Source organism: Biomphalaria glabrata, chromosome 5 (assembly GCF_947242115.1).
Source record: "Biomphalaria glabrata chromosome 5, xgBioGlab47.1, whole genome shotgun sequence".
NCBI lineage: Eukaryota > Metazoa > Mollusca > Gastropoda > Planorbidae > Biomphalaria > Biomphalaria glabrata.
The window spans coordinates 27,167,196-27,642,109 of record NC_074715.1 but is presented as its reverse complement, the minus strand read 5'-3'; the positions used below and the strand labels follow the sequence as shown (position 1 = coordinate 27,642,109).

The 474,914-nt window shown below is 35.2% G+C and overlaps 15 protein-coding genes and 5 long non-coding RNA genes across 53 annotated transcripts; 14 read left to right on the top strand and 6 right to left on the bottom strand.

The window, feature by feature from the left end:
- Window positions 1–3,717: 3,717 nt before the first annotated feature.
- Window positions 3,718–15,379, top strand: LOC106066752 (zinc finger Ran-binding domain-containing protein 2-like). 5 transcript variants are annotated; one of them, XR_008777923.1, is made up of 8 exons: window positions 3,718–3,944; window positions 5,023–5,075; window positions 9,964–10,069; window positions 10,260–10,422; window positions 10,630–10,794; window positions 10,888–11,318; window positions 11,583–11,690; window positions 12,072–15,379. XR_008777923.1 is itself a non-coding variant. In XM_013225836.2 (8 exons), the coding sequence occupies exons 1-8, from the start codon at window positions 3,886–3,888 to the stop codon at window positions 12,076–12,078; spliced, it is 1,023 nt and encodes a 340-aa protein (XP_013081290.2). In that variant the 5' UTR covers window positions 3,718–3,885; the 3' UTR covers window positions 12,079–15,379. The 5 variants fall into 5 exon arrangements, 3 of the variants coding, with proteins under 3 accessions (XP_013081290.2, XP_055885391.1, XP_013081284.2); XM_013225836.2 differs by having other exon boundaries at window positions 10,888–11,249; XR_001217622.2 differs by lacking the exon at window positions 11,583–11,690.
- Window positions 15,380–25,816: 10,437 nt separating this feature from the next.
- LOC106066746 (antistasin-like) lies at window positions 25,817–29,316 on the top strand. Its single transcript, XM_056031036.1, has 2 exons — window positions 25,817–26,129; window positions 28,601–29,316. The coding sequence occupies exons 1-2, from the start codon at window positions 26,072–26,074 to the stop codon at window positions 29,203–29,205; spliced, it is 663 nt and encodes a 220-aa protein (XP_055887011.1). The 5' UTR covers window positions 25,817–26,071; the 3' UTR covers window positions 29,206–29,316.
- A 5,337-nt stretch (window positions 29,317–34,653) lies between these two features.
- On the top strand, window positions 34,654–91,708 carry LOC106069763 (uncharacterized). Of its 5 annotated transcripts, none has more exons than XM_056028345.1 (5): window positions 68,722–68,895; window positions 75,864–76,006; window positions 84,308–84,919; window positions 86,671–86,820; window positions 88,648–91,708. In XM_056028345.1, exons 3-5 carry the CDS (start codon window positions 84,559–84,561, stop codon window positions 88,881–88,883), a joined length of 747 nt encoding a protein of 248 aa, XP_055884320.1. In that variant the 5' UTR covers window positions 68,722–68,895; window positions 75,864–76,006; window positions 84,308–84,558; the 3' UTR covers window positions 88,884–91,708. The 5 variants fall into 5 exon arrangements, with proteins under 5 accessions (XP_055884316.1, XP_055884320.1, XP_055884321.1 ...); XM_056028346.1 differs by having other exon boundaries at window positions 75,864–76,026; XM_056028341.1 differs by lacking the exons at window positions 68,722–68,895; window positions 75,864–76,006 and adding an exon at window positions 34,654–35,229.
- Window positions 91,709–93,986: 2,278 nt separating this feature from the next.
- On the bottom strand, window positions 93,987–110,130 carry LOC106069764 (serine/threonine-protein kinase 24-like). Of its 7 annotated transcripts, none has more exons than XM_056028332.1 (13): window positions 109,639–109,757; window positions 106,095–106,258; window positions 105,589–105,817; window positions 105,259–105,419; window positions 102,620–102,741; window positions 102,213–102,261; window positions 101,597–101,746; window positions 101,340–101,425; window positions 100,511–100,589; window positions 98,763–98,846; window positions 98,554–98,640; window positions 98,133–98,226; window positions 93,987–97,755 (listed from the first exon to the last, which is right to left on the bottom strand). In XM_056028332.1, the coding sequence occupies exons 3-13, from the start codon at window positions 105,737–105,739 to the stop codon at window positions 96,635–96,637; spliced, it is 2,184 nt and encodes a 727-aa protein (XP_055884307.1). In that variant the 5' UTR covers window positions 105,740–105,817; window positions 106,095–106,258; window positions 109,639–109,757; the 3' UTR covers window positions 93,987–96,634. The 7 variants fall into 7 exon arrangements, with proteins under 7 accessions (XP_055884307.1, XP_055884306.1, XP_055884309.1 ...); XM_056028331.1 differs by lacking the exon at window positions 109,639–109,757 and adding an exon at window positions 109,423–109,531; XM_056028334.1 differs by lacking the exon at window positions 109,639–109,757 and adding an exon at window positions 109,309–109,415.
- LOC106069762 (SET domain-containing protein 9-like) lies at window positions 109,572–127,662 on the top strand. Of its 7 annotated transcripts, none has more exons than XM_013229492.2 (8): window positions 109,572–109,629; window positions 110,424–110,621; window positions 112,370–112,481; window positions 116,536–116,698; window positions 117,026–117,149; window positions 119,478–119,593; window positions 120,011–120,134; window positions 121,311–127,662. In XM_013229492.2, exons 2-8 carry the CDS (start codon window positions 110,545–110,547, stop codon window positions 121,396–121,398), a joined length of 804 nt encoding a protein of 267 aa, XP_013084946.2. In that variant the 5' UTR covers window positions 109,572–109,629; window positions 110,424–110,544; the 3' UTR covers window positions 121,399–127,662. The 7 variants fall into 7 exon arrangements, with proteins under 7 accessions (XP_013084946.2, XP_013084952.2, XP_013084947.2 ...); XM_013229498.2 differs by having other exon boundaries at window positions 109,607–109,629; window positions 110,474–110,621; XM_013229493.2 differs by lacking the exon at window positions 109,572–109,629 and adding an exon at window positions 109,752–109,886.
- Window positions 125,064–160,780, bottom strand: LOC106080341 (uncharacterized). 3 transcript variants are annotated; one of them, XM_056028337.1, is made up of 11 exons: window positions 160,652–160,780; window positions 157,808–158,508; window positions 145,865–145,976; window positions 143,929–144,084; window positions 143,175–143,336; window positions 138,850–138,929; window positions 132,280–132,477; window positions 128,073–128,166; window positions 127,785–127,915; window positions 127,163–127,309; window positions 125,064–126,364 (listed from the first exon to the last, which is right to left on the bottom strand). In XM_056028337.1, exons 1-11 carry the CDS (start codon window positions 160,683–160,685, stop codon window positions 126,227–126,229), a joined length of 1,953 nt encoding a protein of 650 aa, XP_055884312.1. In that variant the 5' UTR covers window positions 160,686–160,780; the 3' UTR covers window positions 125,064–126,226. The 3 variants fall into 3 exon arrangements, with proteins under 3 accessions (XP_055884312.1, XP_055884313.1, XP_055884314.1); XM_056028338.1 differs by having other exon boundaries at window positions 127,168–127,309; XM_056028339.1 differs by lacking the exon at window positions 143,929–144,084.
- A 1,336-nt stretch (window positions 160,781–162,116) lies between these two features.
- On the top strand, window positions 162,117–169,963 carry LOC106069536 (uncharacterized). The gene is made up of 4 exons (XR_008778018.1): window positions 162,117–162,219; window positions 167,873–167,957; window positions 168,668–168,744; window positions 169,705–169,963. It is a non-coding gene; the product is annotated as an uncharacterized LOC106069536 (long non-coding RNA).
- LOC106069535 (uncharacterized) lies at window positions 166,704–191,663 on the bottom strand. Of its 3 annotated transcripts, XM_056029952.1 has the most exons (12): window positions 189,292–191,663; window positions 183,195–183,946; window positions 176,635–176,945; window positions 175,386–175,503; window positions 174,638–174,790; window positions 174,358–174,528; window positions 174,151–174,224; window positions 172,586–172,783; window positions 172,218–172,311; window positions 171,421–171,554; window positions 169,828–169,971; window positions 166,704–168,828 (listed from the first exon to the last, which is right to left on the bottom strand). In XM_056029952.1, exons 3-12 carry the CDS (start codon window positions 176,863–176,865, stop codon window positions 168,694–168,696), a joined length of 1,452 nt encoding a protein of 483 aa, XP_055885927.1. In that variant the 5' UTR covers window positions 176,866–176,945; window positions 183,195–183,946; window positions 189,292–191,663; the 3' UTR covers window positions 166,704–168,693. The 3 variants fall into 3 exon arrangements, with proteins under 3 accessions (XP_055885927.1, XP_055885928.1, XP_013084675.2); XM_056029953.1 differs by lacking the exons at window positions 183,195–183,946; window positions 189,292–191,663 and adding an exon at window positions 181,022–181,044; XM_013229221.2 differs by lacking the exons at window positions 183,195–183,946; window positions 189,292–191,663 and adding an exon at window positions 177,362–177,384.
- LOC106069534 (probable dolichyl pyrophosphate Man9GlcNAc2 alpha-1,3-glucosyltransferase) lies at window positions 182,393–212,884 on the top strand. 2 transcript variants are annotated; one of them, XM_013229219.2, is made up of 14 exons: window positions 182,393–182,414; window positions 195,663–195,747; window positions 195,848–195,937; window positions 199,097–199,182; window positions 199,948–200,036; window positions 203,533–203,597; window positions 203,707–203,889; window positions 204,423–204,558; window positions 204,661–204,746; window positions 204,890–204,974; window positions 205,080–205,150; window positions 206,100–206,168; window positions 207,159–207,285; window positions 209,054–212,884. In XM_013229219.2, the coding sequence occupies exons 1-14, from the start codon at window positions 182,411–182,413 to the stop codon at window positions 209,339–209,341; spliced, it is 1,464 nt and encodes a 487-aa protein (XP_013084673.2). In that variant the 5' UTR covers window positions 182,393–182,410; the 3' UTR covers window positions 209,342–212,884. The 2 variants fall into 2 exon arrangements, with proteins under 2 accessions (XP_013084673.2, XP_013084672.2); XM_013229218.2 differs by lacking the exon at window positions 182,393–182,414 and adding an exon at window positions 191,716–191,867.
- Window positions 212,885–216,934: 4,050 nt separating this feature from the next.
- On the bottom strand, window positions 216,935–221,853 carry LOC106069537 (proteasome subunit beta type-2-like). The gene is made up of 6 exons (XM_056029955.1): window positions 221,583–221,853; window positions 219,583–219,705; window positions 218,619–218,689; window positions 218,317–218,479; window positions 217,976–218,025; window positions 216,935–217,300 (listed from the first exon to the last, which is right to left on the bottom strand). Exons 1-6 carry the CDS (start codon window positions 221,671–221,673, stop codon window positions 217,190–217,192), a joined length of 609 nt encoding a protein of 202 aa, XP_055885930.1. The 5' UTR covers window positions 221,674–221,853; the 3' UTR covers window positions 216,935–217,189.
- Window positions 221,854–222,025: 172 nt separating this feature from the next.
- LOC106075886 (microtubule-associated protein RP/EB family member 1-like) lies at window positions 222,026–256,978 on the top strand. Of its 3 annotated transcripts, none has more exons than XM_013236763.2 (8): window positions 222,026–222,183; window positions 242,902–243,050; window positions 246,120–246,158; window positions 250,396–250,502; window positions 253,524–253,749; window positions 253,851–253,963; window positions 254,103–254,249; window positions 255,382–256,978. In XM_013236763.2, the coding sequence occupies exons 2-8, from the start codon at window positions 242,927–242,929 to the stop codon at window positions 255,442–255,444; spliced, it is 819 nt and encodes a 272-aa protein (XP_013092217.2). In that variant the 5' UTR covers window positions 222,026–222,183; window positions 242,902–242,926; the 3' UTR covers window positions 255,445–256,978. The 3 variants fall into 3 exon arrangements, with proteins under 3 accessions (XP_013092217.2, XP_013092218.2, XP_013092219.2); XM_013236764.2 differs by lacking the exon at window positions 250,396–250,502 and adding an exon at window positions 249,676–249,782; XM_013236765.2 differs by lacking the exon at window positions 255,382–256,978 and adding an exon at window positions 254,713–255,364.
- A 140-nt stretch (window positions 256,979–257,118) lies between these two features.
- Window positions 257,119–340,979, bottom strand: LOC106075885 (carboxylesterase 4A-like). The gene is made up of 12 exons (XM_056029951.1): window positions 340,661–340,979; window positions 299,184–299,488; window positions 286,242–286,403; window positions 277,819–277,996; window positions 272,198–272,383; window positions 271,437–271,639; window positions 268,650–268,794; window positions 268,165–268,272; window positions 265,566–265,639; window positions 263,468–263,588; window positions 261,316–261,451; window positions 257,119–259,821 (listed from the first exon to the last, which is right to left on the bottom strand). Exons 2-12 carry the CDS (start codon window positions 299,400–299,402, stop codon window positions 259,404–259,406), a joined length of 1,950 nt encoding a protein of 649 aa, XP_055885926.1. The 5' UTR covers window positions 299,403–299,488; window positions 340,661–340,979; the 3' UTR covers window positions 257,119–259,403.
- Window positions 315,159–315,980, top strand: LOC129926314 (protein artichoke-like). Its single transcript, XM_056029630.1, has one exon. The coding sequence runs from the start codon at window positions 315,159–315,161 to the stop codon at window positions 315,978–315,980; it is 822 nt and encodes a 273-aa protein (XP_055885605.1).
- On the top strand, window positions 315,999–317,771 carry LOC129926313 (protein artichoke-like). The gene has a single exon (XM_056029629.1). It carries the CDS (start codon window positions 315,999–316,001, stop codon window positions 317,769–317,771), a length of 1,773 nt encoding a protein of 590 aa, XP_055885604.1.
- Window positions 340,980–351,763: 10,784 nt separating the features above from the next.
- LOC129926376 (uncharacterized) lies at window positions 351,764–353,596 on the top strand. The gene is made up of 3 exons (XR_008778003.1): window positions 351,764–351,951; window positions 352,910–353,000; window positions 353,117–353,596. It is a non-coding gene; the product is annotated as an uncharacterized LOC129926376 (long non-coding RNA).
- A 100-nt stretch (window positions 353,597–353,696) lies between these two features.
- LOC129926377 (uncharacterized) lies at window positions 353,697–355,827 on the bottom strand. Its single transcript, XR_008778004.1, has 2 exons — window positions 355,631–355,827; window positions 353,697–354,140 (listed from the first exon to the last, which is right to left on the bottom strand). It is a non-coding gene; the product is annotated as an uncharacterized LOC129926377 (long non-coding RNA).
- Window positions 355,828–355,911: 84 nt separating this feature from the next.
- Window positions 355,912–382,596, top strand: LOC106053891 (endoplasmic reticulum metallopeptidase 1-like). Of its 6 annotated transcripts, none has more exons than XM_056029902.1 (16): window positions 355,912–356,063; window positions 357,225–357,847; window positions 360,106–360,242; window positions 360,372–360,477; window positions 362,572–362,718; window positions 363,806–363,898; window positions 364,904–365,113; window positions 368,778–369,001; window positions 370,212–370,389; window positions 370,962–371,137; window positions 373,570–373,725; window positions 373,891–374,096; window positions 376,598–376,710; window positions 377,812–377,999; window positions 378,995–379,072; window positions 379,247–382,596. In XM_056029902.1, the coding sequence occupies exons 2-16, from the start codon at window positions 357,235–357,237 to the stop codon at window positions 379,337–379,339; spliced, it is 2,718 nt and encodes a 905-aa protein (XP_055885877.1). In that variant the 5' UTR covers window positions 355,912–356,063; window positions 357,225–357,234; the 3' UTR covers window positions 379,340–382,596. The 6 variants fall into 6 exon arrangements, with proteins under 6 accessions (XP_055885877.1, XP_055885875.1, XP_055885876.1 ...); XM_056029900.1 differs by having other exon boundaries at window positions 357,199–357,847; XM_056029901.1 differs by having other exon boundaries at window positions 355,912–356,105.
- A 562-nt stretch (window positions 382,597–383,158) lies between these two features.
- On the top strand, window positions 383,159–434,475 carry LOC106053606 (ADP-ribosylation factor GTPase-activating protein 1-like). 2 transcript variants are annotated; one of them, XM_056030114.1, is made up of 11 exons: window positions 383,159–383,389; window positions 384,371–384,480; window positions 389,747–389,918; window positions 390,886–391,109; window positions 391,372–391,440; window positions 392,227–392,335; window positions 393,537–393,593; window positions 427,570–427,659; window positions 429,271–429,330; window positions 430,293–430,429; window positions 430,779–434,475. In XM_056030114.1, the coding sequence occupies exons 1-11, from the start codon at window positions 383,330–383,332 to the stop codon at window positions 431,332–431,334; spliced, it is 1,644 nt and encodes a 547-aa protein (XP_055886089.1). In that variant the 5' UTR covers window positions 383,159–383,329; the 3' UTR covers window positions 431,335–434,475. The 2 variants fall into 2 exon arrangements, with proteins under 2 accessions (XP_055886089.1, XP_055886091.1); XM_056030116.1 differs by lacking the exon at window positions 427,570–427,659.
- Window positions 434,476–441,838: 7,363 nt separating this feature from the next.
- Window positions 441,839–447,568, top strand: LOC106053887 (uncharacterized). The gene is made up of 3 exons (XR_008778069.1): window positions 441,839–442,030; window positions 442,491–445,492; window positions 446,738–447,568. It is a non-coding gene; the product is annotated as an uncharacterized LOC106053887 (long non-coding RNA).
- A 19,284-nt stretch (window positions 447,569–466,852) lies between these two features.
- Window positions 466,853–470,626, top strand: LOC129926411 (uncharacterized). Its single transcript, XR_008778070.1, has 2 exons — window positions 466,853–467,020; window positions 468,701–470,626. It is a non-coding gene; the product is annotated as an uncharacterized LOC129926411 (long non-coding RNA).
- Window positions 470,627–474,914: the final 4,288 nt, after the last annotated feature.

Genomic DNA, 474,914 nt, shown 5'->3' with positions numbered 1-474,914 from the left:
AGTTTCCATGAACGGGAACAATTTTTCACTACTGTTTTTAAAAATTGTTTTTAAAAAAATACTTTTTTTAGGAAAAAAAAACTTATAAGTGTAATTGTATCAATTAGTTTGGGTCAGTCAAGTAATTAAATTTGTAATAGATCTAGATCAACAGCAATAAATCTGTGTGATAAATATTTTCACCAATTGTTTTGTTTAGCGCTATTTCATGCTTCCAGCTTTCTCAGTACGCTACGATCCTATCACTTAATGTGGACCAGTTTGGAAAATTAATTGGTTAGTATATTTTTTTATTCTTGTCAGGTAAAAGAAATAATTCTGCAATGTTCAGCTTGATCCAAGAGAAATAAAGTGTAGAATCTTTTTAACAGGCAGACAGCGTGAGACATGGCAGGCGAGAATACTACCCAGGGGTATCTACAAACAAAAAAAAGTGGCCTCACAATAGACAAAATATATACGACGGTCAGCAACTTTACGTTTTTTTTTTTTTTTTTTGTTTTTTTTACATTCTTTTTCGCCCAGATGAGTCACTGGTTTTGGTTTCGTCTTGAGACAGGGCAGAACCTGGTGTGGCTAATCAAGCCAATTCTAGAGCGGCAGACTTTGCCACAATTCGTGCATGTGTATGCATCTGATTCAGGGCAGCTTTCATTTTTTTTTTCCTCTTGATTAAGGTCGCTTCATTTCTTTTGCTCTCAGCTAGGATCGTCCCAGCAAGCACAGTCTGTCTCCATGCACTCCGGTCTTTGGCTTAGTTTAAAACGACAAGTGAAGTAGGCTGGAAACTTGCACCAATCAACAAAAGAAGAAAAATGATAAAGAAAATCCCTGTCATATATGCGACTGGCCACATGGAATGTCAGGACAATGTGTCCTGGTCTCTATTGATGATCTTAGGCAGATTGACGACGCAAGGAAGACGGCAGTCATAAACAACGAGCTGAAAAAGCTACACATTGGCATATTATCGCAGCCCTGCAAGAAACCGGACTAACCGAAAATGGCATGCTCTGCGAGATTGACTACACTTTCTTTGGAAAGGGAAAGCACAGGATGAGACTCGAATACATGGTGTGGACTTTGCTGTCAAGAACTTAAAATCTAACAGTTGGATAAATTGGTTGCCCGATGCGGTACCTGACATTTTGCCGCGAGATGTTTTTTTGGCGCAGGGGACGTTTTGGCGCGAGATATAATTAGACGATAATTTAATAGCACCTATTATAGCTTTAATAACAATGTTTATATAACCTTACAATAATATTGTATGTATAGTATGTGATACCTAACCCGTCCCCTCTCTTCTGGACACATTTCACTCCTTGCACATACTCTGTCACGGGTAAGAGGATAATCTGTTTCTAGCACTTCACTTGGCTCCCTAGGTCTGAATTTATTCCGAGAGCGGCCCAAGGTCTACCCCTCTCTTTCATCCTCTTCGCCCCTAAGTTTTTATAAGCTCACTTAGTTTGGAACATTCACTAATCATTTGTCGAGCACGCTGACAGACTGGCAAAACTTTCGCCATTTCATTCTGTTATATTTTTTTTCTCTAAAAAACCTGGTGGCAGTCTATATAAACAATGAGAAAAGTCCAGTCGAAGCGAGGAAAAGAGAAACTGATAAGTCACATTGATTAATGGACATTGTTAAAGTTAACATAAAATAAATTTAGTTAGCAGCCATAAAAATAATTACTCAAATAACTTATTACAAATATAATGTACAAAAACTACTGTTTTACGCTTAAAAATGTGTTTACAAATGTATAATAAACAAGTTTTTTTTCACTATATGGTACCAATATAAACAAAGTATACATTCTCTCCCCCCCCCCCCAACACACACACACGAAAAAAATGTTTTAATAACTTTGACTATTTCATGCATGCATAATGTGAAGTATGAATGGCTGCCTGGTCTTGTAGAATGTTAGTACTTTAACAATAATTGAATAACAAACTTTGAAACCTAAAATAATGAACAAAAATATTTATTGTTCTGTACATTAAAAATATGTCTAAACCATGGGCGTAGCCAGGATTTTTTTTCGAGTTTATCCCCGAGTCCCCCCCACCCCCAGTCAGACAGAACGGTGTATGCGAGGTGAACGCCTACATCGTTCATTCAGGTCAGTACAAGGGAGCTCTTGTTTGCTATTGCTGGCCTTAGGGTTCCAAAGTGCTTTTGCAAAACTCTACAGGACTATTTTTAATGGATTAAAAGGAAAGGGTCGGGTAAAAAAAAAGGGGGGGGGGGCATTTGTTTCTAATCCTATAACCTCGAATTATGGTAGTATAAACACACACGCATATAAAATTAATTAAATTTCAGAACTACATTTTGGTTCCCCTCCTAGTTTTCACCCGCTACCAACCATGCAACCTCTTTCATTTAGATTTAGGCTACTAATGATTTAATTAGAGCAGTGGGCTGCAACGTAATGTACAAATGTGTTCAAATATCAATAATTAGCTTATTTTAATTAATTTTGTTCACAAATATGAATTCAGCATAAAAATTGATTCCCTCCCCCCCAAGCCCACTGGAATAGTTTTATATAGCCCACTAGGTTCTACATTATATGTATAAGAAAATATTCGTTGGATGTCTTGTGGATGACTTGTTCATTCTTGAGGTTCTGTACTTTGTGTATGTTGATGTTTCGCCTTTTTTTTTTTCGACTTATCTAGACACATCTCTCTCTCTCTTTCTCTCTACTATGCCTACTTTTAGATCTACATATCGCACAATAATCGTCTAAATGTGTTTTTTTTTTTTATTAGTGCCATTAAGTGTCGTAAGAGCATGGAGCGAATTGTATGAATTAGCAGCTAGGCGGCTAACTATAAATATGATGTATTATATAGGCCGGTTCTAGTGGCCTAGCTGTGGCTATAATATCTTCTTTACGGTACCTCTATCGCTATTCTTCAAGCCGTAACATCGAGGACCAAAAAGAAAATGGTGGTCATTTTAAGTTATTAGTTAAAAGATTAAAAAACATTTTAAAATAAAAGAGTGACATCGATCGACTTTTTTTTTTATGAAAGCGGGACATATATATATATAGGTCGTCGTCATGCCAATTAAGTCGGGTCGTCTGGTCATCCCTTATATAAAGTCTAGTAGATCTATATTATAGCCCACATCAAAATCTAACATTCATTAGTTATTAAGATAAACATAATAGCTCTATAGGTTGTATAAAGAAGATAAAATATATATTTTTTAAAGTAGCCTATAACAATATAATTCGCATTCATGCACTGCCCCCCCCCCCCAAAAAAAATATGGTTAAAATTTAAATAAGTAGTATTATATATTCTTATGAAATAATTTAAATTTTGTACATAAATTGTGTGATTTTTGTTTAAAATTTCGCGATCGCCTCTACTCCCCCCCCCCCCCCCATTCACCCAAATGGATCCGCTAGTGTGTAGCATAGAATCTATATAACTTAGATTATAGATACTAATGATTCTCGCATTAGAGGCCTACCACTTTGTCATTTGCAAATCAAAACAATTAATTACATATATTCACGTAAATCGTAAAGTTTCTTCTCACTTTATTAATTTTTTATGTACCGAAATTAATCAGAAATGTTTAAAAATATACTAACCATATCACATTTTTCTTTAAAAATGAAAGATTCTATCTAGTCTAGATGATTTATTATTTTTATTATTATTTTTTAACCTGCAATTCTCATCGATGTCCAGGACACACATTGAAAGAAGGCCGTATTCTATAAAATAGCAAACTCTACATATCTGTGGATTAATTAAATAATTAGATCTAGTCTAGATCTAGATCTTTTTACATCTAAATTTAATCTAGGAATCAAAATCCTATACTATAAAAATAAAGTCTACAACAATGTCATCGAAAGAACGCTTCAAACCGAATGAGGGAGACTGGATATGTCCTGATCCTAAGTAAATTTAATAAAAATTTATTCTTCATCTTGACTTGACGTGTAGCAGTAAGCAGTGACTGACAGTGTAAATCACAAATGACAAATCAAATGTAAATGAGTGTAGCCTGTACTAGCCTGTAGGTCTAGATTCAACTGACTTGATTGACTACGTCTACTGTAGTGTGTAGTTTAGAATATTTCGATCTATTCTATAGTCTGAGTATAGAGTGACACTGTTCACTATAAATATAGTCACTAGTCAGTTACCAGTATAATTCAGTATATTAATATTTTAATTAATTAATAGATCTACATATCATAATCATAGTCAAGTGAAAGTGTCATAGTCATACTTTTTAGAATTAGAATAATTAGATATATATTCTACCTTATATAATTATACTAGATCTAGTCATAGTCTTAGAATTAGATCTACAAGTACAATCAGTAACAATGTAACAATAAGTTGCAAGTAACATACTCAGCTCTGTAACTTACTTAAGACTTAAGTTAAGTACTGTCTTAAGGTTTATTCTTTTTATTATTTACTAATTATTTAGTCATTGCATTTCAGGGCCTACTTAGCCTCTCTACTTTAGTCCTAGACTCTAGATTTAGCTAGTCTCTGTCTACCAGATCTAGATTTAATAAAGTAATCGGTATCATGAACGTTAGCGTCATATCATACTCATGGCGTAATGGATAGCTGAAAATTTTGAAAAATAATTTTAAATACATTTAATAAATGTAAATTTAATAAGGTTTTTAATAGATTTGATTGTAAAAAAGAAAACCTTTATATCTTAAAATACTTTTTAAAAATGCCCTCCCCTAGCGACTTTTAAGATGATAAGCGCGCTGCCATCTTGAATCTTGTTGTCAATGACGTTTTTCAGTGTTATTGCCAACTTAAAGTTTTTTGTTTTTTTTAGCACTTTTTGGCACATTTTTTCTTTTAAGAAAAGCTGCTACCAGCTACATAATTACCAATTAATCTAAGTCTAGTATTACATAGTAAATCTAGAATTCTAGATTTAGTCTTAAGTCAACTACACTGTCACTTAAGAGCTTTTATTTATCTTAATGTAACATTTCAGGTGTGGTAATGTGAACTTTGCTAGAAGGCCAGAATGTAACAAATGTGGAAAAAGTAAGTTTTAATCAATGGACAGTTATACTCATCATACTGTATCAGTGTATCACCCTATAATGTATAGACTCATTTCAAAGAGTCATAGTATGACTATGTATAATACTCATTCTCATAGAGAGTTTCGTGTCAAATATTAAACACTTGATCTTTTAAAGATGTGACTGTTTGTCCTCTTTTATTAGATTTGTAGCATTTGTGATAATCAACAATCTTCTTTTCTGAAGTAACATCTATATTTTGAAAGACATAGATAATAAGATAAAATCTAGTTCAATGTTTTATGACTAGATCTATATATTATAATGTAATGACTATTTAATATATTTACATAAAATAAGCTTAGGCCTAATGTGAAGGCAAGGCCTCATTTAATTATAATATATAATATAATACAATGTTATTCAAGATATTTAAATGCCTTATATTATCCCCTTCATACACAGTGTGTACATATTACATGTATACATGACTTTAAAATGATTTTTTTTTCACATGAAAAGTTGTGGAAAAGCTTTTTAAACACAATAAATAAATTTATCTACCTCTTCTTTGTTTATTTTACACCGTATTTTACACAGAAAGGAAGCAAATATTTTAAAATTTCAACTTGAATCCAGTTTGTCAAATAGCACGATTTGGTAAGTAAATTCTTAGGTCTAATTTTCTTATTAAAACTATTCTCTTCGATATATAATTATAATTCATATTAAATATTGTAGTTAAGATTTACGTAATTAATATGTTACCATTTGAAATATAAAAAGATAAATATATTTTGCTAAATAATTTTTTGAAAAGTGATGTGTACAAATGTACATAGCATATATCACATGAGAAAAAAAAAAGCCATGATCAATAATTGGTGGTACGACTTTGTCCTTCTAGATCAGGGGTTCTCAACCTGTGGGTCGCGCCCCCCTTGGGGGTCAATTGACGATTTGCCAGGGGTTGCCTAAGACCATCGAAAATAGGATTGTTATTGTCTATTCTTCTATTACTGTGTGTGTGCGGGGGTCATGGAAGAGTGGGGGGTTGTAAAAAGGGTCGCCGAGCATAAAAGGTTGAGAACCGCTGTTCTAGATCTATAGAATTAAGATCTAAGTCTACTAGATTTTTACAAATAGTAACAATTCTACAAGTGTTTATTTGAAAATTTCGAAGCATCTAGATTATAGATTTATTAGATTTATTTCTAAAAATAGTCTAGATCTATAAATTGATCTAATCGATTTTTTGCATTTTAAATGCTAGGTCTATGACTTCATTTTCTTGTGTGTTTCTGTTTAGTTCTTCAAACTATTTTATTTTAGACTTATAGACTAGATCTAAAATCAACTAGATTTAATTAATGTATAATTTAATAGGCTAAAAAAAGTTAAGTCTAAATATAGTCTGTAGACTTAATTAATAGATTAAAATTTTTTCTGTGTCAATGGCAATGTTGAGAGAATATATTTGATGAATGATGTAGGCACTAATTGATCATTTTATACACATAATTTAAAATGTTAGATTATTAAATATAAGTTATAAACTTAAACATTACATCAGTTCATTTTTGTTTTGTTTTTATTTCAGAAAACACCCTTTATCTTACTGTTAAGGATGTGCTTCAACAGATCACTGCCTGACTCACTGCCTGGTTGTGGGATGATCATCTGTTCGAAACCTGCCTGGTTCCATCCCTGCTGTCCTTCAAGAGAGTTAGGCTTGGACGAAATATTACTACTTAATTATCTTCATGACTACACACAGTGACATCTAACTGTGAGGTCTTATTACAACAGATCGCTGCCTGGTCGTTTGGTTTCAAAATGCCATCATGATGGTCACCTTTTTTAATCCTGCCCAGTTCCACCCCCCTGCTGTCCTGCAGGGTTTTGTACTAAGATGTAATATTACTACTTAGAATACCATGTCTCCCCCTAGAGGCAATCTACTGTTGAGGACTTGTTACAACGGATCACTGCCTTCGTTCTGTATGGGCTTCGAACTGTCGTCTTATAGGTCACCTGTTCAAAACCTACCCACTTCTATCCCCTGTTGGCCTGCAGGAGGTTTGGGCTAGGATGTATTATTATTATTTAATAATTATCATCTCTACACCCAGAAGCATTCTACTGTTGAAGACTTGTTACAATGGCTCACTGCCTAATCATTTGGTATGGGTTTCGGTTTGTGCTAGGATATAATTATCATGTCTACACCCACAGACATTTTACTGTTGAGGACTTATTGTGAGTCACTTCATGGTCATTTGGTATGAGCTTCGGACTGTCTTCATGATGGTCATCTGTTTGAACCATGCATTTTTCCATCCCCTGGTCACTGAAACCTCAAACTTCATTTAAGCTTATTATGAATATTAGCACTTCTTAAGCTATCTAGATTATATACAATGTGAAAATATATTTATGTACTGTTGTGTTGTTAGAAAGAGAGATGCTATTCAAACATGGTCTTTTTCTTATTTCGCAGCCTTGGACTTCACAAGTGTTTGTTAACCCTGCTATAACTGTTTGTGAAAACACATGTGTGTGTGAATGTAGGCTTGCTTTAGGCTTCTTCTGAAGCATGAACCTGAAAAGTTGTAGCAGAATTAGGTCAAAGGTGTACAAATGGTAGGATGGGATACAATGGGCGAAGCTGAATACTCAAAATGCTATTTTTAAGTAGGCCTAGTACTAGTAAGAAAAATAGTGATTTTTAGAATGCCATTTCTTAATAAAATAAATTGATTTGATAAAAGTAAATAAATAATTGATTTATAATGGTTGTTTAATTATTTTTGTTAGAATTTTTCTCTATATAACTATGTTTAATTACATCCCATTTTACTGCATTGGTACACAGTGTGTACAAATGTACACATTGTGTAATTTGCTTTATTATTGACCGATGGACTAATATTTTGCTTGACATACTCCTGAGGTCCATTGCATAATAACCCACCCACAAAATAATTTTTTGGAACAAGAACAAAATAGTGACTTCGTGTACTAAGGGGATAAATCTAGATCTAGTCTCTTGATCTAGATCTACAAATTGAAAAAATACAATTCGGTTTCCTTGGTAGTTAGGAAAAGCTAGAATAAAAATACAAATTAGTAATTTATCAGGCATAATAATGAACACAAGTACATCCAAGTAGTGTTGAAAATTGCAGCTACCCCCCCCCCCCCCCCACACACACACACAATTTTACCCAAAAGTGATTAGACCAGAGCACACTGATCATGTAAGACATGATATATGTATATATACACAAAAGCAATAGTAATAACAATATATTTCAGTATTTTTTTAAAGGCCTCTGAAAGGGGAAAAGACGCTATTAGTTTTGTGTGGAATGTCTGTCCATCCGTCTGTCCCGTTTAGATCTCGTAAACTAGAAAAGGTAGTGAAAATCTGACACCATAATATTTTAGACCATTCAAAGTTCTGATGCAATGGCAACTTTCTTCTTTTCTGAAAGCGAAAAATCTAATTTTTTAAATCACTTATGCAAGCAGTTTTTTCATAAAATTACACCACTTTTACAACTATTCACTATTAATAGTAACAAACACGGGAGGCTCTTTCAAAGGAGAGATGTCAATTTACCATGTTTTTAACATATTTATGCAAATGGTTTTAGATTTTTGTCAAAAAAATGTTTTTATTACATTTGTATTGCTAATTTATGTAAGTTCTGTCATACACAAAAAAAAGTTTGTTTTTTTTTAAAGAAAAAAATCTATTTAGTATACATATAAGTTGGGCATAATTTAAAACAACAATTGCTAAGTAGTTTTTCATATTATCGCGTGAACTGCAGTGGTACTCACATGATATAATACACCTAACTAAAGGAATTTTTTTTACTGAAATGTTTTTTTCTTGAGGATTTGAATAAAAGATTGGCCCTTGATAAAACAATTAGATCAATTAGATATTCATTATAAGACATCAGTTAGGCCAGGTTCACATCTAACTTCACATTCACTTTCACCTATCCTTTGGTCTGCTGGACCGCTGGGGCACCACACAAGATCTGTCCACCTTCTTTCTCCATTCATCTCTGTTATTTGTCTTTGATTGAATTTTATTCTGATGTTCTTTCTGAAATATTGAAACCTGCCTTTTTACCTGCCTGGGTGGACCACTTCGGGGGCCGATTTTGAGTTCGTGTTTCCACACAAACTGTCTTTGTAACCTTGGGTTTTTTTTGGGTCCATGAAGTCTATAAATCCTGTTGCTCTTTCAAGCAGGTTACTCAAATGACCCAAGTGCACAGCAAATAGAAAAACTTGCTTCTAGTCTAATATTAATCTAATGTTAAATGTCAGGGTCATATTAAAGGTCATATATTAAAGACCTTAAAATCCTGTCATTTCATATTGCCTGTCTTTATAAGATATTTTCTAATCCTGTCATTAGCAAACCATTTGCCAAATGAAGTCAGATCATTAATAATTGTACCTCAAAATCCTGTTTTTCCATATGTTTCCTGTTTTTCTACTCAGATCATATCAAATTTTTGTCAAATGTTGTCATATCATTAATAAATACATTAAAATCCTGTTTCCTGACATAGTATCATCACCCTTATCTGTCCTCAATGAAGTCATAAAATTCCAGTAAAGTTTTTTTGTTGTTTTTTTTGCTTAAATTTCACTCATGCCTGTTATTTTCAGTGTCTGACTAATTGTTTCAAGAGCTCTTCTGTGTCTAAGGGCATCGCTGTTGCCTTACATCTATGTTTATAAGCTACTGAACTGTTGTTTTGTTTGTCAAATTTTGGTCTCTTTTTAAATAATCAGTTTTTATGCCCTTGCATGCTCTGTGTTATCTCCCACCTTGGCTAAGTTTGTGGTGTTCACATTTTTTAATTATTTTTTTATAGATCGTAAAGATGGAACAGTTTTTAAAAAAGGGGGAACAGAAATTGGAAAACAATTAGCAGAAAAAAGTAAGGGGCTGTTCAGCGCTGAAGATTGGCAGTGTAAAAGGTAATAGATAATGATTGTGTTCCCTTTCATTTTATTTGATATCTTTTTTTTATGAAAATAAGTTTTAAAAACTTCAACTAACAGCATAATTTTTTTTTAAAAAGCTTGTCTATACCAATTTAGCTTTATTAAAGGTAAAGGTTTTCTGCATATTATATTCTCATATATTCTTATGTTTGTCTAAACCTAGTTGTGGTAATGTCAACTGGGCTCGCAGAATGACATGTAATATGTGTAATGCACCCAAATATGGCAGGGTTGAACAACGTACTGGTTTTGGTGGAGGTTATATGGAAAGAGATGAAGTTGTGGAGTATAACAGGCGAGAAGAATCTGATGATGAATATGATGAGGTACTTTTTAAAGTTTCAGTTTACTATATGAAAATTTTGTTTTGCATATTAAGATCCTTCAAAATTTAAGATTTTTTATTCCTTCCTTTTAATGTCAACATTTTACATTTGATAATAAACAATCAATAAAATTCTTAGCTAAAAATTCAAGTATTAGATTGCTTTTTTATTTTTTGAGATTTCAAATAATACTCTGTTTTCATATAGTTTGGTAGAAAAAAGAAGAAATTCAGAAATTTAAGAAATAGTACAGAAGACCCAAGTAATGGGAGCCAACACTTGGTGCAAGATGAAAAGCAAAAAGATGTAGAGGATGATGAGGAGGATGAGGAAGATGATGGGGATATTTCCAAATACAAGCTGGACTCTGATGTAAGCAATATTTCTGTTGCTTGATACATAGCCTTTTTCTTTCATTTGAATAACTTAATCAACATATTAATATAATGTTTACTTTTGATCTAGGATGATGATGATGAAGAAGGAGATATCTCTAAATACAAACTAGACAGTGAAGGTGAAGATGATGAAAAGAAAAAACATTCCTCCAGCTCTTCCCCTGGCAAATATCGTTCATCTAGTTCTAGTTCTTCCAGTTCTAGCTCATCCTCTAGGTCAAGGTCCTCATCACTTTCAGATAGAAAGTCAAGATCTAGATCACAATCTGACTCAGACAGCAGGAAAAGGTCCAGGTCTCGTTCTGATAGTAGAAAAAGGTCACGGTCTGGTAGTAGGAGGCGCTCTCGATCTAATAGCAGGAGGCGTTCCCATTCTGATAGTGCAAAAAGAAATACTCATTCAGAGAGAAAGCATCTGTCCAGGTCCAGGTAAAAGCAGGGTAAATGGTAACAACTCTAGGTAACCAAATGGTAACAACTTTAGGTAACCCCTACAAGGTCAATATCAGTTTTTACTTTATTGTTTTATTTTTTTGGGAGGTTGTAGTTCTCTTGTATTGTTGTATACTATCTGTTTTTGTTTTGTTCTTTTGTTCCTCTATAGCATTTATGTGGGTTGTTAAGACTACATATCTTAAGAGATTACAAGCATTTTTTAATGTTTTTTATTTTATTGAATATTTTGTTTATTTATTATTTTTATTTTATAGGTGGTTAGAAGGCTGTATTGGTTATAAATTAATGCTTTTCTGTTTAACTTAGGTCTCGGGACAGAGACAGTAAAAGAGGACGCAGAGAAAAATCAAGTTCCTCAGGGTCAGGTTCTAGGTCCCGCTCGCCTCTGTCCCACTCGGATTCCAAACGGTTGAGGTTTGAAATAGGATTGAATGGCTTTTGTCTGCCATACTATCAATTATGTTTTTAATAATTTTTTCCAGGACTTTTCATTGGGAAATTCCATATGTAGATTAAACATAGAAGTTAAGTTTTTATTGGGAAATTCCATATGTAGTTTAAACATAAAATTTACCTAAGATATCAATTTTAGTCTTAACTTATTCTTTTAAAACATTTTACATTTTTTATTTCTAAATGATACATGTGGGATGATTTCATTCTGATTAGCCTAAGCTGCTTTTCACTAGACTTTATTCATGTTTATAAATAACTTTTATAAATTCATGATTTTAACACTTAATTTGCTTTGATGAAAAAAATCCTCTAATCTTTGCAAATTTTTTTTTCTTTCAGACATTAAAAGGTTGTTATCGGATACAAGTGATAAAGAAATATCCTTCAAGGCACGTTTTTCAGAATTACCCATGAGTTTTAATTTATTGCTACCTGGAATGTATTGTTGGAATTAGATAAGTATATTTCTGTAAGCTGTCAAAAATAATTTAAAAAGAAAAACATTTAATGGAAATTATTTGTTAGTACTTATATTTTACAAATGGCTCAGTTATTCTAAATGGGCCAAACGTTCATATATTTTTTAAAAAAAGTGATTGAAAAAAAGAAGTATTTGTTTTTGATAATATTGAATCTTCTATGAAATCTATAGTTATCCATTTGTAATTGTTTTTTCTTTGTTTTTCTGAATTTAAAAATGATGTAAGAGATTGAAGAGAAAACAAATCCTTGAAATTCAGTGACACAAATGATTGACTATAAACTTGTGTATTGAGTATATAAACCTTTCAAAACTAAAATCCAAATGATCAAATATTGAACTTAAAATGTCCTGGTATTGCTAATGCTCTCTTTACACCTTTGACCCAATGCTAAATCTACACAAGACTATCCACTGATTTGTTGGCCTTCTTACTTTCTCACCATTACTTGTGTTAGGATAGTCACTACCAACACAATGAAGTAGCCCTTGTTTATGTTTACATTTGTTTAAATGTTAACATTGTTGCTTTATAACTTTCAGCATTCAGATTTCTATGAATCATCTTCAATACATTTTTTTTTATTTCAATTAAGTTTTCAAAAAAAATTGAAAGTCATTTTTTGTTATACAGCAAACATTTTTCCATTTTTATCTTAGTAATTTATTTTTTGGTAACAGGGCATATTTTAGACTATAAAAATTCTCTAATTATTCAGATATTCTAATGGTACCAGTATAGTAATTTTTAGTTCAGCTTTCATATAAATCTGCTCTGCTGTTTAGATCTACAAGCTTTGTTTGTCTCAGTACATTACAGTGGAATCCAGATAATTCAAACTAGTGGACACTTTCCTAAATTTGAATTTTTTTTTCCTTTTTTGTCCATACTGTAAAAAGGTGGTTAATTCAGAGTCAGTTATGCTTATCACCTGATAATTCGACACTTTTCTATTTATTGTACACCTATAACTAGCCATCTGTCAATCCTTCATTATGCTGCAAATGAATTTATTTCCAGCATTACATTTTGTATAATTCCTAATGTATAGTTGTTGACTTGCCTAATCTGGTGGGTGTCCCTAGTGAGGTGTAAAGTCTGGTTGACTGACACATCTCCCATGCCTCTTTTCAGACAATAGGCTCTCTGTTGGTATTACTGTCTAGTAAGTTCTGATCAGAATGTCATTGTCAATTTCTTCAAGTGCAAATTCTTTGAAGAGAAAATATGTTTCTTACACTAGAAATGTCATCGCGGCAGGATGTAATTAAAAATTAAAAAAAAAAACATTACCAAAGAAAGCTGTTGCATTGAAATATGAACACTTTGCCAACAAATAACCATAAGCAAACATAAAATACCCTCTTTTTGTAGGATATTCTTAATATTTAGTTATTTCTATAAGTAGAATTCAAACTTATATTTTAAAAGTCCCTTTCTGTCCAACAGCACATTGAATTCAGTGGATCTCACTGTATTTGTAAAAAAAAAAAAAAAAAAATCCATTATGATTTCATAATATGAAATTGTTTTAAAAAGAATAAAAACAACAACTGAAGAATGGATTATCTGCTATTATAGGTGCTGAGTGAAACATTCAATGATAAGAATTATTAGCATTAATTTTGACAATTAAGTTTAATTTGGATGTCATACTTAGCTATATTAGGGAGAAATGTATTTGAACATGGAATTCTAAATGATAAAAATTGAGAGACCCCAATTTCTTGTTTTTGTTTTGTTTACAAGAGACTTTACTTGTATGATTAATGGGCCATATTTTTAGAATGGAATATATACATTGTTTATGGAAGTATATTTGTTGGATACTTTTTTTTTTACCCCGGTAAAGAATACCAAGTTTCAATTAAATTAGCAGTACAAAATAGAGAAACGTTGTTTTTTTTATTTCTAATGTTACTTTCATCTTTATATTTTTCTAAATGAGTAGAAATATGGTACTTTTTTTTGTTAGCATTAATTTAAAAAATCTTGACCCATCCATCATGCAACAGGGTGTAGAAAAATGTTTAGTTTACTGCAGCATCAACAAACCAGACTAGTATGATAGTATTTATAAGGTGATGATGTTCAGCAAGGAACACATTTGAACAAACATTGTTTTAATTTGAATCACAGTTGCATAAATCCAAAGAGTGAAAAAGTTAAAATTCTTGACAGTGAAGCAGCTTTGCTTTGAGTTTCATTTATCAGACTCTACTTCTGTGGCTGACTAAGTTTGTTTCTTTCCTCATTTTGAAAGTGCGCTTAAGAATCACACTTTGTTCCATTTAAAAAATTCCTGAGTGACTAGTCCATATTTCACAGCTTGTTAGCTGTCTTCTACCCAAGTTAAGCAATCTCACCCACATACATCAGAGGTAATATAGTGTCTGCTTGGGTGTTAGAGGAGGTAGGCTTTTCCCCTTTGGCTTGTCATCTTTGGTGGTTGAGATCATTGCTACGTCTGTAACTTGTCTTGTGCATTGTTCACATTTCACAGCTTGACTGCTAGTTATATACACGTTAAATGATTCGTGTACAAAGTGGCAGTGAGGATGAATTGTCCTGGAGTAGTTCATAGTGAAATTTAGTAAAATAATATTTTTATTTATAGCAGTGTCTAGTATGTGTTGTATAAGTATATCTGAGTAGCAAAAAATTTAGGGCATCATCAAGTAATTAGAAAGGAAGAGGGGGGCTAGTGTAGTAGATTCAAGGGAAAGAGATACAAGGAATAACACAAGTTGATAAGTTCAAATCGACAACCTCTTACGGTGAGCATATTTTTAAGCCAATTAGGAAATAGACTTTATCATGGAAAGACAAGACTTAAATTGCACTATTTCAAGGTGTTAACAAATTTCAATATTGAAGTATTGTGATGCTCACTGTATGAAGTATAGTGGTTGTACTTATGCATGTCATTTATTGTTCCTTTTATCTCTTTATCTTGTTCTTTTTACTACAATTTGTATTATTTTTATCTATTTATCACTTATTTTTTGACAGTTAATTCAGACATGTTTGTTTGTAGTCAGATGTATATGTGTAGACATAATGTGTGCTTGTGTGTAGCCCTGAAGTCCATGCACTTGTTCAACCTATATTTTTATCCTTTGAGTGTTTGTGTTTCATTCAAATAAAACCCAATGAACCAGTTTATCTTTAGTAGTTTCTGTTGTTTTTAACTTTTTTTTTTCAGCTTGGACATTGTTAGCATTTTTATCTGTATCAAAGTAACAAGTTCTAATATTTAAAAAATTAGATGATGGGTCTAAATCACAAAATATGAAACTCAAGAATTCCTGATTCTGTGGCCAGACTAACATCCATTTTTAAACTTATTTTTTGTATATATGGGTACACCATTTTCCAAGTGATATGTACACTGAATTATGTACAGCTAAGCTACATTAGATCTTCCTGTAAGATCTGTAATGTACCGTTACTCATCTCAGACCCTGTGATCTATAGGGCAGATGATGTAAATGTCATCTGTTTTCATGGCCAATTGTTAATGTGGGTGTCATGTGGCCAGTGCAATGGTCTAAACGTCTGACAAGGCATGGAAGCACAACCTTGTCCAGACTACAGTTAGCCACACCTACAGCACACACTCCTTTGTGCTAAAAATTAAAAGAGAGAAGAGCGCCCACCGTGTGAGTACTGTGAATCTTATCTCACCATGAAATATCCTACTTGATTGACCCAGATACCAGGATACTAGAGAGAAATATTTTGGAAAAACACTGTTTGATAATGTTGACCTTGGGAAAATACTGGGCTTTATCCAGAAGGTGGGGTTGACTACGAAGGTTTTATTTGTGATAGGGCAAAGTAATTGTGACTAATAAGATTTACAACAGATTTTTAATTGGATTATATAAATTTCTACCATCTGAGCTGTGAATGGACATTGTAATCACTTGGCTGTTAAACATTTAGCTCTTGAGCTATAAAGGGGGAATAACCCTTGAGGGATTATGGGCACGACATGGCCTAAATTGTGCCAATATCAGTGCAATGACAAACTATCTTTACTTTCCCCAACCAATGTCATATACTCATTGGAGTTGAATAAACAATGTTCTATTCCAGTCTTCGCCAAGATTTCAACCCGAGACCGTTTCAGCATTTAAAAAAAGTTCTAGGGTGAAAAATAGTACAGGATTTGTTTTGTATATCCTGTACTAAGAAGTGCTATTTGAGACAGTATTGAATAAATAGGATTGTACCTGGTAGTTGATTATTGAGTTGTTGCCATGAAGGTAATGAATTTAATAATAGCAAAGCATTGGATGAGGCGAATTGTCCTAATTTAGAGCAGTGAAGATATACATTTCCTCTAATCCAATTTTCAGCTAAGGTTTGAGAATATTCTGAATACCGTAATACCTCGGTGGATAATCAATCCATGTGATGATGCTATTGAAGAGACGGATGGAACATAACAAGAACTGCTCAGATTAAATACAAATGAATAACTAAAAACACAATTTTAGAAAAGGATATAAGCTCTTAGTCTGGCTTCAAAAAGATCAGCTACTACTTAACAGTTGTTAGTTTTTTTTCGATCTTCATATCTAATGGCATAAAGTTTCAACAAGGTTTTCAATCTTCTAATAAAACAAACTGGACATCACTAACCCATATTAAACATAACTAAATTGAAGCCCAATTTTTAAATTAGCAGACTCATAAAGTATAAACTCTTTAAAAACAAAATTATAGATAGATACAGAATAGATATATATGGGATCTAATATGAACCATTGATATGGCTGAGAATCTTATATGGACTACTGGACGATATTAGAAAATTAATAGGCTTAGCAAAAAGATGTCAATAAAAAGTTAATAACACGATTACTGTATGGAACATTCTTTCACAAAGTCATTAGTGGTCCTAAAGCTTCTGCTTCTTCATACAAGACATGAACACATTTAAGAAAAAAATGTGCGAAAACAGAAAATCACCTAGCTCATGAAATGTACCTTCGTTTTCTATGTACTCATTAGTGATGCCCAACCTAATTCGTTCTGCGGCCATTTTAATTTCTGATACTCGTGTCGCGGGCCACATCAACGAAAAGATACCAAAACATAAAATACAATTTAAAGCAGATTTATTAGAAACCCGTGGATCTAATGCTTACACTAATTATGGGATGTTGGAAGTTTATCCAAAAGCAACTTCTTAAGATTCCGCCGCATTGATGAGACACCCAAGTCGGAGCACTGAATGTAGATGTTCGTCTGGGGGGGGGGGGGGAGAGATTTCGTCACATTGGTTTCGCTCTTTTCCGATTTCTAAAAGAACAGTTCGTCAGCTATCACATGCAAATTTTGATGTTTTTTTCCCTGTAGTTGGGTGTTCTTCAAATGTGAGCAGTTCTGTAGGTTGTCCTTACCGTTAACTCATTTTCTTGTCCCATCTTAGTAAATATACTAGTCGACCGGCGGCGTAGCCTTAGGCCACTGCAACCTATGCGACCGCAGTGGACCCCGCACTTTCATAGGACCCGTGCTAATTCTAGGTGTAGGAATAAAAAACATTTTATAACTTATAACAGATTTCCCGAGGCCCCTATCGATTTACCAGGAGCTCCTGGAAATCTCCTGAAATTGCAAAATATACGAAAAAGTCCTGGAAATATCTGGAAATTATTAAAATCTTTTGAAAACTCATACAAATCTCCTAAAATATATAGACAAATATTGTCATTTTGTGGTGCCATTCAATATGGAAAACGCCAATCCTATGCGCGATAAATAAAAACGGCATTATGCATTAGCCGTAATTGTGTAATCTGGCGAAAGAAGCTTCTCGCGCCTCAAACTAATGAAGAATTACTTGAGGTCAACAATTCTCAAAGATAGATTGAAACATTTGGTAATTCTTGCTATTGAGCGTGATCTATGTAGGAAACATAATTATTATAATATACTTTGACTTTGCTACACACAAGGCAAAGTAATTCTGTACTTAGTAAAGGATGAATAAAATGCACAGACGATTTTTTTTTCTAATACAAACTCTTAATTTTCACTTATTATCCGTATCCCTACCCAAACTTGGCCCCGCGAAATCCGTTTCACATAGGGCCCCACAATGGTTAAGTCCGGCCCTGCTATTTAGTGACGGGTGAATTGTGTTTACTTGTGATTACTTGTTCTCTTTCCATGACTTCTTGGTCACAATGGTTAAGTCCGGCCCTGCTATTTAGTGTTTGTAAAATGTTTGTTTGTAAAATGTTGTACATGTTTCGGATGTTCCTTCCGCAGGAAGCGGGCAGGGTTTGATAAATCCAAACGACAGTCCAGCGCGCAAACCGCACGACCAGGCAGCCATCTGTAGTGACGGGTGAAAACTACTTGTTCTCCCCCCTCTTGTTTTTTCGTGGGATAACTCTATCCGCAGAAATAAAAGAGTGATCATTCCTTTACTTCTTCTTCTTCTTCTCGTCCAAACTCTTGAGCGAGAAGAGAAAAAAATATATAGATTCTCATCAATCCTACAATCTTACTTGAGTTAGCCATCTTTTCTTTGCAGTTTAAAGACGGCCGCCATATTTGTTGATGCATTTGATTTCATAATGTCATTTTACATTATGGTCTTTCAAAACAGCCACAAACGGCTTTACAAATCAAACAGCCACAAACAGCTTTACAAATCAAACATCCACAAACAGCTTTAAAAATCAAAACGCCTCAAACAGCTTTACAAATCAAACAGTCACAAACAGCTTTACAAATCGAACAGCCACAAACAGCTTTGCAAATCAAACAGCCACAGGCAGCTTTACAAATCAAACAGCCGCATACAGCTTTACAAATCAAACCGCCACAAACATCTTTACAAAACAAACAGCTTTACAAATCAAACAGCTTTACAAATCAAACAGACACAAACAGCTTTACAAATCAAATTCCAAATTCAAAAGTAAAGATCCTACCAAACTTTTCTTCAAAGTTTTTCTTCAACGTTTTTGTTTTATTCGGATCTCCAAAACTGTTGCACACTAGGTAAGGACATGACTAGCTCAAGACAGTAGCAGAATTTCATAAGTGTAGCCTAGATTCATGTCGCTTAAAAATTAATACATAAACCTGTTATTTCTTACAAAGTACAAAGAAAAGAATATTAGAATAGCATAGTATGAAATCAATAGCAAAAAGAGTGGGCAGGTATATTTTTGAAACTTTTTGGTGTGATTTTCTATATATTGTTCTAATGTTTCGGCGGGCCGGATAACACCACGTCTCGGGCCGGAACTTTGCCCGCGGGCCGTATTTTGGGCATCACTTGTATGTGAACCTAGTAAGGACAGTTACTGCTGCGTATTAAATATTTAGTTTTTGGCAATATAGCGTAGCTACCCTAAAATCGTGGTGGTCCATATTTGATCATGGTCCATAGTGCAAGCCTCTCCCCAAGATTATCAAAGCTTTGATCATGGTCCATAGTGCAAGCCTCTCCCCAAGATTATCAAAGCTTTGATCATGGTCCTTAGTGCAAGCCTCTCCCCAAGATTATCAAAGCTTTGATCATGGTCCATAGTGCAAGCCTCTCCCCAAGATTATCAAAGCTTTGATCATGGTCCATAGTGCAAGCCTCTCCCCAAGATTATCAAAGCAGCCAACAACTTTTTTTTTTGGTGAATTCGTGAAGCATTTTAATGAGTTTTCAGAAATGCAGTCAGTTAACAGGAGGTTTACCGAAAATGGAAAATCTTATCTTATATAATACAGACGTTACTTCAAAAAAGAAGATGATTACGTCCTGCCCGTCATGCATTTAGTCATGCATATTAACCAATGACTTAAATTCTGCCAAGTCACTGGTTTTCCTGGCTAGTTCAGGCAACCCATTCCATGCCCTAATAGCACTAGGGAAGAAGAAGTATTTGTACAAATTTGTCCTAGCATATTGGACGAGGAATGTGCCTTTATCTTTGTGTCTTTCAGAATATTTTATTAAATTTTGTTTTTGTATTTAAAGATTATGGTTCAGTGTTTTATGTATAATTGCTACTTTACTTTTGAGTCTTCTGTCCTGAAGGCTTTCTAAATTTAGTGATTTTACTAAAGGTGTTACTCTAGTCAAATGTGAATATTCGTTTGTTATGAATCTCTCTGCTCTATTTTGTGTCTGTTCCAGTTTCTTAATGTTTTCTTGAGTTGAGTGGTCCCAAACCGAGGATGCATATTCTATTATTGGCCTAACCAAGGTTAAATAACATTTTAGTTTTATGTTCTTATTTGATTTATAGAAATTTCTTTTAATAAACCCTAATGCTTTGTTGGATTTTTTGTTATAGTTTCATCAATATGTGGATTCCATGACAGTTTTTCATTTATTATAACACCTAGGTATTTTGCGTTTTTAGTGGAATTAATTGGTTTTAGTTTTTTTGTTACTCTTAACAACTGACATTTTTCTGGGTGAAAAGACATGCTCCAGTTTGATTCCCATTTCTGTAATTCATCTAATTCTCTTTGTAAAATATCTGTGTCTTGTGTTGTTTTTATTGTTCTATATTATTAAACATGGTAAGGGGTCTACAAAAAAAATAATTTTGGGAACCACTGGTCTAGATCTATTTGAAATTTAATTACATGACAGATTCAATCTAAATAACAAAATGACATTTAGTATAATAATAATAAATGTGTATTGATGGTAGATATCTTAATCTGTACGAGATGTAGGCCTACTTTGCCACACATTAAACTGATCAGATTTCGCGACTTTCCAGTTGTAGCATGCAGATCCATATTAAAGTTAAAGCCTGTGTTAGGCCTATATATTAGTAGGCCTATATATATATATATGTCAAAAGGTTCCCTTGTCACATTCTCATGTCGTAGGCCCTACTTCAAACATTTATAGAGTTTTTATACTGAGATTTACCTGTATTAGTTGACATGACAAACAATGGATTTTCTAAAAGTAACAATTGTTCAGTTCATTATGCTATTTTCAGTTGCTCTACTTTTATGAATAAAAAAACACTGTAACATAAGCCTTATGTAGACATTAGTGGTATAATGGTTTGGAATGCGTTTGTGTAATTTTTGACACCCTCCGCCCACTCTCCAGTCGAGATCCGTCAGTGCACTTTGTGAAAGGACAAATCGAGATCCGCCAGTGCACTTTGTGAAAGGACATGTCGAGATCCGCCAGTGCACTTTGTGAAAGGACATGTCGAGATCCGCCAGTGCACTTTGTGAAAGGACAAGTCAAGATCCGCCAGTGCACTTTGTGAAAGAACAAATCGAGATCCGCCAGTGCACTTTGTGAAAGGACATGTCGAGATCCGCCAGTGCACTTTGTGAAAGGACAAGTCAAGATCCGCCAGTGCACTTTGTGAAAGGACAAATCGAGATCCGTCAGTGCACTTTGTGAAAGGACAAATCGAGATCCGCCAGTGCACTTTGTGAAAGGACATGTCGAGATCCGCCAGTGCACTTTGTGAAAGGACAAGTCAAGATCCGCCAGTGCACTTTGTGAAAGGACAAATCGAGATCCGCCAGTGCACTTTGTGAAAGGACAAGTCAAGATCCGCCAGTGCACTTTGTGAAAGGACAAATCGAGATCCGCCAGTGCACTTTGTGAAAGGACAAGTCGAGATCCGCCAGTGCACTTTGTGAAAGGACAAATCAAGATCCGCCAGTGCACTTTGTGAAAGGACAAGTCGAGATCCGCCAGTGCACTTTGTGAAAGGACAAATCAAGATCCGCCAGTGCACTTTGTGAAAGGACAAATCGAGATCCGCCAGTGCACTTTGTGAAAGGACAAATCAAGATCCGCCAGTGCACTTTGTGAAAGGACAAGTCGAGATCAGCCAGTGCACTTTGTGAAAGGACAAATCGAGATCCGCCAGTGCACTTTGTGAAAGGACAAAGATGCAAACATAAATTTAATACTTTTTAGAGGTTCCTGAAAGAAGAAAAGACTCTATTAGTTTTGTGTGGTCGTTCCGTCCATCAGTCACACCTGTCACACGCCTGTCACACTCAAGTCTCAAAAACTTAAAAAGTTATTGAAAATCCGATCTCAAGATATTTTGCAGCTGGCAAAGTTGTGGTGCAACGGCTACTTAAAATAAACAAATAATGAATTAATATATAACAACAAAATTATCTAGTTATGTAAGGACACTAAGAATATCTTTCTATTTCTCATGGGAGAGTAGTTACTGCGTTTTATGTGTATAAAGCTGGACTAAAGAAAATTTCTGAAAAACTGTGATCGAAAAATAAATTAATGTGTCTTTAACTCTTCATAACTTTGTAATCATGATAGAAAGCAACTTGATATTTGGAACAGTTCTACTTTATTTTATGCTTTTTAAATTCATTGCTTTACGTTGCTTGCGATAAAACAATGTAGAGAATAAGACAATAAGGATTCGTGAAAAAAAAAAGAGATTGTTAAAAATCACCAATTATTAAATGAGATGTGTGGTCGAATTTAGAAATGCGCTTAATTTCAGTCATTACAATACCAAGGCGCTCCTCTAGAATGGGTCTTGAATTTTAAAAAACTGATTCAAATCGAATATTTTGGATTAAAAAAAAACTAACTAGAAAAGATATTGACAAGCTGATGTCTCCAATACGCCAAAAAAAAAAAAAAAAGTCATTGCAAATATTTGCAAATTTATGAAATAGCTCTATTAACTTTTTAACATTCAAGTATCCATGACGACTTGAGATTAAAATGGTTTGTCCCATTTGTATTATACGCTCTCCTTAGTTTAAAAAAATCATTTTAGATCTAAATGATCTGAAGGCAAAACTAGATCTACGTGACCAATTGAATAGGAAATAAAGATCTGTTATTCACCGATCCAAGCGCTCTGTGTTCAGAGTTGAGAATGGACCTCATTCACCAATCGTAAATAAACACATTTAGCCACGTCATAATATTGATAAAACAATGAAAAATATGTATCACGTGACAGCCTTTATGGATTACATAATTTGTATAGAAGATATAGAAAATAGAGTGGCTAAATGTTGTTTGTTTACGATTGGTGAATGAGGTCCATTCCAATGCCACCCAAGCAAGGAAGTTGTTGCCCGATACAGCTATATTTTTTTTTGTTTTTTTTTTTTTTGACTTTCATAGTCCTACAGTTGAAATCTCGAATTGATAGTCGTAAGATGTAATAATCTTTTTTTTTCTTTTTAAACTGGGTCTTTAATTTAAGATAGTAGGCCTATATATTTGTCAATTTGAGCTACAGAACTCATCTATTTCCTAACTAAAGTGTTCTGCATACTCTTAGATTCAGAGTGCGAGATTAATGCATGATTACACCAAACACAGACAGACATTTAGCAGATCTAACCAATCAGCATGGAGATCAAGTGACGAGACATGTAGAATTAAAAAAAAAGATGGAGGGCTTTGGAAGTAGCCATGTATTAATGTGTGAAAGTATGTGAATGTAACTAAGGACAAAGATATGGGTGCAACATAGATCTATGAAGTTTAAACTAATCAAATAACATAAAATAATTCAAAATCTCTATATATCGTCTGAATGTTCTAGACATTGAACGAACACAGTTCTACAATTTTATGTAGATTTTCTTGCACCACTCTTATGTTCTAGACTTCCATATGGGCTTCCTTGCACCATTCCAAAGTTTCATACTTCCACACTTGTGCTCTTGCACTACCGCAAAGTTCCACAATTTCATTGCGATTGCCTTATGCCACTCTAATCTGTTTAGTTCTAGATTTATTTCACTTCAAACTGGTATGTCCTTATGCCACTCTAATCTGTTTATTTCTAGATCTATTACACTTCAAACTGGTTGTTACTTTTTGTTATGTGAAGAGACTCTTTTAATAATACAACAACACAAAACGTCAACGTCATAGATTATAATTAATTTTATCTTCATGAACCATAGACATAAATAAATATAGACTGGCCGAAGGAAGTTACTTAATGTAACTTGAAAACATGTATATCTATTGTATTTGGATTTCCAAATTATGAAAAATGACATGATCTTCATTCTTAGAGATTAAAAAAAAACACTAGTGAAAATAATGTAAAACTTATATAGGCTATAGCTAAAAAAAAGATGAATAATTAACTTTTATACTGCTCATAAATGCTGTATAATAAAGTACACAAAATTGCAAGTCACAAATTTTCGTTTCATAAAACTCTTTAATCGGCCAGTCTATATTTATTTATGTCTATGTCATGAACACTAAAACCACCATTTAGTTTCTATTCCTCCATTTTGGTTCTCTCCTTTCAACTCGCATTCGCACCATTCCACATTTACACTAACATGCGCACGTAACACTGGTTTGTCCCTTATACCACTCTTATCTGTTTATTTCTAGTTCTATCTCACTTCAAACTGGCTTGTCCATAAGCCACTCTAATCTGTTTATTTCTAGTTCTATCTCACCTCAAACTGGCTTGTCCATAAGCCACTCTAATCTGTTTATTTCTAGTTCTATCTCAACTCAAACTGGCTTGTCCCTTATACCACTCTAATCTGTTTATTTCTAGTTCTATCTCACCTCAAACTGGCTTGTCCCTTATACCACTCTAATCTGTTTATTTCTAGTTCAATCTCACTTCAAACTGGCTCGTCCCTTATGCCACTCTAATCTGTTTATTTCTAGTTCTATCTCACTTCAAACTGATTTATCAATTAAAAAAAACATCTATCAGTTAATTTTCCAAAATAAAAAAGAAATAAAATTTTTATTAAACACACTTTAATCCCCACTAAATCATTCAATTACTTTAAATTGAGCCCAGATTATTTGCACACAACATCACTCCTAAATCTGACCCCTTATTATGAGAACATTTTTTTTTCATTTACAGACATTGAAGGTGAAATAGAGGATCTTAGTCTATTTTGTTGTGACGGAAGGACGCGCCGACTGCAGAGTCAATGGTAGAACAGTGTTTCCCAAACTTTTTCCTTAGCGGAACACTACGCACATTCTAAATATTTAGAAGGAACACTTTGCTTATTGTTTTTTTTTTTTTAGAAATGTTAATTTACGTGGTAGCCTTATAGTTAATTATTTCAATAGTTTGTGGAACACCTATTCAGGGTTCCGCGTAACACAGTTTGGGAAACACTGGTATAACACGATGTTTACGAATGTAAGAATCGAGATTACGGGAAGTGTTATATTTAGATTCTTAAAACGGAAGATCTCAAGAAGTCACTTAATCCTTGAAATTCATTTTTGTTGTTGTTGTATGATCGATTTAGATAGCTTATTAAAATGAGAGAATAAAGCAGATCACAATGGCATAATGTATTTCAATGTCTTGGAACTAACACTTATTGTATCAATATAAACAAATTGTAGTAGCACAAACAGACCACAGAGATTATTAAAAACGTCATGCCGACCACAAATCCAATTATCTCCATGCAAACATGAATCCCTGCACCTCTGGATACCATTAGTCATCTAAATGTAAATGTACTTGCTCTAACCTGAACTGAAGGATCAGCTCAACAAACAAAAGTTCATTGAGTCACGTGCAGCAATAGCTCTTGAAAATAACTATTGACATTGATTCTCCCTGTTCGGAAATAAACCAACCCATCAAAAGTGTCAATCACGTAAGTTTCGCTTCTAAATCTTCGCGGAAACTCGACACTCATTGGCCACAAAACACTATTTCCGTATTGGATCGGACCTAATAAATGTGCTCTGATCAGGTCTAAGCCCGACCCATTATCTCATACCAACAAACCAGGACAGTGAATAGACTACTGCCAAGACACTAACTGAAACAATTTTGTTGGGAGTCCTTAAATCAAGATTGCATATGAAATAAAATGGAAGCTGTCATAAAGTACATGCTGCTGTTTGGCTGTTGGGGCGTTTGTTGGACAAGTAAGTTATTGCAATGACATTATATTCAATCTACCTGTACATTTACTTGTAAAATAGGGCCTACTTTTGGCTTCAGTCCTGCATTTGTTTGCTTGTTTGACTATTTACACTCTCGGAGGCTTGTCTTCACACGAACACCGACCATACGAAAGTAACTTTTAATGTTAGACCACTAATAGTGTTTTTTTTTAATTGCACGCAATATAGAATCATAGTCAGGGTGTTTTAGCTTCGTTTTATTTCTGATTAAAATAATTATTGTCAAAATCTATAGTTAGTAAAAGCGGCCATTTGCCAGTGCTAATATTTGTACCCCGAGGATAGTAAATATCTTAACATTTTAAAGTATTTCTTATTTGTGTAAGCTTATTCTTTGAGTGTTCAGCTTGGTTAGCTCAGAAGTCTTGGATCTGAAAACTTTCAATTCAAAACGTTGAAAGAAACATTACATGTTCAAATGTAGATGGTTCCACTGCTTCAAGTGTCTCGCCTCAGAGCTATGAACGTACTGTTAGTCTGAACAACTCTAAAGGCTACCATATTAATTGATGACAGAAAAGACTATCAAAGCTTCTCTATTAATCGCTAACACCAAAATGAGTGAATAATTGTCACATGAAGTCAAAGCGACATTCAAGAATGATATATATTATACCACTTTAAAGATGTATACCTGTGGCGAGGTTTTTAATGTTTTAAAATGATTTTGGTTCGTTACTCTAGGGGAAGTAATTTTCAGTTTCCCGCTCACATAAGTAAATTTCGAACAGGCACACTACGAGCAACAATTAAAACAAATGAACTGACTATATGTTCAATAACAAAAACAATAATTTCACTTGACAACAACAATATCACTACTAGCTTGGGTAGTGTGTTAACAACGATTTTGGTGGATTCATTTCATCATATGAAGGAGTGGATAAGTGTTTCTATTTTTAGTTCTTATCTTTCTTCGCTGGTCGGTTGGCCGCTGGACTCCTCTGGTAGATGCAGGAGCTGAATCTTCTAGTAGATTCAGTAAAACTAAAATGTTATTTAACCTTGGTTAGGCCAATAATAGAATATGCATCCTCCGTTTGGGACCCCTCAACTCAAGAAAACATTAAGAAACTGGAACAGACACAAAATAGAGCAGTGAGATTCATAACAAACGAATATTCACATTTGACTAGAGTAACACCTTTAGTAAAATCACTAAATTTAGAAAGCCTTCAGGACAGAAGGCTCAAAAGTAAAGTAGCAATCATACATAAAACACTGAACCATAATCTTCAAATACAAAAACAAAATTTAATAAAATGCTCAGAAAGACACAAAGATAAAGGCACATTCCTCGTCCCATATGCTAGGACAAATTTGTACAAATACTCCTTCTTCCCTAGTGCTATTAGAGCATGGAATGGGTTGCCTGAACTAGCCAGGAAAACCAGTGACTTGGCAGAATTTAAGTCATTGGTAAATATGCATGACTAAATGCATGACGCGTAGGACGTAATCATCTTCTTTTTTGAAGTAACGTCTGTATTATATAAGATAAGATAAGAAGATTGTTATTCTTTTTATGGGCGGATGTGCCCATGCCTGAGGAGAATGGGACAGAGCAGATATTAATCTGGTTGCTCAGCTCGCTGGACACGGGGAGGGGGTAGTTGGTTGGACGAAGGTCACACTGGATGAGTTTTATCACTTTAATACACCTGGTCAAGTTGGTCAGAGGATGGCTAATAAAAAGAAAAAAAAATAAAATTCCAACAGCAAACTTTTCTCCCGAACGTTTTTTAAAGCACAAATGAAACTTTTATATGCAAGCGTTTACGTATCGTCACAATACCTTGCGAAACATATTGAAAGCTTATTCCAGGTTACGGTATAAATTTTACTTTACGTGTGAGATATGAAACACTATTTATTAATTGTTCTTTAAAATTATGTCTGACTTCTATGCATACAAAATAGATTTTGCTCTTTAAAAAATATTTTTTAAAAAATGTAAATAGCTGGTTTGACAGAAAGTACTAAATTAAGTAATAACAAAATTTTAAAAATATTTTTTGACAAAACATCTAAAACTGTTTGCATAAACATGTTAAAAATATGTTAACTAGTCAACTTCCTTACTAAATAGTCTCCGGTTTTTTTTTACTTATTAATAGTGAATAGTTATAAAAATTGTGTATTTTTATGAAAAAAAACAAAACAACAAACAACATGCTTGCATAGTTGATTATAACAAAAAATATTTTGTTTCGCTTTCAGAAAAGAAAAAAAAAGCCGGTACATCAGAACTTTAAAAGATGTAAATATCATGATATCAGATTTTCAATATATCTTTTCTAGTTTGAGATCTAAACGGGACGGACGGACTGACAGACCACACACAATTATAACGACTCTCAGGGGACGCTAAAAATATAGACTACTTATTTCGATATTTTTTAATATTTTTTTTTTACAAATTCCTTTAACAGATTCAATGCCGGGACCTATCTGTCCTCTAGTGGCCTGCTTTTGCCCTTTTGGTGAAGTGTACACAGTGAACAGTGGAGGGTGTCGTGTCTGCCAATGTAAGCCAGCCAGCAGATGCCCAGCGATTAGGTGTGCCAATAGCTGCCCGGTCGGGTACATCACAGACTCACTCGGATGTCAAACTTGCCAATGCAAGGCCACCCAGTGCCGAGCCGTTTCTTGCAATTGCCCATCGGGAACGGTATGGGGAACAGACAAAAATGGCTGCCAGACCTGCTCATGTAAATCCACCTCTCTCGACTGCCCTCTTGTCAGATGCGCCACTCAGTGCACCGGTGGCTTCGACGTTGACGCCAGAGGTTGCCCTACCTGTAGTTGCAAGAAGAGAGAGGCATTCAACTGCCCTGTTCTCAATTGTCTCAACACTTGCCCTAACGGTTACAAGGTGAAAAAGACTGGCTGCCAGTCCTGTGCCTGCAAGAAGGGAGACAAATCTCAAGAGTGCCCCAAAGTCAACTGCTTGAATACAAACTGCACATTCGGATATAAATATGACACTAAAGGTTGTCAGACTTGCGTCTGTGACACGCCAAGAATTCTCTCTTAAAAGAAACTCTTATACAACTGTGTTTCTAACATAGTCAATTAAAGTTTGGTCTGTATAGTTACCCGGTACTTTTATTATTGACTATTAACTAATAAAATGAATTGATTTAAAGTTGTGTCTCTAGTTAACTAGTTAAGTAATCTTCCTCTCAGTAATCTTCCTCGCAGTCACTCTTCTACATTAATCTACATTTTCAAGCAGAATTGCCGCTAAGAGGAGAAAAAAACAACGTTTAGTAGATTGAGTATTTCTGGACATCTGAAAGAGGCCGGCCTTAGGCATAGGCAAACTAGGCATCCGCCTAAGGCCTCCGATTGGTTGGGGCTTCGCATTGAACAAAAAAAAAATGGAGAAACAGAGAATTGAAATTTGGGTCAGATCTCAAACATAGTAAAGCACTAAGACTCTACACGTTTACTAGCCTGTGTCTCTACTATAACTCTGTGTTTACTAGTCTAACTCTGTCTCTAGTATAGTCATTGCGATATATGCAGTTCCATTATTTTCCGATTTAGACATAGACGGGCAGGTTTTTCATAAATTGCATAATTTCATTTTTCCCCATTTCTTTTTTATTTCATTTGGGGCAACCAAATTCACTTCTCCTAAGGCCTCCAATCATCCAAAGCCGGGACTGTCTGTAAGCAGGTATGAAATAGATATCTCATGATTGTAGTTTTAGGTTGGTGCGAAGGGTTGCCTAAATATCCGGCGATTATTGAAAAACTCTGTAGAAGAAGACAAACACAGGGTATTGACTTAATATTGGTATCACTGTGATATACACAACTAGCACCTCAGCCTTCACTTTATGCCCCCTCCGCTTCACAATCACATGGTTAGTATATTTCATCAAATATTGCCGTTACGAAAATACAGATCTAGCACGTAATCTCTCTCTCTCTCTCTCTCTCGCTCTCTCTCTCTCCCTCCCTCAGTCAGAGTTCAAGGGTCGGCGCGCCCACCCCACCCCACCCGTCCATCTCATGATGACAGTATTCAGTGAAAGCTGAAGGGCAGACTGGTCCAGTTGTCAAGTACAGAAACAATTTGGCCAAACTTTCTCCCCACATAATGGCCCGTGTATTGATCACCCCCTTCAAGCAATTTATAACCATCATCTTGTCAGGTTACAGAAAAAAAGACTTTAGCCTAGAATTATTGTCTTCAGAAGACTTTTACGACGCATAGTTCCCTAAGACTTAAACGAAGCATAGTTAGAGAAGACTTTAATAACTTATTATTGTCTCCAAAAGACTTTTACATTGTAAAACTGTCTTCAGAAGATTTTTAAATGGTACAATGGTCTCTAAAATAACCATTAGAAGCATTTGAATTTGAACAATGTAATATTGTCACCAAAAGACTCAAAGAATGTAAATACTATCTTCTGAATATATACATATATAATAATTTAGTCTTGAGAAGAACTTAAGAAAGTAGGCCTCTTGGTGTCTTTGTCATCTGGTTTAATTTTCAAGTTGCAATTACAGAGAATAAAAGATGAAATCAAATTTATTGTTTTAAATTTTTTTTTAGATTGTTTGGTTTAATTCACTAAGATTCTTTTTTGAAATATATTATAGAGATAACCAACAAATTGAATAGGGCTGGCCTTAGGCTGGCCTTAGGCATAGGCCAACTAGGCAGCCACCCAGTTCCCCTGATTGGTGCCTCGCACTTAAAGAAAACACTTTTTGTTTAGAGATGAAATAGCTAAACTGTTGGAGTCGTTGGTTTTTAATACATTGCGTACTTTTATTTTTCTATTTCATTTGGGGCCACCAAATTCACTTCGCCTAGGGCCTCCAATTATTTAAGGCCGGCCCTCTACATAGATAGATAGATAGATAGATAGATAGATAGATAGATAGATAGATAGATAGATAGATAGATAGTGCTGAAACGATTGACGACTGTATTAAGAATAGAATTGATTATTCAAACCTAAAACTTTTCGAATTTTGTCTGAGCATCTTTTTTTTGTTTTTATTTCACTTCTAGTATCTTTTAAAATGATTTCTCTGATCATGCAAAATGATCTACACCAAATGATGTTGGCCCACACACAGTTAAATTATTAAGTAAAGTGGTTCTCAAAATATGAGGGGAAATATTCTGCATACTAATGTGTCTCGAGAGACGAACTTCTTGTGTGACTAAAGAGGCAAATTCTTGATACACAGCTGCGGTCACAGGCTGGGCATATGTAATCACCAGGCCCCGTTGCATTTTCACCATTTTTTCTACTACTGTTGTGTATAGCATCTGTATTCAGGGAAGCTCTCTTTATGCTCACTCTCCATGTGACTCTATCCAGTGCCACTTTTCCCAGCTGCTAGTTTCGATTTTGAAGAGCTTCATTCGCGTTTGCATACATCAGTATACCGTAAAAGTGGACGACCAGCGGCTCTCCTGCCTCCTGTTAGATCACTATACAGAATGTCTTGTGGAAGTCGACCTTATAAACGTGGTCTAGCCAGCCAAGGCGACTGCTGCTGATAACACAGTGGATGTCCTGGCACCCTGCTCTTCGTAGCACTAAAGATCCGCCTTAGGCATCGGAGGTGGAACATCCCTTTTTTTCCTGCCATGAGTAGGTTGACCTTGTTTCACTTCCGTATAGCTAAGTGCTCATCACTCAGGTCTGGTAGACTAAGGCTTTGGTTTTGTTATTTAGCAAGGTATTGTCCCACACTCTTTTCTGCAACCGTGACCTGGTGCCAATTGCTTTGGCTATCCTGTTGTTAATGTCTTTATCCAGTAGAGCATCGTTGGATATGATGGAGCCAAGGTAGCAAAAATGGTCAACAATTTCCAATGGTTGGCTATTAACGGCTACGTGAGGTGCAGTTCTGTGTTCTGAACTAGTATCTTAATCTTGCTTTGACTAATGTTTAAGCCAAACATCTGGCAACCAGCAGATAGTTTGTCAACCAGGGTCTAAAGCAATAGCTGCACCATCAGCATAGAGGATTTCCCTGATGAGTACTTCCTTTGTTGTCTTTTTTGCCCGCAACCTTAATACATTAAAGAGTTTTCCAAAGGATCTTGTATGGAGAAATACACCTTCGTTGATGTCGCTGTAAGCATAATGTAGTAGGCCGAAGAAGTATATGCCAAACAGAGTAGGTGAGAGCACAATGGAGTCCAATCAGCACCTTTTGAGGTTAACAGTAGTGTCAAGCAGGGGAAATATTAAATGAGTGTAAAATACCTACTTAAAATAAAGGGTGAAAAAAATCTCTAATTAGCATCAGATACAAAACTTTAGAAATGCTGTGTTTACCAAGGTATATTTCGTATTCTGGGCCACAGACCTATATACAATACATATACTGTATATATATAAATAATGCGTTCTGAGCCAAGATTCTCCTTCAAAGTAAATAGATAAAACTCTTGCCAGAGTTCGTAGGAAATAAATCTTTAGGTACGCAACTAATGAAATGAATGCAGATTGTGCGAACCGTCACATCACTGGTGACAGCACACATACAAGAATAAAGTCCAAATACAATATAATATTAAACAATATTTGATAATGATAGTGAAGATATCAATGATTAAGTACACATACACATGCTGACTAACTTTGTCGCACGAAAAAAATCGAAAATAAAATAAATTCACAAGATTAGTGTTTAAATAAAGCAGTATTAGCGTCTTTTTACTTCAAAATGAAAATATAAACCATCAATGGCTCATAGTAAGTAAACCAAGAATTGTTAACACTGGACACTTAACGGCATCGAGGTCAGCATATTCTTTTTTAAATGCACAATGATTAAAAGAAATATTCAATAACGAAAAAGTATTATAATTGTAACATTCATTATTAACATTTTAATTTATAAAACTTATATGCTCAAATTTAGAATGTAACGTTCAAAGTGTGACATTCTATATGTGGTGGGTTTGGCACAGAAGACAACTAAATTCTAAATGATGAAAGGCAACTCGTAGGACGATTCCAAACTTTACTATACACTAAAGACCTGCCAAAGGCAAACATAAAACATAATTACAAATAAACATAAACTAAACATAATTAATAGGCCTAAATACTAGATCTAACGAAAAACAAAAAGAAAATCTTATGATGTGAACCAATCATCTCTTTTACAAACACAAGAGAGATATGGAACACCAAAAACATTATAAAAATAAATGACAACATAGTTCTCTAAAAATAAATCAACTAGTTCTACATAACACTAACATACATTGTTTGAAGAGTTTCGCTCTTTCCTTTCCTTACAAAAACTATAATTAAATATAACAAATCTATACACTCACAAATATATTGTTTCTTAAAAGCCAGTATCTAAACACTTGTTGTAAAAATACATTTACAAAATGGACAGTTCACATTCTATATAGAATACTACAGGTACGCATTTCAATAAATGAATTCATCTACATGCTGGCTTCTAAAAATAAGAATAGTCCAACATGAACAAAAACCGCGGTAGTGATATTCTATATAAACTACTACCGGTAATTAAATTTACAAGATAATATGAATAAGTAAAATGTGATTACCTGCAGCCATACGTGAACACATGGTGTAGAACCAAGCACAAAAGGGAGTGGAGACGACTTAGGTCCAGTAACATACGGACATTACAGCGACAAGAAATGCCGGTCGAATGGACAGTGCCCACGTTGGTCTGCCTCTTTATGCGCGGACACAAGGTGCTATCTAGAGGGAAAGGTCACGTGGATATCGGGGTGGTCGGTGTCTCCTGAAAAGGTATCCACTCCACTACATATACAATACACATTCATATTTTATTCCAATTTTCACATCCAATTGCAAGGATATCTTTGTATTTACAATGTAAAGGTCATATATGGCCATATTATGAGATCCCTATTATCAAAATTCATATTTTAACATTCAAACTTTAACATTCTATTGAATTCATATTTTAATGTTTAAAATTTCACTGTCCTTTTTAAGTTCACACTTTGATACTCCTATTTTAACAATGAGATTTTAGCGTTTCATCTTTTACATTCGTATTTTTCACTTCCAAATTGTAACAAGCCTACACTATGTTTGTTAACATTCCTCTATGTGGGTGATACTACTCTAGTGGTTACACATATTTTTATATTGTGTACGTAATAACAGATCTATATTGCAACCATTCGGTGATGGATGCGGGACTTGTCTCTACTGATAATCTGTCCAACTTGTATCTCACAAACTGAAGGCAGGTCACCTGAAATACGACAATGTATGTGTGTGCATGTATGATTATCGATGTGTCTGTGTCAAGCCGAGTGCGTGATTTCGATGAGTGACAAAAAAGTCAAGAGAGTGGGCAAAATAATGGGAGAGTGAGCAAAAGAGACGCGGAGATACAGATAGAAATAATAAGGACGAGGGGGAGAAGACAATTTCAAAGATAGACTCGAAGAGAGAAAGCTGAGGGGATTAGATCTTTATATTTGAAAAGTGAAGAGAGAGAGAGAGATAGAGAGAGAGTGAGAGAGATAGAGTGAGAGAGAGATAGAGAAAGGAGGGATAGAGAAATAGCGAGATAGAATGTCACACGAATGCCAAGTGACAGAGTGAACAGACTGCCTCTGACGCCCCTCCCTTTATCTCTCCTGTCACTTCGCCTTGGGAGCGACTCATTATCTGATCCAGCTATTAGCCGTCTGCCTCTTCTTTCCAAACGTGAGTCTTTCAAAGTAGGAGATTAAGTAGACCAACATTCCTTCTGGTTCATTACCCTCTTTAGGTGCCATGTAAATATCAACTCTATTTGTGAAGTCATTAAATATCAACTCTATTTGTGAAGTCATTAAATATCAACTCTATTTGTGAAGTCATTAAATATCAACTCTATTTGTGAAGTCATTAAATATCAATTGCCCAATAACATACTAGGATGTGACTTGTCTCTGTTATTGGTAATCTTGGTTTATTCTTTTCGCTGCTCTGGGATCTCAAACATTTGATTTGAACCGAAAAAATTGAATCTCTTTTTGAGTGACTTCAATTTGAAGGTAAAATTTTCTTTATAGACTTATTATTAGATTTGTATGTCACTTTGTAATTATCGTGGGTATGACCAGAATATATAATGCAAGCTGCTAAAACTAACAAAGTTTTACTTGATTAAAAAAAAAAACGACCCTAATTTAAACTTTTTAAAAAACTGTCTGTATTCCAATAACAGGTCTACAACATGTCTACTGCCCACCTTCCACTTTCTGATATTCTTACCTTCATTTTTGTGTCCTATTTAATAATCATTTCTACGCGAGAGCCACTATTTAGATTAACGTCGCCACATAATTTAACACTCAGCCAATCCTCTCAATTTATTTTTTTAAACGCACATTTAATCTACTAAAATGTTATCACAAAACGTATCTAGGCCTATAGTCTGTCTGTCTGTCTTTCTGTCTGTCTGGAAGGTAAAACAAAATGTACACGTTATTTCTTCCACAGCCAATCTCGGATTAAGCTGAAAGTTTGCAAACATTATTTCTTTTACCTCACAACACAAGAATCAATAAAAACAACAACCAATTAGTTAATTAATTATCGGTAATAAAATATTTTGTTTGGTATCTTGCACAAAGGAAAGAAATCGTACTTGACAGATCTGGTGGCAAAAGTTGAATTAGTCCCCTTGATGACTCTTGATCCCTGAGTGAATTTTTTTTAAACATTTAAAAAACGATCATGTAAACATTCCCCAAGATACCCCCTTCTTCCCTCCCCCTTTCACAACTGGCTCAGACAAGTGATAGGAACATAACGCACTGCGAAAGCTAAACAAAAACAATTGGTACAACTATTTCTAATCTCACATTTATTATGTCTTGGTTCATCCATGGTTATAATACAGGACTGATGACTTATTGATAGATACACTTACACTTAATATAAACTTATATTTTTCTTGTTTAAAACATAATTAAGACACATTTACTCTACACAAAACATTATTAAGACACATTTACTGAACACAAAACATTATTAAGACACATTTACTGAACACAAAACATTATTAAGACACATTTACTGAACACAAAACATTATTAAGACACATTTAATGTACACAATACGAAAGCTCTACTTTGAGTTCTGATAAATGAACAGATAACACTTGTACTTTTTTGGCACTATATCGAAGAGATGTCAGGGTCAAATGATGATCCGATTGACTTTTATGAAGTAGCAAGTTGCCCTGTGGCTACCACAGCATCACGTCCGGTCCTGGTATTTATTGTTAAAGTGTTCTTCTAGAGTGCTCTAGACTATTTCATTAACTTGGACCTTCTTCTAGAGTGCTCTAGACTATTTCATTACACTTGGAGCTTCTTCTAGAGTGCTCTAGACTATTTCATTACACTTGGACCTTCTTCTAGAGTGCTCTAGACTATTTCATTACACTTGTACCTTGATACAGACGTAGTCAAAGCACAAATGGCTACGTGAGTGTAACGTGCGTCGAAATACAACTTGTGTCTGTAACAGAGACCAATGACAACGTGTGTGTGTGTAACAGAGACCAATGACAACGTGTGTGTGTAAAGAGACCAATGACAACGTATGTGTGTAACAGAGACCAATGACAACGTGTGTGTGTGTAACAGAGACCAATGACAACGTGTGTGTGTAATAGAGAACAATGACAACGTCTGTGTGTAACAGAGACCAATGACAACGTGTGTGTGTAATAGAGACCAATGACAACGTGTGTGTGTGTAACAGAGAGACCAAGACAACGTGTGTGTGTAACATATACCAATGACAACGTGTGTGTGTGTGTAACAGAGAGACCAATGACAACGTATGTGTGTAACAGAGACCAATGGCAACGTATGAGTGTAACAGAGACCACTGACAACGTGTGAATGTAACAGAGAGACCAATGACAACATGTGTGTGTAACAGAGAGACCAATGACAACGTATGAGTGTAACAGAGACCACTGACAACGTGTGAATGTAACAGAGAGACCAATGGCAACGTATGAGTGTAACAGAGACCACTGACAACGTATGTGTGTAACAGAGACCAATGACAACGTGTGAATGTAACAGAGACCAATGACAACGTATGAGTGTAACAGAGACCAATGACAACATGTGTGTGTAACAGAGACCAATGACAACGTATGAGTGTAACAGAGACCAATGACAACATGTGTGTGTAACAGAGACCACTGACAACGTATGAGTGTAACAGAGACCAATGACAACGTATGAGTGTAACAGAGACCAATGACAACGTATGAGTGTAACAGAGACCAATGACAACGTATGAGTGTAACAGAGACCAATGACAACGTATGAATGTAACAGAGACCAATGACAACGTATGAGTGTAACAGAGACCACTGACAACGTATGTGTGTAACAGAGACCACTGACAACGTATGAATGTAACAGAGACCAATGACAACATGTGTGTGTAACAGAGACCACTGACAACGTATGAATGTAACAGAGACCAATGACAACGTATGAGTGTAACAGAGACCAATGACAACGTATGAGTGTAACAGAGACCAATGACAACGTATGAGTGTAACAGAGACCAATGACAACGTATGAGTGTAACAGAGACCAATGACAACGTATGAATGTAACAGAGACCAATGACAACGTATGAGTGTAACAGAGACCAATGACAACGTATGAGTGTAACAGAGACCAATGACAACGTATGAGTGTAACAGAGACCAATGACAACGTATGAGTGTAACAGAGACCAATGACAACGTATGAATGTAACAGAGACCAATGACAACGTATGAGTGTAACAGAGACCACTGACAACGTGTGAATGTAACAGAGACCAATGACAACGTATGAGTGTAACAGAGACCAATGACAACGTATGAGTGTAACAGAGACCAATGACAACGTATGAATGTAACAGAGACCAATGACAACGTATGAGTGTAACAGAGACCACTGACAACGTGTGAATGTAACAGAGACCAATGACAACGTATGAGTGTAACAGAGACCAATGACAACGTATGAGTGTAACAGAGACCAATGACAACGTATGAATGTAACAGAGGCCAATGACAACGTATGAGTGTAACAGAGACCACTGACAACGTGTGAATGTAACAGAGACCAATGACAACGTATGAGTGTAACAGAGACCAATGACAACGTATGTGTGTAACAGAGACCACTGACAACGTATGAATGTAACAGAGACCAATGACAACGTATGAGTGTAACAGAGACCAATGACAACGTGTGAATGTAACAGAGACCAATGACAACGTATGAGTGTAACAGAGACCAATGACAACGTATGAGTGTAACAGAGACCAATGACAACGTGTGAATGTAACAGAGACCAATGACAACGTATGAGTGTAACAGAGACCAATGACAATGTATGAGTGTAACAGAGACCAATGACAACGTATGAATGTAACAGAGACCAATGACAACGTATGAGTGTAACAGAGACCAATGACAACGTATGAATGTAACAGAGACCAATGACAACGTATGAGTGTAACAGAGACCAATGACAACGTATGAATGTAACAGAGACCAATGACAACGTATGAGTGTAACAGAGACCAATGACAACGTATGAGTGTAACAGAGACCAATGACAACGTGTGAATGTAACAGAGACCAATGACAACGTATGAGTGTAACAGAGACCAATGACAACGTATGAGTGTAACAGAGACCAATGACAACGTGTGAATGTAACAGAGACCAATGACAACGTATGAATGTAACAGAGACCACTGACAACGTGTGAATGTAACAGAGACCAATGGCAACGTATGAGTGTAACAGAGACCACTGACAACGTGTGAATGTAACAGAGAGACCAATGGCAACGTATGAGTGTAACAGAGACCACTGACAACGTGTGAATGTAACAGAGAGACCAATGACAACGTGTGAATGTAACAGAGAGATTAATGGCAACGTGTGAATGTAACAGAGACCAATGACAACGTGTGAATGTAACAGAGACCACTGACAACGTGTGAATGTAACAGAGAGACCAATGGCAACGTATGAGTGTAACAGAGACCACTGACAACGTGTGAATGTAACAGAGACCAATGGCAACGTATGAGTGTAACAGAGACCACTGACAACATGTGAATGTAACAGAGACCAATGGCAACGTATGAGTGTAACAGAGACCACTGACAACGTGTGAATGTAACAGAGACCAATGGCAACGTATGAGTGTAACAGAGACCACTGACAACGTGTGAATGTAAAAGAGACCAATGGCAACGTATGAGTGTAACAGAGACCACTGACAACGTGTGAATGTAACAGAGAGACCAATGACAACATGTGTGTGTAACAGAGACCAATGACAACGTATGAGTGTAACAGAGACCACTGACAACGTATGTGTGTGTAACAGAGAGACCAATGACAACATGTGTGTGTAACAGAGACCACTGACAACGTATGAATGTAACAGAGAGAGCAAGACAACGTATTGTGTAACAGAGAGACAAATGACAACATGTGTAAAAGAGAGACCAATGACAAAATGTGTGTGTAACAGAGACCAATGACAACGTGTGTGTGTAACAGAGAGACCAAGACAACGTGTGTGTGTAACAGAGAGACCAAGACAACGTATGTGTGTAACAGAGAGACCAAGACAACGTATGTGTGTAACAGAGACCAATGACAACGTGTGTGTGTGACAGAGAGACCAAGACAACGTGTGTGTGTAACAGAGAGACCAAGACAACGTGTGTGTGTAACAGAGAGACCAAGATAACGTATGTGTGTAACAGAGACCAATGACAACGTGTGTGTGTGACAGAGAGACCAAGACAACGTATGTGTGTAACAGAGACCAATGACAACGTGTGTGTGTGACAGAGAGACCAAGACAATGTATGTGTGTAACAGAGAGACCAATGACAACGTATGTGTGTAACAGAGAGACCAAGACAACGTATGTGTGTAACAGAGAGATCAAGACAACGTGTGTGTGTAACAGAGAGACCAAGACAACGTATGTGTGTAGCATAGAGACCAATGACAACGTATGTGTTTAACAGAGAGACCAATGACAACGTGTGTGTGTGTAACAGAGACCAATGACAACGTGTGTGTGTAATAGAGACCAATGACAACGTCTGTGTGTAACAGAGACCAATGACAACGTGTGTGTGTAATAGAGACCAATGACAACGTGTGTGTGTGTAACAGAGAGACCAAGACAAAGTGTGTGTGTAACATATACCAATGACAACGTGTGTGTGTGTGTAACAGAGAGACCAATGACAACGTATGTGTGTAACAGAGAGACCGATGACAACGTGTGAGTGTAACAGAGACCAATGACAACGTGTGTGTGTAACAGAGAGACCAATGACAACATGTGTGTGTAACAGAGAGATCAAGACAACGTATGTGTGTAACAGAGAGATCAAGACAACGTATTGTGTAACAGAGAGACCAAGACAACATGTGTGTGTAACAGAGAGACCAATGACAACGTATGTGTGTAACAGAGAGACCAGGACAACATGTGTGTGTAACAGAGAGACCAAGACAACGTGTGTGTGTAACAGAGAGACCAATGACAACGTATGTGTGTAACAGAGAGACCTATGACAACGTGTGTGTGTGACAGAGACCATTTTTATTTGTTCGGACCATACATTTACTTAGTAACAGCAAACATTTCCCTGATACAATCGTGTCTATCTGTGACAAGTCAAAAACTCGCTGTCAGAGTCACTCTAAATTATCACAGCATTAATTATTATTTTTCCTTATTTATTTATTTTATTTTAATTATTTGTCCATCCTACCCCTAAATCATTCACCCGCCACACCTTTTCCTCTCTACCAGGCTAGACTTAGTCCACCACCTTGGAGAAAATTAGGCCAGTCCTTTCATTTATCTGCCCTTGACCGGGGCAAAGATAGACACGTTCTCTTTAGTCTTATCCGCGGATGTCCGCCGCGATTGACCCCCCCCCCCTTTGGGTGGAATGTAGGTCACTCTTCCCCCCACGTCTCTCTTTGATCTAAGAGATTACACGGGTCAATGCACCGCGTGATACTCCAAGGTGCGGCTCAAGTCTACTTCACCCACGTGTAAGATAATGCTAAGCCTAGGACATTTCCGGTGTCCGCCCACACTTTCAGGCATATATATATAGTAAACCAACTCAAATCACCCTCTCTTTCGCATTCGAGCTGAGCTATCGAGTCTGGACTATATCACTCATTCTTTCTCCTAGAGGAATACCTGGTGGTAAGCCGAACTTAATCACAAGTTCCATCTCAATTACTTTGTGCTATTTCCATTGGATATTATCATGTGTGTTTTGCTTAGTTCATTTATATTTAATTAGTGCATTGTGTATTTCTCACTGGCGTAAGTAGAAAACATAAACAGGTCCTATGTATTTATTTATGTATTGCATTAATCTGTTAATGCTACGTTGCTCAATTGATCGTTGATGCAACCATGTATATATTTGTACATCTTATTTTATTTCCTGTATCTCGGTTAAACGCCTTGATAATTTTACTAGCGCACTGATACTGCGTCTAGTGAGGAAATATGAATTATCCCCCCCCTTTTCTTTGTGTATTGAATTATCTCCCCTTGTAGTCATTTCAATCTGACGAGAGTTGCGCCCACACCATTCAAGCGCGCTCCATTGTTCTCGACCCACGGTCATATGCAAACAAAGCGTCTCGGTCACTGACCACCGCCCAACTCACCCCCCCCCCCTTTTCTTTCTCTATCCACCTGTGGTGTTTATTTGAGATTATTATTTCCCCTGCTATGTACATTTTTATATCATTACTTTCCCTTTTATGTACATTTTTATATTGCTACTATCAGCTATCTATTATTCCAAACCCCATTTGTCATCTTCTCCCAATTATGCTCTAAAGCAATTTTACCAATCTGACGAATGCACCTCAGTCGAGGGCATCGATAAGATGCATGAGAGGCATGTCCTAACTTGTCTTTGTTTATCCGCAGCCTCCCTCAGGTGTCTGCCTATTTATCGGATTACTTACCTGCCTATTTGCCTATCACCTATTGCCTAGTTATTGGATCAACGATCTATTTACCGGCAGTTGTGCTTAGTGCTACTCAGCACTGTATTTGCTATCAAGAATCACCTATTGCCTATTTGCCTACTGGCCTATCTATGTGCTTAGTGCTAATCAGCGCTGCACTTGCCTAGTTGCTATCAAGAATCACCTATTGCCTAGTTACTGGATCAACGATCCATTTACCTGCAGTTGTGCTTAGTGCTATTCAGCGCTGCATTTGCCTGCTGAGATCTACCCAACTCTACTACTTGGCGCTATCGGCATTGCCCGCCTATTCGACAGCCCACCTGTCAAGCTATTAGGCGCGACGTCCCTATAGAGTCAGATCTGTGCGAGACGTCATAGCTACGCCAACCCTCTGCAACTCACTGGACATATCCTGTTACCCACACTGCCCACGGCAGATCAGCTCTGCCCGCAGTAACCTTGTGCCCACGGTATCCGGCCACCCGCCATACTGTGCCCACTACAGATACTAGAACTTGGGACTGAGACTCCACAAGAGCTATATCGCCGGCGTCCCTCTATCCGCTAGAGCGCCACCTCCAGCTGCAGAACCTCAAGCCAGGACCCAGCCAGCTGCGACATCAACAGGACAACCAGCTAAGTCAGAGGACAAAGTGACATACTCTCTTATTAGGTGCAAGAATGATGATTAAACATAGAATATACTAGAGATAGATGCAAACCCTCCCCCTTTTTATTCTTATATGTATATTTATGTAAATAAATATTCTTCATTTTAACTTTTGTATCTATCTTTCATTGCTTTGTCTCGTTGCGTGTCTGCTCCCGATTCATATGTTGATAAGTGGGGGTGTGATAGCATCAAAAATAATCATCCCCTAGACATAAAACGTGCCTAACACACGTCACATTTCCCCACCTGTCACACTATCTAGCATGCTGCTCTGTATAAGTCAAATAGTTTCTGTTTCACGCTACAGTGTGGTGTGCTCAGGTCTAGCTGTGGTATGTGAATCTTAGTAAGAATTAATGTTAAAACATATGAAGAGAAAATGATAGCCACATAGTCTTTGATTTCTAGAAGTTTATTTGTTAGGGTCGAACTAAAACTTGGCAAGTCATTTGAGATGTCTCTTATAGACGCAATATGTTTAGAGCAAGGATTAGACCATGAGATGGCATTATGTTACGAGGCTCAATAAAGTAATTATATATTTATAATTACACTCTTGCATGCAAAGACAAATATTATTTCATAGACATATATACTCGAAAAGTAGCTCATACAGAAAGAAAGATGTGCACTTTCACCCACAAAAGTACAAGCAGTCACTCTCTTTCTCTCTGTCACACACACATACACTAAAGTACAAGCAGTCACTCTCTTTCTCTCTGTCACACACACACATACACTAAAGTACAGACTACAGACATAAGCAGAGTCTTTTCTCTCTCCCATATACATATAATCATGACCATTACAAACACTTACACACAACTTACAATCTCATCAATATTCTCTCATTATTGTATTAATATCTAAACAGACACGTCCAATATCTTACACATCAACTGTCACAAACACACGATATTTTCTTTCACTAGTACACACACCCATTCTCACACACATTAACACACATTTTCTCTTTCCGAATCAAGACACACACTCTGTATTACACACAATCACCTTATTTTCTCACCAATAACACACTCTCTTTCTTTCTCTCTCTCTCTCTCTCTCTCTCTCTCTCTCTCTCATATCTATAAATCCACTTTAAAACACGTTCACAGACGTAGGCCTACTCCCAAACCCAGGCCAACTCACAGACACGTATAGAATCCTTGACTCTCACACACTCTATGTTGGGCTATTGCACCAGCAAACTCTCATTAAAGAATCACCCACTCTAACAGACAAACAGCCGGACTCAATCCCTCATGAATATTAATTAAGAAGATATACTCACTCTTTCAATATTAATTTTTAAAAATAGAATCGATTTAATAACGTAAGTTTATAATCAACAGTTTGCTTCAAGCATTGATATTTGTCGAAATGTCAAACATTGGGATTATCAATAATAATCTGTCACGTATTGAGGACATCGTTGATCAACTGTCATGGTGTTACGTATTGACCTGACAACCTGCAACGTGACTACGAGCTGTTGGTCTAAACTGCTCAGGTGGTTGCGACGTCGCAGGTCAGTGTTGAGGCAGGTCAGTGTTGAGGCAGGTCAGTGTTGAGGTCTTCTATAATGATTGGATTGAGTACATCCTTATCAACAACGTTACGTATCTTATCTTATCTTATATAATACAGACGTTACTTCAAAAAAGAAGATGATTACGTCCTGCGCGTCATGCATTTAGTCATGCATATAAACCAATGACTTAAATTCTGCCAAGTCACTGGTTTTCCTGGCTAGCTCAGGCAACCTATTCCATGCTCTAATAGCACTAGGGAAGAAGGAGTTTTTGTACAAATTTGTCCTAGCATATGGGACGAGGAATGTGCCTTTATCTTTGTATCTTTCAGAATATTTTATTAAATTTTGTTTTTGTATTTGAAGATTATGGTTCAGTGTTTTATGTATAATTGCTACTTTACTTTTGAGTCTTCTGTCCTGAAGGCTTTCTAAATTTAGTGATTTTACTAAAGGTGTTACTCTAGTCAAATGTGAATATACGTTTGTTATGAATCTCACTGCTCTATTTTGTGTTTGTTCTAGTTTCTTAATGTTTTCTTGAGTTGAGGGGTCCCAAACGGAGGATGCATATTCTATTATTGGCCTAACCAAGGTTAAATAACATTTTAGTTTTATGTTCTTATTTGATTTATATTCTTTTAATTAATCCTAATGCTTTGTTTGATTTTTTTTATAATTTCATCAATATTTGAATTCCATGACAGTTTTTCATTTATTATAACACTTAGGTATTTTGCGTTTTTAGTCTGTGTTACTGGTTTGCCATGAATAAGATAAGTGGAATTAATTTGTTTTAGTTTTTTTGTTACTCTTAACAACTGACATTTTTCCGGGTAGAAAGATATGCTCCAATTTGATTCCCATTTCTGTAATTCATCTAATTCTCTTTGTAAAATATCTGTGTCTTGTGTTGTTTTTATTGTTCTATATATTATGCAATCATCTGCAAATAATCTGACTTTTGTTCCTGAAGTAATGTAATTTGGTAAATCATTTATGTAAATTAAAAATAGTAGTGGACCCAAGACTGTTCCTTGAGGTATACCTGAGTTTACTGTTATCGTTGTTGATTTAGAGCCATTTATTATTACAGTTTGTTCTCTCCCTATCAGAAAATCTTTAATCCACTGATGCAGTGGACCATTAATGCCGAAATATTTTAATTTTTAAAGCAAACTATGGTGTTGAACTTTGTCAAAAGCCTTGGAAAAATCTAGTAAGATAGCATCTATTTGTTCACTATTATCTAAACCTTTTGAAAAATCATCAATTAGTCCTATTAGTTGTGTTTCACATGATCTATATTTCCTAAAACCATGTTGGTATGGGGTGAAGACATTATGTTTGTCTAAGTGGTTTATGATGTTGCTACATATTATGTGTTCTAGGATTTTACATGTGATGCTGGTAAGTGATACTGGTCTGTAGTTTCCTGGGTCAGATTTTTCTCCTTTTTTAAATAGGGGGGTGACATTAGCTTCTTTCCAGTCCTTTGGTACTCTGCCCTGGTTAAGCGATGCCTGAAAGAGTATTTTGAACACTGGGGCTAGCTCATTGCTTAGTTCTTGAGGATATCATTGATAAACTATCACTGTGCTACATATTATAGACATAAACTGCCTCCATAGCTCCAGTAATAGAATTAAGCCACGGGATAAATGATCAGGTTCTTCGTGAACTTTTAGAAAGATAACAAAGTCGTTTAGAGAATGGATGTATTTGGTCGTCTTGATCTACTTCCAGAACGACTTGAAAGAATTGAAACAACTGACAACCACTTCGTTGATCTATACACTTACTGAAACAACTGACAACCACTTCGTTGATCTATACACTTACTGAAACAACTGACAACCACACTTCGTTGATTTGAACACGTACTGAAACAACTGACAACCACACTTCGTTGAACTGTACACTTACTGAAACAACTGACAACCACACTTCGTTGAATTGTACACTTAATGAAACAGCTGACAACCACTTCGTTGATCAATACACTTACTGAAAAGGAAATACTGGAAAAATAAAATGTCAAATCGATAGTACAACTTGGGATGTGTATATATATATAGCAACTGAATGACCTTTGAACTCATAACTGCAAGCAAACGTGCCAACATACCATTGAACCAACCAAGAAGCAAGGCTTCTCTTGTGACGTCTGAAGTGGTGTCAACAGAACGCTCAAAACTAACTCATGGCTTCCACTCGAATTCGTATTGCTTCTAGACTCTAATTAAATTTTACTACAAACACCCAAGCAATTATTTAAATGAAAAACAACCTGACCTTGAACGATTTATGTAAGAAACTATCGGATAGAATAGGTTTACTTTAGGAATGAAAATTCTCAATTTGTAGTTTTAAAAAAATAATTGATAGCATAAAATATGGATAGAATATGGGACTTGTATGTAGAATATTTATCATAGAATTTGGATGCACAGATCAAGAATACGGGAAATGTGTTGTATTAAGAATATCATAATTGAAGAACAAAGTATTAGCGCAAGTTCAGAGAATTCTAAAAGCCATTTTTCTCCATATCGATTTAGATAGCATCTTAAAATGAACAATTTATTAACGGTACATTGCTTTGTGGAGGCGCGGTGGCTGAGCGGTAAAGCGCTTTGCTTCCGAACCGGGGACCGGTGTTCGAATCCTGGTGAAGACTGGGATTTTTAATTTCGGGATCTTCGGGCGCCTCTGAGTCCACCCAGCTCTAATGGGTACCTGACATTAGTTAAGGAAAAGTAAAGGCGGTTGGTCGTGCTGGCCACATGACACCCTTATTAACCGTAGCCCACAGAAACAGATGACCTTTACATCATCTGCCCTATAGACCACAAGGTCTGAAAGGGGAACTTTTTTTTTACATTGCTTTGTTACTCATATGGAACAAATTAAATGCTCTCATGTCAATGATTTTGATTTTGAATTAAAGATTATATTAGATATTATTTGAACACTGGGCAAAACAATTAAACATCTACAATGTACACGTCTGCTGATGATGAATCAATGAGTTTGCGTCTCATTCAGAACATTAATTTCTTTCCTATGTAATTAGATCTATTTCTACAATGTCTAAATACAAAGATGACATTAGTAATTTACTCATGAGTACACTAGACTTTTTATGATCCTCGTCTCAACATTTCTGTCTCGCTGACAGACAGGGATAAAGAAGAACAGACAACAAGAAAAAACAACAACAACAATGCTGAGTTGTTCAATCATTTTGCGCATTCTACAACTGATTGATCTTTTTAGTACTGTCTAAACATGTGCTAAAGTATAGAGGGAAGTCATTGACATACAGGAGTAGATCTGTTTGCAACAGGAGACTTTATGATCTATATGCATCAGGAGATCTAGACTTTATGTAGGAGAGGCTATTTATGCAGCAGGAGATCTAGACTTTATGTAGGGGAAGCCAACATAGATATGCTGTATTAGATCTAAATAGCCAACATTAATATGCTGTATTAGATCTAAATAGCCAACATTGACATGCTGTATTAGATCTAAATAGCCAACATTGACATGCTGTATTAGATCTAAATAGCCAACATTGACATGCTGTATTAGATCTAAATAGACAACATTGATATGCTGTATTAGATCTAAATAGCCAACATTGACATGCTGTATTAAATCTAAATAGCCAACATTGACATGTTGTATTAGAGCTAAATAGCCAACATTGACATGCTGTATTAGATCTAAATAGCCAACATTGACATGCTGTATTAGATCTAAATAGCCAACACCTTAGCTTTATATTTCATTTTATATTTAAAGTTTTCAATACAACCATTTCAAAAAAATGTCTTTCTCTTGTGCTATTACAAGGAGCGAAAGTAATTTATTTATTCTGTTTAAAACTACAATAGGCCTGCTCTTTAGTGCCATATCACCCTTTGGTAATCATTTAACCACAGTAAAGTTACCCTTAAGTCATCATCTAACAACAATGAAGTCATCCTTAGGTCATCATCTAGCATCAATAAAGTCATCCTAGGGTCAAAATCTAACCTAACACCCAAGTCATACAATTACTAAAGTTTTTGTGGAGCCACATTCATAGCCAAGCCTAGATATACTTTAATTTAATATTGAAGGATTGTTTTTCCTGATTCAAATGTTCATTTATGCCCAATATTGAAAGATTGTTTTCCTGATTAAAATGTTTATTTATGCCTAATATTGAAGGATTTTTTTCCCGATTAAAATGTTCATTTATGCCTTATATACACTAATACAATGATCCCCAAATGTCTGTCTTCATTAGAAACAACAAAAAAAGTTGTTTATGAGTTTCTGTCCTGCGTATTCAAATAAAAGGAGTGCTACAAATCCGAACGGCCGTGACATTAAGACATAGCTTCAAGAACGTCCGTTATAGACATTAAGACATAGCTTCAAGAACGGCCGTGACATTAAGACATAGCTTCAAGAACGTCCGTGATAGACATTAAGACATAGCTTCAAGAACGTCCGTGATAGACATTAAGACATAGCTTCAAGAACGTCCGTGATAGACATTAAGACATAGCTTCAAGAACGTCCGTGATAGACATTAAGACATAGCTTCAAGAACGTCCGTGATAGACATTAAGACATAGCTTCAAGAACGGCCGTGATAGACATTAAGACATAGCTTCAAGAACGGCCGTGATAGACATTAAGACATAGCTTCAAGAACGGCCGTGACATTAAGACATAGCTTCAAGAACGGCCGTGACATTAAGACATAGCTTCAAGAACGGCCGTGACATTAAGACATAGCTTCAAGAACGGCCGTGACATTAAGACATAGCTTCAAGAACGTCCGTGATAGACATTAAGACATAGCTTCAAGAACGGCCGTGACATTAAGACATAGCTTCAAGAACGGCCGTGACATTAAGACATAGCTTCAAGAACGGCCGTGACATTAAGACATAGCTTCAAGAACGACCGTGATAGACATTAAGACATAGCTTCAAGAACGGCCGTGACATTAAGACATAGCTTCAAGAACGTCCGTGATAGACATTAAGACATAGCTTCAAGAACGGCCGTGACATTAAGACATAGCTTCAAGAACGGCCGTGATAGACATTAAGACATAGCTTCAAGAACGGCCGTGACATTAAGACATAGCTTCAAGAACGGCCGTGACATTAAGACATAGCTTCAAGAACGGCCGTGACATTAAGACATAGCTTCAAGAACGGCCGTGACATTAAGACATAGCTTCAAGAACGTCCGTGATAGACATTAAGACATAGCTTCAAGAACGGCCGTGACATTAAGACATAGCTTCAAGAACGGCCGTGACATTAAGACATAGCTTCAAGAACGGCCGTGACATTAAGACATAGCTTCAAGAACGACCGTGATAGAGATTAAGACATAGCTTCAAGAACGGCCGTGACATTAAGACATAGCTTCAAGAAAATAGCCTACGCTTTGAAAGTAGTTCTATTCATCTAATGATCCGTGTTCCTTAAGAAATATTTAGAAAAATTGTGAAATAAAGGAAAAAGGAAAACAACTCAATGAGCTGACCGCTTTATTTTTTTTTACCAGTTATTATTATTTTTTTTTGAATAATTTTTCTATATTAATGCTCTTTCAAAGCTCTAAATGTCAAGAAAACGGCATTTAGATGTTCTTTTTTTAAAAATATAACTCTGTGCCTATAAATACTTTTAAAAATCACGATTATGTTAAGACACTTCATTAAAAAAAAGAAAAGAAAAATCAAAACGTTAACACTCTAAATGACACACACACACACACACACGCACGCACGCACGCACGCACACACACACACACATACATACATACACACATACATACATACATACATACATACATACATACATACATACATACATACATATACATACATAAAAACATATGAATGCTTATATCTGTTTTACTTGGGAACAATTAGTTTTCAAAAGATTTTTTCCCAGCTAGAACCTATCCAAAATAAAGCTTCTGCTGAAATAAGATGCCGTCTAGATGCTATATAGTGTTAAAAATAATGAACCTAATAAAAAAGGTTATCCCTTGAGCTTCGTAGTGAGAGCAATAGGATCATTTTCTAATTTGATTTTGTCTAAACTCGAGCTCAGAAGCAATGTGAGATGTTAGCTGCATAAACATACATATATATTGTTGTATGCCTATGTTTAGCTATATTATTTCACAATTTCTCCCGAAGTTAGAAATACAACTAGAATGACTGCAAATCATTGACGAGCTCCATGCACTCCTGGAGACTTTGGTCATCGTCTTGTATTTAGCAGCTTGAAACTGAACATTACACGTTTTCCTTCATTGTTTTTTTTTTTCCTTATTGATTCCGATAGCATATTGAACTAAACAAATAGAAATTGATTGATTGGCCAGATGTCTAGGACTTACACGTTACGTTCTCTTACAACAACAGGCTGACGAATTGCAATTTAAAAAAAGGTGAATTTTGAGGTCTGCATAAAGGTTTTTGTGAAAAATTGTAGTTGGCACTTTTCTCTAAAGGAAGCACAACACTATATGACAATACTAAAGACGGCTTACATTAAGTTGTTCGACGTCCAAGTATATCTGTCTGCCACGATACATGATTCGAGCAGACCCGCCCAGCTTTACTTTAGAATATCTCAGACAAAGAAGAAATGTTCTCCTAGCTATGATTAAACCTGTATATAACCACAAGGCAATAGAATTACATCCGTTTTCCTGATCGACTGGAGAGAGATATATTTAAAAAACAAACAGAAAGGAGGGAATAAACAGAGAAATAAAGAGAGAAGAAATAGAAAAAGAGAAGAAACATAGAGATAAGCAGGAGAGACAAAACTATGTAGAAGAGAACGACAAAGAAATCAAGAAGGGAAGTACCCATATGGTCTTGACTAAGCAATTCATCTTTAACTATCCCAGCCCAGCAATGCTTGAATGTGATATGTGTAACAGATTTTCTTTGAACAGTTTTGATATATAAAGATCTGTCCATGTCCTAGGTGGTAAAAAACGGCTCATCTATGACATGTCCTAGGTGGTAAAAAACGGCTCATCTATGACATGTCCTAGGTGGTAAAAACGCCTCATCTATGACATGTCCTAGATGGTAAAAACGCCTCATCTATGACATGTCCTAGGTGGTAAAAACGCCACATCTATAACTGGGTTTGAATCTTGCGATAAGAACTAATACATTTAATTGAAAACATAGTGAACAAAAGCGGTAAAGCCGGATAGTTACATTTTTTGGCTGATGTCTCTCGGACGCCAAAAGAAAGGAGGACACGCCCTCCTTTTGCCGGACGTCTGGTTGCTCTTTTAAAAATCCAAGTTCTTTGAAATACTAGATGTTCTGCACAATGGATTGTCACTCAGTCGAGATCGATGGAATAAATGAAAGTGAAATTATTTTCTTCTTACAGTAAAATGATCTCATTGATAATATCAATACAGCCTAGATTTAAAACGAATGTGTGAATTTCAATGTTTATGAACAGCCAGGAAAACCAAAGTCTTGGCAGAGTTTAAGTTATACTAGAATGACCTAATTACACATGTAGGAGCTAATTATCTTTTTTGAATCAGCGTCTGTATTTTAAAAGATAGGAAGAATAACTTAAGAAGGTCTAACAAAGATTTTACGGAAAGGATTTTTATGACCTTTCATCGCTTTTTCTGTCATGAGTAGTTCCTGTATCAAATCAGTTGAAGAAGCCACACCAATCTTACCCCCAGTATGGCAGTTGAAGAAGCCACACCAATCTTACCCCCCAGTATGGCAAAACATTGAGGACATTGGAAGTAGAATTCTTACCTATTTTCCAAAAAGATTGAAACTGAAGGCCCATGCAAAGTAAAATATTTCTTCTAGTGTTTAGGAATGAGAATATCGTTCTTTGTCGACCTCTCTAGATGATTATTCAATCACATTCGTTCCGGGGTCAAGTCTTTTAAAATCTCTCAGTGAGGAGCGGTGTATAGGATGCGTGCTAGACAAGCTTTCCTTATAAGGAAATTAAGTGCAATGTTAAAAACTTTCAAATGTAACTTAAGTCAATTTACACTAGCTACAAGGTCAATCTGTGGACCTTTCAATTTACACTAACTACAAGGTCAATGTGTGGACCTTCTTAGATTAATTAACATACATCGTAAGCGAACTAACTCGTATATATCTAATCACCAATTCAATAAAATATTAGAAACACACTATATTAATTTGATAAAGCCTAAATTCTAGTGATAAAGCCTAAATTCTAGTGCGCAAAGTTTGAAATATTTCTTACATCAATTCATTGCGAAAGATTTTCTTCACTATTTCGATACTGTCCCATGTTTGGCTGAATCAATCTTAGCTCGTAATAAAACTTCGTAGATGCCTTTCTGTTCCAATCCTTCGTCATTGTTCATCTCGCAACTTCCCACTACGTCACGAGACATGCAGAAATACAGAAAACTATTTTACAAAAGAACTGCATAACTGTTTCTATAACAGTGACAGAATTTGTAGATCTAGATGAGGTTGACAGTGACCTATTGACAGACAGATTACCTGCACAGAAAACGTTTTCAAATATAATCTATTTTTAGTAAGACCGACGTTACTAAACTAATCACTTTGTTTCTGGTAAGATTTATATAGGCGCTTGTCAAGATGGAAGTTCATGGAACAAATTCTTTTCAATCGTTATAAATGAAGACAATAAAACAACATTGACAACATCAATACAAGGAAACCCTTCAGAAAGTAATGACGAAAGCTTTGAGATCTAATTCAGTGAAGTCTTTCCCATTCGGTGTCCAAGAAGTCAATCTCTTGAAACTAGGAGATAGCTACAGACCGGCTACAGTGTAGTTTTCAGTTTGTCTTACTTCTACTTGAAATAGATTCCAATGTCTCTAAATCTAATTGTTTATTTTTGTTTAGAAAGCATTTTGTAATACTTTTAGTTAAGCTACAAAATATTCTGCAAATAGTTGAAGGTCTTAATTTCAAATAGAGCTAGACTATTGATCTACATTCAAAACAATTGGCCTGTAGAGTTGTTGGCTACAATTACTCCTGTACTTATTAGACAATCCCATGATGCGAATTATTTGTTAAGTACATGAAGCCTCATTGCTGTCTCATGTAAGTGAACTTTCCCAAGTGCTTCAGAAGACTTTTGAGATGGCATCTATTAGCTCAATAAAGTTACCTTTTGAAAAAACAGAACTTCTACGAAACTAGCTACATATCTGTATAGTCTAATGCCTTGTTGACGTAGGGTCAGAACAGCTTACCATTCCTTTGAATTCCGACAGCAATGGTTTGTGAGAGAGGGACAATAATACATTTAAAACAGATTAGCATTCCTTTCAGTCTCATCGCAATGATTGATTGGGGGGGGGGGACAATAATACATTTAAAACATTAGCATTCCTTTCAGTCTCATCGCAATGATTGATTGGGGGGGGGACGACAATAATACATTTAAAACAGATTAGCATTCCTTTCAGTCTCATCGCAATGATTGATTGGGGGGGGGGGGACAATAATACATTTAAAACAGATTAGCATTCCTTTCAGTCTCATCGCAATGATTGATTGGGGGGGGGGACAATAATACATTTAAAACAGATTAGCATTCCTTTCAGTCTCATCGCAATGATTGATTGGGGGGGGGGGACAATGATACATTTAAAACAGATTAGCATTCCTTTCAGTCTCATCGCAATGATTGATTGGGGGGGGGGGGACAATGATACATTTAAAACAGATTAGCATTCCTTTCAGTCTCATCGCAATGATTGATTGGGGGGGGGCAATGATACATTTAAAACAGATTAGCATTCCTTTCAGTCTCATCGCAATGATTGATTGGGGGGAGGGACAATAATACATTTAAAACAGATTAGCATTCCTTTCAGTCTCATCGCAATGATTGATTGGGGGGGGGACAATGATACATTTAAAACAGATTAGCATTCCTTTCAGTCTCATCGCAATGATTGATTGGGGGGGGGGGACAATAATACATTTAAAACAAAACAGATTAGCATTCCTTTCAGTCTCATCGCAATGATTGATTGGGGGGGGGGGACAATGATGCATCCTTATCTTTACGTCTAGGTCTCAAGAATACTTAAAACTAGAGAGACCCTAGTCCTTGATATATCATTTGCTTTATTTCGAAGATATGGAATACTGTATTTGCGCTAGAGATTAATGTACAAATATTTAATGTGAGCTAGGAGCAATATTTGATTAGACAGCAAGAAGATGCTGACTGCATTCACGTTACAGATGGAACTGAGAGATTTCTGGGATATGTAAAACTGTTGTTTTTTTTTTTAATTTTCTTTTTATACATAAAATATTAAAATATCTATTTTATCATGTCTGTGTGTTTATGCGTGCACATTTGAATGGGTGTGTAGATGCAAATATACCACGTGTGAACAGTGTGTTTGTGTCATATGTCTATCACAAGAAAACAAATGTTCCCAATTCATATGTTTTCTGTTTTTGCCCCACTAGAGAGAAGAATGTTTCAACAGGAAAAATATTTATTTATTTATCATGCTTAATTTAATTACTGAGCTGTAAAGTATTAAAATTCTCTGTCTAGCAAAAAAACTGGCTACACCAGCCTGAACAAGTTCACAGCAAACCTTTTTGTTCTACGGTACATTTTTTTTTGAAACATTTTTATCTTGAGAATTTCACAACTTTCACTACATTCACTACATTCGCTACATTCACTGCATTCACTACATTCACTATATTCACTACATTCACTACATTCGCTACATTCACTACATTCACTACATTCGCTACTTTCACAACATTCACTACATACGCTACATTCACTACATTCGCTACTTTCACTACATTCACTACATTCGCTACATTCACTACATTCGCTACATTCACTACATTCGCTACATTCACTACATTCGCTACATTCACTATATTCGCTACATTCACTACATTCGCTACATTCACTACATTCGCTACATTCACTACATTCACTACATTCGCTACATTCACTACATTCGCTACAAACTAATTCTAGGAATTTTTCGTTTTCATCCACAAGTCAATAAAAAACAATATAAACTAGTACAGACCCAAAACAGAAACGTGATGTTTATAACAACATAAATATTCACATTTTATTATAGTAACACCCTTAGTGAAGACACTCAGAACAGGAGGAGACTAGAAAGTAATTCAGCCATGGTACATATAAGACTAGACTATATTTTAAGAAATACGAAAATGTAACCTAGTTGAATTCTAAGAAAAATGTGAATGGACATTGATTATTTCATATCCAAGGGCCGATAATAAAATACTATTTCTTTCTTGGTGCTAATAGAACAAGGAGCGGGCTGACTGAATCAGCCATGAAAACCAATGACTTAGGTGTCTCAGCTTCATATATATAACTAGGCGAGCACTAGTTAACGAACTAATGGTGTTACTTGCGAAGCCTACATAGCGACACTAATGGTGTTACTTGTGAAGCCTACATAACGACACTAAATGTGTTACTTGTGAAGCCTACATAACGACACTAAAGGTGTTACTTGTGAAGCCTACATAACGACACTAAAGGTGTTACTTGTGAAGTCTACATAGCGACACTAATGGTGTTACTTGCGAAGCCTACATAGCGACACTAAAGGTGTTACTTGTGAAGCCTACATAACGACACTAAAGGTGTTACTTGTGAAGCCTACATAACGACACTAAAGGTGTTACTTGTGAAGCATACATAACGACAATAAAGGTGTTACTTGTGAAGCCTACATAACGACACTAATGGTGTTACTTGTGAAGCCTACATAACGACACTAAAGGTGTTACTTGTGAAGCCTACATAACGACACTAATGGTGATGCTTGTGAAGCCTACATAACGACACTAAAGGTGTTACTAGTGAAGCCTACATAACGACACTAAAGGTGTTACTTGTGAAGCATACATAACGACAATAAAGGTGTTACTTGTGAAGCCTACATAACGACACTAAGGGTGATGCTTGTGAAGTCTACATAACGACACTAAAGGTGTTACTTGTGAAGCCTACATAGCGACACTAAAGGTGTTACTTGTGAAGCCTACATAACGACACTAAAAATGTTACTTTGTGAAGCCTACATGACGACACTAAGGATGATGCTTGTGAAGCCTACATAACGACACTAAGGGTGTTACTTGTGAAGCCTACATAACGACACTAAAGGTGTTACTTGTGAAGCCTACATAACGACACTAAGGGGGATGCTTGTGAAGCCTACATAACGACACTAAGGGTGTTACTTGTGAAGCCTACATAACGACACTAAAGGTGTTACTTGTGAAGCCTACATAACGACACTAAGGGTGTTGCTTGTGAAGCCTAAATAACGACACTAAGGGTGATGCTTGTGAAGCATACATAACGACACTAAAGGTGTTATTTGTGAAGCCTACATAGCGACACTAAAGGTGTTACTTGTGAAGCCTACATATCGACACTAAAGGTGTTACTTGTGTAGCCTACATAGCGACACTAAAGGTGTTACTTGTGAAGCCTACATAGCGACACTAAAGGTGTTACTTGTGAAGCCTACATAACGACACTAAAGGTGTTACTTGTGAAGCCTACATAACGACACTAAAGGTGTTACTTGTGAAGTCTACATAACGACACTAAGGGTGATGCTTGTGAAGCCTACATAACGACACTAAGGGTGATGCTTGTGAAGCCTACATAACGACACTTAGGGTGATGCTTGTGAAGCCTACATAACGACACTAAAGGTGTTACTTGTGAAGCCTACATAACGACACTAAGGGTGATGCTTGTGAAGCCTACATAACGACACTAAGGGTGATGCTTGTGAAGCCTACATAACGACACTAAGGGTGTTGCTTGTGAAGCCTACATAGCGACACTAAAGGTGTTACTTGTGAAGCCTACATAGTGACACTAAAGGTGTTACTTGTGAAGACTACATAACGACACTAAAGGTGTTACTTGTGAAGCATACATAACGACACTAAGGGTGTTGCTTGTGAAGCCTACATAACGACACTAAGGGTGATGCTTGTGAAGCATACATAACGACACTAAAGGTGTTACTTGTGAAGCCTACATAGCGACACTAAAGGTGATGCTTGTGAAGCCTACATAACGACAATAAAGGTGTTACTTGTGAAGCCTACATAGCGACACTAAAGGTGTTACTTGTGAAGCCTACATAACGACACTAAGGGTGTTGCTTGTGAAGCCTACATAACGACACTAAAGGTGTTACTTGTGAAGCCTACATAACGACACTAAGGGTGTTGCTTGTGAAGACTACATAACGACACTAAGGGTGATGCGTGTGAAGCCTACATAACGACACAATAGGTGATGCGAAGCAGGACGTTTTGGCGACGCCGTTTTGGCGACGCCGTTTTGGCCCCGCGTTTTGGCGCGAGCCGTTTTGGCGACTGGACGTTTTGGCGCGAAATACATTATGTACGTTTATTGTATTATTTTTTTTAAAAGAATTATTCATATCTATGTTTTGCATGAGTGTTTGTGTTAAGACATATTTTTCAAGTACTAAATGTAAATGTGTGTTTGTTTTTCACATCATTTTCTTTAATAAACATTTTGGCTTGTGTATATGTGTTTATTAAGAGGCACCCTTTTTTTTTCCAAAATGTTTTTTAAGATACTACTTTAAAATAAAAAAAAAATGAAACGATGATAGACTAAAAATTGATGCAATTATTTGTTTACATTAACATTGGTTTATTTAATGACTGTATGGTATCTCCAGCTATACATACCAAACACTTGCTAATAATAAGTAAAAATATAATACATGTACCATGTTTCTCAAAATACTTTAAGTTAAGTATACATGGACACCATGGTTATTTGCCTAAGTCGCTGGAATTCAAGGGCTCATTAAAAAAAGCTACGTGCTTATTAAATTATCGTCAAATGATATCTCGCGCCAAAACGTCCCGTCGCCAAAACGGCGGGGCCAAAACGGCGGCGCCAAAACGTCACGTACCGAGGTGATGCCTGTGAAGGTAGAGAGCTTTTTTAAAGAGCTTGCTTAAGCTCATGTCATCTCCATGCTTCTGGTTGTGTTCATTCCTTTCGTTTGGTCCACCTGAATAGTCAAAGTAGTCCGTGACATTTTCTCTCTGTCAAACGAATAGATTTCTCCAAGGAGGTTACAGAGATAACACAACTGAACCTTAGCATGCATTATTGATGAGTTAGCAATTAAAATGTCTCTGCAGAGTGGATTGTGTTTCTAGAAATTCTATTCTCTCCCCTGCTACTTTTGTTTGAAGAGAAACGGCCAAGAAGTGTTTACGACATTATTCCTACATCTTAGCTTGAGTTCAAGAATCTACAATTTTCAATCAGCCATCCTTTGGAGATACAACCACTTCAGATGTATCATATTATTGTGTAAGAAAAAGTATATTCTAGAACAATATAAATTGTTATTTCTGCAGAGTAATTTTAAAAATATTTCAACATGATTACTGACACTATAAAACTAATAGTTGGAAATCTCTTTATGTCTGCTGTTAGTGCTCGGTCTTAATGTCGTTTAAAAGTGCTTTGCATTGTCTTGGTTTTAAAATATGCACAGTATAGTTAGGCGATAGTTCATAATGCATTGACTGTTACTATTGGGGGGGGGTTTACGTTTTACGGAGGCGCGAAGGCTGAGAGGTAAAAGCGCTTGGCTTCCGAAACGGGGGGTCAGGGTTTAAATCTTGGTGAATACTTTTTAATTTCGGAATCTTAAGGGCGCCTCTGAGTCCACCCAGCTCTAATGGGTATCTGACATTAGTTGGAAAAAGTAAAGGCGGTTGTGATGTCCACATGACACCCTCGTTAACCGTGGGCCAGAGAATCACAGAAACATCATCTGCCCTATAGATCGCAAGGTCTGAAAGTGGAAACTTTACTTTTGCTTTTTTTTTACGTTTTACTGTGAAATGGTGTGTGTGTGTGTGGGGTATCTACTTCAGTAATATACTCTTTCTGTACCAGTTTACGGACTGCCACCACGGTACTACTAGCTGGAGTCAACCGTTAGCCTTAGTCTACGTTCATTGCTTCAGTTTCTGTCTGTTTCTTTTTTATTTTATTTCTTTAAAAACATGTGTTTTTACAATCAAATGAGCCACAAAGTTGGAGATTGATAAGTAGTGTTGGTGAACTGCAAACATGAAATGGTATCTAGAAATGAAAGGAGCAGTGGACATGAAATAGATGTGCCGCGAGTTTCTTTGTCTGTACACTTTAGACACTCAACGCCATAGTCCGCTTGATGACAAGATTAATTTGTGAGATTTTAGTCCTCATGTCTTAAAGAACACAACATGTCATCCTGATCTCTGATAGAATGCAGATTTCATTAAGAAAATAAAAGAATGTGAGGAATGGCTTTAGATGTCGTGTGCGCGCCATTTAGAAAGGTGATAATGACATTGGCTCTTCCGCTACTTCAAAGTGATTGGCACGTCAAAAACAGATCAGACGAGAGCGCTTTTCATTTCCTCATTAGGTTTCCAACGAGTCAGGGCAGAACTATAACGACCTCGACCTTGAACGAGGGTAATTCTCATTGTATTCTCCCCTTACTGTCTATTTATAGGTTCAATAGAAAAACATGTCGTACGTGAATGCAACGAAAACCAGTTCATACTTTCTCATTGAGTCACAAACACACAACCTTGAGGACTGTGTAGGTGGTAGGCTCTCATTTCAAGAAAATAGTTAATGGATCAAAATTGAGAATTTTTTTTTTAGAATTTTAAAGGTCGACGATTTCTCGTGGTCCACTACAATTCTCCCCCCCCCCCAAACCAAAGCAATAATAGACCATGATGTATCGGCAGACTATCTGGTCTTTAAATACAATAATAATCAACTATTGTTTAGCTACATTGTCAACAGATATGTGGATTAGTTCTATGTCCACGTGGTCTAAGCATAATATATTCTCATAAAATAAAAATCTCAGACGTAATATGAAATATATGTAAGATCAAACGCTTCTATGAGATATGTGTTTAAAACAATCATGATTGTACAAATGTAATTTTATCTCTCTAGCATCATAGACATACACAAATTAAGTTGAAATCCGATCGTTTTATCTGTTTTGTTTTTTGGATTGTTTCTTTATTTTAAAAACTGTTTATGTTTTGAATCGTGTTCTCAATGACTAAGATAAAATAAAAAAAAAACCCTGAATGTAATGAATCAACAAGAAACACAAGAACATTACATCCATCCAACTAGGCCAGGGAGGAATCTGAGATGAAAAACAAAACAAACTAGAACAAAACTTCTTTCAGGTCAAAAAGAAATTATCCCGATGAAAACTTAAATCTATGACACCAAATCTGTCGGGCTTGAACGGTTGTTTTAATTCATTTGTGTCGTTCCAACGGTGACAACAAAAGAGTATCCACATATGATACAGGAGCCTCGAGTTGTAAAAGTGGTGATGTCTGGGATTTTGAATTGTGGGACTTTGATGATGTTCCAGAGTTCACGCAACTCACTAGTCACTGACATAAGAGAATAGTCTCTTTTCTCTGCAGACATTTGTACACAGCTTACAATAACTCACTCTGTTTTCTGTCTGTCTGGTACAAAATTCTGTACATGTTATTGCTCCCACTTCCCATTCTCGGATAAATTGAAACTTTGTACAATGGACCTCATTTACCAATCGTAAACAAACAACATTTAGCCACGTGATAATATTGATAAAACAATGAAAAAACAACTGTCACGTGACAGCCTGTGTGTATTACGTAATTTGTATTTAAGAGATAGAGAACCATGTGGCTAAATGGTGTTTGTCTTTTAACTTTTGGAAGTTCCTTCAGAAATGATTCATACATCCAAGCGTAAAACTCCTGCAGGACAGCGGGGCAGGGCAGCAAGTGGGGCTTGAACCCAAGACTATTGTGATGACCTACGCCATGATAGCTATCCATTGCTAGATCGCAGAAGCACTAATAAGAAACAGGAAAAAAATACTTAAAAAAACAACAAAGCTTCAAAGGTCTACAATTTCTCTAGCCACACTACAAAGCCCCCCCCTAAAATATTAAAACAACCAAAGGCAATCCTGTTACTGTTAGTCCAAGATGCGGGCTTTTTTTAAATACACGGACCAAGGTTTGGAACTCACTCCCCATTGATCTCAGATAGACAACATGCTTCACTAGATTCAAGAAGAACATTAAAACCTCTCTCTTTAAAACTTTTTTTAGATTAGTTTGTCATTTTAGCTCTCGTGTCTATGTTTGTTATGTTATCACAGCGCCCTGTAACCTACATTTTGTTTGTTAACAGCGCCCTGTAAATTTAATCATTTTTATTATTATTTAGTGTAATTGTATCAATTATTTTGGATAAGTCATGTAATTATATGTACGATTGACCTAGACTTAATAAATCTGTCCGATTAGAAATATTTTTACCAATTGTTTTTGTTAAGCTTTTAGCTTTCTCAACGCGCTATGATCCCATCACTTGACTGGACCAGTTGGGAAAGGGGGAGAGAATAGGAGGGGGGTATCTTGGGGAATGTTTACATGATCGTTTTTTGAAATGGATAAAAAATTTTTTTTACAAGGCTCGAAAGTCCTCAAGAGGACTAATTCAACTTTTACCACCACATCTGTCAAGTACGATTTCTTTCTCTTGTTCAAGATACCAAACAAAATTATTAATTACCAATATTTAATTAACTAATTGGTTATTTTTTTTTTTATTGATTCCTGTGCTTTTATGCAAACTTTCAGCTTAATCCGAGTTTGGGTGTAGGAGAAATAACGTGTACAAACTTTTTACCAGACATACAAACAAACAGAGTGAGTTGATATAAGCTTTGTGAAAAAAAAAGAATCAGAACCATCGATGCCACTAATGTCTGTTTTTTTTTTGTCAGCTTTGTAAAGGATGTATCTTTCTAGAGTCATATAGTTGTTTTGAAATATTTTTTTTTTGTGTTTTTTTTCCTTACAAAAGAAGTATTTATGATCTCTATGACAACAAATGACGTCAAAGATAACATTGCAGCCTGATGTTCTCTTTCAAATCTATATTTACTTCATCAGCTTATCTTACGCCCAAGCCTTAGGCAATAACACAAAAAATTAGGAAAAATTATAACGTTTGCGTGCTATAAAATAAGATCATTTTAGTCTGTGCGTGTCTGAGTTTAGATTGAGGAGAATATACAAAAAATTACGTTAGCTTTACTGGATGCTGGATCCAAACAACTTCTCCACTGAAATCAAACTAGTTTTTCCATTGCAATGAACCTATTTGATCTACAAAAATCAGGTTGCTTGATCCACTAAGATAAAACTACTTGGTCCAATGAAATCAGACTACTTGGCTCAGTGAAATCAAACTGCTTAATTCAGTGAAGTCAAACTACTTGGCTCAATGAAATCAAATTACTTGGACCAGTGAGATCAGACTTGGCCCAGTGAAATCAAATTGCTTGATCCAGTGAAGTCAAACTACTTTATCCAGTGAAATCAAACTACTTGATCCAGTGAAATCAAACTACTTGATTCAGTGAAATCAAACTACTTTATCCAGTGAAATCAAACTACTTGATCCAGTGAAATCAAACTACTTTATCCAGTGAAATCAAACTACTTGATTCAGTGAAATCAAACTACTTTATCCAGTGAAATCAAACTACTTGATCCAGTGAAATCAAACTACTTTATCCAGTGAAATCAAACTACTTTATCCAGTGAAATCAAACTACTTGATTCAGTGAAATCAAACTACTTTATCCAGTGAAATCAAACTACTTGATCCAGTGAAATCAGACCTAGCAGTGAAGTCAAACTACTTGATCCAGTGAAATCAGACTACTTTGCGGAGTGTAATCAAAGTACTTGGCCCAGTGAAGTCAAACTACTTGGTGCAGTGAAATCAAACTACTTGGCCTAGTAAAGTCAGACTTGGTCTATTGGAGTCAAACTACTTGGTGCAGTGAAATCAAACTACTTGGCCTAGTAATGTCAGACTTGGTCTATTGGAGTCAAACTACTTGGTGCAGTGAAATCAAACTACTTGGCCTAGTAAAGTCAGACTTGGTCTATTGGAGTCAAACTACTTGGTGCAGTGAAATCAAACTACTTAGCCCCGTGAAGTCACACTTGGCTATTGAAATCAAACTACTTGGCTGCTTGATCCACTGAGATCGTAAATGTAAAATACGTTTTTAAACCAATACCTTCAGTAACCAGCAGACTTCTGAAATTGAAAGTAAACTATTTGGTATCTACCCATTGATCAAATCACTTCTAATTTTTTTAGCGGCCCCCAAAAGGGGAATAGATGCTATTAGTTTTGTATGGTCTGTCCGTCCGCCCCGTTTAGATCTCGTAAACTAGAAAAGATATTGAAAATCCGACATCATGATATTTTAGACCATTCAAAGTTCTAATGCAACGACATCTTTTTCTTTTCTGAAAGTGAAAAATTTAATTTTTAAAATCAACTATGCAAGCAGTTTTTTTTCATAAAATTACACCATTTTTACAACTATTCACTATTAATAGTAATAAACTCGGGAGGCTATTTAGTAAAGAAGATAACAATCGACCATATTTTTAGCAAATTTATGCAAACGGTTTTAGATTTTTTGTCAACATTTTTTTTTTACAATTGTATTGCTAAGTACATTCTGTCATACTAACTTCTACAGGACCATGGAATACTGAACTACTACAGGACCATGGAATACTGAACTACTACAGGACCATGGAATACTGAACTACTACAGGACCATGGAATACTGAACTACTACAGGACCATGGAATACTGAACTACTACAGGACCATGGAATACTGAACTACTACAGGACCATGGAATACTGAACTACTACAGGACCATGGAATACTGAACTACTACAGGACCATGGAATACTGAACTACTACAGGACCATGGAATACTGAACTACTACAGGACCATGGAATACTGAACTACTACAGGACCATGGAATACTGAACTACTACAGGACCATGGAATACTGAACTACTACAGGACCATGGAATACTGAACTACTACAGGACCATGGAATACTGAACTACTACAGGACCATGGAATACTGAACTACTACAGGACCATGGAATACTGAACTACTACAGGACCATGGAATACTGAACTACTACAGGACCATGGAATACTGAACTACTACAGGATCATGGAATACTGAACTACTACAGGACCATGGAATACTGAACTACTACAGGACCATGGAATACTGAACTACTACAGGACCATGGAATACTGAACTACTACAGGATCATGGAATACTGAACTAAAGGAAGGGGAGAATTTTATTTTTTTAAATTTACGGAATGTTTTTTTCTTGAGGCTTTGAATAAGAGATTAACCCTTTGCAGAACAATTAGATCAATTAAGGACCTTAAGGACATAAATGAGCTTTTCATAGAAACTTTACACAACCTAAGTTTAGATCAAATCATTAAAAAGCCAACTAGATTAAACAACACATTAGATCTCTTCTTAACCAACAGACCTGGATTAGTAGTTGATTATGATATTATCCCTGGTCTATCAGACCATGAGATCATAAAAATACACAGTCAGATAAAAGCAGTAGCAAATACAAAACCCCAAAAGAAAAATCTTACTCTGGAATAAATGTAACCTAACACAACTACACCAAGCTGCATTAAACGTTCAACAAACATTCTTATTAGAAAAAGACATTAACCAACCAGTCGATGACCTCTGGAATTTTATTAAAAACCATCTTAAAAGCATTATAGAAAATCATATACCAACTAAATACATATCAGACAAAATAAATAAATGCTGGTTTAATAATAGACTAAAGAAGCTTTGTAAACAGAAGGAAAACCTATATAGAAAATTTAAAGAAACAAAGGCAGAAAGAGTTTACAAAAAGTATATAAAAATTAAACACCTAACCCAAAAAGTAAGCAGACAGCTGCAGAGTGAATACATAAACTATGTAATATCTAAAGATAACAACAAAAACCTATGGTCATACATAACTCTAAGAAAATGGAAACAACAGGCATAGCGCCATTAAAAGATGAACATAACAAAATACATAATGATAATGAAACTAAAGCAAACATCCTAAACAAATACTTTGCATCAGCATTCTCAGCCCCAGGAGACAAAGACATATTACTTAATTTGAACCAAGTAGACAACATAGAAGATTTAGTAGTACAAGAAAATGGAATTCAAAAACTATTAGCCAACACCAAACCAAATAAAGCGTATGTACGTGATGGTATTCCAGCTAGATTACTCAAAGAACTAAGCAATGAGCCATCCCCAGTGTTCAAAATACTCTTTCAGGCTTCACTTAACCAGGGCAGAGTACCAAAGGACTGGAAAGAAGCTAATGTCATCCCCCTATTTAAAAAAAGGAGAAAAATCTGACCCAGGAAACTACAGACCAGTATCACTTACCAGCATCACATGTAAAATCCTAGAACACATAATATGTAGCAACATCATAAACCACTTAGACAAACATAATGTCCTCACCCCATACCAACATGGCTTTAGGAAATATAGATCATGTGAAACACAACTAATAGGACTAATTGATGATTTTTCAAAAGGTTTAGATAATAGTGAACAAATAGATGCTATCTTACTAGATTTTTCCAAGGCTTTTGACAAAGTTCATCACCATAGTTTGCTTAAAAAATTAAAATATTTCGGCATTAATGGTCCACTGCATCAGTGGCTTAAAGATTTTCTGATAGGGAGAGAACAAACTGTAATAATAAATGGCTCTAAATCAATACCGATAACAGTAAACTCAGGTGTACCTCAAGGAACAGTCTTGGGTCCACTACTATTTTTAATTTACATAAATGATTTACCAAATTACAATACTTCAGGAACAAAAGTTAGATTATTTGCAGATGATTGCATAATATATAGAACAATAAAAACAACACAAGACACAGATATTTTACAAAGAGAATTAGATGAATTACAGAAATGGGAATCAAATTGGAGCATATCTTTCACCCAGAAAAATGTCAGTTGTTAAGAGTAACAAAAAAACTAAAACAAATTAATTCCACTTATCTTATTCATGGCAAACCAGTAACACAGACTAAAAACGCAAAATACCTAGGTGTTATAATAAATGAAAAACTGTCATGGAATCTACATATTGATGAAACTATAAAAAAAATCAAACAAAGCATTAGGATTTATTAAAAGAAATTTCTATAAATCAAATAAGAACATAAAACTAAAATGTTATTTAACCTTGGTTAGGCCAATAATAGAATATGCATCCTCCGTTTGGGACCCCTCAACTCAAGAAAACATTAAGAAACTAGAACAGACACAAAATAGAGCAGTGAGATTCATAACAAACGTATATTCACATTTGACTAGAGTAACACCTTTAGTAAAATCACTAAATTTAGAAAGCCTTCAGGACAGAAGACTCAAAAGTAAAGTAGCAATTATACATAAAACACTGAACCATAATCTTCAAATACAAAAACAAAATTTAATAAAATATTCTGAAAGACACAAAGATAAAGGCACATTCCTCGTCCCATATGCTAGGACAAATTTGTACAAATACTCCCTAGTGCTATTAGAGCATGGAATGGGTTGCCTGAGCTAGCCCGGAAAACCAGTGACTTGGCAGAATTTAAGTCATTGGTTAATATGCATGACTAAATGCATGACGCGCAGGACGTAATCATCTTCTTTTTTGAAGTTACGTCTGTATTATATAAGATAAGATAATTAGATAATTATTATATGACATCAGTTAGGCCAGGTTCACATCGAACTTCTCCTTCACTTTTAACTATCCCTTGGTCAGCTGGACCGCACCACACAAAATCTGTTAACCTTCTTTCTCTATTCTTCTCTGTCATTTGTTTTTGATAGAATTTCATTCTGATATTCTTTCTGAAAATATTGAAACCTGCCTTTTTACCTGCCTGGGTGGACAACTTCGGGGGCCGATTTTGAGCTTGTGTTCCCACACAAACTGTCTTTTTAACCTTGTTTTTCTTTCAATTTACCGTACAGTTTCGTGCAGAGATTTCATCACACTACCAAGCAGGTCGGTTTGTACCCTAGCCAGACCATAACAGACCAAGTTCTAATTTTACTTGTTTTAGGTAGTGGGGGGGGGGGTGTCTTTGTGTGTGTGTGTGTGGAGTGTGTTTTGTTGTTTTTGTGACTGCCATTAGATTGTCGTGTAATAAATGTCTCAGTTTACTCAGTAGCATACAGAGAACAAAAAAAAAAGGTTCGTTTATTTTTCTACTGTTCATTTTGGTTTTATTGGATTATTGGATGTAAACAAAACATCAACTATAAATTAAGATCAGGAGAGGATAAAATCTTTATTTAGATTTTAGAGGTTCAGAAAGAAATCTGTTTCATGTGTAAACTGTATCACACATACACATTATATTTAGAACTACTAGAAAATTTCTCGTCAGGTGCAAAAAAAAAAAGGTTTACATCAAGTATTTCCTTACAATGTGTACAAGCCTACAATGCTACTAACTTATTAGTATGTCATGACTCACACTACTAAATTATGTCATGACTCACACTTCTAGATTGTCATGACTCACACTACTAGATTATGTCATGACTCACACTACTAGATTATGTCATGACTCACACTACTAGATTATGTCATGACTCACACTACTAAAGCCTATCAGTCTGATTTTATTGTTGAGACATTATTCGAAGGGCAGTCAGTCAATTAAATTTTCGAACACAAATGTATTTTGACTCCATGTTGACAAGATGTCAGCAATTTTCTTTTTCGATATGGAAACGCCGATCCTTCAATTCTGTTTCCTGCATTCCTTAATGTCTTCTGCACCCGTCAATTTCTGCATGTCCATTTAATCTTTTTTCTTTAACCTGGTACTTTTCCTTGCAGAATGATCTTCGAAGGTAGTGAGAATCTTGTAGTATTGCATTAGGTTTTCTTTTGAATTTGTATTTTAGCTGTCTGGCTTCGACATATTACTCAGAAGAAACATGAGTGTCTTGTACGGGTGTATTTTTGTGCAATCCCGAACTAACAAAACAAAACTCTATCCCACGAACAAGCGATGAACTAAGTCCAGACCGTGGAATAACCTAAAGGAAGTTTAATACGTAAAGGCCACAGTCGAGTCTCTGTCACTTCAAGTCTTAACACCAACTCAATAATATTAACATAAAAAACCTCACTATTATTGACGTCACTAAATGTCGCGTTCAAGGTCTATTATCTATGGTGCGTCTCTATGCTAACTAAGTGCCTGTATGGTCATAGTAGGGTAAGTAGGCTGCCTTGTTATTTACTAATGTAATGTAATATATGTAAATTATTGCCCACATAAAGTCTACAGATCGTTTCATAAAAAAATATTGTTATGATTATTTGATCAGATCGATACAAAACCCTGCAAACGAGAACATAATGGTTTTCTCTCCTGGCTCTCCGTGTATAGAAACTGACATAAGAGTTGATGCTTGCAAAAAACAACGTTATCTCTTTATTTTTTTTTTTTTTTGTTGGAGCTGTCAACTCAGAGTTTGTTTAATAATAAACCAGTTGTCGATAACAAATACCGTGGAGAAAGGTTTGGTTTCGGACATGATTACATTAATTTTAATGGACACAATACGGACCATATTACATGTATTAGCTTTAGTTAAATATATGCTTCTTGTATCTTTAAAAAAAAAGTCTGCAATGTATAAGATAAGATAAGATCAAGTATGTCTACGTCTGCAGCAGCAGACCACAAAGTTATAAAGAGTAGATAGCTCGCTGTATACAATTTCTGTTAGCAGAAAAAAAAAATTGAATAAAATGTAGAACTTAATATTACATGCTTATGGAAAGATAATTCACTTAGCACTATGTATGGGCTAGTCAGAACCTAACGTAAAACAAATATTTAATTCATACAATAATTCAAGAAGTAATAGTTCTGACATTTAGATATAGCGATTCGTAGGATTAAATTAACCACAACTACATCTAGTTACTGTCCAAGATGTTAACATCTTGCATAGAAAAAAAAAGACAGCACAAACAGAAATGGCCTACTCCCCCCCCCCCTTTACGTACTTTGTTACAAAAGGAAGCTGCTGTAAAAAAAACTAAACGGTGGCGTAGCTAAGGTGGAGGAGGAGGGGGGGAGAATTTGAAAATCCCCCCGGGCCCCCCAAGCTAGTGTTTTTATATTAAATATTACGCAAAATGCAGGGCCACCAAAGAGGTCAAGCCTCCCGGGCATCCAAATGATAGAGAATTCCCAGCTACGCCCCTGAATATAAAAGTGACCGTTGAAACCGATGACGAAATCGGCTATTCTATTGTGCGTTGTAAGCTGCCAGATTGTAAATGATGGACTGACATCACAACACTAACTTAAAAGCACTATCCAGTCTTTATTAGGCTTTGTGAAAAAGAAACATTTCTTTTTTAAAAACTTTTTGATATTATCAAGAACATAGGTCATATTCCCTGCCGTATAGACAAAAAAAAATTTAAAAAAAAATCGGACATGACTCGTTTTGAACATATTTTGTAAATTGTAGACTACTACCTACATAAGGTCTTGTTTGAAGAAACGTATAGACCCTTTATGAATGCATAGACCCTTTATAATGTATCCTGACATGTTACGTACGTTTAACTTGAATTCATTTCCTGTTTAAAAGAGAGACATAAAAAGAGTTTTCATTGAATCCTGCCGTGATGTGGCTGGTCTTGGGTCGATGAACACGTAGTTTTAGTGGGGGAAGGGGGTGGGGGTTTGGCTTAAAAGGGAGATAATGGAGTATTTTCTTTCGTTGTTTGGCTTATCTGCTTCACATACACACAAAAAAAAAAAAACAATGAATAAAAAGAAAAAAAAACATTAAAAATATTTTAAAAACAAAAATCGAAGCTTATGCGAGGTAATATTTTATCAGTTAGCTTGGATCAGCCATGTAATGAAATCTGTAATAGCTCTAGACTCGAGACCAACAACAATCAATCTGTGTGATTAATAATATTTTTGCCAATTGTTTTTGTTTATCACCACTTAGTACTTTCACTTTCTTAAGACACATGGTCCTAGAATTGATCTAGACCAGTTGGGAACATGAGGAGGGGAGAAGGAAAGGGAGATCTGCGTGGATTTTACCGTCATTGGTTTTTAAAAGCATTTTAATAAAGGTGGTATTCGAACTCGTGACTCACGCCTCCCGGGCGACTTGCTAACCACTCTGCTAGTGAGGTACTAATGACTAGAGAAGATTGCATAGTTTTATGTTGTTCGTTTTAATTTAGGGGACTAATTTAGCTTATACCACCACTTCAGTCAAGTACAATTTCTTTCCCATGTTCGAGATATGATAATGAGTTCAAACTAATGAATGATCAATTTAACAATGGTTCAACCCTCTGCTACTTTTGATGTACACGTACATATGTATGGGAAGTACACAAATACAGTTTTCCCCCAGTACCCAATAACATCCCATATAATGATATAGAGGGGTATTAGGCAGGTTTTGGATTTATTTATGTTGTTCAATAGCTTACAAAATTAAGGTTCCGAGGTTCAACCTGACAAGAACATCATTCACACACAGTTGTGCATAGAGTAACCAACTATGTGGATGATTTAAATAACAAAATTATGAATTTAATTATATGATACTGGTATATGCATATTTACAATGAGAATGATAGAATGATAAATAAATAATATAATAAATATATAGGTAGATAAATATGTATTCAATCTCTACACATAAGCACCTTCCTACTACTACCAAATTGTCACCATGGTTTCATAGTAAACCAGACGCTGACCGACAGACGTCACAATACTGTCAACATCGGCAATGATAATTAGACCTCAACTGATCCCCAACTGGCACCAACTGCTGTGTAAGGGCCACTGACACTCAACGCCGTCAATAATCGACAATCTGACAAAGACACTCAAGACTGTAATAGATACTTCCGAGAAGATAAACGACGCCACCACTGGCAAAGAATCGAGTTCAGTAAATACAACTCCAACACTGGCACCCTAAAAAAGAAATAAACACAAAACTCAACTTCTACTTAAAACTAGAAATAGTGACAACCTCATACAACATACAATAAGAGATATCACAAACGAAGTAACTCACCCTATGCAGGGGTCCACAAATCCTACTGAAATAAGTCCAAGGAACTAGTACTTGTTTACACAGACTAATAATATTTTTACGGACCAACACACCGTCCGTTTCAACCAAATTTAGAGGGCGAACTGCCTCATGACAAAGAATGACCAATAACTGTCACCGGACTTTGTGACGTAGCAAACAATTCAAAACTAAACTACAAGGCACTCTCGCCCCGTACAGAGGAAACAAAACGTAACAGAGTTGGGGGACGGCAAAAGACACTTATCTAAACTACGTGACACCAAACAAAACGTAACAGAGTCACTTATCTAAACTACGTGACACCAAACAAAACGTAACAGAGTCACTTATCTAAACTACGTGACACCAAACAAAATAATTAATTACCAATAGTTATTTAACTAGTTGTTTAATTTTAAAAATTGATTCTTGTGATGTCAGGTAAAAGAAATAATTGTGCAAATTTTCAGCTTGATCTGAGATTGTGTCGGACAAATAACGTGTACAAACTTTTTACCAGGCAGATAGACAGACAGAGTGAGTTGATATAAGTTTCGTAAACCTACTGCCGGTCACATACACATATAGAAAGCTTTCTCACTAGACTTGGTGTTCAAGTCAATGTCACAACGGGCATTGGCTTCAATTCTAATACAAACGTTTCAATCGCAACAGACGAAAGGAATTTCCTATCAATTATTTCCGCACAGCCAATAAAGACTCGAGATACCAAACAGTTTGTTCTTTAGAATGCAAGGACTAATGGGAGAAAAGGGAATGCAGATGAAGAGTAGAGCAATGATTGATTGTAATGTATTTTATCGTCTAAAATGTACGAAGACAAGACTGGAGTCCAACAAGTTTTCAGTATAACTATTGATGTTAAGTTATTCGAGTTATAAATGGTCTCAGATAGTCTATTAGGCTTTAAAAACAACGTCATCATCTACAATACAGACCATGCGAGATGATTTCAAACATCTGAAAAGGTTGAGCACATAAAAACTATTAATGATCTTTTAAAGGTTCATTTGAAATATTTTTCTTTCTTCTTTGATGTTTTGTTACTTTGTTAAGGGAGCCGTCATTTTGTTTTTGTTCTTACTACCAAGACTTATAATTATTTCAATTATCTGAATAGTTTCTCAGAGTATCGATCTGGGCAGGGAATAAAATCATCTTGCCGCATGGATAATCTTCTGGTAGCATTAGTAGATTAGATTAAATGAGAATGACTTTAAAAACAAAGATTGAGAGAAACTGAAAGATAAATACACAGACATATAGAGATAGATAAGATTAGATTAAATAGATAGATAGATAGATAGATAGATAGATGCCACAATTTTCTATGGTAAAAAAAATCCATTGTTTTTAAGCAGTTAACATTTTGGATTTTTCCAGGGCCAGGCCATTTTCGGTCATAGTTCATTCCCGGTTATAGTTCATTCATATGTCAAATTATCTTATCTTCTTATCTTATATAATACAGTTATTACTTCAAGAAAAAAAAGATGATTACGTCCTACGCTTCATGCATTTAGTCATGCATATTAACCAATGACTTAAATTCTGCTAGATCACTGGTATTCCTGGCTAGCTTAGGCAACCCATTCCATGCTCTAATAGCACTAGGAAAGAAGGAGCATTTGTACAAATCTGTCCTAGCATATGGAACAAGGAATGTGCCTTTATTCTTGTGTCTTTCTGAGTATTTCATTAGATTTTGTTCTTGTATTTGAATATGATGGTTCAGTGTTTTATGTATAATTGCTACCTTACTTTTTTGAGTCTTCTATCCTGAAGGCTTTCTAAATTTAGTGATTTTACTAAAGGTGTTACTCTAGTCAAATATGAATATTCGTTTGTTATGAATCTCACTGCTCTATTTTGTGTCTATTTCAGTTTCTTAATTTTTTCTTGAATTGTGGGGTCCCAAACAGAGGATGCATATTCCATTATTGGCCTAACCAATGTTAAATAACATTTTAATTTTATGTTCTTATTTGATTTATAGAAATTTCTTTTAATAAACCCTAATTCTTTGTTTGATTTTTTGATAGTTTCATCAATATGGGGATTCCACGACAGTTTTTCATTAGTATTTTGCGTTTTTAGTCTGTGTTACTGGTTTACCATGAATAAGATAAGTGGAATTAAATTGTTTTAGTTTTTTTGTTACTCTTAATAACTGACATTTTTCAGGGTGGAAACACATGCTCCAATTTGATTCCCATTTCTGTAATTCATCTAATTCTCTTTGTAAAATTTCTGAATCTTGTGTTGTTTTTATTGTTTTATATATTATGCAATAGTGTGCGAATAATCTGACCTTTGTTCCTGAAGTAATGCGATTTGGTAAATCATTTATGTAAGTTAAAAATAGTAGTGGACCTAAGACTGTTCCTTGAGGTACACCTGAGTTTACTGTTATAGGTGTTGATTTAGAGTCATTTATTATTACAGTTTGTTCTCTCCCTATAAGATAATCCTTAACCCACTGATGCAATGGACCATCAATGCCAAAATATTTTAATTTTTTAAGCAAACTATGGTGGTGAACTTTGTCAAAAGCCTTGGAAAAATCTAATAAGATAGCATCTATTTGCTCACTATTATATAAACCTTTAGAAAAATCATCAATTAGTCCTTTTAGTTGTGTTTCACATGATCTATATTTCCTAAAGCTATGTTGGTATGGAGTAAGGACATTATGTTTGTCTAAGTGGTTTATGATGTTGCTACATATTATGTGTTCTAGGATTTTACATGTGATACTAGTCTGTAGTTTGCTGGGTCAGATCTTTCTCCTTTTTTAAATAGGGGGGGGGGATGACATTAGCTTTTTTCTCAGTCCCTTGGTATTCTGCCCTGGTTAAGAGATGTCTGAAAAAGTATTTTGAACACTGGTGCCAACTCTTTGCTTAGTTCTTTGAGTAATCTAGCTGGAATACAATCAGGTCCAGATGCTTTATTCGGTTTAATGTTTGCTAATAGTTCTATATCTCCTATGTCGTTTACTTGGTTCAAATTAAGTAATATGTCTTTGTCTCCTGGGGCTGAGAATGCTGAAGCAAAGTATTTATTTAGGATGTTAGCTTTAGTTTCATTATCATTATATGTTAAGTTATCTTCTCCTTTTAATTGTGCTATTACTGTTGTTTCCATTTTCTTAGACTTAGGGTATGACCATAAGTTTTTGTTGTTTTCCTTAGAAATTACATTGTTTATGTATTTGCTCTGCAGCTGTCTGCTTACCTTTCGGGTTAGGTGTTTCATTTTAATATACTTTTTATAAACTCTTTCTGCCTTAGTTTCTTTAAATTTTTTATATAGGTTTTCCTTCTGTTTACAGGCTTGTCTTGGGTTAGTGTCACCCGGTGCTCCCGTCATCAACTCTCACTCAAACATTTTACAATAAAAACTATACTTCATTTGTTAAGTCATATGTTACCGGCAAAGTGAGAAATGCAGGCATTCTATAGAATCCTGGGCGTTTTCAGACAAAGTAGCCTACGGTCTGATTTTTCATTCCCTACTTTTTATAGGGATTTTATAAAATGACTAGCTCTGCGTCAGTCAAAGTAAAAAATGTCTTATTTAGATGAATGTTTATACATTAAATATAAATGAGTGAAAAACAAAACACCAAGGATTTCTTAAGACTAAAAATACCTTTGTAGACCCATGTTTTTATACCCTATGCAAAGTGGAATTTCAATTTTTAAATAATCCAATTTTATAATCTACAAATCGAATTATAAAATAGTAATATACAATAGAAAACATACTATTCGTTAGTTTCTTCTAAGTAGACTAAAAGGATACATTAAAGACGTCGAAATATTGAGCTGGTAAAACTGTCTTCACACAACAGCAAAGGAGAATCAAAGTCATTCATAAACACTGAAATGCTTCTCTTATTTTGAAATATTTGTGTTTCTTATTTAATACAATTACAAAATAAATATAATGATGTTCTAATCAGTTATCTTAACTTATATAATGAAAGGATAATTTTAAATTATCTGCCGATAAAGCATATTCTATTTGTACGCGTTTTTATTCCAACTTCACCTTTGTTCTGATCAATTCTCTTAAGTTGAGACAAAACGCTTTAGACCCACTGAGATTTGCCAGACCAGTTCAAGCCCATAGGAGAATAATTAAAGAGAAGAAAATCTCACCAGGGAGGACAGAAACTAACAACAAGACAAAGTGAACGTTAACAACGAGGCTTTCAAAGTATGTCATGACAAATGTCAGTAAGTCCTTAGCTATATATTTTATACTAGCCATATATTGCCAGGTGCCCGCAGGTCTTAATTTGCGTATCACTAATATTGTCACTGATATAGTGTATTAGAAACAATTAAACAAAGCGAATGCATGAGTGTTATTCAAATTTAAATATATCTCAATGATTGCTCAAAGTCAGCATAAAAAGATAAATGTAAACATTGACCCGTTTTTTTCTCTTCAATAATAGGTCCAACATCTCTGTATGGGCCTTATGGTACGAATTCTTTTGTCTTTTAAATATCATGCTGGATTGATTTTAAAACAGATCAATAGCATTTTGAGTTAAAGTGTCAATATTTTCAAGGAGAACACGTACAAGCGCATCTGGCTTGGCTGCCACTTTTTCAAAAGTTAGTTTCAAGCTACTCTTGTGTATCGACATCTTCCAGTGTATTTGCCTTAAAGAAAGTGAGGCAAAGAAATATAAAATCACAGACAGTTGACAAAATTCTTGGCCTCAGTGGCCTATATTTTCAGCACTATGGCAAAAAGTAGCGACAAAGAGAACTAATACATGCATCCACATTTTCTTTCAAGGGTCTAATAGCAGCACGATGTGTGCTCCAGCGAGTGGACATTTTAATGTTTCTCTAATATATTTAATTTTAAAACAGCTCATATATGCCGGTAAAGAAAGAAAAACAAACTATAAAGGGTATCAAACAATGTTACACAAGAGACTGTTGTGCACATCCATTGAGAGAATAATCTATTACAAAAGGGGTCTTTTCAAAAGTGTCTGAACATCTCCATAATGTCTAGACATTGTTACATTATCATTTCCCTCGACACATCATCTAGTCTAGACAATCATTTCCAGTCATAGCTAGATAGTTGAACTGACCTCATCAGCTTTTTGTCTCCTTTAAAATGAAAAATACTTAAAACATTTCCTGCACTTCAACGCTGCCATCAATAATTTTAATCTTATTTTTTAATCTTATCTGATACATTCCGACATCAAATCGATTTTGGAAAATGTTTAATGGAATTTAGATAAAAATTATTTCGAAAAACAAATAATGTTAATGTCGTAATTTGTGTGGACTCTCGTTTAAAACATAATGGAACTGTTAATGTAATTAGTGTGGATTTTCTTTTAAATAGATAATTGAAATGTTAATGTCGTAATTTCTGTTGTCTCTCGTCTAATACATAATTGAAATATTAATGTCGTAATTTAGTGTGGACTCTCCTCTAATACATAGAAAACGAAAGTAGACACTTTTTGTTTGAGCTTTCAATATCTCTTGTGCCAGGTTTAGCTTACCAATAAAAACACAGAACTTCAGCCTAGCCGTAGACTGTCTATTTCTCTGTTTTTCTTTATTTACTGGGGGGGGGGAGTATTCTATTTTTACCTCCTTACCTGTTCTCTCGCTGTCCCTCTATCTCTTTCTCTCTCCTCTTAGTCCTTCTCTTTCTTCTTTCCTCTAAGTTCCTTTCAGAAGTCTGATTGTTTACCACGAGTATCCTCTTGTCAAATTGCTGCTGTAAATCCTTCTATCCATGACTATTGCCCGTCATTTGACTGGAGATGTCAAATCGACAGCACATCTTTCATTTGACTTTTTTTTGTGTTAATATGTTTAAAAAAAAAGGATTATTGACTTTTGGTTTAAATAAATCTCCATTTTTTGTTTGCGGTGAAATGAGGAATGGAGAGTGTGTCTTCATTTAGTCTATTAACAAGGAGTTTAGTAAGAAAGTCTGTGTATGTGTGTAGGAGACAAGGGTTAATGGTGAGATTTGAACTCTGGAGCACCGTGTCAATTATCCAAGCAAACAGTGTGATCCTTGCTTGCCTAGATTGATTAGTACAGGTAGACATCAAATACTTGGACATTGTAGCCTACAATATATGTTGTTTGGTTAGGGTAGTGCAGTGGAGTTCCATATCTCCCTAATCACTTGCCTACACAATCTAGATAGTTCATGTTCAAATGAAGAGCTGGTAACTTTTCTCATTTCAACTCTTCCTCTTATCTTCTAGTCCCTTTTCTCATTTCAACTCTTCCTCTTATCTTCTAGTCCCTTTTCTCATTTCAACTCTTCCTCTTATCTTCTAGTCCCTTTTCTCATTTCAACTCTTCCTCTTGTCCCTTTTCTCATTTCAACTCTTCATCTCCTCTTATCTTCTAGTCCCTTTTTTCATTTCAACTCTTCCTCTTATCTTATTTTCTAGTCCCTTTTCTCATTTCAACTCTTCCTCTTATCTTCTAGTCCCTTTTCTCATTTCAACTCTTCGTCTCCTCTTATCTTCTAGTCCCTTTTCTCATTTCAACTCTTCCTCTTATCTTCTAGTCCCTTTTCTCATTTCAACTCTTCCTCTTATCTTCTAGTCCCTTTTCTCATTTCAACTCTTCGTCTCCTCTTATCTTCTAGTCCCTTTTCTCATTTCAACTCTTCCTCTTATCTTCTAGTCCCTTTTCTCATTTCAACTCTTCGTCTTATCTTCTAGTCCCTTTTCTCATTTCAACTCTTCCTCTTATCTTCTAGTCCCTTTTCTCATTTCAACTCTTCCTCTTATCTTCTAGTCCCTTTTCTCATTTCAACTCTTCGTCTTATCTTCTAGTCCCTTTTCTCATTTCAACTCTTCCTCTTATCTTCTAGTCCCTTTTCTCATTTCAACTCTTCCTCTTATCTTCTAGTCCCTTTTCTCATTTCAACTCTTCGTCTTATCTTCTAGTCCCTTTTCTCATTCAACTCTTCCTCTTATCTTCTAGTCCCTTTTTCTCATTTCAACTCTTCGTCTTATCTTCTAGTCCCTTTTCTCATTCAACTCTTCCTCTTATCTTCTAGTCCCTTTTCTCATTTCAACTCTTCGTCTTATCTTCTAGTCCCTTTTTCTCATTTCAACTCTTCGTCTTATCTTCTAGTCCCTTTTTTTTTCCACTGTACATCTCAGCTCGATTTTTTTTCTTCCCGTCAGCAAACTGAGACAAGGGAGATTATTTTTATTTGCATCTTTTTCTGTTCGTTTATCGACCAGTTCCTTGCTTTTTTTTTTACTTTACAGGGGCTGGTATAAAATAGAATAGTGAAGTCAAATATGTGGCTTATTTTGTAACTCTTGGGCCACAAACGGCTTTTATGTACCACATTGCGGTCCACTAACAGAAAACTTATTTGGTTAGTTAACAGTAAATGTTACAGTTTAACTTAAAATGGGTGATTTAAATGCGAGTGTTTGATAGAAAATGTCAGTTAACCAATTTAAATCAATCAAAAAGTTTCACTCGTAGGGAGAGGAATGAAACGGAATAAACAAGTGAGTGCAGTTTTTAAATGCGATAATTTTTTCTTCTCTATATATATACCAGCATTTTCAGATCAAAATACTTTGAAGAACAAACACAAAGCCTATGTAAGGGAAGGAACCACTTACTGCAATTTATTTCCTCTTTGCTATATAAAACGAAATTAATTAATTACCACTAATTAATTTACTAATTGGTTAATTGTTTTTGTTTCTTGATTCATTTGTTGTCGTCGACAATGAATAATTGTGCGAAGTTTCCACTTGATCCGAGAACGGGTCAGACCAGATTGCAGTGAGTCATGTAAAGTTATTTCCATACATGTCAACGGTCAGACAAGAATTCCAGGGAGTAATCTTAAGTCTCTAGTTAGTTGTTTATTTCAAAGGAAGTTTCCTTTCATCGCCATGAAAAATACAATCAACACATTATATGTACCATGAATGATTAGATTTATAAATATGCCCCAATGCTGATTATATAGCTTTAAAGCAAAAAAACTTTTGGTGAACATCTGATAAAAATCAGGCTGAAACAAGACAGAGGTCTCTAGTTTAAAATTTATAAAGATCAATCAAAATTAAACTTGACAAGAATTGTTGTGATAAATCTTCTGAAATAGCAAATGTATATTTAGCTGAACCTGTTGATCTTGAAAACCTTTATTTTTTGTTCTGTCTCCTCTAAAACTCTTCCCATCATTCCTTAGTGTTTGAAGCAACTATTACATTTTTTTTACTTCTAATTATATCTTAATGATGTTTGTATGTTGTATGACGCAAATTAATCAACGATAATTAAAAACCATGTCATTTATTGGTAATTAAAAAGAGATTAGGTCTATTCTTCGTAGAATAGAAATAGAAAACACACACACACTAGAAATTGTTTTCTGGTCCATGCAGGAAAAGAAATGATACAAGCAAACCACGTGGTATTCCACTAGCTCATTATGAGATGATTGACACAAGTGTTTGTAAGGCCGTCCCTTACAATTAATGCAACATAGCTCTGCCTACGTATTACCTATATCATTCTGTCTACGTATCGACTTTGCTGTATTCTTCTGCATACGTATTGAATTGACTGTATCATTTGGCCTGCGTAGTGACTTTGATGAATCATTTTGACCATCTACTGACTGGGATGTATCTGTCTGCCTACTATTTACATTGTTCACGTACCAACGGGCTATTAGTCTAAACTGCCCACAGGGTTTAGGCCTTCAAATACGACTGGTCTCGATTGACTTTATTCCTGCATTCCGCCTACGCATTAGCTTTAAGCATTCTGCCTACGTATTAACTTTGATGTAGCATTCTGCCCGGGTATTAACTTTGATGTAGCATTCTGCCCGGGTATTAACTTTGATGTAGCATTCTGCCCGGGTATTAACTTTGATGTAGCATACTGCTTCTATCGAAGAAATATTGCCAGGAAAACTAGCAGAATATCTATAAAAAAAATGTAAGGGAATGAAGCAGACGAGTTTCAGTATCAACCATGTTTTTAAATGTCATTTTAGTGCCAAACAAAATCTTGTTTCTAAATAACTACAAACAATGAAAGCAATACAACAAGAACAATAGAAAAATCCCTTTATATATATATATATATATATATATATATATAAAGCTTATCTAAGGGAAAGAACTCCGCACGTACAACTAGATCTCTCAATAATATAGAAGTTTTTTCCTTATTCGAAATCAAAATAATTAATTACCAATACCAATCGACTAATTGGTTAATTTTACATTGATTAAAGTTTTGTTAGGAAGAATAAAATTGTCTAAAAAGTTTCAACTTGATTCTAGAATGGTTATGGGAGAAATAACGTGTGTTCAATTATCTAAGGGGACGAAATCCTACATATTTATTATGTGAATACTGAAGGATTAATTTCCCTTGCTGGTATAATAAATACTTAATTACCAATATATTTTAATTAACTAATTGTTTTTTTTAATCCATGTCTTGTCTATCCCAATGGGTAATTATGCAAGTTTCAACTTGAACCGACAGACAGACAGACAGAGAGAGTTGATATAAGCTTTGTAATAATAAAAATGGACTACAAAAAGTAAAGCTCTAGCAATGTTGGATACAGGAGTAACATAATTAACGCTGTTTTTTTTTTTTTAAAAAAAGGAACACTCATGCGGCATACATAAGCGACAAGAGCTTTTCTTCTTCTTCTTCGTTCTCATTTGACATGTCGCAGGGTTCAGATCAGTAATCCTATATCTGAGATGAACTGCGCAGTGGTTTCCAGATCAGGCAGTTCTTTGTATAGTTTTTGTTCTATAGGAAGGTTTTGATGGCCAGAGTCTTGTTCGGGCCTCTTGATATAGTATGCAGCTTTGAAGGACATGGTCAGCAATATCTGGTGATGCTCCACAAGGGCAGGTTTCGCTCGTCCCGACTTTATGCTTCCGGAACATATGTTGTGTCTGTTGTGTCCGGTTCTGAGTCGAAAAATTATGAGTTGGTCATGTCGAGATAGCTTATAATAGGCGTCCTTTTTCTTGTAAATGGGATGTGAGCTGGTCCAATTCTCATTTATTCTACACTCTATTATTTTCATCATTTCTTCTGAGTAGAGAGGGATCTTCATTTGTTTGTTCATTCTTCCCTCCTTGGCCAGTATGTCTACTTTTTCATTGCCTTCTATGTTAGCTGGGATCCATTAAAGAACAGTTTCCTTGCTGTAGATGTTAATGTTTACAAGAGCTGTCCTGAGTTGCTTTATATAGGAAGTATCCGAGTTTTTCAGGCTTTGAAGGGCTGTTTTAGCATCGGTCAGTTTGGCTGTTTGGTGTGCATGGGTAGTTTATTAGTGTGGTAGCTGCTAGTTCCAGTGCTTGCCTCTCTGCTCTATGTCTGTCTGAGAGATCGCCAGTTGCAACTGACTTTTCCAGTCTTCTTCCATTGGACCATTCAATTAGTAGGCCAGCACCTCCGTTTGTAGTGGATTTTTGGGAGGATCCGTCTGTGTAGACTCTGACCCATTGGTTGTTGGGGTAATGAGTTTGTAGAAAAGAGTGTCACTAATTCCTTGAGCTCGGGTTGTGATTGGATAGTTTGTTTATGCTTTCGATGCTGTCTCTTATAGGAGGGAGAGAACTCTAGTCCTGCTTATTTGACTCAATAGTGATATTTCCTAAGTGGTATTTGTTTTTAAGGTTCTGTGATTCCTGAACAAAATGAGTTCTTTTAAATCGGTTTTGATTGCCAGTCTTGTGGATTCTGGATTTGAGTGGGTGCCTGACTAAGGATTCTATTTTGGTGAATTGAGACAGGTTTTGTTTCTCTTCTTTCATCCAAAGAGACCAGGGCATCTATTTCCTCCATAGCTCTAATGGGTGTTGTTTTTATAGCCCCTGTCATAATCCTAAGGCCTATATTTTGTACCTCGACAAGAGTTGACTCTGTTCTATTTCTCAGAGTTACCTTACATTCGCTAAGAGTTACCTTACATTCATCCCGTTCTAGAGAACGTCATGTCGACAGTAATCTCTTGAAATCATTGTGTTAGTGGAAGCTCTTTGACAAATAAATAAAGGCGTGCTTCTAAGAAAGAAATCTGATACTCAAAAGAATGACAATGTCATAAATCAACAGTCTCTCAAAAGATTTGCCGCAAGGTTTTATCAACGCGTTTCGTATCCAAAGAATTAGGATTTGCAACAAATCGGAAGTAGATGGAATTATTAATATGTTCACATGTTCCGAAACAGCCAATGGTCACGAAGAAACAGCAGGAATAATGTTTTTGATTTTCGATTCTGAGTTTACATATTGACAATGAAATACCGCAACTAAGTTTCTCTCAATACCTGTTAACTATGCCATCCAGTTCTAAATTGAAGAAACTCAACTTCCAAAGTAATGTCGCCATTTTGTGTTGAGTTATCGATTAAATGTGCACAGCCTCTTGAAGCGTGTATACATAGCGACATTTCACTTCATGGAGGCGTCTGCAACTGTGCTGTCTGATCCATTGGATCTGTTGGACTCAATCGGGTTAAAAGAAATATTTACTGAAGTGTGTACTGCTCCGAGAATCAAGTTGTTTGTTTTTTTCACTACATTTTTTGTTTCATTCAGCCTGTTGGCTACTAAGAAATAACTACTTCCATTCTAGATCTATTGTGAGCCACGAATACATTTAAAGGACTGTTAGTGGTTAAAAAAAAAAAACTTGCTACTTAAACTTAAGGAAATTAATTGGTCTTTCTAATTGCAGCATTTCTTATATTTCTTATCAGTAGCTTTAATTATTATTTTATAATCTAATTTTAGTTTTAAAAGTCTCGAATAACTAATATTACGCAATGTAGATGATCCATTCAGAACAGATTAACAGATAGCTGCAATACACAATGATTAATTGTTAAGGCTTCCGCGCGGTGTTGATTCTTTGAAATATAACTAGTGTAGATCTACGTCTGACTGGAAGTAACACAGAACTCGAACTACTTCAGTAACACCGGCGAAAGGCTGAAACAATCAAAATATGTAGTCGACGCTGATGTTGTTCTACAAATATATTTAATAATCAAGAAGGGAATCGTCCGATGTCAGCTATGTCCGTAAATTCGTATATCTATTGTACTGCTCTACACGAAGCGTCTTGTTTTTAGCGTCACTTAGAGCGTTCTTGTTTTTTGACCAACTTTACGTCATCGTCGCTAAGTAAAATTTTACCATATTCCCGAAACAAATAACTAATTCCTTATCATGTCATAACATTTCTTATCAGTAGCTATAATTATTATTTTATAAGCTAATTTTAGTTTAAAAAGTCTCGAATAACTAATATTACGCAAAGCCAACTTTATTTCAGTTTAATATTCTCTTAAATCAGGAAGAGAGAGAGAGAGAGAGAGAGAGAGAGAGAGAGATAGTGTTTTAAATTTGTATAGGCTAGCTTTCAAATTTCTAATTATTATTAATTGTCAATGCTTTTTCTTGATTTCAGAACTGTCTGGGAGACAAAACTTTGCATTCTCCAGTATTTTCACTCAAGTGAAACAACATTTCATGTCTATATATGAACAAGAAATGGCAGTAAAATTCAGACGTTGTCGTTTTTATTGTTTGAGTTTCTCTATCAACTTAAACATCAACAGACGAAATGTAGAATCATTGTACAGAAACAACACATCAATCCAGCTTGAACTTGGTGCTCATTCAAAGGTTAATGCCGAGCTCTTGTTCTGCTGAAGCAGCATGAGACAAGGTAGACAGTCACGTGACATTTCTGAACTCGAAGAAATGGCGCGAAACACTTACAAGAAAAGTAAATACTCTCTAACCATGGACTCGGGGAACAATTCAATCCCACTAAAATCACTCCCGTCCAGGGGCGTATCAACATCGGAACCAGATGAGTGTGAGCACCCAGTCATATCTGGGACGGGGGCGGTTGCTACGTGTTTCTTTCTGATTGGTTTCTTGATGTTTCTGGTTGCCTTCGCGTCTAATGATTGGCTAGGTCTGGAAAAGGGAATAACTCTTAGTTTGTGGAGGAAGTGCACTAGAGACTTTGCATTGAATGTCTGGCATTGTCAGCCCTGGCAGAATGCACCAGGTAATTGGTTGTCAACTTCTTGTTTAATCAACTATATTATCATACTAATAACTATTGAAAATTCTCAATCTGACAATCCCCAAACACAATTGACAAATAAAATACACTTGTCATCGGGCTAGAAGTTTGTAAAAACTTGTTGTTGTTTTTTTTTTATAGATTCTACTTTAAGCCAAATATTTATTAAATGACTTTTAAACAAATTCACAAAATAATTTTGCAAATAAATCGTGGAACAGAGTCTTTCTAGTAGAGAAACAATTTATTTTCGATATGATATTTGATATTTTGATTTTTTTTTTTACCCATAGGCACAATTGAGGCTACGTCGTGCCAAAAACCCCTCCTAGCTCAGGATCTAACTGCTATACAGCTAAGTTATTACAAATAAGGTCCATTCCTAGTTCCGATTAGAACTCTGCATATTACACAAGAGATGCTTCATCGTTCACACAATAGCTAGTTAGATCGAGTGTGGAATCGTTTCTACAACCTTATATTGCCTTATATACGAACACTATAGTCTCCAAAAGATCTTAAAGAAATACTCAGAAAGACACAATAAAGAGGCAAATTTATTATTCTATACGCTTGAACAAATGCTCCTTCTTTCCTACTGCTATTGGAGAATGAAATGGGTTGCCTGAATCAGTCAGGAATACCAACGACTTAGGAGAGTTCAAGTCATTGATTAACACGCATGACTAGATTGACACTTGAAATGCGTAGGACGTAATTATCTTTTTTTTTAAAGTAACGTCTGTAATATATAAGATAAGATACGTAGATCTCGGCAACTGCCGAACGGATTCGAATAAAATTGTGCACATAGGTTCCTTTTACCTGTTAAGTGTTTGCTAAGAAACGGTTTTGACAGATTCACAGACTGGGGTAGTGGGAGGGATTCAAAAGTGGTGAAAGAAACAATTAAATTTAATGAAACCTAAGTGATATATCCTTAAAAAAACACAATGCCAAATTAAGTCTGGGGGACCGCAAAAAAAAAAGGGGGGGGGGGAGGGTTAAAACCAAAAACAATATATGGTCTGGAAACAAATCAGCGGGCTGATCCGGTTTCATTCATATTAATTTTTTTTACCATTGGCGCCCCTCCTACTTTAGCCAGCTGAGTGTCTGAAAGGACACTGTAATCTCCTACTGAGATTAGAGACAGGATTAGTTCAGCGATTGGACACCTAGATGGATCCCAAGATGACCTGCTAGAAACTGTCAATAAAACGCAAAATTAAACTCTATGACCATATCCCAAGGTTCTCAGGGCTCGCAAAAACTGTACTTTAGGGAATACTTTAGGGAATACTTTAGGGAATACTTTAGGGAATACTTTAGGGAATACTTTAGGGAATACTGCCAAGAAAAAGCAGCAGTCAGAGAAAGCAATGGGAAGACTAGAAGGTCCTGTCATTGAAAGGCAAAAGACAGAAAGAAAACGAGAAAGAAAACGAGAAAGAAAACGAGAAAGATACAGCATACAGATCTTGTGTGGTACCAGAAAGGTTCATCAGACAAATGGATAGGTGAAATTGACCATCTTCGTCCCCCTCAACTTGCCTGGCTTTCGCTCTTGGGGGCGCGCATAGACAATTTGAGAAAAGCTCCATTAACACTAGTAACCCCTAGTTCCTTCCTATTGTGTGATTTTTAGGTCATATTTATTGTCCACAACACAACTGTTTCTCCAATGTACAGAATACATTAGTTCCTTATCTTTTTAAAAAATCTACTTTCAGACTTTATTAGAGCAGTCCAAGGATTCTGTATAGTTGGATTGATCACTTACATTTTATCTGTAATGATTTTAATTGCCTACCTAACAATCCAGTATCTGCAAAGATTGAGGGGAGTCCTTATAGCCTTATGCTTACTTTTATTTACTTCCGGTAAGTAGATTTGATACTTTGTTGTATGCCCTAGGACCACTGAGACTTAGTTGTACTTTCGAGGTTAGCCACGTCTGTTAACTGTGTCACTGTCCAGTAGGCGGATAGAAAAGGTGACACAGAAATAGTTCTCTCACAATCCTCGATTGTATTGTCTCGTGCCAGTTATTGAGGCCTGAAATGTGATTCGCTTATCACGTCTATTTCATCTTTCTGCTTCATTTCTTCCGGTCAGCAGATGTCCCATATCCTAAAATGTCACGTATTAAAAACCATAAAAGAGTACAGATGATTCTTGAAATGTCAACTTAACTTCGTTGACCAGGTGAGACATCTGGGTAAAAAAATGTATCCGAAAACAACAAAATTGTTATCGATGTTTTGTTTAGCCATAGTTTCTAATTCTTTTGAAGTTTGTTTACTAACATATTGTTCCTAACATTCAGACATACACGGTGGTCGAATGGTTAAGGCTTCCGAACCTGAGGTCCTGGGTTCGAATCTCGGTGAAGACAGGGATTTTGAATTTCGGGATTTTTAGGGGGCCCCTGAGTCCACCCAACTCAAATGGGTACCTGACTTTAGTTGGTGAAAATAAAGGCGGTTGGTCTTTGTGCTGGTCACATAACACCCTGCTCGTTAACCGTTGGCCAAAAAAAAAAACAACAGATGACCTTAACATCATCTGCACCATAGATCGTAAGGTCTGAAAAGGGAAACTTTACTTTATGGTAAAGCGCTTGGCTTTCGAACCTGAGGTCCTGGGTTCGAATCTCGGTGAAGACTGGAATTTTGAATTTCGGGATTTTTTGGGGGCCCCTGAGTCCATCCAACTCTAATGGGTACCTGACTTTAGTTGCTGGCCACATAGCAGCCTGCTTGTTAACCGTTGGCCAAGGAAACAGATGACCTTAACATCATCTGCCCCATAGATCGCAGGGTCTGAAAGGGGAATCTTTACTTTACATACATACGCCTTACTTTATGCTTTATATATTAGATATATATCCACATATCTCATTAAGTAGCATTTATTCCCCTTATTTCGAAATCCCACAAAATAATTCATCATTATCATCATCATTCCTTTGAGTTCCTCATGGAACATAGGGCCTCGACATAAACACGCCACTCTCCACGGTCTCTTGCTAGCTTTTTGATGGTGTCCCAGCTCTTCCCGGTCTTCTCTGCTTCTTCAAGTACACTACGTCGCCATGTTCTTTTTGGTCTTCCTCTGCGTCTTGTTCCCTGGGGGTTCCACTCTATGGCCTGCCTAGCTCTGTTGCTGGTATCTTTTCTAAGGGTGTGACCAATCCATCTCCACTTCCTCTCTAAGATCTGCACTTCTATATTTTTCTGTCCACTCATCTCCCACAGTTTAGTGTTTTCTACTTTGTCATACCAGTGTATTTTTAGGATATTTCTCAGGCATCTGTTACTTAACTAATGGTTTAATTTTTTGGATTGATTCATGTCTTGTCAGGTTTAATGAGTAATTGTGGAACGTTTTAACTTGATCCGAGAATGGGAGAAACAAACATGTTCAAACATTTGACCTGACAGAGTGCTTGATATTAGATTTGTCAAAGAAAATCACTTTAGTGTTGCTACTCGTAGCCCACTAGCCACCGTGCAAGGTCACCATTTAGGACGAAACTGCCCAGGGAGAAAAAATGGCTAAGGAATCAACATTTTCCTCCTAAGTTGTGCCGTGACCTTATTAGAAAGTAATTTTGAGTAATCTTGAAGATAATTATTATTCTATAATTAATCATTGTTCTCTTTCGTTTTTACAATTTCTTCTTTTTTTTCTCAATCAACTTGTAGGCTGCATGACCTTAATGGCATTGGTCGTCATGGGAATCAAAGGTCACGATTACTTCAAATTGCTCCGGGCAGATGGTGGTGAATTAGCTCATCTCTCTTCTAAGGGTGTAGACACCTCAGGGGTCTTCTACGTGGGCTGGTCATTCGTTGTTGCCGTCATTTCCGCCTTCATTACACTGGCTAGCTTTCTCTTTTGTATGATTGAATTTGTCCATATAAACGAGGACGTTGACTAAAGGACAATTTAGTGTGAGAAAATGTCATCCAGTGTAATGTTCTGAATGCCATTGGAATCAAGGCCGATAATGACATGAAATATATTGATCTTTGTATTAGGCACAGAACTTATTACTCGTATTCAACTACAACACATGACTAATGATGCCTATTATTCATCTACAACACATGACTCATGCCTATTATTCAACTACAACTATACATGACGATGCCTATTGTAGCCTATTCAAATACAACTACAACTACCGGTACAACACATGACTGATGCCTATTATTCAACTACAACTATATATGACGATGCCTATGGTAGCCTATTCAACTACAACTACCTGTACAACACATGACTGATGCCTATTTCTTGATGATGTGATTTACCCATATTGCCCTAGGCGAAAACGTCACAGCAGCAGCAGAAGATAAGAAAGCATAATGACGAAGAGAGGAAACTAGAATGTTGATAAAAGACAAATGTTTTATCTTTATGGAATGAATTCTATTCACTGCATGTATTTTTTGTATCTGTTTTGAGAGTTGGTCTTAAAACACAGATAGGTCTAGGGTCTTCAACAAAAGACAGGTCTGTGGTCTTAAACTTAGACAGGTCTGTTCTCTTAAAATAAAGATACGTCTATGGTCTTAAACTAAGATAGGTCTGTGGTCTTCAACTAAATGTCACTGAATGTTAGAGTGTTTAAATGTGCAAAAGTATTTCTTAACTGTGCCAAACATTACAAGTCCAGCGATTTGTATTTTTTATCAGTTCAAGATTTTTGTATTGAATTGTTCATTTTTTTTTGTTTGAAAAAGTTATCTTTACAAAGTTGCTCCTTTGTGATTATTTTAAAGTACAATAATCCTTATGAATTGTTGCATGTGATTATATACAATAATCCTTACAATTTTGTTTCTTGGTGATGAGTACAGTAATCCTTACAAAGTTGTGACTATGTGATTAAGTACAAACACATATTTAACTTGTATTTAAACCTTAAAGATCTTACATCAAGACTTTTGTAATTTCAAATAAAGAAAATGTATGATCAATTGGCCATATTGTTGCACATATGCGTCAGTTGCAATTTTACTCAATTTACCAAATGAAAGAAGCCACAATGTTGACCTTCGCAGTTTTTTTGTTTTCTTAAAAATCTTTTATTGCTTCCTCGGATACCAATATCAGAGCGCCTCGGACCAAAAGTTAATTTTGAGTTGAATGTTTTTAGTGTTGATAATGGGCTGACGAAGGCACCGGAAAAACAACAACAACAACACGTTTTTTTCTACATATTCCTGTAGTACTCTTTTATAATTCAGAAGTGTGATCTAGATCTATGTTTCTTTATTTGCGACATACTTTATAAATCTACGTGCAGTAGCAAAAGTCTCTATTATTCAAACTTGCAATGTAAGTTTAGTAACCTGTAGCCTCTACAGAAGTTGTTTTTTGTTTTTTTTTAATTTTCAATAACAAATATGGCTGCCTTGTCGTGTGGTAAGAGTTCTAAACTGTTGTCCAGCTGGTCCAGAGTTCGAACAGCACCCACTGTCATCCTGAAGGAAGAAGATCTATGAGTTATGATTATAGATACATTGAGAATTAGATCATACAATATGCTACGTTTCTGAAGAAATGTCTGAAATGTAGAAAACAAAACAACAGGAAGTATCTACTGGTTTCTAACTACTGCGCATGCCTTTGCTTGCATAACAATACGTTGCACAAAACTTATTTCCGATAGCCTATACGGCACAGCTAAGAATCAAGTATTGAGATTATGATGTGTGGATTTGTGTAGATCTAGTATTCAAGTAATAATGACAACGAAATTATAAAGTAAAATCAACAAACAAACTCGACACTATTTTGTGAAGAGGAAACAATATTTATTCAATTACAGAAGAAAACAGAAAAGTTAATATTCACATCAGCGTTACATGGTGGAAATAAACTTCTAACGAGCGAGAGTCAACAGACCAACAACTTCAACCAACACAGATATGTACACAGTGACCAAGGCTAGCGTACACTTGATGCCGTGTACTGTGGGGGAGAAAGTGTGGTTGAAGCTAACATATGGAGTGGAAAGAATTTTTTGGGGGTGGGGATATGGGGAAAAAAAAGGGGGGGGGGTACACTACTAAGCTTGCCTGGTACAAAGAAATAGTAAAAAGGCATGACTATTTAGTAAGTTTAAAAAACACAACGGTATTCTCTGAATATAACTTGAGGGCCAGTGGTGGTGAGGGAAGAAGGGAGATAATGAGTGTTAAGTCTTGACTGCATTGCTAGCAATAGTTACCCTTGTATGTACTGCTCTCTAATTAGTGTAGACAGTCTTTCCTACAACTTTTTCCTCTGATAAGTTAAATCATGTTCATTGAAGGAACCAACTGTTCACAAAAGCTACACATTTGAGCTTTGAATAACAATATACATGTAAACAATCAGCTTTGACATGCAACTGTTCACAAAAGCTACACATTTGAGCTTTGAATAACAATATACATGTAAACAATCAGCTTTGACATGCAACTGTTCACAAAAGCTACACATTTGAGCTTTGAATAACAATATACATGTATACAATCAGCTTTGACATGCAACTGTTCACAAAAGCTACACATTTGAGCTTTGAATAACAATATGCATGTATACAATCAGCTTTGACATGCAACTGTTCACAAAAGCTACACATTTGAGCTTGGAATAAACAATATGCATGTATACAATCAGCTTTGACATGCAACTGTTCACAAAAGCTACACATTTGAGCTTTGAATAACAATATACATGTATACAATCAGCTTTGACATGCAACTGTTCCAATGGTATCCAAAAGCTGAATGTTACATTCTACAAGTTTTTCTCTTGATACCCATATGAAGTAAAAAGTAGCTTGTTTTGTAAGATACTTTCTTTTGGGAAGCTCTGTTCAACTGATCAATAAGGGAAGAGAAAGACTACACAGTCAGGTGGCAAATAAAATCTGTACATGAGATCATAACAAAAAAATGTTTAATGTCTGAAATTTCTTAAATTTTATTTTCTAATTGAATGAATTATACCATATGAGTTATCAGATATGTTAAGCAAATTTGTTTCAATTTTTTTTTTAATGCAGAAAAAAAAAGGAGAGAGAAAATATATAATAAATATATATCATGAATAAGTTTAGCAGGGTTTAAATATATTGTTACAAATTTTAAAAAAAATTGTCTATAAAAAAAATGGTCCCTTTTTTAAAAAAGGGACTTTTGATCATCAGATTTTCCATTATTATCAAAAACAATGGTGAACTTTCAACAACTGGCTAAAGACTGGTATTGTTGTATTTTTTGGTTTGACTTTTTGTAAATCAAAAGATATTAGCTTAAGCATTACAACTGTATAAAAAAAAATTACTAGTGAAAAGTTAATGACTTGTTAGCTACCAGTAGGAATACTTTGTAAAAAAAAAACAAAAAAAAACTAATCTCAATACAAAAATTAGAAAACAAAATGACACTAGAATTTTCATCCAATGAAATTCAATAACACAAATAGCAGAAATAAACATTTAAAAAATAAGATGAATTTAAACAAAAACTACAAAAAGCAACCAACATTTGTTTTAATAAAATTAAATACTGCATTGAGTTTTTCTATTTAAATTTTGATTTTTTTTTCTCTGTAAAAAAAACCAACAATAAATGCATGGCAGTAATGAAAACGAATTTTGCATTGCTCTAGTTTGTTGTGTATTACAACTTTTAAATAAAACAGTTTCTGGAAGCTTCACATTATCACAGGCAGTTAACAGAAAAACAAACAAACTGTGGCACTTGGACAATGCTCTTAAACTTTAGTCTTATCATGTTTTGTATAATTGGTTTTTTTTTAATGTACACTCTATTTTACATAGGAATAAATATAGTAATATAGTGGTTTAATGTAGCACAGTTCTAGATTCATGGTCTCATTCTAATAGGAAAGAAGACTTCTTTCACTTTTTAGTAAATCAAAACCACAAAACTATCTGCAGGTAAAAATTTGGTACTCAATAAACTCCACAAGAATTTTGTTTTTACTAAAGTTCAGCCCTAATGTTAAAGCTTTGTTTAAATATTAGACAGAAAAAACTTAAGTGGCAAACATTTTTAAAAAGTTGTTTTTATATAAAAAAAAAAGTAAAAAAAATATTTTGTAACAAACTTTTTGGGAGCAGATCTGTGAACATTTTCTGGAGATTGTTTTTCCTTTACATCCTGTTTTGTTAAAAAAGTGAAGTCTTAATTTTATAATCCTACTCAGCTTTCAAAAATAATTTTACTGAAAACAATTTATTCAAATATTTTACAAGAATTTCAAGATGGTTTTATTCAACCAACTGAAAAGTCAAGAAAAAAAATTCATGGAAAACTCTCATTAAAAAAAAAATATGCTAAGACTTGAAAAATGAAGATAGTGGATTAATGTTTATTTCTGTATTATTTTGCTAAATGTTTCATATCACTGAAATTGATTCATTATTTCAGACACAAAGAAACAAAAAATAGGCAATTGAAAACTCAAATATCATTTTTTTTAAAATATCTATTTGATAAACCTGGATAGAAGTAGAACTGATATGCTTGACTAATGATATGCAAGTCTCATGATATGCTTTGTACTACTGGCACTTAGGCTATTTGGGTAAATTCCACATTTATGGCAAGAATTGAGCCCAAGCTACTGCATTCAAACAATCCTACTCCTTTCCTTTTTTAAACTTTTGACAATTTGTTAAAGATTTTAAATCTACTTATGTTGTCAGTGTTTCAATCAATGTAACTGTGTCATGACACCAAATAATTCAGTCTTATGTGTTTAGAACTGCACTGAAAAAATATGAGAGTCCTTGTAGAGACTTGGCTAATAAGTCAGATGCTGAAACTGTCTTTGGCTGGCTGGCTATGTACAAAGATTTCAAAAAGAAAGTTATACTTGTGAGTGGGTGAATTTTTTCATAAAAAACAAAAATACATGAACATTACATATCGGTTCAGTTGATATTTGAGAGCTGCATCTAATAAATAGTAGTCGATTGAACAGCAACACACTCCATCTCTCACATAAGAAGATATCATGTTCAAATATTCTTTAATGTTTTTGTTTTCAGGCTTACAGATAAAAAAAAATGAATTCGTTTGGGCTACATGATGGCTAAATAAGAAAATAATAGTGTGTCATTGCTTTACATGTATATGAAATAACATATGATTGAAAAATACATTTTCTATTTAAAACAAAATCCAAAGTTTCATTGTACTGAACCATGAAAAAATAAACATTAGTATTTAAACAGCTAAACAGTATGTTATATGTGTAAGTAGTTGAAGTTAAATAATGTAGATGTTGGTTAATTTTTAAAGCACTGAAAATGTGACCATCAAATGAATGCTGGAGTTTCAATTTTTTTTTCTTGTGCTTTTAAAAATGAATTTTTGCCCCTGGTTACATCTCTATCCAACCTTTATTCCAAAATCTATCTACTGGTTGAACATTTTTTTTTCAATCTTAAGGGAGAAAAGTGTATTTTAAAAAAAAAAGAACCCAAATGTACAACTTGGCTAAGTTACTGCCACCATAACATTCTCTTAGACTGCCACACTAGATAAAAACAAACTTTATCCCACTTAGAAATACATTTCTTATAGTATCTTTGAATATATTCAATGATGGTGCACAAGTGACTCAATTATTTCAAAGTTAGGCACTCACAAAGTTAAACCTGATGACAGAATGTGCTTTTATTATGTATGTTTCAACGCATGACCAGGTACACACAAATGCAACAGAAATTCCAAATTCCTATATTTTGACATATCATTTGAAAAAAAAGTATAGGCTTATAATAATGATATTAGGTACGTTGTGGGTGAATAAATCTATGAAAAAAAAAACAACAAGATAAATTTCCTAGTTATACCGAACAGATACATGACCAGTGGTATTTCCAATCCAACAGTGCTGAGAAGTGTAGCCGATTGACAGACATACTGCAATTTCATTTGCTAAAGTCAGAATTTCAATAGAACTGGAAAGGGTAAGGCATTCTGTTGAAAACAACAACACAACAACTAGAAGTCTATGTTGGGACACCCGGGACATTCTTTACAGATTAGTACCAGCACCTAAAACTTAAAGGTGATCAATTAAAGACTCTTCAAATTGAAACTCATAAATACATAATTTTATTACTCTGATAATAAATATATTGGCTAATATAATAAATAATTTTAAAATATATTAATTTTTAAAGAAAAGAAATATATACACCGTATAATATAATTCTTTAGGGATCTGTACAATAGAAAAATGTGTACATCAATTAATTAGAAATAATTTTATATAAGACAAATATCACCTCAGTAGAAAATGTCTGAGTCAATGTGGAAAAGTTGATATGTGAAACATAAGTATGCAGGACTGATGCAAATGTGAAGGTTTAGACAATAATGCTGAATAAGACGAAAAATAACTGTCTGAACACAATCATTGAATAAACTAATACATGATTTGGGTGAGTTGAATTACAAAATGAAGCTAAACAAAAAATAATCAACAGCCCCATTAATACATTATACTGTAAAAAAAAAAAAGGACTAGAAGAAACAATAGCAAAAAACTGAAACTTACAAAATATCACTCAATTTATCAGTGAATTATTTGTTACTTTTCTTGATTTGAAGTGTAAATGCAGTGAGTCTGGGAACATTGACAAAATGTGTAAGGAACAAGCTGAGGTTAAATGCTGTTTATATCAAATTTAGTGTTATAGATAATGGCAATAAAGTTACATAAGAAGCAGATACATAAATACTGAATGATCTTATTGTGATTATTATAAGTTAGTATGTCCGAGGAATCAAGAAACAGGTCACAATTAGAATTTCTTTTGATCTTCACCAAAATAATAATAAATTTAGAATAGAAGTAAAAAGAAATTTCTTAAATAAAAAAAAAATAGTAAGTATATCTTCAAAGATTTACTTAAAATAGTCAAATTAGTAAATAGTAGGCAAAAACAAAATAGATAAAGATCATTGTTTTAAAACAATTGCACATTATACCATTAAAGTAGTCAATTCAAAGTCAATGCTACAAAGCTGGTAATATTACATAGGTAAGTTGTGTTTGGTATCAACAAAATACTGGCTTAAAGTCTTTGGAAATAAGTTTTGCTATCTGTACAGACTAACGTTATATACAGTTAGATTCAAATATAAGAAAATTTTTAAACAATTAGTTCTAATTATGACAGTGAACTAAAAATATACCATAATTAGTTAAATCATAAGGCTTAACAAATAATTGTGTGGTATTGAAGCATTCATTATGTAAATATACAAGCTGAAATAATTATCAAGTCTCTAGTGCAAAATTCAAATATATTCTTATTCTAAATGAATCTTTACGATAAGTAAAATAAATAATTTGATCAATTAAACTATAGTGACAAAACAAAATTTAGGCCAACAATATATTTGAAAAACACAATTTAGCAACAAACTTGGACACATGCAAAAACTAAGCATAATTAACAAGAACAAAGAGAAAACTAGAGCAATTGGAAAAAAAAAAAATTAAAAACAAACTACTTTAGTTATTTCAGACAGTGGTGTAACCATTAGTGTTTCTTCTCTTGTACACATTACCTTTTAGCTTGATGTTTGAAATAATTTTCCATTTCAGGTGACTGTTCTAACTGTTGAAGCAATATGCAGAGATCTAAAATTTAGTTATGATTAGATCCTGAGCCTCACCCATTGTCCCCAGACACTCTTTCACAGTGTCCAAGCTAAAGTGATTGGCTTCATAGCTCTTGCTGTCTATAGCAATGCATGGTTTACTCACATCCAACTCTCCTAGGCATTCTGAGCCTACTGGTACCACCTGGTCACTGAAGACCTCAGCACTTCGTTCATCAAGCTCTTCCAAATCTCCACAACTAACATAGCTCGATAGACTGCAGCAGCTGAGGCTTTCCCCGCAGCTACCAAAGTAACCAGCACCACTGGTTTCATCTTGGTCTAAGCTGCTGAAGCGACCCTCTCTACTAGTTTCCTCCCTGTCACTACTGACACTTTTAAAGGAGCCAGAGGTGATGCTGTTCCTTAAATGAACAACACAATCAGAGTAGACACTGTTCTCATTTAGATCATCTGTACTTTCTCCTAATCCATTCAGAAGCTGATCTTCCACACTTGATTCTCTTATCCTTGCAGTTTCTCGATTGCAGTAACCTTTTTTATCTAACTGACCTGAAGGATTTATTTTCAGACGCATTCTTCCAGTGCTGGACAATCCCATGGGGCTGAAAAAATCCAAACTTCCTAAGCTTCGAGTTCGACTGCAACCAAATCTAGCCCTTTTTTCAGAAGCAGGGGATGTGTTTCCTGAATCCTGGTGATCACTACTAGCAGTAAACCTTATCTTAGGATCCTCTTCTAGCTCCACTGCATCACTCCCATGGAGAGAGGCTTGATGAAGCTTCTCTGCTGCCTTGCGGAGCATAACAGGTGAGCAAGGAAGGGACTGACTTTCAGGTTTCATGAAAATATGACTGCCATTGCAGGATGATGACATCTGATCAGCTTGTCTTCCAAGTAACAGAGCAAGGCCATTGTTAAAGCTGCACTTGCGCTGTTTGGGAAACTCCAAAACTTTTCTGCCATCTTTAAACTTGCTGATGGAAGCAAATGGATTGGCATTAGCTGGGCAGTAATGAGGATCATCCTTGGTCATAGCTTGTGCAATTATTTGAGGAGTCATGAGAATCTCATCTCCAGCCATACTGTCACTACTTTGAATAATGTTATCTTCTGATCTTGATCTTTTGTGAAGTTTTCCTGAGGTACAGTAAGAGTTTGGATTAATAAATAGAAAAAAAAAACACAACACCAAAATAGAAAAGACCTGTCAATACCGATATTTCCATACTAAATTTGCTTATAAAATCTCTTGTGAGTTTAGTAATTAATTTACATTATCTGTTAAAAATTTTAAAGGCCATGGATATTTATTTACTGGAACTCTGCCAGGATCAAGCATTTATACATGTAGAATTACACCTTTTAGTATATTTTAAGTATTCAACATTTTAAGACTAAAAAAATATTTTTAGGGAAAGTAAAATGTGGCTTCAGCTAATACAGTTTTGGAACACACACTGATAAGTATAAGTATAATAATACATCTTTCTAAACATTATTGTGCCAATCAATACCTAAATTATTCTGTGAGTTACTGCGCAAGCTCTTGTACAGCTTTTCCAAGTTACTTATAATAACACTAGAGCTAGGCCGAAGTTCTGGTAAGATCTGTAATTAAAATATAAGAGCAAAATAATATATTGTCGATGATTTAAAAAAATAAATAAATAAATTAAAAAGAGCTAAGAATACAAAAATGTCTTTAAATAACAGTACATGTTTATCTCCATAAATTTAAAGAAAGAATCCTTTGAGAACAATCATTTTATTTTATTTTTTTTTAAAACTGATTTGTTAACTAGAAATAGTTTTACTTTTTGAATATTTTTAATTTAGTCAAACTGAAGTAAGATTTTAATTCTGATATACATTATTTCCAGATGGAGACTGGAAAATATAGGATTTAAAACCATAAAAAATGTTTCCACAAATTACTTGACAACACTTGAAAGCCAATTGAAGAAAATCCAAAGGGCAGTAGTCTACCATTTCACAAATTTTGATGTAGTCAACACCAAATTTCTGAAAGAATTTTAAGAAAATAGTTTCACACAAATATTATGTTCATTCCTTAAAGATGAAGCATTGACCAAAGTTAAAAAAAAATTTCATAAAAAAAAAATTGTGACGAGTCTTTTTCTAACCTTTGTTCTTGGCATTGTTTCAGGGTCAGCTTCAATACGTGCTGTTATTTCTAATAAGATGATGCCATAAGAAAACAAATCGGCCTGTAAATGGAAAACATTTATGCTAGAACATTTATGTGTGTAAATAAACAATAAATATAATTATAATGAAATACAAATTACAAGGCAATAGCTACTAAAGTTAACAAAAAAAAAGCACTAAAAGATTTTAATATTCAAATCTTGATCTGCAAGATAGAGGATTTTTAGAACCTTAGGAAAAGTACCTGGGAAAATTGAGAGAGAACAGTTAATGTCTACATTAAATATGCCTCATCTGGTTTGATGCACAAATGACCTCCTCAATTTACAATAACTTGACCACTTATTGTGCTTATCCGTGCTTTTACAATTTCTCTAATTTTCTCTATTCCTGCATCTTGTATTATAAATGTGTACATTTAACCCTCTTAAGACGACACGGCTGATATATCGGCCCAAGGCTATTTGTCGAAAAAGACGAGTCGGCCGATATATCGGCCGCAATGTTTCCAACCAAAGGATTGGCTTGTCAGTGTTTGTATCAGCCAATCAGATTAGTTCTTACTATTTTTACACATTAGTAGACTGTAATGGCGGCTTCCTTCGCTGTTTTAACGCGATAATTTTTTTAATTGATTTTTTGAAGTTAACTAGTGAGAGGTGAAAATTTTAACATGTCAGCCGTTGATATTGATGAAAACAATCTCACTGACTCTGATTTTATTTTAAATATGCTAGAATTAATAAAAATAAGAGCAGAATTGAGGAAAGCTTTAGATCTAAGGTTTGACTATGTCTATTCTTGGAAACATGGTTTAGAAGTAAGGGTGGGTAGCTGGATAGAGAAGACCCATTTGCTGGGGGGAAGGGGGGGGGGGTTAGAAAAGTAGTAAAATAATGTGATAAAAGTGTCTGAAGGGTCTGAATGTGCCTTGTTTCTCTAAACACATGTATTAGGGCTTATTCAAGCCTAAAACTTCTTAAAAAACTCTTACCTTTATAATTCTGTTCTGTTTTGAAAAAACTTTTTTGGAATTGTATGCGCATAAATTATGCAAATTAGCTTGGCTTATTTTAATAAATGTTAATATTTCAGATAAATTCCATAAGATTAAATTAGTTCATTCATTTCTCTTCAATAATATATATAGTTTTGTGTATGTAAAGTAATTAGTTTATTTGTTAGGAATTATTTTGTAAGAGAAGTGTTAAGGCTGGAAATAGTGCTCCGTCTTTTTGGACAAGACATGTTAAAATGCTCCGTCTTAAGAGGGTTAAAAAAAAAATTCATTGTACTGTATTTTCTCTGTACTAACAATTGGATGCAACATTTTTCTGAAATCACCTGTTTCTAGCAGTGTGTAATTTCTTTCAATGAATGGGTGATAAAGAAAAGGATAAATGCTCAATGAAACAGGTCATCAGAAGATGGAAGATTCAGTGAAATGGCTGCATTCTTGAAGGGGGTGCCCATGAAATGTGATGAGCCTTAGAACAACAGAATTGAAACAATTGAACAATGTTTTTGAGGTAAGGACCATTTTTCTCTTACAGTTTCTCTTTTCCCTCTAACATAAGCAGTATGAAAATAATTTGCTCTTTACCATTTGAGAACTGCAGTGTTGGCAAACTGTAATATTAAAGTATGGCTTTGATCATTTTATGTTTCTTCACCCAGAGAATGCTACAATAAGAAACCATCCAGTATAAGAAATAACACTTACCCTCTGATCATAATACTTTCCATGAATAACTTCAGGTGCCATCCACCAAGGACACCCAACAGATGGCAAAGGCTCTGTACTGTAAGAGTAAACAGCAGACTTCAACAAAACTTTTGTATCAAGCTTCCTTCCTACTTGCTCAATCTAATACTAACTAAGTGAAAATGTGAAACATTTCTTTTACAGAGTTTATCAATAGCTAAATGCAATTGTGGTGACAGATACAAGTCTTGTTATATAGTTCCCAAAAACTCTCCAAGGACTGAAACAAGACTTCCTGCAGCTCTTCAAAAGAAATTATACAAGTCTCGCTATATACAGTTCTCAAATATATCCTCAAGGACAGACACAGGTCTTGCTAAACATAGTTCTTAAATGTTTCTCATAGGAGTGAGAGGTATTGATGTAAACATTTAAATTTTGTTCCCCCTTGACTGAGAAATATTGATGTAGAAATGTTTCCACTGTATATGCACACAAAATTGTATATAAAGAAATACTAATGACTGTATTCACTTTTTTTTAAACTGACCTTTCAATGCTACTTACTTGTCCCCCCCCCCTCCTTTTCAGATCTTGCAATTTTATGGGGCAGATGATGTAAAGGTCATCTGTTTCTGTGGCCACAGTTAACGGGACTGTCAAATGGCCAGCAAAACTACCAACCACCTTCACTTATCCCCAACAATTGTCAGGTACACAATAAAGCTTAGTGGTCCGAGAGGTTCCTTAAAGATCCCAAAATTAAAAAATCAGAGGATTCAAACCCGCAACCCCCGGTTCAGAGGTCAAGCAATTTAGCACTCTGCCATCATACCTCAGTACTTACTTGGGTTCAGGAATTTTGGTAGCCAAACCAAAGTCTGCAATAACAGCTTGATAGTTTCTGTTTTCCCCTTTCTTAATAAGAACATTCTGTCAGTAAAACAAATATTCATCACTCAATGATACATATACATTTTACATAAAAAATAAAATAAACATTCATGTTTCAACAATGACAACTTTGTGAAGTTTTATAAAAAGGAAAAATAAAATTCTTAGCTGAGTGCGCACAAAATAAACCAAAATATCAATAAATCAAACCTTAGAAGTAAGATCTCTGTGAAAAACACCTTCTGCGTGTAAGTAATGCATTCCTTTAGCTATGTCAAGTGACAACTTTATCCTGAGAGTCCAAGGGAGTTCTTCATCTTTATTAGCTAGCAAGGTTTCTAAAGTACCTCCACTGATGTACTGTGTAACATTAACAGAATAGAAAGCACAAAAGAATAGCATAATGCTAAAAATATTTCTTAACAGCACCACAATCATATGACATAAATATGTTATTTAAATACTTTTCAGCATTGAAAAAGAGCATCCATCTTTTAATAAGTAAAATAAACAACAATGCCTACTAGATTAGATGCAACAATAGTATCTCATCAGCCAGTTCATCATTAGATATCAAAGGCCTTGGGACACACATTTAAGACCAAAAGGGAGCTACTACTGAAGACAACAGAACAAACTAATTTGACCCCCACAAGACAATGGCTTTGTGCTGGATGTAGCATAATATATTAAAACATTCCTGTCAGACCTTTCAAAAGATGGACTAATAAGTATCTCAATCTTCCAAAAGCAAGATATCAAAAAATCACAAATGTTCATATACTATGTTAATAACCTTTAACCTAGAGGACATAGAAAGACTTACTTCTGTCAATGCATGTAACTGACCTTCATGAACACACACACCTAAAAATCTGCGGACAAATATATTCGGAAGAACATTATGTAACACTTCACTTTTTAAAATATATTCAATGCATTTGATGGGTGACCCGACCCCTGCTAGAAATTCAATTAAATTGTATTTTCATCTTAGCTTTTTTTTTTTTTCGAGATGCATATATTTAAGTGGTTGCCAATATTAAAAGTCAAGACACCAGTGAAAAAAAAATAATCTGAAATGTCTTACAGCCCAATAAGTATAGGAAAATCTGAAGGTGAGGGAAACACTACTAAGTAGAATTTGATATTTATAAATAATTTTCTTCTAGGTCTAGAAAATACACTACCAGTATATAAATATAGTAAGAATATCTATCTGGACTGGTATACCTTAATATGTTAGGGTGAGATAGTTTATTCATGAGCTGAACTTCTCGTAATGCACTAGAGCGATTGGCAGAGTCTTTATTCACCTTCATCACCATTTCTTCATTAGTAACTTTGTGAGTAGCCTAAAATCATAGAGAAATTGTTCATAATGTAATACACACAAGCTGAAAATAACTATTGAAATAGTCATGATTTGTTGAAGTTTGATGCTAATTGAAATGATTTGTTGAAGTTTGATGCTAATTGAAATGAATTGTTGAAGTTTGATTCTAATTGAAATGAATTGTTGAAGTTTGATGCTAATTGAAATGATTTGTTGAAGTTTGATGCTAATTGAAATGAATTGTTGAAGTTTGATGTTAATTGAAATGAATTGTTGAAGTTTGATTCTAATTGAAATGAATTGTTGAAGTTTGATGCTAATTGAAATGAATTGTTGAAGTTTGATGCTAATTGAAATGATTTGTTGAAGTTTGATGCTAATTGAAATGAATTGTTGAAGTTTGATGCTAATTGAAATGATTTGTTGAAGTTTGATGCTAATTGAAATGAATTGTTGAAGTTTGATGCTAATTGAAATGATTTGTTGAAGTTTGATGCTAATTGAAATGACGTTGAAGTTAGAACTTTTTTTTTTCCTCTAGAGTGTTTGCTTGTTTAATGAGGGGTATGTATAACACACTTCCTGGTAAAGGTCAACTTAAAGTTGTAAACAAAAGTAATGGTTGTGGGTATATTCTTATGAAATTTAGAGGCCAATTAATATGAAAATAGATTGGCTGAATAAAGTCAGTGTAGAGCATAAATAAAACTATCATTTGATGTGAGTTTATAAAACCCAAAACAAAAGAGGAAACTTTAAATGCTACAAGAATTTAATCTTAAATCACATTTGAACCCAGCCAGAAAAAGATGCTTTCTATGCAAGACTTTAAAACAAACAAAATAAGGCAAAATATAAATCAAAGTATAATCAAAGTTTTAAAACAGAAAGCGAGCTTATAAAAAAAAAGTAAGAAAACTAGATGATAATTAAGGGAGTTTGTGTTCCTAAAAAAACAAAAAAGTCTGTGGCCCCTGTGGGACATTTAAATTTGCACATACTAGTACACAAAAAGTCACATAAAAATTATACTTCGCATTGATCATTAACACCAAATGTCTTTTAAATCTTGTTTTACACATTTACACAATGTCTACTTAGTTTAAAATACTAGTGAGCATCCTTTTGGAAGAACATTGCATCTATGAAAAAAAATTTGACATTGACAAAAAAATTAATTAAATTCATCTGAAGACAGCAACAATAAGTAAATATATGTTATGAAATAGTTTAAAATAGTTTAATCATTTTTCCTATGACTGCATCCCTTTAAGCACACTGGACAGTACTATATATACTTTGGCTCAAACTGTGTGGATATTCATTTAGAAAACCAAAAGCAGGTGTTGTAATTATTTTGAATAGGGCACAGGACATGGTGAAATCAGATTTTTTTATTGCATTTTTTGTTTTTTAGATCTAAATATCACAGATAACAAGAATAATTGGGGCTTTTCCCTTTACCCTAAAACAGAATATGCATACCCAATTCTTACTTTAAACAGCTACCAATAGCTCAAGCTTATAACCATTTTAAAAAATATATAAGTGTGTATAGCATTAGAAAGATACAACTATTTAGTCCTATAATTTAGGCTTAATGACACTAAAGTGACTATTCCAATGACAAACTTCTTTATTATTCCACTATAAATAGCCTAAGAAATATGAAAAGTGTGCAATTCAGAATGTTGATAGAAGTGACAAAGATATTCAGAGTGATTTGGTTTTTGTATTGGTCAAATTAGAAGTAAGAAACAAATGGTGAGAACTATGTTCATTTGAAGTATTGTTCTTATTTTGACACTTCAAAACAATTGTTTACAAATATTCTCAACATGTTTACTCAGTAAAGGCTAACAAGAGAGGATGTTTAAGTCTAGTGTCATGTGACAAACCAAGTACCACTTGACAATAAGTATCACTGCATACTCAACTCAAAAGTGTCAACAGTGATAAGTGCACTGACATTCCAAAAACCTTAAACAATTTCCATATGTTGCAACTTACAATGATAATATTTTTATTCGAAATACTAGAAAATATGTTATAGAGCAATTAAAGTACTTTTATCTAAGTGACAGTTTAACTATATTAGGATAATTCTTTTTTTTTAATCTGATTTTGCCCATCACAAAAACAAATTGATTAAAGTAAACAACAAACACACAGATATTAAAATGTTATTCTTTTTAATTATAGAATTTGTGTTTCTTTTTGTAATTAAAAAAATGTTTAAAAAAAGAAAAACAACTTAACAAATAATTAAATATCTTTGGAATTTAAGAATATGTGTGTGTGACTAATTTCCTTGTAAAATTTCTTTTTTAATTTTTAAATGTTAATAATATTTAATCTATTTTTAAGCATAATTTTTTTTTCAAATAGTTTAACTTTTACAGTTACAAAAATATGTAATAAAACAAAAAACAATTTTTAATATTACAGTTAAATTATATTTTAAAATACTACCGGTATGTAACAAATTTTTTTTTTACAACATGGGACACTTATTTGAACAAAAAACAATTCCTACCTTGTAAACATTAGCAAAAAATCCATCTCCTAGCTCTTCCAATATGAAATCATCTATTCTAGTAAGTGCTGAAACTGCATGTTTCAACGCTTGGCAAGATGATGTTGGTTGGGGAGTGGGAGATGGAGACCTGTGCCCTTCATAGGCATCAGTGAAACTTCCTAGATTGTTTTGAAAGAAAAAAGAAACAATAAAATTTAAACAAGAAATACATAAAGAAATACATTTTTTTTTAAAAAGACAATATAACCAAAACAAAAAAAAACAAAACAACTAAAGCTTTAGCTATTACAATAAATAGCACAAAATAAAAAAGCTAAATGTTTTTACCTTCATTTCTGGATTGGCCATTATTTGTCCCAAAGTGTGAGACATTGATTGTTTTACTTCGACGTAGATGTCTCAGAACTGGTTTGGCCACCTGACCTGTATCCACTTTATTATCTGACATTCTGATATATTTTTTTAAAGTAATTTTCATTTTGCATGGTCACCATGATGTTTCTACTACTGGTGACTCAAGGTAAAAAGATGAAACTCTTCTTCCAAGGATGTCAAACTAAAATGTAAATGTAGATCACTTTCATTGATTTGAGCAATATAAATTGTAAAAGATAATATATTATTAAAACACTTAACAATTCTTGGCAACAATTATGACCATAAAGGAGACCTATGTCATTTGTAGTTTGATTAATATCAAATGATTAGTATCAAATCCTACTACTGTAAAGTTAAATTAGATCTACAATGTCAACTACAAAATATTCAAGTCATTTTAACTATAGAGCTGATTGAAATTATATTATATATTATATGTTTAAAGTATTTTTTACTTTTGTCCTTGTCCTTGATGGCTACCTGGACAAATGGTTTGCGCGCTGGATTGTCATTAGGATTTATCGATGGTCCCGGGATCAAACCCTGCCTGCTCCCATCCCCTGTCGTCCTGCGGGAGGTTTGGACTAGGAGTAAATAATCTTCAACTCTGAAGGAACATCTGAAACACGTAAAACAAACATTCTTTCAAAACACTCATCTACTTTTGGCATCTTAACCCAAAGGCCTAAAACAACTACTTCCTTAAGAGAACTACAACCTTAAGCTTAAGAAAGACAAATAAAAAGCCAGGAGTTTGATTAATGAAGTAGCAAATGATTTTCACCAAACAATCATCATGACAAGAAGCCGTTTTTAGGTGGTAAATTTATTAAAAAGTGCTTGTCAGATATTAAATATTAGGTAAATACACAGTATGCAAAGAATGGCTATAGAAGCAATATAAAAAAATCAACTGCTGTAACATACGAATATACTCTATTGATCGCCAGGTACTAGGTCAAAATTAGGGTAGGCTACAAATTACAAATGGTTTGACCAATAGCATAGTGATGTGTAGACTAAAAGGAGAGAGAGTGATGTCTGATAAAAAAAAACATTGCTATGACATGATTCACAAACAGAGAGATACAGCGCATGGAAAGAATTATAAGAAATTGTTGTAATTAAGCTGGTGGAAAAGGAAAACAATCTATAGATATATTTAATAATATCATATATATATAATATAATATATGTACTAAATATAGATCTAGTAACATAATGATCATAATGTATGTCATTAAGGCTGATTAAGGCTTTTTAAAGGGGAATAGTTATAAATAATATATTTATATATTTTTTTTTATAACAATTATAGAATAATTGATAATGTTTACAATCAATTTAAATAAATAGATCCAGATCTATCAAACTATCATAGATGGATGAAATCTACTCAGTCTACTGACCTAGTCTACTCTAAACTCTAAATCTAAGACTAGAGTACTCACTACTAGAGTACTAGAATCAAAGTCATTCTAAGTAGTAGACACTATTATGACTATGACTATTATAGGCTAGCGATGCCAATAGTCTAGAGTAGAGTCTAGATATAATAGTACTACTACTACTACTAAGTCTACTACTAGTACTAGATCTAATAATAGAATAATAATAATAAGGCTTGTCTTCGAGTCCGAAGATTAGTGAGGAATACAGTATTTTCCGTGGCTGCGCAGCCCCAGCTGTGACCTACATATTTTGCCATATCCAAGGCAAGATTAGAATTAGATTATTAGATCTATAGTAGATTCTTATATAAGGCACACCATATTCGGGAACTAGGTCAAATTTTTATTTTATTTTTTTAATTGGTGACGAATTAACTTACAAAAAAACTGAAAGCAGATTCTTATTCTGCAACTAAAGGACTATAAAAATAGCTGTGTTTCTTTGAATTACCACTCATAGTCAAGATTTTATTTTAAAATAAATTAGGTCACTTCATGCTCCTATAATAAACGCAGTTTTTGTGCTTTCTCCTTTAGTGCATATGTATTTATAGTATATTGCCTCTCTCTCTCTCTCTCTCTCTCTCTCTCTCTATATATATATATATATATATATATATATATATATATTATATTGTTTATAGTTTACTTATTTATATATGCCTACCTATATAATCTATGTGTAGAAACAGACAGAAATAAATCTATATAAATTATAGATCTATAATTTAATTATTATAATTTCATAAACATGATATTTTCAACTAGGCTACATGTATTCTCTCTCTTTCTTTTAATTCCCATCCAAGGACCCTCTTCTTTTCATCTTTTCATAATTTGGATACAATGTTCGATTTGTTACACCTTAACATCCCCTCCCTCCCATAGATGCTTACAATTCTTTTCATGGCTCTCTCCCCCTTCCCCCCACTGCCTGTTTGATAGGTTGTGACACTACACGCTTAGTGTATACTTCTCCTCACCGCCAGCGCTCGCCTGGCGTGATCACCTGCAGTGGGCATGGTCTCTGGCTTCAAATTAGCAGCCCGCACTTTTTCTTTCATTCATAAATTATATATTCTAGATATCTCGATCTAGGTCACGTTTATTCATTGAAAAAATCATAGATTTATTAATCCCAATAATATTTCTTATTACGATTTTGCCTTGTGCACTATAGGAGAATGTGTTAAATTCATTATTATTCGTTGAAACACCTCCTTTTTTAATTTTATTTCTAACAGTATGAATGTGATTGGAATGTCTTTCTAAAGATGTTTGAAAGCTTATTTTGATATATCCATCAGCCTATGATCAAACAGGCTAATAATATAGCCTTCATCCCTTATATGGGTATGAATTGCCGGGGGAGGTTAAAACAATAGCTTTACATACATGGTTATCGAGAATCTAAAAAACTGCCATCTGCTTTGGAAAAGCAGAACAAAAATACAGGAACTTATCTAAAATTGGACATGCGCTGTCCTGAAACGTCATTTTTAGCTCCAAACATAAAAAAGTGACGCGTTTCTTAAAGGAGAGTTCGATGAGCTGTTCCTTATATAAGAAGCTACTAGATCTATATATATATATTTAAGTTAAAAAAGTATTTAGAATCTATATCTAATAATTAATAGATCTCTATATTATATTAATAGTAGTCTTGTCCTTGTCTCTACTCAAGATTTATAGATAGACTGACTAGATCTAGTCTAAGTCTAGTAGATGATTAGTTCAAACAATAAAAGGTAAATTAGTGACTTTTATACTATACTATTTATAATTTATAGTAACTAAGTAGTAGTAGTAGATGATCATGATGATTAATATAATATATATATATAATAATATTGATAGATTCTATAGATCTAGATTATTCTAGATCTAATTCTATCTAAAGACTAAAGAAGAGTAGCTCAGCCAGGCTCAGGTTGACAGTGACACTGACAACAGTAGTCGAGTAGATCTAGAGTCTAGAGTTTCTAGACTCTAGACCTAGACTCTATCTTACTAAACTAATTAATTATTTTTTTAAATCTTAGTCTTTAGTCTTTAACTTTAGTACTATTACTCACTGAGTATTAGTATCTATGTCTACTAGTCTAGATTTAGATTCTAGATCTATGATCTAGGTCTAGATCTATATATGTTCTATTAGCTAACTAAATTATTTCTAAATTTAATTTTAAATCATAAATTGATAAATAAATCTAATCACTTTTGATGAAACACTTTTTTTTTAGTTGCGACAGTTATTATAAATCAAGATCTCATCTAGATCTATAAATAATCCAATCCAAACTAGAATAGAATAGATCTGGACTCTACATACAATGTTTATGCATTGTTGGAAAATTGTTTACAAAACTTGATTTTTATCTTCTCTGAGCATAACTTGACCTAGGTTTACGATGCATATTTTTAACTTTCCTAAAATAAAACATACGAATTGCATAAATTACTAGCCCATTCAAAAGCAACGAAACAATAACCAATTATTTCGGTCATTCAACTTGCGATATGAGATATGAAATTTAAGGTATCTTACAGTTCCTCCAGCCCTGCACACAAACAATGAATTAGAATTTGAATGATTCTAGCTCCAACCTCTAACAATGATTGAATGAGTTGAATGTAGAGGTCTAGACTCTTGGCCTTGGAGTTGGCTTTTGACTCTTAAATTACTACTTAAGACTAAGACAAGATTAAGATCTACTGTCCTAAAGTGCCTAAACTACTTAAGACTTAAGTTAAAGAATAAAGTGTCTACACAGTACGAGTACACTACTAAACTAAGTAACTAGACTCTAGACTATAGTATAATAATATATAGATCTAGTTACTAGACCTCTACTCTAGGACTAGATCATCTAGTTAAATCTAATAGTCATGCATGTTAATCAATGACTTAATTAGACTTAAATTTAAACTCTTTGGTTTTCCTGGCTGAGTGGCTGATTTAGGCAACCTATTCCATTCTCTAATCCTAGGCCTACGGAAGAAGGAGCACTTGTACACATTTGTTCTAGCATATCACATGGAATAAGAAGTGAAAATGTGCCTCTATCCTTCTTTCTTTCTGAGTATTTTATTAGGTTTGGTTTTTCTATTTGTATTTTATTTTCCTTTTATTTTCTATTTGTAAGTTAAATGGTTTAGTGTTAATTTTATGTAATATAATATATTAATTATTATAGTTACTTTACTTTTTATTCTTCTCTCCTGAAGTGTTTTTAAATTTAGTGATTTTATTAAGGCCACTATGACTAATGGTGTTACTCAAATCAAATTAGATCAAGATCTAGATTATCTATTCTTAACACTTTTTTAAAGTCTTATCAGGTTATAGGACTAATAAGATCTGCAGATCCTGTCTATTGTAGACTGTTCACAAAGTGACAAATCAACACAACAAGGCAAGGGGTAACAAGGTCACAAGCTTCAAGCTATTACTATGAAAGAGTTAATTTTAAAATGGAAACAATACAAGTACAGATTTGTACCATGGTTAATTGTTAATTTTAAAAATAGGTAAGTTCATAATTAATCTCGAATCTAGTATCTCTATAGCTTTTTCTCCCCCCTCCAAAAAAAAAAAAAGAAATGGTTAGACTCTATATCAGTAATCCATATTTTGCTTATTAAATAAAAATAATAATTTAAAGATACAATTCTGACTAGTAGCTGCCTGGTCGTTGGTTTGTGCACTAGACTGTCCTTTGGATTTATCAATGGTCCTGGGTTCAAACCCTGCCCGCTCCCATCTCCCGTCGTCCTGTGGGAGGTTTTGACTAGGAAGTAAATTATCTTCAACTCTGAGGAACATCAGAAATTTGAAAAACATTTTAGAAACATTTTTTTTTAGCCAAACCCAAGCCTAGTATTAAGGTGGTACAGTGGCTGAGTGGTATAAAGTGCTTGGAAAAATGAAAACTGATCAAATGTGGACAAGTCATCAGAGATCTTTCACTAGCTCTAGATTCTAGACTAGATCTAGGAAATATATTATGATCCAAAGTAATACAAATGATTCTTTCACTATACTTATTCATAATTTCACCAAACCTTATAACTAACACATTTCAAAACACATAAAATGATTGCCTTGAGCCCATTATCCCATATCACTACCATCTGGAACATCAGACTAAAGTAAAATAGAACTTTTTAAGCCTTTACTCTTTATAAAGATCTTTCTCACTAAAAACACATTGAAAGAAGGAAAGTGTGGATTTTAGCAAGATACAATTTTAACATTTTGTGTGTGTGTGCTTTGCAGATACCTGAAGAATGCATTTCTGCCTCTCAGGAAAATTTCTTCAATTGAAATATAAATATTCTAGCACCCTTCTTTTTTTGGACTACTTGATTAGACGTTAACTTTGACAATTTAGTCAACTCTGCCACTAGTTTGTTCAACTCTTCTGCTTGTTATTCGCTATGATTTTATGAAGTGATTTATAAAAGGAAATACTGTACGTATGTGAAGTAGAGATCAGACCTTAGGAATATATATATAAATAATATATATATGACTGATTGACTGTTTGTAAAAAGTTTTTTTTTTTTGGAAAATGCTTTACATCTTTCGAATGTTCCTTCAGATTTTGAAGATAATTACATCCTAGTCTAAACCTCTTGAAGGATGACGTGTGGTAGCAGCTGACAAGTTTTTGAACTCAGGACCTTTGAGACCACCAAACGACAGTCTAGAGCACATACCACATGACCAGGCAGCCATTTTTATAGAATGCTAGAATCTTAAGTTAGAATCTCTATACAGGTTAGAAATTATTTGGAATTTCATTTGAGTCAGTCATTTTTTTTTCTTTCATAATTGACATTTTTATCAAAATCAGCACTGGTGGAAATTTACAAATTTGGACTGTAGCCAAACTATTCAGTTTTTTTTTTTTATTATTTTTTACTAAATGATGTGGTCAGAATTGATGTCTAGCACATGTTACATAAATTATAGTTTGTATATAGCACTACTGTCATGCTTATAGCATGCTCAGAGTGCTATGGTCCAATCTCGTTTGTGGACCTGTCAGGGGAGGGAGAAGGTTTTCCGTGCTGCGTTCAGGCTCTCAGTAAACACAACTCTGCTTGAGTCAGGCGTCGAACCTCAAGCCCCCTTCATATGTAGCCAAGCCAAGTTCAAGCCTACTTAGCCTCTCAACCACGCTTCCCATGTTGAAGGGAGTTAGTTCAATGTTTTGTTATTTAAGTCAGTAACTTTAAAAAAAAAATATTCAGTACATTTTTTTTCTCTATAGGAGCATTCAGTCAAATACAGAACTAGATTCCAGTTTTGTAGCTACTGAAAAACTTCAAGCAGATCTCTATACATTTTTATGTGGACTTCACAAACATTTTGAAAAGTTACAGGTAAAATCTGTTGACAAATGGCACACGCCTTTACAGATTACAAAGTCTCATACTATTACAAAGCTATAAAATTAAGTTTAATTATAAACATAGTTAATATATGGGCTAGGCTCATAGATGTGATAGATATTTAATTTGGTAAATGTTAAATCTTAAAAGTTACCTTAGAAGGTTTAGATTATATGAAAAAAAAAGCCTCACACATTAAATTTGTTTTTAAATTTTGTGATGAAGACCAAATGTTCTTTATTTATTTATATACATATGGCCTCCTTCAGTCCCCACTATGAATATCTCATGAAAATGACATGAATGTGTGGGCATATGCTATTGTCGGAATGATCTCGCCCACACAGCAGTTCTCCATGCAGCTGATGAATTCAAAGAAATGGCAAGTGCTGATACAGTTTGGGACCATGAGGCATTTCAGGCTCTGCCAGGCCATTCAATGACTTATACCTTTATACAAGAAAAATATTTAAAAAAATACTTTAAAAAAAAACAAAGCTTATGTTAAGGGTACTTGTATCAATTAGTTTTGATCAGTCATGTAATTGAATTTGTAATAGATCTAGACTAACAATAAAAAAGCATTTATAAAAATATTTTTAAAAAGGAGGAACGACCTGATTTCGAACTCATGTTTCAAATCTTCTCAAGCCAACACATTAACCACTAGTAGAGAGCCTATGAACATGGAAGATTGTATCATTATCTATTGTTTCTATAGTCTCGACCTATTTTCATGTGCTCAATAAGACTCAGACGAGGATGTATAATTCAGCTTATATCACCACTTCCATCAAGTACAAATTCTTTCCCTTATTTGAGATACCAAACAAAATAATTAATTTCCTATAATTAATTAACTAATGTTTAATTTTTGTTATTGATTCTTGTGGTATCAGGTTAAAGATATAATTGTGCAAAATTTCAGCTTGATCTGAGATTGGGTGTGGGATAAAGATTTTTCTGTCCTTTAGCAACTTTAAATAAAGGATTTTACAGATGATGTTACATTTACTTGCACTGTTATTTTTTTATTTGAAAAAATGTTTGCATTTAGGAATACCAAATAAAGATGTTCTAATATTGGTCTTCACCTTCACATATCTCTATCTGTTGGACCATTAGGCACCACACATGACCTGTTGGACCATTGGGGCAGCACACATGACCTGTTGGACCATTAGGCACCACACATGACCTGTTGGACCATAAGGCACCACACATGACCTGTTGGACCATTAGGCACCACACATGACCTGTTGGACCATTAGGCACCACACATGACCTGTTGGACCATTAGGCACCACACATGACCTGTTGGACCATTAGGCACCACACATGACCTGTTGGACCATTAGGCACCACACATGACCTGTTGGACCATTAGGCACCACACATGACCTGTTGGACCATTAGGCACCACACATGACCTGTTGGACCATTAGGCACCACACATGACCTGTTGGACCATTAGGCACCACACATGACCTTGTTGGACCATTGTGGCAGCACACATGACCTGTTGGACCATAAGGCACCACACATGACCTGTTGGACCATTAGGCACCACACATGACCTGTTGGACCATAAGGCACCACACATGACCTTGTTGGACCATTAGGCACCACACATGACCTGTTGGACCATAAGGCACCACACATGACCTGTTGGACCATTAGGCACCACACATGACCTGTTGGACCATTAGGCACCACACATAACCTGTTGAACCATTAGGCACCACACATGACCTGTTGGACCATTAGGCACCACACATGACCTGTTGGACCATTAGGCACCACACATGACCTGTTGGACCATTAGGCACCACACATGACCTGTTGGACCATTAGGCACCACACATGACCTGTTGGACCATTAGGCACCACACATGACCTGTTGGACCATTAGGCACCACACATGACCTGTTGGACCATTAGGCACCACACATAACCTGTTGGACCATTGGGGCACCACACATGACCTGTTGAACCATTAGGCACCACACATGACCTGTTGGACCATTAGGCACCACACATGACCTTGTTGGACCATTGGGGCAGCACACATGACCTGTTGGACCATAAGGCACCACACATGACCTGTTGGACCATTAGGGCACCACACATGACCTGTTGGACCATAAGGCACCACACATGACCTTGTTGGACCATTAGGCACCACACATGACCTGTTGGACCATAAGGCACCACACATGACCTGTTGGACCATTAGGCACCACACATGACCTGTTGGACCATTAGGCACCACACATAACCTGTTGAACCATTAGGCACCACACATGACCTGTTGGACCATTGGGGCACCACACATGACCTGTTGGACCATTGGGGCACCACACATGACCTGTTGGACCTTAAGGCACCACACATAACCTATTGGACCATTGGGGCACCACACATGACCTGTTGGACCATTAGGCACCACACATGACCTGTTGGACCATTAGGCACCACACATGACCTGTTGGACCATTAGGGCACCACACATGACCTGTTGGACCATTAGGCACCACACATGACCTATTGGACCATTAGGCACCACACATGACCTGTTGGACCATAAGGCACCACACATGACCTATTGGACCATTAGGTACCACACATGACTTGTTGGACCATTAGGCACCACACATAACCTATTGGACCATTGGGGCACAACACATGACCTGTTAGACCATTGGGACACCACACATGACCTATTGGACCATTAGGCACCACACATGACCTTTTGGACCATTAGGGCACCACACATGACCTATTGGACCATTAGGCACCACACATGATCTGTAGATCCTCTCTCAGTTCCTCTGTCATTTTTTCTTAATTAGAATATCTTTCAATGACAGTTGTAGTTATTGTTTTGTTTACAGTGGTCAGCAGGTCATAGTGTGGCCTAATTGCCATTGTGATCCTATTTTGAATTGTTTCATTTGTGGTAGGTCTATGTTGGTGATACCTAGAATCCTTCTATAGCATCATGATTCCATGGCAAGGCTCCTACTCTTTAATTCTTCAGTTAGCATCCAAGATTCTCAAATATACAAGAATGTTGTAATGACCAAGGAGCATATCAGTTTGATTTGAATACCAAGGGCTATGCCTTTGTCTTTTCAGATTGTGCTTCTGTGGACTAAGCAATTCTGCCCAGTAGTTAAGGTTTGGTTCCTTTGTCTGAAACGATAGCTCCAAGGTATTTGGAACATCTAACACTTGACAGTTTTTTGCCTCTAATACTAATGTCCCTTTTTCTGCATTGAAATGCATGCCATATGCACTTAACCAAATCAGCAAGCTCTTCCTTTGTTTCTACCAGACCATCTATGTCATCCACAAAGCGCAAGTTAGTCATTTTCTTCCTCCAATGATTACAGTACTTTCATTATTATTTGGCTGCTATCAATACTTGGCACTTTTGGGGGTAAATGACATTCACTGTATGTCATTCTTTTTGTAATATTCCATCATATTGTGTAATGCATACAATTAAAGTTATATTTTGGTAAAGGTTTAGGCTTTCAATTTTGAATATTCTGGCATTCCTGTGGTGACATCCTAACAGCACAGTATAAACTATTGACAGATAGATCTTGAAAGGAAAATTTGACATTTGTAAAAGAATGCATCATGTTTTTCATATTCTTTATGGAAGCAAGTGTTAAGGATAAAAACAAGTTTTATAACTGTTAGGAAAAAATGAGATTAACATTGAAAAATAAGTGGAAACACAATTTTAATTGAAGCTTTGTGTCATTTAGAGATGTTTAGTTGATTTGCACAACTTGTTAGTTTGCTATGCAGGATGGCAGGGGAGGATAGTGTGCAGGGTTGATACTCAGGACCACCAGTTGACAGTCTGAAGTGCATACCACTTGACCAGGACAAGATAGACATATCTTGACTTTCTGTAAGTTTAGTTTGCCTATTACAGGCTAATAGTAGTAATAATCTTTATTACCAATTAGTCTTTTGCATCAATCAATTAAACCCTTGCTCTTTATTTCTCTCTCTCAAATATTTTCAGCCCAAAACAGAAGAACACAAACATATTGCTGGACTTGATTTTATGAAAGAGTTTTCTGGTTTTACTGTTGAGCGATCAGCTAGCATTGTACCCAATTGTGGTCAGGGAGTTAAAGTTACATCTGGTACAGTTCAACCAGGATGTATAACAAGCCTATATCCTGGTAAAAGTAACCCTCCATTCAGTTTGTCTTGTATTCACAAATTTTTTACAATAAAATAAAAGAAGAGATTTAAATAGAAGGATTGCTGCTCATTCTGTTAGACAATATATTGACACACTATAAATAAACCTATAGAAACCAAGCTGAAGTTTCACAAAAGTTTCAAAATAGGGAGAAGACATTATAAAAACAAGAACAATATGTAAAGCAGCAACAGTATTCATAAAAATTCCTTTGAAAGGTATCAGAATTGGAAAAAAAAATAGGCTAGATGATAATGTAGAAAAACTAAATATTGACACAAAATATTTTCTTTTTTTAAAATAGGTTTGATATATGAACCTTATGAGCACATCTTCTTTCAAAGTCTTGGAAATCAGTTTATATTGAGATGTGCAGATGGTTTATTGATTGATGGCAATGACAAAGGGCTGTCCAAATCCTTGTATAAGTAAGAAAAGTTTGATTTTATTTATTCAGACTTAATAATTCTTAGATGTAAATAACTAAACAATAATTATCAATTAGCAGTTTCATTGTTGACAGACTTATTTACGATTACCCAATATTTTGTTATTACCTATTGATTATTGATAGATTTATATATCAGTGGAGGTGTTTTGACAGAGGTGAAGTGAAACAGATGACCTTTACATCATCTGCCCCATAGATCACAAGGTCTGAAATGGGAAACTTATATATATATATTAATACCTAATACATTGTGGTTTGTAATACACACTTGGTCATCTTTACAAATAATCATCTGATGTATGGTTCAATGTAAATGCTAAAATATAAAACTTTCTGTAATATAAAATCTCAATTTGCAAAGAATTCCTTCAATGACAACCAGTGGCATAGCAAGATCCAGTTTCAAGAATATGATGGTGGGACTTGTTCCCTAGATTGCGTATGACAAAAACAAATCTAGCCATGATGTATGCATCATTACATTTTGAAATAGGTATTCCTATGTAGATAGGAACAGGCTGTAAGTTTTCATCATGCTCTGGTTATAATTCAAAAAACAGAAATGGAAAAGTGGTTTGAGTGCTGGGACAAGTCCCAAAAAGCCAGTGGAGTCTGGGAGCGCATGAGGCGCCCTGATCGCACTTCCCCGTGGTGGAGGCTGTCCAGGCCTGAGCAAGCTATTATATCACAGTGCAGGTCAGGCCATTGTCCTGTTGGCTCATATTTCTCACGGCTATGGCCAAATTTCGATTCACAGTGCCCCCGCGTGGAGAGGAAGAGGAAACCGTGCCTCATATTGTGTTTGACTGCCCCAGACTTGCTGATCTCCGTCTCGACAGGTCTGGGAAACCAAAAATTCTCGACCTGTATGGCGACATTTATGCACTATGCAAGACAGCAGGGTTTCTGTCCAGGGCTTTTGCAAGAGAGGATTTGAGCCTCTCAAGCCTTCACTCAAATGGAGTTTGATGATGATGATGATGCTGATGTAGATAGGTCTAATACATTCTGGTAAAAATGCTGTTACAACATCTTATAGTAAGGCCTAAGAGTGTCACCACATTAAAAGCTAATATGAGTTCTTAAAATTTGTTTTAAAATTTCATTGTAAATGTTCTTACTACATACATTTTATATTGCAGTAACATTTATATGTGAGAACTGTTGTATACTGACAAAATATAACTCTTTGTGTCCAGCAATAGTTAATCTGTTGAGATAAAAAAAATAATTTTAATATTGGATAGCTTATCAGTAAACTAAAAAAACAAGTATCTATTACTAAATATATTTGTTTTTTAGATAGCTAAATGAGAAGAACACCAAAGGAATCCAGCCTGCTTTATATTTTAGAACTTCTTTATGTAATTTTGTATCAGTTGCAACTTTGAAGATGACCTATTTGCTGAACGCAATGCGCCTGGTAAAGTCAGAAATAACATGCATGCATCGACAATATTCTAAAAATACCTACACAACTTTTTTAACACCACTGACTGCATTTTTAAGTTGTTGTTTTCGATGTTAATATACTGTGCATATTGGTTGAAGTAATGCCTGAATGTCATTGTTCTGTCCACGTATGATAAAGGGGACATCATAGATAATTCATTACTAGGTGTATTTTTTTAACCAAGTCTGCAGACTTCTTGTACTCTAAGATATGTAATCTCAGAAATGACTCTTTGCTATTTATTTGTGTATTCTGCCAATGGAGATCACGAAACAATATCAGAAACTGGTATTATCTAATTCACATTTCTTTAATGTCTTTAATGCTTTCAAAAAATTAAAGGGAAAAGTTGAATTGTTTCTTCTTCTGATTTCTTTTTTTGTCATTTTTTTTGGCAACAACTACATTGCCCAATAAATCTTTGACATTTTTGGGGCAAAGTGGAATGTAGAATTTAAACTTCTCTGAATTGTTTGTTTGTGGCATATTGGCTAAATGAAGAATGCTTGTCTGAATCCTAAATTTGCCAATGTTGTGGCAATGAGACACCCTGATTCGATCAAAGAGAGATGCCACCAGATAATCTAGATCTAGACTTCTGACTAGATTATAAAACAGATGTGTAACACACATAACCTTATATATCATACACACTGTCCATGCTATTTTGTCATTATTGATTTTGTTGGCCAACCTTTTTTATAAATTTTTTTTTTTATTTTGCTTCTTCAGAACTTGATAGTGGATTGATGGTGAAGGCATGTACTTTTTTTAATGGCATTTGATCCTTCTTACTTTAAACAGTATCAGATAGTTTTATAATTGTTCTGTTCTAATATGTTTATCTAACAGATCCTGCAGAGGTCGTGACAGCTTTTGGCCATTGCCTGCTTGTGATGATAGTTGGCTTAATCTCCACAATGCATGTCCTTTGAATGTAGGACAATATGTCAACAATCATAATAAACGTAAGGGAATCTTTCACAACTTTCATGGAATATATACGTTGTTAAAACTGTGAGCTCATTTAATTAACATTTTTAATCTAGATGTAGCAGGAATTATGAAAGTTCATAGTAGCTTAATAGAGACTAAGCTTGCATATCTAAGGTCCTTTGTTTGACATCTGATGATAATAAAGATTATTGGTATTTTATTGGCTCAAATATATGGTATTATAAAAGACAAGAATAGTTCAAGAAAATGGTGAAGGTTCTTGGAAGTTTGATATAATTTTGAGTGTGCTATAGATAGTTTTACTTTAATTTTTAGATAATAGGACACAATATGTAGGCTTGAAAACATATTTATTTAGATATTTGAAGACAACTTTTGTTTTAAATTTGATTAGACCAAATGGTACATTCATGTTGTCTAAATTTCAGAATACCCTGCTAATGTTGCCTACCAAGAACTAGACATCAGTACAGACTTTCCTGCACATTTGAGACAGTACTTACCAAACAACTATTACTCTTCTGTCATTCATTCACCAAATGGAACAAATAGGTACAGCATCCTTGTTTATACTTACAATAGCTTTACTAGTCTGTCCACAGGGTTTTAAAGAAAAAATAAGTATGGAAAATGTTCATTGCTAAGGGAAGAACACTGGCTCTCAAAAGAAAAACATTATAAAATAAATCATTAAAAGTAGTCATCAACAGCCAATTTAGTGTTGGATGCTGTTGTATTCAGAGAGCTTTTGAACCTTTATACTGATACTATCATGAGGGAATTTCATAATGGCACATCTATAAATGTGCTATGCATTTAAAAAAAAAACATAAAATTATTTTTAGCCTTTTTGCAGAACATTTATCTTTCAATCTAGCAAGTTATGTTTTATTGCCACCAGAGTTCTCTTCTCTTTCTAACTCTAATTCTGTTAATAAAAAAATGTTTTCTGAATGTTACAAACACAGACCTATATAGATCTATATTATTTCTAGACTGGACATGGAGATCTTTTAACACTACAAAAAAATGTCTGAAAAACTTTTAAAAAAGATGAAACAAAGCGTTGTTTTGTAAAGTAATTACAAGTAGTAAAGTTTTTTTTTCAACCCTGACCTATGCAACATATAATTTAACGTTTAGCTCTAGATCTAATAATTGAACATTGAAAATAAGAGCACTCTCATCTCATTATTATTATTTTGCAATTTTTAGATACATAATCTAAAAAGATCTAAGTAATCAATTTATTTAAATGTACATAAGATGACTAATATGAATAGACATGAATTATTTCAATCTAGGATTTTCGATACATTACTTAATGGAAACTAACAGGAAATGGCTTTATTTCATGAATTTGTGTGAATATATAGTTCTGTGATTAATACATAGTAAATTATATATATATATATATATATATATATAAGTCTGTGTGTTGATCTATCGCGGATAAGACTTTGTTTCCGTTTTCCAGTCTAGATATAATATATATAGGTCTCTGATTACAAATCTTACAAATCAAACTCTAAACAAAGAGCTGGTTTCTGTGATCTACTTCATTTTGAATGTGCCCTAACACAATTTCATGATTCATTCAAGAAGAAACTATGAACTTATTTATTTTGTAGCAATGTTTACTGTTATTTGAGTATTTATGTAAATCTAAATAAATGACTTTACAATATATATTATTCTTAGGTTTAATTTTTTTACTTTATCCCACAGGTCATTGAGAGTTGTAGCTCTAGTTTCACTTCAAACGATCCATTGTAATGAAGAGATGTTTTCCTCATATTTCACAGTGGTTAGATAATATTAGCAGGATGGAAACTTGTACACCAGGAAGACATACAGGTCAAAACATGAACTTTTTTTTCCCAGCTGTGTCATATTTCTTCTTGCCAAAAAGTCAGCACAAATTATTTGGACTCAAACATATTGGACTTTCTATCTAAAAGATATCTGGCTTCAGTAACTGTCACAAGGAGCAGATTAAGAGCAGATGAAACATTAAAACACTTTTACAAATATATTGATGAAATGTACATTTAAATAATGGGATTGTCTTCAGCTGAATGTTAAGCTGTCACAATTATTTGTTTTTGAGTTCTTATCTTCTTATCTTATATAATACAGACGTTACTTCAAAAAAGAAGATGATTACGTCCTACGCGTCATGCATTTAGTCATGCATATTAACCAATGACTTAAATTCTGCCAAGTCACTGGTTTTCCTGGCTAGCTCAGGCAACCCATTCCATGCTCTAATAGCACTAGGGAAGAAGGAGTATTTGTACAAATTGGTCCTAGCATATGGGACGAGGAATGTGCCTTTATCTTTGTGTCTTTCAGAGTATTTTATTAAATTTTGTTTTTGTATTTGAAGATTATGGTTCAGTGTTTTATGTATTATTGCTACTTTACTTTTGAGCCTTCTGTCCTGAAGGCTTTCTAAATTTAGTGATTTTAATAAAGGTGTTACTCTAGTCAAATGTGAATATTCGTTTGTTATGAATCGCACTGCTCTATTTTGTGTCTGTTCTAGTTTCTTAATGTTTTCTTGAGTTGAGGGGTCCCAAACAGAGGATGCATATTCTATTATTGGCCTAACCAAGGTTAAATAACATTTTAGTTTTATGTTCTTATTTGATTTATAGAAATTTCTTTTAATAAATCCTAATGCTTTGTTTGATTTTTTTGTAGTTTCATCAATATGTGGATTCCATGACAGTTTTTCATTTATTATAACACCTAGGTATTTTGCGTTTTTAGTCTGTGTTACTGGTTTGCCATGAATAAGATAAGTGGAATTAATTTGTTTTAGTTTTTTTGTTACTCTTAACAACTGACATTTTTCTGGGTGGAAAGACATGCTCCAATTTGATTCCCATTTCTGTAATTCATCTAATTCTCTTTGTAAAATATCTGTGTCTTGTGTTGTTTTTATTGTTCTATATATTATGCAATCGTCTGCAAATAATCTGACTTTTGTTCCTGAAGTAGTAATGCAATTTGGTAAATCATTTATGTAAATTAAAAATAGTAGTGGACCCAAGACTGTTCCTTGAGGTACACCTGAGTTTACTGTTATCGGTGTTGATTTAGAGCCATTTATTATTACAGTTTGTTCTCTCCCTATCAGAAAGTCTTTAATCCACTGATGCAGTGGACCATTAATGCCGAAATATTTTAATTTTTTAAGCAAACTATGGTGGTGAACTTTGTCAAAAGCCTTAGAAAAATCTAGTAAGATAGCATCTATTTGTTCGCTATTATCTAAACCTTTTGAAAAATCATCAATTAGTCCTATTAGTTGTGTTTCACATGATCTATATTTCCTAAAGCCATGTTGGTATGGTTTGGCCTCAAGGGTCTTGAGTATAAAGTCCAATGGAAATAGTTCAAGTGGATGGTTGTGATATTGGTCTTAAATATGTTGTTGTTTTTTTTATCAAGTAACTGGACTTATATATAAATATATATTTCTGTAGATGCTCCTTGTTTCATGTTTCATTCAGTTCATGGTTGTAGCCCCGGGGGGGGGGGGGGTATATTGGGGTTCAAATTTCCACAGAAATATAATATTGTTGAATAATGTTTTCAATAAAATGCATTGAAACACTATCTGTTAAGAAATTTTATCTGGTCAGGAAAACATAACTTGGATCAGACTAAAGAGTTAAAAGAGAGTAGGTGTCCATCTGTACTGAGTAGTAGTAACTATGGCATGAAGTGGTTCATTGTGCTGGGCCAGTGACTGATAGGGGTGTCCAGGGCCCATTAAAAGATATTTATATATTTATTTTAAAGAGATGCACAGGCTTTGAGTGTCATAATATTATTACATGTAAGAAGTTGCAACTATCTTTTTCATTTGATTTTGGATTGCTCTAATGTAGTACTATACATATCAGTAAAGCTGACCACATTGTGTGTAATGAAGGAACTAAATGAGATTTCTTCAAAACTGCAATGTTATTATATTAACTCTTCCAATACTCCAAATTGTTTACATATAGAGAAAACTTTAAAGCTTAATTTGATTAGATGTTGGAAAAAGAATTAATAAAATAAACGAGGAATAATATTGAGCCTTTATGTGTAAAAAAAAAGTAAAGTTTCCCTTTCAGACCTTGCGATCTATGGGGTAGATGATGTTAAGGTCATCTCTTTCTATGGCCAAAGGTTAAGGAACTGTGTCAAGTGGTCAGCACAATGACCAACAGCCTTTACTTTCTCCAACTAAAGTCAGGTACCCATTTGAGTTGGGTGGACTCTGGGACACCCTTAAAATCATGAAATTTGAAATCCCAGTCTTCACTAAGATTCGAACCCAGGACTCCAGGTTCAGAAGCCAAGTGCTTAACCACTCAGCCACAACGCCTTGAGACTTTATGTTCTTGTCAAAAAAAAATAATTATATAAACAGTCTCACAAAACAAAATAAAAAAACTCATCATCTTTTTAGTCAACTCATAAATGAAAAACTGTCATGGAATCCCCATATTGATGAAACTATCAAAAAATCAAAGCATTAGGGTTTATTAAAAGAAATTTCTATAAATCAAACTAAAATGTTATTTAATCTTGGTTAGGCCAATAATAGAATATGTATCCTCCGTTTTGGACTCCTCAACTCAAGAAAACATTAAGAAACTGGAACAGACACAAAATAGAGCAGTGAATTTCATAACAAACGAATATTCACATTGGACTAGAGTAACACCTTTAGTAAAATCACTAAATTTAGAAAGCCTTCAGGACAGAAGACTCAAAAGTAAAGTAGCAATTATACATAAAACACTGAACCATAATCTTCAAATACAAAAACAAAATTTAATAAAATACTCTGAAAGACACAAAGATAAAGGCACATTCCTCGTCCCATATGCTAGGACAAATTTGTACAAATACTCCTTCTTCCCTAGTGCTATTAGAGCATTAAATGGGTTGCCTGAGCTAGCCAGGAAAACCAGTGACTTGGCAGTATTTAAGTCATTGGTTAATATACATGACTAAATGCATGACACATAGGACGTAATCATCTTCTTTTTTGAAGTAATGTCTGTATATATATAAGATAAGAAGATAAGATAATTCAACTTATATCACCACATCAGTCAAGTAAAATTTCTTTCCTTGTACAATACCAAACAAAATAGTTAAATTACAAATAATTAATTAACTAATTGTTTTTTTTTTTTTTGTTTTTTTTTTTATTGTGCAAAGTTTCAACTTGATCCAGAATGGGAAGTGGGAGAAATAATGTGTTCAAACTTTTTACCACACAGACAGAGTGAGTTAATGATATAAGCTTTGTAATAAAGATACCAAATAGCAATGTGAAAACTTATAAGTGCATAATGAAATCAAGTGTCATTGTTTGACTTTTTTAAGAACTGGAAATATAAAGGCTAAAGTAGTCTAAAAGAACTGGAGGGTTTTGTATGTACTCAACTCACACAACATTATCAGAAGTTTTTCTTATTTTGAAATGTCATTTCATGTTTTTACTTTTATGCTAACTTCTCTCCTAATCAGTGGTTTCTTATCCAGTGAAGCTTATTTATTGACAATTATTTCAGCATTTCTTTAGATATGTATAACATTAGGCTACAACTATTAACGCATACAAAATGAGACAACATGAAAGCCTTATATATGTCATAAGTTTAGTTTCTATGTCCCTTGTACAGTAATAACTACAGCTGTTTATTGTATATTTACTTTATACAGACATAGAACGACTATAGTTCATCTTATCATTATGTTTCTCACGTAAATGTAGAGTTCTATATTGGAGAGAGATTCCAGACATATATATATATTTATATATATATATTTATATATATATATATATATATATATACATATATATATATATATATATTGGTGTCACATATTTTTGTTATTTCGAGAGCTATACAATTCAGTTAAAAAGACAGTATCAGATTAATAATTAAGCATTCATTATAATGATTTCATGAAGAATGTAAGAGATACAATAAACGTAAATTTGTCCCCCAAAAATCAACACTCTTATTACGTTGTCTCACTAAGTTAACACTTTGATGAAATGTAAAAGTCTCACTAACACTTTGATGAAAGGTAAAAGTCTCACTAACACTTTGATGAAATGTAAAAGTCTCACTAACACTTTGATGAAAGGTAAAGTTAGTCTCACTAACACTTTGATGAAAGGTAAAGTTAGTCTCACTAACACTTTGATGAAATGTAAAGTTAGTCTCACTAACACTATGATGAAATGTAAAGTTAGTCTCACTAACAGTTTGATTAAATGTAAAGTTAGTCCACTAACACTTTGATGAAATGTAACGTTAGTCTCACTAACAGTTTGATGAAATGTAAAGTTAGTCTCACTAACACTTTGATGAAAGGTAACGTTAGTCTCACTAACACTTTGATGAAATGTAAAGTTAGTCTCACTAATACTTTGATGAAATGTAAAGTTAGTCTCACTAACACTTTGATGAAATGTAAAGTTTCTCTCTCTTGAAGGTTGATTTTAAGAACTAACACAAAATACAAAGGTTGCCATAAACCTGTTATAAAAAATGCCAAGACAGTCTTGAATGATAGTAGCATTAAAGAAGTTGACATTCATTTATCTTTCTATTGCACTACTGGTCACTTTGTTCAGCATTGATCGCGTTATTATCCTGCATAAACTTCAGGGAATACTTGCCACTTTTGTAGATCTCTTCAAGTTTGCTCTTACGTTTGTCATTGAGCATATATTGTAAAACCACACCAAGAATCTGGAACAGAACAGTGATTGGTGTTAATTTATAGAAAGGAGTCACTGGTTCTTTTATTTGCTAGAAGAGTTTTTTTAAAACTAGATCCAATTGCATTAGCTTAACTAAAGTATACGTTATAAGTCTGTAATGTTTTGGCTTTATGGTTGTGTTGTATGCGCTTTGTTGGACTGTCATTTGGTGATCTTAAAGTTCCCGGATTTGAACCCTGTCAGCTGGCTTCCCTTGTCATCCTGAGGATGGTTTGGACTATGATATAATTATCTTCAAATCTGAAGGAACATCCAAAACATGTCAAACATTTTTTAGGTGTGATTTGGATTCATGAAATTATTTTTCTTAGATTTAAGAATAAAAGTGCTGTGAATTTCTATTCCTCATTTATTTTATGTTTACTGAATTTGAAGTCAAGTGACTTTGAATGAAGCTAATTATAGTGTGACAAGTGAAAACATATTCTATTCAATTTGTTCAAAAACAAGTCAACTTGACAACTCCAGCAACTCAACTCGAGCCAGGAAATTGACTGATGAAATGCCTAGTCCAGATTCCTTTTCTTTATACAGCCTGCTTCATGCTGCAGTTTAGGCCACGGAAAAGTACCGTGTTGTTCTTCTCAGTTGTTTTTATAAAGAGTTAGTTCCCTTGAGCTAGTAGGATCTGTCTAATGTACATTTAAGTGGGACATTATTAGGGTACGTTTTCAAGAAGGGTTGATACCATCTCCAGTCTTTACATCATGTCCCAAAGTAACCCAGCCCCACCCCACCCAATGTTTTGTGATAAAATAAATTTCACCTTACGTTTACTGCATCCAAAGTCCTTGTAGTTTTTCTTGAGTATGGAAGAGAGACGAATGATGGGCTTTCCCGTAGTCATGTCCAACACGCACCCACCCTCCTGGAGGAAATTGGCTGCTGCCATCTGAAGCTGCTCATCTATGCACTTAACAAGGGAATTACACAAATAGGGTTCAATTTTTTATTGTTGGAAAAATGTATTTAAAAAAACACACACTAAAACGATATGATTATACCAAATTCTTCTGCATTTTTTATAATATGATTATACCACATTGTTTTGTATTTGTTATGATATGATTTATACCACATTGTTCTGTATTAGTTATGATTTGATTATACCACATTGCTCTGTATTTGTCATTATGTGATTAGACCACATTGTTTTGTATTTGTTATGATATGATTATACCACATTGTTTTGTATTAGTTATGGTATGATTATCTCACATTCTTCTGTATTTGTCATGGGATTTTTAATACATTATCATAACCGTGTCTTTTTCATTATTTTGTATTTGACTCTAAAAAATAGAACATTGCTTGCAAGAGAAAACATCTGTGCATGTGTTTCTAAACCGATACTTATCTACAGCTAGGCCACTAAAAATAAAACTTGCCTCTGGGGAGTAGATGCGTAGAGAAGGAGAATTTTGGGTTCCACGAACCAATGCAAAATGGATCAGAGGTTCTCTTTGCTTCAGCGCAGAGTTAAAGCGGGGATCTTTCTTACTAAAGTATTTTAGACAACCTATTAAGAAAAAAGAAAATGAAAGAGGACGAAGTAACAAAATGTCCCTATCATGCTTATTCTATTCCTTATTAAATTGATCATTCATTAGTGGCCAAAGTTGAAAGCATTAAGCAGGGGCCATGCAAAAACCAGACAATTTTACAATGGCGTTTACCTGAAATGTAAGATTTGTTCTTTAAGACGCCATATTCTAGATCGTTCAAGGAGTACATGTGTCTACCGATGAGATATTTAGTTTTTCTGAAAAACTTCAAACATATAAACAATGCACTAATCAATTAGTAATTCTAATACAATGAGGCAAGGGGTCGTCGACTGCAGAAACATTGGTAATAAGTCTGAAACAAATTATATGGACTGTATATTGTTTGGTACATTATCAGTCCATGTATGCCCAAAACTTTAAGCAAAAAAATGGCTGTACAGAAGAATGATGGCATCATGTAACTTGTTGTTTTAACTCCTTGATCAATTAGCGACTCAAACATGCTGATAATATTTTATAACCATTAAATCTGTCAATTAATTTAGAAACAATTATATTTTAACTTTCCCCAATCCTGTAGAGCAAAAACTGGATCAACATCCCAGATCGATCTTCTTCAGCAGCCTACACTGTCAAAGTCATTTCTAAAATGACTTACTAGATATCTTCTCTAGTTGTCTTTCTGGTCCATCTAAAGCTTGCAGCTCACTTTCCAACATTCTGGTCCATCTAAAGCTTGCAGCTCACTTTCCAATATTCTGGTCCATCTAAAGCTTGCAGCTCACTTTCCAATATTCTGGTCCATCTAAAGCTTGCAGCTCACTTTCCAACATTCTGGTCCATCTAAAGCTTGCAGCTCACTTTCCAATATTCTGGTCCATCTAAAGCTTGCAGCTCACTTTCCAACATTTTTTTGACACAACGTTGATTGCCTTTAACATTTTGTACTCGACAATAAGCAGAACATTTAGTAGAGAAAGATTCTAATTTTCCCGGAAGTGCTGCAGATTCCAGTTCTTTTTCCTTTGAGGAACACAAAGTAATTTGAATGAATAAATGAGTACATTCCATCGGTTTTTTCAAGAGTGCAACTACTTTTGTTCACTTTGGTGTCATCCCCAAGGGCTCATGTGGGCTCCAACTGGTCGAGTCATGGGCCCGAGCGCAATAAACCGCTTCGCGCCATGGTTGCTACGCCACAGTCTGTGTGCCTCTAATAGTCGTGGGCCCAGGTTAGGGTAACCAGACACGTGCGTGCCCAAAGAAGTACAAAAACAAAAAGTCAAAGTAAACTGGATATTCATTTGATTAACCATAAATCGTGGGCTATAATGCCACTTTATTTCTTATCATGTTTCTCAGAAGAAATGACTTTTTGCACTAGTAGAATCTACATCATTCGCGCTAACATACGCGAGATACTCTATGCAGGATAGTTTCTTCAATATTCACAGTTTGACAGAAGTCTTTCAGAGCCTCCGTACTTACAGTATACAAAGAAAAATAGTCTAATACTTTAGAACCATAGCTTCCGCATCTTCTGGCAGCAGATCTGTTCAACGTTGAATACATTTGTGAAGAGTGTGAGCTAGACGCCAACAAGTGGCTTCTTAAGCCCCGTTTTCAACTGTGAAACACATTCATAGTTTCCTGTTAATGCCTCCAAAGTTTCCATTTTCTCCTCTTTTTCCTGCGAACACAACACTATTGGATGACAAACTGTATTTCTCAAAGAGTGTTTCAGTTGCAGAAGAAGGCATGTTCTTACCATGTTACGGTGTTTTTAGCTGGTAGCATGACGTTCTAAACCAGTGCTGCCTTTGTTTGCAGTCGACACGTACGAATAACAAACGACACACATAGTTTCATTTTCTATGCGCCCATCACTAGAAACACGGGTACTTAGTCTTTCATTTAATCTGAGAATTTACATCCCCTTTTAATTTTTCTAACGTTAGTCAACATCTTAAATACAAATCCTAATTATTAACAGACAAAAGCGAGTACACAACATTGACTGGTTGATAGTTGATACTCTGTATTATTGCTTATTATCAAGTGCATTTATCATGGCACACATTATAAAGAAGTTGTACAACTCAGCACACAGTGAACACTCATCTTGCAGTGAAGCTTTACATCTTTGTTTATTAATGGAGTGTTTTTATTGAAACCAGAAGATATTAAGTAGGCTTATTAAATTCGATTCATAAATTGTAAGGCATGAAAAAAGTGAAAAAAAAAAAACCCAAACATTTTTACACTTTAGACATTACGTCACACCGTAGTCACACGTCCTAGTTAGACTAAAAAATGTCTTCTATACGAGCAGCTTCTCGAGGGTTCATAGACATTGGTGCACCGAGTGAGTACTTTTAGCATTTCATTTAAAGAATTAACTCCATATGACGTCAAAGGAAAAAAAATTCCATTACGTCACACGTCCTAGTTAGACTAAAAATGTCATCTTTACGAGCAGCTTCTCAGAGGGATCATAGACATTGGTGCACCGAGTTTGTTCTTTTAACATTTCATTTGATGGGCTAGTTAGACTTAATATATATATATATATATATATATATATATATATATATATATATTAAAGACGCTTTTTTTTGTTTCCAGATTAATCAAATGCCGTTAATTAAATTTGTGGGATGGTCTGTAATGAAAATTAGATGTACTATAGCCTTATGGAGATTTTTCAAACCATACTTTGGTGTTAGGAAGTTGTTTTCCTTAAAAATAGGAGCATAATATTAACGATAATTAGATTTTCTAATGTTTTAGCTAGAAAGTTAAATGTAGTGTAAGAGAGAAGTGCAATTTTACATAAATAGAGTTAAACTATTTTTCATGAAAAATCCGGAACAACCAATTTTCGTAAATGAGAAAATTATTTGTTGTATTTATTAGAAGAGGGATTTCAAACATTTATTAGCGTCATTAGATTTTTCATATAAAATTCGGATCATTTATGGCGACGATTTGTAAGAAAATTAAGGTAATTTCTTTTTCGAAACAAAATCCAGAACATTATTTACCGATTAAACAACTTTTATTATGTTTCGGCAAGAAAATTAACTGTAAAATAAATCTAAAAATTGATTTTCAATAATCGTTTCTAGTAAATTACTTTCTTATTTTAAAATCCTGAATAACCTATTGTCGATATTTTTGAAAAAAAAAATATTTGACATAAAGTTGTTTTAAATTAAAAATTCGGAACAATTGATATTGATAAATAAACTATAGTGACGTAGTGTCAAAGAATATAAGTGTAATATTAGTCAATTATGCGATTTCAAACAATCATTTGACATATTTTATTTTTTATAAAACAATATCCGGAACAAATTTATAGTTAATGAAATATAAATCGGTAGGCCTATAGATATTTTATTTAGCATTTATATGCTATTTACATTAAAAAAAACGGAACAATATATTAAAGATCATGTGTTTCTTGCAACGTTTAAGCATGGAAATAAAATCTAATATAAGTTAGAAGAGCAAACAAATTGGCATTAATTTGTTTTTCACAAAACATCCGGAACAATCTATTATAGATACTTAAAACTATTGCAATATTTCTGAATGAAAAATTAAAGGTTAAATCAGATTTACAATAGCCTCTAGTGTTATTTGTTAAACTAATCGTGACGGACAGACCACCCAACAGACAAATCGCACAAAAATAATCTTCTTCGATTCGGATGGGGGCACTAAACAAAAAATAAATAAAATCTGATTTTTAAAAAAAGTTTAAGGAATTGGTTTCGCGTCAGGTTATGTTGCGACGTTACGCTACTGCACGAAAGTCGCTGCATAAAAAGTCCATTTTAAAAAATGTGCGTGATATTTACATACAAAGTGCATTATTAGCCTTTATAAACAAACAGAAATGTTTTCTTTTAATTTTAGCAGCTAGTTGATCAGAAAAAAACATCTTTAACTATTATTTATATTTGTTGTAAACATTTCCTGTACATTTTATAAATATATTTGACTTAGTGATACTGAAAATACACACAATTTGTCCATCTTTGTTAGCATATTGTAACATTGCCTCCCTTACATTTACCTAATTGTTTTAGAATTGGTGTATTTTTATGAAAAAATCGCTTGCATAATTAATTTTATAAATTAAACGGTTTGCTTTTAGAAAACCAAAAGTAGCTGTTGCACCTAAACTTTTCAAGCGCATTTAATGATGAAATAATATTTTTCATATCTCTTTTAGTTTTCGAGATCTGAGTGTGACAGACGGACATTTTGCACAAACCTAATAGCGGCTTTTTCCCCTTACGGGGGCCGCTAAAAATTAAAGCAAAACAACATTCACAAAATTCAACTGCTTCTTTTAGAACATTACCATTTTTGTATCCCAACAGTTCAGTGGGAATCCTTTAACAATAAAGCCGTGAATAACCAAGGCATTATAGATGTTGATAAAAAAGGCAAGTTTCATGGGGCATGTCATGTCTTCTATATTCATAAAGATCAGTGCACCCATTGCCTGTGTGAACTGCAGGAACTCCTTGCTTTCTTCCATGCCTGTGTAGTCCACAATCTGCGTCAAATACATACAACTAGATCAAGAAACATTTTTTTTTCAAGGTCAGTAAAAAGTACTAATTAACTTAAGTGCACTTTAGAGAAAAAAAGGTGCAATGAAGATAATTGACTTTGAAATACTATTCCTTTTCGAAGACAATCCTCTATATTTCATTTAAATTCGGAATGAATTGCTTTTCAATTAAATTGCATTTAAAAAAGAGTCGACAAACTATAAGTTAAATGAGTTCGTATATAAACACGACCCTAAATGCAGAGTCTCAATCGAAAGTACACCACGACCCAAATCGTCACCAAGTAAGTTAAGAGTCTAGTAATCTAACATGACAGGACATCCGTGTAAATAAAGTAAAAGTGAATATTAACTTTTTATTTTTAAAAGGCCAGGTATTCTTTTCGTGTAACTATATCTTTTCTATCTATCTATCTATCTATCTATCTATCTATCTATCTATCTATCTATCTATCTATCTATCTATCTATCTATCTATCTATCTATTATCTATCTATCTATCTATCTATCTATCTATCTATCTATCTATCTATCTATCTATCTATCTATCTATCTAATTCTCTTCATGGCCCAACCATACTGTGCACCAGGATAAAGTCATGGAAAGATAGCTCTTTTATTTCTTCAAGTCGGAGTAGAGTTACCCCACGTAAATTTTTGAGGCGACAGAAAAAAAAAAGAGGGGAGGGGTGAGAACAAGTACTCTATCACTTTATACATTCTATATTTGACTACATTTATGTGTGCATTTGTTACACACGTCAATATCTGGTGTCACATGCATGTTTTTTTCTGTAGCTTTGTTTTGATTTTACCCTTTCGTATTGCCCTTCGTTTTCTAACCATGGACCCCGCTTCATACATATTTCGTGAGGTCAACTTTTAATGTAGTCGAAATTCCTGCATCAGGTAACTGTTTATTTCTATCAGTCGCATATTTCTGGGAAAATGTCATCGACGAAACTGTTGCTCTCGAACTTCGCAAGATGGCTGTAAGCTTTGTTTGCGAACATTGGGATAACTATGGCGACGCCCTGTCCGTTGTTCTTACTCAAGGAAGCACAGTCATAAACTGCTCGACACTACGCTGCCTACATAAATATTTCCGGCGTTTATGGTGGCGAGGCTGAAATTGTGGCGATGTCTCAAATACTTCCCGCTACTATCACTATTCACTTCCGAGAACGTCCGCATGACCCTCCTCGAGTTTACAATCCGGGTCAACGTCTAGCCATATCCCTGCCAGCTAGGTTTACTACAGAGTTGAGTTTTTCCTGTCTTACACGAGTATCTTGCGCAATAAGGCAGCACACCAGAAGAGCTGGGCACATGGCGAGATAGAAGGGAGAAATGAAAGTGTTCAAGTATTCACATGATATTTAAAATGATGGAAGAATATTGTGGATGTGTTGTTTGTAATTCGCAATTGCATGTAAGGCTCACGAATGGAGCATTAGTCCACCAGGGATTTGACTACTCTAAGGGTACATACCGATGTAGAGAAGATAGGGGCTTATTACAAAGTTTATATCAACTCACTCTGTCTGTCTGTCTAGTAAAAAGCTTGTACACGTTATTTCTCCGACACCCAATCTCGGATCAAGCAGACATATTTGCACAATTATTTCTTTACCTGACAACACAAGAATCAATATATAAAAAAAAACCAAACAAATTAGTTAATTAACTCAAGCAAAGAAACGAAATTGTACTTGACTGAAGAGGTAGTAATAGCTGTTATACCCCTTTAAATGTTGTCACTTTAAAGTAAGTTTGAATCAAACAAAAACTATCTTCTATTTTTTATTTTTCATAAGCACCTCACTAGCAGAGTGGTTAGTATATCGGCTTAAGGCATAAGTAGCAATTCCGGTAAAATCCACCCAGCTATCACTTTCTTCCCTTCCTCATCCCATTTTCCCCTCTGGTCAAGACATATGTGTTAGTATCATACGGTAGTGAGAACGCTAAAAGCAAGAAGTAGCCCTAAACAAAAACAATTGGTAAAAATACTTCTAATCGCACAGATGTATTGTTGTTGGTCTAGATCTAAAACACAGGAAAACATTTTTTCGATTTAAAAAAAATGCGAAACATGGATCAATGTTCAACTGGAGATCTGTGTCTACTGGCCTAGCTCTATAGCAGAGATCTGTGTCTACTGGCCTAGCTCTATAGCAGAGATGTGTGTCTACTGGCCTAGCTCTATAGCAGAGATGTGTGTCTACTGGCCTAGCTCTATAGCAGAGATGTGTGTCTACTGGCCTAGCTCTATAGCAGAGATCTGTGTCTACTGGCCTAGCTCTATAGCAGAGATCTGTGTCTACTGGCCTAGCTCTATAGCAGAGATGTGTGTCTACTGGCCTAGCTCTATAGCAGAGATGTGTGTCTACTGGCCTAGCTCTATAGCAGAGATCTGTGTCTACTGGCCTAGCTCTATAGCGGAGATGTGTGTCTACTGGCCTAGCTCTATAGCAGAGATGTGTGTCTACTGGCCTAGCTCTATAGCAGAGATGTGTGTCTACTGGCCTAGCTCTATAGCAGAGATCTGTGTCTACTGGCCTAGCTCTATAGCAGAGATCTGTGTCTACTGGCCTAGCTCTATAGCAGAGATCTGTGTCTACTGGCCTAGCTCTATAGCAGAGATCTGTGTCTACTGGCCTAGCTCTATAGCAGAGATCTGTGTCTACTGGCCTAGCTATATAGCAGAGATCTGTGTCAACTGGCCTAGCTCTATAGCAGAGATGTGTGTCTACTGGCCTAGCTCTATAGCAGAGATCTGTGTCTACTGGCCTAGCTCTATAGCAGAGATCTGTGTCTACTGGCCTAGCTCTATAGCAGAGATCTGTGTCTACTGGCCTAGCTCTATAGCAGAGATCTGTGTCTACTGGCCTAGCTCTATAGCAGAGATCTGTGTCTACTGGCCTAGCTCTATAGCAGAGATCTGTGTCTACTGGCCTAGCTCTATAGCAGAGATCTGTGTCTACTGGCCTAGCTCTATAGCAGAGATGTGTGACTACTGGCCTATCTCTATAGCAGAGATCTGTGTCTACTGGCCTAGCTCTAAGTCTCTTCTATAAACTCTATGGTCTAGCAGAGATCTGTGTCTACTGGCCTAGCTCTTAGTCTCTTCTATAAACTCTATGGTCTAGCAGAGATGTGTGTCTACTGGCCTAGCTCTAAGTCTCTTCTATAAACTCTATGGTCTAGCAGAGATGTGTGTCTACTGGCCTAGCTCTATAGCAGAGATGTGTGTCTACTGGCCTAGCTCTATAGCAGAGATCTGTGTCTACTGGCCTAGCTCTATAGCGGAGATGTGTGTCTACTGGCCTAGCTCTATAGCAGAGATGTGTGTCTACTGGCCTAGCTCTATAGCAGAGATGTGTGTCTACTGGCCTAGCTCTATAGCAGAGATCTGTGTCTACTGGCCTAGCTCTATAGCAGAGATCTGTGTCTACTGGCCTAGCTCTATAGCAGAGATCTGTGTCTACTGGCCTAGCTCTATAGCAGAGATCTGTGTCTACTGGCCTAGCTCTATAGCAGAGATCTGTGTCTACTGGCCTAGCTATATAGCAGAGATCTGTGTCAACTGGCCTAGCTCTATAGCAGAGATGTGTGTCTACTGGCCTAGCTCTATAGCAGAGATGTGTGACTACTGGCCTAGCTCTATAGCAGATATCTGTGTCTACTGGCCTAGCTCTATAGCAGAGATCTGTGTCTACTGGCCTAGCTCTATAGCAGAGATCTGTGTCTACTGGCCTAGCTCTATAGCAGAGATCTGTGTCTACTGGCCTAGCTCTATAGCAGAGATCTGTGTCTACTGGCCTAGCTCTATAGCAGAGATCTGTGTCTACTGGCCTAGCTCTATAGCAGAGATCTGTGTCTACTGGCCTAGCTCTATAGCAGAGATGTGTGACTACTGGCCTATCTCTATAGCAGAGATCTGTGTCTACTGGCCTAGCTCTAAGTCTCTTCTATAAACTCTATGGTCTAGCAGAGATCTGTGTCTACTGGCCTAGCTCTTAGTCTCTTCTATAAACTCTATGGTCTAGCAGAGATGTGTGTCTACTGGCCTAGCTCTAAGTCTCTTCTATAAACTCTATGGTCTAGCAGAGATGTGTGTCTACTGGCCTAGCTCTATAGCAGAGATGTGTGTCTACTGGCCTAGCTCTATAGCAGAGATCTGTGTCTACTGGCCTAGCTCTATAGCGGAGATGTGTGTCTACTGGCCTAGCTCTATAGCAGAGATGTGTGTCTACTGGCCTAGCTCTATAGCAGAGATGTGTGTCTACTGGCCTAGCTCTATAGCAGAGATCTGTGTCTACTGGCCTAGCTCTATAGCAGAGATCTGTGTCTACTGGCCTAGCTCCATAGCAGAGATCTGTGTCTACTGGCCTAGCTCTATAGCAGAGATCTGTGTCTACTGGCCTAGCTCTATAGCAGAGATCTGTGTCAACTGGCCTAGCTCTATAGCAGAGATGTGTGTCTACTGGCCTAGCTCTATAGCAGAGATGTGTGACTACTGGCCTAGCTCTATAGCAGATATCTGTGTCTACTGGCCTAGCTCTATAGCAGAGATCTGTGTCTACTGGCCTAGCTCTATAGCAGAGATCTGTGTCTACTGGCCTAGCTCTATAGCAGAGATCTGTGTCTACTGGCCTAGCTCTATAGCAGAGATCTGTGTCTACTGGCCTAGCTCTATAGCAGAGATCTGTGTCTACTGGCCTAGCTCTATAGCAGAGATGTGTGACTACTGGCCTAGCTCTATAGCAGAGATCTGTGTCTACTGGCCTAGCTCTATAGCAGAGATCTGTGTCTACTGGCCTAGCTCTATAGCAGAGATGTGTGTCTACTGGCCTAGCTCTATAGCAGAGATGTGTGTCTACTGGCCTAGCTCTAAGTCTCTTCTATAAACTCTATGGTCTAGCAGAGATGTGTGTCTACTGGCCTAGCTCTAAGTCTCTTCTATAAACTCTATGGTCTAGCAGAGATCTTTCTCTACTGGCCTAGCTCTATAGAAGAGATGTGTGTCTACTCGCCTAGCTCTATAGCAGAGATGTGTGTCTTCTGGCCTAGCTCTATAGCAGAGATGTGTGTCTACTGGCCTAGCTCTAAGTCTCTTCTATAAACTCTATGGTCTAGCAGAGATGTGTGTCTACTGGCCTAGCTCTAAGTCTCTTCTATAAACTCTATGGTCTAGCAGAGATCTTTCTCTACTGGCCTAGCTCTATAGAAGAGATGTGTGTCTACTCGCCTAGCTCTATAGCAGAGATGTGTGTCTTCTGGCCTAGCTCTATAGCAGAGATGTGTGTCTACTGGCCTAGCTCTAAGTCTCTTCTATAAACTCTATGGTCTAGCAGAGATCTGTGTCTACTGGCCTAGCTCTAAGTCTCTTCTATAAACTCTATGGTCTAGCAGAGATGTGTGTCTACTGGCCTAGCTCTAAGTCTCTTCTATAAACTCTATGGTCTAGCAGAGATCTTTCTCTACTGGCCTAGCTCTATAGAAGAGATGTGTGTCTACTCGCCTAGCTCTATAGCAGAGATGTGTGTCTTCTGGCCTAGCTCTATAGCAGAGATGTGTGTCTACTGGCCTAGCTCTAAGTCTCTTCTATAAACTCTATGGTCTAGCAGAGATGTGTGTCTACTGGCCTAGCTCTAAGTCTCTTCTATAAACTCTATGGTCTAGCAGAGATCTGTGTCTACTGGCCTAGCTCTAAGTCTCTTCTATAAACTCTATGGTTTATTCGTGAATATTGAGATCTACTTTTTCGACTACATATGTTACAAGACGAAGAACCTTCTCTATTCCTATTGGGGAATAAGTCAATACATTATTTCGAGTCTGATGCATCAACCGAAAAGCAGAGAATGCATTTTAACCAAACAATAGAAATTGCATTATTTTATTTTTATAGCGTTTATTTTTACTTTTCTATTTTTTTTGGGGGGTCTCCAAATTCACTTCGCCTAGGGCCACAGATTACCTAAGGCAGGCCTTGCTTGTAGTCTTGGTTTTTCTATGCTGGATAGTTGAAGAATAGACTAACTGTAGCTGATATTTATAAGTGCTGGTGTCTCTAGGGACCTACCTTTCCATTATGACTCAATACTTTGTGTATAGCTAAAGGATAAACTAACGGTAGCGGATGAGTGCTGGTGTCTCTAGGGACCTACCTTTCCATTATGACTCACATATTTTGTGTATAGCTAGAGGATAGACTAACGGTAGCGGATGAGTGCTGGTGTCTCTAGGGACCTACCTTTCCATTACGATTCACATACTTTGTGTAGGCCTATAGCTAGAGAATAGACTAACGATAGCTGATAAATGCAGGTGTCTCTAGGGACATACCTTTCCATTATGACTGACATACTTTGTGTATAGCTGGAGAATATTGAAACGAACATGTTCGATGACATTAAGGACTGTGTCTGGAAAGTAAAAGTTTCTGTATAAATATTGTTGCAAGTATAGATTTATTTTAGGTATAGATTTATTTTAAATATAGATTCATTTTAGGTATAGATTTATTTTAAGTAGGCCAATAGATTTATTTTAGGCATAGATTTCTTTATTTTCTCTTTAAGTACAAGACGCGATGGCGATTTAATACTATTTTAAGGCGATTTAAGACTATTTTAAGGCGATTTAAGACTATTTCTCATCTTAAATCGCCATCGCGTATTGTACTTAAAGAAAACAAATGGACTAAATGAACACAAAACATTTTAGAGTAGTTCCCAAACTGTGTTCTGTGAGACCTGTATAGGTGCGGTGTTACACGAACTAGTGGTGGAACTAACGGGTGTAGGCCCACACATGAGTTAGTTCATAACTAAAAGGAGAAAAGAAAAATTAATTTAATTATCTCTTCTCAGGTAACGGAAACAAATCTCTTTAACTACATCTCAGTGGACTTTGAACTGATCTAGATTCCACAAAATTAAAAATAAAAAAATAAATAAGGTGTTCCATTAAATTATCCGAATCTGCGAAGTGTTCGTTAAAATAAAATATCAGGCGACCGAGCCTCGCTCGGATGAATAATTTGTTAAGGAAGGATATATACCCGAAGTCATTTTGAGAATATTTTTGTACCAGGTGGCCGAACCTCGCTCTGTTAAATAATTTCGGAAGGTTATATACCCGAAGTCATTTTGGGAATATTCTTGTAATTACGAAAATGAACGATCGGATAAAGACTACTGAAGAGTTGTTTTAGTGTTCTGTTAGTTCTAATTGTAGGCCTAATTGAACACGTCGATTAAATTTAAAGTCTTTTAAGTCCTCCTACAGTCTAGACAAACTACAGCTCAAGTCCGTCTTAAAGTTTTGCAATCCATCTTTTGTGTAAAACTATTGTAGGCTTACTATTATTGGCTTGGAAGAAAGTCTTTGCAATGTAACTTCTCTACGTTATAGGGTAAAACATGCACTTAGTGACAAAGTAAAATGGCTCATTTTTTCTTATTAGACTTAAATCATTGCATTAGTTTTCTAAAGAAACGTTTCCGTAGGGCACCTCTGTTACGCCGAATAATATGCTCGTTACCCATACGGGATACGTGCCCTGCCCAGCCTGACTGTCGGACTATAAGAAGTTCATACCGGCTTTTGCCATCCATCCATTCCTGTGGAGGGAAAGGTCGCGTGTGCCTGCTCCTTTCGGAACAAAACAATCTCCCGTAAACTCCCCGATGGCTGCTCCATCTTTACGGCCGAATTGCACGCAATATTGCTTGCACTTATGGCCGTAAAAGCATCAGAAAGGAGTAAATTTATAATCTGCTCCGACTCCAAATCTGCATTGCAAGCTTTGGGGCGGATGAAGACTGACATCCCATTGGTACATAAGAGCCTGAAGCTGTTGGACCTAATAACAGCCGACCGTAGGGATGTCACCTTCATCTGGGTCCCCTCCCATGTTGGCATTGAGGGAAACGAAGCCGCAGACAGAGAAGCAAAGAGAGCCCTAAATCATGCGGTGTCAGGAACCCAAATTCCCTACTCGGACCTGAGACAAAGTATTGCCTCTGCCACCTATCGAGAGTGGCAGAACCGATGGGAGGCTGAGACTCACAGTAAACTCAGGCAGATTGTGGCGGATGTCAGGTGGCGGCCCACATCTAAGGGTCTGACAAGGCGTGGTAGCACAACCATGTCCAGACTTAGGATTGGCCACACCTACATCACGCACTCTTTTGTACTGAAGAGAGAGGAGCCCCCACTTTGCGAGTACTGTGACTCTCGCCTCACCGTGGAACATATCCTCGTTGATTGCCCCAGATACCAGGATGTGAGGGCGAAATATTTTAGAGCCACTAATCTAAAAACACTATTTAATAATGTCGACCCTGGGAAGGTACTGGGCTTTATTCGGGAAGTGGGGCTATCTACGAAGATCTGATTTCTGAATTTGTGAACATGCACTATTTACATTAGATTTTTACCAAATATTTAAATTTTTACTACCTTTACTATTTTAACTGTGAATAGACCTTGATTTTAATGATATGACTGTATAGAATCTGGCCCTTGTTGTTTAGAGAGAGAGTAGTCCTTAAGGGACTGCAGGCACGACATGGCCTAAATTGTGCCGATGTGCCTCAAATTCAAAAATCCAAATCCTGTGGTGCTATGACCTGCTTTTACACATCCCTCCATTCAGATCTCTCCTGGGCTTTCCGTCAACACGGCCTAACTCCAAGCTTTTTACCGAGGTTTATAGTTAAACCAAAAGAGACTGCAGCGTACGCAAACTCGTTGACCGCTAGATGGATATCATGTTTAGTGTAAGCAAGTAAGGCGTAGAGAAGCTGTGTTATGACCATTTCCCTTGTTTTGGTACAGGACAGTAGACACCGAAGCATGAACACATGGTAATAATTCACCAGCAAAATAATAATAATAATAAGGCTTGTCTTAGAGTCCGAAAATTAATGAGGATTGCAGCTGTGACCTACATATCTTGCCACATACAGGGCAAGCATAACCATTGTCCGCGGTGCTCGATTAAGATTTTCTTTTAGCGTCTGCGTCTGTCCTCGGCAGCAAATTTTCTTTTGGTCTCAAATGTGTATCCGCGGCCTTTGTATAGAGGGAATTCTTTAAGTCCGAAAGTTACGCTGGACAGAGCAGTATCCTGTATGGGAGACGAATCTCAGACGAACGCATGCCAAAGGCAGTCTTTTTTGGTGAGCTAAAAAGTGGTCGACGTAACACCGAGACGCTTAAAACACCAGCTTATGGCGCAAACTTGACTTAGCTGACATAGAAGAGAGCACATGGTTGCATGCAACCTCAGAACGAGACAGCTGGAGGTCACCAGCAAAATAAACAACAAAGTAAAAGGTATCTACACCGCTCTACACAATTAAAGTGTAAACAATTTATTAAGCACTTAAAACACTATAACTAATCATACATCGGCACATTTAATTTCATTACTTTTCTTTCATAGTTCTATAATAAATCAATCTACAGTAAGCACTTAAAACACTATAACTAATCATACATCGGCACATTTAATTTCATTACTTTTCTTTCATAGTTCTATAATAAATCAATCTACAGTAAGATGGTGCGCAAATGTTTAATTAGGTCTAATGGTTCTTTAAAACTCGTTCTTGTTTGCAAAGAAATATTTTAGTGTACTGCGGTAAGCTTAGTGACGTAAGCAGCGTTTTTCCCGTTTACGTCATGGAAAATTTTCATTCATAAAACATTCTAGCCAAAATTAATTTTTCGATAATGAGGCATTTTCAAACCGATATAACGGTCGATCTCGAGTTTTCCCAATGTGGCCAATGAGTTGAGAATTTTTTTCTCACTAATATGCACATACCTTGAAATTTTAAAGAAAATCGTTAGAGCCGTTTTCGAAATAAAATTTATATATATATATAAATATAAATATATATACATACATACATACAAGAATTGCTCGCTTAAGAGTATAGGATGATAAGATGTTTGGAAAACACTGATATAGGTAGGCCTATAGTGAATTAAAACTAATCAGTCAAATTGTATCGAAGATTTCCATACCTAGCGAAAAAGCTACAAATAGCTTTATGATGTATCTGCTCTACAAACAAAAAAAAAAAAAAGAAAGAAAGAAAGAAAGTGCTGACAACCTGTGTATTTTTTTAATATAAGTTGGTTTTTGTGAATTTAAGCACTACAAAATCAAATTTTCTAAGCTATTTCCGTTTGTAGCAAAAATAATGTTCATATGGTGAAAGCATTAGACTTTCACTCTATGACTCCATGTCATAAAACTTATTTAAAAACAAAAGAGCAACTAACTAGATCAAGCGGTAATAAAGATTTGATAGTACAGTAGATCATCTCCCAAGCTGAGATATTGTTCAATTTATAGCTGAATTCCTTTTTATTTAGTTGGCAATATAGCGTCCTTGACATTGTTTAGTTTTTCATTAAAATCTCCGATAGGTTTCAAAAGACAATTAAAAAAAAATAAAGGAAAAAAATTGAGAAATAAAAAAGGCAAAGTGAAACGAATGATGTGCATACACACACTTTCAAGTTTCCATTCAGTTTCAAGTAGGCCTAATGACATCTAATATGTACTTGTCACACCATGGGAAAAACATTTAGAAGAGAAAGTAAATAAAAAAAAAAAAACATCATCAAAAATTGAAAAGGTAAATTACCTCCGCCTCTCATTACCAGAGTGCTAGAGACTCCCCAGTTGAGGGCCAATGTGTGACTCTTTTCAAATTGAACATAGAGTGATTTCGTTGCATCATATGATTCTTTAGGGTTATAGAGACGTCCAACACGATGATTCAAAAGAAACTGACCAAGAACATTCGCTGGAGTGATAGACATTGTATAAACTTTTTATCAAACAGACAGACCGAACAAGGGAAATAAATTGCAATTGACTTAATCTGCGGTATAAATTGAATTAGTTCCCTTTCTACTTTGTCGCTTAAAAGTTTGAAACTAACACTAGAAAGATTATGTTCATAAGCACGTGCTGGCATAGTTATTAGTGTATTGGCTAGAGCTCTCCAGTTCGAATTCTAGTCGTGCAACTTTTGTTTGTTTATAGTATACATTTTATAAAACGATCACGGTAACCTTCATACATAGACTCCCTTCTTTCTCTAAACTCAGTTTACAATTACAATTAATATAAGCTTTGATTTTTTTAAGAAGTATTTTTATATCTGTCTTGTTTGACGATTATATTTTGAAAAATTATAACGGCCAAACCAGAGTTTTCCTTGTGTGGCTAATTAGCTAGTATTTTTTTTCCCAAAAATATATAAAATCTTTCAAATTTTAGGAAAATCTTTAGAGCCGTTTTCAAGATCCATGTTCATCCAAGTTTTTGTTGTTTTTTGAACCCATGAAGAATTAGCAAGCTGATGAAAGGCATTGTAAAGTGAGAAACATTACCTCTATCGCCACTATTTGTTGCATACGTAAACAGTGCATCTGGTTGAAATGAATTTTGATAACGTTTGCAGCACACTCGGTTTGTGCGTATCACTTTTTTTTTAAGTAAATCATTCAATAATTCAAAGTACGGAGCAGCCGTCTGGTCAGGTTTGGCTAAATAAAGAATAAAATAAGAATAATAATTAGAGGCTGTTCTTAATATAATAATAATAATAAATAATGAAAGTTAAAAACTGAACTGAACTGCAAGCCCTTGGCGATGATTTAGTTTCATTACTTTGCAAATACGACATTGGAGCCTTTTCTCTGAACCTAGTAGTAATTATTGAAACTAGTCGACCGGCGGCGTAGCATACGCCGCTATTTTGCAGGGCCGGCCTTAGGCCACTGCAACCTATGGACCGCAGTGGGCCCCGCACTTTCATAGGACCCGCGCTAACTCTAGGTGTATAAATTATTAAATTAAACCATTTTATAACTTATAACAGATTTCCCGCGGCCTCCTGATTTTCCAGGAGCTCCTGGAAATCTCCTGAAATAGCAAAATATAAGAAAAAGTCCTGGGAATCCCCGGAAATTATTAAAATCTTTTGAAAACATACACATTTCCTGAAATATATAGACAAAAATTGTCATTTTGTGGTGTCATTCAATATGGAAAACGCCAATCCTACGCGCGATTAAAAAAAACGGCATTATGCAATACAGCTTTGAATTATAATTCTGTAACAAAACAATGTTACAAACACACAGATTAAACAAAATGTATCACTTACAAATACGCTTTTTTTTTAATATTATTTTTCGAATTTTTTTTTTTTTGCGGCAATCCTCAAAGCCTTAATCTAAATATGTGGGTTTCTTATCTTTTCAAGGAACAAAGCGGTTGTATTTGCATTGTAGTAAGGGCCTCTAAATTCATATTAGAATATTTTTCAAGTAAAAGATTATTTAAAAGGTCCTTTTTTTAATAGGATGAATAATTAGCTGTAGATGTCAGGAGAATGCGTTTCTGCAGTGAAGAATGCAAGAAAACGCTTTTGGCATCGGGGCTTCGACCCGGACCCCACTGGAGAAGTTACAGCGCTCCCACAGACCCCAGCTGTTAAGAGAAGGGCCTCACATGTCTTTTTTTTTTCGCCTTAGGTTACTTTTTTTTAAATTCTAATATCTCTATCTATCTATCTATCTATCTATCTATCTATCTATCTATCTATCTATCTATCTATCTATCTATCTATCTATCTATCTATCTAACTATCTATCTATTTAATCTAATCTAATCTAATCTTATCTATCTATCTATCTATCTATCTATCTATCTATCTATCTATCTATCTATCTATCTATCTATCTATCTATCTATCTATCTATCTATCTATCTATCTATCTATATCTACATATATATATATATATGCAGTTCGCGCGTTTATGATTATAGTTAGGGTTTCCTGGGCGTAAGAGTTACGGTTTGGAATAAAACGCCCCCCCCCCGCTCCAAAGTTCTGGATCCGCTAATGTACTCACGTTCGATTTTTTTTCATAATTATTTTTCTATCGTTTTCTTACATTAATCCTAGAGATCAAAGATATTACTAAACTAACATTAATAGTTGATTGTGATGTTGAAATGTGAGGTTTCAACATTTCTTTCCCAAAGTCCTTGGGTCAGAACTCTTGTGTAGTTTCACTTTAAATTGTTATTGTACTAGAGCGGTGTTTAAACCTGAGGGTCATAGAAATACTGGACACTTGTGTCATGGAACGCAGTCTGATGTGGTGAGAAGTATCAAGGGGGCCGGATAGCACCACATCACTAGCCGGATATGCCCGCAAGTCGTAGGTTGGGCATCGCCTTCGTATTAGATACATGTGATAATTCTAAACAAAAATTCAATAAAATAAATGAAATAAAAAACATTACAACCCTTACCTTCGAGAAGTGAATATTGTTGAAAAGGATCAGGTGGTATGGGAGCAGTTGGTCCAGGTTCGTCGTTCCTGATTTTTTGTATCAATACATTTAATCTCTTTCGGTTTTTAATCTGAAAATCATTTGCATCGAAGCCTTAAAGTTATAACTTATTGGGTATGAAAGCTAACCTAAGGGAGCTACAAGTCTTGTCATGCATCCTGTTACCCAGGAATATAGAGGCCAAGTGTTCAGCATTAAGATTCCGAAACAACAGAACGACAAATATACCCTCAAAAGCTCAACAATTTTTAGAACTTAATCTAGAAGCTATGCCTTTCATTTAAATACATTAATTACCTTACATTAAATAAGTTGTATTACTTTAGGCCACAATGAGCCTTTAGAACGGCAGCACTGGGTGACACCAAGGAGGAGATGACAACAAAGTGGATGGGCAAAAGCAGACAACTATTTTTTTTTTGTTTACTTCCCAGTAGCCAAATACACGATTATGCCTATATGCCTATACACTTTTTTGGAATGACGCAAATAATGTTATCTTATCTTATATACTACATACGTTACTTCAAAAAAAAAGGGTTAGTGTTAGTTGATGATTACGTCATGCATGTTAACCAATAACTTAAATTCTGCCAAGTCACTGGTTTTTCTGGCTGGCTAAGGCAACCCATTCCATGCTCTAATAGCACTAGGGAAGAAGGAACATTTGTACAAATTTGTCTTAGCATATGGAACGAGGAATGTGCCTTTATCTTTATGTCTTTCTAAGTATTTTATTAAATTTTGTTTTTGTATTTGAAGACTGTGGTTCAGTGTTTTATGTATAATTCTTACCTTACTTTTGAGTATTCTCTTCTGAAGATTTTCTAAATTTAGTGATTTTACTAAAGGTGTTACTCTAGTCAAATGTGAATATTCGTTTGTTATGAATCTCACTGCTCTATTTTGTGTCTGTTCCAGTTTATTAAATTGTGAACAGGTCAGGCAGGCGCGAGTGGGAAAGACCTATTCTCACTGCTCAACATTAAATTATTCCAACAGTAGGCAGATGTTAGCGCTATTGGGTGGGCTCAATCTGTGACACCTCAGTCTACGGCTAGAGTCACCTAAGTAACCAGACATACTAACCTAAACTAAATGAAAACAAGATAACAAACTTTAGTTTAGGATAAATAAACAAAACGGAACTTTATTTATATAAAAATAAATGAATGAATAATAAAATAATATATACACTAATGACTAACCACTACTACTGAACCCACCAACTAACTAAAACCCTCTAAATCTACACCACTACAAACACTAACAAACTAACCAAACCAACTATCTAACTAAATCACTACAACTACTACCCTAGACCTAGATCTACACAAACACACCACAATAAATTAGTCTAGATCTACAATATCCTACTACTACAACCAACCCATAACACTAACACTAAAACAAGAACACCTTAGCCTTAGTACCTTACTATTAGTAGATCTATTCACTAAGAACAGAAACAGACTATAACTAAGCCACTAAGCCTTGACTGGCTTGACTAAGGCAATACTAAACTAGATCTAGTACAGAAACAAAATAAATCTAGATCTACAGCAGAGTGATAGCAGTTATGTTCAGCAGAATTATATTCAGCAGTTAAAACAGCAGAGTAATACTCAATAGCAGCAGTTAAAAGCAGCAGTTAAAAGCAGTAATAGTAGCAGGCCGTCCCAGGTACAGAAATAAAAATATATTAGACGACAGACCACAAAGATCTTCGGCTGTCACACAGACATACTATACTGACCACTGGTCAACTATACACTGAACTGTTTTAAGACAGCATGTAGTACATCACTTTTTATACTATCCCGCACTAACCTATAAATATGCGGAAGTACAATTATAAAATCTGACACTAACCTATAAAAATAAAATATATAAAAATAGATCTAACCTATACAACAAAAATACATATAAAACTAGCTCAGGGAGCGCAAGCTCACAAAATGTTTTCTTGAGTTGAGGGGTCCAAGCAGAGGATGCATATTCTATTATTGGCTTAACCGAGTAATTTTGATTGAAATTTCCCCAGCCCTCAAAAAAAAAAAATATAAAAAAAAACTACCGTGATCCGACAAAAAAAGCGAACGATAAAATAGAGCCCATAAAATTGTGTTAATTTGTGTTATCTTTTTTTTTTAAATCTTTATTTGTATTCCCTTTCAGTAATTACTTCAGATGCTGTAACATAAACAAACACAATCAAGGACAGAGTACAATTCATAATATGTCCCATACATTAATTCATGTGAATGTGTTGTGGTAATGAGACACCGGGGTTTCATGAAAGAGAGCTGATTATCTAGATGTTAGTGCGGAAATCTGACTATATTATTTCATGAAAGAGAGCTGATTATCTAGATGTTAGTGCGGAAATCTGACTATATTATTTCATGAAAGAGAGCTGATTATCTAGATGTTAGTGCGGAAATCTGACTATATTATTTCATGAAAGAGAGCTGATTATCTAGATGTTAGTGCGGAAATCTGACTATATTATTTCATGAAAGAGAGCTGATTATCTAGATGTTAGTGCGGAAATCTGACTATATTATTTCATGAAAGAGAGCTGATTATCTAGATGTTAGTGCGGAAATCTGACTGTATTATTTCATGAAAGAGAGCTGATTATCTAGATGTTAGTGCGGAAATCTGACTATATTATTTCATGAAAGAGAGCTGATTATCTAGATGTTAGTGCGGAAATCTGACTATATTATTTCATGAAAGAGAGCTGATTATCTAGATGTTAGTGCAGAAATCTGACTATATTATTTCATGAAAGAGAGCTGATTATCTAGATGTTAGTGCGGAAATCTGACTATATTATTTCATGAAAGAGAGCTGATTATCTAGATGTTAGTGCGGAAATCTGACTGTATTATTTCATGAAAGAGAGCTGATTATCTAGATGTTAGTGCGGAAATCTGACTATATTATTTCATGAAAGAGAGCTGATTATCTAGATGTTAGTGCGGAAATCTGACTATATTATTTCATTAAAGAGAGCTGATTATCTAGATGTTAGTGCGGAAATCTGACTATATTATTTCATGAAAGAGAGCTGATTATCTAGATGTTAGTGCGGAAATCTGACTATATTATTTCATGAAAGAGAGCTGATTATCTAGATGTTAGTGCGGAAATCTGACTATATTATTTCATGAAAGAGAGCTGATTATCTAGATGTTAGTGCGGAAATCTGACTGTATTATTTCATGAAAGAGAGCTGATTATCTAGATGTTAGTGCGGAAATCTGACTATATTATTTCATAAAAGAGAGCTGATTATCTAGATGTTAGTGCGGAAATCTGACTATATTATTTCATGAAAGAGAGCTGATTATCTAGATGTTAGTGCGGAAATCTGACTATATTATAGCACAAATGAGACATACATACATTTTTTAATTTCCTTCAAACATTCAGAATTTCACTTTCAAACATATCATGGCCAGTTTTACGACAATGTGAGTGTGTGGTGTGAAGACTCGCACTGCCTAGCCCTATGCCCATATTTCAAAATTATATTAATGTCAACAAAATGTGTATGCTTGGCAAAAGAAAAGAAAAATGTAATTAAAAATTTTCAAGTACTCTATTTATTTCTTTTCAAATATAGCATACTGTTTTACATTACTATTAAGTAGCCTCCATTAAAGAGGGTAGGGGCCTCCTGTCTGTTCAAGCGAGACCAAGCGTTATTGAAGACCTGAACACTGAACTGCAACGTCACAACCTGTCAGCAGTTTAGACCAATAGCTCGTTGCAACGTCACAACCTGTCAGCAGTTTAGACCAATAGCTCGTTGCAACGTCACAACCTGTCAGCAGTTTAGACCAATAGCTCGTTGCAACGTCACAACCTGTCAGCAGTTTAGACCAATAGCTCGTTGCAACGTCACAACATGTGGGCAGTTTAGACCAATAGCTCGTTGCAACGTCACAACCTGTCAGCAGTTTAGACCAATAGCTCGTTGCAACGTCACAACCTGTGGGCAGTTTAGACCAATAGCTCGTTGCAACGTCACAACCTGTCGGCAGTTTAGACCAATAGCTCGTTGCAACGTCACAACCTGTCAGCAGTTTAGACCAATAGCTCGTTGCAACGTCACAACCTGTCAGCAGTTTAGACCAATAGCTCGTTGCAACGTCACAACCTGTCAGCAGTTTAGACCAATAGCTCTTTGCAACGTCACAACCTGTCAGCAGTTTAGACCAATAGCTCGTTGCAACGTCACAACCTGTCAGCAGTTTAGACCAATAGCTCGTTGCAACGTCACAACCTGTCAGCAGTTTAGACCAATAGCTCGTTGCAACGTCACAACCTGTCAGCAGTTTAGACCAATAGCTCGTTGCAACGTCACAACCTGTCAGCAGTTTAGACCAATAGCTCGTTGCAACGTCACAACATGTGGGCAGTTTAGACCAATAGCTCGTTGCAACGTCACAACCTGTCAGCAGTTTAGACCAATAGCTCGTTGCAACGTCACAACCTGTGGGCAGTTTAGACCAATAGCTCTTTGCAACGTCACAACCTGTCAGCAGTTTAGACCAATAGCTCGTTGCAACGTCACAACCTGTCAGCAGTTTAGACCAATAGCTCGTTGCAACGTCACAACCTGTCAGCAGTTTAGACCAATAGCTCGTTGCAACGTCACAGGTACATACCACCAACGGCTGACACAGCGACTGCGTGGGAAATAATTTTTGATGTGCTTCACAATGTAGAATCAAAACAGTTTGTATAGTAACTGGAGATTTCAACAACCTAAATATTGACAACACACTGTCAAACTATTGCCAGTACGTCTCCCTCCCCACAAGGCAGGTGTGACGAAACGCGTCCCTTCTCAATGCTAAAATGACCGGTGCAGAACTAGCCCCCCGCCCCTTTTTTTTTACCACTAGTTAGCATTGTATAGCCCACACTCACCACTAAACTGACCAGCGTAGAACATAAATATCCAAATTATAGGCCATAAACACACATTCCAAGTTACGCCCCAAACGCCGAAACAAACGTACGCAGCCATTAAGTCCAGGAACATTAAAATTGAAAGTTACGCCCCAAACGCCAGAACAAACACACGCAGTCGTAAAGTCCAGGGGCATTAAAATTCGGTGTCCACGTACATCACTTTTAGTCGACACTCCCAACGCCAATGGCTATTCAAATCGCTCCCGTCCGCTGTGCCATCGAGCGATGGTCCAACCTGATAATTGTTGCATGGTTCCACTTTCATCCTCCTTCGCCCCCCCCCCCAAGTCGCGGGTTAAAGAAGTCAGGTGAGTGAGTCCCAAATGAAAAGATTGGTCCAATTTAACAATTCTAAATTCGAAAGACTCGATGGCCATGGGATCGTCACTACTCTAACATACCGCTCGGGAACCTATAAAAGCCGGAGACGAAAGTTTCAGGTTAATGCCATTCTAGATCAGAATCACTGAGAAGTCTGGCAAAGCGGGTGAGTTGGAAAAACTTTATCATTATTATTTAGTGTGTCTTCGCCTGTAACATTTATGTTCATGTATCATAACAATGTTAACACTTGTTTGCTTCCAAATATTACATTTGTAAATCTCTATGAATATGTGTTCCTCATTTACTCGTCAATGTTGACTGTACTCCCAACGGTAGACATCCACTCTACAACCTAATAAATCCTATTGTCTATTTATGCATTTGTTATTCATTCATATCCGTATTCATCTGGACCTACTCGTGTCTAGATTATTTCCTTACCTGTGCATATGTATCTGTATATGTGCACATATATACATTATAATTATGCTTGTTTTTGCAATGCACATACTGTGCTGTTACCATTCATCCTTAGGCCCGAGAATCAGTCTCGCGTGTCTACCCCACTATTTTCGGCTTGTCGGCCTGCATAGTTATGAGCTCTTTTCTACCCCCCCCCCTTTTTCCCTTCTTCTTGTCACGGTCCTCTGGTGGACTTGTTTACCTGTTGGTCAATGAGGTCACAGGGGCTACAACCCTGTAATATGGTCCCCCTGTTTCCCTCCTCATTTATGCCTCCTGCCTTGTACATGTATATATGTATTTGTATTATTATTATTATATTATTAGTAAAACAATTATTATTAGACCTAGTGAGATGCTGATTAGCAAGTATTTTAGTTAGCCTGAGGGAGACGCTCCTATCAAGGATGCGCCCCTCGACAACCAGCCTGTATGGTTTAATAATTCAGGCTCCTCTCACATCTCATCTCATAGCCTCCTACATCAGGGCTGGCGTGTTTTGTTGCCTGAAGGTAGACCTCAGCAGCTCTCCACACATTCCCGTTGAGAGTGAGTCACTCATCACCCTCGACAAGAACTGAAGGCATTCCAGACTGAAGTCCCAGAACCGGTCTGCACCTACTACGGGAGTAAGCCCACCGCGTGGCATCCCCATATTCATCACACTAGTGCCTGCCTACCCGCAGGGCCCCAGCAACTGGCTGCCAGCACAACGGAGCTTCAACTTACCCCACCCCGAAGGAGAACCTTGAATACAGATAAGTGAGAGACAGCCGAATAAGCAAACCATACACGAGTTTTTATGAGCAACATCCCAGTGATGATATTATCTTTAACGTTATCATAAAATCCTAAACCATTCTGTACATCCCCCCTTACTCGCTGATTGTATTTCTTCTTTATTATTCTCTATTAAATATTTGTTCTTCCACAAAATCATTAAGCTTTGCGTTTTGCTTGTGCCTGTCTATGTGCCTATATAATACCAACAAAATATTTATCACGTTGTGGCTCTAAGACTTTACCCCTAGGAGTCGCAGGCCATCATCCCCATCGGAAAGTGCAAACGGACCGATCGGCGGACTTATTCCACCACAGCAGGGTAGAACGCTCGACTAATGCTACGTAAACATTAAGCAGGCTTACAAATTTAAAAATTTGTTCCCACTTGGAGAATCTGACTATGCATTTGTCCATCTTATACCAAATTACAAACCTACTCTTAAAACTACAAAGAGAGTTATAAAAACGGTCAAGATGTTGTCTGAAGAGGCTGTAGAAAAACTACAAGGATGCATTGAGAAAACTAACTGGGAAATCTTTATTGAGAACTGTCCAGACATAAACGAACTAACAGAAACTGTTAACTCGTATCTATCATTCTGCAAGGAGTTAACAATTCCAACAAAAACAATACAAGTCTATGGAAACAATATGCCCTGGATGATTAAAAAAAAATCAAACACCTTATTACTGAAAAGAAAACAAAGTATAAGGCTAGCAACGAAGTTTATAAATGATAAATATAAACTGAGAAAAGCAATAATTGAAGGAAAAAAAAACATACAAAGAAAAAATTGAGAATTTTTTTGCAAATAACAACTCAAAAGCATGTTGGGAGGGATTAAAGAAAATAACAGGCTGCGCCTCAAAACGAGGACGAATTTCAGTGGCTGGTGACGAGAAATTCGCCAACGAACTAAATGAGTTTTATTCTCGTTTTGACAAAGAAGATTTTGTTGATCTACACAAAGAACTTTTCAACACTCTGTCCAAAGGAAAACAAGAGCCCTACGTCAATTTTGTAACTGAAGATGAAGTGACCTTGTTATTTAAAAGAGTAGACGTAACAAAAGCTTCTGGACCAGACAAAATTAGTGGCAAGCTGATCAAGCTATGTGCGGAGCAAATCTCTTTTATCTTCTGTCATATCTTTAACCACTCGTTGCAAACGTGCGTAATTCCACAATTCTGGAAAACTTCAGAAATCATACCAGTGCCAAAGAAACCAAAAATAGATTTCTTAAATGATTTCCGCCCAGTAGCACTAACACCTATTGTTATGAAATGTTTTGAAAAATATATGCTTAAAAATGTGTAGCAAAAGTCAATAACAGCCTAGACCCTCACCAATTTGCATATAAAGCAGCTAGAGGAACTGAGGATGCCATTCTATTGCTTTTGGACCAGCTTTATAAGCATCTCGATATACCCAAAACATATGCATGAGTCCTCTTCGTAGATTTTTCCTCGGCTTTCAATACCATACAGCCACATCTAATGATAAACAAACTGAGTAACTTAAATGTAAGCCCTTACGTACAAGCATGGGTTCTAAACTTCTTAACCCAACGCCCCCAGTATGTTAGTCAACAACACCAAATCGTCAACTCGAGTACTATGTACGGGTGCTCCACAAGGTTGTGTACTTTCTCCTGTACTGTACACTCTTTACACTAATGACATAAGAAGCATCTATGACTCAGTTAAACTCATTGAATTCGCTGATGATACTGCCATAGTTGGTCTTATTTCAGGAGACGGAACTCAGTATCGAAGCTCGATAGAAGAGTTTACAAAACTGGTGCACCAAAAACTTTCTAGAACTGAATGTCACAAAAACTAAAGAACTTATAATACATTTTAGACAGAAAAAACAAACTATACTTGAACTGCAAATAAACACTACATCTATAGAACAAGTAAAGGCATATAAAATATCTAGGCGTTATCATCAACAACAAGCTTTCATGGGAAGACCACCTCGGAACTCTGACAAAGAAAACAGCCCAGCGACTCTTTTTTCTATACAAACTCAATAGCTTTAAACTAAACAAGAAGATCCTTGAGACTTTTTACGGCGCGACCATACAAAATCTGCTAACATACGGAATAACTTGTTGGCAAGGCAACGCCTCATCTAAACTGTTGCGACGTCTAGAAAACATCATAAAAAAGCATCAAAAATTACACTCACAACATTACCACATTTAAAGGAACTTTTTGAACAAAAGTGCCTAAGAAAAATCGAAAAAATCTTGAAAGACAACGGCCACCCGCTCCATCAGAACTACAGGTCGTCGCAAAGTGGGCGACTGCTGTCAATCAAAACAAGAACGGAGCGGTACAAAAACTCGTTCATACCTCACTTGGTCAGACTCACCGCCACTCATTAATCAGGGAACATGAAATGCACCTGTGTGTAGTCGCTGAATGAACTCTTTATGTTGTGTCTGTTGTATTTATGTGTATTTTTCAATTGTGTTGTCTTTATATGAAAAATGAGTCCTTGTAATCACAACAAATTTCCGTAAGGATCAATAAAGCAGTCTTAGTCTTAGTCTTAGTCTGTACGGCAAGATAGCAGAACGGATGGTCAGCGAGCGACTCGTGTGGAGCACCCAATCCAAGAGTTACACTCTCGTGCGTACTTTTCATGGCCTATCTTAATGATTTGCCCAACTCACTCCGTTGCCGCAAACTGCTATATGCGGATGACATTGTCCTCTGGTCAACCGGGAAGAAAACTGACCAAATACAGACAGCACCGCAAGCCGATCTCCATACCATTTCATCTTATTGTACCAAATGGCAGATACGAATTAACATTGTCAAAACCACCTGGTCCATGTTCAGCCTGGAAATCGTCATTCTTGGGGCCCCATTCGAGCTCCAACTCGGTGGGCTGCGACTCCAACGTAAAAATAAGCCAAAATATCTAGGCATCACCTCAGACAGAAAGCTCTCAATGCACTTGCTCATCAAGGATGTTGAACGAAAGCCTCGGAGAAGTTAGGGTTACTCAGAAAGCTAGCCAGTACAAAGTGGGGTGCCCGAGCTGACATGCTCCGACAATGTACATAGGGGCTGTCAGATCGCAAATCGAGAACAGCCTGTCCGTGCAGGTGTACGCAAGCAAGACGGCCATCGAATCACTCGACCGTGTACAGGCCCAAGCTCTCAGGTTCATTTGTGGCACCTATAGAACGAGCCCAACTTCCGCTGCAGAAATCATGTCCAACGTGGCTCCTCTCAGCCTGAGGAGAGATCGCGCCGTGCTAACATCCTGGAACGCTATAAAAGGGGCGAACCAGGGCTCCCGACCCACAGACTAGTGACACAGTGGAGAGAACGAAATCGGATCAAACGGAAGTCCTTTATGCACTACGCGGAAAATTTGAGAGTGCAAGCTGGCCTCTCCACTGATCGGGTCCCAATCCGTAGGATATGCACTTGCCCACCCTGGAGGAGACTGCCCATCCCTCCCATAAATCTTACATTACACTGTTTGGAGGGGGGGGGGGCACAAAACGACGCATACACCGGGACCTACTCAGAAAAATGGCATTAGACCTACCCGCCTAATGCTATATACTGTTACACAAACGGGTCGGTTCTGAATGACCCCATAAGAGCTGGGTATGGGGCCTATATCTCTTACCCAGACCACGAACCAGACAAGCTGTCAGGCGCATGCGGTCTCGCTTAGACGCTGAATTAACGGCGATAACAATTTCACTCAAACACATGCTCCAAAAACTGCGTGAAAACATAACCGTTGCGACTACCATAGCTGGCTTAGGGGGGAAAGTCCCAAATGGTGGAAGAGGCATTAGGCGCCGCAAATAACATCCGCCTACTTATTGGAGCTGTCATCTTTATGCAGTGGGTGCCCTCGCACTGCGGCGTGAGGGGCAATGCCGTGGATGATGCTCTAGCCCGAGAAGGAGCGCTGGCCGTGCCCTTTTTCGAAGCACCAAGTACGTTTCAACAGGCTACCACAGTTATACGAGAGTGGGTACATGATAGATGGTTGAAATCCTGGGATGATTACAAAACTTCCAGAGGAGTCTGACAGCACATGCGCCACCCTAACCGAGAGGACCCGAGGTAGAGGTTAAAAAGGTCGGAACAGTCGATAATAGAGCAGTAGCGCACGGGACACTGCCCCATTGGTGCATATTTTGCCTGGTTCCGGCCCAGTTTTGATGCCCGTTGCCGACACTGCGGGGAATCAGAAGAAACGGTGGTGCACGTCTTGCAAGAGTGCGCAGCTCCGCGAGCTGCGGGGAGACGTATCCCATGGTCAACTAGTTTTGTATGGAAGCTATGAGGCACTACACCGCACATAAGAGTTCCTGACCAGGGCACTACGGGAGACCTAGATCTCCCTGCCTTGTCACCTATCGGAGTTCATCTCAGGTAACTTTAGTTAAGCCTAAACACAGATAGAGGGTGTTGATGTCAGTCCCATTTTATTTGTCTGTATTTTAATGAATCAATTGATAGTGATACCGTTAGACAGTAAGTAGAGAGGTTGGGTATGAAAATATTGACATCTAATTCAGAAAAACAAAAAAATAGTGTTGAAAATTCAATCTATATCAATAGTATAAGATAATTAACTTTAGGCCGTACTTGTAAAATACACAACTAAATCTGTGTATACTTTTTGTATTTCTTTTAATGGGCGTTCTTTTTTAAAATTATTTTTCGTTAATAGCATATCAAAGATTTATAGGCCTAAAATCTAGATTAAATATTTACCAAGCGAAGAAAACAAATTATCATAGTATGTTAAAAAAAATGCCATAAATATAAGTGTTTCCCTAGTGTTGATCAAGACACAAGAACACTACGCAGATATTATATTGATAATTGATGGGCACTTTGTTGCACACGACATTGACTTCAGCACAATCAGAAACGATGTTTGTTGAATGTTGAATGTGAACATTACATCTATTTAAATGTATACGGTAGAAATAAAACTATTGTTTTTTACTCTTTTAGTAATATGTCAGAGTTTCAAAGTAATGTAATTAGATTCACATTATTTAAGGTTGTAACTTTTTAGCCACCTAAATATTGAAATACAAACTTTGAAGTAAATCCAAGAATGCATTATGTCAGGTTCAGGTTTTTTTTCGGCAGCATCAAACTTGACATATTTTGAAGACATGTAGGCCTAGTAGGCCTACATACATATAGATGTACATCATATTGCACGCCATTTGTGAGCCGGATAGTATGGCAATGCTAGGGCAGATTATACATATATAGGCCTACCGGTAGGCCTACAGTTGCAAAAAAGTTGTTTTTCACTCTTTTCAATCTACTTACCAATTGTAATAATTCCTTCAAACCTCCAATGTGTACTTCATTAAAATAAATATCAGGAACTTTGGCGACTTTGTACTTTTCCTTCGGGAAAATATCCAGTCTAACATCTATAAATGGAACATTGGCATCATAGAGAGCTAACTTTGCCTGAGTACACGATGGACAGTCTAACATCGAGTAAATAATGACATAACCTTTATAGCCTTTCTTTTTCAGTTCCTCGCGTTGTGACACAAGTTCGCCTTTATCGTTTAATAATTCCGTACTAGGCCATGCTTGTGCGAAGCCAAGTTGTTGGGATTCTAGCTCACTATCCTCTACATTTATTTGCCCCGCTAAAGATACTAATGCCCCACTATCTTTGATATTTACAAACTTTGCATGCCTTACAGTCTTGCTGAATTCAACAAACTCTTCTGTTTCTGCCACTTTGCGACGGTCCCATCGCGAGGGGCATATCACATCATCCACTTGTGGAGATGATTCTGTATCATTCTCTTCCTTTAAGACTTTTTGTAAAGGTGGGGAGTCCGGATCCTCTTGCAGATCTTCTTGCTCCAAAAGTTTTTCATAAGGAATTTGTGGGAATAATAACCCGTGATCCTCTAAAACGAAGAGTTGCCCATTATTCAATGGCTGTGGTACACCGTCGAGATCTTCTTGCCGATCTAGTTGTCCATGTCTTGATATATAGAAATGACCTGTTTAGAAAAAATACCGTATGTAAAATGATCGAAATAAATTGTGTAGGCTTTTAGAAAGTAAAAGTTGTAATTGCAAAGGTGGCTATAGGCATTTCATTCCAATAGGCCTGGGAGCTACATTCTCTTGACTTGAATGGTGATATACATCATAGGCATTGCGCACAACCGCAGGGTTTTTGTCTACGGCTTTTAGAAGAAAAAAAGATTTCAGCCTTTCATGCCCGCAGCCACAAGGAGTTTGATGAAGATGATGGTTAATGTGATAGATGGCTAGAACATGTACTCACACTAAAGATTGCTGAACTGAACAAGACAGGCAAGACTGCTATTAGAAAGAGAGAAAATGAGAGAGAAAGAGAAGAAAGAGAGAGAGAGAGAGAGAGAGCAATGCAGACATCAATATCAGTGGAAAGAGAGTAGAATGGGAGTAACCCAAAGGCCGGACACAGTCTGTGCCTATGATATAGGCTAATGAATTTGCACTCGCGCATTGATACCTCCAGAACCAAAATGGAGTAAAGAGATGATGATTTCGTGAATAGATCTAGTGAAGATTAATTTTTTTAAAAAAGCATTTCTGTTTTTAGGTAAATAACCTAAGTCTATATGGGGAAAAAAAGATATAGTTGTCGCATGGGCGTAGCCAGGAGTTTTTTTTCGGGGACGGTTTGAGGGGGGTGTGTGTCCCTCCCTCATAAATATATATATATATATTATATATATATATATATATATATATATATATATATATATATATATATATATATATATATATATATATATATATATATATATATATATATATATATATATATATATATATATATAAATAATATGTGTGTGTGTGTACGTAATTAATCTTTATTACAATCTGACCCTTCATTCTTTCGGAAGACGCTTATTGTACTCTAGAATAGGTTCTTCCTGGAGTTAGTGGTAAGACCCTTCCCAGCCCCGCCGTCAAGCACTATTTCCGGTATTTACACACACAAAAAAAGAGCATATTCCCAGGAATCAACAGTGCATTATCCTGCTATTAAAAAATCTTAGTTCGAAAACCAAATCTATATTTACTGCATTTTGTTAATGGAGCCCAGCGACTGGTAGAAATGTGCAACCCCTATTGGCTACGCTTTTGGAATTAAGTGGCTGTAGTTTGCTTTAGATTTTATATCCAAAAGGGAAGTTTTATCATCAAAACCATCTGTTGGGTGGTTTTAAACTAAAAAAAAATCAAACTTAAAACCCCCTTAGCTACGCTCATAGAATTTGGTGGCTGTAGTTTGCTTTATAATAACATTGAAGAGGGGGGGGGGGGTTAAAACATCAAAGCTATATGTAGGTGGGGGTGGGGTAAACTTAAAACCATCTGGAGGGGGGGGGGGTAAACTAAAAAAAATGGGTTTAGGGGGCGGAGCTCCGGAATCAAGAGTTTGCATGCATTGTATGATTAAACAATTCACTACCCTCTGGCCAGTATCACTATATTTCTCTTAGTGAGAAAAGCACAAGTGAAAAAAAAAAAAGAAACAATGGGACGGGTTGATACTGAATTGTTAGATATATTAAGCATGTCTGTTTGTAATGCCCTCCTGTAAGATGATACTCGTACAGAAAGACGTCGTGTAGCTTGCCTAATGAATGGTTTGCGTAAAAAGCGTCAACTGAAAGATGGTACGTCGCTCAGACGTTCTGACGTAAGAAAATAGAGGCTAGAATTGAATCTTCTTCTTCGTTAAAATAACTTGATGAATTGATCCTGTTGCTGAAACTCCTCACGAAAACAGTAAGGAAGGTCCAACTTAGGAGATGGCAGAACTTCACTTAATTTAATCACTTCTTTTTTCAAACAACGATACAAATATCGTTTTTACTTGATTAATAGTCAATTATGGATTTACAAATATAATGCAAATACAACAGTTTTTTGAAAAAATATAGATAGGCCTTGGTCTAGACCTAGTAATTAGTAATAGATCTATGTGAAATGATTATAAAAATCAAAAATTGTTTAATTTATCCATGATTCTGTTGTAAGATATCATATTACTTAGATCGATAAATGCAATTGTATCTAAATATACTGATTTCTAATCGTGTTGATTTATTTGCACTTATGTTCAAGCTTTTAGCAACTTACCACGAATAGTTGAGTTTTTTAAATAATTATACATAGGATGAATGTCGGAAACTAAAAGTAGACAGCCATGTCAAACGAATTAATAAAGCGAAAGAGTGGCTTATGTTTTACGATTGTATGATGACTTCATATCCGGATTAAATTTTAATTTTTGATTTTATCATATCTTATCCATATCCTATCTTATAAAATACATACCTATATAATAGGCCTATATATTACAAGTAGACTGGATGCACCGATCTCTTAACACTACACAAAAATATCAACGGTCAATCTAGCATTCTTATTTTAAGCAAGGCGTTATAATATACTTGTTAGTCGAACTCTAAACGATTGTGGAAGCGCTTGTGAATTCGTTTACAGCTAACCGAGGTACAAATAGCTGTGACCAAACTAGGGTTACCAGACACGGCAAGCTCCCACCACATTGTTCATAGGCGACTTCGACAGCCTCTTCTCAACTGGTGCCCGCGATTTTAGGTCCTTTAAAGTGACGCCATGTTATAGGCCTCCGTAGATGGCCTCTCTTTAGCTTTCCTCTTTTTAGATTCCATAATATGGCTGACTTTGGTAAACGTGGTTTGTCTTGCCTAAGAACAAAACAGCAGAATGTGTTATCAGGGCTCTGAAAGGTATTTTCGCTAGAGATGGCATACGGTACCAGAAGAAATAGTGAGCGACAATATGCCATTCAGCAGCTATCAATATAGTGAGTGTGCTTCTGAATAGGGTTTCAAGATAACCACTTCAAGCCCCAGGTACCCTCAATCAAATAAATGGTCAGTGAGATGTATGTTGGTATCGTAAAGCAGATATTCAACATACAAAAGTGGTGAAGATCCATAGGCTATCTCTCTATGCTCGAGTATAGATTCGAAATACCGGTAATCCGGTAAGTGGACTGCCTTATCACCATCACAACTACTGATGAGTAGAAGACTCAGGGACATCATTCCAACTGATCCTAAACTATTTAAATCATCGGTAGCTGAAAATGCAGAGACATTACTCAAAGAACGACAGATAAGAAGCAAAGTGAAATGATATGCTCATGCAAGATTACCTAAAGATTCCTCTGTCGGAGAGAAAGTGAGAGTTCGTCTGGGACAAACTTGGCAGAAAGCAGTTGTCGTTAAAAAACATTCATCACCAGATCTTACATCATGAAGACATACGGTGGAAAAACATACATACGAAATCAAGGATTTTTAAACAAGAGTTTCGAAGAAGACATCTCTGGGTACTATGATATCGATGAAGACAACGAACAGCAAACTGTTAGAACAAACAGTTATAAACTGAGTTATAAACAGAGAACTTGTGCCAGTCAAGACAACCCGACGTGGTCGAGTTGTTTAAGTTCCTAGTAGATATCTTAAAAAGGAAGGGTGTGATGACAACTTTAAAAGGAAGGATATTGCGTCATTGTTTATTGTGAATGTTTTTGTAAGTAGCCTACTTATAAGGATGTGACGTATAAAATGTTAGCCTTCAATGTCTACTTCTATCAACACAAAGTCTCTATTCATTAATTGTTATCTATATTATAAAGTAGAATGTGAGGGGTATGTATGTATGTATGTTACTTATAGACATCAAAACCGCTTGACCAATCTTGATAAAACTAGGCAGGAATGTTCCTTGGGTACCAACTTAGACCGTAGTGTATGTATTGTAGCCCTAAAACAAACTTAAGACCCTCAAAAAAAATAAAGTTGTCCAACTCTATTACAGCTATAGTATTTTATGGATCTAGGCCATGTCTACAATGTTGACATGAGAAAAGATAGAAAGGATTTAGACCTAGATCTAATTTTAAGAAATACACTTTGCGCAGATAGTTTTTTACTTTGACACATGAAAATACAAAAGAAGATCCATTAATTTCATTATATAATAAAATTAACCTTCAATTTTGTGTTTCAAAAGCATTTTTTACATTAATTAGTTCCTTATATCTGTGATTACAGATTTCCTGACGAACATTCTTTCATTAGACAATTCCGTAATGAATCGCGTACTAAATATTAATTCGTTTAATTGTTTACTTTATAATCCCATCCCTAGATCTAAAACTCTAATTCAACTCTAAGATGATAAAACTTCTCTTCGCACAGATAGTTTTATACTTTAACACATAAACATATTAATTAAAGTCCATTCATTTCATATTTTGATCAAATAAACATTCAAATTTGGTTTTCTAAAGCTACATTCGCCTACGAAAGCTGCGAAGCCGAGTTTAGATAGGCCAAGATCTATATTCATTCATGAATCGTGTACTAAATATAATTTCGTTTAATTGTTCACTTTATAATCCCATTCATTTAACAAAGCTATCGCTCTTTTCGTTTTTAATAGATATGAATGTATCGACTTCGGGTAAACCCATTTTCGCAAACCTAATTTTATTTTCGTAGCGAAAGAGAAATAACGTGAAAGGATCATTAGCTAAGTTTAACATACATATAAATCCAATCCACTAGATTATTCAAAAGTATTTTTTACATAAATTAGTTCCTGATATCTACAGATTTCCTGGCGAACATTCTTTCATTAGACATTACCAAATGGTTACACATTAACACATCTCTCTACTGAGTCTATTCCTAGGCCTAGGTCTAAAACTCTTATTGAACTCTAAGATGATAAAACTTCTTTTCGCAAAGATAGTTTTATGCTTTAACACATAAACATACTAATTATTGTCTATTCATTTGATATTTTAATCAAATTAACATTCAAATTTGTTTTTCTAAAGCATTTTTAATACATTCGTTCGCTGTTCGCTAAAGCTGCGTATCCGTGTTGAGATAGGCCTATATTCATTCATGAAAAAAAGTTCACGCATGCGCAGCACAGAACTCTAGATTAGTGTAGATTTAGATCTATGTCTACCTCAAGATCTACTTTATACTTTATACACATGAACATACAAAATTTAGTCTATTCATCTCAAATTTCAATCAAATATATGTAGGCCTACAAGCAAATGTTTTAATTTGAAAAAAAAAATGGATTTAATTAAGCCTATTAGCTATTTTGATTTGATAGCTTCATTCACACTATTTTTACATTGACACATTCGCTTTACTTATTACATTATTATTTCGTTTAATTGTTTACAAAACACTCTCAGTGACTATATCGACAGTAATGCGCAAATAAAGACCCGCGGGTCGCGGGTAACATATGTCTAGTCTATATTATAAAGTAGAATGTGTGGTGTATGTATGTATGTATGTATGTTACTTATAGACATCAAAACCGCTTGACCAATCTTGATAAAACTATGCAGGAATGTTCCTTGGGTACTAACTTAGACCGTAGTGTATGTATTGTAGCCCTAAAACAAACTTAAGACCCTAAAAAAAAAATAAAGTTGTCCGACTCTATTACAGCTATAGTATTTTATGGATCTAGGCCATGTCTACAATGTTGACATGAGAAAAGATAGAAATGATTTAGACCTAGATCTAATTTTAAGAAATACACTTTGCGCAGATAGTTTTTTACTTTGACACATGAAAAGACAAAAGAAGATCCATTGATTTCATTATATAATAAAATTAACCTTCAATTTTGTGTTTCAAAAGCATTTTTTACATTAATTAGTTCCTTATATCTGTGATTACAGATTTCCTGACGAACATTCTTTCATTAGACAATTCCGTAATGAATCGCGTACTAAATATTAATTCGTTTAATTGTTTACTTTATAATCCCATCCCTAGATCTAAAAATCTAATTCAACTCTAAGATGATAAAACTTCTCTTCGAACAGATAGTTTTATACTTTAACACATAAACATATTAATTAAAGTCCATTCATTTCATATTTTGATCAAATAAACATTCAAATTTGGTTTTTAAAGCTACATTCGTTTACGAAAGCTGCGAAGCCGAGTTGAGATAGGCCTAGATCTATATTCATTCATGAATCGCGTACTAAACATTATTTCGTTTAATTGTTCACTTTATAATCCCATTCATTGGACAAAGCTATCGCTCTTTTCGTTTTTAATAGATAAGAATGTATCGACTTCGGGTAAACCCATTTTCGCAAAACTAATTTTATTTTCGTAGCGAAAGAGAAATAACGTGAAAGGATCATTAGCTACGTTTATCATACATCTAAATCCAATCCACTAGATTATTCAAAAGCAAATGTTTTAATTTGAAAAAAAATGGATTTAAGCCTATTAGCTATTTTGATTTGATAGCTTCATTCACACTATTTTTACATTGACACATTCGCTTTCCTTATTACATTATTATTTCGTTTAATTGTTTACAAAACACTCTCAGTGACTATATCGAAAGTAATGCGCAAATAAAGACCCGCGGGTCGCGGGTAACATATGTCTAGTTATTTATATCTAAAGTATTTTCTTTTTTTCTCTGTGACGGTCTTCAGGCCGATTGGTTTTTTTTTTCTGCCCAGATCGGCCATAGGTTTTGGAAGACGACTCCTGCTTTCCCTATCCGACATCGTGATCTCCATCGCTGCTGATGACGCTGCCTACTTGAACGGTTCTGTCTGTATCTATCTGCCCGATGTTGACGGGGGTACTAGTTAACCTTCAGCTAATACGCATAACTTTGGTTTCGTCAAGATTTATCCGGACACCAATTTTAAGTGCTTCTCTAACCATAATCTCTTGTATACATTTGATTGTATTCCCTAGTAATGTCATATCGTCCGCAACGTAAAGCTCACTTTCGCCATTTCCAACACACCGTTTAGATCTCGTAAACTAGAAAAGATATTGAAAATCCCACATCACAATATTTTAGACCATTCAAAGTTTTGATGCAACGGCTACTTTTTTTTTTCTTAAAGCGAAAAATCTAATTTTTAAAATCAGTTATGCAAGCAGTTTTTTAAAGAGAAAAAGCTAATTAGTGTGCATTATAAGTTAGACCTAATTTAAATTAAATAGTAATCTTATAAACTCCATTTTTCTGAACATTTTTTTTTAATATTCTATTTTGAGGATTCGAATAAGAGCTTGAGCCTTTTCAAAACATTAATTTCAATTATAAGACATCAGTTAGGCCAGGGGAGGCGCGGTGGCTGAGCGGTAAAGCGCTTGGCTTCCGAACCGGGGGTCCTGGGTTCGAATCCTGGGATTTTTCAACTTTGGCATCTTTGGGCGCCTCTGAGACCACTCAGCTCTAATTGGTACCTGACATTAGTTGGGGAAAAGGATAGGCGGTTGGTCGTTGTGCTGGCTACACAACACCCTCGCTAACCGTAGGCCACAAAAACAGATAAACTTTACATCATCTGCCCTATAGACCACAAGGTCTAAAAGGGGAACTAGTTAGGCCAGGTTCACATCTAACTTTACATTCACTTACACCTATGCTTTGATCTGCGGGACCGTTGGGGCACTGCACAAGATCTGTTAACCTTCTTTCTCCATTCTTATCTCTCATTTGTCTTTGATATAATTATATTTGGATGTTCTTTCTGAAAATATTGAAGCCTGCCTGGGTGGACCTCTTCGGGGGCCGAATTTTAGTTTGTGTTTCCACACAAACTGTCTTTTGTAACCTTGTTCTTGCTACATTTATTTCTGCTACTTCAATTAACATAGACTAAAAGTCTACGCATTATTAATCTCAATAATTAACGAAGCATCTTAGGTTTTTTTAACATTTTACATATACCAGTATACAGGGTTTTTTTGTTGATCAGTACCATTAGTCAACTAGTTTACATGAGAGTATTGTCATTTTATGTTGAATGCTACACCAGATATTAGAATTCAGCTTATCAATATAGAGCCTGATTTCAACAAGTTTGATAAAAATTATTAACTAGACTCCGATGTTCTTTACAAAGTTGGATCAGAATTTTTCTTTTTAGACAGAGTATTACTGGTATTAGACTTCTATTCGAAAAGCATATTTGATTAGAATGTTTCACTAAACTCCTATGCACTGTGCAAAGTTTGAACACAATTTTTCACTACAGTCCTATGCACTTATTAAAGTTTGATCATAATTTTTTTTCCTTTAGATATATACAAGCTTAACAAAGTTTTATCAGAATTATTCATTAGACTAATATGTGCTTATCAATGTTTAATCATAATAAATCTAATACTTCTATGCACTATATAGAGATTGATCAGATTTTATTTTTTTTACTAGACTCTTATGCACTACACATAGTTCGATCAGAATTTTCCACTAGGCATATACACGCTTAACAAAGTTTGATCAGAATTATTTAATAGATCATTATGCACTTCCCAAAGTTTGATCAGAATAATTCATTAGACTCCTATGCACTTAACAAAGTTTGACAGATTATTTCCCTAGAATCTGCACTTTACAAAGTTTGACAGAATATTTCCCTAGACTCTGCACTTTACCAAGTTTGTTCAGAATTTTTCTCTACACTCCTATGCACTTCAGTTTGATCAGAATGTTTTACTAGACTTCTATTCAAAAAGCAAATTATGATTAGAATGTTTCACTAGATTTCTATGCACCATACAAAGTTTGAACACAATTGTTTAGTAGACTTTTATGAACTTTATAAAGTTTGATTAGAATTTTTCCACTATACATATACAAGCTTATCAAAGTTTCATCAGAATTATTAAGTAAACCTCAATGCTCCTATCAATTGTTGTATTCTTGAACACACTAGACCACAATTTTTCACTAGACTCCTATGCACTATACAAAGTTTGATTAGAATTTTCACTAGATTTTTTAAAGCAATTAAAATTTTGGTCAAAATGTGTCATTAGACTCCTATGAAGCTTTAGATAGTTTGAAAGATACCTGACTTTGGTTGGGGAAAGTAAAGGGAGTTGGTCGTTGTGCTGGCCACATGACACCATGCATGGTAACTACAGAAACAAGATTATCTTAACATCATCTGCCCTTTACATCACAACATCTGAAGGGGGAATTTTTATTTAGACTAGTTTATTAATACATATATTTACAACAGATTAATATTACCAGTACTACATTAATACTGAAGCTATAATTTTAAATAATTGAATTATAGATAAGCAGACCTTAATATTTGAATTGTAACCTATAGAATTTTTTAATGTCGGGTTTGCATGTACCGAGCAGTGGCAGTGTATTATCATATAGATATGCTTGTGTTTCATGTAAGTAAGCATTATCTTAAATTATAGAGCAATATTCTTTTAGTATCATTTTTTCAAAGAAATATTTCTACAGTTATGTCTCTATCATGTGTGAGCATGGTGTTCTTCCAGATGTGACTCTACAGACCATTCATCATATTTGTAAAGTATTCATTTATGTATGGCAAACTTATAAGTAATTGAAATAATATATTAAAATATATATAGTCATACTTTAACAGTAATATATGAGATAAACAGATAGTAAATTTATTATAATAGTAACAATAATAATAATGATAATATTATTAAAAGCAGACAATTCTGATATGTGTATTATGCACACATACATATTTTTTAATGCTGTTTTAAAGTACATCTATTTAAAGAAATAAAAACAGCCAATGGGGTGATAACCTGAAAAATTTCCATCCTAAATCCAGACTAAAAGCAGAAGAAAAAAACCTTCCTGAACTGAAATATGACTATTTCAAAGACTCAAATGTTAAATGGAAAGTTTTGAAACATTGATTTCTTGTAACATTAATTTGTAAGTGCCAAGTTTCTTCATGATAATAATAATAAGGCGTGTCTTTGAGTTTCTTCATATTGCTCTTAACAGAACAACATAATACTGGCCCTTTTGTTTTTTTAGCTGATTTTACAATTAAAAGTCAAGGCCATGATGATGATAGCATGAAGTGTTTTTTTTATTGTCATGCCAAACTTGTTCATCAATCATGTTTTTACCCCAGCAAGTAGTAAATTCCTATTCAAGTACATGCATAATGCTTTCATTATGAATAATACATGATTAAACATCAGAATGTTTACTTTAAAAAGAGACAAATATAATTAATTAATAAACTTTTTAATATTCTCTTTACAGTCTATAAGTGTTACTCTTTGCAATGTCTAGATATGTGAAGAGTTACTGGTCCAGTCATAGGGCAGAAAGTCAATATGGTAATTTTTACTCTCAACAATTTTTTTCATATCTTTAACCTTTGATGATCCAGGTTGCATGTAATTCAACACAAAATCTACAAGCTGTGTAGAAGAAAAAAATGTATTAAATTGTAAAGTGTGGTCGAGAGGCCAAGTGCGCTTGAACTTGGCTTGGCTACCTAGAAGGGGGCTCGAGGTTCGACACCTGACTCGGGCAGAGTTGTGTTTACTGAGCGCCTAAAGGCAGCACGGAAAACCAACTCCTAGATACCCCCCCCCCCCACACACACTGGTCCACAAATGAGATTGGACCAAAAGCAAAAGCAAAAGCATGCTATAAGCATGAAAGTAGTGCTATATAAAAGCTATAATAATATAAATCTCTTAGTAAATGTTCATATTACAATAGGAGATGGTTACTAAGGAAAGTAACTACATACCCTACATACTTATTTTAAACAAACTTTTCAAAACTGCTCTCAATTATAAACACTCAAATGGTAAAATAAAAAAAAGCAGAAAATAAAGCAGGGATAACTCATGGGATCACCTGAAGAACAATATGCAAGAAAAATTATATGCTACTGCAAGTGTTGAATGGCTGAAAAGACTGAATTTAAAAAAGAACTAGGGAATCCTAACTGCTCATACATTGGATAATGGGCTAACTAACTAAATTACCTTTTCAGTACATTCTATTATTTACAAATATTGCCATCAGTCTTTGTGTCCTTAACATGTAAAACATTAAGCTCCAGTCTGTCTAGAATATAACTTATAGTTTCAATTCAAAACAAATGAGTTTTAATTTGACTAGCATGCATCTGTGATTTGTGGCTTAATTTTGAAATATTTTGATTTTTATATTGCAAAAGTTTATCAATGATATTCAATTTGCAAATTGAAATTAGCATGTTTTGTTTCTACATGTTTCAGATATTTTTCAGATTATTATATCCTTTCTCAAACCTCTCACAGGATAATGGTGGCGGGGTTTGAACTCAGAACCATTGAGATGACAGTGCAGAGAGCAAAGCACATGACCTGGAAATCCATTTTATATGACTACATGTGTCTAGCATTAGCCTACATTTGAATTACCTGTGTCTCATGGTGACAAAAGTCTCCTTGATACCATTTAAATATAGAAGATAGTTTCAAAGTTTGTTTAGCCAAGTCAACCTGACATCCACTGTCACTTTCAAGAAAGGCAGATGTAGCCAAGTAAAGTTCTTCATAGATATTCTAGAAATAGAAAATTGTGAGCTATTGTAGATATCTAAAATGTGATACACTAACGAGCTGCCATATGCAGAGATGCCTACATGCCAAAATGGAAATGTGTATTCCCAGACATGGAAATGTGTATTCCCAGACATGGAAATGTGTATTTTGAGGGGCAAATGTGTATTATTCTAAATATAAAGAAATATACTCAGTAAAGACTGAAATCATTCAAGCACGCAACATACTCGAAATGCAGCAGTCCTAAAAATTAACACAGCATAAAGTTATATAAGACATTCTGTACATTTTTCCAAAATATTTACACTTTTAAATCTAAAAGTAGATCAATAGATCTATTTAGATATTAATTCTAAATCTAGATTGATGTAAATTTGTGGTGTCTGACACAGTAAAACACAATAATAGATAAAATATCTAGATCTAGACTTAGTCTAGATTCTATAAAAGTCCTATCAATTAGAAATAAACAATCAAATAATTCCCAATCAGTTTGAAGACTTGAAATAAACTGACACAATGAAAGGAACTTTATTACCATAAGCAAGAACTTGATTCTAGTAATTATATTTAATTTTTGTGCATCAGCGCATCAACACTATACTAACTCAAAAAGTATATTTCCAGGAATTAATGCACTGATCTACACACATTATTAGCAAAAACTTATTGTTATTTTTTTTAATTTTATTTTTGGTTTTGCAGGGAAAATGCATATTTTTAGATGATAAAACCTAATCACAGATTTCGATGTCCTTTGTGTACAAAATAGGCAAGATGCATACTTGTAGGCAACTCTGCATATGTTACAATTATTAACTTTCCTGAATTTTTCCTACATTTTTTTCTTAATAAATCATGGATGAGAAAACCAAACAAAATAGGGACAAGCCTCTGGCATTAGAAAGCAGTGGATTGGGGAGGAGGAGGTCCCATTTTTCAAGTGGCTGTATCATTCTAAGATGAATTTCCTTGTCATGCTATCTTCAATTATGATTGGTGCTGCATTAGTTCTAAGTATCCCATCATTTACCCTGGCTTCTGAAGGAATCTCTGAAACAAGTCAAGTCAAAGAAATACAGCAAGCTCATGTCTGAAGCCTAAAAGTATATTCAGTTTTCTTACATATAGACATTGCAGGGTTTAATAATTTTCACATAAATTTTTGTAGCCTTTTGATAAAAAATCAAGGTGAATTTTATAAAGAGATGTAGGACATGTATTCAATTGAAATTTAGGGTTTACATTTTTTTTTCTCAAACTATATAGTGGGATTAGGAGTTATCTAAATTAGAAATGCTTAGAAATGCTGATGGGTAGATTAATGTAGATAAATAAGAAAACTAAAAATGATTTACAGAGTTGGTAACTTGATTGAAACAAAAACTTCTCTTCATAGAGGTGTTGAAAAAATAACTTTTTTTTAAAGGTTTAAAAAAATTTGCTTACTTTAGATGTATATGTTTTGATTGGTGGACAACTTTTTGCACCACAAACTAGGGCAAAATGTATAAGTGGCTCATGTCTGTCTAAAGCCACTTTTAATCTTGGATCATTCTTTCCAAAGGGTTTTGAAATCTGACCTGAAGAAAAATGTTATTTTATCAAGAGGTATTCAAGTAATATACCCTTGGTATAATGAGCTCATCCTTTTTTTTTTTTTTAAAAGTACCAAAAGTACATGTAGGTAACATTTTTTAATATTGATTATTAATTAGTTAAATTTTACATGTGGTAGAACTGATGCTCAAAGGAGGCCTGAGCATCTCAATTAAGCTAAGGATCAATAGCACAATAGTTCTTCATTAACTTTTTTATGCTTTAATCCTGGACCTTACACTACCGCCATATCCCAACAGCCAAATTTGTTGATGTAATAAGAAAAATACACCTTGAGAAATGGCTAGATCATAGAACGATTCATGAGAATACGCAAATGGAAAGTGTTTAAGCTAAAGCAAAAACATACCAACTAAAATGAACATGTCATATGTAGGGAGGTTATGCGTTTGATTCGGTATGATTGGTATTAAGCAAAAATGAGTTACATAAACCACTTAGTTATCTATTAAGGGGGCTTGAATTTGAATTGTTGAAAAGTGTTTGTTGAGTGCATAAAGGCCTCTCTCTACTTCGTATACCAGAGCACACTGAGTATGCTAAAGCTTAAGAGATGCAATATTAAATGAATTAAAACAAAAAAATACCATTAGTACATAATCAAAATAAAACATTTTCACAATTACCTACACCTCTTCTATTGGCTCTCAGTATTCCATTTTCAATATCTTGTAAAGAATAAACACATCCTCCAATGATATACTTGGAATCATTAAAAAACTAAGGGTAAAAAGATAAATGTATGAACTGTTTTAGAGAAAATATACCAACCAACAATGCAATTATTTTTTTTTTAAATGTAAATAAAAACAGACACAAATTAGGCTCAGTTTTACAAGAGCAGAGAAACTGATGAAAATGATCAAACATTATTTAATATAACAATATTTAGACATTTTATGTTGAGATATTAAACATTAGAATTATATTTCTGTTTTATTAAAGGCCAATAATAATACTTATAGTTGTATAATTCCAATAATACAAAACTTACTTTATAGCGGGTCCATAGGTTATTTGGAGATCCTCTAATAATCACAGAATGAATAACTAGAGCATTGTAAATATTGATAAAAAATGCCAGCTTTTCTTCTCTGGAAACTTTCTCAATATTCACTCGCACTAGCTCCTTGGTCAATCTAGTGTATGATTGAAAAGCTTCACTTTTTTTTATTCCTGAATAATCTACAGACTAAGAATACAAAGATACACAAAATTTATGAAATATAAATATTTTTAAGTTAAAATGAATATATTATAAATTTAAAATGATTTTTCACATTATTTTGATTCAAATATTAATGGCTTTACTCTTTATCTCTGTAACCAGCATTAATTTAAACCAGACCTAATGTGTGGATCGATACAGCCATCATCGGTGCTGTAAATATACTTAAACTTACTTTTCTTCCAAATATATTTTATGCAGTGTAGCACTTACAAAGACTGTATCACATACAAGGAGATTAGAAGCAGGACCACAATAGCATTGGGGCACCATGATGACCTGCTGACCACTGTAGTAAAATGTAAACTAAAACTTTATGGCTATATCCCAAGGTCCTCAAGGCTTGTAATGATCATCCTTCAGGGAACAGTACCAAGAAAAAGAAGAAGAGGTAAACAGAGAAAGTGATGGGAAGACAACATGAAAGAATGAAGGAGCGTGTTATTGATTCTATCCAAGGCAAAAGACAGAGAAGAATGGAGAAAGACTGTAGATCATTTCTAGTGACCCAACTGTTCAACAGACTAAGGGATAGGTGAAGATGATATGGTAAAGATGATATGTTTTTAATTGCTTGAAACTGTAATTTAAATAGTTTTTCTTTGCTAAACATTTGGAATTTTCTTTTTTCTACCCAGAAAAATATGTTTAAAGAGAGTGGTATTAAAAATAAAAAAGGCTCTATATTTTCTTTAGATTGATGTTTTGAATGGTAGCGATATGGGATAATGAGCTCAAGACTTATCATTTTATGAATTCTTCAATGTTACATATAAAGTTTTGTGAAAATATAAATAAATGTTGTAAAAAATCATTTTTATATGTTTGTATCATAATATATTTCCAAAATCTAGACTAGAGCTAGAGCTGTTGACATGTCCAGAGTTGGTCAGTTTTCATTTTTCTAATGGTAGTGTGACAAGGATATTTATTAAGTTCAAGATTTCAATGTCATGTGTTTTAAATGTGCGTAGAAAGTTTTGTGAAATATTTAACAAAATTCTTTTTCAAGTAGGATAAAAAAAAAATTTATTTAATATTAGCAGTCTTGTCCTGGAGAATTTTCAGCATTGGGTAAGTTTTAATTTGAAATTATCATAAACTAATATTAAAATAATTGTTTTACAAACATTCATTTGTATTCCATACAAAGGGGATGCATTCCCCTTTAATTCTAAACCAAAATATCATTTTCTAATAACAGACACAAAAAGTTATACAGGTTTAATGGAAACATGGAAATACACTTCAAAAGTGAAAAGAACATTTCCTTCCCAATGTGTAAATGAATTCCTGAGTCAAAGAGTTAATACCAGAAAATAAAAAATTACCTTGCCATCTTCTTTCAAGAATGTTTCATACAACTGAAGTATTACTCTACGGAGATGTTCACCAAGTTCTGTGGCTAAAATAATTTTTGTCACTTATTTAACTGTGATATTTACAACTATTTTTATTAATTTTATTTGATTAGAAAATGCAATAGTTAAGCTCTTAAAATAAATCTATTATAACTAAAATTTGAGAACAAAAATGACCTTCTTTTGGTTGACAGTTTGATAAAGTCCCACTGTTTAAAGCTTCACTTTTATCTTCACTAATAAGTTGATAAATCTCAGAAGTAGGCAAGAACAACTTGGAATCACTTAATGAAAAAATTAGCTGCCTTTCTAACAAATTCTGACCTAATTTTAGAGCTGCTACATCATCTGGAATATAAATCAATTTTTGTGTGTGTGCATTGCACATTGTAAATAATGTTAACCTAATTAAAGATTCAAGCATCTCTAGATACTGATTATAATAATGTCAACACACCTAATCCTTTACAGCCAGCAGCCCACTTGAAGAAATCTTTGCCAGAGAATGCCTGCTTGTAAAACTTGAGACCAACACGCTGGGTACCAACAAAACTATTTTGTTTCAAGTCCCTTAATAAATAAACATATTCATCTGTTTCACAGGGAAGGTCTGAACATAAAAAAAAGACTATTAGCAGATGTAATATATGATATACCAAAAACACCATTTCCAGACACATTTTACACATTTTTACATATAAATTTAGAGACAAAAGTACCAAAACTTCTTTCCTGACTGCCATAATTAGGACCTTTTGACATCTAAAGTAATCAATCTATAAACACAGTGCATTAAAAATGCTGAATCTGATAAAGCAAAATATTTAATTGTTAAATAAGCTGGAGGTTGAATTTTGGAATGAAAATTATACAATGATCATGTAGTATGCACTCTGGAATGTCATCACAATGTTCCAAGATTTGAACTCTGCATACCACCATCCCTTGCTGTCCTGTGGGAGGTTTGGACTAGAATGTAAAAATCTTAAATATTGAAATACACATCTGAAACATGTAAAACAAACAAACACACTTTTTTTTTCATACAGCGCTAACATTTTAACTAACTAACTAACTAGAATGAGCTAATGCTATTTATACTTCAGTTTACATTATCATTTTTTTTTTAAACTGAACCACTTTAGATTATCTAAAGAATAGAAAATATTTGAAATTAGATTAATAATAGTAATACATTACCGTACCATCAAAAGAAGTAATTATTGCAATATCACTTTTTTCTGGAACTATTGGCCAATCAAGAGAAAATGAATTTGTTTTTAAACTAAAGAGCAACTTATCCAAACGTTCTTTATCTTGCAACTAAGAATACAGAAATTGATAGAAAAAAAAAAATACACTGTAAAACAAAATACAGCATTCTATTTAAGATTCTAATACAAAGTTATATTAATGATAAGAAGCAACAAACTATGTACCAAGTAAAGGAGCAGGGCAAGAGGAAACTAGAAATTGTATCAGTCTCTTTAACAAGAGGAAACTATGTAACCTACCTATTGAGAAAGAGGATGCAATATGTTCTAAATCAATATCTATAGCAAGAGGAAACTATGTACTTTATCAGAGGAACAAAAGGAAACTATGTAACTTACCTATTTAGAAAGAGGATGCAATATGTTCTAAATCAATCTCTATAGCAAGAGGAAACTATGTACTTTATCAGAGGAACAAGAGGAAACTATGTAACCTATCTATTTAGAAAGCGGATACTGTTTTCTTGCAATCTCTTTAGCAAGAGGAAACTATGTACTCTATCAGTGTACTTAGCAAGAGGAAACTATTTATCTATTTAGAAAGAGGATACTATAATATGTTATCTACCAGTTTCTATATCAAGAGGAAACTATGTACTCTAACAGTCTATTTATAAAAAGGAATCTTAATTGTACTCTATCAATCTATTTAGCAAGAGGAAATTATGTACAACATCAGTCTATTAAGCAAAAGGGAATTTATGTACACCATCAATCTATTTACTAAGAGGAAACTATCTGTTTAACAAAAGGAAACTTTGTACTCTCTCCGTCTATTTACCAAGAGGAAACTATATGTATGCTATCAGTCTTTTAGAAAGAGGAAACTATATACTGCATCAGTCTATTTAGCAGGAAAATATGCACTTAAATTGTCGATTTAGCAAAAGGAAACTATGCACTTAAATTGTCGATTTAGCAAGAGGAAACTATGCACTTAAATTGTTATGGATGGTCAAGAATTGTGAATAAGAGAATTACGATTAATTAACATTTGCTGATTGACCTTTTTTTAAAGTTACATCCATAGCTTTATCTCTTAAGATTAATTGAAGTTATGACAAAACCTTAATTATGACCGCCCCCATACCAACCACCACCTTTGTTTGGGACAACAAAAAAAAGGTACTTAATTCTAATTACAATCTCTATCTCTAGCACTAATGCTTAGCTTGCCTACCAACTTATTAAGATCTTCATTGCTTCCTATCAAAATCTTGTTGAAATAAATTTGTGGTACTGTGCTCATCCCACTTTTCTTGACTACTTCCCTTCTTATGTCTGGAAACAGATCTAGCCTGACATCAGTGTAAGGCAAGGCAAGTGACTTTAAAGTCTTTTTGGCCTTCCTGCAGTGGGGACATCCCTGAACAGTGTACACAGTAATTCTGCCTAGAAAGGTGTCTGGCATTTTTACAAAGGCTTTAGTAGCTAGGCTTTTATTTATGTTAGCAAGACAAGCATTTTTACCAGTGATTCTTGAAATTATTTCTGAAACAAAGTTACAATGAAAATTTTATAAGAGATTATTCATATATGAAGTAATGTATGTAATATATAAGTACACACGCCCATTGATTTGGTCAAAGGATTTATGATGTTTCTTATGGCCAGAAGACCCTCTTCTTTTCTTTTTTGAATTTTAATAAATGGGCCTCATTTTAACAATAAACATACTTTTTTAGTCCATGAATTACTGTATCTCTTACAATAAAATTTCACGTCACACTCTCTTTCCTGAACCCCCCTTTTTTAATTTTAGTAAACGGGCCATGTTTTAACAATCAACCCAACATACTTTTTTTTAGCCCGTGAATTAGTGTAATTGTTACAATTATATTTCACGGCCCGTTCTCTCTTTCCTTCTCTCTCTCTTTCACTCTCTGGAACCCCCATTTTGTTTTTACCTGTGCATCATAATTTCTCCCACAAAGACTTTTGACTTGATTTGGAAAGACCTGCTTCATAATTTGCCCCTAACACATACCTGCTCTCATATTTTGGGCCTGTTAATTTTAGTAGCACTTTTACTTACCCCCCCCCCCCCCTCCTCAAAAGCAAAAATTTAGTTCTTCATACACATGTTCCCATTTCTACATTTCTCTTGGTATTTTGTTCTCTAAAAAAATCAATTTGGTTTTAATTATTGTAATTGTTTATTTAACCGCTTTCGAATGAAGCGAAATGCCAAAATTTAGATTTATCTTTTCAAAACTGTTAGGATTACTTTTTTTTTTTGACAGTGTTACAAAGTACCATTTCACGCTCTCTCTTGAAAAAAAAGAAAAGACTCTAGATCTATCTCCTTAGTGTTATTAGGATTAGTTTTTTATTTTTATTTAGGAAGTGGAAATGGCGTAAGGCATATTAAAAAAAAGAAATATATTGCTTTGTCACATGTAAATTATGAGTGAGTCTGGTGTGAATGTACACTTTGGTTTCTTATAGTTATAATGTTTTTTGTTTGGTGTAATGCACAAATTGTAAGACAAATTTCCTTACGGATAATAAAGATTATTATTATTATTAAGAAATATGGAATTTGTGATATTTAACAAAAAATGTTTGATTTAGAAACTGAGCTGACAAAAAGAATAGGAAAGGCTTCTGCAGCAGTAAGAAACTCCCCAAAGAGTGTCTGAGAAAATACAAGATTGATTGTGGCATTTTACGTCTCGAGAGACAATCTTTTCCCTTTGCAACTTCTTGTGTGACTAAAGAGGCCAATCCTTGATACACAGCTGCAATCGCAGGTTGGGCATATGTAATCACCAGGCGCTGTTGCATTTTCGCCCTTCTTTCTGCTTCTGTTGTGTATGACATCTGCAATCCGTGACCCTTCCTTTATGCTCTCTCTCCATGTGGATCTATCCAGTGCCACCTCTTCCCAGCTGCTAGTGTCAATTTTGAAGAGCTTCATGTTGCGTTTTGTTAGACACCTTATTTATAGTTTAGTTATTTAGCGACGCACCATAGAAGACGCATATTGAACGGGACTAGTGACGTTTGGGATATGTTGTGCTAGAGACCGGAAAATGAGTTAGCGATATAATCCTCTAGGGTAACGACGTGTTTAGTGACAGAGACTTTTACTGTGGCCTTTTCTTAGAATAAATACATGTTACATTGTTCTTCAGCATTGACTACATCTCTTTACTAGTTAAAATCGATGTGTTTGTTTTGTCTGGATTGTTGATCAACTACACGGAATACACCCGAACAATAACACCCAAACGCTTGCAGAGTAATTGGTTGAAATTCAACAGTCATCCATAGTTGACCTCAAGACAGCCTGAACAAGCAACATCACAGTTTGCATACATCTGTATACCATAAAAGTGGGTGACCAGCGGCTCTCCTGCCTTCTATTAGATCGCCATACAGAATGTCCTATGGAAGTCGACCTACTGGCATTCTGCGAACATGGCCAAGCCAGCCAAGGCGCCTGCTGCTGATAACAGAGCGGATGTCCTGACACCCTGCTCTTCGTAGCACTTCCTCATTGGTTATCTTATCTTGCCACCTTATTTTAAAGATCCGCCTTAGGCATTGGAGGTGGAAGACATTCAGCTTTTTTTCCTGCCATGAGTAGGTTGACCATGTTTCACTTCCGTACAGCAAGGTGCTCAACACACAGGTCTGGTAGACTAGGGCTTTAGTACTGTTAGTCAGCAATATGTTGTCCCCAGACTCTTTTCTGCAACCATGACTTGGTGGCCATTGCCTTGGCTATCCTGTTGTTTATGTCTTTATCCAGTAGAGTGTTGTTGGATATGATGGAGCCAAGGTAACAAAAGTGATCAACAATTTCTAGTGGTTGGCCATTAATGCTTACTTGAGGTGCAGTGTTTGTGTTTTGGACAAGTATCTTTGTCTTGCTTTGACTGATGTTTAAGCCGAACTTCTGGCAAGCAGCAGATAGTTTGTCAACCAGGGACAGTAGCTGAATATCAAAATCAGCGACAATAGCTGCATCATCAGCATACAAGAGTTCCCTGATGAGTAGTTTCCTAACCTTGGTTTTTGTCCGCAGCCTTGATACATTAAATAGTTTTCCAGAGGATCTTGTATGGAGAAACACACCTTCGTTTATGCCGTTGTACGCATAATCCAGTAGACAGAGAAGAATATGCCAAACAGAGTAGGTGGGAGCACACATCCCTGCTTGACACCACTGCAAACCTCAAAAAGTGCTGATTGGTCTTTATTGAATTTGACAGTACATTTAGTTTCCTCATGAAAGCACTCAATGAACTTCTGTAGTTTGAAGATTGATTACAGCAACCAAAATACTAGTCTAAAATGCCTTCTTTATGGTAGTGAGAGCTGGGCAGCATACATGCGTCAAGAACATAGATAGAATAGCTTTCACTTATGCTGCCTGTGTCAAATAATGTACATCTTCAGGAGAGATCATGTCTCTAACCAGGACATTTTGAAACTGGCCAATATGCACAGCATCTATGCTCTGCATGCCAGATGGAACAATCCCTAAAGACATCCTATCTTATCTTATATGATACAGACGTTACTTCAAAAAAGAAGATGATTACGTCCTACGTGTCATGCATTTAGTCATGCATATTAACCAATGACCTAAATTCTGCCAAGTCACTGGTTTTCTTGGCTAGCCCAGGCAACTCATTCCATGCTCTAATAGCGGTAGGGAAGAAAGAGCATTTGTACAAATTGGTCCTAGCATATGGAACGAGGAATGTGCCTTTATCTTTGTGTCTTTCTGATTATTTTATTAAATTTTGTTTTTGAATTTGAAGATTATGCTGAGCTTGTGGAGGTAGTCAGACCAAAGGGCCACCCAAGACTAACCTACATAGATGTCTGCGACACATGAGACCAAAGGTCTCAACGAAAGTATGTGGGATGATATAGCCCAAGACCGGACAGCATGGACAGACAGACTGTGCCTGCTGGTACAAACCTTGGTGACAGCAAAAGAAACAAAGCTGTGGCTAAGTCAAGAGAAAGAAAAGGAAAGCTGCTCTGTCAGATAGCCCTAAAACAGATGCTAATAGTATAATATACATGCACAAACTGTGGCAAAAATCTGCCTTATCAGTCACTCCGTCACTCCAGATTCTGCCATGTCTCAAGACAAAACCAAATATATATATTTTTTCTATATATATAGACTATCCCCAAAACTGTAAATTTCCATAGGGCCCAAAGGGCAAAAGAAACAAAGCTGACTTAGTCAAGAGAAAGCTGCTCTATCAGATAGCCCTAAAACAGACGCATATATTGCTATATATAGTATTATATATGTGCACAAACTGTGGTAAAAATCTGCCGCTCCAGAATTGGCTTGATCAGTCACTCCAGATTCTGACAAGTCTCATGACGAAACCAAAACCAGTGACTCAATTGGGTGCATCCAATGTCTTCCTAGACAGAAGGAGCTATATATATAATATATATATATATTATATGTAGATATGATATAGTATATATATGGACTATCCTAAAACTACATTTCCATAGGCCGGGCATAGGGCCCAATTTTAACCATATTACCAACTTTGTAAATCATAAGTTTAAGTAAGTCATACTTATCGTTTTATCTTATATGATACAGACGTTACTTCAAAAGAGAAGATGATTACGTCCTACGCGTCATGCATTTTAACCAATGACCTGAATTCTGCCAAGTCACTGGTTCTCCTGGCCAGCTCAGGCAACCCATTCCATGCTCTAATAGCACTAGGGAAGAAGAAGCACTTGTACAAATTTGTCCTAGCATAAGGAACGAGGGATGTGCCTTTTGTAATAGACTAAAACAACACGAGCTTCAATAAACACAATGATTTTATTAGTCTATCTTTTATGTTCTTTACTCCAGCCACTTGTTCTCTAAACTGACTTCCTTTTACACACAGTCCTGACACACTGCTGTTCACTCAAGCATGTACACTCAAGGTCCACTGGTCATTTCATACACAGGCACACACACTGCACTACCAGCCACGCAAAACACATACACTTACTATTACACCTTTATTTTTGTGTCTTTCTGAGTATTTTATTAAATTTTGTTTTTGTATTTGAAGATTATGGTTCAGTGTTTAATGTATAATTGCTATTTTACTTTTAAGTCTTCTATCCTGAAGGCTTTCTAAATTTAGTGATTTTACTAAAGGTGTTACTCTAGTCAAATGTGAATATTCGTTTATTATGAATCTCACTCCTCTATTTTGTGTCTGTTCCAGTTTCTTAATGTTTTCTTGAGTTGAGGGGAACCAAACAGAGGATGCATATTCTATTATTGGCCAAACCAAGGTTAAATAACATTTTAGTTTTATGTACTTGTTTGATTTATAGAAATTTCTTTTAATAAACCCTAATGCTTTGTTTGATGTTTTGATAGTTTCATCAATATGGGGATTCCATGACAGTTTTTCATTTATTATAACACCTAGGTATTTTGCGTTTTGTCTGTGTTACTGGTTTACCAAGAATAAGATAAGTGGAATTAATTTGTTTTAGTTTTTTTTTTAACTCTTAATAACTGACATTTTTCTGGGTGGAAAGACATACTCCAATTAGATTCCCATTTCTGTAATTCATCTAATTCTCTTTGTAAAATATCTGTGTCTTGTGTTGTTTTTATTGTTATATATAATATATTATGCAATCGTCTGCAAATAATCTTGCTTTTGTTCCTGAACTAATGCAGTTTGGTAAATCATTTATTAAATGTAAATTAAAAATAGTAGTGGACCCAAGACTGTTCCTTGAGGTACACCTGAGTTTACTGTTATCGGTGTTGATTTAGAGCCATTTATTATTACAGTTTGTTCTCTCCCTGTCAGAAAATCTTTAATACACTGATGCAATGGACCATTAATGCCAAAATATTTTAATTTTTTTAGATCTAGGTCCTGGGTTTGATTCTACATCTCCTGCTATTAATATTAAGTGTGATATGTATCTATTTTGTGATGGGTAATCTTCTTTAATGTTATGGATGTACATGTTAGATTATTTTTGAAGTTGCATTGATCTATAATAGTGTGAGTGTGATGATTGGTAATGACGTTTCCTGTTTAAGTTGAGTACTTACTAAGTAACTTAGTATAGACAGTATAGATCTATATACATAATTATCATAATATATAGATCTAGAATCTAGACTAGTCACTAGATCTAATAGTAATACTAGTTGAGTAAGAGATCTAGTAATATACTTAGTTTTAGAATTAGAATAGAATAGACTGACTGAATAGTCAATAGATATTTAAATTTAAGGCTTAAGTGCCTTAAGGTACTAGATCTAGAATATAATAATCTATATTAATTATAAATATAGAATAAAAAATTATATTTTTATATTATTTCTCAGAATTTCTGAAATCTGAATCTATCACTAGATTGTGACTAGATCTAGATCTATATAGATCTAGATCTAATAATATTCTAATACTATATTATTATATAAATATAATTAGGTCTAGATCTAGACTATAGATATAGATCTAGTATATAATATTACTATTACTATTAGATCTATATATAAATAAGGTAGAAATTACCGTGACTTATTGTCACTATAGAGTCAAGTAAATAATAGTATTATTATAGTATAATAATTAGAGTAAGTAATAAGTATAGTTACATATATATAGTAAATATTATAGTATAGCCTACTATCTCTAACTAGATCTAGAATCTATACTTCTATAGTTCTTCTATAGGCTAGCCCACAACATTAAAATGATTTTTTACCTGACCCTGAGCGGCCTGAGTCTGAGTCGCCCTGACTGCCCTGAGCTACATTGCTTAAACTTAAAATAAAAGTATGGGTGGCCCCACCCCCTCCTCTGTATATTGTGATGTTGCTAGTTCAGGCTGTCTTGAAGTCAACCAATTACTCTGCAATCGTTTGGGTGTAATTGTTCGGGTGTATTACGTGTAGTTGACCAACAACACAAACAAGAACTGGCACATCGATTGTAACAGGTGAAGAGATGTAGTCAACGATGATGAACAAGTTAATATATATTTATTATGATAAAAGGCCACAGTAGAAGTCTCTGTCACTAAACACGTCGTTACCCTGGAGTGTTCTAACGCTAACTGATTTTCCGGTCTCTAACCCAACATATCCCAAACGTCACTAGTCCCGTTCAATATGCGTCTACTATGGTGCGTCGCTAAATAACTAAAATAACTAACCTATATAAATAAGGTGTCTAACAGATTCCTCCCCCCCTTGAAAAAAAATATGTCAATATTTTTCCACTACTGTCAAGTCTTACAAGGGCATTTTCAATCTAAGGGGAAGACCACAAACATAAAATCTTGACATCTTCATCTTGACATCTTCATCTTGACAGTTCCTCATATTCATGTCAATGTTCATAACAGTTCATAACATTCCAAAATCATCCTCCTTAGTACACAGTTCATCATAGAGGAAAATGTGGCATCCTATGGGCATGTCCTACACATCTCAAATGTTCTTCACTGGCAGTAATCTGATAAAATACAATATTTCAAAAAACAATTATAAACTTTATTTACACATTCAATACATTTTTTCTTACCACCCTTTTATACGCTTTTGTCCATTTTTCTTTTATACTCACCCTTTTCCATAGAACTAACTTTCGTCAATGATATATGAAATGATTCACACAAAAAAAAATATCCATACTTACTTTTAAATGCTTAACATCAACTTTACTTATCTCCCTTTTCATAACATATAAATGGTGTCAATATATTAATATATATTACATAATCAATATAATCATAGTTTATTTACAAACTTATTTCATTTCAATGTCATTCTAGACAATAGATCAGCTACAATATTCATAGATCCACTAATAGCTTTCACTTCAAATTTATATTCCTGTAGTGCTAAGAACCATCTATAAACACGACTGTTTTTCATGCTCTTTTGCTGTATATACTGAATAGGTTTATGATCAGTTAATAATATGAATTTCCTTCCTATTAAATAGCTCTCTAGCTTAGTAATTACCCATATTACAGCTAAGGCTTCTCTTTCAATGACACTATATTTTTTTTCTGCCTCTGACAATTTTCTGCTTACATATAATATAGGATGTAAGTTATCATAGTTCTGCATTAAACAACCACCAATAGCATTACCAGATGCATCAGTTGTGACATAAAATATTTTGTCTTTATCAGGTAGTCTTAATATTAGTTCATGACTAAAAACATCTTTAATTCTGTCAATAGCTTTCACACATTCCTCATTACAAACTACTTTTTGAGGTTTTCCTTTTTTAAGTAAGTCATTTAGTGGATTCACTATTTCTGCTAAGTTTTTTATAAACTTTCTGTAATAATTTACTATTCCCAATATGCTTTTAATTTGTCTTTTTGTTGTAGGTATTTCAATATTAAGTACTTTCTTTATGTTATCTTCAATAGGGCTAATCATGTTGTTATTTATTTTATGTCCTAAGAAAATTATTTCCTCCAATCCTATTTCTACTTTTTCTGCTTGAATTGTAAGTCCACTTTCTTTTATTATTTTGAATACTTCTTTTACATCTACCAAATGTTCCTCCCAACTATTATTAAAAATACATATGTCATCCAAATAGCAAATAACATTTTCTTTGTTTCCAATTATCATGTTCATCATTCTATTAAATGTGGCAGGTGCATTTACTAATCCAAAACTCATATAATTCCATTGAAAAATACCATATGGTGTTACAAATGCTGTGTAAGGTTTTGCATTTTCTGTTAAAGGTATTTGCCAATAACCTTTAGTTAAATCCAATTTAGTAAAAAATTTTGCTCCATTTAATTTATGTAAAATATCCTCTATATTTGGCATTGGATATGGGTCAAATTCTGTGATGTTGTTAAGTTTCCTATAATCAATACATAACCTTATATCTCCATTCTTCTTTTTGGCTATCACAATTGGTGAAGCATAAGGAGATGTTGATGGCTCAATTATACCTGATTCTAGTAAATTGTCTATTTCTTTCTTTACTTTGTCTTGTAAATGTAACGGTATTCTATATGGCTTAAGCTTGATAGGTTTTGTGTCTGTTACTTTAATGTCATGTTTAATAATATTTGTTTTTCCTGGTATGCTGGAAAAAATTTCTTTGTATTCCTGTATTATTTTAGTTATGTCTTTTGACTTTTCCTTAGTTAGATTATTAAGATTAATCTTTTGCCAAGTTTGATTCTCTTTTGTTTCTATTACAGGTATTTCCTTAATATCATTTTCATTGTGATTTTCATTTGTTATTATCATCAAGCATTCTTCTCTTTCTGAAAATTTATTTTCTATTTCCTCCTGAATGTTTTGTATTAACTCATCTTCTCTATCATGATACAGTTTCAAATTATTTATGTGATATGTTTTAATTTTCCCATTTATTTCAATTTGATAATTCACATCATTAATTTGTTTTATCACCTTAAATGGACCTTTCCATTGTTTACCAATTTTATTTTTCAGGTCATTTATCAATATTAATACATTGTTTCCTACTTCTAGTGTTTTCAATTGTCTTTTCTTATTTAGATTCTCATGAGTACTTTGTTTGTACTTCTTATTGTTGTTATATGCTTGAGTCCATATTTCTTTCAATTCTGTTGTGATTGTTGTTTCACTGTCATTATTTAATTTATTCTCATTGTCTATTAGATTTTCTTTAAAAACATCTAATTCATCTCTGGGTTTTCTTCCATGTATTATTTCATATGGTGAAAATTGTGTTGCTTCATGGATGTTGTTTCTATGAGCAAATAGTACATAGTTAATGTAATGATCCCACTTGTTCTGATTATTCTGAATTATTTTTGTTAGTGATCTTTTTAATGAACCACCATATCGTTCACATAAACCGTTACTCTCCGGGTGGTAAACCGAAGAGTATATGTGTTGTATATTGTATTGTTTAGTCCATTTCTTAAATTGTTCTGACTTAAACTGAGATCCCTGATCACTCAATATAATTTTAGGTATACCATGTCTTGTAATTACTTTTTGAGTTATGGCATTAATGATATTTTCTGCACTTGTATTTGATAATGGGATTGCCTCTGGGTATCTACTAAACATGTCTATTACTGTTAGAATGTATTTGTTATTATTTTCAGTTTTAATTAAAGGACCTATTAAATCAATAGATACTTTCTGAAATGGTGCTGTAGGTTCATCCATTTCTTGAATAGGTGCTTTATTCATTAGACTTTTGTTCGATCTCTTTTGACATATGTCACATGAGTTTATGTATTTGTTGATTGTTGCTTTCATTTTGGGCCAAAATACTTGTTTTGACAAATTCCTATAACATTTCTTTACTCCCCTATGTGCTGCTAAATTATTATCATGTGTCATGATTAAAACATCTTTCCAATATTTCTGTGGTAAGACAAGTTGTTTTATTTTCTTATTATCATTACTTGTTTGTCTAAACAATATTTTATTCTCTATGCAAAATTTCTCCATTGGATTATTATTGTTTTTATCTGATATTCTCGAATAAATTTTCCCAATAATATTGTCATTCATTTGTTCTAATGCAAATGTGGGTGTTGTTTCTTTTTCACTTTGAAATATTTGTGTTTCAAGACTATTTTGTGTTTCATTTTCTATCTCTCTTTCCTTAACATCTGTATTTTCTATTTGTATTACATTACTGGTTTCTTTTTCTTTATCATTACTTATTACATTTATTGTATTTTCCTGTTTCTCATCTTTTTTATCCATTGATCTTGTTATTATCATACTTGTTATATTTTGTGTTTCTATGTTTTCATGATTTTGTCTTATGTTTTTGTATTTGTTTTGCCAGTCTTCTAATTCTTTTCTTGAACATTCTTTAACTCCTTTTATGTTTCCTACTAACATATCATATCTCATTTCTGGTATTGCAATGCCATCACAATAACCAGTGAAAAATGGAGTTTCAATGTACACCCTTATAGCTTTAAATTCCCTTACAGTGCCATCTGCTAATTCTACTTTCTTAGTAAACCCTTTATACCAATGAGGTTTGACAAATTTAGTTTTTACTGCCAAAGTGTTACAACCTGAATCCCTGATTAATTCCACCGGAATTCTATCTACAAACCCTGGGTACACTGCAAAATTGTTCCTATTTCCTTCCATGAAATATACCCTATCTGTACCTTTATTTTTGTATTCCCTACTGTAACTCCTATTTCTATAATTTCCCCTGTCATTCCTATCTCTACTCCTATATCTACTGTTATTTTGTTCATTGTATCTATTTCTACTTCCAGACCTACTATTCCCTCTTCTACAGTTAGCTGCTATATGACCTTTTCCTTGACATTTAAAACAGGTTATTTCACTATATTTTCTATTTCCACTATTTGATCTGTTTCTATTTCTACTTCTATCAACATTTTCTTTGGTGTATCCTATTAAATCTACTTTGCTCTTATCCCTATCAGAAAATGGTTTATTTGGATAGGCATTTTTGTATACTCTCATTATCTCTGTTATTTCATCTATAGTTTTTGGGTTTCTTTCTCTAATAAAAGATTGTAACTGAGGATCACATTTATTTACAAAGTTGTCCACTAGAATAAAATTTTTTAATCCTTCATAAGAGTTATTCACTTTTTCTAATTTTACCCACTTATTGAAAAAATCCTTTTCCATATTAATGGTAGTTTGGGGTTCTATTCCTAATGATGGTATATTGTCAAAGTATTTCTTTCTAAAAGTTGTAGCATTATGACCATATGCATTTAATAACTCTCTTTTTAAAACCTGATAGCTATCATCAATATGATGGTCATGATTTTGGCATATTGTTAGAGCTTGACCATGAACAAAGTCTATCAGTATTTCAGACCATTCTTCTTCAGGCATATTAAATGTAGACATTTTTGCCTCATATCTTTTCAGGAAATCACCAATGTCATCCTTCTGTTCATCAAAACTTTGTATTTTTCTCTTTAGCCATGTTTGTGAATTAGGGTTGTCTCTTTGAGTGGTATAATTATTTGAGTTATTAGTGTTATTTCCTTGTTCAGTTTGGGCTCTGGCTTGTGCTGCATCCAATCTCATCTTCTCCATTTTAGCTTCATGTTCTCGGTCCTCTTTTTGCTTCTCATATTCTTCCTTTCTGATCCTATCTTGTCTCTCTATCTCTTGTCTTTGACGTTCTTCTTGTCTTTCTATCTCTTGTCTTTGACGTTCTTCTTGTCTTTCTATCTCTTGTCTTTGACGTTCCGTTTCTTCCTTCACAACTTGCTGTACATAAGCTGCTAAGTCCTTTCCTTTTAACTCCATGGCCTTTCCATCCTGCATAGCTGTTTCCTTAACCTCCTTAAGGTCCACATATGATGATGTAGCCATTGTGTTTTATATTTTATATATATTTTTACTTGGCCTATATTAGTTATGGCTATACTTTAAACTTATTTTATATTTAAGTTTTTCCACACTTTTATACAAATTTTAAATGATATGTCTCTATCTATAGATTTAGTAAATGTATAAATCTAGTCTGAGTTATTATGGTTATATTCAAATCTGTATATTAGGTCCAGTATTACACACAAATTTAAATCTAGTATATTATAGTATGTATAATATTACCATTTAGATCTATAGTTATCAAGAGCACTATGACTTTTAGATCTAGTATGAATAACTATGATCAATTTCAAAACCTGGTATGACTGAAGTCACAGTGAAGTGTTTAGAGTAAATTCAAAGACTGTCTAGAGTCTAGATCTAGAGTAGATTATGGTTCTATTTCACCATGCGAAACAAATATGTGTATACAGTGTCAAATATATCTTCAACAAGATATATATATCTAGAATGTACTACCTTCATTCATCTTCAACTTAATAATATTTCAAAGTAGAGTCTAGATAATTAAATTGTACCAAAGAGATGTACAACAATTTGCAGATCTAAATTTAGCCAGACGATAGTGTTTGACTACATAGCCAGTTTCGGCATTATTCTCATGGCAAAATCATAATTGATTTTAACCGCTCAAACTAAAATTATTTTAGTCTGATTCACAATGAAAGAATCCTACCCGCACTTTCTATCATTAAGTGAAAAAAAATACAGATCTAATTAAATTAATAAAAATAAATAATTTAAAATAATATAAACAAATGAAATAATTAAATGAGACTATCGCTATGGGTTGGGATGTGACAATATGGCACACAATGATAACGTCACAAAGTAACTAGGCAACAACGGATATGACGTTTACACAAACAAAACAAATTACAATCCTAAACGTATAATATAGCTTTTCATCTAAATTACGTCTTCTACCCCGACGGGTTTTAAGGCGCACCACCTGATTTTACTCAGGCTAACGTACCAAATTTAGACAAAATCTATTTCTAAGGGCAATCTAAACATATACTAATAAGAAAAATGGCACTTAGCTTTTGATAAGAAAGATCCCTTTGTTCGGACTCCCGAATATGCTAGATCACAACAAATTCCACTGCCTCTCTTCCAGTTCTGACTCTGTTCTCCGGTGCTACCAGTATCCCACGTAATGCCACAGATGTCCTGATATGCCACAGCAAAATGTTCCAGTTTCTTTGACGACTGTTGATGACCGTATGTGTAGTTCCGACGACTTTGTATACACAGTTACTGACGAATAAGTTAACGGTTCTTCTAGCGATGACTTGACTTGTGTAGATGATTACTGACAAATAACAGTCTCTTGACGGCAACTTGATCTGGACGACTGACGAATAACGAATTTCTTGACGATGACTTGATCTGGGCTGACGAATAACGGCTTTATTGACGATGACTTGATCTGGGCTGACGAATAACGACTTTCTTGACGATGACTTGATCTGGGCTGACGAATAACGGTTCTCTAAAATAGTTCACTGCTTCTGCTGCTACTCTGGTAGTACGACGAAGTTTGCTGTTGTACTCTGCTTCATTAGACCAAACTGTCCAATGCAGACTAGGTGAAACCAAGGTCACCTCCGACGACGTTCCGTTACACGATTAACGGTTTTCAACGAAATTAAGTGGATGTAGCTGTTTCCACAACTTCACTGCTAACAAGTCTAGGTATGGTCTAGACCGACGAATACTAGATATATCAATGTTCAGTAATGATAAAGATTACTTCACTAACCTTCCAAAGGTTAAACACAGTGACCGTTATAAACGTGGCAAGCAACCGGTTCAATGAGCAAACTGCTCCACAAGAATCTCTCCAAGGGTAAGACGACAGAGCGATTTCGATTTAGTTAGCTACCAAACTTGTAGTACTCACAATACTTCTGACAGCGGGCAAACTGTCCTTCTCGAAACTGACGAGGTAAAACTTGATACTCAATGTGGCTCCTATGACGAAGAAAAAATATGTCCAACAGGTTCACTAACGATCTCTCACCCGTTATGAACGAACGGTTTCTCTGGTTGTAGGTCGATTCAGCATATGAAGATCAGGCTTTGATAATATACTGGTTAAGTAGACCAGACGTTACGATGATTACTGTCCTGACGAAGGTCACCCTGAGTTAACGGCTCGTTGAACGTGCGATCAAACAGGCGACGACTGTATGTAGATCTAGAACAAAGTCACTCTGCGATACTGCTGTGTTCAGCCGTACTCCGATGAAATCTTATATCTTCGAGTGCACGACCCTCACCTGAGTAAACGTTCTGCTTCGAGGTCCGGTTCGATGTTCGGCTTCATCAAGGGTCCGGCTTCGAGGTTCGGTGTCGCCACTGTGATGTTGCTAGTTCAGGCTGTCTTGAAGTCAACCAATTACTCTGCAATCGTTTGGGTGTAATTGTTCGGGTGTATTACGTGTAGTTGACCAACAACACAAACAAGAACTGGCACATCGATTGTAACAGGTGAAGAGATGTAGTCAACGATGATGAACAAGTTAATATATATTTATTATGATAAAAGGCCACAGTAGAAGTCTCTGTCACTAAACACGTCGTTACCCTGGAGTGTTCTAACGCTAACTGATTTTCCGGTCTCTAACCCAACATATCCCAAACGTCACTAGTCCCGTTCAATATGCGTCTACTATGGTGCGTCGCTAAATAACTAAAATAACTAACCTATATAAATAAGGTGTCTAACAATATATAGATCTAGTAGTCTAGAATAGTCTAGATCTATATTTATATTATAGATCTAGAGATTCTAGATCTAGATCTAGATCTAATCTGAGTCTAAAGCTAGACATTAAAAATGTGAATAGACTAAATTTATTTTAAAACAGAAAGGAAAACCGGAAACGCGATTTCACCGGATGTTTATCTTAGAGTTAACATGGAGTTCTCCACGTACAACTATTCCATTTCTTTTTATGTACAAACAACACTTATTGTTTTGGCAACACTCACATTAAAGTTAAGTGTTTCGCTATGGGGACACTCCGGTAATAAAATATGAATGACCATTTGTTTTAATATAAGTAAAGTTACTTAATAACTATAAGCGTTAAGACTAATAAGACTGGATTATGGGTGATTTCAACCTACCGTACCTGATATAAATTGGAAAACACTAACCATAGATAAACACCAAAACCTTAAGGACATAAATGAGCTTTTCATAGAAACTTTACACAACCTAAGTTTAGATCAAATCATTAAAAAGCCAACTAGATTAAACAACACATTAGATCTCTTCTTAACCAACAGACCTGGATTAGTAGTTGATTATGATATTATCCCTGGTCTATCAGACCATGAGATCATAAAAATACACAGTCAGATAAAAGCAGTAGCCAATACAAAACCCAAAAGAAAAATCTTACTCTGGAATAAATGTAACCTAACACAACTACACCAAGCTGCATTAAACTTTCAACAAACATTCTTATTAGAAAAAGACATTAACCAACCAGTCGATGACCTCTGGAATTTCATTAAAAACCATCTTAAAAGCATTATAGAAAATCAAATACCAACTAAATACACATCAAACAAATTAAATAAATGCTGGTTTAATAATAGACTAAAGAAGCTTTGTAAACAGAAGGAAAACCTATATAGAAAATTTAAAGAAACTAATGCAGAAAGAGTTTACAAAAAGTATATAAAAATTAAACACTTAACCCAAAAAGTAAGCAGACAGCTGCAGAGTGAATACATAAACAATGTAATATCTAAAGACAACAACAAAAACCTATGGTCATACATTAAGTCTAAGAAAATGGAAACAACAGGCGTAGCGCCATTAAAAGATGAACATAACATAATACATAATGATAATGAAACTAAAGCAAACATTCTAAACAAATACTTTGCATCAGCATTCTCGGCCCCAGGAGACAAAGACATATTACTGAGTTTGAACCAAGTAGACAACATAGAAGATATAGTAGTACAAGAAAATGGAATTCAAAAACTATTAGCCAACACCAAACCAAATAAAGCTTCTGGACCTGATGGTATTCCAGCTAGATTACTCAAAGAACTAAGTAATGAACTAGCCCCAGTGTTCAAAATACTCTTTCAGGCTTCACTTAACCAGGGCAGAGTACCAAAGGACTGGAAAGAAGCTAATGTCACCCCCCTATTTAAAAAAGGAGAAAAATCTGACCCAGGAAACTACAGACCAGTATCACTTACCAGCATCACATGTAAAATCCTAGAACACATAATATGTAGCAACATCATAAACCACTTAGACAAACATAATGTCCTCACATCATACCAACATGGCTTTAGGAAATATAGATCATGTGAAACACAACTAATAGGACTAATTGATGATTTTTCAAAAGGTTTAGATAATAGTGAACAAATAGATGCTATCTTACTAGATTTTTCTAAGGCTTTTGACAAAGTTCACCACCATAGTTTGCTTAAAAAATTAAAATATTTCGGCATTAATGGTCCACTGCATCAGTGGATTAAAGACTTTCTGATAGGGAGAGAACAAACTGTAATAATAAATGGCTCTAAATCAACACTGATAACAGTAAACTCAGGTGTACCTCAAGGAACAGTCTTGGGTCCACTACTATTTTTAATTTACATAAATGATTTACCAAATTGCATTACTTCAGGAACAAAAGTCAGATTATTTGCAGACGATTGCATAATATATAGAACAATAAAAACAACACAAGACACAGATATTTTACAAAGAGAATTAGATGAATTACAGAAATGGGAATCAAATTGGAGCATGTCTTTCCACCCAGAAAAATGTCAGTTGTTAAGAGTAACAAAAAAACTAAAACAAATTAATTCCACTTATCTTATTCATGGCAAACCAGTAACACAGACTAAAAACGCAAAATACCTAGGTGTTATAATAAATGAAAAACTGTCATGGAATCCACATATTGATGAAACTACAAAAAAATCAAACAAAGCATTAGGATTTATTAAAAGAAATTTCTATAAATCAAATAAGAACATAAAACTAAAATGTTATTTAACCTTGGTTAGGCCAATAATAGAATATGCATCCTCTGTTTGGGACCCCTCAACTCAAGAAAACATTAAGAAACTAGAACAGACACAAAATAGAGCAGTGCGATTCATAACAAACGAATATTCACATTTGACTAGAGTAACACCTTTAGTAAAATCACTAAATTTAGAAAGCCTTCAGGACAGAAGGCTCAAAAGTAAAGTAGCAATAATACATAAAACACTGAACCATAATCTTCAAATACAAAAACAAAATTTAATAAAATACTCTGAAAGACACAAAGATAAAGGCACATTCCTCGTCCCATATGCTAGGACAAATTTGTACAAATACTCCTTCTTCCCTAGTGCTATTAGAGCATGGAATGGGTTGCCTGAGCTAGCCAGGAAAACCAGTGACTTGGCAGAATTTAAGTCATTGGTTAATATGCATGACGCGTAGGACGTAATCATCTTCTTTTTTGAAGTAACGTCTGTATTATATAAGATAAGAAGATAAGACTCACTTAACTCTAAAGTATAATATAAGTCACTTAAGTAGTAAAGTACTAACTTAGACTTAGTTCACTTAGTAACTACTACTAGTGACTCTAGTCTCTAGTGAAGTCTAGTGACTCTAGGTCTAGCACTCTCTCTTTCAGTCTAAGAGTCTTTGACTCTTTTTATTACTTTTATTACCTTTTTTTTTACTTTAGTAAAGTAACTTTTACTAGATCTAGATCTATTAGTCTCTATCTATATATATTTAATATTAGGACTATATATAATAATATATAGTATTATAAATCTAGATGCCCGAGAGAGAGAGTAGTCTAGATCTACTTTTAGTATTTACTTACTTTAAATTTTAAATTAAAGTCAATTTAAATTTAGTCTCTTATTAAACTTATCAAACTTTTTAAATCTAGATCTATCTATCTTACTATCTAGTCATCTAGTCAAGAAGTAGAATCATTATCAAATCTTATCTTTTTTTCTTGATCTATATCTATAGATCTAGTCAGATAATATTATATTATAAATAATTTAAATCTAGCCAATCTAGCTTGGCATTTCTAGGTGAGATCTAGATCTAAAATCTAAATCTAGAATAATCTAGATATATTATAATTACAAATTAACGTATATATGACATTTGGAATTTTCAATCTACTATCTTGATTGTCTCATAATGGCAATTCCCTGGGAGGAATTTTCATTTATATTGGCTTGATGTTGTCTGTGCACCAACAATGGTTATGTTGAGTTTTATATAGCATGAAATAAAAACTTGAAGTTATAGACAACCGTGTGTCTAGCTAGGTATAAATTTTTGTTTTTGTTGAAAAAGAGCGCAATGGTTTTGATACATTCCTTTTTAATCACCCTGTCCCTGTAGTATAGATTTCTAGATGTTGTCAACCACAAGGAGGCCCAGTCAGAGCATTTCATGTGTTCCCAGACTCCACATGCCTTTTGGAGGTTTCAGCAACACTCCAACAATTTTTCTGCTTCTGTATGCTCAAGCATGATGAAAGCTTCTAGGCTGCTCAATAGTTGGTTTCCTAGTAGGCCATAGAGTCTTCAATAAGATTACCAATCACCTTGGTTACCATTGTCCTGTTTTTACTTTGCATGGGACATGCTAAACTTCCATTAATGGTGCCCCCAATGCTGGGAGAAGGCAAAAACATCTCATATATATATTCTTTTTGGCTGTCCAGGAATGATTGGGAAAAACACAGAAAATATATTTTTTTAACTGTCATCTAATTTTTTTGTTGTTACTATCTGAACCATACTAGGTCAAGGTAAGCCACCTATGTTTGGTGATTTTGAAGCTCAAAGACATTGGATGGAAATAACAGTCAATCTACCAGCTGAAGACTGGTAAGATCCTTGACTCTTTATTGAGATTGTCATTGGTTGAGTAAATTAAATGTTACTTAACACTTTTCTTTTTTAACATTAATTTTTTTTTTTCATTTAGGTATAAGGACACAAAAGATAATGATCTACAGTATTGGGGCCTTGATTATCCCCCACTCACAGCTTATCATATGATGATCAATGGAAAAATGTAAATTACTATTTCATTTCTTGGTTATTTTTGTTTGTTCCTACATTGTCATGTTCCTTCATTTTGTCAAAAAAAAAAACAAAAAAAAATCTATTTGTTCGATTCCTACTATTTGCTTGCATTCTCTTCATTTGTTCAGAAAGTTAAAATTGGTTAAGAGATGATTAGAAAAAAAATTAATTACCTAATTGGACACATAGTGAAAGCTTTGGTTTGATCATTATAAAATCATTTAAAAATTAAATTTGGTTTGGGTCTTTTTTTTTTTTAAGATTGCTTTTTATTTAATCAACTTTTGTATATTGTATTTTTAATGATTATAGCATGTTCAGTGCACTCTGATCCAATCTCTTTTGTGGACCTGTGGGGGATATTTGATATATATGGCTCCTTTTGTCTCGAAAGGCAATGGATGCGCCCAAATGAGTCACTGGTTTTGGCTTAATCTTGAGACGGGGCAGAATCTGGTGTGGCTAATCAAGCCAATTCTAGAACGGCAGACTTTGCCACAATTCGTACATGTGTATGCCTCTGATTTAGGGCTAGCAGACAGGGCAGCTTTCTTTTTATCCCTCTTGATTAAAGCCGCTTCAATTCTTTTGTTCTCAGCAAGGGTTGTCCCAGCACGCACAGTCTGTCTCCATGCACTCCGGTCTTTGGCTATGTTTTCCCACATACTTTCGCTGATGCCTGAGGCTCTCATGTCTCGCTTGCAGACATCTCTATATGTTAGTCTTGGGCGGCCCTTGGGTCTGACTCCTTCCACAAGCTCAGCATATAAGATATCTTTCGGGATTCTGCCATCTGGCATGCGGGTGACATGTCCGAGCCAGCGTAATCTTCTTTGTGTCAGGAGAGCATACATGCTGTTCATATTGGCCAATCTTAAAACTTCCTGATTGGAGACATGGTCCCTCCAAGAGACGCCCATTATGCGTCTCAGGCAGCGCAAGTGGAAACTATTCAATCTGTGCTCTTGGTACATGTATGTTGACCAGCTCTCACTGCCATAAAGGAGAGTGCTCACAACACAGGCATTGTAGACTAGGATTTTGGTCGCTGTGGTCAATTTACCATTTTCCCAGACGCGCTTGGAGAGTTTTGCCAATGCTGTGGTAGCTTTTCCTATCCTTTTTGTCAGCTCGATGTCTAAGTCTAGGTTACTGACAATTGTTGAACCCAAGTAGGTAAATTCCTGCACCACTGAAAGGGTGTGGTTCCCAATTTATATTATAGGTATTTCTGCGACGTCTGTGCCAGGATTTCGGTCTTGGAGAGACTTATAGTAAGGCTAAACTCTTGACAAGCAGCTGCTAAGGCGTTCACTAGCTTCTGTAGACCTCCTTGTGAGTGAGATACGAGAGAGATATTTGATATGGTGTCAGTGGAAATGCTAAAACATGGGGACAGTGCCTTGTTGACAGAAGGACTGATCTTATCTCATATGATATAGACGTTACTTCAAAAAAGAAGATGATTACATCCTACGCATCATGCATTTAGTCATGCATATTAACCAATGACCTAAATTCTGCCAAGTCACTGGTTTTCCTGACTAGCTCAGGCAACCCATTCCATGCTTTAATAGCGCTAGGGAAGAAAGAACATTTGTACAAATTTGTCCTAGCATATGGAATAAAGAATGTACCTTTATCTTTGTGTCTTTCTGAGTATTTAATAAATTTTGTTTTTGTATTTGAAGATTATGGTTCAGTGTTTTATGTATAATTGCTACTTTACTTTTAAGTCTTCTATCCTGAAGGCTTTCTAAATTTAGTGATTTTACTAAAGGTGTTACTCTATTCAAATGTGAATATTCGTTTGTTATGAATCTCACTGCTCTATTTTGTGTCTGTTCCAGTTTCTTAATGTTTTCTTGAGTTGAGGGGTCCCAAACAGAGGATGCATATTCTATTATTGGCCTAACCAAGGTTAAATAACATTTTTGTTTTATGATCTTATTTGATTTATAGAAATTTCTTTTAATTTTCTATTAAATCTCTGTTGGCAAACTTCTAAGTCTCAGAGAACTGGCTAAAAGGAATGGTTGTAAAGCTTCCTAAAAAGGGCAACTTGACACATTGCAACAACTGGAGGGGCATTATCTTCCGCCCTGGGCAAAGCTTTCAGCATTGTTCTGTTGAGATAACTTCAACAGTCTGTGAATGAGAGGCTCAGTGAAGAGCAAGTGGCTTTCGAAGAGGCAAATCATGTGCAGAGCTGATGTTCATTCTACAAAACATAGAACAAAGTCTTGAATACCAACAATGGCTACTATATTTAATAGTACCCATTGAGAATCACTATGGAAAATAATAAAAGAATATAAGGTATCCCTGAAAAATTCTTCCAGATCCTATAACACCTATACAGCCGAAGGTTACGTCCTGTTGGACATGCCAAGCTATTGGGCTTGTGGCAAAAATCCACCTATTTAACACATCATCCCAGTAGCGACATATGCATGCAAGACAGAAGTCATCTGCCAAAAACAAGAAAAGGTTAAATTGGGCTCAGCAACAATGGCTAAGACAGATTTTAGGAATCAGTTACAGAGATCAGGTCACAAACGAAGAAATCCAATACCAAACTTGGACTTGACTACTTAATCAGGTTGTGACTGAGCATCGCATGAGTTTTGTGGGATATTTCCTCAGACATGAAGTCCAATATGAGAAAAAAGCAAATAAGGACGACCTTGTATAACTTTTGTGCTACACCTTCATAGAAGACAGAAATCCACCTATTTAACACATCATTATCCCAGTAGCACCATATGCAGGAGGTTCTAAGTAAGTAAGTAGTAAAGATTTGAATAAAACACATAAACATTTTGCATACCATCTTATGAAGATGTTCCAGTCCACATGCTCTAGCAAAATCATTAGCTGGAGTTTTAATTGAAGAACGTTTTTGTGCAAAGCTATAATCTTTTTAAAGTAGGAAATGATTTTACAAAACTCGTTTTTTTCTATTACTTATTTAAAATAATACTATCCTTTTTTAAAAGAGAGTCTTTTTGACCACCTCTTTCATGTTTTATACCATATTAATTTTGATATTAAAAATAGTTCCAACAAAACCTCTCTTTTTCATAAAATGACTTAATAATAAGCCTGCCAATAATTAGATTTTGTGTATAATCTTTATTTGTTTCAGAGCTAGATACATTAATCCTGATTTTGTGAAATTAGGTTCAAAAGGGATGGAAGATCCACCTGTGAAAATTTTTATGCGTATGACTGGTAATTACATAACTCTCAATATAGATCTAAATTTGAAAAATATTTTTGTCATGCCATATTTGGTTTGCTTTAGTGCCTTGCTTTTTCCCATTTGACTAATTGAATGGAATGATTGTTTTAATATTGTTTACAATGTTCTGTATAGTTTATTAGGAACTCACAAAGCTATATTAGAGTGTGATTTCTTATTTATGTTTTTTGCTTCATGTATCTTTAGGGCATTGAAATCTTTCATAAAGATCTCGAGCAGCACAACAGGAAGTTTTATATTTGGTTAATTTAATCTTGATATTTTTAACCCTGTAAACGTTTTCAAGAGATATGTATTACCACAACTAGAGTTATAGGAAAATTTGTGAACAAATTTAGAAATTAACAGCTTTCTTTCTTTCTATTCATATTTTTCTCCCATTTATCTAACCTATATAGCTAGTAGTATAATTTGTAAACTTTGTGCTGGACTTTACATTTACAATTGAAGTTTATTTAAACTGATTTGAAAAACAAACAAACAGCATCATACACAATCTAAAAAAATCCATCATTTATACATGTAAATTATGGGTGAGTCTGGTGTGAATGTACACTTTGGTTTCTTATAATTATAATGTTTTTTGTTTGGTGTAATGCACTAATTGTAAGACAAATTTCCATACGGACAATAAAGATTATTATTATTATTATTATACAAGAATTACTAGATCTTAGGTTTATTCATAAATATTCTATACTGAAAGTTGTATTTATTTTTTTTTTTTTTTTCAGTTCTTGCAATGGACTTATTACTTTTCCTGCCTACTGCAATAGCTTTTTTCATGTATTCACAATCAAAAAAAATTAAGGAAAAAGATATAGTAAGTATTTTCTTCAATTTACTTTTAATAAATATCTCTTTCAGATTTAAGAAACTTCTTCTTCTTCTTCTAGCCAGCTTTATTGCTGCTGAGCTGTGAGCTCTTTTGCAGATTGTGCCAAGGAAAAAAAGTGTGCTGTTTTCTTCAGTTGTTCAGCACTGCCGTACAGGCTGTTGGTTATGTTGGGCTGTAGTGGAAGTAGGGTCTGCCTAAGGTGGATTAGGGAGGGGCATTCAAAGAGGATATGGTTTACGGTTTCAAAGGGGTGGGCACAATGTCTGCAAAGGGGTAGTTGTGTGGAGTTTATTTTGTTCAGGTGGTAATTTAATAGTGGTGTGTGTCCTGTTCTTAGTTGGAAGATTGTAGATTGTTCTTTGCGGGGGAGGAAGTTAATACTGTCCAGTTTGTTAGACGTAGTCATTTCTCTGTACATGGCTCTGCCTGTGTTTCCTGATGCCCATTGGTTGAGCCACTCCTCTTTGTGATTGTTGACTAACATTGACCTTAGGGTGAGGTAGTTAACAGGTCTATCTGGTTGTTCCATAGATGAACCTGCCTTTGATAGCTTATCTGCCTTTTCATTTCCCATGATGCCAATGTGTCCAGGGATCCACTGTAGTGTAATATTGATATTTAATTTTGATATCATCTGGTGGATTATCACAATGAGTGTTGTCAACTCTCTTGGGCTGTTTGAGGTGCTGCTGTTAAGTGCTTGTAGAGTAGATTGGGAGTCTGTAAAGACAACAATATGTGATGGTGGTTGCACTCCTTCATATAATTTGTTTTCCACTGTCTGGAGTGCTATGGTAATTGCCTTAATTTCGGCTTGGAAGTTTGAGCAGTAATCACCTCAGGGTGCGCTTATCTCAAAGTGTTTATTTTTAGGGAAGACCAGGAAGGCACCAAGACCAGCATTGATGGTAGCTTTGAAAGCCGATTTGTCTGTATAAATATGGATAGCTGTTTTTTGATAGCTTTCGATTGTTTCAAGCGTGCCTACTTTGAGCTCCAGTGGATTTGATTCTTTTGTTAAGGTGTTATTTAGTAAATGTGTTTTGATGGTTGGTTGTTTGTAGTTTAGTCCGGGTGTAATGTTTGAAAACCTGGTAATTTTTTCTCTGTTATTGGGTAGGTGGTGTTTTAGGGCTAGTTCGTCAGTAAGTTGGATCAGAGTCCTTTGCTTTTTTTGGTTGTTTTTCCTATTTCTCTGTATTAGTAATTTATTTCGATGATCGTCCTCCAACCTTCTGTATCTCTCAATAGCTTCTAATGCTGCTCTGTTGCGCCTTAACTTAAGAGGTTCAATATTGGAGTCTATTTCACAGGCTGCTGTGGGAGTAGTTCTCATACCTCCACTAATTAGCCGCAAGGCTTGGTTTTGGATTGTATCTAATGATGGTTTATAGGTTTTGTTGGCAGCTACTTGTATGGAGAGACAGTTATCCATTACAGATCTGACATATCCAGTGTATAACTGTCTTAAGGTTTTCTTTTCAGCTCCCCAGGATGTTCCTGCTAGGTGTTTTATTATGTTTAATCTTTGTGATGCCTTTTCTTTTTAAATCTGCCATAAAGTGTTTTAGAGACAGTCTTTGGTCTAGTTTTACACCAAGATATGTTGGATTTTCTTCTTTATTTATTGGCTGAGAGTCTATTTTTAGGATGTAGTTTCTTTTTGCTGTTTTGTTGCTGTGGCTAAAGATTGAATAAACTGACTTTTCTTTGTTTATTTCCATTTTCCATAATTTTGAATATGTGGAGATAGTTGTGAGGGCTCTATTTAGTTTGGATCTAGTCAGCACTGGATATTTCTCTGTAGTCCAAATTAAAAGGTCGTCTGCATAAAGTGCCTTATTGACCGAAATGAGGTCCGGGAGGTCATTCATGAAGATTAGAAAGAGAGTGCAGCTAAGGTCTGAACCTTGTGGTAGTCCTTCTTCCAAACTTTTTTTACTAGAGATGGCACCTTCGAATTGGGTTTGGATGGTTCTGTTTTTTAAGAATGCCCTGATCCAGCTGTACATTTTTCCATGGATGCCCATTTTTTTCATCTTCAAAAATAGACCTTTTCTCCACACTCTATCATAGGCTTGCTGTAAATCTATAAATACTGCTGTAGTGTGCTTGTTTTCATGAAACCCTTCTACTGTGTCCTGGATAAAACGAAAGAGGTGGTCTTCTGTTCTACTTGCTTTCCTGAAGCCAGCTTGTGCATTGTGGAGTGAGCAAGTACTTTCTAGCCACCAATAAAGTCGGTTATGTTGGATGTTAGAGATATTGGTCTATAACTTTTTGGGTCTCCAGGTGGTTTATTTTTCTTTAAAATGGGTATTATGTTTGCGGTTCTCCATTCCTGTGGTATGTCTCCAGTTTTCCATGTATGGTTGATAAAGTTAAGTATACAGTTTTGGGCCTGTGGTCCTAGTCCCCGAATCATTTCATTTGTTATTTTATCGGGTCCAGGGGATTTTCTTGACTTGAGGCTTTTTAGGGCAGTATTGAGCTCATGTAAAGTGAAGGGAGTGTCAAAGATCTGACAGTTGACTGTTGGAGCTTTTTCTTCTTTATGATATTACTGAAGGCCTGGTCCAGTTGTTTTCTTGGCTTTGACTTGTTAATCCTGGCAAAATATTTATTGAAGGTTTCAGCCTTTTTTAAGGTTTTCTGTTATTATGTCGTCAGTGCCTTTTATAGGTTGGGGGTTTGTTATTTGTTTCTTTCCTGCTAGCCGGTGCAGAAGGGTCCAGGCCTTTCGACCATCCTTGTTTAGATCTAGTTGTTCGCATGTTGTGGTCCACTTTTTCTTTTTTTCTGTTTTAATTTTGTATCTTATAAGCCCTGTCAATTTGTTGTATGTTGTCTTGTTCTCTCTAGTAGTTTTTTTTTCTATAGTCTTCCTGGCCGTGTTTCTTTCTTTTACTAATTTATCTAATTCAGGTGTCCAAAAAGGTTTGTATTTCTTAATTTGGCCTCGAGGGATGTATTTTTTTTCTGCTTGTAAGATGTTGGAGACTATAGTTGTGTAGGTTGAATTGACGTCTGTTTCAATTATGCTTAATAGTTTTGTGTCTGTTTCTTGTGAAAAAGCTGCCCAGTTAGCTTTTTTATAGTTCCATCTAGTTGTTTTGTTGGATTGGTAAGAAACAAATGTTGTTTATATTGAAAATATATTAAAAGAACTTGTCTATTTATAATTATAATTTATTATAATAAAAGTCAACAAAATATAAACTTTGAGATTTGGTGAAAGTTAACACATATAAATAATAATCTATATTTGAAAAATAAATTTTCGTAGTTATATAAACTCTTGGAAAAAGTTTACATCAATTTAAATTGTGAGTATATATTGTTCTTGATAATTTAATATCAAATGATTATATCAAATAAACAACAGCAAAAAAAAAATTAAACATTTTTTTTCAACTTACAGTAATAACAGCAAAAAAAAAAAAAAAAATTTTAAAACATATTTTTAAATGCATATTTACAGTTAATACAAATCACAATGCTTGTTGGATATCCTGGACTAATTCTTATTGACAACGGTCATTTTCAGTATCCTTTTAAAAAAATTTAAATATAATTAGATCTAATAATGATATGCATGGTAGTTTTATTTATTCATGAGAATTGAAAATAATAGTTTCCTCTACTGATAATACAGATATAACAATGTCAGCCTCAGCCTTTTTATTCTTGCTACTTTGGCTTTCACCAAAAAAGAAGACATACTGGGAAGTTTACTGTTCTGTTTGGCTCTCAACTACAAACAAATGGAACTGTATCATGCCTTGCCTTTCTTTGCATATTTGTTTGGAGCATTGATACAACAAAAAATATCTCAAGGGTAAATTATATTTTTTTTAACAAATCAGGGTTAGGGTTTCATACATTTTTATTTGCTTAGGCAGTGGTCTACTGTGGGTAGGGCTTGAGGGGCAGCTGCCTTGAGTGCTAGAGCATATGGGACGCCTAAATAGTATAAAAACACTTCATAACATGTTTCTGTGACTTCATTCGTTAGCTTTATTTACATTATATGTAAGTTTTGTATTGCTTATGCAAATATAAAATATGTTCAATTTTTGGAGAGGGAGGGGACCCTTGCTGCCTCTGCCTCTTTACTATTGTACTCACAACATTATTAAATAGAAGAAATGTTCTTTTGTAACTATGTAACATGTAATTCAGCTCCATACTAGTTCAATTTCCTATTCATAAAGGACATTTTAATTACTATTAGCTTTCATTGGCACTTAGATTTAGTAAGAACTAAGTTTTTTATGATGCAAAATATTATGATTTGATTGCTTATGTTTTTTGTGTAAATATGTTTAACTTCACAATATAGTATATACTTGTTTTTTTTTTCTATCAAAGGATAACCAAGTTTATCTCATTATCATCTGTGGTAGCTCTGACATTTTTAGCTTTATGGCTGCCCTTCATTTCAAGCGCTGACTCAATTTTGTCTGTCATTCATAGGCTGTTTCCTGTCAAAAGAGGCTTATATGAGGTTGGTTCTTTCTCTGATTTTTTTTTCTTGTTATAGTAATCATATTTTCTTAGATTAAATTTTATACTAATAAATAAGGGCATTTAAACATTTTTCTCTAAGGATAAAGTTGCTAATGTTTGGTGTGCTGCTTCAATAATAATAAAATTCAAGGAAATATTCTCCCAGTCAGATATGGCTATCATCTGGTAGGGCAACAAATATTGTTTTTAAATGATAGATTACTATAACACTGACAATCTTAATAATTTTAATATAAAATGTACTTTTTATGTTTCTTTACAAATTGCATAAATATGTAGATCTATTATAAATGTACTTTTTCTTTCAGCCTTGTGACTACAACAATCTGTTTGCTGCCCTCGTTTCTTCATCTCATTCAAAACCCAACCATTCAACATTTGCATTATGCCCTAGTAAGTCATTGGGTTTGCTAAACTCAAACTTTTGATTATCCTAAAGTTAAATGTATTTATTTGATCATTTCCAAGTCAGATTTCTTTGACATTTATGTCCCACAGATAAATGCTGCTTTGGTTTTTTTCCTCTTCTCTTTTCATGTTCATGAGAAGACAATCTTATTAGCAGTAATGTAAGTAGAAGTAGCAGGATCTGTTAAAGTCTTTAAGTTATTTTTTTTTTACTTTTTAAAAATAAAATCTCTTATTTCCACTATTTTATTACATTAATAAAATACTGTAATTATTTTTGTATTAAACATTATCAAATTTATATTTCTATAATAGGTTTAAAAATGTGTTTTATTGCTACAAACTTCAATCAGTGTTGTTAAAATGTATGGATATTGCTTCATTAGATCCAAACGAATGTACACCCGTAAAAAGCTTTAAAATGAATCTGCTGTCCTAGTTGTTTATTAAATGTACAATATAAATCTTACTTTCCTGTTAACTAAGCAGGGTAGAGCAATAATGAAGATTATCTTGATCATGCATTGTTATTTATAGTTATTTTTCTTTTTATATTCTTTATCACAATATCATAAGACCTTTTCAATGTTCTTCAATATTTATTTCATCCTTGATTGATACATTGGTATAAAGAAAGGATCTAATCATAATCTAATCTAATCTACACGATGTAAATGCTAAATTTTTAAAACAAAAAGGGCAATCTTTCATAAGTATTTGTTACACCTTAAACATATTTTAAGCACCATAACATGCATATATTAAACACCATAACTTGATAGTAGAATCCAATTGACTAAAGTTGTAGTGCTAGTAAAATTGAATTTTCCAGAGCAAATCTTGTTAAAGAGAAGGATCTTATTTTGACAAAAGTTTTATATTTATGTGCATACAGTATTATGTATGCATAATTGAACAATTGTCTTTAAGAGACAGAAATTAGCTATCACACTGAAATAATATTTTCAAAAGTTTTTTTTTTCTATCCAAACAGAATCTATAGCAATGTTTCTCTTTGGAAGCCACTTAAATGAATATCTTTAGATTGAGTATTTAAAAGGACATTTTTGAATCTATATTGTACGAATCAAATAATTTTTCTTTCTCCAGTCCTGCTATCTTAGTTTTGAAGTCTGACCCATTGATTGTTGTGTGGTTCATGCTTATTTCAGTATTTAGGTAAGTAATTACATGTAATGCTGTGAATGATTAATATTTAGAATTCAGAATGTTTGTCATTAATTGTTGATTTTACTTTGAAATCTAAGAACTTCTTAAGTCTTAATTAATTTGTTATCTTCCATCTATGATTGTCCAAAAAGGCAAAATGCATATCTTGGACTCTATTCTAACATACTGTATTTATTCCAAGCCTGCTGGTTCAACAGATATGGTTATATTGAAGTGTGAGCAGGGAGTTTACTTAGGCTTTTAGTATAATCCCTGCATTTCAGAAAGTTTTTGGACATGCATATTGCTCCTATTCTGAAGTAAAAGGACATCTGAATCTAGCTGTAGACAGACTGGATTATCCATGGGATAAGGTGGGGTTAATGTTCCATTCTGGAGCCCCTTCATGCTATCACATTCACCATTTCCAAATATCCTCATGATGTGTTTTGCATCCTATTTTAGATCAGCAGAAAGACCCCAATTACCCTATAACCACAACAATCCAGCATAAACAAGACTCTGTATGGCAGTGTTGAACAGCTGAAAAATACAGCACACTATTTTTCCTTATTACAGACTGCAAAAGAGCTTACAGCTCAGCATGTGAGCTGAAATTTTGCACAATTATTTCTTTTACCTGACAAAACAACAATAAGTTGAATTAGTCCCATTGACGACTCTTGAACCCATAGTGACATTTTTTTTTTGCATTTAAAAAACGATCATGTTAACATTCACCAAGATACCCCCTTCTTTCCTCCCCCTTTCCCAACCGGTCCAGACAGTGATAGATAGGATCATAGTGCATTGAGAAAGCTAAAAGCTTAACAAAAACTACTGGTAAAAATATTTCTAATCACACAGATTTATTATGTCTAAGTCAGTTTTAAGCATAATTATATGACTGATCCAAACTAATTGATACAATTACACTTAATATAACCTTTTTTTTTTTTTTAACTTTTTAAAATGTTTTTCTTGTTTTATATTTCACAGTATGCTTCCATTACTTATAAAAGATGGACTTCTTCTACCTACTGTGGCTACTGTTGGTTTATTCTGGATAATAAGTACTCATTATGTAAAGCCTACTAAAAATGTATCCAGCCAGATGAAACTAGCTGTAAGCTATTTTTATTATCACATTAAAAAAATTGACATAAGAACTTTTCAAAACAATATTCATAAGTAAAGGTTTGGCCATAGCTGGTTTAGCTTTGTTTTCTGTATAGAATAGTTTTTAAAAGTTCTTAGTTGTATTTTCCTAATGATTTATCTAAAGTTGATTCATATCTAGGAAAGACTAAGTTTGTTGACAAAAGACTGTGAGGATGAGACTGATTTACAGAAAGTCCCCCCACCAGTTAGAAGATTACATTTGAAAAATGTATTAACTTTATTACTTTCAAAGGCACAAATCAGTTTGTTCTTTGATACATTTGCTAAGAGTGAAAACAAACAATATTCTGATGTGAATGTTCTTCATGTCCTAAAATATAAACTTCAATATCTAATGTCTTAGAGTTAGCAAGTTGTTCTTGAGTATAAGGCTTATAATTTGAGAATTGAGAACAGTCTTGGTTTGTTTGTTTGAGCACTTCTCTAAATATCTCTTCTTTTTTTATTAGTATTTGATAGTCATGTAAATAGATGTTTTCTTCTTGTAATATACTGGTAACTAAGTATTGTGATGAGGTTGACAGATTCATCTTCCTCATTGTCATACAACGTAGATGAGATAGCATGTCAGTGTGTTATACACCAGGAGACCCATTGACTCTGACTTAGTGTGCTTTTTTTTTGGGTGTGCTCCCATAACCTTTGACCATCCAAGATTGAAGATCATCTGCAATGCAGCAGTTGTTTATTTTCAGAGCTGTCTCTCCTAGATGAACTGCTATCCCTAACTAATGAGCTTTATCTATCCTGGTTTAGAGTTAGAGAATTTCCTATTCACTGGAATACCCCACCCTATTCTCCATTACTGCAAACCAGTTGCTCCACAGCTGTTTATTTGGAATTCACTGCTAACCCTAATATCTAAGGGTCCTTCCCCTATCTGCTACCTGGGGACGTGCTAGGTAAAAGGTGGTAGCTACCCCAAGATAAATTCATCTAATGTTGCATAGCTTTAACTTTTTTTTAAGCATATCTGTCTTTTCTGACATGACAAAAGATTTGGTGTTGACCAGATGTATTTATTAAAGCTGTTTAACATTAGTAGGTCATGATCACCAAAGAAGCTAAAGAGTTAAGATTCATTTTATTATCTTGTGCTGGCCACATGACACCTTGCTCATTAACTGTTGGCCGAAGAAACAGATCACTCTAACATCATCTGCCCTATAGATCGTTTGGTCTGAAAGGGGAACTTTTTCTTTTCTTTAGCTATGTTGTCTATGTAATTATTTTCCCTTTTGAAGTAACGTCTGTAATTTATAAGATAAGATGTTTACAACCTCGAGAAGCCTTATTCTTCTTTCTTCTTCTTCTTCTTCATTCTCATTGTTATGTTGGAGTGTTCAGATGACTAGACCAATACATGAGATAAACTGCGCAGTGGTTTCCAAATCAGGGAGCTCTCCATATAGTTTTCTTTCTATTGGGGTGATTTGGGGCCAATGTCTTATACGGGCCTCTTGGTAAAGAGAGCAGTTTAGGAGGACGTGATCGGCATTCTCTGGTGATACTCCACATTGGCAGATATCACTGGTTAAGCCTTATTCAATTCAGTATCATTAATAACTGTAAATAAAAAATTAATATCGCTTTTCACGCATATATTTAAAAAAAACTATTTTAAAAATTCTTTAATTATTAAAATTTTTGTTAACGTGTTATTTAGTTTTTATAAGGAATCATTTAAAATAATTTAATTTTTTTTTTTTCAGTTTGAATTGTCCTTGTTGGCTGCTTCTTGTATTTCCTTAGCAACGATTATTATTCCACCACCAGCTCGATATCCTGATTTATTCAGTTTGATGATAGCCATTTTTTCCTGTTTACATTTTAGTTTATTTGCGCTATTTTTTCACTTAAAGCAATTTGATATTGACATATATGATTTCAATGATAGCAGAAAACTATCAAAAGCAAAAACTGATGAGGTGAGCTATTCTCTACGTCACCGAAACACTGCTAATGATGTCAGAAATAGACAAAGAAATCAGAGACATTAGTCGAAATCCTTTGATTTATATATACCAGTATAAGGACATTAGCTTTTCAAGCTCATATTTTTATTCTGGAAAAAGAGAAATCTCTGTAAAGTGATCCCTATTACATTAAGACCATTGGATGATTTTATATGGTAATTAAAACATTAAATAGAAGTACAAGTATTATGATGGTTTATATTAAAAAATTCAGTGTTAAATGTTGTTCTAGCTTTTCATAGTTGGGCATATCTTTTATAATTAATAAAAATATAATAGATTTATAGATTTAAAGTAATATATTTGTAAATTATAGACAAATAATTTAGTAAATATAGGCAAGCAATGACACTTTTTATAATATCTTTTTTTTTTTTTTTTTTTTTTTTTTTTTTTTTTTTTTAGTGGTAAAATAAAGATCTGGCCAATTGAATAAAAAAGATCAAATGAGTTGGCTCTTATCTTTTTGGAGACTTAATAATAACTATATACTTTGGTATGGGAGGAGTAACTAAGTTTGCCAATTTAGCAATATTGCTAAGCTATAATATGCTAGCATTGTTTTAATAATAATTTGCTTTGCAATGGTACATTGCAAATAGCAATAAGAGCAAACAATTTATACAATAGCACACAAAATATTCAAATTTGTAAGTCAGGAGAATGAATGACCTTTAGGCAGATCGATGGGCCGCTATGACACTAATAATCACTTGTAAAGTTGCCCAGCCTCTTAAGTCATATATGTCACTTTTGGGAAAATGTTTATGGTATTGCTTTCAGCTTACAAACTGAAGATTACAAGTTTCCTATTATGAAGATTTAATCTTACACAATCGTTAATCTTCTCAATTTTCAATGACATTTTTTAAAATCTAATATCTTTTTTTTTTAGTGTAGATATTTATCTTGATGTCTTTATTTATTCTGAGAAATGTTCAGAGTGTCGAAAAAACTTAATGTATATGTATTTGTATGATAGTCATAAATCTTTTTTTTCACTGACATTTTTTTTTCACTGTTTTAAAACAAGCTAATCATTTCAATGACATTTCAGTAATTTAACTTTATAATGTGTACAAAAATAAGATAATTTTGTTAAACAGTAAGTGAAATCACATTTTATATTAGCTATTTATTGCTTAATGGGTAATATTAAGAAAGTGTCTATGATAGTGTTATGGGTTTCAATATTTATTGTATAAGCTGACATTTCATTGCCTTTTATATAGATAGAAGCAAAAGAAATTTAAGTTCAAATTTTATCTTTTTATTTTTCTATTGACATCACAAAATCTGTTTTCAGTTAAAGTTGTTTTTAAATTTTCAAAATGAACTTAGCCATTTTAATATGGATGTTTGGAAACCAGCTCATGTGGTATTATGCACCCTGGACTGTTGCCTTGAAGGTACTGGATTTGAACCCTGCTCGTCACTATCCCCAGCCATCCTGTGAGGTTTGGGCTAGATGTAATTATCTGTATTTCTAAAGGGATGTCTGAAAACTTACAAATCTAGATCTAAAGAAATCTAGTAAAAATAGCAATGTTTGTCATTCTGAAAATTAAGGATGAGTTCTGTGTTTAACAGGACTATGCAAACCCAGTTGCAATTTCCATATTTTTTCATCTGTTGAAGTCATTGTCCGCCAGGGGTCCATTTAAGTCAAATATAATACACATTATACATTTTTTTTTAATTTTTACCTCTAAGAATTTTTAAATGGTTTATTGAACCATAGCAGATTCTTCCAACTGAAACTAATATAATTTACATTGATATACTATGTGAGCTTTAAGAAGCCATATATCTTTGTAAGTAAAAATTCTAAAAATGTAAGAAGTTATACATAGTTTAGCTTAACAAAATCAAACTTAAATATGAAGTTTAAACAAAATATTTTTTTTTTCAATTTTCATAGGTATATTTGTACACATACAGAAACTAAGTAAAAACAACTGGGCACTCTATTGTGTCAATCCTGTTTCTTTTTTTTTTTTTAAATGTTGTTAATTACATGTAATTCTAATTTGATTTCAAAGTTGATTTAATTTGAATACATTTTGAGAACATTTTTTGAAATCAAATGTTTGCAATTTACTTATTAATTGCAGTAGCTTTTAAGACTCTGTTGGAACTTAGTGTTTAGTCTATTTAAATTTGTCTTTATTTTTCCACATTACTATATATCCATTCCACAGACATCAGAGTAGAAATAACTTAAAGTATAGACAGTTCAGAAATAGGCAAACAAATCATCATACAGACAATGGAAGTGACAAAATAGTGTAACTAATATTTAAACTTTCATTAGGTTCAGAATATTTTTTGTTCTCAGTTTCCTCATTATAATTCTAGTTGCATCCAATGCAGTAAAACAAAATAATGTCATTTACACCCATAATCATGTTTTAATTTCTCATGGACCATAACTTACTTAATTGTTTTGACTCCCAGTCAAGCATAGGAATGCAAGAGCAGTTTGTCCTTATACTTTGTCCTTCTTGCCATCTTTGCTTCTTGTTTTATCTATCAATCAATATTTTTTTGGTCTCCACCCTTTCTCTTCTCCTGTGGGTTCCAGTCCAAAGCCTGTTTTGCAATATTTTCTGCTCGGCACATTGAATGTCCAATCCAGCCCATTTTTGATTTCTTGCTCTATAGGAGTTTGCTGGTTTGTTTCTCACAAAAAGTAGTTACAGATTTTGTTCCGCCATCCAATACCTAGTGTATGTTGGTAAATGTCTGGAGCTTGTCTGTAATGCTATTTGTTACTCTCCAAGTCTCTGAATCATATAAAATAACTGATTTTACATTTATATTGAAAATTCTGATTTTATTGAGTAGGAACAGTGCTTTTGACTGCAAGATTGGCTGTAGGATATTATAACAAATTAATGAAATTGGAATTTCTAGCTAAGTTTCCTTTTTATGTAAGCTTGTGTATGTGACTGATGCATAAACCAACTATTGTGTTATAATATTGTGTACTTACACCAAGTAGTTTGTCATGAATCTAGTGTACATAGAAGTATTCAATTGTTTTTTCATTAGAAAACTAGACAATATGTCTTATAATTTATTATAGACCATTCAACACTCTAATGTTTCCTTACCATAAGTGCCAGGTCAGATATTTGGCTTTAAATATATTTGGGCAGTTGTTATTGAGAATGAATTCAATGGTAGAATGTTTAATTATAATAATTGTCATTGTTTTAATAAATATCTCACAGTACATTTTTTGTTACTTATAAAAGTTTAAGTTTGTCATCCTATTGAAAACAAATAGACTACTTGCAAATTTAGATTACATTGAAAATAATATGTTTTATATTTAAATAGTAGCATATATTTTGTCTCTTCACATGTACATTTGTAAGATACTATTTACTCATATCAAACTTCTTGTATGTATTGTTTTTTTATTTTTCAATAATTTGCTTTGTCAACACAATTTTCAATGTATCTACTAGTTGTCAATGTGCTGTATTGATATTTATTTTTTTAAAATATGATAAATCCATGAGGCACTCATAATAAATCTTCATTTTCATGTGAAAGTTATGTTGTATTTTAGTTTTTCTATTCTATTATCTCCAAGTAAATATGTAATAGACCACCATTTTGCAACATTTATTTTTTATTACAAATATTCCGTAGAGAAATCCTCTCAATAGACAGTCCGTAACAACACAGTTTCAGTTCTTCACTTTGCTTTATTTATTCTGAGTAGATTTATACATAGGCCTAACCAGGATTTTTATCTGTCATTCATTAGTTATTAAGAGCAATTACGTCATCACTCTTATAAAAAGTCATCAGCTGTATAAAGGAAGAATTGTCTTTTTTAAAAGTATTTTTACAAAGCGTAGATCAACTCACTATATTAACTCACTCTGTCTGTCTGGTAAAACGTTTCTCCCACACCTATCATCCATTCTCGAATCAAATTGAAACTGCACAATTATTCATTGGAGTAGACCAGAGCTTCCCTAGCTGCATTCTGCCAAACACTAATGTTCCACAAGGCCTGTCTAAGGTTTTACCAACTTTTAGAGTAATTAACTATTAGGTCTGCAAGTAAATTACTTCATTAGTAGGCCTAAATGTAGAAAAGAAAATATAAATTAATTTTATAAGATCTTCTCAGTAGTGGAATAAAATTATTTTACAACATAACAGAATTTTGAAACATAACTGAATTTTGATCTAATCTAGAATATATCCATAATTAAGCAAAAGCATTGTTTCATTCCAAACATTTAAACAAATCTTTAATGGTTTAATGACTATGAATTGGTGGCTGAGCGGTAAAGCGCTTGGCTTTGGAACCGGGGGACCTGGGTTCAAATCCTGCTGAAGATTTGGATTTTCAACTTCAGAATCTTTGGGCGCCTCTGAGTCCACCCAGCTCTAATGGGTACCTGACATTAGTTGGGGAAAAGTAAAGGCGGTTGGTCGTTGTGCTGGCTACATGACACCCTCGTTAACCGTAGGCCACAAAAACAGATGAACTTTACATCATCTGCCCTATAGACCACAAGGTCTGAAAGGGGAACTAGTTAGGCCAGGTTCACATCTAACTTTACATTCACTTTCACCTATCCTTTGATCTGCTGGACCGTTGGGGCACTACACATGATCTGTCAACCTTCCTTTGTCATTCTTATCTGTCATTTGTCTTTGATATAATTTCATTCGGATGTTCTTTCTGAAAATATTGAAGCCTGCCTGGGTGGACCACTTCGGGGGCCAATTTTGAGTTAGTGTTTCCACACAAACTGTCTTTGTAATCTTGTTTTTTTTTTTTTTTTTGTAATCCACCAGCCATTTTCTGCATATAGTAGGATTACTCAAATGTAAACTAGTGTAGAATTAGACACAAAAAATTGTTCTTATCACAGAATTATCAAAATCTACTACCAGTATTTAAAAACAACAAACTTTAACAATTGGAAGAACAAGAATATGTACTTAAGTGCTTATCATTGATAAAGACAACAATTCAAACACTTTTTTTTGTTTCAAAAAGTATTGCTTAAAATAAATAATTATAAATTTAGAAAAGGATATGATCAGTATTATTTGTTTTATTTTAAAAAATAAGAAATAATCCATCCTATATAATAAGCTAAGTGTTCTGCTCAATCCTAAATGTGCGATGTGTTCAGTTATTGAAAAAGTTTGGGAAACATTGGCATAGACAAAAAATTAATTTAAAAAAATCAACCAGTTAGTGACGGTTAGTCAATTAATTACTGGTAATTATTTTGTTTGATACCATCAAGGAAATAAATCCTTCAATATTCAAATATATGGCTAAATATGTAGGGTTTTGTCCCCTAGCGTCAGTGGTTGCAAAATGCTGCTGGAGCTGCATGCAGCTCTTTGATTCCTTTGTTGCGGCTGTTCCACAAAATGTTTAGTGTAGGCATGGAATATTATTTATTAGCATGCCTTGACGGCACGAGGGAGGCGAAAAAAAATCTTGTGTAATTTCTCCCCACTTAAGACCCTAAAGAAGAATTTTCGGGATTATCGCCTCACATAGAACAAACGCAATGAGTAGATATGTAATTGAGAGCTTTGAAAAACATTAAATTCAATAAGAAAAAAAACAACATTTCAGCTTGATTTCAACAGACTACACAAAATGTAGTGGAATTTGTGGTTAAGATGTATCCACTCCATTGTGGGTAAAACTCTTTTTTAAAGCATTTCTAATTGAGAGGAGACTAGATAATGAGTAGGCCCCTATGCAGAGAATCTACTACATAGCAAGGTTCGTTGAACCGTAATCTATGTCATTCTTGTTGTAGACCTAGTAATCTAAGTCATTCTTGCCCTGTTAGGGGCCACAAGTCCTTCCCCTTACTGGCCCCAAACGGGTTTCACAAGGGGATTTTCTGGGCCCCCTCACTGAGCTCAGACTCAGCCCTAAGGGCGCCCGTTCGGGCCAACGTTCATCCACCAGTTGGGGCCCATATGGTTAGTATGGGCAGGCCCAGTTGGGGCCCTTACTGGGCCCAAAATCTTTGCTATCAGAGTGGTTGAACATCAAGAGAAAAGTATTTCTTCTTGAGAAGAGTGCGCATTATGCAAAGCTAATGAATATGTTTTTTTCCAGGAATTCTGTTTCAAGGTGGAGGTTACTTCTCATCTAAATCATTTTAATTGTAAGTTACAAGGAAAAGGAAACACATTTTTATGTTAAAATAATGAATTCATTCGAAAAAAGAAATTTTTGCTGAAGGTGCTGATTCACTTTCCAGGCCATTTGAAATATTGTTGAGAAAATGAAAAGGTTAACAATTTTCCTAGATTCGACAGTTAATGCATATCTTTAGACAAAAATTATTGTGGGGTGGGGTCTCGGAAGACCATGGATGCGCCCAGATGAGTCATTGGCATTGGTTACGTCTTGTGATGAGGCAGAATCTGGAGTGACTGATCAAGCCAATTCTGGAGCGGCAGAGTTTGCCACAGTTCGTGCATGTATATGCGTCTGTCCTAGGGCTAGCTGACAGGGCAGCTTTCTTTTTCTTCTCTTGGCTGACGCAGCTTCGTTTCTTTTGTAGTCGGCGAAGTTCGTACCAGTACAAACAGTCTGTCTCCATGATGTCCTGTCTAGGGTTATCTCCTCCCACAAACTGGTCGATGCCCGCGGATCTCATGTCTCGCTTGCAGACATCTCTGCAGGTTAGTCTTGGGTCTGACTCCCTCTGCAAGCTCAGCGTATAGGATGTCTTCAGGGATTCTTCCATCTGGCATGCGAGTGACATGACCAAGCCAGCGTAGTCTTCTCTGTTGAAGAGCATAGATGCTGTGTATATTGGCCCGTTTCAAAACTTCCTGGTTGGTGACATAAAGTTGGAATTGTCTTTTTTTTTTTTTAAAAAAAACAAACAAACAAAAAAACAACACTGTTTAGAAATGTTACTTGTTTGTAACAAGTGCTGGACATTTTTGCAATGACCTTTTGATTTTTAGACCTCCTTATCGCAAGATGAAATTGATATAGACACTGATCATGAGAATTTATCACTAGATCTAGTCTGATTCTAAGAGAGTGAAGTAAACACTGGATCTAGATCTACAACTTCTTGCACTAATATTTGACCAGTTTTGTTGACCAAACACAAACTTTTGATGAAATAAATCTATTTCTCTTTTTTTTTAAAGTATTTTTTATATTGTTGGATGTTTATTGTTATTATAATATCCTTATTTGTGATTTTCATTTACTCCCTATGATAGCTGATATTTTTGTGAACATACTGCAGAGGTATGGGCCCTAGTAGCGAGAGGGTCAAACTAGACCTAGTAGAGCTATTGGTCACAACTTGTATTCATGACTTAACATTATGTTTGGTTTGATGGTCTAAGACACATTGCCACAATTCAGGTTATGATGTGCTCATTTACTTTTTTTTTTTAATACTCTAACAAAACTTTCAGTTCTCTCACTCAAATTTGTTTACTAACCTTAAATATATTAAAGACAATGTGAATAAAACCTTACATTATATTAAAGATAGTACCAGGTTTGTCATTTGTAAATCTTTATTAAACAAGAAACCTAACAGAACATAACAAAAAACAACAACACTAAAGTTCACAGCACTTTAACTTTCTTTATTGCAACAAACTTAAAACCAATTGAAATAAAAGCTGTATAACTTGCATTCATTCATTGTCAATACAAGTACTTTGTTTCATAAGTATATATCTAGTCTCAATATATAACAGTCATTACTTTCAATATTCATTGCAGTCAATGAATGACTAAATATAAAGTCAAAGTTCAATGATGTAGTAAAAATTATTTAACCACAAAAAAAAAAATAAAAAAAAATCCTTCATTCTTTTCTATGCTGCTATAATTGGCTGTGGAGCAATTGTGCCTTTATCTTGAATACCATTTTTATCAACAATGCGGAGACGGAATTTACCAAGGTTGACAATAAACCTCTTCTGTATCTATAACAATAAAAGAAATTAGTTAAAAATTTTTTTTTGGTCTTTTCAAAAATACAATTTTTTAAAGTATTATTAAACAAGTTACTTTGGAATCAGGTTTGTCTTTCAAATGTAACACTGGCGTGCTGCTAGAAGCCAATGTATCTTGCTTAGTGGTCACACTAGATAAGCTTTAGTTTGAATATCTTCATTGTGAAAATAGAATTATTTAAAAATGTAACTGTTCTATTTGGGTGCCTCTTGAACAAAGGTGGTGAGTGGTCATGACTGTCTCTAAACAACTATTAGTCTAAGATTAGCAATAATTAATTCTGCATGAGGAACTAAACTGCTAAGTTCAGAAATAAAATGAAAACTTTATTTTAGTCTCATTAAGAAAAAAAAAAGGTTTTCAAAACTTTGTTATGAACAACTGATCACTTTAATGTGCATCTAAAAATTGCTCCATTTATGTCTAGACTAAATGGTATTATAGTTAGATAGTTAATTATAATACAAAACATTTTGAAGTTTTTGAGCAACAATTAAACATAAACATTCATAAAAGGTATTATTAACCTTTGAAAGTTTTCTTTACAATGATTGGTAGGTAACTCATTTTGAAACAATTATATGTACCTATCTAGTGAGAGGATAAAGCTTGCTCTTTCATTAAAATAATACATAGCTATTTACCTCATTTATGCATTTCATCAACAAGTCTTTGGCACCATCAAAATCTAAATCTGCATTAAAAAAATTACATAAAATAGCAACAGAAAATTGCATACATTTTAAATCAGAAATTGAAATGATTATTTTACATTACTGTTACCTTATGCTAACACAAAACTTATAAATAAATTATGCTACCAATGCCACATAACAATTATAACTTTCCCCAACTTATATTTTGACACAGCATTCTAAATGCTTTAAACATCTTTTTTTTATGTGTTTAAACTAAATCTTTTATAAGCAGGAAATGTAGAAATTAAGTCCTTACGACAACTGCAACAGTATTTTTTTATTCTCACCTTTTTGATAATATTTATCCATTATACTAAGAGCAAAAAGACTACCATAGCCATGTATTGCAAATGGCAATTTGTTAAGTGAGGCCAAATAATCCAAAAAATATAGAGATGGACCCTGTTCATTGTCATAGCCAGCAATCAAAAGATTCACTAGGTGACTTCTCTGGGAGAGAGAAAAAAACAAATTATGCTTTTATAAGACATTTAGAAAGAAAAAAAAAAAAAAAGAATATATTTATTAAAGTTTCCAAGCACATCAGTGTTATATCTTAAACAAGATAATTTAAAAAAATAATAATTACAGGTGAGCGCAGACTTTCAGCCATGTTTCTCCTTGTAAAGTTGGCTGCTGCATGAGTTGAAAGTTCATACCCTAAACAAATATAGATCATTTCCACTATTTAATTTTAACAGAAAGTTTTTAAGACCTATGTATATCTTTTTTTTTTTTTCATTATTTGTATGTTAAATGTTATGATATCTTTATTACTCTGTAAAAGGTACACATTTTCAAATAACTTTTATCAATTCACTCTGTCTGCCTGCCCGGTAAAAAGTTTGTACCTCTATTTTTTCCCACACCAATTCTCTGATTAAGTTGAAACTTTGCACAATTATTCATTGGCTTAGACAAGACATGAATCAATAAAAATTAGCCAATTAGTCAATCAATTACTGGTTGCTTGATACCAACAAGGGAAATTCATCTTTCAATATTCCCAGATATGGCTAAATATGTAGGGTTTGTTCCCTAAGATGTTATTTCTCTTTCAACTTCCATTCTCAGATTAAGTTGAAACTTTAAGCAATTATTTATTGTACCTAACAAAACATAATTAAAAAAATTAACCAAATAATAAATTAATTATAGGTAATTAGTTATTATCTTTGATATATATTAAATAAGGGAAATAAAGACTACATTGTTAAAAGATATAGTCGTAAGGTTGAATTTCTTCCCCCTATATGAGACTTAACAATAATTAGTAAGTCTTCAGAAATAAAATTATCATACTGTACAGAGTCATTGAACAGTAAGATGTTTTTTAAACTAGATTTCTTGTCAGAACTTGATTTGATTGTTATAAGAAATAACAATGTAGTCTAAGACTAAAACCATTTTATCTGAAGGACTAAAACAAATATATATATATATAATTCTAGAAAAATGAATGTCTGTAAAAAACAACAACAAATAATTGTAATAACAACAACAATCAAAATTTAAAAAAGAGTAATACATTCAAGTTGTATTTATTAATTTACCATTCTTCATCTTATATAGTTGTACATTTTTAGCAATGTACTCAGAAAACTGAATACTATCTCCTGCCTCTCCACAAACGGCCATCAAAAGGCTGTCACTTAATTTGTACATTTTGTCATGGTCTGCAGAAAAATGAATAAAAGAAATAGTCTGAAGAACAATTAAATCAACTTAGATTAAGAAGTCATTAAGACTAAGACTGCTTTATTGATCCTTACGAAAATTTGTTGTGATTACAAGGACTCTTTTCTCATATAAAGACAACACAACAGAAAAATACACATAAATACAACAGACAACATAAAGAGTTCATTCAGCGACTACACACAGGTATCTTGGTGCATTTCATGTTCCCTGATCAATGAGTGGCGGTGATATAAGTCTGACCGAGTGAACATTATATTATTCGGTTAACATCAAAAGAAGTAATCACACTTCAAATATATATCGTTATGTCATAAAGGACTATTTAATTGTTAGCTAATTAGTATTTCAGAATGTCTTTTTCTCTTCTCAAACCTTATACACCTCATACATATATATGGTATATAGGTAGGAACAAATAGAAAAACAAAAGGATTCACCAGGAAGTGCCACATGGAACATAATTCATGACATGAGGGAGGGAGGAATCTAATCATTGAGAGAAAATGAATGTTCTTGTGACAAGACATTGAGACCTGGATGGATGGATGTGTGTGTGTGTGGGTTGAATGGAAGGATCTCTGTGTGTGGTCTGCATGGATAGGTATGTGTAGGTTGAATGGAAACTGACATCGAAATTATTTTTGCCACCTGGTTGATCAATAATTATGTTTGGACGCATATATTCTATTATTGGTCTAACCAAGGTTAAATAACATTTTAGTTTTATGTTCTTATTTGATTTATAGAAATTTCTTTTAATAAACCCTAATGTTTTGTTTGATTTCTTGATAGTTTCATCAATATGGGGATTCCATGACAGTTTTTCATTTAATTATATAAATATTATAATAACACCTAGAGGTATTTTGCGCTTTTAGTCTGTGTTACTGGTTTACCATGAATAAGATAAGTGGAATCAATTTTAGTTTTTTTGTTACTCTTAACTGACATTTTTCTGGGTGGAAAGACATGCTCCAATTTGATTCTCATTTCTGTATTCATCTAATTTTCTTTGTAAAAATTTCTGTATCTTTGTGTTTTTTTTATTGTTCTAGATATGTTGTGGCATTTTACGTCTCGAGAGACGATCTTTTCCCTTTGCAACATCTTGTGTGACTAAAGAGGCCAATCCTTGATACACAGCTGCGATCGCAGGTTGGGCATATATAATCACCAGGCGCCGTTGCATTTTCACACTTCTTTCTGCTTCTGTTATGTATGACATCTGCAATCTGTGACCCTTCCTTTATGCTCTCTCTCCATGTGGATCTGTCTAGTCGTTGACTTTCAATACTTCCACTGGGCTGACTGGGATACCATCACTCCCAGGAGATTTTCTATTTTTTATGCAGTTAATTATATTATTATTATGCAATGGACTGCAAATAGTGACTTTTTTTCCTGAACTAATCAGACAGACTAATCATTGACTAATGTAATTTTGGTAAATCATTTAAATGTAAATTAAAAATAGTAGTAAACCTAAGACTGTTCCTTGAGTTGAGGTACACATGAGTTTACTGTTATTGGTGTTGATTTATAGCCATTATGATTTATTATTACATTTTTTTTCTCTCTCTATCAGAAAATCTTTAATCCACTGAGAGTACTGAGACCACTGAGTGATGGATCATCAAATGATCAATGCCAAAATATTTTATTTTTTTATGCAAACTATGGAGTATGATGAACTTTGTCAAAAGCCTTGGAAAAATCTAGCAAGATAGTGTTATACTATCAGTAAATTAGTAAGTCTTACTGAATACTTATACTGATATATCTACTATAATCTAGTCAATTTAGTCTCAGAGACTGAGAGAGACAGTCACAGACAGTCTAACTTAAGTCTTACCATCTTTCATTGCTACAACACTTCTAGCAGAAACTGTGTCAGTCGCAACAAGTACAAAATCTTTTCCCTGAATACCAATGAGACACTCCATTTTTTTTTAAGAAAAATAATTCGTTACTAGATCTTTAGATTTCTAGATTCTCGACTAGACTCTTGATCTAGAATAAATCTATACTGACTATAAAGTATAATCAATTTCTTTTTATAAGTCAAAATTCCGAGTCATTCAACATAGCGAACTTATTTCTAGTTTTGCAGTATCATTTGCTTATATAAAAAACTTGGATGACTGTTGAATTTAATGAGAATATTTGTATTTCCAAAATAATAATTGTCTAGTTAGAGATCGATCTAGATCTAGTGGAAATAGATCTATTTGATATTTAAAAATATAGATTTTTTAATTTAAAGTAAGAGATTCTAGATATAAATATATAGATCTACCTTTTTGTTATAGCTTTTAAAGCATTTCTATCATTTTGAAATGTTATTTGTTTTGTAAGAGAAAAGCGGAAACTCAACCTGGATATGCGCTTTTAAATTCCTTATCGTTTATGACGAAGAGACGACTGTCGGTTGGAAGAATCGTGCCAAACCTCAAGTTAGTCATGTATTTTGTTTGTTCTAGATCTAGATCTATTACAAGCTTCGCGAGTATTTTGTGTAGCTACAAATGTGTTTTGATGGTATTAGTATACGACACTAGAAACGCTAAATTAGGTTTCTCTTATATTTTCAGAATATGCAGAAAAAAATGCAGATTACAAATATGTAATTTGATTTCCTCGGAGATAAATAGTTTTTAAAATATATATTTTTAAAGTTTTATTTCTTATTACCATATATTGTCATTGGAAATACGCCATTTTGGTTTTAAGGCTTAGTACTAGACTATCTCCCTTGAATTACTTGCCAACTTTTTTCTGTTGCTGTTTTGTCTTTCTTTCTAGCAGCTATTAGATCTAATATTAAAATTCATTTAAAATGCAAACAATCTTTTGTACTTTGAAAAATAACTAAAAATCGAAATTAAAATCATGTAGTTAAAGTAATAACAACAGACAAAACTTAATAGAAAAATAAAAAAAATAACTCTAAGCCTAACAAAATATCTTTTGTTGGCAAAATAAAAGTAATTAAATAAATAGATACCGGTACCCTGACTTTAAATACATGAAAATAATGGACATAAAAATTGTTATTTAATGATGAAATTAATGACATGCAAAAGAAAAATGTGGTATCTTTTAAAAAATGGGTATATTTCTATGTATTTTTATGTAATAAAATACAAAGGCAAGAAAAAAAATCAAATAGCCAAATAGATCTAATCTGAATATATTGTAAGATGAAATATTAATCAACACTTAAAAATTTAGGCTAAATCATCATACTCCAAGCAGTGGATTTGGCAAAAAAACGGTTACATGTGGCCTCTTGTGGTACAACCACATCAAAGTGATTACCATTTGTATGCAATAGTGTTATGTTGCAGCATATATGGTTGTCTGTGTGCGATAGTATGTATGTGTTTGCATCATGAAATAAAGGTTTTAATAATAGCCATGAGTATTTAGTTTTGTTGTGGTTTGGTGAGAATGTATAGATGTCTCTTTGCAGTAGTGTAGCAGCTGCAAGCATTTCTGCAGATTTGTCCCATGTTTTTTCATCAGCTCCATATGCTGCTGTTAAAAAAAATATGGTAGCTATAAGTACAAGTTCTTTATCCTTCTCTTATTATGTACGGTAACTTATAATCATATTGAATGAAAAACAATGCACAATATAAGAACAAGCAATATCTACAACAAGGTAGAGAAAGTAATGATAGGCTTGAAGAGTGGAAGGGAACTGCTTTTATAACAGATTCGGGAAATGTTACAATCGCATCACAGTTAGTAACCTTGTGATGGCTCCAAATAGGGATGGGGCGATGAAAATCAAAGGCTTTATCAAATCTCTTTAATGAGATGAAAGAACTTCAAGATAAAAATACTATGTCACTACTTCTGTGGACCAAATAGGGGAGGGGGACTAGACTCTATGACAATCAGAGTGTATTTGTCATACATAACTACTTCTTGATGTAACTACTTATAGACTGCCGGCCAACACGATATGATCCAACCACGGGAGTTTTTGTCGTACATAACTATCTGTACAAGCTGTCCGACATTATAGGATACAACCAAGAGAGTTTTGATCGTGACATGGTTTATGTTGCATCACGTTTCAGTCTTAGTCTCATCCGACTAGACCTCAGTTGAACTGCATGTCGGTGAAACGAACCGACAAAGAAAGCGAAGAAGGATAAATTTTGACCAAGTAAAACACCGTACCTTGCCCTTCTCCCTTTATGAGCATACCAGCGATCCTAGCAGTAGATGACCTAATATGACCACGGCGCCGGCGAAGCTCCGAGCAGGGAAAGGTGATTACATCACACCTAGTTCTGCCGTAAAGACAAAGATCGCGTGTGTCGGCCGGCGCAGCGAAGCTCCGAACAGGGGAAGGTGATTACATCACACCTAGTTCTGCCGTAAAGACAAAGATCGCGTGTGACGGCCGGCGCAGCGAGGGTTTAAAGGTACGTAAGAATAAATAGAGACAATCGCCACCTGTACGGTACGGCGGGAGAGAAAAACTTGATTTGGACTCCGTAACGGAATGTAATACATGGGCGCTAGTGGATCCATGTGAAGAGAAGGGTTGGTAGGTGGAGTCGCTACCCCCCCCCCCCACACACACACAACTACACATCTTAAACAAATTTAGTGTAATAGGTGAGGAGTTTTTTTTTTTAATGAACTCCGAAAGTAAAGATGCATAAATTATTTAAATAGTAGTGTGTATATGCTTCTTACCTGTTTCTTTATACATTGGCTTTTGTTCCCCACTCTACGCAAAGTAAATTTCAGATTGTGAAACATGATAGTTTAACAGGTGCTACGTAACGTTTAGCAAAGACGTTCGTGATCTAGTTACACTCGACCTATCCTCCCTCCGAGAGAGGTGGAGCCAGAGGTAGTGGTAAGAGTTATAAACACAGACATTAGTCCTATCTGATCATAAAACACACGCCAAAAAATCTCTGGTAGACAGTAGACTCCACTCAGAAGACCTTACGGCGAAAGAGAAAGGGACACTGATCTGTGTCAGCTTCATAAAATTCTTTCTCTTCGTGGTGTGATTTTACGAAAATAGAGAGCGCTTAAAATTCGTTAGAAATGTATAGATCTAACTGTAGTCTTAATCATCAACAGATAAACATAAAAGTATTATTTCTTAAAGTAATAAGTTTCCCGTACTAGATCTATATCATTTATTGTCATTGCTCTAAAAAGATCACTAAGTCAGAATGCATAATTTTGTTCAAAAAATAATAATAATTAAACATAACATGTATATATAGATGCGTGTTTCATTTCCTTTAATTCATGCATATTTGTTTTTTTTATTTTATCATTATTTCGCTTTGCTTGGTGAGTTAATATATTAATTATAGATCTAATTGTTAACATATATTTTTTAATTAATAATTTCATAAGTAGAAAAAAAGAAGAAACAACAAGTTCATCAATTTATTAATAACATTTTATTTAGACCTTCATTTCAGTAAATACACTTAAAAAATCATAAGTTGACAGCATAAGAACAAAAACTCTCTTTAAAAAAAGTTATTGAAAGTTCAATATAGGTAAGGGAGATAAATATTGTTAACAAACAACATGGTGGTCGGCAAAGGTATCTGCGTATCTAAACTATTACCGTTTTGATTATAGACTAATGTATATTTTAAATAAATTTATAAATGGTATCTAGTCTAGATATAGATTATATATTATATATCTATAGTGACAGTCAGTACCGTGAGTACGACAGTAAATGAGTAATGACAGTAGGGTAGGTAGGAGTTCAGGAGTAGTCAGTTACTGAGACTGAGTTAGTAGAATCTCTAAATCTAGATTGCTAGAATCTAGATCAACTTCAAGCAGATGAGTAGTCAGTAGATCATCCATAAAATCTATTCTAGAGACTAGCTATAATTTAGTATTTAATTTTAAAATGTTTTGTTTGTTAAAAAAAAATTGTCTCGACTTGAGACTTGAGTGTCTTCTTTGGTGAGCTTGAGATTATAGTCTATCTCCTATGTCTATCATGGTCTAGATTAGTACTAACTAAACTAGACTACTGTCTACTAGATTAGATCGTGGTAATAGGCGATATTATGCCGCCCACGCCCTAGCAGATTCTTTTGGTGCTACAGTAGTAGCCCACAGGCTCATAAACCTGCACCCAAAAGCTCTACCATCACAAATTATTATTAACATGAAAAATTTTTTTTTTTGTTTTCACGATTTTAACAATTGTTGATATGGATAGGTCGCCATTTTGAAATCTCCTTGGGGTAACCCTTCCTGATCTGTGATGTCACTCCCCCCTGGCACAGTTTCCTAATTATTCAGGGTCAAGGGTTACAGCGCATAAATTTAGCACAAGACTCTCCCACAATTTTATTCTAAATAGAACAGATTGATAGACGATTTTGATTTGTATTCGCGTGTATGTCTATTAATCTTAGCATTCATTTAAGGCACCAAATAATAAAAAGAATACTCTTACCTTCAGCTTTGTGGAAATTAAACAATAAACAGTACAATTTAGCACAAATAGGTCTGGATCCACTTTTAAACATTAGTCTCTCACATATCTAGTTTTGGCACATATTGCCATCTTTCTGTCTGTCAGGGTCATAGTTCGGTCAATCGTTTAATTAGTTTTTAAAAAAATGGGATTAGACATCTACTTTTTATGAAACAAAATGGTATTTAAAATGTCATAGAGAAGAAAATACCAATATATTTAACGATATATTAAACAAAAAATTACTTTTTTTCAAAGTAAACAGGGTATAGAGAAATACAATTTATGCACATAGTATTTACATAGATCTAGATCTTTAAACACAAAAAGTAAATGTAAGAATTAGAACTAGAACAAGAAAGAAAGAATGTGGTCTGTACATGCTTCGCACAAGATAGATAGAGATAAAGAGAGCCAAGTCTAGTAATTTACTTTCCCTGCTGTCAAAGTACCCACGTTAGCTGGGTGGGCTCGGGGTGTAATTGATAATACTTTATTCAACTGACGAATCAACATCGGAATCACCGGCTGATTCATCTTCGGCGGCGGGGAGGGGAGATCCATCGTATAGCTTACCTATAGCAATGAAAATCTCGTGAATTCTATTCATGTAGTCAGGGTTCTCGAAAAATGAATTCGGCAAGATGACCATGCAGATGGTGCTTTCTATTACCATAGCTGACGGACGACCTGACTTCCCTCCAAAGTCTTTCAATATTTTGCGTGTGGGCATTGGTCTCAGGGTCCACAAAATTATAAGAGTGATTGACAGTAAAATGCTGGAAATCCTCATTACTGAGACGGGAGTATGCTTTCCAACAATCACTTATAATAGTGGTCCCAGGCTCAATGTTCTCACGAATGAGGGTGAGAAGTGTTACAGCATCCCTCGAGGCCACTGGACACAAAAAGCATTTCTTTTGTACCTCTCTCAATACCACTGAAGATCCAACTCCCTTTTATTCGCCTTCCTCTGTTGTACTTCGACCTCCCGATTTTGGCCTCATCGATCTCAACTACCTTTCCTGGCACCCCTAACTTACCATATCTAGTACGAAGCACGTAATGAGCACATACCTCGCAAAGAAAGGAGCACCAATCAATGCAAGTTTTTTTGCAGATATTTAGCTCTAGTGCCATAATATCAATTCTAGGTGGGCGCAGCAGCACCCACATAGAAACTAAGTTGCACACCTTACTCCGCGGGATACGCGCATTGTCAAACCATGTTCGATAGTTTTGTGATATTTGGAAACGACATTGGACAGATACCCTCTTTTTATTCTTATTTTTGGTAAAAGTCCTTTTGTTGCAGTAGAAAGTCGAGTCGCGCAAATTCATTGGCTTGTCACACTGATCACACTGTCGAGTCTCTTTCAAAATGTCGTGGTTGTATAAAAATTGTAGTAGTCTGTCTTCGTCATTTAAAATAATGTCAAAGCTTTTCTGTGTCAGCTGACAACCTGTGCACTTACTGTGAGAAACATTAGCAAAAGTATCCACAGTGGAAACAGAATCACTACTAAAATTGGCAGCCATTATGAACTAATTAGTAAACAGAGGTCTAGATCAAAGCCGGCTAATCAAAGAACTTAAGTCTAACTGGCTGGAACTGACGCGAAAGTTTGGCGGGATATTTTTTTTTTTCGCGTGCATTGAAAATGCTAATTACTTAGGTCCTACCATAGGCGCCCGCTAGGGGATGCAAGGTTCCACACTTGCACCACCCTGGATTTTGAGTAGCCGAATTCTAGCCTTTTTTTTTTTTTTTTTTTTTGCATTTTCAAATCCATTAACTTTTTCTAAGTGGCAACTGTAGTGCTTCCACTAAAGTACAGTTGTTAGGATAAGTAATTGTATTAGCCTGATACTACTACTACTGATAAACGTTATTATTCATAAAAAAAATTGTCTTACAATTTGTTCATTACACCGAATAAAACTAGCCTAGGCTTTTCAGGAATTAATGCGGACAATGTATGTGCACCCCTCCCTCCCTGAATTTTGAGAAGCCAAATTTTAGACAATCTTTTGCATCTTTAAATCAATTAATTTATTGAAAGTAGCAGCTTAACAAGTAGGCCTAGTGCTTCCACTTAAGTACAGTTGCATGTTAAGCTATTATTATAATAACCTAGAATAAGCTAATCAGGAATTTTCTTGGCATTTCACATCTCGAAGTGGTCATTGGTTAATATGCATGACTAAATGCATTACGCATATGACATAATCATCTTCTTTTTTTGAAGTAATGTCTGTATTATATAAGATAAGATAAGGACGAACTTTTTCCTTTGCAACTAGATGGAGTGACCTCTCCACTGCCTGGGGGAAAGCCTGGGTGTAAATTTGCGAGTGCTGGTTTGCCCACACGTCAACAATCGCCTCTCTTCCATACTGACCGGATCCAAAGGGATGAAAACCCTTCGCAATTAGGAGTCAGATGACTTCAGGAGTTTGCCTGAGAGCAGTGGTCTTACCTCTGTCCACCGTCTACGGGGCTCCAAAAGCGTTTTTTTGTTAGGGTTTTTTCCCCCTTAGCCTTGGACCTTACAGGGACACACACACAAAGTGCGATTATCAACCTATAGCTAAGGGTTGGTCAGTGTGCAGCAGGGCGTGTCTGCACGCCAATGTGTCATGACTGCCTCACATCTTGGAGCCAAACTTGCTCCGAGACCCTTGCAGATTAGCCTGAGGCTTCACAGCTTCAGTTTCCACCTGTCACCACGAGGAGGTACGGCATGGGACTTGCTGTGGAGAGGCTATGTACTGGCAAGAGAGACTTAAAAATTGCTCCCCTTTAACAGATGCTAGCCAGCGGGGGCAGCAAGTTATGTTACCTTACTAGACGCATCACACATAACTTTGGACAGACAGCTGAACCTGTAAGCTTTATTGATGGTGTGAAATATTCTATGGCTCGATAGCTCTGAATTTATGTTTTTATTTTTTTTATTTACACATTTCATACTTGTAAACTAACGGCCTAGAATAGGACGAAAATTCGTTTTTCTTTTTGCCTTAGAGGAGAATTTTTTTGCCTGTTGTCTTTCAATATGATAAAATTGAAAGTTTATTTGAACATGCGTCTTTTTTGGCAAATATATTAACATCTTGATGAGTTGCAGTGTTGGATTCCTTAAAATATTGGGATAAACATGATAACCAGTACGATGGCACATAAGAAAGTTCTTCATATGGTTCGTCTGAGACTGGCTTTTGGATAAACGGAGCACCGGTAGCAGCAAGCTAAAAAAAATACAAGAAGCATAAGGAATTAAATGCATTTGCTGGGCATTTCGGTGATGAAACAGGCACTGAGCAGATGTTATTGGGCGTTCGATTTGTTGATGGCGATTGTATTCGAGAAGACAGCTCTGACCAGGACACAGAAACGTTAGGGCATATCCAATAGAGGCCTAGTCCTTCAACGAACAGAAATCTCTTCTTCTGTCTATTTAAATTTCCATTCGCCATCTTCACCTGTCTTCGGACAGCTTCTCTTTGACCCTAGTGTTATTTGGTTAGACATTATCTGCCTGGAGCTCTTCTCTGTGCCAGTGTATGGCGAACGGACACCTGCATTTGAATACGTTTATTGTAGGGAAACTTAAGGCATTCCAAAAGGATTGCATTGGGTAAAGCTGCTCTACCCAGGTATTTGTCCAATAAATTAATTGTAGGCTATCTCTGCAGTGCAGGGGTGCCACTTTTCCGGAATAACCCGGATTTTGAGGGGTCCGATTTCCCCCCCTCCGGGTTTGCCTTCTACAATTTTGTTAAAATCCAGATCTATTTCTATGATCAATCTAGAACTGATCTAGACTGTAAAGTCTTGTATTTAGTATAGATATAGTCTACAATAGTCTAGATCTACTCGCGTACCTAGCGGCTAGTCCTAGATCTAGAAATAGAAAGAAAAAAAATTCACGAGTGAGAAATTTTTTTTTTCTTTCCGTGTTTTATATTTTAATATTTGTATAGGTTCCATATAGACATAGAGCCTTAGCCTATGTCTAGAGCTATATTGGTCTAGAGTATTATAGAAGTAGGATCTAGATCTAGGATATTTACATCGTTTTTAAATCAGAACTAGATCTAGAATCAATGATTGAACAATTAAATTAGTAAGTTTGCGTTCGCGTCTTAGAGGCTAGAAAAAATAGATCGATTGGTCAATCATCATCATCATCGTCATCAAACTCCATTAGAGTGAGGGCTTGAGAGGCTCAAATCCTCTCTTGCAAAAGCCCTGGACAGAAACCCTGCTGTCTTGCGTAGTGCATGAATGTCGCCATACAGGTCGAGAATTTTGGGTTTCCCAGACCTGTCGTGACGGAGATCAGCAAGTCTGGGGCAGTCAAACAGAATATGAGGCACGGTTTCCTCTTCTTCCCCGCAGCGTGGGCACCGTGAATCGAAATTTGGCCATAGCCGCGAGAAATATGAGCCAACAGGACAGTGGCCTGTCCTGCACTGTGCTATAATAGCTTGCTCAGGCCTGGACAGCCTCCACCACGGGGAAGTGCGGTCAGGGCGCCTCATTCGCTCCCAGACTCCACAGGCTTTTTGGGACTTGTCCCAGCACTCAAACCACTTTTCCATTTCTGTTTTTTGTATTATAGCCAGGGCTTGATGAAAGCTTACAGCCTGATCAGTGGGTGGAATTTGCCCTCCCTGGTGGGCCAAAGAGTCAGCGATTGTGTTGCCAGTCACACCTATGTGACTCGGTACCCACTGCATTATTACAGGGGTGCCATAGCGTTGTTTGATGTTATGTGAAGCCATGATGACAGTGTTGATATTGGGGGGCCATGGTCCGGGGCTTTGCAAAGCATGTAGTATAGATTTTGAGTCAGTGACCACAACAATCTGTGTTGCCCTCAAATGTCCCTCGCCGAGTTGAGAGTCAATGACTTTTAAGGCTTCACAGACTGCCATGGTCTCCGCATCAAAACTGCAAACACTACCACATGGTCCAAAGATTTCGACTGTGTGAGAGCCAAGAAAGTCGATGTAGGCTCCATAGCCTGCTCTTCCAGAATCTATTGATGCCGATCCATCAGTGTATGCAAAAATAACACTGGGCTTGAAGGTATTAATGGTCTCCAGAGCTAGGATTTGAAGGTCGTTAGATGAACGGCTTTGCTTAGTGGCATTAGGGTCTACTAATTTCAAGCGTATGTCTGGGGTTGTTGGGCGACACCAAGGGGATGAAAGCGTTGAATGTTTTGTCGGTTGGTGGAGAGGCCAGCTTCATCAGATAGTCTAGTGGCATGATGCATAAAAGACTGCATCTGGATACGTCTTCTGCATCTCCAACCATCCACTAGTTTTCTAGCTGGGAGGTATTCATCCAGCCTTTTATACCGCTCATAGCAGGTCAGTACTGACCTTTCCCTCCTAAGGGTTAGTGGAGCTATATTAGCCATTATTTCAGCCGCATTCACTGGACTTGTCTTAAAGGTTCCACAGACAAATCTTAGTGCTTGGGACTGTATTTTATCAAGTTGTTCAAGAGCAGTCCTAGAGCCATAAATTTGCACAGGTAGGCTGTAGTCTATCTGTGATCGGACTGCTCCTAAATACAGGGATCGGAGCCTGTCTGCTCGGGCTCCCCACTTCGTGGATGCCAGCTTCCGCACAATGCTAAGTTTCCCTGAGGCCTTTCTTACAACATCCTGGATGTGCTCACACATTTTTAGTTTGCGATCTAAAGTTACACCAAGGTACTTGGGTAGCTTTTCCATGCTGAGAGCCACTCCGTTAAGGGAGAGCTGGAAAGGTTGCCAGAGAATGCCAGTCCCGAGCGTGAACAGAGAATAGACCGTCTTGGAGGTGTTTATTTCTAGCCTCCATTTTTGTGTGTATGAGCAGAGCGTATGGAGGTCTTCTTGTAGCACTTTTTGTATAGAGGTTGCGCTCCTTCCGGATTTCCAAAGGACAATATCATCAGCATATAGCAGCTTTTGGCATTTTAGCTGAGCCGGTAGGTCATTTATGAAGGCCGTGAAAAGGGCGCATGACAGGACGGAGCCCTGGGGGAGGCCGTGCTCGAGGGTCATTTCCCCTGAGACTTCTCCGTACATCCTTGTTCTTATTGTACGCTCTTGTAGGAAGTCTCTAATCCAGTAATATATCCGTCCCCGCACCCCCACGACTCTTATCTTATGAAGCAAACCAGGCCGCCATACTTTATCATATGCCTGTTTTAAGTCAATGAAGACTGAGTATGTGCTTTCGGTCCTTTGGAATCCATCTGCTACGCTCTGCACAAAGATGTTGACTTGGTCTATAGCGGACATTCCAGCCCTGAAACCAGCCTGTTCTGGAGCTATAAGACGGGCACTCTCAAGGTACCAAACCAGACGCTCATTTACCATTTTTTCAGCCATCTTTCCCACACAAGATGTGAGTGAGATGGGCCTGTAGCCCTCAGCAGTGGAAGCATCTTTTCCCTTTTTTGGTATAGGAATAATGGTGGCACGTTTCCAGGCCCTGGGCAGATGACCATCTGCCCAGGTTCTATTTACGAATGCCAAGAGCACGGCCCTTCCTTTCCCCCCTACATGTTTAAGCATTTCGGGGGTAATACCATCCGGCCCGGGAGCCTTTTTAAGCTGGCATTTCCTTATGGCAGCATTAAGCTCGCCTATCGAGAATGGGGAGTTCATCGTTCCCTCAGCACTTTCGGTCTGTGGTTCCTTTCGGTCTTTTTTTTCATCAGCTTTGCGAGCTTTATCAATGGCTTTGGACATTGGGGACTTCTTGGCAGCCTTGTTGATCTTGGCAAAATATTTGTTCAACAAGGTGGCAATTTTCTTTTTCGATGAAATGGTTACCCCACTCGGTGAAGATAATGGGGTTGCTGTTTTCGTACGCCCAGCATTTTCGAGATTTCTCAGAAGACTCCAAGCCTTAGAGCTATCCCTTAGGTTTAACCTTGCACAGGTGTTGGTCCAACGTTCTCGTTTTTCCCTGTTAACAGACGTTTTGACTAGTAGGCTGAGTCTGTTGTATTTCTGCCTGAGTGTTGGATTGTTTGGGTTCTTTTGGACCTTTTTGTATGCCCTTCTCCGAGCCATAACAAGTTTGTTGATTTCAGCCGTCCAAAAGTTTTTGAATTTTTTACAAGAGTAAGTTCGAGGAATAAACTTTTTAGCCATGCCCAGGATAGCTGTTGTTATTTGACGGTACACAAGGTCGACAGAGCTAGACTCTACATGGATTTTTTAAAGGGCATTGTCGACAGCTGTCTCGTATCCTTTCCAATTAGCCTTACTATAGCACCACTTTCGTGGTTCTTTAGTGGTCTTGGTGTTCATTTTAGAAAGAGTGGCAGTCAGTAATATTGGAAGGTGGTCACTACCAATATCGCCTAGTACTTGATAAGTTATGACAGATTCCAAGTTAGCAGAGACTAAAGAAAGATCTGGTCGTGATAGTGAACCATTGCTAGTATGCAGAAGAGTAGGAGGAGAGTGTTTATTTTGCAAAAGAAAAAGGTTAGTAGAATTGCACAGGTCATGAACTTTTTTACCAGACTGATCAGTGTCATCATAGCCCCAGGAAGGTGAATGGGCATTTAGATCTCCAGCTATGATAGTGTCTACAGTTATTGTTTCTCTGACATCTAAAGCCAGTTCTTGTTTTGGTGGATTATAAACATTGATGCACTTGAAGCGTCTTATTATTTTTCCAAATTTCTAATACCAAAGTGTCTGTCCTCCCCTGACTCAAGTCTGTGGACACTTTCTTGGCGACCAGAACATTAGCCACCAATGTAACCAGGCCTCGGCAATCCCCACAGGAGCAACGGAAAACAGAGTACCCGGGTATTGAGACACTTCTTTTTTCACCTATCAGACATTCTTGTAGTAAGGCAACATCCACACACTCTTTGTGGAGCAGGTTAGTTATTTCAAGTGTCTTTGGAATAAGTCCTCGGACGTTACATTGAAGGACTTTAAAAGTTTTAGCATCAGATTTGGAAATTTGGGGATCATGTTGCTTTATCTTTCCAGCTAAATTAGTGTGGGGGATACTTACTTTCCCAGTATGAGGTGTTGGTGTTGGGTTAATTTTTTCTGAGACTTTTGGTTTTTTAATTGTAGTGTTTGTTTGGGGGAAAAAGGATGTTATCAGGGTTTGTGTGTTGGGAAGAACGGTAGCTCTTTTTTCACAACGTGGCCTGTTCTCCCTATGTACCAACGTTGCGAGGCGATTAGTAGCACATTTTTTGATGCCAGGCCTAATGCCCTTTACCTGGCCAGCGGAGCCTGTTAGGGTCTGCTCAGACCCGCTTTTCTTTGTAAATTTACTCGACATTGTTGTATGGGTTCCTCCAGGGGGAGGAGATTTGGGTTGCCCCTTAGAGCGAGCAGTGAAGAACAGTCCAGACATGAACATTGAACTATGAATCGATCGAAAGATCAGTTAACTCAACCACTCGCTCGTATGGGCAGGGTTTAATCCACGAAAGTGGAGTGAGGCAGGAGACCTTTTTTTTAAAGCCACCAGTTTAGGGCCCACAAATTTTGATGGCTTGACCCTCCACTAGTCTCCAGGGCGGCGGCTGATCAGTTCAGCATTAGCTAGAGCCCCGACAGACACTAATCCCTACACAATACGAGCGTGCAGGGGTTATGTCGATCAGATCTTAGCATTACCCAGACCTCACCAGCAGAACTCTGCACCAGGAGAGCATGAGAGCCTGCTAGGAAAGTTAGGGCTCCCGCAACGTTAGCCTTTTTTCAGACCACCCTGAGAGCAAAGGGTGGACTTACTCCAGTTACCAGGGGACACCACGATTGGTCAATAGATCTTGATTTATACAAATAAATTATAATTATGTATAAGCAGTCCAGCACATTCCAGCCATCTAGGTCTACATTTAAATATTAGAAACTAAATCTAAATTTTCATTTTGGAGTAAATCTGGACTAAATCTCAAATCAATTTTATCTTGTTACAATAGATTTACAGGTCCATGCATGTACATTGATGGAATCAGTTTTATCAATGTTGATTAAAGTAGGCTGCTTCAAATGAATAATGAGGGAAAAAATGTTAAGAGAGAAACATCATTTAAAATAACTGTGTTTGGGGGGGGGGGGGGGTACAAACATTGTTAATATAAAATTGTACTAAATCCTGTTAACTTGTATTACAAGCTTTATCAATAAATACACACAAACTCTATTTATTATAATGATAGGCTTACTAATTACATATTTAAAACATGGGGGGCATATTATGATATAGATCTAGGTAGTAATTTAATACTGTTCTTCTTTCGTAAAATTTTGGTGCTTAAATTGTTTATGCGGTACGTTACAGGGTTGGTAAAGGTTAGGGTTTATGATTTCAGGGTTTGTAAAATTTGAAAATTCGGGTTTCAGGGTTTACTTGGTCTCATGGGTGGCACCCCTGCTGCAGTGTCATAATCAGAATAATTATAATAGATCATCGTTATTTGTAGAGTAGTCTTACCAGCATATACCAATTACAAACGGCATGCATATTTAGTGGAAACATTTGAGAAGAATTAGACCTAAATACTTTCTATAGAACATCATAATCTCAGACCTAGACTGTAGGGCTGTAAATAATCTAAACCTCTAGGCCTACTAGATCTATTACCTACTTATGTAGATCTAAGCGCTATTCGTGAAGTTTGTTTTGCTTCCAGAGAATTTTTAAACATTCTATGCTGTCATTCAAGTCAATAACTACTCTTGATCTTTCAGCAGAACATGTATATCCTCGATACTAATCATAACTAATCTTAGAACCAGAGTAGGCCTATAGAAATAATCCAAATGAATTAGTTTATCTAGTTTCTATTTTTGTTTGTTTGTTTAGTAAGTTTAGGATATTCACTAGGAAACTATTATTACGTCCAAACGTTCTGCTGGACAACAAAAAGATGTATGCTGACAGGATTTAAACTTGGCCATCGTAACATGACGACAGTCCTAAGAACATAGGCTTATTCATACAGCTATCCAAGGTGTACAGATCTAGACTAGTTCTAGATCTAGTAGCTCGAGATTATTTAAATTTACAGAATTTCATAACTTTAGATCTAGATCTATGTACCGTATATCCTGATCCTAAAATATTATCTAGACTGATTCAAATCACTGTAAATCGGGGTTTAACAATAAATCTTTTTAAAGTAATGTTTCAGAAATATCCATTTAAATCAATTGAATGAATGACCACCCCCTCGAAGTGGTAGATCGAGTAACAAAGTAAACAATGACGGCATCCTTTGTAAGAGATCTCCAGCTGTCTAGTTTGAAGCCACCAGCTCCCATGTGATCTTTTCTATGGCAATTAAAGCAAGCTGATGCGGGGCTGGAGGAGGGATGTCCGCTCAGAAGTCTGGTCGACAACTGGGAGGGCAAGAGACGGCTCAAAAACCGGCCCTGCTTCGTGCATGTGGCGCGTGGGCTGTTAAGAGAGATGAATCTACTGGTGGAGTGGGCTGCTCTTTCCCCGTCCGGTTCCTACCCCTTTGACAAAGCTTTCGGCATGCCGTCGGTACAAAATAGCCTACTTCACCTGGTGGTGACAAAGCGGTGCGATCCTACACGGCTACTACAAGCAGCCAGAGAGGCTATCGCTTTGTATCCGGCTGGAGTGTACACACTCTACAAGGACGGCTCCGTGCAGACGCTCTAGGGCACTGTGAGAGCTGGATATGAGGCGGTGGTCCGACTCTGGCAATCCCAACATGGTTCGTTACTAATGGGGTTTCTGATTCGATAGAGCACCTTTGTTACGCCAATCACCTTTCAGCTCCCTAAACCTTTTGCATACGGTCGTACCTCGTATGCCCATCGTAGCTGTTGAATAGAAAAGCAGTCCTTCTTCACTGCTCCGGAATTTGCAAACCAATCACTATTTGTAATGCGTCTTGAGTTGAAATGCTTATGTAACACAGACATCTTGGGTGAACATTAAAGGAATCCTTAGCTGCTTCCTGTACAGAATCCATACAGAATTGTTGAACAATCAGTACTTCAGTCAAACGTTTTTTTTAAAGCTTTAGTTAGGATTTAAGATGATTTCGAGTCTAGCCTACATCCTTAAATTTTTTGTTTTCATTATCAGAATGTCAAGGGAATGTCTTAAGCAATAAGAGAGGAGATGTGTTATTAAATGCATTGCATTTGTTTTAGGTTTTTTAACTTGGTATGGAAAAGTGTTAAATAACATTTTTCGTATTAGGCCTTTATGTTATCTTTAGTCTCCATGCTATATTATTATTAGGTAGTCGCACCAAAAAAAAAATTTAATTGATCCTATACCAACATTAGACAATTAATACACTATTTTGTGTAGGTCTATACGTTCATTATAAAAGTATGCCAGCAAGTGAAATTTATTGATACCAGTAATTGATTGTAAAGGCTCAACCCTTAACCCCAAATAGCCTCGTTTTTCTTGTAAAATATATTCAGTTTGGCGGTAAAGTTATAATTAGAACAACATCTAGCTTACTGTGTACCGCCAGCGCTCTGCCGGCTAGATCTAAACCTATTTGTGCTAAATTGTACTGTTTATTGTTTAAATTCCACAAAGCTGAAGGTAAGAGTATTCTTATTATTATTTGGTGCCTTAAATGAATGCTAAGATTAATAGACATACACGCGAATACAAATAAAAATCGTCTATCAATCTGTTCTATTTAGAATAAAATTGCGGGAGAGTCTTGTGCTAAATTTATGCACGGTAACCCTTGACCCGTGACCCTGAATAATTAGGAAACTGTGCCAGGGGGGAGTGACGTCACAGATCAGGAAGGGTTACCCCAAGGAGATTTCAAAATGGCGACCTATCCATATCAACAATAGTTAAAATCGTGAAAACAAAAAAAAATTTTTTTCATGTTAATAATAATTTGCGATGGTAGAGCTTTTGGGTGCAGGTTTATGAGCCTTTGGGCTACTACTGGAGCACCAAAAGAACCTGCTAGGGTGTGGGCGGCATAATATCACCTATTACCTCGTGATGGGCCTGACTGACTGACTCAGTGACTGTTTTACTCCTCTTACTTAGTAAGTCTTAGTCTTAGCATTGCTGATTGCATCCATTGAATTATTCTAGGTCTAGATATCTAGATTATTCTAGATCTATAACTTGTAGTGACAGTGAGTTTATTTCTAAGACAAAATACAAGTAGATCTAGATTCTAGATGAGTCACTGTCAATGGTGTATAGTATATAGATTAATTATTGTTGTCACACATTTTGTGTTGATCTGGTTGAAACTGAGTCTAGAGTGCTATATTCTATCTTGATCTAGATCAGTGGTTCCCAAACTTTTTTGTCTCGTAGACCCCTTGCCATGTTTTCTGGTTTTCCGTGGACCCCCTGCTTAAGTTAGGGCTATATTGAATTTTTGAAAATTCATCAATTTCAAATTACACATTTTGTTTAAAATAATATTTAACCAGTGACACGAGGAGTGAAAAAGTAATTTAAAACTACATTTTAAGTTGAATCAATTTTTTAAAATAAATTGATTAACAAAATTCAAATTTCAACCCATTATTTAATAGTTAACACGTACAGCATACAATCACTAAACACATTGGAAACTTTTTGTTTTTAAAGGCTTGCAAGCTCACCATCCGTTTCTACAGAAATTATTTTTCAAATACGGATTTGTTGTTTTATGAAGTAGTTCTTCAAAACATTAAATATTATTGTGCCTTAAATAAAGTTAAAGTTTTCACAAAGAGCATTTTTTTTGTGGATTTCTTGAGCCATAATAATTTGAATAAAAAAAATCATTACCAGACAAGGTTGATTCAGCCAGCTTTATAGAGAAATATGTTACAGAAATATTTCGTTTGCAAAGACTTACATAAGAAGAAAGAAATATTTGACTATATTCCAACAGAGATCAAGAATTTAGTGAACTCTTCTACAAATCCATCGCCATAAAAACCGATGGGTCAGAGTTTGCATGGATGGTTCTCAGAAAGCCACCACAAACGGAGGAGCTGGAATACTCATTTAACGGCCAAATGGAGAAAAAATAATATAAAAATTAAGTTCATTGTAACTAATGAGCTCTATGACAACCACAGAGAAGAAATAGGAGCACTGGATCTAATAGCTACCATGATAGCGAATCAGTAAAATTCACCAAACAATTAAATTTATTTCGTGACCAATATAAAAACAATCCTTCAAAGCTTGACAACTCTGATGCTTCCTAAATAAAACAACTCATGATGCATGGACTGACGATCGGTTGTCAACTTGCCTGCTTGCATCTCCCATCGGGAGATTTGGGATAGGATGTAATTATCCACATAATCTGAAGGAGCATCCAAAAGATTTTGCACAAAACATATTGTGTGACCTTGTAAAGTGCAACAACAGCAAGAACACTGTTCTCCAATGTTGAAAAAGAAAGAAATAGAAGGCTAACACACTTGCCAAATGTAAGAAAACAAATACACACTTGAACATCGCTCTCTATCAGGAAGAAATGAAGAAACTAATAGTGAATTGTAAAAACGAGAAATGGACAAGCTCTTATTCGATATACAAGAAAGATGAAACCTATTATAAACTATCCCAATTATAGGACCACGTATAATTGTTCACATCTAAACTGTACACCTCATAATGAGAAAACATATGTTCCGAAAGCTTAAAATTGGGACCATTGAAATTAGCCCTTTTGGAGTGTCACCAGAGAATGCCAACCATGTCTTCAAAATTGCATTCTTCATCAAGAGTCCCAAAACAAGACACCGGCCACAAAACCCAAACATGAAATTCTTTTAATGATATTAGTTTGTGTAAGAGTTTTTACAATTTCTTCAATGGCTGGTGAAAATCAATATCATGTGAGGTTTTCAGTATTTTACTTTAATCATCATCTTCTCAATATCGGGTTAAAGAGGGATTTTGTGGGTGTATTCTGAACTTTATCTTTAAGTATTTGAAAGTTTTGCAAGCTTTTATCTTTTTATCGGGTGGCATCATCTCAAATTATGCTCCAGCTTGATTGGTTTCATAGCATCTTAAAAAAATGGCACATTAACACTCGCATGTTTGACAGGGAAGTAATGAAGTTCAATTTCAAATACTTAACACTGAACAGTCGACATTTCTTTTTGTTAAATTTATAACAAGACAAAACTACACTATTTAAATATAGTTATCAAATTAAATTAAACAATATTTCATTTACTCAGCAGGATAAAAATTTTAAGGATTTCCTAAGGTACAAATCATAAATGTGTGGATGAAAAAATTCCAATTGTCAAAATTAAAGTCACGACATGCTGAATTGAGATTCTTTATCGTAGACCCCCAAGCATATCTCATAGACCCCCAATTCCCATTTTAACTTTCGTAGACCCCTTGGAAGTCTTCGTAGACCCCTGGGGATCTATATAGACCACTTTGGGAATCACTGATCTAGATTGATTTACCAGTTATTTATTAATAAGTTAATTATTGACAACACAACATAATTTATATAGTAAAGTAAAGCGGTTAAGATTTAATAAATAAATTCTTTAATTCCAATGAAGGGAAATAGTCCAATGTTGACTAAGTTCTTCATCGCAAAAACACGTTTTAACTCTATCTAATAACAAGCCTCTCCCTCTTGTCTTATCTAGCTAATTCAAGTTATATTTTTAGTATATCAACATGTCACTTCAGAAATTCCAGATTAAGCTACACACCAGCCTACTGAATCACTACACTATCTATTAGATACTATAGATGGACTCTGAATAGATTTATAATATAGTCAATATAGATAGAATTTATGGAATATAGAATCTAGATATAGATGATATTTTGTCTCATCTTAATCTTTTAAAAAGAGTTTAAAAAAACAACAGTTTATGATGAAAATAATCATACAATTATTGATATCTATTCAATAAGAATTTTTTATAGAATAAATAATGTAATTCTTTTATAATGTAATTGTAATGTTTCACATCAGGCTTGTGATATTAAGTTTTTGAATAGACTTATCAGAGTTTTATACAGTTAAAGACAATAGCTTTCTTTGTGAATAACAAAAATGCTCTGGCTAATAATATCCAACTTAGGGTTCTAACACTGTCAACATTATATGTGCGTTGACGTAGTATTATAATATTACTATTACACATGAGACAAGGCACTACTAATTTGTTGCGAATGTCGTGGAATGCTGGGTTCGTGCTTCCTGGAGTACTCTTGACACTTGACAACATAGATACTACAGATTGACTTAAGTCCATTTCAGCAGACAAAACATAAAGTTTATTTGATACAATAATAATACTGCACTCCTTGTCGGTTACATAATCAAATAAGAAACAAAGTCGCATCCGCATAACATAACATCAGACCTGCCTTCCGTTACGCAAAATTTGTATTCGTTACGTAAAATCTCCCAAAAAATTACAGCCTTTACGAAAATACAAATTTAACTTGTCGCGATTCGCATTTCATATATTTTTTCCCTCTCTTGACTAGCTTATGAGCGGTCACTGAAGTCACTCTAAGCCATCCTGTGGGAAGGGGGGGGGGAACAGAAAAGGTGGGGGAGCACATTGTGTCCAGATCTATACGTTGATTGGTTCTTAATAGCAATTAGATTTAGTCTAGAAATGAAGAACGCGAGAGTAAGGGGGTTGCGGGTTGATACCAGGTTGGTACCATCAGTAAGCTGATACACCAACATGACTTTTTTTTTTTTAAGTTCATTAATTATGTTGGTGCATTAATAAAAGGTCGAGTGTAAAAAAAATTAAAAAAAACCCCTGATTCCCGTATTCATTTGTATAGAAAAAAATATCGAATTGCTATCGATTCAAAACGCTTTAAGTGACATTGTAGATATCTAGTCTAGATCTAGATTCTAGAATAATCTAGATAACTTGTTATACAGGAATAGATGTAGCTAGAGTCTAGCTAGTCATTACGTTATGATTCTCTACATTACTCTACAATCTAGATCCAATTTAGTTATAGTATGATTTAGAATTTAGATTGACTAGATCTAGATTGATAACATCTACTACCATCTAGTCTAGATCTAGACTAGAGTCTTAGTATAGAATAGATCAAGGACAAAGGTAGGCCTACAATAGTGGATCGCGTAAGTGTTGCGCATTCTGGTGCCAAAATACGCATTTTGACCATCAGCGTTACACATTTGGACTTTTTTTGGTAGGCAGGTCTGCAACATGTCAAATTCTGCAAAATAGACTTCATTTTGCATCACAGCGGGTAACATGTACTTAATAATAATAATAGTACAGAATAATAACTACTAGAAATACATGTCTCAAGTGACCACTGGCTTCAACTGCCCAAAAGATATTTCTTAACTCAAAATGACTACTTGACTCTCACTACTGTCCGTACCGGACCAAAAGATACTACTTGACTGCCTTGTCCAAAGGATACCACTTGACTGACTGAACTCAAAGTCAATTTAGTCATTCTACTTCCAGTTTCTATATCAGGAGTTTCACATGTCTCATTACCGTCTTAACTCTAAGTGAACATTTAACAGGCTATGTCAACTGAGACTGTGACAAACACAGACCAGGCAAACATGCTCTTATAATAAAAATGTATATACAGTATATCTTGCAATATGTCTTTTTTTTTACTTTTATTTCAGCATTTCCCAACACAGCTGAGAAAATATGGCGGCTGTGAATGTACACAGTACAAATGCTTCAGAAAATAATCTAAGTCGTCATGATATGTTGGCTTGGATCAACGATACTCTGCAAACAAGTTACACAAAAATTGAAGAGCTTTGTTCGGGTATAATAATAAAAATGTTTTCATTAATTTTTGTGACAGAATTTTAAAGTGTTATTGGAATTTTAGACTTGTTAGATATTAGATGTCTTATCAATGATTGTTTACTAAGAAAATTTTTTTTTGCTTGTATGTAACTTTTTTTTTCTAAATCCATAGCCTAATTATATTTTAAAAGATTGATTATCACTTTTTGACATTCCAACTTATTATATCTAGGTCTAGGTAACAAAAGTTTTTAACCAATTTAAAAAAAAAAATTTAAACAAATATTTATGACAATGACTGAGCATTAGCGTTGCGAAAGGAAATGTCTACCGTTTGAAATGGCAATTTATATTTATAACTTATGTCTATGTATTTGTATGATTTTTTTTATGCGTATGAGGCTGCTGAAGTGGTGGCAGAGCAAAGAGGAGTCAAGTTTAAGATTTTTATCTTTGTAGGTTACAACTAGTCCTTTTTTATGTCATAAAAAATAACTTTGGATCATGCCCTATATAGATTTTTTTTGCTTCTTTAAATATGACATTTCTTTCAAAGTATCAGTGTTAAGAGACAGTTGAAAATGTTTTTCTTTTAAAGGTTTGAGTGTTGAATATCCATAGCTATTGATGAATCCGATAGACTTATTCTAAGACTGACACTTAACAGTTGAAATTTTTTATAATTGTTAATGATAAACTAGTAGCTTTATTTAAATGTTCTAATTAGACTAATAGAAGATGACTCATTTAAATAAATACCTAGGGTGAAGCATAACAAAAGGATGGAAGATTCATTAAACTAGATAAAAACTATTTTGAGTTTTAGCATTCACTACTGTCATGATTAAGCTGTGGAAAATCTGGAATAGATAAAAACCCATTTGAGCTTGGCAACCACTGCTGTTGTGAGTAACCTGTGGAAAATCTGGAATAGATAAAAACCCTTTTGAGCTTAGACGTTGGCATCATGAATAAACTTTGAAAAATCTGAAAAGTAACATCAGCTTCCAATTAAAATTGAAAATTCCCTAATTAGTGGTTTCTGTAATCCAATATGATTGTGAAAGTTGGACACGAACGCTGAGGCTGAAAGAATTCAAATCTTTGAGAATAAATACTATCAGGAAAAGAAAACAAATTACTTTGTTGTCAAAACTCTAGCTGGCAAAAAGGAAAAACTCTTCAATACTTAGAAGAAATAAGAGCTGAGCTGGTTGGGTCATATTGTAAGACATGACTCACTTTTTACAAAATCATCCATTAAGATGCAGTGGAGGGAGCACAAAGAAAAGTTGGATGGATAACATGAAAAAATAGACTGGACCCTGTTGATATTATGCTAAGAATACCTGCTGATTGGAAAGAGTGGAGGTATTTGGTTAGGGGAACTGTCACATCACCCCTTTGACGAAAGTCAGAGGACAGATGATCTAGAAATAATTAATATTTTTCTTGTCTTTTCTTATACCTAGAGTCTTGATTATCCAGTTCTAATAGATAATGCTCTCGTTGGTTGGATTTCTTATAATTGACCCAATCAGGTTTTTATTAGTTGAACCTTACATTTTTACTTCTTGATCTGGCACCATTTATAAGCCTCCATGCACTAAATCTCCATGCTAAGATTGCTCTCGTGTAGCACTGTCTAGGTATCTTGCAGTGTTCTGTAGGATTTGCCTGTCCCTGTACTGGGCAAGACTCTTTTTGTACCTTTGAAATTGTTACTGAGCACCCCTTGCTTGTCCTAAGGTTTTGTCTTAAATGTAGCTGTGTTGCCATCTGGGATCAAGGTTCTCTTGATTCTAGCATAGTAGGCTCCTATTGGAGAGTGTTCTAAATGAAAATGTGCTAGAATTGCTTGATCCTTCCATTCTAGCTGTATGGTGTTTTTTTTAATGTGTTGGTCAATCCCAGAACTGATTAATTGCAGTACTTGCTGCACCAAACTTTCTCCTGGTGTCATATATATATATATATATATATCTTTTGTGATTTGGTTAGCTTTTATCTATTTTTTTTGTCAGATATGTAAGAACATGTGTTGTTGTTGTGATTATTAACTAGGTACTAATGATTTGATGAAGGAGACATGTAGATAAATAAATGTCAATGACTTCTGGAAGTGTCTTTCTGTCTATCGGTCTGTTGGTGTTAGCCCAAGTTTCCGGGATAGAATTGTAGGTGAACTATTTCTTGTGATCCAATAGCATTGACTTGAAAATATATTTTGACTGTATGAGTAAAGGGAGAGTACAGCATTGACTTCAGGTAGAAGAGGCTGAGTGAATAAATGAAAGCAATTAAGAAACATTTTGGTTATTTTTTTTAAAATAAAATTAAAGCAAATATAATGTTTATTAAGGACAGCTTAAACCCCCCCCCCCCTTTATTGTTCAAAATTATCGATTTTTTTTATAACTGAATATTATACAGCATTCATTTCTGAACAATTTGGTGTTTACAACATGTCCAAATTCTAAGTGGAAATATTTTAAATATTTTTTATATTTTGTATACTAACTTAGTTTTTACCACAGAGGTTGTCCTTTTTTGCTGTTTTTTTCTGTTAACCATTTTCATATTTTTTTGTTCAGAGATGGCATGATAAAAAATTTATTTATGAATGTTTTGCCTTGAAATTTGGCACAAATAATGTATATTATGAAAGTGTAGCAGAGTAATTACAAAAGGTTGAAAACTTTTTAGAGTAATTAATTTTTTTCTATGCCTATGAATATGGTTAATTCTGCTTCACAATCTTCTAGTTTTGAATAATCAACAGCTGAAGTTTTATTGAACTAGCTTGAGTAGTTTTCAAGAAATCTTGACATGAAAATTAACTATTTTTTCATCATTTTAGCTAAAAATAGTCCCAATTTTTTTTTCTCAAAAAGTTAAGATATAAAGTAAAATTATTTATTTTCTTCTTATTTGCATTTTTTATTATCAAAACATGTAATTTCTATTTGGGGGTTAAAGTTGTCCTTAAATTTGTTGCTTATTAATTGCAGTATACACTGTAATATTGTTAATATGTTAAGCTAATTCTAATATATTTAACATGAAGTTATATTTTTTTTTATAGGAGCAGCATACTGCCAGTTCATGGATCTCCTTTTTCCTGGTAAGGATTATCTTGTGCTCAGTTGATGAGTTATTGTAATTTGATATATCATCATATTGTTAAAGCTATATTTGGTGTATTTGGTAAATTGAAAAGATTTAACTCTTTCAGTGCGAATTATTTTGATTGAAAAAAATTGAGTTTTCCCGGAACGAACACAAATTTTCAAGGGGGGTAGAGTTACTAAGACAACTATAACTTTATTTTATTAAATAATCTAAAATATTTTATTTTATTTTAAGGAAAATGAATAAATTATTCAAACAAAATTTTTTAAAATTAATTTTAAACTGAGTACGGAAAAAGAAAATATTTTTAAAATACATAAAAAATAGATTTACTGAAAGATTTAACCTTTTAATTAAATATTTAATCCATTAATATTAAAAAATCACAATACTTAACAGAATTAATCACTTTAGATTTCATAAAAGATGAGCAAATGCACTAAGAAATTGTATTATTTACATTTTTTGTGTCCCCGGAAATAAACTAAAAAAAGTGGAACCATTAACATAATGTTGTCTATTTGTTTTTAAACATGTTGGTACTGCATCAAATTTACTATCAAAACAAAGAACAATCAGCCCCACATCCGGTAAATTAAAAAAAAAAGAGAAATAAAAAGTTTAACATAAAAGATAGTGAAATAAATATAAACCAAGTTACTCGCTGAGAGTAACGCCGCACTGACCAGTGCTAGCAAAGCTACTCGCTGAGAGTAATGCCACACTGAAAGAGTTAAGAAGGGGAAAAGTTTAGAAAATTATTTTAAGTTGCATAAGTGAGATGTGAAGAAATTAAGTAGGCTCTTTTTTTTTAATATGATAACTATTCTGTTAAAATAGCAATCAATACTGTATATTTAACCTTCTCAAGACGATGCAACTGATATATCAGCCCAAGGCTATTTGGTGAAAAAGACAAAGCAACTGATATATTGGCCCAAGGCTATTTGGTGAAAAAGACAAAGCAGCCGATATATCGGCTGCGATGTTTCCAACTCTAAGATTGGCTAGCCAGTGTTTGTATCAGCCAATCAGATTAATTCTTACTATTTTTGCACATTAGTTTTTATACGATAATTTGTTTGTATTGATTTTTTGAAGTTAGCTAGTGACAGGTGAAAATTTTAACATGTCTGGCAGTGATATTGATAAAAGCTAACTTACTGACTCAGATTTTCTTAAAACTAAGATAGCCCTAATAAAAATCAGGGCAGTATTGAGGAAAGCTTTAGATCTAAGTTTACACTACTACTTACTAGTTCTAGATCAAGTGTTGACGATGTCTATTCATGGTAACATAGTTTAGAGGTAAGGGTGAGGAGCTGGATAGAGAAGACCCATTTGAGCACTAAGGGATTAGCACCCCATAGACTGTTTTTTGCTCTTTTTTACTATCAATTTAGTTCAAATGTTTGTGAGGGAGATTAATAAATATGATGCCAACTTTCTGACCAACAAACAGCTCAAATAAAGATCCTTGGGTCATAAATGGGTGGCTGTCACTGTGGCCAGAGTAAAGGTGTTTGTTTCCATGGTACGTGGTGGGGGGTGGGGAGAAAAGTAGTAAAATAATGTGATAGCAGTGTCTGAAGGGTCTCCATGTGCATTGTTTCCCTAAACACATGTATTAGGGCTTATTCAGGCCTAAAACGTCTTTAAAAAAATTCTAACCTTTTTAATTTTGCTGTTTTGAAAAAACATTTTTGAGTATAAATTATGCAAATTAGCTTGGCTTATTTTAATGAATGTTAATATTTCGGAAGGATTCCATAAGATAGTATTAGTTCCCTAAGAGCCCTAACTTTGAGACACATCCACTGTCACGGGCTGGGCATTTGTAATCCCCAGGCACTGCAGCGTTTTCCATTTCACACTTCTGATGTGTACCCCAGGAGCTTCCTTTATGCTTGCCCTCCATATTTATTTACATTCTTCATGTTTTCCTCATTTCTGTGTATGTCAAATTTTCTAATAAATTTGTTTGTTCTCGGTCAGTCAGTGTTGAAGTTTCACATTTGTACACAAGAAAAATGTTCACTAAATCGCTCTTAGTTGCTCAGTGTTTGGTTGACCTATTCTTAGGGTTTCCATGGCTTCCTAAAAATTCATTGAATGTCTTGAATTCCGTAGATAAAAAAACCCTTTAAAAATAAATAGAATTGGCACTATTAAATCAGTAGATGGGCCGTCGTAGACGGAAATAAATTCGAAATTTCTAAGTCTGCGCAGAATGTGTTTACTACTCCTTGACAATAGATCTATAAGTCTTACAAGGTATTGTTATCTGATTGATTTTTCAGTGAACACGTTGATATCATCCTAATTGGATCTATGTTACGCATCTTCAGACCTTATAATTTTAAGACTTAATTTTTCCTGTTTCATTTTGTGCCTTTATATTTTCATTGTATTACATTATCAGATCATATTACTTCTGTGCACTGTGAATTTAATAAATAGATCTACAGTTTAATGACCTACTCCTAAATATGTATTCTAGATCTATGTTACTTATTGTTTGTGACACTGTGTTCAATTTAAGCTAATGTGGTCCAAAAACCTATAAATTTAAAGAAATACATTTGGAAAATTATTATTTTTTAAACTTACAATTTCAGTAATTCTTGGAACTTACATTACTTATGAAACAGACTTATTTTTTTAAGTTTATCTAGTGATTAATATTTTCTCATTTAAAGTGTATACTTTTTTTTTTTTTTACTTTAAAATTTAATGATCCCAACTTCTACTATGAAAAGAAAGTAATTCTTAGCTTTAAAACTTCTAATCTCTTCAAAATAATATTCCATTAAAGTCATGTCTTATGCATGCTTTGTCGAAGTAGTATTGTAAAAGAGTTCTTTGAAGAGTTTGAGCAAGGAAATGAATTTCTTCAAAACAAAAGCTAGCTCATTTTCATGTTTTTATTAAGGATTTTCAAACTGATATTGTAGTTTGAATATATTTGTATGTCTCAGTTGTACCATGTTCAGGAATTATGCTTGTAACGTAGAATGCTTGCAATATAAACAATTATCAACACACAAAGTTAATGTAGGGTTCATTACTAATTTAAAAAAAAAAAAAACTTAAGTAACATAAACATTTATATTTGAAGCACACAGTTAGATAAAAAAAAAATAATACTGCAATATGTATAAAAAATAATACTGCAATATGTGGTTGCACTAAACAGTATGAAATCATCTCCAGTTCAGACACTTTAAAAATGATTTTTCTTAAATATTAATGAACTCAATCAAAATTTTGATTTGTATTAGGCTTACTTTTAATCATTTGTAAAACTAATATCATTAAGTTACAGACCATCATATAATAGTTAAAATTATTTAAATCATCTATGTTATTTCAATCATCTATGTAACATTTAAAAAGGACATCTAAATGTTTTGGTTTGTTTCATTGGTGTTGCTTAAACTGTGTAATAGTATTTGCTATTTTAATGGATTTAACTTGACCAGTTTATAGAAGCCTGTGGCTATTTTCAGGAAGTATATGTTTGAAAAAAGTGAAATTCCACACAAAATTAGAGCACGAGTACATCCAGAACTTCAAGGTGCTGCAAGTGAACTTTAAAAAACTAGGGGTGGATAAGGTGAGAAAAGTATTTGCAGCCCAGGAGGAAGTAGTGGTCCACAATCTGGAGCAACTTCACTTTTTGGGGAGAAACTTTCTGCATGCTTGTTGATATAATCTGGTTTGCTTACACTCAATGTTAACCTACAGGCAACAGCTATATAATATATTCTTTTGTTAAATTTTAACTGGTGCAACTATTAACAACTCTGGTTTCACCTTCTGCAAAAATTCATGCATGTTTTTTTGTTTTCACCTTGAGATCTTTGTTGTTTTGTTATATAATGTTCTTGGGTACACAGTGCATTCGGTTGTTTTGTTGGTATTAAATATATTTGCACAATATAGGAACTTTATTAATATTCTATACTGGTATTGAAAGTACTGCTTTTTATTTGCAATCAGAGCACTAACAGGCTGTTTGTATATTGTTTTATACAAATCTTTCTTTTTTTTTTTAGACCTAACTTCATCTTTCAGATGTGTAGTTTGGTCTTATTTTAGGAATGGATTTTATTTTCCCAATTTGTTTTACCAGTTAACACACACAAAAAATCAACTGGACATCTTTGTTGTGTGTGTAGTTCATTCACTAACATAATGATAAAACAAAATAATATTTTGTCTTGCAGGTAGCGTGATACTAAAAAAAGTAAAATTCAATACAAAATTAGAACATGAATTCATACAAAATTTCAAGCAGCTTCAAGCCTGTTTCCAGAAATTAGGAGTAGATAAGGTGAGTCTATGGCGATGGACTGCAGAAATTTAGCCAGGAGCCTGAGGTCATTACTGAGCAATATTGTTTTGCTATGATGAATGCAGTAATATACAATATTATTGACTGCAAGATTTGCTTTGAATGGCACCTGGTTAAGTTTTTGCTGTTAGCCAGAGACTTTCACTGTATTGGTGACATCCTACTGGATTTTTTTTTGTATAGAATTGTTTGAGTGTGGTTTTCTTTTTCATTCTTGCTGTGATGTAGCTCAGTTACTAATAAAACAAATTTCAAATCCTTTTTGTATTAGACATGATTGCTATATTAAACATTTTTTTGGTTTAATTATAGTAGTTTTAGCTGTGTTCTTTGAAGTGTATAATTCACTTGAAGTGATTTGGAATCCAATTTATGTCATGTCTTCCTCATTGAACAGTTTGTATTTATACCCCATGTTAGAAAACTCTTGACAATATTTAGTACATTTGTACTTTTTCGCTGTTTCTTTCACTATTTATTTGTACCAATTCTTTGCGTGTGGTGTATCCATTATTCTGTAATCTGTTATTATTCTGGTGAGGTGCAGGGATAGTCGGTAAGTTTTGAGTGAATTAGAAAAACATAACAGTGCTTTGGCTTTCTTTTGTATTTCATTAGAATATTTAGCATATTGACATAGATAATTTTAACATTGTGAAAAACAAAATCGGATTTATTGTGCTTTTTTTCCTATTTAATGTATAGCATTTTAAAGTAAGTCTTTTTCAGGCATTTATAAAAATATATATATATAAATTATCCCCTTCAAATGTTAAAGTCAAATGTAGAAGCATATCGAATAGCACTTAAAAAGTAATACTCTTAATACCATAAAAAAATGTGACCCAATTGGATGAATTTTTATGAAAGTCATATGAAAGATACACATTAAAGATTTTGGAAAATTATTGTAAAGCAATATAACCATTTTAATTTTGAACCTTGTTAAGTGCTTTACTTTGATCACACAGTTGGTTTGATTTGATAAAACTTCCACAATGTACCTAAGTTCGTTTAATTCTTTTCTAGATAGTGTGATGAGACAGTACATGTGTTTAGGATATGTAGGGTTGCACTGTTGTTCTTTTTTTTTTTTTTTTTTTTTTTTATTATTTATGCTTGAACAGGTATGTACATGTTTTCATGATATTATGCTTATGTTTGAAGTAAACTTTTGGGGGTTAAATTATTAACTTGACTTGTGGGTGATACACACTTTTTTAAGCTCTATTCTCTATTATCATTTGTAAAGTTTAAGTATTCCTGCCTGTATTAATCTTTCTGATTTAATTTAATGACATTGGACAACATTGTTTTTACATTCCATCAGCATCTAAGTAAGTAAGTTGAATCATCAAGGAAAAGCTGACTTGTTTACAGCAAATCATGTTTTCCTCCATTGTCATTCTCGGAGCAGTTTCAAATTTCACACTTTTCATGCTAGACTAAAAAAAAAAAAGATACTTGACAGTTTTTGTAAACATCAGGTGATCAAACTATTTGATCCAAATGGTTTTTCTGTTGCCTAGTTATTATTTTTCCCCACTTGTCCTTTGTAATTTTTAAAGGAAAAAAAAGTATATTTCAACAATTCTGAATACATTAAGCCATTGAGCTGTGTTATCAGTTCAAATGTGTCAGGTTGTTGTTTTCATCCAGTGCTTCTATTCCTGACTTCCTTGCTTGCTTCTTACGTGCAGTGTAGGGAGGTTTTCTTGTAACTACTGAAACATTGTACCTATTAGGCTTTGACCATGTTAAGTTGTTAAAAGGGATAATTATGTTTATGACTCTTTAAGTGACTTATTTATTCAGTGTTCTGTGTATGAAATAAGAAGTCATTTACCGAAATATTTCATTTCCAATGCCTACATCTATGTCAGATTTGCAGTGTCTTAGCCATCCTTGCAGGAAGACTGATATGATAAACAATCTGTGTTTCATTTATGGTTTAATAGACGTCATATGTTCTCTAACTTGCAAAAAGCCACAGTTGTTTTTCTTTTTCCTTCTTCTTATTCTATGAGTTTAGGAGACATTATAATACTAAATTTTAAGAATTAATTAGCATTGAAACACTTGCAATTGAGTGAAATAATTTGAAGCTTTTTAATAATTCACCTTATGTTGCATTTTCTAATTTCTCCTAAAAAAGTTTTATTTTTAGTCTCAGTATCTTAGTTGATCATGTTTGTGTAAAGGGGTACCTCTACACCTCCAATGAAATCTAGCAGGGAATCTGTGCCAAATGCACCATCATTGACCATCTGAACGGATTTTATCTGACAGGCATGGGCCAAGTGCTTTTCACCCCCATCCCTGTCTGAGGGATCCATAATGCCATTGTCTGTAAAGCTATAAACTTAAATACCATCACCTTGCACTTCAAGATATGACTGTAAAAATAAGTAGTATAAAGTAGTGAATGAATTTCTGTGTTTCATGGTGCAACCCTATATATTTAGGCATTAGTAGTGCACTTAGTGTACAACTAAAACAATTTCATTTTTTCAGCTTTAGTTCTTCAAATTATCGTCATTATGGGTAATATCAATTTTACTATTAAAGCTTGCTATAATCTAATATTGCAAAATTGTTTTGGTCTGAGCACATACATAATCTAGGGCTTCGCATTAGTGGAGTACTTCACCAAAACTTGCATTTTAAATATCTAAATACAGTTTGTCTTTCTCTTCAGTCCTTATTAAATAATTTAATTCATCGCTTTCTATTTCTTGCATGATGATTTTGTATTTAAAATAAATTTTGATAACTAATTTTCTACTTTTGAATTTTTACTAATACTAAATATTCTAGTTTAAAGAAATAACCAAATAACTCATTCAAACATATTAAAATAAAATGTTAATAAATATCAGATCAACTTGCTTAGCTGTCATGAAAATCTCTTAATTATTGGTAAGTTTTAAAAATAAGTTCCAAACCACTGAGGAGAGGCTGCTTAGCAAGTATAGTTTTGACTTTCTTTTTTTCTTGTAGATAGTACCTGTTGAAAAACTTGTCAAGGGCAAATTTCAAGACAACTTTGAGTTTGTGCAGTGGTTTAAAAGATTTTTTGATGCAAATTATGGAGGTCAGGAATATGATCCAGTTTCAGCTAGAGGAGGAGAACAACTAGGACAGGTTGCGAAAACTGGAGCTATAAATAAGGCCCCGACAGCCAAGCCTTCAGTTTCTAAAACTAGTCAACCTCCACCACAAAGAAGTAATTATTAGTCATTCTTTGCTAACTTAAGTTAGGATCATTTTATCTTATGTCTATTCTTGGGACATATCAATATTAATTGAACCAATCTAATTCTACAGTAGTGAAACAACCAAGTAAAAGTCCTGCTAGTAATTTGGTCAGGAGGTCGCCTGGTGCACCTAATCACTCTGCTGGTGGGGATAGTCAAGTCATAGAAGAACTGAAAGGACAGGTATGTTTTGTCATTAAACAGTGAGTCTACCTTTAGTTTTTTTGTTTTTTTTTTTAATTTGTTGTCTTTTTTTATTTTTTTTTTTTATAGGTTTTATGAAAATTATATATTTAATTAATTGTCTCTAATTAAACAACAGATAGAACAGTTGAATATTGATAAAGAAGGATTGGAAAAAGAGAGAGATTTCTACTTTAACAAGTTGCGTGAAATTGAAGTTATCTGCCAAGACAATGAAGGGATGCCTCACATCAAAGAAATCATGGATGTTCTCTATGCAACTGAGGTATGTTTGGGAATTAAACTTTATCATTTAAAGCTCATCATGAGTCTGCTTGTGGTTATAAGTCACCAATTAAAGATCTCAATCTAAACATTTCTTTAAAAGGCTCCAGGTTTTACCAAGCTTTGTAGTGTCAACACTAAGCTAGCATCACCACATTTTTTAAACAGAATGTTGTCTGCTTGCCTTGTAGGTTCCATTTCAGTTACTGCATTGTGGCAATTAGTTGAAATGGTGCCTATTTAAAGCCTCACTTATTGATGGATGACATTATAATAATAGAATGTTTTTTTAATTGTACTATAAGTGAAAGTTTGAAAAGATAATCATGGTAAACTGTAAAGGATTATGTTAAAACATTATTTTCTTCTAGGCTTTGTTTTAAATTTACTTATTGATGACTTCTCTTTCTAAGCTCTACCTTGAATCCTTTGTTAATGGGTGGAAATGTTTCTTTTATTTTCAGTAATACAGTTGTCTTTTGCGCAAATTTAGAAAATGTGCAATGAAAAATTAATGACATGCGGAGTGTGGATAAAGAAATTAGGAAATTAAATGTTTTTTTTAAAGCATGTTATAACCTTAATTTGCTATTTTGTATTCACTTAACAAAGAAATTGATTAATAATGATTTATTTATTGGTTTTAAAACACTAATAGCATTGAACCGAGAAATGGATGGAAAAAACCTATCCTTTAATATCTTTTAAAATGTACTAACTAATACTGTCTGTTCCGAATATCATTTGATAAAAGAATTGATTCATATAAAAATTGTTGATCTAATTTCAGTGTTAAATAATATAAAATAGTATATTATTTGTCCTCTTGTGAATGGAATATTATAATTCTGTTAAAGTTCAAACTGAAAGCCTTTCATCTCTGTACAAGAATTTTTTTTTACACGTTTGTCTTTGGGCATCAAATGAATCTATTTTTATTTCTATTTGCTTTCAAAGCTGCAATACATTTTTTGTAGCAATTCTTATTTTTAAAATATGTGCAGTTGTTTTTATTTCATGTGAAGATTATACAAATTTGACAGAGTCAATAATGATTTCTTAACAATTTAGCCAGCATTTAAGTATTGCACATCTACTTGCATAAAACAGTTTTGATATTGATGCCTTCACAGGAAGGATTTGCTCCACCTGAAGATGACCCCGAACTGGATGGCGGAGAGCAGGAAGAATATTAATAACCATTTCCATCAGAACATTTCCCAAGAAGAAGCCCTTGTGAGAAATTTGAGACAAGAAATTGTATTGTTTCTGAACACCAGCATTTGTTTCATCCCTTTGTATATTGGTTCAGGTGGGGAGAAAATGATGGCCACTGTCTGAATGAATGCACTTTTTTTTTGTCTTTTCAAACTTTACCTTGTCTGTCTTTGAATGGATGCACTTTTTGTCCTTTCAAAATTCTGTCTTCTTTGTTCACTGTGCCACTGTGTGCTTGGTAATGTGTTCACTCTCTTTCTAGAATTGTTTAGTGTAATCATGGCTGAAGCATGCCTATTGGAGAAAAATGATAATTATCTTGTGTCCCATTGGTCACTCTGTCTTAGGTTGCTCATTATAAATCATCAAGACCATTGGCTGTCACTCCTCTCTGGGGATAGAAATCTATAAATATTCATGTTTGTACAACACCTCTATTTATTATTCTTTTTTTTTTATATATATATATATATTATTGATTACAACTTTATGACTCACGCCAATATTATTCAAGCTAAACATTTTTGCTAAGTAGCAGCAATAGACTTGAATAGTTAAGAAATAGTAACTCTTCCAAGTATCCAATATTGGTTCAGTGATACTCTTAACAAATGTGTAATTAGCAAAACAATTTATAAATAAGGATTGAAAATCTCAAGATTATTTTCTCTCACATATTTCTGTTTATGTATTTTTTGTTGTTAAAATTGTTTCCAAAAAAGAAATCTAGTTTTATCAGTTGTAGTCAAATGACACTGACTATATATTCCACTCATGATTGAAGAAGCTAACCTAGGACAGTGTCTTTGTGAAGTCTAACAGCCTTATGAGTTGACAAAGCAGGAGTGTTGCTTGTTTCATTCTGCTTATCTGTGGACTTCCATGTTTGAAGCTGTGATTATTTGTCAGCCTGACTGTTATGTTTTCAAATACAAGACAGAAATGTGTTGTTTTTTTTTCTGCTGCTTTGCCTTACACTCAAAGAATGCCACCACTACTGCATTATCAGTGAGGTACATTGATTCTTATCTGACAGTGCTACAGGCACAGTCTCTAATTCTTGTTCTATAAATGGTATTTATAACTATTACAGAGATAGAGGGCAAAAAATTTCCTTGAACAATTTTAAAATCTATATATTAGACAATGAAATTTTTTTTACGATCGATGTTAACAAAATTTGTTAGAATGAAATATCTATGATTTGAGAATGAAATATCTATGATTTGGAATGCAAGTAATTCTAAGCCATTTAAATCCTGCTTACGTGTGGAAGGAAATTTTGTTTTCTTCTCAATTGACCATGTGTTTTTAATTTTGTACTGCTAGTTTAATAACATTTCTAGTAATTAGAATTACTTCTTAAGTTGTTTTCTCTTTTTTTTTTATACCTTTAATTTTCAAGTAGTAGACTTAAGATTGAACAAATAGTAAGGTAGGAAAGCCTGACAATCATTGGCTTGTATTGTTTCAAATATACCTTTGTATATAAATAAAAGACATTTCATAATTCATTGTTTCCAAGTTTTGAACTTTAAATTTGTCATGTGGTATGTAGACTATAATTATGAAAACCTTAAGCCAAAATAGAAACATGGCATGGTTTTCTTTTTTTAAATTAACTTTTACTGATGAAAATACTAATCTTTTTCTGAGAAAAGTCATTTATTAAAAATTGAATTATTTTAATATGTGTAGAAAAAAAATAACAACCATTTGACAACAAAAGATAACTATGCAGGGTTTTTTTTTTTTTTGGTATAAAAATAAAAGACAAGACAACAATCATTTTAAATACAGTACAAAAACATATGTTACGAATGTTACGAAAGTCTATAAAATGTTACTTCCAATGAATTTCTCTTAAGTAGCAAATTATTTAAATATGCTGTGTTTCTGATATGGTTCTGGTATGTAATAGAATGAATTGACAGGATAATATCTTTGACAAAGACTGAATTATAAATTTTTTCGCCTTTGTAAGGAATGCAATATAATCAGTGCTTCATCTATAAAATCAAATCAAACTGGTTTCAAAAAATGATTTTCAATTGTCTCCAAGAGCTACTACTAAAAGAACTCAACATTCGCTGTGAATGTTACGTGGAGAAAAGATATTTCCCTATTGAAATATCCATATCTTTTGGGACATGTATAAACCTGGTTAGAGGAGGAAGGGGGGGGGGGGGGAGTTAACAAGAACAGGTCCCATTGCTACTAAAGTATTGCGACTAAATCAAATCATGTATTATTATATATCTGAACAGGAAATCAAATTAAAATCTTTGTATCATTGCTTTCAACAAAGAAAAGCAATTTTGAAATTCTATAATGAAAACAGGCAATATGATTAGACCTACAAGTATCACATTAGCATCTACTGGCTCTATGCTTTTTTCAGAAATCTAAACATGCACTACAAGGAAATAATTCATTTATGTAACTAATTATTTCAGTTCATTTGAAATAGACATAATTAATAATTCAATGGCATTCAAAAACTACATTACCATTTTTTTTTATTTACTCCGGCACCATGTTTTAACAAAAAGTCACATAACAACCAATCCAGATCTATAACCTCCAAAACAACATACTGACATTTAAAGGATAGAAATATAAAAAAGGAGTAGCCAAGATGTAGCATTGTAGCTACTACTTGTCCAAATTTACAAAAAAAAACAACTCCCACTCCCCCCCCCCTCTCCCTCCCTCCCCTAGTGTACAAATCCTACTACTACTACTATCTTGGTTTCAAGATTGTCAAAGCCTAGATCCTACTGTTTTTTGTTCTCAAACAAATGTAGTTAGATACAAACCCTTTCTTTTGGTCTTCAATAGTTCAACATATGCATTCCATCATTTCTAGTCATTACTCACTGGATCCATTTATTTATAAGCTTAACAGGCAGTGAGTATCAAGGCGAAAAATAATAACTAATCAAAATATACTATACTATAAATTTAAAAAAAAGTTTCGCATTCTTAATGGCTCAATTAAGAAATATGTGTAACCAGGCTAAATGACATTAAATCAGAAAAAAAACATCACAATGATTAGTTCAAATAATTATAATATAGCAGCACTGTTTGATAACAGTGAGTCATTTTCCATGTCGAAGCTTTGATAAAGCATAATGAAAATTACAAAATGAGAAACATTTACAATAGGAAGAAACAAAAAGATATGTAATTTCTTTTGATGTCCACTATGGTCAATGAGTCAACACTGCCTGGCCTCAACAAATCATCCTTGTGAAATGAGTAGAACATTAAACTATTTAACAATACAACAATATTATTGCATTTGTAAAGCTCATTCACAGTCGATCTTAGGCCTTAACATTTCCAGAATGCATTGTTGACTAGATCAATATAAACCTTACAAAATGATTTCAACAGCTTGCTTCAAAGCCAATATTTCTTCAGGATACAAACTGTAAGTCAGCTGTGTTTAAAAAGCACATCCAAGTCAGTCAAGAGTAGAATCTGAACAGAAATGTCTCTTTTTAACAGATGTAGTAGAATACGTCTTTTAACATGTTTGGACGTTTCCAGCTTGGTGAAAACACACTTCTCTTAAAACGCTGTATGACAATGTGAACACCTCTACTACAAATACCTCCTATGTTTGATCTCTGCTCACAAGAACAAAGTAGAAAATATCTGGTAAACATTTCAAAGAACAACACGATGGAATGCCTCAAAGAGTTGTGTCAACGTCGACTTACGGAGTAGATCTCTAAGTGTAACATACATAGCCTTGTATGAATGTTCTTTTTTTTTAATTTTATGTCTTATCAACATTGGTCAATATTAACACTTTAGTAAGAACACAAATCAGCCTTTTTAGGTTATATCAGTAGTGGATCAACAATGAAATGATGTATATATTATCACAACCATACAACAATACCAGTACACCCAACCATAGTGCCTACAGAATGGCCTGTCCACTACTGACACTGCTTTGTCTAATTAATGTTTTCACCTTCCGTCTGACTTGGCAATAGAATGCGGACAATAAGATGGTCAAGATAGACAGCCCAATGCAAGCGGTGATTAGGATCCAGCTGCTCGATGGTTGTGTCAGAACGTAGCTCTGCAAACATCTCTTGCAGGCTGGGACAAGGCTGTCAAACGAGCTCGTGTTCAGGAGGTGAATGTCCCTGCGGAGCTGATGGAGGTACAGATTAGGAACAAAGTTATTCCAGAAAGCCATTTTGCTCTGTTTGAATGAGGTTTCCAGCAACAGAGTGGCATCGTCGTTGACCAGTGTCATCCGTGTGAACGAAGGTGTGGAAATAGTGTACGGGGACATGTGGAACTCTTCTAGTGGCTCCAGAGATGGTAGGCTGAGAAGAAAGATGGAACAGTGGATCAAATTAAATAAGTATTGCACTTGACAATTTTCTTCTTCCTAATATTCAATATATTCTTTAGCAAATACTAGCAAATACCTAACCATTGAAAATGAATTATAGAATATCATTTGGATAATAATAGAGGGAATATTTTTTTTTGACATAGTGTATCTTATAGCACATAATAAAGGAAAATAGTATTCATTCATTGTACACATATTTAATAGAAAAGATATGATTTTGTAGTTGAATTTTCTTTTTAGACTAGAAATTAGTAGAAAGTTGATGATTTGTTGCAGCAAAGGCAGTGTTTAGAGAAAGATTGAACATAGTTCTCCTTAAGAAGGTGCACTATTAATGGCTGGCCTAGGGCTCAGAGTCAAGCAATCAGGCTTGTGGTCTGATGAAATTATTACAAGGATAGATCTCTATTAATGGTATGCAATACAGACGTAACTTCAAAAAAAGAAGATGATTTCCACCTACGCGTCTTCCTAGGTCAATCTATTCATTCACGTTAATCGACGACTTAAATTCTGCCAAGTCATTGGATTTCCCGGCTGACTCGGGCAACCCATTCCATGCTCTAATAGCATCAGTTTATTATTTTTATTGTAATTGTGATTTCAAAAATGTAGCTACCTCCCTTGAATTAAAAAACAAACAAACTTGGTTTTTTTTAGTTACCTCCCTTGAATACAAGGTTCCATTGAAATACACAATCGATTAAATGGAGATTTCACGCTGGTCACCATGCATTGATTCTACATCAACTGACCTAAACACTTGTGCGACGCGGTTCGTATGAATAGATCACTGATATACTGCCCAAACTACGGCCTGTTGGCCATAACCGACCCTTGTAGTGTCTACATACAGTTTTTACTGAAGCCGTATAGGGTAGGTTCTATTGGAGAGACTCGACGGTATGTTGTGGTGTCCCATGACACAGGCGCAGAAGACATAAATAAAGCCATGCAACTAGACACCCTTCGGATAACGGCTTTGTGTGCATAAGAAGTCGAACAATTATGCAGGGTTTGAATGGCCATGTGAAATACTGCACTCATCCTTAATCTTTGGAAGCGAAGCCATTGCCATTCATTCATTCAATTAGGCCTACCTGTAGTATTATTTAGCAAATATCATTAACACAATTTAGACCTAAGTTTAGGCAGTTAATGTTAGCATTTAAAAAAAGCAAGCTAAGAAAGTGCCAACTAGTCTTCAGCAAAGTTTCTACACACATTTATGAAGTGTATAAATACAACAACAAAAAGACACCATTTTTCTAAATAAAAAAAATATCTAGATATATTGATCAGGACCTATTACTTGATAGAAAATTGTCAGTAAAATTGCAATCTATACACATGTTACAGACACTAGTTCAAACTTTCCTTACACAACGTCAGCTGTTACGACCTTAGTTTCCACTTACCCGTGCTGTTCATAGTTCACCCAGAGACATTAGTTTCCACTTACCCGTGCTGTACATAGTTCACCCAGAGTTGCATCAACTTAATCGCCATTGTCTTATCCACGTCATTATAACGAAAGTTATCGTGCCCCGTCAGAGGGTAGCCAGACAGGTAAAAGAGCTCCACCCCATGGTACACACCTGGAAATGCCTTCACATTATTTGTTTGTTTGTTTTTAATGCCTTTCATTGGGGATGTATAAATCAATAGAAATTCTAACCTATATATTGCATCAAAAATGTTATAAAAATGATAACATTATTTTTATTATTTGAAACCTTATTTCGTTGACTAAATATTATCACCACAATACTAGGTAGACCTACCAGTAGCCATATTTGCCTGTGCGTTAACAAAAATATAACTACATTGAATTTGTAAGAACATTATAGCTTTTATTGACTTAACCAAGGCGTTTGACCTTGTCAGCAGAACCGGCTTGTTTGCCGTATTAGAGAGAATCGGCTGTCCAAACAAGCTACGGCAACTAGTGTCAGCTTTTCATGAAAATATGGAGGGCACCGTACAGTTTGACAGTTCCGCCAAGAGCGGAGTAGAACAAGGATCTGTTCTGACTCCAACACTATTCGGCATCTTCTTTTTAAGTTGTACTCACCAGCGCTTTTAAATCCCTGGAAGATGTACTATATATCCACAGCAGATCCGATGTAAAGCTATTTAACCTGGCACGCCTTAAAGCCAAAACAAAGAGTCGGCGTATCTTGATTAGGGAACTGCTGTTCGCCAATGATGCCGCACTCATATCTCACTCACAAGAAGGATTGCAGAGGCTTGCGAATGCTCTGGCAGCTGCTTGTTAAGAGTTTAGCCTTACAATAAGCCTCTCCAAGGCCGAAATCCTGGCACAAAATGTCGCAGAAATACCAGCGATACATATTGGAAATCACACACTTACAGTGGTGCAGGAAGTCACATACTTGGGAACAACAATAGCCAGCAACCTAGATGTAGACACCGAGCTGACTAAAAGAATAGGAAAGGCTTCTGCAGCAATGGCAAAACTCTCCAAGCGCGTGAGGGAAAATACCAAATTGACTACGGCAACGAAAATCCTAGTCTACAATGCCTGCGTTCTGATCACACTTCTTTATGGCAGTGAGAGCAGGGCAACTTACATGCGTCAAGAACACAGATTAAATAGCTTCCACCTACGCTGCCTGCGACGCATAATGTGCATCACCTGGAGGGATCATGTCACCAACCAGGAAGTTTTGAAACGGGCCAATATGCACAGCATCTATGCTCTCCTTCAACAGAGAAGACTACGCTGGCTTGGTCATGTCACTCGCATGCCAGATGGAAGAATCCCTAAAGACATCCTATACGCTGAACTTGCAGAGGGAGTCAGACCCAAGGGCCGCCCAAGACTAACCTACAGAGATGTCTGCAAGCGTGACATGAGATCCGCGGGCATCGACCAGTTTGTGGGAGGAGATAACCCTAGACAGGACATCATGGAGACAGACTGTTTGTACTGGTACGAACTTCGCCGACTACAAAAGAAACGAAGCTGCGTCAGCCAAGAGAAGAAAAAGAAAGCTGCCCTGTCAGCTAGCCCTAGGACAGACGCATATACATGCACGAACTGTGGCAAACTCTGCCGCTCCAGAATTGGCTCGATCAGTCACTCCAGATTCTGCCCCATCTCAAGACGTAACCAATGCCAGTAACTCATCTGGGCGTATCCATTGTCTTCCGAGACAGAAGGAGCCATCTATAGGATTACAAAGAGGCGGTCCTATGGATCTGCAATACAGGGGGACAAATCGGTTTCGACCTTTTCAGCTTTTCCCCTAATGGTAGCCGCTAACAAGGTGTATACATGTACATGTCTACATGCGTGACATTTATTTGGGAAATGTTTTACAGTCTAAAGACACTGCATGTCAGTACCTGCCTAATTCTTGATACAACTCCATTTATTCTAATTTTCAAGGTACACGCAGGCCGATTTATCTCCATTCTTTTATTTAAAGCACTACACCTTTCAAGATTTCTTAAAACTAGAACCTATTACTCAAATCGATGAAGTGATAATTGATACACACGAATTAGATAATTTGGTTACATATTTATTATATCGGTAAGTAAAAACAAAAGAGGCAGACACTGACTAAATCACTAGAATCGTTTACCATCGGATCTATCTTGTTGAGACAAGTAATCAAAGTTGTAGAAGTAGACCGTCACATTCCTGGAAGAAAGAAGGTCAGCCGTCTGCTGAGTTGGAGCAGAAATAAAATAATCTCCGACGATCTATTGAGATAAATGCATACATCTATATAAGGTTTTTAAAGATTGCATCAAATGAAGTATAAGTATTGGGGGGGGGGTGTTGGGGGGAATTATATTATGTATGTGTGTATGTGCGTGTGTGTGTGTGTGTGTACTTAATTAATGTTTATTACATTCTGACCCTTCATTCTTTCGGAAGACGTTTATTGTAGGTTCTTATTGAAGTTAGTGGATAGACTCTCCGCCCTAGCCAGCAAGGGGTCTGGGGGAGCGCCTTGATCTCCCCCTCCCCGCCGCCAAGCACTATTTCCGCATTGAAAGCCAACAAAATGCATATTCTGAGGTATCCACAGTGCATTATCCTGCTATGGTTTAGTTAGTTTAGTATTAAAATCTCACCTAAAATAAACAAAATCAAAGCAAAAAATCAGTCACTAAATTCCACACCCCACCCCCAGCAGGGGGAATTTCATTTCGGAGGGGGGTTGAAACGCCCCCCCCCCCTCCATGGCTACGCCCATGCCGAGCAGTAGTTTCAATAGCCGTGCGTTTGGTCTTATAGATATCCAAACTGAACTAACTCAGCTCCACAAACCTCCTTAATGTTGTCGACCACTTCACGTGTAAGGCCAACAGCGCTTTTAGTCGCTCGAAATAATAGTATGGCGGCATTGGTCATTCCTACCAACAAAAATCAAGGTCTCGCCACACTCTATATGGCTCTCGGTGCTCTATAGGAGACATCTAAGGCTACTCAAAGGTGCATTCGCTCCTTAATGGGCATACGCTAGCAAAACGACAAAGTTGCAAATAATCATGTTCTGCTATTAGCACAACTTACCAATCGACAGCTGCTCTGTATAACTGCATGCCAAAGGCGATTTTTATTTGGCGAACTTAAAGGAGAATGACATTTCGATGTGCCTCCCCCCCCCCCCGAAGCGTTATAAAGATCAACTCAGACGCCATTTTGACATCTTTAGCATAAAAGAAATCAGCTGACAGCAGATGGTCTCTGAAAGAGACATTTGGAAAGTTCTCACGAAAGTCTTAAGACACATCCAAATGAAAGCCCTTGCTGAAGACAGGCACAGACGTCGAAAACAAAAATTAGATAGACCCCCGGAGGACAACTGCTATGTCTGCATCAGATGTGGCAAAGTATGTAGGCTGCAAATGAGTTTGCGCGGTCACGTGAGATAATGCATTATCATCATTATCATTATTATGGAATTGAATTAATTTTCAATCTCTGGCACTGCCACAGGGTTGAGCTTCATGAACTCATTGAAGTCCCCTTCACAGTGTCCATTGAGAAATGTTCTGATGATGTGCATGTGTGTGCTTGTAAGTTTCTTCAGCCAAAATTTTTGTAGATTGTTCGGTGTCTGGAGCACAACTTCACAGTGTCCATTGAGAAATGTTCTGATGATGTGCATGTGTGTGCTTGTAAGTTTCTTCAGCCAAAAGTTTTGTAGATTGTCCGGTGTCTGGAGCACAACTTCACAGTGTCCATTGAGAAATGTTCTGATGATGTGCATGTGTGTGCTTGTAAGTTTCTTCAGCCAAAAGTTTTGTAGATTGTCCGGTGTCTGGAGCACAACTTCACAGTGTCCATTGAGAAATGTTCTGATGATGTGCATGTGTGTGCTTGTAAGTTTCTTCAGCCAAAAGTTTTGTAGATTGTCCGGTGTCTGGAGCACAACTTTCCATTCATTTCCAAGCGGATTGAAAGGTCAAGAAAACTTGGATTGGAATGTCTTATAATTTTGACTAACAATTTATTTTTGAAAAGAGGTCAACAATTAGTAAGTTCAAGCTGTATAATGTCTATAGATCACACGGTGTGAAGGGTGAACTTTACTTGATACTTTATGTTACTGGCAAAGTGCGATAGAATGCCTGATTTCACAAATGCAGATAACATCTACACATTTCTAGATGATCAAGGAAACTATCAAGAAATGAAAACTTTGTGGTGCCATGACGTCATCTTACCTCAGCAAAACCTTTTTTGATCTCCTCGTCTTCAAACTCATAAGGCCACTGGTAGTACTGTTCCATAACATTGTCTGTGTGGAGGAAAGTAAAAGTAAAGAAACAAGCAAACTATAAAATGTTAAACAAAAAAAAAAACAACAAAGCTTATCTAAGGGGAAAGCACTTACAACTATAGTACCAAGAATTTAGAAGTAGTTTCCCTTTTTCGATATTGAACCAAATGATATTGAACCTAATGATTTATTGACTTATTGGTTAATTTTTTAAATTGATTTATGTTTTGTTAGGTACAATAAATAATTGTTAAAAGTTTCAACTTGATCCGAGAATGGGTGTTGGAGAATTAAGGTTTTCAATTATCTATAGTGACTAAACCCTATATATTTGGCTGTATATGTGAATACTGAAGATTAACTTCCTTTGTTGGTATCAAACAAAATAATAAATTGCTATTAATTAAATGACTAATTGGTTAATTTTTTTATCGATTCATAAATAATTGCATATATTAACTTAAATTTTTAACTTAAAAAATGACCCGAGAATGGGTGTGTGAGAAATAACGTGTACAAACTTTGTACCAGACAATGTTATGGAACAGTACTACCAGTGGCCTTCTCGTGTAACTCCCAGTCTCCCATAGTACACATATTTTTAAAATAGTCTTTCTCAACTTAAAATGGGTTTTCTTCCATTGATTTGAAAGTAAATGTCTCGCATAGAAATATTTCAGTAGACACATTAAGTGTATTTGAAGATTGTCCAATATAGTTATATATAGACAAAGTACAATGTCCATATCTTTAAGACTTGTAAGACCATTGTTATCCTCTCTTGCTCTTATCTTATCTTATATAATACAGACGTTACTTCAAAAATGAAGATGATTAAGTCCTACGCGTCATGCATTCAGTCATGCATATTAACCAATGACTTAAATTCTGCCAAGTCACTGGTTATCCTGGCTAGCTCAAACAATCCATTCCATGCTCTAATAGGACTAGGGAAGAAGGAGTATTTGTACAAATTTGTCCTAGCATATTGGATGAGGAATGTGCCTTTATCTTTGTGTCTCTATGAGTATTTTATTAAATTTTGTTTTTGTATTTGAAGATTATGGTTCAGTGTTTTATGTATAACACATAATGATAATGAAACTAAAGCTAACATCCTAAGCAAATACTTTGCATCAGCATTCTCAGCCCCAGGAGACAAAGACATATTACTTAATTTGAACCAAGTAAACAACATAGGAGATATAGAAGTACAAGAAAAGGGAATCCAAAAACTATTAGCCAACATCAAACCTAATAAAGCATCTGGGCTCTTGTTGTATCTTGACATCATGAACTCTTCAAGACTCTTGTACAAAGCTTCTATCTACTTTGTACGCCCATCTGTTCAAATGTACACATCTTGTACACTTTATTTCTCCCACTTCCCAGAGTCGGATCAAGTTGAAACTTTGCACAATTATTCATTGTTAATGACAACGCACGAATAAATCACAAAATTAGCCAATTCTCTAATCAATTAGTCGTAAATGAGTAAATTTGTTTTATATATATTTAAAAAGTTCTAAGCTTTGGAAAGATAAGCCTTGTGTAAAAATTAGGTCGTTCACTAATCATTTTAAACTAACATTTGTCTATAAGACCTTCTACTTTTTATAAGGACTAAGAAAAAAAGACGTTGACAAAGCTTTTTTTTTAAAATTTGAAAGCAGCTGCAAGTTAACCAATTTGTTGACATTAAGTTGGGATTGATGCGAGCTTGTCTGAAAGGCGTATTCGTTTCCGGGAGGGGTGACATGGACCTTATCATTATCGCCTATTGTAGCACTGTCCAGAAAGACCAATCGATTATAGGTTGCCTAGATGATGTGGGGAGCAACCGATTACCCTTGGCTCAGCGCACTTTGTTAACAAGGTCTCCGATGTGATCATCGATCTTACCGTCTGCTTCCGTTCACGCCCCAATCCCGAAACCGTGCCACTTACAAAGAGTTAGGTAACAAAGTAATGTCACGTGAACCAACCGTGTCTCAAGAAAATTAACCTCTTTTTTTTTTCAACAGCAATTTGTTACCGAAGTTTGGAATGCTATAACAGTGCAGATTATTGGGGCTTAGCCAATAACCTAAGACTGGCTGCCATTTTTTAGACTACAATAGTTTTTACTACCCTCTCCTCCTAATTCTATGTCGATATTAAAATAACTTCAATTGGTATCACAAGCTCTTCATAAGTAGACACCGTTTTTTAATGTGAAAACTATTTAAATCTCAGGTTTGAGAATATTTCTGCATTATATGTAAGCTACACCTGTGTCAACCATTGTGTACTTATGGACATCGAGCAGTTAACTAAATGAATCGACATTTAGCTGTCAAGTGTCACTTCCGCCCAGGAAATGCTCTTGGGATTTAAACAAGTTTTAATCGCACACAAGCAGCACAAACGGAAAGAACACGAAAGCAACAACAACGCTTAGATTCCCGTCTAGCAAGACAAAACTACTAGGAACACAGAGGACACTGTAGAATAGGATGAATGCAGGTGGATGCACTTCCTAAGTGAGTCTGTGAGTGACTTACCTAACAAACTTCGTACAGCTGGTAGATCAACACTAAAACCACTGATGACTGCCTGAAGACGCTGTAGGCCGTGTCGACCAACTCCATAATTGTTGAGGAGAGGCACAGCTGCCGCAGAGAAAGATTGATTTGACTAGTCGCAACAAACCATCAAACAACAAAGCATTTAATCAACAAATAAACCAATCAATTGATTAACAAACCAATTGGTCAACCAGAACAATTGAGTTGATCAATCAATCCCCCGACCAATCAATTTAATCAACCAACGACAATCAAACAATGAAAATTAATCAAGTAACAAAATTAGTCAACCAGCCTTATCAAACTTAAAAAACAATCAACCAAACAGTCAATAAATATTTAAAACAAATAATTCATCCATCAACCAATCATTGTACTTCTTTGTCTATCTGATTATCTAGCATCCGTCAATGATCTGTCTCTGTGTCTGTGATTGGTTCAATCAAAGTTGAAGAGGATACCTGCCATGAGACCTTCGTCTGTTGTGGTGCCTGTCAGGATTTCATCCCCATTGATCTCCCCTGTGGCCGCCAGTTTTTCAGGCGTGTCTGGTAGCACTGCACCGTCCACTACTGGCCTGAAAGGTGGAACCAGGGACACAGGATGCTGTGGGAGCAAATTTTTAGTGTTATTCAAATCATACAAATACATCTAGCATCACAGTAAGAATAGGTTTTTTTTAAATATTAAATACTAGTTTTGTTTTGTGGTTTCAAATTGTAAATTGAAAACTTAAATAATTTCTTATGGGGAAAAAATAACCACAACTTTTTTCAGCTTGAATGTTCTCACCAAATAATCTGCAACTCGTAAACATCAAGAGTCAGATGAATCAAGCATCAGCGCTCGGACGTTTGACAATGAACAAAATGCAGCCCACGTATGCTGGGATAGACAATTGTGGCAAATAAACGGCCCCTTTGAAATCAGGGCTCAAGAAGTAGGCCCAGAGATTAGATTACTTTGCATTTAGAGACTTAAAAGGAAATTAATTTTCATGACTTTAGTTTAAAGCGTGATTCTTAGCAGTTTCCATATTTCATGTGAGCTGTTTTATACATTCGTTTTCTCAAACACACTAAACACAAAAACTTGTTTGAAAAGGCTTTCACAAAGTAATAACAAAAAAATATTTTACGGAACACTCTGTGTCTAAAAAGTACATAATGTTGGGCAGGAAGTTTGAGACTTTCGCTTGGCTCTACAGAAGAACTGGAAACAGCTCGTGTTCAAGAAACACTAACGGATATCGCAACATAAACAACCAGAAATAAAGTTGAACTTAGTGCTTATTATTTGTCTAAAGAATTGAGTTTCTTAGATAGATTCATTATATTTCACATTCAGTGATTCTGTCAACAGATTCTGATGTTCTGGTAATATGTTACAGCATCCATTTGGATTGGCCAACTTTCTTTGTGAAATATAAAAGTCACAAGTGCCACCGATGTATTTTATAAAACAAACTTGTGTACACTGATGTATTTTATAAAACAAACTTGTGTACACTGATGTATTTTATAAAACAAACTTGTGTACACTGATGTATTTTATAAAACAAACTTGTGTACACTGATGTATTTTATAAAACAAACTTGTGTACACTGATGTATTTTATAAAACAAACTTGTGTACACTGATGTATTTTATAAAACAAACTTGTGTACACTGATGTATTTTATAAAACAAACTCGTGTACACCGATGTATTTTATAAAACAAACTTGTGTACACTGATGTATTTTATAAAACAAACTTGTGTACACTGATGTATTTTATAAAACAAACTTGTGTACACTGATGTATTTTATAAAACAAACTTGTGTACACTGATGTATTTTATAAAACAAACTTGTGTACACTGATGTATTTTATAAAACAAACTTGTGTACACTGATGTATTTTATAAAACAAACTTGTGTACACTGATGTATTTTATAAAACAAACTTGTGTACACTGATGTATTTTATAAAACAAACTCGTGTACACAGATGTATTTTATAAAACAAACTTGTGTACACTGATGTATTTTATAAAACAAACTCGTGTACACAGATGTATTTTATAAAACAAACTCGTGTACACCGATGTATTTTATAAAACTAACTTGTGTGCACTGATGTATTTTATAAAACAAACTTGTGTGCACTGATGTATTTTATAAAACAAACTCGTGTACACCGATGTATTTTATAAAACAAACTTTGTACACTGATGTATTTTATAAAACAAACTTGTGTGCACTGATGTATTTTATAAAACAAACTCATGTACACAGATGTATTTTATAAAATAAACTCGTGTACACTGATGTATTTTATAAAACAAACTTGTGTACACTGATGTATTTTATAAAACAAACTCGTGTACACTGATGTACTTTATAAAACAAACTTGTGTACACTGATGTACTTTATAAAACAAACTTGTGTGCACTGATGTACTTTATAAAACAAACTTGTGTGCACTGATGTACTTTATAAAACAAACTCGTGTACGGTGATGACTGTATGTCTCAATGCTAGATATGTAGCAGCCCTACAAAACTTTGTGCGTGTTTGTTTTATCAGATACTGTTCTGGCTCAGGTCATATTGACCAGACAATGAAGTCGTGCAGCACTAACAAAAAGTCGTAGCACTTTATTTTTGAGAACCGAGATTAGTTTCAGAACCAATCATGTTTTCATGTGCACTAATCCAAAAAGTACTGCTTTCTATTAACACTAATTGACATGGTGTTCTTTGTCTTGTGCACAAAACCACACAGTACCTTTTGTCATCTGCACTAATTAATCCAAGCAGTGCTCATTGTCATGTGCACTAATCCACACAATAAACCAAAGTACTATTTTCTATGAACACTAATTCACATAGTATTCTTTGTTGTGTGCACTAATCCACACAGTATCCTCTGTCAGCTGCACTAATCCAAGCAGTACTCTTTGTCATGTGCACTAATCCACTCAGCAGGCCTACTGTTTACAAAGTGCACCAATCCTGACTGCAGGCATTCTCTTTACCAAGTGCACTAATCCACACAGCAGGCCTTCTCTTTGTCATTTGAACTCATCCGGTCAATGCTGTTTTCTTGTAACTTTATTATTTTGTTCCTTTTCTAAGAGTTGTACATGAGCTCCCAGTATCTCGGACCTAGTTTCATGCCTCATGTCAAGGGAAGCTAAATGTGATAAGAGCTTAACTTATGAATCTCTATAGACCTTTTCAGAAACAGATTATACACTTTTACCTCGGGCTGTTCTAGGATTACTCTTTCAATGACATCTGAGGGCAACTCTTTAAGACAAGTTTTTACTTCAGCAGTACCGTTCCCATAGCAACCCACAGCTGTGGTGAATATTTTGAAGTAGAAGTTGGGCGTAATTGGCTGTCGCGTTACGGCCCAGTCAGCGAACGGTGAACCACTCTGTTGAATCACTCTGCTAAATAAACCTACACAGCAAGAATAGAGTTTCAAAAGAAGGAAAACAAAGGAACATAATGTAGAAATGATTAATATATCTTCAAAAAAATAAAACATGATGACAAAATACTACAAAACAATATAACACAGTGTAACACTACAAACAAATATAACACAGTGTAACACTACAAACAAATATAACACAGTGTAACACTACAAACAAATATAACACAGTGTAACACTAACAAAACCACTCCCTGATGAGCATTCATTTGTAGAGGTTTACAAGAAATGAATCTGCAATAGCTATACTCCTGGAAAAGAAAGTGCATAATTTCAAATAATGTATAAAGCTTCTGATCTAAACTGTTACGAGCGTAAGAGGCTGTTTAATCCTACAGCATCCTACTGCAACTCATAGGTTGTAAGTACTTTAATCTTGTTGAAACATTACAATGTTAATAATAATCTTTGTTCACATTTCTCTCCATTTCCTTGGGTCCCTCCCTTTCACATGCATCATTCCATATTCTACATTTACTACCACTGCACATAACATAAACTCAAATCTATCTTTTAGAACTCACCTTTGGCCATTGGCATTAGCATGAGCAAGCCCACACTACAACCTCCAGCACTATGTCCATCAATGGTCACTCTGTCAGGATCGCCACCAAAATTGTGGATATTTTTCTGGATCCAACGTAAGGCCTCGAGCTGGTCAAGTAAACCATAATTTCCTGGAAATGATTTATCGTTTGTTTCCAGGAAGCCTAAAAAAATATATATATGTATTTCGAATTAGTCATATTGAATATATTTTTTACAGCGACATCAGATTTGGGATAATCACTGTAAGCATCTAAATACTCACTAAAAAATACCTTTTTCATTGATTTCGTTTATTGCTAGATTTATTGTGACCAATTTATAAGTAAAATATAACAAAAAATGAGACTTGATATTTGTTGATATTTTAAAAACAATGATATTATTTTCGAGAAAGTTTTCTAGTCAGACTATCTGCTCACTGGAGGGTAGCGATTCTCTCCGTTCTCCAATGCTAGTCAAGATAACTTGGTCTCTGAGCTTCTATCTCAAATCTCTCAAATACATGACAATGTGAATTGAATCATTCCCACCGATTTCTCTTATTCCCACTAAGTTCTTTTACATTCAAATGATTCCCACTACGTTCTGTTACATTCAAATGATTCTCACTATGTTCTGTTACATTCAAATGATTCCCACTACGTTCTGTTACATTCAAATGATTCTCACTATGTTCTGTTACATTCAAATGATTCCCACTATGTTCTCTTACATTCAAATGATTCCCACTACGTTCTCTTACATTCAAATGATTCCCACTACGTTCTCTTACATTCAAATGATTCCCACTACGTTCTCTTACATTCAAATGATTCTCACTATGTTCTGTTACATTCAAATGATTCCCACTACGTTCTCTTACATTCAAATGATTCCCACTACGTTCTGTTACATTCAAATGATTCCCACTACGTTCTGTTACATTTAAATGATTCTCACTATGTTCTGTTACATTCAAATGATTCCCACTACGTTCTGTTACATTCAAATGATTCCCACTACGTTCTGTTACATTCAAATGATTCCCACAACGTTCTGTTACATTCAAATGATTCCCACTACGTTCTGTTACATTCAAATGATTCCCAGTAAGATCCATTACTTTAAAAATCATTTTTCTTTTCAGCTGGTATCATATTTAGTTCTTGCATTAGTTATGTTCTATCTTCAAAGGCTTATCGTAAAGGGGGGGGGGGGGAATGTAGATATATCCCTTCTCCATCTTATTTCTGAACAGAAGACCCTGTACTCTTGACAAACTGTCACTGTCGAGTTGCCTACTGCTGGGACACAAGTATTTATCCCCATTCTGTTACAAATGGGGCTCGAGGGGGGGGAAGTAAAATGCAGGATCGAGGCAGTCAGGTGGGTGTGTGTGGGGGGGGGGGGGTGTGGGGGGGTGTAGAGCTCTACAGTTCTCAGATATCCAGGTAGTCGAGTTATGAGCTGGTCGCCTCTGCGTATTGCTCACAGGGGAAGATAACCTTACCGTAGGTAGCGCGGGTAGATTTACCTCCCATCACTGGCCGTCAATTAAAGTGCTCATAACTTTGATGAATATCATTAGCTATCAGGTTGTAGGCTGAGCTGAAGAAGACGAGAGACTATCTACAGATAAAGTAACAAGAGCGCAAGAGAAACTAAGGAGGCAAACGTTGGACATTCAACCCTTTAGAGGTTTGCAAACACGTTGGTTGAAATAAAGTCGAATACTTCATTTAGTTCACTTCTAAACCAAATGATGTTCTCGTTTTCTTAATGTCACAATGTATTGACCTAAGCAATAGATAGAGATCAGAGAGTCTACATTTTAATCAAAGTATAACATTTCAAGATAAATCTAAAAATAACTCTTTCAAGGATATTTATTTTAGAAATGTTAATTACTTATAAGATAAGATGCCCCGCCCAAATAATAAGAGATGTATTAATTATTGCTTTTTTTTCTTCTTTGCTTTATAATGTAATTTTTTTGTAAGTGGACAATGTTGATCACTCGGTAGTTAGTTTGTTGCTCCAAACAGTGGACAATGTTGATCACTCGGTAGTTAGTTTGTAGCTCCAAACAGTGGACAATGTTGATCACTCGGTAGTTAGTTTGTAGCTCCAAACAGTGGACAATGTTGATCACTCGGTAGTTAGTTTGTAGCTCCAAACAGTGGACAATGTTGATCACTCGGTAGTTAGTTTGTAGCTCCAAACAGTGGACAATGTTGATCACTCGGTAGTTAGTTTGTAGCTCCAAACAGTGGACAATGTTGATCACTCGGTAGTTAGTTTGTAGCTCCAAACAGTGGACAATGTTGATCACTCGGTAGTTAGTTTGTTGCTCCAAACAGTGGACAATGTTGATCACTCGGTAGTTAGTTTGTTGCTCCAAACAGTGGACAATGTTGATCACTCGGTAGTTAGTTTGTAGCTCCAAACAGTGGACAATGTTGATCACTCAATAGTTAGTTTGTAGCTCCAAACTGTGGACAATGTTGATCACTCAATAGTTAGTTTGTAGCTCCAAACAGCTTTTTCTCGTGTAGTTATGAAGGTTTTAAAATTGTCCAAGAAACTGACCTAGATAATGACATTTCGCAGATGTCAAAAGTTAGTTATATGTTACTTTATATTTCTTTAATAAACCCAGACACGTTTTTCAATGGCGTCATCAAAATATATATTTTTTAATGTTTGAAATATGGGATGCATGCAGAAAATTGTGCTAAGAATAATATTACAGGCTGTAGAGTCAGGACAAGTATATAGAAAAATGTATTGGTTCACTGGCATCGCCCGCAGCACCGGGCCACTCATTCAAGCTATCACTAGATCTAGAGCAAGAATAACAATTTTAAGATTTCTGTGTTGCTAGGCAACGCAAAAAAAAAATCACAAATGAACTTGATAAATTAATGTACGCACTAATATTAAAATGTCGATAGGATATTTTTAAGATAATAGGTCGAGGACATCTGGGAGTTGATAGGACAACTCGTTGAAAACAGCAGAAGACTGAGAGAGATGGTGTTAAGATGTTTAAGAGTGACAAATGGTGCACTAAACAGTCCAGACCTTTGTCAAAGGTTTTAGACTTAACACCACAATTTTAGAGTTGTCAGATTACATGAGATTAGTATCGAGCTGAGAGTAAACATTGATCTTGAATCTTGATTAATCCAAACTCACGAGTAGTCGATACTCTCAATTACAACATAGCACTAAGTTTGCATTCGGTTCATAGTTTATTTGTTATCAGACAATAGATGTGATGTGAATGGGAAAGTAAGTCTAGCAAAGTAAATTGACTAAACACTTTTGTTTTTGTGACTATACTTGACTGTGTAGTGTGTATGTATATTTGTTTAGTGTTTGACTTATTTTTTAAATCGACATTTATGTTAAGATGGGCCACCTAAGTCACAGATTTAATTGAAACATTTCAAATTCTACTGTAGTCAAAAGGGTCCATTTGTTTATTTTCAAAGAATAAGAGAGCAAATCCTCTATGGATATTACATACATTGAAACAAATAAAACAAAAAAAGAAAAGGAACAAGACTTCTTCCTCCGAAAGAAGTCACCAACTTCACGAGACTTAATTTTACATGGTCGACTGCTGTCTCCTTGACTGCTTATATGATTGTGATTATTTTACATGGTTATCTTATATCCTACGCTGACTATGTAATGATCTAATCCTCGGTTATCAGATCTTAAATCCTACGTTTGACTATATAATGATCTAATCCTCGGTTATCAGATCTTAAATCCTACGTTTGACTATGTAATGATCTAATCCTCGGTTATCAGATCTTAAATCCTACGTTTGACTATGTAATGATCTAATCCTCGGTTATCAGATCTTAAATCCTACGTTTGACTATATAATGATCTAATCCTCGGTTATCAGATCTTAAATCCTACGTTTGACTATATAATGATCTAATCCTCGGTTATCAGATCTTAAATCCTACGTTTGACTAGATAATGATCTAATCCTCGGTTATCAGATCTTAAATCCTACGTTTGACTAGATAATGATCTAATCCTCGGTTATCAGATCTTAAATCCTACGTTTGACTAGATAATGATCTAATCCTCGGTTATCAGATCTTAAATCCTACGTTTGACTATATGATGATCTAATCCTCGGTTATCAGATCTTAAATCCTACGTTTGACTTTATAATGATCTAATCCTCGGTTATCAGATCTTAAATCCTACGCTGACTATGTAATGATCTAATCCTCGGTTATCAGATCTTAAATCCTACGTTTGACTAGATAATGATCTAATCCTCGGTTATCAGATCTTAAATCCTACGCTGACTATGTAATGATCTAATCCTCGGTTATCAGATCTTAAATCCTACGTTTGACTTTATAATGATCTAATCCTCGGTTATCAGATCTTAAATCCTACGTTTGACTATATAATGATCTAATCCTCGGTTATCAGATCTTAAATCCTACGTTTGACTAGATAATGATCTAATCCTCGGTTATCAGATCTTAAATCCTACGTTTGACTATATAATGATCTAATCCTCGGTTATCAGATCTTAAATCCTACGTTTGACTAGATAATGATCTAATCCTCGGTTATCAGATCTTAAATCCTACGTTTGACTAGATAATGATCTAATCCTCGTTTTTTTTTTATCTTTATCTTTATCTACCCCTTAGTTTATTGGACCGTTGGGGCACCATGCAAGATTCGTCGACCGTCTTTCTCCATTCCTCTTTGTCTTTTGCCTTAGAACCTCTTTCAATGGCAGGCCTGTTCATTCTTTGATGTTGTCCTCCCATTGCATTCTCTGTCTGCCTCTTCTTCTTTTTCCTGGTACTGTTCCCTGAAGAAAGGTCTTTGCAAGACCCGAAGATCTTGTAATATGGCCATAGATTTTTAGCTTGCGTTTTTTTTTACGATAGTTAGCAGGTCATCACTTCAGTAACCCTCTCTCTAATCTCTTGGTTTGTGATGCGGTCTTTGAATGTGATACATAGGATCCTTCTGTAGCATCTCAATTCTTCGTTTATAAGAACTTAAATCCCACGTGATGATGACTGAAGCTTCCAGTATCACAGCAAAAGAGGAACTGATCTTATTCTCCCATGAAAGGGTTGTCGCACTCAGCCATAGCTTGGAATTGAACATTTGCAGGGACATGGTAAGCCTAAGTCAATTAACTTTGAGTCTGCCTTTTTTGGTTCTCTATATAAATGGTGAAGTGACTTTTAAAGAATTCTTTCATCTTAACCTGACAATATTCCAGCATTTGGTTTGACTGAAAAGAGACTACCATAAGGATTCTCTCGATACGGAGCTTAGCGCATTTGTTTTTTTTACTCCACATGTGGGTCGATTGGTTAGGCTAGAAAGAGACATAAATATCAATCACCAAACATTCCTGTCCCTCAATGGTCATTTCATTTCCTCGTCCACAAAACAGATAGGGTGCCTTCCCCTGCACACAATGTCCTTCCCCTTCCGTTCTCCAACTGCCGCACCGGCCGCCAATCAGCGTTTAAGATCCCTAACACTGTTTCTATTCTCTTCTGTTTGTACCCCTTCCCAACCCCCTCCATCTGTTTTGGACACTTACCTAATGGCCCGAGTCTGTAATTGAAAGTGATGACAATAATCTCCCTTGTGGCAAGATGGCTACCATCCATCATGGCACCCATCCCGTTCTGATAGCTTCCGCCGTGTATAAAAACTAGAACTGCATACTGTGGACGGTGGTGTTGGACGTCAGCGTGACGCTGGCTGTGGCGCGAAGCCTGAGGAAATAGAACAAAAAAAAAGTTACACGTGACTTAAACAAAAATAAATAAGTATAAAGCATTGATGTACGTTTTGTAGAGTAGCCTATGTAATATATAACTCTTCTTTTCTTATATATAGCAGGCGTTACTTAAAAAAAAAAAGATGTATGTTAATCAATGACTTAAACACTGTGCAAAGTCATCGGTTTTCCTGGCCAACCCATTCTCTAATGGCACTAGGGAAGAAATAGAATTAGTTCTAGCGTATGGAATAAGAAATGTGCTTTGTAGGCCTAACTCTTATAATAATACACCTTCAATTGAACAAGTTTACATTTAAATCATAAATCTTGGATGATTTCAAAGCTGTTATAGGTCTACAATTCTTTTCATCAACTTTCATATTATTAAGTATAGATAATAGATACTAATAATGAACAAATAGGCCTATTACATATAATAACTGAACGAGAAAAACTCATTTCTATTTCTTGTGGCGAGCCAACAGCAACGACATTCTGTTTTTTAATGATTTCAATGTATGCCAGAAACAAAACAAAAGATGTGTGTTGTTTAAAGATATAAGAGGAATGCCTTTATAGTTGTCTCTGTTTCCAACTAGGATTAAAATGTCCAGCATGGGGGAGTGTATGAAGTTATGAAATGACCACATATTTGTATCTGTGATGACCACTGGACCATCGTTATTAAAATGTCCCACCGTGCTAGAGACGGCTAGAGTGCATGAACTGACCACACGTTAGTATTTGTGGCAGTTTTCTGAAAACAAAGAGCATGAAACTTGGGTGTGGGTGTGTTGGGGGTCTGCACTTTATGCACTGTCAGCCAACCGAGAACCACATTCAACCACAGCTGTTCAAGTAATGGATAGCACAGAGAAGGTGTACTCATCGGCGGCTCCCTGGGAGATACACATTGTGAGGGCTAGCGGGCAAACTGCTAAAGTTTTGTTGTTTTTTAGTCTACCACAACCGTTTGGATCGTTCTTCCGGTGGAACCAGAAAATGTTATTGCAAGACTTTTGAACTCGGCAACCCAGGGGAAAAAATACAGCCATTGATAATGTTGAGATTTTTGTTTTTAAGTTGAGCTGTTAGACTGATTTCACGATGGTCAGGTCAGAACTTTTTTCTTTATTTGATTTTATCTTGTACAATTTGACAAAGATAGATAGATAGATAGAGAGAGAGAGAGAGAGAGAAAGGAATGACAAAATTTTAATTTATGCAACAGAACCTTTCTAATGGAGGAATCAAATCTAGCTCGTTAAACGAAGCTCGCATTTTTTTTCAGCTTTAAATTATGGATTTTATCAAGCTTAGTGTGTGTGTGTGTGTGTGTTATCGTTTGTATTCATCAGTGTGAGTGTGTGAATAAGAGTGTGGAGTTTGTATCCGGCGTCGTTACGTTTAAGGATTTTTGTTCTCACATTTTCTACGAGGATTTTACGTCTTTCCGGGCGACACTCGTAAATTATGAGCGCAAGTTAACACGTTGTCTCGAGCGTTTCCGATGGCGCAAAGTTAACAAAAGTTATTGTTCTAGTGATGACGTAGACCGGAATGAGACATGAAGAGACAGACATAAGATTGATAGTCAGTTCTGTATGATAGACCTTAAAGTCAGTTCTGTATGATAGACCTTATAGTCAGTTCTGTATGATAGACCTTAAAGTCAGTTCTGTATGATAGACCTTATAGTCAGTTCTGTATGATAGACCTTAAAGTCAGTTCTAAAAGGTAGACCTTAAAGTCAGTTTTAAAAGTTAGACCTTAAAGTCAGTTCTGTATGATAGACCTCAAGTCAGTTCTAAAAGATAGACATTAAAGTCAGTTCTAAAAGATAGACCTCAAAGTCAGTTCTAAAAGATAGACCTCAAAGTCAGTTTTAAAAGGTAGACCTTGAAGTCAGTTCTAAAAGGTAGACCTTAAAGTCAGTTCTAAAAGATAGACCTCAAAGTCAGTTCTAAAAGGTACACCTTAAAGTCAGTTCTAAAAGGTAGACCTTAAAGTCAGTTCTAAAAGGTAGACCTTGAAGTCAGTTCTGAAAGGTACACCTTAAAGTCAGTTCTAAAAGATAGACCTCAAAGTCAGTTCTAAAAGGTACACCTTAAAGTCAGTTCTAAAAGATAGACCTCAAAGTCAGTTCTGTATGATAGACCTTAAAGTCAGTTCTAAAAGATAGACCTCAAAGTCAGTTCTAAAAGGTACACCTTAAAGTCAGTTCTAAAAGGTAGACCTTAAAGTCAGTTCTAAAAGATAGACCTTAAAGTCAGTTCTAAAAGGTAGACCTTTAAGTCATTTCTAAAAGGTAGACCTTGAAGTCAGTTCTAAAAGATAGACCTTAAAGTCAGTTCTAAAAGGTAGACCTTTAAGTCATTTCTAAAAGGTAGACCTTGAAGTCAGATGTAAAACGATTGATGTTGTTTTTTAATGATGAGGCGCTTGTTCACTCGATCTCATTACCAACGTACAAACTGTACTGGAACTTGTCTGGAACTCTGTCTGGAATGTCACACCTTAGTATACGACTGCCCCAGTCATTTTGGATTCAACTTTATTGGACCTGCGCTCTTCTCACTCGGAAAAATAATTTGTTTTAGATGGCAGGAAAAAGCAAATCTCTGGAGTACAGATCGCAAGAAAACTCGAGCGCGAAAGTAATTTATTAGGGGGGAGGGGTCTTAACAAGTTATTTTTAAAGAAATATTGATTTAAGTCCCTTTGCAGACCAAACACTGTTTAAACATTGTTTGCTTAATTTTACTTTTGTCTTTTATAATGCCTAATTTCTCGTCACTTGAAAGTTACACTCTATCCATATATATATATATAATTTTTTTTTACATGTTTTGATTCCCCTTCCCCCCTTTAAGTTAAGGCATTATTTCTAGCAGCAAGTTGAACGGCCAGTCACGACATGTGGAACTCGACACCGTCTTAGAGCCGTGACTTGAGCTGATAACATCAGTTCCAGGCCATTCGACAGCGCAGGACGAGACGAGATCTCCTAATCGAGATGCTATCATGGAAGTGTATCGGCCAAAGACACAAGAAGACGTCTTGCGGAGATGATATCTTATAAGCTGAGATGTTTAATGTGTATTGAAACGTAAGTCCTATTTCTAAAGCCCCCAAAACTTTCAATGAGACGGACTGTTAATTTTGTAATGAAAACTTTAGAGAACATTGAGCCAATTCTTTAAACACCATAGCGGCCTTTAGGCTTACCATCAACCTTTTTGTTATTTGTTCCATTGAACAACTCGGCCCATAAAAAAACCGCTTACGAAGAGAGTAAAAATATTCATTTTCAGTAAAGTTTTGATCTATTAAGCAGGAGTCATTACCTTCATCTATCTAAACGACATATTTATACTTAGATAATAAGTGTATTGTATGACCTTATACTTAAAACAATTTGATATTACAACTATAATGAGAAAAAAAACTTCACACACCTTTATAATTTTAAGACCATATTACATCCATAGACTTTAACAAACTTGAATAATCAAATATTTACGATCATATACTTGACATCCCGTGTTTTGGGATTTGCGTTTCATTTCATTCAAGATAGACTAGATTTGACATTGTGACTAGATTTGACATTGTGACTAAATTTGACATTGTGACTAGATTTGACATTGTGACTAAATTTGACATTGTGACTAGATTTGACATTGTGACTAGATTTGACATTGTTCGTTTAACTTTGTTTTTAACTTTGTTCTTTTACAGGTGAAAACAAGGGAGATAGTTTTGGTTGTTTCTCGGTCACATAGATGTTAAGACAGTCTTCACTTTCCCTGGTCACATAAATGTATAAGTTGAGACAGTCTTCACTTTCCCTGGTCACATAGATGTATAAGTTGAGACAGTCTTCACTTTCCCTGGTCACATAGATGTATAAGTTGAGACGGTCTTCACTTTCCATGGGCACATAGATGTCTAAGTTGAGAAAGTCTTCACTTTCCCTGGGTACATAGATGTATATGTTGAGACAGTCTTCACTTTCGCTGGTCAAATAGATGTATAAGTTGAGACAGTCTTCACTTTCCATGGGCACATAGATGTCTAAGTTGAGAAAGTCTTCACTTTCCCTGGGTACATAGATGTATATGTTGAGACAGTCTTCACTTTCGCTGGTCAAATAGATGTATAAGTTGAGACAGTCTTCACTTTCGCTGGTCAAATAGATGTATAAGTTGAGAAAGTCTTCACTTTCCCTGGGTACATAGATGTATAAGTTGAGACAGTCTTCACTTTCGCTGGTCAAATAGATGTATAAGTTGAGACAGTCTTCACTTTCCTTGGGCTTAATAATAAAAAAAAAATAAAGTACACCTTTCAGACTTTGCAATCTATGTGGCGGATGATGTAAAGATCATCAGTTTCAGTGGGCCACTGTTAACGAGGGTGTCATGTGGCCAGCATAATGACCCACCGCCTCTACTTATCCACAAATAATGTCAGGTACCCGTTACAGATGTCTGGATTCAGATGCGCCTTAATAATCCCGAAATTCAAAATACCAGTTTTCACCAGGATTCGAACCCGGAACCATCGGTTCGAAAAGCCAGGTTTTTTACCACTCATCCACTGTGTCTCCTACCCTGGGTATATAGATATTTAAATAGAGACAGTCTTCACTTATCCTGGGCACATAGATGTTTAAATACAGACAGTCTTCACTTACCCTGGGCACTTAGATATTTAAATAGTGACGGCCTTCACTTACCCTGGGCACATAGATATTTAAATACAGACAGTCTTAACTTACCCTGGGCACTTAGATATTTAAATACAGACAGTTTTCACTTGCCTGGGCACTTAGATATTTAAATACAGACGGGCTTCACATACCCTGGGCACATAGACGTTTAAATACAGTCTTCACTTACCCTGGGCACATAGATGTTTAAATACATACAGTCTTCACTTACCATGGGCACTTAGATATTTAAATAGAGACGGCCTTCACTTACCCTGGGCACATAGATATTTAAATACAGACAGTCTTAACTTACCCTGGGCACTTAGATATTTAAATACAGACAGTTTTCACTTGCCTGGGCACTTAGATATTTAAATACAGACGGGCTTCACATACCCTGGGCACATAGACGTTTAAATACAGTCTTCACTTACCCTGGGCACATAGATGTTTAAATACATACAGTCTTCACTTACCATGGGCACTTAGATATTTAAATAGAGACGGCCTTCACTTACCCTGGGCACATAGATGTTTAAATACAGACAGTCTTCACTTACCCTGGGCACATAGATATTTAAATACTGACAGTCTTCACTTATCCTGGGCACATAGATGTTTAAATACAGACGGGCTTCACTTACCTTGGGCACATATATATTTAAATACAGACAGTCTTCACTTACCCTGGACACATAGATATTTAAATAGAGACAGTCTCACTTACCCTGGGCACATAGATGTTTAAATACAGACAGTCTTCACTTACCCTGGACATACATATATTTAAATAGAGACGGGCTTAACTTACCCTGGGCACATAGATATTTAAATAGAGACGGGCTTCATTTACCCTGGGCACATAGATGTTTAAATACAGACAGTCTTCACTTACCCTGGGCACATAGATGTTGAAATAGAGACATTCTTCACTTACCCTGGACACATAGATATTTAAAAAGAGACGGGCTTCACTTACCCTGGGCACATAGATATTTAAATAGAGAAATTCTTCCCTTACCCTGGGCACACATATATTTAAATAGAGAAATTCTTCCCTTACCCTGGGCACATAGATATTTAAATAGAGACGGGCTTCACTTACCCTGGGCACATAGATATTTAAATAGAGACGGGTTTCACTTACCCTGGGCACATAGATATTTAAATAGAGATGGGCTTCACTTAACCTGGGCACATAGATATTTAAATAGAGACGGGTTTCACATAGATATTTAAATAGAGACGGGTTTCACTTACCCTGGGCACATAGATATTTAAATAGAGACGGGCTTCACTTACCCTGGGCACATAGATAATTAAATACATTCTTCTCTTACCCTGGGCACATAGATATTTAAATACAGACAGTCTTCACTTACCCTGGGCACATAGATATTTAAATAGAGATGGGCTTCACTTACCCTGGGCACATATATAATTAAATACATTCTTCTCTTACCCTGGGCACATAGATATTTAAATAAAGACAGTCTTCACTTACCCTGGGCACATAGATATTTAAATAGAGACGGGTTTCACTTACCCTGGGCACATAGATATTTAAATAGAGACAGTCTTCACTTACCCTGGGCACATAGATATTTAAATAGAGACAGTCTTCACTTACCCTGGGCACATAGATGTTTAAATACAGACAGTCTTCACTTACCCTGGGCACATAGATATTTAAATACAGACAGTTTTCACTTACCCTGGGCATTTAGATATTTAAATACAGACGGGCTTCACTTACCCTGGGCACATAGATGTTTAAATACAGACAGTCTTCACTTACCCTGGGCACATAGATGTTTAAATACAGACAGTCTTCACTTACCCTGGGCACATAGATGTTTAAATACAGACAGTCTTCACTTACCCTGGGCACATAGATGTTTAAATACAGACGGGCTTCACTTACCCTGGGCACATAGATGTTTAAATACAGACGGGCTTCACTTACCCTGGGCACATTGATGTTTAAATACAGACAGTCTTCACTTACCCTGGGCACATAGATATTTAAATAGAGACGGGCTTCACTTACCCTGGGCACATAGATGTTTAAATACAGACGGGCTTCACTTACCCTGGGCACATTGATGTTAAAATACAGACAGTCTTCACTTACCCTGGGCACATAGACGTTTAATTACAGATAGTCTTCACTTACCCTGGGCACATAGATATTTAAATAGAGACAGTCTTCACTTACCCTGGGAACATAGATGTTTAAATACAGACAGTCTTCACTTACCCTGAGCACATAGATGTTTAAATACAGACAGTCTTCACTTACCCTGGGCACATTGATGTTAAAATACAGACAGTCTTCACTTACCCTGGGCAGATAGATATTTAAATAGAGACGGGCTTCACTTACCCTGGGCACATAAATGTTTAAATACAGACAGTCTTCACTTGCCCTGGGCACATAGATGTTTAAATAGAGACAGTCTTCACTTACCCTGGGCACATAGATATTTAAATAGAGACAGTCTTCACTTACCCTGGGCACATAGATATTTAAATAGAGACAGTCTTCACTTACCCTGGGCACATAGATGTTTAAATACAGACAGTCTTCACTTACCCTGGGCACATAGATATTTAAATACAGACAGTTTTCACTTACCCTGGGCATTTAGATATTTAAATACAGACGGGCTTCACTTACCCTGGGCACATAGATGTTTAAATACAGACAGTCTTCACTTACCCTGGGCACATAGATGTTTAAATACAGACAGTCTTCACTTACCCTGGGCACATAGATGTTTAAATACAGACAGTCTTCACTTACCCTGGGCACATAGATGTTTAAATACAGACGGGCTTCACTTACCCTGGGCACATAGATGTTTAAATACAGACGGGCTTCACTTACCCTGGGCACATTGATGTTTAAATACAGGCAGTCTTCACTTACCCTGGGCACATAGATATTTAAATAGAGACGGGCTTCACTTACCCTGGGCACATAGATGTTTAAATACAGACGGGCTTCACTTACCCTGGGCACATTGATGTTAAAATACAGACAGTCTTCACTTACCCTGGGCACATAGACGTTTAATTACAGATAGTCTTCACTTACCCTGGGCACATAGATATTTAAATAGAGACGGGCTTCACTTACCCTGGGCACATAGATATTTAAATAGAGACAGTCTTCACTTACCCTGGGAACATAGATGTTTAAATACAGACAGTCTTCACTTACCCTGAGCACATAGATGTTTAAATACAGACAGTCTTCACTTACCCTGGGCACATTGATGTTAAAATACAGACAGTCTTCACTTACCCTGGGCAGATAGATATTTAAATAGAGACGGGCTTCACTTACCCTGGGCACATAAATGTTTAAATACAGACAGTCTTCACTTACCCTGGGCACATAGATATTTAAATACAGACAGTCTTCACTTACCCTGGGCACATAGATATTTAAATACAGACAGTCTTCACTTACCCTGGGCACATAAATATTTAAATACAGACAGTCTTCACTTACCCTGGGCACATAGATGTTTAAATAGAGACAGTCTTCACTGGTGTGGTTGAAGTCAGGGACGTGAAGCTGGATGTAGTCTACACCAAGTCGAGGCTGTGGACAAGCTGGGGACAGCTCATATGCAGTTCTGACCCCTGCCCATGTGTCCGGAGGTTCAGGAGCCTACGAAAACACATATTTAAAAAAAAAATTGTCAAGTATGTTCAATGAACAATTGACCAAAACCAAATAGGCTCATAAAATGTCAGAGCATATTGTTTCAGTTAGAAAGATATAGATGTTAAAAGAACCTCATATTGAAGGGCATAGTTCGTTATTGTTTAATTCATTCAAACTGACACCTATTTTGAAACACAAAGGGTTTTGTTCTAGAGCTCCATATGTCTGTAGAAAATACACACAAACACACAAACGAGACCTGAACTTTTTTTTTAGATACGAGGCGAGGAAACTTTGAGGGCCACTGGGCTGTACCACCTCGTGCGATGGATTGAAACTAACAATCACCAAAATAATTATTGTTTTCAAGAAAACTGCCTTCAATGTATTTGTGTAACTGAGAATGCTTTAATAAAGGTTTCTCTTTATTTCTTGCTAACTTTTTATTTGAGTTCTTCATTTAGTTGTCAGCTATTTTCTATATGTTTGTTTCAAAGATTATTTGCATATGTCACTATTTTCATAAGGTTTTTTTTTATGTTTTCAAAGACAACTATCGTTAAAGACAACTATAGTTAAAGACAACTATCGTTAATGACAACTATCGTTAAAGACAACTATCGTTAAAGACAACTATAGTCAAAGACAACTATCGTTAAAGACAACTATCGTTAAAGACAACTATCGTTAAAGACAACTATCGTTAAAGACAACTATCGTTAAAGACAACTATCGTTTTAACTATCGTTAAAGACAACTATCGTTAAAGACAACTATCGTTAAAGACAACTATCGTTAAAGACAACTATAGTTAAAGACAACTATCGTTAATGACAACTATCGTTAAAGACAACTATCGTTAATGACAACTATCGTTAAAGACAACTATCGTTAAAGACAACTATCGTTTTAACTATCGTTAAAGACAACTATCGTTAAAGACAACTATCGTTAAAGACAACTATCGTCAAAGACAACTATCGTTAAAGACAACTATCGTTAAAGACAACTATCGTTAAAGACAACTATCGTTAATGACAACTATCGTTAAAGACAACTATCGTTAAAGACAACTATCGTTAATGACAACTATCGTTAAAGACAACTATCGTTAAAGACAACTATCGTTTTAACTATCGTTAAAGACAACTATCGTTAAAGACAACTATCGTTAAAGACAACTATCGTCAAAGACAACTATAGTTAATGACAACTATCGTTTTAACTATCGTTAAAGACAACTATCGTTAAAGACAACTATCGTTAAAGACAACTAACTTGCTCCACTGAAATGTAACTTTTGAAAAAAAATCTACTAAGAATACTGTTTCGGAGATCAGCTCTGTGGTTGCAGGTGACGCTCTGACTTTAAGATGGAACCTAACATGATGTATCTTTACATTGACAAGATCCTGCAGGCGAAGTCCTCGCTGTGACTATGGGGATATGTTTCACCCACTAAGCTAACCAAGTGGCCTCATCAACAGTTCTTAATAAAGACAATGTTCGGTTTCGTGGAGCTGATGACATACAATTGAATAAATGGAAAACCTGCAGACTGAAGTAACGCGACCGGACTAGCCCCTCAACAGTAGGAGAGACTATTAAATAGCAACTTTATTGTCAATGCGATGTAGATGCAAAACTTCGTTACCTATAAGATGTTTATTTTATCTCAAAGACAGAAACAAACTCTAGGAGAGCATTGAAGCATAGAGAGTATCACAAGACCTGATGTCTGCATCAATCACAAGACCTGATGTCTGCATCAATCACTAGACCCGTTGTCTGCATCAATCACTAGACCCGATGTCTGCATCAATCACAAGACCCGATGTCTGCATCAATCACAAGACCTGATGTCTGCATCATTCACAAGACCTGATGTCTGCATCAATCACTAGACCTGATGTCTGCATCAATCACTAGACCTGATGTCTGCATCAATCACTAGACCTGATGTCTGCATCAATCAAAGCAAGCAATTTAACGTAGTTTTTTGCCAGATATTGTTTATTTAATAAAAAAAATATCAACGAGAAAGGGAAGAGCTCCTTCGTTATAAATGTAATTAAATCTAATTAAATGTAGTTAAATGTAAGTAATGGGAAAGACCCTCCTTTGACCTTTATCTCAACCTCTGAAACCACGTTTATGTATCATGTAATCCTTAATCAAAGGCGAGAATTAGCCGCGTGGATAAGTTCCATGACTCTTATTACCGTGAAAGACATTCATTGACCTCGAGAATGAGCCGTGTGGACAAGTTCCATGACTCTTATTACCGTGAAAGACATTCATTGACCTCGAGAATGAGCCGTGTGGATAAGTTCCATGACTCTTATTATCATGAACGACCTCTCCCCACACCATCCCACTTTTAATTCTCTTCCATCCCACCCCACCCCTCAGCTATGCCACACACACACACAGGCTGGCTTCGAGAAATGTGCGTCAATTGCTATGATGAGTAGCTCTCCCAGAGTGCACTGGGCGGGGACCAGGTAATAAGGAGCCAGTCATGTGACATCATTGTTACATTCTCCTATCGTCGATGACGTGTACATTCTCCATCCCCAAGTGTACTGTCTGGTCTCATTAAACGGATAAGATTTAGATGATGCAACTTGCTGATGCCATGTAACAATGACTCGCTCAGTCGTTCTTTTTTAGACCAAATGGCTCGCTAAGAATGGCGGCTCTCACATAGTTTACGTCCATATCATAGACATAAATAAATATAGACTGGAAAAAGGAAATAACTTCATGTAACTTGAAAACATGTATATCAATTGTATTCGGATTTCCGAATTATGAAAAGTTGCATGATCTTCATTCTTAGAGATTAAACAAAACTACACTGCCTCATTATTTACAATATATATAGGTGTGTATCAAAGTTAAAAAAGCACTTTTATACTGCTCATAAATGCTTTATAATAAAGTACACAAAATTGCAAGTCACAAATTTTCGTTTCATAAAAATCTTTAATTGGCCAGTTTATATTTATTTATGTCTATGGTCCATATCCAATGGCTCGCTAAGAATGGCGGCTCTCACATAGTTTACGTCCATATCCAATGGCTCGCTAAGAATGACGGCTCTCACATAGTTTACGTCCATATCCAATGGCTCGCTAAGAATGACGGCTCTCACATAGTTTACGTCCATATCCAATGGCTCGCTAAGAATGGCGGCTCTCACATAGTTTACGTCCATATCCAATGGCTCGCTAAGAATGGCGGCTCTCACATAGTTTACGTCCATATCCAATGGCTCACTAAGAATGGCGGCTCCCACATAGTTTACGTCCATATCCAATGGCTCACTAAGAATGGCGGCTCTCACATAGTTTACGTCCATATCCAATGGCTCGCTAAGAATGGCGGCTCTCACATAGTTTACGTCCATATCCAATGGCTCGCTAAGAATGACGGCTCTCACATAGTTTACGTCCATATCCAATGGCTCGCTAAGAATGACGGCTCTCACATAGTTTACGTCCATATCCAATGGCTCACTAAGAATGGCGGCTCTCACATAGTTTACGTCCATATCCAATGGCTCGCTAAGAATGACGGCTCTCACATAGTTTACGTCCATATCCAATGGCTCGCTAAGAATGACGGCTCTCACATAGTTTACGTCCATATCCAATGGCTCGCTAAGAATGACGGCTCTCACATAGTTTACGTCCATATCCAATGGCTCGCTAAGAATGACGGCTCTCACATAGTTTACGTCCATATCCAATGGCTCGCTAAGAATGACGGCTCTCACATAGTTTACGTCCATATCCAATGGCTCGCTAAGAATGGCGGCTCTCACATAGTTTACGTCCATATCCAATGGCTCGCTAAGAATGACGGCTCTCACATAGTTTACGTCCATATCCAATGGCTCACTAAGAATGGCGGCTCTCACATAGTTTACGTCCATATCCAATGGCTCGCTAAGAATGACGGCTCTCACATAGTTTACGTCCATATCCAATGGCTCGCTAAGAATGACGGCTCTCACATAGTTTACGTCCATATCCAATGGCTCGCTAAGAATGGCGGCTCTCACATAGTTTACGTCCATATCCAATGGCTCGCTAAGAATGGCGGCTCTCACATAGTTTACGTCCATATCCAATGGCTCGTAAAGAATGACGTCTCTCACACAGTTCATGTCTACACAAAATGGTTAGCAAGAAATTGCAGATCTCACCCAGTTAATGTTTACTATTAATAGTTATCAAGAAATGGCAGATCTCACCCAGTTAATGTTTACTATTAATAGTTATCAAGAAATGGCAGATCTCACCCAGTTAATGTTTACTATTAATAGTTAGAAAGAAATGGCAGATCTCACCCAGTTAATGTTTACTATTAATAGTTATCAAGAAATGGCAGATCTCACCCAGTTAATGTTTACTATTAATAGTTATCAAGAAATGGCAGATCTCACCCAGTTAATGTTTACTATTAATAGTTAGAAAGAAATGGCAGATCTCACCCAGTTAATGTTTACTATTAATAGTTAGCAAGAAATGGCAGATCTCACCCAGTTAATGTTTACTATTAATAGTTAGCAAGAAATGGCAGATCTCACCCAGTTAATGTTTACTATTAATAGTTAGCAAGAAATGGCAGATCTCACCCAGTTAATGTTTACTATTAATAGTTAGCAAGAAATGGCGGGTTTCACACAAATTACGTTGGGAACCAAGATTTGTGTTTGTTTATTTGTTTCTCTTGCTCCTTGAGCATGGAATGGGTTGCTTGAGTCAGCCCCCCCCCCAAAAAAAAACAAAAAAACTTAACAGAGTTTACGTCTGTAATAAGCATGCCCAACTAGGTGAGCACATGGTCCATCAGGGCTACTTATGAGTAGGTTCATCGTATTTCCATGACAGCCATTCACCCGCAGCAGTAAATCTTTTTTAATACACATAGAAAGTCTATGAAGTAATAATTTTCTTTTTTTTTTTAATGAACCTCTGTAATAACGATAAGATAATCTGTTCCCAAGCATAAGATTTCTTTTTTTTTTAATAAATAAAAATAATACCACCTTATAGCAACTAAATATAGCGTAAAATATTCCACGACGAAAAGGTCACCCCCACCCCTTTTACGATTACGCCCCTGTTTCGCTCCTTCCTAGGAGCTGCCTTGTTACAAGCTACTTCTCTGCCATGATAATCCTCAGCAATTCCAACAAACAGGAGGCGCGGCGCCTTAATGGTCAAGTGGCTAGAATCCCTTTGAGGACTGAGATTTTTAATTTCGGTATCTTTAGGACGCCTGTGAGTCCACTCAGCTCTAATGGTTACCTGACGTTAGTTGGGGAAAAGTAAAGGCGGTTGGTCGTTGTGCTGGCCACATGACACCCTCATTAACCGTGGGCCACAGAAACAGATGACCTATACATCATCTGCCCTATAGATCGCAAGGTCTGAGAGGGGAACTTATCCCCTACAAACAAGTCAAGGTTAATTTTAGTGACTGAAACTATATTCTATTTCACAGAGCAACAAACTACAAGCTTGTATGACTCGAAGAACGAAACAGTACAAAGCATGGGCGTAGCCAGGATTTTTTATCGGGGAGGGTTTTGGGGGGGGGATTCCCCCCTGACCCCCCCCCCGCGGAAAAAAATTATATATATATATATATATATATATATATATATATATATATGTGTGTGTGTGTGTGTGTGTGTGTGTGTGTGTGTACATAATTAATCTTTATTACATTCTGACCCTTTCGGAAGACGTTTATTGTTTATTGTAGACTCCCCGCCCTTGCTAGCAAGGGGTCTGGGGGAGTTCGCAGCGCTCCCCCAGCGCGGGGCGAAGCCCCGCCGCCGAGCACTATTTCTGGTATTGAAAGTCAACAAAATATTCTGAGGTATCTACAGTGCATTATCTTGCTATTAAAAAGTTTATTTCAAAAACCTAATGTGCTATTCTTACTGACTTAGACTCTCTCGCGCCGTTCGGCGCATTTTCCGGCAAGCTGTTTCCGCAACTCTTATTTTACGTAATTCATTTTGTGTGAGAACATGTCCCGCAAAACCTCATGCGACGCTCTGTCACAACCTTACTAAGGATTCGACTCACAGTTCGGCATATTATTTCTTTGATTTAGACCCGATCTCTATGACTGACTCCTAAAATCTGTCTTAGTCATCTTTGTTGAGACACATTTAATGATTTTTAATTTCGGCAGAAGACTATTCATACTTTATTAATGGAGCCCAAGCCACTTGTAGAAATGTGTAACCTTTCTTGACTACGCTCTTGGAATTACATGCCTGTATTTCGCTTTAGATTTTATATCGAAAAGGAAAGTTTTTTCGTCAAATCATCTGTTGAGGGGTTTTAAACTAAGAAATCTCTGGAGTTTTTTTGTTTTGTTTTTAATTCAAAACCCCATTTAGCTACGATCATAGAATTTGCTGACTGTAGTTTGCTTTAAAATAATATTGAAGGGAGAGGTTTACAACTATAAACGCTCTGTAGGTGAATTTTAAACTCAAAACCATCTGGAGGGGTTTTAAACTTTAAAGAAAAAGCCATCTGGAGGAAGGGGATTTAAACTCAAAACCCCTTTGGCTACGCTCATAGATTTTATAGTGTGTAATTTGCTTTTTTTTTTATATTGAAGAGGTACTTTTTAGCTTCAAACCCCAACTGGAGGGGAGGGGGGGGGGGTTAAACTCAAAACCCCTTTGGCTACACTCATAGAATTTTGAATGTGTAATTTGCTTTTTTTATATTGAAGATGGGGTTTATCGTAAATTTTGGAGGGGGTTTTAAAATTAAAATCTTTTCAACTGTGGTGTTGGAATTTGGGGATTGTTGTTTGCATTTTTTTTTGTTTTGTTTTATAGAAGAGGGGGATTTAACTGCAAAAACCTCTGGTAGGGGGTTTAAAATTCAAAACCCCCTATAGAGGGTTTTAAACTCAAAGCCCCCTGGTAGAGGGATTTGTATCTCAAAACCCCCTGATAGGTGTTTTTTAAATCTCAAAACCCCCTGATAGGGGGATTTAAACTCAAAACCCCCTGGTAGAGGGTTTTTAACTCAAAACTGCCTCGGCTGTGCTGTGGTAAGTGATGATTTAGTATTAAAATCTCACCTAAAATAAACAAAATGAAAGCAAAAATCAGTCACTTAATTCCGTTCCCCCCCCCCCTGCGGGGGGGGGGATTTCATTTCGGGGGGGGGGGTTTGAACCCTAAGAACCCCCCCTGGCTACGCCCATGGTACAAAGTAATGTGGACAATCACATCCAATATCTGATTCAAATAGTCACTGGTGCAATCTGATCTGTTCATAGAAAAGTACCAACATCAGGACAATACAACTGTTATTGAAGATCTAGTAACGCTAAGAAAACAAACATTAAAAAAAAAAAGGCAATTTATGAGAAGATTAAGTAGATGAATGATGGGAGAAAATGTGATACAAATTATGAAACGAATTCTGCAAGTTCAACAAAAACGTCTCGTGGGCTTATTTTAGCCGCTGTATTAATGCATTGATCTGTAGTTGCAAGTACATAGAGAGCCAAACAATGAAGTGCCTTGTCAGCGATGCTTTTCAGTGTGGCGATTGACTGGCTAATGTACAGAACACTAAACGTAGGCCTGGAGGAACGTAGAGAAATTTTGATCCGTCTAGACACACAGACAATAGAGGTGATTGAGTAGACTTACACACACAGACACACAGACACAAAACAGCTGCTGTGTTTCATTACAACTTTCATTATTTGATCTCACTCGATAGATGATTTCCAAAGAGAAATGTTCGAGCTCCATCGAAACATAACGAGAAGGATTTCACGGATTTGTCCAACTGAGAAGTTGACATTGACATAGCTGCTCTTCTATTTACCTCAGAACTTAGAACGAGATCATTGGATTTTTTAAAAACTAAACGTGACTATTTGAAATTAAAAAAAAAAAATATTGGTTGAATATTTGATAGTGATGTACAAGAGTTCAAATACAAGACCAGACAAATCTCGAATTTAAAACAATTTGAGCCGGGGACTTTTTTTTCCCAAGCGTTTGCTTCACAAAATTGAGAGCTCATGTTACAAGCAAAACAAAAAATTGATCAACCTTAGATTTTTTTTTTAACAAACTAACATACTAAAGATTAACATACAAACATTAAGACAAAGAAAAAAACAACTAAAACTATTATTAACTGTGTACTTAAAGGGTTGAAAAGATATAAAGTTGATTAGTTTGACCCAGTCACAAAAATTGTTGAGTTAGCAGAAAAACAAAGGAAGATTGAAGTCCAAACAGTTTGAGTTTCTCTGTATAGACTTGACAGTCCCACCTGTTGCTAGACAAATATTGCCAAAGACAAAGAAGAGAAACCGATCCAAACATTTGATACCGTTACGCGGGCCAAATATCCATTGCCGATTTTTATTCAGAAGAGGTCCTGGGCAGGTCATTTGTGGAGGTCCTGGGCAGGTCATTTGTGGAGGTCCCTATCCTCTTCAAGTTTCAGTAGAACTTAATATTATATTATTATTAGTACTAATAAATCTAATAGAATACTTTAATATTTAAATATTCCCCACCCCCTTTATTTTCTTATAATCTATTCACATATTTTGCAAACTTTATTTTTGAGAGCGAGGGCGACTGAAAAGGTCTTGCACTGTGGTAAATACTTACCTTTAATATCTACAGGATACAGCTGATCTTTCGTCGTTTCAAATTTTATAAGGCAATTATTAACATCTGTGCAGCTATCTGTGTTCCTAAAATGGAATTTGTCTGTCTGAGTGTTTCTATGGTGACGGTGAGAAGAGGTTAGCGATTGGCTGGTGGCAGTGGGAATGATGCAAGAGAAGCGGCGCTGTCGTCAAGTGAACAAACGTGTTTTTGTAGAGTTAGATTTTGGTCAAAATGCCATTTTAGCGGCCTCCGAAAGAGAAATAGCGCTATTAGTTTTGTCTGTCCGTCCGTGCGTCTCTCAGGTTTATATCTCATAAACTAGAAAAGATATTGAATATCCGATACCATGATATTTTAGATCTTTCAAAGTTCTGAAGCAATGGCTACTTTTGTCTTTTCTGAATGCGAAAAAAATAATTTTTTAAATGAACTATTCAAGCAGTTTTATTTTTCATAAAATACATTTTTACAACTATTTACTATTACTAGTAAAAAACAACAACACAGCAGACTATGACCTACAGGAGGAAACTGTTTAGCATAATTTCACACATTTATGCAATCGGCTTTAGATTTTTTTTTCAAAAAATGTTTTTAAAAATTTTATTTTACTAAATTAAATACATTCTGTCATACCAGCTACTAATATTTTAACAAAATGTTTACTTTTATTTTTAAAGAGAAAAAATCCATTTAGTAGCCTATGCATATAAGTCGAAACAAGCAACAATTGATAAGTAGTGGTTCATAGTATGCACGTGAAGTGTAAGCTGCAATAGAGTCAATAGAACTCTAAATAGAACTCAAAACCCTTTGCAAAATAATAAACTAGATAATCCATCGATAACATCAGTGAGGCCAGGCTCACGTTGAACTAAATCTTCATGACTATCAGTTCATTGAATACATATGAATGTTAACAATGTAATAATAATAGCATTAATAAATCTCCGTATCCTGTAGCATAAGTCGTTAGTCGAACTAACAATACAACAGTATCGGCAACACATTCGTCACGAGCACGTCTCTTCTTTTAGTATCGACGGAGGTTTGAAGTTGGTGAGAGTTTGTAGTTTAGAGTTTCTGATAGTCTTTCTGAAAATATTGAAACCTGCCTTTTTACCTGCCTGAGCGGACCACTTCGGGGGCCGATTTTGAGTTTGTGTTTCCACACAAACTGTCTTTGCAACCTTGTATATTATTGCTGAAGTCTACTACATTTATTTCATTTCAAGTTACACTCGTCTATATTGTAATAAAAGTTCTATTTAGTTTTGTTTACAAATAACTTATTCATATTTCAATTTTTCCAAGATTTAATACGCCTACAGTGGTTTAGTTGTCTACCAGCAGTTTGGTGCTACAAGTCAACGACTGTCCACAACACCATTTGACTTTTACTTCTATGTCAGAAATTTGTGGCACTCATTTGATATACGATGGAAACAATTTCATTAGATAGGCACTAGGCCTATTTTTTTAGATAGGTTTATATTTCATTCTTTGTAATATTTTCACGGCCTCTGTATTAGAATATTATGTCATTCTTTATCTCAAACAGAATAGATCCGGGCTGCCCATTATATGATGACAATGGTGGACTCTGTGACTGCTGTCTCAATGGAAGCAACATTCGGACTGATAACAAAGCTCGAAAGAAAGACATGCCGTCAAATCGCCAACAACAAAGATTATTTAAAGAACTAGTAATGGGAACTCTATCAGAGAAGTCTAAACTTAATTGACTTATTTGTAATCGGGTTGTCATTAGACTCTGACAAATCAGTTTCAATTATAGATTTACACCATAAGCAATATGAACACCATAGGCTTATACAGAAACTAGTTTCTATTGTGTGTGGGTTTGATTGTGTGAGTACAAAGGTTGAATACTATACAAACTAATATAGATTTACTAAGTGATTAGCTTATATATACTGACTTTACAAATATTTCAGAGTATTAGTGAGCCACACAATTTGTTATTCGTTTTGAAGTTATAAAAAACAACAACTAATTAACTCTCACACCATTAAATAACTAACACATGAATATCGTCTATATCTTTCCTAGATATTGTGAAGGCGTGGTACGCTCTTGCCCTGGCTAAATACCGTTGATACAGTACTGCGCAGACAGGCGAGACAACTCCAGTGTCCACTTAAAGGTCTGACTGTGAGGATTATCTGGCTTAGCTTCGAACACGAAAACGCTCTACCCTGCCCTTTTTGCTCAGAATGACAAGCAAATGTTATAGGAGTGTCTCTATGTAGATCCCATTAGACTGCTGCAGTCATGACGGCTGACTTAGACTGAACACGAAATCATGGCAGCAGTCAAAAGAAAGGGGCATTGACAAATATTGTAGATCGATAGGGGAGCCACTGCCAACCAAATCGTCTGAGGCCAAAGCAGATATCTGTTATGTCGGTCAGTTTACCATTTGAAGGTAGGGAAGAACTCTTCAGTTAGCAGTTTTATCTTTCAGCTCTATTACTCAGCATTGGTATCTAATCTATAAGTCATCTTTAAATATATCTGAGAAAAACACTGATTTAAATAGAAGGATTGTATTTAATTCAATTTGACAAAAAAATAATGGAGCCTACATCTTAAATAAATTAATTAATTAATGTTTGGTGTTAAATTAATTCTTAACTGCAACCCTTTAATCCTACGTAACACTATGCGACTATGGGAGGCTTATACATGTAAAGACAGACATAACGTTTGCGTATACTTTTATTTGGGGGGGGGGGGGTGAACACGAATATAAAAAAAATAAAACAATAAATAAACTAAATGTATATCTATTTATGTTTTAAAACTCTGAATTGTACAGATCCTTCATACTCTGATTTATTTTGTTAAATGTAGTAAAAACTCGTTTTATGCAAATTCATAATTAAACGTTTTAAATCTGCAGCAACTCTGAATGAGACTAGAGCTGTATGGCAAACTAATACATGTTACATAGACTGCAAGCACCATGAAGGTGGCAAGCAGGTACTTGCCGAACTGAGCTCCACTCAGGATCAACTCCAAAAGCCAGCATGAGTTGGCACACGAGAGGCCCACCTGATGGGCAAAGATCAAATAATGTGCATGGCTTAAAGGACTCCCAGCAATGAAGAACTCGATGGCAATGTTCCCCTGTAGACAAGGTCATTGTTTTCCTAGTTCCAGCTTTTGCTCTCAAATCACGTGACACATCGAGACATTCCTCACACAAGAACACAACGTTCTAGTCCTGACTCCATATTTCCTGTGACTAGAGCGACATGCCAACGATGTGTACACCTTGTGAAATAGAACTTTTAGACTTGGTCTGTATGTACACCTTGTGAAATAGAACTTTTGGACTCGGTCTGTATGTACACCTTGTGAAATAGAACTTTTGGACTTGGTCTGTATGTACACCTTGTGAAATAGAACTTTTGGACTTGGTCTGTATGTACACCTTGTGAAATAGAACTTTTGGACTTGGTCTGTATGTACACCTTGTGAAATAGAACTTTTGGACTTGGTCTGTATGTACACCTTGTGAAATAGAACTTTTGGCCTTGGTCTGTATGTACACCTTGTGAAATAGAACTTTTGGACTCGGTCTGTATGTACACCTTGTGAAATAGAACTTTTGGACTTGGTCTGTATGTACACCTTGTGAAATAAAACTTCTAGACTTGGTCTGTATGTAATCCTTGTGAAATAGAACTTTTGGACTCGGTCTGTATGTACACCTTGTGAAATAGAACTTTTGGACTTGGTCTGTATGTACACCTTGTGAAATAGAACTTTTGGCCTTGGTCTGTATGTACACCTTGTGTAATAGAACTTTTGGACTCGGTCTGTATGTACACCTTGTGTAATAGAACTTTTGGACTCGGTCTGTATGTACACCTTGTGTAATAGAACTTTTGGACTCGGTCTGTATGTACAACTTGAATGTCCACTTCTTCAGCTAATTTCCTATACCCGTTATAGTTGTAACATTCTTCTTTGCCTTAGATTGACTACACTAATTAGGATTCCTTCTTCTGCCCAAAACCAATACTTTAATGGTTACCAATCAAATGAAGACTTACCTCAAATCTCAAATTTTCCACTGGAGGCTTGGCGTACGGAACACCAAGGTATTTCTCTACTTTCTGTCTCCCTTTGATCACATCCACAAAACCACGCACTGTACCGTAGCTGGTCTGGCGGTCAACGAATCTCCTGCCTTCCACTGAAGTAGTTCTTGTCCACACAGTCAGCTGACAGAAGACGACCAAAACTAGCCTGGTACTCCTGGATATTTCCATTGGTAAGTAGTTTGGGGGAACACAGATTCACACCACTAAATCCAATTTAATGTATGGTCCAAAGTTATAATGTCTGTACGCGAACGCTAGAAAGAAAGAACACAGGTATTATAGCATACAAATGCAGAAAATAATAAACATTCTTTTTTTTAAGGCCATTTTAATACTAGAACAGTGTAGCCTTAAAAAACAAGTTATTACTTTGTTTTAGGGGAAGGGGAGAATTAATAATATACAACATAAAAACAAATATGAAAACATATTTTTATTCCAGAATTGTACAAATTGAATATTTTTTAAAAGCTTCTACATCTATGGGATAAGTCCAAATGATAAATATAATTAAAAGCTTCTACTTCTATGGGATACGTCCAAATGATAAATATAATTAAAAGCTTCTACTTCTATGGGATACGTCCAAATGATAAATATAATTTAAAGCTTCTACATCTATGGGATAGGTCCAAATGATAAATATAATTAAAAGCTTCTACATCTATAGGATAAGTCCAAATGATAAATATAATTTAAAGCTTCTACATCTATGGGATAAGTCCAAATGATAAATATAATTAAAAGCTTCTACATCTATGGGATAAGTCCAAATGATAAATATAATTAGAACATCAGCTGTGAACTTTGTACGTTAAAGCAGAGAAGTGTCTGATTGTAAAATTAAATATATCTATATATAGAAAGAGAGAGACAGAGAGAGAGAGAGACAGAGAGAGAGAAAGAAGAGAGAGAGACAGAGAGAGAGACAGAGAAGAGAGAGACAGAGAGAGAGAAGAGAGAGACAGAGAGAGAGAGAGAAGAGAGAGACATAGAGAGAGAGAAGAGAGAGACAGAGAGAGAGAGAAGAGAGAGACAGAGAGAGAGAGAGAAGAGAGAGAGAGAGAGAATCTGTCAGGGAGATTGAGATGAAAACAAAATAACTATTTAAATGTGAAATGTCTTGAAGTTTCTTGACATGGAAACACAATTGGACTGTTTTGTCAAGTCTTGGGTTTAATATCAAGGATTATGTTTTCCGTTGCAAGGTCACTGTTCTTATAGTTCAGTCTTTACTTCTAAATTATAATTCTGTAGCTCATAGTGTCAGAAGAGAGAACCACTTAAACAACACTAAGCTGCATGTCTCGCACACATTTAAGCCAATCTTTAAGCTCAGAGTTTACATGAAGTTTGTTTTTGCCGTTGGGTTGTGAAATGTAAATGTTCTCTTGCATTGGGATTAGACTGTCAAACTAAGATTTGTGCAGAAGAAATATTTTCAATTTAATTACAAAGTAACTTAAAGACAAATGTAGAATTTCTTTTTTTTTTTTTTATGTTAACAATACAACTCCAAACATTATCATTCAGTTAATTTTTTTTACAAAGCTTATAATATTAATTAATAATAATGATAATTTAGTTTATAAAGCGCCGTTAACAAACAAAATATAAGCTCAAGGCGCTGAACATTGTAGTTCGATTTTGGCTTTCCCCGGCAGCCGATGGAGTGTGCGCAAGAGAGTAGTATCTTCTATCAACTCACTCTGTTTGTCTTCTGGTACATAGTTTGTACAAGTTATTTCTTCGACACCCAATCTTGGAACAAACTGAAAATTTGCACCTAACAACAAAAGAATCAATAAAAAAAATTAACCAATAGTTAATTATTTTATTGGTATCGAAATTGTACTTGACTGATGTGCTTGTATAAGTTGAATTAGCCCCCTTTATGCTTTATAAGTTTGAAGCTAACAAACAGATAACTATAAAATGTTTGGGTTGCTGGCACTACGATTAGGGTGTTGGCTTGAGAAGGGTTGAGGAGGCTCGAGCCCCTGAATTCGAATTCAGATCTTTCAACTTTTTTTTATAAATGCGTTTAAAAAGCGATTAGGTTAACATTAACACAGATACTCTTTTCTTTCCCCCCCCCCCTTTTTTTTTTCCAGCTGGTCCAGACCATTGGAAGTATATTGAGAAAGGTAAATGCTTGAAATAGCGCTAAACAAAATCAATTGGTCAAATATTTCTCATCACACAGATTCATTATTGTTAGTCAAATTTAATTGCTTGACTCATCCAAAATAATTAATACAACTACACTCAATAGAAGGTTTTTTTTTATTTCAAAGCTGTTTTTTTTTTTAAATATTTTCTTGTTAGTTCTGGAGTGTCGCTAAATTTAGGCATTTGACTAAAGGTGTTACTTAAAGGTCAACATTTTCTTCTTCGCATCTGTACTGGTTTCTTTATTTCTTAAGTTGACGGGTCCCAAACACTGCGCGCACAAGGTAATATTGGTCTAACCAAAGTGAAATAAAATAACTTATTTCATCAATTTAAAGGTGCTATGAAACTTTTCATTTTCTATAACACCTAGGTATTTTAGTTTTTAGTCTGTGTAACGAGTGAGAATTAGAATAATAGATGTTAGGAAAAGGTTTTACTTGTAACTGCCATTGTGTCAGTCTTTCTGAAAACATTCTTTTCTACATTGTAATGTGAAACATAATTTGAAAAATAAAATGATACGTAAGTTGGTAAGTTTTTATTTCTTACGCGAGTATTTCAATTGGGAATTATGATTTTTTTTAAAGATACTCTTCTGACAATTAGACTTCATCCTCTAGACCTCATGATCCACTCAAAAACTTCAGAAGCCACTCAGAAAAGAGTACTCACGCACTAAAGATTCAAAATGTCAAAATCTTGTGGCGCTCAGAACACACGTGACTATGCCGAGGTCAGCCGCAGGCACCCCTGGGCAGTTCTGAAGTTTCCCATGCCAAAAGTGTTGTAGAAGAAATTCTATATGGGTGGGGGGTAGGGGTAAATGAGGGGGACACACTTAGCCATTGTACCGTATTCGTTTGTTTGTTACAAGTAACATCTTTGACCTTTCCAGAGTCTCGTCATGTTTGTACGGAATGTCTCCAACTGAGATTACCATCAGTAAGTACAACATACAATCTCAAACTGTTGCCCCTTATTCACGTCTTGGCTTGCACTTTATTAATCGTTGGCATTTACAATGAATCATGGGATTGTGAGGCATTTCCTACACATCACCTGACTATGTTTAACTAGGCGTTGGTATACATACAAGCCACAAACTGTAATTGGGAAAAAAAAATCTAGATAACAATACCAAGCCATAATAAGACCAGCAGCAATGTATGCCTTGTGAGACCTGGACACTGACAACCAAAAATCTACTAAATACTTGGGAACGAAAAATTCTTTGGAAAATCTATAGTGCTACACAGGATGAAACAAGGTGGAGGACACGCACTAACCATGAGTTATATTAATTGTATGAAGACCCACCAATAGTGAACGAAATAAAAAAAAAAAAAAGATCAAACTACGTTTGCCAGGTCACCTTGAAAGAATGTCAGAGAACAGAGGAGCGAAAATTGTATACAGGCAAAAATCAAAAGGCAGGCGACCCAAAGGCAGACCCCGAATGCGAAGGATTGATGATGTGGCGCAGATCTGCAACAGCGTGGGGTTAGGGCATGGAGACGAAAGGCCCAAGAGAGATCTGAATGGAAGGATGTGTTGAAGCAGGTCAGAGCTCTTCATGGGCTGTAGCGCCACTGGGATGGATGGATGGATAATAAGTTGCAAACTTTCTTTAGATGCTTTTAATCCAAAAGCCTGGACTCTGTATTCTCTATAACCTCATTGCCAGTCGAACCAAACCAGCTGTTGGAAAGAAGGTTATTATAGTTTCAAAGACACCGCTCCCATAACATTGTACAGGATGATGTAGCAATAAGAGTGACCTTCGACTGATATTAACGAAAGTGTACTAAGTAATTAGGGTGATGTAATAAGGATTGCGCAAATCAGTTCAAAACATGACAACTGAAAAAGTTTGGGTGTTGAATGGAAGAGTTCAACTTCAGATAGGTTGTTTCTTATAAGTATGTACAGAGATCTAAAGACAATGTGGCTATACTAATAGACCTTAGAAGTACTATGTACAGACACCTAAAGACAATGTGGCTATACTAATAGACCTTAGAAGTACTATGTACAGACACCTAAAGACAATGTGGCTATACTAATAGACCTTAGAAGTACTATGTACAGACACCTAAAGACAATGTGTTTATACTAATAGACCTTAGAAGTACTATGTACAGACACCTAAAGACAATGTGGTTATACTAATAGACCTTAGAAGTACTATGTACAGAGACAAAGTGGTTATACTAATAGACCTTAGAAGTACTATGTACAAAGACAATGTGGTTATACTAATAGACCTTAGAAGTACTATGTACAGAGACAAAGTGGTTATACTAATAGACCTTAGAAGTACTATGTACAAAGACAATGTGGTTATACTAATAGACCTTAGAAGTACTATGTACAGAGACATAAAGACAATGTGGCTATACTAATAGACCTTAGAAGTACTATGTATAAAGACTAAGTGGTTATACTAATAGACCTTAGAAGTACTATGTACAAAGACAATGTGGTTATACTAATAGACCTTAGAAGTACTATGTACAGACACCTAAAGACAAAGTGGTTATTATAACAGACCTTAGTAGTACCAGGTGTGCACTGGTCAATCACAATGAATGTTAACAATGTTAGAACGAGATACACAAAAGATTTTATAAAACGTTAATGATACAACATGCATACAAACTACACACACACTGTGTGTGTTTGTGTGTCTGTGTGTGTGAACATAAAAAAACACTTCAATAGAAACCATTGATATCTTAAACTTTGCGGGTGTATTTTTGTTCAATGGCCAATTAAATATGTGAGACTTAGCTAATGAGCAACATAGTAGACGCTACATTTCAAAAGAATGTTACAACTTCAATCTGGACTAACATTCATGCCACTGAGACAATCATTGATAACTTTTGAACAACTTAAAAGTAAAATGTTCAGTTATCTACAAGAACAAGCGAGAGCTAAGCTGGCTGATAGATAGAGAGCAGACAGACATAAAGAGAGAGAAAGAGAGATAGAGAGAATTCCTTTGAATTTTCTTGATAATTTCCCGATAGGAAGTTCTAATTTATGAAAAGTCATGACTTTCAGTTTGAGTAGAAATAAAAGAAATAAAAAGAACTAGGAAGAAAATCTAGGTTTTAAACCCAGACGTTGATTAAAACAACTTCAAACGGATTGATCTTGAAAATTGATTGCTAAAATCTCTTTGACTTGCAAATTTCAGATGGATCTAAATACAGGACAGTGATGAGACTGATATCTTTGAAATAACAGTCAAGTCTAAAATAGTACTTCACTTTCTTCCCAATCAATATCTTGCTCTTACTGTCAGTGTCACACATGTACACAAATAAACACACACACCTATATATATATATATATATATATATATATATATACAGACAGAGAGAGGAACATATATATAAACACTTACACTTATATATATATATATATATATATATATATATATATATATATATATATATATATATATATATATATATATATATATATATAGGCAGAGAGAGAGGGGCGGGGAGAGGGATAATTAGGGAGCTAGTGAGAGAGAGAAACATATACATAAACACTTACAATGCATCTAAATAGATATACATTATACACATACATTCATATTTGTAGATATACAGACATATATACATAAAGTCATATAGACAAATACATCTACATAGATATACAGACATATACATAAAGTCATATAGACAAATACATCTACATAGATATACAGACACATCCACAGTTAGACTTACTCGTCCAATACAAGTATTCAAACTCCTAGTGGATGACTGCCTGGCCATATTGTGCGCGCGCTGGACTGTCATTAGGTGGTCTCAAAGGCACCGGGTTTGAACCCTAACCACTGCCTTCCCCCGTCGTTCTGCGGTCATTACTTTCAAACAATACTAAAACTGTATCCAGCATTGATACTAAAACTGTATCCAGCATTGATACTAAAACTGTATACAACTTTGATACTAAAACTGTATCCAACATTGATACTAAAACTGAATCCAGCATTGATACTAAAACTGTATCCAACATTGATACTAAAACTGAATCCAGCATTGATACTAAAACTGTATCCAACATTGCTACTAAAACTGAATCCAGCATTGATACTAAAACTGTATCCAACATTGCTACTAAAACTGAATCCAGCATTGATACTAAAACTGTATCCAGCATTGCTACTAAAAATGTATCAAACATTGGTACTTAAACTGTATCCGATATAGGTACTTAAACTGTATCAAACATTGAACTTCCACTAATACTGAATAAAAAGTTTAGGTTTTCATTGGTAGAGACAAATTTATGAATTGCCAACTGTTGGTGTATCCAGTTACTGACAAGGGACGTTATTGGTAAGTATTGGGAAGTATTGGTAAGTATTGGGAAGTATTGGTAAGTATTTGGATTAACCATAAAATAATTTGTCTGGACTTTCCCAGTAGTTTGTAGCACAAAGCATTTTTTTAGAAAATTAATTACTTAATAAGTTTGCAACAGTGACTTGACTTATTTGAGTTTTTCTATTTGTTTATTTATTCTCCCAATAAATGTATTTTTAATTCCATGCCTTCCATTAGATCGCCACCACATTTCTTCATATTTTGTCTTTCTTACAGAATTGTATTGCCTAAAAACGTAAAAAAGACACTTAAGGTTACTAAGACAGTTTGTGTGGAAACACAAGCTCAAAATCGGCCCCCGAAGTGTTCCACTTAGAGTCCTAACCAGGATTCGAACATGGGTCTTCCGGTTCCAAGTGCTTTACACCTCAGCCACAGCATCTCCATATATTCATTTAGCGTACACTTATATTTTTTAAAATAATAATTATTAACTAGAATTCGTATGATTTTACACGTTCAATCTTAAAAATACTAGAATGATCAGGATTAGTAGGCCTTTTGGTACCGGGTAATGGTATAGATCTACTATAGCAGACTATGCTGTTTCGTATCCGATTCACTTCTTAATTAGATACTACTGTTTACATAGTAAATAAATCTGCACCCCTAAGCTGTCAGAAGATAAGCTATTGCCTTAATAATTAAAATTTTGTTAAAATTATTAATACATCTATAATATATATATTTATATATTTTATAAATATATCTAGATCTGGACTATTTAGACTGTCAAGTATATAATGGCGATATGTCAAAACTGCGCGCTATAAAAGTAGTTCGTTATTTTTGAAACTTATAACTATAACGAAGTTTGTCATTAAAAAGTGGTGTATTTTTTTTGGGGGGAAAATATCATGATGTCCGATTTTCATTTTTTCTTCTGGTTTCTGAGATCTAAACGTGACGGACGGACGGACGGACAGACAAACCATACAAAACTATGCGTCTTTTCCCTTTCGGGGGCCGCTAAGAATCAAAGTGTAAACGAAGAGGAGATTACTCTGTACTGTGAGGAATCTTTAGCCTGAAAATGGCCAATGGTGCTTCGAACAAGAGGAAATATCTTCAATGCAACATTTCATGCCCTAGCAAACGTGTAACAGAACCCCCCCAAAAAAAAGGTTGTGTAGTGTTAATAAGAAGACATTCAAAAGAACAAGCGTTAAACAAAATATCAAGGCATCTCAATAGACTGCAACAATTTCTTGATATATTGCCTCCACACCCGCCCAACTCTATGGGTACCTGACTTTAGTTGGGGAAAGTAAAGACGGTTGGTCGTTAACCTTTTTCCAATGAAACATAATCTGCCCTATAGATTGCAAGGTCTGAAAGGGGAACTTTACTTACATCTCAATATAAAGCAACAATAATGTTTCAATATAAAGCAACAATAATGTTTCAATATGAAGCAACAATAATGTTTCAATGTATTGCAACAATGTCATTTCACTAATGTTATAACATTGACATCGCAGTGTATTACAAGTATATCTCAATGTACTGCAAAGACCGCATTAATTGTATCCAATTGTATTACAACAATATAATTGCAATTAATAACACTTACAACATGTACTTTTGTGCAAGACAATGAACACATGAGGCTCCTTCCAATCAAGAAAATTACTTTATAATGTTTCGGACTTGCATTAAAACACTCTGATGTGTTTGGTAGATAAAGGATGTGAAGTCTATGACTTAAAGTAAGTAGCCTTCTATGTTTCAGACTTGGTAGACATCTCTTTGAAAATATAATTTAAGATCCAAGTGCAGCTCAAGTTTCAACTTTGAACTCACACATCAACGTAACATACCCAGACACGCACACGCACGTAATCAACAAAACAATTATGACTAATTGATTTCATTAAAGCAAAAGCAGACCTTGGAAATATGAAAACTAAATGAAAATTGACAACCAGTTTGGAGAGGAATTCGAAAACAAAGTTACAGAATGAACACCTCATATCAAAACACACAGTTCACAGACCAACTCATTCACACACTTAAAATCATTTTTATTTCGCTTTGTTTCACTTTGTAAATTTGTTTTTATTTTGCAGACTAATTGCAATCTCTAAAATAATTCAAATGTTTTAAATTACTATTATCAATCATGAGCTAATGGCTCTAGTGCCGCTCTAGGCACTATGATTGAGATTTGTTCAATGGAAATGAATTCATTTAGGATACCTTAACAGAGTTCTGTAAGCAATTAACTAATGAATTGTCACAGTCCAGCAACTGGCAACGAGAATTCCTTCTTATACATCGACAGTTCATCTCATTTTATCTTTAGGCTTCTACTGGCTTCTAGCTTGAAAAACGAAACTCATTATGATTCTATTAAAAGTCTGAACAAGGGAATGTTTAGACATTGTACGAGATAAAGTATCTATTTCTATATAAGGCTTTGGGTTCGAGTCCATAGCTTAAGGATCAGTTCAGTACGTGACTACGCAATGACATATTTTGCCCACACAGAAGGAGACAAATCAGTAATTCGACGTAGGTCTATTTAAATTCTCTTGTCTGCTCTTGTCTTCAGTACGAGATTTCCTTGATCTTTATAGCGCTTCCAGTGGAGCTCTCTGATACGCCGTCTTTCTTTAATAACCGTTTTTGTCACGCAAACATCCTTCGTACTGGAGTAATTGTCCAACCGAGCACAGCTGTCTAACGTTAAGTAGTGACTCTCAACACCACAACCGCATCCAATCGTTTGTAAGGGAGTCTCGCCAGCGTATGCTCATTATGGAGGGCAGGCAGCCATGACTGAAGCTTTCGAGGAGTCTACTATGCCTGCTAGAGATACAGCCATGACTGAAGCTTTCGACGAGTCTACTATGCCAGCTAGAGATACAGCAGCCATGTCTGAGAGCCCCCCCCCCCCAAAAAAAAAGTGTTGTAAGAGCCTCTGCTTTATAGACAATGTGTTTCATTGGCAGGCGGAGAGACCAATAGTCGCCATAGTCGCGTGGAAGAAAACTAAAACGTTGGCCTGAGCCAGACTGTGGTCAATAGTATTGATTAAGTTTAGTGATGCGTCTTTGGATATTGTGCTGACCAGCTACGCAAGGTGATCTAATGGGGGGGGGGATTCAAAATAAAAGTATTACAATCGTAAATAGCTTATACAATGAATGGTCACCATTAATAATACGAAGAAAAATACGGTCACGTGATATCCATGTTTAATTCAAATTAGGTCGTTAGTAGTATAGAACAGCGAGGGAAGCATGCGACTCATGAGTGTTTGTTTACGATTGGTGAATGAGGTCCATTAAAGAAGTATGAGCAAATTTTAATTTGGACAACGACCGAATGTATTTTTAATCAGTTTGATTTTTTAGTTGGTAACTGGTCTAAGAAATGTCAGTATTTTAATTTGGACAACGACCGAATGTATTTTTAATCAGTTTGATTTTTTAGTTGGTAACTGGTCTAAGAAATGTCAGTATTTTAATTTGGACAACGACCGAATGCATTTTTAATCAGTTTGATTTTTTAGTTGGTAACTGGTCTAAGAAATGTCAGTATTTTAATTTGGACAACGACCGAATGTATTTTTAATCAGTTTGATTTTTTAGTTGGTAACTGGTCTAAGAAATGTCAGTATTTTAATTTGGACAACGACCGAATGTATTTTTAATCAGTTTGATTTTTTAGTTGGTAACTGGTCTAAGAAATGTCAGTATTTTAATTTGGACAACGACCGAATGCATTTTTAATCAGTTTGATTTTTTAGTTGGTAACTGGTCTAAGAAATGTCAGTATTTTAATTTGGACAACGACCGAATGTATTTTTAATCAGTTTGATTTTTTAGTTGGTAACTGGTCTAAGAAATGTCAGTATTTTAATTTGGACAACGACCGAATGTATTTTTAATCAGTTTGATTTTTTAGTTGGTAACTGGTCTAAGAAATGTCAGTATTTTAATTTGGACAACGACCGAATGTATTTTTAATCAGTTTGATTTTTTAGTTGGTAACTGGTCTAAGAAATGTCAGTATTTTAATTTGGACAACGACCGAATGTATTTTTAATCAGTTTGATTTTTTAGTTGGTAACTGGTCTAAGAAATGTCAGTATTTTAATTTGGACAACGACCGAATGTATTTTTAATCAGTTTGATTTTTTAGTTGGTAACTGGTCTAAGAAATGTCAGTATTTTAATTTGGACAACGACCGAATGTATTTTTAATCAGTTTGATTTTTTAGTTGGTAACTGGTCTAAGAAATGTCAGTATTTTAATTTGGACAACGACCGAATGTATTTTTAATCAGTTTGATTTTTTAGTTGGTAACTGGTCTAAGAAATGTCAGTATTTTAATTTGGACAACGACCGAATGCATTTTTAATCAGTTTGATTTTTTAGTTGGTAACTGGTCTAAGAAATGTCAGTATTTTAATTTGGACAACGACCGAATGTATTTTTAATCAGTTTGATTTTTTAGTTGGTAACTGGTCTAAGAAATGTCAGTATTTTAATTTGGACAACGACCGAATGTATTTTTAATCAGTTTGATTTTTTAGTTGGTAACTGGTCTAAGAAATGTCAGTATTTTAATTTGGACAACGACCGAATGTATTTTTAATCAGTTTGATTTTTTAGTTGGTAACTGGTCTAAGAAATGTCAGTATTTTAATTTGGACAACGACCGAATGTATTTTTAATCAGTTTGATTTTTTAGTTGGTAACTGGTCTAAGAAATGTCAGTATTTTAATTTGGACAACGACCGAATGTATTTTTAATCAGTTTGATTTTTTAGTTGGTAACTGGTCTAAGAAATGTCAGTATTTTAATTTGGACAACGACCGAATGTATTTTTAATCAGTTTGATTTTTTAGTTGGTAACTGGTCTAAGAAATGTCAGTATTTTAATTTGGACAACGACCGAATGTATTTTTAATCAGTTTGATTTTTTAGTTGGTAACTGGTCTAAGAAATGTCAGTATTTTAATTTGGACAACGACCGAATGTATTTTTAATCAGTTTGATTTTTTAGTTGGTAACTGGTCTAAGAAATGTCAGTATTTTAATTTGGACAACGACCGAATGTATTTTTAATCAGTTTGATTTTTTAGTTGGTAACTGGTCTAAGAAATGTCAGTATTTTAATTTGGACAACGACCGAATGTATTTTTAATCAGTTTGATTTTTTAGTTGGTAACTGGTCTAAGAAATGTCAGTAATCTATTCTTTAACAAAATAAGAGCACAATGAAGGTACAAAAAAATTGGCGAAAAATCTGTAAGAAGAAATGATGTAGTTATAAAAAGTGTGTGTGTGTATCTAAGCAAAAAGCACGAGGTTAGAGAGTACTTGACTGTTGAATGTAGTTTTAAATAAATAGATGTGTCAGATGATAATTTTAGCTTGAGCCGTCAACACATAAAATTAGTCAGGCTACTTATCGATAAAAGCGTCCCCATCATGCCTTTGATATCCTGTCATTGTTTGGAGGCTATCATCCAGCACATGTACGTCTGCAAGCCAAGTCAGACCTGCTGAGTTCTTATTATCCTGCTAGTTGGCGTGCCATACTGTATCATTACCAACCGATTTATCTCCAAGCACGTTAAGCACATACCCGGGGCATTACATGCAAAGGGGCACGGAGAAGGCATCACATTATGACAAATACTTCAAACTTTATTTTCTAATTCTTAAGACGTACTGTATTTTTTTTTAAACTTTGAATGTCGCACGGCTTTGTTAAGTTATGATGTTATATTATAAGATTGTGCTATAGGGTGAGCTTATATGGTTAGGTTACAGTAGAATTTCTCAGACTCAGCGGTCACGCCCCAGTTAGCGGGGCGCTGTGTTATAAAAAGTGGGTGTGTGAAGGTGTTCTATTCATTTTTCTATATAGTATTTTTATTGTAGTTATAAATACACACTTTATAATTATTCAAGTAAATAACTTGTTACCAATATCGAAACAATAAAAAAAAAATCTTAAACGTACGTCGTTTCATCTTGCAGAGTGTCCACCTTGGCTCGGAAGAAACATCTGTAACAAGAAAGACTTGAAACTTTTATTTGGAGAAATTATTTCGGTCCGTCTTAACAAACGCGATTCTGATCGACTTTCTCACGACTATTGCACAGCGTTAGGTTGACGATTTTAATGAGACAAAAAATATGTCAGCTAAAAGACGTCTTAGTTAATAGCAGGATGATCTTATGTACAATTGCATATGTAGAATTGCCAAATTAGTGATTCGTAAATTCGTCATCGTTGATTGTAAGTATTTCTTCATCAAAGTAAGCTTGGAAAAACTTACTTTGCATGTAGCCTCACTTACCACAATAGTAAAAGAAATATGCGAATCAAGATGGCAATATTCAAGGACTGACATATTAAAAAAAATAAAACTCTAAAGCTTAATAGATTCTTTTTTTGGAAGTTCGGAGACTTCTGGAGAAACGGCGACAATTACCCGAATCCCCCAGACAAAATTCGTTTTTGTCTCTGTCGCTGTGAGAACCATCGAGAATGATTTACATCTGAGGATTCAATAAAGGCGACTCTAATTCATATTTATCATAACGTGATCTTATGGGGTTATTATTTCATGAACTATACGGTCCAAACAAGATATTTTCATTAGTAGCTTTTTCTTATGTGATGATAAAGAATCTACATCTTTTTTTCGCTTAATGTCATTTTTGTCGCCTAGTCACAGACAAACTTCAAGTCCCCTCCAAGCAAGTGATGTGTGGCCTAGTCACAGTCAAACTTCAAGTTCCCTCCAAGCAAGTGATGTGTCGCCTAGTCACAGACAAACTTCAAGTCCCCTCCAAGCAAGTCATGTGTCGCCAAGTCACAGACAAACTTCAAGTCCCCTCCAAGCAAGTGATGTGTCGCCTAGTCACAGACAAACTTCAAATCCCCTCCAAGCAAGTGATGTGTCGCCTAGTCACAGACAAACTTCAAGTCCCCTCCAAGCAAGTGATGTGTCGCCTAGTCACAGACAAACTTCAAGTCCCCTCCAAGCAAGTGATGTGTCGCCTAGTCACAGACAAACTTCAAGTCCCCTCCAAGCAAGTGATGTGTGGCCTAGTCACAGACAAACTTCAAGTCCCCTCCAAGCAAGTGATGTGTCGCCTAGTCACAGACAAACTTCAAGTCCCCTCCAAGCAAGTGATGTGTCGCCTAGTCACAGACAAACTTCAAGTCCCCTCCAAGCAAGTGATGTGTCGCCTAGTCACAGACAAACTTCAAATCCCCTCCAAGCAAGTGATGTGTCGCCTAGTCACAGACAAACTTCAAGTCCCCTCCAAGCAAGTGATGTGTCGCCTAGTCACAGACAAACTTCAAGTCCCCTCCAAGCAAGTGATGTGTCGCCTAGTCACAGACAAACTTCAAGTCCCCTCCAAGCAAGTGATGTGTCGCCTAGTCACAGACAAACTTCAAGTCCCCTCCAAGCAAGTGATGTGTCGCCTAGTCACAGACAAACTTCAAGTCCCCTCCAAGCAAGTGATGTGTCGCCTAGTCACAGACAAACTTCAAGTCCCCTCCAAGCAAGTGATGTGTGGCTGGGAGGCTAAAACCGCTTGGTTACTAAAGAGATAGGATCATTACTAATTAGTAATTAAAGAAACACCATTATAAACTTAGATACCCCTCCCCCACTGATCCACTAAAGAGATTAGATCATTACTAATTAGTAATTAAAGAAACACCATTATAAACTTAGATACCCCTCCCCCACTGGTCCACTAAAAAGATTGGATCATTACTAATTAGTTATTTAAAAAAACATCATTATAAACTTAGATACCCCTCCCCCACTGTTCCACTAAAGAGATTAGATCATTATTAATTAATAATTAAGAAAAACACCATTCAAAACGTGTCCTTAACCAGTGCATTGAACAATGAAGTAACATCATGTAAAGCTTCAAAACAAAAGTGCAAAAGAGATTTAAACACATCTGGTAGAATTTGATTCAAGCTGGTCTACAGCTTACATTTGATTCCAGCTGGTCTACAGCTTACATTTGATTCCAGCTGGTCTACAGCTTACATTTGATTCCAGCTGGTCTACAGTTTACATTTGATTCCTGCTGGTCTACAGTTTACATTTGATTCCAGCTGGTCTACAGCTTACATTTGATTCCAGCTGGTCTACAGTTTACATTTGATTCCAGCTGGTCTACAGTTTACATTTGATTCCAGCTGGTCTACAGTTTACATTTGATTCCAGCTGGTCTACAGTTTACATTTGATTCCAGCTGGTCTACAGCTTACATTTGATTCCAGCTGGTCTACAGCTTACATTTGATTCCATTTAAGAAAGAATATAGGACATAACAAATGACCAAAAAAAATGAGTTTGTTTTTATTTACGTAATTACAGTGGTTTTACTGAGAAAGTTTATCCTCAGTTTGATGCCCCCCACAACTTGATGCCCCGTGCGACCCGCACCACATTGCTAGCTACGCCACTGAGGGGAACTGCACTACAAACCTGGACAGAAAGATGTGACGTGATACAAACACCATTGCCATAATAGCCACTATACAAAGAAACGACAAAACAAATAGCACAGCCAAAAGATATCCGTCTATTGCCTTATAGAATTATATGATCCTGCCTATTTCAAAGGCAAGATTATAGCTCTATAGATATATTTGTGTATATCTAGCGTTTGAACCCCCTCGAAGACGTCTGTAGTTAATCGTTATAAAGCCGACATCATTCTCATATTACGGGGGTTGAACGGTGAACCAAACCGCTGTTAACCAAGCAAGGGCTGCTACTCTGACTGTATCGTCTGACACAATTACCTTTTTGATACCCAGCTATTTCGCATGGTGTGGTGATGTCAAGTAATTATCTTGCCTAAGTCGAAATCCTATGTCGTAATGATGAGTTCCATCCTAACCACAGCTTTCACATTAGCAATTAAACGCCTTAAAGAATCGAACAGCTCAAGAGACGTAAACAGAACACGTCGTTAGAGCAGAATGAACTACTCATGTTAGAGCAGAATGAACTACTCATGTTAGAGCAGAATGAACTACTCATGTTAGAACAGAATGAACTACTCGTGTTAGAGCAGAATGAACTACTCATGTTAGAGCAGAATGAACTACTCATGTTAGAACAGAATGAACTACTCGTGTTAGAGCAGAATGAACTACTCGTGTTAGAGCAGAATGAACTACTCATGTTAGAGCAGAATGAACTACTCGTGTTAGAGCAGAATGAACTACTCGTGTTAGAGCAGAATGAACTACTCATGTTAGAACAGATTGAACTACTCATGTAAGAGCAGAATGAACTACTCGTGTTAGAGCAGAATGAACTACTCATGTTAGAGCAGAATGAACTACTCATGTTAGAGCAGAATGAACTACTCATGTTAGAACAGAATGAACTACTCGTGTTAGAGCAGAATGAACTACTCATGTTAGAGCAGAATGAACTACTCGTGTTAGAGCAGAATAAACTACTCATGTTAGAGCAGAATGAACTATTCGTGTTAGAGCAGAATGAACTACTCATGTTAGAGCAGAATGAACTACTCATGTTAGAACAGAATGAACTACTCATGTTAGAACAGAATGAACTACTCATGTTAGAGCAGAATGAACTACTCATGTTAGAGCAGAATGAACTACTCATGTTAGAACAGAATGAACTACTCGTGTTAGAGCAGAATGAACTACTCGTGTTAGAGCAGAATGAACTACTCATGTTAGAGCAGAATGAACTACTCGTGTTAGAGCAGAATGAACTACTCGTGTTAGAGCAGAATGAACTACTCATGTTAGAACAGATTGAACTACTCATGTTAGAGCAGAATGAACTACTCATGTTAGAACAGAATGAACTACTCGTGTTAGAACAGAATGAACTACTCGTGTTAGAGCAGAATGAACTACTCATGTTAGAGCAGAATGAACTACTCATGTTAGAGCAGAATGAACTACTCATGTTAGAACAGATTGAACTACTCGTGTTAGAGCAGAATGAACTACTCATGTTAGAGCAGAATGAAGTACTCGTGTTAGAGCAGAATGAACTACTCATGTTAGAGCATAATGAACTACTCATGTTAGAGCAGAATGAACTAATCGTGTTAGAGCAGAATAAACTACTCATGTTAGAGCAGAATGAGCTACTCATGTAAGAGCAGAATGAACTACTCATGTTAGAGCAGAATGAACTACTCATGTTAGAGCAGAATGAACTACTCATGTTAGAACAGAATGAACTACTCATGTTAGAACAGAATGAACTACTCGTGTTAGAACAGAATGAACTACTCGTGTTAGAGCAGAATGAACTACTCATGTTAGAACAGAATGAACTACTCGTGTTAGAGCAGATTGAACTACTCATGTTAGAGCAGAATGAACTACTCATGTTAGAACAGAATGAACTACTCGTGTTAGAGCAGAATGAACTACTCGTGTTAGAGCAGAATGAACTACTCGTGTTAGAGCAGAATGAACTACTCATGTTAGAGCAGAATGAACTACTCATGTTAGAACAGAATGAACTACTCGTGTTAGAGCAGATTGAACTACTCATGTTAGAGCAGAATGAACTACTCGTGTTAGAGCAGAATGAACTACTCATGTTAGAGCAGAATGAACTACTCATGTTAGAGCAGAATGAACTACTCGTGTTAGAGCAGAATGAACTACTCATGTTAGAGCAGAATGAGCTACTCATGTTAGAACAGAATGAACTACTCGTGTTAGAACAGAATGAACTACTCATGTTAGAGCAGAATGAGCTACTCATGTTAGAACAGAATGAACTACTCGTGTTAGAACAGAATGAACTACTCGTGTTAGAGCAGAATGAACTACTCATGTTAGAGCAGAATGAACTACTCATGCTAGAGCAGAATAAACTACTCGTGTTAGAGCAGAATGCACTACTCATGTTAGAGCAGAATGAACTACTCATGTTAGAGCAGAATGAACTACTCATGTTAGAACAGAATGAACTACTCGTGTTAGAGCAGAATGCACTACTCATGTTAGAGCAGATTGAACTACTCATGTTAGAGCAGAATGAACTACTCATGTTAGAGCAGAATGAACTACTCATGTTAGAGCAGAATGAACTACTCGTGTTAGAACAGATTGAACTACTCATGTTAGAGCAGAATGAACTACTCATGTTAGAGCAGAATGAACTACTCATGTTAGAACAGAATGAACTACTCATGTTAGAGCAGAATGAACTACTCATGTTAGAACAGAATGAACTACTCATGTTAGAGCAGAATGAACTACTCATGTTAGAGCAGAATGAACTACTCGTGTTAGAGCAGAATGAACTACTCATGTTAGAGCAGAATGAACTACTCATGTTAGAACAGAATGAACTACTCATGTTAGAGCAGAATGAACTACTCATGTTAGAACAGAATGAACTACTCATGTTAGAACAGAATGAACTACTCATGTTAGAACAGAATGAACTACTCGTGTTAGAGCAGAATGAACTACTCGTGTTAGAGCAGAATGAACTACTCATGTTAGAACAGAATGAACTACTCATGTTAGAACAGAATGAACTACTCATGTTAGAACAGAATGAACTACTCGTGTTAGAGCAGAATGAACTACTCGTGTTAGAGCAGAATGAACTACTCGTGTTAGAACAGAATGAACTACTCATGTTAGAGCAGAATGAACTACTCGTGTTAGAGCAGAATGAACTACTCATGTTAGAGCAGAATGAACTACTCATGTTAGAGCAGAATGAACTACTCATGTTAGAGCAGAATGAACTACTCATGTTAGAGCAGAATGAACTACTCATGTTAGAGCAGAATGAACTACTCATGTTAGAACAGATTGAACTACTCATGTTAGAGCAGAATGAACTACTCATGTTAGAGCAGAATGAACTACTCGTGTTAGAGCAGAATGAGCTACTCATGTTCAGCGCCATGGAGTAAAACAAATTGTTCAAGAACAATGTTTCACTGTAAGAAAAATGTAGAATCGTGTATGTCAATGACAAGTAACCTACTTAAGTAATTGAATCTTGTATGTCAATGACAAGTAACCTACTTAAATAATTGAATCGTGTATGTCAATGACAAGTAACCTACTTAAAAAATTGAATCGTGTATGTCAATGACAAGTAACCTACTTAAAAAATTGAATCGTGTATGTCAATGACAAGTAACCTACTTAAATAATTGAACCATGTTTGTCAATGACAAGTAACCTACTTAAATAATTGAACCGTGTATGTCATTGACAAGTAACCTACTTAAATAATTGAATCGTGTATGTCAAAGACAAGTAACCTACTTAAATAATTGAACCGTGTATGTCATTGACAAGTAACCTACTTAAATAATTGAATCGTGTATGTCAAAGACAAGTAACCTACTTAAATAATTGAACCGTGTATGTCAATGACAAGTAACCTACTTAAATAATTGAATCGTGTATGTCAATGAAAAGTAACCTACTTAAATAATTGAATCGTGTATGTCAATGACAAGTAACCTACTTAAATAATTGAATCGTGTATGTCAATGACAAGTAACCTACTTAAGTAATTGAATCGTGTATGCCAAAGACAAGTAACCTACTTAAGTAATTGAATCTTGTATGTCAATGACAAGTAACCTACTTAAATAATTGAATCGTGTATGTCAATGACAAGTAACCTACTTAAATAATTGAATCGTGTATGTCAATGACAAGTAACCTACTTAAATAATTGAATCGTGTATGTCAATGATATGCAACCTACTTAAGTAATTGAATCGAGTATGTTAATGATATCTAACCTACTTACGTAATTTGTGTGAATTGGGACTTATTGCATTTTATTCTACTAAATTTTGAAGTTATTTGTACAAAGCTTCATCAACTGACTCTGTGTGTCTGGTACAAATCTTGTACACGTAATTAACTGACTCTGTGTGTCTGGTACAAATCTTGGACACGTTATTAACTGACTCTGTGTGTCTGGTACAAATCTTGGGCACGTTATTAACTGACTCTGTGTGTCTGGTACAAATCTTGGGCACGTTATTAACTGACTCTGTGTGTCTGGTACAAATCTTGGGCACGTTATTAACTGACTCTGTGTGTCTGATACAAATCTTGGGCACGTTATTAACTGACTCTGTGTGTCTGGTACAAATCTTGGACACGTTATTAACTGACTCTGTGTGTCTGGTACAAATCTTGTACACGTTATTAACTGACTCTGTGTGTCTGATACAAATCTTGGGCACGTTATTAACTGACTCTGTGTGTCTGATACAAATCTTGGGCACGTTATTAACTGACTCTGTGTGTCTGGTACAAATCTTGGGCACGTTATTAACTGACTCTGTGTGTCTGGTACAAATCTTGGACACGTTATTAACTGACTCTGTGTGTCTGGTACAAATCTTGTACACGTTATTAACTGACTCTGTGTGTCTGATACAAATCTTGGGCACGTTATTAACTGACTCTGTGTGTCTGGTACAAATCTTGGGCACGTTATTAACTGACTCTGTGTGTCTGGTACAAATCTTGGGCACGTTATTAACTGACTCTGTGTGTCTGGTACAAATCTTGGGCACGTTATTAACTGACTCTGTGTGTCTGATACAAATCTTGGGCACGTTATTAACTGACTCTGTGTGTCTGGTACAAATCTTGGACACGTTATTAACTGACTCTGTGTGTCTGATACAAATCTTGGGCACGTTATTAACTGACTCTGTGTGTCTGGTACAAATCTTGGGCACGTTATTAACTGACTCTGTGTGTCTGGTACAAATCTTGGACACGTTATTAACTGACTCTGTGTGTCTGGTACAAATCTTGTACACGTTATTAACTGACTCTGTGTGTCTGATACAAATCTTGGGCACGTTATTAACTGACTCTGTGTGTCTGGTACAAATCTTGGGCACGTTATTAACTGACTCTGTGTGTCTGGTACAAATCTTGGGCACTTTATTAACTGACTCTGTGTGTCTGGTACAAATCTTGGGCACGTTATTAACTGACTCTGTGTGTCTGTTACAAATCTTGGGCACGTTATTCCTTCCACTTCCCGTTCTTGGATCAAGTTGAAACTTTGCACAATTATAATTCTCTCTAACAAAACATGAATCAATCGAAAGATTGACCAATTATTTTATCAATTAGTCATATTTAATTAAATTAGTTTTATATTGAGACAGTACTAGACACGGGGGGATAAGCCTCGTGTAGAGAATTAGATCGTCCTTCAAAAATTTGAATGTAATAAAAATAAAATCTATTTTCTATTTTCAGAAGCAGTCGGCTAGTTCAGTAGCTACAGTATCAAGTCCCACCAATTTCAAGGTAACAATACTTAACCTCCTACAAGAGATACATTGGTTAAATAGCAACAAGCTGGATGATAGAATTGTTCTCTAATTGAATAATCAATAAAAACACCTGAATACCTCCGCGTATAATGTGATGAAAATAATGCGACTTTCTAAAGAATCAAAAGAAAAGATCTGTGGCAATTTTTGTAAAAAGGAGGGCCGGTGGGGGTGCATCCCTCGTCTTGTGTTGTGGACATTGGAGACTATGGACTTAGTTGCTTTATCTCAGGTTCCGGCACGAGTCCAATAGGAAGACATCAACCTGACAGTTATTAATTATCTGTGAGAAAAACGCTGGAGAGTAGGGTAGGAGAGCGGTGTCCTTGGAGGTCAGTCTAATGTGGGTCTCGTGGGGATGGGTCAAATGATCATGACTCGTTGGCCAAGGACAAATGAGAGTAATTCTCTTAATTGAGATAACTATACACAAAACTTTGGAGATTCGAACGTGATGGAAATCCTTGGACAATAGAATCAGTACATAGATCCAAGTTCTGTTTCCTAGACTTTTTCTAGACATCACTTTCTACTATTCTTTTACACCTATATCAATTTAAAAACAAAAACACTCCATGTATCTTCTATGGACACATGAATATTTTTTTTTTCTTTCACTGCTCTATTCTCTGGACGCTCTCCTTCTCGTGCTTACCCTATCACGTGATTTAGACTTTGAGGCTATCTATTTGGTCAACGTAATCTGGAACAAATCCTCAAGGGATTTCATAAGATTTTTTTTTCAATTGAAGAAGAGTTTAGAGAGATAAGCAAATGTCTTGATCTCAGAGAGTAAACCAAAAAAAAAAAAAGTTTATCCCAGGAATCGTTATAGCCGTCAAAGCTTTTGGTCGAAGATATCAAACGTGTAACTGAATAGCCAACCATTGGCATCACTATGAACAAATTAGAATATTTTTACTTTTCGCTACAGTTAGTTTAATTACTTTCTTTAGATATATTAACACACACACACACACACATATAATATACACACCCAATCACACACACATATATTCATGGGCGTAGGCAAGGTTTTTTTTTCGGGGGGGGGGCGGGTTGGGGGGGGGAGGATTCCCCCCCCCCCGAACCACCTCCCCCCCGCGAAAAATTTTTTTATATGTATGTATGTGTGTGTGTATATAATCTTTATTACATTCTGACCCATCATTTTTTAGGGAGACGCTTATTGTGCCCTAGAATAGGTTCTTCCTGGAGCTAGTGGGAAAATTGTAGACTCCCCGCTATTGCCAGCAAGGGGGTCTGGGGGAGCGCTAGGAGCTCCCCCAGCGCGGGACGGAGCCCGCCGCCAAGCACTATTTCTGATCTTGAAAGCCAACAAAATGCATATTCTGAGGTATCTACAGTGCATTTTCCTGCTATTTAAAAGTTTTATTTCAAAAACCTAATGTGCTATTCTTACCGTCTTAGACCCTCCCGCGACGTTCGGCGCATTCGCCGTCAAGCTGTTTCCACAAAAATCTGTCACTAATAATGTCTGAGGCCTCTTCCAACCTGCTCTGAGGACCTCCATGAATGTGTGGCGCCAATTTGTACTAGGATGTCATCGCAACTATTCTTACGCCTAATTCTTTTTGTCGGAGAACATGTCCCGCAAACCTCATGCGACGCTCTGTCACAATCTTACTAAAGAGTCGAAGAGTAATTGTAGTTTGCTTTAGAATAATATTGAAGATAGAGATTTTCCACCTCAAAACGCCAAACTCAAAACCATCTGGAGGGGTTTTAAACTTTTAAAAAAGCCATCTGTAGGAGAGGGGTTTAAACTCAAAACCCTCAATTGTCTTGGCTACGCTCAAATAATCTTAGTGTGTAATTTGCTTTTTGTATATTGAAGAGGTATTTTTTAGCATCAAACCACTCTGAAGGGGGGTTTAAACTCAAAACTCCTTTTGGCAACGCTCATAGCATTTTGAGTGCGTAATTTGCTTTTTTCTTACATTGAAGATGTATTTTTTAGCTTCAAACCCCGCTTGCGGAGGGTTTAAACCCAAAACCCCTTTGGCTACGCTCATAGATTTCTGAGTTTACAATTTTCTTTTTTTTTTATATTGAAGAGGTATTTTTTACCCTCAAACCCCGCTGAAGGGGGGTTTCACACTAAAAACTGAGTCAAAACCCATTTAGCTACGCTCATAAAATTTTGAGTGCGTAATTTGCGTTTTTTTTATACCGGGTATTGAAGAGTTATTTTTTAGCCTCAAACCCTACTGAAGAGGGGTTGTGGGTTAACTCAAAACCCCTTTGGCTACGCTCATAGAATTTTGAGTGCGTAATTTTCTGTTTTTTATACTGAAGAGGGGGTTTATTGTAAATTTTGGAGGGGGTTTAAAAATCAAAATCTTCCTTAACTGTGCTCGTGAAATTTGGGATATTGTCGTTTGCAGTTTTTTTTTTGTTTTGTGCTATAGAAGAGGAGAATTTAACTGCGAAAACCCCTGGTGGGGGGGGGGTTAAACTCGAACCCCCCTGTAGGGGGTTTTCAACTAAAAAACCACTGGTAGGGGGGGTTTCAACTCAAAACCTCCTTTGCTATGCTAGGGCAAGTGATAGTTTAGTATAAAATCTCACCTAAAATAAACAAAATCAAAGCAAAAAATCAGTCACTAAATTCCGATCCAATCCGATTTCGGGGAGGGTTTGAACCCCTAACCCCCACCCCCCGGCTACGCCCATGTATATATTAAATACAAAAATATTACTTTCGAATTTTATTGATTATAAAGAAATAATTAAAAGCAATATTCCAGACAGCATTATCGACTATTTTACATTTCTATCAGCTGATATATTGCAGTCTATTAGTTCAGTTGGTTGGTTTAGTTTGTTAGACTCAGATGATTGTTTCAAATTTGATCTTATCTTATGTTATCTTATCTTATATAATACAGATGTAACTTCAAAAAAAGATAAGATAACGTCCTATGCGTGTCCCTAGCCGCCAATCTAGCCATGCTTGCTAATCGATGACTTCAACTCTGACAAGTCATTGGGTATTTTTCTTGCTCAGACAACCCATTCCATGTCATGGTCACGTCTAGAAATGTAGTAAGTTGTAGATCACGTCTAGAAATGTTGTAGTAAGGTATAAATCACGTTTAGAAATGTTGTAGTAAGGTGTAGATCACGTTTAGAAATGTTGTAGTAAGGTATAGATCACGTTTAGAAATGTTGTAGTAAGGTATAGATCACGTTTAGAAATGTTGTAGTAAGGTATAGATCACGTTTAGAAATGTTGTAGTAAGGTGTAGATCACGTTTAAAAATGTTGTAGGAAGGTATAGATCACGTTTAGAAATGTTGTAGGAAGGTATAGATCACGTTTAGAAATGTTGTAGTAAGGTGAAGATCACGTTTAGAAATGTTGTAGTAAGGCATAGATCACGTTTAGAAATGTTGTAGTAAGGTATAGATCACGTTTAGAAATTTTGTAGTAAGGTATAGATCACGTTTAGAAATTTTGTAGTAAGGTATCACGTTTAGAAATGTTGTAGTAAGGTATAGATCACGTTTAGAAATGTTGTAGTAAGGTATAGATCACGTTTAAAAATGTTGTAGTAAGGTGTAGATCACGTTTAGAAATGTTGTAGTAAGGTGTAGATCACGTTTAGAAATGTTGTAGTAAGGTGTAGATCACGTTTAGAAATGTTGTAGTAAGGTGTAGATCACGTTTAGAAATTTTGTAGGAAGGTATAGATCACGTTTAGAAATGTTGTAGTAAGGTATAGATCACGTTTAGAAATGTTGTAGTAAGGTATAGATCACGTTTAGAAATGTTGTAGTAAGGTATAGATCACGTTTAGAAATGTTGTAGTAAGGTGTAGATCACGTTTAGAAATGTTGTAGTAAGGTATAGATCACGTTTAGAAATGTTGTAGTAAGGTGTAGATCACGTTTAGAAATGTTGTAGTAAGGTGTAGATCACGTTTAGAAATGTTGTAGGAAGGTGTAGATCACGTTTAGAAATGTTGTAGTAAGGTATAGATCACGTTTAGAAATGTTGTAGTAAGGTGTAGATCCTAAAGAGGATACTGTTTCGTTGTGTGTGCTACTTCTTGTTTTCTATACTTATTTCAACCCTATCCTCAATAGAAATCACATAAATTAGAATGTAATAGTTTCAACAAATTGACATTCAATTCACTTGATCCTTTTCACTCAAGTTAAGCCAGAACAACCAAACTGAAAGAAATATTTCAAATAACACTTGCACATATAATTTGTGCTTCTAGCCTACATTTGTTCCCCCTATATTTTGTCCTTTTAGCTTTGATATTAGTAAAAATCTTATCTACGTGAATGCCTCGTCCTGTCATACGGCTAGCCATGATCCCTCACAGCTGTTTTATCTCAAGCTGGTTACAGCTGTAAGAAACGACCACAAACACAGTGGGTTTACGTCGGATATGGAGGAGATTTCGCTATCTCTTGAACCCCAATGAGCAGAAATCACTCTCCTTGAAACCAGGTCGAAGAAACCGTTGTTTGGCTCTTTGGTATAGAGTGGAAATAAAAAGAATCGCATTGGGAGAGATATGTACAGATAACTATCATACTCATAACAATCATTGATTTGTTTAAAATGCAAATATTTGGATGCATCGATCTGGCTTTCGATTTTATTCAATTAGTCTAATGGCAACATTTTGTCTTGTTTTAATTTGGAACTAAAAACCTGAATGAAGCTACTAATATCTGACAGTTCTTAAGTAGTTCGTTGGGTATACAGCGAAATGAAACTTAGTTTGGGTTAACTTTAAGGTGAAGTCCTATGGATGTCTTTGAACATTAGATTGACATAATTCGGTGAAAACATTAAGTCAGAAGAGAAGAAATTTAGAAAGATATTATAGGTTCAAAACTGGAATCTTTTATTAAGCACCACGATTGGGTGTGAAAGTTAAAATCATCCTCATCATCATCCTCCTCCTCCTCATCATCATCATCCTCATCATCCTCATCATGGTGTCACAATTAAAGTGGACTTGCAGCACGTAATGCAAACAGTGAAGATCTGACACAGTGGCATCAAGTAGATGAGAAACTTGACGAGCACTACTTTAGAGACATAATGATCTTTACTTTAGAAACATGGTGATCTTTACTTTAGAAACATGATGATCTTTACTTTAGAGACATGGTGATCTTTACTTTAGAAACATGGTGATCTTTACTTTAGAGACATGGTGATCTTTACTTTAGAGACATGGTGATCTTTACTTTAGAGACATGGTGATCTTTACTTTAGAAACATGGTGATCTTTACTTTAGAAACATGGTGATCTTTACTTTAGAGACATGGTGATCTTTACTTTAGAGACATGGTGATCTTTACTTTACAGACATGCTCATTATTACTTTAGAAACATGGTCATCATTACTTTAGAAACATGGTGATCTTTACTTTAGAGACATGGTGATCTTTACTTTACAGACATGCTCATTATTACTTTAGAAACATGGTCATCATTACTTTAGAAACATGGTGATCATTACTTTAGAAACATGGTGATCATTACTTTAGAGACATGGTCATCATTACTTTAGAGACATGGTCATCATTACTTTAGAGACATGGTCATCATTACTTTAGAGACATGGTGATCTTTACTTTAGAGACATGGTGATCTTTACTTTAGAGACATGGTGATCTTTACTTTAGAGACATGGTCATCATTACTTTAGAAACATGGTTATCATTACTTTAGAGACATGATGATCATTACTTTAGAGACATGGTCATCATTACTTTAGAAACATGATGATCTTTACTTTAGAAACATGGTGATCTTTACTTTAGAAACATGGTGATCATTACTTTAGAAACATGGTGATCTTTACTTTAGAAACATGGTGATCTTTACTTTAGAGACATGGTCATCATTACTTTAGAGACATGGTCATCATTACTTTAGAGACATGATGATCATTACTTTAGAGACATGGTCATCATTACTTTAGAAACATGGTGATCATTACTTTAGAGACATGGTCATCATTACTTTAGAGACATGGTGATCATTACTTTAGAAACATGGTGATCATTACTTTAGAGACATGGTCATCATTACTTTAGAGACATGATGATCATTACTTTAGAGGCATGGTCATCATTACTTTAGAAACATGGTGATCATTACTTTAGAGACATGGTCATCATTACTTTAGAGACATGGTGATCATTACTTTAGAAACATGGTGATCATTACTTTAGAGACATGGTCATCATTACTTTAGAGACATGGTGATCTTTACTTTAGAGACATGGTCATCATTACTTTAGAGACATGGTGATCATTACTTTAGAGACATTGTCATCATTACTTTAGAAACATGGTGATCTTTACTTTAGAGACATGGTGATCATTACTTTAGAGACATGGTGATCATTACTTTAGAGACATGGTCATCATTACTTAAGAGACATGGTCATCATTACTTTAGAGACATGGTGATCTTTACTTTAGATACATGGTCATGGTTATCAATTTCTAATTGTTCCGTATTTTCATCTTTAAACAAATTTTAAAAATATCGACAATAGGTTGTTTAGGACTTTAGGTTAGCATATTGTAACATTGCCTCCCTTACATTTACATAATTGTTTTAGAATTGGTGTATTTTTATGAAAAAATCGCTTGCATAATTAATTTTATAAATTAAACGGTTTGCTTTTAGAAAACCAAAAGTAGCCGTTGCACCTAAACTTTTCAATCCGCATTTAATGATGAAATAATATTTTTCATATCTCTTCTAGTTTTCGAGATCTGAGTGTGACAGACGGACAGACGGACAGACGGACATTTTGCACAAACCTAATAGCGGCTTTTTCCCCTTACGGGGGCCGCTAAAAAAACGTCATTACGTTTGAAATTTAAAACACAAAATGTACTTGAAGAGAGACTGGAGAAAGACTACAATGAGAAGATCGATTAAAACAGGAGACAAGTTTCCAAATCTAATCTACTTTGATAACTTGACCTAAGCAAATTGATTTCTCCACAGAATAGGCAGTACAGGTCCAGCACACACACACACACACACACATACGCACAGACACAACATAACTATTTGTATATATTGATTATGAAGATATCAACTGTTCATTCATATTCCTATTGCATTCTATAATTTCTCTCTTATTGCAAAACAAGGTTATAAGAAAGTCCATTGAAAGTGCTGTATTATTTATATGAACACTTTGTCCAAACTTTGCCTCTTACAGTAATGTCACTGTGATGTCATTGAGAAGAGTACTGGCTGGTATTTGAAAAGATTTGAGCCCTCACAATGTGTAGAGTCACCTTTATGTAATGTTCTTTGTTTTTGTTAGTCTCCTGGTAGTTCTTTCAGTCCGATATTGGAATAACACATTTCTGTCTCTGTCTCTATAGATCTGTCCCTTCGTCCATCTGTCTCTCTGAATCTCTCTATCTTTGTCTCTCTCTCTCTGACAGTTCCTTCGTCCATCTGTCTCTCTGAATCTCTCCAACTTTGTCTCTCTCTCTGACAGTTCCTTCGTCCGTCTGTCTCTCTGAATCTCTCTATCTTTGTCTCTCTCTCTGACAGTTCCATCGTCCATCTGTCTCTCTGAATCTCTCTAACTTTGTCTCTCTCTCTGACAGTTCCTTCGTCCATCTGTCTCTCTGAATCTCTCCAACTTTGCCTCTCTCTCTGACAGTTCCTTCGTCCATCTGTCTCTCTGAATCTCTCTATCTTTGTCTCTCTCTCTGACAGTTCCTTCGTCCATCTGTCTCTCTGAATCTCTCTAACTTTGTCTCTCTCTCTCTGACAGTTCCTTCGTCCATCTGTCTCTCTGAATCTCTCCAACTTTGTCTCTCTCTCTGACAGTTCCTTCGTCCATCTGTCTCTCCGTCTTTTTTTCTGACAGTCCTTTCGACTGTCTGTCTGTATGTCTGTCACGTTTAGATCTCAAACATTACGTGCGCTTTTGAAATGTAACGTCCCCATCGCCTGTGTCGTGCTCATAAGAACATGCACCAGTGATGTTTGGTCTTCTGAAAGTAAACTCCATTTGTTTTTAAATATTAAATATGTACTCGTTTTTTTAACAAGAAAAAGATGTTCAAGTCTCATCTGTTCGAATTGAAATTGTATTGGCTACTTGTGTAAAAGGAGATGAGGATATATTAAACCATCTATTGTGTGTATGTAATGATGTCCCACCTCCGCGGACCCCAGCAACACGTACTAATGTAAATACTCCATTGAAAGAAGAGTGTGATGTTGAAGAAAACCATGGTTTACTGTTTAGCTTTAGCATAATAAAAACGAAAATAGAATTAGAAAGGAAAGCAGCGAAGTAAATTAATTGACACCCAAGGCAATGAAACAAGTTTGGTTGCTCTACAACTGACTTTCTCGCACAGATTACGGAAGGTAACTTGAACATTGGTATCATTAGAGACAGCAGAAGTCTGAAGGACAGTTAATGTGTTTGTGTGTGTGTTTGTTCGTGAAAGCTGGTGAGAGAGAAAAGTCAATAGAAATAGACTGAGAAGGAAAAATAGACAAGTGTTAGACAAGGCACGCGCTCTGGACTGACGTTTGGTGGTCACGAAGGTCCCGGGTTCGAATCCTGCCTTCTATCATCCTCGTCGTCCTGCGTGAGGTTTGGGATAGGATATAACATATAAAACATTTTACAAAACAAACCATTTATTTAGAAATAGACCAATGTAATACAATTTGTTAAGAACTAGACCAATGTAATACAATTTGTTAAGAAATGGACTTAGTAAGAAAATAATAAACAGTCATCTAGATAATACTGAATGTTCAATTACTAGGACTTAGCCCACACGAAGTTTGACTACAGAAATGATCATTTAAAAACAACAGAATGGGATGAGAGAACTATTGAATGACTTCAGTCAAAAGTCATGAACATTTACCATAAGAACCAAATTCAATAAGAACGTGTGACATCATCCAATTACTATGAGACTGGGTCGTCAGAAATCAAAGTTCATGGGTCAAAGGGAAGGAATGACATTGGGTTGTCTCCCGTTTGAAACGTTAAGCTTTGGACTCGGATGTTTAGGAGTAGAGAACATTGGTTGTTCGCGCGGTCACAGCACACACTTCCTCAGAATGTTTCTTAAAGGTTCAGTGATGATGTTGACCTTTTGAAACAGCACTCAGGTATTTAATATCAAATTTAAATTCAATAAATCAAAATCAGTATATCTATATATATAATATATAATACAGCTGCGTATGACTGTAAGGCGACCGTGTGACGTGACGTTTATTGTGCATACCATCCCATAGCGGTCAAACCAGAGTTTTCCCTGTGTGGCCAAACAGCTTTTTTTTTTTCAAAAAGATATAGCTAAACTGTCAAATTTATAGGAAAATCGTTAGAGCCGTTTTCGATATCCGTGTCCGCCCACCCACCCTTTACCATGAAGAGTTTGAAGCTGAAAGGTTGACTTAGACTTAGACTTAGGCCCTCCCGCGCCGTTCGACGCATTGGGCGGCAAGCTGTCTCCATAATGATCTGTCACTGGCAATGTCTGAAGCCTCCTCCCACCTGGTGTCCACTGTTCTGAGGTCCTCCATGAAGGTGTGTCTGCAGGTAATACGAGGACGTCCCTGTTTGCGATTTCCTCGTTTTGGCTTCCATGTTATCGCAACTCTTGGTGTGCGTAATTCATTTTGACGTAGAACATGTCCCGCAAACCTCATGCGACGCTCAGTCACAGCCTCACTAAGTGTTCGACTCCCAGTTCGGCATAGGATTTCCTTGTTTGAGATCCGGTCTGTGTAACTGACTCCCAAAATCCGTCTCAGCCATCTCTGTTGAGCCACATTTAGTCTTTTCTCAATTTTGACAGATGACTTCCACGTCTCACATGCATATGTAGCAGTTGGAATGACGATTGTGTTGAGAAGGTGTATTTTTGTCTTGAGTCCAATGGCTTGGCTAGTCCTAATAGGCTGCAGCCTTTGGAAAATGCTCCCTGCCTTTCCTATTCGGCATGCTACATCATGGTAAGCATCTCCATCATTTGTTATGATGCTGCCAAAGTACGTGAACTTGTCCAGCTCTTCAAGCTTTGACTCTCCAAGTCTGACGGGGACACCCTTTGCCTTATATCCCACTCGCATAATTTTAGTCTTATCCAAGTTTATGCGGAGGCCAATTTTGGGTGCCTCTCTGTCTAGGCTCTCCGTCATTTCTTGGATGCATTTATTTGTAGCCCCGTGTAGTGCAACATCATCAGCAAAGTCCAAGTCCGTCAATCGGTTGAATTGAAAGGTTGAATTGTAATTCAATTATTTTTGTACAAAGAGCAAGGCCCGTCATAAGTCCAAGACTAACAGTTCATAGAGGAATAACAACCAACAATAAGTGCATTACAATGAACATCAGTCCATTACTATTGTTACTGTTATGTGTCTTTTCATTCTCGCATATGATTGTCTGTGAGATAGAGATTATATATAAATGTATGTATGTATGTATGTATGTATGTATATAGGTATGTATGTATGTATTTATGAATGTATGTATAACAGACTCTAAAAAATGACGAGACAATGGCCTGATAGCGTAGTTACTTTACGTCATGCGAAACACGATACAGCGACATTTGGTTCTCAAGAATAATAATATGAAGTTTAACCCATGACCAACAATTTGGCATAATACATGGGCCCAAAAGTTAGGTTATTAAAGTTTTACTTTGCCTCAAACATGCGCAGACAATCCACGGAAATCTGCACCTGTTATGTTTTGTTATAAAATGATAAAACTGTAATCGGTAGAGCAGTAGACCTATTGTCAGAGCAGACGAAACACTCAACAGAAAGGAATGTAGCAGGAGAATATAGATCTAGCGTATAATTTAAAAATAAAAAATTATTTATTCAGATATTTGCTATACATTTAGAGTATATTATATTTACAATCAGTACACACATTTTTTTACAGTGCCATTCTATATGCGCTATTTAATACTTCATTATTGCAACGAGCTTTCCAGCGAGTTCTGTCGAGACAAACGTACAAACCTGTGACGTGGCAACAAGCTATTGGTCGAAACTGCCCATAGGTTGTAGATCAGTGTTCAGGCCTTTTGGATAATCAGATGTTTCTATTAACAGTTGAGCTTATGATTGCTACAAAAGACGGCTCCTCACATTTTGTATTTTCTCTACGTCTATTTATTGATTAATATCAGGAAACAGTTCAGTCGAGTGCGGGAAATCCCGCCGAGCCGTGTTCAATTAAATAAAAAAGGCGTAAGTCAAATTTAAAAATGATTATATTTGGAAAAAAACAACAACAGAGTTTTCACGAAGTGGTCATTTAGGTTTTTTTTTTCTCAAAACAAGTGAAATATTCAGAAAGACACAAAGATAGAGACACATTGCATTGAGAATGAACTTCTCACACATAAAAATTCAATATCAAATCTCAAAAGATACATAAGATAGATAAGTTTTTGTAAACATGGAAACTACCTTCTGTCTCGTATAGACCTAATTTATTCACACAAATGAATAAACAGTATGACCAATAATGTTTTGTAAACACTCGTTTATTATCTATGAATCTGTGCTATTATGTATAGATCATCTACTCTATTTATTTCTTCAAAACTGTAACACTCTTATAGTTATACCTAATAATAGTATTAATTGCATGCTCATTGAATCCTCCGGTCTCCACCAAACTCCTGACCGAAGTGTTCACTTACAGCCTTGCCTCATTACAACGGAGAAAAAAAAAAGAAATCAAAGAATACAACTGGATAACTTACTGCTGTGGTTGATAAGTACACTGCTAGAAAGTGATCACAGGGCTAGAGGTCATTCAAAAGTTATAAAGATAGATTGGGAGTGAGAATGATAAGTAGGTCTATGTCTTATAAGTAGGTCTATGTTTAAAGATGCTTCCACGTGAGTGCCCCCTACAGTACGTACATAGACTAGTTGCATGAAGTGTTACGTAGAGGAGTCATCCAGAAATGAAGTCAAACAACAAGAGTTGGGAGTCCACAATTTAGTCTTTATACATTGTTTCTTCTCGTTAAGTTAGTAAGCTTGATTTATCGGGAAACCAGAATTAGTTGTTACAACTCTGTCCTTTACTCGTTTGCTATGTATGTGCAGTTCAGATCTATACTAAGTCTAGCTTTGACTGGAGTGAAAGAATCCTGTAACATATTGGGTGGCGGAAAAAAAGAAGAAATATGTACTAATACTAGAAGTGTAGGTGCGAATTGATATCCGATTGTACAGACTAAGGCTATACAATTAAATCTACTGCTCTCTCTCTCTCTCTCTCTTTCTAGTCCTTTCCTCTCTCCCCCCCCCCCTCTCTGTCCTTTGCCTACTTTTTTTATATTTTGAATGTGGGTTTAAGGTGACGTGGGGCTCGATGGCTAAGTGGTCAAGTGCTTGGTTTCCGATTCTGGGGTCTTGGGTTCGAATCTCGGTGAAGACTGGGATTTTGAATTTCGTTTTTTTTATCTCCTTGAATCCCCCCAACTTTAATAGGTACCTGACTTTTGTTGGGGAAAGTCAAAGTGACAACCAGCTAGTAAACCATTGGCCAAACAAACAGATGACCTTATGACCTTAACATCGTCTGCCATATAGATCGATATAAGAGAGGGAAGTTGAGGCAAGATGTATTTTAAAAGCCTCAAAAAAAAAAAAAAAAAAAAAAAAAAAAGATAGTCGTAGAAATGGTTAACGGTTTAGTCTGGGTCACCGCTCTAGCGGATCCAGAACTTTGGAGTGGGGGGGGGGGAGCGATTTTTTTTCCAAACCCTAACCCTAACGCCCAGTAAATCCTAACCCTATACATAAACGTGCGTCCAGCACATATATATATATATATATATATATATATATATATATATATATATATATATATATATATATATATATATATATAATATATATATATATATATAAATATATATATATATATATAGGCATATATATATATATATATATATATATATATATATATATATATAAATATATATATATATATATAAATATATATATATATATATATAGGCATATATATATATATATAAGAATAAATAATCAGTATTTCTCAGTATTTTCATGCATTCTACACTGCAGAAACGCATTCTCCTGACATCTACATCTCTTTATCCATCAGTGGAGTTCGGGGCGAAGCCCCGACGCTAAAAAGCGTTTTCTTGCATTTTTCAATGCAGAAACGCCTGCTCCTGACAAATACAGCTCACTATTCATCAGTGATTTTCGGGGCGAAGCCCCGACGCTAAAAGCGCTTTCTTGCATTCTTCGCTGAAGAAACGCATTCTCCTTACCTAAAGCTCATTATTCATCCTATTAAAAAAGGACTTTTTGAATAATATTGTACTTGAAAAATATTCTAATTTGAATGTATAAGCCCTTAATACATTGCAAATAAAACCGATTTGTTCCTTGAAAAGATCAGATACCCCACATATCTAGATTAAGGCTTTGAGGATCGCCGCCGAAAAAAAAATTCGATAAATAATATTCAATAAAATTCAAGCATAAATTGTGAGTTATAGTCCCAAATTTAACTAGAAAAATATTAGATTGAGTAAAGGTTGGAAAAAAGACTACTCATCTCAATAGTGATTCTTATACTGAAAATTTTTGCTTGAATTCTAGCTTTTCCAAAGCAAAGTCTTTCTTAAAATAATTATGATAAATTCATGTGAAATTACTTAAACTCTGTCTGGAAATGGGAGGGGAGGTAGAATGAAAACGATTTATCCTCGCTCCTTTTTATAATTTCTGCTAATGATTGCATTTGGCATTAAAGAATAAGGGTGGGGCCACTCGATATGAGAATTTAATTTATAGCATATATAAATTATATTAGTGGCTGATTTTTTTTTTACATTTTGTAATTTCTTAACTATAATACAAAAAAAAAAGTATTGCTTTGTCCGATAAGGGAAAGGAGATGGCATGTATCGCCCCTCCCACCTTTTTCCTTTTATATTTACTAATCATAAAATTTGAGATTAGAGTGTGGTGCGACATAATATACAAATGGTTTCACATATCAATTATATAGAAATTCAACTATTTTTGTTCACAAACTATGATTCCTCCATAAAAATAAGACCACTCCCCACTCAGAGGGCTAGAGCGGGGAGGGCAGTACATGCAATCGCCCCCCCCCCCCTTACCCCACCGAATCGGCAAAGATACCAGAAGGGGAGCGACATAATATCAAATTTATATATCAATTCAAGTAATCTTGCTCACAAACTATGATTTCTCCATAAAAGTAGGACCACCACCCCCCCACTCAAAGGGTTTAGGTGGGAAGGGCAGTAGAGGTTTCGCCCCCCCCCCCCCACCAATCGGACAACAGGGGAACGACATAATATAAAGATCGGTTAAAATATCAATAACAAGTTTTAATCATATAGATATTTAATTGATTCTTTTGGCAAGCTGTGATTTCTACAAATAAATTGGACCGCCCCCCCCCACTCAAAAGTTTATGGTTGGGGGGGGCGGATTGATGCTATCGCCCCCTCCCGACCCCACCTAATCGGCCAACATACTGGGGGGGGGGCGAAATAATCTAAAAATAGTTTGAAATATAAATAATTAGTATATATTATTAACATAAGTAATAAATTAGTATACAAATTGTGTGATTTCTATACTAAAATTCGTCCGTAATGTAGCAAACTTACAGAGGTGATATATATTGACAGACAGACGTAATGTAACAAACTTACAGCGGTGATATATACTGAGACAGACGTAATGTAGCAAACTTACAGAGGTGATATATACTGAGAAAGACTTAATGTAACAAACTTACAGCGGTGATATATACTTAGACAGACTTAATGTAACAAACTTACAGCGGTGATATATACTGAGACAGACTTAATGTAACAAACTTACAGCGGTGATATATACTTAGACAGACTTAATGTAACAAACTTACAGCGGTGATATATACTGAGACAGACTTAATGTAACAAACTTACAGCGGTGATATATACTGAGACTGTGAGACAGACTTAATGTAACAAACTTACAGCGGTGATATATACTGAGACAGATATAATGTAACAAACTTACAGCGAGGGTATATAGGCCTACTGAGACAGACTTAATGTAACAAACTTACAGCGGTGATATATACTGAGACAGACATGTAAATGTCAAAAATAAATTAAAATTACAAAAGTAGAAGTCTCTCTGTCTGTCTGTCTGTCTCTCTCTCTCTCTGCCTCAATCTCTCTCTCTCTCTCTCTACTGTTTTGTAATATTCAACGTGTTTCTGTTCCTGTAATCTTTGTTTTTTTTTAAATCCTCCATTAAGTTCCTACTTTTGCTACAAATTCAGTTTTGTGTCGAGGTCTAAGTCGTGCAAACATTCATCGGTTGTGCATAAAGAAAAGAGATATTCGAGAACTAGAAAGTGGATGGGTGATAAACCAAGATCAACTCATCAATTGCTCACTTCTATGTGTGCATTAAGTCACTTAGCGCTCGCTAACACAGAGAAGAAAAAAAATACGCGAAGGAAAGAACAACACTGACTTCCGTTTTCTAATTTGAGTAGTAGTAGATCAGGTCTATATAGGTCTATAGTCTAGATCAGGTCTATATAGGTCTATAGTCTATACAGTAGATCAGGTCTATATAGGTCTATAGTCTAGATCAGGTCTATATATGTCTATAGTCTAGATCAGGTCTATATAGGTCTATAGTCTAGATCAGGTCTATAGTCTAGATCAAGTCTATATAGGTCTATAGTCTAGATCAGGTCTATATAGGTCTATAGTCTATACAGTAGATCAGGTCTATATAGGTCTATAGTCTATACAGTAAGTACATTTTAATCATACAAATATTCGTGCTCCTATGTTTGTATTCACATTGGAGAATAGCCCCCACCAAAATCTGTCCCTTGTTGAATGGCAACACTATCAAAGATTTTGTTGTTATTGCTTGCACATTTTTTCCTTGCAATTAACCCCCCCCCCCCCCAGCTTTTTCAAGTGCAAGTTATCTGTTAGATTTAGTTCAAATATTGTTCTATAGTCCAAAATCAAATATTGTTCTATAGTCACTCAGTACATAGAGGAGACAAAAGTGAAAAGAAAAAACAGGAGGCTGGTGGCTAAAAAAACTGTTTACACACCAGACAGTTTTACTGATAACATTATGGTGTTCACTACAAGCCAAGATTATTGACATCGATTATACTAGCTTACAGATTATGAGTTACGAGATAATAGTGACGAGTTATCACCATACTGATGTCGATATCATAACACTGAGTTTTGTAGAGTAAGAATGAAAGAAGTTTCAAACCCAACTCTATCACTTTAGACTTTAGCGTACAGTTCCATTGAGTGAAGGTGTAGTCTCTTTTTGATGATTCGACCAGTGACATGGTTTCCACCAAATAGTCAAGTAGAAGAGATGAAGAGAGATGCCATCCATTGAAAGCTCATTGAATCATAACCAAATCATTTTCACAATTTGTCATTCATTGTTTTGTTTCCGTTAGTGTCTTCATAGAAATGGTTCATCTCTTGGGTGGTGCCTCCCGGGTTTCACTTACTACTGGTCTTGTGATGGTTCTGTACATATTTGTGTAGTTTTCCTTGATATACTTTACATATGATATTGTTTGCCTAAAAGGGTAAAACATTGAATACTGTCTAACTTGATAACTTTAAACTGTAAGCATAGCAAGACTGAGTATTTGAAATGTATCACATCAAAATATTATTTATTTCTCGCTATATATAGGCTTTTATACAGCTTGTGCATAATGAACGGACCAAAAGATAGAGGTCAGTTTTCAACAAAGTCCAGTTGGTGGCAGATCTTTAACTCACCTTCTTGATTTGAACTCGGTAGCGTGGTATTTTAGTTAGTTAGTTTTTGCAGTTTCGAGTTTTTTTTGACATTGACATTTCCATCCTGGCTTCAAAGTTCCGGTCGGGCTTAGCTTACTTGGAAATGGACCTCCAGTTTGGATGAAATAAATACATGTTTCAATGTCATGTTGAATGAAACTAGAAAGGCAACGAATACAAAGATACATCCACCAATCGAAACAAACATTAATTTCATTTTCAGTAAGAGTTATCACTTAAATAAATAATACGTATACTATGTAAGTCCTCGTTGGTGTAATTAAATCTGTTCTACATTCCTTGACCCCCCCCCCCAAAAAAAAAGTATTATTTTATTGAAGACAATGAATCGCAATGGATAAGACCAAAAGGGCTTCTCACTTGGACTCACCAGCGGATCCAGAACTTTGGAGTGGGGGGGGGGGGGGCGATTTTTTTCCAAACCCTAACCCTAACGCTCAGTAAACCCTAACCCTACGCATAAACGTGCACACACACACACGCGCGCGCATGCACACACACACACACATATATATGTATATATATATATATATATATATAAATATATATATATATATATATATATATATATATATATATTATATATATATATAAATATGAGAATAAAAAAAGCAGCATTTCTCAACCTTCGGCGAAAAACAAAACAACTGGAGCAGCGCTATAAGGTTCTCTGGTGAAGTTCGGGGCGAAGCCCCGACCCCATAAGCGTTTTCTTGCTTTTTTCACTGCAGAAACGCATTCTCCTGACAAGTACAGCTCATTATTCATCAATGGAGTTCGGGGCGAAGCCCCGACGCCAAAAGCGTTTTCTTGCATTCTTCTCTGCAGAAACGCATTCTCCTGACATCTACAACTCATTACCCATAAATGAAGTTAGGGGCGAAGCCACGACGCCAAAAGCGTTTTCTTGCTTTTTTGACTGCAGATACGCATTCTCCTGACAAGTACAGCTCATCATTCATCAATGGAGTACGGGGCGAAGCCCCGACGCCAAAAGCGTTTTCTTGCATTCTTCTCTGCAGAAACGCATTCTCCTGACATCTACAACTCATTACCCATAAATGAAGTTCGGGGCGAAGCCCCGACGCCAAAAGCGTTTTCTTGCATTCTTCACTGCAGAAACGCATTCTCCTGACCTGAAGCTCATTATTCATACTATTAAAAAACGACCTTTCGAATAATATTGTACTTGAAAAATATTCTAATTTGAATTTATAGGCCCATAATACATTGCAAATAAAACCGATTTGTTCCTTGAAAAGATAGGATACCCCACGTATTTAGATTTTTGCTTTGAGGATCGCCGCCGAAAAAAAACTTATTCGATAAATATTATTCAAGAAAACTCTAGTATAAATTGTGAGTTATAGTCCCAAATTTATTTAGCTAGAAAAATATCAGATTGAAAAGGTTGGGAAAAGGTGACTATAAAAACCTTATTTGAGTTTAGAACTCATCTCAATCATGACTCTTATACTGAAAAATTTTGTTTGAATTCTAACTTTTCCAATGCAAAGTCTTTCTTAAAATACTTATGATAACTTCATGTGAAATTACAAAAACTCTGTCTGGAAATGGGAATGGCGGCACTGGCGGATCCAGGGGGGGGGGGCGGTAGGGGCGATCGCCCCCCCCACTCGGCCGACCACCCCCCCCCCCCGAGGGGGGGGGGGCGGACGAACTTTAGTATAGGATTCACACAATTTGTATACGAATTTATTACTTGTGTTAAAAATATATACTAATTATTTATATTTCAACCTATTTTTAGATTATTTCGCCCCCCCCCATCTAGTATGTTGGCCGATTTGGTGGGGTCGGGATAGGGCGATGGTATCAATCCCGCCCCCCCCCCTACACTTTCGAGTGGGGGGGGCGGTCCAATTTATTGGTAGAAATCACAGCCTGCTAACAAATCAATTAAATATCTATATCCTTGTAACTTGTTATTGATATTTTAACCGATCTTTATATTATGTCGTTCCCTGTTTGCCGATTGGTGGGGGGGGGGGGGGACGAATAACTCTTCTGCCCTTCCCACCTAAACCCTTTGAGTGGGGGGGGGCGGTCCATTTTTATGGAGAAATCATAGTTTGTGAACAAAATTAGTTGAATTAATATATAAATTTTATATCAAGTCGCTCCCTTTCTGGTATTTTGGCCGATTCGGTGGGGTGAGGGGGGGGGGCGATTGCATGTACTGCCACTCTAGTCCTCTGAGTGCTGGGGGGGGCGGTCCTATTTTTGTGGAGAATCATAGTTTGTGAATAAAATTAGTTGAATATCTAAATAATATAAACAACGTATTGATATGTGACCCATTGTAAATATGTCGTACCACACTCTAATCTCAAATTGTATCATTAGTAAATTTAAATGAAAAAGGGTTGTACCAGGTGGGAGGGGCGATACATGCAATCGCATTTCCCCCATCGGACAAATCAATACTTTTTCTTTTTGTATTATAGTTAAGAAATTACAAAATTAAAAAAATCTGTCACTAATATAATTTATATATACTATAAATTAAATTCTTATATCGAGTCGCCCCATACCTATTCTTTAATGCCAAATGCAATCTTTAGCAGAAATTAGTAAAGGAGCGAGGATTAATCGTTTTCACTCTACCGCCATAAACTTGGACTAAATACGAATTGATCTAAGTGTTTTATTTTTTTGTATTCCCTACACCCTACAAAGTCTAAAGAAAAAAATCCAATAGACTAAATCACATTAGATTTTAGATTTTATTATAAGTTAAACTTTCTATTCAATGTTGTGTAGCCAGGATGCGTGATTGTTAAACGTTTTGTCATAAATTGAGAAGCGTGAGGCAGAACATAGAAAGAAATATGGAACAGAGAAGAAGAAATAGGGAAGAAATGAAGATTGTATCAATACTATACATCATATAAATCATACATTATCTTAGAGATGCTTCTAAAAAAAACAGATAAACTGTGACTATAAAAGTAGAAAACTAACAACAAAATATCAACAGAAACAAACTATCACAATAAAACTAGAAAACTAACAACAAAATATCAACAGATACAAACCGTGAATATAAAACTAGAAAACTAACAACAAAACATCAACAGATTTTGAACAGGTACAAACTGTGACAATAAAACTAGAAAACTCACAACAAAATATCAACAGATACAAACTGTGACAATAAAACTAGAAAACTAACAACAAAATATCAACAGATACAAACTGTGACAATAAAACTAGAAAACTAACAACAAAATATCAACAGATACAAACTGTGACAATAAAACTAGAAAACTAACAACAAAATATCAACCGATACAAACTCTGACTATAAAAGTAGAAAACTAACAACAAAATTTCAAAAGATACAAATCTATTGAATGAAAAGCTAGGCATAAACTCCATCAAAATTGTAAGAAATGTACATTTATAATAAGTCTGTGTAATTTTTTTAACACGTAGCATAAATCCATTGACGGCTATTAGATAAGAAAGATTTATTGAGTAAAACACCTACCGATTGTCTGCAATTTATTTCCAGAAATGTATTGACGTATCCGAGGCAAGTTTCCAGTGACGTAGTCTTTCAACATCGACATACAGTTGTATCACAGTGTAAGACATCGATCACAGAACAGACACAAAACAACAAATAGAAACAAGAAGATTTCGTAACATTGAGCAAATGATTAGCTTGAAACAGTTGAGACATTTATTTGGTATGTTGAAAGTTTATAGTATTTTTAAAGCTCAATCAGTTTGTTCCCATAGTGTGCGCCTCTCTATGACGTTACAATGGGAAGAACCGTTGGGGCTGGGGGTCGAGAGGTATGTCAAGACGCCAGAAAAAAAAGGGGGAGTAATTGGGAAAGAGGGGGATTTCTGGAGAAAGAAGGCATGGGGAGGGGGAGGGGAGGGATTATATCTCGAAGACGTGACCAGCCACCGGCGCAGAAGAATCGAGGGGCGAGATATTGAGATCCCCAGTGTCGCCCTCATATCTAACTCCCATGCCTCTCTCTTTAAAGACGCATGCCTGCTACCTTGAGGGTTTGTTCTCCTCATTTTGTTCCTGGTCATACTAGTAGTAGTAACTATACATTGTACTGAACTCTCTTTCTCTCTCTATTAGGGTTTGTCAAAATTAAAATCCTTTTAATTTAATATCTATATTAAAGTCTTTAGGTCCCTGGCTGATTTCTCATCACTAACTTGCCGTGGACGAACAAATAATATGTGACCATACTTACATTAGGTCTAGAACAACTAAGATATTTTCACGATCGGTTAGACTTAACCAACACGGTTTTTTTATTTGCAATTTCGACCCAGTATTTTTTTAAAGCCGATATAAAACAAAATCTGAACATTCTTTTTTAATTAGCTAAATTTGTTTTACTTAAAGTACGCTCCAACTTATAGGTCTAATTTTCATACTACACATTTCCTTTTTTTTTAAACATGTAGATCTAGACAAAGTCGAAATAAGCAAAAGCAATTAATAAACTAAATTGAGATTTTTTCGAGATCGCTTAATAGACTTATATATACTATATCTAGACTGGACATGGAGACTTTTTAACACTACAAAAAAAATTGTAAATTTTAAGAAAGTTGGATCAAGGCGTTGTTTTGTAAAGTAGTTAAAAGAAGTAAGGGCTATTTTTTTCAATCCTTACCTATGTAACATATAATTAAATTTTTAGATCTAGTTCCAGTATTTGAACATCAAAATAAGACTACTCTCGTCTCATAGTTATTATTTTGCAATTTTTAGATACATAATCTTCTTTATCAAAATACTGAATGCAACACTAAATTGTGATTTTTTATTTTTTATTTTTGATAATCAATTACTAGATCTAGATCTAAAAAATGAAATTATATGTTACATAGGTTAGGGTTAAAAAACCCACAACTTGACTTCTTTGAACTACTTGACAAAACAACGCCTTGATCCAACTGTCTACACAATGTTCACGATCGATCAGTCGCGGATAAGAATGTATTTCCGGTTTCCAGTCTAGTAGTATATATAAGTCTATGGTCTGTATGAACTCTTTAGCATCTGAAGTACTATATATTACTACAGTCTGTAATTTATAAAAAACAACAACATGATAATTCAATTTATTTCCCCGAAGTGACTAGAAAGACAAGTCTACACCTAGCTGGCTATTTATTCTTTCTTTGATGCTATTATCAGGTTTGCCAATTGGTTACTTAATTCTGTTACAGATAGCTGAGATAGTAGACCTATACTCGCGGCTCACTGACCACAAAGTTAAAGACTGAAACCACAAAGACAGGACATAGAATTGATTATTTCTGCCATTATTTCTTGATTATAGCGTATTGAAAAGTCATAATGAATCAATAAGACTAGTGGTTACAGTTCTTTGTTTTTATATAACCTCTCAGAGTTACGACCAGTGGCTACAGTTCTTTGTTTTTATTTAATTTCTCTTAGTTAAGACCAGTGGTTACAGTTCTTTGTTATTGCTACATTTTTTATGTTTTAACTAGCCTTTTGTTTTGTTATTATTTAATCACACTTGCTTTAAAATAGCGCTCGTTGTTCTTTGATTAGTCTTGTAGCTATCATATTTGTAAGGAATCAATTGCAGGCGTCTTACAATTTTCTTGAGTAGATCAGTGTGACTGGGTGAGACAGCATCGAGTGCTATCATCAAGAGACTTCCTTGTTGTTCCATTGGCTCACTTTACCTTTCAGTGTTGATCTAAACGTTCAGTCGGACACCTTTGGAACTGCGAGCCTTCCACTCACTTTGGGTTAACAAAAAATAAAATTAAGAAGAGACCAAATAGAATTCTCGTCTCTTTCTGTCTGATATCACAGCACGGCTATTTATTTCTTTAGGAAACAGGGGATCAAAGTCAGTTCTAAACTTGGGGCCGGTGATAGACCAATTAGCTTGTGACTTTAACCCCAAACAATCTCTAGCTCATTCACTCATCATGCAAGGTGTGCTGAATTCATGCTACATCTTTAAACCAGTGGGAAATAATTGAAACCGAATCCACAGCTTTAGTAAAGAGTTAACTTTTTTTTTGACATTGAAGTGGGCATCTATTAGAGCTTAAAATGTATAGCTTTATTTAGCTAAAAAAAAAAGCCTTTCCTAATTTCATTATCTGCATTTGATTTGGACTGTGTTACAAGCAAGTCACCACATAAAGGTTTTAATTTGTACAGTGTACACATCAATACTAGAACCCGAGGCTGGCAGACTTTTGATGACGTCAATCAATGGACACACATAGACAGACTTGCTGAATGTAAAAGTCAAGTTCCCCTTTTAGACCTTGCCTTCTCTAGAGCAGATGATGTCAAGGTCATCTGTTTCTGTGGCCCTCGGTTAACGAGGGTGTCATGTGGCCAGCACAACGACCCACAGCAGCATACAGAGACAAATGGTGAAAGAATCAACGCTGGTGACCCAATAATTTCTCTGTCCATAATGGAAGCATCCGTATATATTTATTCACATTAAATGCTTGGCCAAGCAGATTATTAAAAAAAACATTAACATGTTTCCCGTCCGTCCTGGTGGCCGAGGATTAGTACAAAAGGCATATAAGCTGCAGAGATGTCCAGTACAATACTAAACTATTCACGTTTTAATACCAGTGAATTTCAATTGAAAACACTAAAAAGACCATGAATGGCTTAAAGCAGTCAATGAAACATGTCAGGAATCTTTATAATGTTAGGATAATGCAGTATAGCTATAAGAGTATGGCTAGTGTGTAATGTCTCTCTAAACGACAAGTTAGATTAGGACTGAAATTTTTTTAGATTTGGAAGCAAGAACAAAAAAATTGTAATCAACATTTGTCTTAACAAAATAATTAACATTAACAACAAAAACAAGTAACAAAACATTTGAAAAACTAAATCAATCGCTTCTTTATGTTTAAATAAAATTGATTCGGCTCTTATGGGATCGAATCTGCTTGGATCTGGTCGGATCGGATCGTCATGGAATAAAATTATGGGGATCGAACCCACGGTGATCGCGTTATTATAGTGACGCTCTATCATCTTTACTGCCTGTTTCAGAAATGTCCAGACTTCCAACTTCTGACCATCTTTTTCCACCAAGGAAGAAAGTGTAAAAAAAAGGAATTTAAGAACTGATAAGCAAAAGAAACTCATGAATGTTAAACAAATTATATTAATCATTACAATAGGCATATTTTGTTTCTTTGTTTTTCTTGAAGACACATACAGAATTTTGGATTCAGACTCCAGACGACATGATTGCAGCAGTTATAGTGAATGTTTCTTTTAAACGAAAAAAAAAGCAACCATCACGTTAATGCATTTAAGGTATTTAATTAAACTAAAACTAGAGTTAGTTAATTATAGTTCATACTTTCTTTAAAGGCGACACAATTTATCTAGAATAAGGTCGAGTCTAAAATGATCATCCTCAAATACAGGCTCGAAATATTTGGTTCGTCACCTTTCTAGCCTAAAAAAAACTACGCTCTGCCTCACTGTTACAGAGTAATCACAAAGACTATTTACATAGGTCAGTGTTACGTGACGTAGGCGATGGCAGGCAATACTAGGCTACTACTGATAGTTTCCTTCGAATCTTAAGTCCACAGAGCATGTGAATTAAGAGTTGACCTGTTTCCGTTGCCAGCATCGTCAATGTTGTCGGATCAGAGAAAACTAAGAAAGGTGAGTGGGGGGGGGCTTTCTAAAATCAAGAAAAAATAATTCAATCTTCAGAAAAAAATTCAAATTCGATGCCATACTACCTGGCAGTTAATAGTCGGTTGGTGGTTTGTAGGTACTAACAGCTAGTACAACTAAACCGATGTAGGCGTATTATATTTAAATGAACTAACTTTAAATACATTGAACAAACTTCTTTCTTTAAACAAAATTTAATAAATCTTTTATTCATAATATATAAACAGATTCAACTTCGGATATAGATCAGTCATAATAATAATAAACTAAGAGATGATCTCTCCAACAACATCCAACTCACTGCTCAAGCACGTCTCGGAGTCGTCTGTCCAAAACCCCTTTAACTATTTAACCCTCGCGACTTCTTCATAGACCAGCTTGTGGTTTCCTCATTCTTCAGCACCAAACACTAACGCTGCCATTTCTCATCGTTACCTCTGAAACACACACATACACTTCATAACACTGACACAGACTTTCTTTCAAACACACACATACACTTCATAACACTGACACAGAATTTCTTTCAAACACACACATACACTTCATAACACTGACACAGACTTTCTTTCAAACACACACATACACTTCATAACACTGACACAGACTTTCTTTCAAACACACACGTACACTTCATAACACTGACACAGACTTTCTTTCAAACACACACATACACTTCATAACACTGACACAGACTTTCTTTCAAACACACACGTACACTTCATAACACTGACACAGACTTTCTTTCAAAAAGGAAACTATACAGTAAATTAAGAAATAGAAATGAGGCCTACGTGCATTTCTAAAAAAAAACAAAAAACAACAGAACAACTAAAGCATGTTAACATTTGAGGAGATTACTTCCACTCATCATGTGTACATCAACTAAAGCATGTTAACATTTGAGGAGATTACTTCCACTCATCATGTGTACATCAACTAAAGCATGTTAACATTTGAGGAGATTACTTCCACTCATCATGTGTACATCAACTAAAGCATGTTAACATTTGAGGAGATTACTTCCACTCATCATGTGTACATCAACTAAAGCATGTTAACATTTGAGGAGATTACTTCCACTCATCATGTGTACATCAACTAAAGCATGGTAACATTTGAGGAGATTACTTCCACTCATCATGTGTACATCAACGTTCTCAGCACTATCATTAGAATTATTAATACACATAGACACTTTCATTGCTTTGAAATTGTGCTTTGGTTTGCGCTGCGTACGGTTGCCTGCTACCATCTACTGTAGTCTAATGTCCAGAAAGAAATTCTGAATCTTTGAAAACATGAGAATCGGAAACTCATAAAATATTAATAACAGTTCTACATCTATGACTTTAATCAACAAAATACTTTTAGGAATATTTTAAAACAAAGCAAAAAAAAAAAAAAAAAACAACTTAAATGTAAATTAAATAGCTGTTCTTTTTTTGTTTTGTTTTGCTCCCATGTCTCACATTGATGTTGTCTTTTTTTTAATGTTACAAATTGCGTGAATCACTTTTATATAACATAAACAATGGAACTTTTGTTTTATTTGCTATGTCGTCTGACACCCAGACATTTGATGATTGGTTTCAAGACTTGAGATAATTTATCATGCTCTAAATCAGCTTTTCTCAACCTGTCGGAGAGAATGCAGTGCTCCTCCAGATCCCCTTGCTGTCTGAGAAGGCGGGCATGACATTCTTTCACTGTAGTGGGGGCGTCACAGTCCTATGTTTGAGAAACAATGCCCCGAGAGTCTAGGTTTGTGTGTGTTGTCACTTTTACCTCTCACAGTCCTATGTTTGAGAAACAATGCCCCGAGAGTCTAGGTTTGTGTATGATGTCGCTTTTACCTCTCACAGTCCTATGTTTGAGAAACAATGCCCCGAGAGTCTAGGTTTGTGTATGTTGTCACTTTTACCTCTCACCGTCCGTGTTGCACTTACCAGTTCAATGTTTTTTGTCAAACAAAATGTATATCAGACACAGGAGTAAAATAAATACATTATAGCTTCAAATCAGAATTTAAAAAAAAAAATTGTTCTACGTGAAGGCCTGTTATTATTTTTACAAACCCACTTGAAAAAAAAATCTTGTTATCGCCTTCTCTCCAATTAAATAACAAGACATAATTACTTCCCTTGGCATAATTACCTCTCTTGACATTTTTTTTTTTTTGGGGCTCATCTAAAAGTTACAATTATCGCTTTGTCTTTTGGTCTTGTGTGTCCTTGGATTTTGTTTGAACTGGAGTCGTGTTTCTCTCATGTTTCATCTCTCACACTTGTATCCATTGGAAGGCTGTTGCTACATTTCCCCACATGTTTAAATGAATGTTCTTTTTAAGTTGTTAGGTCAGGGGCATGCAATGCGCTGCACTCCGGTCACATTTCAACCCAGCCTGTCAGACAATATTAATGGTCTCTGTGAAATGTTCAGATTTTAGTATATTCATAGAATGATCAAATCTTTGCTTTGCTGTTCATACCAACCAAGACAACTTTTATACTTAACTCTTTCAGTGCGGCGTTACGTTAACCGTGTAAACTGTAAATGATGGAAAACTTTTTTTATATCAAAATAATTCGCACTGAAAGAGTTAAGTTCTCGGGTACACTGATGATAATGATAAATAGATTAGTTCGATGTGGCAATTAAATCCGTGCGCAATGACTAAAAAGTTAAAGACGTCGGCTTGGATCATCCTGATATTGAAAACTTCTTTACAGGGGCTTAGTCGTGCTAATACCTTGAAACGACTTACGAAACTAAGTCTAGAGAGTCGTGCTAATACCTTGAAACTACTTACGAAAGGAAGTCTAGTGATGGGAATGATTAAACAAGAAAAACATAAATAAATACTTTAAAAAAACTCACAAAGCTTAAAGGAAGTGTAATAGTAATTGTATCAATTAGTTTGGATCAGTCATCGAATTAAATTTGTAAATATCTAGATCAACAACTATCAATCTGTGATATCAATTATGTTTAGCGCTATTTCATGCTTTTAGTTTTCTCAAATACTCTATGATCCTATCACTAATCTGTAACAGTTATGAAGGGGAAAGGGGGGGGGGGAGAGAAAGAAAAGGTTATCTGGGTGGATTTTAACGTAATTGGTTCTTAAAAGCGTTTTAAAATAAAAACGGGGACGACCTGTATTCGAACTCGTGTCTCACGCTTCCTTGGTCGACGTGCTAACCGCTATGCTTGTGAGGAACTTATGACTAGAGAAGCTTGCATAATAATATATTGTGTGTTCTCCTAGATACCCCCTTTCCCCCACTGGTCCACAACTGAGATTGGACCAAAGCGCTCTGAGCATGCTATAAGCATGAAAGTAGCGCTATATAAAAGCCATAATTTATTTATTTTACGGCAGTGAGTCGCGGGCTACCTACGCAAAGCAAGAGTGAAAACTAAACTCTTTCCACTTGCGCTCTCTGAAGGATCTTGAAAATCACATTGCAAGAGAGAGTTTGCGAACGGGTCTTCACAGCATCTTTACAATCCTCAATCCTCGAACAAAGCCGCCTGCGCTGGCTTGTACATGTTCGCCGAATGGACGACAATCGCATCCCGAAAGTCATTCAACTCGCGTCTGGCTCAAGAAAAACTGGCCGCCCCCACCTCCGTTACGTGGATGTAATAAAACTGGACCTCAAAACAGTGAATATTGATACTTACCATTGGGAAGACATACCCTAGACTAGACCGCACTACGTGGAGAGAGATGGTGACCAAGAAAGCTATGGACAGCGAGAAAACATGGGCCTTATAGCTCTAATAGAAAAGCGTGCCATACGAAAAACCGCCGGCTCCTCTACCACCAAAGTGATAGCCACCTTAACCTGCGATATTTGTGGACGGGAGTGTCTCTCCAAAATAGGGCTCCAGAGCCACAAGAGGAAGTGTGCGAGATGAACCATAGTCATACTACGACTGAAGGAGGCCAACAACAACCAACTATTTTTTTTTATTATTGATTCTTGTGTTGTCAAAAAAAAAAAACATAATTGAGCCAAATTTCAGCTTGATCCGAGATTGGGTGTCGGAGAAATCACGTGTTCAAACAAACTGAGTTGATAGAAGCTTTGTAAAACAAAAAGCAATGCAGACTGACAAACATCTTTCCCAGTAGACTCAATCACCTGATTGTGTTGGAAGGCTAAAATGATAAAAGTCTAAATTAAACAATGCGATGGACAGATATTTATGTGCAAATAAATACAATCAAATACTTGCCAGAAACAAGTTGGCTACAAAGAAATACAATCAAATACTTGCCAGAAACAAGTTGGCTACAAAGAAATACAATCAAATACTTGCCAGAAACAAGTTGGCTACAAAGAAATACAATCAAATACTTGCCAGAAACAAGTTGGCTACAAAGAAATACAATCAAATACTTGCCAGAAACAAGTTGGCTACAAAGAAATACAATCAAATACTTGCCAGAAACAAGTTGGCAACAAAGAAATACAATCAAATACTTGCCAGAAACAAGTTGGCTACAAAGAAATACAATGAAATACTTGCCAGAAACAAGTTGGCTACAAAAAGTTGGCTACAAAGAAATACAATCAAATACTTGCCAGAAACAAGTTGGCTACAAAGAAATACAATCAAATACTTGCCAGAAACAAGTTGGCTACAAAGAAATACAATCAAATACTTGCCAGAAACAAGTTGGCTACAAAGAACTAAAACAAGTAAAATAAAAAAAAATACTTTAAAAAACAACAACAACGTATTTATCGGAAAGAACTGGGCATTTACGGAAATATTTATTTTCTTGTTGCTATATCAAACAAAAATAATTAATTACCACTTATCAATTAATAATTTTTTTTTTTATTGATTCATGTTTTGTTTGGGAAATAAATAATTTGCAAAGTTTCAACTTGACCTGAGAATGGGAAAACTAACGTGTACAAAATGTGTACCTGACAGACAGACCAAGTGAATTGATACACGCTTTGTAAAAAATATATAAATAACATGGAAACAACAGAAAAAAAAACAATAATGATTGTATATGGTCTTTACAAAGGAAACTCAATCCACTGGTACCTCCCTCCCCCGAGACCACTTTCTAGGTATATCCCAAATATGATGAGTTTTGTTGGAGGTCATAGGTTAGTAGATCACAGGTGAGTTGGTCATAGGTTTGTTGGTCATAGGTACTAGGGGTACTACTTTACTCATTTCTATTCTATTATCAAACTGATCAACTGCAGCTTGTATTGAATCAAAAAGTTTTGAATGTATTTACAACGTTCTAGAGCTGTTTCAGATGAAGCTAGTCTATCAAAGTATGCACGATTCAAATACCTCTCTGGAAGTGTACATTTTTGTGTTGTTACGGAGGTTAACAAGGAGCGAAGAGCACTTGTGGATTCATGTAAATATTTAACTTTGATTCGCTGCCTAAACTGGTGGAACAGCTTGAAGAGTTACGACTACAGTAGACCACGTCTGATATGTCCTGTCACCTTTGTTGTTGACTCGATTTCATCGGTAAAGATTTACTGCTTTGATCAACAAGTGGGTTGAGAAACCGCTTTGATTAATGTAAGCTGCTACTTAAACATCCACACACACACACACACGCGCAAGCACACTGTTGAACAAAACGAAAGTGCTCTTGAACATTTCCGTTTTTTTTTTTTTTCAGAATTTTTATTTATGATTCAAAGTATTTATTTTGATCACACAGGCTACTTCCAATGTGGATGTTAGTTAAGTAGTCATAAAATCAGATACTATGTTCAATGTATTTTTTGTTTTAATTTTTTAAATCGCGTGAGTATGGTAAATTGAAAAAAAAGTTTCCGAGGAATGTTTTAGATGTGTTGACGACGATGTCTATTTATATTTATGAATCTGGGTCAACATTGTCTCTTTTTTTTTTGTGTGTCCCGATTCAAACATCTCATTATTTTATTCATGTTGTCAACAGTGTAATCGCCCATTGCACTCTTCCCTTTTCAACTGCTTTACCTTAACAAAGCAGTTCATTTTTCTATCGATTGATAGCTACAAACTAGCCTATATATTTGTAATGAAAAAAGAGTGATTGAGTCATGTCATGAAATAGGCCAATATTATATCATTTTTATTATGATCAAATAATGAGTGATGAATATAATGACTGCTCAAACTAATATATAAAATTAATAAAAGCCAGTACTACGTGAAGTTAGTAAGAAGACAGTTACAATACTACGTGAAGTTAAAAAGAAGACAGTTCTAATACTACGTGAAGTTAGAAAGAAGACAGTTCCAATACTACGTGAAGTTAGAAAGAAGACAGTTCTTATACTACGTGAAGTTAGAAAGAAAATAGTTCCAATACTACGTGAAGTTAGAAAGAAGACAGTTCCAATACTACGTGAAGTTAAAAAGAAGACAGTTCTAATACTACGTGAAGTTAGAAAGAAGAAAGTTCCAATACTACGTGAAGTTAGAAAGAAAAAAAGTAGCTCAGCTACTAGATCTAGGTGAAGTTAGAAAGAAAAAAAGTAGCTCAGCTACTAGATCTAGGTGAAGTTAGGAAGAAGACAGTTCCAATATTACGTGAAGTTAGAAAGAAAAAAAGTAGCTCAGCTACTAGATCTAGGTGAAGTTAGGAAGAAGACAGATTTATTAGAGAGGGTGGCTACACAACTAGGCTATACAATGCTCTAATTTTTGTTTTATTTCATCATACGGTGCGCCCCTTACAACTTCCCTGCAAAATTTTCAATACCAATGGTCAAAATAGGCCAATGGACCTCATTCACCGAAACGTACGGTCACGTGACAACCATCAACTATTCACTTGTGTGTATAGAATAGTATAGATTAGTACTGGAAAGATGGGGCATTTGACTAATAATTATGAACATAAAAAAGAATGGAAAAAAAAAAAAAGGTTTTCATCGTTTTCCTGTGAACAATCCAAAGCTATGTAAAGAATGGGTTGTCAAACTGAAACGAAAAAACTTCACTGCAAGTGTACACTCTGTAATAGTGTACAGTAATATGTTCAGAGCATTTTGAGGAGGACTGTTTTATTTACCAGCCTTTTACAAGTAAGTAGATAGATCTATAATCTATAGAATCTAGATCTAATCTATATTTATATTCTAGATCTAGAAGTATTATACTAATATAATAGTAGTAGTAGTAATACGATGATATTTAAGTCTTTGACAAGTAGGCCTAGAAAAAAATGGCCTAGATCTATATCTACATGATAAGAATCTAGATTGACTAGAATCACTAGATCTATACAAGTCTAGAGAATCTAGATCTAGACAAAATAGTTTAAAATATTAATTAGATCTAGATTATTCTAGATCTACTCAAATCTATACTGTATAATCTGAATCTGTAGACATATTCTACTATTCTAGACTAGAGTCTAGAACTCTAGATCTATATTTTTTTTATTCTAATTCTATTGAATTTACAATCAGAATTAGATCTAGACCTAGATTTTTAAATCTGATTATTATTCAAAGTTTATAAATTAAATTTAAAGAGCATGTAAATAATAAAACAACTAGATCTAGTCTAGATAGAATATTTCATATTTCTAGATTAGACTAGTGTCATTAGTGACTAGACTGACCTAGACTAGAAATTAGTAGAAAAGTAGATCTACTAGTAACTAGATGGATCTAGTCAATCTATAGAATAAGATATAGACTATAGAATTCTATTAGCGTTGATTCGACTTTAAATAATACTAAACAGCCTATTATTATTACTATTAATATTTGCTAAATTCTGATCTAGTTACAATCTAGTACGGTAGTAGTATATTAAATATCAACTTAGATTCCTACAAGTAGGAAAAAAATAGTGGATCTAATGTTAATAATTAATCTGTAGGCCTCCCTATTCATATGTATTATTAGGTTTATATGGCTTATTTTCAGATGGTATATAGATCTATAGGTCTAGTAACTTTCATGTAGATTATTTTGAAAAAAAAAAATTTGTTTTATAACTAATATACATTATATTATTATATATTCCATTTAGATCGCAGACTTCTAAAGCCTGGTGCTGTGCCGACCAAGTTTTCTTTTTCCAAAAGTACACCAAGCCGAAAAAAGACCAAATATGAATTTAGGTAAATGTTTTGAAATACTTCAGTAATTATGTTTTACATTTTTTTATCTTAATTGTAAATATTTTTATGATGATCATGTTTGACTGTACACTTAAATATATTTTGTTTCCTTTTAGACAACCTCTTTTACCCCAGGACACCACCATTGAGGAGAAGACTAGAGATGTCACTGTGCAAACTAATGAAGACTTTATTACAGATCTTCTAAAGAGGGTAAATACTTTGGAACCAGGCAATGCTAGCCTTCTGGAAGAAGTTGCTCAGTTGAAATTGTGTTATGACTCTTTGAAACTAAAAGGAGATAACTTTCTTTGTTTAAGTAGCTGTTTAGAAGACAAATTATTGTTATGACTTATGAATTTTAGCAACATTTAAATTTAAAATTGGTGTGTATATATTTTATTAATATTTATTAATATAAACTTTTTTTATTATGTACTTCTACAGATCAGTGCCCAAAAATATTAAATATTATTTCCTTATTTATATAGTTTTCCTCTTACAATGTTGTTACTTTGGTTTATTATGACTTATCAATTTTTCTCTGGCAACTTGAAATAATTGATGTGCACATTTTATTAATATAAGCTTGTTTATTTCATGTTTAAAATTTGTATATATGTATATATTTTTAGTAATAATATCAGCTTCCTTGTGTACAATATACTTTTCACATCATTCAATAAAATAATACACTTATAAAGAAACAAAGACTTTATTTTGCTATGACAATGTATCATATCTATTTAAATGAACTACAAAATGAATCGCAAACATCACAAAGCTAAAAAAATATAGATGGTAATGGTATAGTTCTGTCATAGAAGACAATGTCCGAGGTTAATCTTTTAGGATCGGCTTGTAGAACTGAAAATATAGGAGTGTTCTGAGGTAAGGCAGCCAAAGCAGACATTGAAACACTGGTATCAAAATTTTGTTAGACCAGTCTTATCACAGCTAAAACTATCCTTCATTTTCTGAGGCTTTAGGTGCAGGTTGATGCCATGTCTGAATTTTGTCTGTTGGTGCTGCATACATTTCTTTTTTGCTATAGTCTTCTAGAGCAGACAGAAGACCAAAAAGATGTTTACAACAGGCGGGCTTGCAACCCCCTGCACACTGACACTCTCCTTCAATGACCTGAAAGAATAAATTTTTTTTTTTTAATTAATAAATACATATATTAATGCATTAAATGTTTTAAAATTAATAGGTGTGCATAGACTAATTTTATAAACCCCCCACGCACAGGTTGTAGATTATGCCCACTTCGCATACCTCTTGCACTGCCTCTGAATATATGATTTCTAATTTAAACTAAATCTATAATGTAGATAAAATGTAGTAGACATCTAGATTTATCAGTTTAGAATTATATTGGATCCTACAATGTTCATGACTTAAATTGTGTTAATTAGATTATAAATCTTGTCACTCTATTCTAGGTGATAAGTAAATGCTATATATATATATATATATCTTGAATTCTAGAACTAGCCTTATTCCAGAAATAATCTCTAGAATCACTCTAGACAAGTGTTTCTCAAAATGTGTTCCGCAGAACCTTACGCCTGAATAAGTGTTCCATGAACTACTGGAATAATTAATTAGTAGGCTACCATGTGAATAAATCTTTAAAAAAAAATAAGAAAAGTTTTCCGCTAAATACTCATAGTGTGCGAAGTGTTCCGTTTTGAAGGAAAAGGTTTGGGAAACACTGCTCTAGACAGTCTAGACTAGGACTATAAGTATAGATCTATATATAACTAGATCTAGTAAAGAAGGTCTTAACTACAATAAAGAATTACATAGCATAGGCCTCTAATTCTATATCTCAAAGTAATCTAGATCCAGGTAGATCTAGAGACTATATTACTAGCTATATTCATAATATATATGTTATTATTTATAATGTAGATCTATTACATAATTAATAAATTAGTAGATCTATAATCATACATTTTCAACATTTCTAAATTTTCAAAGATCAATTCACAGGACCAGATCTAGGTCTAGATTAAAATTATAATATTATAGATTTAGAGACTATTAGAGATCTAGTTGTTGTTTGTTTTTTTTTTTACTAGTTTAGATCTAGAATCTAAATCTAGATGTTCTAAGTTTGATCTATCAACTTAAGTTAATCTTGTGAGTCTAAGTCAGTCTAGAGTACGAGAGTCTACAGCAAGATCTAGATGTATATTTATATTAGATCTAGAAGCTAGTCTATCTAAAAAAAAATCTAGATTAGATAGAGCTAAGTAGATCTAGATCTAGATAGTTACTAAATTCTAGAATTCTAGAATTTCTATCTAGACTAGTCTAGAGTCTAGATCTAAAAGTCTAGTAGATCTAGACTAGAAGTCACTAGATCTAGATCTAGTCATAATAGTGCCTGGTAATCTATTCTAGATCTAGACCTAGTAGTTAGGCCTAACTAATCAGTTAAATAAGTCAATAAGTACTAGACTCTAGATCTAGTCTTTAACTTTAAGTAAGTAGATTGACTAATCTAGACAGATCATAGATCTATAGCTATGGCTATAGTGTATAGAGTATAGACTCTAGATCTAGTTATCTAGACTAGTCATAGATTCTATGAAATCTATGGTAATTTAAAAAGAGCTTACCTTTCCATTGTAGCTAATCACTCCAGTAACATTGTAATTAAATTATGTGTCTGTAATCATTTTCACATGCATATGCTGCATTTATAACATCGCAATATTCTAACAAGTTAACAAAAGTAAAATTTACAAGCAAGAGTGGTTTTCTAACAATAGATTCCATGTTGGTGTCTAGATTAAACTGATGGTTGTCACGTGACTTGAGGGGTGTTTGTTTACGATTGGTGAATGAGGTCCATTAGAATGTAGGGTATAAAATTCCTAAACACCGCCGGCAAATGACCTTTATTAAACTTCGTGTTTATTTACCTTTGCTCTTCTCAGTCTAAACGCAATAGAATAGAATCTATGCCTAGATCTAGAACTAGACTATATAGATCTCTATATCTATTTAGATTCTAGATTTATATACTAATATAGATTATATTTAATATAGGTCTGGTTTTAAAAAACTATTATAGATCTATTATCATCTAGTGTAGGTCTAGTATATAATATAGATTATAGAATCAGAAATTAATCAGATCTAGGCTAATCTAGGTCTAGAATTTAGCCAGTTTAAAACTAGACTCTATAGACCACTATAGTCTATAGTATAGTCTATTTAGTATTAGTAATACTATTACTTATTTATCATTACAAGTTACTCAGTTAGTCTGAGTTAGTGTGTCACTGTGTGGGGTAGTCTAGTAATTTATTAAATTTAAGTATTAGACTTATAAAAGTCACTTATTTATAATATATTAGATCTAGATCTAGTAATTATTACTATAATTTAGACAATTTAGTATAATAATAATTAAATAATAATATAATTATAAAATATAATTAGTACTATAGAACTATAAGTATAAGTCAAGTAGCTATAAAGTTAAAGTATAAGTATACTGTAAGTTAGAATAAGTTATAAGTCATCATTATCAATCAGAATCATTCAATGATCTTCTAGATTTTAGATCATGTAATGAACTATCTTAGAAGTAAAATAATAAAAATACATAACATATAAATTAACTATTGACTATAGTCAGTATCATAGTATATCATATCATACATGACATGTGATACTGTACTGATAAGACTAGATTACTAGATTCTATAATAATAGTAATACTTGATAGATATAAAAGAAATATAATATATATATAATATATATATGATATCCAGATTCTATAGACGTATAGACATATCTTTTCTCTATAATATACTATAAATTAATATATAATTATATAGGACCTAGATCAGTATTAATTAAATTATGTCTTAGTTATTGTTCCTAGAGAGACTAGACTCTTTAATTTAATTTATATTCTTCTAGTTATAGACATCTAGATCCAATTTATTCTACCTCTGGAGATCACTAAAACACATATATATATATAAAACATTTTATAGATCTATATAAAACATTTTATAGATCTAGACCTAGATATCTACATCTAGATTACTCTAGCTTGATCTAGCTTGATCTAGATCTAGATTATATAGATATACTCAATCTATTTTCTAGAACTAGTACTGTAGATTAGACAGTAGATGTATCATTTGGGATAATTTAGAATTTTGTCTAGATCTATATTTAGTCAAAATTTTAAAGTATAAAAAAAATGGATGACAACTTGCGTCAGCGATATGCACCTATCAGTGGATCCGATGTGGACTCAAGAAATACACTTGACCATCAAGAACAACCAAGCAACAGTGCTGAACAGCCAGATGTCGTTTACAATGCTACTGCTAACAGACAGGATCGACAAACAGCGCGTCCACGGGCAGCAGTGGCTTACATTATTATAGTTGCCTTTTACGTGCTTATTGTGATTTTTGTACATCGAAGGATGAATTCTTACCCAACTCCCAAGAATAAGGATAACTCTTGCACTTTTCAATTTAGAGAAGAGAATGCACGAAAACATCTTGACATTCTTACAGGCTTTGGTCCTCGGGTTGTAGGAAGTAAAGCGAATGAAAAAGCTAAACACTATATTTTAGATTCAGTGAACTCAATTATAGCTGAACAAATCAATAATATCAGTATTGATATTGATCTTCAGACAGCTAATGGCAGTTTTATATTAGACTTTGTTAACAATGGAGTTGGTCATTTTAGTAGTGTTTACCAAAATTTGGAAAATATTGTGGTCAAGGTATCACAGTACCAGGAGGCTGAAAGCAGTGTTCTGGTTAATTGCCATTATGATACAGTAGTTGATAGTCCAGGTAATGCCCTGTTTAATTAGGTTTAGTTTGTTCTGTAGTCAAACATCAAGTATATATTGAACCACAATGGACAAACTATATATATATATATATATATATTCATTTATTAAATGTTACACTGGCAAAGTCTGAAATATGGCATTCTACAGAATGCAATGGACTCTAGAAAAACTAGTCATCCCCACCTCTAAGATGTAGATGTAATCAATTAGGATTATTTGAAACTTGAAATAAGACTTAGTATAAAGACCTACAAATTACAAATATATGTTTTTTTTTATCTTGTCTTGTTCATTTTTTCTTTCTTTTTTCATTTATCTTCTATATTATATGAATATCTTTCTAGAAAAGACATTTTCTTCTTTCTCTAATGTTGATCTAGTCATTCTATAGAATGTTTAATCATTAGGCATAGTGGGAGCATGATGGCTGTGTGTTTAAGTGCTTGGCTTCTGAATCGAGAGGCCCTGGATTCATATCATGGGTAAAACTGTGATCTTTAGGGCAATTCTGAGTCCACCCAACACTAATTGGTGCCTGATATTAGTTGGGTAAAAGTAAACGCAGTTGATTGTTGTGCTAGCCACATGATACCTTCATTAACCATTGGCCACAGAAACAGATGACCTTGACATCATCTGCCTCATAGATCAAAAAGTCTGAAAGGGAAACTTTACTTACTTTACTAGGCATAGGCATAGGATGAAATGGCGTGTCATTTTCTACTTTACCTGAAAATGCCTGTAACATATAGATATATTCTGTGGCATTTTACGTCCTGGAGACTATCTTTTCCTTTCTCAACTTCTCATGTGACTAAAGGGACCAATCCTTGATAGACAAATGAGGTCACAGGTTGAGCGTATGTAATCACCAGATGCTGTAGCACTTTCACCCTTCTTTCCACTACTGGTGTGTACACCATCTGCAATGCAGGACCCTTCTTTTATGCTTGCTCTCCATGTATATATATACAAATTATATATATATCAGACCTGCCTACCGTTACGCAAAATGCGTATTCGTTACGCAAAATCTCCCAAAAATGACCGCCAGTACGCAAATACGCATTTAACCCGTCGCGTTACGCATTTCGTATGCTTTTTTTTTCTCCTCTCTAGACTAGCTTACAAGCGGTCACCGAGGTCACGCTAAGCCCACCTGTGGGGAGAGGGGCGAAACAGAAAAGGTGGGGTGAACACAATGTGCCCAGATCTATACGTTGATTGGTACTTAACAATTAGATGTCTAGAAATAAAGAACGCGAGAGTGAGGGAGTGGCGGGTTGGTACCAGGTTGGTACTGTCAGTTAGCTGACCAACGTGACTTTTTTTTTTTTGTAAGTTCATGAGTAGAAATTAATTATGTTGGTGCATTCCTGATTCTTATATTCATTTGTATAGAAAAAAAAATCGAACAGCTATCGATTAAAAACACATTGAGTGACATTGTAGATATCTAGTCTAGATCTAGATCAGGATTCTAGATCTAGAATCTAGATAACTTGTTATACAGGAATAGATCTAGCTCGAGTCTAGCTAGTCATTACGTTATGATTCTCTACATTACCCTACAAACTAGTTATAGATCTAGTATGATTTAGAATTTAGATTGACTAGATCTAGATCGATAACATCTACTATCATCTAGTCTAGATCTAGACTAGATTCTTAGTCTTAGTATAGAATAGATCAAGTATGAAGGTAGGCCTACGAAAGTTTGGATCTAGCGGATCCACGGCATCGGTAACACTTTTGAGCCCAGATCTAGAGTAGATTATATTCATTATATAGACATAGATCCAGATCTAGTCTAGATATAATCTCTATTGATCTAGATTTAGATTGTAGATCTAATCATGACATCTAATATTATATATATATATATATATATATATATATATATATATATATATATATATATATGACAAAATAGAGGATCACGTAAGTGTTACGCATTCTGGTTCCAAAATACGCATTTTGACCGTAAGTGTTACGCATTTGGACTTTTTTTGGTAGGCAGGTCTGATATATATATATTTTTTAAATTAGCTAGATTGCAATAACAATACTTGCAATGATCCTCACAATTGTAAATCTCTCTCTGTCTATATATATATATAGTTATATAGTTATATTTTATATGTATTTACATTTGTGAGGATCATTGCAGGTATTGTTATTATAATCTAGCTAATTTTTAAAATTGCTTTTTTTTTGTCAAAAAATATTTTTTTTTCTATCTTCTTTTTCTCCTAGGAGCTGGGGATGATGCTGCTAGTTGTTGTGTCATGTTGGAAATATTGAGAGTGCTTTCTCAGACACATCAGACAGACTTACATCTAATGCACAATGTTATATTTTTGTTTAATAGTGCTGAAGAGAATATACTGCAGGTGGGCAGTTCTTCTTTTTGATACTGTTTTTATTGAAACTTTTATTTCAATGTAAAATATATATATATATATTTTTAGAACTACTTATATTATATTGTTTTTTACAACTACTTATATTTTCTATTTCAGACTAGCCATGCTTTTATAACCCAACATAAATGGGCACCTAGTATTAAAGCTTTTGTGAATTTAGACTCAGCTGGAGCTGGAGGATGGGAGCTAGTATTTCAGACTGGTAAAAAACAAAAGTTCAGCATTAATCTGTTTGTCTTAACAGATTTGTTTAATTTAGATAATGTAATTCAGGGATGCCCAAAATACAGCACTCAGGCCACATCCGGCCCACGACAAACTGCTATCTGGCCATGGTGTACTTATATTCATATTTTGTTCTTGTATGAGAACACAACATTTATGCTTTTGGCAACATGAATTGACAGTTATTTTTAATTCTTGGAAATTTTCTATCATGTCTTGAGCTGAAATCATGCCTTGATATCATGTGTATGAGAAACAGGGCAGTATTAAGTATAAATGTGAATGGTACAGTGTCATTTTTTCATTAATAAAGTAGGCAAGAAGAAGAAAAAAAAAGGTGACTGTATATTTAAGAACATTGTCTAAATGTTCGAAGAATATTTACCAATAAGAGACAAGAAAGTGTGTAGACGGTAAGGGCAAGCTACCAAGCTGCTCTCATGAATATCTTTTTTGACAGCAATTTTGTAAAAAAAAAAAAAGCAACAACTTGCTAGTAAATGTGGGGAAATGTATTTTGATAAAAATTCAGTTGAAACCGTCATTTTTTTTTCTAATGACAACATTAACGCAATAGTAAAATATGGGTAAAATCACAGTTCAAAACTAAGAGACAAATCAGCAGATTTCAAAATGTTTTATTATGCCACTGACAAGCTCACTCTTTTCATTTGAGGTACAAACTGCAATTTTGAATTAGTAGAAATGCAGCTATGAGGAACTCCGCTGACTAAAACCTGTTTAAAGATCTTTCAACTATAATAAAGTATCTTTCTCTTCCTTGGGAAAAGCATACAATGGTTGGATTTCACATCTGAAAGACTGCACAACTTATTTGATAAGTCATTGAGTTAAACAATGTGGATGTCTTCATTTCTTATTCAGGTCACCAAGAACATCTCCGTGCAAGCTATTACAACTGGACTATGTTTGTCATTGTGTATAGTAAATTTTTTAGTCACAATCATTGAATTTTATAATTTTTTTCTGACAGTTATAGAATTCGAAAAAGAAAATTTCTCTTTGACAGTTAAGTTCGTTGGTTAATCAGAGAAAAGTTTTTTTTTATTTTAGACATGAAATTTAAATATATATGATGAAGAATTCAAATGAATGACCCCCCATGGTTCTGAAATTTGGTGATTTTATGTAACATGTTACATCTAAATGAACATACAAGGGAAAGACAAGTTGATGTGTATGAGGACATAAACTCTTTCCAAATGAAATTGTGATTGGTCATTCAGGAGGCAGAAAGGGTGCACCTTGTCCATTCCCACCCAACCTGTGCCCACTCTACAATAAGATCTGCAGCTAAATATATCCTTCCCAAAAGAAAGGAAAGATCTGATTTCTGAGGCTCTTTAAGAATTATTTCAGAAAACAATTTATGGATTTTCATAATTTTTCTTTTCAAAAATCCATTTGTGGCCAATGTGTCAAGTGCCATGACAGACCTGCAACTGAAACTGATTGACTTTCAAAGCCAGCTTTCTCTTCTTGACAAATATTGATTGATGCTGACAATTAAATCTACTGTGTTATCTTTTTCATGTAATAAACATAGTCAGCTGACATATGTCTTACTCAGTATATCCTACTTACCACTGTTTTGTATAATACATATAATCTGAGCTTTGTGAGAAGAACCCAATCACATTGCTATGTGCCAGAACGTTCAAGAAGCCACGTTCACACAGTCCAAAATAAGGTGTAACAAATGGGCAAATGTAAAGTTTATTAAGTTTTTCTGAGCTAATGTTTAGAAAAAAGAAGTTAGCTATTATGTGCTAATGTGATTAAAAACTGAGAAATATATGCAGCTGCTTAGTTAAGAGAGGCATTAAAAAGATGAAAAATACTGAATACTTTCAAAACAAAGAGATTTGTATTTGCAATAATAAGGCAATTTTGTTTGACATTTTGATGACATCGTGTTATTAAGAAATAAATGTTAACATTATATTATAGGTTAAAAAATAGTTGTTTTATTTTCTTTAAATAAATTTATGATTGAAAAAAAGTTTACAATGCATTAACATTTTATCTTAAAATTAGTTAAAATTCACAGGTCCAGAACATCCTTGGCTGGTCAAAGCTTATATTGAAGCTGCTCCATATCCACATGCCACTGTTGTTGGCCAAGAAATCTTTCAGACAGGGCTTATACCTTCCGATACAGATTTTCGTATTTTTCGTGATTATGGAGCTATTCCAGGTGTGTTTTGATCAATTTTACATTTAATAAGACAAAGCTAAATGGGAAGAAAACAAAAACAATGCTCATTTCTTTTGGTAATGATTTTTTTTTGTTTATTTTTTTAACAACCCAAACCAGAGTGGAATAAATGTCCTTTATTTTTACATAGTCTATATCAACTCACTCTGTCTGTCTGGTAAAAAGCTTTTTTATACGCGTTATTTCTCTGACACCCAATCATAATCTTGGATCAAGCTGAAATTTTGCACAATTATATTATTTCTTTACCTGACAACACAAGAATCAAATAACATATTAGTTAATTAACTGTTGGTAATTATTTTTTTTGTTTGGTATCTTGAATAAGGGAAAGAAATTGTACTATACTGATGTGGTGGTATAAGCTGAATTAGAGCTCTTTATAGGTTGCCACTTTAAAGTTTGAAGCCCGCAATAGATAACTATAAAACCTTCTATTTTCATAAGCACTTTGCTAGCACAGTGGTAGAGTGTCAGCTTGAGGAGGTTCACTTTAAAGTTTGAAGCCCGCAATAGATAACTATAAAACCTTCTATTTTCATAATCACTTTGCTAGCACAGTGGTAGAGTGTCAGCTTGAGGAGGTTCACTTTAAAGTTTGAAGCCTGCAATAGATAACTATAAAACCTATTTTCATAAGCACTTTGCTAGCACAGTAGTAGAGTGTCAGCTTGGGGAGGTTCAAATTTAGGTAAATTCCCCCCCCCCCCCCTTTTTTTTTTAATATTTTTTTTTTTTTATAAATGCATTTAAAAAGCAATCTTCTAGATACCCACTTCTTTCTCCCCCCATTTTCCCAACTGGTTCAGATAAGTGATAGATCATAGAGTATTGAGAAAGCTAAAAGCATGAAATAGCGCTAAACAAAAACAATTGGTAAAAATATTTGTAATTGCACAGATTTATTATTATTAGTCTAGATCTATTACAAATTTATTTACATGAATGATCCAAACTAAACAACTACGCTAAGTATAAGCTTTGCTTTTTTTTATTTATTTTTTTTTCTTGTTTATGCTAACATCACATTTTTAGATTTTTAAAAAATTCATTCTCTTTACTTTAGGTCTAGATATCGCACATATAAAGAATGGATATGTTTACCACACCAAAAATGATCTACCTCGGTACATTCCTGCTGGGTGTATGCAAAGGGGAGGTCAGTGAACAGCATTATGAAATTATCTAACAAAACTAGTCTTTCAGTATAGATGGTCAAAACTTTTGTCATTTTCAATGTCAATGTCTGCAGCTAAATAAAATAATTCTTGGGCAAGTTATTAATTTATTTTTTGGTGCAATTAGTACTAAATTCAAATCAAAATCTATAAAAAAAAACAAAAAAACAATTTCAATTTTCAATACATAAAGTTTTGACCATGCAATAGGCTTTTCTAGAGAGTTTTATTTTATATTTTTTTGTTATTAGTAGCTGTAGATGTTTCTGATACAGTGCAATGGTGTGGCATTGATTATGTTGTTGCAATTGGCCTATTTAATTCCCCAGAACTATGGCTAATCATCCAAACACACCACCTTATTGCTGGAGATAGTTATTTAAATGACAGAGCAGAACAGAAATCCTTTTTAGAAAATTAAATGCTTTTATTCTTCAACTTGGAATCATGAAAATATAAAACTTTACTAATACACAATACAATTGAATTCCACTTTTAAATTGACAGAAGTAAAAACAATAAATTTATTTGAAAACTCAGCGCTCATGATTGCTCTATACCTCTGCTTATATAGTGTTCCCCATCTACATCTCTGCCATTGCTCAAACTAACATGCAATCTATTTTTAGTATATGAAAATTCCAATTTCTGCTAAGAGCAAGTTATTTTATTTTCTCAAAGCCAAATAATTGTAAACAATATATTTATGTCAAGAATAAGGCCTTGATGCATAATTATAAATATCTTCTTGAATTTCGTTTGGTATAAAAAAACTTATTAATTCAAATCATAAGACTTAAAGGCTTACATTATGTGACACTTTCCTATTGATTTCTCTTTTGGAAATGTCCAGATTTTAAATCATATGCCTCATGTCATGTAATGCTTGATTCAATAGAGTATAATATTTATTCATTTGTTATTAAAAAAAAAAAAAGCAATTTGGAAACAAAAGATTAAAATTAAACTCTAATTACTCTTTTCAGGTGAAAATATTTTAGCCACATTGAAGCATTTAGCATCCAGCTCTAAGCTGACCAACCCTGGGGAAGACAAGCACGGGTCACTAGTGTTTTTTGATTTTCTAGGATTCTTCATGGTGTCCTATCCATATAGAATGTCTATCATTTTGAATTGCACCACATTTCTCTATGTAGTGGTTGCATATCTCAAACATTTCTTCAAGGATAGAACTGGTAAGTCTAGCTTTTAAAATATTATTTACCCTTAAGACCAGTTTATGTTATGCTTTTGTTGCCATTAACCTTAGAGAGCTATTTTTTAAAACAAAGATAAACATTGCAGCATATATAATAACTATAAATATAAATGAACGCATAGTTAACACAGGGGTGCCCAAGGGGGCTGTGACATCGCCATTGTGGTTCATTTTGTATACCAATGATTTTCAATCCGATAGTCCTTTTTGCTCCTTCACAAAATTCGCTTATGATGCGGCTCTTCTTGCCCTGCTCTCAGAAAGCTCAGACGTAAGTGAGTATTTCAAAGAAATAGAACACATTGAAGAATACTGTAAAGATAATTTTTTATTATTAAATGTAAAAAAAAACAAAGAAATGATAATCGATTTTCGTAGGGAAAAGAAGGAAAATGATATTGTTTCTGTAGCTGGAGAGACTATTGAAATTGGGCAAACATTTAAATACTTTGTACTATCCTAGACAAAAAAAATTTTACTGCAAATACTGATTATATCAGCAAAAAAGGGCAGCAAAGATTACGATTACTAAGAAAACTGTCCTCGTTTAATGTTAGCGAAAAGGCCTTGGCTATGTTTTATCACGCTCATATCTGCAATATTTTAAGTTTCAATATCACTGCCTGGTATGGCAATCTGAGCATTAAAAATAAAAATAAACTTTATAGAATCCTAAATGCTGCTGGTAAAATCATTGGCAAAAAACAAACCCCATTTGGGCAGTTGTTTGAGACAAACATCTATAAAAAAGCTAACAAGATCCTTGAAATAAAGAGTCATCCTTTGTGTCAGGATTTTGTGATTTTACCATCACAAAAGAGATACAAGACACCGATAGCAAAGACAAACAGACACTCTTTTGTTCCCCTGGCAATCAAATCATTAAATAAGAACAATCTGGTATAAACTTTGTCACATGTAAATTATGAGTGAGTCTGGTGTGAATGTACACTTTGGTTTCTTATAGTTATAATGTTTTTTTGTTTGGTGTAATGCACAAATTGTAAGACAAATTTCCATACGGACAATAAAGATTATTATTATTATTATTATAAATGGAGATTTTCATTAACAACCCCCTATAGATAGCCAGATTGTTGGTGTATTCTGATATTAACAACCCCCTAGAGATAGCAAGCTTTTTGGTGTATCCTGATATTAACAACACCCTATAGATAGCAAGCTTGTTGGTGTATCCTGATATTAACAACACCCTATAGATAGCCAGCTTGTTGGTTTATCCTGATATTAACAAACCCCTATAGATAGCCAGCTTGTTGGTGTATCCTGATATTAACAAACCCCTATAGATAGCCAGCTTGTTGGTTTATCCTGATATTAACAAACCCCTATAGATAGCCAGCTTGTTGGTGTATCCTGGTATTAACAAACCCCTATAGATAGCCAGCTTGTTGGTTTATCCTGATATTAACAAACCCCTATAGATAGCCAGCTTGTTGGTGTATCCTGATATTAACAACACCCTATAGATAGCCAGCTTGTTGGTGTATCCTGATATTAACAACACCCTATAGATAGCCAGCTTGTTGGTGTATCCTGATATTAACAACAACCTATAGATAGCCAGCTTGTTGGTGTATCCTGATATTAACAACACCCTATAGATAGCCAGCTTGTTGGTTTATCCTGATATTAACAAACCCCTATAGATAGCCAGCTTGTTGGTGTATCCTGATATTAACAAACCCCTATAGATAGCCAGCTTGTTGGTGTATCCTGATATTAACAACAACCTATAGATAGCCAGCTTGTTGGTGTATCCTGATATTAACAACACCCTATAGATAGCCAGCTTGTTGGTTTATCCTGATATTAACAAACCCCTATAGATAGCCAGCTTGTTGGTGTATCCTGATATTAACAAACCCCTATAGATAGCCAGCTTGTTGGTTTATCCTGATATTAACAAACCCCTATAGATAGCCAGCTTGTTGGTTTATCCTGATATTAACAAACCCCTATAGATAGCCAGCTTGTTGGTGTATCCTGATATTAACAAACCCCTATAGATAGCCAGCTTGTTGGTGTATCCTGATATTAACAAACCCCTATAGATAGCCAGCTTGTTGGTTTATCCTGATATTAACAAACCCCTATAGATAGCCAGCTTGTTGGTTTATCCTGATATTAACAAACCCCTATAGATAGCCAGCTTGTTGGTGTATCCTGATATTAACAAACCCCTATAGATAGCCAGCTTGTTGGTGTATCCTGATATTAACAAACCCCTATAGATAGCCAGCTTGTTGGTGTATCCTGATATTAACAACACCCTATAGATAGCCAGCTTGTTGGTGTATCCTGATATTAACAAACCCCTATAGATAGCCAGCTTGTTGGTTTATCCTGATATTAACAAACCCCTATAGATAGCCAGCTTGTTGGTGTATCCTGATATTAACAAACCCCTATAGATAGCCAGCTTGTTGGTGTATCCTGAAAGGAAATAAAGGAAGTGCCGATAAGCTTACATTAAAACTGATTTCAAAACAAAGGGGCAACTAACTAGCAATAATAAAGCAGAGTTGATACAAAGATCAAATGCTACGCTTGAGATATTATTATCAAGAAAAGAATTCAGTTCTAGTGTAATTTCAAATGAAAACTTCTCAGGAATGTTAAGTTTTGTTTAATAATTGTGTCAACATTATTTAATAAGGATGACAATAAATTATAGTCATACATAACTAGATTATTCTAGATCTATGTAGATCATGTCTATCATTTAAAAAATAAAAAACAATGATGTCAATAATTAATGGTTTTTTTTTAGACATCTGAAAAGAATAGCAATGAATTAAAAAAAAATAGAACTGGAGATTTCTTAACAAGTTGTTATAAATTATAATATGAATTAAGTTTTATAATATCTTCAAGATTATAAAAATATATTTCCTTGGTATGCTAGAATTATAGACTAGTGCATTTGTACAAAAATACACTAAGAATTTTAGCACTTTGTGTTTTTGACTTAGTTGGCTTAATTAAGGTCAGCGTGCTTGACATTGTTTAGCTGAACTTGAAAATCTCCAACAAGCATAAATTAACTCATTAAAAAAACATTGTTGCACTTGTAATAATAGTAAAATAAAACAAAAAATAGATTTTCTTGTTACCAGTCATACAATTTATATGATAACCTTATAATGAAACATTAAAATAAGACAGAAACTTCTTTTAGGCAAATTAAATTTTCATCAAATAGTTTGAAAAATGATCATTGATTTAAATGACTAAAGGTAACTTTTAAGGAATACCAGTGAGAAAATTAAACAGCTGGTAATCCTTTTAATATGTGAGAAAATGGAACTGTTGGTAATCCTGTTAGTGCTATAGGGAAAAGCAGTAAAATTTCCTTTCTTTTAGTGCTAGAATGATTCTGTGAGTATTGAGATATGTGTTTGGGGATGGGGAGAATGTGATATAATTTAATAAGCCTAGTGAAGCAATTCTAAAGAACTGGTTACATTTCAAATAATGATCATTATTTATTTCATTGTAAAATTATCTGGATTAATATTTCACAATGTATCAAAAGAATTTTTTTTTTGGTATGATTTAGTTGAAGTCTTTGGTTCCAAAAATTTATTAGATGTTATTTATTTGTTATTTATTCACAGATTACTCCAACAAGTTGAAGCAGTTATCTGTGACTGTCATAGCCATGTTAGGTACATGGCTGATCATTGTGTTAGCCCCATTAGCCATAGCCTGCTTCCTTAGTGCAATCGGTCGCAGCCTAAGTTATTATACATATAACCTCAATGTTGTTTGGATTTTCATGTTGCCTTCAGTCACTGCCGCTCTTGCCTTTCACTTGGTTTTAAAAAGAACAGTATTCAAAGTAAGCACTTCAAAATTATTTTTGTTTATATTTCAATCAGTTATTTCAAAATTAAGTTAAGTATGCTTTTATTTACTTTAAGTGAATAGCTGCTCTTAACAAAAGTAACACTATAGATATCACTACATTTTGAGAACAGAACAGAGGATAATTAGATAAGAAGCATGAATATAACAAACTAATCAATATAAAAACATAATTTTTATTAAATATTTTTAAAAAAAATACGATAGATTTTTTCCCATATCTTATGACAGACCTATAGATGATTATTTTTCAAGTACTGTTCAAGCTTTAGTAACCATGAAAACCTCTGACTGAGTAGAGATTAAATCTTTAATGAATATGTATGAATAGATTAATATTTGGATATGGGTAGTACATAATAATCACTTTTTAAGGAACTTTATAATTTACCTGATTATATGAGAAAAATGCCTGTTCTAGGTGAGGAATGTTTCTCCTGAATAGGTCTCTACAGTCACAAGAAGACATTATTAAAAAGAGCCATAGATATTCAAGATAGATAGAGGCTAACAATGTAGTAAAATATGATAGGCCCACCACACATGTATAAGGTTTGAATGCCTTTTAAAAAGCATAAAGACCAAAGAATGTTTTTTTTTACAGTTTAGATTATGGTGTACTAAGTTTCACCATATTGTTGTACTAAGACTCACCATGTTGTTGTACTAAGTCTCACCATGTTGTACTTAGTCTCACCATGTTGTTGTACTAAGTCTCACCATGTTGTTGTACTAAGTCTCACCATGTTGTACTTAGTCTCACCATGTTGTTGTACTAAGTCTCACCATGTTGTTGTACTAAGTCTCACCATGTTGTTGTACTAAGACTCACCATGTTGTTGTACTAAGTCTCACCATGTTGTACTTAGTCTCACCATGTTGTTGTACTTAGTCTCACCATGTTGTTGTACTAAGACTCACCATGTTGTACTAAGTCTCACCATGTTGTTGTACTAACTCTCAACATCTTGTTGTACTAAGTCTCACCTCTTTGTGTCACCTTGTTATACTAGATCTCAAATAAAAGATTCAATTTTTCCCCAATTTTTACTTTTCAAAACCTAAGATTCCAAGCTGTAGTGATGTGGTTAGTCATTAAACAGGAGAAAAACAGAATCTGAATAGAACTTTTAAAATAGCACTAAAGTTTATCACCAGTTAATAAGAGAGTTTTTTTTTTCCAGAACATTGATGCTCAAACAGTGGTGGTTCTGCTGCGAGATGTCAACTTATTACTGTGGTCTTTCATACTTGCTCTAATGACAGCTAAAGGTTTGATGTCCTCCTATCTGCCACTGCTGTTCATCCTGTGTCCAGCTTGTGTTTATACCATACTTCAAGTGATAGGCTTAAAGCCTACCAGTAAGCTTTTTTTTAAATTTGCCTTTTTGTTTCACATTGGGATTAAATTATTCATTAGCTAAATAGAAATCATGGAAACACTTGTTTCAATAGAAATCACATGCATGAAATGCAATCAAAATTTTACTCAATTTTAACATAATAAAAGTTAACTGAATTTTTTTTTAAAGAAAAAATGGTTTGTATTTTATGTATGTGAGAAAATGGTATAGAAGTCATTTTCTTTCATGTTTGATTAAAAAGGAGGCAGAAAAAATGTTTGTTTTCTTACTATCTTAATCTTCATTTTTTTTGGTGGAGCAAAAGATATCAACTAATCCACCTGAGCCAACTTTTGTCTCCTAGGCAAGCCACTTTCTTTTATTTTCCCCTAAGCTCTTCTTGCCAAATGAAGAAAAAAATTTATTTTTAATTTGTTTAAACTCTGAAATTATTGAATGTTTGGTATTCTGACAAGTCAATTTCCATTTCTTAGAATGATTAAGCAAAGATTTACAATAACATATTTGTATGACTCTTAGTATTGTGTAAAAAGTCATAATTTATTTACTTCTGTATGTATTTTGTTTCAGATCTTGTCTTCTCTCTGGTAGCAGCTTTTGTTCCAAGCCTTTATATTGTCTTCATGTTCTACATTCTCCTTATGTTCCTCATTCCTATCATGGGCAGATCAGAAATGGCTAATAGCCCTGATCTATTGATAGGTGTGATTTCATCAGGACCAGTCTTGATTTGTCTACCTTATCAGGTCAGTAATGACTTGTATATGCAGTGTTAAGTTGGTTATTTACTTTAATTGGTGTACATTTTATTTGAAATGATAAATTCCAGCCATTCCCTCATTTTCATATATCAGAACGCTTATGGGTCCATTAACTGGCTAATCCATAGACATCTACATACAGTTGTCTTCAAAAGATCATACAACAATGATTGTTATAAAAATTTAGTTGGGAATCAACTAGTACCATGAGACACTACACCTGCAGTGGTAAATGAACAATTTGTCAAACCAAATCAGTATACAGGAAATGTAGTTTAAGCCACAGCTTTCAATGAAACTTTGAGCAAACTATCAAAAACACTATTTAACATAAAAATGTAATAAAAAAAATTTTTCTCTTTAAAAAAAAGTAGACATCTTTTTTCTAAATATAGGTAGTTAGTATGACAGAAATTATTTGATTTAGAAAAACAATCTTAAAAAAAAAAATTGACAAAAAATCTAAAATCCTTTGCTTAAATTTGTTAAAATAAGGTAACTGGTCATTTCCGTGTTTTTTACAATTAATAGTGAATAGTTGTAAAAATGGTATATTTTGGTTCCCGGTCATTTCATCCCCGGTCACTTCATCCCTGGTCATTTCATCCCCTGGTCACTTCATTCCACAGTCACTTCATCCCCGGTCATTTCATCCCCTGGTCACTTCATCCCCGGTCATTTCATCCACTGATATTTTCATCATCTGATCATTTTTATCTAACAAATTGTAATTTAAAAAATCATTAAATGAGCAATATTTAATGTATTCATTTTTTATTTAAATAACAAAATTGTAACACATGTTTAAAAGGAATTAAAGCTAAACATATAAAGGCGACATGATATCATGAGGATGGATGATTTCCTGCTTTATTAGAAAAAAATAAAACCTTATTTCAAGGCTAAAAATGACGCGCCCATTTTCAAGAAAGAGCGATTGAAAAATAAAATAAAGTGAAACAAGGTCGTAATTTCATCACGCCTTGGCCAGATGATAAGTTATCAGCGGCACGGTCATAATTATTGTACTCGCACTTCTATCTCTCAAAAGATTTCCACTACTTGCACCACACCTTGGCCTTTGATGATAAGTTATCAGCGGCATGATCATAATTATTCTAATTGCACTTCTATCTCTCAAATGATTTTTTACTACTTCCACCAAACCTTGGCGTTTGATCCGGATAATAATATGATATTACAACCCCCACATCCAATAGAAGCGCTATAGCTAAGTACACACCTAGATTTACAAAATAATATAAGATTTCTCATTAAGAAAACAAAGTGGAAGAGGAAACACTATAAACGCATTAGTAACAAGTCCTAAAATGTCAAAAAGCATTCTACATAATCATATTTATATATAAAATATTTAATTGGGGATGAAGTGACTGGGGATAAAGTGACCGGGGGATGAAATGACCAGGGGATGAAGTGACCGGGGATGAAATGACCGGTCACCTGTATTTTTATGGAAAAACTGCTTGCATAGTTGATTTAAAAAAAATAATTTTTCACCTTCAGAAAAGAAAAGGTAGCCATTTCGGTACATAAGAAATTGAAAGATCTAAAATATGATTTTGGATTTTCAATATCTTTTCTAGTTTACTAGATCTTAACGGGATGGATGGACAGACAGACCACACAAAACTAATAGCGGCTATTCCCCTTTCAGAGGCAGCTTAAAATGAAATTATTGAACAAATGATTGTACCTCAGAAAAAGAATCATTGGCACAAAGTCCACATTAAACTATGAGTGTGATAAGAAAAAAATTCTACTGGCCAGGAATTACAAAAGTTGAAAAGAAACGTAAATAATTGTCATAAATGAAAAATTAATTCAAACCCAACTTATACAATTTAACCAAAAAGGAAATATTTAAATTGTTTCAATCAGCATTATAGAGTCAATGCCTGCTTAAACAAACAGATACACAGATGAATCATGTTCAAGTAAAGTGTCTTTTTGCTGTCCTTTTTTTTTGTCATCAAAACTCGTCAATAAATGATGTACGAAAGGAAAAATTGGACAGTTCTCTGACCTGATAAAGTGAAGTAGAATCATTTTTGCAGAGATTAACTGAAGTCTTTTTTTTTAAAAGTATTTAAAATTTTGAGTTGCTCCTGTTGCAAACCAGACGCCTCTCGCAAAAAGTGTGTTTATTCTAAAAATACTTACGTACAAGTGGAAATGACTACAAACAAATACTAAATTTTTTTTTTTCCTTTGAAAAATAAATTAAAGTCATTTGCCTTATGTGCCTCCATTGTTTGAAAAACCCTGATTATTGTGATATATAAAGAAAAATATTACAAATTGTATTTATAATTTAAGTTGCTGATTAACCTGTTTTAATGCATAATCATTAGAATGTATGCACAATGTTTCATCTATTTATTGCTTTGTTTCAGATTGGCTTTGTTTATACCCATAGTAAGGTTGGCCGTGTGATCTCAACCTCTGCAGTTGTCTTTGGTCTGGCATTAACTTGTATCCTTATAACACCTGCTGGATTCCCTTATTCAGCCAATCCCAATGATGCATCTGTTCAAAGAGGATTTTTATTGGTAAAAATTTCCATATAGATGTTTACTCTCATTCTCATACCTTGTAATTTTTTGTTTTGTTTTAGGCAATAACTTTGAAAAACATATTACTGAAAATAAGTTCTATGTAAAAAAACAAACATTATTTTAATTGTGCTATTGACACTTTTTATGAATCTTTCAAAGCATATTGATCGGCAATTCCATACAACCAATAGTCAACTTATTCATAAAGATGCTTACGTTTGGTACAAGCCAGTAGACTACCTTGGTGGGGAGGTGTTGATGCAATATGCCCCATGGCTGATAGAGAATGCAAAAAAGGCAACATGTGATGGAGTTTACTGTGGTCGCCCATATCTCTTCCCAGTTTTGCCCCATGTTGATGCAAGGTAAATAAAAAAATAGATATTTTAGTTTTTAGCGGCCTCAAAAGGGGAAAAAGACGCTTTTAGTTTTGTGTGAAATGTCTGTCCGTCCGTTTGTCTGTTTGTCCGTCAGTCCCATTTAGATCTCGTAAACTAGTAAAGATAGTGAAAATCCAATATCATAATATTTTAGTCCATTCAAAGTTCTGATGCAGCAGCTACTTTTTTCTAAATGTGAAAAATCTAATTTTTTAAATCACTTATGCAAGCATTTTTTTCATAAAAATACACCAATTTTACAACTATTCACTATTAATAGTAATAAACACTGGAGGCTCTTTAGTAGGGAAAATATTTATTTGACATATTTCTAACACATTGTCAACGGTTTTAGATTTTTTATCAAAAAATATTTTTTTTTACATTTGTATTGCTACGTGTAAGTAAGTTGTAAGTTCTGTCATACTAATTACTACATTTACCAAAAAATAATGTTTACTTTTTTTAAGAGAAAAATCTATGTAATATGCATTAAAGTTGGACATAATTTAAAACAACAATTAAGAAGTAGTTTTTCATATTATCGCGTGAACTGCAGCTCAGTAATGCAGCCATAGAACACATAACTAAAGGAATTTCTTTTTTTTTTTAATGGAAATGTTTTTTTCTTTTTTTGAGAATTTGAAGAAGAGATTGACCCTTTACAAAACAATTAGATCAATTAAATATTCATTATATGACATCGGTTAGGACAGGTTCACATTTAACTTCACATTCACTTTCATCTATCCTTTGGACTGCTGGGGCACCACACAAGATCTGTCAACCTTCATTCTCCATTTTTCTCTGTCATTTGTCTTTGATAGAATTTAATTCTAATGTTCTTTCTGAAAATATTGAAACCTGCCTTTTTACCTACCTACCTGGATTGATCACTTCGGGGGGCGATTTTGAGTTTGTGTTTCCACAGAAACTGTTTTTTTAACCTTATTATCTTGATGTACTTATTCCTTATTATTCATTTTTTATTTAGACATATCCATTTCTTCCAACTCCACTTGTATCTAGACATATCCATTTCTTCCAACTCCACTTGTATCTAGACATATCCATTTCTTCCAACTCCACTTGTATCTAGACATATCCATTTCTTCCAATTCCACTTGTATGTATCCATTTCTTCTGACTCCATTTTATCTAGATGTATCCATTTCTTCTGACTCCATTTTATCTAGATGTATCCATTTCTTCTGACTCCATTTTATCTAGATGTATCCATTTCTTCTGACTCCATTTTATCTAGATGTATCCATTTCTTCTGACTCCATTTTATCTAGATGTATCCATTTCTTCTGACTCCATTTTATCTAAATGTATCCATTTCTTCTGACTCCATTTTATCTAGATGTATCCATTTCTTCTGACTCCATTTTATCTAAATGTATCCATTTCTTCTGACTCCATTTTATCTAGATGTATCCATTTCTTCTGACTCCATTTTATCTAGATGTATCCATTTCTTCTGACTCCATTTTATCTAAATGTATCCATTTCTTCCAACTCCACTTTTATCTAGATGTATCCATTTCTTCTGACTCCATTTTATCTAGATGTATCCATTTCTTCTGACTCCATTTTATCTAGATGTATCCATTTCTTCTGACTCCATTTTATCTAAATGTATCCATTTCTTCTGACTCCATTTTATCTAGATGTATCCATTTCTTCTGACTCCATTTTATCTAGATGTATCCATTTCTTCTGACTCCATTTTATCTAAATGTATCCATTTCTTCTGACTCCATTTTATCTAGATGTATCCATTTCTTCTGACTCCATTTTATCTAGATGTATCCATTTTTTCTGACTCCATTTTATCTAAATGTATCCATTTCTTCTGACTCCATTTTATCTAAATGTATCCATTTCTTCTGACTCCATTTTATCTAGATGTATCCATTTCTTCCAACTCGTTTTTATCTTCATAATTTTTCTAGCATACAAAACACTAAAATTTTATATACAAAACACTGTATCCAAAAAAAACAACTAAATTGACTAGCTTAAATGAACATTCATTACATAAATTTGGATTCCAAACATATGATATAAATATACATATATGCAATAGGTGTGCAAACAAATTTTTCTTCATCTAGGGGGCACCACTAGTAAAGGTTGGAGAAACACATCTAAGATAAGAAGTGTGCTCACTAGTATATGAATAGCCATTGTACATGAATTTAACTTTTCTGATTTAGGTGTTTCTTTAAAAATCTTTTTTTTCTAGATGAAAAAAAAAATGTATTTTAGAAATGTGTGATTGGTGCACATTAAAAACTTTGTTCTAGCTCTGGCAGGTTTGACAACAAGATTAAAACCTGTCACAGTTTTCTCATGAATTTAAGGGGTTTTTTTTTGGTAAAAAAAAAAAAATTCTGCCCTTCTAAAATGTTTTTTTTTTATATTGTTGATTGAATATTTGAATATACAAAATGAGACACATATTTTCTATTTTCCTCTAGAAAGACTTATGATTTCCCAGCACCCAAATTAAATTTCACCAGAGTAAAAGTTGAGTTGTTAGACAGAATTCATCTGAATGATTCCATGGTCAGACTGGTATTATCAATGTCAGGTACAGTTTTTATCTTACACACTTGCTTAACTTTTTTCAAGGTTTATTATCAAAGATTAGTGTACAAATGTTGACTTGACACATTTTGAGTTCAGTAAAATAAGATACTCATCATCACAACAAATCAAAACAATAAATTTACATTAAAATCTACATGGCAATAACAAAAACTTGTAAGCAGAATGATTATTTATTGTCACACCCCAATGCTAGTCGATCAGTAGCTAAAAAGTGATGGGTCAGTAATGTGGCTGGAGATTTTGTGTGTGTGTGTGTAGATGACCAGATTCTTTGGAAGTTCCAGAAGAGATGTTTTGGTAAACAAAATAGAAGGTTAAAATGTAAAAAAATTTATTTATTCACTGGATTAATATAAGAAACTTTATTCACTGGACTAAGACTAGAACTTACAATCACTAACATCATTGTATGCTACATTGAAAGTTGACAAGGTTCATGTCAGCAGCTTAACCATTTTTTGTGTAATAATACTCTTTCAGTGGTGTGAATATTTTTATATTTAATTTTTAAATCATTAACACTTGAACCAATGGGTTTTGTGTGCAGTTATGAAATTTGTTCTTGCTTATTCTTATTTATTATTCTTTTTTTTATCCCATATCAAACTTAACATTTCATGTTATACTAAAAAATATTTTAAATAAAGCTAGTAAATAATACTAGATCTAGTCATAAAATTAATTCCTTGTTAATTAAACTCCTTGTTAGAAATGCTGGTTCTTGTTAAGTAATTTAACAATCTCACAATAGTTGCAGAGTAGTTAAAAATATTAGTTTTTAGCTCTTATGAACTTTTATTAATTATTACTATGAAGTAAACTATTTTTGAATCAAATTTAAACATAAAAAAGGAAAGAAACAAAGTATAAGTATTATATAGTTGCTGCCTCTTGGACATCCCACTGGTCATTAAACATGATCATTGCAAAGAAAATTTGAGTTACAACTTTTCAAAAAAACTTTCGTTTTTTAATGTTATATGTCTTCAAGCTTCTTATGTATGTAAGTATGTATGTATTAAAATCTTATGTATTGAAAATGTTTGTATGAATCATTATTATGTTATTCTATTTCTTGCAGGCCCCAGCCATGTGACAGTTTTCATTTCGGAACTTCAGAAGGCTAAAATAATTAAATGGGATTTCGGCAGCAATGTTCCAGTTGAAGCCGTCACTTTGCCCTTCATGAGACACACCACGACCTACTTTATTTATTACTCACATGCTGGTCCTGCCAATACCACTTGGAACTTCTCTATGGATATTTATGTTTGTAGTTGATAACTTATATTGTTTAGATTTCTTGTGCTTGCTATATTGTCATTTTTATTCTTTTTGTCCTGGCAATATTTTAAAATCTAAACTGAAGCAAAACTTCTTTTTTCAATGCATCTAGTGAAATAAATAGTGAAATGTATAAAAACTAGGAGAAAAAATAAGCATATTTTAGATCTATATAAAGTTTAAATGCAATAAACAAATTTATATAAAAAATAAGAATGAAAGGTAAGAATAATGTTATGAAATGCATAAATGTATCCTTACTTTTTATCCTTGTGATAACTAATAGTGTTTGTACAATGATCTAGAAACTTGAAAGATTTAATTTTGTTACAAATAATTTGAACATAGACTCTAAGATACTTTTATTAAAGGCACACTTTTATGTTAATGACATGTGATAGGGCTTATCTTCTTCATTTTCACCTATTCTTTAGTCTTTTGAGCCATTGGGGTACCACATAAGATCTGTTGACGTCTTTCTCCATTCCTCTCTGTTTTTTGCCTTAGATAGAATTTCTTTCAATACCGGTACAGGCCTGTTCACTCATGATGTCTTCCTATCGCTTTCTCTGTCTGCCTCTTCTTTTTTTCCTGGTACTATTTCCTAAAGGAAGATTTTGCTAGAACTGAAGACTTTGTGGGAGATATGGCCATGGAGTTTAAGTTTGCATTTTCTGACAGTAGTTAGCAGGTCATTGTGGAGTCCAATTGCTGTATTAATCCTGTTTCTGATCTTTCCATTTGTGATGAAGTCTTTGTAAGTTATACGTTGGATCTTTCTGTAACATCTCATTGTTATGATCCTTCTCTCAAGATCTGCTGTCAGCGTCCAAGATTCACAAGCATATAAGAATGTGGCCATGACCAGGGAGCACACCAACAACAAAAAGAGAATCTTAAACAAAATTATATTTAAAAAAATCTTTCAGAATAAAATGTATTTAGCTGAAAATTAAATGTGTGCTATTTCTCAATTTCAGCTGGAATGTAACAAGACTGTCTCTCAAAGTCTCCTCAGAATGGGTTTTGCTGGACATCATTTACATGGACCAAATCAGGTTACATATTGTTATGTTACTTTTATTTATGCCAGCTTTCTAAATCTGGATATCTTCATTGCTTCTTTTTTTTTTTTAATTCTAAAGTATTTGGTGTTATAAGATTTTATTATTTAATTGAAAACCTAATGGTTTCAAAAAATTAAATATATTTTTGTCTCTTTTTTTCAACAGTTGACACCTGTACTGCTATTACTGGAGCAAGAACTTCCTCCTTGGATGGTGATGATGCGTTGGTGTGCAACATATGATGAATTCATTTTTTAATGTTTACTTTTTTCATGCAAAACAAAAATAAGTTTTCCAGTTGCAAATCAAAAGTGGTAATGACCCTGATTTGATTCAAAAGTCTACCAAATGATATTTTAATTTTTACAAAATGTTTTTTTTTTTAGTAATATTATTGAAATCTAAATAAAAAATACCTAGCCATGATTGTTAATTAAATTCTGCATCAAAAATTTATTTTAAAATGATTAAGAAAGCTTTTTCAAAGACTAAAAAATAAAAATCGGGCAACATTTTACTGTAATTAGATAATTGTTTAATATCAACTTTGTAAGTGCCAAATTATTTTTGTGGGTCAATGTGGTTATCAATTTGTAAAACGTTTGAAGGTTTGTTTATCAATTACAATATAACCTGGAACTAAAAAAAAAGTATTTTAAAATAGTGATAACTATGTAACCTGGAAAAATATAATTACTAATTGGTAATCAGTCCTTCAATGTTTTTAGAAGACACATACTGATAATGAAAGTATCCAAAGTAATTGTTCTAGATTTTGTGAGTTAGAGAGCTTGGTTGAATTCACTGTTATTTCTGAGTTTTTGTTGTCTTCATTATGTTGTTTTTGTTGGTGATGGTAAAGGGTAATTGTTATTTCTATTGCACAATATAAAGCAATAACTTTGCTCATTGCTAAAAATGTTATGAAGGTTTCCTAACCTTCCTTGTACCACATGTAATCAAATGCTGAGAGTTAAACTTTCATTTGATTTAATTATATCAACTATTCAGCAATTTATAGTTTTAATTTTTATTGATAATAAAGAATTTTTTCCCCTGGTATTATATTTTTAACAACAATTTTTTAAAACTACAACTGTAAATCTCAACAAAAAAAAATCTTGTAGAACAGTAATCATTCATATCACCTAGTAAACATTTCATTAGATTATTATTTTGGAATCTATCAAAATCTAATTCACATATTTATCTCTCTACTTCTTCTTAAATGCTTTATTTTTGTTTATTGCAAACAAATATTTGTAAAAGGTTTACATTTCATTGCAGTATTAAGGAGGCTAATCCACTCATATAGAATCAAAATGAAACTGAACTGAGTTTGTTATTATTTTTTAAAATATTTTCCACTGAACCACATAGTCTTGATTGCAATGCATTAAAAAAAAAACTCTGACTAAAGCACAAAGCTCTGACCATGCTATATCAATATTTATATTTCTTTACATTTAAAGTCATATTTATATTTTTAGCATTTTAGTATTGTTTTTAAATATCATTTTAAAATCTCTTGTCTGTGATTATATTTAATACATTTGACAAATTTTCTTTTCATCCTTTTTTTTAAATTATTAATTCAAAATGTACTATTGAGAATTTTGTGTTAAATACTGTTCTTTAGAAATTTACATAAAATAATTTTTATAAAAATCAAACAGCCTTTCATTTTGTTCAGCTTCACCACATTTTACTTTTTTATCCTCATGTTTTGTTGATGACAAATTCATACATTCCAATTACAAATTTCAGAAGTTTTTTTTTAAATTTTTTTTTATTATCCATTGACAAGCAATGTAATGCACATTATTTAGTCTATTTATTGAACATGCATATTTATTACTAACGGGTCTCATTTCATTTTATATAAAGTTTACTTCAGAGTCATCTGAGATTGATCCAGGATCATTTTTCCATTTCACTAAGACCAGTGTTATGAATACCTTCAGTATTATATTTTCACCTTGGACTAAATTAAATTATTAGCTACCAGTAACAATTGTATTCCAATTACTGCATATTAGTCTTTATAAGGAGTCCATCATTTCTTAATTATTTTTTTTATAAGATCTTTGTCAGGAAGAAAAAAAAACATCTGCTTCTTAAAATACATTAAAACTTGTTAAAATATTTAAAAAAAACTGATTTTCATCTTTACTAATTCATTTAATCCTTTTTAGTTATGAAATATGATTACATTTTTTGAGAAGAACATTAAAAACAAAATTTCTTAAACAGGTTAGAATCTAATTAGGATTAAAGTTAGTCTTGCTTGAATGACATTTATTGACAAAGTGGTTACTCTCTAAGAATGTTCACTTCCCATTTGCTTTTGTTGTCATACATGTGCACTACACAACTTTGTACCATTGTTCTTAATTCTGGTTTGTTCATCTTGTCAGCTGTCTCACTGCCAGTCTGTTTTTCTTTTTTTTTTTTTCTTTACTTTGAGTTGTCTAGTTTATAAGCATATTTTTTATTGTTTAATTATGATATTTCTCTATGTCTGCTATTTCATTTTGAATTTAGGCTGGGAGTGAAGCATTATCTCTTCTTATACAATTTGTCAATGTGCCATCTACACTATGTAAACAGTTAGTTTGTATAAGTTAGAACCGTTGAAAAGCATATTTTTTATATCACTTCTCTTAGTTGACAATGTAGCATTAAACATTTTAAATTATAAACAGAGCAGAACTAAACTGACTTTATGTTTTTAATTGTTTAAATATTGTATAGCTCTTCACTATGACAATTAGCGATGTTGAAAACTGCCACAATATTAAATATGTTGCTAGTCTACTTTGTCTTCATTTTATTGCCATTAAGTTTTTTTGTTTCTTGATTTGTGAACTTGTTTTAAGTAATCATAAACTTTTTTAGGCTATTGCCAAAATAGAAAACTTTTAATTTAATTTTTTTTTTAGAGAAACAGCATTACTGGTATGTAATTACCAGTATTTAAAGCTTTTTTTCACCCTCGTATATTTATCATATTAACATAATGCTAGTCTTGTTGTATATTATTTCATAATTAACATTGTATTAATCTTGATCTCTTACATATTATGTTAATCAACTAAATTGTAATATCAAAGAGTTTTGACTTTATCAATGTTAATATTGTTGCTTAACTCAAATTGCTGAAAATGTTTTCCAATAAATTTATCTTCCAGTTATGATTTCTTTCATTTGTCTGTTTTCTTGACTATCTACTGATTAGCCTAGCAATAGATAAGTATTCTGATTACCATGCAAGCTAGGAATCACTCATTGAGTTCTCTCTCAGAACATTCTTGTTTATGCCTAACAATCAAATTAATTCTGTTTATTTGTGGCCTCTGGGGTTTAGAAATACTGTGAAGTTTTCCTAGGTACTTTATTGTCAAATATATTTTGCTTTCTCTTTGAGTCTTAGCTTATCTTTTTCTTCACTAAAAAAAAAAAAGTTTTTATGACAAATGCAAACAATATGATGAAATAAAATCCTATAAAATGTATTTTGTTGTTGAATCCTTTTATCACATTTGTTTCAGCACCTAGCTTCAACTCTATGTTTAATATTGTGATAGTATCAAAATGATAAAAAAAATTACTGATAACCAATTTTTTTTTTTTACTACTGCAGAATTTAAAAAAAAAATGAATTTTTATTTTGATAAACAGATTGATGATAATCGATTTAATGGTTTTTGGTCTAGAACTTTTTATTAAAGTAGTCATATAATATAGATCTAGATCTATAAAGTTTTAAAGAATAAGAGTTTGTACTATTTATAGTACTGTAGTCTACTACTTTTTAGAGTCTAGGTTTAGGTCTAAGCGATTTATTTTTTATACAGTAATTATGATTAATCCTTGACAAATCAAGATAACAGCATCATTGTTAAAGTCATTCATTACTTATAGATCTAGATCTACTTAAATCTAATATTCTCATGAATTGCAATATAAAAAAACAATCCTCAGTAGTGAGAAGACTATATGAAAATTATGAAATGAATGGATCTTTAGATATAATTAATCGAAATTTTTTTTAGACCGGAAGTTGTAACTAGCTATTGTCAACTAACATGGCTGACAGAGTTGACAGCTCATCAATTCATATATTATGATATATATCATTCTAATAATTAGATCTAATTTAATTTAAACCTATATAAAAAAAAATAATTTCCTTAATTTAAATTGCTAAACCAAAGTAGTACATCTAGATTCTAGATCATTATCATAATGGCAAGTCCGCGGACCAGACGAGTTTTGAAAGATCTTAAATTAGTTGATGGCAATAATGTAAGTTTTGTTACAGTTAGTATCAGTTACAGTTTTAAATTAATAGTTTTATAAGTAAAATTTAAAAAAGATTTAATAAAAATTAAATTAAAGGTACCTATATTATCTTCTGGTAAAACTCTCTTTCATTTTATATTTACTATTTTTACAAATGAATAAATTTGAACATATTACATAAAACTAAAATGTTTTAAATTTAACCTTGGTTAGAGTTAGGGCAGTTAGGCCAATAATTTTGAATTAATAGAATATATATATGCATCCTCTGTTTGGGACCCCCTCAACTCAAGAAAACATTAAGAAACTGGAACAGACACAAAATAGAGCAGTGAGATTCATAACAAACGAATATTCACATTTGACTAGAGTAATACCTTTAGTAAAATCACTAAATTTAGAAAGCCTTCTGGCGAAGTTCAGGACAGAAGACTCAAAAGTAAAGTAGCAATTATACATAAAACACTGAACAATAATCTTCAAATACAAAAACAAAATTTAATAAAATACTCAGAAAGACACAAAGATAAAGGCACATTCCTCATCTCATATGCTAGGACAAATTTGTACGAATGCTCCTTTTTCTCTAATACTATTAGAGCAAGGAAAACTAGTGACTTGGCATAATTTAAGTCATTGGTTAACATGCATGACGCGTAAGACGTAATGGTCTTCTTTTATTAAGTAACGTCTGTATAATATAATATAAGATAAAATATAGATCAAGTCTATAAATGATAAAGAGTTTGAACCTTAGCGCATTGATGATAGATCTATATCATGAAATGTGCGCCATACAAAAGTAATTAATTTGCTCTCAAAACAATTATTAAGGATTAAAGTTTTGGATGAGTAATAATTTTTGACACATCAACTGTTTAATATATATATTATATTTCTAGCTTGTAGTATTGTAGTACTTAATGTTTCACACAAATAAAAACAACAATTCAATAAATAGTTAAATACTTTCTTTTGTTATAGAATTGCTTTGAGTGTGGATCACATAATCCTCAATGGGTTAGTGTTACTTATGGTATTTGGATTTGCTTGGAATGTTCAGGGAAACATCGTAGCCTTGGAGTACATCTTAGGTAAGTTTGGAGTATATATATTACTGAAGCTTAGAATTTAATTTATGTCTTTTCTTTTTCTTAATTTTTAATTTGTTTTCTACCTTTTGGGTAATACTATTATTATTATTTATATATATTTTTATTACTTATAGCATGCTTAGTGATGGGCAAAAGTTAACTAAAAAGTTAGAAACTATTAGTTTAATTAAAAAAAATTAATTAAGGCCATTGTTTAACTAGAAAAAAAAAGTTTAGTTAAAATTGTAGTTTAATTAATTTTTTTTAGTTACTAACTAAAAAGTTTAATTAAAATTTGTAAAACTTTTCAACATGTGGTCAGGGTTGAAATGCACATCCCTGTTTTCTGGTCATGTGATATCAATAACTTTGATTATTAAAAAATATGCTAGGCCTATATTGATCTAAAGGCATTAGGATAACCAACACTAGAAAAAAAAAAAAATCTTAATCCACACCCTCTCTGACCATTAAGTAAATAGAATGTATCCAACTGGTTTTAACAACCTGGTCAGCTAGACATACACATGTAGGCCTAGTGTACTGTACGACGTACGTGTGTAGTCTATGATACTACAAGACTACCCTGCATTTTTTTCGTTACGTGTTATGCAATAGTGTTTGCTTAATGTGGAGTGGTCAAACAAGAAAATAACACACTGGCATGGCTAGTCAAACATACCCTACCTACCCAGAAAGTAATAGACTGACAATCTGGCCAGATAGACGTACACGTGTAGGCGTATATAGTGTACTGAGTGTGCAGCCCATAATGACAAGACCACCCTGTTTTTTTTTTCGGTATGGTTAGTCAAGCATGTATTTTACACTATAAAATAGTTATACAGGTCTAATGTTTTAAAACTCCAACGATTTCGTTTCTATTTCTTTGGTTATTAGACCTAAATTTGAAATTCTAAATCTATGTTATTTAATGAGATTTTAAACTTTACCGGTATAAGCAAGATTTTCCATTATATAATAAGGCGGAAAACAGATTGAGCTTTCAACATTCTACTTTTAGGACCATTTTTTTGACTAATTTCAAATTAGCTATTATTGACATATTATATATCAATTTTATTGCCCAAGAATAGAGGAATTCAAAAAAAATAAAATCAGAAGCAACAGACAATTATTTAACTTGAAAAAATGAGGTCAAACACACTTACCCCTAATAATGAAAAATTCATCACTCACAGAAGATATGTCTAAAAATCCATGAATTTCACAAATTCACAGTATTATTAACAGAAAAATGTGTCACAAAGTAAAATATTTTTATAGAACATTTGAAAAAAACAATAAAAACTAGTTTCTTAAAACATTTATGCCTATTAATTAGCCTCCCCAGACCCCACCCCCTCCGTAAAAAAAAATGGTTGCAAATGATACTTTATAATCATCCTGAAAAACAAAACCAGTATCAGTTTTGACATATTATATATCAGTTTTAATGCCCAAGAACAGAGGAATCCAAATATGGTTCATTCATTATCATCAGACAAGTATTAGACCATAAAAAATGAGATCAAACACACTAACCCCTAATAATGAAAAATCCATCATTCACAGAGGGTATGTCCAATATTCCATGAATTTTACAAATTCACAATATTATTTGCAGAAAACTATGTCACAAAGTAAAGTATATTTATAGACCATTTGAAAAAACAAACAAACAATTTTTAAAAATATTTATAACTAATAAATTAGCCCTCCCCCCTCGCCCCACCCTACCATAAAAAGTCTTTTTTTTTTTTCTTATATCTTCATGTTTTAACAAACTAATATCAATTTTAGATAAAGTTTATAGATGTATAATTTTAGACTAGAAAAGATCTTATATTAAATGAAATATTATCAAGATTTAGATCTCTTCTAGTTCTTGATCAATTTTTAGATCTAGGTCTAGACTACTATACTCTGACTCTAGTCTAGGCTTATAGATATTAGTTTAGTCCTAATAATAGGTTTTGCATAGTACATGATGTATTCTGTTTACTATCTCATATGATCTCAATTTTTGTATTTGTTGTAATTGTTGCTGAGAAAAGAAATAAAAACAACTTTTATTTGGTTTATAGATTCTATGTGTTTGTTGTTATTTTTAACTATGTCCATAAACCATAAGTAGATCTATATTTAGTCTCTATCCTACACAGCTAATAGTTTTTAAAAAATTATTTAATCTTTCTAGATCTAGTAATGTATTAGATTTATGCCTAGATTTAGATCTTTAAAAGGAAAAAAAAAAAGTGTTTTTGCCGATATATCTACATTCTAGCTCTATCATCTAGATCTATTAATCTAGAACTACCAAGTATCCTACCTACTTGAATCTCTTCTCTATAGTATAATCGACTAGATCTAGATTTTTTCCACTTTAAGTAGTTTAAGATGTAGATCTAGAATTCTAGATTTAGAGATCTAATTAAGCCCTAAATTTATAAGCTCCTATGAATTATATTTAGATATAAAATCTTAGATTTAATCTACATTTAGACTTAGACAAGATTCTAGATCTACACGTGTACATCGCAGTTGCTGGATCTAGAAATGACTAGATTTAGAATAAATTAGATCTCATATTTTTTCAATGTTAAAATCTAGTTTTAAGTCTATGAATAATATTTAGATGTAGAGATATATTTAGACTTAGGCTAGGGTCTTGATCCAAGCGTGTGGCCCGTGTACATCGCTACTTGACTATCTACTTAAATCTACTAGAAATGACTTGATTTAGATCTAAATCATCTAAAAGAATTTTTCCACGTTAAAATCTACTGATATAGACTCTAGTCCTAATTATATATAAGTTACTATGAATTATATTTAGACATAGAATCTATTATAAAATCTTAGATCTAATCTACATTTAGACTTAGACTTAGATCTAGCAAGTCTAGATTCTAGATCCATGCGTGTACATCGCCACTTCGCCACTTGACTATCTACTAGAAATGACTAGATTTAGCTCTAAATCATCTCAGATTTCCTAAGTCTATAAGTTATTATGAATTATATTATTATATTTAGACACAGATATACAATTTTAGATCTACATTTAATCTAGAGACTAGACTAGATCTAGTCTGATCCACGCGTGTGTGCATCGCTACTTGACTATCTACTAGAAATGACTAGATTTAGCTCTAAATCATCTCAGATTTCCTAAATCTATAAGTTATTATGAATTATATTATTATATTTAGACACAGATATATACAATTTTAGATCTACATTTAATCTAGAGACTAGACTAGATCTAGATCTAGTCTGATCCACGCGTGTGTGCATCGCTACTTGACTATCTACTAGAAATGACTAGATTTAGCTCTAAATCATCTCAGATTTCCTAAATCTATAAGTTATTATGAATTATATTAGAATATTTAGACACAGATATATACAATTTTAGATCTACATTTAGTGAATTTAGTCTAGAGACTAGACTGGATCTAGATCTAGTCTGATCCACGCGTGTGTACATCGCTACTTCACTATCTACTACTTAGTCTTAGCTACGACTAGTACTACTACTAGAACTAGAAGTGACTATATTTAGATCTCTAGACCTTTTCACGTTAAGATGTAGATCTAAGTCTATAACAAATTACTATGAATTATATTTAAACAAAGATCCAGATCTAAAATCTTTATCTTAGTCTAGATCTAGTCTAGATCCGCGCACGCTGGCAGCGCAAAAAAAAGGACGCATTTCCCGAGTCATGATGTTATTTGAAATGAAAACAAACGACACTCGTAGTGAAATGTAAAATATTTACCTAAGCAGTTGATATTATTTAAAAAAATGGTCTGTTATAGTTTCAGTCTATGATAAGGCTTAATAGATGTTGTCGGTTCCACTTATTCCGCGAGAATGAATAAAAAATTAAGCACGATGAAAAAAATTGATGAGGTCAAACTGTCCCGACACACTTCCGATGGGCTTTTAAAAAAACATGTTTTTTTTTAAAACTTTATTTTTTTTATACACCAAAAAAATAAAAAATAAAACACTATGATTGCTGAAATAAAAATAAACGTGTTTTGAAATTAAAATTGGTACCATTTAAATGATATTTTTATAAAATTGTATGCATAGTTTCACGACGCACAAATTATGAAATGGCATCGAGGCTATTTTTTTTTTATTTTTAAGATTAACTAACAACTTAATTTCTTTTCTTTTTTCTCTATCATTTAGAACAATCATTTCTAAACAGTAAGCATGCATTATTTCATAGTAATGATATAGGTTTATATGTTTCTTACCTTTTCAAAGGGGAGCACATAAATCCAAAAGTAAATCCTGTGTGTCTTTTTTTGCATACTTCATGACATTCACAAATGCACAAATTTCTTATAAAAACGAATTTCAAAAAAATATTGCTAATGAAGCTTCCACAAACATAGGTCTACCCATCAGTAAAAGGAAATATACCACAGGTGTTGTATATATGGAGAAAATGAATAATGAACTTCAAAAATGCATTTTCAATAGAAAATCTGTTTTCCGCCATAAGTTAATATATTTTTTTAAAAAAGGGTACTATTCTTTTCTAAAGGTTTTAATTCAGGGCAAAAATACAAGCACACATATTTATTTAGACATTTTTATTTTATTTTATTGTGCATTAATGTTTATGTAAGAAACATATTCTTTATTACTGATTTTATTATACATAAATATTACTAGAATGTTAAAAGAATAAGATCGAACCGTAGGCATACAGTCGGATGATTATATCTTTATTGGTCTAGTTCAATATAATTTGGCTTTAGTAAACAAAAATTTTTAAAAATATTTTAACTTTATTTTAAAAAAAAATAATTGTAGCAATCAGGAATTGACTCTCTTAGTATATAATATGGAATTAGGTATACATATATATTAAACTCATTATATTTCTTTTTAATAAATAAATTATTTTTAACCAAATTGGTTAGCATTATTTATGAATAAAGGTATAGTAAGGTGTATGTATAGAGAAATGAAGAGCGATATTTTAAGTATATTTATGATAATAGACCTGATAATAGCTCTGAATTTATAAAAATATCAAATCTTAGATTGGATCCCAGGTTGTGGTTAAGAATGGCCATTAAAAGAAAATTAGCAGTGACTACTTTTTTTTCTTTTTTATGTATTAATAGACAATTTGGTGTCTAATGTTACTTTTATATTTAGACTTGGATTATTTTTGTGAGCTCTATTTAACTTCTATTACATATTTAAAAAAAAATAAATTCTTATCTCTAGCTTTGTTCGTTCTGTTTCAATGGATAAATGGAAAGACTCAGAGCTTGAGAAAATGAAAGCAGGAGGAAACAAAATGTGTAAAGAGTTTTTCATATCACAGCCTGATTACCATGAAGGAATGAGTTTACAGGAAAAATATAACACTAAAGCAGCAGCGCTTTTACGAGACAAGGTAATAGCCTTTAAGTAAAAATTTTTACTCACAATTGTTTTTCATTCATGTCACTTTTAAAAAGAAATGTTTTATGCACACTCTGGCCTGCTTAGCTTACATATATTATATAGTACTAGTCGGACACGCCTGCGGGCCTTAGTTTGTGTATTACTAATCTTTAGGATTGGATTTAGATCTATGTCAAACTTAGCTAATGTTACTTTCAAGTTTTTCTCTTTCGCCATGAAAATAAAAGTAGTTTTCCGAAAAGCTGATACATTCATATCAAATGTAAAATAATATGGAAACTGGTTTACCCGATTTGTTAAAAGCTTCTTTAATAGAGATTAAATTTAGCTTTTAAAATGAAAGAAGCGCTAGATGAATGGGATATAAGGTACAATTAAAACGGATTTACCCGATTTATTCAGTGAATGGGATTATAAAATACGTCACTAAGTTTAAATTTGCAGATATAAGGAACAAATTTGTGTAAAAATGCTTTAGAAACACACATTTGAAGGTTAAATTTATTAAATAATGAGATCAATAGACTATATTTTCTTTTTTTATGTGTGAAAGTAATAAACTATGTCTGCAAATAGTAGTTATTAAAATGAGATCTAGATCCTTTCGATCTTGTCTCATGTAAAAATGGCCTAGATCCATGAAATAGTAATACTTTCATAGAGTTGGGCAATTTTTTATTTTTTTTTGAGGGTCTTAAATTTGTTCTCGGGCTACTATACATACATTATGGTTCCAGTTAGTACCCAAGGAACATTTATGCCAAGTTTTAACAATATTGGTAAAACGGTTTTGATTTCTATGCTGGACATACACCCATAAATACATATGCCTTACTTTCTGCTGTATAGTATAGATTTGAAATAAAAAGGTTAACTTGTATTTGTTGTTTCATTAACTTGTTAAAGCTACCTTTTAGGTGTTCATACATCTTTTATCTGAATGATTGATTTATTAGGTTGCAACTATTGCCGAGGGTAAACCTTGGAGTATAGAGACCTCTTCAGCTCGAAACTATGTAGCATTCCAACCTGGACGGCTAGCAACTTCAGCCTCCACTTCACGCCTGTCATCAAGCTCAGCATCCTATAGAGACAGTGGAAGCTTCCACAGCAGTAGCAGCACTGGTGATCTAGGGGAGGTCTACAACGCGGGCTATCAGGACTCAGAAACATTGAATAGGTTTGTGTATTTTACGTGTGTAAAAAAGTCTAAGTGCAGATATTGAGTATGTCTATAGATTTAAAGATTGGTAAATTATAGGACTTTTTAAAGTAGGAGAATCTAATCTTTGTTTGATTTTAACAAAATAAACATCTTTTTGGAGGATTTCAAGAACTGCAATATAACAAAAGTGTGTGCTATTCAATAACTAATAGATTGTAATATTTTCACAGATTGCATGCAATCTTTGTTTCTTATAAACTCAGTCTATTTCTTTCAGTAACTATGTCAAGAGACAAAAAGATGATTTCTTCAGTAGAGTTCAACAAGAAAATGCCAATCGTCCAGAGTAAGTCTTGCATTTATTAGCATTTTATTCTACAATCATCTTTAGTGAGCAACATAATGAACTCTAGCTTTTTAAAGTAGACATTTAGTGCTGCAACATTTAGGTTACAAGAGATAGAATAAAAACTATACAAAATAATCAAGTCTAGCTGTATGAAGTAAACATTTAGGGTTACAAGATATGATATATATCTCAAGAGGAGCCCCTACTGTGTAATAATTATAACTGTAACCTCTCTTTAATGCACATCCTCATTGGTTGCCTCAGAAGGAAATATTTTTTAATGAACAACCTCAATACGCTGATAGCATAGATCCTGGAAATAAAGTCAGAGTTCTATCAGGGAAGTGAGACTGATTGTCAGAATCTGAGTGATTTAATTTTGGGTTAAAAATATGTTTACAAATATTTACAACGGATTGGTATTAATAATTTATCAACTAAACCTAGAATTTGTAATATTTGAATTATAAATAAGCTGATTTTAATACTTAAATAGCAACTTGTATGCATGTAGCTTTTAATGTCCCATTAGTATTAACTATACCAATATAGTCAATAAAAGAAACCTTAAAAAAGTAAAGGGCACAACAAGGCCTAAAATTTGCTGATGTGCAAAAAAATTAAAATCCAATGAAATGATGATATAAGATGTACAAACCAAATTTTTTTTTTTCCAACTGCATGTAAAGTATAAAGAAAAATAGTGATCCACTGCTACTGTTGTGAATGTCTATGTGACTACAATTAGAAAAGACAATCCATAGAGTTTCTCAATATTTACAGCTATTTGCCCCCAAGTCAAGGTGGAAAATATACAGGCTTTGGTAACACTCCTCTTGTGGACAACAAAAAAGATGATTTTTTTGATAACACACTCTCAACACTTTCTACAGTAAGTCTAAATATGTTTCTCATTGACATGTCTAGATTTGTTTAGAATATCTATTTAAACCTGGCTATAATGAACTTCTTGCCAGTAAATGATACAACTTGAAATCTTTGTTTCACCAAAAGGTATAGTTTGAAGAAAAATTAAAAGGCTATGAATGTTAATAATTTCTCTCTCTCTCTTTTTTAAGTCCTCACTGACTGACTGACTCAACACTTTACTAAAACCCATTTCTTCCATGTCCTTAGAATAACTAGGCACGTTTCATGTTTGATGGTACACCAGAATTGTTCAAAATGGTTAACTTTCTATAAATTGATGGTTTGTTGGTGTGACTGTACCTTTGTACAACAAAGGCACCACTTGTTATGGGCTAATAAAATGATCTGTATGAACAGTGTCATACAAAGCATCTATTATTGTGTTATAAATTCTCTAAGAGTCCATAAACATTCAATGTAAATTTCAACATTATCATAAGTTTTAGAAGTCCTACCCTTTTTTGGCACCTTATTTTTCAATTAATCTTTTAACTGATTATAGTAGACCAATGCAATTAGCACAGTCACATAGTCACAACATCAAAAACTTTCAAATTGTTGATGTTTTTCTGGGCTTGGCATATTCTCTTTTTTGTTTTGTACATATCAATCAATAAAGTGCATGACAACAATGTTGATAGACTAAGAACTAGGTAGAGTTGAGATCCAGTCAACCTTTTAATTCAGCACTTAGCCCAAACTTTTTCCTGAACATAAACTTGATGTTTGACTAAACATTCTACTGCTCGAAGTCCTCAGGGTTGTATGATTTGTCCAGGAGGTGGGGTTGTCTGTGAGGGTTTGATTTGTGATAGGGCAGAGAAATTGTGAATATATAATATTTACAACAGATTTTTATTAAATTAATACATTTTTACTAACTGTGAATAGACCTTGTTTTAGAGACTGTGTAAAATTTAGTTATTGGGATTTGAAGGGAGAATAACCCCTGTGGGATTATGGGCACGACATGGCCTAAATTGTGCTGATGTACCAAAAACCCAAAATATCAAAATATTAAGAAAATAAAAGGTCTTCAAGTAAAAGACTCAAAGATCAGTGCAGCGTTACTCATTGCCTCTAGCTGCATTATACAATTTGACAATGTTATAAACAAATGAAATGTAGAAGAGCTCATCAAATGATTGTGTTTTGTTTTGCAGGGATGGTCAACTTTTGCCTTGAGTGCTACAAAGTTTGCTTCTGCTGCCACAGAAAAGGTTTTGAGCAATTCAATTCAGTGTTCATCTGTCCCTTAGTTTGTTGCATGTTTGTTGAATGTTGTGTCTTTATAGCCTAACATCTCTTGCTGTTGACGTTGTTATTAGTGATAATTATTAAAATTGTCATTTTAGGATTAACAAGGGCTTAAATCAAAAGCTCATACTTACATCACATAATACACATGAGAAAAGTGAGATATGCTGTACAGCATTAATAATAATAATAATAATCTTTATTATCCGTAAGGAAATTTGTCTTACAATTTGTGCATTACACCAAACAAAAAACATTATAACTAAAAGAAACCAAAGTGTACATTCACACCAGACTCACTCATAATTTACATGTGACAAAGTTTATACCAGATTGTTCTTATTTAATGATTTGATTGCCAGGGGAACAAAAGAGTGTTTGTATCTGTTTGTCTTTGCTATCGGTGTCTTGTATCTCTTTTGTGATGGTAAAATCACAAAATCCTGACACAAAGGGTGGTTCTTTATTTCGAGGATCTTGTTAGCTTTTTTATAGATGTTTGTCTCAAACAACTGCCCAAATGGGTTTTTTTTTTTGCCAATGACTTTGCCAGCAGCATTTAGGATTCTATAAAGTTTATTTTTATTTTTAATGCTCAGATTGCCATACCAGGCAGTGATATTGAAACTTAAGATATTGCAGATGTGAGCGTGATAAAACATAGCCAAGGCCTTTTTGCTAACATTAAACGAGGACCCCGTTTTCTTAGTAATCGTAATCTTTGCTGCCCTTTTTTGCTGATATAATCAGTATTTGCAGTAAAATTTAGTTTATTGTCTAGGATAGTACCAAGGTATTTAAAGGTTTGCACAATTTCAATAGTCTCTCCAGCTACAGAAACAATATCATTTTCCTTCTTGCCCCTACGAAAATCGATTATCATTTCTTTGGTTTTTTTTACATTTAATAATAAAAAATTATCTTTACAGTATTTTTTAATGTGTTCTATTTCTTTGAAATACTCATTTACGTCTGAGCTCTCTGAGAGCAGGGCAGGAAAAGCTGCATCATCAGCGAATTTTGTGAAGGAGCAACAAGAACTATCGGATTGAAAATCATTGGTGTACAAAATGAACCACAATGGCGATGTCACAGCCCCCTGGGGCGCCCCTGTGTTAACTATGCGTTCATTAGATATAACATTGTTTACCCTAACCCTCTGAGCTCTCTGGGTCAAAAATTCATTAGCCCATAGTATTATGTACGGACTTTAATTTGAGAAATGAAAATTTAGATATGGATACAGCTAATTACAGCCTGTTTCTCAGTTTTTATTAGTTACATTATGCTTTTGTTTTTAAACTAAAAAACACACAAAGCAGTTGAAAGAAAGTCATTTCTAGTTCTATACATGTACAACAAAGTATACCCAAAGTTATCTTTCTCTAGATCTATACAACAAAGTATACCCAAAGTTATCTTTCTCTACATCTATACAACAAAGTAGACCCAAAGTTATCTTTCTCTAGCTCTATACAACAAAGTAGACCCAAAGTTATCTTTCTCTAGCTCTATACAACAAAGTTGACCCAAAGTTATCTTTCTCTAGATCTATACAACAAAGTATACCCAAAGTTAACTTTATTTTTGAATGTTCTTTAAAAAAAGAAACAACTTCTTTGCCATCAGATTCTCTTTTAGTTTTCCTTTGATAAAGTGAAAAAGTTTGTACACATTATTTCCCCCACACCCAAACTTGGATTAAGATGAAATTTTGGACAATTATTTCTTTTACAACACAAGAATCAATAAAAAAATGTAATGACTGATGTGGTGGTTGGTATAAACTGAATTTGTTCCCTTCATATATCTTCGTCTGAGTTTTAGTGAACACAACCTGAACAATAGGACAAGACTTGACAAACAATAGATAACTAGGCAATCTTCCATGTACATAGGCTGAACAATAGGACAAGACTTGACAAACAATAGATAACTAGGCAATCTTCCATGTACATAGGCTGAACAATAGGACAAGACTTGACAAACAATAGATAACTAGGCAATCTTCCATGTACATAGGCTGAACAATAGGACAAGACTTGACAAACAATAGATAACTAGGCAATCTTCCATGTACATAGGCTGAACAATAGGACAAGACTTGACAAACAATAGATAACTAGGCAATCTTCCATGTACATAGGCTGAACAATAGGACAAGACTTGACAAACAATAGATAACTAGGCAATCTTCCTTGTACATAGGCTGAACAATAGGACAAGACTTGACAAACAATAGATAACTAGGCAATCTTCCATGTACATAGGCTCTCCACTAGTCAACCTTGTTGGCTTGAGAAGGCTTGAGCCATGAGTTCAAATTCAGGTTGTTCAATTATTTATTTATTTTTTTTTATTTTTATAAATTCTTTTTTATTGTTAGTCAAGATCTATTATAAATTTAATGACATGACTGATCCAAACTAATTGATACACTTAATATAAGCTTTGTTTTTGAAAAAAGTATTTTTTGTATTTTGCATGTTTTTTCATTTTAAATGTTACTTTCTTTATAAGATCCTTAATCTAGATCTCTACCAGGTTGAGAAGTCAAAGATAATAAAGAATATATACACTTGCTACATTTTTACTTGCTAGCATAGCACACAGACCAGTCTCTGTTAATGTGTCTGTTGCATGGCTGTGTCGGTGAATGTTATCTGAATTTTTAGGCAATACAAATCTGAACGGTTATGGACATTCGGCACCCAGCACGTGACCTGCCTAGCTTTCCAATCACTTCAATGACTAGACATCACGTGCTCATGAAATCAAATGTCCAGCTGCCAAATCGATTTTTTTGTTTGTTTCGGTATTTCGTCTTAGGCTAACCACGCTACTCCTCGTGTGTTTCCGCTTCTGTCCGGAGCACGCTCTTGTTTGTGTGCGAGCACGCGCATCACACACACACACACACACAAGGAGGTGAGGTCATTGGTGTCGTTTTATGCGCGTCCTATATTGATTTTTGTGCTCGGGTATTTGTCCCCCTTGTTTCTCACTACTGTCCAAATATAAGGAGATGTAGGGCGCCCTTCTCACGTGACTTGTCATTAGAAAGCAGATCATTGCATCACTTCAGTCTACCAACAAGATTACATGGCATAGTGAACGGGGGGGGGGGGGGGTCAAGAAGAACACTATGCCCCGAGCGCCACGTGCTGAGAGGCGCCAAAAAAAAACCTTATTGTAGATGTTTTAGTTAGTTAAAAAAATCCAAGGTTATTTGTATTCTATTATTTTGAAAAACTTTTTATTTATAAGCTAGTTTTAAAAAATCCAAGGTTATTTGTATTCTAGTACTTTGAAATAATACTTTTTTATTTATAAGCTACACTTCTATGTGATGTTCATGGCGGGTGGGGGTGGGGGGCGCCAATAAAGTTTCTTGTCCCGGGCGCACGTATTGCTCACTATTCCTCTTGTCTGTGTGACTTGAGTCGTTGCTCTGACGGTCAACTTCTGGAAGAATGGTTGCGTGTGTGGGACTAACCAGGGCTTGGGATGGATCGCTTTTTAATGTGATTTATTTGTATACATTTATTTTACCAATATTTTGATCATTTGAATTAATCCTTGAAGACAAACTCTTGCGTTAAATGTTTTAAGCTTTAAAGAAAACAAAATGCATTGTTTTCAGAATGAATATTGAAATATCTATTTAGTAGTGAACTATTTTCTCTAATGTATATTGTATTGAGTCTGGTCGACTTGGCTTACACTATCAGGGCTCAAGGACTCAAGTTAACAGTTGCTAGCCCCCTTCAATGGAACAATTCCCCCTGAGAATCAGATGTGACACGACAGAGGTGCAGGGGATGTAACTCAAACTGACCCAATGTGTTTCTGTATTATGTCAGTAACTGTGGATAATTGATGTCTCATTAGTTAGTGTCTTTATGAGTGTGGCTTTGGGAATGCAGAGCTTATTAGTTGGAATGCAGAGCTTAATAGTTTTTTTTTTTTTTTTTTGTATAGCCCTATTAGACTTTCAGTAGTGTCAATGAATCTATAAGGGCGCTTGCATAGAGCAATAGTAGTGTCTGCTCTTGGAACAATCATATAGTTTTCATAGTACATATATTAACAGAGTTTTGTTTCTACATAGCCTGTAGTCTTTAATTAACTTCTCTGATAGAGCCTTGATGTTTTCTAACCTTCTTTTTGTTTTGGTGACCTTATGTATAGGCACTTTGTATTTGTTCTAATTGTACTTAATCTCAAGTTCATTCGATTCACTTCATTATTGTTTATGATGAGCCAATGTATCCTTTTTTTTTTAAGCAAATGTATTCTGAGCCAATGTTTCTTTGAGCAGTGTATGTAATAGTCTCCTGTTTCTTGTTGTAGTGCTCTATTTAATAACTAGAGTCTATCCATTGAAACTTACTATTCTCATAGTATTCTTAGCAGTGATTGTGTAACATACCCACTGTAGCGGCTTTGTTTATCTTGACCTCTTAACCCCTTTTTCTTCACGTGACATAAACACACACAAAAAGCACGTGCACACGCCTCCACACCCCCCACATTTGTGTGCTAGTGGAATTGATGTTGTGAGACGTTCATCTCCCAGCAACCTTGACCTTTAAGTCCCACCCCTCTTCCTTTTCCTTGTCAGCTAGCTGTGGAATGTTGTTTGTAGAATGCAGAAATACTTTCAAAGAAAGCAAGAAATCTTTGTTGTTTATCAAACCAGAAACTCAGTCCAAACGTTTCCATGGTAATGAATGGTTGCCACCTCTTCGTGGTGCGCCTATCACCTGGTCATGTCAGAGAGTCTCAATGTCATGCTAGTTTGACCAACGAAGACAAATAATGTTAGGCAACTCAATGGAGGTTCAAAACCAACCGTTCGAATGGTAACAAAACAAAATCAGGTCTGATTTCATAAAACAACAACAGGCTATTTGTTTCGGTCATCTTTGACGGCATATGTGCACAGTATAGATTGAGGAGGTCGTCTTAAAGTGCATCTTCCTTTTCTTCGCGACAAATCCTAGCATACTTTGTGTTTATTTTAAATTCATCGACATGCCCTTCGTCACTACAATGTAGACCATAACACATAGAATACATTCATTACCCTCATCAGAACATTTGCACGCAAGTGAGATGTATCTGTAGTTCTGGAGTAAAGATGTGTGTGTGTGTCTTTTGGAATGATGTGTCTCAAAGATGTGTGTCTCTTGACTAAAGATGTATGTCTCTTGAGAGTGTGTTATGCTACTCTGGGTCGTCAAGTCTAATAGAAGGGGAACTGTTTGATCTGAGGCCTACCTAAACGTCAGACTTGTTTCTTTTTTTCATCTCTTTCCTCGTAATCAGTAGAGTCATTCAAAGACGATGATGTATTCGGAAGTTTACTTAGATTGTTGTTGTCGTAGTATACAAGATTGTAGAGCTCTCCCGCCCCCCAGGCCGGCCTTGGACATTTGCAAACTAGGGCCTCCGATAAGTGGGGGCTTTGCACAGGTCTCAAAGAAATGTTTGTAGAGAAAAAAAAATGCGAAACATGACTGAAATCTGAAACCTAGCAGAACTCTATGTCTCTCTATCAACCAGCCAAGCCCTTCACTAAGTATCTACTTGATTGAAGGTGTAGTCACGAAGGTTTATTTAGAATACTTGTGTTCGAAGACCATTGTTCTTCCTTTTGGTGAAATGTGGAAACATTATTTCTAGTCTGGGGATGATGAAGCGTCCATGAAGCCCATTCGTGCTATTGGCACTCTATGAATTGAGCCTATTTGTTGATTTAGATCTAGAGACAGGAAGATTTTTCATTCGTTGCGTAGTTTTCGGTCTTATTTCTTCATCTATTTCATTTGGGGTCACCCAAGTCACTTCACCTACGACCTCCAGTTACCTATGGTTGGTTCTGCTCTCTCTCTCTCTCTCTCTCTGAACATGTAGCTTTAATTGTATCGACTGCGGGGCCAAATTATAGAACTGCCTTTACAAGGGAAGTTTAGTATTTATCAGATGTTTGCTGTTGTTAGCAATTGTTGGTAACGCCATTACTGTGTACTTGATGTTTTTATGTATTTTATCATTTAGATTACACGGTAAATCTAGATGTGTCTCTTGATTGAATTAGTTGTATTTTATCTTTCTGTGTAGCAAATACATGTGCACACACACACACAAACATGATTCCCAGTTTACAAATGCCTCCCCCCCCTCCCCCGTGTGTGTGCCCTTCCTTCAGTCATTGTATTGTACGTGTGCCCTTCCTTCAGTCATTGTATTGTACGTGTGCCCTTCCTTCAGTCATTGTATTGTACGTGTGCCCTTCCTTCAGTCATTGTATTGTACGTGTGCCCTTCCTTCAGTCATTGTATTGTACGTGTGCCCTTCCTTCAGTCATTGTATTGTACGTGTACCCTTCCTTCAGTCATTGTATTGTACGTGTGCCCTTCCTTCAGTCATTGTATTGTACGTGTACCCTTCCTTCAGTCATTGTATTGTACGTGTGCCCTTCCTTCAGTCATTGTATTGTACGTGTACCCTTCCTTCAGTCATTGTATTGTACGTGTGCCCTTCCTTCAGTCATTATATTGTACGTGTGCCCTTCCTTCAGTCATTGTATTGTACGTGTACCCTTCCTTCAGTCATTGTATTGTACGTGTGCCCTTCCTTCAGTCATTGTATTGTACGTGTACCCTTCCTTCAGTCATTGTATTGTACGTGTGCCCTTCCTTCAGTCATTGTATTGTACGTGTGCCCTTCCTTCAGTCATTGTATTGTACGTGTGCCCTTCCTTCAGTCATTGTATTGTACGTGTGCCCTTCCTTCAGTCATTGTATTGTATGTGTGCCCTTCCTTCAGTCATTGTATTGTACGTGTACCCTTCCTTCAGTCATTGTATTGTACGTGTGCCCTTCCTTCAGTCATTGTATTGTACGTGTACCCTTCCTTCAGTCATTGTATTGTACGTGTGCCCTTCCTTCAGTCATTGTATTGTACGTGTGCCCTTCCTTCAGTCATTGTATTGTACGTGTACCCTTCCTTCAGTCATTGTATTGTACGTGTACCCTTCCTTCAGTCATTGTATTGTACGTGTACCCTTCCTTCAGTCATTGTATTGTACGTGTACCCTTCCTTCAGTCATTGTATTGTACGTGTACCCTTCCTTCAGTCATTGTATTGTACGTGTACCCTTCCTTCAGTCATTGTATTGTACGTGTGCCCTTCCTTCAGTCATTGTATTGTACGTGTACCCTTCCTTCAGTCATTGTATTGTACGTGTGCCCTTCCTTCAGTCATTGTATTGTACGTGTACCCTTCCTTCAGTCATTGTATTGTACGTGTGCCCTTCCTTCAGTCATTGTATTGTACGTGTACCCTTCCTTCAGTCATTGTATTGTACGTGTGCCCTTCCTTCAGTCATTGTATTGTACGTGTGCCCTTCCTTCAGTCATTGTATTGTACGTGTGCCCTTCCTTCAGTCATTGTATTGTACGTGTGCCCTTCCTTCAGTCATTGTATTGTACGTGTACCCTTCCTTCAGTCATTGTATTGTACGTGTACCCTTCCTTCAGTCATTGTATTGTACGTGTACCCTTCCTTCAGTCATTGTATTGTACGTGTGCCCTTCCTTCAGTCATTGTATTGTACGTGTGCCCTTCCTTCAGTCATTGTATTGTACGTGTGCCCTTCCTTCAGTCATTGTATTGTACGTGTGCCCTTCCTTCAGTCATTGTATTGTACGTGTACCCTTCCTTCAGTCATTGTATTGTACGTGTGCCCTTCCTTCAGTCATTGTATTGTACGTGTACCCTTCCTTCAGTCATTGTATTGTACGTGTGCCCTTCCTTCAGTCATTGTATTGTACGTGTGCCCTTCCTTCAGTCATTGTATTGTACGTGTGCCCTTCCTTCAGTCATTGTATTGTACGTGTACCCTTCCTTCAGTCATTGTATTGTACGTGTACCCTTCCTTCAGTCATTGTATTGTACGTGTACCCTTCCTTCAGTCATTGTATTGTACGTGTGCCCTTCCTTCAGTCATTGTATTGTACGTGTGCCCTTCCTTCAGTCATTGTATTGTACGTGTACCCTTCCTTCAGTCATTGTATTGTACGTGTGCCCTTCCTTCAGTCATTGTATTGTACGTGTGCCCTTCCTTCAGTCATTGTATTGTACGTGTGCCCTTCCTTCAGTCATTGTATTGTACGTGTGCCCTTCCTTCAGTCATTGTATTGTACGTGTGCCCTTCCTTCAGTCATTGTATTGTACGTGTGCCCTTCCTTCAGTCATTGTATTGTACGTGTGCCCTTCCTTCAGTCATTGTATTGTACGTGTGCCCTTCCTTCAGTCATTGTATTGTACGTGTACCCTTCCTTCAGTCATTGTATTGTACGTGTGCCCTTCCTTCAGTCATTGTATTGTACGTGTACCCTTCCTTCAGTCATTGTATTGTACGTGTGCCCTTCCTTCAGTCATTGTATTGTACGTGTACCCTTCCTTCAGTCATTGTATTGTACGTGTGCCCTTCCTTCAGTCATTGTATTGTACGTGTACCCTTCCTTCAGTCATTGTATTGTACGTGTGCCCTTCCTTCAGTCATTGTATTGTACGTGTACCCTTCCTTCAGTCATTGTATTGTACGTGTACCCTTCCTTCAGTCATTGTATTGTACGTGTACCCTTCCTTCAGTCATTGTATTGTACGTGTGCCCTTCCTTCAGTCATTGTATTGTACGTGTGCCCTTCCTTCAGTCATTGTATTGTACGTGTGCCCTTCCTTCAGTCATTGTATTGTACGTGTGCCCTTCCTTCAGTCATTGTATTGTACGTGTGCCCTTCCTTCAGTCATTGTATTGTACGTGTACCCTTCCTTCAGTCATTGTATTGTACGTGTGCCCTTCCTTCAGTCATTGTATTGTACGTGTGCCCTTCCTTCAGTCATTGTATTGTACGTGTACCCTTCCTTCAGTCATTGTATTGTACGTGTACCCTTCCTTCAGTCATTGTATTGTACGTGTGCCCTTCCTTCAGTCATTGTATTGTACGTGTACCCTTCCTTCAGTCATTGTATTGTACGTGTGCCCTTCCTTCAGTCATTGTATTGTACGTGTGCCCTTCCTTCAGTCATTGTATTGTACGTGTGCCCTTCCTTCAGTCATTGTATTGTACGTGTACCCTTCCTTCAGTCATTGTATTGTACGTGTGCCCTTCCTTCAGTCATTGTATTGTACGTGTGCCCTTCCTTCAGTCATTGTATTGTACGTGTGCCCTTCCTTCAGTCATTGTATTGTACGTGTACCCTTCCTTCAGTCATTGTATTGTACGTGTGCCCTTCCTTCAGTCATTGTATTGTACAATATCACTGGGAACACACACACACAATCTTCTAGCGACCTGTCACATGCTGGGAACAAAAGTTGACGTCGTCTGTGTGTGTGTGTGTGTGTGTGTGTGTACGTGGACTGTAGAGGGGAGGGGGGATGAAATCTAGGATCTAGATCTGCTTGTTAACTTTAACCTCAGTGAACTCCCTTGTTATTCTTCTGCTCTTTTGAGTTGTATTTTAGACGTCACAAGATATGCAAAAATTTTGTTAGCATCATTTACAGACATCCTTCGGAAAATTGTATAACATGGTACTTAAGACAGTCGTGAGAGGGTTAGTTCAGACGATTCACTCCACGGTCTAAAATGACTTGATATGAGTTTTTCCATTTGTTTTGACATTAGAGATTTTCCATTTGTTTTGACATAAGAGTTTTTCCATTTGTTTTGGCATAAGAGATTTTCCATTTCTTTTGACCTAGCATACAGAACAAGAAATCTGGAAGTTTCCAAATGTATGAGACCCTTTGACTTAACTGCAAAGCAAAAAAAGTGTCGTGTTGTGTTGCTCAATTTATGTAATGGTGTTTTCTTTCGTCCCAGGCAGAAACTGGTTTGGTCTGACACAACTTGGATAGCATTAGGTTTAAGCTCTTATTATATTTCTGTCAATAGAGTTGAATAATGCCTGTTTTATTTCTTTTTGCAATAACTTTTATCAATTAAAAGATTAAGACTAGGAATTATAGGACAGATTCAAGTGTACTACTAGACCTAACACAATTTGAACACGTATTGATTTAACTCGATAATCAAGCATATAGCCAGGAAAATGTCCTAAATGAATGAACGCTAGTAGATCTGTACATTATGTGTGCGCAGCTCAAAAGGACATTGGCTCATCCTCTTAGTATTTTTTTAAACCCATGTCGTGCCGTTTTTGCGATGGGCTAGCCAGCCGCCTTGTTTCATTGGCTACTTCTGCTCACGTGAAGAGACGGAGTTTCCTCCCTTGGCTGTCACAGCGTGGTGTTATTTTCTTCACTGTTGTTTTCCTATTGCTATTTCGAGGATTAGTGCCGCTATCAGTGGTCCGACGTGGAGTAGCCTAGTACTCTAGTAGCACTGGGTGGTTGTTGTTGTTTTTTTATTGCGCGTGCGTGTGTGTGTGTGTGACTAATTGATGGATAGGATTTTCCCGTAAAAATTAAAAATACAACTTTGAGTGACTGTAAGTAGAACAATTTATTTTCTTTTTTCAGTTTCAATGAGTTAGCTATCGTTTAATAGTTTAATTGAAACCTAAATCTAGTCTAGACCATAGATCGAATATCTGACTGTAAATGTGTGCGTTTTGACGCTAGATAGCGAGCCCTGATAAGTCCTGTCTACTTGTTGAAACGTGTGGGTCTTTAAGTGACAAAGGGGCATTGCAATGCTGTAGCTCACAGTTGTGCTGAGTACCTAGGTCATGAGTTTATTCTTGTTATGCTGTGTGTTGATAGGAGGTGAACTATACACTAAAGTCATTGGGATCAAAGACATTGACTTGTCAGTGACTCATGGATCGATGCTCTTCTGCTCTCCTTTCTTCCCCTCACTAAATACGTTTTTCTTGTCAATTTAAGCTGGAGCTGTTAGGACATCATCAATACAGTCCTTTGGTTCTGGAGCTGTTAGGACATCATCAATACAGTCCTTTGGTTCTGGAGCTGTTAGGACATCATCAATACAGTCCTTTGGTTCTGGAGCTGTTAGGACATCATCAATACAGTCCTTTGGTTCTGTCTCACATGCGGGCACGACATGGCCTAAATTGTGCCGATGTGCCAAAAAAAACCCTCAAAACTCAGTCTCTCATCTACTTCAGCTTTGGCATTCCAACTAATCTTATCTATCTATCTATCTATCTATTTATCTATCTATCTATCTATCTATCTATCTATCTATCTATCTATCTATCTATCTATCTATCTATCTATCTATCTGTCTGTCTGTCTGTCTGTCTGTCTATCTATCAATCTATCTATCTATCTAGATCTATATGTATATATATGTATTGTTACGAATGAACAGTGACAGGTAGAGGTCACTATGTGTGACCCCGGCGAGATGACACAGCACCGAGTGTTATCTGGAATCTATGCATGTAAACAAAGACAGGATGGGACGTGCCTCACGTGTTGTTCCAGAGGACGAACAGATTTACGAAGGGGGGCATTGTGACAAATGAACAGTGACAGTTAGAGGTCACTACGTGTGACCTCGGCGAGATGACACTGCAGCAGGCATCCTCTGGAATCGACATGTATAAACAACAACAGGATGTGATGTTTCCTCCCATGTTGTTCCAGAGGGTACTAGCAGTGTTTTTGCAACAATAGACAAGCGATTAGGGACTCTTTATAAACCAGAGATGTTCATGTGAAAAGAGTCAGTACAGTCGTCGATACTGTTCTCTACTGTGCGAGACAGTAGAAGAGAGTGGACTTGAGCCGTTACAGTCGATACAGTCGATGTAAGACGTATACGCTACATGTTACAGTGACGAATTGTTATAGTTATAATTCAATAAAGTTATTTAAAGCTGAAAGTTGAGTCGTCAAGTTCTTTGCAGTGTTTCTTTTATTTGTGTACCTAGTACATTTAGCCAGAAAATCAGAAATACGTAACAATTGGTGTCAGAAGTGGGATGTTTTTCTGGCTGAAATGTCTTCGAGGAAACTACTTAACCAGCTGTTGGTCAAAGAATTAAGGCAAGAACTTCGTGAGAGAGGTCTGCAGCTCAATGGTAACAAAGAAACACTAACAGAACGCCTAAGACAGGCCCTTATTGAGGAAGATCAAGATCCAGATGAATACATATTTGAATTAAACCCAGATATGACAGAGATCCTGAGTAACATGCAGGGCCAGATGGACTTAATGAAGGAGAGCCTCAAGAAAATAAACGCCATGAATGAAAACGTAAATGAACAGATGAGCTCTATGAACGAGAAGATTGACCAGAGAGTCAACACTGTGGAAAAAGAAATGGAAGAGATAAGGACTCATGTCCAAGAACAACTGAGTAAGGAACGGGGTACTAGAACAAAAACATTAGTGCCCGAAATCTCTGGGAAGATAAAGCCGCCTGTGTTTGATGGATCCATCTCATGGACTGTTTACAAAAGACAGTTTGAGGCAGCGGCCAAGGTTAATAACTGGAACACTGAAGAAGAGAAAGCGACTGCTCTGGTGTTAGCTTTAAGAGGGAAGGCAGCAGAACTGCTTCAGTCAATAACAAATCAACAAGATTACGCTGCCATTGTTAAGGCTATGGAGCTCCGTTACGGAGACGAACATTTACAAGAAGTTTATAGAGTTCAGTTGAAAACCCGACAACAACGCTCCGGTGAAACCTTGCAAGAGCTAGAGGCGGACATAGAACGTCTTTCTCATTTGGCATATCCAACAGCAGCACAAGACTTTCTGGACGTCATTATCACTGATGCATTCATTGATGCTATTCGAGATCCAGAACTGAAGAAGGCAATAAGAATCAGTGGTAAGCGCAAATCCAGCGAAGCTCTGGTCTACGCCCTCTCCTATGAAGCCGCCAAAGACGCCTCTAAGAATATCCATCATGGGCGTATGCTGGAAGTCCAAGAAGAAGATCTTACACAACTTCTCAGAAGGGTAACTGAAGTGCTAGAAGAACGCAGACCAAATAAGAAGCAAGAAGGACAGAATAGAACCAGTGTACGTTGTTGGAATTGTGGAGAACCTGGCCATCTACAAAGGAACTGCACGAGAAGATTTCCCCGACAAACAGAGTATCAGCACAGACCGGAGACAGATGCAAGGTCAGGTGCTCATGTCTACCAGGGAAACTAACTTTCGCCGGTTTTATGGGGCAAAAATCGGCGATCAAGAACATGACAGCCCCTGCAACTATAATTCCAGTCGCTGTGTTAGGGAAGAATAAAAGTCTGTACATCAATGGTAGAATTGGATCTCGAAATTACCGTTTTCTTCTAGATACTGGTGCCTCACGTTCAGTCATTCGTCCAGACATTGTCAAAAAGAACGAAATCCAGAGAGTGAACTCTTACTCCTTGAAGACGGCCAGTGGAGAGATGATGCCTATACATGGACTGACAAATATAAACTTTGAGCTCGGGCATCAGTCATTTATACATGAATTTCTGATCGCTAACATTACGGATGACTGTATTATTGGGCTCGATTTTATGCAGAAATGTGAATTCTCTCTGAACATCGGAGGTGGTACTTTGAAATGTGGTGATGTTGAGATTCCCTTGCTCGGGGATGAAGATGAAGAGAATGGTCAAATAAGAAGAATCCTTTTAACAGAAGATACAAGTTTGCCAGCTCAGTCTGAAGCAATTATCTGGGGAAAGTTAGAGCATGGTCAAACTGCAACGATGACGGCGATAGTGGAAGGCATTGAAAATGACAACAGCGGAATGGCAGTAGGAAAAACATTGGTCCTTGTCGGAAAAGATCAAAAGGTGCCCGTCAGAATCATGAACCTCGGCCTACAGGAGAGACATCTAGAGAAAGACAGCCCCATCGCAATATGTAATACTCTTGACCTGATAAGAAACTGTAATAATGATATCACGATCGTTAATTCCACCAAACCTTTCAATCCACAAATTACCAAGCTCCTGACAGAAATGAAAGTGAATTTATCAGATGAGCAGTTCAGCAAAGCGGAACAGTTGATCATTGAGTTTGAAGATATTCTGCCATCTGATGAAACAGACTGCAGACGGACAAACATGGTACAACATCGAATAGACACTGGAAACACCAGACCGATTCGACAGCCACCACGTCGCTTGCCGCTAGCAAAGCAACAAGAAGCTATGGACATGATAGAGGGCATGACGCAGCAAGGAATCATTGAGCCCTCAAATAGTCCTTGGTGTTCGCCTATTGTCTTAGTAAAGAAGAAGGATGGATCTATGCGATTTTGTGTAGATTACAGAGCTCTGAATGAAGTCACACATAAAGATAGTTATCCACTTCCTAGAATCGACGATACTTTGGACACGCTTGCAGGGTCCCAGGTATTTTCTACTCTCGACCTAAAGAGTGGGTATTGGCAAGTTGAAATGCATCCCAATGATAGAGAGAAAACCGCCTTCTCTGCTGGCAATGGCCTCTGGCAATTTACTGTGATGCCATTCGGTCTCTGCAACGCACCAGCCACCTTTGAACGATTGATGGAGAGGGTTTTACGAGGACTTCATTGGACTACATGCCTTGTTTACCTTGATGACATTATTGTCATTGGCAAAACGTTTGAAGAGCACCTTGCAAATCTGAAGGAAGTATTTCAACGGATAAGAAGTGCGGGAATGAGACTCAGCCCAAAGAAGTGTTCCTTATTCAGGAAAAACGTTAAGTACCTTGGTCACATTGTGTCAAATGACGGAGTCAGCACTGACCCTGACAAAGTTGAGGCAGTGAAACGATGGCCTACGCCAAGTAATATCCATGAGCTGAGAAGTTTCTTGGGACTCTGTACATACTACCGACGTTTCGTGCCAAATTTCTCAAACATCTGTAAGGTCCTTCATCAACTGACAGAGCAAAAGAGGCCATTTATTTGGACATCTGAATGTCAAGAAGCTTTCGAGAGGCTGAAAAACACACTATCCTCATCACCAGTATTGGCCTACCCCATTCCAGGGAAGACATTCATACTCGACACAGATGCAAGCAACACTGGAATAGGCGCAGTCTTGTCCCAAAAGGTGGATGAAACTGAACGAGTCATCGCATACTTCAGTCGAAGCCTATCGAGAGCTGAAAGGAACTACTGTGTGACGAGACGTGAATTGCTGGCTGCTGTGGATGCAATAAAACATTTCCACAAGTACCTATACGGGCAGAAATTTATCTTAAGGTCAGATCACGCAGCTCTGCAATGGTTGCTTTCGTTTAAGAGCCCTGAAGGTCAGGTGGCAAGGTGGATCGAACGTCTTCAAACCTATGAATTTGAAACTAAGCACCGAAAAGGGCAAATTCACCAAAATGCTGATGCACTGTCTCGACGACCCTGCAAAGCAGAATGTAAGCACTGCAAGAGGGCTGAAGAAAAGGAGGTAGCTGTCAATTGTCTTCGGCTCGGAGTAGATGTTTCCGGACCCTGGTGTGATAAAAGGATTCGAGAGGACCAAATGCAAGATGAAGATCTGGCTCCCATTCTTCTATGGAAAGAAGATGGACAACGGCCAGATTGGAAAGACATCTCTGAGAAGGGGGTAGCCACCAAGGCGTACTGGGCTCAGTGGGACTCGCTGACGTTAGTCAATGGTGTCATCAAAAGAGATTGGGAATCTGCTGATGGAACATCCAATCGCCTTCAGCTGATGTTACCAAAGGTGAGAGTTGCTGAAGTACTGAAAGAGATGCATAATGGCGCTAGCGGATCTCATCTTGGTGTCAATAAGACTCTGGAAAAGGTTCGTCAGCGGTTCTACTGGTTCAGATATAGAGAGGATGTAGAGGAATGGTGTCGAAGGTGCGACATATGTGCGGCAGCAAAAGGCCCTCGACGCAAAACTAGGGGTCTTTTGCAACAGTATAATGTTGGTGTTCCATTCGAGAGGATCGCAATAGATGTAGCAGGCCCATTTCCTGAAACCAAGAAAGGAAACAAATACATCTTGGTAGTCATGGACTATTTCAGCAAATGGCCAGAAGCTTATGCCATACCAAATCAAGAAGCTATCACAGTGGCCGAAACACTCGTGGATAACTGGATCAGTCGCTTTGGTGTACCTAATGAGTTGCACTCTGACCAGGGCAGGAACTTCGAGTCCAAAGTTTTCCAGGAGATGTGCAAGACACTTGGCATCGAAAAGACTCACACGACAGCTCTCCATCCGCAATCTGATGGGATGGTGGAGCGATTCAACAGAACCCTAGAACAACATCTGTCTAAGGTTACTGATGACCGACAAGACGACTGGGACAGCCATATCCCCATGTTCCTCATGTCATACAGAGGATCCGTTCATAGCACCACAGGATATACCCCAGCGAAGATGTTATTTGGTCGTGAGCTTCGTCTACCATGTGACCTGTTATTTGGGATTCCGAGAGATACGCCAGTGTCTTCAACTGAATATGTCACCAATCTCCGAAGACGATTGGAGAATGCTCATGTATTGGCCCGCAGAAACATCAAGACCAACAGTGACCTGATGAAAACGAGGTATGACAAACGGGCCAATACGTCGGGGTTCCATGAGAATGATCTAGTGTGGCTCTATAACCCACAGAGACGAAAAGGCAGATCCCCGAAACTCCAAAGAGACTGGGAAGGTCCATACCGTGTCGTAAAAAGAATAAACGACGTGGTCTACCGGATACAGAAAAGCCCACGGTCCAAGCTGAAGGTTGTCCACGTTGACCGACTCCATCAGTACCGTGGTGAAATAGAATCTGTTCGGGACGAACAGATCTAAGAAGGGGGCAGTGTTACGAATGAACAGTGACAGGTAGAGGTCACTATGTGTGACCCCGGCGAGATGACACAGCACCGAGTGTTATCTGGAATCTATGCATGTAAACAAAGACAGGATGGGACGTGCCTCACGTGTTGTTCCAGAGGACGAACAGATTTACGAAGGGGGGCATTGTGACAAATGAACAGTGACAGTTAGAGGTCACTACGTGTGACCTCGGCGAGATGACACTGCAGCAGGCATCCTCTGGAATCGACATGTATAAACAACAACAGGATGTGATGTTTCCTCCCATGTTGTTCCAGAGGGTACTAGCAGTGTTTTTGCAACAATAGACAAGCGATTAGGGACTCTTTATAAACCAGAGATGTTCATGTGAAAAGAGTCAGTACAGTCGTCGATACTGTTCTCTACTGTGCGAGACAGTAGAAGAGAGTGGACTTGAGCCGTTACAGTCGATACAGTCGATGTAAGACGTATACGCTACATGTTACAGTGACGAATTGTTATAGTTATAATTCAATAAAGTTATTTAAAGCTGAAAGTTGAGTCGTCAAGTTCTTTGCAGTGTTTCTTTTATTTGTGTACCTAGTACATTTAGCCAGAAAATCAGAAATACGTAACAGTATATATATATATATATATATATATATATATATTGTTTATCTACCTACCTATCTAACCTATCTGTTTATCTACTTGCTTAGATCTATCTAGCTCTATCTATATCTATCTATCTATCTAGCTCTATCTATCATATAGATCTAGATCTATTGACTTTCTCCCTCAATTCATCTAATTCATGTGTATTTTCTGAGTGTCTTATGACACACACTCTGTCTGTCTCTGTCTTTCTCTCTCCTTTAATTGGTTTGTAAAGAATTCGGGGACTAGATCTAGACTTAATTGCATAGGTTGACACCAAAATGAAGCTGTCCAGCCAGTGTGTTACACAAGCAACTGTTAGCTAACTGAGAACTGGCTTAGTTTGAACTGTACCCGTACACCTCCAATGAGCAGATCTACAACCTCCAAAGTCACATACAAATACGGGAACTACTCTCGCCCCCCCCCCTTTCTTTATTAAACCCTGTGTGGGTAGAAAAAAATAAGCAAAATATAAAAATATTTTTTTTTTAAATCTAAGGGGAAGAAATTTTACAACGATATCTATCACTAATGTATAATTTATTTCCCTTTTTCAATATCAAACAAAATAATTAATTACTTACCAATAATTAATTGGTTAATTTTTTTAAAATTGCTTTATGTTTTGTTAGGTACAATAAATAATTGTAAAAAGTTTCAACTTGATCCGAGAATGGGTGTGGAAGAAATGTTTAAAATGTTTACCAGACAGAAAGACATAGTGAGTTAATATTAGCTTTGTAAAATAGCAAACTAAACATTAATAATTTACTAAATGTACTATGTTTTTTTTTTGGGGGGGGGGGATCATTTAGCAAGCGGGGACTAACAATTGTGAACTGCTGTCAATGACAGGGAAACATTGTCTTTCTCGTTAATAACTTGACACTAGTGGCAGGTGGAGATAATACATTTGGGTTATAATTTATATAGGCTATGTGCTAAACACTGTCTCTCATTGTTAGGTGCGCAGACCACGTTACTCTTTGGTCATGTTCTTCTGGTAGTCGGCCAATGAGTCAACGGATCAGTGCTACTCCTCCAAGAGAATAGTCATTTTATTTTTAGATGTAGATGTTGAGGACATTTGATTTGAACAACGTTGAGCAGAAGATGTTTCCCTTCCCGAGTCTCAGACCGGAAGTTGTTGTTGAGTTGCGCGCTTCGAGTGAAATGTGCTATTTTTAGGGATGATGTTACCGCCCTGATCTAATGTGACAGAATGGAATACAAACATACTAAGAGAGTTCACTAGATCTAGTCGTCAAGTAATATATATATATATATATTTCCCTTATTACTTCAATGTTTCAGCGCATGTACTACCATGTGGCATTTAGTTTATACACTGACCAATAATGCCATCATTCTTCACATTATTTCTAAATTTAATTAGACATTCGCTATGTAAACAAATGGAGGTCGGAAGGAGGGCCTAGAATTTGTAGTTGTTAGGATTGTTTTGGTAAGAGCACCATCCCTCTCTAGTGTCCTGGTGAAGTGATACTACAATGGATCTGTGCTCCACTTGCTACTCATCTGAAACTTTGGGACACAAGTTGGTTTCAACATTAAACACATTTTTACCAAATGTATCTCCTGTGGGAAATGTTTTTTTTTTTTTTTTCAGAAAGTAAAAGGAATACACAAGACTATATGATTAGATCTTTGTAGGAAGCCCTGTGTTTTATTTGTTGTAGCTCCATATCTGAGGGTGTCTAGTGTCCAGGTCAGTGTGAGAGAGTTAAGTCGTCATCAACAAAAGCTACATCAGCATGGAATAGGGGACATGTTGTATTTCTTAAGGACCCAAATTACGTTAAACTGCCTTTACCTTGCACCTACACATTGACATGGCCCAAATTTTTAAATCGTAGGACACAATCTTTCCCCATGGAAGAGCCCAAATCATGTTTTTTTCTAGAACATTCAGTTGTTGAGAATCTGATTAGAGCCTTCGCTAGAATTAACTCTTCAAAATGCCCGCTAAATATTCGAAATCGTAAACAAATAGACTATAGAAATTCCCTTCACTGATACCATCGTATTGGCATGATCCCTTGTAGTTAGAGACTTTGACATTGTTGACATTCATGCTCCAGGTCACTGTTTGTTTTGGGTTATTTGTAATGACCACATTTGACGTATCCCCCCCCCCCAATACTCGATAGACACTTGTTAATTGGTCTCTAATGCAATGGTTTTGGGGGAGAGGGGGTCGACCGTAGGTGGAGAAAGATGTTGCATTAATTAGAAGTAGTAATTAAATCTAGACAACAGCTATGTTAGTTGTCTGTTGAGTTTCTGTTTTTAATATACGCTGGAGAGGAGGGTAGCGGATACCAAGGGTAACAAGATGATATTACTTCTTTATTTGTACTGGGGCTGGTGGGCACAACAACACAAGTAGATCTGCCTAGATGACTGCGTCTCCGTCTCTTCACATATATGCTTGCTTCTTTATTTGTACTGGGGCTGGTGGGCACAACAACACAAGTAGATCTGCTTAGATGACTGCGTCTCTGTCTCTTCCCATATATGCTTGCTTCTTGATGTTTCTGTCATCCCAATGACGTCTCTTTTGTTTCTCTCCTTGTCACAGTCACTTTCGTTCTTTTGTTTTTTAATTGCTTTTGTCCAATTTAATTTGTGGACTAGTTGGGGAAGGGGGGGGGAGGGGTAATCTGGGAGAAGGTTTCCGTGCAGTATTTTATAAAAGAAACATAAAAAAAAAAACGAAACGTTAAAGCTGTCTCTATGTCTTTAAACTTGCGTTTAATAAAATCACTATATTAACTTTTTTTTCAACGTAACGAAGCACGGGTTACAGCTAGTATAATTCTAAAATCTTCTTACATCAAACCATGTTGCCAACTTCGACGATGGGATAAAAGTTCCGTCTCTTTTACTTTGCTCCGTTGATGCGCTTGTATTGTTGTTTTAATAACGCGGCACTCCGTGATTCCACGACTTACCCGGACACATAGCCACAGCATTTAGCTTAAATATTGTTTGACTTGTTCTATTTAGTAGGAAGCACAAGATGTATCATTAGTGTGTTTGAACTACTGATAAGTGCATTGTTGACTTCTCATTTCTTATCTCCTGGGACACACACATATCAATTATGTAGATGCAAATCTAATTAGCAAACAAAACCTGCAAAAAGTTTTGCCCTGCGGTCATGTTCTAACAAGCAATGATCCAATGACATGCTACGGTTCATCTTCGTTGTGTGTGTGTGTGTGTTCCAATAACATCCCATTTCTCGATTCTGCAGTTAAATAACAAACAAGTTATATGGAATATGGCTTGTGAATGTGATCTTAGGCAACTTCTTTTCATAGAATGAGTGGAGTTCTAGATTAAACAGGAGAACCAGTTGGCGAGTATGGACTGAACATAGTTGACAAAAGACATAAGGAAGCTGAATCACTGCCATGTGACCTGCCTTAGAACATTCCATGAAAATATCCGACACAGTGGGGGAAACAAAAAACTCAACCCTAGACTATTAGACACAAACATAATTCTAGAAGTCTTTTTAGAGCTTACCAAACAAAAAGTCAAATTGAATTCTAGCACTTTTTATGTTTGCATATATCTTTTTAGATATATTTTTTTTTTAGGTTTTCAATGTACGAATTATTAATGACTAAGTTGTTTTTACCAATTTCTATCAACTCACTCCGTTTTGTGTGTCTGGTATACGTCATATCTCCCTCATTCTTGTTTCGAATCAATTCTAATCTTTGAACAATTGTTCATTGTCCCTAACAAATTATTAGATCAATAAGTCGTTATGAATCAATTTTGTTGTTCTGTAGAGTATATATATTTAAAAAAAAATTAGCTGAAAGTTAAAGGGAGACAAGTCTTGTGTAGAGAATTAGGCAATACGATTTGCAAGATATCTACAATAAAATACAAACATGAAATTTGAATGTAAATATTATATATAGTAGATTGTATGTTATTGTAAATATTCTATGAGGCTGTATATTAGAGTGAATGTATATGAATCGATTCTAAAAATAAACGTCTAAGTTTTTGTAAACCTACGTTGTTTTAAGTACCATTGTCACACATGATTTCTTCTCTACAAAAACATATTCACTTACAAGAGTATTTTTCGAAATTCCAGTATTAAAACGCACCTTACTAAATGCACAAATTGAAATTTAATATGAGTCTGCATGGTCGATGAAAATACAGATATTAATCTAATATTAACCAGTTAGTTAACCAATTGGTGGTTATTAATTAATTTTCTGTCTTACAGAAAAGGGAGTTAAACCTTGCAGTTTTAGAAGTGGCAGTAAATTTGCGGTTCTTTCCCATGGATAACTTTTTTTCCTTTATTTTCCCTGCTTTCTCTTCCATGTGTACATCTAACTTGGTTGACCAATGTTTATTTGTACACGTGTGTATCAGAGTACAAGTTATTGTTTTCATTTTGCGTTGAGTTGTTGCACTTGTTCTATTCCTGTATGCATTAACATCGTCTTCATAGAGCTTCATGTTGTCCAACTTTACCGGAGTCTTGTCTTGCCTTGCATAATTAGCCTGACAGGATCTGATACACAGGCTCTCAGTGAGCGTTAACATCTAGATCCTTGTATTCAACAAACACTTTTCGGATATCACAACGTTCATCACTTTATATTCATTTAGGCAGGGCCAGCCACATAGGCTCCTTCATAGGCCCGCACTCATTCTAAGAGTCAATTAGTATAGGAAACCATTGTAACTTATAGGCTTCGGGTTGCTTTCTGAGTTTCCAGGAGCTCATGGAAAACTCCTCAAAACTCATAATAAAACTCCTGAAAAAATAGACAAAATTGTCATTTTGGAGTGTTAATCAATATGTAAAACGCCAATGCTATGCGCGATTAAAAAAAACGTCATTGTCAGATTTTATTTAATAAAAGTGTAATGCAAAGACTATTTTCCAATACTAATCTTAATTTCCATTTATTATTCTTATCCCTATCCCGACTAAGCGCCGCTCAATCCATTTCGCATAGGGCCCCTCAATGGATAGGACCGACCCTGCACCAAAGCTTGCGTTTCTTCATGTTTGATTTCTGAAGCTGGACACAATGGTCTAGTGAACATGTTTGATTTCTGGAGCCTGAAACAATGGTCTAGTGAACATGTTTGATTTCTGGAGCCTGAAACAATGGTCTAGTGAACATGTTTGATTTCTGGAGCTTGACACAATGGTCTAGTGAACATGTTTGATTTCTGGAGCTTGACACAATGGTCTAGTGAACATGTTTGATTTCTGGAGCTTGAAACATTGGTCTAGTGAACATGTTTGATTTCTGGAGCTTGACACAATGGTCTAGTGAACATGTTTGATTTCTGGAGCCTGACACAATGGTCTAGTGAACATGTTTGATTTCTGGAGCCTGACACAATGGTCTAGTGAACATGTTTGATTTCTGAAGCCTGACACAATGGTCTAGTGAACATGTTTGATTTCTGGAGCTTGACACAATGGTCTAGTGAACATGTTTGATTTCTGGAGCCTGACACAATGGTCTAGTGAACATGTTTGATTTCTGGAGCCTGACACAATGGTCTAGTGAACATGTTTGATTTCTGGAGCTTGACACAATGGTCTAGTGAACATGTTTGATTTCTGGAGCCTGACACAATGGTCTAGTGAACATGTTTGATTTCTGGAGCCTGACACAATGGTCTAGTGAACATGTTTGATTTCTGGAGCTTGACACAATGGTCTAGTGAACATGTTTGATTTCTGGAGCCTGACACAATGGTCTAGTGAACATGTTTGATTTCTGGAGCCTGACACAATGGTCTAGTGAACATGTTTGATTTCTGAAGCCTGACACAATGGTCTAGTGAACATGTTTGATTTCTGGAGCTTGACACAATGGTCAAGTAAATTTCCTTCTTGAAATAAATATTCTAATTCAGAATTTTGCACAGAATGCTAGACTATATCAAGTGATCAGGACAGTTGTTCTTAGCATGCACATGTTTGTTTTACTTTTCATCTGGTCATTCATTGACAGTGCATTCTTATAGTAGTGCCACTGTTATCATTTATCTCTAGTCCTTCCTTTGTACCCACACCATGTTGTTGAGTGCAAGTCCCAATGTAGAACTCCACAATTTGTAACATCTGCACATTTCTGGGGCAAGATTCGTTTAGGTATTTGGAATGTGAAAAGTGTATGCCCCCCCCCCACACGCAGCACACACCCTCACATTCTCTCTACACACCAACACATTGATAGTTTTTCATATCGCTATGCGTCACTCTGTTGTGTGTGTTTGTGTGGGAGCGGGGACATGCCCCAGTTTTCCTGCACCTACAACACAACAGCAGTCTTTATATTTCTTGCTGTTGATATCGACTTAGTTAATAAGTGGAGTTCTTGATTTTCATTCATTAGGAGATGTGGGCTTAGTTTCATTTAGATCTGTAAGGCCTTGGTTTGTCCACGACCCCAATAGTTGCCTCCACGTCCTCACTCTCTTTCCAGTTGACGTGTTCAAGTTAGTTATTCCCCGGGTTTTGATATCTACTATCTTCTCCATAGTTGAATGAAGAGATCTGTCTTGTGACACTGTCCACATTTCCACACGATACTGACTCTAATTGAGAACATCACTAGCCTTGTAGGTTTCTGATTTTGTCTATTAAACTTCTAGAATGAAACAACTTTTGTTTTCTCCATGTTCAGTTATTTGCTTAGAAATGTGTGTACAGCCAATACAGAAACAGACATTGAGGAAAGTAGAGTATTAATATAGTTTGTTAAAGAGAAAATCCATTAGTCATACTCATAATGTTTAATTTATTATTTCTTTGATTTTAATTAGATCCTTTTTTAAAATCTTATTACAAATGTTACGATAACCTCAACATAAATGAGATAGACAAATAATGCTCCCACGTTGTTGTTGTTTTTTTGGGGGGGGGGGGGGTACGATGGTCCTAAAATTGCCCCTCCCTTCTCTACCCCAATTTCACCTCTGTGGCAGGGATGTAGTTTGTTGTCGCTTGGCACATTCCTGAATGGGAGGTCACGTTTCAGTGAGCTCATGACTTAGTTCTAGATCATCTTGTCCTGGATAGAGCAGCAGTCGGTTTATGTCAGATGTGACCCTAAGTTTCTAAGAGCAGTTTGTATGGAGTGATAGCGTGTTCTCTCTTGGGCTGGCTGTGTAAGTATCTGCACCATTTAGGTAGGCCCACCCCATTGGCCTAGGGCAGTGAAGATATTTTAAACTCTCTGGAGCTTCAACTAGATCTTGAATCAGAAGACATTAGATACGTGTTTTGTTTTCTTAGTAATCATAGATACATTTTTTATGGATCAAAGAGCTTAATAGTTACCAACTAGAGATTTACCACATAGTCGCTGACCAATAAAGCCAGTCGATGACTTGCATGTCACTCAGAAACTCAGAGTAAATTAAAACATTCCTTCAAACAACGTGCATTTTTGAAACACTAAATCTTATAGGACCATCGCTGTTAGATTAAAGCTAATAGATCTATCTTAACAATTATAAATTGTAAAGCGGATTTGTTCACTGCTCTGATACAATGATTCTATTTAGATCTGATAACTTGGCGTACGATATTTGTATTACTCAGTAACATGTATTCTAGATCTGAGTGAGTTATGTTAACATGTTCTTTGACTTCATAGTTAATATTTCATTAAAGATAAACATCTTCTAGTTCCACTGTTTGTTTGTAAAGTGTAGTACATGAATGTATGTCTGCCATAAGGCGCGTGTTTTTGTCAAGTAAAGTATCCCTCTCAGCTATTGCGATGATGTTTCTACGGTCGACGTTTAACGAAAGTGTCAAGTGGCCAGCACAATGACCAATCCCCTTTACTTCCCCTACTCATGTGAGGTCACCATTAGAGTTGGTTGGGCTTCTATACAAATACCGAAGTTCAAAATACAAGTTTTCCCTGAGATTCGAGACTCCTCCCTGAGATTCGAGACTCCTCGGCTTGTAAGTCAAGCGCTTTACCACTCAGCCACCCCGCCCCCGTGTGTGAGTGTATATGTGTGTATATATGTGTGTGTGCTTGTGCTTGTAATGGAAAACTGCACATATTGTTTTCTCCTGGTTTAGCTCTAGTGATGACATCGACTTAGTACTACTGGGCTAAAGTCCATTTCTGGTAGTTTTATGGGCACTATTGATCGGAGAAACTGGACCAGTCGAACGGACCGTCCTAAGACTCGAAGTGAAGTCTGACCGCCCTGTGCTGAGCAGCCAGGGTCAAATAGCATCAGAGGGAGACGGGTTGTTGGTCAATGAGTTGTGTTAACTAGTATAGATCATAGACCTTAACGAAGATACGCCAGTAGTAACACACAATACAAGTAGATCGTAGACCTTAACTAAGATACGCCAGTAGTGACACACAATACAAGTAGATCGTAGACCTTAACAAAGATACGCCAGTAGTGACACACAATACAAGTAGATCATAGACCTTAACAAAGATACGCCAGTAGTAACACACAATACAAGTAGATCGTAGACCTTAACTAAGATACGCCAGTAGTGACACACAATACAAGTAGATCATAGACCTTAACAAAGATACGCCAGTAGTGACACACAATACAAGTAGATCATAGACCTTAACAAAGATACGCCAGTAGTAACACACAATACAAGTAGATCGTAGACCTTAACAAAGATACGCCAGTAGTGACACACAATACAAGTAGATCATAGATCTTAACAAAGATACGCCAGTAGTGACACAATACAAGTAGATCGTAGACCTTAACAAAGATATGCCAGTACTGACACACAATACAAGTAGATCGTAGACCTTAACAAAGATACGCCAGTAGTGACACACAATACAAGTAGATCGTAGACCTTAACAAAGATACGCCAGTAGTGACACACAATACAAGTAGATCATAGACCTTAACGAAGATACGTGAGTACTGACACACAATACAAGTAGATCGTAGACCTTAACAAAGATACGCCAGTACTGACACACAATACAAGTAGATCGTAGACCTTAACAAAGATACGCCAGTACTGACACACAATACAAGTAGATCATAGACCTTAACGAAGATACGCCAGTAGTGACACAAAATACAAGTAGATCATAGACCTTAACGAAGATACGCCAGTAGTGACACAAAATACAAGTAGATCATAGACCTTAACGAAGATACGCCAGTAGTGACACAAAATACAAGTAGATCATAGACCTTAACGAATATACGCCAGTAGTGACACAAAATACAAGTAGATCATAGACCTTAACGAAGATACGCCAGTAGTGACACAAAATACAAGTAGATCATAGACCTTAACGAAGATACGCCAGTAGTGACACAAAATACAAGTAGATCATAGACCTTAACGAATATACGCCAGTAGTGACACAAAATACAAGTAGATCATAGACCTTAACGAAGATACGCCAGTAGTGACACAAAATACAAGTAGATCATAGACCTTAACGAAGATACGCCAGTAGTGACACAAAATACAAGTAGATCATAGACCTTAACGAAGATACGCCAGTACTGACACACAATTGCTTCATTTGGTAGAAAACATTGGAACAACCATCGGCCTTCCAACTTTTGACTTCTGTGTCCGCGTCTGCTGTCCTTGAAGTCAGGCCCATGTTGACATCATCTATCGTGGTCAACTCTATCAGCCTGGGGAAAAATTTCACAAGCTAAAACTTGGATTGGATTATTTTTTTTCATCGTTCTTAATTCTGAAACTTAAAGTTATAATGTGTGTGTGTGTGTGTGTCCATGTTTCAAGTCAGCATTGGCTTGTTTTATTTGAGCTACCTTCAACACCAGTTCAATGAGCTCGTTACAACAGAGCTACCTTCAACACCAGTTCAATGATCTCGTTACAACAGAGCTAACTTCAACACCAGTTCAATGAGCTCGTTACAAACAGAGCTACCTTCAACACCAGTTCAATGAGCTCGTTACAACAGAGCTACCTTCAACACCAGTTCAATTATCTCGTTACAACAGAGCTACCTTCAACACCAGTTCAATGAACTCGTTACAACAGAGCCACCTTCAACACCAGTTCAATGAGCTCGTTACAACAGAGCCACCTTCAACACCAGTTCAATGAGCTCGTTACAACAGAGCCACCTTCAACACCAGTTCAATGAACTCGTTACAACAGAGCCATCTTCAACACCAGTTCAATGAACTCGTTACAACAGAGCCACCTTCAACACCAGTTCAATGAGCTCGTTACAACAGAGCCACCTTCAACACCAGTTCAATGAACTCGTTACAACAGAGCAACCTTCAACACCAGTTCAATGAACTCGTTACAACAGAGCAACCTTAAACACCAGTTCAATGAGCTCTTTACAACAGAGCTAACTTCAACACCAGTTCAATGAACTCTTTACAACAGAGCTACCTTCAACACCAGTTCAATGAGCTCGTTACAACAGAGCTAACTTCAACACCAGTTCAATGAACTCGTTACAACAGAGCTAACTTCAACACCAGTTCAATGAACTCGTTACAACAGAGCTAACTTCAACACAAGTTCAATGAGCTCGTTACAACAGAGCTAACTTCAACACAAGTTCAATGAGCTCGTTACAACAGAGCCACCTTCAACACCAGTTCAATGAGCTCGTTACAACAGAGCCACCTTCAACACCAGTTCAATGAGCTCGTTACAACAGAGCCACCTTCAACACCAGTTCAATGAGCTCGTTACAACAGAGCCACCTTCAACACCAGTTCAATGAGCTCGTTACAACAGAGCCACCTTCAACACCAGTTCAATGAACTCGTTACAACAGAGCCACCTTCAACACCAGTTCAATGAGCTCGTTACAACAGAGCCACCTTCAACACCAGTTCAATGAACTCGTTACAACAGAGCCACCTTCAACACCAGTTCAATGAACTCGTTACAACAGAGCCACCTTCAACACCAGTTCAATGAACTCGTTACAACAGAGCCGCCTTCAACACCAGTTCAATGAACTCGTTACAACAGAGCTAACTTCAACACCAGTTCAATGAGCTCCTTACAAACAGAGCTACCTTCAACACCAGTTCAATGAGCTCTTTACAACAGAGCTAACTTCAACACCAGTTCAATGAACTCTTTACAACAGAGCTACCTTCAACACCAGTTCAATGAGCTCGTTACAACAGAGCTAACTTCAACACCAGTTCAATGAACTTGTTACAACAGAGCTAACTTCAACACCAGTTCAATGAACTCGTTACAACAGAGCTAACTTCAACACAAGTTCAATGAGCTCGTTACAACAGAGCCACCTTCAACACCAGTTCAATGAGCTCGCTACAACAGAGCCACCTTCAACACCAGTTCAATGAACTCGTTACAACAGAGCTAACATCAACACCAGTTCAATGAGCTCTTTACAACAGAGCTACCTTCAACACCAGTTCAATGAGCTCTTTACAACAGAGCCACCTTCAACATCAGTTCAATGAGCTCTTTACAACAGAGCCACCTTCAACACCAGTTCAATGAACTCGTTACAACAGAGCAACCTTCAACACCAGTTCAATGAGCTCTTTACAACAGAGCCACCTTCAACACCAGTTCAATGAGCTCTTTACAACAGAGCTACCTTCAACACCAGTTCAATGAGCTCTTTAAAACAGGGCTACCTTCAACACCAGTTCAATGAGCTCTTTACAACAGAGCCACCTTCAACACCAGTTCAATGAACTCGTTACAACAGAGCTACCTTCAACACCAGTTCAATGAGCTCGTTACAACAGAGCCACCTTCAACACCAGTTCAATGAACTCGTTACAACAGAGCTAACTTCAACACCAGTTCAATGAGCTCGTTACAAAGAGCTAACGTCAACACCAGTTCAATGAACTCGTTACAACAGAGCAACCTTCAACACCAGTTCAATGAGCTCTTTACAACAGAGCAACCTTCAACACCAGTTCAATGAGCTCTTTACAACAGAGCCACCTTCAACACCAGTTCAATGAGCTCGTTACAACAGAGCCACCTTCAACACCAGTTCAATGAGCTCTTTACAACAGAGCAATCATTTACTTTATTTGTTTCATTAACCTTTACACCTGTTTTCATTAAGGAAACTTGAACATTTCTATTCTGTCAGCTCAATTTTCTTTGACAGAACTGATTCTGTTTCAATTTTTAAAATCTAAATTAATTATACAAATCTGTTTTGATTGAAATACATTTGAGTATTCAGCCAGTTTCCATTGATTTACGACACTTCATTGCTAACTAGTAATTAGTGCTTATTGTTACGAAGTTTAAGAATTTAAAACTGATTAGGAGTTGCTGATACTAATGCTAATTAACAGTTCCTTGCTATTCTAAGCTATGTAATTAGGTAGACCTACAAATGATATATTTATCTTATTTGTCTATATAATTGGTTTCATTTAGAAAGTGCGCGTGCCCTCAGAGTGTATGAGACAGCGTAGGAGAATCTGGAGTTTTATTTGTCATTCGCTGGAGTACTTCTCTGTGTGTCATTCGCTGGAGTACCTTTCTGTGTGTCATTCGCTGGAGTACTTCTCTGTGTCTCATTCGCTGGAGTACTTCTCTGTGTCTCATTCGCTTGAGTACTTCTCTGTGTCTCATTCGCTGGAGTACTTCTCTGTGTCTCATTCGCTGGAGTACTTCTCTGTGTGTCATTCGCTGGAGTACTTCTCTGTGTGTCATTCGCTGGAGTACTTCTCTGTGTCTCATTCGCTGGAGTACTTCTCTGTGTGTCATTCGCTGGAGTACTTCTCTGTGTCTCATTCGCTGGAGTACTTCTCTGTGTGTCATTCGCTGGAGTACTTCTCTGTGTCATCCGCTGGAGTACTTCTCTGTGTCTCATTTGCTTGAGTACTTCTCTGTGTCTCATTCGGTGGAGTACTTCTCTGTGTGTCATTCGCTGGAGTACTTCTCTGTGTTTCATTAGTTGGAGTACTTCTCTGTGTGTCATTAGTTGGAGTACTTCTCTGTGTGTCATTAGTTGGAGTACTTCTCTGTGTGTCATTCGCTGGAGTACTTCTCTGTGTGTCATTAGTTGGAGTACTTCTCTGTGTTTCATTAGTTGGAGTACTTCTCTGTGTGTCATTAGTTGGAGTACTTCTCTGTGTGTCATTAGTTGGAGTACTTCTCTGTGTGTCATTAGTTGGAGTACTTCTCTGTGTGTCATTAGTTGGAGTACTTCTCTGTGTGTCATTAGTTGGAGTACTTCTCTGTGTGTCATTAGTTGGAGTACTTCTCTGTGTGTCATTCGCTGGAGTACTTCTCTGTGTGTCATTAGTTAGAGTACTTCTCTGTGTGTCATTAGTTGGAGTACTTCTCTGTGTGTCATTAGTTGGAGTACTTCTCTGTGTGTCATTAGTTGGAGTACTTCTCTGTGTGTCATTAGTTGGAGTACTTCTCTGTGTGTCATTAGTTGGAGTACTTCTCTGTGTGTCATTAGTTGGAGTACTTCTCTGTGTGTCATTAGTTGGAGTACTTCTCTGTGTGTCATTAGTTGGAGTACCTCTATGTGTCTTATTCGCTGGAGTACTTCTCTGTGTGTCATTAGTTGGAGTACTTCTCTGTGTCTTATTCGCTGGAGTACTTCTCTGTGTGTCATTAGTAGTAGTACTTCTCTGTGTGTCATTAGTTGGAGTACTTCTCTGTCTGTCATTAGTTGGAGTACTTCTCTGTGTGTCATTAGTTAGAGTACTTCTCTGTGTGTCATTCTCTGGAGTATTTCTCTGTGTGTCATTAGTTGGAGTACTTCTCTGTGTGTCATTAGTTGGAGTACTTCTCTGTGTGTCATTAGTTGGAGTACTTCTCTGTGTGTCATTAGTTGGAGTACTTCTCTGTGTGTCATTAGTTAGAGTACTTCTCTGTGTGTCATTCTCTGGAGTACTTCTCTGTGTGTCATTAGTTAGAGTACTTCTCTGTGTGTCATTCTCTGGAGTATTTCTCTGTGTGTCATTAGTTGGAGTACTTCTCTGTGTGTCATTAGTTGGAGTACTTCTCTGTGTGTCATTAGTTGGAGTACTTCTCTGTGTGTCATTAGTTGGAGTACTTCTCTGTGTGTCATTAGTTGGAGTACTTCTCTGTGTGTCATTAGTTGGAGTACTTCTCTGTGTGTCATTAGTTGGAGTACCTCTATGTGTCTTATTCGCTGGAGTACTTCTCTGTGTGTCATTAGTTAGAGTACTTCTCTGTGTGTCATTCTCTGGAGTATTTCTCTGTGTGTCATTAGTTGGAGTACTTCTCTGTGTGTCATTAGTTGGAGTACTTCTCTGTGTGTCATTAGTTGGAGTACTTCTCTGTGTGTCATTAGTTGGAGTACTTCTCTGTCTGTCATTAGTTGGAGTACTTCTCTGTGTGTCATTAGTTAGAGTACTTCTCTGTGTGTCATTCTCTGGAGTATTTCTCTGTGTGTCATTAGTTGGAGTACTTCTCTGTGTGTCATTCGCTGGAGTACTTCTCTGTGTGTCATTAGTGGGAGTACTTCTCTTCTGTGTGTCGTCTTCTGAACACTCTCCGCCGGCCACATCAGACTTACACACATGTGGTCATAATTTTAGCACAGGTCACGGCCTCCTGAACTACATCATCTGCTGAACGTTGGATCATCTCCAGCGTTATTGATTTTGTTGCCGATGGACCCTCCTCCCTCCCCAATCTCCTCTATACCCCCTCTCCCCATTCCTTTCACCTAATCTTGTATTCCTCTCCCCCTTCTCCTTATTTCCTGCTCACCGTGTTATGCTTGCATCGACAAACTAAAAGATTGTCTCCTGGCCAGTCCATTAGAGTCTTAGTTCCCTCCCGTCTGACTGAACTGGCTGTGCAATTTTTGGGCCATTAGTTTGGAGTTATGGCTCTTTCGTATATAGGCATCTGTGAAGTTTCAAAGATGAGAACATAAACGTCTTTCATGTCCGCCCTATCACACTGTTAGGAAATAAGTCATGGAGTGAGGGAGAATAATAGACATGACATTGTTGAGTTTTAAAAAAAATGTTTTCAAAAGATGGGAGGGGAGAAGTGTACTATTTTGTGTGGGTGTTTTAATATTGGAGGGGATGCATTTCTATTCGTATTAATTGTGTGTGTGTCAATAAATTGTAGTCACTATAACCAAACCTCTCTCTCCTCCCCTTCTGGCTCTTGTTATGCTCTAACATTGTTTGTTTCACCAAATTGTCTAGACATTATCTTATCTTATCTTATATAATACAGACGTTACTTCAAAAAAGAAGATGATTACGTTCTACGCGTCATGCATTTAGTCATGCATATTAACCAATGACTTAAATTCTGCCAAGTCACTGGTTTTCCTGGCTAGCTCAGGCAACCCATTCCATGCTCTAATAGCACTAGGGAAGAAGGAGTATTTGTACAAATTTGTCCTAGCATATGGGACGAGGAATGTGCCTTTATCTTTGTGTCTTTCAGAGTATTTTATTAAATTTTGTTTTTGTATTTGAAGATTATGGTTCAGTGTTTTATGTATGATTGCTACTTTACTTTTGAGCCTTCTGTCCTGAAGGCTTTCTAAATTTAGTGATTTTACTAAAGGTGTTACTCTGGTCAAATGTGAATATTCGTTTGTTATGAATCTCACTGCTCTATTTTGTGTCTGTTCCAGTTTCTTAATGTTTTCTTGAGTTGAGGGATCCCAAACGGAGGATGCATATTCTATTATTGGCCTAACCAAGGTTAAATAACACTTTAGTTTTATGTTCTTATTTGATTTATATAAATTTCTTTTAATAAATCCTAATGCTTTGTTTGATTTTTTTGTAGTTTCATCAATATGTGGATTCCATGACAGTTTTTCATTTATTATAACACCTAGGTATTTTGCGTTTTTAGTCTGTGTTACTGGTTTACCATGAATAAGATAAGTGGAATTAATTTGTTTTAGTTTTTTTGTTACTCTTAACAACTGACATTTTTCTGGGTGGAAAGACATGTTCCAATTTGATTCCCATTTCTGTAATTCATCTAATTCTCTTTGTAAAATATCTGTGTCTTGTGTTGTTTTTATTGTTCTATATATTATGCAATCGTCTGCAAATAATCTGACTTTTGTTCCTGAAGTAACATTAGAGCTAGAGACTATGATGAGAGGACCAACAGAGATATAGCATTCGTTTCTAGATTTAGGTTCACATCTAGAGTAGCGTAGTCTTACAGCTTTAAGTCAGTTCCAATGTTAATGAGTTAAGTCTAAACCTAACTCTTAGTCTTGACACTAGGAGAGTAAATAAATGAAGAAATTAAATGCATCAAATAAATACAGTTAAATGTTTCTTGAACGAAATGATTCGTACATCTGTATCTGTGTATCCAATGCTAACTTTGATGTTAGAGTTAAATAGTATTGGAGGAAGTATGTTGTTTGCAGCTTTGACTAGACCCCTCCCCCCTCAAACTGCTGTCAAAATGTTTTTATTTGATTGTTCCTTTCTGTGTAGGCCGCTCAGTTGGCCAGTACTACAGCCCAAAAAACCAAGGAGCTAGGTGCCACAGTCAGTGAGAACGTCATCAAACCAACTGCTGAGAAGGTGAGTGCTTAGTGTTGCATGTCCCTCACAATGTGACAAGAGGAGAAGCATAGGGAATGTATTTATGTTGTAGATTTCACCATCGTTTCTTTCTTTCATGTTGTACACATTGATGTAGTCTGTATAGCCTGCCATTTCTCTTTTTATTATCTGTGTTACATTTATGAAATGTTCATCTATTTAAATGAAATCATGTGTCTCCCAGGGATTCTATAAACATGACTTCCATTAACATAACTTAATGTCTACATGTAGCTTTGGGTAAGTGTAAGGACATTTAATTCCAATTGGTTTCATCCTTCAATACACGCAGCATTCTTTTGTAAGCCTATGTTGTAGTGCTGTCATATTTTCCCAACAAAAATCTTGTCTAACATTTGACAACCCAAACTGGCTTGAACTCATTGATTAAGAAGTTTGAAGACTGTTTCTTAATAGTGTAGTCTATATTGTACTATGTATTTTATGTATAAAGAAATACCACTATATCTTGATGTGGAAATCTAAATATTGTTTGCCATCAGTCCTTGGCTGACATGTTGCTACATGAAATAATGCCTTCTGTCACCACTTTAGTCTGGGATATCAAGGGAAAATATTTTCATTGAATATTATTTTAGTTTATTTGATATGTTTAGTTACTTTCAAGACTTTTTATCAATTCATTTTTTTTTAATATTTATAATAAGTTATAGGTTTTCTTAACAATTCTGACCCATATAAGTTTTCCTAACAATTCCATTCACTAAACACAGTTTGATGGCTCATTCACTAAACACAGTTTCTTCACCCTGTCACTAAACACAACTTAAACAAAAAATATTGTTAGTTAATAAATAACTTTACTTATTAAAACATTTATGATATGAATTTATAAATAAATAATAAATGTTCGAATTATAAAAGCTTTTAAAGCAAGTAGACATCTGCTCATCATAACTTTGTGTCTCTCTGACTCTCTTTGACTCTCTCTCTCTCTCTGACTCTCACAAACATAAGTAGACATCTGAAATAGAAGAAACAAAATATTTTCTATTGACACTTAGTCATCAATACTTTGCTTTTCTTTAACCCACCCCACCCCCTTTTCTTACCCCTGAAGTTGTCTTTCTTGGACTTCTCAGACTAACACACATGAATGTTAATTCTTTTCTAGATCTTTTTTTTTGTTGTTGTTGTTTTTCCATTTCTTTTGGCTCTTTTTTTCCCCATTTCCCTGACAGAGAAAGTTCTATTTCCTGAAGATGTCTCTTTTATAGAATCAATGATTTATCTCAGTTCCATCAGTCCTCCAGAAACTTGAGACTTAAGCATTCAGTCTCTGAATAGAAACATTTGGTGTCAGAAGTTGGTGTTTTGAGAACTAGTTCTTTATTTCTCTACACATTGCACCTGTGGTTTTATCCTCATCAACATTTGAATGTTGGACTATACAGTTAGTTCTCTTTGTAATTAGTTCTCTTTGTTATCTTTTAGACCACTCAGGTCACTCTAACATCATTCATACCTGACACACACACCCACAGGACAGAACTTCATTTGTTATAGTACATAATATGTAAAGAGGTGAATTCTCAGACCCTAATTATGTTTTTTGTTGTATTTCATCAGGTGAAAGAAGGCCAGTTGTTAAATGAAGTGGGAACATCAATGAGTGGACTAGCATCAAAGGTTTTTATATTATATCTTTGTGTGTGATGTGAGGAAGTCTCATCCATTCATTACCATCCACCTTCTCAGCCTTGGAAATAAATTACTAGTTTGGAAATCTCAGGGTTTTATTTTTTAGTTGTTAAGAATCAATTAGTTGTAAGTGCTGCAAAGTGAATAAAAAAAAAAGGAAAATTTTTAATGAAGAAAAATCCATTTTAATTCTGAAATGTAAACGTCAGTTTTGATGCTTCATCAGTCAGTCAAAGAAAAATTGTTGTAGATGTTTTGGACATATTCTTCTCCATCCTACAAACAATTTCTTATTTTTCATCTTTATTTCCCAGTGGCTTAAATGAATACATGTGGGTGTACAATGGAAGTCCTAAAAATGCCATAAAATTATTAGATTTAATTTCTGATAGTTAGAATTAAGCTCACAATTTGGTCATAAGTGTTAAGGTCAAAGGTCAAAACACTGACCTAAAAATAATTTTCAATGAATAGACAGTTGTCTAAATTATTAAGAAATAAAACATTGCCTGCCGAGACCAAAGCAAAAAAATTGGGTAATAAATGTCTCCCTTAAGTTGAGAGCTGAACATAACACTAGGAAGTTGATACCAACTACAAGAAGTAATGTGGTGACAGTTTTTAAAAAAATAATTGTCACAAGAAAGGCGATAAAAGCAGGAATCATGAATAAATTTGAAACTTTAATGCTGATGATTATTTAAGGCAATCAAAGAGACTATTATTGCTAGGTAATCCTAGTTAATAAAAATGTCTTCAATTCCGAATATTAAAGATGAGTGTGTTTTTTTATATGACTACACAAACCCAGCTGCGACCTGCTTATTTTGTCACAAATTCCTAAAAAAACAACATATATGTTAATTTGTTTTCTTTTATTTCAAGAACAGGTTCTATTTTGTTAGTTCTTGTTCCAATGTTTGTTTTTGATCTGACTCTCTGTCTCCCAGTTGTCTGCTGCTGGCACCAAAGGTTGGAAGGACTTACAGTCTTTATGGAGTGAACCTAAAACCACACTGACCTCAGCAGACACTAGTCCAGGAGAGAAATCTTCACTACTGAGTAGATCGTCCTATGGCAGTGGAGAGTAAGTTCCATTCCTCAGTGTTATCTTTTTTACTTTTTTTTTTTTTGTTTTTTTTTTACCTAAAGAGGTAGAAGGTTAAATTAGTTCGATTGTAAAGAAAAAACTATTTTTCATGTAAAATATTCATTTAGGTAAAGAAATATTACAAATGAAATGTATTTCTTAACACATTAATTCTAATTCAAAGTTAAAATTTTCAAAAATTAAATCACTCTGAAAGGTCAATATTAAGATCAAATGTATAATTGTATTTTTAGTAACCATTAATTTCTTGTTAGGTTCTTTAAAAGTGACACGTTTTAAAAAAATTATGTTCTTATAAAAGTGTTTTGTTTTCTCTGTCTGACAGAGACTCCTCTAAAAGTCATCTTCTGGCAGAGGACGATGAATCTTGGGGAGAATGGGGACAAGACTCTGATTGGTCATCCAAGAAATCTAACAAACAGAACTCTGACTGGTCAGCTGGGAATGAAGATGACCTTGAAGCCTGGCTGAATGATGACAAGTCCACCATGTCTTCTTCCACTGGAAAGGTGAAAAGTAAAAAGAAGGCTGAGGAAAAGAAGCATGATGATGACTGGGATACTTGGAGGAGTACGGAGACAGTCAAGTCATCAGTCAAGTCATCAGTCAAGTCTAGCTCCTCTGCCACCTCTAAGAGCAAAAAGAAATCTCAGAAATCTACTGAGGATTGGGACAATGCTGACTGGAACACAGGATTCTCAGAGTCTTCTTCCAAACAGAAGCAACCTCTGGTGGGAAACCTCCTTGACCTGGATGATGGCAATGGGTTAGTGTCAAGTGGTGCAGGAGATGGCTGGAACAATGAGGTCTGGGCAGAGGATAAAGATGAGGATGATGAGTGGCAGACCTTAGATCTTGCTGATGGCAATAAAACCAGATAGATTGTGCTGGTGCTCTGTTTTGTCTGTGTACCTGTGGTCTCCTCCAAGTGGAGACAAGATTGTTGCTGTTGTATTATACTGAAACATTTCATTTACCTTTAAAGTCATCTTGTTGTTTGTATGCTCCCAAAAATGTGAATGCTAAAACACAGCTGTAAATTTAGCAGCATTGAATCCTAAATGTCTGCAATATTTACTAATTTCCTAAAACATCTTAGCATCCTGTTTATATGTCATTGTTTAGTTTCTCAAGGTTTATTAGTTTAAATAAAATATAACAATGTTGGTACAGTCTTAGAATGACTTATTTAAGGGTAATGAAATAAACTAAAATTGAATTAGATTAGTATATTGCAACTTCATAATGTCTGTGATTGACTTGAAGTTGCAAACCTTTATTTCTTTATTTAAAACATTTTTTTCTATTCAATTGTAACTGATGAACAACCTGGTTTGGAATAAGAGTTTTTAAAAATAACTTAAGAAATGACTTTTAAGTTATTATGAATTTCACTGTATTTATGTTTGGGTCAGTTAAATGCTGATCTGTATTGAAACCATTGATATTTTCTTTAAAGTTATTTCATGTTTAATTTGTGTATTTATTGTCCTGAAATTTTGTCAATTAATCAAAAGCTCTGTAGACAAATTAATTTGAATTCTTTTTTTTTTAATGCTGTAATCTGCAATATTTTAAGTAGGCGTACATCTAATTTGATTGAGAAAAAAAAAAAAACATGTTTGTTAAAAAGAGTTTAAAAATACAAACAACTAAATTTTAATTTGTGAGATCTGGAAAGTTTTAGTTTTGGTCAGTTCTATCATATGAAGTATCATTCCGATCAAATTTCTGTGTTCATCCTTTATAGGTTTAATGATCCATAAGCTCCTACCACAGTATCATGTGTCTTTTATGGCAGAGTCCTAATAACATAGGATGGGTTTGAAAGTTAGCAACAGGTTTTTAAACTTTGCTTTAAGAAGAGCTCATGATGTCTCGTTGTGACTTGTTTTAGTGAAAACCAGATGTGCTTCACTTTTTTATTTTTTATTTTTAAAAGTAAAAAAGTAAAAGTCAGTAGCCCCAGTGTATAAGCCCAGACCTGGGAAAATAGTATTTTGAATTATTTTTTTGTTATATTTTGAAGGTATTAAAATATTTTTTGTTTCAAACTAGACATATTGTTCTATTTTGTAAAGTTGTTTATTTATTTTTTGTATTAAATCTAATTTTTTTGTTGTTATTATTTTGAATTTTTTCTTTCAGATTTACCTCTCATTGGGTATGTTAAGGATTTTTCAAACTGCAATCAGAGCTATTAGAAAACAAATTGATCCATTAAAATTCTTTCAAACTATTTCTGTGCTGTCTTAGAACAAACAAAAATTCTAGTCAGTGCTTGAATTGGTCGGATACATTTCTATGAAATATTTGTCAATTTTGTATTAAAGACATTATTATTCCTTTCTCATAGAGATGATGGTAGATGTGTACAACTCAGCATCTTATGTCCCAGAAATATACTTGTTTATAATTACAGGTATTGATCATTTTTTATCTTGTTGCAACCAAGGATTTGTTTCATTTTTTTTTTATTTAATCATGCTATAAGTTTTAAGTAACACCTCAATTCAAAAAATTCTATAGAATTATGTGAAACTCAGGTTTTTTTTTAATATTTTTCTGGGAAAGGGTATTGGGGGGGGGGGGGGGCATGAATAATGAAATTTTATAAGATGATGAAGTGAATGAAATCAAGTTGCTGTGTCTATTTTTTTTCCCCTTTTTTTTTTAGTAAAGATTTTTTTAAATCTTGTGTTTAAGTTCTGAAACTTGTATCATTTGTTGCTGATAGTAAATGATGTCATTAGACCAAGAGGACCAGGTTCATTTGTCTTCCATAGTGATTAAGTTTGCTGATATCAGAACTGCTTCATTTAGCCATTGGGTTATTTTCATTATTTGTAGTAGTGAAGTTGTGACTTTGGTTACATTGGTGTGTGTGCATTGGAACACTTATTTCTTAGATTTGGATTTCTAACCTGTGACCACACATTGTCTTATATAATAGTTGTATTGTATTGTAGCCTGTTTGCCTGTCTAAACAGTTAATAGGCCAACAATGTCATAGAGTTTAGTCTTTATCTCTGTATAAGTTTTTGCATTTGTTAGAAATTTAAACATTTTATTTTCATGCCATGTTTACTATTTATTTAACTTCATGATCTATACATTCATTTCATGTAATGCTTTGACAACACATTTGTCACTAATGGTTCATCTGCAGAACATAAGACGTAAAAGTGGTCCTCAAATCCACTAGATTTAATGAATTGTTCAGTTGCGCAATCAAAAAGATTTTCATAGTATAAAATTATTTTGTCTTATATGGATTTCATTAGTAAGTGGTAGTTACATTGGATGCCATTGGAATTCTATTTGTTTTACTCTATGTTGTCCTAGAAGTTTTGTGATAATTTGTTTAATGCTTCCCATGTAGCAAAGGTTTGATAAGTGGAGTATCACTGTAGGCTATTGCAGATGCTTGTATGATAGGTTTTGTTAGTCTGACTACACCTTCAATTCTAATTTGGATGTTGATTGAATATAGAGCTGTAGAGTTGATGTCCACACATTTATTTCATTCTTATTCTGCTAACATAATTGTGGGTCTGCCCTAAGATCTAAGAATGTAAGTAGTTAGAATAAACAGTTGCAAAAAATGAAGTTTCGCTAAGTATCTATAACAATCTTTTATTTCTTGAGGTGTATAATTGTTGATCACATTTCACCTACAGACTGCTTATGGTTAGATATACAATGTATCACTTGTTTATATGGTTCTAATGGTTGTCAGCTTTATCAAGATCATTTATTGCATATGAAAGATATGTCACTATTATACTCATAACTAGGTTTGAAATGTGTTCGTCTCTGAAGTGTTGAGTTGATACACTTTTTTGGACAGGTATCAAGTCTAAATGTAGGTCATTGTTGAGGTGTCAGTATTAGTGTCTAGTTGTTTATGATTCACATGTCTATGTTACCTACTGATTTTACACTTGTATATTCTCTATGTAATGACCATCTCATTGCTGCAGGTTATTAAAAATAAACTCATTGAATGTGGAAAATGTTTACATCGCTTTTGTGTTGTCATCTTATATTTGTGTTTTAATCTTGTGTTTTAGTGAATATAATGTATCACTCTCAACTGGTGACTCGTTGCACTTATAACACTCATTGTGAACAAACGGTAACAAGATAAAATGAAGAATTCTTGCAGGGTGATAAACATTCACATTAAACATTCACAGTTAGCATTGGCCGTCGTAGTTGGCTTGGGCTTTCATTGGATGCCACAGGGCAAAGGAGCTGTTGGTCGCTCGCCACTATATGCAAGCCACCTTAGCCATTAATATCATCGAATCGTTCATAGGCTCATGCAGTTCCAAGTTTGTTTAGTAACTTAATATAGACATGTTTTACAATACATATTGTTATTTGAAAAAAAAAGGGGGGTCACGTATTTCTAGGGGTTTTAATAGCATTAAGTTGGAATTTTTTATTATAACCATATAGGCTTATACGCTTATATATGCATTCTTATTCTGGCTCACTTCAGCATTTTAATTATAGATATATGTCTTTGAACAATCTCATAAATATAAAAAAGCTTTCGCTATAAGTGATCCGATCGAAACTTGCGAATTTGTTGCAAAAATGTCATTGAAACCTTTTTCCTTGAATTGTTTTTTGTTTAATTGTGGGAGAAAAGTGAGTACGTTGAAAGGTCACAAGTCACAATGTAGCACAATGCGATGTCATGGGGCGCCTCTGTGTTAACTATACATGCCTTAGCTGTGGCGAGGTTTACCCTCTGAAGTTGTCAAATATTCTTTAGCCCATAGTATTATATAAGCGGGATTAATCTTCATATTAATTTGTATTGAATTGTATTGTGAAAAATCACTGAACAACAATCTTGCATAAGTGTTGGGTGAGTCTAGTAGACATAATTTTAAATATTTAATATAACATCTTTTGCACCTTTTTCAAATTGTAAACAGTCTAACTTAATAGAAAGACCATTCAAATTGTTGTCGGTGTCAAAACGATACTAGAGGTCATTAAGTTCGATTCATCGTGACAAGATTCTTTTTATTTGGACCTGTGCTCCTGTGATTTTATTCCTAAATATTTGTAGTATATGTCACTGGCGGACCTGGGATGGGGGAGGAAGTTATATATATATGTATACATTTATACATAAGTTTAGGGTCTACTGGGCATTAGGGTTAAGGTTTAGAAAAAAATCGCCCCCACCCCTTTCTATTCCGCTCGTACTATATGTTACATGGCTTAATTAAGTCCATTAGCTTGGTGCGTTTTTTTTCCCCATCAATATACACATTGTAGATCTATCTACATGTTCATAAAGAATTATGATTTTTAAATAGGCTACAAAGTATGCTATTTTTAGACTAACTGCAAATCCCTTAAGTTTATTTTCAAAGATGAACGAAAACCAAATCGATAAGATACAATTCCGATTCTCATGGCGCGTACGATTTCTTCTTTATATCTGTGGAAGATACAAAACGTACACCTGATTAAAAAAAAACAAAAAAACTAAAATTTCCGATTTTCGTGACGTGTCTTTTTTTTTTATAATCTAGTTACGTCTGAAAAAAAAAAAAATTAGACACATAGGTTTTCTTATCTCCAATGTAATATTTTCCATATGGCGATATGTGACACTGCTTGTTTAATATTTAATCTCGTTCACTGAGTCCTTAATACTACTAAAGAGAGCCTAAAGGGAACAGAAGCCAATATCAGGCCCTATTTTATTTTTTATTTTTTTACAGTAACAAATATCAGTTTAAATAGATAATTATATAAGCATTTAAAATGCAACATGCATAGGAAACACCTAAAATTTAATAGGGGCCAGCTAGGGGTTAGGCTTCTGCTCCAATTAATCTGCTTTTGGTTAAGGGGACGTCGTTTTTGTTGTCTGGCCTTTCTCTTAGTCACCCCCGACGGCAGCCTCATGGCAAGAAGCGAGGCAGTGGATGTCATGGCGTAGGTCATCAAGATCATTTGTCTTACACTTTGCGCCAGCAGGCTTTCTCGATGCGCCGTAGGCCCCCAGGAGGCCAGGTTGTCAAACAAGTCATAATCTTCAAGCTTGTCTGAAAGACATATCTGTGGGGCACGTTTGCAACGTCCTATGTGTCCATCTGCTGTACCCCCATCAGCGCTTCTCTTGCTGATACTGGTATCAGGACAAATACTTTGTTGGCAAGTCTTCCGGTGCTCGCATTCTCCCTTTGAGGCAGTCCCGTCAGCACAGTTCTTGTTGAACGTCTGAGTGTAGGCAGGAATCACGACAACATGATCAGATCTATGCTCAGCACTTTCACGACAAATGTTAGGATTCTTGACGTAGGAGTCAAGCTTGCACGGCTCGCTATTACAGTCATAGACAGCGCTACCATCAACGGCGTCTCCGTTTTTTTTCTTTCTTTAAAACAAAGCTTATCTAAAGGGGAAGAACTCTGTCCTTTAAACTATATCAGTAATGTATTTTCGATATTTAAAAAAAAATAATTAATAGGCCAATTGGTTTTATTTATCGATTCATGTTTTGTTGGATACAATAATTAATTGTTTTAAGTATCAACTTGATAGGAGAATGTGTGAGGGAGAAATAGCGTTAACAATTATTTCAGGGAACAAAAGCCAACCAATTTAGCCATAGCTGTGAATACTGAAGTATTAGTTTCCCTAGTTGGTAATAAATAAAATAATTAATTACAAGTAATTAACTGATAAATTTGATACTTCTTTTTAGGAGATTCATGTTTTGCTTATGCCGCTGAATAATTGTGCGAAGAAAAACTATAGAGAACTGCCTGATTTGGAAACCACTGCACGATTCATCTCAGATATATAGATTACATGTTTGAACAAAGGAACATTCATATTGCCATTTACTCCCGCAGATATAGCCAGGTATATTCCGTAGAAACATTAACGCATATTCACAAAGATTCAGAACTTAACTCTCAAATTCCTGATTATATATATGCGCAAGTAAGTAGCTCTACGTTTGTTCCAGAAACAGGAGTGTCTAGAAACAATATTGCAGTTGACGTTGATTACAAAAGCAGAGAACAATGAACATGACGATGACAAGGCGGCTGAAATGACTCTCCTGTTTAGAAGGTTTCATAGCGTCATTACTTTGTTGTAGGCTATAATAGACACCGAGGCAATGAAGGTAGTAGGGAATGAAGTCAAAATTCAAATAATCAACACTGTGATGTCTATGTTTTTGATTCGGCCAAGTTGAATATTAGTTTCATGTAGACACAATTAAGATATTTAAATACGATGTTAAGATTTACAAAAGTAAAAATTCATTAGAATATCAGGGTTGAAATTCATAGGATTAACTAACGTACAAATCATATGTGTGTATGAGTTAATTCCATTAATAGGAAATAACATTACAAGACTCAACCTGCTTAGATGAGACCCACTCTCGTAGACCCTCATTGACCTATATCCTAAACCTATTAATTTTTCACTCTCGCAAACCCCTTGGAAGTCACCACTAACGTAGACCCTTATTGACCTATATCCTAAACCTATTCATTTTTCACTCTCGCAAACCCCTTGGAAGTAACCACTAACGTAGACCCTTATTGACCTATATCCTAAACCTATTCATTTTTCACTAACGTAGACCAGGGGCGGACTGGGTGTTAAAATCGGCCCAGGCATTTCTATTAAAGTCTGGCCCATAAATTGTATATCATATGATGGGCCTCCAATTATAGGCCTATCTGTCCTAAAAATAATTATGTTAAGTTTAATAATGTATCAATAACTTTTACAAGCATGCTCTAGATTCTAGATTATATTGTTATAACCTTGCCATGCACACCGCCATCCAAGATAGTGCAGAAAGAAGGTGCGCACTATCAGTAACCTGACTAGAACAGGATGTTGACATTAAGAGACAAACGATTTCCGCCCAAGTGGAGAGAGCCAATATGGAGCGGCTGTGCTCAAGGCAGATGCCCTTTGTGTTTGTCTTGTCTCCGTGTAAATAAACGTGTATGTCTCGTTGAGTTGCCTCACTTAAGTTATTACAATTGGTGTCAGAAGTGGGATCATAGGCGACTCAACGAGAGGAGGTAGGATTCTAGCACAATGGCATCTTTAAAACAACTAGACCAACTCTTAGTTAAAGAGCTAAGGCAGGAACTTCGTTACAGACGCCTGAAGCTTGGTGGTAGCAAGGAGGTGCTTACAGCTCGTCTCCGGCAAGCCCTAATTGATGAAGACGAAGATCCGGAGACCTACCTATTTGAAATTGAACCGGAGATTTATGAGCTTATTGGCAAGATAAATGAAGTTATTGATGCATTGTGTGAACAAATTAACAGTATGGGGAACAAGGTAGATAAAACGGTGACTCAAGTGAAAAAAGGAGTAGTCTCGTTGGTAAAGGAGCAGTTGCCTGTAGACTCGTTGGTAAAGAAGTTGCGTGGTCAAGACTGTGGCTGCACAAACAGTGGTGACGGAGACGCTGGGGATTGCAGCGCCGTCTGTGTCTGTGTTGTGGGCAAGTCTTGTGGTTGTGACTTTCAAGACAAGAAACGTGACAACGATTGCTGTGATGATCTCAACGAGATGTACCAAATCGAAGGGAAAGAGACAAATGAAGAAACTGAAGACTGTTACGTGCCTGAAGCGTTTGTTCCTGTTGTACCTGTTACCAGTACCTTAATGAGCTGGACAGATCAAGACAACGTTGGGTCTGCGTTCAAGCCTGTTGCTATGGACCTTAAAGACCTCAGCCTATCTGCCGGTGCTCACGAGGAAAAGTCGAAGCTTGACAACTGCATCCAGAAGTTTACCATGAACTGTACGTGCGGCGCATCACACATAGAATTTAGATGCCAAGAAAACCACCAACAAGGCATGTGTACTTCTACCATCATCATCGACATTAGCATTGATGAATGTCAATCAAATCACTCTAAATCTGAGCTGTCAAGAGGAAGACATTTTCCACTTGAACCTGAAGAGACCTATCTTCTGGACGTGAGACTGCTATCTGAGGATGACTGCGGTGCATTGGACTTTGTTTGCAACGTGGCTGCATGTGAACCTGCAGCTCCCTTGAGAGGCGTCTGTCGGGAAGGTCTGCTGAGACAGCGTGTCCGATCAACGGCTGTGCTGAAGAAAACAGTGCTCGACCCTATCTCTTTGTGTGTCAAACGGCCACGTCATCGTCGCAACAATAGCCTGATCAACTGGAGAAAGAGAAAGCGGCACCAGAGGAAAACAGTGCGGATGCCTTCGTGGGAAACACGCTCCCTCCTGCCTGTGGCTCCCACCAATCGACCTCCACCTGAACTGTCAAACCACTACTGCAGTGTTTCTTTTCGGGACGAAAAGTGCTAAGAAGGGGGCAATGTTATAACTCCGCCATGCACACCGCCATCCAAGATAGTGCAGAAAGAAGGTGCGCACTATCAGTAACCAGACTAGAACAGGATGTTGACATTAAGAGACAAACGATTTCCGCCCAAGTGGAGAGAGCCAATACGAAGCGGCTGTGCTAAAGGCAGATGCCCTTTGTGTTTGTCATGTCTCCGTGTAAATTAACGTCTATGTCTCGTTGAGTTGCCTCCCTTTAGTTATTACAATATCTTTATAAGACTTAATAAAAAATATAGATCTCTTCTCTACTGACTCTAGGCCTTATGTTGCTTTTTCATCGCTAACTGTGTAGACCCTTAAAGGATGAAGCCTACAGTAGCACCGTCTATGGATGTAGAGTATTACATTATTTCTGAAAATGTGTTAAATTAAATTAGCATTAGGACCTACAATGTTGTGTCTGAAAATGATTTTTTTTTAAACACGACGCTCACAGGGCCACTTTGTTAAGAAAACATTATAAAACCTTTAACTTTAACAATTCAATACGTGACAAAGTGGCATTGATGAGACCTTTTAGGTGACCCTACCTGCCTATTTGGGTACCGGCCCACCGGGCATTTGCCCTAATGCCCATATAGCCAGTCCGCCCCTGACGTAGACCCTCATTGACCTATATCCTAAGCCTATTCATTTTTCACTCTCGCAAACCCCTTGGAAGTCGTCGTGGACCCTGGATCATGGGCGCCCGCAGGATTTTTTTGCAAGGGGGTGCAAGTTTCCACCCATGGCTCAAAGTCGTAGCCTCAACTTTCTTGTTACGGAGAATATGAAAGAAAAGAACTGGTGCCCCACTCGCCCCCCCCCCATACATATACGATATTAAGTTCACTGTAAATACTTGTTTCGTAAAATGAAAAAAAACAACAACTAAACATGTGAACAGAGTATTTACTGTAGTATTATTATTGCCTGATGAAAGGTGAAACGTAATGAAGAAACTAACGAATCAAGATACGTAATGTAAATCTGTGTTCTGTAATTGGTTAAAATGTGGCTACTCAGTATTCAGAGGGCTACACGTATATGGTCGGCCATCAATTCCTCGTAAGCCAAGGCTAGTCTAATACAACATTAACGTATCTTTACAACTATACTTCAGTTACCATGTTCAGTTGCTACTTGCTATTTAGATTTTAATTGATTTAACAATGAAAAAAAAGTTGCTAGAATTTGGCTACTCAAAATCCAGGGAGTGCATGTGCACCACCTAGCACTCCCCTCGGGCGCTCATGTGGGGGTCTATATAAACCAGTTTGGGAGTCACCGATCTACGGTTCATAAAGAATTATAGTTTAATTATAGTCTTAAACATGGGCTAGAAAGTATTTTTTAAACTGACTATTTTAAAAGATGAATGAACAAAAATCGATAAGATTAAATTCCCGATTCGCATGACGTGTCTTCTTATTTAGACCGATTAATATAACGTTTTCTTATCTCCATCGTGATATTCGCCTTATGGCAAATCTCTGGTACTCCTTGTTTAAAGTTTACATCGGTCACTAAGCACTTAAGATCAATAAACAAAAAAAAGAACACGACTTTTGCACTAGCGAAGGGGAACAGAAGCCACAAATGTTATCACCCATAATTTTGTTATGGGTGATAAAATATGAATTATTACACAACTTAAGTTATTACATAAAATAACATGGGCTTAAGTAAAATACAAATCAATAGCTATAGGTACCATATTCTTCACCTATCAACACATAAATAGGCCTACAGCTAATAAGAGCAATTAGTGATTATGTTTGTCACGTGTCATTGACAGGCCCTGATTTACCTCTAGGCGCACAAGCTGTAGCTTAGGGGCTTCCAAGATATATTTAGCAATGGACTTACAAAGGTCCTCCAAATAGCGCCATACCTCAATAGTTTTGAGTAATAAAAGAAATGTATCTTTTACGTAGTTCTTTTTTTAGTGTATTTTTCGGTTTTTTTTTTTTTGAGAGATTCTAAAGTAATATATAAAGAAGTGTCAGCCTGCAGAATGCATACAATAATTTCAAATAACTATTTAGTTATGTAAGGACTCAACTCTCTCATCTTACAAACTTTGAGGTCAGGAGGAAAACATCGTGACACATTTGTTTTGGGGTAGTGAAAAAAAATAATTTGAATTTTTTGAACTGATCTTCACAATTCTTACAAGGAATGTCTTTAGTAAGTTTTGTTTCAGAAATAGATAGATACATTTATTATTGTTTTCTTTCAAAACAGCAAAGCATGAATTCTTTTCTTAATCCTGTAAATGACATCTCAACTAGAAATATTGAAATTGCTGAGAATAGAAAGTTGTACATTTGTAAAATGTAAATTTGCAGTCTCATGTTTGACTGTAGTGTGTCCTCTTTTTTTTTTTGTACAAATGTGATGTAAACATTTGCATAGGGAACTTAAAAAACTGGTCTAATACATGTAAATGAAATAACAAAATTTGGAATTTAAATTTAAAAAAAAAAATTAAACTGTGGCCAACTTTTAAACTTGATGTCTACAAGTCTACAAGGCTATGACATTGACATAAATATATTGAAAAAGTTCAACACATTATCTATATCATAAAAATAATAAGATTATTTTGAATTATAATACATAATGTTTATATTTGTATATTCCTTAGACTGCATGAAGAGCGATATTTTCAAAGTAAGGATTTTAGGAAAAATATAATTGTACATCTTCCTAGTTGATACTGAATCTCTGACCTCATCACAATCAAATATATAGATATTACACTTCAAAACTTACATCTGAAATATGGATGCACAGAGAGATCCCCCAAACAGACCTTTCCAACTTATCGCAGACACACATCAGCATGCTGTCCCACAACAGCCACAAATTAAAACTACTCCTCATCAGCCAGTCCAGAAAGCTGTCCCACAACAGCCTAACTTGCACACAACAGCAAGACAGCCACCTCAGCATGCTGTCCCACAACAGCCACAAATGAAAACTACTCCACATCAGCCATTTCAGGAAGCTGTTACACAACAGCCTAACTTGCACACAACAGCAAGACAGCCACCTCAGCATGCTGTCCAACAACAGCCAGAAATGAAAACTACTCCACATCAGCAAGTCCAGGAAGCTGTCCCACAACAACCTAACTTGCACACAACGCCAAGACAGCCACATCAGCATGCTGTCCCTCAGCAGCCTTCCGAACCAAATCTTCAGGTGATCGTTAAAAACTTCGCTGACAGCAAAAATTACGCGATAAGCGTGAAGCCTAATACTCTTATTCAGGACTTTATGAATCAGATTACTAACTCAATAAAAGGATATGTTCCTAATACTCAGCAGATGTTGACATACGCTGGCAAAGTTTTGGAGTCCGGGGCGACCATTGCAGACTACGGTATACAAAGTAATCAGACCATATTCCTAACTGGGCGTCTTCGAGGTGGCTAAAACTCTAATACCAGATTCAAGCAGTTATCAGCAGCATACGAATACACCTCAGCTTATAGTGCGACGATAAACTGTTAGGTCATTTAGAATTACTTTGATGCATTTTTTTAAAAATCTATCGGTGATTTGTGACAGAAGAAATAACAGGAAAACATTTTCCCGAGATCAACGTTTTGTTATTGGAGTCTTTTTTTAGAGCCTAGTTTCCAACACGAGAGCTCTAGTGGCTGTTCCGATAAAATTAAATTCCAATTATGAAATCTAGTTCTAGAAATAATTATAGAACAAGAAATGTCTCCTTTCTATACTCAACATTCCTGTACTTTATTTGAGTGCTGGCAGCTGAAGGAATGTAGATGCACATTAACAACACACAATAGTATTCAATAGTATTAACCACTCCACTAATTTATAATAATAATAATAATCAATAATAATTATTATTATCTTTATTATCCATATGGAAATTTGTCTTACAATTTGTGCATTACACCAAACAAAACATGAAATAATATTTGACTTCAATGATTTGTACATAAAATCCATATGATATGTCATATATTAAAATTTAATATAATTTATCTCATGGTTGAATGAATGTAAAGCTACATGGTATTTTATATATGTATTTAATATTGTTTTTAACAAAGTTTCTATCACTTTCCATTGTCGGATCAGTTTGAAACTTTGCGCAACTATTCATTGTCGATGATAACACACGAATCAATTAAATAATCCACTAGGTGTAGTTAATTGATTTTGTTTTATTTAGAAATGCACTAAGGTAAAGAGAGATAAACCTTGTGTAGAGAATTTTTTGACTATAAAACCTATTTTTTTAAATGTACTTGTAAAGCTCAGTGGTTAAAGCGTCGACCTTTCATCATGGAAGTTCGAGACCCCGAATTTGAATTCGGACTCGAGCAACTTAAAAAAAAAAAGGTTTTGAAAAAAAGCAGCAAGGAAACCTCCCCCCCCCCCTTCCCCTACTGGTTCTACAAAAGTGATTGGACCATAGCGCACTGAGCATTTTTATAGACTGAAAGTTGTGCTAAAGAAAAAAGATAAATAAAATATTTCCAATCGCACACATTTTTATTATTGTTAGTCTAGATCTATTAGACATTAATAACATGATTAATTCAAAATAATTGATGAAATTGTCTTCAATATAAATTTGTGTTGGTTTTTTTAAAAGTATTTTTTATTTGTTTTTATTTTCTAATCAGACTAATTAGCTAGATACCCTAACCCTTGGTTGCTCACTCATTTGAAATGCCTGGCCACTTTAACAGCATGAAACATGGGTGTCGTATTGGAAGATACAGACGTAATTTCAGTACAGAAAGAGGTCACTAACTTTGACCTTAATGTCCTTATCTGGATGTTTCCATTTCAAGCCTAATTTATTATTGAAGGGGAAAAGTCATATAAAGACATTTTCGACTTGAATGGGAGCTATTCGCGAGAAACGTGTGAGTCGGCCGCCTTGTTGATCTCCCAAAAACTCTGCTTCGAGATTTTTATTTTTCGAGGGGTGGGGGAGAGACAAGGAGGTTGTTTTCTTCTGACAAGCTGTTCCTAGAAGCAAGTATTATTTTTATCTAAGGGAAAATCCGAACAATACATGTCTACATGGGAAATATAGAGCTAGAATTGATCCTTGTACAGGTATCATTCAAAACATTTGAAAATAATCCCCGTTAAATAAAAATGTCATCTAAATCTGGAAAAAAAAATTTGGTGAAAAAAAAACAACTAATTTATTCTACGATACGGTTGAAACCAACTAATAAAGAGTATTTAAAAAAATTCTTTAGGCCCATTCGTTGTAGCTTTCTCTTCAGCCTGCATTTTAATGCCTTCATGCACACACACACACAGCTTTTAATGAAACGCCTCTTACCCAACAGCACTCTTTTGGGCCCTTAGATGTTCATCGCATAATTTTGTAGCATCCTCCAATAGAATTCCCTTATTCCCTACCACGAACACAATGTTGAGAACTTGACATACTGATATTAAAACAAAAGATAACAAGGGAAAAGCAAGTATTACACGTCAAAAAAGAATTACCGATTGTGATTTAGAAAACATCCAGGTAATGTACCTGTAAATTACCTCAGGTTCCTTCCATATATAGAATAAGAACAAATTACCTTTGCATTAAGGTGATTTATCATCATAGGATTATTCTATAATCAGAAGGTAAGAAATCTTTAACACTCATTCTTATTTTTTAGACTTTGCATTAGTTTTATATGGTAAAATTTATTTACTTTTAACAAGGAAAACCTTAGTTTTAGTTAACAGAAAATGAATTATTCGCGCCTCCTAGCGATTTAGCTCTCTAATTAGGGGCTCGGAGAGGTTTTCTGAATATAATTATAAAGAAAAGAAACTAAATAACAATTTTCTGGTTAATTTTTTTTTTAATTTATAGATATACTCCTAGATAGCATAGCATAGTATCGAATGACGAATCGCTAACATGGGAAGGGGCCAATAGTGATTTTGGACGTCTGCAGGCGAGAGTTTGACGGAATAAATAGCTCCGCATGCCTACAAAAATCAATGTTTACCAAGCAGTGGCTTTCTCAATCCTTCTATATGGATCTGAGGGTAACCCGAAAAAATAGCGCGGACAAAATAACTATACTATCAGTATGTGGCCGTCACGCTACTGCACGAAAGTCGCTCGATTAAAAATAAAAATGAGCGTGACATTACATACAACGTGTATTCTTAGCCTTTATAAACAAACATAAATGTTTTCTTTTAATTTTAGTAACTAGCTGACCAGAAAAAACTACAGTTAATTCATATTTATATTTGTTGTAAACATTAAAAAAAAATAAACAAAAATGATCTTTCTTTTCAAACAATTGTTAACATACTCTCCCTTACATTTATGTATTTTTTTAGAAGTGGTGTATTTTTATGAAAAAATCGCTTGCATAATTAATCTTAAAAACAAAACGGTTTGCTTTTAGAAAGCAAAAAATAGCCGTTGCAAATTTGCATGGTGAAATATGATTTCTCATTTCTCTTCTAGTTTTTGAGATCTGAGTGTGACAGACGGACATTTTACACAAACCTAATAGTGGCTTTTCCCCTTACGGGGCCGCTAAAAATGGTATTTCAAACATAATATCTTTTCACTCTGGCAATCTGGAGTCGTCTCTTCTACCTAAGACCGCTGACGACAATTCCCGCTTATCATGCACCATGCACGCCAATTAGTCACCAACCAATCGCTAACTTCTTACCACCGTCTCCATAGAAACACTAACACTCCATAACAATACGTTAGGCTTTATCTTACAACAAAAAGATGAATTGAGAATGAAAGTGTTAGGCTGGCACTTAATTAAATTTAGTTTCAAATTCAAAAGTCAATTGTTAAAGGTGTCTACATCGCATATATAAATCTTCCAATATTCTGTTTAACAGGTAGAATGGAATCTGAAGGTCTGACCATAACTGCTTGGTTAAAAGGCCCCCCAGAAATAGATCGTCAACGTCGGGGAGCAACAGTGAATGTCCTCCCTGGGCAGGACACCCAATCTGATTCAGTCACTTTCACCAGAAGAAGGGATGGTCTTATATCCTTTGTTCCTTCTGACCAGCTGGACCAAGTGGACGGTGGGACTGACTCGATCCTTGGAAGTATCAGCATCAACGACACGCCCAAAACTTTGTTCCAGATATTTGTTTTGAGTTACACCGACAGCACAACTCATACATTTAAAGTCATGGAATCCTTCTCTGTAAAAACACTGATGACAATGATTCATCAGAGACTGGGCATACCTCCGGACCAACAGAGACTACAGTATGCAGGCAAGAACCTAGAAGGAGACAAGCCACTTTCTTTCTTTGAAATTCAAAAAGAATGCACTCTATATTTGACTGGCCGCCTTCGTGGTGGATAGACACTAATAGACAGTATAGACACTAATAGACAGTATAGACACTAATAGACAGTATAGTTCAACCTGTTATCCATTCCTATTTATGTGTTCTTCATTGTTCAAAATAACAGGATAAAAGATTTAAGCATTTGGTGTTACTTTTCTCGGTGTAAATGTCTTTATGAATCAAAGCAGGTGATACTATTTTCAATACCATAAAAATCATTGTATTAAGTCCTAAGTATTAAATCTGTAGAGTGTATGAATGAAGAAAATAAGGTAAATGTAGCCTCTAGATAGTATGGTTTGTGCTATTTTATTGAAACATTGACATGATATCATTATAAAAAATTACATTTACCAAAAGAAATTCAAATCTTCAATCTTGTATTCTGTGTTTTCAAGTAAATGTTCATACTTTATTACAAGAGAACTCAAATAATTATTTTATTTTATTAATAAGCTCTTAAACACCAATGTAAAGTAATGTAAAACAAAGAAAACACTTTTCACCAACAACAAATCCAATGTTCAGGTGAAACTAGACAAGAAATCTTACCCCAGGTCCAGAATAAACTAGACAACAAATCTTATCCAACTTTCAGGTAAACTAGACAACAAATCTTATCCAACTTTCAGGTAAACTAGACAACAAATCTTATCCAACTTTCAGGTAAACTAGACAACAAATCTTATCCAACGTTCAGGTGAAACTAGACAACGAATCTCTCTCCCAAGTCCAGAAGAAACTAGACAACAAATCTTATCCCAAGTCCAGGTGAAACTAGACAAATAACAAACAAATTAGTTAGAGAATTCCCTTTAAAAATCAAAGCCCTATATGTCGTGCGCGCGTGAAGTTTTCTTTTTGTTTTTAATATTTGTTTTTTTGTGTATCGGAAGTAGTTTGTATTAGACGCGTTTTGTTGTCTAGAATATTGTGCATGTGTATGTTTACGTCATCCTTAGTTTCCATAATGGAGAGAGCTTTATTTGTGAGCTGGTTTTCTGTTTCCCCGTTTTAACGGTACGTAAGTACATAGTTTTAGTAAGTAGGCTGATCTTTCGTTCTGTATGGGTGTCGTTAATGAAAAGTTCTTTATTGTAGCGGCATCGCTAGATCTAGGTTTTCTTTCTTTTCAGGGTGTTAGGCTTGGGGCTATGGGAAAGAGTGTCGCCTTTCAGCCATTGGAGCCGTATCGTTAACTATAGTTGTTGGAGGTGTATGATGTTCTGTAGGGCGCCGAGATAGAGTATGTGTGTGAGACACTGGCGGATCCGGAGGGGGGCGGTAGGGGCGATTCGGGGGGGGGGGGGGCGGACGAATTTTAGTATAGAATTCACTCAATTTGTATACGAATTTATTACTTATGTTAATAATATAAACCAATTATTTATATTTAAACCCATTTTTTATATTATTTCGCCCCCCCTCTCTAGTATGTTGGTCGATATGGTGGGGTCGGAAGGGGGCGATGACATCAATTCCGCCCCCCCCCCTAAACTTTCGAGTGGGGGGGCGGTCCAATTTATATTGTTACGTATTTCTGAATCTTCTGGCTAGAAGTATTAGTAGGCACACAAATAAAAACACTGTAAAGAACTTGACGACTAAACTTTCAGTTTCATATAACTTTAATGACTATTAACTCTAACAATTCGTCACTGTAACATGTAGCGTAGAAGAATGTACAATATCTGTCAGTTTACAATTAGCTATACTTCGTTGCAATTCATCTCTTCACTTCGTTGCAATTCATCTCTTCTCAACTTGCACCGAGTCGTATTCCACAGAACAGACCAACGACACACTTCCCAGTGTCGCTTCAGGTCTCCAAAACTGAACCAAGTCGTAACAGACCAACGACACACTTCCCAGTGTCGCTCCAGGTCTCCCAAAGCTGAACCAAGTCGTACTCCAGTCTACCACATCAGAGCCGCCCACGTCTTACATCGACTGTATCGACTGTAACGGCTCAAGTCCACTGTAGTTCGCTGTATAGACTTTAACGACAGTAGTCCACTCCAGTTAACTCTACCCTAGTTAACTTGCATCGAGTCGTACACATTTCTCTTCCACTAGAGCCGCACACGTCTTACATCGTCTGTATCGACTGTAACGGCTAACTCACGACTCCATACGACTGACTTTCACATTAACTCTCTGGCTTAAATAGAGTCCCTAATCGCTTGTCCAAAGTTGCACAAACACGGCTAGTATCCTCTGGAATAACACGTGAGGAAACGTCACATCCTGTCTTTGTTTATACATGTAGATTCCAGAAAACATCGGCTGCAGTGTCATCTTGCCGGGGTCACAAGTTGTGACCTCTATCTGTCACTGGACATTGCTAGTACCTTCTGGAATAACACGTAAGGACACGTCACATCCTGTCTTTGTTGATACATGTACATTCCAGAGAACAACCGCTGCTGTGTTATCTCGCCGGGGTCATACGTTGACCTCTACCTATCCCTGTCATTTGTAACAATATGTAGAAATCACAGCTTGCTAACAGAATCAATTGAATATCTATAGGAATAAAACTTGTTGGGGGGGGGCGGTCCTATTTTTATGGAGAAATCATTGTATGTGAACAAAATTAGTTGAATATGTATATAATATGAACTACGTGAACCCATTGTATATTATGTCGCACCACACTCTAATCTCAAATTTTATCATTAGTAAATATAAAATGAAAAAAGGTTGTACCAGGTGGGAGGGGCGATACATGCAATAACTTTCCCCCCATGGGACAAACCAATACTTTTTATTTTTGTATTATAGTTAAGAAATTACAAAATATAAAAAAATCTGTCACTAATATAATTTATACATGCTATAAAATTAAATTCTTATATCGAGTCGCCCCAACCCTATTCTTAATGCCAAATGCAATCATTAGCAGAATTATAAAAAGGAGTGAGGATTAATCATTTTCACTCTATCGCCCCCTCCCCTTTCCAGACAGAGTTTATGTAATTTCACATGAATTTATCTTAATTATTTTAAGAAAGACTTTGCTTTGGAAAAGTTTTAATTCAAACGAAATTTTTCAGTATAAGAGTCACGATTGAGATGTGCTCTAAACCCAGATAATCTTTTCCTAGTCGCCTTTTCACAACCTTTACTCAATCTGATATTTTTCTTGTTAAATAAGTTTTGTACTATAACTCACGATTTATGCTTGAATTTTGTTGAATATTATTTATCGAATATTTTTTTTTTTCGGCGGCGATCCTCAAAGCCTTAATCTAAAGATGTGGGGTATCTTATCTTTTAAAGGAACAAATCGGTTTTATTTGCAATGTATTAAGGGCCTAAAAATTTATATTAGAATATTTTTCAACATTATTCAAAAGGTCCTTTATAATAGGATGAATAATGAGCTTTAGGTCAGGAGAATGCGTTTCTTAAGTGAAGAATGCAAGAAAATGCTTTTCGTGATTGGGCTTCGAACCGAAACCCAACTGATGAATAATGAGCTATAAATGTCAGGAGAATGCGTTTCTGCAGTGAAGAATGCAAGAAAATGCTTTTTGCGTGGGGGCTTCGCCCGAACCCCACTGATAAATAATGAGCTATAAATGTCAGGAGAATGCGTTTCTTCATTGAATAATGCAAGAAATCGCTTTCGAACCCCACTAATAAATAATGAGCTGTAGATGTAGGGAGAATGCGTTTCTTCAGTGAATAATGCAAGAAATCGCTTTCGAACCCCACTAATAAATAATGAGCTGTAGATGTAGGGAGAATAAGTTTATGCAGTGAAGAATGCAAGAAAATGCTTTTTGCGTCGAGGCTTCACCCCGAACTCCACTGATGAATAATGAGCTATAAATGTCAGGAGAATGCGTTTCTTCAGTGAAGATTGCAAGAAATTGCTTTTGGCGTCGGGGCTTCGCCCCGAACCCCACTGATAAATAATTACCTGTTGTCACAGTCTTAGTTGACATTGCATGATCTAAAGTTCACGTCATGTTAAGAGTTTAAAAGACACGTGGAATTCCTGATGTAGAAAACAGGAAGTAGAATGAATAAAGTTGACTTTGAGTTCAGTCAAGTCAAATCAAGTCAGTAAGGTCTTGCTCCGGGTCCAGGAGGGTTGGACGTTGCTTCCTGGACTGGTGTATATATATGTACATAGCATGAAAGTCAATGGACTAGTGATTGTTGATTAATAATATTTGAGAGCTGATTTCATTATGTGCTTATTGAATATTAAGGTATTACTCGTATTTCAATGGATATCTATAGTTGAAGCTCCAGTGTCACTAGTAGTAATTGTTCTTATTGTTACCCGCTGAGATGCGGACGTGATTGATTAGTAACTGACATGTATTGGATACTTTTGATACCGCTGTTATGCGGATAGGATTTTTATTATTTCTTGACTTGTAGCACTAACAAGGAGTGCAGTATATTATTATTTTAGTAAAAATAAACTTCATGTTGTCTGCTGAACGGACTTGAGTCAGTCGTATAATGTTTGTCTTGTCACGTGTCTAGAGTACTTCAGGAAGCAAGAACCCAGTATTACACCATTCAACCTGGCATTGACACCTGTAGATGTCAGAAGGATGTGTTTCTGCAGTGAAAAATGCAAGAAAACGCTTTTTGCGTCGGGGCTTCGCCCCGAACCCCACTGTTATAATCTTACAGCGCTCCCCCAGACCCCCAAGCTTGCAAGAGAAAGGCCTCAACATGACTTTTAATTTTTTCGCCGAAGGTTGAGAAACATTGCTATTTTATTCTCAAATATATATATATATATATATATATATATATATATATATATATATATATATATATATATATATATGCTGTACGCACGTTTATGCATAGGGTTAGGGTTTACTAGGCGTTAGGGTTAGGGTTTGGAAAAAAATCACCCCCCCCCCCCACTCCAAAGTTCTGGATCCGCTAGTGGTGTGAGAGGTGTGTTATTGTTATTTGAACAATTATTATTAATGTCCTGTTCACCACCATGAAATTGATACTTAGGGAAATACCTTGTTAGTAAGTGATAATGATGTAGTATTAAATATTGTTCATTTTTAACAATTGTTGACTAATCGATGATGTTTTAATTTTATCTTGTCTTCGATGACATTTATTCGTTGTTCAATTTACTTCTCTGTTCACATGCTAGCATTCTTTGTTTTGGTTTACACTGTTCAGGAGGGGGAGACCGGGCTAGTACATCGTACCCTAGATGAGCCCGAAAAAACCCACCTGGCACTATATATATCTCAAGACTGACGAAGCTCTCTTTTTTATATAAAACAAAATAAATTAACTATTTAATTAATTATTTGTCTAATTTTTTTTATTTATTCATGTATTGACATCAACTTTATGAATAATTATGCACAATTTTAACTTGGGAAGAGAGAGAAAATACAAAATATAGTAAGGGAAATAACGAAATATACAACCTATCAAAAGTAACATTTACCGTTAGTCGATACAAAGCAAAATAATGAATTAAAAATTAATAAAAGGATAACTGTAACTATATATATATCATGGGCGTAGCCAGGATTTTTTTCGGGGGGGGGGATTCTTTCTTACCCCCCCCCCCGAAAAAAATTATGTATATATCTATATGTTTGTATGGATGTGTGTGTGTGTGTATGTAAATAATCAATCTCTATTACATTCTGACCCTTTATTATTTTGGAAGGCGTTAATTGTGCCTAAGAATAGGTTCTTTCTGGAGTTAGTGAAAAAGTTGTAGACCCCTCGCCCCTGCCAGTAAGGGGTCTGGGGGAGCGCTGAGAGCTCCCCCATCGCGGAGCTTCGCCCTGCCGCCAAAAAGTATTTCTGGTATTGAAAGCCAACTAAATGCATATTCTTAGGTACCTACAGTGCATTATTTTGCTATTTAAAAGTTTTATTTCAAAAACCTAATGTGCTATTCTTACTGACTTACACCGGCGCCTTCGACATGGATGTCACGCTTACACCCTCCCGCGCCGTTCGGCGCATTCGCTGGCAAGCTGTTTCCACAAAAATATGTCACTGGCAATGTCCGAAGCCTCTTCTTACCTGCTCTGAGGACCTTCATGAAAGTGTGGCGCCAAGTTGTACTAGGATGTCATCGCAACTCTTATTATGTGTAATTCATTTTGTCAGAGAACATGTCCCGCAAACCTCATGCGACGCTCTGTCTTACTAAGGGGTCGACTACCATTTCGGCATAGGATTTCCTTGATTTAGACCCGATCTCTATAACTGACTCCTAAAATCAGTCTTAGCCATCTTTGTAGAGACGCATTCAGTGCTTTTCAATTTCATTGCACTTTATTAATGGAGCCCAGCTACTGGTAGATGTGTAACTTCTCTTGATTACGATTTTAAAATTCGGTGACTATTTTGCTTTAGCTGTTATATCGAAAATTGAAGTTTTATCGTCAAAATCACCTGTTGGTTTTTTTTTTAACTAAAATATATCTGGAGTTGTTTTTTTTAAAATTCAAAACCACATTTAGCTACTGTCATAGAATTTGGTGACTGTAGTTTGCTTTAGAAATAATATTGAAGAGAGAGGCTTTCAACCTTAAAACGCTCTGTAGGGGGATTTTAAACTCAAAACTATCTTGAGGGGTTTTAAACTTTTACAAAAGCCATCTGGAGGAAAGGGGTTGAAACTCAAAACCCCCCATTGGCTTGGCTAAGCTCAAAGAATTTTAGTGTGTAATTTGCTTTTTTTTTATATTGAAGAGGTATTTTTTTAGCATCAAACCCTCTGAAGGGAAATTTAAACTCAAAACACCCAATAAGCTTGGCTACCTCATAGCATTTTGATTGCGAAATTTGATTTTGTTTTTATTTTGAAGATTTATTTTTTAGCTTCAAACCCCGCTGGAGGGGGTTTAAACTAAAAAAAAACCTTTGCCTACGCTCATAGCATTTTGAATGCGTAATTTCCTTTTTTTTATATTGATGAGGTATTTTTAGCTTCAAACCCAGCTGAAGAGGGGTTTAAACTCAAAACCCCTTTGGCTACGCTCATACAATTTTGAGTGTGTAATTTGCTTTTGTATTTTGAAAAGGGGTTTATCGTAAATTTTGGAGATGGGTTTAAAATCAAAATCTTTCTTAGGTGTGCTCTTGGAATTTTGGGATTGTCGTTTGCATTTTTTTTATAGAAGAGGGGGATTTAAATGCCAAAACCCCTTGTAGGGGGTTTTAAACTCAAAACCCCTGGTAGGGGGTTTTAAACTCAAAACCCCCTGGTATGGGGTTTCAAACTCAAAACCCCTTGGTAGGGGTTTCAAACTCAAAACCCCTCTAACCCCCTGGTAGGGGGTTTCCAACTCAAAACCCCCTGGTAGGGGTTTTTAAACTTAAAATCCCCTTGGCTGTGTTAGGGCAAGTGATGGTTTAGTATTAAAATTTCACCTAAAATAAACAAAATTAAATCAAAAGATCAGTCACTAAACTCCAACCCCCCCCCCCTGGCTACGCCCATGATATATATATAGATAGATAGATAGATAGATCTGGGCTCTATTAAGTCTTATTTAGACTGTGAGATGTAGGCCGCTATAATAAAGAAATGTCAAAACTGCGAGTTTATAAAAGTTGTTTTTTTTTAAACTTATAACTAAAACGAAGTTCGTATCAAAATTCCTTTTTTTTTTTAAAACAACATTTGAATCAGTATTCTATTCAATGAGTTAGTTAATTAATGGAAAATATATTTTATAATGAAACTTTTACCATTGTGAACTTAGATGCAATTATTTTAGTACCAATGCGCGAATCTTTGCAAGAAGCTTAAATTATTAATGAAGAAGTCCATGACCTTTTAAAAAAACGTTACTTCACTTGAAATCTGCTTGCATATATAATTTTAAAAATTAAAGGGTTCACATTCGAAAAAAGAAAAAAAGTAGCCGTTGCATCAGAACTTTGAATGATCTAAAATATCATGGTGTCCGATTTTCATTTTCTCTTCTAGTTTCTGATATCTAAACGGGACAGACGGACTGACAGACAGGCCACACAAAACTATTAGCGTCTCGTCCCCTTTCGGAGGCCGGTAAAAAGTCAGATTATTTGTAGATGATTGCATAAGATATAAAAACGATAAAAACAGCACATGATACAGAAATTGTACTAAAAGAATTAGATGAATTACAGAAATGGGCGTCAAAACGGAGTATGTCTTTTCGCCCAGAAAAATGTCAGTTATTAAGAGTAACAAAAAAAAAAAAACTAAAACAAATAAAAACTACTTTCTTTATTCATGGTAAACCAGTCACACAGACTAAAAACTCAAATATCTAGCTGTAATAATAAAGAAAAGTTTTTTATGGAATCTCAATATTGATGTATAAAAAAATCATTAGGGTTTGTTAAAAGAATTTTTTTTACAAATCAGAGAAGAACATACAATTAAAATAAACTTTAGTTAGGCCAATATTAGAATATGCTTTCTCTGTTTGGGATCAATCATTTCAAGAAAACATAAAGAAACTCGAACAAATACAAAATAGAACATTTATATTTATAGCAAACGAATATATCCAATTTATTAGAGTTACACCATTAGTAAAATCACTAAATTTAGAGACAATTCAGGACAGAAGAATATAAAGTAAAGTAACTATAATACATAAAACACTAAACCATAACTTACAAATAGAAAAACAAAACGTAATGAAATACTCAGAAAGATACAAAGATAGAGGCACATTTCTTATTCCATACACTAGAACTAATGCATACAAGTGCTCCTTCTATCCAAGTGCCATTAGGGAATGGAAAACCAACGACTTAAACAGAGTTTAAGTCATTGATTAACATGCCTGACTAGATTGACACATAAAATGAGCAAGACGTAATTATCTTCTTTTTTAAAGTAACGTCTGTAATATATATATAATATATATGATAAGATTAGATAAGATGTAAGCTTTGTAAAACTTAACTAATAAAAAGTTCAGTGAATTTAGCTTCATTTATTCAAGTTCAACAATGAATGGCCAATCAATGACAAACAGACAATGAGCAATTATTGGACTTATCTAGTTTTGATTTTTTTTAAGCTAAATTACAAAGCCAATAACTAACAAGAAAAGGTCCTTTAAAAGGGGAAAGAACTCGTTGATACAGATTGCTACTACATTGCAGTGAATCTACTATCTAGGCATTACACTTCTTTCAGTAGCAGGAAAGATCTTGCTTGACCGACTAACCCACTCTTTAGTCGACGCGGTGTTATCTGAGAGCAAATGTGGCTTCGGAGCCGGTAGAGGTACATCTGACAAGATATTTGTTCTGCAAAATTACACGAAAAATGCAAAGAGCATAACCGAAACCTACATGCTGCCTTTGTGGATCTCACCAAGGCTTTCGACACAATCAGTCGCGATGGTTTGTAAAGGATTTTGGCCAGGCTCGGATGCCCATCTACGTTCCTATCCATTCTCAAGCAGTTTCATGTGGTACAAAAAGGCCAGATCAGATACAATGGTCACCTGTCTGATCACTTCCCAATATAAAATGGCTTGAAGCATGGCTGTGTACTTGCTACTACTCTATTCGCTATCTTCTTTGGCGTAATGCTGAGTCAAATGAGGCAGCGATTGCACGAAGGCATCTACATCAGGTTTCGTTCGGACGGCAATGTGTTCAATCTTCGACGTCAACTATACCATACAAAAACAAAAGAAATGGTCATAATAGAGCTTCTCTATGCTAATGATTGCGCCCTGCTAGCTCACAATGAACATGATCTCCAGAACGCGGTCAACGAATTTGCATACGTTGCCGCCTCTTTCGGATTATCTATAAACCTCGGGAAAACAGAAGTTATGTTCCAGAAGTCACCCAATAAAACCTACTCAGCCCCAAGAATCACCGTAAATGAACAGCTACTTAACGTGGTAGACCACTTCACATATCTAGGAAGTATAGTATCAAAAAACGCCTCGCTTTCAAGAGAAGTTGATAACCTTCTGGCCAGGGCCTGTAATACTTTGGACGCCGGTATGGACAGTATAGAAGGACTTCTTATGGTCCGACAGTTACGTATCCCGTATGGTCCCGTAGTGAGGAGGCACGTATGCCAAAAGCAGTCTTTTTTTTTTGTGAGCTGAAAAGCGGTCGACGTAACAGAGGTGCCCCACGGAAACGCTTTAAAGACTGGCTTAGGCGCCAACTTACCTTAGCTGACATAGAAGAGAACACCTGGTTGCATGCAGAACAGCATGTGAGGTCACTCACAAAGGCCGCAGGATACACATTAGAGACCTAAAGAAAATACGCTGCCGAGGACAGACGCAGACAGCGATAAGAAAATCTTAATCGACCACCGGCGGACAATGGTAATGCTTGCCCTGGTGTGGCAAAATATGTAGGTCACAGCTGGGGCTGCGTAGCCTTGGGAAATAATGGATTCTTCACTACGGACTCGAAGTCAAGCCTTATTATTATTATTGTTATACAGCACACTTAAAATAACCTACTGCAGAGTACTGCGCAGTTTCCTGCAAGGTATAAGTATGCAGACTGTTGTTAAACTTTCCACTCCACACAACAAGATTTAGTTCAATAAAGAGTAGGATTGTATTTGGAAAAGTCAAATCTAAGACTGTCATCTAGAATTAGTATTAAAAGAATTGATCTATTTTACTTATTGTTGTGACTCTACTTCAAATTTACTTCAACACAGATTTAAGTTGGATGAAGTCCTCAATATACTGGATGTTTATGTACAGGTTGATCCACCAAGGCGAATGATGGTCAGGTGATAGACTAACCCACAGTCACCCACTGTGACAGAGAAGGCTTTAGTGCTGTCTCCGTCACACAGTTCACACAGGCTGTATAATTGTATTAAGACATTCAGTTTTTCAACAACAACAATAAAAGAGAAACATGAAAAGTGCAGACCTATATATGTTCCTTATCAGTGCTTTTTTAAAATATATAAATAAATAGTTGCCGGTATTCAGTGGTGGATTGCCTAACTTTTAACTAGTGATATATTAAAAAAATAAACATTAAAGTGCAAGAATTTAATTACCAGCAACGTTCTTCACAAAAAAAAAATAAAAAAATTATAGAATTTGATTGTTAATGTGTCTTCATTTCATAACTCTTCTAGTATAAACTGTTATTATAAAACTGACAGTGCTTAAAAGTGCTTACAAAGATCTACTATTGCGTCAGTGAACTAAAGTTATTTTAGAGTTACACAACTTAATATTAGGAATACATTCAAAAGTTCATTGAGACTAACTCCCCACCCGCCCAAACCGCGTGTCATAAACGGAATTTTCCAGTAGGTCGTAATAAGGCTGTAGGGAAATCCACTTTTAGGTAGTAATACGTGTCGAGGTCAAGGTTCTTTTTATTGTATAAGCAACATGTTAACATTTCTTGAAGGTTCCAATAGAACCAAAAACACTTTATAGCTCTTCAGAGAAATTATGTATTACAATTTTTTTAAACCGTTACTTTCAAACCTAGAGGAAAAAATGCATTCACAGAAGACCTCACAGGCATACTCCTTTATGTTATATTAATTAGTTATATTAATTGTAATCGTGTATTTGACCCCTTTTGAGTGCCCCTGCTTCCACACTACGTTCAAAATAGCCTGAAAATTTTATAACACAGGAATATATAAAATAATAGCAGTTCCCACCAAGAAAACACATTTTTCTGTGAAATATCCCTTACATTCACTCTAACAAGTCTGTGAGTGATCCAAATTCTAGATCTGGTATTATGTACATTTTTACAAGTACGAAATCATAATAGCGTTTGCTGTATAGCAACAAAAAAAAATTTAGATCTTTACCGTCTCGAAAAAAAAATACAATAAGCCTGAAGAACAATTTAAAATAAGTTGACTTAGGGAAATAGTAAAACGATGCTTTAAAAATACGGAAGTCTTGCTTATTGTATTATATAAATTTACTCTGAATATATAATACTGAAAATAAAATACAAAGGTTTAACAGCTTGCGGTTTTTCGTCACTAGAAGTGTTTAGGTTGCAAATCAGTTCAAACAGTGTCTTAGTGAGGCAGCCAACTGGTAAAAGGAATATGTGTAAACAACTTCACGCGAATACGTTTGCTTGTTTAAAAAATCTTGTAAGTACATAAATAAATCAGTAAGTGAATATTATTTTGCGCTTGGAAGGGGGACAATTGATATTTATTTTAATGTGTACAAACTATTTATTATTGAAATAAACATATCAAGAGTTTCTGTTTATTTTTGTTACTGATCCGGAGCTCCATGGTAGAGAAGCAGCTACACCACCGTCCAACCCGTGGTCAGCCACCTGATGTGTGTAGCACGATGTGCGGTATGGTAGAGAAGCAGCTACACCACCGTCCAACCCGTGGTCAGCCACCTGATGTGTGTAGCACGATGTGCGGTATGGTAGAGAAGCAGCTACACCACCGTCCAACCCGTGGTCAGCCACCTGATGTGTGTACTATGATGTACGGTATGGTAGAGAAGCAGCTACACCACCGTCCAACCCAAACGTCAGCCACCTGATGTGCGGTACGATTCAAGAAAAGGATTTCAAAATCTTGAATTGACTTTTATAACTTCCTTCATACAACAAACGGGAACACGGTGGCTAATTTGTAAGCGCTAGGCTTCCGAACCGAGGGGTCTTGGGTTCGAATCCTGGTGAAGACTTGGAGCTTTAACTCTTTCTCTCCGTAATTATTTTTCCACGTTTCGACGGAATTCTTCATTTGCTCATGACTATTTCACTCCCGTGTTATGATTAAGCTTCAACAGCTTTGTTGTTTATTAGAACTAAAGGGGAATGAATGTTCTTTTTATAGAACACAAAATAAAGTTTATAAAATTAAACATTAATTTAATGAGGTCAATTCAACGATGGTATCGTCAATTAGGAGAGAAACATTTAATTCCGGGATCTTTACGATGCTTCTGAGTCCACCAAACTCTAATGGGTACCTAAAATTAGTTAGGGAAAAGCAAAGGCGGTTGGTCGTTGTGCTGGCATCTTCGGATTCGGTAACCGTGGGCTATAGAAACAGATGACCATAACATCCTCTGCCCTATAGATCGCAAGGTCATAAAAGGGAACTTTACTTGTACTAAAAACCCTCTGATAAGATCATGGTTAGCCATCCGTTATAACTTCCCTATGTTTAAGCTAGCCACATTGTTTGAGATCATACCAAGTTATTGTTTTAGTTTTTCAATGTACACCCTACTTCTTACGTGTTTCCGAATGGTTCAATCAGGCAATAAGGCAATCAGGCAATAATGCAATAAGGCAATCAGGCAATAGGGCAATAAGGCAATATGGCAATAAGGCAATAGGGCAATCAGGCAATAATGCAATAAGGCAATCAGGCAATAGGGCAATAAGGCAATAAGGCAATCAGGCAATAAGGCAATCAGGCAATAAGGCAATAGGGCAATCAGGCAATATGGCAATAAGGCAATAGGGCAATCAGGCAATCAGGCAATAATAAGGGACACGGCGGACAGGACTAATACGTTCTGTTTACTGACCTATATCTGTTAGAATGCTAAAATGATTAACATTGTTAGTCCCTCACCCACCCAAACACATATCTACAAAACCTTTAACTATTGCGTGCGCAAGGACACACACATACTTTGTCCATCGTTGAATAAAATCAATCAGCCACTGTATCTATTTGTGTGTGTGTGCTACTGTATCTATCTGTGTGTGTGTGTGTGTGTGTGTGGGTGTTTGTTTTGAACTTACGACAGAGCACCAGTTCAAAGCCAATGTATAGAAAGATGGCGCATTCACTTCTGATTTGGAAGTACTCCCCAACACTTGCACCACTGTAATGACGTGATTGTTTAGAAATACTATATCTAAATTAACGCGTGCCAGTTGTCTGATCTACTTCTAGATCATCATAGAACATTCGCCAATTGTTGGTCATTTACGGAAATTCCCTGTACGACGTGGCATTTGGGAAATTAATGTCATCTTATCTTCCAAGTAGTGTTATTTTAAAATAATATAAGAAATTAAAAGATGCGCAGCAGTTTCACATATGATCAGCATGAACTTTAGCTCTTGACGTGAACAGTTACTTAAGATCCCATTATTGTCAACGTTAAATTTGTATTTTAATATTACACTTTTGACTGGTCACTATTAATGTGTCGCGAATGCCGTAGAATGCTGGGTTCGTGCTTTCTGTAGTAACGCTTGACTCGTGACAAACATAGATATTACAGATTGACTTAAATCCACTTTAGCAGACAAAATATAAAGTTTATTTGATGACAATAATAACAATGCACTCCTTGGCAGTTACATAATCCAATACGAACCATGATCACATCCGCATAACAGCGATATCAAATATATTCAACATGTTGAATTCACCAGAATAGACTTCAAGTAACGTTCGCATCACAGCGGGTAACAAATACTTCAATAATACATATCCAACTCTCAGAAAATCAACTACTAGAAATATATGTACTCTCTCAAGTGACCACTGGCTTCGACAGCCCAAAAGATACTTCTTAACTCAAAGTTACTACTCGACTCTCTAAGTCACTACTGTCCGCACCGGACCAAAAGATACTACTTACTACCCTGGACCAAAGGATACTACTTGACTGACTAAAAGTCCATTTAGTTTTATCCTTACTTCCTGTTTCTACATCAGGAGTTTCACGTGTCTTTTCACCCATTAACCCGAGGTGAACTTATAACAGACAATGTCAGCCGAGATTGTGACAATTATAAAATAAAAGACAAATTAAATTTAGAATACCAAAATAAACTATAGCCTGACTCAGTGGCGTACCTAAGGTATCTGATGCCTAGTTCGACAGCTCCTTATTATGCGTTAAAAAAAAAAGACCTAACCTATTTTGTTTTAATACAAATAAAAAACATTTTCTTGTCCTCTTCCCATCAACCAGCAAGGTGGTCTTTTTCAATTAACAAAATTGCCAAATTAGCGAGCCAATTTTATATCATCGTTGATCGCTATTAGTTGAATACTTCATTGAGGTACTGTACTCATATCCCAGCTCTAAGCTCATGCTTCTGACTACACTAAAACTGAATTGATCGATGTCCTACCGAACACGAAACAGTAGCTAACAAGGTTACAAAGACAGTTTGTGTAGAAACACAAACTCTAAATCGGCCCCTAAAGTGGTCCACCTATGCAGGTAAAAAGGCAGGTTTCAATATTTTCAGAAGAATATTAGAATTAAATTCTATCCAGAAGTGGTCCACCCAGGTAGGTAAAAAGGCAGGTTTTAATATTTCCAGAAAGAATATCGGAATGAAATTCTATCAAAGGCAAATGACAGAGATAAAGTGGAGAAAGAAGGTTGACAGATCCTGCGTGGTGCCCCAACGGTCCAGCAGACCAAGGAATAGGTGAAAGTGAATGTGAAGTTAGATGTGTACCTGGCCTAACTGATGTCTTATAATGAGTATTTAATTGATCTAATTGTTTTGTAAAGGGTCAATCTCTTATTCAAAGCCTCAAAAAAAAAAAATTTCTGTAAAAAAAAATTTTTTTAGTTTAATGTTCAAAGTAGATTTGGCAGCCCTGCAGTTCACGCGATAATATAAAAAACTACTTATTAATTGTTGTTTTAAATTATGTTCCACCTATATGCATAGTAAATAGATTTTTTCTCTTTTTTAAAAACTAAACATTTTTTTTTTGTTAATGTAGTAGTTAGTAGCTTAGCAATAAAATTGTAAAAAAAAAATATTTTTGGACAAAAAATCTGAAACCATTTTAACAAACGACCTAATTCTGCTTGTATGTCGGGGTGCTATTGAGTGCGTGATTATTGTCACGGGTCGCCCGCGGACGTTTTAGTAAATGTTATATATAAAAAAGAATTAATTAATTAATAACGCTTAATTGATTTAAAAAGTAAACTACGCCTTTCAGACCTTGCGCTCTATAGGGCTGATAATGTAAAGGTCAACGATTTCTATAGTTCTATAGTGTCATGTGGCCAGCACAACGGCCAGCACAACAGCACAATGTCAGTTGCCCATTAGAATTGGGTGGACTCTGAGCCAAGCGTTTAGCCGTATAGCAGCCATGCCCCCCCCTCCCCCTTCCCAAATCGATTTAATTATCGGTTAATTTTTTGATTGTTTAATGATTTGTTATTGAAATGAATAATTGTGCAAAGTTTCAACATGACCCGAGAAAGGGAAGTGGAAGACTTAAAGTGTATACGATTTTGATCATTATCACGCAATAGCCGCACCCGACAAACAAGAATAGTGCTCTTGGATGCCACTAAAAATGGTAAATCTAGTAATAAATGTCTTGCATGCATTTTGGTTTAAATTTTAAGTAATTAAACATGAATTCAACGTGACTTGTATGATTGATTCCAAATAATTGATACTATTTCACTCAATGAGACAAGTGTTTTTCAACAGTTCTTGTGTAACACATGCTCATTGTTTCTTCGGAATTCAAATTTTTTTTTTACTAATCAGAATGAAATTACACTGAGGGCCTAATTTTTAAGGCCTTATTAAAACAAAATGAAAATATTGTTATTTCAGTGACTAATCACGTTTTTTGAAAGAGAAAGTCACAAGTATGTTAGTATCAACTTTTTTTTTCGTTTCTTTAACAGCAATAATATTCTAGGTTCTAATCTAAGGTTCTAATGAAAGGTTCTAATGAAAGGTTCTAATCAAAGGTTCTAATCAAAGGTTCTAATCAAAGGTTCTAATCAAAGGTTCTAATCAAAGGTTCTAATCAAAGGTTCTAATGAAAGGTTCTAATGAAAGGTTCTAATGAAAGGTTCTAATGAAAGGTTCTAATCAAAGGTTCTAATCAAAGGTTCTAATCAAAGGTTCTAATCAAAGGTTCTAATCAAAGGTTCTAATGAAAGGTTCTAATGAAAGGTTCTAATCAAAGGTTCTAATCAAAGGTTCTAATGAAAGGTTCTAATCAAAGGTTCTAATCAAAGGTTCTAATCAAAGGTTCTAATGAAAGGTTCTAATGAAAGGTTCTAATCAAAGGTTCTAATCAAAGGTTCTAATCAAAGGTTCTAATGAAAGGTTCTAATGAAAGGTTCTAATCAAAGGTTCTAATGAAAGGTTCTAATCAAAGGTTCTAATGAAAGGTTCTAATGAAAGGTTCTAATCAAAGGTTCTAATGAAAGATTCTAATGAAAGGTTCTAATCAAAGGTTCTAATCTAAGGTTCTAATCAAAGGTTCTTATCAAAGGTTCTAATCAAAGGTTCTAATCAAAGGTTCTAATCAAGGATTCTAATCAAATGTTCTAATCAAAGGTTCTAATCAAAGGTTCTAATCAAAGGTTCTAATCAAAGGTTCTTATCAAAGGTTCTAATCAAAGGTTCTAATCAAAGGTTCTAATCAAAGGTTCTTATCAAAGGTTCTAATGAAAGGTTCTAATGAAAGGTTCTAATGAAAGGTTCTAATCAAAGGTTCTAATCAAAGGTTCTAATGAAAGGTTCTAATCAAAGGTTCTAATCAAAGGTTCTAATCAAAGGTTCTAATGAAAGGTTCTAATGAAAGGTTCTAATCAAAGGTTCTAATCAAAGGTTCTAATCAAAGGTTCTAATCAAAGGTTCTAATCAAAGGTTCTAATCAAAGGTTCTAATCAAAGGTTCTAATCAAAGGTTCTAATCAAAGGTTCTAATCAAAGGTTCTTATCAAAGGTTCTAATCAAAGGTTCTAATCAAAGGTTCTAATCAAAGGATCTAATCAAAGGTTCTAATGAAAGGTTCTAATCAAGGATTCTAATCAAAGGTTCTAATCAAAGGTTCTAATCAAGGATTCTAATCAAATGTTGTAATCAAAGGTTCTAATCAAGGTTTCTAATCAAAGGTTCTAATCAAGGATTCTAATCAAAGGTTCTAATCAAAGGTTTTAATCAAAGGTTCTAATCAAGGATTCTAATCAAAGGTTCTAATCAAAGGTTCTAATCAAGGATTCTAATCAAATGTTGTAATCAAAGGTTCTAATCAAAGGTTCTAATCAAAGGTTCTAATCAAGGATTCTAATCAAATGTTCTAATCAAAGGTTGTAATCAAAGGTTCCCAATCAAAGGTTCTAATCAAAGGTTCTAATCAAAGGTTCTAATCAAAGGTTCTAATCAAAGGTTCTAATCAAAGGTTCTAATCAAAGGTTCTAATCAAAGGTTCTAATGAAAGGTTCTAATGAAAGGTTCTAATGAAAGGTTCTAATCAAAGGTTCTAATCAAAGGTTTTAATCAAAGGTTCTAATCAAGGATTCTAATCAAAGGTTCTAATCAAAGGTTCTAATCAAGGATTCTAATCAAATGTTGTAATCAAAGGTTCTAATCAAAGGTTCTAATCAAAGGTTCTAATCAAGGATTCTAATCAAATGTTCTAATCAAAGGTTGTAATCAAAGGTTCCCAATCAAAGGTTCTAATCAAAGGTTCTAATCAAAGGTTCTAATCAAAGGTTCTAATCAAAGGTTCTAATCAAAGGTTCTAATCAAAGGTTCTAATGAAAGGTTCTAATGAAAGGTTCTAATGAAAGGTTCTAATGAAAGGTTCTAATGAAAGGTTCTAATCAAAGGTTCTAATCAAAGGTTCTAATGAAAGGTTCTAATAAAAGGTTCTAATGAAAGGTTCTAATCAAAGGTTCTAATCAAAGGTTCTAATCAAAGGTTCTAATCAAAGGTTCTAATCAAGTATTCTAATCAAAGATTGTAATCAAAGGTTGTAATCTAGGATTAACAAAAGCTTGTTAAAGATAAAAAGGAGACTGAAAGTATTATTTGTATCTAGATCTAGTGACTATCATTACATATCAAAAAGATACAATACATGACTTTCACATGTTTGTTCAGTTTCCTTCTTATCTGGATAACTCATTTCAACTGGATGTTTTAAATGTCAGAGTAATAATTCTTATGAAATATTCCCAGTTGAACTAACCAGTTTAGAAATTTAATTTTCCCACATCATATAGTGGCAATTAGAGATCTGAGGTATCTATCATACGCGGTATTTCTAATGATCACTTTTTATTCATACTTTAAAAAATAGCGTGTCAAATACAGTTACTGTTTAGATGATGAAAATGTGAAATGTGCGGCTCATTCAATTGTTCACAGCACTCTCTGGACTCTAATACAAGACTCGCGGTCACTCAGTGACTCCATGAAGCTGGGGAACACACTGTAGAAACATAGCATTCAGCAAGCCTCCCACCGCGAAGTCGAACTGAAAGACGACAAAAAGTAACTAATGTTGTTGACACTAGGCTACAATGAAGTTAGGATGAACAAACAATTAAGGAGCAAGTTTTCGCTTTCAACTGTTGTAATCATCACAGTGTGAATAGGAGAAGCAGTGAGTTAGTTAGAAATTGAAATTCTTTATGTTCATTGACTCTTTTTTCTGCAACAAAAGACTTAGATAGAAACAAAATTTACCCGAATTTAAATATGTACAAGAAATCTAAATATTTGAAATAGTAAATGCAATCTTTAAAAAAAACAACTTTGCCTTTTAGGTCAATACAAAATTTAAAACAGAAAACAGCGAAGTCTCGGTCTATAAAAGGATCAACGGGTTAACCCGAAAAGGTGGCTTTGTATGTTAGAATGTTCTCACAACTATATAAGTTTAAAACGGGACTGACAGTAGTTGACACAACATTTTAGAATACAATCGACTTTGTGTTGGCTCTGAATGTGATAGTGGTTCATTTTGTACAACGTTTTACAACTTTGTGTCTTACGGACTACTTTTCAAAACATATTATCTTATATAATACAGACGTTACTTCAAAAAAGAATTGTAATGCCATTATTATTATTATTATCATTATTATTATTATTATTATCATGTCGTTTTGGCAATAGAGAAGCTGTTGTTATAGTTGTTATACCCAAGTACCTCTTGAGGCCAGTGTTAGTTAGTATTGAAAGAAGATGCATTTCAATTTATCAGATCAATTGTTGAAGACAAACGAACTGTGAATGTGTTGCGCAACTTAGTAACTTAGACCCACAGATTTAGACAAAGCTGACATCCTGCCAACATGTTGTCAATGGATTCCTCTACACTTTCGACATGAGTCAGTGGCATCGAGTTTTAAATAATTTTTTCCGATAACTCGGTCTTGTATTGAGGTAACAAATACTTATGTTTCCCTCTGAATTGGACACCATTAAGGATGCAGACTTGTAACCGCTATGTATCAGAACAAACTATTTAGACATGTTTGTATTCTGGCAAATAATTTTTTTCACTTTTATTATCGAACATGATTTTTCTAACAAGTAATATAAAATTAGTTTTTGAAGTTTCTACTTCAAGTAAACTAATCTACATTCTACGCAAACAAAAACATTGTTTATTTGTCAAGGAAAAAATAACTAAGAAAAAAAAAAGCTAGAATGGACGACTTTCACAACCTAGGACGACACTCTATCAACTTTGCTAACTAGCCCTATGTGTGAAACTTCGGCTCGAAATAAATGATTCTAAAGTTTTTGACTTGTGGTGCGGGATTTTGATTATGAAGGAAATGTAATCTATAGTAGGAATAGAAGAAACATATGACCTTACATGGGCGTAGCCAAGGGGGGTTTAAACGCCGCCGAAATGGTGAAGGTGGATGTGACTTGATTTTTTTTCTTTGATTTTGTTTATTTTAGGTGAGATTTTAATGTTAACCATCACTTGCCCCAGCGCAAACAATGGGGTTTTGAGTTTAAAATCCCCCACCAGGGGGTTTGAGGTTAAAATCCCCCTCTTCTAGAAAACAAAAATAAAGCAAAATGGCAGTCATCTTATTCCATAAGATTAGCAAAGGGTATTTAGAGTTTAAAACCCCCTCCAGAGGGTTTTGAGTTTAAATACGGGAAATCGTGCTTGGCGCCGGGGCTCGCCCCGTAGCCCGCTGGTTGAGCTCACAGCGCTTCCCCAGACCCCTGGCTGGCAAGGGCGGGTGTCTACTATCTTTCCACTAGCTATAGGAAGAACCTATTATAGGGTACAATAAACATCTTACGAAAGAATGAAGGGCTGGAATGTAAACAAGATTAATTACGTTCACGCACACACATATATATTTATGTATATATGGGTAAAAAAAAATCCCCCCACGAAAAAACTTCTGGCTACGCCCATGTGACCTTATATTACTTAAATAACCGTTCAAGGCTTAATCTATTTTTAGCATTTAAAACTCGTTTATTCCAAAGTCTTTCCATTGCCAGGACAGTTTTTTTTCATCTATTTTTAAATTTCATATCCAAATTATATTTAGTCCTAGAACTAGTTTATTTGATGTTGACGCGAATAGATGACACACAATATTGTTTCAGTTTCCCTTTAACAATAGATGAAAACTAATACTGCATGTTTTATCGAAACAAATAAAACAAATTTAAGCAAGTTTTACTTGTAATGATAAGTAATTAGTGATGCTTTTTTGTTTATTATAATGATGCTAAATTTTTTCTTTGATAGTTATGATGGAGTCAGAAGGTCTCAAGTTGACAGCTAGGTTCAGAGATTCTACATATACAGGTCAGGGTCAAGGTCCTGTAGTAAACCTATTACCTGAGGACGACACTAACCCAACTGCTTCTGTTACAGCTTGCAGACTACGAAATGGTCAGATCGACTACATATCGACTGACCGATCCGACCAGGTAGACAGCAGCCTGGGTACGGTACTTGGGACAATTAAAATCAATGACGAGTCTTTCAGTGTCATCGTGCAAAATCATGAAACAATTAAAAGCCACACGTTCACTATGATGGGTTCTGATTTAGTTGAGATACTCATGAATCAAATCAGTGACTTGTGGGGTGTACTACCACAACAACAGAGACTTATATTTGCAGGCAAACAGTTAAACGAAAAAAAGACATTGTCAGAGTATGGCATTCAGGAAGGATCAAAGATTCTAATGGTATTACGTTGTCGAGGAGGCTAAACAAACGAAATGTTTCTTTGAACTTTGATGTTCTTCTGATACAAAGGAACTTGACTATTCTCTAGCAATCGTATTTTCAATTTTTCAATTTAATTCTTATTTCTAATGAATTCTAAGTTATGAACTTATGCCGAATAATTGATTCTAGAAGTTTGAAATGTAATTCTGTTTCATTATTTGAGAACTAAATTGGGCAATTGTGTTCTGTTTAAGGTCTAGCTAGTTAATATGTAGTGTTTATATGTTTACAAAGTGGTCCAGCTAGTTAACATGTATGTAATAATGTTTTACAAGTAGTTTAACTGGTTGATAGGTCATTTAATTTATGTTTTGCAAGAGGTCTAACTGTGTGATATGAATGTTATTATGTTCGCCGGATGGAGGGCAATCGCATACCAAAAATCATTCTCTACGGGCAACTCGCGTCTGGCTCAAGAAAACTGGACGCCCTCCCCCACCTCCGTTACGTGAATGTGATAAAACGGAACATCGATACTGACCATTGGGAAGACATAGCTCTAGACCGCACTAGTTGGAGAGAGACGGTGACCAAGAAAGCTATTAACAGCGAGAAAACTTGGGCCTCAGTTCTTGAAGAAAAGCGCGCCTTGCGAAAAATGGCCAGCTTGACCTGCAACATAAGTGGACGGGAGTGTTTCTCCAAAATAGGGCTCCACAGCCATATGAAAAGTGTTCGAGATGAACCATAGTCGTTCTACGACTGAAGGAGGCCAATGATGTTTAAAAAGTGATCTTGATAATTGATATGTCAAAAAGGTTAGCGATTAGTTATGAAGGATTGCCTGATCGTGCGGTATGCGCGCTGGAATGTCGCTTGGTTGTCTCGAAGGTCCCGGGTTCATATCTTACCCGCTGCCATCCCCGTCGTCCAGCGGGATGTTTGGACTAAGAAGTAGATTATTATCGACTCTGAAGGAACGTCCGAAACATGTCAAACTTGATGTGAGATTGGTAGGATTGTGTCAGTGGTCTTAAGTAGGACGGACGACTCCAGAACGTGAGACTGCAATGTAATGAGTTAGATTTCGTTTTAAATACCATTTTATAGTATTACTTAAGTCTAATATATTTATTAACTTTAACCACAAGCTCATTTTGTCTATACTTTAATAAAAGATATTTTTAGTATTGCTCACAAAGAAGTTATTCCAGCAATTTCAAGTTTTACATGTTAAACTATAATGCGTCTATAGCGGTTTAGTTGTCTACCAGCAGTTTGGTGCTACAAGTCAACCACCGTCAACAGCACAGAGTGATAATAGAGAGAAAAAAACAACAGTAGTGTGTCTGTGTGTCCATGTAGTCTTTGCAAGATATGTGTTTCTGTAGGTGTGTCTACTGTGTGTCTGTAATATGTGTTGATTCGTTTAAATTATTGCATAGTCGAATTCAATCAAATGTAGCAACTGAATAATTAAAAAGTATATCTAGATTGATCTTGTTTTCTTTGTAAATGAACATTTACTTAGTTCAATAGAAAATGAAATTCCTTAAGTTTACACCAATACAAACTGTACATCAATGCAAACTGTACACCAATACAAACTGCACACCAATACAAACTGTACATCAATGCAAACTGCACACCAATACAAACTGTACATCAATACAAACTGTACACCAATACAAACTGTACACCAATACAAACTGTACACTAATACAAACTGCACACCAATAAAAACTGTACATCAATACAAACTGTACATCAATACAAACTGTACACCAATACAAACTGCACACCAATACAAACTATACACCAATACAAACTGTACACCAATACAAACTGTACACCAATACAAACTGTACACCAATACAAACTATACAACAATACAAACTGCACACCAATACAAACTGTATACCAATAAAAACTGTACACCAATACAAACTATACACTAATACAAACTGCACACTAATACAAACTGTACATCAATACAAACTATACACCAATACAAATTGTACACCAATACAAACTGTACATAAATACAAATTGTACACCAATACAAACTGTACATCAATACAAACTATACACCAATACAAATTGTACACCAATACAAACTGTACATCAATACAAACTATACAACAATACAAACTGCACACCAATACAAACTGTATAACAATACAAACTGTACACCAATACAAACTATACACCAACACAAACTGCACACTAATACAAACTGCACACCAATACAAACTATACACCAATACAAACTGCACACCAATACAAACTGCACACCAATACAAACTGTACACCAATACAAACTGCACACAAATACAAACTGTACACCAATACAAACTGTACACCAATACAAACTGTACACCAATACAAACTGCACACCAATACAAACTGTACACCAATACAAACTGCACACCAATACAAACTGTACACCAATACAAACTGTACACCAATACAAACTCTACATCAATACAAACTGCACACCAATACAAACTGTACATCACTACAAACTGCACACCAATACAAACTGCACACCAATACAAACTGTACATCAATACAAACTGTACACCAATAAAAACTATACATCAATACAAACTGTACAAAAATACAAACTATACACCAATACAAACTGCACACCAATACAAACTGTACACCAATACAAACTGCACACCAATACAAACTATACACCAATACAAACTGCACACCAATACAAACTGTACACCAATACAAACTGTACACCAATACAAACTGTACACCAATACAAACTGCACACCAATACAAACTGTACACCAATACAAACTGCACACCAATACAAACTGTACACCAATACAAACTGTACACCAATACAAACTCTACATCAATACAAACTGTACACCAATACAAACTGCACACCAATACAAACTATACACCAATACAAACTGCACACAAATACAAACTGTACACCAATACAAACTGTACACCAATACAAACTGTACACCAATACAAACTGCACACCAATACAAACTGTACACCAATACAAACTGCACACCAATACAAACTGTACACCAATACAAACTGTACACCAATACAAACTCTACATCAATACAAACTGTACACCAATAAAAACTATACATCAATACAAACTGTACAAAAATACAAACTATACACCAATACAAACTGTACACCAATACAAACTGTACACCAATACAAACTATACACCAATACAAACTGTATTGACTCAATCTCGTAAATCAATTAAACAATAACTTTAAATTTTTAATTTTTTTTAAATTGATACATTAAAAAGATTCATGCGTTATCAGCTCTCATCTGGTGAAGTCATTTTCTGTCTCTGCACTGAACTAGATGATGTCATGTTAATGATGTTTTACCATTCCTATGAATATGTTTCTATACATTGTAACAAATGATATATCAATTTATCACCTGAGGCTTACAAACGAATATCTACAAATAATTAGAAAATAAATAACTTATCTATAACCTACAATTAGAATCTATTTGTATATTTTAAATCTGTTTTTGTATTCTTTGAACTATCTGCTCATGTAATTTTATTATCATTATTCATTTGAATATCTTGCAGTTTCGATAGCCGCTGAGCGGAATGACGTGGATCGGGAATTCTCTTGACTAAATAAGCCCCTTTTCCCAACATATCCCATCCCCTCAGTTTTGTTATTACGCCTTTAACTTTGAAATGAACTTTCTAGATTGATCTCAGGGTAGATGTGATAAAATGCTGATTTGTTGATTACGTCAATGAGGTGTGCCTAAAGCATGACGGGAAAATGGTACCTAGTGAGGATACTCAAATGATACTTGGTTTGTTGTCAAGTATCGTTTGGAACATGAAGTCATAATCTAGTTCAAGGTTAACAAATGATCATGTTTCTATAATAATATGATCAGATGTGAGTAGGCTATCATTGCTATACAATAACCTATTGTTGTGAATTTGTTTATTTGATCGTCACCCCTAGTGTTTGTTTACATTTGTTTGACTGTGTACTGACCCTATTTCGTGTTGTGATCTCTATGTGTGTAGTTGTTTGTCATTCAGTGTAATAAAGCTTTAAATCACAATTTGAATGTAACATGGTTTTGTTATTGTTGAAGTACGACACATATCAAACATGATCAATCAAGAAAAAAAGATCATTCCAAAAAATTACAAAACGATAACACATCAGTTGGGTTGATCATTACTTTCTTAACAATAACACATCAGTTGGGTTGATCATTACTTTCTAAACAATAACACATCAGTTGGGTTGATCATTACTTTCTAAACAATAACACATCAGTTGGGTTGATCATTACTTTCTAAACAATAACACATCAGTCGGGTTGATCATTACTTTCTAAACAATAACACATCAGTTGGGTTGATCATTACTTTCTAAACAATAACACATCAGTTGGGTTGATCATTACTTTCTAAACAATAACACATCAGTCGGGTTGATCATTACTTTCTAAACAATAACACATCAGTTGGGTTGATCTTTACTTTCTAAACAATAACACATCAGTTGGGTTGATCCTTACTTTCTAAACAATAACACATCGGTTGGGTTGATCATTACTTTCTAAACAATAACACATCAGTCGGGTTGATCATTACTTTCTAAACAATAACACATCGGTTGGGTTGATCATTACTTTCTAAACAATAACACATCAGTTGGGTTGATCCTTACTTTCTAAACAATAACACATCGGTTGGGTTGATCATTACTTTCTAAACAATAACACATCAGTCGGGTTGATCATTACTTTCTAAACAATAACACATCGGTTGGGTTGATCATTACTTTCTAAACAATAACACATCAGTTGTGTTGATCATTACTTTCCAAACAATAACACATCAGTTGGGTTGATCATTACTTTCTAAACAATAACACATCAGTCGGGTTGATCATTACTTTCTAAACAATAACACATCAGTCGGGTTCATTACTTTCTAAATAATAACACATCAGTTGGATTGATCATTACTTTTTTAAACAATAACACATTGTGCTTCCTTTTAATAGCCAATAAGTATTATTACTGTAACTTTGTTCGCCTCGTTCTCGGCACAAGGGAAGAATATGAGTGTTAACAATCCGAAACGGTGACCACATGACCTGCACCAGAAGATAGACCTAGCTGACTGTTGCTTATATTTTACTTGAATACTATGCTTGAAGTCCAATACCAACTTTCACAGTTCATCATCACAGTAACATATATCTCTCAATCTTTGTTATAGATGGAAGGACACCAAATGTTTTGTTTAGTAAGTCACCAAATGGTTGAACTGTCACCATTGTTGAAAGAAGATTATAACTTTTATAGGACTTCAATTCAAGACATTGTATAGATAAATGGTTACTCTCTTTTCATCCTTTCTTTTCTACTTACAATTGTGTATTGCCTCTGTCTACACCTCTCTCGGACTCTCAAGCGTTGTTAATTGTTTATTCTTATTATTACAGTTATTCCTTTTATTTCTTACTTAGATGTACTCTTACATCTCCCTCTGCGCTTTGGGCTGCAAGCTGTCTCCACAAAGATCTGTCAATGACAATGTATGAAGCCTCTGCCCAACTGGTGTCCACTGATCTGACCGGTAATTGGACGTCCTGTTGGGTTTGGTCCAACACCGTCATCGGGGTTTGACCTCCCTCGCCGCATGTAAAATTATCTTTATGTTTAAAGTTTACCGTTTCTGTAAGCAATTGAGGTTTTACAGGGTGGGGTCGCTAGCCCCACGCCA

What these genes read in the sequence shown, in the direction of transcription:
- LOC106069764 (XM_056028336.1), bottom strand. Translation starts at nt 105,739, where the DNA reads ATGAAAATTACTTTAAAAAAATATATCAGAATGTCAGATAATAAAGTG. An exon ending in TGGCCAATCCAGAAATGAAG is followed by an intron (nt 105,420 to 105,588) that starts GTAAAAACATTT and finishes AAAACAATCTAG; the next exon opens with GAAGTTTCACTGATGCCTAT. An exon ending in AAACAATGCCAAGAACAAAG is followed by an intron (nt 98,641 to 98,762) that starts GTTAGAAAAAGA and finishes AAATTCTTTCAG; the next exon opens with AAATTTGGTGTTGACTACAT.
- LOC106053606 (XM_056030114.1), top strand. Translation starts at nt 383,330, where the DNA reads ATGGCAAGTCCGCGGACCAGACGAGTTTTGAAAGATCTTAAATTAGTT. An exon ending in AATTAGTTGATGGCAATAAT is followed by an intron (nt 383,390 to 384,370) that starts GTAAGTTTTGTT and finishes CTTTTGTTATAG; the next exon opens with AATTGCTTTGAGTGTGGATC. An exon ending in GACTCAGAAACATTGAATAG is followed by an intron (nt 391,110 to 391,371) that starts GTTTGTGTATTT and finishes TATTTCTTTCAG; the next exon opens with TAACTATGTCAAGAGACAAA.
- LOC106066752 (XM_013225830.2), top strand. Translation starts at nt 3,886, where the DNA reads ATGTCATCGAAAGAACGCTTCAAACCGAATGAGGGAGACTGGATATGT. An exon ending in TGGATATGTCCTGATCCTAA is followed by an intron (nt 3,945 to 5,022) that starts GTAAATTTAATA and finishes GTAACATTTCAG; the next exon opens with GTGTGGTAATGTGAACTTTG. An exon ending in ATGTAACAAATGTGGAAAAA is followed by an intron (nt 5,076 to 9,963) that starts GTAAGTTTTAAT and finishes ATTTTTTTATAG; the next exon opens with ATCGTAAAGATGGAACAGTT.
- LOC106066746 (XM_056031036.1), top strand. Translation starts at nt 26,072, where the DNA reads ATGGAAGCTGTCATAAAGTACATGCTGCTGTTTGGCTGTTGGGGCGTT. An exon ending in TTGGGGCGTTTGTTGGACAA is followed by an intron (nt 26,130 to 28,600) that starts GTAAGTTATTGC and finishes TTCCTTTAACAG; the next exon opens with ATTCAATGCCGGGACCTATC.
- LOC106080341 (XM_056028337.1), bottom strand. Translation starts at nt 160,685, where the DNA reads ATGTATAATTATTTAAAAAACTCAACTATTCGTG. An exon ending in AAAAAACTCAACTATTCGTG is followed by an intron (nt 158,509 to 160,651) that starts GTAAGTTGCTAA and finishes TTTTCTAAACAG; the next exon opens with GTCATTTCTATATATCAAGA. An exon ending in TGAAGGAATTATTACAATTG is followed by an intron (nt 145,977 to 157,807) that starts GTAAGTAGATTG and finishes AATGATTTTCAG; the next exon opens with ATTAAAAACCGAAAGAGATT.
- LOC129926313 (XM_056029629.1), top strand. Translation starts at nt 315,999, where the DNA reads ATGTTAGAGCAGAATGAACTACTCATGTTAGAGCAGAATGAACTACTC.
- LOC106053891 (XM_056029902.1), top strand. Translation starts at nt 357,235, where the DNA reads ATGGATGACAACTTGCGTCAGCGATATGCACCTATCAGTGGATCCGAT. An exon ending in ACTGGTATTATCAATGTCAG is followed by an intron (nt 376,711 to 377,811) that starts GTACAGTTTTTA and finishes TATTTCTTGCAG; the next exon opens with GCCCCAGCCATGTGACAGTT. An exon ending in ACTTCTCTATGGATATTTAT is followed by an intron (nt 378,000 to 378,994) that starts GTTTGTAGTTGA and finishes TCTCAATTTCAG; the next exon opens with CTGGAATGTAACAAGACTGT.
- LOC106069534 (XM_013229218.2), top strand. Translation starts at nt 191,759, where the DNA reads ATGGAGTTCTCCACGTACAACTATTCCATTTCTTTTTATGTACAAACA. An exon ending in ATTGACAACGGTCATTTTCA is followed by an intron (nt 203,598 to 203,706) that starts GTATCCTTTTAA and finishes CTGATAATACAG; the next exon opens with ATATAACAATGTCAGCCTCA. An exon ending in AACATTTGCATTATGCCCTA is followed by an intron (nt 204,975 to 205,079) that starts GTAAGTCATTGG and finishes TATGTCCCACAG; the next exon opens with ATAAATGCTGCTTTGGTTTT.
- LOC106075886 (XM_013236763.2), top strand. Translation starts at nt 242,927, where the DNA reads ATGGCGGCTGTGAATGTACACAGTACAAATGCTTCAGAAAATAATCTA. An exon ending in CATGGATCTCCTTTTTCCTG is followed by an intron (nt 246,159 to 250,395) that starts GTAAGGATTATC and finishes TTTGTCTTGCAG; the next exon opens with GTAGCGTGATACTAAAAAAA. An exon ending in AGAAATTAGGAGTAGATAAG is followed by an intron (nt 250,503 to 253,523) that starts GTGAGTCTATGG and finishes TTTTTCTTGTAG; the next exon opens with ATAGTACCTGTTGAAAAACT.
- LOC106069535 (XM_056029952.1), bottom strand. Translation starts at nt 176,865, where the DNA reads ATGCCAGACACCTTTCTAGGCAGAATTACTGTGTACACTGTTCAGGGA. An exon ending in TGCTGGCTGTAAAGGATTAG is followed by an intron (nt 174,529 to 174,637) that starts GTGTGTTGACAT and finishes TTTATATTCCAG; the next exon opens with ATGATGTAGCAGCTCTAAAA. An exon ending in AAACTGTCAACCAAAAGAAG is followed by an intron (nt 174,225 to 174,357) that starts GTCATTTTTGTT and finishes AAATTATTTTAG; the next exon opens with CCACAGAACTTGGTGAACAT.
- LOC129926314 (XM_056029630.1), top strand. Translation starts at nt 315,159, where the DNA reads ATGTTAGAGCAGAATGAACTACTCATGTTAGAGCAGAATGAACTACTC.
- LOC106075885 (XM_056029951.1), bottom strand. Translation starts at nt 299,402, where the DNA reads ATGGAAATATCCAGGAGTACCAGGCTAGTTTTGGTCGTCTTCTGTCAG. An exon ending in GCTAATGCCAATGGCCAAAG is followed by an intron (nt 271,640 to 272,197) that starts GTGAGTTCTAAA and finishes CTTGCTGTGTAG; the next exon opens with GTTTATTTAGCAGAGTGATT. An exon ending in GTGAACTATGTACAGCACGG is followed by an intron (nt 259,822 to 261,315) that starts GTAAGTGGAAAC and finishes CTTTCTTCTCAG; the next exon opens with CCTACCATCTCTGGAGCCAC.
- LOC106069763 (XM_056028341.1), top strand. Translation starts at nt 84,559, where the DNA reads ATGAGACAAGGTAGACAGTCACGTGACATTTCTGAACTCGAAGAAATG. An exon ending in GCCCTGGCAGAATGCACCAG is followed by an intron (nt 84,920 to 86,670) that starts GTAATTGGTTGT and finishes ATCTACTTTCAG; the next exon opens with ACTTTATTAGAGCAGTCCAA. An exon ending in CTTACTTTTATTTACTTCCG is followed by an intron (nt 86,821 to 88,647) that starts GTAAGTAGATTT and finishes ATCAACTTGTAG; the next exon opens with GCTGCATGACCTTAATGGCA.
- LOC106069537 (XM_056029955.1), bottom strand. Translation starts at nt 221,673, where the DNA reads ATGGAGTGTCTCATTGGTATTCAGGGAAAAGATTTTGTACTTGTTGCG. An exon ending in TGTTGTAGCAATGAAAGATG is followed by an intron (nt 219,706 to 221,582) that starts GTAAGACTTAAG and finishes ATTTTTCTGCAG; the next exon opens with ACCATGACAAAATGTACAAA. An exon ending in TGATGAAATGCATAAATGAG is followed by an intron (nt 217,301 to 217,975) that starts GTAAATAGCTAT and finishes TTATTGTTATAG; the next exon opens with ATACAGAAGAGGTTTATTGT.
- LOC106069762 (XM_013229492.2), top strand. Translation starts at nt 110,545, where the DNA reads ATGAAAGAGTTAATTTTAAAATGGAAACAATACAAGTACAGATTTGTA. An exon ending in TGTCAACAATCATAATAAAC is followed by an intron (nt 119,594 to 120,010) that starts GTAAGGGAATCT and finishes TCTAAATTTCAG; the next exon opens with AATACCCTGCTAATGTTGCC. An exon ending in TCACCAAATGGAACAAATAG is followed by an intron (nt 120,135 to 121,310) that starts GTACAGCATCCT and finishes TTTATCCCACAG; the next exon opens with GTCATTGAGAGTTGTAGCTC.